Source organism: Tamandua tetradactyla, chromosome 1 (genome assembly GCF_023851605.1).
Source record: "Tamandua tetradactyla isolate mTamTet1 chromosome 1, mTamTet1.pri, whole genome shotgun sequence".
Lineage (NCBI taxonomy): Eukaryota > Metazoa > Chordata > Mammalia > Pilosa > Myrmecophagidae > Tamandua > Tamandua tetradactyla.
Genome location: NC_135327.1, coordinates 228,909,608 through 229,393,175, shown reverse-complemented (window position 1 = coordinate 229,393,175; position 483,568 = coordinate 228,909,608). Strand labels below are relative to the sequence as shown.

The window sequence follows — 483,568 nt, the reverse complement described above, 5'->3', positions numbered from 1 at the left end:
AGAAAGATGGAGTTGATTTCAGAATAACCATTTGAAAGGAAAGGGAAAGGTTTAAAAGGTAAGAAAGATGTCCTGGGATTATTGACCCATCGGGTCAATAAAAATGCTTTAGCAGTCGGCACTGGGCTAATTCACACGGGCGACTGACCAGGAGAAGGAGGGCGGAAGAGTTAAATTTAGATTTTAAAAAATAGACTATTCCTCAGAGAAAATTTGAGCACAAAAAGACCGCACCACACATTTGTGGGTGTGGAAACAGCAAAGCTGTGTCTCACGTCTTGAGGAGCAGCCCAAGTACAATGTGCACAGTGGCGTTTCTGGAGTGACCCGGAAAACAAGTGGTAAGTGTCACGGTCGCAGAGAAGATCCAGTGCCCCTGGGTCAAAGCCACACCCCAGACAAGGGGCTGTACTACTGTAAATTTGGCAACAATGTCAAGATTTAACCGAGTGAGATGGTTTTAGGGTGGGGTACATATTGCCAGAAGGTAGTTTGCTAATTGAGTAAATTCCTAAAAGTGTCCTAATCGTTCAAAATATGCTTTTGGAAATGTCTAAAATCATCTTACATGAAAATTAACAGACCAGCTGAGAAATTCAAAGTAGGGCAATTAGCAGTATAAACAGTATGTTTTAATGTGACTGATACATAACTGTGTGTGCCTTTCAGATGACTAACCTGACGACTGAGTATATATAAAGAAGTACAGTGCTACGCTAAAGCAATTGGATGCGATGCATTTTTCAAAAAGTCGCAATCCAAGACAAGTGGGTTTGTTCCTTTGACAGTAACAACTTTGTCCGCGCAGAATTCCTTCCTTGAGGTCAAACGGTCAATCAGGGGTGTCTGACAGATTCTCCCTCCATCGCTCCCAGTCTCTCTCTCTCTCCCTCCCTCTCCTCTCGCCGGTCTCTCCCCACACCTCTCCCTCCTCTCCCTCTCCCCCGTCTCTCTCCACTCTTCTTCCCCTACAGCTTCCACTGGCAGCTTGTCCTGAGTTCTGGAGAGCATGTGCCTCAGTTCCCACTGGACCACCTTTTCTTCTAACTACTCTACTCCCCTTCATGTCTCCATCCTATCACCCACCCGGGACCCCACTCTCAGCTCCTGATGCCCCCAAGCCCTCCTGGCTCCGCTAGCCAGGTGCCTCCACCCCCAACGCTCTCTTACCCACCAGCTGGCAAAGTGCACAAGGCGCCACTGTTTTCAACAGAACCATCAGACTTTTCTGAACTTAGTTTCTCTTCACTTCCTAAGAAAGGGATTTTTCGCCATAAGCAATCAGCCTTTAGATTGCCCATTCTGTCCAAGTTAAGGCCAAAGGACACAATAGATGGAAAAGGTTTATTAAGTCGTGAAGTTGTCTTTTTGGTTCCGCTGACCTAGAGGCCACCGTGGCAGCTGACCTGGACCTGCGCCCTTGGAGGGTCCTGGCCTGGGTTGCAGGGGCTGGCCCCTCGGGTGCAGGCTGGCCAGAGGGAATCCAGGACCCCCACCCCTCGCTGCCAATGCTGGGGCAGTCGGGTCTGTGTAAGGCCATCAGCTCCCGGCACATCTAAAGCCCTTCCGTTTTCCTGCATGCGCCTTCCAGCAGGAGCGTCTCTTAGAAAAATCTGAGCATCCATAGAACAAAGACGCGATGGGGCTGGAGAATAGGACCCAGAGGAGCAGGGAAAAGAAGCTATGTTTCTTAGTCCCAAGAAGAGAGAAGACTGCCCATTTTAAAGCAATATTCTCCCGGGGAGGGAACAGCTGTTCCCACCTCCCGCGAGGACACAAGGGGAAGTGGGCATCAGCTTCCACAGACAGTCACGCTAGAAATATTCCGAGAGGGGAGGACCATCAGACCTGGGGCTGAGGTATCAGGGAGACAGGGGGACCCTCCCTAGAGTTCTTCTTAAGACAACTCAGGACACCTCGCAGCACCTCGGGGCACCCCAGGACTCCTGAGGACACCCCAGGAAACTTCAGGGCACCTCAGGACACTTCAGGACACATGCCCCAGGCATCTGCAGGGGAAGGCACTGGATGCAAACCCACCAGCACAGCCTACAGGCTGCAGGCCAGGGACAGCTTCGCTCATGGCATATCCAGAGTGACCACAGTACGTGGCACGAGGGAGGAGAGCGAGAAACATCCACCCGAGGAAGGCCTCTGACCACCCAGCCACCTCCACTCAGCCAGGTCCCGGGAGCACGCTGCCCCCTTACTGCCGTCCTGACTGTGAAGACCACATCCACGTCTGCACCCGCCCAGTCCTCACCACAGGAAGCACATGCCCCGGCCGAGCAATGAGTCCATGCGCCACCCTGGTGGGCACCAAGGGGTCGGTGTACCCCCTCGTTCCTCCCCCTCCCCCCTCTGTCTCTCTCCCTCCCCCTCCCACCTGTGTCTCTCTCCCTCCCCCTCCCGCCTGTGTCTCTCTCCCTCCCCCTCCCCCCTCTGTCTCTCTCCCTCCCCCTCCCCCCTCTGTCTCTCTCCCTCCCCCTCCCCCCTCTGTCTCTCTCTTCTTTCACCATCTTCACCCTCTCTGTTCCCCCCCACCAGACACCTGACCACCCCCCCCCACACGCCTTTTGCTGGGTAGGGGGCATCTGTTCCCAGAGGCAGAGAAGAAAGGTGCCCCCTCCAAAGCCCACCCGAATTCCTGAGTGGCTGCCAAGAGGCAGCGCTGGGCAGAGGCCATGACTTTAGCCTCACCCCTCAGTCAAGGACCGTGTGCTGCTGCCCCAGCCAGGCCGGGCCCTTCCAGGGAGATGCAAGACCTGGGAGCCGGGCTGCGCTCCTGGGGGACCGGGTGCACCCCTCCGTCCCTGGGCCCGGCCCAGTCTCCCCCAGCTGTCCCAGGACCCCGGCTCGGCCCCAGGCACCGGTGCGTTCCCGAGGCCCAGGGGCTCCCCGGCGCAGTGCACTTTAGAAACGGCCGCACCTCGGCTTTCCCACGGCTCAGCCCCGCGGAGGGGACTTGGCCCCTGGCCCTCCGGCACGAAGCGTTTCCTTCGGCCCCCAGGGTGGACTGGGTCGGCGCTGCCTGAAGCCGGGGCCCTGCTGAGCAAGCGCCGCGCGAGCCCAGGGAAGGAAGCGCCGCTGCGGGAGCGAAGGCCTTAGGTTGGGCGGCCCTCTGCGAGCGGGCAGCCTCCCTGCTCAGCCTCGCAGCCCAGCGTCTGCGCAGGAAAGCAAGGCCACTGGTCAGCAGCCCCAGGCCTGGCAACCCAGCGGGTGGGCTCCCGGCGAGGGCGCGGCCAAGGAGTCCAGGGTTTAGCTTGCTAGGTTTCCGAGCTTGGGGGGCTCCGCCCTTTCCAGGGCTCCCCACGCACTGCGTGGCCAAGCCCGGGGGCTAAACTCCAGTCCGGGTGTCTGGGTCCCGGCCGCTCTTTCTATGGCCAAGACATAGTGTGGACACCACCCCTCACCCCAACCCCTTTGATTAGGGCTTTTCTTGCCGGCCTGCAGCCCCCCAACACTTGTCCCTGGGCCTCGGGGCTTCCGTGGCCTGCTGCCGCCACCCCTGCAACCTCACAAGTGGCCCTTGCTGGCTGCCCTTGGCCGCCCCGGGTTCCCTTCATCTGTCCTGCACCCCACCCCCACCTCGCAGCCCATTCCAAATGTCAGCGTTCCATACTATGAACCCCAAGTCAGAAGGACACACGTAGAGAACTTTTCCTGTAAATGATGCAGTGTTTCCTTCCTTTGCCCCCACTGCCTTGCAACCCGCGACCTTTCACACCGGCTTCTCCTGAAACAAGGCCCCGCTGTGTTTCCGCCTCCGCGGGGGTCTGTAATGGTGCAGGTGATGCTTTTAAGGAGCTGGAGAGCCCGAGGATGTTCCCACATCAGGGCTCCCTCCCTCTGATTACAGCCCCCCCCCCTCCACCCCCGGCTGCTTTAAGAAACACCTGTGCCTGCAACCGGCCTCCAGATACTTAACCTCAACTGGTCTGAAGCCAGTATTCGTACCCCAAAAATACTTCCCAGGTGTCATGTGTCCCCCCAAGACATAGGGGGGGATCCTGTGGGTGTGACCTCATATGGAAATAGGGGCTTTGGAGCTGGGATTAGTAAATGGGGCCAGCCTGTAGTAGGGGGGCCTCATCTGTCGGCCGGTGCCCTTATAAGAGGAGATTGGAACACAGATTGAGGGACCCGGGAGGCGAGGCCATGAGAGGATGGAGGGGGCAGCGATGGGAGAGCCCCACAGCCCCCAGGCAGCTGGTGGCCCCAGAAGCCACAGGAGGCAAGGGAGGGCTCTCCCTCCAGGAATTCAGGGGAGCCTGGTCCCGTGGACACCTTGATTTCGGGCTTCCAGTCTCCAGAATTTGAGACAATAAAGTTCCCCTGTTCTGAGTGATCCAGTGGTCTTTTGTTCGAGGCCAGCAATCTCTCATGTGCAGCCAGGCTTGAGAGTCATGGATTGATTAGAAAATCATGCACGATAAATATATATTCAAACACTCCGTTTCTGAGATTCTTGCTTCAGCCTTGGAAATATGAGCGCATTACATTCCAACTCTGTCACATCCACATGTGGAGCAAAGCCTAGTTACTGCGAAATAATAGGGCGAAAAATACTGTTTATGAATAATATGCGCCATGTTTCTATCACTATCACCAAACATCGCTCAAACAGGACACGTACGACTTAAAAGCACGCTAGCAGCCATTTGAACTCACAGCCAAACCCAGGCGCGGGGTGTGAGCCGCCTGTCCCCCATCTGCAGGCACTCTTTGTGCTCCTTTTCTCCGCGTTGCTTAGTATCATCAATAAGTGAAGGTGATGAAATAGATTCAGTTGATTAATCATAAACGTATTACCCTTTTACACACGTGGCAGGAAGTGGGAAACAGCTCCAGAAGTTGAACATAAAAATGAAGAGTTAAGAAATTTTGCCTCCTTTTCCCAAAAGAATCCCCCCAAAAAACACACATATTTTTTAATCTATCAGGAGAATACTCCTGGTCAAGGACTAGAAATTCCTGTAGTGTTTTACTTGTTTTGGGTTGGTTTTTTTTTTTTTGAGACAGGAAAAAACATTTTGTTATTCTTTTTAAAATGTGCATTCTACTGCAAAGCTGACTTGCCAGTTGCAAATACCTCAGGAAGAAACATTTTTTATTCTAATGAATGTATTTTTTCACATGGTTGTGTCTTTGATAACTGAGAAGGTGTAATACCTAACTGAGCAAAATGAAATCAACTTTGAATAAGACATTTTCCAAAGGCTGAATCACTTCATCTTGAGGAAATAAATTTTCCCCCAAACTGGCAATTTTTGCAAATTGAGATATAAGAAAAAAATCAACTTGAGACATAGAATCAGTAAAAACCCAAAATCCAGATCAAACAGGACCCGTAGAATCTGAATATAAGAAAATTCAGAAAACCTTAGAAAACCCAGTCTTTGAGCCCCTATTCAAAGATACTAGAAGTTTGAGAGGTAACTGAAATAGAAAAATAAAAGCTCAATTTTTGTTCATTCCCATTCTCTGAATTTCCAAAACAAAATAGCTGCTGGTTCCTGGAATTTAGAAGTTTGCAACTTGTACAAAATTCCTTTATTAAGTATAAAGTGTATCCTATAAATATAACGTAATAGGAGACTTTTTAATTCTATAAGCTTAAAGCTAAGATTAGAATGCCTGCAGTAAGTTCATTCCGCTTTTATCTCAAGACCCTCCAATACCGAGCATAATACTTTTCATATGCTAGATACAACTCCAAAATATTTTGCTTCAGCTGAGTGATGTTTCTTAGTGCTTGTAAGCCCCCCCGAGGGACATATTTTAGAAGTCCTGCTAAGCACCACAGCTTTGAAAAGACCTGGGTACCTTCTGCTCATTAAGGGACCATTGAGTCAATTATAAGGTCCTGCACTTAGTTTGAAAGCTGCTGGAGTGTGATATGTCAAAGACAGAATGGCTTTTAAGAAGGGGAATTTAATAAGTTGCAAATTTACAGTTCTAAGGCCATGAAAATGTCCAAGTTAAAGCAAGGCTATAGAAATATCCAGTCTAAGACATCCAGGAAAAGATACCTTGGTTCAAAAAGGCCGCTGGTGTTCAGGGTTTCTCTCTCACGTGGAAAGGCACATGACAAACGTGGCGCTGTCTGCTAGCTTTCTCTCCAGGCTTCTTGTTTCATGAAGTGCTCCTGGGGGCATCTTCCTTCTTCATTTCCAAAGGCCTCTGGCTGTGTGGGCTCTCCTGGCTTTAAAGCTTTTTCCAAAATGGTTCCCTCTTAAAGGGCTCCAGTAAGCAACCCCACCTGGAATGGGTGAGTCACATCTCCGTGGAAACCATCTAATCAAAAGTTACCACCCACAATTGGGTGAGTCGCATCTCCATGGAAACAATAAAAAAATTCCCACCCAGCAATACTGAATGAGGATTAAAGGACCTGGCTTTCCTGGGGTCCACGACAGATTCAAACCAGCACAGCATCCCTCTGCCTCGGAACTCACTAGAACAAGCAGTCCCTCGGGTTTTGGGGCACATCCTAACTGCCGCTTTCCTGCGGGAATGCTGAGGGGCAGCCCCAGCACGCGCACTTGAGGACCGAGGCCCCTCATCCTTCCTGGGATGTTGCTCCTTTTGTGAAATCATCAAGCCTGCACTCTCGCCACCTCACCGGCATTTCCCAAACTCGCCTGACACTAAGAATCACCTAACAGGTGTTCAAAACAAAGCACACCGGATACCCGGCACAAGCCCAGGGCGTTCTGAATTTAGACGGTGGGGCCCGCAGCAATCAGGCCAGGGTGGGACACACCACCCAGCCCCCAGGTGTCTAAAATCTGATTTTCTTTTTTTATTAGAGCAGTTGTAGGTTTACAGAAACATCTTGCAGAAAGTATAGCGTTCCCTTATACCACCCCCCTCACAAACACAATTCTTCCTATTATTAACATTTTGTATCCGTGCTACAATTGATGAAGCAATGTTATTATAATTATGGGATTCACTATAGCCCATAGTTTATATCATAGTTTATATACTCTGTATTATACATTTCTATGGGGTTCCCCCCCATAACGTATACATAACCTCAAAATTCCCATTTTATTCACTTTCAAATATACAATTCAATGGTGCTAATTGCATTCACAGTGCTACCACCCATTGCTAAAACTTTTCCATCCCCCAAACAGAAACTCCATAACAATGACACATCAACACCCCTTTCGCCACCCCCGCCAGGCCCCTGGGAACCTGTATTCTAGTTTCTGACTCCATGAGTTTACTTGTTCTGATTATTACATATATGTGAAATCATAAAATCCTTTTGTGTGTAGCTTGTTTCACTCAACATGACGTCTTCAAGGCTCATCCAGACTGCAACATAAGTGAGAACTTCACTCCTTTCCATGGTGGAATCATATTCCATTTGTGTGGACAGACCACATTTTGTTTATCCTTTCATCTGTTGATGGACAGGTGGGTGGCTGTCACCTTCTGGCTATTGTGAATAATGCTGCTATGGACATCAGTGTGCAAATATCCGTTCAAGTCCCTGTTTCCAGTTCTTTGGGGTACGTGCCTGAAACCATGGGCAGGCTAAAACCAGTTTCTCATGACTTCCTTTTTCTGGGACCTTTTCTTCCAATGCCATAGCCTTGTCCTTTGTGCACATTGACAGAGAGCCTTTGCTCAGTGACATACCTAAAAGTAGGATTGCCAGGTCAAAAGATAATTCTTTACTTAACTTTCTTAATAATCGCCAAACCATTTTCCACAGCAGCTGCACCATTTTGCATTCCTACCAACAATGAAAAAGCGTTTCTATTTCTCCACATCATCCCCAACATTCATTTTCCTGGTTTTTTATTGGTAGCTATTCTAGTGGGTATAAAAGGAATTGCATTGTGGTCTGGGTTTGTATTTTCCTGATGGCTAATGATACTGAGCATCTTCTTATGTGCTTCTTGGCCATTTGTATATCTTCTTTTGAGAAATGTTTGTTCAAGTCTTTTGCTCATTTTAAATTTGGTTATTTGGGGTTTTTGTTTATTTGTTTTTGCTGTCTAATTGTGTGTGTTCTTTATATATTTTGGATATTAAGCTCTTACATTTGGTTTCCAAATATTTTCTCCCCTTCTGTAGGTTGTTTTTTCCTTTCTTGAAATCTTTTGATGCTCAAATGCTTTAATTTTGCTGAAGTCCGATTTATTTTTTTCTTTTGTTGCTTGGGCCTTTGGTGTAAAGGCTGAGAAAACATTATATGGCCATTGATTTTTGACAAGGATGCCACATCTACTCATGGAAAAGAATAGTCTCTTCAACAAATGGTGCTGGAAAAGCTGGATATCCAAATGCAAAAATAGAAAGAAAGCAGATACCTACTTCACCCCATATACAAAAATTTACTCAAAATGGATCAATAATGAAAACATAAGATCTAAAACTATTAAACTTTTAGAGGAAAAGGTAGGGGAGTAACTTTGAGACCTTTTATTAAGCAACACTTTTACACCAAAAGAACAAGCAGTGAAAGAAAAAATAGACAAATTGGATTTCATCAAAGTTAAAACTTTTGTGCAGCAAATGGCGTTATCAAAAAAGTGAAAAAATTATGGGAAAAAATATTTGGAAACCATATGTCAGATAAAGGCTCGATATAAAGAACTACTGCAACTCAACAGCAAAAAACTATTGTTAAATGGCAAAAGACTTGACTAGACATTTTTTCAAATTAAAAAAAAAAAAAGATGAGCAAATGGCCAGTGAACCTAATGAAAAGATGCTCAACCATCAGATAACTGCAAATCAAAACCACCATGAGGGGCAGTGCAACAGTGGCTCAGTGGTAGAATTCTCACCTGCCATGCCGGAGACCTGCGTTCAATTCCCAGTGCCTGCCCATGCAAATAAATAAATAAACTACCATGAAATACCATCTCACACTCACCAGAAAGGTTACAATTTTTAAAACAGAAAGTAAAAGCATTAGCAAATGTGCAAAGAAATAGGAACATTTATACATTGTTGGTAGGAATGGAAAATGGTGTAGCCAACATGAAAATAGTTTGGCCGTTCTTCAGAATGTTATATACAGAATTACCATATGTTCCAGTTTGCTAGCTGCCGGAATGTGATATACCAGAAACGGAATGGCTTTTAAAAGGGGAAATTTAAATGAGTTGCTAGTTTACAGTTCTAAGGCTGAGAAATTGTCCCAATCAAAACAAGTCTATAGAAATGTCCAATTTAAGGCATCCAGGGAAGATACCTTGGTTCAAGAAGGCCGATGAAGTTCAGGGTTTCTCTCTCATCTGGAAAGGTATATGGCAAACACAGTCACAGTTTCTCTCTCGGCTGGAAGGGCACATAGCAAGCAAGGTATGATCTGCTACTTTCTCTCCTGGCTTCCTGTTTCATGAAGCTCCGCGAGAGGCATTTTCCTTCTTCTTCTCCGAAGGTCACTGGTTTGTGGACTCTGCTCCGTGGTGCTGCAGCATTCTCTGCTCTCTCTGAATCTCTCATTCTCCAAAATATTTCCTCTTTTATAGGACTCCAATAAACCAATCAAGACCCACCCAAGTGGGTGGAGACATGTCGTCCCCTAATCCAGTTTAACAACCACTCTTGACTAAATCCCATCATCCAGGGAGATGATCTGATTACACTTTCAAACATACAGTATTGAATAGGGATTATTCTACCTTTACAAAATGATATTTTGATTAAAACATGGCTTTTTAGGGGGTTTACTTCCTTTCAGACCAGCACCCCATATGATCCAGCAATACCCCTAAGAAATGACTCAAACAGATATTTGCACACCAATGTTTGTAACAGCATTATTCACAGCAGCCATCAACAAATGGGTAGATAAACAAAATGTGGTATATACATGAATGGAACATTATTCAGCCATAAAAAAGGAATGGAGCTCTGATATATGTGGATAAACCTCAAGGACGTCATGTTGAATAAAACACGAAAGGACAGATAGTGCATGATTTCATTTATTTGAAATAATAAAATATGCAAATTCAGAGAGAAAAAATAGAATGTAGGTTGCTTGGACAGTAGGGTGAAGATGAGGAGTTAATGTACATTGGCAGAGGCACCATCTCTGATTGCAGTAAGAGAATGTTTTCATGCTGGATGAGGAGATGGTAGCACAATGCTGAGAATATAGTTAATATCACTGAATGGTGACTTGAAAATGGCTGAAATAAGAAATTTTATATACGTTACCATGACAAAAATTTGTTTTGAGAAGTCAATGAGAAGAGGGCGCAGGGGCAGTTCAGTGGTGGACTAGTTTGCCTTGCATGCGGGGGAGCCGGGTTTGATTCCCAGACCATATACCCCCCAAAAAAGTCAATGAGTCATAGAAGCAAGGGTTATCATTGTTCTTTGGTGAAAGAAGTACATCAACTCCTGCAATTTTGTTAATTGAACAATTTGGAAATTACGGTGGGTTAATAGGCTGGATGAATTTTACATAAATATCTGTCAAATGGATTATTTTTTGAATTTATATTTGTGGAGTAGAAGCTGGACAGCAGCATATGATTACCCATTGATTCAATTCAATTAACATTTATTGAATATCTCTATATACTATGCTTGTAGGGAAAGAAAATAAACAGGGTCTCTACCCTATCTAGAGACTACTCTAGAAAGTCCTGCCCTAGTGATGGTTTTAAATTTCAACATTTTTATTTCAGAGACACTTGAATGACCAAAGGTAAGTTTATTTCTTGCCAATAAATGTATTCTTAAAGAATATGTGTACAAAATACACGTAATTTTGTGTAATTTGTAAATATAACGAAGCATAAGGAAGCAAACAGAAATACTTCATAATCTTGCCGCCAAAAGAGAAACACTATTTTTCCATTATTTTTTCATTCCAGAATTATATACAGGTGTAGAGAGAGAATAACTCACATACAGATAGAGCAGCTTTCTTAAAACTATGGGACATACACTGTAACTGCTTTGTAAGCTCCTGGGTTAGCCGGCTATGGCTACAATGATGCTGCATAATCAACAATCCCAAAACAGCAGCTGCAAAATAAAGGCGATGGAAGAAAGTGAGCTCAGGTGTTAGAGAGAAGACGCATAAGACAAAAACCGGCATCATGGGATGGGCCAGGCAGGTACGTGAAGTTCACCCCACCCATAGCTTTGTGACACTTTCGGTAAAATGATAATATAACAAAGCGTTTTCTCGGCTCCCACGTTCCTTTTTCTCTTTCTCCTTGTAGGTGCAAAATCATTAAACCCCTCACCAACACAGGACCTTTGAACTGGGACTCGGCCAGGAGCACTGGGCCCTCACTGCCTCCTCTGTCTTGAAGAGACTCCTCCCTCCTTGGGTTCTGAGATCCCGTCCTCCTGGGCTTTTCCCTCCTCCATCTCCTTCCCCTCCCCTCTCTCCCACAGGTAGCTTTTCCCTCTCCTCCTCACCGCCAGCGTTCCTTGAGGCTTACTGCTGAGTCGGCCGCTGCTCCTGGAACAATTCTGCTGGACTGATTTAATTTCCTCCTTCAGTTATAATTTTTTGACTGCTATTTCCTAGAAACGTCGCTCTGATGGTGGTTCAATACATCATTCCCGGGAAAGACCTGGCAGCGGTGTGTGCCCCACATGCAGAATCACAGGCACCCAGTGCTCCACAAACCTCATCCATTATGCCCCCGTTCTCTTTTGCTATTATTCTTTTCGAGTCGCTCTCGGCAGCGTCGTGCTTCCAAGTCTCAGGGACCACGGGCAGGGAATAATAACGACTGATTCGACTGCAGCCACAAATCCAGCCGTACAGCCAGTTCTCCTGCCAGCCAGATGGAAATTACGGAGGGTCTCGCCTGTTCAAGGTCACCCCCGAGAGCGTGCTGGAACCACCCACTGCAACCAGGACCAACAACGCAAGTGCATTCTTAACCCTCTTCTGTCTGTAAGAAACATTTCTGCAATCTCAATTTTATTTCATCCCTTCTAAGACTTACACATTTTTCACAGGATAACTTCTCAGAAATTGAGCTGCAGCTTGCAATCAATTGCATCTTACAATTATAGTTAGCAGCACTTTTTGTCGTTATTGGGATATAAAACAATGAAGTGTCTTACAATCCATGGTGTCATATATCTGATGAGATTTGGGTATGAGAAGAATAAGATGCAAAAGCAAATTATTCTAGTACTAGGAGACAAGAAGCACCTTGATTTAAAAATGGGCTTGGAGGTCTGACAGACCCAAGCTCTGGCACCTACCAGCAACAAGATCATGGAAAAGTTGCTTTGGTTCTCTGAATCTGCATTTTCTAAACTGAAAAATGGGACTCAGAGACTAGCAATATCTAACCCCCAGGGTACATTGTGAAGTTTAAGTACATTGCATTACAGCCTCGTACAGGGTCAGTGCTCAGTCGTCAGCAGAGCCCCAGTTCTCCGCCTTCTCAAATGGAAGACCTGGAAGAAGTATTAAGCAAAATATCGAACTCTTATTTTGACTGAACTAGGTGAGCAACTCTCTGATCATTCAATATAACCAAAGGCAGAGAAGAAAAAAAACAGGAACCGGCAATTCAGAGTCTCAGAGAGCTTAAAATAGGCTGGGCAAATTCTCATGCTGGTAAAACACTCACAAAAGTCCTAAAGTGACCCCTCCGGGCTGCCCCTTCTTCCTACCTCACACCACCCAGGGATGCTCAGGGTGGGCGCTGCAGACCCCTGACGTCACCCAGGAAAGCTGCACTGTCCGTGTCTGAGCCAGGCCAACTTCTGCATCTGCCGAGGTAAATGGAGTCAGTCCAAATCAGGACACCTACTGCAAGAGTCCGTGTTTCTTTCAAGGCAGAGGCCATAAACCATGTGCAGTGTTGCCTGACTTTGCCAAATATACATATATTCACAGAAAAGGAACTGAAAAGATCTGAACCATGTATCTAACCGGATAGCAAGATCATGAAACTTTTCCGTTGTCTTCTTTTCACTGTTTTTCAGTTTGTCAACAATTGAGATAAATTGTTTTTGTAACAAGTAAAACACAAAATCATTTTCATTTTATAAAAGAAAAAGAAGCCACATGTTTCCAAAGAATTTAGGAAGCAGCTGCTGCCCCAGAGGTTATTTTTAGGACATTAAACACACTTGGAACCACGATTTTGGTTCTTCTCCTGCAGGCTGCAGCTGCGTGCGCGCGTCATGGTGACTTGCTTATCCTCACTAATAAAAATTTACTCCAGCAACCCCCTGAAACAGACCTCTACACTGGCTTGAGTGGGCTATTGGTCTAGGATAGACGAGACCAAAGGATCGACTGACATAGACACAGCTTGGGATATGTACTTTCCTTTGGAGTGTGCAGGTGAAGCATTGTTGTTTTAAGAAGTCATCTAGTGATGCAAAACAATATTAATCCCTGTCATCCAACAAGCCTTACCAACGTAGACAACCAGCTATAGTTGAGACCAAGAAGTCAGCTTCTTCCCTAGTCTTGTCTGGTATTAGTGGACGTGTAAACTCAGCTGCTGCACCAAAGCACCCCCAAAACGATGAGGCAAGCAGAAGGTGCTCCTCTCCTGGGTGGTTGCGGAGGTGAGGGGGTGGGGCAGGATGGTCCGCTGCTGAGCCCCAGAAGGCCACCCAAGGAAGCAGGTCCCCTCCACCGCAGCCCTGGCCAGTAGGGGCATCCTTATCTCAAGGCCACACGGCCCCCTTCCCATCTGCATCCCAGCCCCAGGAAGAGGAAGCGGAGGAGGGGAAGGCAGGCAGCTTCCCTTGAAAGCAGGTGCATGGATCTTGCACGTGTCCAGTCCTCTTTCCCTGCTGCAAAGATCCTGGAGCCAAAGTCTCTACTTGGGCCCGGGGTCCCACCAGCCGAACTGCAGACCCAAGGGTGCATGCAACCAAAAGAAAGAAGGGAGGATGGACACAGAGAGCAATTTGTTAATAGTAGGTATCTATCTGAAAAATGTACAGCCGCTTTTAAGATGGATTATATGTAAGCACTTCAGGTGCAGCTGCCAAGGAATAGTAACATGACAGCCTGACTTCTTACACGACTTCAGGTTTGGCATTTTACTCTTTTTTCATGGAAATTACATCCAAACCCTCTGGAAGTGGCTACACTAGATTGGATAACAGCCCCAAAGGTATGGGATCTGAAACCCAAGAACCTGCAAAATGCTCTTACTTGGAAAAAAGTTCTCTACAGATGTGATTAGGTTAAGAGTCTTATCCTGGATTGTCTGAGTGGGCTATAAATGTCATCACAGGTGTCATACCAGGGACTGTGACACACAGGGGAGAAAGTGGTGGAAGACTGTGTTAGTTAGATTCAGTTGTCAACTTGGCCAGGTGAGCATATCTAATCTTGTTGCTGTGGACACAAGCCAATGGTACGTGAATCTCATCTGTTGCTAATTACATCTGCAGTCAGCTAGGAGGGGTGTCTGCTGGAATGAGTGTCGTTTGACTTAATTGGCTGGTGCTTAAATGAGAGAACGCAATGTAGCCCAGCCTAAGCAGGTCAGCATTCCTCATCTCAGCACTTGCAGCTCAGCCCAGGCCTTTGGAGATGCAGAAAGAAGTCACCCCCGGGAAAGCTGTTGGAACCCAGGGGCCTGGAGAGAAGACCAGCAGAGACCATCTTGTGCCTTCCACATAAGAAAGAACCTCAGTGGAAAGTTAGCTGCCTTTCCTCTGAAGAACCAACAAAATAAATCCCCTTTTATTAAAAGCCAATCCGTCTCTGGTGTGATGCATTCTGGCAGCTAGCAAACTAGAACAGAGACGAAGGCGGAGATGCAGTGATGTGCCCACAAGCCAAAGACAGTCAGTAGCCCCCAGAGAGAGCACAGTCCTGCCCACACCTCGATGTCAGACATTGGGCCTCCAGACCTGGGGGAGAATTAATCTCTGTGGCTTTAACCCACCAGCAGTTATGGGCAACTGATGTACTAGCACTGTCTCACTTTGGCATTGGAAGTTTTTCATAGTTACACTCTTGGCCAAAACATTCCAAACTGATTCTAATATTACATATAAATTGGAGTTAGTGATGTGAATCTGCATAAACATTTATCTAAGAAAAATATGTTTCCTTCTGAATTTGTCTGGGCAAAAGGAATAGGCTGTAAATCAATATTAATAAAAATGAGTATAAAGGAGGATAGACTATTTGGGAAATCTGGGATTGGAAAGAGGGAAGAAAATTCCCAACCTTCATTTTCACTTGTTAACTCATTCAGTAAACATCCACTGGACCCCTGCCCTGGGTTTATTTTTGCACTTTGAGACACAATTGGTGGAAATTTTTTCATTGGGAAGTGGCAAAGTGACAAGCACTTTTTTCCTTAAGAAATTTAATATTACACATCCTGACAAATCTCTGTGGACTTTCCTCACTTCATTCAAAGATTCGGATGCATCTCACTGACCAGAAGAGAGGCCAGCAGGGACTTTAAGTTGCCTGAGGGCCTGAACAGCTTCCTGGGAAACTCTGCCACCCAAGGGAAGCTCAAAGGTGACTCATAAGGTTGGCCCAGGAACTCTGCCTCCAGGGTCCCGGAGGAAGGGTGACTCTGAGGGCAGCCTGCCTGCAAACTAGATTTTCCACCAGCCCCCATGACTCATATCAGAATCCTAGAGAGGGGCAGTAAAAATTATAAAGCCAGCAAATTCACCAAAATTTGCTGATGAGAACAATCCAAAAAGGAAATGAAGAAAACAATTCCATTTACAATAGCATTAGAATCAAATATTTAGGAAAAAATTTAACCCAGGATGTAAAGGACTTATACATGGAAAACTATAAAACATTGCTGAAAGAAATTAAAGAAGACCTAAATAAATGGAAGGACATTCTGTGTTCATGGATTGTAAGATTGTAAGACTAAATATTGTTAAGATGTCATTTCTTCACAAAGCAATTCACAGATTCAATGCATTCCCAACCCCAGAATTCCAACTGGCTTCTTTACAGAGATGGAAAAGCCAATCATGAAATTCACATAAAGGGTAAGTGGTCCTGAATAGCCAAAACCATCCTGTAAAAGCTGAACAAAGTTGGAGGACTCACATCCCAATTTTAAAACTGATTACAAAGCTGCAGTAATCAAAGCAATGTGGTACTAGCCAAGGACAGACATACAGACCTTTGGAACAGAGTTGAAATATCAGAAATAAACCCTCACAGCTATCGCCAGTTGATTTTTGACAAGGGTGCCATATTCACTTGATGGGGAAAGAACAGTCTTCAACAAATGGTTCTGGAAAAACTGGATATCCACATGCAAAAGAATGAAGTGGACCCCAACTTCACATTATATTCAAAAAATTAATTCAAAATGGGTCAAAGACCTAAATATAAAATCAGAGCACAAGCAACAAAAGAAAAGACAGATGAATTGAGACTTCATCAAAATTAAAAGCTTTTGGCATCCTAGACATTATCAAAAAAGTGAAAAGACAAGCTATAGAATGGGAGAAAATGTTTGGAAACCAAATCTTTGATATGGGTTTGGTAACTAGGATGTATACAAAAAGGTCTACAACTCAACAACAGAGAGGCAAACAACTCAAATGAAAAATAGGCCAAGGAATTGAATAGACATTTCTCCAAAAAAGATATTCAAATGGCCATCAAACACATAGATGCCCAAATCATTAGCCATTAAGAAATGCAAATCAAAACTACAATGAGGACTTCCGGAGAAGATGGCGGCTTATTAAGACGCGCGGGTCTTAGTTCCTCCTCCAGAAAAGCAACTAAACAAACAGAAACAATACGAAACAGCTCCCGGAGTCACGACAGATACAAAAAAGACAGCGTACCCCATTCTGGAACAGCTGAACGGGCAGGGAGAATCTGCTGCGGTGAGCTACCCAAGGGGCGCGCGTTTTCCCGGCCGGGGCGGCTGGCAACTGGGGTCCCCTCCACGCACGTGGCTCCCCGGTCTGACTGGGAACGTTGGATAGCGGGGCCCTCCCGTCACGCTTTGCGTTTCGGGCCAGCTGGGCAATTGGGACCGGCACTCTCCCAAGCCGCGGCGGCCAGCGACCCCCACCTCCATGCGCGGTTTCCCGAGCCGACTGCCATGCAGACAGACGAGCACCACGAGCGCCACCTACTGGGCAGGAAAAGAAAAACAGAGCCCAGAGATTTCACAGAAAAAGCTTTCAACCAGCTGGGTCCCACACCCAGGGAAATCTGATCAAATGCCCAGACACCAGCAGAAAATAATGGATGACGCTCAGAAAATTGAAGATATAGCCCAGTCAAAGGAACAAACCAATAGTTCGAATGAGATACAGGAGCTGAGACAACTAATGCTGAATATACGAACAGAAATGGAAAAATTCTTCAAAAACCAAATCAATAAATTGAGGGAGGACATGAAGAAGACATGGGCTGAACAAAAAGAAGAAATAGAAAATCTGAAAAAACAAATCACAGAACTTATGGGAGTGAAGGACAAAGAAGAAAAAATGGAAAAAACAATGGATACCTACAATGGTAGATCTAAAGAGACAGAAGCTACAATTAGTGAACTGGAGGATGGAACATCTGAATCCCAAAAAGAAACAGAAACTACAGGGAAAATAATGGAAAAACTTGAGCAGGGGATCAGGGAACTGAATGACAATATGAAGCGCACAAATATACGTGTTGTGGGTGTCCCAGAAGGAGAAGAGAAGGGAAAAGGAGGAGAAAAACTAATGGAAGAAATTATCACTGAAAATTTCCCAACTCTTATGAAAGACCTAAATTTGCAGATCCAAGAAGTGCAGCGCACCCCAAAGAGAATAGACCCAAATAGGCGTTCTCCAAGACACTTACTAGTTAGAATGTCAGAGGTCAAAGAGAAAGAGAGGATCTTGAAAGCAGCAAGAGAAAAACAATCTGTCACATACAAGGGAAACCCAATAAGACTATGTGTAGATTTCTCAGCAGAAACCATGGAAGCTAGAAGACAGTGGGATGAGATATTTAAATTACTAAAAGAGAAAAACTGCCAACCAAGACTCCTATATCCAGCAAAATTGTCCTTCAAAAATGAAGGAGAAATTAAAACATTTATAGACAAAAAGTCACTGAGAGAATTCGTGACCAAGAGACCAGCTCTGCAAGAAATACTAAAGGGAGCACTAGAGTCAGATACAAAAAGACAGAAGAGAGAGGTATGGAGTAAAGTGTAGAAAGAAGGAAAATCAGATATGATATATATAATACAAAAGCCAAAATGGTAGAGGAAAATATTATCCAAACAGTAATAAGACTAAAAGTTAATGGACTGAATTTCCCAATCAAAAGACATAGAATGGCAGAATGGATTACCACCCAGCAATACCACTGCTAGGTAGCTACTCAAGGGACTTAAGGGCAAAGACACAGACGGACATTTGCACACCAGTGTTTATAGCAGCATTATCTACAATTGCAAAGAGATGGAAACAGCCAAAATGTTCATCAACAGACGAGTGGCTAAACAAACTGTGGCGTATACCTACGATGGAATATTATGCAGCTTTAAGACAGACTAAACTTATGAAGCATGTAATAACATGGATGGACCTAGAGAACATTATGCTGAGTGAGTCTAGCCCAAAACTAAAGGACAAATACTGTAAGGTCCCACTGATGTGAACCGACATTCGAGAATCAGCTTGGAATATATCATTGGTAACAGAGACCAGCAGGAGTTAGAAACAGGGTAAGATAATGGGTAATTGGAGCTGAAGGGATACAGACTGTGCAACAGGACTAGATACAAAAACTCAAAAATGGACAGCACAATAATACCTAAGTGTAATGTAACTAGGTTGGAACACTGAATGAAGCTGCACCTGAAATATGGTTTTTTTGTTTGTTTGTGTGTTTGTATCTTTTGTTTTTGTTTTTTTCTTTTTCCTTTATATATATATATATATATATATATATATATATATTATCAGTATTATTATTTTAATTCTCTTCTCTATATTAACATTCTATATCTTTTTCTGCTGTTTTGCTAGTGCTTTTCCTAAATCGATGCAAATGTACTAAGAAATGATGATCATACATCTATGTGATGATACTAAGAATTACTGAGTGCAATTGTAGAATGGAATGATTTCTAAATGTTGTGTTAATTTCTTTTCTTTTTTTTGATTAATAAAAAAATTAAAAAAAAAACTACAATGAGGTACCATTTCACATCCACTAGAAAAGCTACCATGGGAAAAAAAAAAAACGAGTGTTGGCAGGGATGCAAAGAAACAGCAATGCTTATACATTGTTGGTGAGAATGTAAAATGGCACTATTATTTTGGAAAACTGTTTGGTAGTTCCTCAAAAAGTTAAATACAGAGTTATCACATAACCCCATGTACTGGTTTGAATCTGTGGACCCCAGAAAAGCCATGTCTCTTAATCCTCATTCAACATTGCTAGCTGGGAGCTTTTTGAATGTTCCCATGGAGATGTGACTCACCCAATTGCAGGTGTTAACTTTTGATTAGATGGTTTCCAAGAAGATGTGCCTCCACCCATTCAAGGTGTGGTTACTTACTGGAGCCCTTGAAGAGGGAACCATTTTAGAAAGAGTCACAGAGCCCACGCACCTTTGGAGATGAAGATGGAAAATGCCCCTGAGGGATATTCATGAAACAGGAAGCCTGAAGAGAAAGCTAGCAGACATCGCCATGTTCACCATGTGTCTTTCTAGTTGAGAGAGAAACCATGAACATCATCGGCCTTCTTGAACCAAGGTATCTGTCCCTGGATGCCTTAGATTCAACATTTCTATATCCTTGCTTTAATTGGGACATTTTTGTGGCTTTAGAACTGTAAACTTGCAATTTATTAAATTCCCCTTTATAGAAGCCATTCCATTTCTGGTATAGTGCATTCCAGCAGATAGCAAACTAGACCACCCCATAATCCCACTTGTAGATATTATATACCCTAAATAATTGAAAGCAAGCACTTGCACTGATATCTGTATGCCAGTGTTCAGAGTGGCATCTTTCACAATAGCCAAAAGGTGGCAGCAACCCAAGAGTCCATCAACAGATGAATGGATAAACAAAATGTGATTATATCTAAGCCAAACTCTGCAAGTGAAATCATTGCTCTCCCCCCTATGTGGGACATGGCATCAAAGGATGAAAGTTCCCCTGGCAGCGTGGGAGATGACCCCCCAGGGATGAGTCTGGCCCTGGCACAGTGGGATAAACAATGCCATTCTGACCAATAAAGGGAAAAGAAGTGAAACAAATAAGGTATCAGTGGCTGAGAGAGTTCAAATAGAGTTGAGAGGCTACTCTGAAGGTCACTCTTATGCGAGCTTCAGTTAGATATTGCTACTATCATAACTCGCCAAACCCCAGCCAAAACCATTCCAGCCAATCCTAAAGGATACCTAGGGCATTATATAAGATTCTGCAACGATTCCATGCACTAGAGTAACCTTCCAGAAACTACAATCTCCAGATGGGTCCCTAGACCACATAAGTCCTGAAACCTACAGGGCCCAGCCTCTCCAGAACATCAACTGGTTCTATCCCCCTATCCCATATTATCAAAGCCTCTTCCAACATGAAAAAGTTAGAATGGCCATAGTCCAAACACCCCTAAAGAGTGAGAGAAAGATCAAAGGTGATGGTAAAATTAAAGAAGGTCAGGTTTAACAAATAATTATGATTGCTGAATCAGTATGTTGATATTTTTTTCAGTGTCCAGTCCCTTAGAGCAGCTAGAAGGTACTGTAAAATTGTAATCCATACCTAACTCTGAAATCTGTTCTGCAACTAATTGTTGCAATGTACTTTTGTGTATATGTGTTATTTTTTCCACAAAAAAAGAAAGAAGGAAGAGTATAATGGAGAAGAAAGGATTTAACAAATGAATATGACTGCTGAATCAATATATTATCATTTCTTTTGGCCTAATGTCTTGAAGTTAGAAGAAAAAATGAAAAATCATGGAACTGTACCCCATACCAAACTTTAAAATCGGTTGTATAACTACATGTTAAAATGTACCTGGAAATTTATTGCTTTTTTATATATATAGTATTTTTCACAACAGAAAAAGTTAAAAAAAAAAAAAAAAGTGGCATATCCATAATAGACTATAAAATCATAAAAAGGAATGAAGTTTTGATACATGCTACAAACATGGATGAATCTTGAGGACATTATACTGAGTGAAATAAGCCACACACAAAAGGCGAAAGATTGTATGCTCTCGCTTACATAAAAAAGTTAGAACATGGAACTTTATAGAGTCAGAAACTAGAATACAGGTTATCTTAGGTGGGCAGGGGTAAAGGATGTTAATGTTTAATTGGGGCAGAGTTTCTCTTTGGGGTGATGGAAAAGTTTTGCTGGTGGATGGTGCTGATGGTGGCACAACATTGTGACTGTAATTAACCCCCCTGGATTGTACATTTGAAAGTGGTTGAAATAGGAATTGTATGTTTTATATATGCTACCACAATATAAAATGAAAAATAAAAATAAGAACAGTAGCAAGAAGGTAGTAATGGAGACATGGCTTCCACCAGTTCACGCAGAAAACAAGAAAAAAAAAAAAAGAATGATATGGGGAAATTTTCACAAAGTTAAATGCACTTAATATTTTGTTCTGAGAATATGCCCTCTCAACAATGTCTGTTTTAGCACGTCTTTCCTTTGGTAAACTGGTGGCAATGAAATAAAGGGCTGGCAAGTTGAACATGAATCCACTGACCAGCCAAACTGTCAGTAAAAGTGGACAGTCCGCATCTGCCTTAGGAAGGACCCCGAGCCACCAACAAAGGATTCTCACCCCAAAAGTAACAACAGTAACAACAGAACCCAAATCTCCTCAAGCCACCAGACTTCATTCTTACCAATTTACAGGAAACACAGGGAGCAGGGGAAACCACGATGACCGAATCAGCCAAATCCAGAACGTGGAAAATTCCACAGGACAAATGACAGGTCCTTGAACAAACACGTCGTTTGGAAAAGTAGTAGGAATCACGATAGATAACAAGAGATGTAGGAAACACAACCCAGTACATGCATACCTTGTTTAGACCCTGACTCAAACAAATGATCTATGCAAAGACACTTTTTTGGGGGGGTATAAATATGTGTATTTTTAAAAATTTATTTATTAATTAAAAAAATTAACAAGCCAAATAAAACATCAACATACATAATCAGTAATTCACAATATCATCGCTTAGTTGCATATTCATCATTTCTTAGAACATTTGCATTAATTCAGAAAAAGAAATAAAAAGGCAATAGAAAAAGAAATAAAACAAACACAGAAAAGAGAAAAAAGATTATGCCTACCATACCCCTTACCCCTCACTTTCACTGATCACTAGCATTTCAAGCTAAATTTATTTTAGCATTTGTTCCCCCTATTATTTATTTTTATTCCATATGTTCTACTATGCAAAGACACTTTGAAGGCATTTAGAGAAAATTGAACATGGACTTGGAAATAGATGATATTATTCTGTTTTTAGGTACGACAGTGCCATTGTGCACAAGTTGGGGAAAGAAGCTCTTACCTTGTAAAGACACAGGCTGAGATATTTAAGAGGGAAATGATACGGCTGAGATTTGTTTTAAAGTATTCCAGTGGAAGAGGGGAAATGGAGAAGATGAAGAAGGGGATGTAAAATAAAACAAGAATGATAAAATATTGATCATTGTTTCCACTGGCTAATATCTGCAGGAGAGTCATTACACTATTTGCACAGTTTATGTTTGAAATTTCCATAATAGAATTTTCAAAAGGTATGTCATGGTTAGGGACAGGTGTCAACTTGGCCATGTTGTGGTACCTGTTCGTCTGATTGGGTAAGCACTGGCCTGTCTGTTGCAATGAGGACATTTCATAGGATTAGGTTATGATCACGTTAGCTACATCCACAGCTGATTCCATTTGTGATCAGCCAAAGGGGAGTGTCTTCTGCAATTAGTGATGCTAAATGCAATCATGGGAAGCCTTTTAAGGAGGACTCAGAGGAGATAAGTTGCATTCCTGCTTTGGCTGGCGAGCCTCTCCTGTGGAGTTCATCCAGGCCATCCATTGGAGTCATCAGCTTCGCAGCCTGCCCTGTGGATTTTGGACTCTGCGTTCCTACGGTCACGTGAGACACTTTTATAAATTTTATATTTGCAAGTGTTCCCTGTTGATTCTGTTTCTCTAGAGAACCCTAACTAATACATCTTGGTACCAGGAGTGGTTCTTAAGGAACAGAATCTTAAAAATGGGTTTTTATGAATGGTTTTCTACTCTGACTGGGCTCAGAGACACTAAGGACTCTGATTCCCATAATCAGAATGACACTCCCAATCCATGGACTGAGTTGGCAAAGGAGATAGTCAAAATATCATCATTCGATTCTCCTAATGCTTCGCTTGTACGAAGCCAGACTCTGGGGGATAATGTTCTTGACACCTTTACAGAGTTTTGTAGAAATAAGAGTTATAGAGATGTTGGTTGGTTGTTGTTAGATACACTGTCTGCATTAAAGGGTGAAAGGGATGGGCTTAAGGCTTCAAACAAGAAGCTTAAGTGCCGTCTGAAAGATGTAGAGGTTTCTATGAGTATCCTCAAGGAAAATTTTATTTCCTGTAGCCGTAGACTTGAGATCTCTGAAAATCAGACTCAGAATCTTATTGTTAGAGTAGCAACTTTACAACGTAAACTGAAATCTCAGTCTTGCATGGTGTCTGCCGTTAAAGTGAGGGCATTGATTGGAAAGGAGTGGGACCCTGAAAAATGGGATGGTGACATATGGATTGATAATGATGTTGGGGGTGAGGTTGAAACCCTAGACCATGCTGAGCCTTCTTTAGATAACCCTGTAATAGTCTGCCCTGAGGACATAGCCGCCCCACCTTCAGCCTGCCTTGAGGAATTGGCCACCCAACCTCCTCCTGAAGGGATTAGCCCTAGAGTTATTAATCCTGTTTCACCAGATGAAACTGCAAATGAAAGCCCTGAAGCAAATGGCTTGGAAGATATTTCTAATTCTTTTCATGACCCACCCCCACCACCCCTCATTTCTTCTAGACCTATAACTAGACTAAAGTCCCAACAGGCCCCTAAAGGTGAGGTACAAAGTATCACACATGAGGAGGTACGTTATACTCCAAAAGAACTGTGTGAGTTTTCCAATTTATATAGACAGAAATCAGGGGAATATGTGTGGCAATGGATTTTAAGAGTGTGGGATAATGGTGGGAGGAATATAAGGCTGGATCAGGCTGAATTTATTGATATGGGCCCACTAAGCAGAGATTCTGCATTCAATGTTATAGCTAGAGCAGTTAGAAAAGGTGTTAACAGCTTGTTTGGGTGGTTGGTTGAAACATGGATCAAAAGGTGGCCAACATTACCTGAGGTTGAAATGCCAGAACTGCCCTGGTATAATGTAGATGAGGGGATCCAGAGGCTTAGAGAGATTGGGATGTTAGAGTGGATTTATCATGCAAAGCCTGCTCTTACACCCCAGGAATGTCCAGAAGATGCACCTTTTACCAGAACAGTGAGAAATAAGTTTGTGAGACTAGCACCATCATCCCTCAAGAGCTCTGTGGTTGCAATTCTCTGTAGGTCAGATCTTACTGTAGGAACTGCTGTCACTGAGCTGGAATCCTTAAACACAATGGGGATGACAGGATCCCGAGTTGGCAGAAGCCAGGTGGCAGCACTTAATCACCAAAGACAGGGTAGACGTGGGTATTATAATAGACAACAAACTCAAAGGAGGCATCAAAATTATATGACACGCAGAGATTTGTGGCATTGGCTAGTAAATCATGGGGTGCCTAGAAATACAATAGAAGGGCAGTCTACTAAATTCTTGTTGGAGCTGTATAAACAAAAGAGTTCTAGGTCAAGGGAACAGAAGTCTAACCTGAATTACAAAAACACAGAATCACGGCCCCTTAATCAATTTCCAGACTTGAAACAGTTTACAGACCCTGAGCCCCTTGAATGAAGGGGAGGCCAGGTCCCTATGGGGAAGAAACCTGTTACACTGCCACAAATTTATACTGTTGACCTTCCTCTAAGTCTTCCTCAAGGAGACCGACGGCCTTTTACCAGGGTAACTGTGCATTGGGGAAAAGGAAATGATCAGATATTTCGGGGATTATTAGACACTGGTTCAGAAGTGACATTAATTCCAGGGGACCCAAAACGTCACTCTGGACCACCAGTCAGAGTGGGGGCTTATGGAGGCCAGGTGATCAATGGAGTTTTAGCTCAGGTCCGTCTCACAGTGGGTCCAGTGGGCCCCCGGACCCATCCTGTAGTTATTTCCCCAGTTCCGGAATGTATAATTGGCATAGACATACTGAGCAACTGGCAGAATCCCCACGTTGGTTCTCTAACTCGTGCAGTGAGGGCTATTATGGTGGGAAAGGCCAAGTGGAAGCCACTAGAACTGCCCCTACCAAGCAAAATAGTAAATCAAAAGCAATACCGTATTCCTGGAGGGATTGCAGAGATTACTGCCACTCTTAAGGACTTGAAAGATGCAGGGGTGGTGATTCCCACCACATCCCCATTCAACTCTCCTATTTGGCCTGTGCAGAAAACAGATGGGTCTTGGAGAATGACAGTGGATTATCGTAAACTCAACCAGGTGGTAACTCCAATTGCAGCTGCTGTTCCAGATGTAGTATCATTGCTTGAGCAAATCAATACATCCCCTGGTACCTGGTATGCAGCTATTGATCTGGCAAATGCTTTTTTCTCAATAGCTATTAGTAAGGACCACCAGAAACAGTTTGCTTTCAGCTGGCAAGGTCAGCAATATACTTTCACTGTCCTACCTCAGGGGTATATCAACTCTCCAGCCCTATGTCATAATCTTGTTCGCAGAGACCTTGATCGTTTCTGCCTCCCACAAGACATCACACTGGTCCATTATATTGATGATATCATGTTGATTGGACCTAGTGAACAAGAAGTAGCAACTACTCTAGATTTACTGGTAAGGCATTTGCGTGTCAGAGGATGGGAGATAAATCCAACAAAAATACAGGGGCCTTCCACCTCAGTAAAATTTCTAGGTGTCCAGTGGTGTGGGGCTTGTCGAGATATCCCTTCTAAGGTGAAGGATAAATTGCTGCATCTGGCCCCTCCCACAACCAAAAAAGAGGCACAACGCCTAGTTGGTCTTTTTGGATTTTGGCGACAACATATTCCTCATTTGGGTGTGCTACTCCGGCCCATTTATCGAGTGACCAGAAAAGCTGCCAATTTTGAGTGGGGACCTAAACAAGAGGAGGCTCTGCGACAGGTCCAGGCTGCTGTGCAAGCTGCTCTGCCACTTGGGCCATATGATCCAGCAGATCCAATGGTGCTGGAAGTGTCAGTGGCAAATAGAGATGCTGTCTGGAGCCTTTGGCAGGCCCCAGTAGGAGAATCACAACGCAGACCCTTAGGATTTTGGAGCAAAGCCTTACTATCTGCTGCAGATAACTACTCTCCTTTTGAGAAACAGCTTTTGGCCTGCTACTGGGCCTTAGTAGAGACTGAACGCTTAACCATGGGCCACCAAGTTACCATGAGACCTGAGTTGCCTATCATGAGTTGGGTGTTGTCTGACCCACCAAGCCATAAAGTTGGGCGTGCACAGCAGCACTCTATTGTAAAGTGGAAATGGTATATACGAGATAGAGCCAGAGCAGGTCCTGAAGGCACAAGTAAGTTACATGAAGAAGTGGCACAGATGCCCATGGTTTCCACTCCTGCTGCCACATTACCTTCTCTTTCCCAGACCAGAGCTATGGCCTCTTGGGGAGTTCCTTACAGTGAATTGACTGAGGAAGAGAAAACTCGGGCCTGGTTTACAGATGGTTCAGCACGATATGCAGGTACCACCCGAAAGTGGACAGCTGCAGCATTACAACCCCTTTCTGGGGTGTCTTTAAAGGACAGTGGTGAGGGGAAATCCTCCCAGTGGGCAGAACTTCGAGCAGTGCACCTGGTTGTTCATTTTGCTTGGAAGGAAAACTGGCCAGAGGTGCGTTTGTATACTGACTCATGGGCTGTTGCTAATGGTTTGGCTGGATGGTCAGGGACTTGGAAAGACCATAATTGGAAAATTGGTGACAAAGAGGTCTGGGGAAGAAGTATGTGGATAGACCTTTCTGAGTGTGCTAAAAACATGAAGATATTTGTGTCCCATGTGAATGCACACCAGAGGGTGACTTCAGCAGAGGAAGATTTTAATAATCAAGTGGATAAGATGACCCGTTCTATGGATACCAGTCAGCCTGTTTCCCCAGCAACTCCTGTTATTGCCCAATGGGCTCATGAACAAAGTGGTCATGGTGGTAGGGATGGAGGTTATGCATGGGCTCAGCAGCATGGACTTCCACTCACCAAGGCTGACCTGGCTACAGCCACTGCTGAGTGCCCAATCTGCCAGCAGCAGAAACCCACACTCAGCCCCCGATATGGCACCATTCCCCGAGGTGACCAGCCAGCTACATGGTGGCAGGTTGATTACATTGGACCACTCCCTTCATGGAAGGGGCAGCGATTTGTTCTAACTGGAATAGACACATACTCTGGATATGGGTTTGCTTTCCCTGCACGCAATGCTTCTGCCAAAACTACTATCCGTGGGCTTACAGAATGCCTTATCCATCGCCATGGTATTCCACATAGCATTGCTTCGGATCAAGGAACACACTTCACAGCAAATGAAGTGCGGGAATGGGCACATGCTCATGGAATTCTCTGGTCTTACCATGTTCCCCATCATCCAGAAGCAGCTGGATTGATAGAACGGTGGAATGGCCTTTTGAAAACTCAATTACGGTGCCAACTAGGTGGCAAAAACTTGAAAGGCTGGGGTAATGTTCTCCAGGAAGCTGTGTATGCTCTGAATCAGCGTCCACTGTATGGTGCTGTTTCTCCCATAGCCAGGATCCATGGGTCCAGGAACCAAGGGGTGGAAATGGGTGTGGTGCCACTCACTATTACTCCTAGTGATCCACTGGGAAAATTTTTGCTTCCTGTCCCTGCTACCCTGAGTTCTGCTGGTCTACAGGTTTTAGTTCCAAAACGGGGTGTGCTTTCTCCAGGAGAAACAACAGTGATACCACTGAACTGGAAGTTAAGATTGCCACCTGGCCACTTTGGGCTACTTATGCCTCTGGATCAACACACCAAGAAGGGAATTACATTATTATCTGGGGTAATTGACCCTGACTATCAGAAGGAAGTAGGACTGCAACTACATAATGGAGGTAAAGAAGAGTTTTCTTGGAATATAGGAGATCCCCTGGGGCGTCTATTAGTACTACCATGCCCTGTGATTAAAATCAATGGAAAACTGCAACAACACAATCCAGGCAGGACCACTAATGGCTCTGAGACTTCAGGAATGAAGGTTTGGGTCACCCCACCAGGCAAAGAACCACGGCCAGCTGAAGTGCTTGCTGAGGGGAAAGGGAACATGGAATGGGTAGTGGAAGAAGGTAGTGATAAATATGAACTTCGACCACGTGATCAGTTACAGAAACGAGGACTGTAATGCTGTTTTGTTTGTGTTATACTATTTAAGTTGTAAGATATCAAGTTTAAGAATGAATGTTGTCCAAGGATTTGCACCCTATTCTGGAGAGATTTAATGTGTTTCCAGTTATATGCAGGACAGTTGAGTATTGTCAGGTAAAAGAAAAAATGTGTGCTTATTTTTGTTTTCATTTGGAAATCTAAGGTATAGGTGCCAAGTTGACAAGGGGTGGACTGTCATGGTTAGGGACAGGTGTCAACTTGGCCATGTTGTGGTACCTGTTCGTCTGATTGGGTAAGCACTGGCCTGTCTGTTGCAATGAGGACATTTCATAGGATTAGGTTATGATCACGTTAGCTACATCCACAGCTGATTCCATTTGTGATCAGCCAAAGGGGAGTGTCTTCTGCAATTAGTGATGCTAAATGCAATCATGGGAAGCCTTTTAAGGAGGACTCAGAGGAGATAAGTTGCATTCCTGCTTTGGCTGGCGAGCCTCTCCTGTGGAGTTCATCCAGGCCATCCATTGGAGTCATCAGCTTCGCAGCCTGCCCTGTGGATTTTGGACTCTGCGTTCCTACGGTCACGTGAGACACTTTTATAAATTTTATATTTGCAAGTGTTCCCTGTTGATTCTGTTTCTCTAGAGAACCCTAACTAATACAAGGTACTTAAAGCCCCATTTTGCCTTCCACCGCCATTGCCCTGAAACACGGATTCTCAGCCAAGACGCCTCTGCCTCTCTGCAGCTCTGCCCGCCGTGTCCCTGCCTTCACATCCCCCCAAAGCACCTTTCTGAACTGTCCTTCAATGCCTCCTACTCAAAGCTTCTGTCACAGTTTGCTGAGACTGCTTGTAACAACCCACAAACCAGAGGACTTAAAACAACAGAAATGGACTTATCTGGTCCAGGGATCCATCTGGAGGTTGAAGGTTTCTGCAAAGTCCTGAAACCTAGAGGGCCCAGCCCCTCCAGGTCATCAACTAGTTCCATCTCCCTACCCCATATTAGTGACAGCCCTTTCCAACATGAAAAAGTAAGAATGGCCATAGCCCAAATACCCCTAAAGAGTGGGAGAAAAATCAAAGGTGATAGTGGAGTTATTCAGGGAAGGTAGGGTTGAACTAACAAATAGGATTGCTGATTCATTAAATTGCTATTTTTTTTGGTCTCCAGTATCAGAGCAGCTAGAAGTAAAAACCTAAAACTGTAGAATTGTAACCCATACCGAACTCTGAAATCTGTTCTACTACTAATTGCACTGTGCTTTGAAATTTATTGCTTTTTTGGTATATATGTTATTTTTCACAAAAAAAGAAGAAAAAAGTCAATCATGATAAAAAAATATGTATATGTATATGTCTACTAGCCTCCTATATTTTGGAGCAAGGATAACGCTGAGATGATGGAATGTAGCTCATGACAAACTCTGGGATCTGTCCTGTAACTACTTGTTGAAGAGTGCTTTGAAAACTATTGCTTTTTTCTTTCTTTGCTTTGTATATATGTTATGTTATGTTATATAACAAAAAAAGTTAAAAAAACAAAAACAAAACAATGAAACAGCAGAACTGTTCTGTCTCACAGTTCTAGCAGTTAGAAGTCCGACTCAGGGTGTGAGAGTACCTGCTCCCTCTGAGCTGTGAGGGCTGGCAGTGGCTTTCTGCAGTCCGTGCTGCTGACTCGTGCATCGCCCCTCACGTGGCTGGCTCTCTCTGCTCCCCCTCACTACCTGTGTCCAAATAACCCTTCATAAAAGGTCACCTGTCATAGCAGGTGATGGCCAGGTGATGGCCACCCTTACCCAGCGTGGCCTCCTCTTAACTGATCACACCTTCAAAGGCACTACTTCAGTCAGGTCGCATTCTCAGTTGAATAGGTTAGGACTGAGCATATCTTTTGGGGCAATGCAGTTCAATCCAAAACAGCTTCCTGATTGCTCCCTGTGCTGGTTTGAAAGGATGTATGCCCCCTAGAAAAGCCATATTTTAATCAAAATCCCATTTCATAAAGGTAGAATAATCCCTATTCAATACTGTATGTTTGAAAGTGTAATCAGATCATCTCCCTGGATGATGTGATTTAGTCAATAGTGTTTGTTAAACTGGATTAGGTGATGACAGGTCTCCACCCATATAGGTGGGTCTTGATTTGTTTATTGGAGTCCTATAAAAGAGGAAAAATTTTGGAGAATGGGAGATTCAGAGAGAGCAGCACCACAAAGCAGAGAATCCACAAGCCAGCAGCCTTTGGAGATGAAGAAGGAAAACACCTCCTAAGGAGCTTCATGAAACCAGAAGCCAGGGGAGAAAGCTAGCAGATGACGCCGTGATTGCCATGTGCCCTTCCACTTGAGAGAGAAACCCTGAACTTTATCGGCCTTCTTGAGCCAAGGTATCTTTCCCCAGATGCCTTAAATTGGACATTTCTATAGCTTTGTTTTAATTGGGACATTTTCTTGGCCTTAGAACTGTAAACTAGCAACTTTTTAAATTCCCCTTTTTAAAAGCCATTCTGTTTCTGGTATATTGCATTCTAGCAGCTAGCAAACTAGAACATTCCCCAATCGGGGCCTTCACAGCACTTCAACTCAGGTGGCAGGTGTCCTAGTTGGCTTTACTTTCTGGGTTAACCTTTTAGTGGGTGATCCCCTAATACTCTCATAGCACAGACATGTTTGTTATTCTCTCAGCACCGCAACTGCACCCCAGAATCCGGCCTAGACAATCTTGGCGGATTGGGATATGAAGTGCATTGAGTTATGTGCCCCAGTTGGGACATGGCCTTGGCTCTGATCCCCCTCATGGTGGGTGAGGCCCATTGTAAAGAGGACGTCTTCAGGATGTGGCTTCAGGCCGGTGCAGGGTGGGCTCTAGTCCAGACTCCTGGAGCCCTTCATAAGCAGAGTGAAGGTCAGACAGCGAGAGAAGCCACAGGGAGCATCCAGGAGCTGGAAGCCAAAGGAACCCAGAAGAGAAAGAAGACACCACCCTATGCATTGCCATGTGATGGGATAGTCAAGGATCCTCGAAGATTTCCAGCAGCCAGAAGATACTGACCCCAGGAGGAAGCAAGCGCTCTGGCCTCTGACACCATGAGCCAATAAATTTCTGTTGTTAAGCCAACCCGTAACAGCCAAGAAACCAAAACAGTAAATCACTGGATGCTCTTGAGAAACCCTGACGGAAAGGATAAAACACTGAGCCAAGAATCTGGAAATCTGAGTGACTCCTTACATTAGGGTTGTGAGTGCCAGAGCCAGCAAAATATGGGGCTTTATTGGCTCAAAAGACTGGGGGGTGGAGGTGTAATCCAGAGAGCTGACAGCTTGGTTGAGTCTCCCTTCCATCCCTGCTGCCCAGGCTCTGCTGCTTGTGTACAGTCCCAGCTCTTAACAGCCCAGGTTAGCAAATCTGAAGAGAAAGTTATTTTCCCTCAAGGAGCATGTGAAAAATCTCAGAGAATCCCATTAGTCCAGGCGGCACCACTCTCACCCCCGGGGACCTCTCTGTGCCAGGGCTGGGGGACCGCGGCTGGCCAACGGGATCACTTTTTATCCCCACCCGCACCCACAGACTACAGGTGACTGAGTGTTGGGGATAAAATCACGTCCCCCACAAAAGGCAAGTTCAAGTCCCATATCCTGGTCCCATGGATGTGAACCCATTGGTAAATAAGAGCTTCGAAGACGTTCTTAGTCAAGGGGTGCCCAAACTGAATGGGGGGGGGTGCTTAATCCAATATGGCAAAGTCCTTATGAGCAAAGGAAATTGGACACGGAGAGAAGCTAGAAGCTGCAAGACAATGGAGACGGAAGAGAAAGAAGACGCAGCCGTGTACATTGTCATGTGTGGAAAAGCCAAGAAACCCCAAATTTTGCCAGCCAGCCCGAAGATAATGACCCCAGGAGGCAGCACACCTTCCAGCCTCTGACACCCAGAAACCCTGAGCCCATGGGTTGCTAATGCTAAGCCCACCACTGCACAGCATTTGTTTGAGCAACTAGGAAACCAAAACCCTGGGAAAGGGACCATTTCTAATCCAATCTCATAGATGCCATGCATTCAGCCCAATCAAGGTGGGTTTTAAATAAGCAAGTGTTTAATTATTTATTATATTGTTTAATTAGGTGTCAGGGATTCAACCACCAACCAGCCCATAAGTCATTTACATGGTATAAATAATATTAGATTATTCAGAATCCAAATACAATGAAAGTTAGTAGTTTGAGTTGCAGTAGAAAGTGATTTTCCTGTTCTGAGAAGTTGTAATCTTGGTAGCAGTGGAAATACAGCTTTTGGGGACTGGATCCTGTCTCCCGCAGAAGACACGTTCTCCATCTCAACCTGTGTTCCTGTGGATGGGACCTGTTTTTGAATAGGACCTGTTTACAGTAGGAGCAGTCAGAGAAGCCAGAGGCCATAATACCACCAGAAGAGACCAAGGACATCGCCACGTGACAGGAGGCAGAGGCGGGAGCCAAAGAGCCCCAAGGATGCAGCAAGCACACACCAGAAGGCAGCAGACTTTGGGGAGAAAACGTGCTTGTGCTGACACCTCGACTTGGGCTTGCAACCTCTGAAAATGTGAGACAAGAGATTCCTGCTAGTAAGCCAATCCATGTGGCCTTTGTCATAGCAGGTCTGGCAAACTAAGACAACAGCTAAGAATTATTGAGCACTCTGCTGTTTGAAGCTGTTATACACCCCAGAAAAGCCATGTTTTTTTAATCCATTCTTGTGGGTGCAGACCAATTGTGGGTAGGACCTTATGGTTAGGGGTTTCCAAGGAGATGTGACTCATCCAATTCAAAGTGGGTCTTAATTCTTTACTGGAGTCCTTTAAGAGAGCCCTCGGAGAGAGAAACCTCGGAAATACAAAGCCCCAGAGAAGCCAGAGGGACCCACAGGCACTCAGAGAGCCACTTAGAAAGCAGAAGCCAGGAGAGAATGAGCAGACGCCACCATGTGCGTTCCCATTTGACCAGAGAAACCCTAGATGTCAGCTGCCTTTCCTGTGAGAAAGTATCTTCCTCTTGATGAGTTACTTTGGACATTTTTATGGGCTTAGAACTGTAAATTTGTAACCTAATAAATCCCCTTTGAAAACGCCAACCTACCTCTGGTATATTGCATTCCGGCATCTTTAGCAAACTGAAACAATCACCTATTATGTGATAGGCATTGGGTTAATTGTTTTTATATATAGTATCTCATTTATTCATCAAAAAGCTCTATGATAGGTGATCTTATTATTACCATTTTACAGATGAGAAAAATGAGGTGGAGATAAGAAAACTATGGGGAGGTTAAGAAATTTGTCCAAAATACATGGCCAAAAGGAGTTTGAACCAGAATTAGAAGCCTGATGGTGTGAAGCTGAGCCTGCATTCTTTACCACTGTGGCATGAGAAGGATGACGTGAAGGGGCTAAATCAACAAAAAATGGTGAAGTATGCTGATTCTCCAAATATGGGTTTTATATTTTTGCATCTCAAATTCAACTATTTATTCAAAACCATAAAGCAGCATAGCATTCTTTCAGTATTTTTAAATTAATAAAATTAAAATCTCCCTTTTACTCTAATGAAGCCAAACTAGAAAAACAAAATCACTCTTCTGATACCTCAGTGAATTTTAAATACATATATTAATTAATTCCAGAAAATGACATCTTTATAACTGTAAAAAAAAAAGCTGTAGATGAAAACAAAATGGTTTAAATAGTCAAAATGGAAGAGTCATATGTTAAAAATTGAATGCAATGTAAGAAACGTTATTTGTTCTTCACAAAAAAAGGATATTTTCAGGTGGTTCAGTGGTAGAATGCTCACCTTCCATGCAGGAGACCCGGGTTCTATTTCTGGACCACACACCCAAAAAATATATATTTTTTTCTTTTTTAAGCCCTAACTGAAAAAAATACATATAGTAGCAATGAATGTATTCAGATGATGTGTAAAATATAGGGGAAGTACCTCTGCGTGGGTCATAACTCCCAGGGGTATAAATCTCCCTGGCAATACGGGACAGAAATCCCAGGATGAGAGGGGACCTGGCATCAAGGGATTGAAAAAGCCTTCTTGACCAAAAGAGGAAAGAGAGAAATTAGACAAAACTTCAGTGGCTGAGAGATTTCAAACAGAGTCAAGAGGTTATCCTTGAGGTTATTCTTATGCATTATATAGATATCCCTTTTTAGTTTATGGTATACTGGAGTGGCTGGAGAGAAGTACCTGAAACTGCAAAGCTGTGTTCCAGTAGCCTTGTTTCTTGAAGATGATTATATAATAATACAGCTTTTACAATGTAACTGTGTGATTGTGAAAACCTTGTGTCTGATGCACCTAGGATATGGACAAATGAGTAAAAAATATGGATAAAAAATAAATAATAGGGGAAACAAAGTTAAAATAAATTGGATAGATGGAAATATTAGTGGTCAATGAGAGGGAGGGGTGAGGGTGTGGTATGTATGAGATTTTTCTTTTTTATTTCTTTTTCTGGAGTGATGCAAATGTTCAAAAAAATTATCATGGTGTTGAATACACAACCATGTGATGATACTGTGAGCCATTGATTGTACACCATGTATGGAATGTTTGTATGTTAAGAATTTTTGTATGTTTTAAATTAATAAAAGTATTTTTAAAATATATAGGGGAAGTAAAAATTGGATGATATTTAAATCAATCAGATCAAACATCACAGATAATAACTGATTTTATCACAATGAGAGTAAATTTTAAATGTAGAGATCATTGCTTTCACAAATCACATACGAAATCATTTTTAATTTTGAATGAAGTGGGAATTTCAATACATTTTTACAAGGTAGAGAGCAAATTTGTTCATATGTTTACAATAATATTTTAATTAAAATAGTAACACTCTATTGATAGACTTGTGATATAACTCTAACACCAAAATTAAGCAGGTATCAGAAATTATCCCGCCTGAGCTGGTTTAATAAAGAAGGATTTCTCAGGTTCTGCAGTAGATTAAATCATAGGCTCCAATTCCTCACCCCTCTATGCATCCACAAACTGCCACTCACCCACAGCCTTGCCCTGGTGTCCTCCAGTCCTGCAGTGGGCTCGGCTATCTGACTTCATTTGGCTAATGGCATGAGGGTGAAAGTGACAAGATGCCAGTTGCACACCTGCTCCTTGAGAGTCCTTGTATATCTGTGCCTTCATCCCTGCTATGAGAAGAACATATTATAGCATTAATCCAAGGAAGGTAGGAGAAGCACGGAACAAAACACTTGGTCAATCTGTAGACTTTCAATTTGAAGCCACCCATACAAGTCCGCTCTAGATCAGCTGGCATTCACCATCCCTCAGACAGGTAACTGTGCCCCACCTGACCTTCAGATACATGCATATAAGACCTTATAGTTATATGCAACTGAGATCTTGAGGTTGTTTCTTACATAGCATTACCGGGACAATAGTAAACAAGTCATGGTGGCATTAAAATGTGTTCACACATCCTTTGATGCTCCTCCTTTCAGAGATGCAACCTAATTTCACCCACCCCCACCCCCAGCCCTTGGGCTTAGTGATTTGTTTCTAGTGAATAGAATACACTAAAAGTGACATTGTATAGTTTGAAGGGAAGATCAAACTGCTTTCTCTTTGACAACTCCCTCTGGAGGAAGTTAGCTGCCATATTGTGGGGATGCTCAAGCAGCCTTTAGTAAGGCTTCTGCCAACAGCTGTTTGAGGGCACACCATCTTGGAAGCAAACCTCCAGTCCCAGCCACACATTCAGATAATGCAACCCCCACCAACACACTGACCATGACCACATGAGAGAACCTTGGCCAGAAACACCCAGTTAAGTCTCTCCTGAATTCTTGATCCATAGTTACTGTGAACAAATCAACTCAAATGTCAAGCCCAAAACAAGGAGAGGAGGGACCATGTCAAGAACCGTAAAGCTATGAGTAAGTTGTGGATGCAAGTGGGGTGTTTTTGTAAGCCACTAAATTTTGGAGTGATTTGTCATGTAGTGTAGATAGATAATGCATCCACAATGTCAGGAAACATTACCCAGAAGTTGTAACTACTATGAAAAAAAAATAACTTGTCTACTTCCACTTCCAGCTGCAATGGCACAACTCATATTGGACTGGTCCTCCTGCAATCAACAGCTATTAAACTAGACAAAATGTATGAAATAACTGTTTTCAGATGTTAAATAATGGGCAACATAAAACTGTGATCCTGGAGAGAAGAGAAATGATCGAGTTGAGTCCCACAATGGCCTGAGCTTTTGCCTAGAGGAACTTCCCAGACGGTGGTGCAGAAAAGGAAGATGGAAGAGCATGGAGGTCTCACTGGCTTGAAGAACAGAGGTCAGCTATTAAGGCTATTAAATGACTGAAATTTGTGAGGCAGGATACCAGAGAGAAGGGGTTGGAGAAAACTACAAATGGGTTCACTTTAGTGTTAGACAATACTAAGTGTACATCCAATGGGTGAGACTCTATAAACCTAAATATAGGATAATGAAAATGATTTCAACTGAAGTATAGATGGGAAAAGTGCTGAAAAATGCACAGAGCCCTAATGACCCATGGGTCAAGACCAAGCAGACAACTAAAATTCCAGAGGGAGAAGAGAGATTATGACAAAGAAACGTTTTGAAAAAATAGTGATCAAACACTTAACAAATTTGATGAAAAGTACAAATCCACAAATCCAAGAAGCTCACAAAACCACAAACAGGGGAAATCACAAAGGAAATTGCATCAGGGCTTCTTCTCCCTGTAGAATCTCCACATGCCTCTGAAGACACAAAAACAAAAGCTCCAGACCTTCTTTGGGCTTAAGCCCCGAACTGGCAGTTGATAAGCCTTTAGGGAAGGTAAAATAGAATACTAAAAAAATACTCAATTAAGCGTGTAAAGCAAGAAAGAAGGGAAAAAATAATAAAGAATAGATGGAACAAGTAGAAAGATGGTAGAATTAAGCCATCTATATTTGTTATAGAGAGTAAATAGCAAGATGGTAGACTTAAACCTAAAATATCAATAACTACATTAAATATAAATGGACTAAGCATGTCAATTACAAAACAGAGATTGTCAACCTGGATAAAAAAGCAAGGCCCAACTACATGCAGTCTACAAGAACCCCTCTTTAAAATTAAGCCATAAATTAGTTTTAAAATGTGATGTTGGGCGGGCCACGGTGGCTCAGCAGGCAAGAATGCTCGCCTGCCATGCCAGAGGACCCAGGTTCGATTCCCGGTGCCTGCCCATGTTAAAAAGGAAAATGTGATGTAGCATGCTAGTACTAGTCAAAGGAAAGCTGGAAGGGCTATATTAATATCAGTCAAAGCAGACTTCAGGTCAAAACATATAATCAGAGATAAACGGGGACATTTTCATAACAACAAAAGGTCAATTCTTCCAGGAAACATAGTGATCTTAAATGTGTATGCACCTAAAAATAGATCTTTAAAATACATGAAGCAAAAACTGACAGAAACGATGTGATAGACAAATCCACTATCTATAAGAGAGTTCAACACTCCTTATTCAGTAATTGATAGAACAAGTGATGCTAATCAGTAATAATATGTAAAACCTTACAGCATCAACCAACTTGAACCAATTGACATTTATAGAAACTATACCCAATAATTGCACAGCACACATTTATTTCAAGTGTAATGGAACATTCTTCAGGAGAGATCATGTGTTAAGATATAAACTAAGTTTGAATAGATTTAAAATAATTGAAATTATACAGCATATATTTTCTAACTATAACAGAATTATGTTAGAAATCAATAACAAAAATAAATCCAGAAAATGCTTAATTATTTTAAAATAGGCAACATACTATAAAATAACCTATGGTGCAATGGAGAAATTAGAAAATATTTTGAACTAAATGATAATGAAAACAAAATATATCAAAATTTGTGGGATGTAACTTAAGAAATGCTTAGGAAATTTATAGCTTGAAATATCTATATTTGAAAAAAAGAAAAGTTTAAAACCAGTAATCCATGTTTCCATCTCAAGAAGCTAGGAAAAGAAAAGCACAGAAAAGTCAAGAGAAGGAAAGAAACAAAGATAAGAGCAGAAATCAATGGAATAGAAAATGGGTAAGCAATAGAGCAAAACCAAAACTTTTTCTTTGAAAAAATAAATAAAATTGATAAAGTCCTAGCTAGACTGAACTCATTAAAGAAGGAGATAAACACAAACTATCAATTCAGGCATGAAAGAAGGGACATTACTATTATTAAAATAAGAGGAAAGGAACATTATGTAAACATTTATGCCAATAAATGAGATAACAGATATAATGGAAAGCCTCGTTGAAGACACGAATTACTAAAACTAACACAATACAAATTGAAAACCTGAATAGCCCTATATCTATTAAAGAATTTGAATTTGTATTTTAAAATTTTCCCAAAAAGGAAATTCCAGGACTATATGATTTCACTGATAAATTCTATTAAACATTTAAGAAAGATACACTTCCACTTTCACACAAACTCTTTCAGAAAATAGAGAAGGGAACATTTTCCAGGTTATTTTATGAGGCCAGTATACCAAAACTAAAAAAGATACTGCAAGGAAAAGAAACAACAGATAAAAGTCTTTCATGATCATAGATACAGAGTACAAGGAACTGGGGTGTAGTGTGCTGAGGTGTAGAGTGTGAGGTACTAACATACAGAGTAGAGAGTCCTGTGGTAAAGTATACAGATAGCTCAGGTACAGAGTACCAAGTACTGAAGTACAGAGGTCAGAGTACTGAGGTAACAGAACAGAGAACAGAAGTCCATGTACAGAGCCCTGACGTACAGGGCACAGGGTTCTGAGGTCAGATTTAGAGTACAGAGTAAGAGGTACCTATTACTGAGTCCTGATGTACAGAGTTCAAATAAATGGGATACAGAGCACAGAATACAAAGTATAGAGTGCAGAGTACTGAGGTACAGAGTACAGGGTCCTGAGGTCAGATGTAGAGTGTAGAATAAGAAGTACTAATTACAGAGTCCTAATGTGCACAGTGTGAGTAACTGAGTACAGAGCACGGAATACTGAAGTAAGAAGTACAGAGTTCAAAGGTACAGGGCACAAAGAAACAAGGTACAGAGCATAGAGAACTGTGGCGCACAGAGAACCGAGGTACAGAGTAGAGTACTGAGATACAGAGTACAGAGTCATGAGATACAGAGCACAGAGAACCGAGGTACAGAGTAGAGTACTGAGAAACAGAGTACAGAGTCATGAGATACAGAGCACAGAGAACCGAGGTACAGAGTAGAGTACTGAGAAACAGAGTACAGAGTCGTGAGATACAGAGCACAGAGAACCAAGGTACAGAGTACTGAGATACAGAGTACAGAGTCGTGAGATACAGAGCACAGAGAACTGAGGTACAGAGTAGAGATACAGAGTACAGAGTACAGAGTCGTGAGATACGGAGCACAGAGAACCGAGGTACAGAGTACTGAGATACAGAGTACAGAGTCATGAGATACAGAGCACAGAGAACTGAGGTACTGAGATACAGAGTACAGAGTCGTGAGATACAGAGCACAGAGAACCGAGGTACAGAGTACTGAGATACAGGGTACAGAGTCATGAGATACAGAGCACAGAGAACTGAGGTACAGAGTAGAGTACTGAGATACAGAGTACAGAGTCGTGAGATACAGAGCACAGAGAACCGAGGTACAGAGTACTGAGATACAGAGTACAGAGTCGTGAGATACAGAGCACAGAGAACTGAGGTACAGAGTACAGCATTCTGCGGTAGATGAGCATCAACTATTACCCAGCAGCTTGTATGAAATCAGAATAGCACCAAAAAACACATTTCAAAAGTAAACAGCAGTAAGTAAAAATTTATTTTTAATCATGTTAATGATGATTAGAGGGCACAGAACTAAAAATTGTAGAAAGTGTTTTATCTCTTGTTAAATACTCTTATTTTAGTTTTTGTATGTAGGGCTTCCACTAAAGAACATGTATGGGAGAATGGTTCTGCTGATGAAAAAGTATGAAAACCATTGAACTCATTGTATCCTTTTATTTTTAAAAACACTGAACCACGGGAATGCAAAATGTCTCCCATAAAAACATTCAACTAAGGATGGAGGGCTGGGTCAACACTCAGGTACCTTGGCACTCTGCTTAGTGAGTCTTAGCTTTGAGTAACTGTGCTTGAAGTGTTGGGAAAGTCTCAGTATGAATAAAGTTAACAAACTTGTTAGTTCTTATCATCTGGAATTCCTATTCTGAAGTGCAGGCCAATCGACTGTATTGAAAATTTTTATCACAGATACAATGTCTGTACCCAAATAACTATATAGATTTACCTAACATGCAATGAATAAACAGATATATAATAAGAAATCAATGCTGAGAAATGCAATTCACAATGTGGAGATCTGTCTAACAAATCTGAGTTTGGGAACCCAAATTCAGAGATTCTAGAGCCTTCCTTAGCAGTATGCCTGGAGCAAAATCCATAGTCTCGAATAAGTCTCGAGCTAAGCAGACCCTGCAGCATTTCTTCAGTTTCTGACTCTACATGAGAAAGAAAACAAATTTGGTGGATAGAGTTGATTCCACGGTTGGAGAGCTATTTAAAGCCTTTCTTCAAACATCAAGTTAAATGTTTAAGGAATATATGTGATAAATTAATAATGCTTTTGTTAAATGTTTAAAGAATATACGTGATGAATTAATAATGCTTCATAGGCTTCATTATCACAATTAAATAAACAAAAGCTTCAATGGCAGAAAAAATGTATTTTGCAATATGGCATATACATACAGAATTAAGAACTTGTCCTTTGACATAATAATTCTATTCCTGGGTTTCTAACAAAAGAAACAATAAAAAATTCTTAAATTATTGTATGCACAGAAATGTTCATTGTTGCATTTTTTTTATAATAGTAAGAAAATAGTATTTTCTGCCTAGATGTCCAACAAAAGGGGAATAGTTGACGAAAGGATAGTTCCACCATGGGGCAGATTATTTAGATACACAGTATATAGAAAGATGTTATAATATGGAATATAATCATCACTAACATTTACGGGGTACTTTCTGAAAGCCAGCCATAAGCTCCACACAGATTAGCTCATTCTGTCTTCAGCAAGAATCCTATTAGAAAAGTCCTCTGATGGTCCCCTTTTTAGAGTTATTAGCTTGTTCAAAGTCACACAGTTAGGGGAAGCTGATATTTGAATGCAGATGGTATGGCTGCTATCCTGGTCTGAACCTATTATATACCAAAAAAGGCCATGTCCTTTAATCCCCATTCAGTATTTCTGGGTGGGATCTTTTTTATTGTTTCCATGGAGATATGACCCCCCCAATTGTGGGTGGTAACTTTTGATAAGGTGGTTTCCATGGAGATGTGTCTCCACCCATTCAAGGTGGGGTTGCTTACTGGAGCCCTTTAAAAAGGGAACCATTTGGAGAAAGCTCTAGAGCCACCAGAACCGACAGAGTCAACAGAATGGACAGAGCCCAGGGGAAGCCATTGAAGAGGCCTGGAGAGAAAGCTAGCAGGCGTCACCATGCGCCTTTCCAGCTGAGAGAGAAACCTGAATATCATTGACCATCGTGAACCAAGGTTTCTTTCCTTGAATGCCTTAATTTGGAAATTTTTATAGCCTTGCCTTAATTAGGACATTTTCATGGCCTTGGAACTGTAAACTCGCAATTTAATAAATTCCCCTTTTTAAAAGCCATTCGGTTTCAGCTATATCACATTCTGGCAGCTTGCAAACGAGAACAGCTGCAGAGCCTGCACTCTACCACTGTGTTAAATGAGGAACATAGGACACAGAATTACCGCAGGCTTTCTGTGGGAGTTCTTTACGATTTTCTGCATATAAAACCATTGTGATCTGAGAATAGAGCTAGTCATACTTCTTATTTCCCAATTTGGATGTCTTTTATGTCTTCTTCTGGCCTAACTGCTCTGGCTAGAATTTCCAGGAGAGTGCTGAATAGCAGTTTTTGTGGACTGAATCATATCCCCCAGAAAAGATATGTTCTTAATGTTAATTCCTGTGGGTGTGACTCTTTGAAAACAGTATCTTTTAATACATTAGCTGAGTCAGGTGTGGACGCGTGGGTGAGCAGGTCTCTGAAGGTCCTGTCAGCTGTGGCGGAACCAAATCAGGGCAGGCCTTCAGCCCCACGCCTGGAGGCATTATAAAGAGGAGCCAGAGAAAACCTCACAGGAGACAGATGCCTATGTGCAGAGATGCAAGCCAAGGGACCCCAGGAACTAAGGCAAGCCAGCACCAGAACACCAGAGGCTCCCAGGAGAAAGCAGAGCCTTTCCAAGATCTCGACTTTAGAATTCTTCTAGGCTCAAAGACGTGAGCCCATAAATTCCTCTTGTTGAGCCAAAATCAGTTTATTTGTGGTATTTGTGATAGCAGCCCTGGCAAACCAAGAAAGCAGTAACAAAGTGGGAGTCCTTGTCTTGGGGAGAAAGTTTAAAGCTTTTTGAAATTAAATCTGATGGGTTTATGTATTTCTCATATATGTCTTTGATCATTTTAAAGTTCTTTTCTATGCCTAGTTTCCTGACTGTTTTTATCATGAAAATGTGTTGGATTTTGACAAATGCTTTTTCTGCATCTGTTAGATGATCATGTGATTTTTTTTCCTTCATTCTGTTACTTTGATGTATTCCATTGATTCTCTTTTTTTAATTAAAAAAAATTTTTTAAACACCAAACAAACGCAAACATTCTTAACTTTTGGTCATTCCGTTCTACATATATGATCAGTCATTCCCAATATCATCATATAGTTGCATATTCATCATCATGATCATTTCTTGGAACATTTGCATCTATTCAGAAAAAGAAATAAAAAGACAACAGAAAAAAAATCATACATACCATACCACCCACTCCTCCCTTTCATTGATCACTAGCATTTCAATCTAAATTTATTTTAACATTTGTTCCCCCTATTATTTATTTTTCTTCCATATGTTTTACTCGTCTGTTGATAAGGTAGATAAAAGGAGCATCAGACACAAGGTTTTCAAAGCTATATCATTATACAATCACCTTCAAGAGACATGGCAACTGGAACACAGCTCCACATTTTCTGGCACTTCCCTCCAGCCTCTCCATTACATCTTGACTAACAAGGTGACATCTATTTAATGCATAAGAATAACCTCCAGGATAACCTTTCGACTCTGTTTGGAATCTCTCAGTCATTGACACTTTATTTTGTCTCATTTCACTCTTCCCCCTTTTGGTGGAGAAGGTTTTCTCAATCCCTTGATGCTGAGTCTCAGCTCATTCTAGGGATTTTCTCAATCAATTGATGCTGAGTCTCAGCTCACTCTAGGATTTCTGTCCCACGTTACCAGGAAGGTCCACACCTTTGGGAGTCATGTCACATGTAGACAGGGGGAGGGTAGTGAGTTTGCTTGTTGTGTTGGCTGGAGAGGGAGGCCACATCTGAGCAACAAAAGAGGTTCTCTTGGGGGTGACTCTTAGGCCTAATTTTAAGTAGGCTTGATCTATCCTTTGTGGGGTTAAGTTTCATATGAACAAGCCCCAAGATAGGGGGCTCTGCCTATAGCTTTAGTTGTCCGCACTGCTTGTGAAAATATCAAGAATTCAACTTCGGGAAGTTGAATTTTCCCCCTTTCTCACCATTTCCTGAAGGGGACTTTGCAAATACTTTTTATTCACTGTTCAAATAACTCTGGGATTTATCAGGGCATCACTCTGGAAAAACCAACAAAATCTCATGCCCTACTAGAGGTTCCATGTACTTATAGTGTTCAATTAACCTGTCTGCATAAGTTATATTAGGAAATGCACTAGTCAAAACATAAATTTTGTACCAAATAAAAACATTTTTTGCTTTAGTCTCACACATAAGTTAAAATTTTTAAGTATTAGTTACCATCTATTTTCAGCACCCTGCAGTAATGACATTCCTTTGTTCTTCCTCATGCAAAAACACTTTTTAAATTTGTACATTTAGTCATTATCATTATACACTCTAGGCATTCCTAGATTATACCATCTCAGTCTTTGTCTATCTTTCTTTCTGATTTCATTTGTGCCCTCAGCCCTCCTCCTATCATTCTCACATTCAGCTTCATTCAGTGATTTAACATAATTGTATTACAGTTAGGTAGTATTGTGCCATCCATTTCTGAGTTTTTACATCTAATCCTGTTGCACAATCTGTATCCCTTTAGCTCCAATTGCCCAATATCTTACCCTATTTCTATCTCCTGATGGTCTCTGTTACCAATGAAATTCTCCAAGTTTATTCACTAGTGTCAGTTCATATCAGTGAAACCATACAGTATTTGTCCTTTTGTTTCTGGCTAATCTCACTCAGCATAATGTCCTTAAGGTCCATCCATGTTGTTACATACTTCATAACTTTATTCTGTCTTACAGCTGCATAATATTCCATTGTATGTATATACTACAGTTTGTTTAGCCACTTGTCTGTTGATGGACATTTTGGCTGTTTCCATCTCTTGGCAATTGTAAATAATGCTGCTATAAATATTGGTGTGCAAATGTTCATTTGTATCTTTGCCCTCATGTCCTCTGAATAGATACCTAGAAATGGTATTGCTAGATCATATAGCAATTCTATATTTAGCTTCCTGAGGAACCGCCAAACTGCCTTCCACAGCGGTTGTCCCATTTGACATTCCCACCAACAGTGGATAAGTGTGCCTCTTTCTCCGCATCCTCTCCAGCACTTGTCATTTTCTGTTTTATTGATAATGGCCATTCTGATGGGTGCAAGATGATATCTCATTGTGGTTTTGATTTGCCATTTGTGTTTCCTCTTCTGAGAAGTGTCTGTTCAAGTCTTTTGCCCATTTTGTAATTGGGTTGTCTGTCTTTTTGTTGTTGAGTTGAACAATCTCTTTATAAATTATGGATACTAGACCTTTATCTGATATGTCGCTTACAAATATTGTCTCCTATTGTGTAGACTGTCTTTTTACCTTCTTGATAAATTTCTTTAATGCGCAAAAGCATTTAATTTTCAGGAGTTACCATTTATTTATTTCTTTCTTTAATGTTCTTGCTTTGGATCTAAGGTCTAGAAAACTGCCTCCAAGTATGAGATTTATAAGATATTCCCTAAATTTTCCTCTGTTTTATGGTCTTAGACCTAATGTTTAGATCTTTGATCCATTTTGAGTTAATTTTTGTATAAGATGTGAGATATGGGTCCTCTTTCATTCTTTTGCATGTGGATATCCAGTTCTCTAGGCACCATTTATTGAAGAGACTGTTCTGTCCCAGGTGAGTTGGCTTGACTGGCCTATCAGAGATCAATTGTGCATAAATGAGAGGATCTATATCTAAATACTCGATTCAATTCCATTGGTCAGTATATCTATCTTTATACTAGTACCATGCTGTTTTGGCCACTGTAGCTTCATAATATGCCTTAAAGTCAGGTAGCACGGAGAGGATGCGGAGAAAGAGGCACACTTATTCACTGTTGGTGGGAATGTCAAATGGTGCAACCACTGTGGAAGGCAGTTTGGCGGTTCCTCAAAAAGCTGAATATAGAATTGCCATATGACCCAGCAATACCACTGCTAGGTATCTACTCAGAGGACTTAAGGGCAAAGACACAAACGGACACTTGCACACCAATGTTTATAGCAGCATTATTTACAATTGCAAGGAGATGGAAACAGCCAAAATGTCCATCAACAGACGAGTGGCTAAACAAACTGTAGTATATACATACAATGGAATATTATGCAGCTCTAAGACAGAATAAACTTATGAAGTATGTAACAACATGGATAGACCTTGAGAACATTATGCTGAGTGAGACTAGCCAAAAACTAAAGGACTAATACTGTATGGTCTCACTGATAGGAACTGACATTAGTGAATAAACTTGGAATATTTCATTGGTAACAGAGACCATCAGGAGATAGAAATAGGGTAAGACATTGGGTAATTGGAGCTGGAGGGATATGGACTGTGCAAAAGGACTCAATACAAAAACTAGAAATGGCCAGCACAATACTACCTACTATAATGCAATTATGTTAAAACACTGAATGAAGCTGCATGTGAGAATGATAGAGGGAGGAGGGCTGGGGACATAAATGAAATCAGAAAGAAAGATAGATGTTAAAGATTGAGATGGTATAATCTAGGAATGCCTAGAGTGTATAATAATAGTGAAATGTACAAGGTACAATTTTTAAAATGTTTTTGCATGAGGAAGAACAAAGGAATGTCATTGTTGCAGGGTACTGAAAATAGAAGGTAATTAATATTTTAAAATGTCACCTTCTGTGTGAGACTAAAGCAAAAAATGTTTATTTGTTACAAAATTTATATTTTGATTAGTGCGCTTCCTAATATAACTTATGTAGATAGTTTGATTGAATGCCATAAGTACTTGGAATCTCAGGTAGGACATGAGATTTTGCTGGTTTGTCCAGAGTGATGCCCCAATGAATCCCAGAGTGATTCGATCAGTGAGTGGAAAAGAATCTGCAAAGCCCCCTTCAGGGAGTGGTGAGAATGGGGAGAAATTCATCTTCCCCAAGTTGAATTATTGATATTCTCACAAGCAGTGTGGACAACCAAAGCTATAAGCTGAGCCCCCAGTCTTGGGGTTTGTTCATATGAAACTTAACTTAAAGTTTAGGTCTAAGAGTCACTCCCAAGAGAGCCTCTTTTGTTGCTCAGATGTGGCCTCTCTCTCCAGCCAACACAAAGAGCAGTCCCACCACCCTACCCCTCTCTACATGGGACGTGATTCCCAGGGGTGTGGACCTTCCTGGCAATGTGGGACAGAGATCTTGGAATGAATGGACACTCAGCATCAAGGGATTGAGAAAAACCCTAGAATGAGCTGAGACTCAGCATCAAGGGATTGAGAAAACCTCCTCAACCGAAAGGGGGAAAAGGGAAATGAGACAAAGTGTCAATGGCTGAGAGATTACAAACAGATTCGAGAGGTTATCCTGGAGGTTATTCTTATGCATCAAGTAGATATCATCTTGTTATTCAAGCTGTAATGGAGAGGCTGGAGAGAACTGCCTGAAAATGTGGAGCTGTGTTCCAGTAGCCATGTTTCTTGAGGATGATTGAATAATGATACAGCTGTCACAATGTGACTGTGTCATTGTGAAAACCTTGTGTCTGATGCTTTTATCTACCTTGTCAACAAAGGAGTAGAACATATGGAATAAAAATAAATAATAGGGGGAACAAATGCTAAAATAAATTTAGATTGAAATGCTAGTGATCAATGAAAACGAGGGGTAAGGGGTATGGTAGGTACAATCTTTTTTTTTCTGTTTTTGTTTTATTTCTATTTCTATTGTCTTTTTATTTCTTTTTCTGAATGGATGCAAATGTTCTAAGAAATGATAAATATGCAACTAAGTGATGATATTGTGAATTACTGATTATCTAAGTTAATGTTATATTTCATTTGTTAATTTTTTTAATTAATAAATTTTTTTAAAAAAATAAACAAAAAAAATTCCCTCTTAGCACTGCCTTTGCTGAATCCTATAAGTTTTGTTATGCTGTGTTCTCATTTTCATTTGCCTCAAGATACTTACTGATTTCTCTTGTAATTTCTTCCTTGACCCACTGTTGTTTAAGAGGGTGTTGTTGAGCCTCCACATATTTGTGAATTTTCTGGCAGCTTCATTCTTTTATGATCTGAGAAAGTGCTTTGTATGATTTCAATCTTTTTATAATTATTGAGACTTGATTTGTGACCCAGCATATGGTCTATCCTTGAGAATGATCCATGAGCACTTGAGGAAAAGGTGTATCCTGCTATTGTGGGGTGTAATGTTCTATAAATATCTGTTAAGTCTAGCTCATTTATTGTAATATTCAAATTCTCTGTTCCTTTATTGATCCTCTGTCTAGATGTTCTGTCCATTGATCAGAGTGTGGAATTAAAGTCTCCAACTATTATGGTATATGTGTCTATTTCTCTTTTCAGTGTTTTCAGTATTTGCCTCATGTATTTTGGAGCATTCTGGCTTGGTGCAAAAATGTTTATGATTGTGATGTCTTCTTGTTGAATTGTTCCTTTTATTAATACATAGTGTCCTTCTTTGTCTCTTTTAACTGTCTTACATTTGAAGTTTAATTTGTTGGATATTAGTATAGCTACTCCTGCTCTTTTCTGATTGTTATTTGCATGAAATATCTTTTCCCAAACTTTCACTTTCAATCCATGTTTATGCTTGAGATATGTTTCCTGTAGACAGCATATAGATGGGTCCTGTTTTTAAATTCATTCTGCCAGTCTATGTCTTTTGATTGAGGAGTTTAATCCATTAACATTTAGTGTTATTACTGTATGGGTAGTACTTTTTTCTACCATTTTGCCTTTTGGATTTTACATGTCATATCTAATTTTTTTTCTTTTTACCTTTACTGATAGTCTTCCTTTCCACGCTCTTCTCCACACCTCTCTCTCCTGTCTTCATATCTGCCTCTAGTGCTCCCTTTTGTATTTCTTGGTCACAAATTCTCTCAGTGATTTTTTTGTCTGAAAATATTTTAATTTCTCCCTCATTTTTGAAGGACAATTTTGCTGGATATAGAATTCTTGGTTGGAAGTTTTTCTCTTTTAGTAAGTTAAATATATCATCCCACTGTCTTCTCGACTCCATCATTTCAGCTGAGAAATCTATGCATAGTCTTATTTGGCTTCCCTTGTATGTGACGGATTGCTTTTCTCTTGCTGCTTTCAAGATTCTCTCTTTCTCTTTGACCTCTGACATTCTGATTAGTAAATGTCTTGGAGTAAGTCTGTTTGGATCTATTCTCTTTGGGCTATGCTGCACTTCTTGGATCTGTAATTTTAAGTCTTTCATAAGAGTTGGGAAATTTTCAGTAATAATTTCTTCCATTAGTTTTTCTCCTCCTTTTCTCTTCTCTCCTTCTGGGACACCCACAACACGTATATTCATGCGCTTCATATTGTCATTCAATTCCCTGAGTCCTTGCTCATATTTTTCCATTTTTTTCCCTATATTTTCTTTTGCTTGTTGGATTTCAGATGTTCCGTCCTCCAGTTCACTAATCCTATCGTCTGCCTCTTGATATCTAACATTGTAGGTTTCCATTGTTTTTTCATCTCTTCTACTGTGCCTTTCATTCCCACAAGTTACATAATTTGTTTTTTCAGACTCTCAATTTCTTCTTTTTGTTCATTCCTTGCCTTCTTCATATCCTCCCTCAATTCATTGATTTGGTTTTTGATGAGGTTTTCCATGTCTGTTCGTACATTCTGAATTAATTGTTTCAACTCCTGTATCTCATTTGAATTGTCGGTTTGTTCCTTTGACTGGGGCCATATCTTCAATTTTCCTAGTGTGATTTCTTTTTTGCTGGCATCTAGGCATTTAATTACTTTAATTAGTTTATTCTTGGGATTGTTTTCTCTCCTTTTACCTAGGATTTTCTTGCTGGATGAATTTGTTGTCTGTCTGTTCTTTGACATTCAGTTCAGCTTTTTCTGGACCTGTAGCTTACATTTTGTTTAACAGAGGAGAATTTTTCTGTTCTTGTTTCTTGCCCTGCCTGTATGGTACCTTCACCCCCCCACCCTGAGGAGGGTCTACATAGGTATTATAGACCCCAGCTGGATTTTCCCAGACCAAACCGGCCTCCTGTCAGGGGGAAAGAGTCACCTGCATCATTTTTCCCTGAGGGTGAGACCCAGCAGGTTGCAAGACTTTCCTGTGAAGTCTCTGGGCTGTGTTTTTCTTATCCTGCCCAGTATGTGGTGCTTGTCTGCCTGCAGGTCCCACCAGCATAAGATGATGCAGTACCTTTAACTTAGGCTGGGGGCGTGGTGGAGACAGAGGAGAGGTTGTAGGCTGGTTTTAATGGCTTCAAATTACCAAGCCCTGGTGTCTGAATTCCTTGATGGAGGGATTCCACCAGAGTTAGGCCTCACCCCTCCCCTGGGGAAGGCACAGGCTCCAGACAAGCTCTCAAACAAGCTTGTTTCTGCCTATGCCTGGGGCAGTTGCAGCCTAAGAAACCCTGCTGCTGTATCCAAAGGCAGTCAAGCCTTTGTAGAAACACAGCCACAAAAACCTCTGTTTATATATTTTTTTCTGTCAGCCCTTCCCCCTTGGTGCCTGGAGAAAAATCAGTGACCTCCACTTTGACCAGGTTTGCCTGAGCTGAGGGCCTATTTTTAGTAGTCAGAATTTGTGAATTAATTCCACACTTGAAGCTTAGTTGTGCTTAGCCCCTGCTGCTGGTAACATCTCTTTGCTTTCCCCTCTGGGACACAGCCTGTGGAGGAGGGGCACCAGCCACCATATCTTGGGGAACTCACTGTTCGGGGCGGGCTCACAGCCGGTCCAGCTGGTCCAGACTGGGGTACGCTGTGTGTCTGGTCACTGACGTGGCCCCAGGAGCTGTTCTGTACTGTTCCTGATTATTTACTAGCTGTTCTGGAGGATGAACTAAATTCCACACCTTGCTAAGCCGCCATCTTAGCCCTAATCTCCATTGATTTTCATACGTTGAACCACCCTTGCACTGCAGGGATAAATCCCACTTGGTTGTGGTGTATAACCCTTTTTATACAGTATTGGATCTTGTTTGCTAGTATATTGTTGATGATCTTTGCATCACTCATAAGGGATATTGGTCTGTAATTTTCTTTTCTTGCGTCTTTGACTTTGGTATCAGGGTAATGCTGGCCTGATGGAATGAGTTTGGATGTGGGACTACAAAATTATAGGCAGATATCATCTCTCCCACATTTTTTAAAAGGAAGAGGAGTACAGAGGAAATCAAATGCATGATGAGATTAACAATGTGTCTAGTTTGCCCTGGCTGCTATGACAAATAGCACAAACTGGTTGGCTTAAACAACAGGAATTTATAGTCTCACAGTTTTGGGGGCTAGAAGTTGAAACCAAGGTCTCCACAGGCCATGCTCTCTCTTGGAGCCTGTGGCATTATGGTGTGGACTTGCCATAACCCTTGGGCTGCTGGGCTCACATCTCTGCCTCGGTCACACAGGCATCCGAGTCACGCGTACCTCTCCTGACTTCTGGCTTCTACTTCCGTCCCCAACTTCCTTTGCTTTAAAGACTCCAGCATATTGCATTGTGGCCCTGATTCAGTTTGGCCACAACTTAACTAATAATAGCCTCTTTTAAGTGCTATTTACAAATGGGATCATATTCACAGGGGCACAGCTAGGACCCAAGCATGTCTTTTGTGGGAACATGGTTCAGTTCCCAAAAATGGTGTTCTTTGACTAGGGAGCTCCTGGTATTTTCCTTTCTACTTCCTGTGTGATACAGGTTTTATAAAATATTGGCTTCAATGTACGTGCACAGAAATGCATTTTAATCCATCCTTTAGTCCTGGCTTATGCACATTTTGAATGGAGCTCACACTCCCCCAAGTCTGTCCTCCAAACCCACACCTGGGAGGATTTGGTGCATCAACTCAGGGTGCAGGGTAAAATTTATAATGAGACAGTGTTGCAGTCTAGCCCTTCATGCCAAAGACTCACTCACTTTGCCTGTACCCAGCACGTTCCTCTTTTCTCATTTTTCTATTTTCTACCAACTCTCCACCCATCCACCCCACATCCTTTCCCCAGCTGTGAACTCCTTTGAGGAAAACCACCTAATTCAATTCATCTTTCTATCCCTCACCAGGCCTGAGCCCAGTAGTTCACATATAGTACCAATCCTTTAAAAGTTTATTACATAAATATGTAGAAAGTGAAGATGCAGTAATGAGAAGAGAGAACTTCTCAGAACAAAAGCTATCGCTGCACACTTCAAAGGGGTGGAGGGTTTCTCTGACTAGTTGAATCAACTCTAGCTCCAAGAAGGCAGGAAGATGACGGTCAGCCCCTCGTGCCTTATGGTCCACTGTCCAGACTCCCAGAGGAGGGGGTGGGGGTGAGGGGCTGCTGGGTGTGTTGGCTGCTGAAGGTCACATCAGGGCCCCTCTGCCAAAGGGAGCTGCCTCGCCCAGGTCATGCCCCCACCCAGGGGCAGCCACGATGCGATGACTCTTAGATGTCGGAGTACAGCCCCAGCTCCCAGGCTCCCCGTGGGATTGGCTGAGGCCTCTGTTAAGGCTGCATTGCAGCTCTTCTCCTTCGTGTCAATCCTGCTTACTCTTCCTACAAAGTGGTCAAAATCAAGAGTGCTGCTCTCACAAATCTCCATCCAGGAGCTTCCCAGGGCTGTCCCAAGGGAGTCTCTGGAAAAGAAGCACCGAGACTTGGGTGCTGCTGGACAGAGATATTTAGAACAAGTAGAGGCCAGGTGTTGAGCCAAGGGAGAGGCTTTCCAACAGATTCCCTAGTCCTAGGAGGGCAAGGGGTGAGTCCAGGAAGGCGGGGTAACGGGGTTCGAATGCAGGGAGGAGTGAGCAAGTATAATTCCTCGTGAGTCCAGTGGGCAAGATGGCAGGAGAATGAGGAAGCCAGTGGAGAACCACCCTAGGAAGCTCGGTTGGTAACCTGTGATCCCACAATAAAGCCTGACTTGCATACCACCTATACTGGCCCTGTGGGTGTAGATGGCAGCCACAGGTTCAGAGGCGCCAAGATGACTTTTACCCCAATTGAGGCAAATAGAGAAATGTCAGAATTACTTCTCGGAATACCTCATACAGTCTCTAGTTGCATTTGAGCATTCACCAGGAGGCAACGTCTTTCTCCCATGGAACCCAGGTGACTGCCAGAACCAATAATAGTCCCAGAGACTGCCACAGATACCCACAGACTGTACATTGCAATCCCACACACCACCCTTACCACAGGCGCTCGGGCACCACCGCCCTCACCCCTGAGTCTGCTTCTCAGGAAACCGTGACCTGGCAGCTCATCACACCTTTAGTTTTCCCGCAGCAGTGTCCCGGGAATATCCACAGCTCCCGTTTCCCTCTCGGGCTCTCAGATGACATCGCTAACATCTGTTTATCCCGATGGGACCCGTGACCTCCTCCAGGCACCAAGAAGTCACCGGAAGCTTCATGGCAGCCAGAGAGCAGATGAGTGGAAGTGGGAAACGCACAAGGGGTGCAGGCAAGAGGTCAAGCCTACCCAGTGACTTAAAAAACAATCAGCCAGACAGCAATCAGAGCATCAAAACAAAGACCTTTGACCCGGGGGGGTTGCACTCTCTGAACTCTACCACAGAGTTATTTCTGTTAATTTAATTGTTTTTCATAGAGAAGTTGTAGGTCTACAGAAAAAGTATGCAGAACACGCAGAGTTCCCATATACCCACCCTATTCTTAGCATCTCACATTAGTGTGGCCACTTTGTAACAATTGATGAAAGAGCATTATTCTAATTGTCCTATTAACTATAGTCCATGGTTCACATTAGGATTCACTGTGTAGTACAGTCCTATGGTTTTGTTCTTTGTATTTTATTCTAGTAACATCTAGATAGCCTAAGATTTCCCCTTTCACCCGCATTCAAATCTATAACTCAACGCTGATAATTACGTTCACAGGGCTGTACCACAGTTACCATCAGCGACTACCAAAACTTCCCATCATCCCAAATAGAAACTCTGTACTAATAAAGCATTTAACCTCCCCCTTCCCACCCCTCGCTCTGCTCCTGGTAACCTGTATTCTAGTTTCCAACGCTAAAAATGTGCTTATTCTGATTATTTCACATCACTGAGATCATACAATAGTTGTCCTTTTGCATCTATGTTTTTTCACTCAACATGACGTCTTCAAGTTTCATCCATGTTGTTGCATGTGTCACATTTCACTGCTTCTCACTGTAGAATGAAATTCCTTTTCATGTAGGTAGCATTTTGTTTATCCATCTGTCGCCTGATGGACACGCGGGTTGCTTCTATCTATTGGCAATTGTGGATAATGCCGCTACGGATATTGGTGTGCACAGAGTTATTTTTCCAACTGTGCCCAAAATTATTAAACAAAGGCAGTCACTCTCCGTGTCCCTAAGACGTCAGCCAGGGTCTCCCAGTCTTCTGAGATTCACACAAGATCAGGGCAAAACCCCATTGAGGACCAAAGCACCCCAGCTCCACCCTCGAGGTTTTTTCAGATTCCCAGCAGGCCTTGTGGTAGGCTGAATGACGAACCCCAATGTGAACATATTCTTACTCTTAGCCTCACTCCTGTGGGAAGAAACCATTGTCACAGCTGTGCTGGCCGACAGTAATGCCAGAGACGGCCAACTGGAAGATGGTTTAGTCCCTGGTCTCAGAGATGTTAAAATGAAGGCAGGTGGGGAGTGGTAAGCCTCAGAATCAATGAAACATGGGACTTAGCCCAGCATCCAGGACCAGGGACTAAGCCTCATATCTCACTGGATTCATCCGTCATAACATCTTGTAACATCCACGTCGTGGAGGGGCGGGAGGAAGGCAGACAGGGTGTAGACAGCAGATTATAGAGTGCCTTACACCAGGCAAACACCCTCACCAGTTTCAATTTCATCTTTAACAAGTCAGATTATAAATTGCTTTTTTTAAAAGCCACTCACTTAAAAATATGGATAAAAACTAAATATTGGGGGGATAAGGAGCAAAATAAACTGGGTAGATTGAAACGCTAGTGGTCAATAAGAGGGAGTGTAAGGGGTATGAGATATGAGTTTTTTCTTGTTATTTCTTTTTGCTGGAGTGATGCAAATGTTCTAAAAATGGTCATGGTGATGAATACACAACTATGTGATGATATTGTGAGCCATTGATTGTACACCAGTATGGACTGTGTGTGAAGATTTGTTAGTCAAAATATTTTTTTAAAAAAACACTAATATTGCATGTTAACTATCTGTTGGTTAGTGAGTGTTTGAGGTGGGGTGCAGAACTGGAGAACGACCCACCAAATTAGTCACTGGAGCAGCTAATTTGGATCACAGGAAATGTTTTGTGCTCAGTTGCAATGTGAGGTGTTTCCCAAAATTAATCCTCAGAAAAGATGGAAGAATCTTGTGTTTGAGTGCTTATGAAGTCTTTCATAATATAAAGTTCCCTCTCCATTACTTTATTTTGAACCACAAAGTACAGTATGCAGAAGACTTGTTAGCCTAACCTCAGTTACTTCTAGTTTTGTATGCTTATAGATGTAACCTAATGAGGCTGATATTTAAAGAGTGTTTGTTAGACCTTAATTGTGCCTATGTGCAGGACAATTACAAGTGTCAGATGCTGTTGTAATCAAGCCTTTCACACATCACTTAAAGAAATACAAGACACACTCAGGCCGTGCACAGTGGCGCTTTACATCCCAGGAGAAATGAGGAACCAAGGGCTGGAATGTTATGTGAATGAGTATTTGCGACTTAAAGTAGAATTTCCAACAGCTACATCATTCATGGATTCAAAAAGTGCTGTTTGTACTCAGACAATGTAGACAGAAATACCGATGAAGTGCTCTGAGAACTGTGACCCCAGTCACAGTAATGATGAGAAAAACAGATGCCAAAGATGTATGCACTAGTACAACTTAGAAATTTTCCATCCAGAACTTGAAATGAATGTGTTTTACATGTGACTTACATTTTAAATACACAGATTAGTAATTAAATATTATGAGTAGCCATTTGACTATTTCCTCTATATCCTTAGAACAGCAAAGCTTCTAGCTGGGAAAAATGGATTAAACACTATCTACAGGGAAGGTCACAGTGGCTCAGCAGGCAGAGTTCTCGCCTGCCATGCCGGAGACCTGGGTTCGATTCCCGGTGCCTGCCCATGCAAAAACAAACAAACAATATTTACGATCCTACCTCATTTGAACACATGGTTTTTGTCCTGAAGTAGTTTCCAGGGATAAATCCCCAACTCTTTATTTCACTGGACCTTGTTAAATGCCCCTTCTCCATCAAAACCCCTTCAACAAGATGATAAAGGCAATGAGCATGAAATGCTGAAACAGAAAGACTCTTAAGTGATTACAGTTAGAGCTTTCGAGTTACAGCAATTGACCACAGCAGCCGGGAATCTGCTGGATGGGAGATTTTTTTCAACTCTGACTCAGCCTGAAAGACTCTTTCTACCAAAATAAGCAAGAAGGCAGCCGTCTCTCCCAGGCCACACTGTGGAAAGGACACTAGTTCAGCCTCCATAGATCAAGCAGGAAGGACTGGCCCTGCCCTCCAGGTGCTTACACTTGACCTGGGAGACAGGTGAGCAACCGACCACACGATTCACTCCATAGTGAGCGTATGCCTGACGTCAGGGTGGGTCAGAGCCCCCGAGCACAGGAGCCACCGGGGAACAGGACAAGGGGCCGAGACTCAAGCGTGGGGGAGGGAGAAGGACTGCAGTCACCTAGAACTCGGAGCGCTCCTCGCCCCTGAAAGAGAAAAGACAAGGGAAGCCTTTCCCAGCATCCTACAGAGGACAGGCCCTTTGCCGTGCCTGAGGGAGCACGGCCCTTTGCCGTGCCTGAGGGAGCACGCCCCACTGCCTGGGGCAGCACCCAGTTGCTTGAGCTCCAGACCTGGCGCGCTTGCAGTGGGATCTGTTCCGTTAGTGGTAGGGAAAGAAAAGGCCCCCCTTAGGGTGAAGCAACCATTCAAGGTACAAAACGATGCAGGAGAAGCGTGGCCTGGAACCTTCTGGAAAGGTCAGCAGACAAAACACAGGCGCAGCTGTCAGACGCAGAAAGGCCCACGCAGCTGAAGTTTCCGCCAGCTCCCAGCAGTGAGGGACTGAGCCCTGGAAGGCACTGGGGCCGTTTCATGGCGTGGGGCTTATGTCGGCGCAGGGTGACGCACCTCCTTCCACCAGGTGGGTTTCGGCATTTGAAATTAGGGCCTTTTTTATCTCTCTCAGGTTCCACACTAATGAACCCGGGCAGGTACCAGCACAGTCGTCTTCCGAGAGAAACCCTAACTGACAGAACCGTCCAGAATCTGGTGTGCCCAGTGGTGGCCAGGGACTCAGGGCCCCTTCCCCTATAGCCCGCCCCCCGGTGCGCTTAGAAACACTTGTCAACTCCTACTCCGCCAAAGAGAGACGACGGAGTGAAGCAAGGTGTGTAGGGCTGCCAACTGGTAGGAAGTAATCCTTCATTTTCGAGGTCAGAAAATACAAAAAACATAGCACATTTATAATTGTTTTGGTCTTGGCGTTGTACATATGCCTCACATAAGCTTCTCCCGCACCCCAGAGGCCCTTAGAGCACAAATTTCCCCGGCAGCAATCAGCCCTCGGCTCTCCGGGTCTCGCGCAGGCCCATCTGGACGGCCTCTTCTCTCTTTGCACTCCTGTTTGGAAACGCAAAGGGTAGGAGACCCCGAGCCCTGGGTGCGCGGGAGGGTGGGGTCGGATAACCTTGCAGCTAATTCCCAGCCTCCTCCCGCCCCCGCCCCTCCTCCCACCCCCGCTCCCGCCCCCGCCGAAGCCGCCTCCCGTGGGCCTTTCGCACCGTCCGGTCCTGGGCTCTCAGCGGTTCACTTCCGTGCAAGGTCAGGGCTAATGTCTGTGCTGCCGGCCTGGACTTTTGAGCCCGCCGTCCAGCTCTGCTGATGATTTCTTTCCGAGGGCACGTCCCGGCCTCCATAAGGACAGCGCCGTCCCCTGGCCCTCAGGGACAGTCGGGTCCGGACACGCCAAAATGCAAAGCAAATTAGCCAGTGAGTTCAGCCACTCCAGGGTGGAAGACGGCAAGAGAAGGCACTCATTCATTCGTGAAGCAAAACTGTATCAATGACCTACTTTATAGGTAGGTCCTCCAGAGTCTCAGGATGCAGTGGCTGAGATAAAATAAACATTTTTAAAAGCATGAGTTCCTAAAGGGCTCAGGAGTGCAGGGAGGGAAAGAATGAAAACTCTCTTGTAGCTGCTTCTCTAATCCTCTTTGATCAGCTGCGTATAGGCCCAAACTCACCCTGTTCAACCCAAACGAACTTAATAAATCCTCTTTAGGTTGTAAAATATGATAATGGTTGCTGAGAAGGCCACAAACGTCGTGGTGAGCATTTGTCACCCGCTGGTCGGGTTCTGGTGCCAATTTGGCCAAGAGCTGGTGCCCAGTTGTCTGGTCAGGCAAGCACTGGCCTGACCGTTGCTGCAAGGACTTTTGTGGCTGGTTGATAAACCAGAAGGCTGGTGTATCATCAGTCAGTTGATTACATCTGTGGCCGATTACATCTGCAATCAACTAAGGCGTGTCTCCCACAAGGAGATAATCCAACCAGTTGAGGGCTTTTAACAAAGAGAGAATCTCACTGCTTCTTCATTCCGTGAGCATTTTCTGTAGAGTTCGTCTAGACCTGTTCTGATTTCTAGCTGCTGGAATGTGATATACCAGAAACGGAATGGCTTTTAAAAAGGGGAATTCAATAATTTGCAAGTTTACAGTTCTAAAGCTGTAAAAATATACAAATTAAAGCAAGTCTATAAAAATGTCCAAATTAAAGCAGCAAAGAGATTACTTTCACTCAAAAGCTGAGGAAGGAAGTTCAGGGTTTCTCTCTCAACTGGAAGGGCCTATGGCGAACGGTGACATCTGCTAGCTTTCTCCCCAGGCTTCTTGTTTCATGATGCTCCCCTAGGGACATTTTCTTTCTTCATCTTCAAAGGTCTCTGGCTGGTGGACTCTGGTGGTTCTCACGGCTCTGCCGCGCCTCTCTTGCTCTCTCAAGAATGCTTCCTTTTTTAAAAGGATTTCAGTATACGTAGAACCACCTGGAATGGGTGGAGTCACATCTCCCTTTAATTAAAGTTAATACCCACAATTGGGCAAATCACATGACTGAAAGATAATCTAATCAAGTCTCCAACTACAGTGCTGAATAGGGATTAAAAGAATTGGCTGCTCCCACAAGATTGGATCAAGATTAAGACATGGCTTTTCTAGGAACATAATCCTTTCAGACCAGCACCTTTCATCAGAGCCTTCATCGGAGCCATCAGCCTCACAGCCTGCCCTCTGGATTTTGGACTCTTCCATTCCCACGGTTGCATGAGGCACCTTTACAAATCTCATTTTTACAGATCTCTCCTGTTGGTTCTGCTGCACTAGAGCCCCCTGGCTACCATACTCTCTGAGACCCCCACCCAAGTAGGTGAGCATCTAACCCTAAGGGGGGTTACAGGGGAAGTGAAGTCCAGGAGGCTAGGAGTGACTTGCCCAAGACAAGTGGCCTCACCAGGATTTTCAGAACTGCAAACTCTCCCCACGGCCTCTGCTTTTCCCAGCAAGGAAAGCATACTCTACCCAAACACAAACACACCCCAGAACCGGGATACAAAAGAGGGCACACTGAGCACCAGAAAAGAAATATTAGAAGGTGAGGAGGATTCAGAAGCAAGCGTGCATGGTGAGCTCAGGACAGCTGCACAGAGGGTGGGGTGCCAGCCGGGGCCAGGCACCCCAGAGACGGGAGCACCTCCTCACCCAAGGGCACTGGGGTGGGAGGTGCAGCTTCCCTCCAGAGCACGTTGTCTGATCCCGTCTCGCTGAGAAATATGGAGCATGACCCTCCTGTCATCCTCTCACAGCCTCAGCTCCCCTCTTTGAAACTGTGCTTTAGGTTAAGGCCAAGACACCTTATTATTAAACCAAGGTCTTGTCTTTGCTGAAACTAGAAGCTCCTGGGATCTTTTGAAACAATGGGCAGGCCCCCTCATGGATGGCATATAATTCCCTGTAAAATGGGAACATTTCCGTTTCCCAATAATCCATTGATCCAATGGCATCAGTCGAGTCTGGAGCGCAACCCTGGCAGCTGGGCTGTGGGCAAAGGTGGAGAGGGACCTCACCAGGAATGCCTTTCTAGTACTTTTTTGAAAATATTTTCTGTTTTTAAATAAACGGGAGGCATATCAGCATTAGCCCCCTAACTTCCCTCTCAACTCACGTATTTGCCCCACCCCCATCCCCACCCCCAAGCTTTCTTTGGTGCAGGGAGTCACTGCTACCCTGGGGAACTGGGGGTTCCTAGAAGGCGCCCCTCCTTTTCCCTGGTGTCACTGCTGTAGGAAGCTTGAACCTGTCACCCTCTTCTCATTCCCGAGCATGCGGGAGGTACAGAGTAGACCCCTGGGAGCTCCTGGGAGCAAAGGGCAGAGCTGACTTGGGAGTACAAGCCTGGGCAGGCCTCCCCTCGTCCTTCAGACATATTGTGGGGTCCTCAGGGGTGGGAGATGGGGTGGGAGGTGCATTTCTGCTCCCGTGTGTGTCTAATTTCCCCTTTGTGTGAATTCACACAGCCCGGGACGCCACGTGGAAAGGCCTAGAATGTTCTAGAAGCCAGCCCCTGCAGCGTGACGTTGAGCCTTACAGCCCCACAGGTGGGGATAATTCACGTCGGCAGCCGGGCGGCCCCACCCCTGCTTCCCAGTGGAGCCTTGTGTTTTCAGGCTTGGCCTGGAAGGAGCAGAAAGGAAGTTTCCTCCCCCAGGTTCCCACCACCCTCTCCGGTCAGGAGGGCCCCTCCTCGGCCAGCAGTGCAGTTATTAATTAGGCACGCAGATGAGAGCACCGTGGCTGAAAATGTGCCCTTTTGTTCTGTTCTGTTTTTATTGCAGGAGCATTGTCCCCCTAAACAAAAGCGGGCCGCCCTGGCGGGGAAGCAATGGAGACCAGCCCAGCCAGCGCCTTGCCTTGAAGACAGGAAATGGGAAAAGCTGACGGCAAGCACTTAAAAAATGCAAGTCCAGCTAATGTTTGCATTCCACTCCCCTAGAGTTGCCTAGAAGGAAACTCGGTTTCTTTCCAAGAAGTAGCACAGCTGACCTGAATCACAGTCTCCTCAACACGTCTCAGGGTTTTAAAATCGCCTCCAGGAACCCTAAATTTTTAGTCTGTGCTGCAATCCAGGGCCCTTTGCTGAAACTAGGGTGGGGTATCCATTTGTTGTCCTCGATTCTTAATCAGTTAGAAACATATCATAAAAGCACACTCTTCATCAGAGGAGAAATGCGGCCATTAATCTCGCTGCTGTGCTCACGGCACAATTTTTCTAGAATGAGAGAGAACTCCACCTGTGCACTGGGCGGAGGCGACGTGCCTGCATCCTGGGCTCCCTGTATGAAATATTATCACATTATCAGAATCTGATGGAAGGCGGCGGGAAGGAGGCAATAACTTCCCCATGCAAGCCTCAGCTCTGAACGGGGCCGGGCGGGTTACGAGCCTGGGCGAAAAAATAAAAATAAAAACGGAATATTGCCTAGGTAAAAGGGATTTCAGAACTGGAATGACTACAGAGGCGCTGGCGGAGATGGCTTATTCCTAAGTCACCTCTCCTTGAAAAAAAAATCTTATTTTAAAGAGCAAAGCCTGGGTGCAAGCCCCTCAGCAACTTTCCGTTGTTCCTGGCACGTGACTACTGGGGATGCAGCCAGCGGCCGAGATGTAGGATGTCAGTGTGGGTTGCACATCACACACACACACACACACGCACACACCATAACTCGTGGAAGCATCTTTTCAAATTGTGTACTTGAGCAAGTTTTTGAAAGATTATGGAAAATCAACATGACATTTTGGGTGACTGTTCTGAGCCTCTGCTGGGGAGAAGGGCTACAGCCCAGGGCAGTTTGTCCCACTGAGGCAGTCTGGACTCTAGTCTGGAAGCAGAAGGCATGTGTGATTGAGGTAGCAGACTGCACCAATGAGGCACCATCAAGTGTCAAACTGGGTGACCCACTGGGGTGTATGGAGGGCTGGCTTCCTCCAGAAGCAGACTCAGAGGAGGTGAGGGTGCGGGAAGCATTAGGGGTGCTCTCAGTTCAGAGGCAGGGGGGAGAGGAAGGGGCTGGGCTGGGTGTTGCCTCTCCAGGGTGCCCCGCGTTTGGCCTGTTCTGCCCCTGAAAAGCCCCAGGCAGATGGGGGGCCCAGGCAGGGTAGCTCCCTACGAGGCAATTCCATGTGAGCCCACAGCCCCCTGCCCTCCTCGCAGCTGGGGAGCCTCCCACTCCCCCCCACCCCCGTCCTGGGGAGGCATCTGGGCCACATGGCTCAGCATCCGCCGGAGCAGGGACGAGCTCTGGGAAAGCGGCCCACTCACCAGGGAAGGCCCCCAGGGGCCCCAGCCCCCCCAGCCCCCAGCCCCAGGGGTCAATCTCCAGACTCAAGCTTAAAAATTCCAGTCTCCCCCTGGGAATCGCATCAGCATCGACCAGAACCAGCAGTAATGCATGCAGCAGCCACGCCCAAAGAGAAGTCTGGAATGTCTGTCACTGTGGGCCCTGGACCTTCCAGTCCTTGCAACCTGGAAGTGGGGTTTCCACTCTCCCTGCCACTCTGTGTGGTACCTCAGGATTCCCCAGGAAATCCACGTTTGGGCCTGTATTCCAGGACTGGGTTTTATTGCTTGCAAAAAAAGAGAAAAGGTGCCCTAAATAATAAATAAAGACAAAAAGGAGAACTGAAGAAATCAGTTAAGATGTGTGTGTATCTACATCTCCTAGAATCTCAGCAGGGAGAGTCAGGGAACAGGTCAGTCTAATTTTCTGTGGGACCCCACTAAGTGCAAGGATTGGCAAAGCAAGGGATTCTGGTAAAAGTTTGTCCCGTGACTGGATGGAGGGATGGATGGATGTATGGATGGATGGATGGATGGACAGATGGATGGATGGGCGAATAGATGGATGGATGGATGGATGAATGGATGATGGATGGATGAATGGGTGGATGGGTGATGGATGGATGATGGATGGATGGATGGATAATGGTGGATGAATGGGTGGATGGATGATGGATGGATAAATGGATGGATAGGTGGATGGATGGATGATAATGGTGGATGAATGGGTGGATGGATGATGGATGGATGGATGGATGGATGATGGATGGATAGATGATAATGGTGGATGAATGGGTAGATGGGTGATGGATGGATGGATGGATGGATGATGGATGGATAGATGATAATGGTGGATGAATGGGTAGATGGGTGATGGATGGATGGATGGATGGTGGAGGGATGGATGGATAGATGGATGGATGAATGGATGGATAATTGTTTAGGATGAATGGGTGGGTAGATGATGGATGGATGATGGATGGATAGATGAATGGATAGTGGATGGATAGGTGGATGGATGGATGATGAGTGGGTGGATGGGTGGGTGGATGGAAGCAGAGGACTTCAGGTAGGCTGAGATGATCAAAGGGCTTCACGGAGGAAGTAGAACTTAATCTCAGCATCACCTGGAAGGATCTAGCTGTGCAGAGAAAGGGAAACCTGCCAGAAAAGAGCAGTGAGAATACATGATGGGAGGAGAAGGTGTGGACTGGGAGAGTGGGGAGCAGGGTAGACATGAGGGGGTGGGCAACAAGGAGACATTGCAAAACCCCAGGCAAAGAATAAAGGGGCTGCTCTCCTTCCCCTCAAGCGAAGACTCATGCAAGAGACCTTCTAAGGCCAAAGCCTGTTAGGAATGTCCACCCACCATTATTGCTGCTGAAAAAAGTCAGAAGACGTTTTACACCTCCTCCTGGGTCTACCGCCCTTCTCAGAGAAGGATGGGCTGTGGCTACAAAATGCTGACTGATGAGCTGTGAGCCACCTGAGTAAGATCCCCAAACACACTGGCCCTCCATCCAAAAACCCAAAAACTCAGGACAAGGAAGAAGGGTGACAACAGCATTGCCCCTCAATCTGGGACGTGTGACCTCACAAGTAAAATTTTGTGGGTGAGTCAGAGAGGAGAAGAAGCCTGGGATTTCTGTGCGCCCTGGGACTGCTGTCACCCCGGGATTGCCATGCGCCCTGGGATTGCAGTCACCCTGGGATTGCAATGCACCCCAGGACTGCAGTCACCCCAGGATTGCCATATGCCTGGAATTGCCGTCACTCCAGGATTGCCATGTGCCCTGGGATTGCCATGCAACCCAGAATTGCCATGCACCCCCGGGACTGCAGTCACCCCAAGATTGCCATGCAGCCTGGGATTGCCGTGCACCCTGGAATTGCAGTCACCCCAGGATTGCCATGCAGCCTGGGATTGCAGTCACCCTGGGATTGCAATGCACTCCAGGACTGCAGTCACCCCAGGATTGCCATATGCCTGGAATTGCAGTCACTCCAGGATTGCCATGCAGCCTGGGATTGCCATGCACCCTGGAATTGCAGTCACCCCAGGATTGCCATGCACCGTGGGATTGCAGTCATTCCGAGATTGCCATGCACCCCAGGATTGCCATGCACCCTGGGATTGCTGTGAACCCTGGGACTGCAGTCATCATGGGATTGCCATACACCCCAGGATTACAGTCACCCCAGGATTTCAGTCACCCTGGGACTGTAGTCACCCCGGGATTGCCATGCACCCTGAGATTGCCATACATCCTGGGATTGCAGTCATCCCAGGATTGCTGTGTACCCCGGGATTACAGTCACCCCAGGATTGCAGTCACCCCGGGATTACAGTCACCCCAGGATTGCCATGCACCCCAGAATTGCCATGCACCCCGGGACTGCAGTCACCCCAGGATTGCCATGCACCCCAAGATTGTGGTCAACCTGGGACTGCAGTTACTCCAGGATTGCGGTCACCCCAGGACTGCCGTGCACCCTGTCATGGCAGTCACACAGGGTTGCAGCTTTTCCTGGGCCCTGTTAGTTCCAGGAATCGGTGACCAGGTGCCAGGGGTTAGAGAGGTGCATTGCTGAGCCCCAGAAATGAGCCTCTTTGGGGAAGTGGGAAGAGAGACGCGCAGTCCCCGTCGATCTGTCCCCCAGCTGCAGCTCTAAGAAGGGCAAGTGCAGAGGGAGAGAGCCAAAGGCAGTGGCTGCCGTGGCCTGAGCACAGGCATCGAGTGCGAACAGATCTCACTCTTGTTTGAAACCTAGAAAGGGGTGAGGAAAAAAATCTGGAGGTCTGTTGAAGTCCCCCTAAGTAGAAAAAGGAAACGATCCCCAGAAGATTCTCAGTACAAGCCTGCAACTAGACATGATAGAATGAATGCAGAAGAAATTTTCCCAGAAGAAATTTTTTACAAGAAAATGCTTCCAGGAGATAAATTAGGAAACAGTTGTTATCCTTAATACAAGGAAGGCAGGAAGGTGTGTGGGTTCAATTTATAAAATAAACAGACACCACAAAGAGGAAACTGGTGTGAAAGAAAGCAAGTGTCGGTTATATTAGGTAACAATCCTCACTTGCAGAAGGAGGAGAAGAAAGCAGGGACTTCTTGTAAGAACCCGGGATTTAGAGCCCCCAGGGCCCGGGACAGGGCAGCCTGGGAACAGGCAGTGGGGAGGGGGCTGTGCTCTCGCTCTCCCCACCCTCCCCCTCCTGCACCGACAACGGCTATTATTAATAGCTTTCATTTCTGACACAATGATGGGGGAAAGACACTATCTCATTTTAATATGCATTTTTTTTATTATTAGGGAAGTTGAACATGTTTTCATGTGTCTTGCCACGCAGCCGGAACAGGGTGCTATGAGGAATGAGATGAGAGAATAGAAAATTTTTTGAAAACAAATGGAGGCTGCCGGGTTACTCTACCTTTGTAAAAATGAACAGTGGCTCATATTGAACACATATTTCAAATAAATTCTCAAGTTCATCAGGTTTCTATTAAAGAAGAGCCGCGTGAAAGTATAGAGAGGCCAATCTGAGTGATGAAATTGCAACAAAGAAAATAAGCACTTGATGGCCACATGTGAGGCAGCTCTGTCATTTAGCCCTAAAACAAACAAAACAAAATGAAACAAAACCAAAAGGGGGGAGGGGGCAGTGGGAAGCGTGAAGAAAAGGAAAAAATGCTAAACCAAAAGGAAGTTTCAGACCCCTGGTTGTCTTTTCTAGACTGCTGTTCCCTGATTTTTTGTGGGACTCTGGTTTCTGCAGGGAAAGAATGCCCCATGCCCACCTGCTCTCATTGAGAGGTATTTTCTTCCAATTTTCAAGACAACAGCATAAAAATAATAAGAATTACTTGAGCCCATTTTCAGGGTAATTTTTCTCAATTGAGAGGGTTGGTCGATACAGAAAGGGACAAATGTCCTTGCAGGGTGATCTCTCCATGCTGCGGTGAAGGCACAGGCTGAGTCCTGCCAGCGCTTTCGGGTCTGCAGCCGAGGGTATCTCCACAGAGACCTTCTTCCCCAGGGACACTGTTTTGAGGGCATTCTCTTACGTGCCAGGTGAGGTGATTTCGTCCTGTAGAAACAATACTGTATGTCATAGACCCTGAGCATAACAGAGAGAGAGAGAGAGGGAGAGAGGCCCTCCTGAAACACGCACCCCAGCCTCCCCGTGGGAAGAGCTGTCCGCCAGGCCGGCCCCCCAGCCCCACACCTGGTCCTCTCCTGGGGGGCAAAAGGAGAATTCTGACTGCGCAGAAGTATCTATCTGGGAGAAGTAAGCCAGAGCCCGTTAGCATTTCCAAACACTCGCCAAATGGGTCATTATAATCAGAAAGACGTGTTTTTGATTTGGGATTGATGGCCCTGCCCCCCTGGAGTCATCTGAACATATGCAAATATCCAGCCAACTACCCAAAAAGCGAAACTTGCCTTTATTTTTTAATTCCTGCTTCATCTTTCTAATGCCCCAGCTCAGAAGTGCAAAAAATATCATTTTCCTTGACCCCAGAGACTTTCCACCTAGTTCCTCACCAGATACTCCCAACAAGCAATTCACATCGAATCTACGTGGGACAAATCAAGAAAAGATGAAGCATATTATGCAGCTTTAAGACAGAATAAACTTATGAAGTATGTAACAACATGGATGGACCCTGAGAACATTATGCTGAGTGAGACTAGCCAAAAACTAAAGGACAAATACTGTGTGGTCTCACTGATATGAACTGACATTAGTGAACAATCTTGGGATATGTCATTGGTAACAGAGACCATCAGGAGATAGAAATAGGGTAAGATATTGGGTAATTGGAGCTGAGCAATACAGACTGTGCATCAGGACTGGATACAAAAACTCAGAAATGGACAGCACAATACTACCTAACTGTAATACAATTATGTTAAAACACTTAATGAAGCTGCATGTGAGAATGATAGAGGGAGGAGGGCTGGGGACATAAATGAAATCAGAAAGAAAGATAGATGTTAAAGATTGAGATGGTATAATCTAGGAATGCCTAGAGTGTATAATAATAGTGAAATGTACAAGGTACAATTTAAAAAATGTTTTTGCATGAGGAAGAACAAAGGAATGTCATTATTGCAGGGTGCTGAAAATAGATGTTAATTAGTATTTTAAAATGTCACCTTATGTGTGAGACTAAAACAAAAAATGTTTATTTGTTACAAAATTTATATTTTGACTAGTGCATTTCCTAATATAACTTATGTAGATAGTTTGACTAAATGCCATAAGTACTAGGAATCTCAGGTAGGACATGAGATTGTGTTGGTTTGTCCAGAGTGATGCCCCGATGAATCCCAGAGTGATTCGATCAGTGACTGGAAAGTATTTGCAAGCCCCCTTCAGGGAATGGTGAGAGTAGGGAGAATTTCAACTTCCCCAAGTTGAATTCTTGATATTCTCACAAGCAGTGTGGACAACCAAAGCCATAGACTGAGCCCCCAGTCTTGGGGTTTGTTCATATGAAACTTAACCCCACAAGGGATAGGTCAAGCCTACGTAAAACTTAGGCCTAAGAGTCACCCCCAAGAGAGCCTCTTTTGTTGCTCAGATGTGGCCTTTCTCTCCAGCCAACACAACGAGCAGTCTCACCACCCTCCCCATCTCTGCATGGGACATGACTCCCAGGGGTGTGGACCTTCCTGGCAACGTGGGACAGAGATCCTGGAATGAGCTGAGACTCAGCATCAAGGGATTGAGAAAAACCCTAGAATGAGCTGAGAATTAACATCAAGGGATTGAGAGAACTTTCTTGACCAAAAGGGGGAAGAGAGAAATGAGACTAAGTGTCAATGGCTGAGAGATTCCAAACAGAGTCGACAGGTTATCCTGGAGGTTATTCTTATGCATTAAGTAGATATCACTTTGTTGTTCAAAATGTAGTGGAGAGGCTGGAGGGAACTGCCTGAAAATGTGGAGCTGTGTTCCAGTAGCCATGTTTCTTGATGATGATTGAACAATGATAAAGCTTTCACAATGAGACTCTGTGATTGTGAAAACTTTGTGTCTGATGCTCCTTTTATCTACCATATCAACAGATGAGTAGAACATATGGAATAAAAATAAATAATAGGGGGAACAAATGTTAAAATAAATTTAGTTTGAAATGCTAGTGATAAAGGAAAGTGAGGGGTAAAGGGTATGGTATGTATAATCTTTTTTTTCTGTTATTGTTTTATTTATTTTTCTGTTGTCTTTTTATTTCTTTTTCTAAATCAATGCAAATGTTCTAAGAGGTGATGACTATGCAACTATGTGATGATATTAAGGATTACTGATTATATATGTAGAATGGAATGATATGTTAAAGTTTTTGTTCGTTGTTAATTTTTTTAATTAATAAAAAAAATCATTAAAAAAAAAAAAAGAAAAGATGAAGCTTTCTCCCTGATCAGAGGCAACAGAAACAGGACCTATTAACCTAGTTCTGGATTTCCTTCCTACAGAAAATCTTTCCCTGCTCCCCAAAGAGCAAGAAAGGAAGCAAAATGCAACCCTGGGCTGCCCCCTGCCCAAGCTTCACAGTGCTTCCACACGAAGAAGCTTTCTCATTTAGAAGGTGCTAGAAATGTCAGCTCATGAGACCAGGCGTCCAAACATGAAACTGGGTGTCAAACTCACCTAGCTCTGCAGCATGCACTTGCCAGGCCACTCTCAGAGTGGGGTACCACAGTCACCTGCATAGCATGTAAAGGAAAATTGTCCATCAGAGGGTAGAAGAGGAGAAGGAACCAACTGTGTTTTCACATCTGAAAGTCTTTCTGTTATAAAAACATAAAACAGTCAGAATTCAGCTAGCCAGAGAGATCTGGATTTGACTCACCTCAAAGTGACTGGATTAGCAAGGGCTCCACGCCCCTTCTAGAGGGCCCAGGGACCATCTCCACACTGCTCCTGAAAGAAGGGGAAAATGGGTGTTTTCTCCCTATGTGAGGCTACTGCCTCCTCCTCTTTGTGCCCCTTGCCCTCGCAGTAACTGCATCTTAGGATAGGATGATCCATTTCTATCCACTTTCTCCTCAAGAGGAGGGACAGTGCCCTGGACATCCCTCTCCTCACCCATTCCCAGCACCTAGCATAGCAACTGACTCATGGTCCTTAGAAAATGTGTGGATTGAATCATGGATAAGATGAATAAGCAGATGGTTGGATGGGTGGATGAGTGGGTGGATGGATGGATGGATGGATAGGTGGATGGAAGAATGAATGGATGGATGGATTGGTTGGGTGGGCGGGTGGATGAGTGGATAGATGGATTGGGGGTGGGGTGAATGAATGGATAAATGGATGGATGGATGGATGAGTGGATGGGTAGATGGGTGGAGATATGGATAGGTAGATGGAAGAATGAGTGAATGGATGGATTGGTTGGGTGGATGGATGGATGGATGGGTGGGTAGATGAGTGGATGGATGGATGGGTGGATTGGTGGGTGGGTGGGTGGGTGGATGGATGGATGGATGGATGGATGGATGGATGGACGGGTAGATGAGTGGATGGATGGATTGGTGGGTGGGTGATTGGGTGGATGGATGAATGGATGGATGGATGGATGGATGGATGGATGGATGGATGGATGGATGGATGGATGGATGAATACATGGGTGGATGGGTGGAGGTATGGATAGGTGGATGGAAGGATGAGTGGATGGATGGACATATGGACAAAAGGGTACTTGAAAGCCTGTGTGAACTTTCAGCCTGCCCCTCTGTCAGAGGGCAGAGGTAAGGAGCACAGGTGAAATGATAGCATTCAGGACCCCATCCTGCTGTGCACTGATACAGAATCATTATCTCCTTCTGCCTCAACCCCCAACAACAAGAAGATGGGAGCCAGAGTATGAGCTAAGAGCCTTGCACAGCAAGGAAGAGAAGAATGGAGAAGGGGGAAAGTGCAACAGAGTAGACCCCTCCTGGAGGCCAGTAAAAACCACCAACAGGAGCCGAGGCCCAGAACCTGGGGAAGGGTTGGGAGGGGGGCTCAGTCATGTGCAGTCATGGATACCAAGCAGGGTTTGAAGACCAAGTCTGCACCGTGGGCACTAACAAAGAGAGAGAGAGAGGGAGCAGGTGCTGATTGTGAAATCGTAGTATCATTATTATGTCATTTGTTGCTTTATTTATCTGGGAAGTCATCCTCCTGGCAGGCCTAGGGCCTCTGAACACCACAGTCCGGTCCACTGTTAATGCAGCCGCAGAAACAGGCTCCACCCTCTGGGAATCTACATAAAGGGGTACAGGGGAGCGCATGAGATGGACTACATCAAAAGGAAGCAGATCTCTGCTAGCCCCTCAGGAACACTGTCCACTCCTTCCAGCGGCTCTTTGGACACCTGGGAGTGCACGACTGATTAAAGGCTGGAACCAGAGCTCATTCATTTGCTCTGTGCGGGCAAGTCTCTAGGAGCCTGGGTAAGTAAGGAAAGGCTCTCAAATGGGATCCTCATCTCAAGGGTTAGCTCAAAAATTATACAGATTGAAATAATCTACAAGAAGAATAAGAAACAGAAAGCAAATTTAGTCAAAAGAGGAAAAGATACAACACGTTATTGAGGAGGCACAAATGCTATAAATTGGAAATCAATGTGTACCTCCAGTTATAGCCTGCTGCTTTGGCATATTAAAACACTGCCAACTTTATAACAGGCCAGCAATGTTAGAATGCCATCCAGACAACAGCTACCAACGCAGGGCTTAGCCACTCCCCATTCACATGTGAAATGTTTAAGTCAAGCTCAAGAATATACTGATCCAAGAACATGAAGCTATTTTGATTAACCCACACTACTATGAAATAATGCATTACAGTAGAGAAGGAAGCAAAATCTCAGCGAAATAATGATCCATTCATCATTTCTTGTTATTAGGAAGAAGTCAGTTCTACATTCTGAAGACAAGACAGAAAGCTTTTCATTTTGATTGACTTTGCAAATGTGTACATGAAGAAATAATGTGATATTTTAAACCTTATACACAGGCTTAGTAGAAAACATTAAAGCCAACAGGGCATGCAGATCTTAGCTGATTTCCTTGGAACCTGTTTCCTGGAAGGTCTGGGCACGTTGCAGACCTCCTGCATTTGTATAATGGTTGACCCTTTTCAGAGGACTTTGACCTTTCTGAGCCTCATTGAGCCCCCAAACAACAAAGTATTCAGTGGAAGGAGAGCGTGCTACAGTGGGGCTGAGTCGGTGTATGCCCCATCCTCCTTCCACTAGTCATTAAAGGCACGCATACCCCGAAAATAGCATGGAGTGCCCCCATGTTCATCTCTCTGCATGATGGCGAGACCACGGCCGGACAGCTCCCTGCGCAAGGCTCTGCACGGCGGTCCTGGTGGGTTGCCTTCATTCCCAGCCCTTGGTGCCAACCATGAGCAGCTTAGGATGTCATCCGCGATTGCATACGTAAAGGAAAGAGCCCGGCATGGGGGCCAGGAAAGTTGCCTTCTAATTCTCATTTTTATTTTTATTCAGAGTAATGCTAACACTTGCGAGGGCTTGCTGGGAGGGAATAAGGCATCTTGCAAGTGAGCACATGGAGAAGCTCAATTAGCCTCACAGCCCATCTTAGGCAAAAGAGACCCTTGGCTTCTACTTCACCAATAGGAACTGCTAAACCCAGAGAAATGAACTAAGTTGCCCAAGGATATGCAGCTAATAGGATGAGAAGCCACAACTTGAACTTGGGAGCCAAACTTCTGAACTTGTGCTCCCAACCACTGTGTTACAATGTGAATCACTGGTTGAGTGATTTAGCCAATTTCTTAATTTCTCTGGTTTCAGTTTCCTAGATTATATAGTAAGTAGGGTTTAACTAAGCCCCTTCCAATTCCTTTTATTTTTTAGAGTAGTTGTAGATTTACAGAAAAATCACGCAGAATATACTTACCATATACCTGCCCCTAATTATTAATACTTCACATTAGTGTGGTATGTTTGTTATAATTAAAGAAAATGTTCATATAATTGCAGTATTAAATATAGTCCATGGTTAACTTAGAGTTTCTTGTTCTTATCAGTGAGATCATATAATATTTATCCTTTTGTGTCTGGCTTATTTCACTCAACATGATGTCTTCATTTATGTTGCCACATGTATCAGAACTTCATTATTGTTTATGGCCAAATATTCCATCATATGTTTAGACCACATTTTATTTATCCATTCATCAGTTGATGGACACTTGAGTTGCTTCCATCTTTTGGCAATTATGAATAATGCCACTGTGAATATCGGTGTGCAAATATCTTCTTGAGATATTTCAATTCCCTCTTTTTAAATAAGAATTAGAGTAGAAATAGAGCTATAACCCAATCTCTTTTGCTTACCAGCATGTGAAAGGTGCTTTGAATCCAACAAGGGAAACTGGGAGACTTTGGACTCCCCCAATCTCATTCTTTTCCTCCATTTTAAACTTTTGTGCATCATATTGGTTTATTTCACTTTACACTTTAGAGATGTTTCAGTATGTGACAGACAGGTGGAATTTTAAAATCTAAAATGTTATGTTAAATTCACTGAATGACTATTCTTTTAAAAAATTCTGTTATGACTCATTCATAAAATGAAGAATGGACCCTTTAAAATTGCTTTTGTAAGACCAGATTTTCATTTCAAAGGGCATCTAATTAAAAGGTCTCCTGTGACTCACTGGGTCCTTTATATGATTTTATGCTTTTGTCCCTTGATCCTAAAACTTGGGCCAAAGAGGTAGTTGGTTCCATCTGATACTACGATCCCTTTTTTCTTCTCAAATAAATAAACGAAATCATTTGCCTAATTCTTCAGAGGGGAGGCTTCTGGGCTAACTGATGTTTTTCATTAGAGCACTGACAATCATTTTATTTCAGTGACATATTTCGTGGTGCTAGTTTACCAAAATATTAAGGAAACATTGCGATCTAACACATTACAGTAAATAATCAGGAGAAGATTAATGCCTAAGTTCAATGAAAACCATCTGTCTGTGAAAGCAGCTCGTTTGCTGGCTTCATTTCATTTTAGGTGCCAATCAATGGTGAATGCCTTGCGGCAGACTCAAGCCAGGCCGAGTCAAAGTAACTCTTTGGGAGTAATATTCACCTCTGTGAGAGACTAACCGACGTCCACCCAGTCAGTAGTGGAAAGAGAGAAAATGCAGACAACAGGCAGGCTGCTCTGTCCACTTAGGGGACTACTAACAGGGCTCTCTTCTTCCGCCCCCGCTGGCAGGGATGAATTGACTGGTACGCTCCGAGTGTGCCGATGCCAACAGAGCAAGGCAGCCCGGACATTCACCGGTCTCATGGATCCTATTTTATCCTCTTCCCCAAAGCATGACAGGATGACTGCCATAAATACTATCTTATTGTCTAAGATGAAATGGACCCAAGTCCGGCCTTGGTGAGCTTCTAACCTAACAATCGGAGTAAAATACAAGTTGGAGGGGGAAAAGCATGCATTCCGTCTTTTGAGGATACTCCTCATAAGAAGTGTGTGTCCTTAAAAAGTCTAGGACACATTAACACTGGCAAGAGCTATTTCTGGGACGCGAGGTTGAGTGATTATGTTATCTCCCTTCTTAAATATTTTACTTATATTTTCAAAGTGTTCCCCATAATTCTTATTAACATCTCAAGAATAAAAGAAAAGTCCTTTTTGTTTAATTATTGGCTATAAATACTTCTGACGGGGAATTGGATTGGGTTGGGGCAGTGCCATGATATGGGGGCATCCAGTTCTCCAACCTGAGGAGAACAGCCAGAGCTGGAGAAAGCAGCATAGATGGAAGAATAAGTCAAACTAAAGCCACATTGCTAATTCTGTACGGTGGCTCCAACCAGCCTCGGCATGTGACACAGGGAGGCTGCTATGGATGGAATTGTGTCCTAATCCCCAGTACTTCAGAATGCAACCTAACTTGAAAATCAGGTTGTTAGATGGAATTGGGCAAGTTAAAATGTAGACTGAAATAGGGTGGGCCAATATGTCTAGTGTCCTTATAAGAACAGGAAATCTGAACTCACAAACACAGAGGAGCATGCCACATGACAACGAAGTCAGAGAACACCATGGAAGGATGGCAGACCACCAAAAGCAAGGAGAGAGGCATGGAACAGATTTTCCCTGCAGACTTCGAAGTAACCTGGACTTCTGGCTTCCAGAACTGTGAGAAAATAAATTTGTGGTGTTTGAAGCCCCCCAGTTGGTAGTACATTGTCATAGCAGCAGTAGGAAACTAAGACAGAGGCTAAGGGAAAGTGTTTTCCTATCATCCTCTTGATTATCCTTTGCTCCATAATATATCATCCCAAAACTTGGTGACTTCGAACAACAAGTTGTGTACTGGTTGACAGTTCTGCCACTTGGGCTGGGACCAGCTGGGCAGTTATTTTCCTTTCCTATCTGGAGAGCACCAGGCACCTGCATTCAGATGATGGGTTGTCAGGTGCCAGCTGGGGCTGGAGGTCCAGCTGGATGCTGGAACACCTGGGACAGCTGTGCCTCCCTCTCTCTGGACTCTCACCCTCAAAGGGACCAGCATGAGCTGGCCACCAAGGCAGCTGTACTCCAAAGGAACAAAGGCAGAGACTTCAAGACTCTATAAGGCTTAACCTCACAAGTCACAAAATGTCACTGTCACCATCTTCCGCTTTCAAAGAAATCACAAAGCAGTGTAGATAGAGGACTTAGAATCATGAATGCACGCACGATGGAATCAGGAACCAAACTCACAAGGCAGGCGTCGGCTTCCAGGGAAGTTGGCGGAGAAGGGCACTCCAGGGCTCGGTCCTTCCACAAAACAACTACACAAGCAGGAACTGTTGGAAACACCTGTTTTGAAACTCCGGAAGCCAGAATGACACTGTACATCCAGGAAGGAATGGGAGGAAGAGGATGATAAATTGCAGTAAAGAATTATTAACTGCTACCAGCGCCCATCCCCCACTCTCACAGCAGGCTGCAATGTTCCCTGGCTAGCTGTTTAGCAACAACAATGGGACTTAAAAATCGTCTTCTCCAAGAACAGAGGAAGGCAGGGCAGTCATTGATCACAGCTTTTGATTAGTGAATTCCGATCGCTGCATCCCAGCTCTGAGGCAGCCACTGTTTCAGCCAGCTTTGGGCAAAGATGGCATCAGCCATTGTTTCACACCTCCCTAGATTTAAAGCACTGTATGTTTGAATCAGTGGAGATTCAAACATACAGTACTTCCTCAGGGCCGCAGAGGGAAGTTAGCTGAAGGGCTTCATTTGCTGGGCAAGCCAAGAAAGCTCAGTATGGAGGGGCCCAGCAGGGAATTTTTGACACCCTTCCTGACCCCTTCCCCAGGGCACTCAGGAGCTGGTCTGTGCCCCATTCCTGGGGCTCTGGCCCTATTTTAGCTGAAAATATTGAATTGGGAGCAAGTCCTCCCCAGGGTGACTGTCCTCCCAGAATTTGACCTCCAGGCAAAAGCAGACATAAAAGAAATAAAAAGGCATACAGTTTAGGACAAAGACCTGCCAGCTTCAGATACCAGGGAGAGAAAGGGAAACAGAGAGGACAACCTCACTGCTGTGCACGGGGGAACTCAACCAACAAGACAAGACAGAGGCCCAGAAAGGCAGGGAAACCACATACACTGCCCTCATCTTGGGCACAGCTTCCTGGTAGGAGGGCTGAAGCTCAAGAAAACTCCTGTCTTATCCCAGCTGGTCACCAAATCAGGAAACGGACATCTCAGGGAGTAAATCTCAGGGTTAACATTTTAAAATATTAAAATGTACAGTGTGCAACAAAAGAGTACAAGGAAAAGAAACAGAAAATATGGCCCATCCGAAGGAAGAGGATAGAAATACAGAAAACACCAATGAAGAACAGGAATGTGGATATACCAAACAAAACTTTTTAAGAAATGATCTTAAAAGTGCTAAAGAACATGAGGTACAGAGAAAGAACACCAGGATATCAGGAACACAATGAATGAACAATATGAGTCTAAATAAAGAGATAGAAATTTTAAAAAGGAACCAAACAGAACTACGGAGTTGAAGACCACAATAACTAAAATGAAATATCCCCAGGAGGGTTTCAGGAGAAGAATGGAGCTGGCAGAAGAAAGAATCAGTGAACCCAAAGACAAAACACTTGAAATGAGTCAGGCTGAGAAGTAGAAAGAAAAAAGACATGTTAAAGGTGAAAATAACCTAAGACACGTCAGGGATCCTGTCAAGCACACGGATATGCACATTATGGAAGTCCCAGAAGGAAAAGAGAGAAAGAAAAAAGAAAGAAAGGGGCAGAAAGAATAGTAGAAGAAAGAATGACAGAGAACTTCCCAAACTTAGCGAAAGCCATGAATATGCATATACAAGAAGCTCACAGAACACCAAATAAGATGGACATGAAGAAAAATACACCCCTTCATTCATTGATTACACTGTCAAAAGAAAAAGACAAGGAGAGAGTTCTGAAAGCTGCTAGAGAAAAGCAACATGTTACATACAAGGGAATCCCAATAAGATTGAATTTTGATTTCTCATCAGAAACCATGGAGGCAAGAAGACAGTGATTGAAACACTTTAAGTGCTGAAGGAAAACAACTGCCAGCCAAGAATATTATATCTAGTAAGACTATCAAAAATGAGGGAGAAATTGATCATGGTGATGTATGCACAACTATGATGATGCTGTGAGCCATTGATTGTATACTTTGGATGGTCTGTATGTTGTGTGAATAGATCTCAAAAAAACTGGACAAAAGAAAAAAATTGAGGAAGAGATTAAGACATTTTCAGATAAACAAAAACTGGGGAAGTTCATCACCACTAGATCTGCCATACAAACAGTGCTAAAAGGGAGTTGTGTGGACTGAAAGAAAGGACACTAGACAATGGTTCAAAGCAATACAAAGAAGTAAAGATCTGTGGTAAAGGTAACCATCTGAGCAGTTATAAATTCCAGCATTATTGCATTGCATAGTATAGTATATAACTCTACATCTTATTCCTTCAGGTGCTAAAATGCAAATATGTAAAAAGTAACGATAAATCTAGGTTTTTGGACCTACAACTGTACAAAGATATAAATGGTAACAAATTTTTTAAATGGTGGGGGGAAGTATATGTGCATGCTATTGAAGTTCGTATAATTGCTACAAATTAGGGATGTTAAATTTTAACCCTATAGCAACCAAAAGGAAAACAGATGAAAAATAAATACAGATAAAAATGAGAAGACAATCAATATGGTACAACAAAGCAAATATATATAAAAGTAGGCTCTAACAGAAGTGAAGGACAAAAAAGGTAGAAGACTTACAAAAAAAGGTATGACTTATGAAAAAGGTACAAGACTTCCAAAATGGCAGAGAAAGACCCATATAATCAGCAGTGACTTTAAATGTAACTGAATTAAACTCTATAGTTAAAAGCAGAGATTGCCAAAAAGCATGATACAACTACATGCAGTCTGCAAGAGATTCACCTTAAAGTCAGAGGTGCAGATAAGTTGACAATGAAAGGATGGAAAAAATATATAGCACTGTGCTGGTTTGAAGCTGTTATATACCCCAGAAAAGTCATGTTCTTTTTTTTTTTTTTTTTTTTTTTTGACATAGGGAGGCTCCAGGAATCAAACTGGGGCTCTGGCATGGCAGGCAGGACATCTGCCACTGAGCCACCGTTTCACTGCCCAGACATGCTCTTTTAATCCAATCGAGCGGAGGCAGACCTATTGTTGGGTGAGATCTATTGATTAGGTTGTTTCCATGGAAATGTGACCCTGCCCATTCAAGGTGGATCTTAATCCACTTATTGGAGTCCTTTAACACTGTAGTAGTTCAGTCACTAGGCCAGGTGATGGTGTCCAGTTGTTCTGTTGCTGTGGACTTAAATCATGAGCACATGAAATTCATCTATGGCTGATTACATCTGCAGTCAGCTAAGGGGAGTGCCTTCCACAATGAATGCTTTAATTTAATTAGCTGGAAGCTTAAAAAAAGAGAGGTCAGAAGAGAGCTCAGCAGCTCAATAACCCAGCACAACTCAGCTCAGAGCTTCATGGCTGACACAGACCCAGATGTCTGGAGATGCAGAGAGGAATTACCCCAGGAAAAGAAATTTGAACCCAGAAGCTGAGAAGGAAAGTCAGCACACATTGCTGTGTGCCTTCCTATGTGACAGAGAAAGCCAGAGGCAAACCAGCTGTCTTTCTTCCAGATAACTGTAAATTCGTAACTAAATAAATTCCTTTATAAAAGCCAGCCCATTTCTGGTGTGCTGCATTCTGGCAGCACTGACAAACTGAAACAGAGACATTTTGGGGAAAGGACAGACATATGGAAACAGAAACACCCCAGATGCTAAGCTAAAAGACAACCCACACTAGATGCTTAGAGAAAGAAAACATCTCAACAGAAGCTGGAAGGACCCACAGGAGCTGAGAGAGACATTTTGAAACCAACCCAGGAAAGAAGGGCCAACAGGAACGAAGAACAATTGGCATTTCTTCAGTGAAGAATCTTTTTGTTGATACCTTAATTTGGATATTTCCATGGCCTTAAATTGTAACTTGTAACTGAATAAATCCCCTTTGTAAAAACCCAATTCATTTCTGGTATCTTGCATTCTGGCAGCTTCAGCAAACTGAAACAACCATGCAAGTGGTAACAAAAGAGAGCTGGAGTGTCTATATTAATATCAGATAAAATAGACTTTAAGTAAAAAACAGCTACGAAGGACAAAGAATGTTATTATATACTGATAAAGGGGACAATTCAACAGGAAGATGTAACAGCTATTAATATACATATGCACCTAACAGCAGAGCCCCAAAATTTATGAAGCAAATAGTGACAGATTTGAAGGGAGAAACTGATGGTTCTACATTAATAATGGAGATTTTAACACCCCACTCTCAATAATGAATAGAACATCTAGAATTTGAATGATACACTAAACCAGCTAGACCTCACAGACAAATACAGAACACTGGACCCAACAGAAACAGAATACACCCTCTTCTCGAGTTACATGGATCATTTTCATTATAGACCATATGTTGGGTCACAAAAGAAGTCTCAATAAATCAAAAAATATTGAAATCATACCATGTATATTCTCTAACCACAACAAAGTGAAGCTAGAAATCAATAATAGAGGAAGAAAAGTATGGAAATTAAACAACATACTCTTCAACAACCAATAGGTTAAAAAGGAAATCAGAAGCAAAATTAGGAAATAACTTGAGGCAAATGAAAATGAAAAAACGACATACCGAAACATATGGGATGCAATGCAGGCAGTGCTGAGAGGAAAATTTATAGCGCTAAGCATTTACATTAAAAAAGAAGAAAGACATCAAATCAGAGATCTAACCTCAAAACTGGAAGAACTAGAAAAAGAAGAGCAAACTAAACCTAAAGCAAGAAGAAGGAAAGAAGTAACAAGATTACAGCAGATGAATGAAATAAAAGAAAAAAAAAACAATAGAGAGAATTGACAAAACCAAAACTTGTTTCTTTTAAAAGATCAACAAGTCTTTAGCTGGACTGAAAAAGAAAAAAAGAGAGAGAAGACAAAAAACAAAAATCAGAAATGGAAAAGGACACAGTTCTATGGACCCTGCTGAAACAAAAAGGAGTATAAGTGGATACAATAAATAACTCTATGCCAGTAAGTCAGATAATATAGATGAAATGGACACATTCTTAGAAACACACAAACTGCCTACAATGACTCAAGAAGAAATAGAAGATCTCAACAAACCAATACTAGTAAAGAATTTGAGTTAGTAATCAAAATCCTACCAAACAGTGCCTAGAGGAAAGTACTGGAAACTGTGGAACTGTGTTCCAGTAGCCTTGATTCTTGACGATGACTAATATAACTGTATAGCTCTTACAATGTGACCTTGTGATTGTAAGAGCTTTGTTGCTGACACTCCTTTATCCAAGGTATGAACAGATGAGTGAAAACATAATAATAATAAGGACAAAAATAAATAAATAATGGGGGTAAAGAGTAAAAAAAAATTGAGTAGATTGCAATACTGGTGGTCAATGAGAGGGAGGGGTAAGGGATATGGAAAGTATGGTTTCCTGTCTTTTGTCTTCTTATTTCTTTTTCTAGAGTGATGCAAATATTCTAAAAATAATCATGATGAATACACAACTATGTGATGATACTGTGAGTCATTGATTATATACCTTGGATGGGCTATATTGTGTGTGAAGATATCTCAATAAAAATATTTCTTTAAAAAAAGAACATGATTTTCTGGGATACATACAGTTCCAAACCATAGAAAACAGGAACATTCAAGGTTGGAAAGGAAGTTACTGCTGGAGATGCAATAAGACCTCTCCAACTTTCTCAGAGAGAACTGAATCCAAATCTACTTCTTTTGTCCACATTAACTTTTTTCCTCACTCCAGCAACATGCTCTCTGAGAAGTCAAAAAGAGTTCTTGCACATTAAACCTAAACTATTTGCATCAAGAAAAAAAAGTCCTACCAACAAAGAAAAATGCAATACCAGTTGGCTTCACAGGAGAATTCTTCCAAATATTCCAAGAAGTTTAGCCCCAATTCTGTGCAGATTCTCTTAAATATTTGAAGAGGAGGCAGGCCACAGTGGCTCAGCAGGCAAGAATGCCAGAGGACCCGGGTTCGATTCCCAGTGCCTGCCCATGTTAAAAAAAAAAAAAAAAAGATCTACCAATATACTATTTACAAAAAATTCATTAAAAAAATATTTGAAGAGGAGGGAACACTCGCTAACTTATTCTTTGAGGTCAATATCACCTTCATATTAAAGCTGGGTAAAGATACCACAAGAAAAGAAAATTACAGACTGAGATATCTTATGAATATAGATGCAAAAGTCTTCAACAAAATACTAGCAAACTGGGCTGCACAGGTGGTTCAGTGGTAGAATGCTCACTTTCTATGTGGGAGACCCGGGTTTGATTCCAGGACAATGTACTCAAAAAAAAAAAAAAGAAAAAAAAAACCTAGGAAACTGAATCTAACAGTATATTAAAAAAAATAATATGCCATAATCAAGTGAGATTTATACCTGTATGCAAGATTGGTTCAACATAAGAAAATCAATTAATGTAATACACCACATTAAAAGAATGAATGGGGAAAAACACATGATCTCAATCAATGCAGAAAGGGCATTTGACAAAATAGGGCCCACTTTCTCGATAAAAACACAACACTAGGAATAGAAGGAAACTTCTTCAACATGATAAAAGACGTGAAAATCTCATAGCTAACATCCTACTTAATGGTGAAAAACCAAAAAGTTTCCCTTTAAGATCAGGAACAAGACAAGGATGCCCACTGTCACCATTGTTATTCAACATTATACTGGTAGTTCTATCCAGAGCAATTAGACAAAAAAAAAGAAAGAAAAACTATCCAAATTGGAATGGAAGAAGCAAAACTTACTATGTTTATAGATGTTATGATTGTGTATACAGAATATCTTGAAAAATCCACAGCAAAGCTCCTAGAGCTAATGTATGAATTCAAAGATGCAGGGTAGAAGATCAGAACCCAAAAATTAACAGAGTTTCTATACACAAACAATGTACCACCCAAACTAGAAATCAAGGAAAAAATCCATTCAATATAGCAACTAAAAGAATCCAATATCTAGGAATAAATCTAACCAATGCTGTAAAGGACTTGTACATAGGAAACTACAAAACGTTGCTAAAAGAAAACAAAGAAGACCTAAGGAAATGGAAGGATATTCCATGTTCATGGATTGGAAAACTAAATATCACTAAGATGCAATACATCCAAAGCAATTGTAGATTAATGCAATCTCAATCAAAATTCCATCAATCTTCTTTGCAGAATGGAAAATACAATTACCCAATTTACAAGGAAGGGTAAGGTGCCATTTTGAAAAAGAAGAATGAAGTTGGAGGACTCATACTTTCCAATATTAAAACATATCATAAAGTTACAAAAATCAAAACAGCATGGTACTAGCCTAAGGACAGATATGCAAATCAGTGTACTCAAATTGAGGGCCAGAAATCAACCCTTATAATTGTGGCCAATTAATTTTTTTTTTATTTTTAATTTTTTAAATTTATTTTATTTATGAAATGTACCAACATGCAAACACAAACATTCCTACCATACGATCATTCCATTCTACATATGTAATCAGAAATTCGCAATATCCTCACATAATTGTATATTCATCATCATAATCATCTCTTAGAACATTTGCATCAATTCAGAAAAAGAAATAAAAAGAAAACAGAAAAAAATTCATACACACCATACCCCTTACCCCTCCCTTTCATTGATCACTAGTATTCAATCTATTAAATTTATTTTAACATTTGTTCCCCCATTATTTATTTCTTTTAAATTCATATGTTTTACTCATCTATCCATAAGGTAGATAAAAGAAGCATCAGACACAAGGTTTTCACAATTACACAGTCACATTGTGAAAGCTATATCATTATACAATTATCTTCAAAAGACATGGCTACTGGAACACAGCTCGACATTTTCAGCGTTCCCACCAGCCTCTCTGTTACACCTTAACTAAAAAAGGTGATATCTATTTAATGCATGAGAATACCCTCCAGGATAACCTCTCAACTCTGTTTGGAGTCTCTCAGTCATTGACACTTTATTTTGTCTCATTTCTCACTTCCCCATTTCAGTCGAGAAGTTTTTCTCAATTCCTTGATGCTGAATCCCAGCTCATTCTAGGATTTCTGTCCCATGTTGCCAGGAAGGTCCACACCCCTGGGAGTCCTGTCCCCCATAGAGAGGGGACGGGCAATGAGTTTGCTTGTCATATTGACTGAGAGAGAGAGGCCAATCTGAGCAACAAAAGAGGTTCTCTTGGGGGTGAGTCTTAGGCCTAATTTTAAGTAGGCTTAGCCTATCCTTTGTGGGGTTAAGTTTCATATGAACAAACCCCAAGATTGGAGGTTCAGCCTATTGCCTTGGTTGTCCCCACTGCTTGTGAGAATATCAAGAATTCTCCACTTGGGGAAGTTGAATTTTCCTCCTTTCTCACCATTCCCCCAAGGGAACTTTGCAAATAAAATTTTTATTCACTGTTCAAATCCCTCTGGGATTTAAACCTACAAAATCTCATGCCCTACTCAAGATTCCATGTACTTATGGTGTTCAATTGAGCTGCCCACATAAGGTATATTAGGAAATATACATTATATTATATTTTGGTACAAAATATAAATTCTGTACCAAATAAACATTTTTTGCTTTAGTCTCACACATAAGTTAAAGTTTTAAAATATTAATTATCATTTTCAACACTCTGCATTATTGATATTCCTTTGTTCTTCTCCATGCAAAAACATTTTTAAATTTGCACATTTAGTCACTATCATTATACACTTTAGATTATACCATCTCAGTCTTTATCATATATCTTTCCTTCTGATTTCATTTGTGCCCCCAGGCTTCCTCCCTCTATCATTCTCACATTCAGCTTCATTCAGTGTTCTAACATTATTGTATTACAGTTAGGTAGTATTGTGCTATCCATTTCTGAATTTTTACAATCAGTCCCATTGTACAATCTGTATCCCTTCAGTTCCAGTTACCCAATATCTACCCTATTTCTGTCTCCTGATGGTCTCTGTTCTTAACTGAAATTTGCCAAGTTCATTTATTAATGCTAGTTCATATCAGTGAGACCATACAGTATTTTTCCTTTTGTTTCTGGCTAATCTTACTCAGAATCAATGCTGTTACATACTTCATAACTTTATTCTGTCTTAAAGCTGCATAATATTCCATCATATGCATATACCAAAGCTTGTTTACCCACTCATCTGTTGATGGACATTTGAGCTGTTTCCATCTCTTGGCAATTGTAATAATGCTGCTATAAACATTGGTGTGCAAATGTCCATTTGTGTCTTTGCCCTCATGTCCTCTGAGTAGATACCTAGCAATGGTATTGCCGGATCATGTGGCAATTCTATATTTAGCTTTCTGAGGAACCACCAAACTGCCTTCCACAGTGGCTGTACCATTTGACAATCCCACCAACAGTGGATAAGTGTGCCTCTTTCTCTACATCTCTCTCCAGCACTTGTCATTTTCTGTTTTATTGATACTGGTGGGTGTGAAGTGGTATCTCCTTGTGGTTTTGATTTGCATTTCCCTAATGGCTAGGGAAGTTGAGCATCTTTTCATGTGCATTTTGGCCATTTGTATTTCCTCTTCTGAGAAGTGTCTATTCAAGTCTTTTGCCCATTCTGTAATTGGGTTGTCTGTCTTTTTTGTTGTTGAGTTGAACAATCTCATTATAAATTATGGATACTAGACCTTTATCTGAAATATCATTTCCAAATATTGTCTCCCATTGTGTAGGCAGTCTTTTTACTTTCTTGATGAAGTTCTCTGATGCACAAAATTCTCTGATGCTTAATTTTGAGGAGTTCCCATTTCTTTATTTCTTTCTTCAATGCTCATGCTTTGGATGTTAGGTCTAGGAAGCCACCTCCCATTATAAGATTTGTAAGTTATTTTCCTACATTTTCTTCTAACAGTTTTATGGTCTTAGATCTAATGTTTAGTTCTTTGATCTATTTTGAGTTAATTTTTGTATAGGATGTGAGATATGGATCCTCTTTCATTCTTTTGCACGTGGATAACCAGTTCTCTAAGCACCATTTATTGAAGAGACTGTTATGTCCCAGGTGACTTGGCTTGACTGGCTTACCAGAGATCAATTGTCCATAGATGAGAGGGTCTATATCTGAACACTCTATTCAATTCCATTGGTCAGTATATCTATCTTTATGTCAGTACCATGCTGTTTTGACCACAGTAGTTTCATAATATGCCTTAAAATCAGGTAGCATGAGACCTCCGACTTCATTTTTCTTTCTCAGGATACTTTTAGCGATTTGGGGCACCCTACCCTTCCAGATAAATTTGGTTACTGGTTTTTCTATTTCTGAAAAGTAAGTTTTTTGGATTTTAATTGGTATTACATTGAATCTGTAAATCAATTTAGATAGAATTGACATCTTAACTATATTTAGTCTTCCGATCCATGAACACAGTATGCCTTTCCATGTAATGAGGTCTTCTGTGATTTCTTTTAACAATTTCTTGTAGTTTTCTCTGTATAGGTCTTTCGTCTCTGTTCTAGTTTGGTAGCTGCCAGAATGCAATATACCAGAAATGGAATGGCTTTTAAAAAGGGGGATTTAATAGGTTACTAGTTTACAGTTCCAAGGCTGAGAAAATGTCCCAATTAGAACAAGTCTACAGAAATGTCCAATCTAAGGCATCCACGGAAAGATATCTTGATTCAAGAAGGCCAATGAATTTCAGGGTTTCTCTCTCAAGTGAGAGTTTCTCTCTCATCTGCAAAGGCACATGGTGAATACTGTCAGGGTTCCTCTCTCATCTGGAAGGGTACATGCCGAACAGAGCTTCATCAGCTAGCTTCTCCTCCTGGCTTCCTGTTTCATTAAGCTCCCTGGGAGGCATTTTCCTTCTTCATCTCCAAAGGTCACTGGCTGGTGGACTCTGCTTCTTGAGGCTATGTCATTCCGCTCTGCTCTCTCTGAATCTCTTTCATTCTCCAAAATGTTTCCTCTTTTAAAAGGAATCTAGTAAGCAACTCCACCTTCAATGGGTGGAGACCTACCTCCATGGAAATCATCTAATTAAAAGTTACCACCCACAATTGGGTGGGTCACATCTCCATGGGAACAGTCAAAATGCTCCCACCCAGCAATACTGAATGAGGATTAAAGGACATGGCTTTTCTGGGGTCCACCATAGATTCAAACCAGCACAGTCTTTTTAGTTAAATTTATTCCTAAATATTTTATTCTTTTGGTTGCAATTGTAAATGGAATTTTTTTCTTAATTTCTCCCTCAGACTGTTCATTACTAGTGTATAGAAACACTACAGATTTCTGAGTGTTGATCTTGTAACCTGCCACTTTGCTGTACTCATTAATTAGCTCTAGTAGTTTTGCTGTGGATTTTTCGAGGTTTTCGATATATGGTATCATATATCATCTGTAAACAGTGAGAGTTTAACTTCTTCCTTTCTAATTTTGATGCCTTGCACATCTTTTTCTTCTCTAATTGCTGTAGCTAGAACTTCCAACATAATGTTGAATAACAATGGTGATAGTGGACATCCTTGCCTTGTTCTTGATCTTAGGGGGAAAGTTTTCCATTTTTCCCCATTGAAGATGATGTTAGCTGTGGGTTTTCATATATTCCCTTTATCATGTTGAGGATGTTCCCTTCGATTCCCATCCTTTGAAGTGTTTTCAACAGGAAAGGATGTTGAATTTTTTCAAATGCCTTTTCTGCATCAATTGAGATAATCATGTGGTTTTTCTGCTCTGATTTATTAATATGGTGTATTACATTAATTGATTTTCTTACGATGAACTATCCTTGCATACCTAGGATGACTCCTATTTGGTCATGATGTATAATTCTTTTAATATGCTACTAGATTCTATTTGCAAGAATTTTGTTGAGGATTTTTGCATCTATATTCATAAGACACTTCCGGGCCAAGATGATGGCTTAACATTGTGCGCATTTTAGTTCGTCCTCCAGAACAACTACTAAATAACCAGACACAGTACAGAATAGCTCCTGGGGCCACATCAGTGACTGGATACACAGCATACCCCAATCTGGACCAGCTGGACCAGCTGCGAACCCCCCCGGAACCGTGAGTTCCCCAAGCCGTGGTGGCCGGCGCCCCTCCCCCACAGGCTGCTTCCCAGAGGGGAAAAGAAAGAGACTTTACCAGCAGCAGGGGCTGAACCCAACCAAACACCAATTGTGGCATTAATTAACAAATTCTGACTACTAAAAATAGGCCCCCAGCTCAGGTGAACCTGGTCAAAGCAGAGGTCACTCATTTTTGCCCCAGTGCCAAGGGGGCAGGGCTGATGGAAAAGGGGGAAAAAAAAGTAGGAAACAGAGGTTTTTGTGGCTGTGTTTCTACAAAGGCTTGACTGCCTTTGGATACAGCAGCAGGGCTCCTCGGGCTGCAACTGCCCCAGGAATAGGCAGAAACAAACTCATTTGAAGGCTTGTCTGGAGCCTGTGCCTTCCCCAGGGGAGGGGTGAAGCCCAACTCAGGTGGAATCCCTCTCTCAAGGAATTCAGACACCAGGGCTTGGTAATTTGAAGCCATTAAAACCAGCCTACAACCTCTCCTCTATCTCCACCATGCCCCCAGCCAAAGTTAAATCATCTTATGCTGGTGGGACCTACAGGCAGACAAGCACCACATATTTGGCAGGATAAGAAAAACAGAGTCCAGAGACTTCACAGCAAAGTCTTTCAACCTGCTGGGTCTCACCCTCAGGGAAAACCGACACAGATGACTCTTTCCTCCTCATAGGAGGCCAGTTTGGTCTGGGAAAATCTGGCTGGGGTCTATAATAGCTACATAGACCCTCCTAAGTGTTGGGGGGAAAAGGCACCATACAAGCAGGGCAAGAAACAAGAAAACAAGAACTGGAAAATTCTCCTCTGTTAAACAAAACCTAAGCTAGAGAGGTCCAGATAAAGCTGAACTGAATGTCAAAGAACAGATAGACAACAAATTCATCCAGCAAGAAAACCCCAGGTAAACGAACCGCAAGCAATCTCCAGAATAAACTAATTAAGGTAATTAAATGCCTAGACTCCAGCAAAAAATAACAAATCACACTAGGAAAATTGAAGATTTGGCCCAGTCAAAGGAACAAACCAACAATTCAAATGAGATACAAGAGCTGAAACATTTAATTCAGAATATATGAACAGACATGGAAAACCTCATCAAAAACCAAATCAATGAATTGAGGGAGGATACAAAGAAGGCAAGGAATGAACAAAAAGAAGAAATCAAAAGTCTGAGAAAACAAATCACAGAACTTACAGAAATGAAAGGCACTGTAGAAGAGATGAAAAAACAATGGAAACCTACAATGGTAGATTTCGAGAGACAGAACATAGGATTTCTGAACTGGAGGGTGGAACATCTGAAATATGGCAAGAAAAAGAAAATATAGGGGAAAAATGGAAAAATATGAGGAGGGACTCAGGGAATTGAAGGACAGTATGAGCACACGGCTATACATGTTGTGGGTGTCCCAGAAGGAGAAGAGAATGGAAAAGGAGGAGAAAAACTAATGGAGGAAATTATCACTGAAAATTTCCCAACTCTTATGAAAGACTTAAAATTACAGATCCAAGAAGTGCAGTGTACCCCAAAGAGAATAGACCCAAATAGACGTACTCCAAGGCATTTACTAATCAGAATGTCAGAGGTCAAAGAGAGAGAGAGAGAGAGAGAATCTTGAAAGCAGCAAGAGAAAAGCAATCCATCACATACAAGGGAAGCCCAGTAAGACTATGCACAGATCTCTCAGCAGAAACCATGGAGGCGAGAAGACAGTGGGATGATATATTTAAATTATTAAAAGAGAAAAACTGCCAACCAAGAATTCTATATCCAGCAAAACTGTCCTTCAAAAATGAGGGAGAAATTAAAACGTTTTCAGACAAAAAATCACTGAGAGAATTTGTGACCAAGAGACCAGCTCTGCAAGAAATACTAAAGGGAGCACTAGAGACAGATACGAAAAGACAGAAGAGAGAGGTGTGGAGAAGAGTGTAGAAAGGAAGACTATGAGTAAAGGTAAAAAGAAGGAAAATTACATATGACATATATTCATAAGAGAGATTGGTCTGTAGTTTCCTGTATTTGTAGTATCTTTGTCTGGCTTTGGTATGAGGGTAGCCAATTGATTTTTGACAAAATAGCAAAGACTACTCAATTGGGAAAGAATAGTCTCATCAACAAATGTCACTGAGAAAACTGGATGTCCATTTGCAAAAAAAAAAAAGAAGAAGAAAAAGGTAGAGGGCTCCTATCTCACACTATATTTTAAAAAATCAACTTAAAATGGTTCAAAGGCCTAAATATAGGGACTGGAACTATCAAACTCCTGGAAGAAAACATAGGGAAGCATCTTCATGAATTCATTTAGGTAATGGTTTCTTAGATTTTATACCCAAAGCACAAGCAACAAAAGAAAAAATATGTAAATGGGGCCCCCAAAAATAAAAAAACTTCTGTTCCTCAAATGACTTTATCACAAAGGTAAAACAGCAGCCTACACAATGGGAGAAAAATATTTAAATCATTGTGCCAGTTTGAAAGGACATATGTACCCTAGAAAAGCCATGTTTTAATCCTAATCCCATTTTGTAAAGGCAGTGGTTTCTTCTAATCCCAACTTCTAATTCAGTACTTGTATGTTGGAAACTGTAATTAGATCATCTTTCTGGAGATCTGATTCAATCAAGAGTGGTTGTTAATCTGGATTAGGTGGAGCTGTGGCTCCACCCATTTGGGTGAGTCTTGATTAGTTTACTGCAATCCTATAAAAGAGAGATTCAGAGATAGCAAAGAAACACAACAGAGAATGCTACAGAATCATGAAGCAGAATGTCCACTGACCAGTGACTTTTGGAGATGAAGAAGGAAAACACCTCCCAGGGAGCTGGAGGGGAAGCTAGCAGATGACACTGTGTTTGCCATGTGCCCTTCCAGCCGAGAGAGAAACCCTGACTGTTAGTCATGTATCTTTCCACTTAAGAAAGAAACCCTGAACTTCATCGGTCTTCTTCAACCAAGGTATCTTTCCCCAAATGCCTTAGACTGGAAATTTCGCATAGACTTCCTTTAATTGGGACATTTTCTCGGCCTTAGAATTGTAAACTAGCAACTTATTAAATTCCTCTTTTTAAAAGCCATTCTGTGATGGTGGTCCAAGATGGCGGCTTAGTAATCTGCGCAATTTAGTTCGTCCTCCAGAACAGCAACTAAATAACCAGAAACAGTACAGAACAGCTCCTGGGCCACGTCAGTGACCGGACACACAGTGTACCCCAGTCTGGACCAGCTGGACCAGCTGCAAGCCCCCCCAGAACCACAAGTAGAACATATGGAGTAAAAATAAATAATAGGGGGAACAAATGTTAAAATAAATTAGTTTGAAATGCCAGTGATCAATGAAAGGGAGGAGTAAGGGGTATGGTATGTATAATCTCTTTTTTTTTTCTGTTTTCATTTTGTTTCTTTTTCTGTTGTCTTTTTATTTCTTTTTCTGAATTAATGCAAATGTTCTAAGAAATGATCATGATGATGAATATGCAGCTATATGATGATATTGTGAATTACTGATTATATATGTCAAACGGAATGATCATATTTAAAGAGTGTTTTTGTTCATTTTTTGTTAATTTTTTTCTTTAAATTAATAAATAAATAAAATCTTTTTAAAAAGCCATTCTATTTCTGCTATATTGCATCCAGCAGCTAGCAAACTAGAACAGGTATCAGGTAAAGGATTAATATCCAGTGTATATAGAAAGAAATCTATCAACTTATAAACAAAAAAGGCAAACAACCCAGTTGAAAAATGGGCAAAAGACTTGGACATCTCTCCAAAAAACAATATGGAAATGGCCAGAAAGCACTGAAAAGCTGCCTAAGATCATTAGTCATCAGAGAAATGCAAATCAAAACCACAATAAATGCCATTCTACACCCATTAGAATGGCTAGCAATTTTTTTAAAAGAATAATGTCAAGTGTTGGAGAGGACGTGAAGAAATAGGAACATGCACTCACTGCCAGTGGAAGACAGTCAGCAGTTCCTCAGAAAACTAAGTGTAGAACTACCATATGACCAGCAATACTCAAAAGAATTAAAAGCAGACAATTGAACGGATATTTGCATACTGATGTTCATAGCAGCATTCAATTGACAAAAGATGGAAGTAACCCCATTGTCCATCAGCTGATGAGTGGATAAATAAAATGTGGTATATACATACAATGGACTATTATTCAGCTATAAGAAAGAATTAAGTCCTGATACATGCAACAACGTGAATGAACCTTGGAGACATGTTCAGTGAAATAGCCAGATACAAAAGGACAAATATTGTATGATCTTGCTGATTTGAAACAATTAGAATAAGCAAACTCATAGAATCAGAATCTAGAATTGCAGATTACCAGGGGATGGGGTGGGGGCTGGATGGGAAGTTAATGCTTAAAATGTACAGGATTCCTATTGGAATGATACAAATGTTTTTGGTAATGGATGATGGTGATGGCAGCACAATATTGTGAACACAATTAGCAGCACTGAAAAATATATCTGAATATGATTAAAAGGGAAATTGTTAGATTGTATATATGGTAACAGAAAAAACTTTTTCTTTAAATCTCTGGAACTACACGCCACAAATAGTGAACTCTAAGTTAAACCATGGGCTTTAATTAATAGTGTAATTATAAAAATGTGCTGTCATAAATTGTAACAAATGTTCCACACCAATGTAAGGTGGTGGCGGGGTGGTGTATATGAGAATCCTGTACTTTATGCACGATTCTTCCATAAACCCTCAACTTCTCTCATTTAGGTGAGGGTGGGGAGTCACATTGCAAGGAAACATGGACTCAAGGGGCTTGGTTCATCAACCATCTACCACAAAGCCTTGGAATCCACTCCTCAGGATAGGGTCAGAGTGATGGGTACAATGAGACATGGATTCCAGGAGTAGCAACAGCCTGAGGCACCAAGTCAGTGAGGCTTAACTTCAGCTGCACACCAGGCAAGAGTCCACAAGGCCTGAGATTAGAAGGAAGTCTAGATGGCAATTGAAAATTCCACATTTTTTTAGTTCACGTGGAGGGGTTTGAATGAAATTGGAGTTCCCACAATTATGCCAGTAGGAATTGAGACATCAAAATACTATGTTGTTATTAGGTTGTTTCTATTCTTGTTTTGTTCCATAATAATAATCCTGGGGCATATGGTCTGGGAAGCACCTAAATTTCAGGTAACCTTGGTTTACTAATTTCCAAAATGAGCAAATAGAAGGGAAGCAAAGGAACTACTGGCTCTGAGTTCTCAGGTAAAACATATGGAATGGAGGAATAAGGAAAGTTATTATAAAAAAAAAATCCAAAATATGATCAAAGAGCTAAAGGAAAACATGGACAAATAAATAAAGGAAATCAGGAAAACAAAGATGTTAACAATAAAGAGATAGGAATCATGAAAAGGAATCAAACAGAAAAAAGTGGACAGAATAAGAGATGTGTGGGGTAGCATTAGTGTACCAATATACATATTACAGGAGTCCAAAGAGGAGAAGACAGAATTGGATAGAAGAAATAATCAAAGAAATAATGGTAGAAAACTTATCAAATGTAATGACGACATGAATATGCACACATTTAAGAATCACAACAAACCAAAACCAGGAAAACAAATAGGGCTCCAAGAGAAGCCCAGACACAATACAGTCAAAATGATGAATGCCAAGGACAAGGAGAGAAAAGTGTGTGTCATGTACAAAACAGCCTCAATAAGATTAAAGACAATTTCTCATCAGAAATCACAGAAGCAAGAATGCAGAGGGGTAACACACTTAAAGAGTTAAGAGGGGAAAACTGCCAACCAAGAATTCTAAATCTGCAAAACTGTCTTTTTAAATATGAGAGAGAGATTAAGAAATTTCCAGGTAAACAAAAGCAGAAGAAGTTTGTCACCACTAGACCAACCCTACAATATCCTAAGGGATATTTTTGGATTGAAAGAAAGGACACTAGACAAAACTGAAATAAAGATATCTGATAAAGGTAACAATATGTTAAATAAAAATGCCAGTACTGTTGTATTTTTGTTTTGTAACTCTACTTTTTACTTCCCACATGATCTAAAATGCAAAAACACAAGAAGTAATGAAAAATAAAGGGTTTTGAATCAATGTATAAATAGGCAATTTTTGACAAGGACTACATAAAAGTGGGGTACAGAGAGATATAAGAACATAGTTTGTGTATTGTTACTGAAGTTCAGTTAGCATCAATTTAGGATGTTAAATTTAAGCCCCAAGGTAACTAACTACAAAGAAAATATCAGAAAAATTAACATAGAAAGAAATGAGAAAGGATTCTAAAGGGTTCATACAAAAGATCAACTAAATACAAAAATAGGAAACGGTAGAAGAATTGTGGGCAAAAAAAGGTATAAGACTTACAAAAAAACCAAATAAAATGGAAGAAGGAAGTCCTGCATTATCAGTAGTTACTTTAAATGTAAAGGGATTAAACTCTCCAGTCAAAAGGCAAAGATTGGGACTCAGAGGAAACTAGACTGTGATAGTGGTGGTGAGAAGCATTGGGCAAGGATGAGGAGCAGGAGCAAACTATCACTGAGGACCTTCTCATGGCCAAGGATAAGATGGGGCAGTGACATTGTCAACCAGGTATTACGGTGTTTGATGGAAGCATCCAGCTCAGGTGTTGATACTGAGCCTATGTGAGAAATGTGATGCCATGATCATGGAAGAAACCAGAAAAATCTTCAAGAAAGAAAAGAAAATCAAGGAAGATATAATGATTATAAACATACATGTACCTGACAAAAGGGCTCCAAATTTAGGAAGCAAACATGACAATTTAAAGGAGAAATAATCATGCATTAATAGTAGAAGATTTCAATATACCACTTTCAATAATGTATTGAACATTTAGATAGAAGATTAGTAAGGAAATAGAAGACTTAAACAATACTACAAACCAACTAGACCTGGTAGACATACGTTTTAGTTTGCTAAGCTGCTGTACATAGATAACATGAAATGTACTGGCTTTAATTACAAGAATTTATTAGCTTACAAACTTACAGTTTTGAAGCCTTGAAAATGTCCGGATCTAGGCATCATCTAGGGATGCTTTCTTCCCTGCCCAGAGTGGTGTCTGTGCACCCAGCCAACTCCACTTTTCACCCCCAGACTAGAGTTTAGCATTCAGTTCAATATACTTCTGAGTTTCCAACCTCAAACTACTCCTGGGCCAGACCTCACCATTCCCAGTCTCAGTAAGGGCAACTTATAGAAATCTTAGCCTGAGATAAGGCATTTGTATTACTGTATACACACCCATGGTTTGTTAGAAGCATTTTTATTACTACTTCTTAAATGGACCAAGTGAGATAAAGATCACTTACACTGGTTTTCTCAAGTTGATGGGAGCCCCACTAAGAACAGAATCTGAGCCTCCCGACCTATGTTTCTTCCACCTCCTTAAACTGCAAAAGAGAAAGTCAGCTATCCAAGATACACATTCATTTTTCAAACACATATCAAACCCCTATCACCAGGCATAACCCCACTTGCAGTTGTATATGGCATGCTACCTGGCCTCAAGATGCTTACAGCTGAATTACACCCAAGGGAACATAAATGAGTTTTGTCATAGGTACCACAAAGAGAAAGAATAAAATTCTACAGACATCAAGGATATGGTCAGATGAGTAAAAAAACAAAAATAATAAGGATAAATAAATAAATAAATAATAGGGGGAGATCAAGGGTAAAAATTGGGTAGATTGAAATACTGTGGGTCAATGAGAGGGAGGGGTGAGGGGTATGAGATGTATGAGTTCTTTTTTTCTCTTTTTATTTCTTTTTTGTGGAATGATGCAAATGTTCTAAAAATGGTCATGGTAATGAATACACAACTATGTGATGTTATTATGAGCCATTGATGGTACACCATGTATGAACTGTAGTGTATGAAGATTTCTCAATAAAAAAAAAGAAGTCCAGCCTGGGATGAGAGGGGACCTGATGGACAGGCCACACACAGGGCTGGGAGCCCAGGAGCAGGCACCGTCACAGGCCCAGAGGACAGAGGTCATGCGTCGGGTGGCACGGGTCCCTGGCCTGTCCACAGTTCAGGACTCCGTGTGCAACTTGCAGCTCTAGTAAGAGCTGATGAGAGCAAGAGCGTGTCCCAGACTAGGATCTAAGCAAGTGACAGGGAAGGTCCTTGGGCACAAAAAGCAGAATCTCCCATGTACCAGAACTAGAAGAGAAACTAGACCAGTCACAAAGCTCAACCTGACTCCAGCTATCAGAGCAGGCCCAGGAGCCAAGTGACTGCCACTGAGTCACGGTTGGTTGGACCAGGACCCCTTAAATTCACCAGAAGTCTTCTGCCCACAATTGTAGGAGGAAGGGTCAGTGACCTCCCCCCAGGGAAGAGAACTGATTCCAAACCTGGGGACCAGGAACACCTGATAGGAGCAGTGTTGGACAAAGCTTCAGGGTGTCTTCTTTTATGTTTGTACCTGAATGTATTAAAATGATGATCTCCTACACAACTGTGTTCAAAGGGCACCATTCCCAGAAATGGTCCTCATGGATGTGTTGGCTCATAGGCCATCAAACATGAGGTGTCAAGAGCCTGGGCCTGCCAGTCAGACCAGCACCTCCATCCCCAGCTGTGTGACCCTGGGCAAGTCACTTAAGCCCTCTGAGCCTCAGTTTCTTTTTCTATTACATGGGAATGACAACATTAGAGTAGACATCTGTCATTTTAGTCTGGGATTCACACCTTCCCCAAATCATGTGTAAGTACGTAGTGATCACCCAGGAAATGATAATGTTATTGATTATTGCACCAGCAGCTGCACAGGTAGTACTTATGTCTTGGCCAAAGTAAGAAATCTACAACATCATGATAAATATAGTCACATACACCTGTTCTTACAAAACGCTCTTTTAATTATTAATCACGTCAAGCCAACCTGGAAAGTGAAACACTCCCGGCAGTATTCAGGAAATGCCCCTTTGCATGGCTGCCTGGTGCTTTGGCCAGAGGCCCTTCAGCAAACCAATTTGCAATGTTCTTTTCAGCTCACCGAAGTCATCTTTCTGTCCTTTGTTTCCATCAGGCATGGCCATCTTGGTACTAACTCCTACCGGCAGGTTCGTCTGTCTGGGAGAGAAAGGGGTTGGTCACAGTTGAGCCAAAGTCAATATAAATTTCAATTTCTCACTGTGGGATCGGCAATGCCATCCTGACCAAAAGGGGAAAAAGAAGTGTAACAAATAATATTTCAGTGGCTGAGAGAGTTCAAATAGAGTCGAGAGGCTACTCTGGAGGTCACTCTTACGCATGCTTCAGTTAGACATGCTATCTAACATAACTTGCCAAACCCCAAACAAAACCATTCTTGCCAATCCTAAAGAACACCTAAGTTGATATATAAGATTCTACAAAGGTTCCCTTTACTACAATAACTTTCCAGAAACCTACAACCTCCAGATGGGTCCCTGGACCAGATAAATCCTGAAACCCAGACGGCCCAGCCTCTCCAAAGCATCAGCTAGTTCCATCCCCCTTTCCCACATTATCGACAGCCCTTTCCAACAAGAAAAAGTTAGAATAGCCATAACCTAAATACCCCTAAAGAGAGGGATAGAAAGATCAAAGGAGAAGGTAGAGTTATACAGAGAAGGTACTAAATCATTACATTGGTATTTCTTTTAGTCTCCAGTGCTTTAGAGCAGCTAGAAGTAAAAAATAAAATTGTGGGATTGTAACCCATACCAAACTCTGAAATCTGCTCTATAACTAATTGTTGCAGCATGCTTTGAAATGTATTGCTTTTTGTATATGAGTTTTATTTTTCAGAATAAGAACAGAAAATTCAGTTCCTGTCTGCAACGAGACCCACTGCGTCCCTCTGCCATAATGTATAGAGAATCCCCCGTGCCGCATCCCTTGCTTTCACCTTTTTCTCTTTTTCCAGCCACAAGATTCGCAATTCAAATGCTGTCCAACAAGCCTGTGACACTGGCCCTCTGCGCTGACGTCCTCCATCTTCTCTCAGCAGGACCGGTTCTCCCTCTGCGCTCACTCCAAGGCTCGGGCGTTGAAAACGCAGGCGTGGGGTGCATGCCCAAGGCACTACTTTTAAACTATCTGCACCTATGGGTGCGGTGTATTTTACAAAACCACTATGAGTTCTCCTTTTTTTTCAAATAAGCACATGCTGCTTTTCTGTGTGAGAAAAGCTTTGTTAACGAGGGGACACCCAAAGGCAGGAGGACAGCAACTTCAAACGCAGAGCGGCTCACCGACAAGTGGCTTCTGCTTTCCCAAGTAGATTTACCTTTTCAACAGTCGCACTCGCTGCTGTCTGGCTTGGTGGCAGGTCTTCTGCTCTGATCTGTCGCCGGGGCAGAGAAGCCAAGGGTGCCTGTAGCAGAAGCCCTGGGTTCGGAGAGCTGCCGGTTTGAGCCTGGAGGACCTGGGATGCCCCAGGCCAGTTGCCACCCCTGCTTTCCCCCCTCACCACTGTGTCAAATAGGAGACTCCCCCCACCCACCTAGGAAGATAAAAACACAACTGCCAGCGATGAATTGCAACACTGCTATTCTACAGATTTCCAGAAAGTCTATGCAAAGGAGTTGGGCTACTGGTTCGCTTTTACTTTTTAAAGGTAACATAATTGTCAAGAAATTTTTTAAAATCTCCTTGGTCAAAATAGCCACACCTAAAGAAAAAATAATTTATTTTCCTATTGGTCGGATGTTTAAAGGTAAAAAGTGTAGCCAGGACAAGAATCTCGACTTGCCATTTCCTAGGCATGGGACCTTGGGCAAGAGTTCTGTGCCTCAGTTTCCTCCGGGGTAAATGGTTATGGTAGCACTATCTAGCTCAAAAGATTGTGTGGGTAATACAAATGAGATGAGCACAGTTCTTGGAATTCTTTGGAAGTCTTCTCCAGAAGCAACCAGGTCTTCACTTCCCATCCCAACTCCATGCAGACAAGTAGCTGCATACTTTGCCTGCTGCACCCTTATCCTAAGCCTAATTTATTGTTAGCTATTATTATGATCGTTTTATTTCTGCAAAATACCAACATGTTCAACAGCGCTCCCTTCCCAAGTGAAGTAAACATCTGAGTTCATTTGCTGTTTGGTCTTAAAAAGTTCACATTCCCTCTTTTTTACGCTTATGACTTTTCCTTTATTGTAAACACAGTCAAATCTATAGCAGCTGTAGTTATTTTGCAGAGGTCTAAATATCATCCAACTTTTTATTATGGAAATTTGCAAACAGAATAATGCAGCATGCACCCATGTGCTCTTCTCTGGGGCCAAGCATGGCCCTTTTGTCCTGTTTGCTTCATCTATCCTTTTCCCGTTCTTCTTTATTTTTGCTGCAGTGGAATTTTTATAGTGTCCATCAAGTCCTATACATCATGGCACTATGTGTGCACCTGTAAGAAAATGAGGAATTTCTCTATATAACCGCTCTATTAGTTCTACTAACAAAGTTAACATTGTCTAGTACCCAGTTCAAATTCAGACTTCCCTATTTGGCTCAAAAATGACTATTTATAGTTGGCTCTCTCAGACCAGGATGCAAACAAGGCCTGCACTTTCCATGTGATGATTCCATATCTTAAGACTGTGTAAATAACCGTGTAAATTGTCTTCTATTTTTAGTATTTTTTATTGCGAAATATAACATATATAACATAATAAATTTTCAAAGTATGTTTTAACAAATGGTTTTAGAATAAATGTCAAAGTATGGTATGGATTACAATTCCACCGTTTCGGGTGTCTCCTTCTAGCTGCTCCAAGACACTGGAGACTAAAAAGAAATATCAATATAATGATTCAGCGATCGTGTTCATTTGTTAAAGCCTATCTTCTCTGATACAACTCCTCTTTCTCCTTTGATCCTTCTCCCACTCTTTAGGGATATTTGGGCAATGGCCATTATAACTTCTTCATGTGGAAAAGGGGTGTCCACATTATGGGGTAGGCGGATGCAACTCGATGATCTTGGAGAGACTGGTAACTCTGAGTTTCAGGGCTTATCTGGCCTAAGAACCATCTAGAGGTGAAAAATAAACTCAGTGAGTGAAACTTTGAGCTTCAAATAGAGCCCTGGGTATTTTCAGGGTTTACAGGAATACTGCTACTTACTTGTAGCCCCAGCGTTGCCAGATACCCCCTGCCCCTGGCCAACTGCATGACATTAGGCTGGCCATTCTCTCTTTTGGGGCCTCCAACTACCCTTCCAATTTGAGGGCATCTGATTCTGGTGCCAGTGCTAAAAATCTTTGGCAAAATCAAGTGAAATCCTTTCAGCCTTTGCTGAAACCGATAGAAGTTACCCAATCCACCCAAAGGGTATATATTAACAAACCCATAAGGACTGGGGGGCTGAGGAAGAAACAAAACCCCCAAATTCTGCAAGCTGAAGAGTAGATAGTCAAGTGATAAATGATTTAGCACTCTAAGAAAACCTTAAACTGATGGTGAGACAAGCCAGGAGCCTCTGGGCTTACACCAGAGAACCCCCAAAAGGCTTGAGAAAAACTGGCCAGGTGACCATAATGAAAAGAGAGGGTTAATTAGCTAAGTAAGCTGGGTGCTGTCCTTTCCCCATCCCCCACCCCCACCCCCAGCTTGCAAAATGCTGACAACCAGGCTTAGAGCAGGATATGTCCTTTCTGAAGAACAGGACCTGCCCGAGAGCAAAGAACTTCTTGGACATCCCTGTGAACAGTGAGTCTACTGTTGAATGCACAGTCAACAGGCACCAGACACAGCTCTCAGTTACCCATGCTCACCTGGGAGCTGACACCCAAAGGCCATAGGCATTCCAAGGGCAGAGTCCTAAATGACAAGCAGCGAAGTAACAGACAGAGGAAAGCAACTTGGAGGACGCAGAATAAGTTGGGAGAACAGAGCTGTAAAATAAAAAAAGTGGAGTGCCAAGATGGCAGCTTAGAGAGGTGCGTAATTTAGTTCGTCCTCCAGAACAACTACTAAATAAGCAAGAACAGTACAGAACAGCTCCTGGGGCCATGTCAGTGACTGGACTCACAGCATACCCCAGTCTGGACCAGCTGGACAGGCCGCAAACCCCCCCAGAACCGTGAGTTCCCCAAGCCGCGGCAGTCGGCGCCCCTCCCCTACAGGCTGCTTCCCAGAGGGGAAAGAAAAGGGACTTTACCAGCAGCAGGGGCTGAGCGCAACTAAGCTTCAAACATTAATTAATTAATTTGTGGAATTAATTCACAAATTCTGACTACTAAAAATAGGCCCCCAGCTCAGCTGAACCTGGTCAAAGCAGAGGTTGCTGGAAACGGAACGGAGAAAGTAAAAAAGAAGCAGGTTTTTTTGATCTGATAGGACATGATACTGCCAAGGGCCTGGACCCTGAAGGAAAGGAGGAGACGAGAACAATCCTCAAGAACAGTGGCTTGGTCTCTCGATTTGGGAGGCCCTAATGTCTGAGACAGTATCAGGGGTTTCCCCAGTGGCAAAGTTTAATAGTTCCATATTTTTTATCATTCCTCATGAGACATTGCCAGTGCTTTTAAATTATCTGCTCAACATACTCAGGGATGTATTTATAAGCCCTCATTCCCATTCTGGGCTGTATGTGTTTGGGTTGTTTAAATGATCTGTCCAAACAGGTTGAGTTAGAAAGTCCCCCAAAATTACAACATAAGCTAATTAGAGCTAATAAATGAATTCAGCAAAGTGGTGGGATACAAGATCAACATGGAAATCTCAGGAGAAGGAAATTAAGTAAACAATATCATTTACAATACAACTAAAATAATCAAATGCCTAGAAACAAATTTAACCATGGATGAAAAGGTCTTGTACACAGAAAACTACAAAACACTGCTAAAAGAAATCAAAGAAACCCTAAATAAATGGAAGGATAGTCTGTGTTCATAGAGTTAGGGAAGACTAAATATCATTAAGATGTCAATTCTACCCAAATTGATTTATAGATTCAACAATCCCAATAAAAATTCCAATGGCCTACTTTGCAGAAATAGAAAAGTCAATGATCAAATTTATTTAGAAGGGTAAGGGGCCTTGAATAGCCAAAAATATATTAGAAAAGAATATGAAATTTGAAGAATAACACTTTAAAGCATATTGCAAAGCTACAGTAGTCAAAATAGCATGACACTGGCATAAGGATAGATATATTGACCAATGGAATCAAATTGAGAGTTCAGAAATAGATGCATCTATGGCTAATTAATTTTTTAATTAAGATTTTATTGAATTTAATTTTAAAGTAAAAAAATTTAAGTAAAAAGTATTTTATTTAATTTAGCTCTTATTTGACAATCATTGAACCATTTGGTTTGATTTTTGTACATATTGGCAAAAAGAGTTCTAATTGAATTTTCGACAGATTTTACATTAAATCTAGAAAGCACATGGGTAGTACTGACACCTTAGCAATATTTACATCTTCCAAGCCAAGAACACAGGATATCTCTGACTTTATAGAGGTTTTATTTAATATCTTTCACAAATGTCTTGCAGTTTTCATTGTGTAAGTCATTTACATCCTTGATTATATTTATTTTCAGATTTTCATAATACTATTATAAATTGAAACGTTTTTATGATTTAATTTTTGGAAGTTTCTTGATGATGTATAGAAACACAAATGATTTTTGAATATAGATATTGTACCCTGCAACTGTGTTAAATTAGTTCATGAGACCTAGTAGGTTTCTTGTGGATTCACGAGGATTTCTACACAGAGGATCATATAATTTACAAATAGAGGTAAATTTACTCCTCCCTTACAATTTTGTTGGTCTGTTTTATTTTATTTTTATTTTTATTGCTATATATTATATATTCACATATCATGTAATCATCAAAAATGTATAATCAATGGTTCACATTATCATCATATAGCTGTGCATTCATCACCACAACGGACTTTTCTTCTTTTTTGTTAAAAATAACATATATACAAAAAAAGGAATAAATTTCAAAGCACATTGCAATGATGAGTTGTAGAACAGATTTCAGAGTTTGGTATGGGTTACAATTCCACAATTTTAGGTTTTTATTTCTAGCTGCTCTAAGGTACTGGAGACTAAAAGAAATATCGATGTAATGATTCAGCAATCATACTCATTTGTTAAACCCTACTTTCTCTGTATAACTCCACCATCACCTTTGCTCTTTCTCCTACTCTTTAGGGGTATTTGGCTGTGGCCTGTCTGACTTTTTCATGTTGGAAGGGGCTGTCGATAATATGGACTGGGGGTTGGAACTAGCTGATGTTCTGAGAGGCTGGGCCCTCTAGGTTTCAGAACTTATCTGGTCCAGGGACCTATCTGGTGGCTGTAGGTTTCTGAAAATTACCCTAGTGCATGGAAACTTCATGGAATCTTATATAACACTCTTGGTGTTTTAGGATTGGCAGGAGTGCTTTTGGTTGGGGTTTGGCAAGCTGTGATAGGTAGCAATGTCTAACCGAAGCTTGCATAAGAGTGACCTCCAGAGTAGCCTCACAATTCTATTTGAACTCTCTCAGCCACTGATACCTTATTTGTTACATTTCTTTTCCTCGTTTTGGCCAGGATGGCATTGCTGATCCCATGGTGCCAGGTCCAGACTCATCCCTGGAAGTCATCTCCCATGCTGCAAAGGAAACTTTCACCCCTGGATGTCATGTCCCATGTAGGGGGGAGGACCATGATTTCACTTGCAGAGTTGGGTTTAGAGAGAGAGAGAGAGGCCACATCTGAGCAACAAGAGAGGTCCTCCAGAAGTAACACTTAGGCATACCTATAGGTAGGTTAAGCTTCTCTGCTGCATACATAAGCTTCACAAGAGCTAGCCTCAAGGTCATTATGTGTCCTTAATGTTTGACACAGTATCAGGAGTTTCCCTGGTGGTAAAGTTTAATAGCTCCATATTTTTTCTCCTATTCCTCAAGTGACTTTGCCAATACTTTTTGATTATGTGCTTAATAAACTCTGGGATTTATCCAGGCATTAAATTAAGCTGTGCAGAATTAAAGGTTCTCATTCTTATTCTGGGACCCCTATGTTTGTATTGTTTAAATGATCCATCCAGACAGGTTGAGTTAGGTTATGTGCTACAGAAAATATAGGTTCTGGAAAAAATAAATCTTTCTTCCTTTGGTCTCAAAGAGGAGATGAGGGTTCTAAAATACAGACAAGTCTTCCTTACCCTTGTGTTCTGAATTACCTTAATCCCAACCTGATAGGCTTCATTCTTATTCTGAAATACCAGGTTATACATTTATAAAACAGCCTCTCAATTCCAAAAATAACAATTACCACTCCAGATTAAATGTGACTGCTATAAGAACATACAATCTGGATCCTGTTTCCTCAGGGGGCCTTGATTAAATTTCTTATTATTTAGAATAAGTATTTTCTGAATGAGACCATACAATATTTACCCTTTTTTTTCTGCCTTATTTTGCCTCACTAAATGTCCTACAGGTTCATTCACAACTTTGCATGCCTCACAACTTTGTTCCTTTTTGTAGCAGCACAATATTTGATCATATGTATACACCATCATCTACTTCTCAGTCAGTGCATCCTTCAGCCACCTCCATTCACTGAGCATCATGTATAATGACCAAAGTCAACAGTTCATCAACACTCTCAATTTTAGATAATTTCATTATTCCCAAGACAAAGAAAACCAATAAACACACCCTCACCAAATAGGAAATCCAAACCTCCCCTTAACTCTTGTCCCTTCCCCCGTTATTTATCCCTAGTGTTGATATTTTCCTGTTAAACATAGGAAAATATATTTTGAAACCACGTATCTGAGTATTTAATATCCAGAATTTATAAATACATCCTACAATTCAAGAATATCAAGATGAACAACTTAGTTTAAAAAATGGGAAAGAGACTTGAACAGATATTCCTCCAAAGAGGAAATTCAAGTAGAAAAGAAGCACATGGAAAGATGCTTAATATCAGTAGTTATTAGGGAAATCCAAATTAAAATCACAATATAAATCACACCCACCAGAATGATGGAGAAATAGGAGCACTCATTTGTTGCTGGTGGGAATGTAAAAGGTACATAGCAAACCACTGCAGAAGATAGTTTGGCAGTTCCTCAGGAAGCTAAGTGTAGAATTGTCTTATGATTTGGTGATCATATGCCCAAAAGAATTGAAAGCAAGGACTCAAACAGATATTTGCACACCAATGTTCATAGCGGCAATGTTCTTTAATTGCCCCAAAAAGGACACGGCACAAATGTTCATCAACCAATGACGGGATAAATGAAATGTGGTATATACATATGATGGAATATTATTCAGCCATAAAGAAGAATGAAGTCCTAATGTATGCAGCAAGATGGATCTTGAGGACATTATGTTGAATGAAATAAGCCAGACACAAAAGGGCAAATATTGTAATATCTCACTGTCATGAATTAACTATATTAAGCAAACTCGAAGAATTAGAATCTAGCATATGAGTTACCAGGAGATAGACTGGGTTTAGAGAATGGGGAGTGAATGCTTAACTTGTACAGGATTTCTGTTTAAGTTGATGGTAAATGGTGGGAATGGAGGGTGGTGGTAGCACATTACTGTGTCACCAAGAAGCACTGAACTGAATGTGGTTGAAAGAGGAAACTTTAGAATGTGTATATTACTAGAATAAAATCAAGAGATAAAACATAGGACTATACAACACAGTGTACTCTACTGTAGTTGATGGACCATGGCTAATAGTACAAATATAAGAATGCTCTTTCATGAATTATAGCAAATGTCCTATACTAATATAAGGCGTTAATATTAATTGGGTGGTATATGGGAAAAATACACTTAAAGTAACTTATGGATAATGGATAATGGTACAATTTTAATAATCTCTCATTGATTGTAACAAAGGCAAGTAATGTTAAAAAATAATACAAATATTTAAACAATTCTATTATCAATTGTAACAAATGTTCTACATCAATGCAAGCTATTGGGGGGTAGTGTGGTGCATGGGAATTCTATATTTTATGCATGATTATCCTATAAACCCACAATTTCTCTAAAAAAACAAACAAGACCCAGGGTCTTAAGATATTTGGGGGCAGAAATGAGGAACATTTGATAAATTCCTGGGAACAAAAGGTACTCACTTCCTCAATGCCTTGGTAGTGTGAAAGTTCCCTGGTATCTTGACCTACCAGAGAAGGGATGGGGAAATCCTGAAAAAAGCCAAAGTTAACATTGCCTGTCAGATTAATGAAAGAGGGTTCCAAATGACAATTCAATTATAAAATTATAGGAAATAAATAAAGTTCTATTTCTTAGTTATCTGAACAGTAGATCAAGCTTTGTGCCTACTCTACAGAACATCCAAGAATGTTTGTGCTAGAAGAGGAGACCTCAAAGGTCAAGGAGACCCACTCCATCATTTTCTATGATTCCCATTAGACTGTAGGCTATAGAAAGGCAGTCGTTTTGCTCACAATGCATCCCAAGTGCTTAGAACAAAGTAGGGTGGGCACATACTGGGTGTTCAGTAAATATTGATGAATCATTTTGAACCTTTTTTTGTCTAACATTTTTGATTCCTTACACTATTTCTTCAAACATTTTAAACATACTTGTTCTCAAATCTCTTTTAGACTGTTTTACTAAAGCCAGTTTTGGGTATAAATGTTCACCGTTATCTGCTGACTTTCCCTCATGGTGGTTTGTTTTCTTATATGTTTTCTAATTTTTTACTGTAAACTCACTGCCAACAGAGGTTGTTTTCTATGTAAGTCTCTTATGTTCTAGTTTGTCAGAGTGACCCTACAGAGTTGTTTTGATTTTCCCTCTGCCTGAGGAGTCGTGGATTTTACAAAGTGTCAGAGTAATTTTTACATTAATTTTCAACATGGAGGTCCCTGAATCATTAAAACAGTATGAGCCCAAACCTCATTTCTGCACATGGCAGAGGCCTGGGATTCCAATTTCTCTCCAGTGACTATTTTTCCATTTATGGCTGCAGGTTTCTTTGAGCCATGTTTTTCTAGGCTCCATTTCACTAGAGCAAGCCCTTCACGATCCTTTGTTTGACATGGAGTCTTAGACTCCTTTCCCTGCATGGGTGTGGATGCCTCTAACCTCAACCGTATAGGACTATATTCCATCCTGATTCCCCTGTGAGGCCTTTGCCTCTGCTCTGAATTCTGCTACATTCTTGAGAATTCCACTTCTTGATTTCAAACTCATCTGTGTCTTATCATTTAAAATATATCATATTTTTCAAAGCATTCCCAGAAGGTTGAAATGAAGGGTTGTTTTTTTTCTTACATCAGCCTAATCTGCCAAATTGACTGGAAAAAGCAATTTATGACTGAGGAGAATAAGGCCCATAAAGATAAGGCTGTCTGGGTGGTAAGGGCTGTGGGGAAGTGAAGCTGAGACATACATCACGAACTATCAGATTCTATTTTCTTCAAAAATTGGAAAATCCAGATTTTTGCCTTGTGGCCTTGGAAAGAAAAAAATATACAACTTCCTTTTCATTTGCTGCACTTTCAAAACGTCATATGTCATACTGCATTTGATTTGAATTCTTGGGAAAGGTGGTGGCATCACTGTGATTCCTTGGGAGACTACTTTCTGACACTGTTTCATTGGGATAGTGGATGAGCTAGAGAATAATTTGGAATGGGGTCATGATGGAGAACGTTAGAGGTCATAAATCCACGGTGATTGTAATGCAGAAGGACAAATGGGTGCGGCAGCAGGAAACTGACCTGGAGTCATGAGAGAAAAAAGCCTCAAATATCAAACCAGAGTTCTATGAGGTAATCACACAACTGGTTAGATGATACAGACAACAAAATTTAAGTTTTGTTCACCTTGGGATGTGAAGCTGCAGCTGACCAGTGGGGGCCTAAAATCATCAATATGGCAGGCAAGCACTGGCAATATGAAGGCACCTAGCCTGACAAACCTGACTGGTGTTAGAACCATATTGGAAAGTACCATTAGGTCCCAAGACCTAGCCAAAATCCTGGGCTCCAGCTGCAGTGCTGTCTGGTCTCAGATGGTGTCCCTGCCCGGCTCTGTGGGTGGCTGGAGGTATAATCTGAGAAGGAAATCAGTCACATTGTAAAAGGAATCAAGGGCGTCCTCCTGCAAAGTATTCTTGGCCATGTGTTAGAGAGAGCAACGAAGAACCAGCTATTCGCATGGGGACTTGGACTTACTTTAAAGTGTTCTTTTTATCTGGAATGAACATATAATTTGGAATCAAGCAGAGCTTGGTTCTGAGCCCAGGTTCTCTACTTCTGGTTCTGTATATTTGGGCTAATTCCTTGACTTTCTTGAACCTCATGTGTTTCATTTCAGGGATTTGATCAGTAAAATGAGGATTATGAAGAGTTGGTTCCATGAGCATTGAATAAGACAATAAATGCAAAGTACCTGGCACTAATAGACTCTCAATAAATGGTCATTATGATTTTTTTGTGCATGGGCAGGCACAGGGAATCGATTCCAGGTCTCCAGCATGGCAGGCGAGAGCTCCACCACTGAGCCACCATTGCCTGCCCCATTATGATTTTTTTAAACAAACACTTCATACAAGGCGAATGGCAATATTGAGCAAAGCTACAGATATCACCTCTCAAAGAGATCTTCCTCAACCCTCAATCTAGTCTGGGCTCCTCTCTTACATTCTCTAACAAAGCTGGGCGCTTTTCCTTCAGACCATTCATTACTATGGTAACCATGTATGACTTGTTGAACTTCACAGTTGCCAACTCAGTGCTGAGGGAGAAATGACATCTCTAAACAAGAAAATCCCCACTCACATCCACCAGGTGTCCTTCTGAGGGGGTGAGGGGCTCGGTGCAACTGGATTTTCCAAATTCTCAAGATAACCTAGAAAATCTGATTTTTAAATGTGAAGTGTGCTAGTTTTAAGTGGTTGGGAAATACTTTAATTAAAAAAGAGATGTGTGGGTCCCCCAAAGTCATTTGTGGCCCACAACAGACCGGAGAGCTGCTGGCGTCCAATCTCTGGTTTGTGTCTGACTCTGTGGGTAGGCGGACTTAGGTCCCCCACTGCGTGTGCAGGAGACGCACAGTCTGGGCTAAATATCGAGGAGGGGGGGAGGGAGGGAGGGAGGAAGAGAGAGAGGAGGAGGAGGAGGAGGAGGAGGAGGAGAGGAGAAGAGAAGAGAGAGTTGTAAAGAAAAAAAAAGGAAGAAAAGGAGAGACAGAGACATAATAAAGAAGGGGGAGAAAGAAGTAAAAAAAGACTTCCTTTTTCTTCCTAAAAAGTATTGGAAAAATTGCCCATATTGAGAATATATAGGCAGTCTGGGTAAGTTTACAGATTTCCAATTTAGGAGTTCTAAGTTAATTAATAGAAACTATGAAAGAAAAACCATTTATTGCTTCTCTGTCATTTTCAGGGAAAAATAGAATAATTATTTTTGTTGCTTTTATAATCGAATGATAAAATGAAAATGTTTTGACTACTGCAGAAGCAAAACTTGCCATGTGTAAGTATTGCATTGAACAGACTGTGAGCTGCATATTGTCAAACCAATTTTTGTTTGCTGGGAAATAGAATTTAATCTCTGACCTCAAGTTTCATCATGCAATGAGCTTGCTAAATACACCGAACTGAAGATTTCCATGGTAGTATGATTTGTGGACTGACTTGAACTCTGAAAGTCATTGCAGCTGCCATTTGGTGAAAAATAGGAAAACAGGGCTGTGGGGAGCTTAGGCTTCTAGATCCAAAGGAAGGAGAGAAATATCAATGGTAGATTATTTAGGGGCTGTCTAAATTGGAATGGCTGTGTTTGATATACTTGTAAGTTTAAGGATTCCTAGAGATTTGTCTTTGGGGATGCTAACATGCCTCAGTAACTGTGGTAATAGAGTGGCCTGCTGCTCAGATTGCCTGCCTACAAAACTGCAAATTAATACATGTTTCGCAGAGATTTTTACTCTGGATTCTGCACTCAGTTTAGTTAGTATGGCTCAAGTCAAGACCTGCCACTGTGGCTGCCCAGTTTCTCATTTTTTGATGATGATTACATGTTATTTTTGTAATTAACAAATAATATGTGAACATCTTCTTATTCAGCAATGAGCAAGGGCTTCTTATGGCTTACCCAAGTAATGAGAATGATTAAAAATCCTGGTTGCACATTATAATTGCCTAGGTGATTAAAAAAAGACATACCTGTGCTCAGGTTCTACTTCAGACCAATCAGAATCTCTGGGGGGTGGATCAGGCTTTGGCTTTTTGGAAAAGATATTTAGGTGGCTTAACATGCACCCAGCGTGCTCTGGGAAACTTACCAGAACAGCATATTATCAGGTCCCACTCCAGACCTACTGAATCAGAACTCCTGGACTGAGGCCCACCAAGCTTGATTTAATAAGTACTCTGCCAAAGTCCAAGAAGCACTGCCTCAGAGTATAGACTTAGCTTGATAGTCACACTTCTTAATCCAGCCTTAACTTCTCCAGACCAACTCATTACTAGTTTCCCTCTGTCCCCTTGCACTCTGACCAGGCTAGCTTATTGCATGTCCCCTGAGTCTCTTTGGCTAGGTGCCCCCTTCTCCTATGCTCTGGCCTCTTCCCACCATGCCTCGCAGCCTCCCTCTGTGCACCCACATTTTGTTCATCCATCAGGGTTCAGCTCATGCTTCACCACTATAACCCCATTACTCCATCTCCCTCCTCTTTAGCATTCGTTTATTTCTTCAACAAATATTTATTTCATGCCTATTATTTGTGAAGCATTGAGTGAAAGACAAAAAATATATATATGCCAGCATCTCTTTTCAGGATGCTTTTAATATCATTGGGAACAAAAGTGAAATTCCTATCTCATGTTGCTTATACATAGTTTATGTCAAATGAAAAGACCCTAGGTCTTTTTGACAGGATCTTTTGCCTTATCAGGTGTTCTACATTTTATTCTTGCACCAATGATTTTTTAAAAAGTATAGTAGGATTTTACTTTTATTCTGATTAAGTTCACATTTTGCATTTTATCCTGTCCATGGCAAAGTTTCAATTTTATCATTGTATTTATCTATCCCTTATAATTTTTTGTTTTCTAAAGTTTGATAAGTCTTCCTTCCCCCATGTATTTATATATATTACAAGTTTATTCATAACTTGGAAGATGAGAGGCTTTCTTGGGAACAGTTATACAGAATTATATTAAAAGAAGGAAAATATTTTGGTAGAGAGCATTGACTGATTTGAAATCTTAAAGAGGTTGACCAGATGTCTTCTTTACAAGATGGCTTTCAAAGTAAGTACATTTTTAAGTGAAGGGTAAATATAAGCTTGATACAGTCATTTTAAAGGTTTAACATTTATCCTTCCCTTGTAATACATTTACTGTCTGTGGGAGAGTTATTTGGGAAAGTTTTATAAATAAGCATTAGCTCCTTAGACTCTGGAAAAGAGAAAAGCCATCATAATCTGATGACACATTATTCAGACCAGACATTGTTTTCATGTATTGGGTTTCTTTTTCTTGTGCTTTTTTTCTTTTTTTTTCTTTTTTTTTTGCTGGAGGTGGGGGTGGGGCATCAGAAAATCTAAAAAGGCTTTTCTAAAACTCTCTGGTTTTTTTGGGAAGGCCACAGGGATTTAAAATTTATTTTTATTATGGTTAACATAAATATCACATAAAGTGTCCAATTTTAACCACTTTCTAGTATACATTCAGTACAATTGTATAGTCTACCATTGTCTAGTACACAATTCTAGTACACAATTCACAACAGTGTCACAACATTGTGCTACTATCAACAACATCCACTACCGAAACCCTTCCATCTCCCCAAACAGAAACTCTGCATCAGTCAAGCATTTACTCCCCATTCCCCACCCCGCCCCCTGCCCCTGGTAACCTGTCTTCTAATCTCTGACATTATGAACTTGAATATTCTAAGTGTTCCATATAAATGAGATCGTGTAATGAGTGTCTTCTTGTGTCTGGCTTATTTATTTGTTTAGATATGGGATGAAAGGAGGAAAAGTGGATGTTGAAGACGATGAGCTGGGGACTGAGGATATGAAGTTTGGAGGTGTGAGAAGGTGGTCGGGAGAGTGTGGGGCTGCAGTGGGGCTGAAAACCAGAATATCGATAATTTGTTCCAAGAAGAGAGGAAAGGAACCAGATTTCTTTGTAACATCTTTTAAAAATGAAAACTTTTTCCTCCTATTTACAAAAGTAAACTGTTCGCTGTAGAAATTTTGGAAAATGCAGAAATGTAAAGACTCTACTATTGTTAGTTCTTTGTTTTGTTTGTAGCCTTTCAGCTTTCAAAAGAACTAAATGTTTACAGTCATGGATCAAACATAGTTTACAATAATAGGATTATATTAAACCTGTGATTTTATAACCCAAATTCATTTTTTTAACATTTTTTATTGTAAGATATAACACATACAAAGCAAAGAGAGAAAAATCAATAATTTTCAAAGCACACTTCAACAAGTAGTTACAGAACAGATCACCAGTGTTTCTCATGGGCTACCATTCCACTATCTCAGAGTTTTCCTTCTAGCTGCTCCAAAACACTGGAGGTATAATCTAAATTTTTAAGTAAATAAAATTTCGTATATTTTTATGTCATTCAATATGTATCTATATTATCATTTTTAATGGTCAGAATGTTTCACAATTTAACTATTCGTATATTATTGGCATTCCCCCGACATTAGTTTGTTTTTTTACCTATGGATTCTATTCGTTCTCTTAAAATTCTCCTCTCTCTTTTCCACTTTAAAATGTTCATACAAGTGTTTTTCATAAACTCTTTTCTTTAGCAAGCTTTGCAGGACTTGTATAGTTGTTTGGAAATTGACACTTTCTCTTTTATTGCACCTCTCTGTCTTTTACTTTTTTTTTAGAAATTTCCTCAATGTTATTTTTCAACTCTTTTGTTTAGTTTCTAGCTTCTGATAACATATTTATAATTTCTAAAAATTCTTTTTGTTCCTGAAAATATCTTTTCAGGTTATTCTGTTCTTTTATGGAGTACAATATCTTATCTCTCTGAGTACTTTTTTTCTTTTTCTTTCTTTTTTTTATTAATTAAAAAAAATTTTTTTGGCTTTACAATAGGATTTTATTAGCTTGCAAGCTTACAGTTTTTTTTAACTTTTTATTAATTAAAAAAATTAAACAAAACATTAAGATATCATTCCATTCTACATATACAATCAGTAATTCTTAATATCATCACATGGTTGCATATTCATCATTTCCTAGAACATTTGCATCAATTTAGAAAAAGAAATAAAAAGACAACAGAAAAAGAAATAAAATAACAGAGAAAAAAAAGATTATACATACCATACCCCTTACCCCTCACTTTCATTTACCACTAGCATTTCAAACTAAACTTATTTTAACATTTGTTCCCCCTATTATTTATTTTTATTCCATATATTCTACTCTTCTGTTGATATAGTAGCTAAAAGGAGCATCAGACACAAGGTTTTCACATTCACAGAGTCTCATTGTGAAAGCTATATCATTGTTCAATCATCATCAAGAAACATGGCTACTGGAACACAGCTCCACATTTTCAGGCAGTTCCCTCCAGCCTCTCCACTACATCTTGAACAACAAGGTGATATCTACTTAATGCATAAGAATAACCTCCAGGATAACCTGTCGACTCTGTTTGGAATCTCTCAGCCATTGACACTTAGTCTCATTTCTCTCTTCCCCCTTTTGGTCGAGAAGGTTCTCTCAATCCCTTGATGTTAATTCTCAGCTCATTCTAGGATTTTTCTCAGTCCTTTGATGCTGAGTCTCAGCTCATTCCAGGATCTCTGTCCCACATTGCCAGGAAGGTCCACACTCCTGGGAGTCATGTCCCACGTAGAGACAGGGTGGGTGGTGAGTTTGCATGTTATGTTGGCTGGAGAGAAAGGCCACATCTGAGCAACAAAAGAGGCTCTCTTGGGGGTGACTCTTAGGCCTAATTTTAAATAGGCTTGACCTATCCTTTGTAGGGTCAAGTTTCATATGAACAAACCCCAAGACTGAGGGCTCAGCCTATAGCTTTGGTTCTCTAGACAGCTTATGAGAATATTAAGAATTCAACTTGGGGAAGTTGAATTTTCCCCTTTTCTCACCATTCCCCCAAGGGGACTTTGCAAATACATTTTTATTCACTGCTCAAATCACTCTGGGATTGATCGGGGCATCACTGTGGACAAACCAACACAATCTCATGTCCTACCTGAGATTCCTAGTACTTATGGCATTCAGTCAAACTATCTACATAAGTTATATTAGGAAATGCACTAGTCAAAATATAAATTTTGTAACAAATAAACATTTTTTGCTTTAGTCTCACACAGAAGGTGACGTTTTAAAATATTGATTACCATCTATTTTCAGCACCCTGCAATAATGACATTCCTTTGTTCTTCCTCATGCAAAAACATTTTTAAAATTTGTACATTGTAAATTTCACTATTATTATACACTCTAGGCATTCCTAGATTATACCATCTCGATCTTTACCATCTATCTTTCTTTCTGATTTCATTTATGTCCCCAGCCCTCCTCCCTCTATCATTCTCACATGCAGCTTCATTCAGTGTTTTAACATAATTATATTACAGTTAGGTAGTATTGTGCTGTCCATTTCTGAGTTTTTGTATCCAGTCCTGTTGCACAGTCTGTATCCCTTCAGCTCCAATTACCCAATATCTTACCCTATTTCTATCTCCTGATGGTCTCTGTTGCCAAGGAAATTTTCCAAGTTTATTCACTAATGTCAGTTCATGTCAGTGAGACCATACAGTATTTGTCCTTTAGTTTTTGGCTAGTCTCACTCAGCATAATGTTCTCTAGGTCCATCCATGTTGTTACATACTTCATAAGTTTATTCTGTCTTAGAGCTGTATAATATTCCATCGTATGTATATACCACAGTTTGTTTGGCCACTCATCTGTTGATGGACATTTTGGCTATTTCCATCTCTTTGCAATTGTAAATAATGCTGCTATAAACATTGGTGTGCAAGTGTCCATTTGTGTCTTTGCCCTTAAGTCCTTTGAGTAGATACCTAGCAGTGGTATTGCTGGGTCATATGGCAATTCTATATTCAGCTTTTTGAGGAACCGCCAAACTAGCTTCCAGAGCAGTTGCACCATTTGATATTCCCACCAACAGTGAATAAGTGTGCCTCTTTCTCCACATCCTCTCCAGCACTTGTCATTTTCTGTGTTATTGATAATGGCCATTCTGGTGGGTGTGAGATGATATCGCATTGTGGTTTTGACTTGCATTTCTCTAATGGCCAGGGACATTGAGCATCTCTTCATGTGCCTTTTGGCCATTCGTATATCCTCTTCTGATAAGTGTCTGTTCGAGTCTTTTGCCCATTTTGTAATTGGGCTGTCTGTCTTTTTGTTGTTGAGTTGAACAATCTCATTATAAATTATGGATACTAGACCTTTATCTGATATGTCGTTTCCAAATATTGTCTCCCATTGTGTAGGCTATCCTTTTACTTACTTGACGAAGTTCTTTGATGCACAAAAGTGTTTAATTGTGAGGAGTTTCCATTTCTTTCTTTTTTTTCTTCAATGCTAGTGCTGTGGGTGTAAGGTCTAGAAAACCACCTCCTATTATAATATTTATAAGCTATCTCCCTACATTTTCTTCTAACAGTTTTATGGTCTTAGATCTTATGTCTAGGTCTTTGATCCATTTTGAGTTAATTTTTGTATAGGGTGTGAGATATGAATCCTCTTTCATTCTTTTGCATATGGATATTCAGTTCTCTAGGCACCATTTATTGAAGAGACTGTTCTGTCCCAGGTGAGTTGGCTTGACTGGCTTATCAGAGATCAATTGTCCATAGATGAGAGGGTCTATATCTGAACACTCTATTCTATTCCATTAGTCAGTATATCTTTCTTTATGCCAGTACCATATTGTTTTGACCGCCGTAATTTCATAATATGCCTTAAATTCAGATGACATGAGACCTCTGACTTCATTTTTTTTCCTCAGGATACTTTTAGCTATTCGGGACACCCTGCCCTTCCAAATAAATTTGGTTATTGGTTTTTCTATTTCTGAAAAGTGAGTTTTGGGGATTTTAATTGGTATTGCATTGAATCTGTAAATCAATTTAGATAGAATTGACATCTTCACTATATTTAGTCTTCCAATCCATGAACACAGTATGCCCTTCCATCTATTTATGTCTTCTGTGATTTCTTTTAATAATTTCTTGTAGCTTTCTTTGTACAGGTCTTTTGTGTCATTAGTTAAATTTATTCCCAAATATTTTATTCTTTTGGTTGCAATTGTAAATGGAATTTTTTTTATTTCCCCTCATATTGTTCATTATTAGTGTATACAAACACTACAGATTTCTGAGTGTTGATCTTGTAACCTGCTACTGCTGTACTCATTTATTAACTCTAGTAGTTTTGCTGTGGATTTTTTTGGATTTTCAACATATAGAACATATCATCTGCAAACAGTGAGAGTTTTACTTCTTCCTTTCTAATTTTGATGCCTTGCACATCTTTTTCTTCTCTAATTACTCTGGCTAGAACTTTCAACATAATGTTGAATAACAGTGGTGATAGTGGACTTCCTTGTCTGTTCCTGATCTTAGGGGGAAACTTTTCAGTTTTCCTCATTGAGGATGATGTTAGCTGTAGGTTTTTCGTATATTCCCTTTATCATCTTGAGGAAGTTCCCTTCTATTCCTATCGTTTGAAGTGTTTTCAACAGGAAAGGATGTTGAATTTTGTCAAATGCCTTTTCCGCATCAATTGAAATGATCATGTGGTTTTTCTGCTTTGATTTGTTGATATGGTGTATTACATTAATTGATTTTCTTATGTTGAACCATCCTTGCATACCTGGGATGAATCCTACTTGGTCATGGTGTATAATTCTTTTAATGTACTGCTAGATTCAATTTCCCAGAATTTTGTTGGGGATTTTTGCATCTATATTCACTAGAGAGATTGGTTGGTAGTTTTCTTTTTTTTGTAATATCTTTGTCTGGCTTTGGTATGAGTGTGATGTTGGCTTCTTACAATGAGTTAGGTAGCTTTGCCTCCTCTTCAATTTTTTTGAAGACTTTGATCAGGATTGGTACTAATTCTTTCTGGAACATTTGGTAGAATTCACATGTGAAGCCATCTGGTCCTGGACTTTTCTTTTTGGGGATTTTCTTAATGACCAATTAAATTTCTTTTCTTGTGATTTGTTTGTTCAGGTTGTCTATTTCTTATCGAGTCAAAGTCGGTTGTTCATGCCTTTCTAGAAAGTTGTCCATTTTATCTACATTGTTGTATTTATTAGCATAAAGTTGTTCATAGTATCCTGTTATTACCTCCTTTATTTCTGTGGGGTCAGTGGTTATGTCTCCTCTTCTATTTCTGATTTTATTTATTTTCATCCTCTCTCTTCTTTTTGTCAACCTCACTAAGCGTCCATCAATCTTATTGATTTCCTCAATTATTATCATGTCCTCAATTTCATTTTTTTCTGCTCTAATCTTCATTATTTCTTTCCTTTTGCTTGCTTTGGGGTTAGTGCGCTGTTCTTTCTCCAGTTCTTCCAAGTGGACAGTTAATTCCTCAATTTTTGCCCTTTCTTCTTTTTTCATATAGGCATTTTGGGCAATAAATTTCCCTCTTAGCACTGCTTTTGCTGCATCCCATAAGTTTTGCTATGTTGTGTTTTCATTTTCATTTGCCTCAAGATATTTACTGATTTCTCTTGTAATTTCTTCCTTTACCCACTGGTTGTTTAGGAGTGTGTTGTTGAGCCTCCACATATTTGTGAATTTTCTGGCACTCTGCCTATTTTTTATTTCCAGCTTCATTCCTGTGTGATCTGAGAAAGTGTTTTCTATGATTTCAAACTTTTTATATTTATTGTGACTTGCTTTGTGACCCAGCATATGTCTATCCTTGAGAATGATCCATGAGCCCTTGAGAAAAAGGTGTATCCTGCTGTTGTGGGGTGTAAAATTCTATAAATATCTGTTAAGTCTAGCTCATTTATTGTGTTATTCAAATTCTCTGTTTCTTTATTGATCCTCTGTCTAGATGTTCTGTCCATTGATGAGAGTGGGGAATTGAAGTCTCCAACTATTTTGGTAAATGTGTCTATTTCTCTTTTCAGTGTTTGCCTTATGTATTTTGGAGCATTTGGGCTCAGTGTATAAATACTTATGATTGTTATGCCTTCTTGTTGAATTGTTCCTTTTATTAATACATAGTGTCCTTCTTTGTCTCTTTTAACTGTTTTACATTTGAAGTCTAATTTGTTGGATATTAGTATAGCTACTCCTGCTCTTTTCTGATTGTTATTTGCATGAAATATCTTTTCCCAACCTTTCACTTTCAACCTATGTTTATCTTTGGGTCGAAGATGTGTTTCCTGTAGACAGCGTATAGACAGGTAGATGGGTCCTGTTTTTTAATCCATTCTGCCAGCCTATATCTTTTGATTGGGGAGTTTAACCCATTAACATTTAGTGTTATAACTGTACGAATAGTACTTTCTTCTACCATTTTGCTTTTGGATTTTACATGCTATATCTAATTTTCCTTTTTACCTTTACTGATTGTCTTCATTTCTACACTCTTCTCCACATCTCTCTTTCCTGTCTTTTTGTATCTGCCTCTAGTGCTCCCTTCAGTATTTCTTGCAGAGCTGGTCTCTTGGTCACAAATTCTCTCAGTGATTTTTTTTTCCTATGAAAATTTCTTTAATTTTTATCTTTTGGAAATACATTTTTCATTTTGTTTTCACAATACAAAAATGTTACATATCTAAGAATGATCTATCTGAAGCAGATCTATTGAAGTAGATCCACGAAATTGTGTTGCTGTTATTTGTTTCAACAGAGGAAGGGCTGGTACATGTTGCAGATCTGTCATTTCTCATGATTTCATAGACTCACACACATGCACCCATACACGACCCTTTACCTGCAGACTGCCACCCAAACACACACACACAAAAGAAAAAAAGAAGAAAAGACAACCAGGTGATGACACCGCAGAGAGAACACAGCACAACATGTAAGAACAGAAGTTAATTTTGTTACTCCAACACCCCCTGTGAGAAACTCACATCTTAGGAAAAATAACTCTAAATAAATATGTCCAAAGGCCAAGGCATAGGTAAGTTCCTTGATGGGTTGACATCAGCAGGCATTTTCCTGCTGGAAAAACAAGCTTGAGAAAGCTGAATATTTTCAGGCAGCTATGGTGGGAAGCAGGGAGACACAACCGATTTCTCCATGGGGAGACTGCAATCATGCGCTGTAACTGCCCAGCAATCTGTGCATGAAAAGATGGATGAGAACCTCTCCAGGCAGGACAGAGCTCAGCCCCAGATTCATGATCACAGCACATGAGAATATCAGCTCTTTTTACATATTTCACAGCCAACATTCCACATCAGGTGGGTTCTTAAAAGCACTAATTCATGACAGCAAAGATTTCACATGAGTAACAAATAACTGGTTAATAGTACACATATTCATGACAGCCTACAACTGTGATGAGTGTTCCACAGACAGTTTAAATTAAAAAGGAAAAAAAGAAACAACCACAAAAATAAAAATTTGGTTTCTAAGAGACATACTTAGTTTCAAATCCCTCCCATACCACATCTTATTCAATTAAATACAGTATGGCTTCCAAATGGCTTTGGGGTGTTGGCTGGTTCTCTCTCAGTGACAGCACCCACAATTTCACTCAGTTCTTGGTTACCATGTATCAGGAACTTCAAAGAGCTTGGCAGAGCTGCTGGAGATGCCTCCTGCTGAAGAAAACTCCTTCTTCATTCTTTTTAATTTCTTAGACTTTTTCCTCCCTTCTGAGAGGGATTCTGTACAGAAATCTGTCTGCTCAAGTTCAGCATCAGACATCTCCCCTGACCCTCTGTCCTCCGATCCAGTTTCTGCGTGACTGGGACTCAGATTTCTCTTTCCTAGTGCGCTGGTGCCTGTAAAACTATTGGAGCGGTAACAGTGATTCTGCACTGCATAGGACATGCACTGAGTACTTAACCGCTTTCGCTCAACCTCCTTCCAACTATCTTCTGTCCATTTTCTCTTGATTTGCTTCTCCTCAAGTTTTTTTCCCACATATTCAGCATAGGTCTGGATCCGATAGCTTTCTGCATACCTGCTGGTATTGACAGCAACCTGTACTTGCTCAGGCTGGCTCAGAGAAACAAATGCTGATGTGTCATCAATCCAGGATATCTGAATGTTACCAAAGTCACTGAAAAGCTGGTAAAGGTCGCTCATTTTCCATTCTTTGGGGAATGTCACATGGAGAACATGATCTTGTTTAGGTTCCAAGTCTGGTCCTTCCAAGTTAAGATATGGAATATCCATGACCCTCATAAGAAATAACCCTTTTCAAATAAACTTACTTCTCACTTTTCCCCTATGCCTCCAACTTCATGTCTGGCCTCTAGAGAGAAATGAACAGCCCCCAAACCAACTTCAGGAGGACTGAAAGGAGTTTCCTTTAACCGTTTTTCCAATTCCGCAAGAGATGTATTATTAATGATATCCTTAAAAGGTTGTGTAGTCCGGAGAAGATGGCGGCTTAGTAAGACGCGGGTCTTAGTTCCTCCTCCAGAAAAGCAAATAAAGAAACAGAAACAATACGAAACAGCTCCCGGAGCCACGACAGAGACCAAAAACACAGCGTACCCATTCTGGAACGGCTGAACGGGCAGGGAGAATCCGCTGCGGTGAGATACCCGAGGGGCACACGTTTTCCCGGCCGGGGCAGCTGGCGACTGGGGTCCCCTCCACGCACGTGGCTCCCCGGTCCGACTGGGAACGTTGGATAGTGGGGCCCTCCCACCATGCTTGGCATCTCGGCCCAGCTGGGCAATTTGGACCGGCACTCCCCCAAGCCGCGGCGGCCGGCGAACACCCTCCATGCACGGTTTCCCGGGCCGACTGCGAGATTCGGATTGGCAAGTTAAAGGAGCCACAGCATCTTTTACTGGTGGGCCCCGCAGACAGACGAGCACCACGAGCGCCACCTACTGGGCAGGAAAAGAAAAACAGAGCCCAGAGATTTCACAGAAAAACCTTTCAACCAGCCAGGTCCCACACCCAGGGAAATCTGATCAAATGCCCAGACACCACCAGAAAATAATGGATGACGCTCGGAAAATTGAAGATATGGCCCAGTCAAAGGAACAAACCAATAGTTCAAATGAGATACAGGAGCTGAAACAACTAATGCTGAATATACGAACAGAAATGGAAAAACTCTTCAAAAACCAAATCAATAAATTGAGGGAGGACATGAAGAAGACATGGGCTGAACAAAAAGAAGAAATAGAAAATCTGAAAAAACAAATCACAGAACTTATGGGAGTGAAGGACAAAGAAGAAAAAATGGAAAAAACAATGGATACCTACAATGATAGATCTAAAGAGACAGAAGCTACAATTAGTGAACTGGAGGATGGAACATCTGAATTCCAAAAAGAAACAGAAACTATAGGGAAAAGAATGGAAAAACTTGAGCAGGGGATCAGGGAACTGAATGACAATATGAAGCGCACAAATATACGTGTTGTGGGTGTCCCAGAAGGAGAAGAGAAAGGAAAAGGAGGAGAAAAACTAATGGAAGAAATTTTCACTGAAAATTTCCCAACTCTTATGAAAGACCTAAAATTACAGATCCAAGAAGTGCAGCGCACCCCAAAGAGAATAGACCCAAATAGGCGTTCTCCAAGACACTTACTAGTTAGAATGTCAGAGGTCAAAGAGAAAGAGAGGATCTTGAAAGCAGCAAGAGAAAAACAATCTGTCACATACAAGGGAAACTCAATAAGACTATGTGTAGATTTCTCAGCAGAAACCATGGAAGCTAGAAGACAGTGGGATGATATATTTAAATTACTAAAAGAGAAAAACTGCCAACCAAGACTTCTATATCCAGCAAAATTGTCCTTCAAAAATGAAGGAGAAATTAAAACATTTATAGACAAAAAGTCACTGAGAGAATTTGTGACCAAGAGACCAGCTCTGCAAGAAATACTAAAGGGAGCACTAGACTCAAATATGAAAAGACAGAAGAGAGAGGTATGGAGTAAAGTGTAGAAAGAAGGAAAATCAGATATGATATATATATATAATACAAAAGGCAAAATGGTAGAGGAAAATATTATCCAAACAGTAATAACACTAAAAGTTAATGGACTGAATTTCCCAATCAAAAGACATAGAATGGCTGAATGGATTACGACCCAGCAATACCACTGCTAGGTATCTACTCAAAGGACTTAAGGGCAAAGACACAGACAGACATTTGCACACCAGTGTTTATAGCAGCATTATCTACAATTGCAAAGAGATGGAAACAGCCAAAATGTCCATCAACAGACGAGTGGCTAAACAAACTGTGGTATATACATACGATGGAATACTATGCAGCTTTAAGACAGACTAAACTTATGAAGCATGTAATAACATGGATGGACCTAGAGAACATTATGCTGAGTGAGTCTAGCCAAAAACTAAAGGACAAATACTGTATGGTCCCACTGATGTGAACCGACATTTGAGAATCAGCTTGGAATATATCATTGGTAACAGAGACCAGCAGGAGTTAGAAACAGGGTAAGATAATGGGTAATTGGAGCTGAAGGGATACAGACTGTGCAACAGGACTAGATACAAAAACTCAAAAATGGACAGCACAATAATACCTAAGTGTAATGTAACTATGTTGAAACACTGAATGAAGCTGCACCTGAAATATAGTTTTTTGTTTGTTTGTTTGTTTGTATCTTTTGTTTTTTTTCTTTTTCCTTTTTTTATATATATATATTTTTTATTAGTATTATTATCTTAATTCTCTTCTCTATATTAACATTCTATATCTTTTTCTGCTGTTTTGCTAGTTCTTTTCCTAAATCGATGCAAATGTACTAAGAAATGATGATCATACATCTATGTGATGATACTAAGAATTACTGAGTGCATGTGTAGAATGGAATGATTTCTAAATGTTGTGTTAATTTCTTTTCTTTTTTTTGATTAATAAAAAAAATTTAAAAAAAAAAAAAGGTTGTGTACTGGCCATCAATTTAGTATCCAAGAGTCTGGGAAATACGCATGTTGTCATCTCCTTAAACTCATTTAAGTCCGCAGGCAGCGGGCAGTAGAACTGGCGAACTGTGTGCATAACATCCAAGAGCATATTGTGTCCAATAGCAAGTTTTCCCGAATTAGCAATGGCATGAATGACTAGAAAATCCCACGGCATCGTTCAGTTCCTCCTGTTCTTTAGCATGTTTTTGCTGCTCTCTTCTTCTGCGCTCTTCTTCATCTGCTTTACTTATAACTATATACCGCTCTTTCTTTTCAGTTTCTAAAGTCTCAACATGAAAACCTTTGGGATACTTCCAGCTCAAAGTCTGATAAATTAGCTTTCTTTGGAACCCAGTACACAGTTCTAAATCCAAGTTCTTGTCTTCTTCATTTTGTAATAAATCTTCTATTTTCTCTACCACTTGGTCAATAAACTTCTTCTGATCCTCAGGAATCATCACAGGACATTTTGAAGTGTTAGGAGATACATATGATAGAGAGCCTGCACCATTGGATTGCAAACGTTTTTCATCATACTGCTCTCTTAACTGCCTTTCTTCTTCCTGATTTAAATAGGGAATTCCATTGTGAAAAACTTTATTAAAATCAAATCCTTGGCTTGCTAGAAAGTCAATGCTTGAGCTCTGACAAACAAATTTGACATCTGGTGAGGATCTGTTGAAGGGTTTCAGGAAAACGTAAAAGTTAAATGACTTCGTTATGTATTTTGAATCTGCATAGTCATACTTAAATGTGCAAAGGCCAAACTGAAACAGCAAAAAGTCCATGGAATGCTTTTTAAGTTTCTGATACCTTTCTTCTGGGGTGTCAAAACCATTTGTTAATGCAGTGACTGAAGGTCCATCACTGATTCCTGAAAATTCCCCATCGATGGCGAAGAAGTCCGCCTCTTCTATGGCCTGGTACGCTTTGTGAAGATTACTCTTAAAATCGGGGCAATGCACCAAGAAGCTGCATCAACCCACGTCCCGCCAAGCAGGCCGGTCTGAGGCTGGGGCCTAGCAGACCCGTGAGGGGTAACGTGGGAACGCCGGGAGGGGCACGGGCAGACATGCACTGCTCCGGATTATCTCCATTCGGCAGAGCGGCCGGAACTCCGGCCCTGCCCCGCCTCAGCCGTTCTAATCGCAGAACTTGGCTGCCGCAGCAGCGGCAGAGCGGTGGCTACAAAGGTGGAGACAGCAGCGGAGACCACGGTGCTGGCGGTGGCGACTTCCGGAAACAGCGCCTCTCAGTGATTTTTTGTCTGAAAATGTTTTAATTTCTCCCTCATTTTTGAAGGACAATTTTGCTGGGTATAGAATTCTTGGTTGACATCTTTTCTCTTTTAGTCAATTAAATATATCATCCCACTGTCTTCTTGCCTCCATGGTTTCTGCTGAGAAATCTGTGCATAGTATTATTTGGCTTCCCTTGTATGTGATGGATTGCTTTTCTCTTGCTGCTTTCAAGATTCTCTCTTTGTCTTTGACCTCTGACATTCTGATTAGTAAGTGTCTTGGAGTACATCTATTTGGGTCTATTCTCTTTGGGGTATGCTGCACTTCTTGGATTTGTAATTTTAAGTCTTTCATAAGAGTTGGGAAATTTTTAGTGATAATTTCCTCCATTAGTTTTTCTCCTCCTTTTCCCTCCTCTTCTCCTTTTAGGACACCCACAACATGTATATTCCAGCTCTTCATGTTGTCATTCAATTCCCTGAGTCCCTGCTCATGTTTTTCCATTCTTTCCCCTTTATTTTCTTTTGCTTGTTGGATTTCAGATGTTCTCCAGTTCAGTAATCCTGTCTTCTACATTGAAATTTGACATTGTAGGTTTCCTTTGTTTTTTTTTTCATCTCTTCTACTGTGCCTTTCATTCCCATAAGTTCTATGATTTGTTTTTTCAGACTTTCAATTTCTTCTTTTTGTTCATTCCTTGCCTTCTCTATATCCTCCCTCAATTCATTGCTTTGATTTTTGATGAGGTTTTCCATGTCTGTTTGAACATTCTGAATTAATTGTTTCAGCTCCTGTATTTCATTTGAATTGTTGGTTTGTTCCTTTGACTGGGCCATATCTTCAATTTTCGTAGTGTGATTCATTATTTTTTTTTTTGCTGTTGTATAGGCATTTAATTACCTTAATTAGTTTATTCTGGAGATTGTTTTCACTTCTTTTACCTAGAATTTTCTTGCTGGATGACTTTGTTGTCTATCTGTTCTTTGACATTCAGTTCAGCTTATTCTGGACCTCTAGCTTAGTTTCGTTTAACAGCGCAGAATTTTTCAGTTCTTCTTTTCTTGTTTCTTGCCCTGCCTGTATGGTGCCTTTTCCCCCCATCTTAGGATTTCCTTAGGTATTATAGACCCCACCCAGATTTTCCCAGACCAAAATGGCCTCCCTAACAGGGAGGAAAGAGCCATCTGCGCCAATTTTCCCTGAGGGTGAGACCCAGCAGGTTCCAAGACTATCCTGTGAAGTCTCAGGACTCTGTTTTTCTTTTCCTGCCCAGTGTGTGCCACTTGTCTGCCTGTGAATCCCACCAGCATAAGGTTATGCAGTACCTTTAGCTTCAGCAGACTCTCCCTGCTGGGGTCGTGGTGGAGACAGAGGCAAGGTTGTAGGCTGGCTTTAATGGCTTCAAATTTCCAAACCTTGGGGTCTGAATTTCTTGAGGGAGGGATTCCACCTGAGTTGGGCCTCACTCCTATCCCAGGGAAGGCACAGGCTCCAGACAAGCTCTCCAACAGACTTGTTTCTGCCTATGGCTGGGGTAATTGCAGCCTCAGAAGCCCAGCCACTGTATCCAAAAGCAGTCAAGCCTTTGTGGAAACACAAACTCAAAAAAAAAAAAAAAACAAAAGAAAGAGAAAAATCCTTCTCAGAGCAGGAACCCCGTTCCTCAGGTTTGCCAATCAAGAACATAAGTTGGTATGTTGCGTTGTGTACCTTCAGATCCTGTATGTCCCCTCCTTTCCTTCAGGGCCCAGACCCTTTCAAGTATCATGTGCTGTCAGATCAAAAAAACCTGTTTCTTTTTTACTTTTTCCATTCCGTTTTCAGCAACCTCTGCTTTGACCAGGTTCAGCTAAGCTGGGGGCCTATTTTTAGTAATCAGAATTTGTGAATTAATTCCACAAATTAATTAATTAATTTTTGAAGCTTAGTTGCGCTCAGCCCCTGCTGCTGGTAAAGTCCCTTTCCTTTCCCCTCTGGGAAGCAGCCTTAGGGGAGGGGTGCTGGCTGCCGCAGCTTGGGGAACTCACGGTTCTGGGGGGCTCACAGCCTGTCCAGCTGGTCCAGACTGGGGTACGCTGTGTGTCCAGTCACTGACGTGGCCCCAGGAGCTGTTCCGTGTTGTTCCTGCTTATTTAGTAGTTGTTCTGGAGGACGAACTAAATTACGCACCTCTCTAAGCTGCCATCTTGGCACTCCACTTTTTTTATTTTAAAGCTCTGTTCTCCTAACCTATTCTGTGTCCACCAAGTTGCTTTCCTCTGTCTGTCACTTTGCTGCTTGTCATTTAGACTCTGTCCTTGAAATGCCTACGACCTTTTTGTTTCAGCTCCCAGGTGAGCATGGGTGACTGAGAGCTGTGTCTGGTGCCTGTTGACGGTGCATTCAACAGTAGACTTGCTGTTGTGAAGCTTATTTATATGGTGGAGAAGATAAGCCTACCTATAAATATGCCTAAGACTTACTTCTGGAAGACCTCTTTTGTGGCTCAGATTTGGCCTCTCTCTAGCCCAACTCTGCAAGTAAAATCCTTACCCTCCCCCTTACATGGGACATGATATCCAGGGGTGAAAGCTTCCCTAGCAACATAGGATATGACTCCCAGGGATGAGCCTGGCCCTGGCACCATGGGCTCATTATGCCTTCCTGACCAAAAGGGAAAACAGAATTGTGACAAAATAAGACATCAGTGGCTGAGAGAGTTCAAATAGAGTCAAGAGGTCACTCTTACACAAACTTCACAATCAATATCAAAATATTGATATTTTTCATGGTTTGCCAACCCTGAATCAAATCCATTCCTGCCAACCCTAAAGAACACTTAGGGCTTTGTCTGAGATTCTACAAAGTTTCCACGCACCGATGCACTATGATTACTTTCCAGAAACCCACAACCTCCAGATGGGTTCTTAGGCCAGATAAGTCCTGAAACCCAAAGGGACCAGCCTTTCCAGAACATCAACTAGTTCCATCCTCCTACCTCGAATTGCTGACAGCCCTTTCCAACATGAAAAGTTAGAATAAGCATAGCCTAAATACCCGTAACGAGTGGGAGAAAGAACGAAGGAGAAGTTATAACAGAAAAGATAGGATTTAACAAATGGGTATGATTGCTGAATCAGTATATTGATATTTCTTTTAGTCTCCAGTATCCTGAAGTGGCTAGAAGGAAAAACATAAAATTATGTAACTGTAATCCACACCAAATCTGTTCTAGAACAAATTATTGCATTACACTTTGAAATTTATTGCCTTTTTGTGTATATATTATTTTTTAGAATAAATTTTTTTAAAAAAAAAGAAAGAATGCTGGATTTTGTCAAATGCCTTCTTTTCATCTATCAATATGATCATGCGGTTTTTCCTGTTTGTTTTGTTAATGTGATATAATTCATTAATTGATTTTCATTGTTGAACCACCCTTGCATATCTAGGATAAAACTCACTTGATCATGGTACATAATTCTTTTAATGTACTGTCAGATTCAATCTGCAAGTATTTTGTTAAGGATTTTTGCATCTGTAGTCATAAGAAAATTGGTCTGTACTTTTTTATTCTTGTAGTAGTTTTATCTGGCTTTGGTATTAGGGTGATATCGGGTTCATAGAATGTATTAGTTATGTTCCCTTCTCTTTAATGTTTTGGAAGAGTTTTTAACGGAATTGGTATCAATTCTTCTGGAATGATTGGCTGAATTCACCAATGAGAGCCATGTGGTCCTAGACCTTTCTTTTTGGGAGGGTTTTGATGAGTGATTTAATCTCTGTATTTGTAATTTGTCTATTGAGATCTTCAATTTCTTCTCGAATCAATATATGTTCTTTGTGTGCTTCTAGGAATTTGTCCATTTCATCTAGGTTGTCTAATTTGTTGGCATACAGTTTTTCATAGCATTCTCTTATGATCCTTTATATTTCTGTATTGTCAGAAATATTGTCCCCCCTCTCATTTCTTATTTGATTTATTTGCATCATCTCTCTCTTTTTTTTTTTAATCCAGCTAAGAGTTTGTCAATTTTATTGATCTTCTCAAGGAACCAACTTTTGATTTTGTTGATTCTTTCAAATTTTTTATGCTCAATTTCATTTATTTCTGTTCCAGTCTTTATCTCTTTCTTTCTGCTTGCTTTGGGATAAGCATGCTGTTCTTTTTCCAGTTCCTTCAGGTGTGCAGTTAGGTCTTTTGTTTTAGCTCCACCTTCCTTCTTTTGTGTAGGCATTCAGGGCTATCTTTCCCTGGATGCCTTAATTTGAGCACTCTTATAGCCTTGCCTTAATTTGGACATTTTCATGGCCTTAGAACTTTAAGCTTGTAACTTAATAAATTCCCCTTTTAAAAAGCCATTCAATTTCAGGTATATCGCATTCTGGCAGCTTACAAACTAGAACATTGCATTCTCCTTTTCATTCACCTCAAGACACTTACTGATTTTCCCTTGCAATTTCTTCTTTGACCTACTGATTAAGTTTTGTGTATGTGAATTTTCTAGTTTCCACCTGTTGGTTTTCCAGCTTCATTCCATTATGGTCAGAGAATTGCTTTGTATAATTTCAATCTTTTTAAATTTATTGAGACCTGTTTTGTGACCCAACATGTGGTCTATCCTGGAGAATGACTCATGCCTACCTGAGAAGAATATATATCCTGCTGTTTGGGGGTGCAATGTTCTGCATATATCTCTGCAGTCTAGTTCACTTGTACTATTCAAGATCTCTGTTTCTGTATTGATCCTCTGTCTAGATGGTCTATCTACTGATGAGAGTGGTATGTTCAAGTTGACAACTATTATTGTAAAGATGTCTATTTCTTCCTTCAGTTTTGCCAGTGTTTACCTCCATATATTTTGGGGCCCTTTAATTAGGTGCATAAATATTTATAATTGTTATTTCTTCTTGGTGAATTGCTCTTTTATTACTATAGAGTGTCCTTCTTTATCTCTTGTAACAGTTTTGCACTTCAAGTCTATTTTGTCTGCTATTGATATAGCTACTGCAATTCTTTTTTGGGTACTATTTGCACGGAATATCTTTGTCCAGCTTTTCACTTCCAACCTATTTGGGTCTTTGTGTCTAAAGTGAGTTTCTTGTAACCAGCATATACTTTGATCATGTTTCTTATCTATCCTGCCAATCTCTGTCTTTTGACTGGAGGGGGTTAATCTATTAATATTCAATGTTATTACTGTAAAGGCAATGCTGACTTCAGCCATTCTATCCTTTCGTTTTTATATTTCATATCCTTTTTCTCTTTTTTTACCCCTTTAGTTACCCTTACTGATAATCTTCATTTCTTTACAGTACTCCAAGCCACTTTCTCCTGTCTTTTCCTGTCAGCCTGCAGGATTCCCTTTGGTATTTCTTACAGGGCAAAACTTTTATTGACAAACTCTCTCAATTTCTGTTTCTCTGTGAATATTTTTAACTCTCCCTCATTTTTGAAAGACAGTTTGCCAGATAAATAATTTTTGGTTGACAGTTTTTCTCTTCGAGTACTTTAAATATATTATACCACTGCCTTCTCACCTCCATGGTTTTTTATGAGACATCCATACTTAGTTTTATCAGGTATCCCTTTTATATGACTAATTAGTTTTCCCTTGCTGCTTTCAGAATTGTTGGCATTTGATATTCTGATTAGCATGTGTTCAGAGTTGGTTTGTTAGGATTTATTCTATTTGGAGAATGTCATGTTTCTTTGTGTGTGTGTGTGTGTGTGTGTGTGTGTGTATACATGTCTTTCATAAGAGCTGGGAATTTTTCAGCCATTTTTTCCTCAGATATACTTCCTGCCCCTTTTCCCTTCTCTTCTCCTTCTGGGACACACATGATATATCTGCTCACTTAGTGCTGTCCTTCAAATCCCTGAGAAACATGCTCAGTTTTTTCCATTTTTTTCTCTGTCTATCCTTCTATATGTACATTTGAACTTTCTATGTTTTGGTTTACTTATTCTTTCTTCTGCCTGCTCAAATCTGCTGATGTATGCCTTTAATATATTTTTATTCTATTCTATTGTGACTTCCTCCCCCTTAATTTGTTTGTCTTTATACTTTCAAATTGTTTTTATGCTCACCCAGTGTCTTAATACCCTTTATCTCTTTAGCTATATTTTCCTTCATCTCCTAGAATTGATTTAGGAGATTTGTTTGAATTTCTTTGATTAGTTGTTCCAAATTCAGTGCTCCCTCTAAAGTTTTAATTTGCTCCCTTGACCAGACCATATCTTCCCATTTCTTAGTATGGCTTGTAATTTTTTGCTAATGTTTAAGCCTCTGATTATCTTGTTGAGTTTAATCTGAAGGTCGGTTTCTTTCTCTTATCCAGGGCTTTATTGCTGATTGACTTTGTGTTAAGACTTTTCTTTGATGCTTAGTTTAACTTATTCCATAACTTTATGTTTAATGGATCAGAGTTTTTCAGGTCTTCTTCATTTGATTCTTGCCCTGGATATGTGGTACAATTTTTAAGATTGTGCTTTTTGTGTAGCTGTTTCAGCTTCCAGGAATCTTGATCTTCTCTGTTTTGGTTTTGACACTATCATCTTTTATACCCCTTTCATTGTCTGAAGCTGCTTTTGCCTGGAGTGCAAATTCTGGGAGGAGGGTCACCCTGGAGAGGACTTTCCCAAGTCAATATTTCTCAGCCAAGACAGAGTCAGGGACCCATGAAAGGGTGCAGCCCAGCTGCAAAGTGCCCTGGGGAGAACATCAGGACAGGTACTAAAAGCCTTTTGGATGGCTCCCCAAATCATTGTTTTCCTGACCTTCCCAACAATGCAGTCTTCAGCTAACCACCCTCCAGGGCCTTGAGGAAGCACTGAAACTTTAAATCTCCCTTGCCTCCACACCTGCCCACAGTGGGATTGAAACAATGGCTGCTACCTCCTTTGTCCAGGGAAGGTTGAAATGATGTCTCAGAGCTATTGATCAGTGATATGCCATGCACACACCTGCTCTTGGGAAAGAGGATTTTTATGTCTCTTTCTGTCCCGTGAGCCAGCCAGGAACTAGACCCCAAGGTCAACTGTTGTGAGAGTGAGGGATGGATGCTGGCAGCTGCTGCATGGAGAGAGCAACTCACTGTTCTTTACTGCAGTTTATCAGCCTCTTCCACCACTCTTCCCTGATGCTATGCAGTGTTCTGGCCTCCTGAACACCAGAACAGTTGTATCAGACAGTTCCTGCCTATTTAATAGCTGTCTTGGTGGAGCACTGAGCCCTTGAGCTTCCTACCCTGCCATCTTCCTCTGAAATCTCTCTTGCTTTGTGTCTTGTACACTCAAACATGAAGTGCATGACACTTTGAAGCTGATGCTGCCTGGAATCATGGGCCCTGTAAGAAAGATGTTGTGATGGTTAAGTTCTGGTGTCAACTTGGCCAAGTGATTATGCCCACTTGTCTAGTTAGGCAAGCCCTGGCCTAACTGCTACTGCAAGGATATTTTGTGGTTGGTTGATAAACTGAGAGGCTGGTGTATTAAATCATCAGTCTGTTGATTGCATCTGTGGCTGATTACACCTGTGATCAATTAAGGTGTGTCTCCCACAATGAGATTATCCAATCCATTGAAGGCTTAAGGGAGAAGAGAGATTCTTTCACTGCTTCTTCAGCCAGTGAGCCTCTCCTGAAGAGTTTGTCCAGACCCTTCATTGGAGCTGCCAGCTTCACAGACTGCCCTATGGATTTTGGACTCTTCCATTCCCACAGTTGAGTGAGACACCTTTATAAACCTCATACTTACAGATCTCTCCTGTTGGTTCTGTTTCACTAAAGAACCCTGACTAACACAGCTTGGTACTGAGAGCGGTTCTTGAGAAACAGAATCTCAAAAATAGTTTTTTTACAATTGGCTTTCTAGTCTGACTAGACTCAGAGGCATTAATGACTCTATTTCCAATAATCAAGATGGCACTGACATGGGATGAGTTGGCAAAAGAGATACTCAAAATATCACCATTAGATTCTGCTAATTGTATGCTTATATGGGTGAGAGTGTTTTTGACACCTTTATGGAGTTTTGTGGAATTAAGGCATAATGATGTTGACTGGTCTTTTTTAGATATGCTGGAAATAATGATGAGGGAAAGGGATCAGCTGAAGGCTTCAAATTTGCAATTTAAGTGCTGTATGAATGATGTAAAGGTTTCCATGTGTGTCCTAAAAGGAAATTTTATTTCCTGTGGTTGCAGACTTGAGATCTCTGAAAACCAGAAACAAAACCTCAGTGTGTGAGTAGCAGATTTACAATGTAAACTAAAATCTCAACCTTGCAGTGTGTCTGCTGTTAAAGTAGGTTTGATGGGAAAAGAATGAGATCCTGAAATGTGGGATGGTGATATATGGCTTGATAATGATGGTAATAGGGAGATGGGATCCCTGGAATCTGCTGAGCCTTTGCTAGATAGTCCTGTAATGGACTGCCCTAGGAAAGAGCTTCCCAACCTCCAAGCAAACAGCTTCCTGGCCCCCAGTCTCCCCAGAGGAGCCTGCAATCCAAACTCCACATAAAGAGATTAACCCTTTAGTGCCTGCTAAACTTATAACCACCTCCCTTGGGGAAATAGCCCTCACTCCTCCATCTGGAACGACTAATCCTGTTTCACCTGCTGAAGTTGCAATGGAATGCCCTGAGGTAATTGGATTTAAAGACACTTCTAATTCTTTTCATGACCCATCCCCACCACCCATCTTTTCTTCAACACCTGTAACTAGACTAAAGTCCTTATAGGCCCTGAAAGGTGAGGTATACTCCAAAAGAACTACATGAGTTTTCCAATTTGTATAGACTGAAATCAGGGGAATATGTGTGGCAATGGATAGCAAGGGTGTGGGATAATGGTGGGAAGAGTATAAAGCTGGGTCAGGCTGAATTTATTGATATGGGCCCACTAAGCAGAGATTCTGTATTCAATGTTGTAGCTTGAGGTTAGAAAGGACTTTAACTGTTTGGATGAATGGTTGGCTGAAGCATGGATCAAAAGGTGGCCAACATTACCTGAGGTTTGAATGCCAATTACCTTAAGTGTAATGTATAGGAGATAATCCAGAGGCTTAGAGGGATTGGAATGTTAGAGTGGATTTATCATGGAGACTTGCTCACACATCCCAGGAATGTCCAGAAGACACGTCTTTCACCAGAACCTTGAGAAATAAAGGCATGAGATTAGCTCCATCATCTCTGAAGAGCTCTGTAGTCGTCCTTCTCTGTAGGTGAGATATTACTACGGGAACTGCTGTCAATGAGCTGAAATCCTTAAACAGAATGAGGATGACTGGATTCTGAGTTGGCAGAAGCCAGGTGGCGAGAGTTAATCACCATAGACATGGCTATCATAGTGGGCAGCAGATTCAAAGCAGCAGTCAGAATAATTTGAATCACAGACACTTGTGGCATGGGCTAGTAGATCATGGGGTACCTAGAAGTAAAATAGATGGGGGGGGGGAGTGCATGGGTGATTCAGTGGTAGAATGCTCACCTTACATGCAGGAGATCTGGGTCAATTCCTGGACCATGCACACCTCCCCAAAGAAGAAAAATAGATGGGCAGTCTATTAAATTCTTGCTTGAGCTATATAAGCAGAAGAATTCTAGGTCAATAACAGAAGTCTAATTTGAATTACAAAAAGAGAGAGTCGACTTCCGGAGAAGATGGCGGCTTAGTAAGACGTGCGGATCTTAGTTTCTTCTCCAGGACAGCTACTAGGGGAGCAGAAATGATACAGAACAGCCCCCAAGCCACAACAGAGATAAAAAAGACAGCGTACCCCATCCTGGAATGGCTGGCTGGCTGAGAGAAGCCGCTCGGGTGAGATCGCCGAGGCGCGCGGGCCTTACCGGGCGGGGTGGCAAGCGGACGGAGTCACTCCCTTCCCCCTTCCCGGGCCGGCTAGGAGAATTGGAGAGGCGGTCCCCTGAAACTGCCGCGGCTGGCGCCCACACCACGCACATCCCCCCGGACCAACTGAGAGAATTTGATCGGAAATCCCCAGGCCGCAGAGAATGGTGACGGGTGGGGGAGGCCCCTTCCAAACCCGTGACTCCCTGGGAACGTGCACTCTCCCGGGCGGGCCGCTGCCGCTGGCGCCCTCCCGCCACGCTTGTCGCCCTGGGCCGACTAGGAAATTCGGACAGGCACTTTCCTGGGCTGCGGCAGCCAGCAACCCTCCCCGCGTTCGGACCCCAGGCCGGCTCGCACTCTTCCAAGCTGCTTCGGCTAGCGAACCTCCCAGATGGCGAGAGTTTTCCAAAGTTAAAGGTCCCACAGCACCTTTTACTGGTGGGACCCGCAGACAAACGTGTGCCACGAGCGCCACCTACTGGGCAGGATAAGAAAAACAGAACCCAGAGATTTCACAGAAAAATCTTCCAAACTTTTGGATCCAATACCCAGGGAAATCTGTCTAAATGCGCAGACGCCAACAGAAGATAACGGATCACGCTCAAATAATTGAAAATATTGCCCAGTCAAAGGAACAAACCAATAGTTCAAATGAGATACAGGAGCTGAGACAACTAATGCTGAATATACGAACAGAAATGGAAAACCTCTTCAAAAACGAAATCGATAAACTGAGGGAGGACATGAAGAAGACATGGGCTGAACAAAAAGAAGAAATAGAAAAACTGAAAAAAAAATCACAGAACTTATGGAAGTGAAGGACAAAGTAGAAAAGATAGAAAAAACAATGGATACCTACAATGACAGACTCAAAGAGACAGAAGATAGAATTAGTGATTTGGAGGATGGAACATCTGAATTCCAAAAACAAACAGAAACTATCGGGAAAAGAATGGAAAAATTTGAACAGGGTATCAGGGAACTCAAGGACAATATGAAGCGCACAAATATACGTGTTGTGGGTGTCCCAGAAGGAGAAGAGAAGGGAAAAGGAGGAGAAAAATAATGGAAGAAATTTTCACTGAAAATTTCCCAACTCTTATGAAAGACCTAAAATTACAGATCCAAGAACTGCAGCGCACCCCAAAAAGATTAGACCCAAATAGGCGTTCTCCAAGACACTTAGTAGTTAGAATGTCAGAGGTCAAAGAGAAAGAGAGGATCTTGAAAGCAGCAAGAGAAAAACAATCCATCACATACAAGGGAAACCCAATAAGACTATGTGTAGATTTCTCAGCAGAAACCATGGAAGCTAGAAGACAGTGGGATGATATATTTAAATTACTAAAAGAGAAAAACTGCCAACCAAGACTCCTATATCCAGCAAAATTGTCCTTCAAAAATGAGGGAGAAATTAAAACATTTATAGACAAAAAGTCACTGAGAGAATTTGTGACCAAGAGACCAGCTCTGCAAGAAATACTAAAGGGAGCACTAGAGTCAGATACGAAAAGACAGAAGAGAGAGGTATGGAGAAGAGTGTAGAAAGAAGGAAAATCAGATATGATATATATAATACAAAAGGCAAAATGGTAGAGGAAAATATTATCCAAACAGTAATAACACTAAATGTTAATGGACTGAATTTCCCAATCAAAAGACATAGAATGGCAGAATGGATTAAAAAACAGGATCCTTCTATATGCTGTCTACAGGAAACACATCTTAGACCCAAAGATAAACATAGATTGAAAGTGAAAGGTTGGGAAAAGATATATCATGCAAATAACAACCAGAAAATAGCAGGAGTGGCTATACTAATATCCAACAAGTTAGACTTCAAATGTAAAACAGTTAAAAGAGACAAAGAAGGACACTATCTACTAATAAAAGGAACAATTAAGCAAGAAGACATAACAATCATAAATATTTACGCACCGAACCAGAATACGTGAGGAATACACTGCAAACACTGAAAAGGGAAATAGACACATCTACCATAATAGTTGGAGACTTCAATTCCCCACTCTCATCAATGGACAGAACATCTAGACAGAGGATCAATAAAGAAATAGAGAATCTGAATATTACTATAAATGAGCTAGACTTAACAGACATTTATAGGACATTACATCCCACAACAGCAGGATACACCTTTTTCTCAAGTGCTCATGGATCATTCTCAAAGATAGACCATATGCTGGGTCACAAAGCAAGTCTTAACAAATTTAAAAAGATTGAAATCATACACAACACTTTCTCGGATCATAAAGGAATGAAGTTGGAAATCAATAATAGGCAGAATGCCAGAAAATTCACAAATACGTGGAGGCTCAACAACACACTCTTAAACAACGAGTGGGTCAAAGAATAAATTGCAAGAGAAATTAGTAAATACCTCGAGGCAAATGAAAATGAAAACACAACATATCAAAACTTATGGGACGCAGCAAAGGCAGTGCTAAGAGGGAAATTTATTGCCCTAAATGCCTATATCAGAAAAGAAGAAAAGGCAAAAATGCAGGAATTAAATGTTCACTTGGAAGAACTGGAGAAAGAACAGCAAACTAACCCCAAAGCAAGCAAAAGGAAAGAAATAACAAAGATCAGAGCAGAAATAAATGAAATTGAAAACATGAAAACAATAGAGAAAATCAATAAGACCAGAAGTTGGTTCTATGAGAAAATCAATAAGATTGATGGGCCCTTAGCAAGATTGACAAAAAGAAGAAGAGAGAGGATGCAAATAAATAAGATCAGAAATGGAAGAGGAGACATAACTACTGACCTCACAGAAATAAAGGAGGTAATAACAGGATACTATGAACAACTTTACGCTAATAAATACAACAATTTAGATGAAATGGACGGGTTCCTGGAAAGACATGAACAACCAACTTTGACTCAAGAAGAAATTGATGACCTCAACAAACCAATCACAAGTAAAGAGATTGAATTAGTCATTCAAAAGCTCCCTAAAAAGAAAAGTCCAGGACCAGACGGCTTCACATGTGAATTCTATCAAACATTCCAGAAAGAATTAGTACCAACTCTCCTCAAACTCTTCAAAATAATCGAAGTGGAGGGAAAACTACCTAATTCATTCTATGAAGCCAACATCACCCTCATACCCAAACCAGGCAAAGATATTACAAAAAAAGAAAACTATAGACCAATCTCTCTAATGAATATAGATGCAAAAATCCTCAATAAAATGCTAGCAAATCGTATCCAACAGCACATTAAAAGAATTATACATCATGACCAAGTAGGATTCATCCCAGGTATGCAAGGATGGTTCAACATAAGAAAATCAATTAATGTAATACACCACATCAACAAATCAAAGCAGAAAAATCACATGATCATCTCAATTGATACAGAGAAGGCATTTGACAAGATTCAACATCCTTTCCTGTTGAAAACACTTCAAAAGATAGGAATACAAGGGAACTTCCTTAAAATGATAGAGGGAATATATGAAAAACCCACAGCTAATATCATCCTCAATGGGGAAAAATTGAAAACTTTCCCCCTAAGATCAGGAGCAAGACAAGGATGTCCACTATCACCACTATTATTCAACATTGTGTTGGAGGTTCTAGCCAGAGCAATTAGACAAGAAAAAGAAATACAAGGCATCAAAATTGGAAAGGAAGAAGTAAAACTATCATTGTTTGCAGACAATATGATACTATGCGTCAAAAACCCGGAAAAATCCACAACAAAACTACTAGAGCTAATAAATGAGTACAGAAAAGTAGCAGGCTACAAGATCAACATTCAAAAATCTGTAGCATTTCTATACACTAGTAATGAACAAGCTGAGGGGGAAATCAAGAAACGAATCCCATTTACAATTGCAACTAAAAGAATAAAATACCTAGGAATAAATTTAACTAAAGAGACAAAAAAACCTATATAAAGAAAACTACAAAAAACTGTTAAAAGAAATCACAGAAGACCTAAATAGATGGAAGGGCATACCGTGTTCATGGATTGGAAGACTAAATATAGTTAAGATGTCAATCCTACCTAAATTGATTTACAGATTCAATGCAATACCAATCAAAATCCCAACAACTTATTTTTCAGAAATAGAAAAACCAATAAGCAAATTTATCTGGAAGGGCAGGGTGCCCCGAATTGCTAAAAACATCTTGAGGAAAAAAAACGAATCTGGAGGTCTCGCGCTGCCTGACTTTAAGGCATATTATGATGCCACAGTGGTCAAAACAGCATGGTATTGGCATAAAGATAGATATATCGACCAATGGAATCGAATAGAGTGCTCAGATATAGACCCTCTCATCTATGGACATTTGATCTTTGATAAGGCAGTCAAGCCAATTCACCTGGGACAGAACAGTCTCTTCAATAAATGGTGCCTAGAGAACTGGATATCCATATGCAAAAGAATGAAAGAAGACCCATCTCTCACATCCTATACAAAAGTTAACTCAAAATGGATCAGAGATCTAAACATTAGGTCTAAGACCATAAAACAGTTAGAGGAAAATGTTGGGAGATATCTTATGGATCTTACAACTGGAGGCGGTTTTATGGACCTTATACCTAAAGCAAGAACACTGAAGAAGGAAATAAATAAATGGGAGCTCCTCAAAATTAAGCACTTTTGTGCATCAAAGAACTTCATCAAGAAAGTAGAAAGACAGCCTACACAATGGGAGACAATATTTGGAAATGATATATCAGATAAAGGTCTAGTATCCAGAATTTATAAAGAGATTGTTCATCTCAACAACAAAAAGACAGCCAACCCAATTACAAAATGGGGAAAAGACTTGAACAGACACCTATCAGAAGAGGAAATACAAATGGCCAAAAGGCACATGAAGAGATGCTCAATGTCCCTGGCCATTAGAGAAATGCAAATCAAAACCACAATGAGATATCATCTCACACCCACCAGAATGGCCATTACCAACAAAACAGAAAATGACAAGTGCTGGAGAGGATGCGGTGAAAGAGGCACACTTATCCACTGTTGGTGGGAATGTCAAATGGTACAACCACTGTGGAAGGCAGTTTGGCGGTTCCTCAAAAAGCTGAATATAGAATTCCCATACGACCCTGCAATACCATTGCTGGGAATCTACTCAAAGGACTTAAGGGCAAAGACACAAACGGACATTTGCACACCAATGTTTATAGCAGCGTTATTTACAATTGCAAAGAGATGGAAACAGCTGAAGTCGCCATCAACAGAAGAGTGGCTAAACAAACTGTGGTATATACATACGATGGAATACTATGCAGCTTTAAGACAGGATAAACTTATGAAGCATGTAATAACATGGATGGACCTAGAGAACATTATGCTGAGTGAGTCTAGCCAAAAACTAAAGGACAAATACTGTATGGTCCCACTGATGTGAACAGACATTCGAGAATCAGCTTGGAATATATCATTGGTAACAGAGTCCAGCAGGAGGTAGAAACAGGGTAAGATAATGGGCAATTGGAGTTGAAGGGATACAGACGGTGTAACAGGACTAGATACAAAAACTCAAAAATGGACAGCACAATAATACCTAATTGTAAAGTAATCATGTTAAAACACTGAATGAAGCTGCATCTGAGCTATAGGTTTTTGTTTTGTTTTGTTTTGTTTTGTTTTGATTTTACTATTGTTACTTTTATTTTTTTCTCTATATTAACATTCTTTATCTTTTTCGGTTATGTTGCTAGTTCTTCTAAACCGATGCAAATGTACTAAGTAATGATGATCATGCAGCTATGTGATGATGTTAAGAATTACTGATTGCATATGTAGAATGGTATGATTTCTAAATGTTGGGTTAATTTCTTTTTTTCTGTTAATTAAAAAAAAAAAGAGAAGGGATAATTGGAGCTGAAGGGATACAGACTGTACAACGGGACTGGATATAAAAACTCAGAAATGCACAGCACAATACTACCCAATTGTATTGCAATTATGTTAAAACACTGAATGAAGCTGCATGTGAGGTATAGGTTTTTTGTTTTTTTGTTTGTTTGTTTGTTTTTTCTCTTTCTATTATTGTTTTAATTCTTATTCTGTTGTCTTTTTATTTCTTTTTCTAAATCGATGCAAATGTACTAAGAAATGATGAATATGCAACTATGTGATGTTATTAAGAATTACTGATTGTACATGTAGAATGGAATGATTTCTAATTGTTTTGTTAATTCTTCTTTTAATTAATAAAAAAAAAAAGAGAGAGTCATGGCCCCTTAATCAATTCCCAGATTTGAGAGAGGTTACAGATTCAGAGGCCCTCAAATGAGGGGAGAGCCAGGTATCCTTGTTGGAGGACCCTTTTCCACTGCCCAAAATTACAATGTCAACCTTCCTCCCAGCCTTCCCCAAGGAGACCTATGGCCTTTTACCAGGGTGAATGTGCACTGGGGAAAAGGAAATAATCAAATATTGGGGGAATTATTGGACATTGGCTCAGAAGTGACACTAATTCCAGGAGACCCAAAACATTACCCTGGTCCACCAGTCAGAGCAAGGGTTATGGAGGTAAGGTGATCCACAGAGTGTTAGCTCAGATCTGTCTTATAGTGGGTCCAGTGGATCCCTGGACCCATTCTGTGGTCATTTCCCCATTCCAGAATGCATAATTGGAATTGATATACTCAGCAACTGGCAGAATCCCCACATTGGTTCTCTGACTCAAGGAGCGAAGGCTATTATGGTAGGAAAGGCCAAGTGGAAATAACTAGAACTGCCCCTACATAGTAAAATAGTGAATCAGAAGCAATACTGTATTCCTGGAGGGACTGTAGAGATTAGTGCCACTTTTAAGGACTTGAAGGATGCAGGGCTGGTAATTTCCACCACGTTCCCATTCAACTCTCCTTCTTGGCCTGTGCAGAAAACAGATGGGTCTTGGAGGATGGCAGTGGATTATCAAAAACTTAACCAGTTGATGACTCCAATTGCAGCTGTTATTCAGGATGTGGTATCATTGCTTGAGCAAATCAATACATCCCCTGGTACCTGGTATGCAGCCAGTGATCTGGCAAATGCTTTTCTCTCAATAGCTGTTAGTAAGGACCACCAGAAACAGTTTGCATTCAGCTGGCAAGACCAATAGTATACTTTCACTGTCCTGCCTCAGGTATATATATATATCCACTCTCCAGCCCTATATCACAATCTTGTCCACAGGGAACTTGATCATTTCTCCCTCCCGTGAGACATCATGTTGGTCTATTATATTGATGATATCATGTTGATTTAACCTAGTGAGCAAGAAGTAGCAACTACTCTATTATTAGTAAGGCATTTGTGAGTCAAGGGATGAGAGATAAATCCAACAAAAATACAGGGGCCTTACACCTCAGTGAAATTTCTGAGTGTCCAGTGGTGTGGGGAATGTTAAGATATTCCTTCTGAGGTAAAGGATAAGCTATTGCATCCGGCCCCTTCTACAACCAAAAAGGTGTCACAATGCCTAGTTGGCCTCTTTGGATTTTAGAGACAACATATTCCTTTTTTGAGTGTGCTACTCTGGCCCATTTACCAAGTGACCAGAAAACTTCTAGTTTTTGACTGGGGACCTGAACAAGAGGAGGCTCTGCAACAGGTCCAGGCTGCTGTGCAAGCTGCTCTGCCACTTGGACTATGTGATCCAGCAGATCCAATGGTGTTGGACGTGTCAGTGGTAAATAGGGATGCTGTCTGGAGACTTTGGCAGACCACTATAAGAGAATCACAATGCAGACCCTTATGATTTTGGAGCAAAGCCTTACCATCCACTGCAGATAACTACTCCTGTTGAGAAACAGCTTTTAGCCTGTTATTGGGCCTTAGTCAAGACTGAATGCTCAACCATGGGCCACCAAGTTACCATGAGACCTGAGTTGCCTATCATGAGCTGGGTATTGTCTGACCCACCGAGCCATAAGGTTTGGCATGCACAGCAGCACTCTATCATAAAATGGAAATGGTATAATTAGATATAGGGTTTCAGCAGGAAATCCTGAAGGCACAAGTTACATGAGGAAGTGGCTCAAATGCCCATGGCTCTCACTTCTGCCACATTATCTTCTCTTTCCCAGATCACAGCTATGGCCTCTTGGGGATTTCCTTACAGTCAGTTGACTGAGGAAAAGAAAACTCAGACCTGGCTTACAGATGGTTCTGTATGATAGGCAGGGACCACCCGGAAGTGGACAGCTGCAGCGCTGCAACCCCACTCTAGGATGTCCTTAAAAGACAGTAGTAGGGAAAATCCTCCCAGTGGATGGGACTTCGAGTAGTGCATTTGGTTGTTCATTTTTCTTGGAAGGAGAACTGGCCAGAGATGCATTTTTATATTGACTCATGGGCTGTTGCTAATGATTTGGCTGTATGGTCAGGGACTTGGAAGGAGCATGATTGGGAAATTGGTGACAAAGAGGTCTGGAGAAGAGGTATGTGGATAGGCCTTTTTGAGTGGGCAAAGAACATGAAGATATTTGTGTCCCATGTGAATGTTCCCCAGAGGATAACTTAAGCAGAGGAAGGCTTCAGCAATCAAGTGGATAAGATGATCTGTCCTGTGGATACAAGTCATCCTTTTCTTCAGCCACTCCTGTCATTGCCCAATGGGCTCATGAAAAAGTGGGCATGGTGGTAGGGATGGAGGTTATGCATGGGCTCGGCAACACACCAAGGCTGACCTGGCTATGGTCACTCTGCTGCCTGCCAGCAGCAGAGATCCACACTCAGTCCCCGATATGGCAGCATTCTCCAAGGTGATCAGCCTTCTACCTGGTGGTAGAGTGATTACATTGGACCACTTCCATCAAGGGACAGCGGTTTACTCTAACTGGAATAGACACATACTCTGGATATGGGTTTGCCTTATCCACCATCATGGTATTCCACACAGCATTGCTTCTGATCAAGGAACTCACTTCACAGAAAATGAAGTGCAGGAATGGGCCCATGCTCATGGAATTCTCTGGTCTTACCATGTTCCACATCATTCAGAGGCATCTGGGTTGATAGAATGGTGAAGGGCCATTTGAAGACCCAATTATGGTGCCAACTAGGTTGACAATATCTCCAGGAGGCTGTGTATGCTCTGAATCAGCATTCATTCTATGATGCTGTTTCTCCCATAGCCAGGTATGCCAGTTGGTAGCTATTGTGTACCCCAGTAAAGCCATGTCCTTTAATTCTCATTCAAAATTGCTGGGTGGAATCTTTTTTATTGTTTCCATGGAAATATGATCCACCCAATTGTGAGTGATAACTTTTGATCAGATGGCTTTCATGGAGCTGTGTCTCCACCCATTCATGGTGGGGCTGCTTACTGGAGCCCTTTAAGAGGGAACCATTTTGGAAAAAGCTTTAGAGAACCAGAGCCACCAGAGCCCACACAGCCAGAGATCTTTGGAGATTGAAGAAGGAAAAATGCCCCCAGGGAAGCCTTATCAAATGAGGAGAGTAAGCTAGCAGATGTCACCAGTGTGCCCTCCCAGCTGAGAGAGAAACTCTGAACTTCATTGGACCTTTCTTGGAGTTAAGGTATCTTTCTATGGCTGCCTTAATTTGGACATTTTCATGACCTTAGACTAAACTTGCAACTTAAAAAATTCCCTTTTTAGAAGCCTTTCTGTTTCTGGTATATCATATTCTGACAGCTTTTACAAACTGAAAAACCAGGATTCACAGGTCCAGGAAACAAGGGGTGGAAATGGGAGTGGAACCACTCACTATCACCCCTAGTGATCCACTAGGAAAATTTTTGCTTCTTGTCCCTGAAACCTTTAGCTGTGCTGGTCTACAGGTCTTATTTCCAAAAGGAGTAGTGCTTCTACCAGGAGACACAACAATGATTCCACTGAATTGGAAATTAAAACTGCCACCTGGCCACTTTGGGCTTCTCATGCAACTGAACCAACATGCAAAAAAGGGGATTATTGTATTGGCTGGAGTGCTTGATCCTGACTCTGGGAAATAGGACTGCAACTATACAATGGAGGTAAAGAGAAGTTTTCCTGGAATACAAGAGATTCCCTAGGGTATCTCTTAGTACTACCATGCCCAATGATTAAAGTCAATGGAAAATTGCAACAACCCAATCCAGGTGGGACTACCAATGGCACAGAAACTTCAGAAATGAAGGTCTGGGTTACCCCACCTGGCAAAGAACCATGGCCAGCGGAAGTGCTTACTGAGGGTAAAAGAACATGAAATGGGTCGTAGAAGAAGGTAGTGATAAATATGAACTGAGATCACATGACCAATTACAGGAATGACTGTGATTGTATGAATATTTTCTCCCTGTTTTGTTATGAGTATGTTTGCATTTATTCGTAACCAAATATCTTGTTTTCCTCTTATATGACATAAGTTGTATGGTTCATGTTATAGTATTTAAGTCTTGGGTATGAAGTTTAAGAGCGCATGTTACCTAAGGGCTTGGACCTTATTTTGGAGAGAGGTAGTGCATTTCTAGTTGTATGCCGGACAGCTGAGTATTGTTAGGCAAAATATATGTCTGTTATTGTGTTGTACTTAGAAATTAAGCATATTTCAAGGTGATGTGATAGCTGCCAAGTTGACAAGGGGTGGCCTGTGCTGGTTAGGTTCTGGTGTCAACTTGACCACATGATTATGCCCAGTTGTCTGGTCAGAGAAGCACTGGACTGACTGTTGGTGCAAGGATATTTCATGGCTGGTTGATAAATCAAAGACTGGTGTATTAAATCATCAGTCAGTTGATTGCATCTGTGGCTGATTACATCCGCCACCAACTAAGGCATACCTCCACCATGAGATAATCCAATCAGTTGAAGGCTTTTAAGGAAGAATAGAGACTCTTTCATTGCTTCGTCAGCCGGTGAGACTGTAATGTGAAGTTCATCCAGACCCTTCATCAGAGCCGCCAGCTTCACAGCCTGCCGTGCGGATTTTGGACTCTTTCCACTATTGCATGAGACACCTTTATAAATCTTAAATTTACAGATCTCTCCTGTTGATTTGCTTTCTCTAGAGAACCCTGACTAAACACAGGTGCACTCCTTTCCAAGTGCAAATATATCAAGTTACTCTTCAGATTCCCACAAATTAGCATCTCCCTCCTAAGATCCTGTTTTCTTCTGCTTCCTCGCCATGCTTAAAGCACAGGAATCCTTGTGACACCAAATTTAACCTCATTCTCTTGGGAATACCATATGGCCCTCCCCTCTCTTCAGCTACTTCCCTGAAAACTTTTCCCAGGATCTTCTTTTTCTTTCCTTATATTTTTATTTTTCCCTTCTTAGCCTGGAAAACTATTTTTCTAGTCGGAGCGTTTAGCTCACTCTCTCCTCCACTCCATCTCCCTAACACCCTTCTATACTCTCGGCCCTCTCAGTTCCATTAAAGGTATCTTTGAATGCAGAAACCTGAAATTTAGGAGAAATTTCTGCTTTCTGCCCTATTTCCTCCATTCACTGAGGCAATGAGCATGAGTTCAAGGCATAAGTGCTTGAACTGGGTAAAGGAAAGGTGGATTCCCGCAGGATCTTGGATCCCAGCTTCTATCTGGTGTTAAGAAGCCAGATCTTTCCTGGCAACGTGGGACAGAAATCCCAGAATGAGCTGAGATCCAGCATCAAGGGATTGAGAAAACCTTCTCGATCAAAAGGGGGGAGAGGGAAATGAGACAAAGTGTCAATGGCTGAGAGATTCCAAACAGAGTCGAGACGTTATCCTCGAGGTTATTCTCACACATTAAGTAGATATCACCTTTTTAACCAAGATGTAATGGAGAGGCTGGAGGGAACTGCCTGAAAATGTAGAGCTGTGTTCCAGTAGCCATGTTTCTTGATGATGATTGAACAATGATATAGCTTTCACAGTGAAGACTGTGTGATTGTGAAAACCTTGTTTCTGATGTTCCTTTTATCTACCTTATCAACAGATGAGTAGAACATATGGAATAAAAATAAATAAAAGGGGAAACAAATGTTAAAATAAATTTAGTTTGAAATGCTAGTGATAAATGAAAGCGAGGGGTAAGGGGTATGGTATGTATAATCTTTTTTTTTCTCTGTTATCGTTTTATTTCTTTTTCTGTTGTCTTTTCATTTCTTTTTCTGAACTGATGCAAATGTTCTAAGAAATGATGAATATGCAACTATGTGATGATATTGAGAATTACTGATTATATATGTAGAACGGAATGATATGTTAATGTTTTGTTTGTTTGTTCTTATTTTTTTAATTAATAAATAAATAAGTTAAAAAAAAGAAGCCAGATCTTAACTAGGTGAATGAACCTTAAGGACATGTGTTGAATGAAATGGCAGAAACAAAAAGATAAATATTATCATGCCTCACTCATATGGACATAATGTACAAACTCAGTGAGTTAAAGTTATGCATGGGTTATCAGGTTGGGACCCAAGGTAAAGGGTTCTAGATTGTAAGCTCTTAACAGCAGTTAAGACATATATTCAGGAGTTTTAACTGCAATGTCAAAATTCTGTGATGCAGAACTGTTTTTATATAACCTGGGCATTCCTAGAAACTTTGGGTATTTATATGACACTTGAGACTGAGACTTAGAGCTCTGAAGCTATGAAGGTCAGCATTACCTCGTACAGAGACTGTTTAAAAAATTGAAAAAGGGATCTGACTTCAAATAGAGCTATGAATGAAGCTGATTAGGATAGGACTAAGGTAAATCAGAATGCAGGGTAAAAGATGTTATGGTCCATATTTTAAAACCTCAACTCCTGTGTGAGACCAAAGGGAGAGATGTTTATTTGGTGCAAAACAATATTTTGTGTAGTGCATTACATAATTTAACTTGTATGCTGAGTGTATTTGAACACTCTAAGTGTATGGAATCTTGAATAGGACATGAGATCTTGTTGGTTTGTACAAGTTAGTGCGATGCCCCAATACATCCCAGAGTAATTTGGGCAGTGAATAAAAAAGTATTTGCAAAATCCCCTTGGGGGACTAGGGAGAAAGGAGGAAATATTTAATTTCCTCTCCTGGGGAATTCCTCATATTATCACAAGCAGTGGGAACAACCAATTCAATAGGCTGAACCCTCGATCTTGGGGTTTGCCCCTATGAAATTTATTCCTGCAAAGGAAAAGCTAAGCCTACTTATAATTATGCTTAAGAGTCACCCCCAGAGAATCTCTTTTGTTTCTCAGGTGTGGCCTCTCTCTCTAACCCAGCTCAACAGGTGACCTCACTGCCCTCCCCACTATGCGGGACATGACTCCCAGGGGTATAAATCTCCCTGGCAATGTGAGACAGAAATTCCAGGGTGAGCTGGGACCCAGTATGAGGGGACTGAGAAAGACTTCTTGACCAAAAGGGGGAAGAAAGAAATGAGACAAAAATAAAGTCTCAATGGCTGAGAGATTTCAAACAGAGTGTAGACTTTATCCTGGAGGTTATTCTTATGCGTTATATAGGTATCTCTTTGTAGTTTATGATGTATTGGAGAGGCTGGAGGGAAGACATGAAACTGTTGAGCTATGTTCCAATAGCCTTGATTCTTGAAGATGATTGTACAACAGGGCTGCTATCAGGAGAGGTTACCGGCAGCTGTCTAGCCTTGCTGGCTGCTGAGGGGTCTGACCCCAGTCTGAGTCCATGCCTATCTTTCTCGCGCGGGAAGCTCTTAGGAGACCTTTGTCCTCATTGCTCTGAAATGTCACAAGGGCATGCCTGGAAGAGGCCCTTTCAGTTCACTCTGCAGGACACTCTGTGGCCCTTCCTCCCGCCCACCACTCCTCCTACTAATTCTCTGGTTACTTTCTCACCAATGTTTTCTCTCCTCTCTTTCTGGAATCCTCATTAGTCGAATGTTGGATCTCTTGGGTTAATCCTCACATCTCTCATCTTTATTTTCAGGTGTTCAAGAGAGGTGGGCTGGGGGAGGTGTTGCCTTTTTGATTTACATTAATTATCAGGAGAATCTAAATATTTCATTGTTTCACTGAGTTTCCAGAAAGTAGTGTGAGCTACAGAACACACCAGTCCATATCCCATTCTCTTAAGGAAAATATGTTGTAAGGAAAGACAGTGAAGAAGTCTACACCTATTTTGTCTGACTAACTCAGGGTTGATGTAGATTTATCCTGTCTCTCCAGATGGAGTGGGTGCTCTTTGAGAACAGGAATTTTGTTTCCACTTCGATTTTGCTTAAGATAGTTTTTACAACATAGTATAAAATACCTGCTGATTTATTGATTTAGGAAAAACACACAACTATTTATACATGAGCTTTTTATCTCATTCTTAAATCATTTGAATACTAAAGGCTTTGAAAATAGAGTTTAAAATATCAGAGAAGAAAGGAAATCAAGACCAAGGGACAAGAAAGAAAATATGTGCCTAAGTCTTGAAAATAGCACTTTATTCTAAGCACCCCAGGAGCCTATGCAAAGGGGGGAAATTAGGAGATTATAGTTCACATTACCAGGAAAGGAAAAATACTCTATTCCTTTGTGGAAAGAGTGTTTTATCTTTATTTATCAATTAAATTGAGTCTCTTGGGGACAACGATATTTAAATGATGAGAGAAAGGCTGCTTAATGGTGAACTAAATGAGATAAAAGAGATGCTGTGAAGAAAGAACAGTGTGATAAGTTTTCATGAAAGTTAAAAATATGTATGTATTGTTTTATTTTTAAAGCAATTTTGAGACAGTAGGAAGGATTTTTATATAGTAGTTTAGTCATTTTATTCCCACTTAAGCTTATTATAGAAATTGGAGATTTCAAGACCAGATACATATTTAATGATGAATAACACAGCCATTTAGTAAATTATTACTGCTATTAATCCAAGTCAATTGAATGTGTTCCTTAAAAGTCTGAGCTAACCCAAGTCAAATCTGAGACATTAACAAAATTAAAAGGCAAATTTTGTCACTAGGTAAAATAAAATAAGCAATTTTCAAGGTTCAGAAATGAGTCACTCTCCAGGGATGAACCAGGACCCGCCATCATGGGGCTGAGAAAGCCTCTGGACCAAAAGCGGGGAGAGAGAAATGAGACAAAGCTGCGGTGGCTGAGAGATTTCAGAGTAAGAGGTTATTGTGGAGGTTATTCTCATGCATTGTATACTTATCCCTTTTTTAGTTTATGGTGCATTGGAGTGGCTGAGGGAAGTACCTGACTGTTGAACAGTATTCCAGTATACTTGATTCTTAAAGATGATTGTATAACTATACGGATTTTACAAAGTGACTGTGTGATTGTGAAAACCTTCCGTTGATGCTCCTTTTATTCAAGGCATGGACAGATGAGTAAAAAAAAAAAATAAGGAAAAATAAATAATGGGGGGAAGAGAGGGGGTAAAAAAAATAGGGTAGATTAAAATACTAGTGATCAGTGAGAGAGAGGGATGTATGAGTTTTTCCTTTTTATTTCTTTTTCTGGAGTGATGCGAATGTTCTAAAAGTGATCATGGTGATGACTGCATAACTATGTGATGATATTGGGAGCCATCGATTGCATACTTTGGATGGACTGTATGTGTGAAAATATCTTAATAAAAATATTTAAAAAAAAAAAAAAAAAAGGAAGAAAGAAAGAAAGGAATGAGTTACTGACCTAGCATAAACCTAGTTCAAGAAGCAAATGACTTAAAGAATTAATGGTTGGACCAAAACTAGCCCATCAAGCCCTGACCTGCTGACTCCTAAGGATGATATAGGCTCCTCTGAAAATAAAAGGAAAGTCAATAATTGTGTTAAAAACTGATCTCCTCTGATCACCTGGTAAGAAAAAGACAACACCTGTTCAGTAAAGGAAATGCATCCAGGGATACCTTTCACTTCAATGACAAGAAAATGATAACAAATAATTAGATTGCATGCATGTGCATTTCAGAGAAAGCCCTTTTGAAAAGTAACGCAGTTAATCAGCCTTAATTGTGTTCATAAGTGTTATCCCCACGCAGGTTTGGACACTCACTGTTCCTAAGTCCTCCCATCTGCTCAGGGCCTCAGGACCGGTGGAATGCATTATTACTGCAAGGAATAAATGGCACCCTATGACCCAAAAGAGTTAACATAACTCTCCTCCCCCCAAATTTATTACCAGGAACCCCTCTGAGATATTACGTGAACTTGGAAAGAAAAGAGCATGGTTTGCTCCCAAGGTTTTTACTTATGAAGCCCAGCAGAAACCCCCACCCCCACCCCCTTCTTTCTAGGTCTAACCCCTCAGTCCCATCTACCCTAAAAGCCATATTTTGTAAACCAAATTTTCAAAATGATAAGGCTGGTTTTTCTCATGAGGCAAAGAAAAAACCTCCATGATTAATGCTTTAGCTAAAAGCCTAGGATGTAGAATGCGAAGATTATTTATGGTTCTTCTTTTTAGGAGCTAATTGAACCAGACGTTAGCCTAAAAGGTTGGAAATCCTACAGTGGGGTTGTTGTTTTTTTTCAACAGACAAAAGTGGCTTCTGGAAAGCAGCATAAATAGTGTCTGAAGTAAGCCATAAGAGTAATAATTTTGCTGTAAGTGCTCAGTCAAGGGAGATGGACATGTTAAATGTTATTTAAAAATAGACAGCATGTTTTCTTGACACCCAGAGTGAAATGCTGACCTAACTGACAAATCTTGCTTCCAGGTCCATGTTTTAAGATGCACGATGGTTGGAAGGACTCACCAGGCCACACTCCCATGCAGTCAGACCTTGTTCAGTCGCTCAAAACGTAATATGGATTGAATCGTCCATTTCTAGTTACGTTTTCCCCAAGCTATTAAATTTCTTTTCTCCTAAACTGTTCATTCTTCTTAGGGTAGTTCTGTTTGAAGATCTGCTTTGCTAATTATCCAAGAGAGACAACTGAGCAGAAAACATGATTCCACTCCTTCTAATATTTTAAAAATTTAATTGGAGAAGGGATTTTAAAAAAACAGAGCATTTCCAACAAAACAAAAACTTTTTGCACATTTGTTCCCTGTTTAAAAAACAAGAACACCAAAAGTTTCCTCTTCTTTAGTAATTTTTTTTAAGAAAGATTAAACTTAATGAATTGTTGGGGGGTGGGAATAAAGAAATAGTCATTCAGAAATACCAGGCCAGAGGTCAGATGCTAAGACAAGCATATCACCCCTGTCTAATAGGAGGGGTGCCCATGCGTCTGTCGCGAGGAGGCGGACGGTCGGTCACTGGTCACTTTGGGGGGACGGCAGTGACTGAAACATTCCCACGCCCGGCGGGCGGGACCGACAGCTCCGTGCGGGTCCTGCTCCACGTGGGGAACCAGCGCCCGGTGGGCCGGCGTTGGGGTGTCCGGAGCAGACGTCCTAAGCGTGACCCAGGGCTGTGCGCGCGTGTGCACCCACCCGAAAGAGGGTCCCGGGCGGCGGTGTTGGATTCTTCACCGCGGACTGTCTGGACCTGGCGCAGACACAGGACGGCCCAGCTGCAGGGGCAGCGCTGACGCGCGCACACTGAGCGATCCGGGGTTGCGCAGTGAAGCCCACGGAGCGCGGTGTGGACAGCGCGGGGGGGCCGGCGAGGGGGAGCCGGACGCGGGTCACCCGGCAGCGAGCAGTTTCCTCTCCGACCCGGGGGCGACAGCTGCCAGCGGGCGCTCTCGGTACAACGCGCAGCCTGGGCCCGCCTTCGCTCTCCTCCAGCGGGTCCCTCCCAAGGCCCAAACCAACTGGGGCCGGAGGGCAAGGTGGTAAACAGAGGCAGCGCACACCACGCAGGACCCGGAAGGGGGTGGGTGAATCTGCGGGGAAAAGCAGAAGGCATTGCACACTGAAGTGGGTAAAGCCAACTGGTGGGCACGCAAGATTTCATTACAATTTACTCTGGTTTCATCTAAAGATCTGAAATAATTCACAGCGAAATTGTTCACAAGAAAGGCTTAGAGGATAATGTTATGTTAAAAAAAAAAAGAAAAGAAAAGAAAAGGAAAAGCATATGTTGTCATCGCTGCCCGCGTTCTGAAAGATGTCCTCCAATGTCCAGCCACCTGGCTGAGCTGTGACCCCGCACTGGTACACTTCAGATGGTGTGCAATTATATCTCAAAAAAAAAAAAATTGCTTGGGCCAGCCACGGTGGCTCAGCGGCAAGAACGCTTGCCTGCCATGCCAGAGGACCCGGGTTCGATTCCCGGTGCCTGCCCATGTGAAAAAAAAAAAATTGCTTGACTAAAAAGAAGTCATTCAGTGAAAACATTGCCATTAGGTCAATCACTGTGGTTCATTAGCTTAAGTTAAAAACTAACCAACTTTCCCACACCCTGTCAGTATCATCTTGGTTGAAGAAACAGAAGCTTAAGTTAACAAGAATAAACAAGAGGAAAACAAGTATCAGTTCAGTCACAGTTATCTCCTGGTTGTGGATGTGGGGGCATTTTTATTTTTATTTTTATTTTTATCTCATTACTTTGATGATAGACGTTTCTTACAGGGCTGGAGACGACCAGGAACACAACAGTGCCGGCCAGCCACTGGGAGCCCAGCCAGGTAAGCAGACCCTCTGGGGAGAGGAGGAAGACTTGGGGAAGAGATTTGCAGTGTAGACGCCTTTGCCTCTGATGGAAATGCTTCCAGGGATCAGAGGCTGTGCTGGTTTGAAGCTGTTATGTTCCCCAGGAAAGGGCATGTTCTTTTAATCTATTTCTGTGGGTGCAGACCTGTTGTAGGTGGGACCTTTTGGTTAGGTTGTTTTCAAGGAGATGTGACCCACCCAATTCAAAGTGGATCTTAATCCTTTTATTGGAGTCCTTTGTGAGGTTAAAAGACAGGAAAAGCCCAAAGAACTCACAGAGATGCACCCGGAGAAGTTTGGAGAAAGCTTAGAGAAAAGGTCCCTGAAGGAGTTGAGAGAGAAAAGCCCCAAAGATGCTAAGAGGGGACCTACAGATGCTCAGAGAGGAGGCCACTGAGGCCAGAAGCTGAAAGCAATGAAACCAGGAGCAAAGGATCAGGAGATGCCAGGCACGTGTCTTGCTATCTGACAGAGGAACCCGGATGCCAGCAGCCTTCTTCAGAGAAGGTATCGCCCTACTGATGCCTCAACTGGGACATTTTCATGGCCTTAGAACTGTATATTTGTAAACTAATAAATCGCCATCATAAAAGCCAACCCATTTCCGGTAGATTGCATTGCGGCACTATAGCAAACTGAAGCAGAGGGCAACGTTGGAAGATGAATGGGGAAAGGGGAATGCAGCACAAAATGGAATTTCAGCAATAGGAGAAGATGGGAAGGGCTGCCCTTCTCGGGGGACAACCAGCACTCAGGGCTGGAAAGCTCTGAGGCATGGGCACTTTCTGCCTTCTCAGTGGTACTCCAGTCAAATGATTCTTCAACCCTGAGTGTCAGAAGCCTGACCATGTGAGCCATCAACAGTCATTGCTTGGGGCTCTTTCCAGAATCTGGCTGAAAATCTTTTATGGAGCCTGCAAAAAATTTCTTTCCCAGGGAATGCCAGGACACTCGGCTTCCTTTGATAGGAACACCACAAAGCTGAGATCAGTTCTGCCATGCCACATCCTAAGATTTTCTATATGACTTCTGCTATATTATACTTGGATCTTTGTTTTTATATTGCTCAGCAGATGTAAAATTTTAACTTCAATATAAAGGTTCCAGCATAAATTCCAAATGCCTTTGTAAGTTCTATGGCATGGTAAATAAAGTAAAAAACCAGCATCTACACACATGCTGTAAAAGTCTCGTATCGATTTTCATCAACTAAGAATTATGTACCTAGCATGTGCAAAAGTGTAATATTAGAGCTTTCCAACCCAGAAAATACTAAGCTTTTGCTCAAACTAACAATGATTGTATTCCTCTGAGGACAATGAATATGTAAAGTTTGAAGTTTTTATGTCCAACTATTCTTAAAGTTATTTGGGGGTAAAGAACGGTCACCAGGATTTTTTTTTAATCATTTTATACAAAAACAGCTGAACTGATTTACTCTAATATCCTCCAGCCATGAAATGAGAAGAAACCTGCCTCGCTTAAACCCGAACCTCATGGCAGAGTTTCAGAGAGACAGTGAGAACACTTTGGCGTAGGAATACTTTCTCGGATTTGATCAACTGCAATTTATTAAGGCTGCTGTCACTGGTAAGAACGTGAGTTCTCATGTACCCACAACTGATTCAGGAAATATTTTTTTTCTGAAATTTGGATTATACCAGGTAAGAGAGGAAATGAAACTCAAATCTTATCATGATTGGATTTATGACATTTCCTTTTCCTACCAATCTATCTGTATATGCGTAAATGAGTAAATTTGGAGAATGAATCTGAAAGACTTATTTCTAAAACTCAATGAAAATTCCAACTATTCTCTACATTTTATAATTCAACTTTCATTCCTCACCAGAATCTTTATCTTGGCTTTAAGTACTGTTCTCCTCCCAAAATGCTCAAGCCTTTGTAAAGGTTTTGTCGTGAGTGGTTCTGAAATCCAAAATTCTTCTTCATTCTAATCCACCAGCCTCTGGGACAATTGGCAGACTGCTCCTGGCTGTGGGGGAAAGCTATGTGCTGATATAGATCAATAGTCAATATATCATTGAATCCTTTATGGGTTTTGGGAAAAAGAGCAAATGACATCGCTGAATTATTTGCCAGTAAAATTGAAGGGGGGAAATCCAAGGAAAACATTCACACATATTGAAGGAGTTTCGGTTCCGCTGTGAATAAATGATGTAACTGCATTAAGTTCTTTGATTACGGTAAGCAGACCTATAACAGAGCTCTAACACTCAGTGGTAAGGAAAACCTGAAAAGGCCAGCCAGGATAAGAAATGAAATCTGGGACCACGAGATTTCATATTAGTATAGTGTGGTTAGAGTCATGTCAAGAGTCCCCTAAAAGTCACACCTCTTAATATTTCATTTCAAGCATCAAGACACATCTACCATCCTCGAATGATGAAATGTTAAGGCAAGAAGGGCCCAGTTTAAATTTTTTTACAATAAAGCCTAGTGAGCAAGGTGAGAAGAAGAGATTTGCCCCAAGTTTCACTGCTACTCAAACTCTCCGTCCTTCATGTGACAATTCAAGCCTTGCACTCCGCCCTGGCAGAACAGAGAGCAGTTATCTCCATCTCCAGGTCCTTTATGACAGAGAGCAGCAAACACCTCATAAGGAGGTGCCTTTACCCTGACATCATTCAGTGGGTGCAGAAGGAAGGAAGAAACAGGCAGCAGCAAACAGTAAGGAGCTGCGTCCAGCTGTAGCATGCAGGGATGGAGGGAGGCCCAGTGGGTGAGGGGAGGATGGGAAAAACATACAGCTGGCAGGGAAGGCAGGATTTGGGATGTCTAACAACCTTGTGCTAAATCACTTCTATTTTATTCCGGAGGCCAAGCTGCGGCTAGGGCTGCATTTTCCAGTGATAACTCCACCTATGGTGAGCTGGAGGATGGGTGAGGAAGGAGGGAATTAAAACCCCGGAGTCCATTCCAAAGCTGTGCAATGGTCCAGTCACTGCTTTTACTCTCTTTTTCCGGCTAAGGGCATTTGGGATTTTGATTTTTCACCTCCAGTACAAAGCAAAGATATCAAATGGTGACTACTGTGGCCAGTTCATCTTGACCAGTCATTGGCTTCTGTTGAAGCTTACACCACCACCTCATCCTCTTACAGATGGAACATTCCTTTCACTTTCCCTGAATGTATCAAATTTAATTTCTTTTCTCCGTCCTGGACCTTCTTAGACTGCAAAAGTAGACTTGTCTTTCTATCCAATAATATACAAATGTGAACAAAGAGGATATGGGTTTGAGACTGAAGGTATAGGTCTAGAAGGAGGAAAGAGGCTTAAAGTGTGAACAAAGGAAATGGGAAATGGAACCAGTAAAAGAAACTAATAAAGAACACTTCAAAGCTAGAGGATAAAGACTGGGATTGTATAACTTAGTGAAACTTAGAGTGGATAATGATGATTTATTATACAAATATTAAAAAGTTCTTACATGAGCTAAAACAAATGAACATCACTATTAGAAGGTGTTAATAATAGGGTGGTGTGCTTGTTTTAAAGTGTTGTTTACCCCAAAAAAGTCATGTCCTTTAATCCTGATTCAATATTGTAAAGTGGAAGCCCTTTGGATTAGATTATCTCCATGAAGCTGTGGCACTCCCAGTTGTGGGTGCGACCTTCTGATTTGATTATCTCCACGAAGACATGTCGTGCCCAATTGTGGGTTGGCCTTTTGGTTAAATGGAGATGTGACTCCGCCTATTAAAGGCAGGTCTTGATTGGTTTACTGGAGTCCTTTAACAGGGGAAACATTTTGAAGAAACCTTAGCTGTAGACACGTGGAGAACAGTTGCTTCAAATCTGACAGAGGCAATACGAGACCCAGACATTTGGAGGGGCAGAACCCAGCAGACATCGCCATGTGCCTTTCCATGAGATGCTAAGCAAACTAGAACCTAGAATTGTGTCCCAGAGGACCTAACTGAAGGCCCACAGATGCCAAGTGAAGAACTCCGTAGGAAACAAAGGCTGAAAGCAGTAGATCCAGGGGGAATAGATGAGCAGATGTCAGCCACGTGCCTTCCCAGCTGATTGAAGTGTTCTGAATGGCATCAGCCTTTCTTGAGTGAAGCTAGCCTGTTGTTGGTGCCTTAGTTTGGATACTTTCTCAGCACTCGAACTGTAAATTTGTAACTTATTAAATTCCCTTTTTAAACCTGTTCCATTTCTAGTATGTTGCATTCCAACAGCTTAACAAACTAAAACAGGTGGCATATGGGAAAAAAGTACAATTAATGCAAACTAAAGTCTACAGTTACCTGTAACATTGTAATATTCATTCAATAACTGCAACAAAGGCACTATACCAAAGCTAAATGTCAATATTAGTGGGATCTTAGGGGTATGGGAATTTGGGGGAGGGGATAAAATGGGGACGTTCTCATATTGATTGTGGTGATGAATGCTTAAGTATGTGATTATACCAAGAGCCATTGATTGTACACTTAGGATGGATTGGATGGTGTGTGAATAAAACTGTTTAAGAAAAAAAAGACCTGGGTGTTTCATGTAGATATATAAGCTTTCTTTATAATTATCTTAAATATTGAAGTAGCTCATAATAGTTCGGGAAGAAAAAAAATGACAAGCTTAAAATTGAGAAATTGTTATTATAGTCCACCTCTAAGATAAACGTACCTTTAGAAAGGTATGTTCTAAAGACATACCTTTTTCTCTAACTCCTCCTTAGTTTTCTAACACATCAGTTCACACTGTGACTTCTCTTTTACAGAAATGTTAAGTCTTTGCTTTAGTGAATCAATTGGTATCTTCTTGTTGGAATACTCCAGTTAATGTCTTTACCTATAGTAAAAACATAAAAGTAATAATTACTGGCAAATGCATTCTACTAGTATACTTTGTTTTAACAGAAAATCGAATGAATAAATGAATGAGTTTAATTCCACTTATTTTCTCATAAATGTTATGAGATTCAAGTGATATAAGATTTGCAGAACTCATAGAATGAATGAGACTAAGAATCGTTCAATCATTGGCAAAACAGAAATTACACAAAACTATATGAATACAAGTATTTACAGTCTTCTACCTAATAATTTAATTACCAATCTAAACTTCCTGGCAAATGACTCTTTTTTGATCCTTAAAGAAGCCAGGTTATGGGTAACTTTTAGTTGTATTCTTCAATGTTTATATTGTATGAATACACAATGTATATAGCACACACTTTTTTTATTCTTCACCATAAATTTTTTTATTAATTTTTAAAAAAAAATATAACAAACAACCAAAAACATTCTTAATATATGATCATTCCATTCTACATATATAATCAGTAATTCACAATATCATCATATAGTTGCATATTCATCATCATGATCATTTCTTAGAACATTTGCATCAATTCAGAAAAAGAAATAAAAAGACAACAGAAAAAAATTCAAAATACCATACCTCTTACCCCTCCCTTTCATTGATCACCAGCATTTCAATCTACTAAATTTATTTTAACCTTTGTTCTCCCTATTATTTATTTTTATTCCATATGTTTTACTCATCTGTTGATAAGGTAGATAAAAGGACCATCAGACACAAGCATTTTACAATCACACAGACACATTGTGAAAGTTATATCATTATACAATCATCTTTAAGAGACATGGCTACTGGAACACAGCTCTACATTTTCAGGCAGTTCCCTCCAGCCTCTCCATTACATTTTAACTAACAAGGTGATATCTATTTAATGCGCAAGAATACCCTCCAGGATAACCTCTCAACTCTGTTTGGAATCTCTCAGCCATTGACACTTTATTTTGTCTCATTTCACTCTTCCCCTTTTTGGTCGAGAAGGTTTTCTCAATCCCTTGATGCTGAGTCCCAGCTCATTCTAGGATTTCTGTCCCATGTTGCCAGGAAGGTCCACGCCCCCTGGGAGTTATATCCCACGTAGACAGGGGGAGGGCAGTGAGTTTGCTTGTTATGTTGGCTGGAGAGAGAGGCCACATCAGAGCAACAAAAGAGGTTCTCTTGGGGTGACTCTTAGGCCTAATTTTAAGTAGGCTTGACATATCCTTTGTGGAGTTAAGTTACATATGAACAAACCCCAACATTGGGGGCTCAGACTATAGCTTTGGTTGTCCCCACTACTTGTGAGAATATCAAGAATTCTCCACTTGGGGAAGTTGAATTTTCCCCGTTTCTCACCATTCCCCCAAGGGGACTTTAGCACACACTTTTTTAAGATAAAATTAGATAAGTCACGGAGCATACTTATTATATGTTCAAAGAGTAAGAGAAGAAAATTTTCTTTTTCAGCTTAATGCCATTAAAGATATATGATTGTCTATGCAAAGATTGTAAGACTATATCTGAAATTATTGAAGTTTTTTAAAAATGGGCAAAATCTGAAACTTCCAGCAAGATGGCAGAATAGGAAAGACTGAGTTCACCCCAGCTCCATGCAGAAATGAGAGATGCGATAGAAAAATGACCCAGGCAGTGGTTTCAAGGTCTAGTTGATTATAGAGGGTCTCCTACCCTGCATAGGGAGACCCTGGGAGAAAACCCAGATAAATTGGGCCAGAGAGAACAGGGTGAACGTGTTCAGTTATGACTCTGCCTACTCCCGCAGCCAGCTTGGGAAGATTCTGCCTTTGGCTCCACAGCCGGGAGTTCCCGTGGTGAATTTGGAGGATAATAGGTGTGCTTTTCCCATGCAGACTCTACTTAGTCAACTTATAGTGCCAACTCCCCACCCGTGGCATGCTGCTGGGGGTGCCTGGTTTTTGTTTTGGTTTGGTTTGGTTTTTGGCAAAGACTATAGGGCCCTTCTCTGGGGAGGAGGGAAAGACATTAAATGGTGCCAGTCTGACAACCAACCAGCAGAAAAGACTTGTTTGGATTGTGATACCTCCCCTTCTTCCACAGAGGCCCAGAGATCGCAGGTGTGTGGACAGGGAGGTGAGGCCAAGGAAGCTGGCTGAGCTGAGAACCATGACTGGCCATTAGACAGTGCACCTGTGGTCAGGGATAGGTGGGGCCTACAGAAACAAGAAGGCTCAAGAGCGCCATTTGCTGGGGAGAAGCAGAAGTGCAGTCTGACAAATTGTCTATCTGCCTAGCTCTTAAATAAAGCCCTAAGTAGAGTTGAAATCCCTCCTTAACATTAGGGACTAAAAAGCCAAATCCAAATGGGGATCTTCAAAGCTAATAAAAGTAGATTCAAAGTCTTAGATGAGGGAAGGAAATAAATCTGCAAAATAACCTTAATAAGATATTAAAATGCCCATCTACAACAGAAGATCAGAAAGCTTGTGAAGATCTAGGCAAATATGGCTCAGCTAAATGACTAAATTAAATTACCTGAGAGGGACACTGAATTTGGAATAACTAATTAAGGTTGTTCATAATGACATAAAGAATATAAACAAGATACCAGAGGAGCATGAAGAATAATTTGGAAGAACAAATTTAAAAAATCAGATATCACAGAGATGAAAGATACTGTAGACCAAATTAAAAGTATTTTAGATACATTCAATTCCCAGTGCCAGCCCATGAAAAAAAAAAAGAGTAAAGAAAAAACATATGTTAGATACAAACAGATTTTATGATTACTTAGATTTTTTTAAAATATGCCTATGGATTAGCTAACTAAGATATCTATATTGGGGGGTTAAGATTTTCATGTTAACTATAAAAATCTTTGTATCTTCATATTTTCCTGAAATTAGGAAAATATTTAGTAACATAGGTCTTTATGATAGCAATGCAGATATTTGTAAGAACTTTCTACTTGATATTTTGAGAACATTCACAGTTTTGACAGCTGATCAAATGGAATCTAGGTTAGTTTTTAATACTTGGAATTTAAGAACTTTGCTATCTGAATTTATAGATTTTTTCCTTGTTGCCTTATTTTAAATTGGTTTATGAAAATTACTGCACAAATACAGTAATATGGATATTTTATTTAAATATGCCCATGGTTAAGCTAACTAAGATATCCATTTTTGGTGGTTTTATGTGTATTATTTGTTTTCTTAAATAGCATAATAAAAAAAAGTATATTAGAGACTCATAACCATAGACTTCAAGAGGCAGAAGAAAGAATGTGTGAATTAGAAAACAGGATAATTGAATGCTCAAAACAATAAATGGCAAGAAAAATGGAAAACAAGGCAGCTCGATCTCAGAAAAATGAAAGGCACCCTGAAATATACCAAATATCAAAATTATTGGTGTCCCAGAAGGAGAAGAGAAGAGTAAAGGGATAGAAAAGCTAGTTGAAAATATAATAAGGAAAATTTTCCCAACTCTTATAAAAGACCTAAACATCCAAACCAAACAAGCCCAACAAACCCCAAATAGAATAAATACAAATAGGCTTATTCCAAGATATATACTTATCAGATGTGATATATATTTATCAGAATGTCATATCTTGAAGAGAAGCAAAAAGTCATGAAAGCAGCAAGAAAAAAAGATTCATTACATGCAAGGGAAAATATTTAAGACTGGGTTCAGACTACTCAAAAGGTACCCAGAGGCAAGAAGGAGTGGTATTGATATATTTAAGATTTTGAATGAGAAAGACTTCCAGCCAAGAAATCTTTATCCTGCAAAATTGTCCTGCAAAACTGAGGGAGAGAGTAAAGTCTTCACAGATAAACAATGGCTGCAAGAATTTGTCAACAAGAGCCCTGCCCTACAAGAACTATTAAAGGGAGTGCTGGCCACTGGAAAAAAGAAAGGAAGGTCTAGATGAGGGTACAGAATTGAAGAGTATTAGCAAGGGTAACTTAAAGGATAAAAAGGGAGGGAGGGAAAAGAATATATAGATCTGATGAATAAACACGATAGGCAGCTATAGTAATATTAGATAAAATAGATTCCTGAAATAAAGGACTTGAAAATATTTAACAAGATCATTACTACAGCAAAGTTGATATTTGTAATAACTTCCTACTTGATATTCTGCAAGCATACAGTTTTGATAACTAATCAAATGGTTTTTAAGATAGTATCTAATATTTAGAATTTAAGAAACTCCGGTTTCTATATCTGTACATTTTATCCTTGTTTACTTTAGTCTTAAATTGGTTTAGGAAACACATGGTACGAACATAGGCTTTACAATGATTATTTGGATACTTCATTTAAATATGCCTATGGATAAGCTAACTAAGATATCCATTGCTGATGGTTCAGAGTCTCATATGTTAATTGTAAAAACATTTGTATCTTTTTATTTTCATAAAATCAGAAACTTGAAACTATTCAATCACATAGGTCATTACTAGAGCAAGGCTGATTTTGTAAAAACTTTCTACTTGATATTTTGAGAACATTCAGTTTTGACAGCTAATCAAATGGTATTTAAGATAGTGTTTAATATTTAGAATTTAAGAAACTCCGATATCTTTATTTGTAGATTTGTTTGCCTTAATTTTAAATTGGTTTATGAAACTTACTATACAAACAGCCTTTACAATGATTATTTGGATACTTTAGTTAAATATGCCTATGGATAAGCCAAATAAGATATCCAGTTTTGGTGATTCTAGGTGTATTGTTTGTTTGTTTTAAATAAAAATATCATTGCAGCAATGGTCAGACCAGGACTTGGTCAGACAACTGAGATCATTGCCTGGCCAAGTTAATACCTGAACCTAACCATCACAACACCTCTCTGTCTAGCTATCTACCCACCTATCTATCAATCTATCTATCTATCTATCTACCAGCCCACCTACCTGTCAATCTCCTTAATTATCTTTCTATTATATCTATCTTCTATCTATTTATTGACCTATCAATCAATCATCTATCTATAATCTAGTGTTTCGAAACCCTTGAGGGTAGGCTGCATACATCATGCTCCTCCAACACCTAATACTTCCAGGTGCATTTCCTGAAAACAAAGGCACTTATTTATATAACTACCTTAAATATAGCTATCAAGTTCAAGAAATTTAGCATTGCTATAGCGCATACAGTCAACATTCCATTTTTTTCCATTGTCCTTATAATGTCTTTTTGTGCTTTTTCCTCCATTATTAATTGTAGTTTAGGATCATGTATTGCATGTAACTCTTATTGTCTCTTTAATATTTTTCTTTTTCTAAATTGTGACAATAAATATACAACACAATTTCCCATCTCAGCCTCTACCAAGCAAGGATGCTTATTTTTACTCCATACTCTTTTGTACCTTTTGAATTTTGTACCACACATATGTAATGCTTGTTAGAAAAATAGTTAGAACACTAATTAAAATTAGTTTTAAAAAAATAGACAACCACATAAAATATAAAGTAAAAGCAGAAAAGCATTTATAAAGGAGATGAGGGAAAGTATTTTTTTAAACTTTTTTATTAATTAAAAAAATTAACAAAACATTAAGATATCATTCCATTCTACATATACAATCAGTAATTCTTAATATCATCACATAGTTGCATATTCATCATTTCTTAGAACATTTGCATCGATTTAGAAAAAGAAATAAAAAGACAACAGAAAAAGAAATAAAACAATAACAGAGAAAAAAAAAAGATTATACATACCATACCCCTTACCCCTCGCTTTCATTTACCACTAGCACTTCAAACTAAATTTATTTTAACATTTATTCCCCCTATTATTTGTTTTTATTCCATATGTTCTACTCTTCTGTTGATATAGTAGCTAAAAGGAGCATCAGACACAAGGTTTTCACATTCACAGAGTCTAGATGAGGGAAAGTATTTTTATTAAAATGGTTCACCTTCCCATCTTATATATAAGTGGAAACCCAGTGTCCCTTCCATCTCTCCAAGGAACTTGCAGAAAGAGAGGACTAACACTTCTCCTGGTCACTTACTTTTCTGATGCCTTCATTTCACTGAATTATTCAATGCGATACTGTGTTCTGCCTCCTACATCTGCCACACCTCACTGGGAACAGTTGGCTTATTTTTTCCTCAAAGCTCTCCCATCCTGGTCTTAAAGCTCTTTGTAAAACTATCTTAATATTAATGCAAATACAAAGGTCTTTTCTCCTTCAGTTAGTCTGTAATAAAAAATTTGATGTGTGAGTCTATGCTTCACCCACATCTGATATAGGTTGACTTATGTCCCCAAAACATATGCTGAAACCCTAAACCCTAGTAACTTAGAATGTGACTTATTTGAAAATAGGGTCTGTTCTAGTTTGCTAGCTGCCAGAATATAATATACCAGAAACAGAACAGCCTCTTTAAAAAGGGAATTAATAAGTTGCAAGTTTACAGTTCTAAGGCCAAGAAAATGAACCAATTAAAGCGAGTCTATAAAAATGTCCAAATTAAGGCACCAAAAAGAGGTAATCTTCACTCAAGAAAAGCTGATGAAGTTCAGGGTTTCTCTCTCAACTGGAAAGGCACATGGGGAACATGGCGATGTCTGCTAGCTTTCTCTCCAGGCTTCTTGTTTCATGAAACTCTCCCAGAGACATTTCCTTCTTCATCTCCAAGGGTCTCTGGCTTCTTGGGCTCTCATGGTTGTCATGGCTCTGCCATGGTTCTCTTGCTTTTCCTCTTTTGAAGGATTCCAATAAATTAATCAAGACCCACCTGAAACGGGTGGAGTCACACTCTATCTAATCAAAAAGTTAATATTCACAGTTGAGTGTATCACATCTCCATGGAGACAATCTAATCAAAAGATTCCAACCTACATTATTGACTAGGGAGTAAAAGAAATGGTTGCTCCCACAAGATTGGATCAGGATTAGAATATGGCTGTAGGGTATATGATCCTTTCAAACCAGCACAGGGCCTTAGAGGTAGTGATTGGAGTAGTGTGTCCACAAGCCAAGGAACACCCAGGATTGCTGGCAAACACTAGAAGCTCAAAGCGTAACTGGTGCCCTGCTGACAATAGCACCAGCTGAGCCTGTTCCAGGTTCGGCAGTCCCACCACTAAGAGAATTTAGAGATGAGAGGGCCAATAGGAATAAGTTGTAAAGTTTATTAAAAAGAGAGAGAGAGTACACAATTAAGAAGTTAATGCAGACATATTGAAGGGAGAAACTCACACTGCGTGGGAGTGGGTTAGCTTGCTATTTTATAGAAAGGTTTTTCCTAGTGGCAGGTTCCCATAGTGACCTTTGAACTTTAGGGGCTTACATGGTTTGTATTAACCAGATGCTTACAGGGCTAGCATTGTTTCAGGAAGAGACAACTATTGATGATTGTGGCCAGCTCATCATGTATCCAAAATTTGCCTTTGGGCAGATGTTTAACAATCTTTACAATGCTAGGCTTTCTGTTATTTAACTAAGAGTTTGCTTCAGGCCCATGATTTTATAAATTTTTATGGTTTAGGAAGGTTTTTGATGGTTTGGGGAGGTTTGAGGGCTTCAGGGGAAATGCAGCTGAAGCTTGCAGCTTTGCGTTAATTCCTTTGGAGCTAGATAAGAAACTAGGGACTTGCAGTTGTTTATTAACTCTTTTAAGAGCGGGAAAGGAAACAAGGGACCTGCAATTACCCATTAACTTTTTCAGAGCTGGATAGGGAACTAGAGATGTGCATTTTTCCTGTTGTTTCCTGCTTCAGAAGAGGCAAGGAAAGATTCTTCATTTCAATTTCCTAGGCTGCTTAAAGCAAATACTATGAAATGGTTCCATTTAAACAATGGGAATTTATTAGCTTACAGTTTGAGACCAGGAAAATGTCCAAATCGAGGCAGCATCAGGGCGATACTTTCTCCAGAAAACCATCTGCCAGAGATCCTTGGCTCCTCTTCCACATGGCAAGGCACATGGTGGCATCTGCTGGTCCCTCCCTTCTCTTTTGGGCTTCGCAGCTTTCAGCTTCTTGCTTCTGTAGCTTCCTCTCTTTTGGTGTTCATTCCATTTATAAAGGACTCCAGTTTTAACATCAAGACCCACCCTGAATGACGTGGGTCACACCTTAACTAAAGTAGCCTCTTAAAACTCCTGCTTACAGTGGGTTCACACCCACAGGAATGGATTAACCTTAAGAACATGTTTTTCTGGGTAAATAGCACACTTGCCAAGCCCTTCCTTCCCCTTTCAGGACTCAGAGGCCAGAGATTCACACACTAATTTCCAAGATCCTCTTACTTGCTGATTTTGCAGTGAATTGCTTGGTCTTTGATCACTCCAGGAAGCTCATACGATATTCCCTCCTGCTTAAAACCTCCCTCCCAACTATACTTGTCCTCCCCCCAAAAAACAGTCAAGGACCATCTCAAGTCATTTCATAAGCTCTCTGGATTTGAAATCTCAGTCCAAGAACCCAAATATTCCACACAGGTTGATTTATTAACAACATTTGGTCAACACTGTGGTAGTCCTAGTGAGGATATCCCCCAGCTGCATGCTGTCAAGGATGTACCCTGACTCTGTCCTAGAGAAGATGTTTCCAAGATCTGTCTTGCAAGGATATACCCCAGCTCCATCCTGGTGAGGATGTACCTGGAGCCATCCTGGAGAAGATGTACCCTGTTCCACTCCAGGTTGATGACTGAGCCCAATCTGCAGCTGGTCCCACACCAGAGTCAAAGCTGCTCCATACAGAACTCAAAAATGTAACCCAGAGGTCATCACCTGGATGTGGCCCAAGCCTCCAGCCTGCGGGGTTGATTCTATACTATATAGCTAATCCAAATGGCTCAAATACCATCTAAAGTGTGGTAGGACACCCAGGACCCTCCTGCAATATCTCTAGAGAAAAACTTGTATTTCTCCTCATCTCTTGCTCCAATGTCTTGCTTCTGCTGAATTCTCAGTCTTTCTCATATGGCATCCTGATTAGCTTTTCTACCTGCAGCATCTTGTTCTCAGGGTGTCCAGTCCTCTGGCCATTGCCTTTTATTCTTATCCTTCAAGCTTATTAACTCTAGTTCTTCTATGTACTTTGACCTGGAGGGAGGGTGGTGCTGATCTTTGATCCTCTGGCCCAACCCTTTCTTTCCTCTCCATCATTCCTTTTGTGTTCTTGCCTCCCCTCTGAGAGTCCATGACCCAGCACTACTTCTCTGCAAATCCCCTTTGCTTCCTTGCCCCTCTCTTTCTGGTTTGTGTTTGCCTGGAAAACCTGATCCTTGGTTAGTTCATATTTTCAAATCCCATAACTAACTGCATATGAACACCTACTACAAGTGCAGGAAATCACACAGCCATGCTGATCATTGTCACCTCAAAAGCAGGGCCACAAATCCCAACAGCAACTTAACCGCACCAGAGAATCCTACCACACATCCTAGCAAATTCACTTTCCCATTCTTTGAAAAAACTATTTTGCACCTTCTCCTCTCGCTCACACCTCCAACCCACCTGAGCTCCTCCCTCTCAGCTGATTACTTTAATACAGACGTCAGTGAGAATATGCATGCAACCAGAAAAGAACATTTACAGGCTATTTTATGTATATTGTAGGATAAAGAAATCATATACTGTAATTCAGTACCAAGATTTTAAGCATAAAATAAAATAAGTAAATAAATATCCTGGGCTTGTTAAATTTGAATTAGAAATATTAATATGAGCTCAAGTTTTTAAATACACCTATTCCCCAGTTCTAACTACTGAAATTATTTAGAAGAAATCTTAAATCAGGGTCAATTGAGCATGGCCAGTACCAGATTTTGTGATCTAAATGGTTTTCCATAGTAAATAGAATCAGGGCTCCTTAGAGAAATAGTCTTCCAAGCTGGAGACAGGGATTGCGTGGTAAGTCTGGGATCAGTGCTACCGTGTATTGTGGGCCTGATAAGGAAGGCAGAACTTAAGTATTTTTCTTAGCTAAAGAAGCTAACAGTATGTGTGCAGTTTATTATATGTCAATTATACTTCATTAAAGTTGCTGGGGTTTTTTATTATTAAAAAAGAAGCAGGAGGAGGAGGAGAGAAAGAAAACGAAGAAGAGAAGGAGGAAGATGAGTACAACAGTAATGAGGAGGAAGAGGAGAAGAAGCAGGAGGAAGGAGAAGAATGCGTGCCTAAATCAGCAATTCTTAAATTGTGGTCTGCAAACCTCTGGGAAACCCCATCACCCATTCACGGGGATCTGTGGAGTCAAAACAATTTTCAGAATACGCTGAAGTGTCATTTGTCCTTTTCACAACTTATACCTGCTTTGACGGTACAAAAGCAGCGGCCAGTCAAACTCTGGCACCTTAGAACAAATCAAGGCAGCAGCACCAGTTTGTCCTAGGAGCCATTCTACTCCTTGTCATCATGAAATCACAGTAAAAAACTTAACCAAACTAAAATAAAGCCAACTTTACTTAAAATCATTAATTGTATTAGATCTCAACACTTGAGCACACGTGTTTTTTACTATTCTGTGTGGCAAAATGGGAATTCAGATAAAGCAGACCTGCTGTACATCCTGCATGTTGGTGCATTCCTGAAAAAGACCATGCACAATTGTTTGAGTTCTCAGCTGCACTGGCCACATTTTCATGGGAAATCATTTTTTCTGGAAAGTAAACTACCTGATAAACTATGATCATTTAAACCTGGGTATTTGGCATATTTTCTCAAGCATAAATGAAATAAGCCTGTCACTTCAGGATAGACCATTGATAGTATTGGTTGCCAATGATAGAATCCAAGCTTTCAAGTAAAAATTAAAATTTTGGAAAACTCTTTTCAGCCACTGTGTGCTTAACAACTTCTCAATATGTAAAGATTTTTTATGAGATCGGCATTGATAATAACAAATGTGATTCTCTTAATATTTCATAATGAAATGTGTTGATATTTGGAAGATCTGCTTAATTAGGTGAACCCAATATTTCTCAAATGACCAGTGCATGATGTTACAAAGTCATGTAAGTAAAAGGTCCATTCAAAGAGCAATCCATGGATTTTATTACAACAGTGTACGAGGAATTCATTGATATAATTTTAGATTCTATACTGCAACTAAATTTTTTTGAACTACCTCTTGTAGAGTCATAATGTGGCATAAACGATAACATCCAGATTATCTAAAAAGGCCACTGAAAGACTCCTTCAGTTTCCAACTTCCTGCCTATGTGAGGCTCAATCTTTTTCAACTGCTTCAACCAAAGCAGCATATCACAACAGACTGATGCAGAAGCAGACATGGGAATGCAAAGTCACCTACTGGGCCAGATATTAAAGGGATTTGTGAAAAATGTAAAACACCACCACTCTTCTCACCAAATACTTTCTGTTTTTGGAAGGTATTGCTGTTTTCCTAAAATGTGTATTATCTATGTTAACATGCATAAAAGCATTGCCATTTTTTAATGAATTAATAAATTTTTTTTAGCATTTCTCAGTTTTAATTTCTAATCCAGGAAATATATCTATAGATAGAACCCACCAAAGAGAAATTCAATCATTTTTAACAGTAAAAAGGGGCCCTGAAACCAAAAAGTTTGAGAACTGCTGGTCTAAGTGAACAGAGGAAATCACCTTGGAATGCATTGCCTTTTCATTCAGGAAGAGTCATTGAATGATCTCTTCTGGTTGCATAACTCTGCGGTGAGCAGGTACCTGCAACCCAGGGAGGAAGGGCTGGAGGGACTTTGAGCCCAAGGAAGGCTGTGCCTCAGAGTCAGCAGGATGGCCACTGTGATACACTGCATGGGAGGAGAGAGACCAACCCCTGATGCCTTCCTTCGAGAGCCAATGTTCCTGCATCTTCCCTGAGGGCCTGAGAACTGGAGGGAACAAGAAACCTCCAGAGCATCAAAGGGGGGCTCAAGGAAGGCAGAAATGACCCACAGGGCATGAAGCTGAGTGTGGCAAGCTGCCTTGTTCTGTGCTCAGGCCTTGGGGAAATGACCGCAGATGAACACCTGGAAGAGCAGGTCCTGGGGATCCCAAGTGTGGGCTCCTGCTGGGGTCTGGGCTAGCAAGGGTGTCACCCATCCATGGGGCCAGGGCTGAGCTGAAGGCTCAGTGAGACCACCACAAAGCCGTTATCCAGCAGACTCCATTCTCTCGTGCTCTCTCTGCCTGATGTTCAAGGGCAGAACTCATCCCTTTGGATTGAAGACCCTTTTACTCTTGGAGAATTGAGGCACGATAATAGTTTCCAGAGAGATTCTGGACTTTCTGGAAATGTGAGGCCTCAGTTGGTCAATAGAAAGGATAAGCGAGCAAGTTGGAGTCCCCAACGTCAAAGAGCTTACGGCTGCTAGAAAGCATTAGAAAACATCAAGACAAAGACTTTTTTTTTTAATGGTCCTAAATATGGTCAAAGAGAACCTGGGCAAATACTAAAATAAATCAGGAAAATGATCCTGCTCAATAGAAGATGGAAATTGGAGAATATCAATAGAGATGGAAATGATGAGAAATAACCAAACAGAGCTGAAGACCACAGTAACAGAAATGTAAAATTCCCTAGAGAGGTTCAACAGCAGATTGGAGCTGTCAGAAGAAGGGATCATGAAGATTAGACCATTGAGATCCTTCAGTATGAGGAGCAGAAAAAGGAAAGAATGAAGAAAAGTGAACAGAGCCTGAAGAACCTGTGGGAAACTTTTAACCATACCAATTTATGCATTGTAGGTGTCCCAGAAGAAGAAGGAAGAGGAAGGGGCCAAGAGACTGTTCAAATAAATAATAGCAAACAAGAGCGGGGTCGGGATCAGGCGGCGGTTGATCCCGGAGCAGCGAGAGGTGGCGGTCGAGGCGGCGACCCGGGCCGGGCTTCCACCCGGAGCGCGGCCCGACCCGCCCTCCCACGCGTGAGCCCTCCGTCCGGGCCGACCCAACCGCCACGCGGCCCAGCCATGAACCTGGCCGGTCAGAGCGGCGAGGCCGGCTCCGGCCAGCTGCTCTTCGCCAACTTCAACCAGGACTACACGTCCCTAGCTGTTGGTAGTAAGTCCGGTTATAAATTTTTCTCCCTTTCTTCTGTGGATAAGCTGGAACAGATCTATGAATGCACTGATACGGAAGATGTGTGCATTGTAGAGAGACTGTTCTCGAGCAGCCTCGTTGCCATCGTGAGCCTCAAAGCGCCTCGGAAGCTAAAGGTGTGCCACTTTAAGAAGGGGACCGAGATCTGCAACTACAGCTACTCCAATACTATACTGGCCATGAAGTTGAACAAGCAGAGATTGATTGTGTGCCTGGAAGAATCTCTGTATATCCACAACATCCGGGACATGAAGGTTCTGCACACAATCAGGGAGACACCCCCAAACCCTGCAGGCCTCCTCATCCTCAGCCTGAACGGCCCCGTGTGCCTTCATGTGTTCACAGGTCTGTGCGCACTTTCCATCAGCAATGACAACTGTTACCTGGCTTACCCCGGGAGCGCCACCATTGGGGAGATGCAGGTCTTCGACACTGTGAACCTGAGAGCTGCGAACATGATCCCAGCTCACGACAGCCCTTTAGCAGCCTTGGCTTTTGATGCAAGTGGTACCAAACTTGCCACTGCTTCAGAGAAGGGGACCGTGATTAGGGTATTTTCCATTCCAGAGGGACAAAAGATCTTTGAATTCCGGAGAGGAGTTAAGAGGTGTGTAAGCATCTGCTCCTTGGCCTTCAGCATGGATGGCATGTTCCTCTCTGCCTCCAGCAACACCGAGACTGTGCACATCTTCAAACTTGAGACTGTGAAAGAAAAACCTCAGGAGGAGCCCACCACTTGGACTGGCTACTTTGGGAAAGTGCTCATGGCTTCTACCAGCTACCTGCCCTCTCAAGTAGCAGAAATGTTCAACCAGGGGAGAGCCTTTGCCACCGTCCGCCTGCCATTCTGCGGTCACAAGAACATCTGTTCACTCGCTACAATTCAGAAGATTCCCCGATTACTGGTGGGTGCGTCTGACGGGTACCTGTATATGTACAACCTGGACCCCCAGGAAGGAGGCGAGTGTACCCTGATGAAGCAGCACAAGTTGGATGGCAGTATGGAGACAGCCAGCGAAACCCTAGACTCTGCATCCCACGACTGCCCCTTAGTAACTCAGACCTATAGCCCACCTATCGCAAAAGCCTACCCCGGTGAGCTGGAGGCCGCGGGCGGGGCCTGCCTGGAGGAGGAAGCCAGCGCCCTGCAGGTGTATGAAGACAGCGAGCACCCACCCATGGTCCTTCGGACAGACTGAGCCTGACCTGTGAACTCTAACCCCTGAGGCAGAGAGCGCAGCTTGCCAGAGGACACGGTGCTATGCTGCTATGAACTTTGACCTGAACTGGGGGAGAAGATAGCAGAGACTTTAAAAAAAAAAAAAAAGATTGTAGCCGTAGTCAAATTCTATACTGTTGAGAAGTACATTGTTTTCACTTCAGTGGCTTTTAATTCTGCCTTTGAATTTTAGCTTTTTGTTTCTTTTCTCTTTTTGCCAAAATTAACTGTTTGGGGAAGCCCTCCTTGCTTTGCATGCATCATGTGCCAAGCCAGCCCAGAAGAGCTAGAAGCCGCTTCATAGCAGACTGAAGCCGTCTGGTTTTCCATGTCTGTCCTAGCGATGTGCACTGCGGGCAACGCGTGCCGGCTGGAAGGGCTCTGGCTGTCGCAGGAGGCCGCGCTCTTCAAGCCCGGGCGCCTGGTGCAGGCCTGGTCGCGTGCTGGGGCCTCTCCCCATAGCCCCTGCCAGACCCCTTCTCCCCATTTTGTTTTGTTAATTAAATTTCTTCCAAATTGGATTCTTCTGGAGTTTTTTCCAGAGTGGACTTTTATTTTGTTTCTGATCTTGTTTTCCATGTGGGTACTTGAAGAGAGAGGTTACTTCTGACATTTAAAAGCTCTTCTGTGAGAGCAAGTGAACCTGACAGAATGCCCGGAGATACCTAAAAGGAAAGGGAAGTGTTAATTTGCATAATTAAATCATCTGTCTTTTTACTTTCAAAATAAATAAATAAATAAATAATAGCCAGAAACTCCCCAAATTTAATGAAAAACACGAATAGACACATCCAAAACACTCAACGAACACTAATACAATAGAATAAACCTAAGTAGACCCACACTGCAGCATATGATAATCAAATAATGTCAAGGCTAAAGAAAGAATTCTGTAAGCTGCAAGAGAGAAGCAACATAATACATATGAGGGAGCCTCAATAAGATTAAATGCCAATTTCTCATCAGAAACCCAGAAGCAAGAAGGCAATTAGATGACATATTTAAAATGCTGAATGCAAAAACTGCCAGCTAAGAATTCTACTACTGGCAAAGCTATCTTTCAAAAATGAGGGAGAGATTAAAACATTCCCAGATAAACAAAAGCTGATGGAGTTCCTCACCATGGGACTAAACCTATAGGAGATGCAAAAAAAAGTTCTGCAATACAGATCTGTAAATATGAGATTTATAAAGGTATCCCATTCAACCATGGGAATGGAAGAGTTCAAAATCTGTAGGGCAGGCTATGAAACCGACAGCTCCAATGAAAGGTCTGGACGAACTTCTCCAGAGAGGCTCAGTGGCTGAAGAAGCAGTGAAAGAATTTCTTCTTCCTTAAAAGTCTTCATCTGATTGGATTATCTCACATGGGAGGCATGCCTTAGTTGATAGTAGATGCAAACAGGCACATATGCAATCAATGACTGATGATTTAATACACCAGCCATAAAATATCCCTACAGCAGCAGTCAGGCCAGTGCTTGACTAACCAGACAACTGGGCATCATCATGTGGCCAAATTGACACCAACCAGAGCCTGACCACCACAGTCCAGTGGTGACAGCTACACACATCACCTTGAAATATGCTTAATTTCCAAACAGAACACAATAACAGACGTATGTTTCACCTACCAATACTCAATTGTCCTTGCATACACCAGAAACACACTACATCTCTCCAGAATAGGGTGCAAGTCCTTAGGTAACATTCATTCTTAAACTTCATATCCTATGACTTAAATACTATAACATGAACAATACAATTTATGTCATATGATAAGAGGAAAACAAGACATTTGCTGATGTACAAATGCAAACATATCATAACAAAACAGGGAGGAAATATTCATGCAATCACAGTCCTCTTTCTCTAACCGGTCACGTGGTCATAGTTCCTATTTATGGCTACCTACTTCTGCTGCCCTGTGCTGGTTTGAAAGGATGTGTGCACCCTAGAAAAACCATGTTTTAATCCTAATCCCATTTTGCAAAGGCAGCCGTTTCTTCTAATCCCTATTCAGCATTGTATGCTTGAAACTGTAATTAGATCATCTCCCTGGAGATGTGATTTAATCAAGAATGGTTGTTAAGCTGGATTAGGTGGAGGTGTGTCTCCACACATTTGGGTGGGTCTTGATTAGTTTCTCAAGTCCTATAAAAGAGGAAACATTTTGGAGAATGGAAGAGATTTGGAGAGAGCAGAGAATGCTGTAGCACCATGAAGCAGAGTCCACCAGCCAGCAACCTTTGGAGATGAGAAGGAAAATGCCTCCCAGGGAACTTCATGAAACAGGAACCCAGGAGAGAAAGCGAGCAGATGATGGCATGTTCGCCATGTGCCCTTCCAGCTGAGAGAGAAACCCTGACTGTGTTTGCCATGTGCCCTTCCAGCCAAGATAGAAACCCTGACCCGTGTTCACCATGTGCCTTTTCACTTGAGAGAGAAACCCAGAACTTCATTGGCCTTCTTGAACCAAGGTATCTTTCCCTGGATGGATGCCTTTGATTGGACATTACTATAACTTGTGTTAATTGGGACATTTTCTTGGCCTTAGAACTGTAAACTAGCACTTATTAAATTCCCCTTTTTAAAAGCCATTTTGTTTCTGGTATATTGCATTCCTGCAGCTAGCAAACTAGAACATACCCATTCCACATCCCTTTACCCTCAGCAAGCAGTTCAGCTGGCCATGGTACCTGGCCAGGTGGGGTGAGCCAAACCTTCATTCTTGAAGTTTCTAGGCCATTCATAGGCCTGCCTGAATTGGGTTGTTGCAATTTTCTATTGACTTTGATCAGAGGGCATGGTAGTGCTAAGAGACAACCCAGGGAATTGCCTGTATTCCAGGAAAACTCTTCTTTACTTCCATTGTGTGGTTACAGTCCTATTTCCCCCTGGATAGTCAGGTTCTGTCACCCCAAATTGAACAGTAATCCCCCTTCATGCCTGCTGATTCAGTGGCATGAGAAGGCCAGGAAGCAGTATTCATTTCCAGCTCAATGGAATCATTGTTGTGTCTCCTGGAAGGAGTACTTCTCCTTTTCAAATGAAGACCTATAGGCCAGCAGAGCTTAAGGTTTCAGGAACAGGAAGCAAAAATTTTCCTAGTGGATCACCAGGGGTGACAGTGAGTGGTGCCCCTCCCATTTTCACCCCTTGACTCCTGGACCTGTGAATTCTGGCTATGAGTGAAACAGCACCATACAGTGGATACTGATTCAGAGCATACACAGCCTCCTGGAGAACACTATCCTAGTCCTTCAAGTTCCCTCTGGATGATGGGGAGCATGATAAGAACAGAGAATCCCATGAGCATGTGCCCATTCCCACACTTCGTTTGTTGTGAAATGCATTCCTTGATCAGAAACAATGCTGTGTGGAATACCATGACAGTGGATAAGGCATTCTGTAAATTCACATGTGGTAGTTTTTGTGGAAGCATTGTATGCAGGGAATGCAAACCCATATCCATAGTATGTGTATATTCTAGTTAGAACAAATCATTGCCCATTCCATGGTGGAAGTGGTCCAATATAATCAACCCGCTATCATGTAGCAGGCTGATCATCTCAGAGAATGGTGCCATATTGGGGACTGAGTGTGGGTCTCTGCTGCTAGCAGATGGGGCACTCAGCAGTGGGCATAGCTGGGTCAGCCTTGGTAAGTGGAAGTCCATGTTGCTGAGCCCATGCCTAACCTCCATCCCTACCACCATGACCACATTGTTCATGAGCCCATTAGGCAATGGCAGGAGTGGCTGAGGAAGAGGATGACTTGTATCCACAGAACAGGTCATTTTATATATTTGATTATTAAAACCTTCCTCTGCTGAAGTCACCCTCTGGTGAACATTCACATAGGACACAAATATCTTCAAGTTCTTTGCCCACTCAGAAAGTTCTATCCACATACCTCTTCCCCAGACCTTTTTGTCACCAATTGTCCAATCATGCTCCTTCCAAGTCCCTGATCATCCAGCCAAACCATTAGTAACAGCCCATGAGTCAATATATAAACTCACCTCTGGCCAGTTCTCCTTCCAAGCAAAATCAACAACCAGGTGCACCACTCAAAGTTCCACCCTGTGCTGGTTTGGAAAGATTTAAGTACCTGAGAAAAGCCATATTTTAATCCTGATTCCATCTCATGGAGGCAGCCATTTCTTTTAATCCCTATTCAGCACCATAGGTTGGAAACTTGATTAGATTATCTCCATGGAGATGTGACTCACCCAATTGTGGGTATTAACCTTGGATTAGAGGGAGATGTGACTCCACATACCAGGTGGGTCTTGATTAGCTTGCTGGAATCCTTTTTTTAAAAAAAAGGAAGCATTTTGGAGAGAGTAAGACAAGAGAGCCACAAGAACCATGAGAGCCCACGCAGCCAGAGACCTTTGGAGATGAAGAAGGAAAACGCCCCTGGGCATTTTCATGTTCATGAAAACAAAAAGCCAGGAGAGAAAGTTAGCAGATGTTGCATGTTTGCCACATGCCTTTCCAGTTGAGAGAGAAACCCTGAACTTCATCAGCCTTTCTTGAGTGAAGGTAACCTCTTGTTGGTGCCTTAATTGGGACATTTTATAGACATGCTTAAATTGGGATATTTTCATGGCCTTAGAACTGTAAGCCTCAAATTTAATAAATTCCCTCTTTTTAAAAGCTATTACATTTCTGGTATATCACATTCTGGCAAATTAGAACATGCCCATTGGGAAGATTTCCCCTTACCACTAACCTTTAAGGACATCCCAGAATGGGGTTGCAGCGCTGCAGCTGTCCACTTCTGGGTGGTCCCTGCATATCGTGCAGAACCTTCTGTAAGCCAGGTTCAAGTTTTCTCTTCCTCCGTCAACTAATTAAAAGGAACTCCCCAAGAGGCCATAGCTCTGGTCTGGGGAAGAGAAGGTAATGTGGCAGGAGTAGGGGCCATGAGCATTTGAGCCACTTCCTTGTGTAATTTACTTGTGCCGTCAGGATTTCCTGCTGAAACGCTATCTCTAATTATACCATTTCCATTTTGTGATAGAGTGTTGCTGCGCATAGCAAACTTTATGACTTGGTGAATCAGATAACACCCAGCTCATGATAAGCAACTCAGGTCTCATGGTAACTTGGTGGCCCATGATTGAGCATTCAGTCTCGACTAAGGCCCAGTAGCAGGCTAAAAGCTGTTTCTCAACAGAGTAGTTACCTGCAGTGTATGGTAAGGCTTTGCTCCAAAATTGTAAGGGTCTGCATTGTGAACCTCCTATAGTAGTCTGCCAAAGTCTCCAGACAGCATCCCTATTTGCCACTGACACTTCCAGCACCATAGGATCTGCTGGATCATACGGCCCAAGTGGCAGAACAGCTTGCACAGTAGCCTGGACTTGTTGCAGAGCCTCCTCTTGTTCTAGTCCCCACTCAAAATTAGCACCTTTTCTGGTCACTTGGTAAATGGGCTGGAGTAGCACACCCAAATGAGGAATACGTTGTCTCCAAAATCCAAAGAGGCCATCTAGGCATTGTGACACTTTTTTGGCCTTAGGAAGGACCAGATGCAACAGCTTATTCTTCACCTTAGAGGGAATATCTTGACATGCCCCCACTACTGGACATGTGAAAATTTCACTGGGGTAGAAGGCCCCTGTATTTTTGTTGGATTTATCTCCCATCCCCTGACACAGAAATGCCTTACCAATAAGCCTAGAGTATTTGCTACTTCTTGCTCACTAGGTCCAATCAACATGATATCATCAATATAATGGATGAGTGTGATGTCTTGTGGGAGGGAGAAACAATCACGGTCCCTGTGGACAAGACTGTGACATAAGGCTGGAGAGTTGATATATCCCTGAAGCAGGACAATGAAAGCATACTGCTGGCCTTGCCAGCTGAAAAGAAAACTGTTTCTGGTAGTCCTTAATGACAGCTGAGAAAAAAGCATTTGCCAGGTCACTAGTTGTATACCAGGTATGAGGTGATGTGTTGATTTGCTCAAACAATGATACCACATCTGGAATGGCAGTTGCAATTGGAGTTACCATCTGGTTCAATTTACAATAATCCACTGTCATCCTCAAGTCCCATCTGTTTTCCACACGGGCAAAATAGAAGAGTTGAATGGGGATGTGGTAGGAATCACCACCCCTGCATCCTTCAGGTCCTTAAGAGTGGCACTGATCTCTGCAATCCCTCCAGGAATACGGTATTTCTTTGAGTCACTATTTTGCTTCATAGGTGGTAGTTCTAGTGGCTTCCACTTGGCTTTTCCTATCATAATAGCCCTCACTCCATGAGTCAGAGAACCGATGTGGGGATTCTGCCATTTGCTGTGTATGTTGATTCCAATTATGCATTCTAGAACTGGAGATATAACCACAGGGACCCATTGGACCCACTATGAGATAGACTTGAACTAAAACTCCATCCATCACCTGACCTCCATAAATCCTACACTGACTGGTGGACCAGAGTGACATTTTGGGTCTCCTGGTATTAGTGTCACTTATGAGCCAGTGTCTAATAATTACCGAAATATCTGATCCTTTCCTTTTCCCAAGTGCACAATCATCCTGGTCTCCTTGGGTAAGGCTGGGAGGAAGGTTGACAGTGTAAATTTTGGTCAATATAAAAGGGTCCTTCCCCAAGGATACCCAGCCCTCCCCTCCTTCAGAGGGGCCTGGCTCTGTAAACTGTCTCAAGTCTGGGAATTGATTAAGGGGCTGTGATTCTCTGTTTTTGTAATTCAAGTTAGACTTCTGTTCCCTTGACCTAGAATTCTTCTGCTGAGACAGCTCAAACAAGAATTTAGTAGATTGCCCATCTATCGTAACTTTAGGTACCCCATGATCAACTAACCAATGCCACAGGTCTCTGCGAGTCAGATTATTTTGACCGCTGCTTTGAATCTGTTGTCCATTATGGTGGCCAAGCCCACCTTGTCTGTGGTGATTAACTGTCACCACATAGCCCACTCAGGATCCGATCATCCCCATTCCGTTTATGGATTCCTGCTCAGTGATAGCAGTTACCACAGTAACATCACCTACAAAGATAGGTGATTACAGAGCTCTTCAGGGATCATGGAGTGGGTCTTACAAATTTATTTCTCATGGTCTGGTGAAAGATGTGTTCTCTGGACATTCCTCTGGGGTCTGTGAGTAGGTCTTTCATGATAAATCCACTCTAACATTCCCATCTCTCTAAGCCTCTGGATGCCCTCATCTACATTACACCAGGGCAGTTCTGACATTTCGACCTCACGTGATATCAGCCACCTTGTGATCCATGTTTCAGCCAAACTTCTGTCTATATAAATTTGAAAATTCATGCAGTTCTTTTGGAGTATAGCATACCTCCTCACGGGTCAAACTTTATATCTCACCTTTTGGGGCCTGTTGCAATTTTAGTCTAGTTATAGGTCTTGAAGAAAAGAGAGGTGGTAGGGATGGGTCATGAAAAGAAATAGAAGTGCCTTTCAAGCTGATTACCTCAGGGCATTCTGTTGTAGTTTCATCTGGTGTAACAGGATTAGTTGCTCCAGAGAGAGGAGTGAGGGCTGTTTCCCTGGGGAGGGTGGTTACAGGGTTAGCAGGTAGTGAAGGCTAATCTCATTAGGTGGGGTTTGGATGGCAGACTCCATTCTCAAGGCAGTCCATTACAGGTCTATCTAGCAAAGACTCAGCAGATTCCAGAGATTCCATCGCCCCATCGTCATCATTATCCAGCCATGTATCACAATCCCACGTTTCAGGAATCCATTGTTTTCCAATCAAAGCCCTTACTCTAACAGCAGGCCCCTGCAAGGTTGAGATTTTAGTTTATTTTGTAAATCTGCTACTTGCACAATGAGGATTTGTGTCTGGTTTTCAGAGCTCTGAAGTCTGCAACCACAGGAAATAAGATTTTCTTTCAGGGCACACATGGAAACCTTTACACCATTCATACAGCATTGAAGTTTCAAATCTGAAGCCTTCAACTCATCCCTTTCCCTCATCACTGTTTCCAGAATATCTAACAACAACTAGCTAACATCATTATACCTCTTAATTTCACAAAACTCTGTAAAGGTGTCAAAAAAATATTATCACCCAGAACCTTGCCTCATATAAGCGTACAATTAGCAGAATCTAGTTGTATCTCTCTTGCCAGCTCACCCCCATGAACTGTCAGTGCCATCCTGATTATTGGAAACAGAGTTATTAGTACCTCTGAGTCTAGTCAGAGTAGAAAGCCAGTTGTAAAAACCCATTTTTAAGATTCTATTTCTATAGAACCACTCTCGGTACCAAGCTGTGTTAATCAGTGTTCTCTAGAGAAACAGAAACAACAGGAGAGATCTGTCAATATGAGATTTATAAAGTTGTCTCATGCAACCATGGGAATGGAAGACTCCAAAATCCGTAGGACAGGCTGTGAAGCTGACAGCTCCGATAAAGGGTCTGGACCAACTCCACATGAGAGGCTCGCTGACTGAAGAAGCAGTGAGTCCCTCTTCTTCCTTAAAACTTCCAACTGATTGGATTATCATCTTATGGGAGGCATGCCTTAGTTGATCATAGATGCAACCAGCCACAGATGCAATCAACTGACTGATGAGTTAATCAGCCAGCCAGAAAATATCCTTGCAACATGGTCAAGCCAATGCTTTCCTGACCAGACAACTGGGCATAATCATTTGGCCAAGTTGACACCAGAACCTAACTACCACAGAGACCTTACTGGGACATATGAAAAAGTTGGTATACTGACTATAAGCTATAAATTCCTTGAACTTGATAATTGTACTTAACAAGGTTACGAAAGTGAATATTCTTTTTCTTAGGAAATGTACATGGAGGGCAGGCCACGGTGGCTCAGCAGGTAAGAATGCTTGCCTGCCAAGCCTGAGGACCTGGGTTCAATTCCCGGTGCCTGCCCAGGTAAAAAAAAAAAAAAGAGGAAATGTACATGGAAATAATTAATCTTCAAGAAGAATGATCTATACAACCCATGTTCAAATGTTCAGAAAATGGATAAATAGGTAGGTAGGTAGGTAGATAGATAAATAGATAGATAGATAGATAGATAGATAGATAGATAGATAGATAGACAGACAGACAGACAGAATAATACAAATGTGAGAAAATGTTAAAATTGGTGGATCTGGGTATCTGGAGGGTAAGGTTATATTGGAGTTCTCTGTATAGGATTTGTATTACCTTTGTAACTGTCTTGCAAGTTTGAAACTATTTCAAAATGAAAAGTTAAACATAGAATTACTATGTAATCTGGCAATGCCACTGCTAGGTATAAATCCAAAGGAATTGAAAGCAGAAACTTGAACAAGTACTCATATACTAATGTTCATACCAGCATTTCACAATAACCAAAAGGTAGATGCAACACAAATGCCCCTCAATAGATGAATGGATAAACAAAACGTGGTGTATACATACAATGGAATGTTATTCAGCCATAGAAAGAAATGAAGTTCTAATACATGTGACAAGAAGGATGAACCTTGAAGACATCATGTTGAGTGAAAGAAGTTAGACTTATTGTTAAAATCCACTTAGAAGAATTAACTAGAATATGCAAATTCATAGAGACAGAAAGTAGAGACAGGTTACCAGGATCCAGGAGTGGACAAGGGGAAAAGGAGATCATGTGTAATGGGTGCAGAGTTTCCATTTGGGGTGATGGAAAAGTTTCAGTAATGGAAGGTGGTGAGGGTAGCACAATATTGTGAATTTGATTAATCCCATTGAATTGGATGCTTTAGAGTGATTGAGATGGGAAAGTTTATGTTGTATTTATGCCTCCACTATTTAAAAAAGAGAGACTAGGGTGCACAGGTGGTTCAGTGGTAAAATGTTCACCTTCCATGTGGGAGACTTGGGTTCAATTCCCAGACCAAACACATAAAAAAAAAAAAAACTGAAAGAGAGAGTGAGAGAGATTGAATTATCCAGATGATTGAAAATATTGGAATATAGACTATATACCTTTTATCAATGTTAAAGTTATTCAATTTGATAATTGTGCTTAACATGGTTACATAAATGAATATTCTTGTTCTTAGGAAGTCTACATGGAAATATTAAATGAAAAAGGAGCATAATTTACACAACCTACTCTAAAAGGCTTAGAAAATAGAGATAGATAGCTGGATGATAAAAGGAAGGAAGGGAGGGAGGGGTGGGGGAGAAAAGACAAATGTGGCAAAATGTTAAAGATGGGTAAATCTAGGTATCTGGGTGGGGATGTTGTGCTGGTTGGAAAGGATTTATGTACCCTAGAAGAGCCACGTTTTAATCCTAATCAATCTCCTGGGAGCAACGGTTTCTTCTAATCCCTAGTCAGTACTATAGGTTGGAAATTTGATTAGATTATCTCCACAGAGACGTGACTCAATCAATCGTGGATATTAAACTTGATTAGATGGAGATGTGTCTCCTCCCATTCTAAGTAAATCTTGATTAGTTTACTGGAATCCTATAAAAGAAGAAATATTTTGGAGAAAGCTTCAAAATGCCCCAGAACCATAAAACAGAGAGTCCACCAGCCAGCAACCTTTGGAGACGAAGAAGGAAAACACTTTCTGGGGAGCATCATGAAACAAGAGGCCTGGAGAGAAAGCCAGTAGATGCTGCCATGTTCACCATGTGCCCTTCCAGCTATAGATTTGTTTTAATGGGAACATTTTCTCAGCCTTAGAACTTTAACCTAGGAACTTATTAATTCCCCTTTTTAAAAGTCATTCCATTTCTTGTATATTGCATTCTGACAGCTAGAAACTAGAACAGAGGTTATATTGGAGTTCTCTGTATTGGTTTTGTATTATTTTTGCAACTGTCCTGCAAGTTTCAAATTATTTCAAAATAAAAAATTTTCTAAAGTAAAACATTAAAAGAGAAATAAATAGTTTGAGCTTCCTCAGAAAGCTAAACATAGAATTGCCATATGATGTGGCAATCCCACATCTAAATACATACCCAAAGGAATTGATAACACAGACTCAAATAAATACTTGTACACCAATGTTCATATCAGCATTATTCACAATAGCTGAAAGGTGGAGATGACCCAATGTCTAACAGAATAGTGGATAATCAAATTGTGGTGTATATAAGCAATGGAATATTATGCAGTCATTAAAAACAATGGTACATACTACTACATGCAAGAGACTTGAAGATATCATGTTGAGTAAAAAAGCCAGACATCAAAGGACAAATATTGTATGATTTCACTTATACGGAATATCTATAATAAGCAAATACATAGAGACAGAAGGTAAATCAGAGGTTACCAGGGCCTGGGACAAGGAAGGAGAATAGGGAGTTATGGCTTAATGCATGCAGTTTCTGTTTGGGGTGATGAAAAAGTTTTGGTAATAGATGGTGGCTATGGTAGCACAATATTATGAATGCAATTGTTTTAGTTTGCTAAGGTGCCAAAAGCAATACACCAGAAGTGGGTTGGCTCTTAACAATGGGAATTTATTAGCTGACAAGCTTACAGTTTTGAGGCTGTGAAAATGCCCAAATCAAGGCATCATCAAGGCAATGCTTTCTTTCTGAAGACTTGCTGCCAGCAATCCTGGACTCCTCTGTCACAAGGGTCTGGTTTGCTAAAGCTTCAAGAATGCAGCATAACAGAAATGGGTTGGCTTTTACAATGGGGATTTGTAAGAGTACAAGTTACAGTTCTAAGGCCATGAAAATGTCGCAATTAAGGCATCAACAGGAGATACCGTCTCTGAAGAAAGTCTGATGGCATCCAGGGTTTCTCTGTCACATGGGAAGGCACATAGCCAGTGTCAACTGATCCTTCTCTCCCAGATTTCATTGCCTTTAGGTTCCTACTCTTTCAGCTTCTGTGGGTCCTTGCTTGCTTCTCTGGGTATTTTTACTTTTTCCTTGTTTCTGCGTTTTATCCTTTCATAAAGAATTCCAGTAAGGGATTAAGATCCAGTTTGAATAGGCTAGGTCACATCTCAATTGAAACAACCTGATCAAAAGGTCCCACCCACAATAGGTCTGTACCCACAAGAATGGATTAAAAGAAAATGGCCTTTCTCTCTCTAAGCCAACTCAGCAAATGAACTCAGTGCCTTCCCCCCACATGGGTCATGACTCCCAGGTGTATAAATATCCCTGGCAACATGGGACAGAACTCCCAGAATGAGCCAGAACCCAACATCATGGGATTGAGGATGCCTTCTTGACCAAAAGGTGAAGAGAGAAATGAGATAAAATAAAGTTTCAGTGACTGAGAGATTTCAAACAGAATTGAGAAGTTATCTTGGAGGTTATACTTATGAGTTCTATAAATATCCCTTTTTAGTTTGTGGTGTATGGAGTGGCTAGAGGGAAGTACCTGAACCTGTTTAGCTATGTTCCAGTAGCCTTGATTCTTTTCTTAAAAAATATTTTTATTGATAAATCTTAATCTACAAACAATCCATACATGGTGTACAATCAATGGCTCACAATATCATCACGTAGTTGTGTATTCATCACCATTATAATTTTTTAGAACATTTGTATTACTCCGGAAAAAGGAAAAAAACTCATGCATCCCATACCCCTTACCCTTCCCTCTCATTGACTACTAGTATTTTCATCTACCCAGTTTAACATTTGTCCCTCCTATTATTTGTTTATTTTTTAACCATATTTTTACTCCTTTGTCCATACCCTCGATAAAAGGAGCATGAAACTCAAAATTTTCACAATCACACAGTCACATTGTAAAAGGTATACCATTATACAATCATCTTCAAGAATCAAGGCTACTGGAACACAGCTCAACAGTTTCAGGTACTTTCCCTACTCCAATACATCATAAACTAAAAAGGAATATCTATACAATGTGTAGAATAACCTCCAAGATAACCTCTCGACTCTGTTTGAAATCTCTCAGCCACTGAAACTTTATTTTGTCTCATTTCTCTCTTACCCTTTTGATCAAGAAGGTTTTCTCAATCCCTTGAGGACAGGTCCCAGCTCATCCCGGGATTTCTGTCCCACATTGCCAGGAAGATTTACACCCCTGGGAGTCATGTTCCACGTTGCAGGGGAGGGCAGTGATTTCCCTTGCCACATCAGCTTAGAGAGAGAGGCCACATACGAGCAACAAAAGAGGTCTCTGGGAGTGACTATTAGGCATAATCTTAAGTAGGCTTAGTCTATACTTTGCAGGATTAAGTTTCATAGGGGTGAACCCCAAGATAGAGGGTTCAGCCTATTGATTTGGTTGTCTCTACTGCCTGAACGACCCTGAGAAATTCTTCAAATGGGGAAGTTGAATATTTCCTCCTTTTCCCAGTACCCCATGGGGACCTTGCAAATACTTTTTTTATTCACTACCCAAATTACTCTGGGATATATCAGGGCATCATACTAACTTTGACAAACCAAAAAAGTCTCATATCCTATTCAAGATTCCAAGTACTTATGGTGTTCAAGTAAACTGACCATACATATTAAATTAGGAAATGGACAACCCAAAACATAAATTTTGCACCCAATAAACATCTCTCCCTTTGGTCTCACATGAAAGTTGAAGTTTTAAAATAAGGACGATATCATCCTTTACTCTGTATTCTGATTTACCTTAGTCCTATCCAGATTAGCTTTGTTCATATCTGTACTCAAAGTCAACTTTTTAATCAGTTCCTGTATGGGGTACGGCAGGCTTTCATAACTTCAGAGCTCTAATTCTGAGTCTCAGGTGTTACGTAAAAACCCAAAGTTTCTGGGAACGACCATGTAGTCTTGTTTAACTAAATAGCTTTTACAATGTGACCATGTGATTGTGAAAATCTTGGGTCTGATGCTCCTTTTATCCAGAGTATGGACAGATAAGTAAAAAAATAAGGACAAAAATAAATACTAGTGTTCAATGAGAGGTAAGAATAAGGCGTATGAGATGTTTTTTCTTTTTTATTTGTACTTGTTTTTCTGGAGTGATGCAAATGTTTTAAAAATGATCATGGTGATGAATACACAACAATGTGATGATATTATGAGCCACTGATTATATACTTTGGACGGACTGTATGTGTGTGAAGATATCTCAATAAAAATATTTTTTAAAATTTCAAAGTTGCCCGGTCCTCAAAAGATTAGGGTTATATCAGATTAAGGACAATTAAATACTCTAGGACACACTGTCAAGACCAGACTTCTCTTTAAATTTATAAGCTAGAATCATGATTCTGAATTCCATCATGAAACAGAATGGGGGTGGGGGGAGCAGTTCATACAAGAAAAAATGAAAGAAAGGAGACACCACATGGAGAAAAGGGAAGTAAAGAAATAGTAAAGACAGCAACAGAGTAACAGCAAGAGAGAGAGAGCAAGAGAGAGAGAGAGCAAGAGAGAGATAAAGGAGAAAGAATTGCATTTAGGAAGCGCCTTAGAAGATCCTTATTACTTACCAATCAAGGGTTCAAGGGAAGGGGGGAAGGAATGAGTAAGTGGAGCATAAGGACTTTGCACATCCTTTGGAGGGCATTCTGCAATGGTGGATGCCTAACGTTATGCTATATGTCAAAGCCCATAAAACTGTGCAGTATAAAGAGTGAACCTACTGTAAATTATGGACCTTTGTTAATAATAATGTATCAATATAACTGGTTCATGAATTGTAACAAATGTACCACACTATGCAACATGTTAATGACAGAGGAAACTGTGGAGGGTAGGGGTATATGGGAACTTTGTACTTTATGTGTAACTTTTCTATAAACCTAAAACTGCTGTAAAAGCAGTCTAAAATAAATAGATAAATAAATGAAAAGAACATGGCATTATCAATTAGTAGAAAAAATGTCTTAAGGAAAGATTAAGAAATCATAATGTGAGAAAGAAATTCTTTATTGTACTATTTATTGCCTGTTACCAAAAAGCCTCTATTAAAATGGACTCTTTATTATAATTTTAAATGTAATAGTTGACACATACATCCCTTTGCTTTCCGACTGCTACTCCCCAGAGGCACTCACTACCTTGAATTCTGTTTTTTCAATTTCCAGTTTGTGGCTTATTTTTCCACATTCTCTATAGTTTTTCTGCTTTTAGTTTTTAATGAACAGAAGTTCTTAAATTTAATGTAGACACATGTATTCAGTAACGTCTTTTACAGTGAACTTTTTCTGTATTGTATGTTTATGAAATGCTTACAACCTTGAAGTCAGAAAGATATTAGTCTATATTTTCATCTAAAAGTTTTAAAAATTTCCCTTTTCCCATTTAAGTCCTTAAACCAAGTGGAATCAATTTTTTGTGACTGAGTTGGGGTTGGATCCAATTTCAATTTTTTTCCCTTTATGCATTAACTAATTATCCCTGGACAATTTTCTGAATAGTCCCTCTCTCCCCAGTGCTCTGAAATGTAGCCTTTGTCGTATATCACAGTTCTGCAAATGCATGGTTCTTTTGATTCTTTTCTATTGGTTAATTTGCCTATTCTTACTTCACCACTTCGAAATGTTAATTACCGCAGCTTTAAAGTAAATCACAGATCTAGTGGAATAAGCCCATAATATCTTCTATGGGAGTATCGTGGTTTTTCTTGGCCTTTATTTCTCCATACAAATCCTAGAACCAGCTCGTGACGTCCCCCTCAAAAAATAAGGTTGGAGTTTTTATTGGAATTGTAGCGAATTTGCAGATCATCCTGGGAGAACTGGAATCTTTGTTATTTTGAAGCTTTCTATCCATGAACATAGGAATATCTATTAATTTAGTGCTTTACTAATTTTTATAATTTATAATATTTTATTATAAATTTTAAAATAAATTTTATTATAATTATAAATATAATTTATAAAAATTATAAACATAATTTTCTGTAAAAAAAAAAAGGAACATTGCCTTTTCTGGGGTACATAACAGCTTCAAACCAGCACACATGGTAAAGCCTGTGGTGGCATCTGCTGGCCTCTCCTTCTCTTCTGGGTTTCATTGCATTCAGCTTCCTGCTTCCAGGGCTCTCTCTCTGAGTATTCATCCCATTTATAAAGGACTCCAGTAAAAGGCTTAAGACCCACTCTGGGCCACACCTCAGCTGGATTAAGCGCCTCAAGAGGCCCCATTTACAATAGGTCTACACCCACAGGAATGGATTCGCTTTACGAACATGCTTTTCTGGGGTCCATTCAGCTTCAAACCACCACAGCAACTGATATCACTGAATTGTACATATATGTGTGGCTAAAACGGGATGTTTCGTGCTGGATATATATTATCGTAATCGATGAGATTTTTTTAGAAAATTATTATTTTGCATGATTCTTTGGGTTCTGTAGTTCTCCTCCTGATTGTGCCAGGGCTCATTCTTGGGGCTGCATGCAGCTGGGCTAGCTGGGATGCTGCACGTTCCTCTCCTGGTCGTCTTCATTTCAGGCTTCCGTGGGGCATGGCTGTCCCAAGAGGAAAAGAGTGGGAGCTGCAAAGGTTCTTGAGGCCGAAGGTCCAGAACTTGGGCAACATCACTTCCAACTCATCGGATCAGGCAAGCAAGGCACAGGCCAGCCCACCTCCAAGGGGTGGGGCATGGTCTCCTCTTCTGGACGGACGGAGCAGCAAAGGAGCGCATTCCCAGAGGGAAGGAATTTGTGGACATTTTTATAACACAATTATTGTCCATTATATTATTTTTACAGATCAAAGATTAAGTATTATTAACAACTTAATTAAGATTTCTAAAGCATGAAGAAAACAATATTTAAATAAACAAAGCCATTTTCAAATTATTGTTATAAAAATGTGCAAATGTGCAGATGTTTATTCTTTCCCCTGCACATACCTACCCAATAAGCGGTTTTCCCTCAGCACTGGCCAGGAAATTTCTAGTTCTTTTTTTTTTTTTGCATGGGCAGGCTCCGGGAATCGAACTTTAGTTCTTTTAAATATGAAACTTTCTGCTTTCCTGCGACATCAGTATTTTCACAAGTAGTGTACAGCTTGGCACTTTTTCTTCCTGCTTATTCTGGCCAACTGCCACCTAGAATATTAACCCCCCTGGGACATGCTGTCCAATGTAACAATCCTGGGACTGCCTATTGCACTTTTTTTCATGCTTGTTGGGAAAAGCAAGACTCCCATGGGGCAAAGCAATCTCCTTTACATCTGGGAGGGAACAAAAAAACTGGGAAGAGCTGGAAATGAATATACAGCTTCAGTCAAAATCTACAGGGCTCCTTTTTTTAAATGCAATTATATTGAGATATATTCACACAACATAGAAACCATCCAAAGTATACACAACTATGTGATGACACTGTGAACCAGTGGTTGAATACTTCAGAGCTACTTTTAAACGCTTTGGTAGACATGAACTTTTAACGGTGTCTTTTGTGTTGCTCAATTATTTTTGAAGATGACAGTTATTTTAAAAGATTAAAAAAAACTACATTTATTCTTGGGAATATTCTTAGAATTTTTTAATCAGCGAAAGAAATGCAAACTACTTCCTTTACCTACTTTTAATCTTTTTTAAAGAAAGCTGCATACTAGACAGTCTCAGTTCAATTCCCAAATTACAAAAAATGTTGAAAATGGCCCTATTCGCGTCCCAGCTGCTAAAACAAATACTATACATTGGGTTGACTTGTGGTTTCAGAGGGAGGAAAGCTTATTTCCTCCTGGGGGCTGGTACCTTTTGGCTCTCTGGCAGTCTTTGGCTTTCTCATCACCTGCATTGTACACGGTGGCATCTCCTCCTTGCTCTTCCAGTTTCCACTGACTTTGGACTTCAGGCTGCTCTGGTGGCTTCTCCCACCGTCTGCTTCTGAAGGACTCCAGGAACCCAGATTAGAGCCCAACCTGATCCCGTTGGCCCTATCTTTACTGAAGGATCAGCTTGAAGAGAGCCTATTGACAATGGTCCAATGTTTGGGACATGGCCATGACTGTTGTTGAGGACGTGACTCCACCCACAACACAAGCATTCATTCTTAGGCCTTGAAAATGCTGGTGTCTACCATTGCAGGAAAAAAAAAGTTTAAAATCTGGTGAAACAAGGTGAGTCCAGATTCAGAAATAATTAACTGAATTAAGTAAGCTTTCTGAGTTAACCATAAATACTCCTGACTTTGAAATACTATCCATGCCAAAACATTACCTGTGAGACATTATGATTACTATATTCCATACTTTTCACTTAGCTAATAACATTTGTTCACAAGGAAATAAAACATATACAAGGAGAGGGCGGGCCACAGGGGCTCAGCAGGCAGAGTTCTTGCCTGCCATGACAGAGACCAGGGTTCATTTCCCAGTGCCTGCCCATGCAAAAAAAAAAATATATATATATATATATATATACAAGGAGAAACTGATGCCAAAATCATAAGTTGATAAATGTTCTGCCCAAAAGGAAAAGTAACAGAAAACAATTTCTATGATAAATTAGGGAGAATTTAAATTTATTTTAATTTTTTTATTGTCTCATGTTCGATTTTTCATTAGCAATTTGTTAAATCTTATAATACCCAATTAGCTATTAAATGAAAGCAATCAAATATTTTCATATAAGGAACATGCCAGTATTTCCAATCAATTTTTTAATTTAACTTATGAAAGATTATTATCTTTCTGTACATAAATCCATGTCTATTATGAATCATTTATTTGAAATCCTTCTATATTTAATAAATTATGAATTTCGGGATGACATGCCTATTTTTCCCCCTTCCCCTTAATATATTGGACATAATTGTTAATCTAAGGTAAAGTTGATTTTGTTTTCATTGCTGTTGTTTGGATTTTTATTTATGTAGTCAGACACTAACTTTTAAGCTTTGGATAGTATATCTGTCTCATATATCACCATGTCCCCCACAGCATTATAAATCTGCAGTGAGAAGGAAGTATAGGCTAGTTAGTAAAAAAATGTTCATGAAACAATCCTTGCTAAAGATTGCATAGAATTGAATATTTCCCATTTTAATTAACTCTTATTATGTTATCTCCAAAGGAGCATGCATTAGGCTTTCATTCGCCCCAATGACCTTAATTAGACTTGTTCCAGATTTATGAGGACTGTAGAATTAGTAAACTTTCATAAAAAAAAAAATTAAACCCCCCTGGCTGGTTTTCCAAAACCCATCCAGCATTACTTAAGATTTTATTATTTCAGCTAGTTGGACATATCATCTCTCCAGCTCTAGCCAGGTCCAAAGGGTTGTGTGACTGATGCCTAATGGAACCAATTTTCACTCTGGCAGAACAAATTCAAGTTCTAATGCTAACTTGAATTCCCGTTTCCTTTGGATGCCAGGAATCAGATACTTTAAGAGGAAATTGAATCAGAGCATCTGCCTATTAAGCTGTATACTCCACTTATTTCATCCAAATAGCTAGCAGGAACAATTCTTGACTAAAGTCAAATCTAAAAGAGAAAACAAATGATTTTTAAATTACTGATTTGCTTTATTCTTTCATTATTATTGTTATTGTTATTTTTACATTTTTTTCCCTCTTCTCCTTCAGGACCTCAATTTTCTACAAACTTCACCTATTTCTACTGCAGTCCTGCTTTAAATAGCAACAAATGCTTCAGCGCCGTCACCTACCTACACCAACAAACACACCAGTCACAGGCCATTGACTATCACTCACATTTTATTACCCTGCATCTGATGAACATTGATGCATTCGGGTGTCTTTCTCTGCACAAGAAAGAAAAATAATAATTCAGATAGAATTCTAAGAGTTGCATGTTTTGTCAATAGCTTCATTGTTCCTTCTGTCCATTCATCACATCTTGCCTCCTATTGAAATCTGTCCTTTACATGCTAACATTATTAAAGTCAGTCGTTATTAAAGACATCTCAAAAAGAGATACCTCTGCAACTTCTATGATATTGTCAACTAGGAATCATATTTTCAATACTTCAAATTCCATTGTGCTTTCCAGCCTCTGAAACAAATATAATATTTTTGCATATTTCCTACAATGGAATTTCATGTAGACAATGATGTGATAGGAAAGATAATGCTTATGCAATGACTCAGCCTGCCCCTTGAGAACGCAATACTCCAGGAAGCATAACACTGTTTCCCTATTATCAGAACAAATTAAAGTGCATGTTCTATAGTCCTGTATGTCTTACATTTGAGAGAAAAAAAATCATTGGAAAAAACCCCACTGAACAAGAGTTATATTTGTACCATCTAGTTTCACTAAAATATTTTTTCGGTAACATTTCTTTTTTTTTTAAATAACAACTGAATATTTACAAGACCACTTAACAGTGGGGATTTTTTGTATTGTTTTGGTTTAGCGTTCCACAAAAAAATCAAATTAACTAAAGCTTCATGAAAAGACCAAACTCACACAGATTATTCCAACCCCTTCTGAAGTAGGCATTACTTAAGTAATATGAACCAGTTACTTTAAGTTGTTGGTGGTAAAGCTTAGTGAATAAGCCTCTCTATGTGAACCGCATGTACTGTCCCTAGTTGTTTCCAATTAACATGGAATCATAAGTGGAAAGTCATCAGTCTGAACATTTGGAAAAGCGATGGTTCATTTTCATTGTTCGTTGATATTCCGATATAAAAATACTATTTAAACAATTCATTCACATTATTTTCCATTTGACCATGAAGAAATAAATTCAGAGCAAAGATGATCATTTTATTGGGTTACAGTGATGAAGTGTGCCCACAGTGAAGATCACAGGTAGGTCCTCCAAAGAGTTCCCAACTCCAGTGGAGACTTAAAACATGGGTTGGAATCACAGACCACACATTACACAGGCTGATTGGGAAAAAGTCTGTGCATGACCTGTATGCAGTGAGTGTTCATGCGTGGGAAAGAGAAAGAGGGGGAGAGAGAGAGAGAGGGAGAGGGAGAGGGAGAAGGCCATAATTGCATAATGGGCGCCATCTTCCTAAGAGATTTATTAAGGGGAGAATGGAGAGACAGGTAACTCAGGAGACTTTTCTCTGATGACAGTACTAGGAAAACATCAGCCATCACATGTAATTTGCTATTGAATCACTTGTCTTGGAAATAGACTAAAGGGGATACAGACCCTGTTGTGTGCACAAATGTGTACAGGTGAATACACTCATTTTCTCTTCTGAAATGCTTTATCTCAGCTCTGTTTTAAATCAACAGTGGAACTTCAAATAGGGGCTAGGTGAGAAAAAAAGCTTCTAATACGTTCGTTCAGCCCAGCAAATACTTGAAAAGGGAAGCTATGAGCAGTAGCTCTCAATTGCATAAACATGCTTCAAGTCTGACAGCTTTGGGTTTTTCAGAAAGTGCTTGGGCTTTTTCTTTCTAAGAGCAAAGAAGGAAAACCTACTCCATCCTTCCTCCCCTCCGTCACCACGATTTGATCTCGCATTTTTTTCTAGTTTTTCTTTTTTAAGTAATGGTCTCTTTCTCCCAGTTTTTCTTCTGCTTTCCTACTCCCTTCTTATCTGCACAACCACAAGTTTAGCTGAAAATGATGCTTCTACGTAGGACCTTCAAGAGATCAACGCGGGAAGGTAACTCCGTCCACCTGACCACAGCGGTCCCCCGCCCGCTCCTCTCTGGGCTTCTTTGGGGTTCCGGGAGGGCTAAGCAGCCACTGCAGGGGCGCTTGGTATGTCAAGAGCTTGCTCCCGCGCCGCGCGGTGCCTCTAACAACTTCGGCTTTTCTCCAAGGATAGCTGTGAGTCTAGAAACGCGTCTGCAAGCTTCTTCTGGTGGTCCGGGAGGTGCCCGAGTCCCTGGGCTGGCGACACAAACACGGGACCCGGGCTGATGCGAACGCAGCGCGCCCGGAGCCCCGAACCCAGGGGCCACACCTGCTCTGGAGCCCAGCGCGAAGCATGGGACGGGCTGGCCCGGAGCGGCGACCTCAGAGTGACCCGGGAGGGCCGGGCGCCCGGGGAGCATGGCGAGGGGGAGCGCGAGGCTGCCAACGCCGCGGACGGATGCGCGGGGGCGTCTCTCTGGTCACCCGACAGCTGGCGTTTTGCAGAGGAGTTCTACGTGCGCAGAGGCTTTCGTTTTTCGTCTGTCTGCCTCCCAATTAAAAAGTGGCCGCCCAGGCGACAGCCCTGCGGTTTTCACGGTGTAGAATGAATTAGAGGGAAAGCTCCGGCCGCTCTCAACTTTCGCTTGTGGTTTACAGTCCCTGGGGCGGGTGTGACCCGGCGGCACCTGCCCAGGCGCGCTTCCCTCCCCAGGCCCTGGGGCGGAGCGAGGCGGGGCTCCAGGCCGGGTATCCACCCGGCAGGTGAGCCGCGCCCGGGGCGGGATAGAGAGATCCCACCAGGCAGGCGAGCTACGCCCGGGGCGAGAGGACTGTCCTATGGGGCAGGTGAGCCACACAGGGGTCACAGAAGTGCGGGACCCTTGGCACAGCCCCGACGGCCCCCTCTTCGAGGAAGGAAAGGACTGCGGCTGGTCCCGGACCCCGGGCTGGCTCTTTCATTTCCAGCTGCTCAGTGCTCGGAGGTTTTGCCCAACCCTCTGGACTTCGCTGCGGAGGACACTTAACTTTCAAAGGAACACATCGTTTAAAGGAAAAAGTAAAGACAGCCGAACTGCCTGTCGACCCTGTCCATGTTCCGGGCCCCAGCATGAGCCAGGTGGGGTTACAGGCCAAGGCCCCGCCCACCGTACCGCCGTGGGTTCCTGCCCGCGCGGCCCACGGGCTAGGCGTGAGCGCCGCACGCCCTCCCGGGACTCCACAGTCTCATCCTGAACCCCTGCATCCAAAACACCCGCAGCAAGATCGACCCTCGGCGACCCTTTTCTGCTGGCCTTCCGCTCTTTCTAAACTAAAATAAAAGTTTGCTTTCGGGTTAAGGAAAAGCCTCCTAGGTCATTCTGTCCCGACGCGGGAATGACCAGTGGCGCGGGACTCGCAGGACCGAGGGACGCAGGCCCTAGCGGAGGTGGGCAGCAGCCTGCGGGCGCGGGACGCCGGGAGGCCGAGCGAGGGGACCTGCGGCTCTGGGACGAGGGCTGCGGGGACCCGCGCGCGCGGACACCGGCCGGGTCCACCTCCAGGGGCGGGGGCGCGCGGCGCCTGCAGGGGGCGCTGCTGGCCCGCGGTTCCGCCGCCTGCTCGGCCCGGGCCCGGGAGGGGGCGGGGAAGTGGGGGGAAGGGCGGTGACGCCGGGGGGCACCCGCGCCCGGGGTCCGGAGGCGGCCTGGGCCAGCGCGCGCCCCCGCCTCTTCCGCCCGCGCGCCGCCCTGGGCCGCGCCGCCCGCACCCTTTGTTCTCGCACTTGGGAGCGGGCGGCCCCGGCGCCCGGGGCCAGCGGACCCCAGCCGCCCGAAGGGCTCGGGGAGACCCCCCAACCGGGCTCTCGGCGCCTGCGGCCCCTTTCTGCGCCCCTTCACCCGTTCTTCCGGCTCCGACCCAGATCCCAGCGCCCGCTCCTCCGGCCTTCCCGCCGCCGCGTCCCTCCGCGTCCCCGGGCAGGAGTCAGGAGAGGGGGACCCGGGGGCGAGGGGAAGGGAGCAGTCACCTTCCCCGTGCGGAGAGCCCGCAGGGGCCGAGTGAGGCCGGGATCCTTGGGCGTCGCGGCCGAGGAAGGGTGTCCCCGCGCCGCCGAGGTTCAGGAGCCGCCCAGCCCCGCGAGGCGCCGCTGGGACCCCGCGCCCGGCTGGCCAGAAGGGCCCCGGGAAAGCGCGCCGCGCCGAGCGCCCCCTCGCTCAGCCCGCGGACCCCAAGGCCTCCTGCCGTGGGGCCTTCTGAGCACAGTTTCCATCGGGTTCAGTCCATTTCTTACACCGGTGAAGGAGTCGCGGAGTGGCGGGTGGGTGCGGGGGAGGGCGGGAGAGCGAGCGGAGTGGGGGGGGGGGCTCTGTCTGTGGCCGAGGCTGCGCGGTGTCCCGGTCCGGAGTCCCTGCGGCCTGGCTGCTGGGTCAGGCCCCCAGCTCTCAGGCCTGCGCGGGGTCCCGGGGGCGCCACCCAGCACCCTGGCCCGCTTGCGCCGCGGCTGGGGCTCCGCAGCGCCACTCCACCTCCACCCCAGGAAAGGCGGCCGCGACCGGGGGCTGTCGGCTCCAGGCTGCTCAGAGCCGCTCCGGCCTCCCGGCGTGGCCCTGGTCGGCGCTGGCTCCTCGCGAGCCGCGCCCACGTTCTCTCGGCGGCGGGTTCCCCGAGACACACCCTGTCCCCACCCCTGAGAGCTGGCGGCCAGCTCGGGATGCCAGGCGGCCAGGCGGGCGCCCTGCCAAATTCCGCCTTCCTCTCCAGGAGACGGGGACGAGTCCCAGGCTCGGGAAAGCCCGCGGTTCCGGCTTGGGAGTCGCTTGCAAAACCCCCCAAGGCGCCAGGGACGCCTTTGCAGGTTGAATTCCTGCTCGGTATCACTTCAATTTTAATTAATCTTTTAAAACACCGCTGTCATGTCGCTTGCAGAAAATTAATCAAACCTGAATCCTTGTTGCATAGCAAGAATTTCGATCCGAGTCTTTTAAAAAGGACTTGACTTTGCAAAGTCACGTCTTTTACGGTTTCTTCATTCTCCCCTTAGTAAGGGAAATACTGCAAAAGTCAAGACATGTTTGTTTGGGTCTTTCTATCTTCGAGATGAAACTTTGCTTATTTCTGATTCATCCTGACTTTGAACAAAAAATAACGAGACAGATTGCCTACCTTTGTTAATTCAAAAAATATAATTACTTTGAGTGATCTTTGTTTAAGAGCCCAGATAAACTAAGATAATCTTAATTTTAATGTGACACGACCCCTATTTTTCCTTGTGAATAATGAGAATAAAGCAGTCATTAATTAATACCAAGATATCTCCATAGAAGATGGTATCTGCTGGCGCTGAGACGCTGAAGCATCAGTTGTATTAGCAATTGATACTGTATAATTGAACATGAAGATAGTCGTCTATTTTTAACCTCAAAGCTCAGAGTTTATTTGGTGATTACTGAGCTCCTAATAATTAATTTTTGTTCCTTCTTGCTGCATAAATAATTCCTGTGGTTCCCAGTTCCCGTGCTACAGTCTTCTCATTAAAACTTACCCCTCTGAATATAAGGTTGTGAAGCTCTATTGTGCAGAAACTTTTTGTTCCATTATTTATAGGATATTTGCTTATTTTCTTATCTTCCTGTTACATTCCCCTCTGCTGAAATTTACCTATTAAAAAAAATCTGAATATAACTATAAGATCTTTTGCTGAAGCTTCGTCTCTCTGTGATCTGTTGGTTGAGTTTAATCTATAACATCTAAGACTTGCAGTTTTTTCATCTTCTTTAGATTTGAGGACAAAGTTCCATTGAAGAATCAAATTTTTCTGTTAAAAGACGTTGCCATAGATTATACTACCACCTAACACCAGGCCACGTTATCTCACACTTTTGTTTTGTAGAAAAACAAAAAAAGTAGACTTTGCTCAATCACATTCCGTTTTTCCCGCATGAGCTGAAGATCAACTCTCACAATTTCCTGTGTTAAATTTACATATTAACACAACTTTTGACATTTAAAACAATCCCCCTCCCAAGAAGTAGAGAAGTCTTCTGAATAATAATGGAAATTTGGACCCTAGGTTTAAGGTATCTAATTATTTCTCAGCATCAATTTGCTGATGATCCTTGCAACAAATTTTATCCAGGGGGGGGAGGGAGATGATATTTTTCTCATACATGAAAAAAAGAAAAGACTCCCTACATATTTCTCCAGTTAAGATGCCTCCCCAAATAAGCAGAAAATGATTTCTGCCACACAAATATCCTTTGTATCTACCCTTCCAAATCCGTACATTTTACTTGTCAGTGCCATTCCTAAAGCGATTTAAAAAAAAAAAAAAGTATATCGGCTTTCCACTTTTAAGTTTTCCCTTACCACAATTAAAAGTTGAGGTCAATATATGGAATAATTCTCTGCTCTTAGATTTTATATTTTCCCACTATAATTTAGACTGAAATGGGATTAGCACAGGATCTAGAGTTCTAATCTCGGTTGATGTTTTGGTGTGTACACCGTAATGAGTCCTGTTCCCTGGGGTCAGGAAGCTCCCAAATGTCAATCAAGCAAACCGATTCAGAAATGCCTTTGTTAGTCTCCCACGCCACTCGCCTTCCTCTCGTTTTATTTAACAATACCGGGGTTCTCTGACCAGTCATTCGGAATATGAGGCATTATCTGGGGGAAATTCACAAAGTGTCTTGATCTGTCTTTGGGAGATACTGTTAAGGGGTTTCCGCAAAGCAGAAAGTACTTGTGTATATTTCTGTCTTTGGACCGTACTAGCATGGAAAGAACCAATGAATACCGCGTGAAAGAAAATCATATCGTAAATCTGTCAAAAATTAATTCGTCCAGTTGAATGTTACATTTCTATTTTCGTGTTGGAGACACCCTGATTTGTCATCGGAGGAGAAGTATGGCCAGGTCTGGGTCCAATTGACAAGTCCCCACTTTTCAACCCGTCTTTTTTTTTTTTTTTCCACCCATGTAATATTGATGTGTTTAGTCTACGCCAGTTAACCAAGAATTTATTTGAGGACGAGCAAAAGCCACCCTCTGCCCAGGGAGCTCTCCCCAGCCCACTCGCCCACTGAGACCCGTCCAGGAGCCAGTCGCAGCCCTGAGTGGGTCATCTACGCCCCCGCCCCAGCTCGGAGACGATTCCTAAAGCCGAAGGCGTCGAGCATGTGACTCGCTCCGAACAGCCCAAATGAAAATCAACTTCGCTCGGGGGGCGCTGAGCCTCCATCCCGAGGGCCAGCGGCTCGCTTGCAGAACCGGCTCCTGCCGGGTGCAGGGCCCGAGTCCTGGGAAGAGCTGCCGGTTGCATCTTTCACCCAGAGGCTGCGGGGAGGGAGGCACGAACCGGTACCACGGTGGAGGGGCCTCGCATCCGGATTCTCCGCAACTCCAAATGCACTCGCGCGACCCAAGAGCCGGGGCGACCCGGTAGGCGACGGGGGTGGGGGCAGGGGCGGAGCTGCTCTCGGGTTAGGACACGATCAATCACTTGAAAGGCCAGGGTTCAAAAGTTCCAAACGTCGCTTGGCCAGGGAGAGGAGAAGCCTCCCCCGCGGCCTGCTTGGCTCCGCAGCCCCCGGGTTCCCGCCGCCGCGCCGATCCCGGGATGCGCCGCCGCCGCTGGAGCCCCTTCCCGGGACGCAGCTGGCGGGAGGAAGCGGCGCCGCGGTCGGCGCTCGCCCCTCCGCTCAGCCTGCACGCCGGCGGGCCGCTTTTCCCTTTCGCAGCAAGCGGGGAAGGCCTGTGCGCGCAACCGGCCAAGCGCCCGCTGCCGCCGAGCAGCCTGCGGCCTGCAGTGCAAGCCCCTGGGTGCACAGAGCGCCGGGACGCGATCCCGGAGGCGGCGCTGCGAGGTCCTGAGAAAAGCCCCTCTCCAGACACCCCAGGCTTTCCAAAAATCCGGCTCTCGGGAGTCCACCGAGAACCCACTCCCATCCTCCGGCCTCTTCGCCAGCACCGAGGGCTCCTCGGCGCCAGCCCAGCCCAGTCCTTGCCGGCCACCTTGCCGAGGGCCTAGACACCTTCCCCGTTTCCCGGCCAGGCTTCTCCAGCTCTATCTCCTCCCTGACCTTTCTGAGGCCTGGGCTGGGATAGCCAGGGGTACTGCAGAGGAAATGAAATTGTTCTGGAGATAACAGTAGGGCTTTGGGCCAGGAGAGGCCTCTTTTATTATTATTATTATTTTTTAACCTCTATCTCTCTCCCTCTTTTTCTCATGCTTCCAATTTAAGTGCAAACTTGTATTTCCCTTCACAAGAAGAGACATATTTCCTCACTTATTTGCAGTTTTGCAAAGTCCTGTACACAGATCAGTGAACCTTGAAGGCCTTTTATCAGACCCATATTGTGGAGGTGTGTCAGGGGCCCTGGGCAGTGAGCGGAAGGACAGGTGAATCCAGGGCCCAGGGGAAAGTAGACCTAAACCCCAAGACTCCAATAGGGCAGGGCCCAAAGGCTCCCCAGAGAGCTTCAAGCAACAGGTACTCTAGCCAGGGCAGCCTCTCGGGAGGCCGGGCCCAGGCACTGGGTGAGGAACCTTCCTCACTACCTGCACAGGGAGGTCCCAGCACCACATGGGGGACATTCTCGTCCCTAAATTACCCCTTGGATACCCAAGAACGGGAATCCCTACCTGCTGTACCACCTGCCCAGACAGTGAGGCTTCCACCAGCCTCAGAGCCTAAGTCCACGGGCCATTTAAACTGCTTGTTCTTCCTGACATGATTGAGAATAACAAAAATCAGAGCGATAATGGAATAAGAAAGACCAAGGAGATTGGAGCAAAGCAGCCATTCCTTTCTCATCCCAGTTGCCCCATAACTCCACCTTTTCCACACTCAGAGAGAGAGAGAGAGAGAGCTGGTTTCAATAACTCTAGCTTCTCCAAGAAACGTTTTCATTTTTGAGTGTTATTTTTCCTCTGGGTTCGGGTGGATCCAGCCTACTTCTCCTCACCTTGAAGGAAGAAAGAGCCATCTATCTTAAGGAGATAACTGCATGAACTTATCACTCCCTCATAGTCAGTCCTCATTCCCTGAGAAGCCTGGGGGTCTCTGGTCACATGAAATGTTCTCCCTAGTGCACAATCCCACCCAGCCAGGATCAGCCCAAATTAGAGACAAGAGAAATGGTGAGGTCTGGGTGCCTTCTCCTGCCATGGCCCTCCCGTCATAAGGAAATCCTCCCACAGGGATGTGGCTAGTCTCTAGGACCAAACTGCAGGTGGGAGCCAGATGATGAAGGGAAGCTAAGGATGGAAGAAGGTTGACGTGGGAAGGGAAGATGGAGTGCAGCCAGCCGCCTGCTATATATGTGTGTGTGTGTGTATACACACATAGAGAGAGGGAGAGGAGGAGGAGGAGGAAGAAGAGGGAGCTGAGGCAGAACAAAATATATATGTGTATGTATGAATATGTGGAAGAGAAGGGAGCCAAAGCCAACCATCATATGCACACACACACACACACACACACACACACACACACACACACACACACACACAGGAGGCGGGAGCCAAGGCCAGCCACATACACATGGAGGAGTGCACTGGCCTGACTCTAGCACTCCGGCCTAACTCAGACTCTCTGATTCCGTCCTCACCCAGCACCAGGGTAAAATCAGAATCAGCCTATGAGTTTTCCGAAGGAGCCTTGGGGGTTGCGCTTCATACCCCAGGCCAGTGCATAAGGATGATTATGACGGGTGGGAAAGGGTCTGGCCTAGGGAAAGGGAGGCCCGAGCAGCAGTGCCACCCTCTGTCACAGAGGGACTCGTCCCGGTTAAAGAAGCCCTTTGTATGATGCTGCATGTCTTTCCCAGACTTTCAGAGAAAGGGTGGGGGCAGCTGCTGCGGCTGCACAGGCATCCAGCAGTGAGTCCCCGCAGTGGGCCTGGCGTCCCCAGTGTGTGCAGGACTCCGGGTTGACGCCAGGCTGGGCCAGAAAATGGCCTCCCCACTCCCAGCAGCCCCAACGGTGACTGCCCCAAATCCCCGAGCAGATCCCTGCACTGAGAGAAACAGTCCAGACCATGGAGGCCCAGTGGTGGATTTGGTAGAGAAAAGAACAGACAGCCCCAGCCAATTGTAAGATCACCAAGGAAATCGCATGTGCTAGTGGCTAGCAATACCTGTGTATCTGACAGTTTCATATTTTTTGGCCCCAGAATGACATTTCAAAAAATTTTTTACCGCAACCTAGCACCCAAGGCAAGGCTGCATTTATGTCCGGCCATGGTGAATCGACCTTCTGTAAACCATGTCATGCATTTCCCCCTGGATTTTAATGAAAGAATTGTGCAAAAGTAACTGCCCTTTTCCAGAGCTGAAATGCATGAAGGGGGCAGCCACTCCAAAATGTACTCTTCTTTGATCTGGGGGGAGAACTCCTAGAGTGACCAGCCCATAACCGTGGTTGATATTTAATCCTCTTTGGTACAAAGGCCCATCTTTTCACGACACAGAAGCGCCGGCGAGAGATGAATCTTCAGGGTTATTTCCCAAACTGGGAGTCAGGGCTTAGATGCGGATTCTCTAGGCTTCTTCTAACCTGAATAAGAAGGATCTGAAGAAAATCACGGTTTTTTCTCCTCGCAGCAAAGCATTCCTAATCACTTCAGCCTGTTGGTGAATTTTTATTCCCGTGTCCACTTGGGGTATTGAAATCGATCGCCACAATATTTAATATATTACACTCTCAGGGTCATCACTTTCCTAAGACCAAATTCTCTCTCCCTCCTGCCCTCAACTCGGCCTGGCTTCTACTGCTCCACTGCCATCTGTCCTGGCCTTCTGTGTATCTGTCCATATAACGCCTGTAATTTTCAGCCTTTCCAGCTTCACGTTTATTCTGATTTCTTCTGGTGTGGAAAATGCCAGAAGCTTCAGGCAGCACTGCACTTAAAAGGGAAAAGGAGGAGCTGGTAGATTGGAGAAAATTAACCTGCCACAAACAACCTCATTAAGGAACTGCCTACCCAGAGTTAAGAATTAATCACAAAATGGATGGGAAACAAACCCTCCAGTGAAGAGACCTTAAACCTCTTTCCCTGGAAGGTGCATAATTTATAAGCTCACCCTAACACTCAGTTTTATTTCCCTCTCCTAGTGACCTGTCCCATAACCTTGTAATCCACTGTAGAGGCATTTTCTCTTTGGTCCATTTCTTCCTCTTACATGCCCGTAGGCTTGCAAGTCCAGACACCTCCTGATTTTTTGGTTAAAAAATGCACTTAAATTGTTTGGGACCTTTTAATTTAGAAAGACACTTTAAGAGACTCCTGGAAAACCCTTCGGGAATTGTTAGATAATGTGAAGAGTGCCCTTAAAAGAGTTGTGTTTGGATAGGAGGGGGGCGGGGACTGGGGTCCTGTAGAAACAGGCATGGAGAATCGCAGCGAGGATATTTTGTAGATGTAGTGTTATGATGGTGCCGCCGTTTATTTGGCAGGTGAAGTTCAAATTTAAGTAGAGCCCATGGATGTGGGCTTTAAGTCGCTTCTCTTGTGTTTTATTGGGCTTTGTATTCTATATTGGCATTTTATATGCATAATCTCATTTCAATGCAGAGCCGCATACTAAATCCTGGAGCAAGCCCACGAGAATGCAGTATGGATAGTTCACTCAATTTCCTCGGCTTCAATGAGACTTTGCACATGGCGATTTCCATTGTGATGGCTTATCTCTGGCTGGAATTTTACACACTGACATGCTATTCCTTTGGCCAGGATCCTGAATGAGGAAGCCCTGTCAATGGAACAAGCAGCCCTAATGGTTCCATTCATATTGCAGCAGGTAACTAGGACCAATGGTCCTAACAGTATTTGTAAGAGATTTCCTGCTTTTCTTTTCCTTAATAGACATTTCTGCATTTCTTTTCCTTGAAGGAGGAAAAAAAGTGATTTCACATTTAAAAATCAACCCTGGAATAGCCACTAAAGCATAAGTGCAAAATAAGAAGAGATGGGGAATTCACAACTAGGATGCTTCCAGTTCATCTAGAAATCGTTCCATTGTGTGGCGCATGCTATATGGAGCCCACATGTTAGGTAGCATTGCCCCCTATTCAGATACATCAACTGGAGATAGGTACAAAGGACAAGATTTGCAAAGTCTATAAAACAAGCTTTATTTCTCTTCCATTTAATTTCTACAAAAGAAGTTATATTTTCCTCTTGCTGAACAGCAATCTTTAATCACAAATCATAGACTGAGATGTATAAGATGATATTTTAGAGAAAGTAGATATTTTGGAGGTCAGTTTTGTAAAGAAGATGGCACGGGTGTTTAACTGATTTCCTAGTTTATTTTAAAATTTACTTTCCATAAAGATGTAAACAGATACAACACAAGGATTAGATTTTTTTTTATCATTTTCTTAAAATTATATGGAAAAAAGAAGCAACCAAGCAAGTCAAATGTTAATGTAGATCTTCTATTCAAAAATTTTCCTTATTTAGGAAATAAAATGTATCCCCCTCTCTTTTTAAATTCAGAGAAACCATACTGTGGTAGTAGTGATGTAAACCCTTTTAATTCTCAATTATATGTGTTTGAGGTTGTTTTTAAAATATCTTTATTATTAACAGAAAAAAAAAATAAAAATTGGCTTTCTGAAGACCAATTTGCCACATGATGTATAACACTTGGAACAAAATTAAAAGCATCTCTTGGCATTTGTGTCTGGCAATGTACTCCATGTTAGAGCCATAGCTGTGTGTTTATGGGGTTGAGCTCTCCCGGTCTTGAGATACACTGATTTTTATAGCCTAACCAGAATAACACAGCACGTTCACAGCACATTCGGGAGGAGAGGCTGGGAAGCCCTGGCCCCTCACCCCAGCGAGGAGGCCCAGGGACACCTCAGGCTCCCAGGCTGCCCCATCAGCCTCTCTCCACCTCTGGAGAAACTATTACTGAATATTGGTATTTCCCCAGGAAGCCTCACATGGGAGCCAGGGCGAGGTAGAAGGCGGGGAAGAAGGCGGGAAGGCTGAGAGACTGGGAGAAGAGTAAAAGAATATAAAGGGAAGGGGGAAGAGAGGTGCATAAACCTGTTCATGGCCATTCCTGCGGTGGCATGCAGGTTTTACTCTGAATGGGTATAATGGCTAGGCCTCTGAAAGCTTAGCCCATATTTGGATCCGATATAGAGAAAGAAAACTAATCTCTGACATTTGCAGCGCTGACAATCAGGGTATTCATTTGAAAGGGAGGGGAAAGGAGAAAGAGGGAAATGAAGGAGAATGAATGTAAAATGTGCCTTTATTCCTGGGAGATCCAAGAATTCTGGACCCTCTCCAGTCATTTTAGAACCTGAGGTCCTGTCTTCCAACCAGGCTGCTGCCTTACCAGGCCTTCCATGTGGGTGTCAATCGAACTTTCAGCTTAGCGCCGGCTCTCTCCCACACTATTTTTCCTCTCTACTGCTCATCGCCTATCACCAGAACTGTTTTTCCTGGAGCTAACTTAGAGTGATCTTTTAGAGGCCAGACACTAACAATGGAAATTATGTTTCTGCCTTCCGTTGCCCTGCATGGGCTTCTCCATAGCTGGGTCTCCAGGAGCATTCTGAGTTTGTTTGTTTGTTGTTCTTGGTGGCTTGGGGAAGGGGGCGGGCAGCTACTGGGCCGGCTTCCCTTCTGCTCCCCACCCCATCCCCCTTCCTTCCCTGCATCCGGGCTGGGGAGGGCCTTTGCACGTCTGTGGACTGTTGCTCTCCCCTAGACTAGCCATAATATTTTAGAGTCTTTAAGATCTTGGAGTCTATTCACTGCTAAGCGTTTTCTACCCAAAAAGAGTCGGGACAAAATATTGATGGCAGCGATTAGATGAGTAACTGGGTCTTACTTAGAGCCTTTGAGCAGCCTGTCACTGTCTCCCTCCACCTCTCTTTCCCTCCACCTCTCTTTGCCATGGTCCACCATCTACCCTGAAGTGAGAGGAAAGCAGCAGGAGCTAAGGATTGGGGGACACACAAGGGCCCTAATGCTGGAAATGGTCTTTTCAGATTCTCTCTCTCCCTCTTACACGCGCGCGCGCACGCGCACACACACACACACACACACACACACACACCTGCAAGCAGGAGGACATTCAAATTCTATTTCAGGATTCCTACCTCCAGGGCCTTAAGCATCCCTGGCAGGGGATGACCATTGCCCTCCCCCCAGGAAGTCACCCGTCCGGCCCGCCCGAAGCCCCGGCCTCGGCTGCAGAAGAATAGAGAGCTCCCCGGGCTACCACCCAAGCCGCTCAGCTCTGGGGAAAGAAAATCCTGGAGCCAGGCAATGGCCCAGGAGAGGGCTGCTCCCCGGCCAGTAGGGCATCCACTCAATTCTGCAGTTTTTCCCAGCACCCACCATGGCACTTCCCGGTGCTGCTATTGGGTCCTGGGAAAATAAAGCAGGAGGAATGGCAGCCAGAAATGCAAGTGTGAGAGCAGAGCTGAGTGGAAGCCATCCACAGGGGTTTAACTACACATATTTGGGGGTCGTGTTTTTCCAAGCAAACCCGAGTGGCCTTTAGGGAAAACCAAAATACCCGTGATGAAAACATCCTGTTTTGAGAGGCAGGAACGGTGCAAGCGTTATCGCCTGCCAGTGCTTCCCAGGTCAGGAAAGGGGCTTGGGAGCCACGGTTTGAATTTGGTGAATTCGTGCAATTTGGAGCATTTTGACTTAGTATTGATCCCGAAACTCAATTTTGAAAACAGCCTCCATCGCAGAAGTGTGGGTTGCGTTATCCCAGTATTTGCACGCATCGATTGGGCTAAAATAAAATGCATCACACTCTCCGCAAAGAAGGAAGAGGCAGGGCTAGTCGCAGGAGGAATAGCAGAAAGTGCATGGTTAATATGGGTTGTACGCGAATCCGCGAAACAAGTGCTTTAACCCCAGAGGGATTTCAAGTAATAGCTAATTTGGTGAGAGAGCGAGAGTGTGCACGCAGAGGGCCTTCTTCGAAGGGAAGCATGATAGCTGAATATAGGTTTTTCTGACTGGAATGAACATTTCCTTCTGATTTGCATTGGCTGGGTGTCCAGCCCCACCCCACCCCCCTACACACACACATACACAGTCCACCTAACGCGGTACTTCTTCCCCCACTGGAGATGCTCTTCTCCCTAGCTGCTTCCAGGGCTCCGCGGCTGCTGCTTTTCCCCCCGACCCCGCGCGGCCTAAGTCCCCGGTGAAGCTGCCAGGCCCGGCCCAGGGAGGCGCTTCCCGCCCGGCCTCTGGGGCCTCAAAGCCCACCAGCAGGACCCAGGCCCACCTGGCTTCACCCACCCCCTCCTTGCCCTGGCTGGAAAGAAGAATGGAGGAGATGGGAAAAGGAGATAGGAATATTGTCCCTTTCACTGAAGGAGAAATTATTTGTTAAAAAACAAAAACAAGAACAAGACCCTTTCATCTAATGTCTCCTAGTTTCCGAGCCCATTTCAGGTTTCTAATGGAGTGAGTGAGTGAGTGAGTGAGTGAGTGTGTGTGTGTGTGTGTGTGTGTGTGTGTATGTGCGTGCGCGCGCGTGAGAGAGGGCTAGAAGGAGAAAGGGATGAAAAGCTTTAAACAAAAGACCAGGAGGCGCAGGCAAGGGTCTGGGCCTTTCCCTCGGAATCCGCTCTGCCGGTCGACCCCTCCGGTCCCCGGCCCGGCGTTTTCGGGGCCCGCAGGCCCGATGAGCCGGCGCCCCACGCGGCCGCGAGCCGGAGACAAAGCCCCGAAACCGAGCCGGCGGCGGCGCGGCCGGGGGCCGAGAGAGGAGCCGCCGCCTGGTGCCGCGGCCCTCGGGGCCCGCGGGTGGAACGCAGCCTTCCGCTCCACGCCGTGCGGGAAGCCCTCAACGCCTCCCTGGCCCCGCGACGCCGGCCGAGGTCCCCGGGGCCTGTGGGCCAGCGCCGCTCCGGCCTGGGCCTGGCGGGCCGGGCGGCCATTCCCCGCCCTCCGAGTGCGCCGAGGCCCAGGTCAGCTCATAAAGCCTTTCACACTCAACAATGGGGATTTTCTCAACAATTAACAAGAAACAACATAATAAAGCCATTTACAAAGACCTCGCTATTTACTATAAATTAGGCACTCTTTAAGAGGCCAGTGCGTAATTTCACACACTTTAGCACTGGGGCTGCGTTTGAAGCGCCCGGGAAAACCAGCCGCTTGCACTTCCCTGCGACCCATCTCCGGCGCACCTCGCTCCCCCGGGCTGCAGGGCCGGCTCGGCGGGCCTCTCCACGTCCGGCCGCCTCTCCGGGCCACCAGGCCACGTCCAGAGGCCCCAGAGGCCCCGAGGGGAGCGCCGCCCCGACCTGGACGAGCTCGGGGAGACGCCCGGACGCCAGCTCCCGCGTCCTCGCCGCCTCCGGTTTCGAGCACTCCGCAGGGTGCTCGGGACCACGCGTGTTCACGCGCAGCGTGGAGGCCGTAAAGGCCGCAGCCGGCCCTGCGGAAGGCTGGACCCGTGGCCTGGGGCAGAGAGCGACTGAGGCCCGGGCGGGAGGGCGAGAAAGGGGCCGAGACGCCCTGGGCGAGCGCGGGGCTGAGCCCGGACCTGGGGGCGCACGGGGGCGCCGGGCGAGGGCGACCGGCAGGCGAGGGAGGCCGCCGAGGGGTCGTCCGGCACCCACAGGGGAGTGCGACTGGCGGGAAAAGAGGCACAAAGGAGTGCACTTGGCACCGGGCAAAATGGCGGCCCCTAACCATCTTTGTGGTGGAGGGCCCTGGCCGGAGGTCAGCGCGGTCCGGGCTCGGCGGCCGAGGGGGGCGCGAGGGGAGGCTGACCTGCAGCCCCCCGGTCCCGGGCCGGCCCTTGGCCCGCCGCCCCGGCCTGCTCGGCGGTGCCCGGCCTGCCCCAGGTCGCAGCCCGGGCCGTTGACCCTGTTTACAAACACGGCCCGGGGGCGGGGTGGGGCGGCCGGAGCGGGAGGCTGCGCCCCCGGGAACGCCACCAGCAGAGAGGACCCGGGCCCGGCGGAGAGAGCCGGCCCGGCAGCTGGAAAGGACTGAACGCCTTGTTTTTGAAACTGTCAATTCCCTCAACCCCTATTGTGAGGGCTTCATGCAAAACATCTCAGGCCTTTTAAAGTAGGAGCTTGTGAGGCCGCCGCAGTTTGAAAAGGAGAGAGAGGGGAGTAGGGGCCTAGGGCAGGGCAAAGAATGATAGCTGCCCCCCACCCCCACCCCACCCCACCCCCACCCGCACCTCTCTGGCTTTTCTTTTTTTTAAGCACAAGAGGGCCTGCCAAACAGGTAAAATGCAGCCCTCCCCCACTCCTGGATCAGCCCTGAGTCCCCATTCCCACCTCCTAGGAGAGTTTGCAAAATGCCCTTTGGCCTAGGGAGCAAACCAAAACCAAAGCTAGCATTAAAAATAGTTCTTCCTTACTGGGAAGTGGGAAATCCTGGGCGGCTGGGGCTAGCCCGCGGACCCTAAGGTGGAGGCCCTGTTCCTTCTTGCCAATTTCCTGAGCTTGGTTGATGGGGAACTTTTACTTTTTTTTCCCCCTAGTTTGGTGGTAATGCCTTCTTGGCTCTGGGAACTTTTTTCACCTCCTTTTCAGCAGGAAATTATATTCAAGGTGAAGCAAAACTCACCACATTTTCTGTCTTTTGTAGATGCTAATGCTTTATTAAATATATAAATATATATTTTACCATGGAGGGTTTTGTTTTCTTTGAAAGAAAATAAATGCTTTTGAGGAATTAGTTTCTGCATCTCTTCCTGCTTGCAAACAAAACTATCATTCTCATAGCTGCAGAAACTTCCAATTCTTGTGGATGAAAACTTTGAGGGATTTCTAGGCCACTGAAAGTCACCCAGACAAGGATAAGATAAAAATCCACACACCAGCCCATCTACTTTGTGTTATTGCTGTTTAGTGGAGGCTCCTTGTTGATTTTAAAATAAACAACCATTACTGAGATTACTCCACTGTAATCAAGTAAGCCAGTAGAAAAGAACACCCACTTTTAAAAGCAAATAATTGAAAAAGAGCAAGCTGCATTTTCTGTAAAGGCAGACAACCCAAATGGGGAAGACAGGGTACACACATCTCCTTTTAAAAAAATTAAATATTCATCTCACAGCCTTATCAGGAAATCACTTTTATAGGAGACCAAAAATATGTTTGTTTTCCCCAAAATTCAGAGAAGGAGCCCCTTCCTGCATTTCCCTCATTTGTGAATGTTGGGCTGTAGATGAAGGAGTCAGTGAACCTGAAGCCCAATGGCACGGGCTTTTTCCCCTTTAAAGTCTGTCCCCTGAAAAATATAAGCGTAAAATGCAATCTAGCAATGGAGGTAACCTTTGTCTTTCCCTCAGTAAGGCTTAGCTTTTTGAACAAATGGGACATTTATAGCAGCTTAGAAAATGTAGATATTGTCATTAATCATAAAGCAACCCAAATAAACTGTACTGAGAATAATTCCCACAGCAGAAAGGGAAAGCAGCTAAGGGGCTACCAAGAATTGAAAGAATACCTTGTATTTGCCAGTTCCTGCATACTACGTGGTACATTTTCCCAACAGAAGCCCCAACTCAGGTTTTGCTGTGGTTGGCTGGCTTGTCCTAGCACTGTGGGGCTGAAATTTGGGTTGACTTTTTAATTTCTTTCTTTTTTGATGGTATCACCCTGGAATGCCTAGGTCCCCATGCTGCTCATTCTCCAGCACCTATAAACTGGAAACTATTGATTCTCTGAGGGCTGGAGACCAAGTGTCAAAGCTGAAGGTCCATATTTGATGTCAGAAATTCCATAGGGTTAATTTGTTTTAAATTGTGTTTATTCCATCTCGTGGTCCTCCCACATCCAAGATCTGTAGATTTCAATAATATTCTCAATTTATAATTTAGGAACGATGATTCCATAACCAAAAAGGAAAAGCCTTTGTCTAAATGCAGTAGCCACCATACTTTGACCTTTCTTGATTTAGCAGTAATTAAAGATTAGGAATTTTACAGACTTCCAGTATGTGGATGTCACACTTTTTACAGACACGCTTTTTGCAGGACAACTCACTGCATCCTAATTCTGTAGTGCCTCCCAAAGAGGAAAGAATTGAGAAGCCAACTGTTCAGCTTTCTTGGGTCTTAACTGCATCATGGGTCTTTGGAAGTATGTACAAACATGAATTCAGTGACAACATCCCCCAAGTTTTGCTTGGACCATAATTACCATTCCCATGAGAAAGGATCCAAGGAACCTACATTTGGCAACTTTCAAGGAGGAAAGGAAGGCAGGCAGTTCAAGGCATCCATTTACTCCATCCCATGTTTTTGGATGCAGGTATTTTCAGCCTCTGTCCTTTACAATGAAAGGAAAACCACAGAGCGTATATTGCAATTAGCCTGAGAACATCCAGCTCTATCTGAAACATTTATAGACAAAAGGAAAGTTCCAAAGGGAGTAGGAATTAAAAGGTTAAGGGGGAAAAAAAAACACACTGAATTTCCATGAGAAATAGTGACTTAAATTCACACAGTAAACATTTCATTGGTGTTTTGTTTTGTTTTGTGATTTATGATCTAGAAATGCAACTTCTCAGATTTGAAATGGCCAGAATCTGAGATACATAATTTGTCAGACTAAGGGAGTGTACCAACAATTATTCGATTCAAATTTCATTAAATAACAACAGATCTCTGCTTCATATTCTTACACCTGAAACATTTTTGCACTTGATTTGTAACAAGTTTGAAAAGTTTTGTTGTTGATGTTTAGGAAGAAATCCACCAGTGTTTTGCACAGAACCTGACTGGCCTCATCACACAGTATTACAACAAAACACTAACTCCATAAATGCATTTCTTTCAGGCAAAAACATTGCAAGTGAAAATGTCAACAAAACCATTCATTCCTGTTAACCGTTTTTCAATCTGGAAGAAGTAGGAATGTGTGGAACCAGGAATTTTAAACAGTGTTTTTAATTGAAAATAAAGCTAAAGCATGCTTTTCAACAGTGCAAATTTCCATAATTTTGATTTACTGCTTCCATCATCACAACATAGTACACCAGCATGGGCCCTACCTCGGGCTAGACCTAGCCATCTGCATGTTGAACTACTTCGACTTTAAGTGCAAATATAGATAGTCACCTCTGATTGTCACTTGCAGTAGAAACTTTCCTGCTGTATGCACAGGATGGTCTGAAAACAGAAGTTTAGAGATGCAGAAAAAGTAAAAGGTAATAAAATCCAAATGCCTGAGTTCTGATACCAAAAAGCCCTGAAATAACCGCTCTTTTTCTTCGGTTAGGGTAGTCTTAACCAGTCTGACCTCTCCTCTTATTTTCCTTGGTTGTATTTGCTGCTTTGCTACTACGAAGAGTTAGACCATAAAGCATCTTGCTATGAGGAGAAACATTCAATTATTTTGCAAGTTTGAGGAGTCAGGTTCAGACCTCAAGTTAAGCAGGACAATAGTAAGAGTCATCTTATTAAGAACCTCTGGGTGTGAACCCAAAAAGGACTTGTCCAATTGCAAGGAGTGGCTGAAAAAGCAAAATCACACCCGTTACCAAAAAAAAAAAAAAGAATCCATACTTATTTAACTCAAAATATATGAGGCAGCTTTTACCAGCATTCAAGCAGGATTCACACCCCAATCTTTCCGCTCAGAAAAAGAGAAAAAAAAAAGTTTAAGTGCAACTACTCTTGGAAAGGGGATGAGGGGAGTAAAAGAAAAAGATACCCCATAAGTAAGAGCTCAAGAAAAGAAGATTTGGGGCTCATGGAAACTTCTTGCCACCTCACCGTGTAACCATGTAACTTAACAAACTTTCACTGATTTAACAGTTACACTTTCAGGTCTTCAATCTAGTGCATAAACTTAATGGCTCATTGTAATATTTATTATTCAACCTTTTAACATTTATTTGTAGCAGTTGAATTGAGGTACCCGGTGCATTATTAGCATCAAAACAGTAAAGTGTTCCAGCTCTACCGTCGTAACTGAGTTTTACTTGAGTCTTTAGCCTGAAGTAGTCTGTGGAATGTAAACCAAGCCGTCTCCCACCCCGCCCCCACCCTACTCCACCAAAAAAAAAAAAAACAAAAAAAAACGTAATGGGGAAGAAAAAAAAAGTAATCCGATTTCTGTCTTCAAAATGTGACAAACCAGGACTCCAAAATGGGTGTAACACATTAATGGACTTGTACAAACCATCCTGTGCTGTGTACAACAAAAGGAACGTATTGTAGTTCCAGAAAATATCTTCTAAAACATTTTTATGAATTGAATTTCCTGAATTTGTGACTAGGTGGAAGAGGTATTGCAGAACCGCCCAGCTGCCATTTCCAGATAGGGTGGGCCTTGTGAGGAGGCTGGGACCCCTTGGTGGTGTTTAAGGAATACGCTGGCCACAAATCCCCATTCTTCCCAATAATGAGTGATGGTGGACAGGGAAAATTTGCCATGAAATTAAACGGCCTTTTCACCGCTGATGCTACACTGCTGGCTACCTTTTTGCGTCTGTTTATAACTGTAAAATCATCCAGTGTTCCTTCATGTGACTCTGTTTTACCTGTGGGACGAGGGCTTCTAGCTGATTTCAGATTTGGTTTGACTGGAGGTGTCTGCAGGACAGCCCGCTTTCCCAGGACCAGCGTCCGGTAGTTTTTCCTTACCCTGGCACCGAATTTATACTCCCCGTCCTCAGGTTTTGGAGGACCTAAAGTGCACGGAAGGCCCTGACAGCGCGCCAGGGGGCTTAAGGAAGGAGTTTCTTTCTCAGCGCACGCGAACCCTTCCTTGGCGGTGGCCAGCAAGGCGTCCTCCTCCTTACTCTCCGGCATGCCGTACAGGTTTCCCTTCGCATCATTGCACTCGCACTTCAGCTCATTCGCGATAAGGTCAGGTTCATAGTCTTCATTAGCGCTGCTGTCTTCCACTTTGATTTTAATATTGTGCAGAAACGGCAGTGTCTCATGGCCTGGGTCCAGGCCCGTATTCTCGGCTTTGGGGGCCGCTGCAGCCGCCCCAGGACTCGTGTGCGAGGAAGGCAGATCCGCGGCAAATTCAGACCCACGAGGGATTTTGGAATCTTTCTCTGAATTTGTTGCTACTCCAGAAGAGTCACTCTTCAGGCACCTGGCAGTCAGGCTGGAGTGATCGGCACGAAGAGAGAGGGGACTTGCTGGCAGGCATTTCCTAGCCTCTCGGAGCACTCTTTGTTGTGGAAATGCATTGTTTGTCTTTGGGCTAGGTGGAGAGGGCCCCTCGGCCGGGCAGCTCCGGGCCAGGGCAGTCCTCTTCGCAGTGCTGGGAATTTCCGAGTGTGGGAAGGCGAGCTCCGCTCCCCGATCGCTCCTTAGCTCGGCGAAACACCCGCCCAGGCCGGCCGGGCAGTACCCGGGAGCCGCTCGAGGGGCCCAGCTCTGCAGACTCCACTCCCCGGGCGACTCGGCTTTGACGCCGCCACCCTTGAGGTCCGGCAGGCGGCTGGCGTCGTCGCAGGCGGCGGGCCTGGTGGCCGCAGCGGCCGAGGCCAGGTGGTACAAGAAGCTGGCCTGCGCCTGCACGCTGGGCGGCTGGCAGAAGCCGGTGCGCCTGAAGCGGATGCTCTCCAGAGATGCTTGGCTGGAGCCCGAGCTGGACACGGACTCCGAGGACGAGTCCTCCTCCTCCGAGCTGACTTCGCTGGAGTCCGAGGCCCCGCTGCCCCCCTCCTCCTCCTCCTCCTCTTCCTCCTCCTCCTCGCCCTCCTCCTCCTCTTCCTCTTCCTCCGAGGACGCAGAGTTGCTGGAGCTGGACACGCTGGAACCACAGTCCGAGTCGTTGGCGGCATGGTCCGAGTAGGAACTGGACTCGGAGTCGCTGCTGCAGCTCTCGGGGCAGCCGCCGGGCGGGGGTTGCGGCCGGCGGGCGGGCGGTGGCGGCGGCCGGGCCCGGTGGTGGTGGTGGTGGTGGTGGTGATGGTGGTGGTGGTGGTGGTGGTGCTGGTGCTGGGGGGGCGTGCAGAAGCCGCCCACCAAGTGGAACCGCTCCAGGCACGTGGCCCCGGCCGCCGCAGCCGCAGCCGCCGCCGCCGCCGCCGCCGCCTTGGCGCGGTAGGCCCGGGGCAGCAGCAGCAGGCGGCGCGCGGCGTGGGGCGCGAGCGGACCGTCCTTGGCGGGCCCGCGCCGGCGCCGGCCCCGGGGGCCCAGGCCGCCCGCGCCCCCCGCCGCCGCCTTGGGAGGGGGCCCGGCCGCCGAAGCCTGGTAGTAGGCGGCGGCGGCGGCGGCGGCGGCGGCAGCGGCGGCGGCGGCGGCGGCAGCGGCGGCGGCGGCGGCGGCAGAAGCCGGGTGCTTGCCGCCCAGCAGGCTGCGCCAGTACGCGGGGTCCGAGTGGAAGGCGACGTAGCTGGCCTGCAGCGGGGTGGCGTCGTAGCGGAGCGGGGCCTTGCCCGGAGAGCGCGCCGGGCCGGGGGCGGGTGCGCCCGGGAGCTTGCAGAACGGCGGCGCGAGGCGCGCGGCGGCGGCGGGGCGCGGGGACTGCGCGCTGATTGGCAGCGCCCGCGCCGCCCCGCTCAGGCCGCGCCAAAGTTGTCGCGGGTCCCGGCCCGGGCCCGGGCGGGCGGCGGCGGCGGGGGGCGCGGGGGGCGCGGGCGGCGGTGGCGGGGCTGCGGAGCTGGCCGGGGCCCGGGCGGCCCGGCGGCGCTTGCTGCGCAGCACGCGCTCGGTCTTGCAGGAGGTGTAGAGCGCCTCCACGTCTTCCCGGGAGATGAGCGTGCATTTGGCGGCGTGAAAGGCGATGCTGTTGATCGCCTTGAGTTTCCGCAACTCCTCCAGGTCGCAGTGATGCTTCTGCACTTTGAGATGATCCATGCGCTTGTGCACGGTCGTCCTCGGGATGTTTTTCAGCAGATCCGTGAAGACTTGGGAGAGGGCAAACATTTGCTTCCCCTTAATGATGAGGTAGCCGAGCCTCACGCCATCCACCTCTTCAAAACCTGACTTCAGGTCTCCCATCTCGGGCACTAAATGATCCCCACCATTTGCAGCAAATATATACGTGACGCAGACATACACATGTATGTATGTTAATCCTCCGCCAGATGCTGCGTGTGTCTCAAGGCATCCTGCTAATAAAATAACAAAGACTGTTATTCCCGGAGAAGGGAGTGCCGAACTCTAGGCGAAATTTGTGGGGGTAGGGAGAAAAAAACCATGAAATTACACTGACTCGAGCCTTGCTTTTTTTTGGTGTTCGTTTTTTTGAAAAAGAGGGGAAAAAAACCATCCGGTGTCTGATCTGCCAGTGTGTTGCCCTCAGTCCACGATGCGGATCAGTACCTGGGCCCCTCTCTCCCCTCCTTCTCCACTGGAGCACTATGATAATGGAATGTGAAGGGAGAAAGAGAAAAGAAATGCAGCTGCTATTCCCGCCGCTGCTTTAGCTACAAATAAAATGACAGAGTGAAGTGAGCTCGTCCGGAGACACCTTCATCAATTAATTCCCCTAAAGCCAGCGCTGATTGGACACTCCTGACAGGTGATGCAATAAAAATTGATATTCCACCCCTTCCCCCCAAAATCTCCCACTAATTAGCATACCCTTATACTGCCACCTCCCCTCCCAAAGTAAATAATACAGTCGGTATATAAATCTTTCCATTAAACTATGGGAGCTCAGACACAGCCCGACTCACAGACTTCATCAGAAGCAGCGTGCGGACGCTTAAAATTATATATATACACCACCGTACATTCGCCTTTAAAGGAAGAGTGCCTATTTTTTTTTTTTGCTTTATTTGCATTTTACCGATACAGCCATTACCATTTCAAAGGAAAGGGATTTTAAAAACATTATCAAGCCTAAATAGATATACCCCGCCCCCCTTTTCCTTTGGAAAATGGAGCTCAAGCGAAAATGTGCAGAATAGCCTGGTATTTCCCTTCTGGGAGTGGGAAAGGAGACCGGCTGGGAGCTCCAAAGTTAAACCCGCGCCGTGAACCTCCCCGGCACAGACTTACGTTTCGAATTTCTCTCGATTTCCTTTTTTTCTGTAATGCCTTTTTACAATCAGAAACAAAGTTATTTGGCCAAGGAAGCAGTTCAGGGCTTCAGCTCCGAAACACTGTAACAATTCAACTGGATTTCGGTTCTCTGCTGTGGGGGGAGGAGGTGGTTTCACGTCAGAACCACAACAAGGCATAGATAAGGCAGAAATGTGTGCACTTTTCACTGTTAACCGGGCCGGGTGGCAGGCGTGATGGCCCCCGCGTCCCCAGCACAGCCGCTGGCAGGCTACTGGACTCGACAGGTCAGAATTCCAGGGAGCAAGTCGCTTCTGCAGCAAAGAAAAGAAAACGTGAACACCCGAGGTGCTTCCAGCGGTTTTACGTAATAACGACGAAAAAAAAGTGCTGATGTCCGAGGCAGCCCGTTTCAGTGCTCCACGAGGCTTTAGGCTGGGACTTTCAGTGAATCCTCCGCAACTCCCATTTTTTTTCCACGAAAGCCAAGTATGTGCTTGAAGAAAAAAAATCATTCTGGATGGATATCAATATGATTTAACCTCTTCGTAGTCAAACCAGGGCACATTTTGGTGTCATTTTCAAGGATCTCCAAAATAGTGCCAAATGAGAGCAAGGGTTTTCCCAGCCGCATGACCACGATCCCAAAGCGGTTCGCTGGCTGCTTTGCAAATTTCGGCAAAATCTTCTTCCCTGTCCGCTGTTTGCAGCTACAGCATAAATGCAACCCAGGCATTTATATATTTCCGTGTTCCTCCCAAAATAGACACATCCGTGTGTTTAAAAGAATAAACGGATATTTCTGAGGCTGCAAGGGCGGGGGGAGTACAATAATTTCTTCCTTCTAATTCAAAAGTTCCAGCTTTTCCTGCTCTGGATTAACTACCAGAGCAGGTATTGTAGAGAGAGACAGAGAGACAGAGAGAGAGAGAGAGACAGAGAGAGAGAGAGAGACAGAGAGAGAGAGAGAGAGAGAGAGAGAGAGAGAGAGAGAGAGAGAGAGAGAGAGAGAGAGAGAGAGAGAGAGAGAGAAAGAGAATGAGAGACGGGGGGAGGGAGAGAGAGAGAGGAGAAAGGAAAGAAAGAGGACTCAGAGATACAAAAAGGTAGTTTGCTTGACAAGATGAAATCTCGGCCACGGTTCCCCACCCCACCCCCACTCTTATCCCCCTTGCAATTTCCCAGGAATTCTGAAGAGAATTGGGAATTTCAAGAAGTGCATCCGGAAATTAAGGAAGTCTATTTAAGAGAGCCTGTAACTCAGGAGGCTGGGATTTGAAGTCAGCCCTGGACTACTGTTGCACTCAGCACAGATGTAATCGTCCCTCTTCAACTTCATCAATGTGTGTACAGACCGCGATGTCTAGTTCTTGCCTTTGAAATCTAAAGCTAGCATTTCCATCCAAGAAGTCAGAGCTACAGCAAATTACATTTTTGTCCCTTGAATGAGAGCAGGATCATTGAATGGATCTCGTGATATTTCAGGCTTTAAACGTAACGGAGAGGCAGCAGTGAACAATGCCTCGTCACAGCTAATACCATCCACCCAGTTGGCTTTCTTTTGCATCTGGATCTATCACACCGCGTTTTTTCTTTCACTTTCGCAGGAGGCAAAATGCAAAAGCTTTAAGCAGAAGGCAAAGTTTCGAGGAAAAGCAGATGCTGATGTTTGTTTTTTAAAGTAGAACGACTGGAGTCTGCCTACCGCTTGCGACAATAATGTTTAAAAATTCCTTCTGATGTACTTATATACTGCCAGCCTTCCTCCCTCCCGCCCCCCACCTCCCCCATCCCCTCCCCCAGCTTTAAGATTTAGACCAAAGAGTCAAATGGCCAAGAAATAGCAAACCCAGGAAAAGCTTTTGTGAAGATATTATAAAAGGTTGGCTAGAGTGGCCTTTTTTTTTTTTTTTGCCAGGTGGTTTGTTATTCTGGATTCCTATTTAGATTTACACACACACACACACACCCTTTTGCATATGGCAACATGATTTAGTAACCATTTCAAAATCACCTTCTCTCTCTCCTTTTCCACCTTTAAAATACTGGCAATATGGTTGGTTTTGAAAAACAAGTAGAATATTTTGTATATATCGTCTTAACTAACGGAACAATCCATTGGGTCAAATAGAGAAAAAGAAAGGTCAGGAGACCTGGGAAATGTCTTTCTCTATTATACATGCAAGCGCCTTCTGTACCTGCACTTAGGCACCTTACACTTACACATTTTTAATACTCCTGCTATGCATCTTTCTTCCCGTCCAATACATTCTTTTGTTCCTTTAACTTCCCCATCATGTGTGTGTGTATGTGTGAGTGTCAGTGTGTGGACGTGGGCGTGCATGCGTGCGCACACACACACACGCACGCACACACAGAATGTGACAGACAGCTTTCTTGTGGCCATCAGTACACGTTGCATAGCCGAGGTCTTCTCCAGGCACATTGGGGGTCGAGCCCGATAAAAAGAGCTAGCAGAGGCCCCTGAGCGCTCACACATGAAAGGCAGGGGACTTTAAGATGGATTTGCATGCACACAGGGGATTTCGATCAATAGCTACCAACATTTATGGCTTAGATTATTAATGCGAAGACTGGCCAAAAGAATGGGGATGAAAAATTAAAGGTGTCTGTTATCAATTATGCTTAAAGTTATGCAATAATTTACTTACTTTGCCTGGATGTGCAGATCCAGATGTATGAAGTACTATTCCTCAAAAGCCAGGGGGTTTCTTTGCTAAATTTGTTAACCATGTCAGCCGCCTCTACAATCAAAGACGAACCCAATTCAACTGATAGACTATATTCAATTTTTTAAAAAAAATTAACTTCCATGTTCTCAGATGCATGTGCATATGTGGGTGGGTACGCCCAAATTGACATTTATGTGTACAGTCATCTCTGTGGGTTCAGGGAGTCCTGTATTGTGATTTTAGGCATATATGTGATATGCACGGAGTTCATTAATTAAATGTGACTATTTACCCAGGGAGGGACACATAATCTACATTTTACAGTAAAGAGGGTTTTGGCTTTGGAGACAAAGCTGCTTGCTAAAGGAAGATCCTCTCTAGAAAAATGTGCAGATAGAAATATATTCTTAATATCCACTTCCACATTTATTGTAAAAAAAAAAACAAAAACCAACACTTTTGGTTTTTAAAGGGATGGGTTGTGAAGATAAGAACATATTTCTCTTTCCATATGGGTGTGCTACATTCACCTGATGCTCTATTTTGATTTATTTTCCCTGTATTCTATGTTTAAATACCATTGCAATTCAGTCTGACCTCTTTCCTCTGCAGCGAAGTAAAGCACACGGCATTTACAGTCTTTTAAATGGTTAGCTGGGAAATGCAGCAGCAATTTGCTGGGGTAGTTTACTAATGGGGAAAGTTCTTTTGAAAACCTGAAGGAAAACCAAAGAGTACTTTTGCATTTCTACGCTGCAACTGTTATATAATTAAAACATGCAGGAGCATTAAAATAATCCTTTTCCTTCAAGCTTTCACCCATACATACATAATTTAAATGAGGACATCTCCCACCCATCCCTTCCCCACCACCACCTAACCCTTCACCATATACATTTGTTTTAGTGCTGGATGGGCAGATTTTGTCCAAAGTGAATTCAGACAGAAAAGAGTATGAGGGATGTTAGGAAGCCCTCGAAAATGCAAGTGTACTGGTTAGAAGAATAAAAGCAGCCCCTACGACTGGGAACCCTAAGCAACCTTAATACTTAGGACATAACTGAGGATAAAATGATTTCTAAAATCTTGCATGGCTGAATTAGTTGAGGCTCTGGGACAATAAAATCTTGTGTGGCAGTCAAAAGTTCTTTAGCTAAATTTATCTAATATTACACTTCTGCTTTTGGAGAGGGGGAAATGGGAATGAGGAGGAAGAAAGAGCTAAAGGAAGGAACAACAAATTATAAGTCAGTATATTTTCCTCAATTTTTTTCTTTTTGTCTCTTCCAAACAAATCAGGGTAAGTCTCCAAAAGGGCCTTCCTTCTGTTCTGAGGCATTTTAAAATCCTGTTTTCAACAGAAGTTTGGGACACAGAATATATGCCATGTTGTCTACTGACCCATAATCAAAACGCAGTGACCTCCTACCCTTTTTTTGCTCCCCTGACCCATCTTGAATTCAATGCAGCCTTTATAAATTTGCAAATCCTTGGAGGTAAAGGGGTTTTTGTGAGGCTTTGTTCTGAAAAAGCCTTAAGAGTGTGCTTTCTAAATTAGACAAAGGTAAAGCAACAAACCCTCTTGGACAAGATTTTATACAGGTGTGCTAATAAGCAACTCTTCGGATAACACATATTGAAGCTAAAAAGCAGTTCTAAACAGAGGAGACAAGAGGGCTATGTGTTGTTTCAAAGGAGGGTGTGGTACAATCACTTTCCTGATGTAAGAAATGGTTAGGCCACAGTCTTCCTGCTCTCCTCATCTCCAAGGACTGGGGGACCCTAGTGAGCAAGGAAGGAATGGGGGCGGGGGGAAGGGGAGGGCAGAAAAGAGAATGGGAAGGGAGGTAGGAAGGGAAAGAGAAAGAAAGGAGCAAGACCTGATCTAAATCTACAGACACATTCCCTTATCTTTCCTGCTATCAGCCAGTTTAAAGGACACCATAATTATGATGGTGATAAGACAATGCCTGCTTATGTGTACTGAATAAATAAAGAATGTTTACAGCTCAAGAATCTTTTAATTCCAATTAAATGCTATCACAGAAAAGCCACTTTTCCTACTGCAAACGCCTTTCCCCCCAATTGTCTTGTTTTGTTGCAGTATTTTTCCTATGAGACACAAGGGCCTTCACAATTGATCCTGGATATAGGAAAAAAAAAATCCGAGATAGTAAGGTTCAAAGTTGATATATTAAATAATATACAAATACCCAAACCACAATTTATTTGGGTTGCCCAAGTTTTTGTTTATTTGACACAAGGACTAAATGTGTAGACACTAAAATGATGACGCTAAGTGTTGAGGCCTATTGCTGAAGCCATTCTGAAATTCCCAGCGCCCACGAGGGGAGAGAGGAAGACAAGACACGGGGCCCCTGCGGTCTCAGGGAAGGGAATCCTCTGGTTGTGTTGCTCTGGCCCCAGCCCAAATCCTTCTCCGAGCTCTGGAGCCAATCGCTGGCTTCCACCGCTGCAGCCCCCCTCCCGGGAGCACACACAAAAAACGGGAGGTCAAAAAATCGCAAGTTCACATTTATGGATACACAAGTATCATTTCATATTCATGACTTCAGCAAATCACATTATCATCAGATTTAAACAGGGTTTGGGGCAGGGATGCCCATCAGGCTGGGCACACACTCACCGGAAAATTCGCTTTTTAATTTTGGAACCTTAGAGTGAAAATTAAGTCTTTTAAGTTTGAAAACTTACTTTTCACTCCCGAGGCCAAATTTTACACTAATAAATTTCAAATGAACGCTTCTCTTTAAGTCGTTCCACAACATTATAATTCAAACTTCTATTTCCTGCCTTTTTCAGTTCTAGTATTTCTTTTTTTAAAACACATGGCACAACAAACGTTATGTGAAGCGCACTGGTTGGGTTAAATGCCGACACAGACCTGCCTTTCACTCCATCTGTCTAAATAGCGCATTGCAACGTCTAACTTAAAAAAAAAAAAATACTTTCGCCGAAGAACTATTCAGTATTTCTTGGCAAATTCCATTTGGTGATATAGCGCAAAAATACCGTGGTGAAAAACGTCAGGCTATTCGTAAGTTTCCGGGGTAGTTGCAGGCCCTTTTCCTTTTGAAAATTTAGAGCTCCAATACCCTCAATTCTACTGGCAGAATTAGGGTGGACTTAGAGGGTCCTAAACGTGACCAATTCGCTAGGGCGGGGGGCTACAGCTAGCAGCAACGTGCTCGGCAACTTAATCCTACGCTGAAAGAGGGCAGAGAGCGAAAGAGAATGGAATACAAACTCTACCGACAGTCCTAGCCACTCTCCAGGTGGACTGTGTATTTTGAGGCTGATGGGAACGTCTGGTGTTTGGAGCAAAAAGAAGAGAAGGTAAGTGTTTGTCCTTGCACCCGCCAGCCCGCGCAGAAACAATGAAAGAACAAAGGGAACCACTTCCCCATCGCTACATTTTCTGAATCTCCTTCGTTTCCAGCCAGAAAGCCGGCGAGGGGCTTCGCTTTACCCTGCTTTAAGTAGTTGTGCATCGGTTGTTGAAGTAAGAATGAGGAAAAAGTTGAGCGGCAGCGTAAATATGGACTAAATGATAATCCTAAGGGCTTGCTCGAGCGAGCCTCCGCCGCGCCAACCTCGCAATTCACAGCAGAAGTTGCTGAACGCGTAGAGGCAAAGCCACGAAACAACCTTCCGGCAGCAGATCTCCAACTCAGTCATTTAAACGGCCTTCCTCGCTGTTTGGAGGGGTTTATGCCCACAAAACCAGAGGGTTCTGCCGAGGGGAAGAGAGGGCTACTGTTCAGGGCGTAAAACGATCTCTGCAGCATCAGGAGGAGTTTTAGGAAGGAAAGGGGACTCCAGCACCGGCGGCCGGGGGAGCGGGTCGGGCTTGAGCGCGCCGCTTTGGGGCCTGGGCAGAGCCTGCCCGCGTGGGTCTGAGCGTGAGGGAGCCGCTGGGCTCCTACCGCGGTGGGTGTGGGAGCTCAGGGCTGTGGGACCCCATGAACGTGGGTGTGTGGGGGCAGCGCCGTGGGACCCTATGAACGTGGATGGGGGGGCGCAGCGCCGTAGGACCCCATGAATGTGGATGCGGGGGGGCGCAGGACCGTACGACCCTATGAACGCGAATGTGTGGGGGCCGCGGGTACCCTACGGGCGTTGGGTGTGGGGCTCAGCGCCGTGGGATCCTATGAACGTGGATGTTGGGGGGCGCAGGACCGTAGAGTCCTATGAACGCGGATGTGGGGGGGCGCAGGGCCGTGAGACCCAATGAACGTGGATGTGTGGGGCGCAGGGCCGCGGGTACCCTACGGGCGGTGGGTGTGGGGCGCAGCGCCGCGGTCACCCTATGGACGTGGGTGTGGGGGCGCAGCGCCGCGGGCACGGGAAGCCGGTTTTACAGCGCCCCCCTTCCGTATATTACCTGCCCCGTTACAGTGACACATGTTTATGTTTATAGTCCCGGTTGGGAGCAGCGTCAAGAGCCGCCGCCGGGGGAAGGGAGGAGGGAAGAGAGCGAGGAGTGAGCGCAACCACCCCCACTTGTTGTTAAAGCAAATTTACTGCGTGATCGCCGGCCGGGTGGGGGCGGGGCGGGAGCCGGCGGAGGGGGCGGGGCGGGGGCCGGGAAGGGGGGGTGACCGGCCTGATGGGGGTGGGGGGAAACCCGGCCGGGTCGGGGTGGGGGTGGAGAGGGGGGAAAGCCCGGGCGGTGGGGGCGGGGCGGGAGAGACGTTCGGGTGGGGGATGGGGGGAAGCGGGACCAGGGGGCGGGGTGGAGGAGCAGCCCGCGGGGAGCCCCGGTCCCGAGGCGGCGGTGGCCGAGAAGCCGCTGCCGGGACGTCCACGGGGCTCAGCTCGCCAGCCCGGCCTGACCTCTGACCCCGCCGCTCTCCCCCGGCGCCGCGGCCGCCTTTACCCAGGATCCCTCGCGCGGGCTGCGCTCGTGCCGAGCTCGAGTCGGTCGGATCTTCCATTCCGCGCTCCCCCGCCCCTGCTGCCGACCCCGGAGGGCTTTCCGACGGGGAACCCCCGCCCCGCCCCCACCGCACCCCACCCCCAGAGCCCAGCCCGGCGGGAGGGGCGGGAGCGCGGAGCCGGGCCGCCCCTGCCGGGCCTGTGGGGGAGGGGAGGGGACACCGGCCGTCCCCCTGCCGCCCCGGGCCCTGCTGCCCGCCATTGGCCGCCGCACCCCGCGCCCTCTCCCTGCCCCCGCGGCCCAACCTCCGAGCTGTGAGGGGAGGGGGAAGGATGCCCGTCCTCTTCCAGCCTCCCTCCAACTTAATTATTTTCCCGGGATGAAAAAGCAAACTGTGCCCGCTGCCCCATCCGTTTCCCGAGGTCGGCTGACCCCCCCGGAGGTCCCCGTGCACCCCTCTTTCCCCGGCCGGAGAGGCGTGGGAGAAAATCCTCGGGCTCGCCGCGTGCCCTGGACACAGCCCCGGGCCTGGGCCGCGCGAACGGGCAGTTCAAAATGACGGTGTGCAGGGGAGGCGATAGAACTAGGGCTCAGAGCCCTCGGGCCGCTTTCGGACGCCGTCAGTGCGTTTTAAAAAAGTGTTTTAGGAACGAGAGGTATTTGGGGGTAAAGGTTTTACTGGATGTGCGGTATTTCCTTCTAGACTTGGGGCTTCCTGAGGGAAATAGAAGTCAGCACTAACAAGCGAGACGTCCCAACCAGTTCTTGAAAATTTGGAAAAGATGTTAAGAGTTGGGAGGTGCCGCGGCAAGAGCAAGTCCCAGAGGCCGGGCCGGGGCTGAGGGCGGCGGGGAGGCCGGGTCGGGCCTCGGGTAGGCTGTCGGCGGAGAGGCCGGGTCTGGGGAGGCGGGGAGGTTGGGGAGGCCAGAGAGGCCGAGGCGGGCCTGGGGGAAGCAGGCGGCGGGGAAGCGTGGAGGCCGGGGCTGGGGGAGGCGGGCGGCGGGGAAGCGTGGAGGCCGGGGCTGGGGGCGGCGGGCGGCGGGGAGGCCGTGGAGGCCGGGGCTGGGGGAGGCGGGCGGCGGGGAGGCCGTGGAGGCCGGGGCTGGGGGAGGCGGGCGGCGGGGAGGCCGTGGAGGCCGGGGCTGGGGGAGGCGGGCGGCGGGGAGGCCGTGGAGGCCGGGGTTGGGGGAAGCGGGCGGCGGGGAGGGGTCCCCGGCCTGGCGCGGCTCCCGCAGACCGGCAGCCGCGGCGAGCTGCCAGGAAGAGGGGCGAGCCTGGCCCGCGCTGTGGGAGACAAGGGGAAGCGGCGTGGGCGGCTTATACAGCGGTGAAGACCCGGGGACCCGTGGGGACCCCGCAAAGCTGGAGCGGTGCACACAGCGTTTTCAATAGCTTTAACCGTGTGGGATGCCGGAGCTCGGAGGAGTGCGGAAAAGCACGTTTCGTGTCTCCGTTTGGTCGTACTCGGATCTTTGTTGTATACCAGAAGTCTAAAAGGAAGGGCTGAGCCAGCCCCAACAAAAACAGCCTTGATTTCTTAACGTGAAATGCGTTTTCGAAATGACGGTTATGTTCAAAAGGGAAAAACTTGTAATTTGCCTTTAAGCCACATTTTGTAAGCAAATAATTGCAACCCACCTACGAAACTGTGCTTGTTCTCCGTTGCGAGGCAGAAAGAAAAAAATAATTCTGGCAAACGTCACAGTTAAGAAAAAAAAAATCAAGATTTCCAACAAGTGCTCGTGAGTCTTGTCGACAAGACCAAAGTCATTGTGCGACAAAGCTCATGAAATCATTTCGATCCTGTGGCCCAAACCTTTCTGGGGCAAGATAGTAATTTCAGCTTAGATTTAAAATTGACTTTGAGGAAATTCCTTCTAAAATACCCATTACTAGTCTGTGTCTTTTGCAGCACGTTTCTCAAGGTGGATTTTTAAAAACCAATTAGAATTGATCTCTGAAGGAATATTAAATTTCCACGTCATCATGAAAACATTTGACAAGAGTTTTGAATTACAAGAAAGAAGTTCGCAGATGATGTTCATAAATAGCATCTGTTTGAAAAAGACGCCTTAAGAGTCATTTAAAGGTTGTGATGGTTGAGATTTTGCATTTGAAATGCTGGAGAAGTTGTTTGCGTTTATAACAACTCTATCGTTTTGCGGGAATTCTTTCTAAATTTGCATTTTCTCACGGAAATCATTATTTTTTTTCCATACGGGAGAAATTCTGATATAATAAATCATTTGAAGCTTAACTGCGGAAAGGTTTGAACAGAAAAAAGGTTGTTGAAAATTAGATATTCTCTGTTCATTCCATTCCATCCTCCCTTAGTTCCCCTCCCCCCCCAGCTACTTGGGCTCAATTTACATTTTTTATTTAAAAGTCTTCGAATATTTCCAATATTTTACAAGTTTATCCCCGCTCTGTATTTGATAGTAGAAGGTGAATCTGTTTACATCTTCTTTTACTACTTCAGGCATTTTTTTGTTGCTTTCATTTAAAAAAAGAGAAGCCATGATATACTTCTGAGAAAAACAACAACAGGGCAGAAAAAAGGGTCTGAATGGAGGTGGGGACGGAAAGGGACATGCAGCATTCCTGGGCAGTCTTTGTGATACCTTTCTTTATGTCATATTTTCCACTCCTACTTGCACCAAGGATCATTGCTGTTTTAATTGGGGTAAAGTGCCACGATGTAAAAATCGCCTCCATTCTAGCCCTTAAGCGGCACAGTAAAATAAGGCTGATGAAAAGTGATTGGAGGCTAGTGTGTTTAATTCACCAGGAATGTTAAGCTTCATAAGATTCACCCTATGGGGTCATGTTGGTCCTTGGCACTGTTACTGTACAGATTCAAGGAGTAAATATACACATTATAGGTTTTAAAAATCTAAGATGTACTAGCAAACAGTTCATTAGTGGAAGGAATAAAAAAAATTGAATTTGTCATCCTAATTCATTCTGGAACACAATGCAATTAATTAACATATTCTTGGTGTGGTTTCTGAATATGGTGAGCAGTGCCCCCTTTTTGGAGAGGTAAATATTTAAATTTCAAAAAGTGGCCTTCTTTGGTCCAAATAGTATTTAGCAAATCAGTTTAATTCCATTTTTTTCTCAATCAAGATATATTTCATTTCTTTCAAGGTTCTCTTCCATTTCAAAAATCGATTTTCCTCTTTTCCATGTCTAGAATCTTTTCACTGAGATAACCTTGTTGTATCCGTAAACAGACAAGTATGTCACTTTAATCACAACAAATGCAAATCTTAAAGGTCAGCCAAAAATAGGAATATGGACCTTACAATCCTATCCTTGCATTATATTGATGATACCCTGAAAAGTCAAAGTGTAACACCTTTAAGTATTGTTCCTTCATAGAAAAAAAAAACCCCAGCCCAACTGTGAAGGGTTACCAGGGTGTCTGTAACACCCAGAATTTCTGGAGGCAGCTTTTAGATATTTCTCTATTGGTAAATTACGTGGTGTTTTACGCCCCCCCACCTCAAATGTAAGTGCAGCCAGTATTATCAGTTTAAAAGCAAAAGGAGTAGCTCTAAAGCCAAACACAAGATTAACCAAACCAAACCCTTTAAAGTAAATATTAGTCCTTGATTCTTAAAAAAGATTTTAAATTTAGATTACACAAATCTATATTTCAGAATTTCCTAACCAAACTTGCCAAAAATTAACTGTATTCAACAATATCAATTATGTTTGATTGTAAATTAGAGTCTATTTTGTAAAAAAAGGGATAACTTTTCCATAAAAAGGTGTGGTTAACATTTGAAACTATCTAAAATATGGTCAGTTCTAAACTATCTGGAAAGTAAAATTTCTTCACCTATATTAACTTCAACTATTGAACAATTTTAAGGAAACCAACTTCTTATCTGAAATTTTCTGTTAATCTTTATGTTACTTAGAAGTTCTAATTCCATTTTACATCCAAAATAGTCTTTACTCTGAGGAATTAAACTCAGACTGCAATTAGCTTTGTTTTAAATACCAAAATTATATACTAAACAAGCATTTATTGAGGGTCTACTAAGTGCAAGACGTTTGCTAGGTGTGAATGGTGAGTAAAAAAAACATCACCCATTAAGATTAACCTGTCTCATTAAAAGGAATTTTCCAAAAGCCATGAACAGAATCTCAATTCAAAACATAATTGAAACTAATACCTTATAATGAATTTACGAACAATATTCCGTATTAAAGGTATCATGCAGATTTGTATGTATAGAAAAACAATATTTATGGTGAGATAATTAACAAAACTGGTTTCAAAGATACTTCAGCATTTTAATCATAGTAGCTAGCATACTTATATGACTCATAATAAACTTTCTAGGTAAAAGGTAAGAAGCGGGGGCACCAAAGAAACAAAACAAATTTTATTCAGAGATTCCTTTATGTAAAAGAGGATTGATCAGAAAGTTTGTACAGCTTATAAAAAATTACCTTTTTGTGTTTCCCAACTAATTCATTTAGAAACAACATTATAGTTTCCAGTAAGGTTTAGTAGATAAATTACTTTTAATAATTGCTTTTTGTTAAAAAAAAAACAAACCCCAACAACTCAAGATCACGGCCAGTATAGATTTTTAAACACTTTCTGGGAGTCAAGAACCTGCCTTAAGGAGTGTCTATTCTTAGCATCATACAAATATATTTCAACAATGGGTATAATAGACTATAATATGCATAAACAGAAGGCAAAGAAAACTTTAACTTTAAAAAGGAGGTAAATATAAGCAGTATTAAGCTATGAACCAAATGTGGCTTTAAATATTTCACAGTATCTATTTATGTAAATGATTATGGAAAAGCAAATATGGAAGTTTGGTGCCTAGGTTTAGGAATAAAGAAAATTATAAGACATGTTACCCACAGGAAAAAAAAAACAGTTTCCCATTATAGTAGGGTTAGAGGTTACATCATAAAATACTTCACTTGAGTTTTTCTGGTTCGCCTCAGATGATTAGTTCAGAGAAATAGATGAGCCAATCCTCAGTTGACTGCTGTTATGTGAAGAAAATGAGAGAGATTTTGTTTTATTCTTTAGGTATCAGGTGCGTTTTTACAAAGGATATTTTGAGAATCTGGAATCAGATTTTAAGGTTAATATTATTTTAGGAGATTAAGTTGTCCTAAATTATTCTATAAATTCCATAATCTTTTTTTTTTAACATTACCTTGTATTTTATAAAAATTTATCTATTCAAATGAGTGTATTACAAAAAATTGGCTAATATATAAATCTGCACCCACGTATATTTATGTAATTGATCACTCAGAGGACAAGTTTAATTTACTTGCTGCTATATTTCCTGCATCCAGTCTCTGACACACAGTAAATGCTTAATAAATATTTACTGAATGAATAATTAACGTATATCTGAACTATTTTATATCTGCTATTTTCTTTTTCACTTAATTTTTATAGGACTATATACATATTGCACTTCTGATATATACCTTATCAGAAAAAAATTCTATGTCTGGTACAAGAGTTAAAATCAAAGTCACTCACACCGATTATGTGTTTTTATTCTAATTTTCATATGTAAAATATAGCATGTTAAACATCAGTTGACAATTACTAACCCAAAATTGGCTTATATTTTTCAACATGTATATGTACATCTTTAATGATAGTTCTGCTTCAGATACTATTGTTTATATACTGGCCTGTTGTTATGAAAGTGTATTTTCTCTCTCATTTTTATTTAAAAAATCTCTATACAATGATTTTTTAAAAAACAGTAAGTGTTTATCTACTTTTCCTTTATTAAGAATCACAAAATAGGGTGAGGTACTCATTCTTTATAAATTATTTTCAACAGAAGAACTAAATTCCAATGCACTAAAAATAACACAAATATATTTAAAAATAATTTGGGGCATTAAGACTTGGTTGTGATTTTTGAGAAGGGACGTTTCAAATAGATTTTAACTCAAAATTACTGTATGTTAGGAATCTGAGCAGGAATTGGTTATTGAACTGCTTTTCTTTATATAAGGGCAAAGGTAAAATACAAAACAACACAGTGTTGCTTAAATGCAGTTTTTAGTTTTCTAAATATCAAAAGCATTTTAAGTACATTGTTATATCTTCAGAAATTTACTAATTGTTGCCATCATTCCCTAAAAAGAATTTGCCTTTTATAAGTATACAATCTTGTACTAATCTTTTCTAAATGCAGTAATACAACTAATAGAGAATTGCCATTTTTGTGTCTCTCATGTACATTTTCTCCCTACTTGTTAGCAGGTTTTCAATACTGTAGATATGTCACTTAGATTTTAATACATTGTATTTCCAAAAAGGTGCTTGATTATATTGTGTTATAATTGTTAAAACCGATTTTCAGCAAATGATTTAAGAGGGAAAACAGCTATGCCACCGCTTTTTTTTCTTTATGAGAATATTTGGAATGCTTGTAAAGCTTAAACCATTATCTTTTGGTGACCGACTAGATCTTGGGACCCTTCACCCTTTAGCATTGTATGACTGCATTTCCAGATCATCCCATTCTATTGCTAATTCCTGATCAAGGACCATTTTCTACCTGTAAGTTATTAACCCAAACCATGAGTTCGCTTTGTAACTGTGCCTGTCATTGAGACAATCTATCCATACATAGCAATTTCATGCTAAACTTTCATAATTAGACACTGCTTTTGCTTAACATCAATAATGGGCTTAATTGGCTGCATAGAGGGTGCGGGGGACAGTGGACGACGTCACAGCTCAAGTGTTCGGCATCCAGGTACGTTCCTTCATCTACTCAGATAGGCCCAATCCACTTTCTATGGGCCTGGGAGCGGGGGCGGGCGCGCCCATCTTCGGCCACCCAAGTGCCCTCCGGTTTTCAGCGTCACTTTGGAGAAGAGAGCCAGGGCTGAAGGATCCTCCACGCCAAGTGACCCACTCTTTGGTTCAGAGCTGATCCTCTTTTGGGGGACCGACTAGCGGAACTCGGGTTCCTCCACCCTTCTGCACTGGAGGACCGCGTGTCTAGGTCATCCCATTCTCGGCCAACTCCTCATCAACGACCCTGAGCATTGCCGGTATTACCCCCGCGCCGGGTTGAGGGTGCGGCAGGGGTTCCACTCCCACTCGCGGCGCACTGCGCGTGAATCCGCGCGGCCGGCGCCCTCGGGTCCTGACTAGACGCGCGGAGACCGGCAAGCGTGCCCGGCGCTGCTCCGCAGGCCCGCGTCGGCAGGTAGGCTGCGGTGGCGCACGTCAGACCCTCGCGCCGCGCCTCGGCCACGCCGCTCGCGCCGCAGGAGGCGGCCCAACGTCCCCGCCCACGCGCGCGCTCGCATCAGTCGTCTCCGCGTTGGCTCGTCCGGCCTCCGCGCGCCGCCGGCCCCGCCCCTCCGCTCCCTCCTCCCTCGCGGCGGGCGGCTGCAAGCCGGCGGGGGAGGGACGCGCCGGAGGTGGGCGGGGCTCCGGCGGCTTCGGTGGCGCGCACGCACGCGGCCGCGCCTCCGCCGGGTCTCCGTTGGCCCGCCGCGGGCGGCGCGCACGCCGAGGGACGCCCGCCGGGGAAGCGCGGCCCCGCAGCCTTCGCCCTGCGCGGCTGCCGGCCCGCGGCCCAGTGCGCCTGTGCGGAGGCCTACTCGGCGATGTGCGCCCTCGCCGGGCTCCGGCGCTAGCGGCCGGGCTGAAGGGGGCGGAGGGCGGGGAGGCGGGGGCGTCGGCAAGGACATGGCTCCTGACTCCTACGCGGAACGTGAGTGACCGAGCGGCTGAGCCCGAGTGAGCGAGCGGCGGCGGCGGGGGGCCGGGCGCGGGCGGCGGGCGGCGGGCGGGCGCGCTCCGGGCCTGCATGTGATTTTAATGGTGCCCCAACTCCCTCTTAGATGGTCTCTAGCGACCGGCCCGTGTCACTGGAGGACGAGGTGTCCCATAGTATGAAGGAGATGATTGGAGGCTGTTGCGTTTGCTCAGACGAGAGAGGCTGGGCCGAGAACCCGCTGGTGTACTGCGACGGGCACGGCTGCAGCGTCGCGGTGCATCAAGGTAAACACCCAACGCCCGCCGCCAACCGCCGCCGCGGGCGCAACCGCCGCCCCTCCCCCGCCCGCCCGCCCGGGCTCAAGGCCGGGGCCGAAGCCCGGGAGGCCGCGGGCGCGCCGGTCCGTGCCGGCGGCGGCGCTCACGGGGCGCTCCGGGCGCACGCCCTCCGGTGTCACCGCGCCCTGGGCGGGCGGCGGCGAGCGGGTGCCCCTCCCCCTGTCACCGCGGCTGCCTCGGGGCAGGACCGGCAGATCCCTCCCCTGCCCCGGTCGGCTGTGTCCGGCGTGCGGCTGCGGACCTGGGACTTCCTGGGCTGTGCGGTCGCGCCTGGGGGTCCCCGCGGACTGGGGTCCCCGTGGAGAGGCTCGCCGCGGTGTAGCGGCGGCGGGGGTGTCCCGGCCGAGCACCCCTCCTCAGGGCTGGTGGATGAGGCAATTGGGGGTGGGGGCTGCCCCAGGACCCTTTCTCAAGGGAAGAGGAGGGGGTCTTGTCAGTGACTTGGGGGAGCGCCTTCATTTATTTCTGAGTGTTTCCAAAATTCGGGGAGTTTTCTGGCCATTGAATTTTGTGGCGTTTTCCAGTGCACGTGGTAAGGAATGAGGGTCGAAACAGCCTGGATGGTGCATGGTGGCTCCCACCCTCTTGGGTGCACTCACTATCCTGCCCCATTCCCATCTCTCACTCTGGCCCTGAGCGAGGGGTGGCACCGGAGAGAACACTACCACCTGGGAGGGGTGGAGAATCTGAACAGAGGGTGAGAGTGCATTCCTCCTGGAATGAAATTTCAGACCTGGGAGGGGATAGCTCGGAAGTACTGGTTAGGATTCTGAGATAGAATTTATCTGAGAATATAGTTATTCTCGTTTTCTTTTAAAGAAGAGTTATATAGTACATCTTCCTTTTTTAAGGAGTAGAAATAATGTGTCAAAACTAGGTATTGGTTATAAAGTTTCCATTGCAGTTCTCATTGGCTTATGAAAATATTATAAAAATGTTCATTTAATCTTTTATTTTCCTTTCTAGAAGTAATTCCAAATTAAAAGTCACATTTTCTTTATAGGGAAGAAGAGAGGAACTTAAATTAGGTTTTTAAGAGCAAAATTTTTTGTCACTGATGCTGTGTTTCCTGGTTGATGGAAAAGTTTTACTCTGACATTTACAACTAAAAGGGTTAGTTTAGGTGTTTTAAAAACTATCTGCTAATTCTATATTTTTGTAAGTGCTTTCCAGTATTTAAAGTATTTTCAAGTTCCCTCTGAGAAAGTTAGTGGGAGAATGTCAATAGTTTTAGATTTTTGAAAGTTTGCCATTTTAAACTGAATATTCACCAATTTTAAGAAAATACCCATGCTATTAATAGATCTATTGTTGGAGCATTCACATTGCATATTTAGAAATAAACATACATGCCACTTTTTAGTCATAGTTTTATTGAGATATAACTGACATACAATTCACCCACTTAAAGTGTACTACTGAATGAATTTTAGTATGTCCATATATTCATAGAGTTGTGCAAGTATTTTCACAATCGATTTTAGAGTATTTTCATCACTCTCATAAGAAATCTAGTACCCTTTAACAGTCACTTCTCATTTTCCCCCTGGTTCCTGCAGTCCTAGGCTACCATAAATGTACTTACTATATCTGTGGATTTGCCTATTTTGGACATTTCCTTTTTTTTGGTGCATGGACTGGGAATCAAACCTGGTCTCATGGCAGGTGAGCCTTCTGCTGCTGAACCACCTATGTAACCCCCCTTTTTTTCTCTTTCATTTCACTTTTAACATTGCATTTTGTTTCTTTTTTACGGTATCATGCTTGTTTTGAAAGGTGATTTAAAAAACATTTTCATTAGAGATCTGAAATGCTGTTTAAACTGTAGAATATAGGAATGGATGAATTTCTGTGTTCTTCCATGTAAAATTTCTCTGTTAAATTTTATGTAATGTTTCTTATAAACAAAGAAATAACTACAATGTGTAGCATGTTGTGATAGTTATTTAAATTAAATGACACAAAGATTTACATCTTAACATTTTTGTTAAAATACATTTTAATTTTTCTTAGTATGCTATCTATGTGATAAACGGAATATAAAGTGTTTTAATTTTCTATAAATAGGGAGTTTACTTGAATAGAGAGGTAGGGAGTTTGATAGGACTTTGAAAGAATATTTGATTTTCCATAATCCTTTAACTCTTCACATTTTAAAACACTTTATTTCCCAACAGCTTGCTATGGCATTGTTCAAGTACCCACTGGACCGTGGTTTTGCAGAAAATGTGAATCTCAGGAGAGAGCAGCCAGAGTGGTAAGGACTGTTTTGTCAGATTCATTGAAATACTTCAGTGAGGAGCTGAAGATACTGCTACACTCAGGGCGCAGCTTGCAGTGTGAAGGATTGTCAGTCTTCTCTTGAAATGTAATTGAAGAGAGAATTTGGGCCGTATAGTGACTTGCAGTTTTGAACAGACTTTGTAAAATATGAAAAACAAATTGAACCAAGTAAATATATGTTGATGGAACTTTGAAAACAAAAAATAGGAAGTCAGATTGTGACCTTATTAACTGTTGCTATGGAATGACGAAAGCTTAAAATGAGTTTGAAAATTAAAGTGGGTAATCATGGTTAGGTTATATTGGCAGTAGAGCACAAGGAAGCTAGGTATACGATAATTCTGCTAATTTCTGTTTTGTTAAAAAATCGCAAGAATTTTAATGCCTGTCATATTTTTTTCCTCCATCTGTACGTGCGTAATTTGCAGTGGCTCTCAGTATAATCACAGAGCTGTGCTGACATCACTACAGCCACTTTTAGAACATTTCAAAGCTCCATACCCCTTTTACCTACCTTATAGATGACAGTTAGCTTTGGTGTAGTACCTTTGTTGGAATGGATGGAAGAAAATTAAGATATTACTGTTAATTATAGTCTGAAGTTTGCATGGGTGCATTTTCCCCCCATATACCACCTTTTCACCAACACCTTGTAGTTGTGACATACATTTGTTCTAATTCATGGAAAAACATTCCTGTATTTGTGTTATTAACCACCTTCATCATCCACATCAGGGTTCACTATGTTAGACAGTCTCTTTTTTCATCCTCTAGCTTTCCTTCTAGTGATGTACATGACCCTAAACTTCCCCTTTCAACCACTGTCACACACATGATTCAACGCTGTTCTCTTTACACACCTGATAATGTGCTACCATTACCTCTATCTATTGCCAAACATTTACAGTCATGCTTGGGCAGTTTTTGATTGGCAGAAATAATGGTTGAGTAACCAATTCAGGATTCTGAGTCTCAGAGAAGTACTTTTAGTTATGTTGATATCTTTCATTTGGGTCTATGAATGCTCTGAGGCAGAATTACAGCTATTGTTCTAACATCAGAATAATAGAAATTAGAAAAGGAGGAGAAAATCAATCATAAGAATTTTAGGACTTGATTATATAATTGTCTACTCCTTGAAAATTTTTTTCCCTTTGTAGCATGTTATGGTTTGGGGTGGATGGTCCACCAAGCAAAGGAAGTTGTGCTTTGGTTTATTATTAAGCGCCAACAATGAGGTGAAACTTCCCCAGAGGTTGTCACCAGTAGATTCAAGGCCAGAGAAAAAGAAGAAAATAGAAAGTTGGGTATCAAGAGAGGAAGGATAAAGAGATCATGAATTGGGACTGGTAGAATGCTGGAATTATTTGCCTATTATCAAAGGATATTTGTTGCATATTCTCCATTGTCCCCTCTAAGGGCCTATGGTTAAGATGTCAGGGTGAATGAAGTAATTTATCTTAAAAGGTGTATTGGGGGGCACATTTTATCTCAGCTTTATTATGTGGCATGTGGAGGCCATTAGAGGTTATGAATAAGAGGCACTGCCTCCTGTACTGTATAAAAGATAGGGCACTTTGTAAGACACAAAAACTCAATCCCAGCTTATATAAACAAATATAAAAAGAAAGAAACAAACAAAAAATTAAAAATAAAACAAAGATGCAGGATCTCAAAATTAGAAATGTATTTGTGACTCAGGAATTGACTTAGTCTTAATCTTATTTCTTTTCTGTGTGTGCAATCTTCATTCTTTTTCTCCCTGCGTATTCTCTTTATTTGTGCCAATAAGCAATATCTGTTTCTAGTGCTTACTGTATGCCAGATAGCTATATTATACCACTTATGTCCTGTAATCCTCCTATCGAACCTGTGAGGTAGATGCTCTGTTATTCTCATTTTATGGATAAGGACAGCGTAGTTAAGAAAAGAAATATGTATCTAGTTGGAGTCTGGGCTGGGATTAGAACTGAGGTTTACCTTGAATGAAGAGCCCAGGTTCTCAACCACTATGGTATATAATACTACCTGCTGTGGTGAAAGATGGTAGTACAGTACCTCAGCTTCTGATATCTTCTGTCTCAAGAGACCAGCCCAGGTGAAGAGCTGAAATGACAGTCCGAATCTCATGGTCCCTCCAAAAAATGCTGGCTTGGCTTGGATAAATTACCTACCTGTGGATTAATTAGCCGTGGCCAGGCAGTAGGGTTAAGTTGTTTAGATGCAGTGAGGGAGAACTCTGTGGCTTCGGGATAACTCACTTCTTAGGGAAGGAGAAATTGTTGGTTGAAGTACCTTAAAAGATATTGAGCAATAAAGATCCAGAACAATAAAGCAGTGTTTTCAGAAAATTAGGTTGATAGTATACAGAATTGATTTTAGAAAATTAGGTTAATAGTATACAGAATTGATTTGAAAGTGGATGTTAGAAACTGGAAAATGTCAAATATTATTCCTGTAAAATGTGAAAGTAGAATGAAAGCAAGCATTGTGAAGGATGACATGACAGAAATGGGTGTTGGGTAAAGGAAAGGAAGTAATCAAAGATGATTCTGAGATAACAAGTTGGATCGCCCTGGGATGGTGACGCACCATTAATATAGTAATGTATGCTAACACCATTAATATATAACAATAACAGTAATAGAGGAAGACAGCAAATTTGAAAAGCAGGGGATCCTCTGTTTTGAATCAGTGCTTTTTGTTGGAAATTTAGGATTAAAGTTATGGAGTCGGATTAGGGTAGGAGCTGCATTGAGGAAAGACTTGAAACCAGCTGACATTTCTGTTGGACAGAAAGAAAATGGAAGCCAGAACTCTAGTAACTATCCACACTTGGAAGAGTAAAAGTATAAGTTGCTAAGGATGGGTAATGAACTGTAGGGAAAGGTGAACCTGCAGTGTACGGAAGCAACCCAGACATTTGGGTGTTCATGAAAGAATGGTTGGTAGTGACAAGTTGTCAAGAAAAGCTCTTGAAGGCAGTAGTTTTAGTTCATTGGTTTGCACAGAACTCTGGTTGTTGGGGACAGTGAAGGATGTAGGATTAGACTGTATGTTGAAAAAGTATAAGGAAAGAAGAAAATAAAAGTAGCTAGATGGGGGTCAAGGGAAAATGTGGATGGTTTTTAATAAAGGGAAACCCTTTGCAGATGGGCATAATCATTCAGAAAAAACCCTGGAAGTGCTTTATTCAACTAACGTAAATTTAGCACAGTTTTTAGTTAGAATTATTATATTGGTTAAGGGTTAAAACCCTGATAAATGTTTCTGTATTTAATGTGTATTCTGAGTTTAATGTGTATTTGAAATTTTATCAGCTTGCAAAATTTTAATGAGCTGCAGAGAGAGGATTTCAAATAATCTACTTTGAAAATATGTTGAGAATGAATGGGGCAAAAAATAAAATGGCCACAACCCCATTAAGAATTTGCATTATTAAGATGTTACTATATTAGCTCTGAATGAAAGATTTATTTCTTTATAGGTGATGAGCTGTATGTAACTTCCCTGCCACTCTGCCTCTTTTTATTGCGGTTCTTCCTGGCTTCTTCTGTTACAAAGGAACTGCTGGATGGAGTCAGAATCAGGGTCTTAGGGAATGATTTAAGATTGCATTGTTCATTTTGAAAATTTTTGCTTAAGGTATATACATTTTTAATTATTACAAAAAGTTTAATTACTACACATACAGGACATACTATGAATATATATGTATTCTTTACCCAGAATGGACAAATGTCAATTCATATTTACTTCAGAATTTCTCTTCTGCTTAAAAGGAATATTTTGAATTTAAAAATTTAAAATTTAAGAATTCAATTGAAGTTCTTTTTGTATCCTCCCCAGTCTGGTTGAAACATTATACTTTAAGTGTCTTTTGTGTCTGTGTGCTCATCTGGGTTTTTTGTTTGTTTGTTTGTTTCTTTGTTTTTGGCATGGGCAGTGTCTGGGAATCGAACCTAGGTCTCCAGCTTGGCAGGCCAGAATTCTTGCTACTGAACCACCGTTGCACCGCCACATATAGTTCTGTGTTGTTTTACAGGAGCAGTATCATACTGTACATGTGCTGTTCTGCATACAGATCTGTTTTATACTTTTTGTTTGTTTGTTCGTTTTGACATAGGCAGGCTCTGGGACTCTAACCCGGGTCTCTTGCATGGCAGGTGAGAACTCTGCCACTGAGCCACTGTTGCCCACCCAATTTCATGTGTTTTATCTGTTTTTTAGTATTCTGTGACATGACATTACCATCAATTTATTTATTCTGTTTTGCCATTTAAATTTCCAATTTTTTGCAATCGCACAGTGCTGCAGTGAACATCCTTGTAAGTATGAGGCTTATTCTTTCAGCACAGTCTAAGACTGTATCTCCTAGCTGAGTTTAACTTGTTTAAATTTATATTAATGGTGGACGCATTAGGACTTGTAAAAACTTGTTTCGTGTTAACTATTTACCATGCCTTTCTTCCTTTTTTCCTTCTGTTGGAGTGATTGCAATTTTTTTATTTCTGTTTGTAATCCTCTGCTGATTTGGAGGTTATTTGCTCTATTTCCTTTTTTTTTTGTGATTGCCCTAAAATTTTTTTTTAATAATTTTTTATTACTTAAAAAAAATTACAAGAAAGAAACGCAAACATCCTTAATATATATGCTCATTCTGTTCTACATATATAATCAATAATTCACAATATCACATAGTTGCATATTCATAATCATGATCATTTCTTAGAACAGTTGCATCAATTCAGAAAAAGAAATAAGAAGAAAACAGAAAAATAAAACAAGAACAGAAAAAGAAAAAAAAGAATTTTATATACCATACCCATTACCCCTCCCTTTCATTGATCACTAGCATTTCAAACTGAATTTATTTTAACATTTGTTCCCCCTATTATTTATTTTTATTCCATATGTTCTACTCGTCTCTTGACAAGGTAGATAAAAGGAGCATCAGACACAAGGTTTTTGAAATCACACCATCACATTGTGAAAGCTATATCATTATACAATCATCATCAAGAAACATGGCTACTGGAACACAGCTCTACATTTTCAGGCAGTTCCCTCCAGCCTCTCCATTACATCTTGGATAACAAGGTGATATCTACTTAATGCATAAGAATAACCTCCAGGATAACCTCTTTACTCTGTTTGGAATCTCACAGCCATTGAGACTTTGTCTCATTTCACTCTTCCCCCTTTTGGTCCAGAGGGTTTTCTCAATCCCTTGATGATGGGTCTCAGCTCATTCTAGAGTGTTTCTCCATCCCTTGATGCTGAGTCTCAGCTCATTCTGGGATTTCTGTCCTACGTTGCCAGGAAGATCCACACCCCTGGGAGTCATGTCACACTTGGGGGAGAGTGGTGAGTTTGCTTGTTGTATTGGCTGTAGACAGGGGCCACATCTGAGCAACAAAAGAGGTGTTCTTGGGGGTGACTCTTATGCCTAATTTTAAGTAGACTTGACCTATCCTTTGTTGGGTAAAGTTTCATGTGAACAAACCCCAAGACTGGGGGCTCAACCTATAGCTTTGGTTGTCCGCACTGCTTGTGAGAATATCAATAATTCAACTTAGGGAGTTTGAATTTTCCCCTGTTCTCATCATTCCCCAAAGGGGACTTTGCAAATACAAATACTTTTCCACTCACTGATCAAATTACTCTGGGGTTCATTGGGGCATCACTCTGGACAAACCAGTAAAATCTAATGTGCTACCCAAGGTTCCATGTACTTATGTTATTCAGCCAACTATCTACATAAGTTATATTAGGAGATGCACTAGTCAGAATATAAATTTTGTACCAAAAAAACATTTTTTGATCTAGTCTCACAGAGAAGTTGAAATTTTAAAATATTAATTACCATCTGTTTTCAGCACTCTGCAGTAATGACATTCCTTTGTTCTTCCTCACGCAAAAACATTTTTAAATTTGTACATTTAGTCATTATCATTATATAGTCTAGGCATTCCTAGATTATACCATCTCAATCTTTATCATCTATCTTTCTTTATGATTTCATTTGTGCCCCCAGCTCTCCTTCCTCTATCATTCTCACATTCAGCTTCATTCAGTGTTTTAACATAATTGTATTACAGTTAGGTAGTGTTGTGCTGCCCATTTCTGAGTTTTTTTTTTTTTAACTTTTTTTATTAATTAAAAAAATTAATAAACAAAACATTAAGATATCATTCCACTCTACATATACAATCAGTAATTCTTAATATCATCACATAGTTGCATATTCATCATTTCTTAGAACATTTGCATCGATTTAGAAAAAGAAATGAAAAGACAACAAAAACAGAAAACGATAACAGAGAAAGAAAAAGATTATACACACCATACCCCTCACCCCTCGCTTTCATTTACTACTAGCATTTCAAACTAAATTTATTTTAACATTTGTTCCCCCTATTACTTATTTTTATTCCATATGTTCTATTCTTCTGTTGATATAGTAGCTAAGAGGAGCATCAGACACAAAGTTTTCACATTCACAGAGTCTCATTGTGAAAGCTATACCATTGTTCAGTCATCATCAAGAAACATGGCTACTGGAATACAGCTCTACATTTTCAGGCAGTTCCCTCCAGCCTCTCCGCTACATCTTGAACAACAAGGTGATATCTACTTAATGCATAAGAATAACCTCCAGGATAACCTCTCAACTCTGTTTGGAATCTCTCAGCCATTGACACTTAGTCTCATTTCACTCTTCTCCCTTTGGTTGAAAAGGTTCTCTCAATCCCTTGATGTTAATTCTCAGCTCATTCTAGGGTTTTTCTCAGTCCCTTGATGCTGAGTCTCAGCTCATTCCAGGGTCTCTGTCCCCCATTGCCAGGAAGGTCCACACCCCTGGGAGTCATGTCCCACGCAGAGAGGGGGAGGGTGGTGAGACTGCTCATCATATTGGCTGGAGAGAGAGGCCACATCTGAGCAACAAAAGAGGCTCTCTTGGGGGTGACTCTTAGGCCTAAATTTTAAGTAGACTTGACCTATCCTTTGTGGGGTTAAGTTTCATATGAACAAACCCCAAGACTGGGGGCTCAGCCTATAGCTTTGATTGTCCACACTGCTTGTGAGAATACCAAGAATTCAACTTGGGGAAGTTGAATTTCTCCCCACTCTCACCATTCCCTGAAGGGGGCTTGCAAATACTTTTCCAGTCACTGATCAAATCACTCTGGGATTCATTGGGGCATCACTCTGGACAAACCAACAAAATCTCATGTCCTACCTGAGATTCAAAGTACTTATGACATTCAATCAAACTATCTACATGAGTTATATTAGGAAATGCTCTAGTCAAAATATAAATTTTGTAACAAATAAACATTTTTTGCTTTAGTCTCACACAGAAGGTGACATTTTAAAATATTGATTACCATCTATTTTCAGCACCCTGCAATAATGACATTCCTTTGTTCTTCCTCATGCAAAAACATTTTTAAAATTTGTACATTGTACATTTCACTATTATTATACATTCTAGGCATTCCTAGATTATACCATCTCGATCTTTAACATCTGTCTTTCTTTCTGATTTCATTTATGTCCCCAGCCCTCCTCCCTCTATCATTCTCACATGCAGCTTCATTCAGTGTTTTAACATAATTACATTACAATTAGGTAGTATTGTGCTGTCCATTTCTGAGTTTTTGTATCCAGTCCTGATGCACAGTCTGTACCCCTTCAGCTCCAGTTACCCAATATCTCACCCTATTTCTATCTCCTGATGGTCTCTGTTACCAAGGAAATATTCCAAGTTTATTCACTACTGTCAGTTCATATCAGTGAGACCATACAGTATTTGTCCTTTTGTTTCTGGCTAATTACACTCAGCATAATGTCCTTAGGGTCCATTCATGTTGTTACATACTTCATAACTTTATTCTGTCTTACAGCTGCATAATAGCCCAGCTTATGTAAATGTCACAGTTTGTTTAGTTAACTGTCTGTTGATGGACATTTTGGTTGTTTCCATCTCTTTGTAATTGTTAATAATGCTGCTATAAACATTTGTGTGTAAATGTCCATTTGTGTCCTTGGCCTCGTGCCCTTTGAGTAGAGACAGCATATAGATGGGTCCTGTTTATTAATCCATTTTCCCAGACTATGTCTTTTGATTCGAGAGTTTAATCCATTAACATTCAGTGTTATTACTGCATGGGTAGTACTTTCTTCTACTATTTTGCCTTCTGGATTTTATGTCAATATCTAATTTTCCTTCTTTTTACCTTTACTCATAGTCCCCCTTTCTACACTCTTCTCCACACCTGTCTCTTCTGTCTTCGTATCTGTCTCTAGTGTTCCCTTTAGTATTTCTTGCAGAGCTGGTCTCTTGGTCACAAAGTCTCTCAGTGATTTTTTGTCTGACAATGTTTTAATTTCTCCCTCATTTTTGAAGGACATTTTTGCTAGATGTAGAATTCTTGGTTGGCAGTTTTTCTCTTGTAGTAATTTAAATATATTATCCTGCTGTCTTCTCGCCTTCTTGGTTTCTGCTGAGAGATCTGTGCATAGTCTTATTGGGCTTCCCTTGTATGTGATGGATTGCTTTTCTCTTGCTGCTTTCAAGATTCTCTCTTTCTCTTTGACCTCTGACATTCCGATTATTAAATGTCTTGGAGTATGTCTGTTTGGATCTATTCTCTTTGGGGTACGCTGCACTTCTTGGATCTGTAATTTTAAGTCTTTCATAAGAGTTGGGAAATTTTCAGTGATAATTTCCTCCATTAGTTTTTCTCCTCCTTTTCCCTTCTCTTCTTCTGGGAAACCCACAACACGTATATTCGTGTGCTTCATATTGTCTTTCAATTCCCTGAGTCCCTGCTCATATTTTTCCATTTTTTCCCTGTAGTTTCTGTTTCTTTTCAGATTTCAGATGTTCCGTCCTCCAGTTTTGAAATCCTATGTTCTGTCTCTCGAAATCTACCATTGTAGGTTTCCATTGTTTTTTTCATCTCTTCTACTGTGTCTTTCATTCCCATAAGTTCTGTGATTTGTTTTTTCAGACTTTCAGTTTCTTCTTTTTGTTCTTTCCTTGCCTTCTTTATGTCCTCCCTCAATTCATTGATTTGGTTTTTGATGAGATTTTCCATGTCTGTTTGTACATTCTGAACTGTTTCAGCTCCTGTATGTCATTTGAATTGTTGGTTTGTTCCTTTGACTGGGCCATATCTTCAATTTTCCTGGTGTGATTTGTTATTTTTTGCTGGCGTCTAGGCATTTAATTACCTTAATTAGTTTATTCTGGAGATTGCTTTCAATTCTTTTATCTAGGGTTTTCTTGCTGGATGAATTTGTTGTCTATCTGTTCTTTGACATTCCGTTCAGCTTTATCTGGACCTTTAGCTTAAGTTTTATTTAACAGAGGAGAATTTTTCAGTTCTTGTTTTCTTGTTTCTTGCCCTGCTTGTGTGGTGCCTTCCCTCCCCACACACACACTTAGGAGGGTATGCTTAGATATTATAGACCCCAGCCAGATTTTCCCAGACCAGACTGGCCTATCAGGAGGAAAGAGTCACCTGCATCGGTTTTCCCTGAGGGTGAGACCCAGCAGGTTGAAAGACTTTCCTGTGAAGTCTCTGGACTCTGTTTTTCTTATCCTGCCCTGTGGGTGGCACTTGTCTGACTGCAGGTCCCACCAGCATAAGATGATGTGGTATCTTTAACTTTGGCAGACTCTCTCAGCTGGGCGTGTGGTGGAGACAGAGGAGAGGTTCTAGGCTGGTTTTAATGGCTTCAAATTACCAAGCCCTGGTGTCTGAATTCCTTGATGGAGGGATTCCACCTGAGTTGGGCTTCACCCTTCCCCTGGGGAAGGCACAGGCTCCAGACAAGCCCCCAAAAGAGCTCACTTCTGCCTATGCCTGAGGCAGTTGCAGCCTGAAAAGTCCTGCCACTGTATCCAGAGGCAGTCAAGCCTTTGTAGATACACAGTCACAAAAACTTGTTTCCTTCCTTTTTTTTTTTCCCCCTTTTTCTGTCAGTCCTGCTCCCTTGGCACTGGTGCAAAAATGAGCAACCTCCGCTTCATCAGGTTCACCTAAGCTGGGGGCCTATTTTTAGTAGTCAGAATTTGTTAATTAGTTCCACAATTGGCATTTGATTTTGCCCAGTCCCTGTTGCTGGTAAAGTCCTTTCCTTTCCCTTTTGGGAAGCGGCCTGTGGGGGAGTAGTGCTGGCCTCCGCAGCTTTGGAAACTCATGGTTCGCGGGGGGTGCTCACAGCTGGTCCAGACTGGGGTACGCGGTGTCTGGTCACTGACGTGGCCCCAGAAGCTGTTCTGTACTGTTTCTGGTTATTTAGTAGTTGTTCTGGAGGACGAACTAAAATGCGCATGTTGTTAAGCCGCCATCTTGACACGGAAGTCTCACATCTCTTGGGCAGCTTCTTAATGACTGATTAAATTTGTTTACTTATGATTGGGTTGTTGAAGTCATCTATTTCTTCTTGAGTCAATGTTGGCTGTTCATGCCTTTCTAGGAGGTTGTCCATTTCATCTACGTTGTTGTATTTATTAGCATAAAGTTGTTCATAGTATCCTCTCATTACTTCCTTTATTTCTGTGGGGTCAGTGGTTATGTCTCCTGTTCCATTTCTGATATTTTTTGTTTGCATCCTCTCTTCCTTTTGTAAACCTTGCTAGGAGTCTATCAATCTTATTGATTTTCTCGTAGAACCAGCTCCTGGTTTTGTTGATTTTCTTGATTGTTTTTATGTTCTCAGTTCCATTTTTTTCGGCTTTAATCTTCATTTTTTTCTTTCTTTTTGCTTGCTTTGGGGTTAGTTTGCTGTTCTTTCTCTAGGTCTTCCATGTGCACAGTTAATTCCTCAATTTTTGCTCTTTCTTCTTTTCTTATATAGGCATTTAGGGTAATACATTTCCCCCTTAGCCTTTGCTGCATCCCACAAATTGTAATATGTCATTGTACTAGTTTCCTGGCTGCTGGAATGCAATGTACAAGAAACAGAATGGTTTTTGAAAAGGGGAATTTTATAAGTTGCTAGCTTGCAGTTTTTAGGCTGAGAAAATGTCCCAATTAAAACAAGTCTATAGAAATATCCAATCCAAGGCACCCACCCAGGAAAAGATACCTTGGTTCAAGAAGGCCGATGAAGTTCAGGGTTTCTCTCTCATCTGGAAAGGCACATGGTGAACACCGTCAGGGTTCCTTTCTCTTCTGAAAGGGCATGTGGGTAACATGGTGTCATTTGCTAGCTTCTTCTCCTGGCTTCCTGTTTCGCGAAGCTCCTGAGGAGGCAATTTCCTTCTTCATCTCTGAAGGTCGCTGACTTGTGGAGTCTCTCCTTCTTATGGCTACATCATTCTGTGCTCTCTCAGAATCTCTCTCATTCTCCAAATGTTTCCTCTTTTATAGGACTCCAGAAATTATCAAAATCCACTCAAATGTGTGGAGACACACGTCCAGGTAATCCAGTTTAACAACCACTCTTGATTAATCTCATCTCCAGGGAGATCATCTAATTACAGTTTCAAACATACAGTCCTGACCAAGGATTAGAAGAAGTGGGTGCCATTACAGAATGGGGTTAGGATGAAAACATGGCTTTTGTAGAGTCCATGCATCATTTCAAACCAGTACAGTCATGTTTTCATTTTCATTTCCCTTGAGATATTTATTGATTTCTCTTGTAATTTCTTCCTTGACCCACTGGTTGTTTAAGAGTGTGTTGTTGAGCCCCCATATATTTGAGTTTTCTGGCACTCTGCCTGTTTCTGATTTCCAACTTCATTCCTTTATGATCTGAGAAAGTGTTTTGTATGATTTCAATCTTTTTGTAATTACTGAGACTTGCTTTGTGATCCAGCATATGGTCTATCTTTGAGAATGATCCATGAGCACTTGAGAAAAGGTATATCCTGCTGTTGTGGGGTGTAGTGTTGTATAAATGTCTGTTAAGTCTAGCTCATTTATTGTATTGTGCAAATTCTCTGTTTCTTGATTCATCCTCTGTCCAAATGTTCTGTCCATTGATGAGAGTGGGAAATTGAAGTCTCCAGCTGTTATGCTAGATTGTCTATTTCTCTTTTCAGTGTTTGTCTTATGTATTTTGGAGTATTGTGGCTTAGTGCGTAAATATTTATGATTGTTATGTCTTCTTGTTGAATTGTTCCTTTTATTAATACCTAGTGTCCTTCTTTGTCTCTTTTAACTGTTTTACATTTGAAGTCTAATTTGTTGGATATTAGTATAGCTACTCCTGCTCTTTTCTAATTGTTATTTGCATGAAATATTGTTCTAGTTTGCTAGCTGCCGGAATGCAATATACCAGAAATGGAATGGCTTTTAAAAGGGGAATTTAATGAGTTGCTAGATTACAGTTCCAAGTCTGAGAAAATGTCCCAGTTGAAACAAGTCTACAGAAATGTCCAATCAAAGGCATCCAAGGAAAGATACCTTGGTTCAAGAAGGCCGATGGAGTTCAGGGTTTCTCTCTCAAGTGAGACGGCACATGGCGAACACAGTCAGGCTTCTCTCTCGGCTGGAAGGGCACATGGTGAATATGGCATCATCTGCTAGCTTTGTCTCCTGGCTTCCTGTTTCATGACACTCCCCGGGAGGCATTTTCCTTCTTCATCTCCAAAGGTTGCTGGCTGGTGGACTCTCTGCTTCATGGTGCAGGCAGCATTCTCTGCTCTCTCTGAGTCTTTTTCTCCAAAATGTTTCCTCTTTTATAGGACTCCAGTAAACCAATCAAGACCCACTCAAATGGGTGGACACATGTCATCCCCCAATCCAGTTTAACAACCGTTCTTGACTAAATCACATCAATCAGGGAGATGATCTCATTACAGTTTCAAATATATAGTATTGAATAAGGATTATTCTACCTTTTAGAAATGGAATTTATATCAAAACATGGCTTTTCTTAGGGGGCATACTTCCTTTCAAACCAGCACAAATATCTTTTCCCAAACTTTCACTTTCAACCTATGTTTATCCTTGGGGTTAAGATGTGTTTCCTGTAGATAGCATATGGATGGGTCCTGTTTTTTTAATCCATTCTTCCAGTCTGTGTCTTTTGATTGGGGAGTTAAATCAATTAACATGTAGTGTTATTAGTGTATGAGTAGTACTTTCTTCTACCATTTTGCCTTTTGGATTTTATATGTCATATCTAATTTTCTTTCTTTTTACCTTTACTGATAATCTTCATTTGTACACTCTTGTCCACACCTCTCTCTCCTGTCTGTTCATTTCTGTCTCTAGTGCTCCCTTTAGTATTTCTTGCAGAGCTGGTCTCTTGGTCACAAATTCTCTCAGTGATTTTTTGTTTGAAATGTTTTAATTTCCCCTCATTTTCGAAGGACAGATTTGCTGTATATAGAATTGTTGGTTGGCATTTTTTCTCTTTTAGTAATTTAAATATATCATCCCACTGTCTTCTTGCCTCCATGGTTTCTGCTGAGGAATCTATGCATAGTCTTATTGGGCTTCCCTTGTATGTGATGGATTGCTTTTCTCTTGCTGCTTTCAAAATTCTCTCTTTCTCTGTGACATGTGACATTTTTATTAATAAGTGTCTTGGAATATATCTGTTTGGATCAGTTCTGTTTGGGGTATGCTGCAGTTCTTGGGTCTGTAATTTTAAGTCTTTTATAGGAGTTGTGAAATTTTCAGTGATGATTTCCTCCAATAGTTTTTCTCCTCCTTTTCTGTATTCTTCTCCTTCTGAGATACCCATAATATGTATATTCATGTGCTTCCTGTTGTCATTCAGTTCCCTGAGTTCCTGTTCATAGTTTTCCATTCTTTTCTCCATATTTTCTTTTGCTTGTTGTATTTCAGATGTCCTATCCTCCAGTTCACTAATCCTGTCTTGTGCCTCTTGAAATCTAACATTGTAGGTTTCCATTGTTTTTTTTCATCTCTTCTCCTGTGGCTTTCATTTCCATAAGTTCTGTGATTTTTTCAGACTTTCGATATCTTTTTTTTGTTCATTCCTTGCCTTCTTTATACTTTCCCTCAATTCACTGATTTGATTTTTTAAATTAATTATTATTTTTTTTAAATACCAAAAAGCACCAAACTCAAACATTCTTAACATTTGATCGTTCCATTCTATATATATATATATATATATAAATTGATTTGATTTTTGTTGAGGTTTTCCATGTCTGAGCTTTGTGAAATAATTGTTTCAACTCCTGTATCTCATTTGAATTGTTGGTTTCTTCCTTTTACTGAGCCATGCCTTCAGTTTTCCTAGTATTCGTTGTTATTTTTTTGATGGTGGCTAGGCATTTAATTAGCTTAATTAGCTCATTCTGGAGATTATTTTCACTCTGTTTATCTAGGACTTTCTGCTGAATGACTTTGTTTTGTATCTGTTCTTTGAAATGAAGTTCAGCTTATTCTGGACCTCTAGCTTAGGTTTTACATATCAGAATTCTTAAAATATCAGAATTCTTAAAATATCAGAATGTTTAACAGCTAAGAATTTTTCAGTTCTTGTTTTCTTGTTTCTTGCCCTGCCTGTATGGTGTCCCCCCCCACCACCTTAGGAGGGTCTACTTCGGTATTATAGACCCAAGCCAGATTTTCCCAGACCAGATTGGCCTCCTCGCAGAAGGAAAGAGTCACCTGCGTCAGTTTTCCCTGAGGGTGAGACCCGGCAGGTTGAATGAATTTCCTGTCAAGCCTGTAGACTCTGCCTGGTGTGTGACACTTTCTTGCCTGTGGGCCCCACCACTATAAGATGATGTTGTACCTTTGACTCCAGCAGGCTCTCCCTGCTGGCGGATGGTGGAGACAGAAGAGAGGTTGTAGTCTGGTTTTAATTGCTCCACTTTTCCAGACCCTGGGGGCTGAACTTCTTGAGGGAGGGATTCTACCGGAGCTAGGCCCACCCCTCTCCTGGGGCAGGCACAGGTTCCAAACACTCAAACAATCTTTATTCTTCCTATGCCTGGGGCAGTGGCACCCAAGAAGCCTTGCAGCTATATCCAAAGAGCAGTCAAGCTGTAGAAATACAGCCTCAGAAAAGAGAAGGAGAAAAGATCCTTTTGAGTGCAGGACCCGTATTCCTCAGGATTGCCAATCAAGAGCTTAAGTTGGTACTTTGCTTATCTCCAGGTCCTGTGCACCTCCTCCTTTCCTTCAGGGCCCAGACCTTTTCAAATCCAAAAAAACCTCCTTTCGTTTTTTCTTTTTCTGTCAGCCCTGCTCCCTCTGTACCTAGGCAAAAACTGGTGACCTCTACTTTCACTTGAGGTTCAGCTGAGCTGGGGCCCTATTTTTAGTAGTCAGAGTTCATTAATTAATTCCACAATTGGAGTTAGGTTGTGCTTAGCCACTGTTGCTGGTGAAGTCTCTTTCCTTTTCCCTCTGGAAGCAATTTGTGGGGGAGTGGCGCTGGCTCCCGCATGTTGGGGAACTCACGGTTCTGGGTGGGCTCACAGCTGGTCCAGACTGGGGTATGGTGTGTGTCCAGTCACTGACGTGGGCCCAGTAGTACTATTTATTAGCTGCTCTGGAAGACGATCTAAATCCCACACCTCCCTAAGCTGCCTTCTTGTTCTGAGTACAGTTTCTTTCTTTCTTTTTTTTTTTTTTAACATGAGCAGACACCGGGAATCGAACCCGGGTCCTCTGGCATGGCAGGTGAGCATTCTTGCCTTCTGAGCCACCATGGCCCACCCTCTGAGTACATTTTAATGAGTGATTATAGATACCGTGTCCCATGTAGTGGGGAGGGTAATGGTTTTACTTACAGAGTTGGGCTTAGAGAAATAGGCCACTTCTGAGCAACAAAAGAGGTTCTCTGGAAGTAACTGTTAGGCATAACTGTGGGTAGGCCTAGCTCCTCTGCTACACGAAAAGCTTCATGAGAGTAAGCCTCAAGATTAAGGACTTAGCCTATTGACTTGTGAGTCCCTAATATTTGAGATGTATAAGGGGTTTCCCTGGTGGTAAAGTTTAATAGTTCCATATTTTTTCTCCCATCCCTCAAGAAACTTTGCCAATACTTTTAAATTATCTACTCAGCATACTCTGGGATGTACCTGGGCATTACAGTAAGCTATATAGAATTACAAGCCCTCATTCATATTCTGGGCTCCCTATGTTTGGGCTCTTTAAATGAACTATCCAGACTGGTTAAGATTATGTGCTGCAAAAATACAAGTTTTGGACAACATAAACCTCCCTCCCTTTCGTCCCGTAGACTAGATAAAGTTCTAAAATATGGACAATGTCTTCCTTACCTGTATTCTGATTTACCTTGGGCCTGAGCCAGTTAGCTTTGTTCTTATCTCTAATTGAAGCTTGATCTCTTTTTCAGTTTCTTTAACTGTTATTGTAGTGAAAATGCTGACCTTCAGAACTGCAGAACTCCTACTCTGAGCCATAGGTGACACACAGGTACCCAAAGTTCCAGGGAAATAGTAGGTCAGTTCCAGGGAAATTCCAGGTTGTAAATATGTAGCATAGCCTCTGAAAAAAATCTAGAAAGAAGAATTACAGCTTTGGACTAAGTATAACTGCTTTAAGAGCTTACAGTCTAGGCCCCAATTTTCTTGTAAGTATTTTCTAAATAAGACCATATGATATTTGCACTTCTATTTCTGGTTTATTTTGCATCCCACAGGTTCATTCACAATGTTGCATGCCTTATAACTTATTTCCTTTGTGTAGCAGCACAATATTTGATAATATGTGTATCCCACAGTTTACCATTCTACTCAGTGTATACTTCAGCTACCTCTGTCCGTTGGGCATCACGTATAGTTGTCCACAGTCAACAGTCCGTGTCTTACATTATCCTCACTTAGTGGTGTAATCATCAACACTCTCAATTTTAGACAATTTTCATTGCTTTCAAGAGAAAATTAACAGATAAACACACCCTCACCAAATGGGAAATCCAAACATCCCCTTAACTCTTGTCCTTTCCCCACAATTATTTACTTCTGATATTGTTGTGGTACTGTTGATGTCTTCCTGTTAAACATCCCATAGCATGCAATAGTAGTTTCCCCCTATATCCTGATATTATAAACTCTTTGTATAAGATTCATACCTTTGAAGTGGTTCATGGAAGAACTTATTTAATTCGTAGTGTTAATTGGTGGGCTACATGGCTCTATACAACCCCTTTCAGTCATGTTCACCTTGAAAATGGGAATATTATGTCCAGACCCACTAATGAATTGCCTTCATTACTATCCATTCCCTTGCATTTAAGTTCAACCTTATTAACTAACTGTTCACCCATCTCTACCTTCTGGGTATCTGTATGTCTCCTATATTCTTCATTATAAGCCTCTGAGTTTACCTTTACCAAGGTCATAAAAGTGAAATCATACAGTTATCTTTCCCTTTGTGTCTGGTTTATTTCACTCAGCATTATGTCCTCAAGATTCATCCATGTTGTCATGTTCTTCAAGACGTTATTTCATCTTAACTGCTGCATAATAGTCCATCATGTGTATATACCACATTTTGTTTTTCCCCTCATCTGTTGATGGGCACATTGATTGTTTCCGTCTTTTGGCAATTGTGAATAATGCTTCTGTGAACATTGGTGTGCAAATGTCTGTATTATTGCTTTCAGCTCTTCTGGATATATACCAAGGAGTGGTATTCCTGGCTCATAGGGCAAGTCAATATTTAGTTTTCTCAGAAACTGCCAAATTGTCTTCCATAGTGGATGAACTATTATACATTTTGACCAGCAGTACCTAAGTTTCCTAATTTTCTCCACATCCTCTTCAACATTTGTAGTTTCCGTTTATTTAATAGCAGCCATTCTTGTAGGTATTAGGTGATATCTCTTTGTAGCCTTTTTTTCTTTATTATTATTATTATCTTTTATATTTTTATTGTGATATAGCTATACACATACAGTCCAACCATATTATATAATCACTGGCTCACAATATCATCACATAGTTGTGTATTCTTCACTATTATCATGTTTAGAACAGTTACATCACTCCAGGAAAAGAAATAAAAAGGAAAAAAAAGTACTCATCATCCCATACCCCATACCCCTTCCTCTCATTGACCCATTGTATTCAATCTACCCGATTTTTATCCTTTATCTCCCCCTATTGTTTTTTATCCTTATTATTTTTTGTTTTGTTTAACTTGTCTGTCCATAAAAGGAGCATCAAACACAAGGTTTTCACAATTACATGGTCACATTGTAAAAACTAGGGCGGGCCGCGGTGGCTCAGCGGGCAAAGTGCTTGCCTGCTATGCCGGAGGACCTCGGTTCGATTCCCGGCCCCAGCCCATGTAAAAAACAAACAAACAAACAAAATACAATAAAACAAGAAAATGTTTAAAGATGTTTCCCTTTCTTCCTCCCTTCCTTCCTTCCATCCTTCTCTCTGTCTTTCCTTCCCTTCCTCCCTCTTTAAAAAAAAAAAAAAAAAAAAACTATAGTTTTACAGTCTTTAAGAAGCAAGGTTACTAGAACACAGTTCAACAGTTTTAGGTACTTTGCTCTTGTATGCTCATTTTTGCAGAATTGGAAAAGTAAAAAAGTATAAAGGAAAAAATTCTGTAATCTCACTCATTCATATCTTGGTAGTATATCCAAGATTTGGAGTCAGATGAACTGGATATTTGACAGTGCAAGTTACCTTCTGTGCCTCCATTTTCTTCTCTGCAAAATTGCATGGAGGTTTATCATATGCCAGCTCATGCATTTCACATGTAGTATTATATTATTTTACCCTCTTGACAGGGAGATAGAGGTACTCTTATCCCTGTTTTAGTAGTTAGGAAACTTGTAGCATATAGAGTTAGTAATTTTTCCAGGTCACATGATTAGAAAGTGGGCAACCCAGGTTATGAACACTGGGCTCAGAGACTTGGTACTTGGCAGTGCTGAGCTACTGCTGTCCTTCAGTTATAGTGTAGACAGGTAGCCAGGAGACTCTTTTTTTTTTTTTTTTTTTATTAATTAAAGAAAAAAGAAATTAACACAACATTTAGAAATCATTCCATTCTACATATGCAATCAGTAATTCTTAACATCATCACATCGATGCATGATCATCATTTCTTAGTACTTTTGCATCGATTTAGGAAAAGAACTAGCAAAACAACAGAAAAAGATATGGTATGTTAATAGAGAGAAAAAAAATAATAGTAAAAAAAAAAAGAAAAGGAAAAAGAAAAAAAAGACTAACAAACAGACAAAAAAAAAAAACCTATAGCTCAGATGCAGCTTCATTCAGTGTTTTAACATGATTACTTTACAATTAGGTATTATTGTGCTGTCCATTTTTGAGTTTTTGTATCTAGTTCTGTTGCACAGTCTGTATCCCTTCAGCTCCAATTACCCATTATCTTACCCTGTTTCTAACTCCGGCTGGACTCTGTTACCAATGACATATTCCAAGTTTATTCTCGAATGTCCGTTCACATCAGTGGGACCATACGGTATTTGTCCTTTAGTTTTTGGGTGGACTCACTCAGCATAATGTTCTCTAGGTCCATCCATGTTATTACATGCTTCATGAGTTTATCCTGTCTTAAAGCTGCATAATATTCCATCATATGTATATACCACAGTTTGTTTAGCCACTCGTCTGTTGATGGACATTTTGGCTATTTCCATCTCTTTGCAATCGTAAATAACGCTGCTATAAACATTGGTGTGCAAATGTCCGTTTGAGTTTTTGCCTTTAATTCCTTTGAGTAGATTCCGAGCAATGGTATTGCTGGGTCGTATGGCACTTCTATATTCAGCTTTTTGAGGAACCGCCAAACTGCCTCCCACAGTGGTTGCACCATTTGACATTCCCACAACAGTGGATAAGTGTGCCTCTTTCACCGCATCCTCTCCAGCACTTGTCATTTTCTGTTTTGTTGATAATGGCCATGCTGGTGGGTGTGTGATGATATCTCATTGTGGTTTTGATTTGCATTTTTCTAATGGTCAGGGATATTGAGGATCTCTTCATGTGCCTTTTGGCCATTTGTATTTCCTCTTCTGGGAGGTGTCTGTTCAAGTCTTTTTCCCATTTTGTAATTGGGTTGGCTGTCTTTTTGTTGTTGAGTTGAACAATCTCTTTATAAATTCTGGATACTAGACCTTTATCTGATATGTGATTTCCAAATATTGTCTCCCATTGTGTAGGCTGTCTTTCTACTTTCTTGATGAAGTTCTTTATTTATTTATTTATTTATTTCCTTCTTCAGTGCTCTTGCTTTAGGTTTAAGGTCCATAAAACCGCCTCCAATTGTAAGATTCATAAGATATCTCCCTACATTTTCCTCTAACTGTTTTATGGTCTTAGACCTAATGTTTAGATCTTTGATCCATTTTGAGTTAACTTTTGTATAGGGTGTGAGATACGGGTCTTCTTTCATTCTTTTACATATGGATATCCAGTTCTCTAGGCACCATTTATTGAAGAGACTGTTCTGTCCCAGGTGAGTTGGTTTGACTGCCTTATCAAAGATCAAATGTCCATAGATGAGAGGGTCTATATCTGAGCACTCTATTCTATTCCAGTGGTCGATATATCTATCTTTATGCCAATACCATGCTGTTTTGACCACTGTGGCTTCATAATATGCCTTAAAGTCAGGCAGCGCAAGACCTCCAGCTTCGTTTTTTTCCCTCAAGATGTTTTTAACAATTTGCGGCACCCTGCCCTTCCAGATAAATTTGCTTATTGGTTTTTCTATTTCTGAAAAATAAGTTGTTGGGATTTTGATTGGTATTGCATTGAATCTGTAAATCAATTTAGGTAGGATTGACATCTTAACTATATTTAGTCTTCCAATCCATGAACACGGTATGCCCTTCCATCTATTTAGGTCTTCTGTGATTTCTTTTAGCAGTTTTTTGTAGTTTTCTTTATATAGGTTTTTTGTCTCTTTAGTTAAATTTATTCCTAGGTATTTTATTCTTTTAGATGCAATTGTAAATGGGACTCGTTTCTTGATTTCCCCCTCAGCTTGTTCATTACTAGTGTATAGAAATGCTACAGATTTTTGAATGTTGATCTTGTAACCTGCTACTTTGCTGTACTCATTTATAAGCTCTAGTAGTTTTGTTGTGGATTTTTCCGGGTTTTCGATGTATAGTATCATATCGTCTGCAAACAGTGATAGTTTTACTTCTTCCTTTCCAAATTTGATGCCTTGTATTTCTTTTTCTTATCTAATTGCTCTGGCTAGAACCTCCAACACAATGTTGAATAATAGTGGTGATAGTGGACATCCTTGTCTTGTTCCTGATCTTAGGGGGAAAGTTTTCAGTTTTTCCCTATTGAGGATGATATTAGCTGTGGGTTTTTCATATATTCCCTCTATCATTTTAAGGAAGTTCCCTTGTATTCCTATCTTTTGAAGTGTTTTCAACAGGAAGGGATGTTGAATCTTGTCAAATGCCTTCTCTCCATCAATTGAGATGATCATGTGATTTTTCTGCTTTGATTTGTTGATATGGTGTATTACATTAATTGATTTTCTTATGTTGAACCATCCTTGCATACCTGGGATGAATCCTACTTGGTCATGATGTATAATTCTTTTAATGTGTTGTTGGATACGATTTGCTAGAATTTTATTGAGGATTTTTGAATCTGTATTCATGAGAGAGATTGGTCTGTAGTTTTCTTTTTTTGTAATATCTTTGCCTGGTTTTGGTACGATGGTGATGTTGGCTTCATAGAATGAATTAGGTAGTTTCCCTCCACTTCGGTTTTTTTGAATAGTTTGAGCAGGGTTGGTACTAATTCTTTCTGGAATGTTTGTTAAAATTCCCATGTGAAGCCATCTGGTCCTGGACTTTTCTTTTTAGGAAGCTTTTGAATGACTAATTCAATTTCTTTACTTGTGATTGGTTTGTTGAGGTCATCTATTTCTTCTTGAGTCGAAGTTGGTTGTTCATGTCTTTCCAGGAACCCGTCCATTTCATCTAAATTGTATTTATTAGCATAAAGTTGTTCATAGTATCCTGTTATTACCTCCTTTATTTCTGTGAGGTCAGTAGTTATGTCTCCTCTTCCATTTCTGATCTTATTTACTTGCATCCTCTCTCTTCTTCTTTTTGTCAATTTTGCTAAGGGCCCATCAATCTTATTGATTTTCTCATAGAACCAACTTCTGGTCTTATTGATTTTCTCTATTGTTTTCATGTTTTCAATTTCATTTATTTCTGCTTTAATCTTTGTTATTTCTTTCCTTTTGCTTGCTTTGGGGTTAGTTTGCTCTTCTTTCTCCCGTTCTTCCAAGTGGACAGTTAATTCCTGCATTTTTGCCTTTTCTTCTTTTCTGATATAGGCATTTAGGGCAATAAATTTCCCTCTTAGCACTGCCTTTGCTGCATCCCATAAGTTTTGATATGTTGTGTTTTCATTTTCATTTGCCTCAAGGTATTTACTAATTTCTCTTGCAATTTCTTCTTTGACCCACTCGTTGTTTAAGAGTGTGTTATTGAGCCTCCAGGTATTTGTGGATTTTCTGGCATTCCGCCTATTATTGATTTCCAACTTCATTCCTTTATGATCCGAGAAAGTGTTGTGTATGATTTCAATCTTTTTAAATTTGTTAAGACTTGCTTTGTGACCCAGCATATGGTCTATCTTTGAGAATGATCCATGAGCACTTGAGAAAAAGGTGTATTCTGCTGTTGTGGGATGTAATGTCCTATAAATGTCTGTTAAGTCTAGCTCCTTTATAGTAATATTCAGATTCTCTATTTCTTTATTGATCCTCTGTCTAGATGTTCTGTCCATTGATGAGAGTGGGGAATTGAAGTCTCCAACTATTATGGTATTTGTGTCTATTTCGCTTTTCAGTGTTTGCAGTGTATTCCTCACGTATTTTGGGGCATTCTGGTTCGGTGCATAAATATTTATGATTGTTTATGTCTTCTTGTTTAATTGTTCCTTTTATTAGTATATACTGTCCTTCTTTGTCTCTTTTAACTGTTTTACATTTGAAATCTAACTTGTTGGATATTAGTATAGCCACTCCTGCTCTTTTCTGGTTGTTATTTGCATGAAATATCTCTTCCCAACCTTTCACTTTCAACCTACGTTTATCTTTGGGTCTAAGATGTGTTTCCTGTAGACAGCATATCGAAGGATCCTGTTTTTTAATCCATTCTGCCAATCTATGTCTTTTGATTGGGGAATTCAGTCCATTGACATTTAGTGTTATTACTGTTTGGATAATATTTTCCTCCAACATTTTGCCTTTTGTATTATATATATCATATCTGATTTTCCTTCTTTCTACACTCTTTTCCATATCTCTCTCTTCTGTCTTTTTGTATCTGACTCTAGTGCTCCCTTTAGTATTTCTTGCAGAGCTGTTCTCTTGGTCACAAATTCTTTCAGTGACTTTTTGTCTGAGAATGTTTTAATTTCTCCCTCATTTTTGAAGGATAATTTTGCTGGATATAGGAGTCTTGGTTGGCAGTTTTTCTCTTTTAGTATTTTAAATATATCATCCCACTGTCTTCTAGCTTCCATGGTTTCTGCTGAGAAATCTACACAAAGTCTTATTGGGTTTCCCTTGTATGTAATGGATTGTTTTTCTCTTGCTGCTTTCAAGATCTTCTCTTTCTCTTTGACCTCTGACATTCTAACTAGTAAGTGTCTTGGAGAACGCCTATTTGGGTCTAATCTCTTTGGGGTGCGCTGCACTTCTTGGATCTGTAATTTTAGTTCTTTCATAAGAGTTGGGAAATTTTCAGTGATAATTTCTTCCATTAGTTTTTCTCCTCCTTTTCCCTTCTCTTCTCCTTCTGGGACACCCACAACACGTATATTTGTGCGGTTCATATTGTCCTTGAGTTCCCTGATACCCTGTTCAAATTTTTCCATTCTTTTCCCTATAGTTTCTGTTTCTTTTTGGAATTCAGATGTTCCATCCTCCAAATCACTAATTCTATCTTCTGTCTCTTTAAATCTATCATTGTAGCTATCCATTATTTTTTCTATGTTTGCTACTTTATCCTTCATTTCCATAAGTTCTGCGATTTGTTTTTTCAGTTTTTCTATTTCTTCTTTATGTTCAGCCCATGTCCTCTTCATGTCCTCCCTCAATTTATCGATTTCATTTTTGAAGAGGTTTTCCATTTCTGTTCGTATATTCAGCATTAGTTGTCTCAGCTCTTGTGTCTCATTTGAGCTATTGGTTTGTTCCTTTGACTGAGCCATATTCTCAATCTTTTGAGCGTGGACAGTTATCTTCTGCTGCTGGCGTCTGGGCGTTTATTCAGATTTCTCTTGGTGTTGGACCCAGCAAGGTTGTAATATTTTTCTGTGAAATCTCTGGGTTCTGTTTTTCTTATCCTGCCCAGTAGGTGGCGCTCGTGGCACACGTTTGTCTGCGGGTCCCACCAGTAAAAGGTGCTGTGGGACCTTTAACTTTGGAAAACTCTCGCCGTCCTGGGGGTTCGCTAGCCGAAGCGGCTTGAGCCGGCCCGGGGTCCGAACGCAGGGAGGGTTGCTGGTCGCCGCAGCCCGGGAAAGAGCCCGTCCGAATTTCCTAGTCGGCCCTAGGCAACAAGCGTGGCGGGAGGGCGCCAGCGGCAGCGGCCCGCCCGAGAGAGTGCACGTTCCCCGGAAGTCACGGGTTTGGAAGGGGCCTCCCCCACCCGTCCCCGTCTCCGCGGCCTGGGGATTTCCGATCCAATTCTCTCAGTTGGTCCGGGGGGCTGCGCGTGGTGTGGGCGCCAGCCGCCTTGGTTTCAGGGGACCGCCTCTCCAATTCTCCCAGCCGGCCCGGGAAGGGGGAAGGGAGTAACTCCGGCCGCTTCCCGCCCCGCCCGGTGAGGCCTGCGCGCCTCGGCGATCTCACCCGAGGTGCTTCTCTCAGCCAGCCAGCCGTTCCAGGATGGGGTACGCTGTCTTTTTTATCTCTGTTGTGGCTTTGGGCGCTCTCTGTATCGTTTCTACTCCCCTAGTAGCTGTCCTGGAGAAGAAACTAAGATCCGCGCGTCTTACTAAGCCGCCATCTTCCAGGTAGTCTCACTGTGCCATCTTGATGATATCTTTCTCTTTTTGTTGTATTGAGAGTATCTATTTGCCTAAATTTTTAGTGGTTTCTGTAGGTGGGTTACATTGTCCTAGCCATGAGCTTACACAATCTACTGGAGTTTTATGATTACTTCTATTCTTGGCTTGTTGAAGGTTATTATCAAGAATAGATTTCTATTTCTTTTTTTCTGTTTTTTAACTGTTGATGTGGTTCATATAACATTGATTGTGATTTGAGTGTTAAACCTACCTTATATTTTTGTATTTGTGGCATAAATCCCATTTGTTCCTAATATATTGATCTTTTTGTTATTTAATTAGTTTTGTTTGGAAATTTTGCATCCATACTAATTTGGATAATTGATTTTTAGTTTTATTTTTCTTGTAATGTCTTTAGTTGGCTTTTGGTATGCATGTATTCTGGTCTCATATAATAAGTTTTCCCATCTCAAATTTCTGTAGTAGTCTGTGCAAAGTTGGAATTGCTGCTGGTTTGGGACAGTTTACCAGTGGAAACAGTGGGCCAGGAATTACTTTGTGAACAGATTTTTAACTACAAATTCAATTTATTTATTAGTTATAATGCTATTAAGATTACATTTTTTTTGGAACCAGTTTTGGTAATTTGTAGGCTTCAAGGAATTTGCCTTTTCTATCTTTTTTTATTGAGTTTATTGGCATAAATTGCCATAATGTTTCCTGATTATTATTTTAATATCTTTAGAACCTCTTGTGAAGCCATCTTTTTTATTCCTAATTTTGCTGGTTTGAAATGATGTATGGACCCTAGAAAAGCCATGTTTTAGGGTTAGGATTAATCCCATTTTGTAAAGGCAGCCGCTTCTTCTAATCCCTGTTCATTTTTGTGTGTTTGAAAGTATAATCAGATCATGTCCCTGGGGGTGTGATTTAATCAAGAGTGGTTGTAAAGCTGGATTAGGTGATGACATGTCTCCACCCATTTGAGTGGATCTTGAGAAGTTTGTGGAGTCCTATAAAAGAAGAAACATTTTGGAGAATGAGAGATTCGGAGAGAACAGAGAATGCTGCAGCACCATGAAGAAGAGAGTCCACGAGCGAGCAACCTTTGGAGATGAAGAAGGAAAACGCCTCCCGGGGAGCTTCATGAAACAGAAAGCCAGGAGAAAAAGCTAGCAGATGATGCCGTGTTCGCCATGTGCCATTCCAGCTGAGAGAAAAGCCCTGACTGTGTTTGCTATGTCTTCTCACTAGAGAGAAGCCCTGAACTTCATTGGCCTTGAACCAAGGTATCTTTCCATGGATGGATGCCTTTGATTGGACATTTCTATAGACTTGTTTTGATTGGGACATTTTCTCGGCGCTAGAACTGTAAACTAGTAACTCATTAAATTCCCCTTTCTAAAAGCCATCCCATTTTTGATATATTGCATTAAGGCAGCTTGCCAACTAGAACACTGACTATGATCATTTGTATCTTCTCCCTTTTCCTTATCAGTATGGCTAGATATTTATCAATTTTATTGATTCTCAGAGGTTTTGGTGTCATAGTTTTTTTTTTTATTAATTAACAGAAAAAAAGAAATTAACCCAACATTTAGAAATCATACCATTCTACATATGCAATCAGTAATTAACTTTTTTATTGTATAGTATTACCTATATACAAAGCAAATAAGTAAAAAAGTAATCATTTTCAAATACTCTTCAACAAGTAGTTACAGGCTACATCCTAGAGTTTTTCCTGGGCTACCATACACAATCCTCTCAGATTTTTCCTTATAGCTGCTTCAGAATATAGGAGGCTAGAAGGCTTAAATATTTTTTTTATCACCACGATCACCTTTTTTTTTTCTTTTTGATAAAAATAATAGATATTAAAAAAAAGCAATGAATTCCAAAGCATGGCACCACAGTTAGTTGTAGAACATATTTCAGAGTTCAACGTGGATTACAATTACACAAGTTTGGGTTTTACTTCTAGCTTTTCTAAGATACTGGAGACTAAAAAAGATATCAATTTAATGATTTAGCATTCATATTCATTTGTTAAATCCTGTCTTTTCTGTGTAACTCCACCATCACCTTTGATCTCACTATCCTTCTCTTTAAGGGTGTTTGGGCTATGGCCATTCTAACCTTTTCATGTTGGAAGGTCTGTCACTAATATTGGGTAGGGACATGGAATAAGCTGATGTTCTGGAGAGGCTGGTCCCTTTAGGTTTTAGCACTTATCTGGTTCAGGAAACCATCTAGAGGTTGTAGGTTTCTGGAAGGTTACACTAGTGCATCGAACCTTTGTGGAATCTTATATATTGCCCTAGGTGTTTTTTAGGATTGGCTGGAATGGTCCTCGTTGGAATTTGGCAGGTTATGATAGGTAGCAAAGTCTTACTGAAGCTTGGATAAGAGCAACCACCAGAGTAGCCTCTCAACTTTATTTGACTCCCTCTGCCACTGACACTTTATTAAACTTCTTCTTCCCCTTTTGGTCAGGATGGAATTGTAGATCCCACAGTGCCAGGGCTGTATTCATCCCTGGGAATCATCTCCCGTGCCACCAGGGAGATTTTTGCCCTGGATATTATGTCCCACATGGGGGGAGGGCAATGATTTCACTTGCAGAGTTGGGCTTAGAGAGAGTTAGGCAGCACACCTGAGCAACAAAACAGGTCCTCGAGAAGTAACTCTTAGGCATACCTATAAGCAGGCTAAGTTTCTCTGCTGCCTACATAGATTTCACAAGAGTAAGCCTCAAGATCAAAGGCTGGGTCTGTTGATTTGGGTGTCCCTAAAGTTTGACACAGTATCAGGGGATTTCCTGATGGTAAAATTTAATAGTTCTGTATTTTTTCTCCCATCCCTCAAGGAATTTTGATGATAATACTTTTTGATTATCTGTTTCATATGCTCTAGGACGTATCCAGGTATTACATTAGGATATACAGGATTAAAGAACCTCACTCTTATTCTGGGCTCCCTGTGTTTCAGTTGTCCAAATGAACTATACAGATGGGTTGTGATTTCAATAGATTTGCTCTATTGTTTTTTTCTTTTCCATTTCATTGATATCCTCTCTGCTCTTTATTATTTGCTTCTTTGATGTTCTAGTTTCTTTATTTTATTTTCAAAATTTATTTATTAATTAAAGAAAAATTTTAACTAACGAACTAAAACAATATGTGACCATTCCATTCTACATATATAATCAGTAATTCACAATAGCATCACTTAGTTGCATGTTCATCATTTCTTAGAACATTTGCATCAATTCAGAAAAAGAAATAAAAAGACAACAGAAAAAGAAATAAAAGGAAAACAGAAAAAAAAAAGATTATACATACCATACCCCTTACCCCTTGCTCTCATTGATCACTAGTGTTTCAAACTAAATTTCTTTTAACATTTGTTCCACCTATTATTTTTATTCCATATGTTTTACTCGTCTGTTGATAAGGTAGATAAAAGGAGTGGAGTATCAGACACAAGGTTTTCACAATCACACAGTCACATTGTGAAAGCTATATCATTATTCAATCATCCTCAAGAAACATGGCTACTGAAACACCGCTCTACATTTTCAGGCAGTTCCCTCCAACCTCTCCGTTACATCTTGACTAATAAGGTTATATCTACTTAATGCATAAGAATAACCTCCAGGATAACTTCTCGACTCTACTTGCAATCTCTCAGCCGTTGACACTTTGTCTCATTTCACTCTTCCCCCTTTTGGTTGAGAGGGTTTTCTCACTCCCTTAATGCTGAGTCTCAGCTCATTCTAGGGTTTTTCTCAATCCATTGATGCTGAGTCTCAGCTCATTCTTGGATTTCTGTCCCACGTTGCCAGGAAGGTCCACACCCCTGCGAGTCATCTCCCACGTAGACAGGGGGAGGGTGCTGAGGTTGCTTGTAGTTTTGGCTGGAGAGAGAGGCCACATCTGAGCAACAAAAGAGGCTTTCTTGGGGGTGACTCTTAGGCCTAATTTTAAGTAGGCTTGACCTATCCTTTGTGGGGTTAAGTTTCATATGTACAAACCCCAAGACTGGGGGCTCGGCCTGTAGCTTTGGTTGTCCACACTGCTTGTGAGGATATCAAGAATTCAACTTGGGGAAGTTGAATTTCTCCCTGTTCTCACCATTACCCAAGGGGACTTTGCGAATACTTTTCCACTCACTGATTGAATCACTCTGGGATTCATCGGGGCATCGCTCTGGACAAACCAACAAATTCTCATGTCCTACCTGAGATTCCAAGTACTTATGGTGTTCAATCAAGCTATCTACGTAAGTTATATTAGGAAATGCACTAGTCAAAATATGTATTTTGTACCAAATAAACATTTTTTGCTGTACTTTCACACATAAGTTGATATTTTAAAATATTAATTACTAGGTTTTTTCAGCACCCTGCAATAATGACATTCCTTTGTTCTTCCTCATGCACAAACACTTAAAATTTGTACATTTAGTCAGTATTATTATACATTCCAGGCATTCCTAGATTATACCATCTCAATCTTTAATGTCTATCTTTCTTTCTGATTTCATTTATTCCCTAGCCCTCCTCCCTCTATCTATCACATGTAGCTACATTCACTGTTTTAACATAATTTTATTACAGCTATGTAGTATTGTGCTGTCCATTTCTGTGTTTTTATATTCAGTCCTGTTGCACAATCTGTATCCCTTCAGCTCCAATTACTCAATATCTTACCCTATTTCTATCTGTTGCTAGTCTCTATTACCAACGAAATATTCCAATTTATTCACTGATGTCAGTTCATATCAGTGAGACCATACAGTATTTGTCCTTTTGTTTCTGGCTAATCTCACTCAGCATAATGTCCTTAAGGTCAATCCATGTTGTTATGTACTTCATAATTTTATTCTGTCTTAAAGCTGTATAATATTCCATCGTGTGTATATACCACGGTTTGTTTAACCACTCGTCTGTTGATGGACATTTTGGCTGTTTCCATCTCTTTGCAATTGTAAATAATGCTGCTATAAACATTGGTGTGCATATGTCCGTGTCTGTCTTTGTCTTTATGGCCTTTGAATAGATACCTAGCAATGGTATTGCCAGCTCATATGGCAATTCTGTATTCAGCTTTCTGAGGAACCACCAAACTGCCTTCCAAAGTGGTTGCACCATTTGACATTCCCACCAACAGTGAGTAACTGTGCCTCTTTCTCCATATCCTCTTCAGCACTTGTCATTTTCTGTTTTGTTGATGATGACCATTCTGGTGGGTTTGAGATGATATCTCATTGTGGTTTTGATTTGGATTTCTCTAATGACCAGGGAAATTGAGCATCTCTTCATGTGCCTTTTGGCCATTTGTATTTCCTCTTCTGAGAAGGGTCTATTCAAGTCTTTTTCCCATTTTGTAATTGGATTGGCTGTCTTTTTGTTGTTGAGTTGAACAGTCTCTTTATAAATTGTGGATACTAGACCTTTAACTGATACATCGTTTCCGAATATTGTCTCCCATTGTGTAGGCTGTCTTTTTACTTTCTTGATGAAGTTCTTTGATGCACAAAAGTGTTTAATTTTGAGGAGTTCCCATTTCTTTCTTTCTTCAGTGTTTTTGCTTTGGGTGTAAGGTCTGTAAAATCGCCCCCAAGTATAAGATTTATAAGATATTTCCCTACATTTTCTTCTAACTGTTTTATGGTCTTAGACCTAATGTTAAGGTCTTTGATCCATTTTGAGAGAACTTTTGTATAGGGTGTGAGATATGGGTACTCTTTCATTGTTTTGAATATGGATAGCCAGTTCTCTAGGCATCATTTATTGAAGAGACTGTTCTGTCCCAGGAGAGTTGGCTTCACTGCCTTATCAAAGATCAATTGTCCATAGGTTAGAGTGTCTATATCTGAACACTCTATTTGATTCCATTGGTCAATATATTTATGTTTATGCCAGTACCATGCTGTTGTGACCACTGTAGCTTCCTAATATGCCTTAAAGTCAGGCAGCGTGAGATCTCCGACTTCATTTCTTCAGGATACTTTTGGCTATTCGGGGCACCCTGCCCTTCCAGATAAATTTGCTTATTGGTTTTTCTGTTTCTGAAAAGTAAGTTGTTGGGATTTTGATTGGTATTGCGTTGAATCTGTAAATCATTTTAGGTAGAATTGACATCTTAACTATATTTAGTCTTCCAATCCATGAACACGGTATGCCCTTCTATCCATTTAGGTCTTCTGTGATTTCTTTTCACATTTTCTTGTAGTTTTCTCTGTGTAGGTCTTTTGTCTCTTTAGTTACATGTATACCTAAACATTTTATTCTTTTGGTTGCGATTGTACATGGAATTCGTTTCTTGATTTCCCCATCAGATTGTTCATTACTAGTGTAGAGAAACACTACAGATTTTTGAGTGTTGATCTTGTAACCTGCCACTTTGGTGTACTAGTTTATTAGCTCTAGTAGTTTTCCTGTGGATTTTTCAGGGTTTTCGATATATAGTATCATACCATCTGCAAACAGTGAGAGTTTTACTTCTTCCTTTCCAATTTTGATGCCTTGTATTTCTTTTTCTTGTCTAATTGCTCTGGCTTAAACTTCCAACACAATGTTGAATAACAGTGGTGATAGTGGACTTCCTTGTCTTGTTCCTGAACTTAGGGGGAAAGATTTCCGTTTTTCCCCATTGAGGATGATGGTAGCTGTGGGTTTTTCATATATTCCCTCTATTATTTTAAGGAAGTTTCCTTCTTTTCCTATCCTTTGAAATGTTTTCATCAGGAAAGGATGTTGAATTTTGTCAAATGCCTTTTCTGCATAAATCGAGATGATCATGTGGTTTTCTGCTTTGATTTGTTGATATGGTGTATTACATTAATTGATTTTCTTATGCTGAACCATGCTTCTATACCTGGATCAATCCTACTTGGTCATCATGTATAATTCCTTTCATGTGTTGCTGGATTCCATTTGCTCGAATTTTGTTGAGGATTTTTGTGTCTCTATTCATTAGAGAGATTGGTCTGTAGTTTTCTTTTTTTGTAATACCTTTGTCTGTCCTTGGGATGAGGGTGATGTTGGCTTTGCAGAATGAATTAGGTAGCTTTTCCTCCTCTTCCATTTTTTGGAAGAGTTTGAGCAGAATTCGTAGTAATACTTTCTGGGATGTTTGGTAGAATTCACGTTTGAAGGCATCTGGTCCTGGACTTTTCTTTTTGGGGCGCTTCTTAATGACTGATTCATTTTCTTTACTGGTGAATTGGTTTATTGAGGTCGTCTGTTTCTTCCCAAGTCAAAGTTGGTTGTTCATGCTTTTCTAGGAAGTTGTCCATTTCATCTACAGTGTTGTATTTATTAACATAAAGTTGTTCATAGCATCCTCTCATTACTTCCTTTATTTCTGTGGGGTCAGTGTTTCTGTCTCCTCTTCCATTTCTGATCTTAATTATTTTCATCCTTTCTCTTCTTTTTGTCCATTTTGCTAAAGGTCCATCAATCTTACTGATTTTTCTCATAGAACCAGCTTCTGTTTTAGTTGATTTTCTCAACTGATTTCATGTTCTCAATTTCATTTATTTCTTTTCTAATCTTCATTATTTCTTTCCTTTTGCTTGCTTTGGGGTTAGTTTGCTGTTCTTTCTCTAGTTCTTCCAAGTGGACAGATAATTCCTTGATTTTTGCCCTTTCCTCTTTTTTGATATAGGCATTTAGGGCAACAAATTTCCCTCTTAGCACTGCCTTTGTTGCATCCCATAAGATTTGATATGTAGTGTTTTCATTTTCATTTGCCTCGAGATATGTACTGATTTCTCTTGTAATTTCTTCCTTGACCCACTGGTTGTTTAAGAGTGTGCTGTTGAGCCTCCACATATTTGTGAATTTCTGGCACTCTGCCTGTTATTGATTTCCAACTTCAGTCCTTTATGATCTGAGAAAGTGTTTTGTATGATTTCAATCTTTTTAAATTTATTGAGACTTACTTTGTGACCCAGCATACGGTCTGTCTTTGAGAATGATCCATGAGCCCTTGAGAAAAAGGTGTATCCTACTGTTGTGGGGTGTAATGTTCTATAAATGTCTGTTAAGTCTAGCTCATTTATTGTATTATTCAAGATCTCTTTTTCTTTATTGATCCTCTGTCTAGATGTTCTGTTCATTGATGAGAGTGGGGAATTGAGGTCTCCAACTATTATGGTAGATGTGTCTATTTCTCTTTTCAGTGTTTGCCTCATGTATTTTGGAGCATTCTGGTTTGGTGCATACCTATTTATGATTGTTATGTCTTTGTCCTGAATTGTACCTTTTATTAGTATATGGTGTCCTTCTTTGTCTCTTTTCACTGTTTTACATTTGAAGTTTAATTTGTTGGATTATTAGTATAGCTACTCCTGCTCTTTTCTGATTGTTATTTGCATGAAATATGTTTTCCCAACCTTTTGCTTTCAACCTGTGTTTATCTTTCGGTCAAAGATGTGTTTCCTGTAGACAGCATGTAGACGGGTCCTGTTTTTTAATTCATTCTGCCAGTCTATGTTTTTTGATTTGGGAGTTTAATCCATTAACATTTAATGTTATTACTGTACGGGTAGTACTTTCTTCTACCATTTTGCCTTTTGGATTTTATATGTCATATCTAATTTTCCTATTTTTTTCCTTTACTCATAGTCTTCCTTTTTACACTCTTCTGCACACCTCTCTCTCCTGTCTTTTATTATCTGTCTCTAGTGCTCTGTTTAGTATTTTTTCAGAGCTGGTCTCTTGGTCACAAATTCTCTCAGTGATTTTTTTGTCTAAAAAAATTTTAATTTTTCCCTCATTTTTGAAGGACAGTTTGCTGGATATAGAATCCTTGGTTCGCAGTTTTTCTCTTTTAGTAATTTAAATATATCATCCCACTGTCTTCTCACCTCCATCTTTTCTATTGAGAACTCTATGCATAGCCTTATTGGGTTTCCCTTGTATGTGATGGATTAGTTTTCTCTTGTGCTTTCAAGATTCTCTCTTTCTGTTTGACCTTTGACATTCTGATTAGTAAATGCCTTGGAGTACGTCTATTTGGATCTATTCTCTTTGTGGTACACTGTACTTCTTGGATCTGTAATTTCAAGTCTGTCATAAGTGTGGGAAATTTCAGTGATAATTTCCTCCATTGGTTTTTCTCCTCCTTTTCCTTTCTCTTCTCCTTCGGGGACACCCACAGCATGTATATTCGTGTGCTTCATATTGTCATTCAGTTCCCTGAGTCCCTGCTCATATGTTTCTATTTTTTTCCCTTTAGTTTCTGTTTCTTGTCGGATTTCAGATGTTCCGTCCTCCAGTTCACTAGTCCTATCTTCTGCCTCTTGAAATCTACCATTGTAGGTTTCCATTGTTTTTTCCATCTCTTCTACTGTGCCTTACATTCCCATAGGTCTGTGATTGGTATTTTCATACTTTCCATTTCTTCCTTTTGTTCTTTCCTTGCCGTCTTTATATCCTCCCTCAATTCATTGATTTGGTTTTTGATGAGGTTTTCCATGTGTGGTGGTATATTCTGAATTAGTTGTTTCAGCTCCTGTATCTTATTTGAATTCTTGGTTTGTTTGTTTGACTGGGCCATATCTTCAATTTTCCTGGTGTGGTTTGTTATTTTTTGTTGGTGTCTAAACATTTAACTAACTAGTTTATTCTGGAAATGCTTTCATTCCTTTTACCTAGGGTTTTCTTGCTGGATGAATTTGTTGTCTGTCTGTTCTTTGACATTCAGTTCAGCTTTTTCTGGACCTCTAGCTTAGGTTTTGTTTAACAGAGGAGAATTTTTCAGTTCTTGTTTTCTTGTTTCTTGCCCTGCTTGTATGCTGCCTTTTTCCCCCGACCCTTAGGAGAGTTTACATAAGTATTATAGATCCCAGCTGGATTTTCCCAGACCAAACTGGCGTCTTATCAGGGGGAAAGAGTCACCTGCATCGGTTTTCCCTGAGGGTGAGAACCAGCAGGTTGAAGGACTTTTCTTCAAGTTTCTGGGCTCTGTTTTTCTTATCCTGCCCAGTATGTGGTGCTTGTCTGCGTGCAGGTCCAACCAGCATAAGATGGTGTGGTATGTGTAACTTTGGCTGGGGGCGTGGTGGAGACAGAGAAGAGGTTGTAGGCTGGTTTTAATGGCTTCAAATTACCAAGTTCCTTGGTGTCTGAATTCCTTGAGGGAGGGATTCCACCTGAGTTGGGCTTCACTCTTCCCCTGGGCAAGGCACAGGCTCCAGACAAACCCTCAGATTAGTTTGTTTCTGCCTATGCCTGGGCCAGTTGCAGCCTGACGACCCATGTGGCTGTATCCAAAGGCAGTCAAGAAACACAGCCCCAAAAACCTCTGTTTCCTTTTTTTTTCCTTTTTCTTTCAGCCCTGCCCCCTTGTTACCCGGGCAAAAATGAGCTACCTCCACTTTGACCAGGTTCACCTGAACTGGGGGCCTATTTTTAGTAGTCAGAATTTGTTAATTAATTCCACAATAGGCATTTGGTTGGGCCCTGCCCCTGCTGCTGGTAAAGTCCCTTTCCTTTCCCCTCTGGGATGCAGCCTGTGGGGAGGGGTGCTGTTCACCACGGCTTGGGGAACTCATGGTTCTGGGGGGGTTTGCAGCTGTTCCAGCTGATCCATATTGGGGTATGCTGTGTGTCTAGTCACTGATGTGGCCCCAGGAGCTGTTCTGTACTGTGTCTGATTATTTAGTAGTTGTTCTGGAGGATGAACTAAAACGTGCGCCTTGTTAAGCTGCCATCTTGTCCCCGAGCTGAGTGTCTATTTTTAGTAGTCAGAATTTATTAATTAATTCCATAATTGGAGCTTGATTGTGCTCAGCTCCTGCTGCAGGTAAATTCTCTTTTCTTTTCCCTCTGTGAAGCATCCTCTGGGGTTCCTTGGCTTGGATACTCACAGTTCTGGGGGTATTTCGCTCAGGTCCAGCTTGTCCAGACTGTGGTACATTGTGTGTCCAATTACTGATGTGTGCCCAGATGTCGTTCTGTACTATTCCTCGCTATTTACTAGCTGCTCTGGAGGATGAACTAAATTCCTTGCCTCACTTAGCTACCATCTTGGATTGTTGTCCCTGATTTATTTTTGTTTTTAGACGTGATACTAAATTTCGTTTCCTTTTTTCTTAAACAGGTTTAAAGAAAACTATTTCAGAGTGATAAGGGGTCTATTAATTAAAATGACATTTTCAAGCATTATAAAATTATGTGCATGAAATAACAGCTATAAAATACACAAAGAAGAACTGTCAGGAAAAATAGACATATGAACACTTTAATTGGGTATATTATCACCCCATACTCTTGATTCTTGAGATAAAAGGTAATGTTTTGTATTTCTGTTTTCTGATCTTTGTAAATATTTTTCTTATGGTCAGTATATTGTCTATGTAGCAAATGTCCAATGTGTATTTGCAAAGAATGTATAATATTCAGTTTTGGAATACAGTGTTTCTGTAAGATATAGTTTACTTTGGGTCAACTGTTTCGCCCCATGTCACAAAGTGTCCTGCAACTAACAGTGTTCCTCCTGAGGAGGGGTCTGCCATGTAGCTTAGAAGCACCTTGTTCATTGCCTTTGTTTTCAGCCTTCTGTCCATCCTGCTCCCCATCTGTTGATTTGTTTTTGAGTGACCGTGTTGTGGACTGTGCTGATGCTGGGGCAATAGCTGTAGAATGGAGTTTATAGTCTGTGTGCTGACCAGTGCCCATGGGATCCTGCTTATAGTTTACACATTGATCACTGGTCATGGAGTGTAGATTATAGTCTAGATGCTGACCTGCGGCCATGGGATAGGGCTTGTAGTCTAGCTATTGCCCAGTGGCTGTGGAATGGAGTTTATAGTCTAGATGACCAGTAGCCATGGGATGGAGCTTACAGTCTAGATTTTGACTAGCAGCCATAGGTTAGGTGTAGATGCTGACCAGTGGCCATGGGATGGTGTTTATAATCAAGATTTTGAGACAGTGGACATTAAATAGAGCTGATAGTCTAATGGAGATGAACAAAAATGTATAAATTGTTAATTGTGGTAGTAATAAATGCCAAGAAAGAAATTCAAGATATTCATAATTTGGCACCTAACTTGATCTTGGAATTCAGAAAACTCTTTGCTGAGAAAGTGACTTAAGCAAAGACCCCAGGGATACATAGAAGTTAGCCAGCTGAGGGAAGTTCGGGGTAAAGGACAGTAAACCCAGCTAGGGTAAAATCAGCACATTTATAGACTCTGGCGCAGGATTGGGCTTTTGGGGTATTTATAGAACCAAGTGGAAAAAAAGTCAGTATGGCCCAGAGAAGAGATGGAGAGTGGAGAGAGAATGTTGTAGGGATAAGTAGAAGGTAGACCATTTTGGAAAACTGAGAGATTTTAAGTGAGACCTTTTGAACTTCACTCTGTTATGAAAAATTGATTGGTGATGGTCAGTTAAGAGAGAAACTGGATAGACTATTTAGGAGGTCACTTAAAGAAGGGGCCCACTTGAAAGATGATTGTCTTTTTTGGTTAGGAAGTTGTCTATCAGCCTGAAATGCAGAGAACAGATCTGAACAGGAGTTAACCTTTGAGAGTAAGTAGATCATTGTAATTTAATTGTAATGGAAGATCTGGAAATGAACAAGATTGCTTGAAGTTTTATATGAAATAAGACTTCTTAGGCCAGAGCCCTGGGGTACTACAACATTTAAAGGATGAGTAAGGTGTTTAGTGAGGCACTGCTGAAGGAGGTAAGAGGAAAACCAGGAGCGTGAAATCCTGGAAAATAAGAAAGGATTGCATGGCTTCTGTTCTGTGTACTACTCATGTTTTCATCTTATTTTCCAACTCTTGCTTTTACTTTGTAATATATTTAAATTACTACATTGTATGGTGCAAAATCCTCTTGAGAACAAGGTAGGGTATAAATAAGTATTAAGATTTGACCTCCTGGTACGTATTCTTCATGGTAAGATAATGTCATTGAAACTTACTATTATTTATATATCGTTATCTGCTTTGTTGCCCAATAGTGAAATAAAATGATAGTATTGGCTCTGTGTTTATTTGGTTTTAAATTGTGGAGATAGTAAGGAGAAGGTCTACTGTAACTTTTTTTGGGGGAGGGGTGTTTGCATGGTCCGGGGATCGAACCTGGGTCTCCCACATGGAATACTGTAACTTTTGAGTACTCTTGTGTGTGAATGGAAGGGAGGTCAGCACAACCGAGATCACATCTTCTCCTTCAATCAAAATTCTAAATTTTTGAGTTTAAATCTTTAGTTTTTTTAGGAGAAAGCAGACCTAGCCAACTACAGTATTCCTGGTTGATCTTAGATTACTCTCAAGAGATAACAGACAAATGTTGAAAACCTTGTCTCAGGTCTGTGTGAGAGAATCTTTTCGTTTTTATTAAAGAAAAAACAAAATTTTAAAAAGGTTTGTGGCTGGAATTAAAAAGTTCACATATCAGGGAGAATTATTATTTTGGGACAAATGGTTTGAAATATTTTTTTGCCAACTGGTACAAATGGTGCTCCCATATTTTTAATAGTTTTGAGGTTGCAAGGGAAGATTTTATATTCTGTAATCTGAAAAGTCTCTCTAATTTTGTTTTGTTTTCTTTCTTTTTTTTTTTTTTTTAATAGAGATGTGAGCTGTGTCCCCATAAAGATGGAGCTTTAAAAAGAACTGATAATGGGGGTAAGTGCAGTGATGTTTGAAAAAACATTTTTATTGAAAACTGGGGTTGGGGAAAGAGTATTTAAAAATATCTGGTAATTCATCTTATTTTACAAGATAGAGTTAACTATTCAAATATGTTTAAACAGTAGTGACCATGATTTATGAATCTTTTGTGTTTTGAAACAGGTAATTTTGTACTTTGTGAACAAACTGAAGCATTGGTCGTTTTACGCAGAATGATTTATATACTTCTAATTAAATAATCTTGATTTTGTTACTGGATACAGTTTGTTGCTTATACTGGAAATTTGGACAAGTAACCAGTTTTCTTTGTTAGATCTAAATCTATTTTTGCAGGTTCTTTTTTTTGTCTACGTGTATCTCTAGACAGCTATTTCCAATGAGTATAAATTTCAGTACCCTGAGAATCTTTGTTATTTGGATACAAAGAAATACTGACTCCTGTTTTAAATTTTTGGGTTTTTTGGCATTGGCAGACTCCGGGAATTGAGCCCCTGTCTCTGGCATGGCAGGTGAGAACTCTGCCACTTGAGCCACCATTGCCCACCCCTTGTTTCTAAATTTTGATATGCTTTTCTGAGGACCTTGTGCATTTCTTATTTTCATCTCCACTTTAACATCCCTTCCTCAGAGAAATCCATATTTTTCTACAATGCAGTGCTGTTCTTAAATATGTAGAGGTGGAGTTATTAAACTGTGGCATGCCATCAATATTAAGAAATTCTGAGGAAACTCAAAAAAGTAGAAGTAAAACTATTATTAGCATCCTCTTCCATTTTAGGCAGCCAGTTATAAAGTATTCTTGGCACAGAATAGAGTAATGGTATGTGTACATAAATAAATAAAATGTCTCCCTACATATTTTTATATACATATACACACACACAGAGGCAGATATGTGACATGTATATTATAAGGAATTTTGTTCATAATTTTTTTGGGTTCCTGGGCTGGGAATTGAACCCTGGTCTCCTGCATGGCAGGCAAGAATTCTACTACCCATGCACTAATATATATATATATATTTAATTGAATATTTAGGCAGATTCTTTGGAGACACATTGTCCACCCCCCCCCCCCAAAGAAAGCAAAAAAAATAAAAAAGAGGCCTTCCTTCTCCTGTTTCCCATGTACCCACTTTGTCAACAGCCTTCCTGCCACCAGGGTAATTGTTGTGACTTGTTTCTTATGTATTTATCTAGGTTTCTCTTGCACACACAAGCAAATATAAGTAGACCAATGTACATTTTTCTCATTCCATATTTAAACAAATGGGTGGTTACTGTACATCTTCTTTGGGTATCTTAATTATTTTCACTGACTTGCTTGTCTTTGCATGATCAGTAGAGAGCTATTCTTTTTAATCGTGAAATATTTAGTCACCTGTTGATAAACCTCAGTGTTGCTTCTAATCCTTTGCTTTTATGATGACTGCATCAGTGAACAACCTTGTATAACCTTGGACATTTGTCTATATGCAGGTGAATCTGTAGGATTATTAATTTCCAGAAGTAGGAATTATTGGGTGAATGGGATTTTGGAACTGTAATTTTGATAGATATTCCAAAATTATTCTCCCTAGTGGTTGTGCTAATTTATGTTGCCTACAGCGTTGAATGAGAAAGCTATTTCTCTGTCATCTTGGTAGTCTGCTAGGTAAAAACTGGCATTTCAGAGTAGTTATTTTGCATTTCTCTTATGAGTGGATCGAGCATACTTTCATATTTTAAGTGCTATTTATGTTTTCTGTGAACTATCTCTTCGTAAGTTTTTCTTACTCTTGGCCTTTTTCTTTTTGATTTACTGAAGCTTTCATAGGATCCCCTGACATATTAGGCTTTTATGGTATTTTGAACTATCATAATTAAAAAGGCCTTGCCTGCTCAACAGTTAAAGCAATTTTCTCATGTTTCCTCTAGTGTTTACTTTAAAAGTGTTTTAGGTTCAATGGTAGAATGCTCGCCATCCATGTGGGAGATCCAGTGCTTCTTGGATCAGGCACTGTGCTGCACCACCTCACCACCACCACCACCAAAAAAAGATTAAAAAAGTGTTTTAACAAAACTTAGTGTATACATTGTTTAGGAAAAGGGAGAAGCAAAAGATAGAGAATCAAACTGGGAAAGTGAAATTGATTTAGAATCAGGCTGTAAGATTTAAGGGGTAGGAGATGATAACGGACAAATTTTCTCTCTCTTCCAATTTCTTTCCTATCTCCATCCTTCTCCTTCCTTCCTTCCCCCTTCCTCCTTCTCGACTTTGTTTCCTTTCCTCTCTCTTACCCTCCCATATGAATCTGATGATTTTTTTTTCCATTTCTACAAAGATATTTTTTGGCATTTTAATTGGGATTATGTTGAATCTGTATATGGCTTTGGGTAGAATTGACATCTTAACAATATTTAGAATTCTAATCCATGGGCACAGAATATCCTTCCATTTATTTAGGCCTCGTTTGATTTCGTTCAGCAATGTTTTCTATTTTTTTGTGTAAAAGTACTTTTCATCCTTTCTTAACTTTATTCCCTGGTGTTTGAGTCTTCTAGTTGCTGTTATAAATGGAATTTTTCCCTTGATTTCTTCTTCTGATTGTTCAATACTAGTGTATAGAAACACTACTAATTTTTGGGTATATATCTTCTGTGCTGTGACTTCGCTGAATTCTTTTATTAACTCTAGGTACATTGTTACAGATTTTTAAATATATAGGGTTATATCATCTATAGATAGGGAAAACTACTTCTTCCTTTCCAATTTGGATGCCTTTAATTTCTTTTTCTTGCCTAATTGCTCTGGCTAGAATGTCAAGTACACTATTGAGTAACAGTAGTTACAAGGGCACATGCTTCATTCTTTTAAAAAAATTTTTTTTAAGATGCCAAAAAACACCAAACAAACGCAAACATTCTTAACTTTTGATCATTCCATTTTACATATATAATCAGTAATTCACAATATCATCACATAGTTGCATATTCATCATCATGATCATTTCTTGAAACATTTGCATCTATTCAGAAAAAGAAATGAAAAGAAAACAGAAAAAAATTCATACATGTCATACCCCTTACCCCTTTCATTGATCACTAGCATTTTAATCTAAATTTATTTTAACATTTGTTCCCTGTTATTCATCTTTATTCTATATGTTTTACTCGTCTGTTGATAAGGTAGATAAAAGGAGCATCAGACGCAAGGTTTTCACAATCACACTGTCACGTTGTGAAAGCTTTACCATTATACAAGATTTTCAAGAAACATGGCTACTGGAACACAGCTCTGCATTTTCAGGCAGTTCCCTCCAGCCTCTCCAATAAATCTTGACTAACAAGGTAATATCTTTTTTTTTCTTAATTAAAAAAAAATTTTTTTTAATTACCAAAAAACACCTAACAAACACAGACATTCGTAATTTTTGATCGTTCTGTTTTGTATATATAATCAGTAATTCACAATTTCATCACATAGTTGCATATTCACCATCATCATCATTTCTTGGAACTTTTGCGTCTATTCAGAAAAAGAAATAAAAAGAAAACAGAAAAAAATACACATATACCATACCCCCACCCCTCCCCCTCACTGATCACCAGCATTTCACTCTAAATTTATCTTAACATTTGTTCCCCCAATTATTCATCTTTATTCCGTATGTTTTACTTGTCTGTTGATAAGGCAGATAAAAGGAGCATCAGGCACAAGGTTTTCACAATCACACAGTCAGTTGTGAAAGCTATATGATTATACAGTCGTTTTCAAGAAACATGGCTACTGGAACACAGCTCCACATTTTCAGGCAGTTCCCTCCAGCCTCTCTACTACATTTTGACTAACAAAGTGATATCTATTTAATGCATAAGAATAACCTCCAGGATAACCTCTTGATTGTGTTTGGAATCTCTCACCCATTGACACTTTAGTCTCATTTCACTCTACCCCATTTTTGTCAAGAAGGTTTTCTCAATCCCCTGATGCTGAGTCTCAGCTCATTCTAAGGGTTTTCTCAATCCCTTGATGCTGAGTCCCAGCTCATTCCAGGATTTCTGTCCCATTTTGCCAGGAAGGTCCACACCCCTGGGAGTCATGTCCCACGCAGACAAGGGGAGAATGGTGAGTTTTCTTGTTTGTTGGCTGGAGAGAGAGGCCACATCTGAGCAACAAAAGAGGCTCTCTTGGGGGTGACTCTTAGGCCTAATTTTAAGTAGGCTTGACTTATCCTTTGTGGGGTTAAGTTTCATATGAGCAAGCCCCAAGATTGGAGTTTCAGCCTATAGTTTTGGTTGTCCACAGTGCTTGTGAGAATATCAAGAATTCAACTTGGGGAAGTTGAATTTTCCCCCTTTCTCACCATTCCCAAAAGGGGACTTTGCAAATACTTTTTTATTCACTGTTCAAATCACTCTGGGATTTAATGGGGCATCACTCTGGACAAACCAACAAAATCTCATGTCCTATTCAAGGTTCCACGTGCTTATGGTGTTCAATTAAGCTGTCTACAGAGGTTATATTATATATAAAGTTTTCAGTTTTTCCCCATGGAGGATGATATCAGCTGTGGGTTTTTCATATATTCCCTTTATCATTTTGAGGATGTTCCCTTCTATTCCTGTCCTTTGAAGTGTTTTCAACAGGAAAGGATGTTGAATTTTGTCAAATGCCTTTTCTGCATCAATCGAGATGATCATGCGTTTTTTTGTTTTGATTTGTTGATATGGTGTATTACATTAATTGATTTTCTTATGCTGAACCATCCTTACATACCTGGGGTGAATCCTACTTGGTCATCATGTATGATTCTTTTTATGTGTTGCTGAATTTGATTTGCTAGAATTTTGTTGAAGATTTTTGCATCTGTGTTCATTAAAGAGATTGGTCTGTGGTTTTCTTGTTTTGTAATATCTTTGTCTGGCTTTGGTATGAGGGTGATGTTGGCTTTGTAGAATGAATTAGGTGGCTTTCCCTCCTCTTCAATTTTTTGGAAGAGTTTGAGCAGGATTGGAAGTAACTCTTTCTGGAATGTTTGGTAGAATTCACGTGTGAAGCCATCTGGTCCTGGACTTTTCTTTTGGGGGAGCTTCTTAATGACTGATTCAATTTCTTTACTTGTGATTGTTCTGTTGAGGTCATCTATTTCTTCTCGAGTCAAAGTTGGTTGTTCATGCCTTTGTAGGAAGTTGTCCATTTCATCTACATTGTTGTATCCATTAGCATAAAGTTGTTCATAGTATCCTCTCATTACTTCCTTTATTTGTGTGGGGTCAGTGGTTATGTCTCCTATTCCATTTTTTATCTTATTTATTTGCATCCTTTTTCTTCTTTTTTTTGTCTGTCTTGCTAAAGGTCCATCATTCGTACTGATTTTTCTCATAGAACCAGATTCTTGTTTTATTGATATTCTCAATTGTTTTCCTGTCTTCAATTTCATTTATTTCTTCTCTAATCTTCATTATTTCTCTCCTTTTGCTTGCTTTGGGGTTAGTTTGCTTTTCTTTCTCTAGTTCTTCCAAGTGGACTGGTAATTCCTAGATTTTTGTCCTTTTTTTCTTTTTTTGATATAGGCATTTAGCGCAATAAATTTCCCTCTTATCCCTGCATTTGCTGTATCCCATAAATTTTGCTGTATTGTGTCTTCATTTTCATTTGCCTTGGGATATGTACTGATTTCTCTTGTAATTTGCACCTTGACCCACTGTTTGTTTAAGGGTGTGTTCTTTAGCCTCCATGTTATTTGTGAGTTTTCTGGTGCTCTTCCTGTTATTAATTTGCCACTTCATTCCTTTATGATCTGTGAAGGTGTTTTGTATGATATCAGTCTTGTAAATGTTATTGAGACTTGCCTTGTGTCCCAGCATATGGTTTATCCTTAAGAATGATCCATCAGCACTTGAGAAAAAGGTATATCCTGCTGACGTCTTATAAATGTCTGTTAAGTCTATCTCTTTCATTGTATTATTCAAATTTTCTGTTTCTTTCTTGATCCTCTGTCTTGATGTTCTGTCCATCGATGAGAGTGGGGAATTGACATCTCCAGCTATTATGGTAGATGTGTTTATTTATCATTTAAGTGTTTCCTTCACGTATCTTGGAGCATTCTGGTTCAGTGCATAAATATTTATGATTGTTATGTCTTATTGCTGAGTTGTTCCTTTTATTAATACATAGTGTCCTTCTTTGTTTCCTTTAACTGTTTTACGTTTGAAGTCTAATTTGTTGGATCTTTGCATAGCTACTCCTGCTCTTTTCTGATTTTTATTTGCATGAAATTTCTTCCCCAACCTTTCAGTTTCAACCTATGTTTATCCTTGGGTCTAAGATCTATTTTCTGTAGATAACATATAGATGGGTCCTGTTTTGTAATCCATTCTGCCAGTCTGTGTCTTTTGATTGGGGAGTTTAACCCATTAACATTTAGTGTTACTACTGTACGAGTAGTACTTTCTTCTGTCATTTTGCCTTTTGTATTTTACATGCCATATCTGATTTTCCTTCTTTTTACCATTACTGATAGTCTTCATTTCTCCACTCTTCTCCACACCTCTCTCTCCTGTCTTTCCGTTTCTGTCTGTGGTGCCTCCTTTAGTATTTGTTGCAAAGCTGGTATCCTGGTCACAAATTCTCCCAGTGATTTTTTTTGCCTGAAAATGTTTTAATTTCTTGCTCATTTTTGAAAGACAATTTTGCTGGATATAGAATTCTTGGTTGGCAGTTTTTCTCTTTTAGTAATTTTAATGTATCATCCCACTGTCTTCTCGCATCTATGGTTTCTGCCAAGAAATCTATGTGTAGTCTTATTGGGCTTCTGTTTTATGTAATTAATTGCTTTTCTTTTGCTGCTTTCAAGATTCTCTCTTTTTCTTTGACATTTGACAGTCTGATTAGTGTCATGGAGTATGTCAATTTGGATCAGTTTTGTTTGGGGTACTCTGCACTTCTTCGATCTGTAATTTTAAGTCTAACATAAGCGTTGGGAAATTTTCAGTGATCATTTCCTCCATTAGTTTTTCTCCTCCTTTTCCCTTCTCTTCTCCTTTTGGGACACCCACAGTGTGTATATTAATGCGCTTCATATTGTCATTCAATTCCCGGAGTCCCTGCTCATATTTTTTCTTTTTTTTCCGGATAGTTTATGTTTCTTGTCAGATTTCAGATGTTCCATCCTCCAGTTCACTAAGCCTATCTTCTGCCTCTCGAAATCTAGCATTATAGGTTTCCATTGGTTTTTTCATCTAGTCTAGTGTGCCTTTCATTCCCATGAGTTCTGTGATTTGTTTTTTCAGAGTTTCTATTTCTTTTTTTTTTGTTCATTCCTTGCCTTCTTTATATTCTCCCTCAGTTCATTGTTTGGTTTTTGTTGAGGTTTTCCATGTGTGTTCAGACATTCTGGATTAATAGTTTCAACTCCCGCATCTTATTTGAATTATTGGTTTGTTCCTTTGAGAGGGCCATTTATTCAATTTTTCTAGTGTGAGTCATTATTTTTTGCTGGTGTCTAGGCATTTAATCTCCTGAATTAGTTTATTCTGAAGATTGTTTTCACTTTTTTTACGTAGGATTTTCTTGTTGGATGACTTTGTTGTCTGTTTTTCTTTGACATTCAGTTCAGCTTATTCTGGACCTCTAGCTTAGGTTTTATTTAACAGATCAGAATTTTCCAGTTCTTGTTTCCTGTTTCTTGCCCTGCCTTTATGGTACTATTTTTTTTTTTTTTTTAACACCCATAGGAGGGACTCCTTAGGTATTATAGATCCCAGTCAGTTTTCCCTGAAGGTGAGAACCAGCTGATTGAAAGGCTTTCCTTTGAAGCCTCTGGCGTCTCCATGTTTCCTATCCTGCCCACTATATGGCGCTTGTCTGCCTGCAGGTCCCACCAAACATAAGGTGATGTGGTGCCTTAAACTTCAGCTGACTCTCCCTGCTGGGGACATTTTGGAGACAGAGGAGAGGTTGTAGGCTGGTATTAGTTGCTTGATTTTTCTAAATCCTGGGGTCTGAAGTCCTTGAGGGAGGGATTCCACCTGGGCCGGGCCCCACCCTTCTCCTGGGGAAGGCACAGGCTCCAGAGTAACACTTTGAATTAAGATTTCAAAGAAACTTCATGTGAGTTCCGGAGAAGATGGCGGCTTAGTAAGACGCGCGGGTCTTAGCTCCTCCTCCAGAAAAGCAACTAAAGAAACAGAAACAATACGAAACAGCTCCCGGAGCCACGACAGAGACCAAAAAGACAGCGTACCCCATTCTGGAACGGCTGAACGGGCAGGGAGAATCCGCTGCGGTGAGATATCCAAGGGGCGCGCGTTTTCCTGGCCGGGGCGGCTGGCGACTGGGGTCCCCTCCACGCACGTGGCTCCCCGGTCTGAGTGGGAACGTTGGATAGTGGGGCCCTCCCGCCACGCTTGGCGTCTCGGGCCAGCTGGGCAATTTGGACCGGCAGTCCCCCAAGCCACGGCGGCCGGCGACCCACCCCCTCCACACGCGGTTTCCCGGGCTGACTGCAAGATTCGGACTGGCCAGTTAAAGGAGCCACAGCATCTTTTACTGGTGAGCCCCGCAGACAGACGAGCGCCACGAGTGCCACCTACTGGGCAGGAAAAGAAAAACAACCCAGAGATTTCACAGAAAAACCTTTCAACCAGCCGGGTCCCACACCCAGGGAAATCTGATCAAATGCCCAGACACCAGCAGAAAATAATGGATGACGCTCGGAAAATTAAAGATATGGCCCAGTCAAAGGAACAAACCAATAGTTCAAATGACATACAGGAGCTGAGACAACTAATGCTGAATATACGAACAGAAATGGAAAACTTCTTCAAAAACCAAATCAATAAATTGAGGGAGGACATGAAGAAGACATGGGCTGAACAAAAAGAAGAAATAGAAAATCTGAAAAGTCAAATCACAGAACTTATGGGAGTGAAGGACAAAGAAGAAAAAATGGAAAAAACAATGGATACCTACAATGGTAGATCTAAAGAGACAGAAGCTACAATTAGTGAACTGGAGGATGGAACATCTGACTTCCAAAAAGAAACAGAAACTATAGGGAAAAGAATGGAAAACCTTGAGCAGGGGATCAGGGAACTGAATGACAATATGAAGCGCACAAATATACGTGTTGTGGGTGTCCCAGAAGGAGAAGAGAAGGGAAAAGGAGGAGAAAAACTAATGGAAGAAATTATCACTGAAAATTTCCCAACTCTTATGAAAGACCTAAAATTACAGATCCAAGAAGTACAGCGCACCCAAAAGAGCATAGACCCAAATAGGCGTTCTCCAAGACACTTACTAGTTAGAATGTCAGAGGTCAAAGAGAAAGAGAGGATTTGAAAGCAGCAAGAGAAAAACAATCTGTCACATACAAGGGAAACCCAATAAGACTATGTGTAGATTTCTCAGCAGAAACCATGGAAGCTAGAAGACAGTGGGATGATATATTTAAATTACTAAAAGAGGAAAACTGCCAACCAAGACTTCTATATCCAGCAAAATTGTCCTTCAAAAATGAAGGAGAAATTAAAACATTTATAGACAAAAAGTCACTGAGAGAATTTGTGACCAAGAGACCAGCTCTGCAAGAAATACTAAAGGGAGCACTAGAGTCAGATACGAAAAGACAGAAGAGAGAGGTATGGAGTAAAGTGTAGAAAGAAGGAAAATCAGATATGATATATATAATACAAAAGCCAAAATGGTAGAGGAAAATATTATCCAAACAGTAATAACACTAAAAGTTAATGGACTGAATTTCCCAATCAAAAGACATAGAATGGCAGAATGGATTACGACCCAGCAATACCACTGCTAGGTATCTACTCAAAGGACTTAAGGGCAAAGACACAGATGGACATTTGCACACCAGTGTTTATAGCAGCATTATCTACAATTGCAAAGAGATGGAAACAGCCAAAATGTCCATCAACAGACGAGTGGCTAAACAAACTGTGGCGTATACCTACGATGGAATATTATGCAGCTTTAAGACAGACTAAACTTATGAAGCATGTAATAACATGGATGGACCTAGAGAACATTATGCTGAGTGAGTCTAGCCAAAAACTAAAGGACAAATACTGTATGGTCCCACTGATGTGAACCGACATTCGAGAATCAGCTTGGAATATATCATTGGTAACAGAGACCAGCAGGAGTTAGAAACAGGGTAAGATAATGGGTAATTGGAGCTGAAGGGATACAGACTGTGCAACAGGACTAGATACAAAAACTCAAAAATGGACAGCACAATAATACCTAAGTGTAATGTAACTATGTTGGAACACTGAATGAAGCTGCACCTGAAATATGGTTTTTTGTTTGTTTGTTTGTTTGTTTGTATCTTCTGTTTTTGTTTTTTCTTTTTCCTTTTTATATATATATGTATTTTATTAGTATTATTATTTTAATTCTCTTCTCTATATTAACATTCTATATCTTTTTCTGCTGTTTTGCTAGTTCTTTTCCTAAATCGATGCAAATGTACTAAGAAATGATGATCGTACATCTATGTGATGATACTAAGAATTACTGAGTGCATGTGTAGAATGGAATGATTTCTAAATGTTGTGTTAATTTCTTTTCTTTTTTTGATTAATTAAAAAAAATTTTAAAAACTGGATAAAAAAATAAAAGCACATAGTAGATTCAGGAAAAAAAATAAATAAATAATAGAGGAAAAAATGTTAAAATAAATTCAGTTTGAAATACTGTGATCAATGAAAGGGAGGGATAAGGAATATGGTATGTAAAAATTTTTTTTCTTTTTATGTTTTTGTTTTATTTTTCTGTTGCCTTTTTATTTCTTTTTCTGAATTGATGCAAATGTTCTCAGAAATTATCATGATGATGAATATGCAACTATGTGATGATATTGTGAATTACTGATTATATATGTAGAATGGAATGAGCATATATTACGGATGTTTGTGTTTCTTTCTTGTAATTTCTTTTTAATTAATAAAAGATTATTAAAAACAAACAAACAAACAAACAAACAAACAAAAAAGAAACTTAATGTGCCTATTCCTGGGGCAGTGGAGCCTGAGAAGCCTTGCAGCTGTGTCCAAAGAGCAGTCATGCAGTAGAAACACAAGAACCAAAACTAAAGTGAAAAATCCTTTTCAGAGCCGGAACCCCATTCTTGGGTTTGCCAATCAAGAGCTTAAATTGGTACATTGTTATATGTATCTCCATATCCTCTGTGCCCCCTCCTTTCCTTCAGGACCCAGACCTTTTCAAATCCAAAAAAAGCCTCTGTTTTTTTTTTGAGTGTGTTTTCCTTTTTCTATCAACCCTGACCCCTCTGTGCCTGGGCAAAAACCAGCGACCTCCGCTTTTCCTCAGTGTTCAGCTGAGCTCGGGGCCTATTTTTAGTGGTCAGAATTTGTTAATTAATTCCACAATTGGAGTTTGGTTGTGCTTAGCCCCTGTGTGGTTAAGTCCCTTTCCTTTCCCCTCTGTGAAGCACCCTGAGGGGGAGTGGTGCCAGCTGCTGCTGCTTGGGGAACTCACGGTTCTGAGTGGGCTCACAGCTGGTCTGTCTGGTCCAGACTGGTGTATGGTGTATGTCTGATCACTGACCTGGCCCCAGCAGTTGTTCCATAACTGTTTCTGGCTATTTATTAGCTGCTCTGGAGAACAAATTAAATCCCACACTTTGCTAAGCCACCATATTTGCCAAGACCATCCCATTTTAACCGCTTCAAAGTAAGTTTCTTGTTTTTAATAAAATCTTGTTTTTAAAAAATATTTTATTAAAAATCTTTACATAATACATTCACTCCATACATAGTATGCACTCCGTGGTTCACAATATTCATCACCATGATCATTTTTAGAACATTTGTATCACTCCAGAACAAGAAAAAAAGAAAAATCTCATACCCTTCTCATTGACCATCCATATTTCAGTTTACCCCAATTATTTTTATCCCTTATCCCCTCCTATCATTTATTTATTTATTTATTCCCCCCCTTTTTTAAAATTGAGAAATCTTCACACATATACATGCTGTACATGGTGTACAATCAATGGCTCACAGTATCACCACATACTTATGTATTCAACGCCAAGAATACATGGTTTTAGAACATTTGCATCAGTCCAGAAAAAGAAATAACAAGAATAAAAAAGAAAACTCATACATACTATACACCTTACCCTTCCCTCTCATTGACCTGTGGTATTTTCATCTGCCAATTTATATTACCGTTTGTCCCCTTACTATTTTTTTTTATTTCATCCATATTTTTTACTCATGTGTCCATACCTTGGATATAAGGAGCATGAGACACAAGGTTTTTAGAATCACACAGTCACATTATAAAAGCTATATAGTTATACATTCGTCTTCAAGATTCAAGGCTACTGGAGTGGTGTTTGACAGTTTCATGTACTTGCCTCCAGATACTCCAGTATACCACCACCTAAAAAGTGATATATATATATATATAATGCATAACAGTAACTTCCAGGATAACCTCTCAACTGCTTGAAATCTCTCAGCCCGTGAAATGTTATTTTTCCTCATTTCTGTCTTCTCCCTTTTGATGAAGAAGACTCTCTATCTCATGATGGTGAGCCCTAACTCATCCTGGGAGTTCTGTCATACTTTGCCAAGGAAATTTACAGAATTACGTCTCTGAGAGTTATGTCCCATTTAGGCGGTATGGTCCAGTGAGTTCACCTGCTGAGTTGGTCAAGCCCTTTTAACTGAGGTGTATAAATCCAGTTAAAGTTTAATATAATTAAAGGCATGGTAGGATTGAGGTATGTTATTTTAGAATGTGTTCTCTTATAAATTAAAGCAGCTTTGTTGAGGTCTATAATGATCGATATACAATGAACAGCACATATTTTAAGTTTACAATTTGATAACTTTTAACAAGTGGATATAGCCAGGAAATCATATCCACAATCAAGATAGTGAACATATCCCCCAGTCTTGGGGTTTGTTCATATGAAACTTAACCCCGCAAAGGATAGGTCAAGTCTACTTAAAATTTAGGCCTAAGAGTCACCCCTAAGAGAGCCTCTTTTGTTGCTCAGATGTGGCCCCTCTCTCCAGCCTACTCGACAAGCAGTCTCACCACCCTACCCCTCTCTATGTGGGACATGACTCCCAGGGGTGTAAACCTTCCTGGCAATGTGAGACAGAAATCCTATAATGAGCTGGGACTCAGCATCAAGGCATTGAGAAAACGTTCTTGACTTAAAGGGGGAAGAGAGAAATGAGACAAAATAAAGTGTCAGTGTCTGAGAAATTTCATACAGAGTCGAGAGGTTATCCTGGAGGTTATTCTTTTATTTATTTATTTATTTTTATTAATTAACGGAAAAAAAGAAATTAACCCAACATTTAGAAATCATACCATTCTACATATGCAATCAGTAATTCTTAACATCATCACATAGATGCATGAGCATCGTTTCTTAGTACATTTTCATCTGTTTAGAAGAACTAGCAACACAACAGAAAAAGATATAGAATGTTAATATAGAGAAAAGAAATAAAAGTAATAGTAAAAAACAAACAAACAGAAAAAACCTATAGCTCAGATGCAGGTTCATTCAGTGTTTTAACATGATTACTTTCCAATTAGGTATTATTGTGCTGTCCATTTTTGAGTTTTTGTATCTAGTCCTGTTGCACAGTCTGTATCCCTTCACCTCCAATTTTGCATTATCTTACCCTGTTTCTAACTCCTGCTGGACTCTGTTACCAATGACATATTCCAAGTTTATTCTCGAATGTCCGTTCACATCAGTGGGACCATACAGTATTTGTCCTTTAGTTTTTGGCTGGACTCACTCAGCATAATGTTCTCTAGGTCCATCCATGTTATTACATGCTTCATAAGTTTATCCTGTCTTAAAGCTGCATAATATTCCATCATATGTATATACCACAGTTTGTTTAGCCATTCCTCTGTTGATGGACATTTTGGCTGTCTCCATCTCTTTGCAATTGTAAACAACGCTGCTATAAACATTGGTGTGCAAATGTCCGTTTGTGTCTTTGCCCTTAAGTCCTTTGAGTAGATTCCCAGCAATGGTATTGCTGGGTCGTATGGCAATTCTATATTCAGCTTTTTGAGAAACCGCCAAACTGCCTTCCACAGTGGTTGCACCATTTGACATTCCCACCAACAGTAGATAAGTGTGCCTCTTTCTCCGCATCCTCTCCAGCACTTGTCATTTTCTGTATTGTTGATAATGGCCATTCTGGTGGGTGTGAGATGATATCTCATTGTGGTTTTGATTTGCATTTTTCTAATGGCCAGGGACATTGAGGATCTCTTCATGTGCCTTTTGGGTATTTGCATTTCCTCTTCTGAGAGGTGTCTGTTCAAGTCTTTTTCCCATTTTGTAATTGGGTTGGCTGTCTTTTTGTTGTTGAGTTGAACAATCTCTTTATAAATTCTGGATACTAGACCTTTATCTGATATGTCATTTCCAACTATTATCTCCCATTGTGTAGGCTGTCTTTTTACTTTCTTGATGAAGTTCTTTGATGCACAAAAGTGTTTAATTTTGAGGAGCTCCCATTTATTTATTTCCTTCTTCAGTGTTCTTGCTTTAGGTTTAAGATCCATAAAACCGCCTCCAATTGTAAGTTTCATAAGATATCTCCCTACATTTTCCTCTAACTGTTTTATGGTCTTAGACCTAATGTTTAGATCTTTGATCCATTTTGAGTTAACTTTTGTATAAGGTGTGAGATATGGGTCTTCTTTCATACTTTTGCGTGTGGATATCCAGTTCTCTAGGCTCCATTAATTAAGAGACAGTTCTGTCCCAGGTGAGTTGGCTTGACTGCTTTATCAAAGATCAAATGTCCATAGATGAGAGGGTCTATATCTGAGCACTCTATTCTATTCCAGTGGTCGATATATCTATCTTTATGCCAATACCATGCTGTTTTGACGACTGTGGCTTCATAGTATGCCTTAATGTCCGGCAGCGCGAGACCTCCAGCTTCGTTTTTTTTCCTCAAGATGTTTTTAGCATTCGGGGCACCCTGCCCTTCGTGATAAATTTGTTTATTGGTTTTTCTATTTCTGAAAAATAAGTTGTTGGGATTTTGATTGGTATTGCATTGAATCTGTAGATCAATTTAGGTAGGATTGACATCTTAACTATATTTAGTCTTCCAATCCATGAACACGGTATGCCCTTCCATCTATTTAGGTCTTCTGTGATTTCTTTTAGCAGTTTTTTGTAGTTTTCTTTATATAGGTTTTTTGTCTCTTTAGTTAAATTTATTCCTAGGTATTTTATTCTTTTAGATGCAATTGTAAATGGGACTCGTTTCTTGATTTCCCCCTCAGCTTGTTCATTACTAGTGTATAGAAATGCTACAGATTTTTGAATGTTGATCTTGTAACCTGCTACTTTGCTGTACTCATTTATTAGCTCTAGTAGTTTTCTTGTGGATATTTCCGGGTTTTCGACGTATAGTATCATATCGTCTGCAAACAGTGATAGTTTTACTTCTTCCTTTCCAAATTTGATGCCTTGTATTTCTTTTTCTTGTTTAATTACTCTGGCTAGAACCTCCAACACAATGTTGAATAATAGTGGTAATAGTGGACATCCTTGTCTTGTTCCTGATCTTAGGGGGAAAGTTTTCAATTTTTCCCCATTGAGGATGATATTAGCTCTGGGTTTTTCATATATTCCCTCTATCATTTTAAGGAAGTTCCCTTGTATTCCTATCTTTTGAAGTGTTTTCAACAGGTAAGGATGTTGAATCTTGTCAAATGCCTTCTCTGCATCAATTGAGATGATCATGTGATTTTTCTCCTTTGAATTGTTGATGTGGTGTATTACATTAATTGATTTTCTTATGTTGAACCATCCTTGCATACCTGGGATGAATCCTACTTGGTCATGATGTATAATTCTTTTAATGTGTTGTTGAATATGATTTCCTAGAATTTTATTGAGGATTTTTGCATCTATATTCATTAGAGAGATTGGTCTGTAGTTTTCTTTTTTTGTAATATCTTTGCCTGGTTTTGGTATGATGGTGATGTTGGCTTAGTAGAATCAATTAGGTAGTTTTACCTCCGCTTCTATTTTTTTGAAAAGTTTGAGGAGAGGTGGTACTAATTCTTTCTGGAAGGTTTGATAGAATTCACATGTGAAGCCATCTGGTACTGGACTTTTCTTTTTAGGAAGCTTTTGAATGAGTAATTCAATTTCTTTACTTGTGATTGGTTTGTTGAGGTCATCTATTTCTTCTTGAGTCAAAGTTGGTTGTTCATGTCTTTCCAGGAACCCGTCCATTTCATCTAAATTGTTGTATTTATTAGCGTAAAGTTGTTCATAGTATCCTGTTATTACCTCCTTTATTTCTGTGAGGTCAGTAGTTATGTCTCCTCTTCCATTTCTGATCTTATTTATTTGCATCCTCTCTCTTCTTCTTTTTGTCAATCTTGCTTAGGGCCCATCAATCTTATTGATTTTCGCATAGAACCAACTTCTGGTCTTATTGGTTTTCTCTATTGTTTTCATGTTTTCAATTTCATTTATTTCTGCTCTAATCTTTGTTATTTCTTTCCTTTTGCTTGCTTTGGGATTAGTTTGCTGTTCTTTCTCCAGTTCTTCCAGGTGGACAGTTAATTCCTGCATTTTTGCCTTTTCTTCTTTTCTGATATAGGCATTTAGGGCAATAAATTTCCCTCTTAGCACTGCCTTTGCTGCGTCCCATAAGTTTTGATATGTTGTGTTTTCATTTTCATTTGCCTCGAGGTTTTTACTAATTTCTCTTGCAATTTCTGCTTTGACCCACTTGTTGTTTAAGAGTGTGTTGTTGAGCCTCCACGTATTTGTGAATTTTCTGGCATTCTGCCTATTATTGATTTCCAACTTCATTCCTTTGTGATCCGAGAAAGTGTTGTGTATGATTTCAATCTTTTTAAATTTGTTAAGACTTGCTTTGTGACCCAGCATATGGTCTATCTTTGAGAATGATCCATGAGCACTTGAGAAAAAGGTGTATCCTCTGTTGTGGGATGTAATGTCCTATAAATGTCTGTTAAGTCTAGCTCATTTATAGTAATATTCAGATTCTCTATTTCTTTATTGATCCTCTGTCTAGATGTTCTGTCTATTGATGAGAGTGGTGAATTGAAGTCTCCAACTATTATGGTAGATGTGTTTATTTCCATTTTCAGTGTTTGCAGTGTATTCCTCACGTATTTTGGGGCATTCTGGTTCGGTGCGTAAATATTTAGGATTGTTATGTCTTCTTGTTTAATTATTCCTTTTATTAGTAGATAGTGTCCTTCTTTGTCTCTTTTAACTGTTTTACATTTGAAGTCTAATTTGTTGGATATTAGTATAGCCACTCCTGTTCTTTTCTGGTTGTTATTTGCATGAAATATCTTTTCCCAACCTTTCACTTTCAGCCTATGTTTAGCTTTGGGTCTAAGATGTGTTTCCTGTAGATAGCATATAGAAGGATTCTGTTTTTTAATCCATTCTGCCAGTCTATGTCTTTTGATTTGGGTATTCAGTCCATTAACATTTAGTGTTATTACTTTTTGGATAATATTTTCCTCTAACATTTTGCCTTTTGTATTATATATATCATATCTGACTTTCCTCCTTTCTGCACTCTTCTCCATACCTCTCTCTTCTGTCTTTTTGTATCTGACTCTAGTGCTCCCTTTAGTATTTCTTGCAGAGCTGGTCTCTTGGTCACAAATTCTCTCAGTGACTTTTTGTCTGAGAATGTTTTAATTTTCCCTCATTTTTGAAGGACAATTTTGCTGGATATAGCAGTGTTGGTGGGCAGTTTTTCTCTTTTAGTAATTTAAATATATCATCCCACTGTCTTCTAGCTTCCATGGTTTCTGCTGAGAAATCTACACATAGTCTTATTGGGTTTCCCTTGTATTTGATGGATTGTTTTTCTCTTGCTGCTTTCAAGATCCTCTCTTTCTCTTTGACCTCTGACATTCTAACTTGTAAGTGTGTTGGGGAACACCTATTTGGGTCTAATCTCTGTGGGGTGCGCTCCACTTCTTGGGTCTGTAATTTTAGGTCTTTCACAAGAGTTGGAAAATTTTCAGTGATAATTTCTTCTATTAGGTTTTCTCCCCCTTTTCCCTTCTCTTCTCCTTCTGGGACACCCACAACACGTATATTTGTGCGCTTCATATTGTCCTTGAGTTCCCTGATACCCTGTTCAAATTTTTCCATTCTTTTCCCGATAGTTTCTGTTTCTTTTTGGAATTCAGATGTTCCATCCTCCAAATCACTAATTCTATCTTCTGTCTCTTTAAATCTATCATTGTAGGTATCCATTGTTTTTTACATCTTTTCTACTTTATCCTTCACTTCCATAAGCTGTGTGATTTGTTTTTTCAGTTTTTCTATTTCTTCTTTTTGTTCAGCCCATGTCTTCTTCATGTACTCCCTCAATTTATCGATTTAGTTTTTGAAGAGGTTTTCCATTTCTGTTCGTATATTCAGCATTAGTTGTTTCAGCTCCTGTATCTCATTTGAACTATTGGTTTGTTCCTTTGACTGGGCCATATTTTCAATTTTCTGAGCGTGATCCGTTATCTTCTGCTGGCGTCTGGGCATTTAGTCAGATTTCCCTGGGTGTTGGACCCTACAGGTTGAAAGATTTTTCTGTGAAATCTCTGGGTTCTGTTTTTCTTATTCTGCCCAGTAGGTGGCGCCCGTGGCACACTTCTGTCTGCGGGTTCCACCAGTAAAAGGTGCTGGTGGTCCTTTAACTCTGGAAAACTCTCGCCGTGGGGGAGGTTCGCTAGCCGAAGCGACTTGGAAGATTGTCAGCCGGCCCGTGGATCCGAACGCGGGGAGGGTCGTCGGCCGCCGCAGCCCGGTAGAACGTCCGACCGACTTTCCTAGTCGGCCCGGGGCGCCGAGTGTGGCGGGAGGGCGCCAGCCACCGCAGCCCGGGAGAGTTCACCGTTCCCAGCCGGACCGGGGAGTCATGTGTTTGGAAGGGACAGCCCCGGTCACCGTTCTCCACGGTCTGGGGATTTCCGACCCAACTCTCTTCGTTGGTCCGGGGGGCCTCGCATGGTTGTGGCACCGACCGCCGCGGCCCGAATGAACCACCTTTCCAATTCTGCCAGCTGGCCTGGGAAAGAGGAGGGGAGGGACTCCGGCCGCTTACGTCCCGCCTGGGAAAGCCCGCGCCCCTCAGTGATCTCACCGTAGCTGGTTCTCCCGGACAGTCTACCCTTCCAGGATGGTGTACGCCGTCCCTTTGATCTCCGTCGTGGCTCTGGGAACTGCTCTGTATCGTCTCCACTCCCCCCGTATCTGTTCTGGAGGAGGAAAGGTGAGAGTTGTAAGGCTGTCGAGACCAGTGGCGGAGGAGCCGGTGAAGGCGGAAGAGGGCACTGTGGTTGTTGGAGAGCCGCCGGAGCAGGAGGAGAAAGGGGAGGATAAGATGGCCGATGGAGCACCACCTGAGCAGAAGGGGAAAGAGGAGGGCAGGATGGCGGCGGAAGCGCCACCGGCGGAGATGGGGGAAGAGGAGGGCTGGATGGCGGTGGGAGCGCCGCCGGTGGAGAAAGAGGGAGAGGAGGGCTGGATGACGGTGGGAGTGCCGCCGGCGGAGGAAGAGGGAGAGGAGGGCTGCCTGGCGGCGGGAGCGCCGCCGGCGGAGAAAGAGGGAGAGGAGGGCTCTGGAGGTTATTCTTATGCGTTACATACTGTATTACCTTTTTAGTTAAGGTATATTGGAGAGGCTGCAGGGAAGTGCCTGAAAATGTAGAGCTTTGTTCCAGTAGCCGTGTTTCTTAAAGATGAGTGTATGATGTTATAGCTTACGCAGTGTGACTGGGTGATTGAGAAAACCTTATGTCTGGTGCTCCTTTTGTCTATGGTAACGACAGATGAGTAAAACTTATGAATTAAAAATAAATAATGGGGGAACAAATATTAAAATAAATTTAGTATATTGAAATGCTAGTGATCAATGAAAGGGAGTGGTAAGGGATATAGATTAAAAATAAGGGAAAGAAAGGCTAGAACATACTGGGTAACTGGAAATACTAGCAGTCAGTGAGAGGAAGGGGCTAGGGTATAGTATATATGAGTTTTTTCTTTTTATTTCTTTTTCTGAATTGATGCATATGTTCTAAGAAATGATCATGGTGATGAATGTACAATTATGTGATGATATTGTGAGCTATTGATTATGTAAAAAGTGGAATGATCATATGGGAAGAATGTTCAGGTTTGTATGTTATGTTTTAAAAAAATTAAAAAAAATAAAAAGGGGTTTAAAAGTAATAATAATGGTTAACATTTAAATTTTAGGTGAAAAATGAAAGTAGTAAAATAAAAACACTAATGATAATCAAAACACTAGTGATAAAATAGAAATCAAAATTTTTAATGACATTTGAAATATTAAAATAGTTATGTTAAGTATTAAGCTGTTTACTAATTGTATAGTGATTTTCAGAAGTACTGTTGGGCCACATTGTTTAGTCTACTGCTGCACATGTTGTGAGTCCCAGCATTCAGACTTAAAAATGTTTCCCTTTATTTATGCTACTGTACACAAAAATGGAGAAGTGACTGGAGAGTGCTTTCTCAGTATTGCTTTGACTCTTCTGAAGCAGTAGACGTCAACCAGAGATGAGCATTTGTTGATTTCTTTGTTGTTTAAGGAATTGCCACCCTCTCTACTTTTTTCCTTTGAAAAAACCTTATTGAAAATCAAATGACATTATATTTATGTATTTATTTTTAGGTTGGGCTCATGTGGTTTGTGCCCTATATATTCCAGAGGTACAGTTTGCCAATGTTTCTACAATGGAACCAATTGTTTTACAGTCTGTTCCACATGATCGTTACAATAAGGTACAGTGGATATTATTTTATTGCTAGTTGAATATATATTTTTTAGTTTAAAAACTGGGAAGTTTAAAGGACTTTTTCCTTGTATGCCTTTTTATTATATTCCTTCATTAAAATGAATTTAGAAATATAAAAACAATATAATTACTAAATCAAACTACATTTATTACATATTATGTTACCGAGCTCACAGATAAATACAAGCCTCAATTACCTTTTATATTCATCTAAGCATTTAGTATTCTGACATTTTAATCCTTATAGATTTGTCCGTTAAGAACTGCTGACCTTTGTTTCTCTTTCATGTTACAAGGTTTTCTTAAATTTGAGTTAATGAGTATTTTGTATAATATTTATGAAGGTATATAAAAATTTTCTTAAAGTTTAGTACTATTTTCTGTCACAAGATATGATTTTTGTTTTTGGCTTTAAATTTTTTTTAGTTAATATGTATATTTTTTCACTCTATCTTTGTTGTTATTTAGCAAATAGATATTATAGTTTCATACTTTTTGGCATGTGGAAATTTTTCCATTATCCAATGTGTCTTTGAAACATAGTTTGACCATTTAACTTAATAGTTACTGTTGATTTATTCCATCTGGCAAAATTATCACTGCCACCAATTTTAAGGTTTCAAATAGTTTTGCATTTAAAAACTTTTTAATTATGTATATTAATAAATTGAAAATACAGAAAAGGAAATAGGAAAACATAAGAAAAAAATAATTTTAAACTTTACCATTGTAATCCTTCTGATTTTTTTCCTATACAGTTTCATTATAAATATATACATTAAATATTTTTTAGATCATATTGCTTGTTCTGTTTTATTTGTATTTAAAACTTATTTACCTGGAATTTGTTTCTGCGTCAGTAAATTATGTTGTTGCCATAATTTCTAGTGGATAAGTAGTTTTATTGGTGTCAGTAAATTGTAGTTTAATTACGTAACCCGTTATTACTGAAGGGCCTAGGTTGGTGTCTGGTATGTAGCACATACATTATTATAGACTTGTCTATTTCCATAGGCCCAACTGACAGTAGAATTTCTGTGTAAAGGATAGGAATATTTTGAAAGCTTCAACAAATATGTAGTGTGAAGTTATCCTCTAGAATGCAGTTTCCAAATTATATTAATAACTATCTTTTTTTTTTTACTCTTAGCCACACTGTGTATTTCTGTTAAAAGAATCCTTGTTCTTCTTTTTAGTGATAAATTTTATAGTGTCTAAATTATTTTTTTGGAAAGTTGTTAAGGTGAAAGTAAGTTTTTTTGAAGGTTGTTTAGGTTTGTTACTTAACTTTGTGTTTCCCTCTGTTCGTTTACATATTATAACCTTATTTTTTCATAAGTGTTTTTTATAGTAGGAGTACTACTCTATTGTTTTGTATACTTCTGTATACATTTTTGGCCTACAGTTTAAAATGTGCTTTTTAAAAATTAAAAAAAAATTTTATTTATGTATTTATTTGACATGGGCAGGTTCCGGGAAACAAACCTGGGTCTTCCTCATAGCAAGTCAAAATTCTGCCACTGAGCCACCAGTGCACTGCCCTAAAATGTGCTTTTAAACTTTCATCATATCTCCTTGATTTTTTTTTAATTAATTAATTAATTTATTTATTTTTACATGGGCAGGCACCGGGAATTGAACCTGGGTCCTCTCGTAAGACAGGCAAGTGTTCTTGCCACTGAGCCACCATGGCCTGCCCTCCTTGATTTTTCTTGTTGGTATTCTGGCAGGTTAATGTTCTCTAGTATATAAGTTTGAATTATTATGTAATTTATGCTACTGCTCTTTATCTTTACTGTTTCTGCCTTTGATGCGGTGCATAGAAAATCTCTATCCTAGTACATAAACTTTGTTTAGTACTTTCAGAGTTCATTTTTTGAAAATACTTGTTTTTCCTTCTTATTTTGAAATAATTTCTAACTTCGAAAAGTTACGGAAACAGTACAAAGAACTCTTCCTGCTTTAAACTGTTTCAGAGTAATTTGCTAATATAATGCTTGTCACCCCATGAATACTTCAGTGTGCATTTCCTGTGAAGAAGGACATTCTTCTACATAACTGGAATACATACAGCGAGCAGAATCAAGAATAAACTTTGACACATTATTGCCATCTCCGCAGAACTCATTCCTGTTTCCAATTTTCCCAGTAATGGCCTTCATAGCAAAAGGACGAGAACTTTGTATTGTATGTCTTTAGTCTCCTTTAATCCTAAATAGTTGCTTTACTCAGTCTTCTTTGACTTTCAAAAATTTGATACTTGTGCAACTGCAGGCCAATTATTTCATAGAATATTTCTCAATTTGGACTTATCTGATGCTTCCTCATGATTAAATTTCAAATTATGTGTTTTGGGCAGGATTATCACAGAAGTAATGCTGTATCCTGAGCACTAGACCCTAATGTCGTGCCTGAGTTCTCCTCACTGTATGCTAACAGGGTGCCTGAGTTCTCCTCACTGGATCCTAGCGGGGTGTCTTGAGTTATCCTCCCTGGATCCTAGGGGGTGCCTGAGGTCTTCTCACTGGACCCTAACGGGGGGCCTGAGTTCTGCTTGCTGGACTGTAATGGGGTGCCTGAGCTCTTCTCACTGGATCCAAACAGGAGTGCTTGAGTTCTTTCTGTTTTTCTCTCTTTTGGTGATGCTGCCTTTATCACTTGGTTAAGGTGGTGTCTATCAAGTTTCTCTGTTATGAGGTTAATCATTTTTCTCTTGAAAATTATAAAAACATTTGTAGGAAAGTATTTCCTATCTATGCATTGGTTATAACATTCATTGATGTTTCTTGGCTGAATTATTTACTATGGTTAATGGCAAACGGTGTTTTTTAAATTCCTTCATTTCTTTTAATTAAGCAACTGGCATTCTACTTGAAGGGAAAACTGTCTCCACTCCCCAGTTATTATATTGGCATAATTTTATGGATTACTCTTTCATTTTTTTTAAACTTTTTTTATTAATTAAAAAAATTAACAAACAAAACGTTAAGATATCATTCCATTCTACATATACAATCAGCAATTCTTAATATCATCACATAGTTGCATATTCATAATTTCTTAGAACATTTGCATCGATTTAGAAAGAGAAATAAAAAGACAACAGAAAAAGAAATAAAATGATAACATTGAAAAGAAAAGATTATACATACGATACCCCTTACCCCTCGCTTTCATTTACCACTAGCATTTGAAACTAAATTTATTTTAACATTTGTTCCCCTATTATTTATTTTTATTCCATATGTTCTACTCTTCTGTTGATATAGTAGCTAAAAGGAGCATGAGACACAAGGTTTTCACATTCACAGAGTCTCATCGTGAAAGCTATATTTAAAGGTTCAATCATCATCAAGAAACATGGCTACTGGAACACAGCTCTACATTTTCAGGCAGTTCCCTCCAGCCTCTCCGCTACATCTTGAACAACAAGGTGATATCTACTTAATGCATAAGAATAACCTCCAGGATAACCTCTCGACTCTGTTTGGAATCTCTCAGCCATTGACACTTAGTCTCATTTCACTCTTCTCCCTTTGGTTGAGAAGGTTTTCTCAATCCCTTGATGTTAATTCTCAGCTCATTCCAGGATCTCTGTCCCCCGTTGCCAGGAAGGTCCACACCCCTGGGAGTCATGTCCCATGCAGACGGGGAGTGTGGTGAGACTGCTCTTCATGTTGGCTGGAGAGAGGGGCCACATCTGAGCAACAAAAGAGTCTCTCTTGGGGGTGCCTCTTAGGCCTAAATTTTAAGTAGACTTGACCTATCCTTTGTGGGGTTAAGTTTCATATGAACAAACCCCAAGACTGGGGGCTCAGCCTATAGCTTTGGTTATCCGCACTGCTTGTGAGAGTATCAAGAATTCAACTTGGGGAAGTTGAATTTCTCCCCACTCTCACCATTCCCTGAAGGGGGCTTGCAAATACTTTTCCAGTCACTGATCAAATCACTCTGGGATTCATCGGGGCATCACTCTGGACAAACCAACAAAATCTCATATCCTACCTGAGATTCCAAGTACTTATGGACATTCAATCAAACTATCTACATGAGTTATATTAGGAAATGCTCTAGTCAAAATATAAATTTTGTAACAAATAAACATTTTTTGCTTTAGTCTCACACAGAAGGAGACATTTTCAAGTATTAATTATCATCTGTTTTCAGCACCCTGCAATAATGACATTCCTTAGTTCTTCCTCATGCAAAAACATTTTTAAAATTTGTACATTGTACATTTCACTATTATTATACACTCTAGGCATTCGTAGATTATACCATCTCGATCTTTAACATCTGTCTATCTTTCTGATTTCATTTATGTCCCCAGCCCTCCTCCCCCTATCATTCTCACATGCAGCTTCATTCAGTGTTTTAACATAATTACATTACAGTTAGGTAGTATTGTGTTGTCCATTTTTGAGTTTTTATATTCAGTCCTGTTGTACAATCTGTATCCCTTCAGCTCCAATTACCCAATATCTCACCCTATTTCTATCCCCTGATGGTCTCTGTTACCAAGGAAATATTCCAAGTTTATTCACTAATGTCAGTTCATATCAGTGAAACCATACAGTATTTGTCCTTTTGTTTCTGGCTAATCACACTCAACATAATGTCCTTAGCGTCCATTCATGTTGTTACATACCTCATAACTTTATTCTGTCTTACAGCTGCATAATATTCCATCTTATGTAAATGCTTCAGTTTGTTTAGTTAACTGTCTGTTAATGAACATTTTGGCTTTTTCCAGGTCTTTGTAATTGTTAATAATGCTGCTATAAACATTGGTGTGTAAATGTCCATTTGTGTCCTTGGCCTCGTGTCCTTTGAGTAGAGACAGGATATAGATGGGACCTGTTTTTTAATCCATTTTCCCAGACTATGTCTTTTGATTGGAGAGTTTAATCCATTAACATTCAGTGTTATTACTGCATGGGTAGTACTTTTTCTACTATTTTGCCTTCTGGATTTTATGTCATATCTAATTTTCCTTCTTTTTACCTTTACTCATAGTCTTCCTTTCTACACTCTTCTCCATACCTGTCTCTTCTGTCTTCGTATCTGTCTCTAGTGTTCCCTTTAGTATTTCTTGCAGAGCTGGTCTCTTGGTCACAAAGTCTCTCAGTGATTTTTTGTCTGACAATGTTTTAATTTCTCCCTCATTTTTGAAGGACAGTTTTGCTGGATATAGAATTCTTGGTTGGCAGTTTTTCTCTTGTAATAATTTAAATATATTATCCCACTGTCTTCTCGCCTCCATGGTTTCTGCTGAGAGATCTGTGCATAGTCTTATTGGGCTTCCCTTGTATGTGATGGATTGCTTTTCTCTTGCTGCTTTCAAGATCCTCTCTTTCTTTTCGACCTCTGACATTCTGATTAGTAAATGTCTTGGAGTATGTCTATTTGGATCTATTCTCTTTGGGGTACGCTGCACTTCTTGGATCTGTAATTTTAAGTCTTTCATAAGAGTTGGGAAATTTTCAGTGATAATTTCCTCCATTAGTTTTTCTCCTCCTTTTCCCTTCTCTTCTCCTTCTGGGACACCCATAGCACGTATATTCATGCGCCTCATATTGCCATTCAATTCCCTGAGTCCCTGCTCATATTTTTCCATTTTTTTCCCTGTAGTTTCTGTTTCTTTTTGGATTTCAGATGTTCCGTCCTCCAGTTTTGAAATCCTATGTTCTGTCTCTTGAAATCTACTCTTGTAGGTTTCCATTGTTTTTTTCATCTCTTCTACTGTGTCTTTCATTCCCATAAGTTCTGTGATTTGTTTTTTCAGACTTTCAGTTTCTTCTTTTTGTTCTTTACTTGCATTCTTTATAGCCTCCCTCAATTCACTGATTTGGTTTTTGATGAGATTTTCCATGTCTGTTCGTACATTCTGAATTAATTGTTTCAGCTCCTGTATGTCATTTGAATTGTTGGTTTGTTCCTTTGACTGGGCCATATCTTTAGCTAGTGTGATTTGTTATTTTTTGCTGGCGTCTAGGCATTTAATTACCTTAATTAGTTTATTCTGGAGATTGCTTTCACTTCTTTTATGTAGGGTTTTCTTGCTGGATGAATTTGTTGTCTATCTGTTCTTTGACATTCCGTTCAGCTTTATCTGGACCTTTAGCTTAAGTTTTGTTTAACGGAGGAGAATTTTTCAGTTCTTGTTTTCTTGTTTCTTCCCCTGCTTGTGTGGTGCCTTTCCCCCCACACACACTTAGGAGGGTCTACTTAGATATTATAGACCCCAGCCAGATTTTCCCTGACCAAACTGGCCTCCTATCAGGAGGAAAGAGTCACTTACATTAGTTTTTCCTGAGGGTGAGACCCAGCAGGTTGAAAGACTTTCCTGTGAAGTCTCTGAACTCTGTTTTTCTTATCCTGCCCTGTGTGTCGCACTTGTTTGTCTGCAGGTCCCACCAGCATAAGATGATGCGATATCTTTAACTTTGGCAGACTCTCCCTGCTGGGGACATGGTAGAGATAGAGGAGAGTTTGTAGGCTGGTTTTAGTGGCTTCAAATTACCAAGCCCTGGGGTCTGAATTCCTTGATGGAGGTATTACACCTACGTTGGGCTTCACCCCTCCCCTGGGGAAGGCACAGGCTCTAGACAAGCCCCCAAAAGAGCTCACTTCTGCCTATGCCTGGGGCAGTTGCTGCCTGAAAAGTCATGCTGCTATATCCAGAGGCAGTCAAGCCTTTGTAGATACACAGCCACCAAAACCTCTGTTTCCTTCTTTTTTTTCCCCCCTTTTTCTGTCAGTCCTGCCCCCTTGGCACTGGGGCAAAAATGAGCAACCTCTGCTTTGATCAGGTTCACCTAAGCGGGGGGCCTATTTTTAGTAGTCAGAATTTGTTAATTAGTTCTACAATTGGCGTTTGATTTTGCCCAGTCCCTGTTGCTGGTAAAGTCCTTCCCTTTCCCTTCTGGGAAGCGGCCTGGGGGGAGGGGCGCTGGCTGCTGCAGCTTTGGGAGCTCACAATTCTGGGGGTACTCACAGCCAGTCCAGCTGGTCCAGACTGGGGTACACTGTGTGTCTGGTCACTGATGTGGCCCCAGGAGCTGTTCTGTACTGTTTCTGGTTATTTAGTAGTTGTTCTGGAGAACGAACTGAAACGCGCACGTTGTTAAGCCACCATCTTGATCCGGAAACCCCTACTGTTTCATTTTGATGGGCCACATTCCATTGCTGTCCTTTGTATTGATGCTCAGATTATCTCAGGTTTGGTTGGTGAGACCCTTTTAAGCTTGTTTTCTGACATGTGGACATCATTCTGGGAGCAGTTGTTTCCTTTGGGCACAACAGTATGTTCTAGGCTCATCCTTACCTTTCCCACCTGTACCCTGGAGCCACCATTTTTTCCAAGAAGCCTTGTTTCCTTTTATTGGAGAATGATATTTAGAAAGTAAGCTGGGTGCTAGGCATGCTCATTTATATATGTGTGTATGTAGATTCAGACAGAGGCATACATTTACTTCCTATTTTCTATATCTATATTTCATGCATGTGTGCACACACACACACAGCCTTGTATCTATCTGTACATCCACGTTGAATACCATAAGCACATAGTGATTGCTCTCAATCTAATCTAACAACCCAGGGTTCATTTTAATTTTACCCTGTCCTTATACTCTCATGTCAGACAGTAAGAAATCCTGACTCCCAGTATCTTCAGTTTGATTACTCATTTTATCTGTTCCTCCCTTATGTAACGGAGCTCCTGTTGTAGCCACTCTCCAGTGCAGATGGCATTCCTGCCTCCGTTAAGCTCCACACCCCATTCAAGGTTGCTGCTACTTTCTATCTAGACGTTTGTTTCACCCTTCTTGGAATTTGACCCTCAGTTCGAGGATATCAGGGATATCCTTGTTCTTCGTAAATCTACATGGCAGTATAATGTGTTCAAGGAACATGATGTATACAGCCTTCTCTCACAGGATTAGAAAATAAATTGATAGATGGAGTAACAGACAGTTATATGACAACAGAATGACATTGCAAATGGGCCTCTGGTGGATCTGTGTATCTGGGGTGTGGACTATGTTTCCTGTAGGGGGTTTATATTAATTTTCCAATTGTCTCATGAGCTTGAAATTATTTAAAAAAAAAAAATCAGCAGACAAAAACCAAGGTAAGTCAAATTTGACAAATGTAGTTTTTCTATAGAAACAGTAGTATAACATGGATTTAAGCTCAAAGACTGTTCTAGTTAGAAATTAAATTTAGTAAAACTAGCCAGAATATAGATGGAGATGGCTAAAAGATTGAGATGGGCTTCTTACAACTGTCTGGGAGTGGACTTAGAACCAGAGAGAGACTTTCTATCTTTGATGAAGTTTCTCTAGTCTCTTTTCTCTTCACTCTGTAGTCTGTTTCTGCTTATTCATTTACTTGCCTGTAAATTCTTGTTTTGCTCATCATTATAGCCAAATTCCCTACAAGTAAACTGACTCCATGTCTCAGTTCTAAATTTCCAACAGAGCCACCCTGGTCTGGTCTTCTGGGTTCAGGATTTGTGCTCAATTAGAAAACATAGGTGCCCAGGCACCTTTCTTTCTAGCTTTAGAATTGAGCCTAGAGGGCAGATTCTCAGGAGGTTGGGTTGTCCAGCTTCTCTAAAGTGTGTTTTCTTTAGCTTTGGGTCTCATAACTGTCATATTTGAACAACTGTTAAAAGGCCTGCTTTCTGATATGCATATGTGCAGTAACATACACTGATTCTTTAATGATAGAATCATTGTGTTCTTTATAAACTTCTCAGTAATTTCTGCCTTAGTTATTTGCAATAAGTTAAAACTGTATTTAGTAATTCACAAGACGTTTTGTCAACTTCTTTTCAGAGAAGACCTAAGATTACTTGATTTTGTGAGAAACAGATCTAGGGATAAATATGTTAGGACTTTTTTTTCTCATTATACAACCCTTGCAAGTTTAAATAAGAGCATAGATTGATTATTCATCTACTCTTTCAGCTTGAAATAAATATGTGCAAAATTATATAAACTGTACTTTGTGTAAGTTGCTTCATTTTAAAGAATAAGTAGCAAAATGTATCACATTCCCAATGTGATGTACTTTGAGGGTATGTCTGATTTTTCTTATCTAGTGATTTAAACTTTCTGGATTCAAGAGTTTGCTTAAACACAATGATTGTCCCCCAGAATAATATAATATTAGTATCATATAGCGTACAACATTTTGTATGAACTTTCTGGAAATATCCTCCTTATATACCTTCAAACCGGGTTTCACAGCTGTGGCAAGGATTTTCAAAGTTTGGTTTGCATCATGTAATTAATCGATTTAATTATACATGTTATCAAAATATAATGTAAAACATTTAAAATATTTTGACATATTTTCTTTAAACTTCTTTAGAGTTTTAAATGAGAAAAGAGTTATAGTTATGCTGAATCCTAGCAGCTTAGGTTTTATCCCTGGCTGTTTGTTTAATTTTGAAGGACTAAAATTCACTGAATATTGTATTATAATTTCCTTCGCCATTCCGTGTTACTGGAAGTTGAGGTTTCATCTGGGTATCTTACTATTATAAATAAAAGCATGACACGTCTTGCTTTAAGTTGTTTTTCTGTGTTTCAGATATTTCCTTTGGATAGAAACCTAGAATTTAGATAGCTGCCTAATGAAATCCCATTTTTTTAAAACTTTTTTTATTGTACAGTACAATGGATATACAAATCAAAGAAATAAAAACCATAGTTTACAAAGTACTCTTCAACAAGTGGTTCCAGGACAGATCCAAGTTTCTGATGGGCTACCGTATGGTCCGCTCATGTTTTTCCTTCTAACTGCTCCAGAATATAGGAGGCTAGAGGGCTTAAATATTTTTTATAACCACAATCGACCTTTCTTCCTTTTATTTTTGTGAAAAGATAACGTATATACAAAAAAAGCTATAAATTTCAAAGCACAACACCACAATTAGTTGTAGAATATATTTCAGAGTTTGGAATGGGTAAAAATTTCACAATTTTAGGTGTTTTACCTCTAGCTGCTCTAAAATACTGCACCTAAAAAAGATATTCATGTAATGATTCAGCGTTCATATTCGTTTGTTAAATCATATCTTTTGTGTATAACTCCTACATCAACGTTGATCTTTTCATACCTCTCTTTAAAGGTGTTTGGGCTATGGCACTTCTAAATTTTTCATATTGGAAGGGTCTGTCATTAACATTGGGTTGGAAGATGGAACTAGCTGATGTTCTGGAGAGGCTGGGCGGAGTATCAGGACTTATCTGGACCAGGACCCATCTGAAGATTGTAGGTTTCTAGAAAGTTACTTTAGTGCATGAAACCCTTGTGGAATCTTATATATTGCCCTAGGTATTCTTTAGGATTGTCTGGAATGGTCCTGGTTGGGGGTTGGCAGGTTATGATAGGTAGCAAGATCTAACTGAGCTTGCATAAGACCAAACCCCCAGAGTAGCCTCTCAACTCTATTTGAACTCTCTCTATCACTGATACGTTATTAATTCTACTTCTTTTCCCCCTTTTGGTCAGGAGGGAATTGTTGATCCTATGGTGCCAGATCTAGATTCATCCCTGGGAGTTTTCTCCCACCTCATCAGGGAGCCTTCTTCCCTGGATGTCTTGTCCCATGTAGGAGGGAGGGCAATGATTTCACTTGCAGAGTTGGGCTTAGAGAGAGGGATGCCACATCTGAGCAACAAAAGAGGTCCTCCATAACTAACTGTCAGGCATGCCTATAGGTAGTCTAAGCTTCTCTGCTACTACATAAGCTTCACAAGAGTAAATCTCCTGATCGAAGGCATGGCCTATTGATTTGGGTGTCCCTAAAGTTTGATGCAGTATCAGGAGATTCCCTGATGGTAAGGTTTAATGGTTCCATATTCTTTCTCCCCTCTCTCAGGGGACTTTGCCAACACTTTCTGATTATCTGCTTAATATACTCTAGGATGTATCCAGGTATTACTATAATCTATACAGGATTAAAGGACCTCTTTCTTAGTTTGTGCTCCCTGTGTTTCAGTCGTTCAAATGAGTATACAGATAGGTTGAATTAGATTATGCACTACAGAAAATTTCAGTTCTAGACCAAATAAACCTTTCTTCCATTGGTCTCAAAGAGTATGTGTGGTTCTACAATATAGGCACTGTCTTCCTTACCCATGTGTCTGAATTACTTTAACCCTAACCTGCTCAGCTTCATTTTTATCTCTCAAAATCAGGTTATATATGTAAAACAGCCTCTCAAAATCCAGAAATAATAATCAGCACTCCAGACATGTGTCTGTTCTAAAAGCTTACATTCTAGGCACCTGTTTCCTTATAAAACATTTTCTAAAGGTGACCATAACATTGTTGTTCTTTTGTATCTGGCTTATTTTGTCTCACCAAATGCCCACATGTTCATTCACATCGTTGCATGCCTCACAACTTTGTTCCTTTTCGTAGCAACACAACCTTCGTTCCTAAGTATACACCATTGTTGGCCAATTTACTTCTCTGTCAGTGAAGTAAATCTCTTCAGCCACCTGCATTCATCCGGCATCATGTAGAGGGCCCAAAGTCCATAGTCCATCAACATTCTCAATTTTAGAATCTCATTGTCCCCAAGAGAAAGAAAACTAGTAAACACCCCCTCACCAAATAGGAAATCTAAACCTCCTCTTAACTCTTGTCCTTCCCCGCATAATTACCTCTGCTGTTGCTGTGGTAGTGCTGATGGTTTCCTTTTGAACATAGCTCATAGCATGCGATAGCAGTTTTCCCCCTCTCCCCTGAACTTATACATTCTTTATATACTATCACATCTTTGAAGTAATTCTTGAGAAAATTAATTTGTATTTCTGCTGTGAATCAGTGGGAAACATAGGTCTATACAACCCCTTTCAATCTTGTTCATCTTCAATATGTGGTAATATTACTTATTTACCCAGTAGAGAATTACCTTCGCTCTTATCTATTCCCTTACATTGGAGCTCAACCTCATAACTGACGGTTCACCCATTTCTCCTTCTTTGTATCTCTAAGTCCCCTATATTCTGAATTGTATGCCTCTGATTATACCTTTATACTGGTCATAAAAGTGGAATGATACAGTATCTAACCTTTTGTGTCTGGCTAATTTTGCTCAGCATTATGTCCTCAAGTCTTATCCACCTCGTCATGTACTTCAGGACATCATTTTGTCTTACTGCTGCATAATAATTTCATCATATGTATGTACCACATTTTCGTGATCCACTTGTCTGTTAATGGGCATTTGGTTTGTTTCCGTCTTTTGGCAATTGTGCGTAATGCTGCTATGAACATCGGTGTGCAAATGTCTGTCTGTGTTGTTGCTTTCAGCTCTTTTAAATATGTACCAAGTAGTGCTGTTGCTTGGTCATAGGGCAACTTGATATTTAGTTTCCTAAGGAACCACCAAGCAGTCTTTCATACTGGCTGCACTATTATACATTCCCAGCAGCAGTGCATAAGTGTCCCAGTTTTTCCACATCCTCTCCAACATTTATAGTTTCCTGTTTGTTTAATAGCAGCCATTCTTATGGGTGTGAGATGGTATCTCGTTGTAGTCTTGGTCTCCATTTCCTTTAGAACCAGTGAAAATGATCATCTCTTCACGTGCTTTTCAGTCATCTATTTGCTCTTCAGTAAAATGCTTATTCATATCTTTAGCCCATTTTATAATTGGGTTGTTTGTTGTTTTGTTGTTGAGTTGTATGATTTCTATGTATATACAGGAAACCAAACCTTGTCTGATATGTGATTTCCAAATGTTGTCTCCCATTAAGTTGACTGCTTCACCTTTTTTTTTTGGCATGGGGGGGCACCGAGAATCGAGCCTGAGTCTCCGGCATGGCAGGCAAGAACTCTGCCTGCTGATCCACCATTGCCTGCCTCCCTTCAGAAGCGTTTGATTTTGAGGAATTTCCATTTATCTATTCTTTCTTTTGTTGCTTGTGCTTTGGGTGTAAAGTTTAGGAAGCTACCCCCTATTACTAGGTCTTGATGTTTTCCTTTTCTTCTAGAAGGTTTATGGCTCTAGTTTTTATATTTAGGTGTTTGACCCACTTTGAGTTAATTTTTGTTTAGGGTGTAAGATGGAGGTCTACTTTCATTCTCTTGGCTATTGATATCCAGTTCTTCCATGCCCAGTTATTGAAAAGACTATTTTGTCTCAGATCAGATATTTGAGGGCCTTGTCAAAAATCAGTTGACCATAGATTTGGTTGTCTATTTGTGCACTCTTTATTCAGTGCCATTGGTCAGTGCTTCTATCTTTGTGCCAGTACCATGCTGTTTTGACCAATGGGGCTTTAATAATAGGTTTAAAGTCAGGGAGGGTTAATCCTCCCACTTTGTTCATCTTTTTTAGGATGTTTTTAACTATGTAGGGTCTCTTTCCCTTCCAGATGATTTTGTTGATTAGCTTTTCCAAATCTTCAAAGTAGGTTATTGGAATTTTGATTTTTACTGTGTTGAATCTGTTTGGGGAGAATTGACATCTTAACTATATTTAGCCTTCCTATCCATGAGCAGGGAATGTCTTTCCACTTACTTATTCTCCTTTGATTACTTTTAGCAATGTTATGTAGTTTTCTGTGTACCAGTCCTTTACATCCCTCATTAAGTTCATTCCTACGTATTTGATTCTTTTAATTGCTATTTTGAATGGATTTTTTCCCTTAACTGTCTCATTAGCTAAGTCATTGCTTATGTATGCAAATGTTACTGATTTTTACACATTAATTTTATATCCTGCCACTTAGCTGCATTTGTTTATTAGCTCAGGTAACTTTGCTGTAGATTTCTCAGAATCTTCCAAAGGTAGTATCATAACATCTGCAAATAAATGAGAGTTTTACTTCTTCCTTTCCAATTTCGATGCCTTTTATTTCTTTGTCCTGCCTAATTGCTCTAGCTAGAACTTCTAGCACAATGTTGAATAATAGTGGTGGCAATAGGCATGCTTGTCTTGTACCTGATGTCAGGGTGAAAGCTTTCAGTATCTCAATTGAGTACAATGCTGGCTATTGATTTTTCATATATTCCCTTCATCATATTGAGGTAGTTACCTTTGATTCCTATGTTTTGGATTGTTTTTATCAGAGAAGGATGTTTACTTTTGTCGAATGTTTTTTTTAGCATCAATCGAGATGATCGTGTGATTTTTCCCTTTTGATTTGTTAATGTGCTGTATTACATTAATTGATTTTCTTGTATTGAACCGTCCTTGCATTCCTGGTATAAACCCCACTTGGTCATTGTGTATAATTCTTTTAATGTACTGTTGGATTTGATTTGCTCATGTTTTATTGAGAATGTTTGCATCTGTGTTTGTTAGGGAGATTGGCCTGTAGTTTTCCTTTTTTATAGCATCTTTCCCTGGTTTTGTTATTAAAATAATATTAGCTTCATAAAATGAATTAGATAGAGTTCCTTTTTCCTCAGTTGTTTAGGAAAAGTTTGAACAGGATTGGTGTTAGTTCTTAATGGAATGTTTGATAAAATTCCCCTGTGAAGGCATCAGACCCTGGCCTTTTCTTTGTAGAAAGATATTTGATGACTGATTGAATGTCTTGTTATTGGTTTGTTGAGATCTTCTATTTCTTTGTAAGTCAGTGTAGCTTGTTTGTATATCTCTAGGAATTTGTCCATTTTATTTAAGTTGTCTAGGTTTTTGGCATACAGTTGTTCATAGAAATTGTGATTTCTCTTATTTATTCAGGGTCTATGGTGACGCACCCCTTCTCATTTCTGATTTTGTTTATTTGCATCCTCTTTTTTTCTTTGTCAGTCTTGCTAGTGGCCTATCAATTTTTAGAACCAACTTTTGGTTTATTGATTGTTTCTACTGTTTTTTTTTTCTCCCATTCATTTTGTCTGCTTTCATCTTTGTTATTTCTCTTTCCTATTTGCTTTGGGGTTAGTTTCCTGTTCTTTCTCAAGTTCCTCTGGATGTGTTGTTAAGTCCTCGATTTTTGTTCTTTCTTGTTTTTTAATATAGGCATTTAGGGCAACAAATTTCCTTCTCATCAGAGCCTTTGCTGCATCCCATAAGTTCTGATAAGTTGCATTCTCATTTTCATTCATATCCAGATAGCTATTGATTTCTCTAGCAATTTCTTCTTTGACCCACTGGTTGTTTCAGAGTGTGTTATTTAGTCTCCATATATTCGTGAATGTTCTTGTTCTTCGGTAGTTATTTGATCTAGCTTCATCCCATTGTGATCAGAGAAAGTGCTTTGAGTAATTTCAGTGTTTTTAAATTTATAAACACTGCCCTAGCACATGATCTATCCTGGAGAATGTTCCATGAGCACCAGAGAAGAAAGTATAACCTTGTGCTTTGGGGTGCAATGACCTATATATGTTTGTTAGGTCTAATTCATTTATCAAGTTATTTAACTTCTCTGTTTCCTTGTTGATCTTCTGTCTTCTTGTTCTATCTATAGAGGAGAGTGGTGTATTGAAGTCTCCTACTATTATTGTTGAAACATCCATCGCTCCCTTCAGTTTTTCCAGTGTCTGTCTCATGTACTTTGGAGCTCCTTGATCGGGAGCATAAACATTTTTAATTAGTATATAGTGTCCTTCTTTGCCTCTTATGATGTTTTTACATTTAAAGTCTATTTTTTCCGATATTAGTATAGCTATTCCTGCTTTCTTTTGGTTACAGTTTGTGTGGAAAATCTTTTTCCATCCGTTCACTTTCAGTCTGTTTGTGTCCTTGTGTCAAAGATGAGTCTCTTGTAAGCAGCATAGAGCTGGATTATGTTTCTTATTCCATTCTGCCAATCTGTTTTTTTTTAAAAACTTTCTTCACTATAGCATAATGTATACCCATTTGTATCTTTTAATTGGTAAGTTTAGTCTGTTAACATTCAAAGTTATTACTGAAAATGCGTTTCTTGATTCCACCATCTTATGTTTTTATTTTATTTGTCAGATCTCTATATTCTTTTACCTGTTTCTCTTTGTATTTTTTAAATTACCCTAAGTAGTAATCTTCAATTCTGTGCTCTCCTACAAACCACCGTCTCCTGTCTTTTTTTTTTTCCCCAACTAGTAGTACTCCCTTTAGTATTGTAGAGCTGGTCTCTTGTTGACAAATTCTTTCAGGATTTGTTTGTCTATGAAAATTTTAATTTCTCACTCAGTTTTGAAGGACAGTTTGGCTTGATACAGAATTCTTTGCTGGAAGTCTTTCTCTTTCAGGATCTTGAATATATCATAGCTGCCTTCTTGCCTCCAGGGTGCTAGTTGAGCAGTTGGAGCTCAGTCTTACTTGGTTTCCTTTGTTTGTAGCAGATTGTTTTTCTCTTGCCACTTTCAGGATTTTCTGCTTCTCTTCAGCATTTGACAGAGTGGTTAGTATTTGCCTTGGGGAAGGCCTATTTGGATTTATTCTGTTTGGAGTTCTTTGGGTTTCTTTGACTTGTATATTTATGTCCTTTATGAGGGTTGGGAAATTTCCCTCCATTATATCCTCAACTACTCTTCCTCGCCCTTTACTCCTCTCTTCTCCTTCTGGGACACCAGTGATTCTTACATTTGTACACTTGGTTTTGTCTATCACTTCCCTGACTTCCCATTCAGTTTTTTCCGTCTTTTTCTGCCATTTGGTGTTTTGAGTCTTTGAAGTCAATTATCCCATCCATCCTCTATATCACTTATTCTTTCTTCCGTCTCTTCAAATCTGGTGTTGTGTGTCTCTATTATGTTTTTTATTTGGTCAACAGAGTCTTTAATCTCTGTGATTTCTGCTATTTTTCTAATGATTCTTTCAAATTCTTCTTGGTGCTTTTCTACTGTCTTCTTGATCTCCTTTATGTCTTTTGCTGTCCCACTTACTTTATTAAGTAGAAAAATACGAATATCTTTGATTAGTTTTTCCTATGTCTGTGTCTCCTCTGGTGTTTTAATTTGGTCCTTAGGCAGGGGTATATCTGTCTTCATCATGATATGCTAGGGTGGGGCATTCAGTGCCGTGGTTTGTTTTGGGGGCAGGTATAGGTGCAGTTTGGGGATGTTACACTGATGGTTGTGAACGTGTGTGCCCAGTGGCCAGGGAGGATGAAGCTGTGTGGGTTCACAGGTCGGGGGGCATAACCCTGGTGTATACTGGTCTAAGGCAGGGGGCCCTGCACATACATAGACCTGTGACAGTAGGTTGGTGTCATACCTTTGTGGATTAGGGGCAGCTGTGACCTGGCTGCGCAGGTCGGCATTTTCTCAGAGCTGGGAAGTGAGGCTGAGGGCTGTGCACATGCATGGTTTCAGAACTGTTGTAAAGGGCAGTTCCCAGAGCGGAATGATGTGATTGGGAGCCCATGTGCATGCATTGGCCTGGGATGTAAAGGAATGCGCAGAGCTCAGGCCGGGCAGAGTGAGACTGTTGGACAATGTGGGCGGGGTGGGTGCACGGGTAGCCTGGGTATGAAGGTAAGTCCCGGCAGCCTTTTTGCGCTGGCAACAGGCTGCAGGGAATAGGAAGGTGGAGGTCTGCTCAGGAGGGCTACAGAAGTGGTGGGTTGGGGCTGCACTTGGGGTGGGGGTGTGGGGCGAGTACGTGTGCACCCGGGGCTGGTGCGGTGCGGGCACCTGGAGCACGGGGAATGGGAGCGGGTGACAGTGTTTGGGTGCATGGGGAGTGGGGTGAGTTGCTGGTCACGGGTTTGTGCTGGTGAGGGTAGCATGCCGAAGGAACATGGCCTGGTTTCCTGGTCCTGAGCTCCCAATCGTGCACTCCTCTGGGCTCCGTGCCTTGGCACCAGGCTCCAGCTTTCTGCTTCTCAGTTCCTCGGCCTCTGCAATCAGGGCTGCCCCATGTGGTGCAGAAGGCTCTCCCAGATCAGCTGCACTCACGAATCCCCACTGTCCGTTCTCTAACTTTTCCGTGGAGCAGGGTTAATCTCAATGCAGCCATCTTCCCAGAAGTGAAATGACATTTTTATCACTCATCTACATTGAGTTTAAAAATCATTTGGTAATCAAAATGAGATACCCACTTGTTTTGCTTTTTATTTGATTACTTGTATGTCAGTAGAGTAGTATTTCTGTGTATTTTGCTCATTTGTTTCTTAAATTTGAGTGTGTGCGTTTGCATATGCTTGTGTGAGTGTGTGTTTGCATGGGTTTGTAAACTCTTGATTGATCTCTCGTACTTTATATAAAGAATATCTCAGAGCTTATTTCTAATTTTATTATTCAAATATTTTTTAACTTGTTTACTTCTGTTTTTATGAAGTTAAAAATTTTATCCTATTTATTGTAGCATTATTGCTTTTCTCTTGGTAAATTCAAGTGTATATATTAAAAAAACAGTAATATAGTGAACTTAATATATGCATCACTCAGCTCTAAAATATTTTAAACTCATAGCTAGCCTTCTTCCCCACCTCTTCTTTCTTCTCCTTTGCATTATTTTGAAACAAATCCCAGACATCATATAATTTAATTTGTACATATTTTAATATGTATGTCTAAAAGAGGAGGATATTTTTCTTTAACATAAACCAATACTATTATCCCACATGAAGCCACACACGCGTGCACACTCAGTCTCACATACATGTATGCACAAACTTTCATGCATTTTAATTCTTTGATTAACATCTAATCACTGTTCAAAATTGGTTCATAGATGCTTTTTTGCTTGTTGTGTGGGTCCAATTAGGTCCTCACATTATTTTTTTTATCTTGCAACTCTCTTTTAGCTGATAAGTTCTTGTCTTCCTGTCTCTCTCACAATTGCTCTTTCTTTTTGTCTTGCAGTTTTGTTTTCTTGAAATAAACAAAATTTTGTTCATGGGGGTCCTGTAAATGATCTTGCACTCATGATTTTGCTGCATGCATTTCTCTGTTGTAGTTTAATATGTTTTTCTATCCTTTGTAATTTTTATTGGTAATGAAATTTAAGGCAGTGGTTGGCTAACTTTTTCATAAAGGGCCAGGTTGTAAATATTTTAGGCTTTTGGGCCAGGTGGTCTCTATCCATACTATCCAGCCCTGCTGTTATAATGTGAAAGCAGTCTAGACAATAAATAGATCAGTGGATGTGGCTGTGTTCAAGAACTCTTTATATACAGAAACAAATATTGGGCCTGTTTGTTGATCTCTGGTCTATAGGATCTCACATTTAGCTTTTTTGTTTGTTTGTTTGTTTGTTTTTAAGAAAAAGAGTATTTTGTAGATGGGGGTGTATTTGTCCTTAAGTAGGCATATAATGCCTGCTCCGTGGCTGATCCATTACTTCATTAGGGATTGCAAAATGCTCCTCTTCTATCATTCGTTTTTCATTGATTAATCAGATACTTTTATACAGAGTAATTTTTTTCTTTTGTTCTATTAATTTACTGTGTGGTGCTGTTGTTCTTAGAGGAAAGGCAGTATAAAACACTTTACTCTTTCCCCTTATTATTAAATTTTCAAATGAATTAGTTCACTAGGATCCTCCTGTGCAGACTGATTAGTTTTTTTTAATGCAATTGTATTGATGTATTCACATACTGTACAGTCCAGCCAAAGAATATAATCCATCCAAAACACCTGATACCCCTTATCTCCACTCCCTTCACCCCCAGTTATTGACCCCTGGCTTTGGTGTAGTACATTTCTTGCTGTTGATGAAAGAATACTGATGCAGTCCCTTTACTTGTGATTGGTTTATTGAGCTCTTCTGTTTCTTCTGGAATCAGGGTAGGTTGAGTGTTTCTAGAAAATTGTCCATTTCATCTAAGTTGTCTAGTTTGTTGGCATAGTATATCCTCTTATGATCTTTTTTTATTTTCCTATGAGGTCAGTAGTAATATTCCCTCTCTCATGTCTGATTTTATTTGTATCTTTTCTCTTTTTGTCTTTGTCAGTCGAGCTATGGGTCTGTCAATTTTATTGATCTTCAAAAGAACCACTTTTTAGTTTTTTTTTTTTTTTTTAAAGGAAAGACAGAGAGAAGGAAGGAAGGATAGAAGGAAGGAAGGAAGGAAGAAAGGGAAACATCTTTAAACATTTTCTTGTTTTATTGTATTCTGTTTCTCCGTATTTGTTACATGGGCTGGGGCCGGGAATCGAACCGAGGTCCTCCGGCATAGCAGGCAAGCACTTTGCCCGCTGAGCCACCGCGGCCCGCCCCCCACTTTTTAGTTTTATTGGTTTCATTTTTTTTTTTTTGTTCTTAATTTCATTACATCCACTCTAATCTTTGTTATTTCTTTTCTCCTGTTTGCTTTGGCATTAGTTTCCTGCTCATTCTTTAGTTTTTCCAGTTGTTCAGTTAGGTCTTTGATTTTAACTCCTTCCATTTTAGGCTTTTAGGACTGTAAAATTCTTTTCTCAATACTGCCTTTGTTGCATAACAAAAGTTTTGATATGTTGTATATTTGTTTTCATATATCTGTATATTTTTACTGATTTCTCTTGAAATTTTTTCTTTGACCCATTGATTGTTTAAGAGTGCCTATCCCCTCCTTCACCTCTGTACCACTAAGGGAGGTTCTTTCTAGTTTGTCTCACTGTAGTCAGTCTTTCCATGAGCTCCTTGTGAAAGTCTGTGGCAAGAAGCCTGCAAGCAGGTGTGACTCTTCTATTGTAGTTCTTAGTAATTTTATGCTGTCACACTAGCCCACAGTTAGCATTTATAGACTTGTTAAAAATTTTGACTTTCTTCTTAGCTGCTCACATGAGGGCTTTGTTTTTCTTTCCTCCTTTGTTGTGCCATTGTGGATATATCTGTATGTCTTGCTGCTCCTTGTGGGGGTATAGAGGTGAGTGTGTCTCTTTCAGGATTTCAGGTTACTTGGTTGCTCTGCAATGCCAGATCTTTGATAGTTTGAAGAAAGAACTGTGATTTTGTACTTGAAATAGCTTTTTCTTGTTAATTTTGGAGCAGTGCTCTTTCTGGCTTTCTATTATTTAGACCAGAGTGATGTTCAAGCCCAACAAGCCTTTTGTTTTTTTTAAAGATGCCATTATTGTTCATTTTTTATTGATGTGACAGGTGAGGCACGGAGAGGCTAAGTAATTTGTTCAAGCTCATATAACAAGTGTGCCCAGATTCAAACTCAGCCTGATCCTTGAATTCTTGCTTTTAACCTTTAGAATTTTTAATTCTTTTTAAAGTCCTCAGTTACACCTCCTCCCTCTTATTTGATCTTTCTCTCAATCTTCAGGGATAGCTGGATAATGACCTTTTTTTAAAGCATGCTTTTATTGAGAAATCGTTACATGCATACAGTCCATACATGGTGTACAATCAGTGACTCACAAGATCATCACATAGTTATGTAGTCACCACCATGATCATTTTTAGAACATTTGCATCATTCCAGAAAAAGAAATAAAAGAAAAAAGACAAAACTCATACGTCCCATGCCCCCTACCTTTCATTGACCACTAGTATTTCAGTCTACCCAATTTCTTTTACCCCTTATTCCACCTATTTTTATTTATTTTTTGTCCATGTTTTTTTTTTTTAACTCATCTATCCATACCTTGGGTAAAAGGAGCATTAGACACAGGTTTTCACAATCACACAGTCACATTGCAAAAGTTATATTGTTATTCTATTGGCAGTGACCATTTTTAACTTCTTCATGCTGGAAAGGAATGTTGACCTTCTGGGCTAGAGGAATGAAACTGGTTGATGTTCTTGGAGACACTGGTACTTCTGGAGCAGTCTGTTGTCGGCCTTTGGATTCTGAAAAAATAAACTTACTAAGAAAAGCTTTTACAGAGACTTAGATACTCTGCAGGGTTTTCAGGAAAATTGTTGGTTGGGGCTTGGCATACTGTGGTAGTTTGCATTATCTGGCTAAAGCTCGCATCAGAGTAACCTCCAACATGATCTCTCAATTCTATTTGAAATCTCTTAGCCACTGAAACTTGATTTTGTCCCATTTCTTTCCCCCTTTTTTGGTCAAGAAGAGATTCTTAATCTCACGATGCCAGGCTCATCTCTTGAGTCATGTCCCATGTTGCCAAGGATACTAATATCCCTAGGAGTCGTGACCCTATAGGGGTAGCCAGAGTTGGTTTAGAGGCTCTCTGGGAGTGACTCTTGGGCATAATTACAAGCAGGCTTAGCTTCACCATAAGAATGCCATTTATTTTGATCCAGAATTACTTGATATATTTTGGATAAAAGTTACTGCACACAGGAACATTTTGATGTTTATTATGCCATCAAATCCCCTTACTTTAGAAACATCTCCATATAAATGGTGTGCTGGGCAAAGTATTTTATTCTGTATTCACTCTCTGAACTAGTCATTCATAGTTCATATGATGACTCTAGGGTTCAAGTTCTCATATCATTTCAGGAACCAGAAGTCCAAGCTAGGTGCTGGCTATGTTGGTCCTCCTGCCCCTGCCCGAGGTTGATAGCATTCTGGTTGGCTGGCAAGCCTTGGGATTCCTATGCTGATATCCCTGCTTCTCTAGAAGTTACTGATTTAGAAGTTGAACACATTTATCCTGGACTTAGGGTAGTGGCTTTGTGGACATTGACAGAATTATTTTATAAGCCAAGATAAAAGGTGCTTTAAGAAATGCTATTACTAGTATCTAGAAAATTTTTCCATAGGTCTTTCAAGGTCACCAGAAAAACCAGAGAGATGTTGTGGAATAATTTGGTTTGAGGTTTGATTTTTTTTCCTTTTAACAGTTTTTATTCATACACCATGCAGTCCATCCTGAGTGTACTTCAGTGGCTCCTGGTATAATCACTTAGTTATGAATTCACCACCACAATCAATATGAGAATATTCCCGTTTCTCCCAGAATGTTTTTTTTTTTATTAATTAAATAAAAAAAAAAAGAAATTGACACAACATTTAGAAATCATTCCATTCTACATATGCAATCAGTAATTCTTAATATCATCACATAGATGTATGATCATCATTTCTTAGTACATTTGCATCAATTTAGGAAAAGAACTAGCAAAACAACAGAAAAAGATATAGAATGTTAATATAGAGAAAAAAATAAAAAGATAATAATAATATCCCAGAATGTTTTTGATACGACTAATTCATCTTTTTTCTTTTTTCTTTGTTCAAAGTATTAGTCTTTTTTCCCCTTCATTAAAAAGCAAAAACTTTTCAGGATTACAATTTGCCTCTGAGTATAGATTTATTCATACACTTGACATATTACATAGATGTTTTCGTTGTTTTTGGCATTTTCTCAATAGTCCTCACTTAGTTTATACTTTCTCTTCTTGATCCATTCTCTATTTAGTGAGAGTTTAAAAATTACCCAGTCACTTTTTATTTCCTTCTTTTTGGCTTCATGTATTTCTTTTTTTTGTCTCTCTTGTTAGGTACATATATGTTTATAATTGTAACATGTTCTTGATGGATTGATCATTTTATCGTTATAAAATGCCCTTTATTTCTAGTAACATTTATTTATTTAATTTTATTGTGAAAAGGGCATATATACAAAACAAGAAATTTCAAAGTACATTGAAACAAGAAATTACAGAACAAATTTCATTTGGTAGGTGTTAAAGTTCCTCAGTTTTAGCTTTTTACTTCTAACTGCTCCAATACACTGGAGACTAAAAGAAATATCCATATAATGATTCAACAATCATGCTGATTTGTTAAACCTATCTTCTCTGTTACATCTCCTCCTTCTCCCCTGCTCATTCTCCAGTCTTTAGGAGTATTTGGGCTATGCCTAGTCTACCCTTTTCATGTTGGAAAACACTATTAATAATATGAGATAGAGGGATGGAACCAGTTGATGTTCTGAAGAGGTTGGCATCTATGGGTTTTAGGACTTATCTGGCCTAGGAACCCATCTGGAGGTTGAAGGTTTCTGGAAAGTAATCCTTTCCAGAACCTTTGTAGAATCTCAGATAAAGCCCTGGGTGTTCTTTAGGGTTGTCAGGAATGGTTTGGCAAGCCATGAACCAGTACAATGGCTTACTGAAGCTTGCCTAAGAGTAACTTCCCACAGTAGCCTCTCAACTTTATTTGAGCTCTCTCAGCCACTGATAACTTGTTTATTATACTTCTTTTCCCCTTTTGGTCAGGAAGACATTGTCAGTCCCCCTGTGTCAGGGCCAGACTCAGCCCTTGGAGCCATGCCCTACACTGCCAGGGAGACATCCACCCTTCTATGTCATGTCCCATGTAGGGGGTGGGGGATGTAATGGTTTCATTTGCAGCATTGGGCTTAGAGAGGCAGAGAGGCCACATGTGAGCAACAGGTAGGTCCTCTGGAAGTAACTCTTAGGCATAACTGTAGGCAGGTTAAGCTTCTCTGCTATATAAATAAGCTTCACAAGAGCAAGCCTCAAGATCAAGGGCTTGGCCTATTGACTTGGGGATGCTTAATTTTGAGACAGTATCAAGGGTTTCCTTAGTGGCAAAGTTTAATAATTCCACATTTTTTCTCCCATCCCTCATGGGACATTGCCAGTACTTTAAAATTATCTGTTCAACATGCTGTGGGATGTATCTGGGTATTGCATTAAACTATACAGAATCATAAACCCTCAGTCCCATTCTGGGCTCCCTGTATTTGGATTGTTTAAGTGATCTATCTGAACAGGTTGAGTTAGATTACGTGCTACAGAAAATTTAGGTTTGGACAAAATGAACATCTGTTTCTTTGGTCTCACAGAGTAGGTGAAGTTCTAAAATACAGTGTCTTCCTTTACCTCTGTATTCTTATTTACCTTAGTCCCTACCTGGTTGGGTTTTTTTGTTTGTGTGGGCAGGCACTGGGTCTCTGGCATGGCAGGAGAAAACTCTACCATGGAGCCACTGTAGCCAACCCTTCCTGATGGCTTTTGATGTTTTGTTTTTTTTTGTCTTGAAAGTATTTTACTTCAGATTGAAAAATGAACAGCTTCCACACTGTTCATTGTAAGATACATATTTGTTTTAAAATCTGTTTTTTTTTTTTTTTTGGATATAATGATATATGTTCCAACTCTCTTATTCTTGCTGTTTGTGTGATATATCTCTTTTTATCCATTTCCTTTCAGCCTATTTCTATGTTTATAATCCTAAGTGTCCCTCCTGTAGACAGCAGAAACTTGGACCTTTTCTTTTAGTCCAATTTGACAACATCTGCCCTTTGACTGGATTACTTAATCCATTCACATTTAATGTTATCATTGATATGGTTGCATTTTATGCCTGCCATTTTGCTTTTTGTTTTCCTTAAATCTCATTACTACTTTGTTCCTCTGTTCCCCTTTTATACTACCTCTTTTATGTTAAGTGAATATTTTCTAGTATACTATTTTTATTCCTGTAATGAATCTTAAACTATATTTTCTTGGATTATTCTTTTTGGCTCCTCTAGTCCTTACAACATGCATCTCAGCTTTTCAGAATCAACTTAATTCCAATAAAATATAGACAATTTGCTAATATATACATCCGTGCTGTGCCCCCTGCTTGTGTTATGGTTATAAATATCTATATATGTTATAATCCCAATAATACATTGTTAAAATGATTGCTTTATACAATCATGTCTTTTAAAGAAGCTAAGAGGAGATCACAGATAAATTTATAGAGTTTGTATTTGTGCATGTGGATGCATTCATATTTACTATTTTCATTCCTCTTCATTTCTTTCTGTGGATTTGTGTTACTTCCTTTCTCCAAGGTAGTTTTAGTTCCACCCCTTTCTATTGTATTGTTATTATAAAATACATTGCACATTATAGTCCCGACTATATAATTTTTTTTCATTTTTAAAGCTTTTTTATGGTATAATATAATATATATACAAAGCAAAGAAAGAAAAAGCAATTGTTTCCAAAGCACTCTTCAACAAGTAGTTATAGGACAGATCCCAGAGTTTGTCATGGACTAGCATACCATCCTCTCAGATTTTTCCTTCTAGCTTCTTCAGAACCTAGTACATGAGAAGGAATAAATATGTTTTTAATCATTACTATCGATTTTTTCTCTTTTGTGAAAAACAACATATACAAAAAGACAATAAATTTTAAAGCACAATACAACAATTAGTTGTAGAACAGATTTCAAAGTTTGACATGGATTACAGTTCCACAATTTTAGGTTTTTCCTTCTAGTTGTTCTAAGATACTGGAGACTAAAAGAAATATCAGTTTAATGACTCAGCAATCGTATTTGTTTGTTGAATCCTACCTTTTCCATATAACCCCACCATCGCCTTTGATCTTTCTGTTCCACTCTTTATGGGTATTTGGGCTTGGCCATTCTAGCCTTTTCATGTTGGATGGGGCTGTCAGTAATATGGAGTAGGGAGATGGAACTAGCTGATGTTCTGGAGAGGTTGGGCCTCTAGGTTTCAGGACTTATCTGGTCCATGGACCCATCTAGAGGTTGTAGGTTTCTAGAATGTTACTCTAGTACATGGAACCTTTGTAGAATCCTATATATTGCCCTAGGTTTTCTTTAGGATTGGATTGAATGGTTTTGGTTGGGGTTTGGCAGGTTATGATAGCAGCAGTGTCTAAGTGAAGCTTGTGTACGAATGACCTCCAGAGTAGCCTCTCAACTCGATTAGAACTCTCCTAGCCACTGATGCTTTATTAGTTAATTTATTTTCCCCCTGTTGGTCAGGGTGGCATTGTTGATCCACAGTGCCAGGGCCAGACTCATCCCTGGGAATCATCTCCATGCCTCCAGGAAGGGTTTCACCCCTGGATGTCAAGTCCCATGTAGCAGGGGAGGGCAATGACTTCACTTACAGAGTTGGGTTTAGAGAGAGTGAGGCCACATAACAAAAGAGGTCCTCCAGAAGTAAGGACCTCTATGAGTAGGCTAAGCTTCTCCACTACCTTCATAAGCTTCACAAACCCTCAAAATCAAGGGCTTGGAATACTGATTTGGGTGTTCCTAATGTTTGACACAGTATCAAGGGTTTACCCAGTGGTAAAGTTTAATGGTGCCATATTTTTTCTCCCATCCCTTAAGGGACTTTGCCAGTACTTTTTGATTATCTGCTTAATATGTTCTAGCATGTATCCAGGCATTATATTAGGGTATACAGGATTAAAGGCCCTCATTCCTATTCTGGACTCTCTGTATTTCGATTGTTCAAATGAGCTATCCAGACAGGTTGAGTTAGATTGTGTGCTACAGAAAATTTAGATTCCGGACCAAATAAACCTTTCTTTGGTCTCAAACAGTAAGTGTGGTTCTAAAATATAGACAATGTCTTCCTCACCCATGTGTTCTGAATTTCCTTAATCTGGATCTGATCAACTTCGTTCTTATCTCTAAATACCAGTTTCAGATACATAAGACAGCCTCTCAAAATCCGGAGATAGTAATTACCACTCTGCACTAAATGTGTCTTCTGTAAGCATTTACAACCCTAGCCGCTGTTTTCTTATAAACATTTTCTAAAGGGAATCATGCAATAAAGTTGTTTCATTTCTAGCTTATTTTGCCTCACCACATGTCCCACAGGTTCATTCACATCTTTGCATTCCTCATGACTTTGTTCCTTTTTGTAGCCACACAATATTTGATCATACCAAATATATAATTCCCCCCCCGCCCTATAATTTTTAAATGCTGTTTTATACAACTACTTTTACAACTAGTCTGAGGTACTCTTGGCCTTACCTGCCTGGAATGGTGTTTTTGCAGCACAGGGCTGAGGATAATGAGAGACACTGATAGGGATAGAACTGTGGTTCTAGACTAAGATCCAGGCCATGGATGGTGGGACTGGGAGGAAGGGAAAGAGTGCCCCCATCCTCTTGGCCACACCCACCCAGAATTTAAGTGCCATCGCTGAGGGGGAGGAGAGATGGGAGCAAGTCGTGGCTCATATGCCACATGCTATGAGATTAAGTTGATTTTCTTGTAAATTTATCTCCATTTGCTGTATGATTTTGGGATGGTTTTTTAACCTGTTAAATGGCTTAATATCCTATAGACTTTGTGTACTTTCCTGAGTTTTGCCTTATACAGAAAGGGTTGTTTATCAGTTTATACTTCCTGGGTGTTTCTGACCTACTTGCTCCCATTCCCGGCATACCGGGGTGGTGGAGCCTAATGGCAGCCCCGAGCAGTTTCCTGTCACTCTTGATGTGCTCTCACAGGGCTGTGCTGGGTGTGTTGACTGCTGTACTTAGCCCCTTGTTAGAGGAGAGAGGTATGTTAGGGGATACCACGGCCCTGGCCCGTACCTAGGAAGATTCTAACTTACAGGGTTTTTGAGTCTGAGGACAGTGCTTTCAGGAATTGATACTTAGGACTAAAACCTGTGTGTTTCTTGTTTGTGTTTTCATGTTTGTATTGTTTTCAAAAATAAGATTACTGTCAGAAAAAGAATAATTCATTTTTTGAACCAAAGTAGATTTGATCATAAGCCTAATCAGCTTCTAAAGGTGATTTTAAATTGAGATTGATGTTAAGCCCTTGTATGGCTTTTGTTTTATTTATCTACCCTAAGACTTGCTACATTTGTGATGAACAAGGAAGAGAAAGCAAAGCAGCCACCGGTGCATGTATGACATGTAACAAACATGGATGTCGACAGGCTTTCCATGTGACATGGTAAGTGCGTGTCCATCAGTGTTCAGAAGTGCTACTGGCAGATACCTGAGTAACAGTATAAGTTGAAGACTTAGGTACTCAAATATTATTTACGGTAAATTTTACTGGGGTAATGTTGATGTTCAGATTTACTTTTTTTGGTAATAAAAATGACTGCATTAGATCACCAAAGTGAATTTGCAATCTGTGGTCCATGGTTCTAATCTCTTTTCTCTGTAAGCTTTAGTCTCATCTGTGTGAACTATTGATCTTGATCTCCTATCTTTTGATGTGTTTTGACCATTCAGCCAGCAGAGGCAGGTGAATATAGAATGTAGTGCAACCTCAGGCCTCATATTCAGTGCAGTATCAGCCTGAGACTGGTGATAGTAGTTCTTTACCTTCTCTGCCCACAGGGGAAGGCACTCACCCTCACTCCCCGCGTCAGAGTGGTTACTTCTCAAACACTTAGATACTTTATCAGCATATACTTTTAAGGGCAAAAAAATATTAAACACCAAATTGTTTGTGTAACAGACAACAATTGAAAAATAAAAATGTGGGCACAATCTGTGTGTATACTAACTTTAAGAATCAGGCCATCCCTCACACAGCCAAGGCAGGCAAGTGCTCATTGCCTGAGCTTTTACCGTTTGGCTTTATGAAGTACATTTAGACTGTTTTGAGGAAAGAAAAAATTTTTTATTTTTATAAGGAATTTCTCTTTAAGGAATGTAATGTCTGTTTGGTGACATAAAATATGCATAATTACTCCGCATTGAGAGAGATGGAGAGAGTTCATTTTAAACCGTAAATATAAGGTAACATTAAGGTATCTGTTGCAGGTTGGGGTGAAATGCTCTTAGTCACAACTAGAATAAAACTTTAAATTTCCTTTTTGACTTAGGAATAGATTTCCTACAAATCTTATGTTGGAATTGAATTTTACTTGTTGATGTAGAGTTTATGGTTTGGGTTTTTATTGGTGCTCTTGGCTTTCATTTTCAGCGCTCAGTTTGCTGGACTCCTTTGTGAAGAGGAAGGGAATGGTGCGGATAACGTCCAATACTGTGGCTACTGTAAATACCATTTTAGTAAGCTGGTAAGGCCTTGTCTTGAATTTAATATGAAAATGATAATAATTAGTTTTGATAGTTCGGTGACCCGAATTTGTAAAAAAGGGAAAATAGCAGTTACTTTCCTGTAGATTTTTCCTTGAAATTGTTTACTTAGTGTGGTCTCTATTAGACATTATTAGAATCTATAATTTGAAGAGGTATTACTTTGCTTGAATTCATTTATGAAGGTGACTATTCTAAAATACTTTAATTTATAATACATATTATTAGTAGTAAATAGTGTGTGCTGGTATACTTTAGTGAAAATAAAATGGATTTGAAAGAACTCTTTATACTTTAACATTTATTAACTTGACTTTTGACATGTGATTATACATTTTGTGATTCTCCTGTCACTTGTTTCTCATCTTAACTTTCTACTTCATTGCCAGTATCTATTTTGTTTTTTGATTCTTTATTTGCTAGGAAAGAGCAAAATTGAATAGGGTTGTTTAGTAACTTCTTGCTTAAAGAACTCAAGAAAAATAATTTAAGAAATCAACTTTGAGAATTTTTTTCAGTTTGGTCAATCTTTTCTATTGTACACTAGCATGGATGATTGAGGTGGTAGCATTTGATTGACTGTCATACATCTGTCTCCATGTTCCTTGGAACAGTCAATACTTTATTATCTTAGTTGTAAATGATATGGATTTCTTTAAAAAGGTTTAAGGCTTTTACTTCTTTGTTTTTCTTGAGAGTTCAGTGTTTTAATTGTTACCTATGTCTTGTGTATGTGATTCTTTCTTTCATTTTTTATCTTCTTACGTAAAGATTATCTTTAGGGGCTTCTGACACTGGTTTCATGCATATGAAATACTTCATAGTGGTATATAATATTTGAACCTTGATGCTGAAAGCTTTGATATATTTTAATGACTGTAATGAAGTACTTTAAGAGAAGTTTTGAGATTTTAAAATTGAGATTTTCCTTTCTGGATGTTAAGCATACTGGAATCTTCATTTTCCTAATGAGAGGTGAGAGATAAAATATAGAAACAATGAAATGGAGTTTGTGCAGAATGCTAGATATTGACATGCTGTTTTCCAATTTGGTGAATCGGGGGACAAAGGTTTGTTTTAATAACTTAATATGATTGTATAAGTAATATATTTGCATGGTAATTTGAACACCTTTTATAGCCATTTTTGTCTAGTTTAAACCAGTTAGTTATAGTGCCACCAACTTTTACCCACTCCAAATAACTCTCATCTTCATACTTTGTCATGCAACAATGTAATGGTTTAAATACAAATATGTAATGCTTTTATTAATGCTTTGTGAGTGCACGGATCTAATACTGACATTTCCTATAACTTTTTTCTTAAAGAAGTACAGGGAAGACCAGTTTTCGAAAATTGTATCGCTTAACATGAAATGTTTGAGATTAAAAGGCTTCTTGCAGGCCAGCCATGGTGGCTCAGCAGGTGGAGTTCTTGCCTGCCATGCTGGAGACCTGGGTTCAATTCCCAGTGCCTGCCCATGCAAAAAAAAAAGACTTCCTACTTTTCCTAATGGCATGAAGTTAAATTCAAATATTTACTTTTCAATACTTCTAGTCTTAGCATCCTTCTTTAAGATGGTATTCTCTCTTTTGGTTGAAACTTGTTTTTAAAGCAGACATTGAAACTATGCTGTATTTTATTTAAAAATAGAAAACCCATTTTCACACATTTTAATAAACTACAAAAATATGGCATTAATGTTAATTGCAGGGTTAGATTTTCCTTTAAAATGCATTAGATAATATATAAATGGTGTTTGAATTAGATGATATGGATTGAAATAGAGACTTTTTTCCTCAGTAGACATTCAAAATACCTCACATTTAATTGGTTTAAACCTAACAAAGATTCTTTTAAAAAAATTTATATACATATACATATATGTATATATTTTCTTTTTTAGAAAAAGAGCAAACGGGGATCTAATAGGTCATATGATCAAAGTTTAAGTGATTCTTCCTCTCACTCTCAGGATAAACATCATGAGAAAGAGAAAAAAGTAAGTGGATTTGTTGTTGCTAAATATGTAGCACATCTACTTAATAGATTTTTCTTTTTCATTTTTAGTTAAAATTTGGTTCTTGATAGCTGAATGGAGACATTGAAATATAGAAAAGTTTTTATTATAAACGGTATTAAGATAAGGAGTAGCTTAAAAATAATGCCATATTTGTGAATATGGTTCTCCTCATTTCATCTGGAAATCTGATATGCAGCTGGATTGAAAGCATGGGAGAGGCCTCTTGCATGTTATTACTGTGCTCTTCTTGGGAGATATTTAGCAAGAAGTTTATTGATATATGTTGCTAAGTGATTAACACTTCACGTGTAAGTAAATATCTCATCAGATTTTCTCTTTTATAGGACACTTTTTGAAGTTCTGTCTATTCTAGGCTTTTTTCCCCCAGGGGTGCTAATAGTTTATTACTTTTTCTCATGGCCAAATGTTACACCCTTTGTTTGAGAATGTTGTGTTTTTTAATTAAAATACTAAAAGCTTGCCTCAATATTAATCTGTCTTCTTCTGACTAACCTGTTTTCTGCTTACATTTTTATTTACTTTCAGGGATATCATTAATTTTTAATAAACTAAAAATAAGTACTGTAGAATCTCTCATAAGTAGTATATAATTCTTTCAGAATATATTGTCTGTATCGGAAAAGGATGCTGCTAGGAGTTGCTTTTAAAGAAGTGAGGTTACAAAGGATATCTTTGAATAGAAAAGAATGTTGTAAAACAGTTGGTATAAACTAGTTTCAAAAATATTTCTGTAGATTGTATTTGAAAACTAGATCTTGTTAATATTTTCGATTCTGTGAATACTCGGGATTTGGGGAGGTGATTGAAATGCTATTCTATAGTTATTTAACATTTTCAGTTTGAATTCATGTTTGTGCCTTTTTTCAGGTAACCATTTTAAAAACTTAAAAATTTAGTTTTGAGGTTAAATATTCTGATTTTTGGTGAAATGATTATAACTTTATATTCAACTTTAGAGCATCATTTTAGGTGTATGTAGTTTTATTTTAGATCTTAGCATGTATGCATACTCATTTTGATTTCTTTACAAGGTGACTTTGTGATTAAGTGATAATGGCAGGATTCTGTCTTGCAGTCTGTTGCTGTTTGTTTTGCTAATGGAAAAATGACAAAGGTTTTTCTCCCCACCCCAGCTCTTAACTTCTGAAATAATTTCAAACTTAGAGGACAGTTGCAAAATCCCTACCTGGAATTCCAGTATACTCTCCCATCCCCCAGATCCACCAGTTTTAACATTTTGCCACCTTTACCATATCATTCTAAGTATCTTTCTATCTTCTGAACATTTGAGAACAGGTTTCACACATCGTACTCATTGAACACAATAGTACTTCCATGAACATTTCCTATGAACAAGGATATTCACTTGTGTAATGATCTTAAATGCAGTTATCAAATTCAAGGAATTTAATATGTATCTAAAGCTCATTTATTTTTATTAACATTTTTAACAAGAAGTATGATATTTTATTGTAGCTTTTTAAACCAAGAACTTGGGAAGTTTAGGTAGAGATCACTGTAGATTGTGAAGAGAGACAGTCTCACCATTGATAGTCTTGTTTTCTTTTCTGCCATTTCTTGAAATTTATCTTGTTTAAAGAGGTGTTTACTAGATGATCATATTTTTAATATATTTCCTGTAATATTTGAAGAGCAGTTATTAAATGTAGTACAATGTTGGCCAGTTATAGTGCTGATGGCTACATTTAGGTGTTAATAATGTGTGTTTTTTGCTTTAGGAATGAATTAGATTTTGCATTTTATGATTTTTTATGGTGATTGTTGGATTCTAGATTTAAAAACATAGGATTTAGTCAAAATTATAGCTGTAAATTTTAGTGTTTGGTATTTTCAATAGTATGTAATTGCTATTTGGATTTTCCTTTAGCATATATTGATAAGTAAAATTTACTGATAATCTATAAAAGATATGAGGTAAAGATAGCAAATTTATCATATTTTTGTTGGACTTGTTTACTTGCCTTGGGAATATTTAGGAAAGCACTTTAATTATGGTATAATATTAAGTGATTTGACAGAGATGTTAAGGTAGGGTGTTACAGACCCTCCTTCCCCCACCTCAAGATTTTCACATTCAATAGGATTGTCTTGAAGTAAATATGTTTAGTGTGTTTATAAAATGTTTCTTTGAAGACTCACAGTTATCTATTCAGGCTTCAGTATTTTAAAATGCTTTATATATTGTGAACTAAATATTGGTGATTTTGTTCATAAGAGAGAGTTTGACACTTTTCTTCCAAATTCTTTTATTTACCTTCATTCTGGCACACATTTGTTCTTTATATATTTTAAAATATTTTTTGAATTATAAATAATGATCAATAAAGAATATGTAGTACTATATACTGTGCTGTCCAAACTATTTTAAAAATAAGTAAACAATTTATATTTTTAATGTAATTTTTAAAAATAAAAAATACAAAATCTTCACTTATCAGAATTTCTGCATGGCTCAATATATATTTCATACTGCTTAGGTAGTGAAATGTAAGCAGGAGAAAAGAAAAGTTAATGCTGTGATATGACTTTGAATCTGGAAATATTTCGCAGAAATTGAAGATTTGGGGCATATTTTAAAAGGAACCAAGTACATAGTTGAAATGAATCAAAGCTGTGTATGTGTTGCAACCCAGCTTAGCCCCAAGACCAAAGAACACACCTGGTATGGAGTTACTTATGAGTTTAATTAGGGACTTATGAACAGGAGAAGATTCTTCCCATGATGACCAGTTAGGAAATGAAAGTCAGTGTTCCCCGCAAAAGAGAGAGAGGAGTGCCATGGTAGTGACTTATAAAGGTTCAGGTCCACGGGGCGGGATGGGAGTTTCAGCAGGGTCTCCTGAGATTTGATTAGGGGAGGGGAGTTTTAATAACATTCTCCCCACCCCCCCAGGGGGTCTGTTTACAGTTAATGTCCCTGTTATGTAGTCAGGCAACTGCCTGCTGTTGAGTTGTTCTCATAATGGAGGAGGGGCTGGGGCCTGGGCCCTGGATCCTCACAGTAGGTGAGCGATCAACTTATTATTAAGGGCTTAATTCAGTCACTGAACAGTTTAGATTTGTGAGTTCTTGTGTAAGAAGGATATCTTTTAAGAGTATTAATGTTAATCTTCATTCTAAAATAGAATTGTATTTTCCTTAAATAACATACTGATATAAAGAATTAACAGTTGATTTGATTGTAGTTGAAACCACTGGGAATGTGTTTTAGTGTGATCTCTAATTAGAAAGTCATCTCTGTTTTCAAAGGTCCCTGTTCATTTTTTGTCTAATTCTTTTCATAAATATTAGAAAGTTTAGAGAGGACCAACCTCCTTTTCTACCTTATTCCAATTAGAAGATTTTGGGAAAATCCTCTTAAGAATTGTGAAGTTGTTATTTCATAGCAAGCTGAAGTAACTTATCCAAGGTCCGTAGCTCTCTGTAACTGTTAGTGGTCAGGTGGAAAGGCAATTATATAGACTTTTTAGTCTAGTGTCAGTTTGTGGACAGAAATACTGTCCCACAGTAAGATGAGAAAGGAAGGTAAGGCTTTACAGGGTAACGTGCGGTTGTGTTGAGAGGCTTCCATCTTCCTTCAGGAAGGCTACAATTTTGTAGGTCATTATTTGGAAATCAATGGGTAATTATTCCTTTGAGATAATCTTATACCAGTTCATTTACTCCTCTGACCCATCTATTTCCCACTTGTACATACTAATTAATTCATAATGTACCACACAAAAAAATAGCTACTGTACTTGCAAATAGCTTCCATCCAAGTCATCATTATATATACTGTATGGGCTTATCATCATATCATGTGTTGTATGAAAATGAACTCAGTTCTACTTTTGAATGCCAGCAACCCATCTGTCCTATTACAGTGAGTGGGGTTTCCTCTCTCCTTACCTGCCCCTTAATTCCAGACTGTAATTAATAACTGGCAGCAGATGCAGGAACTATTGCCAGTATATCAGCATTGTTAGGGTGGGCTGGGAACTGTGGAAGGCAGGCTTTTCAGTTATTGTTTTATGAGCCCCAGGTTGCCTGGACTTCCTTTTCTACCCATTTCTTTGAACAGAATTGTGCCCATTCTTCAGTACCTCAAAAAGAAGTAAACTCTTAAACTGTCATTATTTCTCCATATCTTTTAAAAAGTTTTAGTTTACTTTCCTCTTGGAAATCTTGCACTCAGGTTGAAGCGTAAAAACAAAGATTTTAAGAGGACAGTTTTTCAGGAATAGCAGCTTAGAACAGCAGGGTGTGTGCTGTGGCTGAAGAGTGGCATGCATTGCAGCTGTGCAGGCAAGGCCAGTTTGGGAGCTGTTTTCATAAGAAATATTGTCTTTTTTTTTTTTTTTTAATTTTTTCTTAATTAGAAAAAAAATTACAAGAAGTACAAACATTCCCAACACATATACTCAGCAATTCACAATATCATCACATAGTTGCATATTCATCATCATGATCATTTCCCACACATTTGCATCAATTCAGAAAAAGACATAAAAAGACAACAGAAAAATAAAACAAAAACAGGAAAAAAAAATTTTACATACCATATCCCTTACCCCTTGCTTTCATTGATCACTAGCATTTCAAACTAAATTTATTTTAATATTTGTTCCCCCTATTATTTATTTTTATTCCATATGTTTTACTCATCGGTTGACAAGGTAGATAAAAGGAGCATCAGGCACAAAGTTTTCACAATCACACAGTCACATTGTGAAAACTGTATCATTATATAATCATCATCAAGAAACATAGCTACTGGAATACAGCTCTACATTTTCAGGCAGTTCCCTCCAGCCTCTCCATTACATCTTGAATAACAAGATGATATCTACTTGATGCATAAGAATAACCTCCAGGATAACCTCTCGACTCTGTTTGGAATTTCTCAGTCATCGACACTTTGTCTTATTTCCCTCTTCCCCCTTTTGGTCGAGAAGGTTTTCTCAATCCGTTGATGCTAAGTCTCAGCTCATTCTAGGGTTTTTCTGAATCCCTTGATGCTGAGTCTCCGCTCATTCCAAGATCTCTGTCCCACATGGCCAGGAGGTTCACAACCCTGGGAATCATGTCCCACATAGAGAGGGGTAGGGTGGTGAGACTGCTCGTTGTGTTGGCTGGAGAGAGAGGCCACATCTGAGCAACAAAAGAGGCTCTCTTGGGGGTGACTCTTAGGCCTAAATTTTAAGTAGACTTCACCTATCTTTTGCAGGGTTAAGTTGCATATGAACAAACCCCAAGACTGGGGGCTCAGCCTATAGCTTTGGTTGTCCACACTGCTTGTGAGACTATCAAGAGTTCAACTTGGGGAGGTTGAATTTCTCCCTGTTCTCACCACTCCCGGAAGGGGGCTTTGCAGATACTTTTCCACTCACTGATCGAATCACTCTGGGATTCATCGGGGCATCACTCTGGACAAACCAGCAAAATCTCACGTCCTACCTGAGATTCCAAGTACTTATGGCATTCAATCAAGCTATCTACATAAGTTATATTAGGAAATGCGCTAGTCAAAATATAAATTTTGTAACAGATAAACATTTTTTACTTTAGTCTCACACAGAAGGTGACGTTTTAAAATATTAATTACCATCTATTTTCAGCACCCTGCAATAATGACATTCCTTTGTTCTTCTTCATGCAAAAACATTTTTAAAATTGTACCTTGTACATTTCACTGTTATTATACACTCGAGGCATTCCTAGATTATACCATCTCAATCTTTAACATCTATCATTCTGATTTCAATATGTCCCCAGCCCTCCTTCCTCTGTCATTCTCACATGCAGCTTCATTCAGTGTTTTAACATAATTATATTACAGTTAGGTAGTATTGTGCTGTCCATTTCTGAGTTTTTTTATCCAGTCCTGTTGCACAGTCTGTATCTTTTCACCTCCAATTACCCAATATCTTACCCTCTTTCTATCTCCTGATGGTCTCTGTTATGAACGAAATATTCCAAGTTTATTCACTAATGTCAGTTCATATCAATGAGACCATACAGTATTGGTCCTTTAGTTTTTGGCTAGTCTCACTTAGCATAATGTTCTCAAAGTCCATCCATGTTGTTGCATACTTCATAAGTTTATTCTGTCTTAAAGCTGCATAATATTCCATAGTGTGTATATACCACAGTTTGTTTAGCCACTCGTCTGTTGATGGACATTTTGGCTGTTTCCATCTCTTTGCAATTGTAAATAGTGCTGCTATAAACATTACTGTGCAAATGTCTGTTTGTGTCTTTGCCCTTATGTCCTCAGAGTAGATACCTAGCAATGGTATTGCTGGGTCATATGGCAATTCTATATTAAGCTTCTTGAGGAACTGCCAAACTGCCTTCCACAGTTGTTGCACCATTTGACATTTCTACCAACAGTGAATAAGTGTGCCTCTTTCTCCACATCCTCTCCAGCACTTGTCATTTTCTGTTTTGTTGATAATGGCCATTCTGGTGGGTGTGAGATGATATCTCATTGTGGTTTTGACTTGCATTTCTCTAATGGCCAGGGACGTTGAGCATCTCTTCATGTGCCTTTTGGCCATTTGTATTTCCTCTTCTGAGAAGTGTCTGTTCAAGTGTTTTTCCCATTTTGTAATTGGATTGGCTGTCTTTTTGTTGTCGAGTTGAACAATCTCTTTATAAATTATGGATACTAGACCTTTATCTGATATGTCGTTTCTAAATACTGTCTCCCATTGTGTAGGCTGTCTTTCTACTTTCTTGATGAAGTTCTTTGATGCACAAAAGTGTTTAATTTTGATGAGTTCCCGTCTCTTTCTTTCTTCAGTGTTCTTGCTTTAGGTGTAAGGTCTATAAAACCGCCTCCAATTATAAGATTTATAAGATATTTCCCTACATTTTCCTCTAACTGTTTTATGGTCATAGACCTGATGTTTAGATCTTTGTTCCATTTTGAGTTAACTTTTGTATAGGGTGTGAGATACGGGTCCTCTTTCATTCTTTTGCATATGGATATCCAGTTCTCTAGGCACCATTTATTGAAGAGACTGTTCTGTCCCAGGTGAGTTGGGTTGACTGCCTTATCAAAGATCAAATGTCCATAGATGAGAGGGTCTATATCTAAACACTCTATTTGATTCCCTTGGTCATTATATCTATCTTTATGCCAGTACCATGCTGTTTTGACCACTGTGGCTTCATAATATGCCTTAGGTCAGGCAGCGTGAGACCTCCAGCTTCGTTTTTTTCCCTCAAGATACTTTTAGCAATTCAGGGCACTCTGCCCTTCCAGATAAATTTGCTTATTGGTTTTTCTATTTCTGAAAAGTAAGTTGTTGGGTTTTTGACTGGTATTGCGTTGAATCTGTAAATCAATTTAGGTAGAATTGACATCTTAACTATATTTAGTCTTCCAATCCATGAACACGGTATGCCCTTCTATCTATTTAGGTCTTCTGTAATTTCTTTTTTTTTTTTTTTTTTTTTTATTAATTAAAAAAAGAATTAACAAAACAATTAGAAATCATTCCAATCTACATGTACAATCAGTAATTCTTAATAACATCACATAGTTGCATATTCATCAGTTCTTAGTACATTTGCATCGATTTAGAAAAAGAAATAAAAAGACAACAGAATAAGAATTAAAACAATAATAGAAAGAAAAAAAAACAAAAAAAACAAAAGCAAAAAACCTATACCTCACATGCAGCTTCATTCAGTGTTTTAACATAATTGCATTACAATTGGGTAGTATTGTGCTGTCCATTTCTGAGTTTTTATATCCAGTCCCATTGTACAGTCTGTATCCCTTCATCTCCAATTATCCCTTCTCTTTTTTTTTTTTTTTTTTAATTGACGGAAAAAAAGAAATTAACCCAACATTTAGAGATCATACCATTCTACACATGCAATCATTAATTCTTAACATCATCACATAGATGCATGATCATCATTTCTTAGTACATTTGCATTGGTTTAGAAGAACTAGCAACATAACCGAAAAAAGATATAGAATGTTAATATAGAGAAAAAAATAAAAGTAATAATAGTAAAATCAAAACAAAACAAAACAAAACAAAACAAAAACCTATAGCTCAGATGCAGCTTCATTCAGTGTTTTAACATGATTACTTTACAATTAGGTATTATTGTGCTGTCCATTTTTGAGTTTTTGTATCTAGTCCTGTTGCACAGTCTGTATCCCTTCAGCTTCAATTACCCATTGTCTTACCCTGTTTCTAACTCCTGCTGAACTCTGTTACCAATGACATATTTCAAGTTTATTCTCGAATGTCCGTTCACATCAGTGGGACCATACAGTATTTGTCCTTTAGTTTTTGGCTGGATTCACTCAGCATAATATTCTCTAGGTCCATCCATGTTATTACATGGTTCATAAGTTTATCTTGTCTTAAAGCTGAATCCATTCTGCCATTCTATGTCTTTTGATTGGGAAATTCAGTCCATTAACTTTTAGTGTTATTACTGTTTGGATAATATTTTCCTCTACCCTTTTGGCTTTTGTATTATATATATCATATCTGATTTTCCTTCTTTCTACACTTTACTCCATACCTCTCTCTTCTGTCTTTTCGTATCTGACTCTAGTGCTCCCTTTAGTATTTCTTGCAGAGCTGGTCTCTTGGTCACAAATTCTCTCAGTGACTTTTTGTCTATAAATGTTTTAATTTCTCCTTCATTTTTGAAGGACAATTTTGCTGGATATAGGAGTCTTGGTTGGCAGTTTTTCTCTTTTAGTGATTTAAATATATCATCCCACTGTCTTCTAGCTTCCATGGTTTCTGCTGAGAAATCTACACATAGTCTTATTGGGTTTCCCTTGTATGTGACAGATTGTTTTTCTCTTGCTGCTTTCAAGATCCTCTCTTTCTCTTTGACCTCTGACATTCTAACTAGTAAATGTCTTGGAGAACGCCTATTTGGGTCTATTCTCTTTGGGGTGTGCTGCACTTCTTGGATCTGTATATTTAGGTCTTTCATAAGAGTTGGGAAATTTTCAGTGAAAATTTCTTCCATTAGTTTTTCTCCTCCTTTTCCCTTCTCTTCTCCTTCTGGGACACCCACAACACGTATATTTGTGCGCTTCATATTGTCATTCAGTTCCCTGATTCCCTGCTCAAGTTTTTCCATTCTTTTCCCTATAGTTTCTGTTTCTTTTTGGAATTCAGTTGTTCCATCCTCCAGTTCACTAATTGTAGCTTCTGTCTCTTTAGATCTACCATTGTAGGTATCCATTGTTTTTTCCATTTTTTCTTCTTTGTCCTTCACTCCCACAAGTTCTGTGATTTGTGTTTTCAGATTTTCTATTTCTTCTTTTTGTTCAGCCCATAGCTTCTTCATGTCCTCCCTCAATTTATTGATTTGGTTTTTGAAGAGTTTTTCCATTTCTGTTCGTATATTCAGCATTAGTTGTCTCAACTCCTGTATCTCATTTGAACTATTGGTTTGTTCCTTTGATTGGGCCATATCTTCAATTTTCCGAGCGTCATCCATTATTTTCTGCTGGTGTCTGGGCATTTGATCAGATCTCCCTGGGTGTGGGACCCAGCTGGTTGAAAGGTTTTTCTGTGGAATCTCTGGGCTCTGTTTTTCTTTTCCTGCCCAGTAGGTGGCGCTCGTGGCGGTCGTTTGTCTGCGGGGCAGTCGGCCCGGGAAACCGCGCGTGGAGGCGGGGGTCGCTGGCCGTGGCTTGGGGGAGTGCCGGTCCAAATTGCCCAGCTGGCCCGAGACGCCAAGCGTGACGGGAGGGCCCCGCTATCCAATGTTCCCAGTCAGACCGGGGATCCACGTGCGTGGAGGGGACCCCAGACGCCAGCCACCCCAGCCGGGAAAACGTGCACCCCTCGGGTATCTCACAGCAGTGGATTCTCCCTACCCGTTCAGCCGTTCCAGAATGGGGTACGCTGTCTTTTTTGGTCTCTGTCGTGACTCCGGGAGCTGTTTTGTATTGTTTCTGTTTCTTTAGTTGCCTTTCTGGAGGAGGAACTAAGACCCGCGCGCCTTACTAAGCCGCCATCTTCTCGAGTGTCTGTAATTTCTTTTAACAGTTTCTTGTAGTTTTCTTTGTATAGGTCTTTCGTCTCTTTAGTTAAATTTATTCCTAAGTATTTTATTCTTTCAGTTGCAATTATAAATGGCATTTCTTTCTTGATTTCCCCCTCAGCTTGTTCATTACTAGTGTATAGAAACACTACAGAGTTTTGAATGTTGATCTTGTACCCTGCCACTTTACTGTACTCGTTTATTAGCTCTAGTAGTTTTGCTGTGGATTTTTCAGGGTTTTCAACATATAGTATCATATCATCTGCAAACAGTGAGAGTTTTACTTCTTCCTTTCCAATTTTGATGCCTTCTATTTCTTTTTCTTGTCTAATTGCTCTGGCTAGAACTTCCAGCACAATGTTGAATAACAGTGGTGACAGTGGACATCGTTGTCTTGTTCCTGATGTTAGGGGGAAAGTTTTCAATTTTTCCCCATTGAGGTCGATATTAGCTGTGGGCTTTTCATATATTCCCTTTATCATTTTGAGGAAATTCCCTTGTATTCCTATCCTTTGAAGTGTTTTCAAAAGGAAAGGATGTTGAATCTTGTCAGATGCCTTCTCTGCATCAATTGAGATGATCATGTGATTTTATTGCTTTGATTTGTTGATATGGTGTATTGCATTAATTGATTTTCTTATGTTGAACCATCTTTGCATACCTGGGATGAATCCTACTTGGTCATGATGTATAATTCTTTTAATGTGTTGCTGGATTCGATTTGCGAGAATTTTGTTGAGGATTTTTACATCTATATTCATTAGAGAGATTGGTCTGTAGTTTTCTTTTTTAGTAATACCTTTGCCTGGTTTTGGTATGAGGATGATGTTGGCTTCATAGAATGAATTAGGTAGCTTTCCCTCCACTTCAGTTTTTTTGAAGAGTTTGTGCAGGGTTGGTACTAATTCTTTCTGAAATGTTTGGTAGATTCACATGTGAAGCCGTCTGGTCCTGGACTTTTCTTTTTGGGAAGCTTTTAAATGAATGATTCAATTTCTTTACTTGTGATTGGTTTGTTGAGGTCATCTGTTTCTTCTTGAGTCAAAGTTGGTTGTTCATGCCTTTCTAGGACGTTGTCCATTTCATCTACATTGTTGTATTTATTTGCATAAAGTTGTTCATAGTATCCTGTTATTACCTCCTTTATTTCTGTGGGGTCAGTGGTTATGTCTCCTCTTCCATTTCTGACCTTATTTATTTTCATGCTCTCTCTTCTCCTTTTTGGCAGTCTTGCTAAGGGCCCATCAATCTTATTGATTTTCTCATAGAACCAACTTCTCGTTTTATTGATTTTCACAATTGTTTTCATGTTCTCAGTTTCATTTATTTCTACTCTAATCTTTGTTATTTCTTTCCTTTTGCTTGCTTTGGGGTTGGTTTGCTGTTCTTTCTCCAGTTCTTCCAAGTGGACAGTTAATTCCTGTATTTTTGCCCTTTCTTCTTTTTTCATATAGGCATTTAGGGCAGTAAATTTCCCTCTTAGCACTGCCTTTGCTGCATCCCATAAGTTTTAGTATGTTGTGTTTTCATTTTCAGTTGCTTCGAGATATTTACTGATTTCTCTTGTAATATCTTCCTTGACCCACTGATTGTTTAAGAGTGTGTTGTTGAGCCTCCACATATTTGTGAATTTTCTGGCACTTTGCCTATTATTGATTTCCAACTTTATTCACTTATGATCTGAGAAAGTGTTCTGTATGATTTCAGTCTTTTTAAATTTGTTGAGACTTGCTTTGTGACTCAGCATATGGTCTATCTTTGAGAATGATCCATGAGCCCTTGAGAAAAAGGTGTATCCTGCTGTTGTGGGGTGTAATGTTTTATAAATGTCTGTTAAGTCTAGCTCATTTATTGTAATATTCAGATTCTCTGTTTCTTTATTGATCCTCTGTCTAGATGTTCTGTCCGTTGAGGAGAGTGGGAAGTTGAAGTCTCCAACTATTTTGGTAGATCGTCTGTTTCTCTTTTCAGTGTTTACCTTATGTATTTTGGAGCATTCTGGCTCAGTGCATAAATACTTATGTTTTTTATGCCTTCTTATTGAATTGTTCCTTTTGTTAATACATAGTGTCCTTCTTTGACTCTTTTAACTGTTTTACATTTGAAGTCTAATTTGTTGCATATTAGTACAGTCACTCCTACTCTTTTCTGGTTATTATTTGCATGAAATATCTTTTCCCAACCTTTCACTTTCAACCTATGTTTATCTTTGGGTCTAAGATGTGTTTCCTGTAGACAGCATATGGAAGGATCCTGTTTTCTAATCCATTCTGCAAGTCCATGTCTTTTGGTTGGGGAGTTCAATCCATTAACATTTAATGTTATTACTCTATGGGTAGTACTTTCCTCTACCATTTTAGCTTTTGTATTTTGTATGTCATATCTAATTTTCCTTCTTCTGCACACCTCTCTCTTCTGTCTTTTCGTATCTGTCTCTAGTGCTCCCTTTAGTATTTCTTGTAGAGCTGGTCTCTTGGTCACAAATTCTCTCAGTGATTTTTTTGTCTGAAAATGTTTTAATTTCCCCTTCATTTTTGAAGGACAATTTTGCTGGATATATGATTCTTGGTTGGCAGATTTTCTCTTTTAGTAATTTAAATATATCATCCCACTGTCTTCTAGCTTCCATGGTTTCTCCTGAGAAATCTACACATAGTCTTATTGGGTTTCCCTTGTATGTGATGGATTGCTTTTCTCTTGCTGCTTTCAAGATCCTCTCTTTCTCTTTGACCTCTGACATTCTGACTAGTAAGTGTCTTGGAGAACGCCTATTTGAGTCTATTCTCTTTGGGGTGTGCTGCACTTCTTGGATCTGTAATTTTAGGTCTTTCATAAGAGTTGGGAAATTTTCAGTGATAATTTCTTCCATTAGTTTTTCTCCTCCTTTTCCCTTCTCTTCTCGTTCTGGGACCCCCACAACACATATATTTGTGCACTTCATATTATCATTCAGTTCCCTGAGTCCCTGCTCATGATTTTCCATTTTTTCCCGTCGTCTGTATCTTGTCGGATTTCAAATGTTCCGTCCTCCAGTTCACTAATCCTAACCTCTGTCTCTTGAAATCTACCACTGTTTTTTTTTCATCTCTTCTACTGTATCTTGCATCCCCCTAAGTTCCATGATTTGTTTTTTCAGACTTTCCATTTCTTCTTTTTGTTCGTTCCTTGCCCTCTTCATATCCTCCCTCAGTTCATTGATTTGGTTTTTGATGAGGTTTTCCATGTCTATTCCTATATTCTGAATTAGTTGTGTCAGCTGTTCTATCTCGTTTGAACTATTGGTTTGTTCCTTTGACTGGGCCATATCTTCAATTTTCCTGGTGTGATTTGTTATTATTTTCTGGTGTCTTGACATTTAATTACCTTAATTAGTTTATTCTGGTGATTGCTTTCACTTCTGTTACCTAGGGTTTTCTTGGTAGATGAATTTGTTGTCTATTTGTTCTTTGACCTTCAATTCAGCTTTTTCTGGACCTCTAGCTTAGGTTTTGTTTAACAGAGGATAATTTTTCAGTTCTTGTTTTCTTGTTTCTTGCCCTGCTTGTATGGTGCCTTTTCCCTCCCCACCCTTAGCAGGGTCTACGTAAGTATTATAGACTGGAGCTGGGTTTTCCCGGACTAAAGTGGCCTCCTATCAGGGAGAAGGAGTCACGTGAGTCAGTTTTCTCTGAGGGTGAGAACCAGCAGGTTAAAAGACTCTCCTGTGAAGTCTCTGGGCTCTGTTTTTCTCATCCTGCCCAGCATGTGACCCGTCTGCCTGTGGGTCGCACCAACAAAAGATGTTGCGGCACTTTTTACTTTGGCAGACTCTCCCTGCTTGGGGCGTGGTGGAGACAGAGGAGAGGTTGTAGGCTGGTTTTAATGGCTTCAATTTACCAAGCCCTGGGGTCTGAGTTCCTTGCTGGAGGGATTCCACCTGAGTTGGGCTTCACCCCTCTCTTGGGGAAGGCACAGGTGGGAGACAGCCCAGAAAGCAGCCCATTTCTACCTATGCATCGGGCATTTGCAGCCTGAGAAATCCCGCCACTGAATCCAGAAGCTACCAAGTCTCCGTAGAGACACAGCCGCTAAAGCCTCCATTTCCTCCCCTTTCTACTTTTTCCATGAGACCAGTGATCAACCTCTGCCTTGACCAGGTTTAGAGTCTCCTTCCTTTCCCTCTGGGAAGCTGCCTGTGGGGGAGGGGTGCCGGGTGCCGGCTACTGCGGCTTGGGGAACTCCCGGTTTTGCGGAGGCTTACAGCCGGTCCAGCCAGTCCCAACTTGGGTATGCTGTGTGTCCGGTCACTGACGTGGCTCCGGAAGCTGTTTGGTACTGTTTCTAGTTATTTAGTAGTTGTTCTGGAGGACAAACTAAAAAGTGCACATTGTTAAGCCGCCATCTTGGCCCCTCCTCCAGCAATATTGTCTTAGACCTCATTGGGGTCAGAGGGCAGACAGAACGACTAACATTTTTTTAAACTTCTGATTTTGTAATAATTGCTGACTTTGAAAGAAGTTGCAAAAGTACTGCAAATAATTTCTTTATACCATTCACCCAGGTTCCCCACATGGTAACATTTCACCGCATTTGCTTTATCATGTCACCTCTTTCCCCTCCTTCTCTTTTTCTGAACCATAGAGTCAATTACAAACATAATGCCCTTTAGTCTAAATACTTTTAGTATTTAGTTTTAATGAAGAGTTCAGTTTTTTACATGTTTGAGGTATAGTCATCAAAATCAGTTGATTAACATTGTTAAAGAGCTATTATCTAATGTAAAGATCCTTGTAAACTTTGTCCATGAATGTCCTCCATACCAAAAGAGAGATTTTTTTTGTGTGTGTGTGTGTGTGTGTGTGTGGTTTCAGGATGAAATCCAGACTCGCACCTTGCATTTAGCTGTCTCCTCTCTTCAGTCTTGATCTTTATGGATCATCCCTTATTCTAATTTGTTTCTCTTGATATGTCTGAAACCTGTTGCTTGGCAGGTTCTCCAAGACACTGCTTTAGATCTTTCTGTGGTCTTAACAATAAGTTTTACAGGTGCACCCTTGTTTTAATCTTCATACAGTGTTTTCCTGACCATGGCCTGTATTTCATCTTTGTCTGAGCACCAATTCTTAACTTCTGCATCATTTGCTGTCTGCAGAGACTGGGAATTTTCAAAACCAGTAACTCTTGGTTCCTTTTTATTAATAGTCCTTTCTTTAACTTTTCTCTATCAGAAACGGCAAGAAGAAATCTGACTGCAACTTCAGCATGCTCTCTGGAAATCTCTTTAGTTAAATTAACATACAGTTTCGTTAGATACATTTTCTCCTTTTCATATTATAAGAGACAATAGTATTGCTATATTTCCAGTCACCATATAACAAGGACCGCATTTCCTTTGATTTCCAATTATATTCCATTTCTAATTACATTTTCTTCATTTTCCTTTAACAGCCTCCTCAAAGGCCCTAAGGGTTCTAGTCACAGTCTCTTGAGTGCTGTTTAGGCTGTCAGTAATAATCTGAAAGTCCAGGTTCTACCTACTGTCTTTCCAGTTTTCGGATGCCAAACCACTTCTACAGTTCTAGGCTTTTTGTTACAGTTACCTCCCACCCACCCTGTTAATGAAATCTGTGTTAGTTACTTATTACAGTGTAACAAATTACTCGAAAACATTAGGCTTAAGATTGCAGTAAACGTTGATTGTTCTTTATAGTTTATGGGGTCAGGAGTTTGGGTGTAGCTTGATATTTCTGGCTCAGCATCTCCATCACATTACAGTCAAGATGTTGGCTGGGGCTGCCATGCATTTGAAAGATGCCATGCGTTTAAAGGCCCAAAGATCTGCTTCCAAGATGGCCCACTTGGATGGCTGGTAAGTTGATTTCTTGCTACATGGACCTTTCCATAAGCCTGCATGAGGGCTCTTATAACCTTAGATTGTTTAGAGTCAGTGGTCTAAGTATACTCTGTGACTTAGCCACAGAAGTATTACATTGTTGCTTTAGCAGTGTTGTGTTGTCTTATTGGTCAGCCCTCTTCATTGTAGGTGGGCCTACATAGGGGTATCTTAGTGCTTGGCCACTGTACCCTAAGAATTGGGCAAATATCCTGTTTCTTATCACATTTTCCCCACTAGTCCATTGATGGTCCTAGCCTGAAATAAATAGTGGTTGACAAATGGCGATTTCTTATTTTTGTCATTTCTTCTGTATCCATTAGTTGGCATTCTATTGCAAATAAGAGCTTTGTTCCAACCCAGCACTCCCCCAAGACCAAAGAACACACTAGGCAGAGATTTACCCAAAAGTTTTAATTATGGACTTAATGATAGGGGAAGATCCTTCCCAATGGTGGCCAGTCAGGAAATGGAATTCAGTGATCCATGCAAGCAAGAAGAACGGAGTGGCTTATAAACTTCAGCAGAAACTCGTTGAGAGTTGGTTACCAACAGTGATTAGGGGAGGGGAGTTTTAATGCTTTTAACAATACATTCTTTCCCTTGGGGTGGGGTGGGGTGTTGGTCTGTTGACCTTTAATATCTGTGCTCTGGTCGTGAAGGCTGCTTAAGGCTTCATACATTTTTTTTTTCTTTCCTAAGGGAGAGGCTGCCATACTACAGTCCATCCCCACACACCAATGTGTGTGACCATAGAACAGACATACGTTCATGTTCCAGAATAACAGTATAAGAAACAGCAGAACACTAGAAGTCTTCCACACAGTGATAGCGACACCCCAAAGTGATGCTGGCCAAGAAAGATAATTAACTCATTCTACTGATAATTATATATCTGTGATTTCAGTTTTAAATGAGAAAATTCTTTTCCAGATTTTCTGAGGTGCTGAATTTTGCCAGGTCAGCAGGGTATTTCGCATAGTCCAGTTTGCAGGCGTCACAGTTCAAAGCAGGCCAGTGACACCTGACAGTGACAGTTCCCTGCACACTCACAGTGAGTTTTGTTGTGCATGTAGATTACCACAGAAACCTATTACAGAAAGTTGTTGGATATGATGCTAAGGGTGAAAAGAACGGTGTTTATAGGGAACTATAAGAAGCTAACCTTGTTGATCTAATAGAACACAAGCTAAATTTCCAGTAGTAGACAGAAATGCTCCTGGAGAAGGGGTGCTATGAAGGGGTTTTATTATTATTGTTCTGGTTTGCTAGCTGCCGGAATGCAACACACCAGAGATGGATTGGCTTTTAATAAAAAGGGATTTATTTTGTTGGTTCTTAAGAGGAAAGGCAGCTAACTTTCCACTGAGGCTCTTTTCTTACATGGAAGGCACAGGATGGTCCCTGCTGGTCTTCTCTCTAGGCCCCTGGGTTCCAACAACTTTCCCCGGGGTGACTTCTCCAAAGGCCTGGGCTGAGCTGCAAGTGCTGAGATGAGGAATGCCGAGCTGCTAGGCTGTGCTACGTTGCAATCTCTCATTTAAGCACCAGCCAATTAAGTCAAAGGTCACTCATTGCAGCAGACACGCCTCCTAGCCGACTGCAGATGTAATTGGCAACAGATGAGGTTCACGTACCGTTGGCTTATGTCCGCAGCAACAAGATTAGGTATACTCACCTGGCCAAGTTGACAACTGAATCTAACTAACACAATTATTATTTTTAATTTTCCCCCTATTATTTATTTTTAATCCATATGTTTTACTCACTTGTCCATAGGGTAGATAAAGGAAGCATCAGACACAAGGTTTTCACAATCACACAGTCACATTGTCAAAGTTATATCATTATACAGTCATCTTCAAGAAACGTGGCCGTGGGAACACGGCTCTACATTTTCAGGCAGTTCCCTCCAGCCTCTCTGTTATACCTTAACTAAAAAGGGTGCTATCTGTTAAATGTGTAAGAATAACCTCCAGGATAACCTCTCAACTCTGTTTGGAATCTCTCAGCCGCTGACACTTTATTTTGTCTCACTTCTCTCTTCCCCTCCAATTACAGGGAGCCTTCTGGAGTCAAATCTGTGGTTAGCCTGGACATAGTAAGTGTCCACAAAGTCATACATACTGTGCCTTGATGTGTTGGAGAGGGGGGCATATTGGTTACATATACAACTTTTGGCAATTTGGGTAATAAACTGTGATGTAATAATTAAGTTTTTGGCAACTATAATACCCCATGGGTTTAGGATTCCCAGCCAGTTTGACTGCATTGGCCAGGACCATGTTGACCTTGTTTTCCCGTTTTTAATGATTCTGGTGCAAGCAAGAGCAAGTTATTTTTATTACTTTGTTGTGGCTGTAGGGTTGTTGGTACTTTCACCTGAGTTCACAAAGCCTTTATGGGCCCTGCTGTTACCAGTTCAACAAGAGTAGGAACAGCTGCTTGGGGCTGTGAATTGAGGCTGGTGAGGGCCAGCTATAACTGGTATGTCTAAAACTGCAGAGATTGCTTGTCACCTTTTAACTGCTCCTTTAAAAGCCGATTCATCCTTTCAGGTAACCCTGCTGTTGTGGGGTTGTAAGGCATATGGAATGTCCATAAGAAGTCATAGTTGGTAGCTCAGACCTGGGTTAGTTGTCCAGTAAAGTGGGTTCCCCTCACATCATCCACGTGTGGGACACTAAAGAATGCACTTAGCTTTTTTAAACTACATGTCGTAGCTCTTTGATTAGCTCCCCCTACTGGGAAGGCCAGTTTTCTAGTTCATAAGCTGCTAGAATGTGATATACCAGAGACGGAATAGCTTTTAAAAAGGGTAATTTATTAAGTCACAAGTTTACAGATTCTACAGCTGTGACAATGTCTAAATTAAAGCAAGGCTATAGAAATGTCCAGTCTAAGGCATGCAGGGAAAGATACCTTGGTTCAGGAAGGCTGATGACTTTCAGTGTTTCTCTCTCAACTGAAAAGGCACGTGGCGAACGTGGCCACATCCGCTAGCTTTCTCTCCAGGCTTGTTTCATGAAGTGTCCCTGGAAGTGATCTCCTTCTTCATCTCTAAGGGTCTCTGGCTGTGTGGGTTCTAAAGCTTTTTCCAAAATGTTTAAAGGACTCCAGTAAGCAAACCTACCTTGAATGGGTAGAGATACATCTCCGTTAAAACCATCTAATCAGAAGTTACCACCCATAGTTGGATGGGCCACTTCTCCATGGATAATCAAAAAGCTCCCATCAAGTAATATTGAATGAGGATTGAAGGACATAGCTTTTCTGGGGTACATAACAGATTCAAACTGGCACAGCCAGCAGGAATCCAGTGGCCATACCTAGGGCTTTAAAGGCATATTGTGTACCTTTGGGTAGGGGAAGGGCCCAGTATAATCTGCCTGCCCACCTGGTGACCGGAACTTGTTCGCAATCTGCAGTCATATTGGTGGGAATGTTCTCAGTTGGTGTAGTGAGCAGGAGGGGCATGCACAACTTCCTTTAACTTCTGCCTCATGATGGGCAGCTGAAATTGCTGTGCCAGCATCCACAAAGTCTGGAACCTTGGTGTCCTGTTTTCTTGTGTAACCATTTGACAGCCTCATGTGACACTGACTCTAGGCTACGAGATTTTGCCAGAGATCTGCTTCAGTGTTGGCTGGTGAAGAGTTAGTGCTATGGACAGAAACATGGAAAATAGTTACCTTCTGCTTGTGGCAAGCAGTTCAGGTGTCTTCCCACATCTACTTCCCCCAAAGGGGTTACCAGCCAACAGTCCGTTGTTGTTCTTTCTGTGTTACTACCCATGTCATAAAACCCAATTATCAGTACAAATGGTTAGTGCATCTCCTAGCTTGTGGACAGTGACTACCCATATGGCCTTCAGTTCAGCCCACTGACTATTGTACATAGTTCCCTACCAGATGATGTCTGCTAGGTTGGATGGCCACAGCTTTCCAAGTAGCTGGTTACCCATGTGCTGATATATCAGTGTACCATGCCTAGTTGGGTGTACTTAAATATCTGTCAATGGTGGGCATAGAGAAGCTACCTCTGAAAGGATCAGTAGGGAAAGATGAACATTGCTCTTCTGCATAAGAAACTGGACCTAAAATGTCATGCATTTATGCACTTAAAGAACTGTTTTTAAAGATGTTGCATTGCAGGAGGTAAGCATGTCAGTGTGCTCAGCTGAACATTTTCAGGTGTCTTCCCACCTGGAAAAATGGGGCTTGTTAGCAGTGTCACATACACACCCCTCTATGGGGTTGGCTGTAAATTCACAGGATACTTCTGAATCAGCCCTTTGATTTGTAATAGAGCATTATAGTTGCACATAACTGCTTTTCCAGGAAACTGTATCTTAGTTCTACCCCTTTCTGTAGCTGAGACCAGAAGTCAGTAGATACATGTTTTGCCTGGCCTTTGCCACAAACTCCACCCAAAGCCAGTATTGGTATTGACCACATCTAGTTCACAAGGCATGACTGGATCCATACCCCTTAAATCTTGTGCTTGTGTTATAGCTCATTTGGACTTTTCAAAACCAATTTACTTTGGGGTAGCCCAGTCCCAAGTCTTCTCATTGCAAACCATAGAATACAAAGGTTTTAAAATTTGTGGCAAATGAAGTGCAAATGGTTTCCAGTAGTTCAATAAACCAAGAAAAGTCATTAATTGCCTAGGAGTATATGGAGTGGGCAAGTTCTGTGCTTTGTTGACAACAGCAGAAGAAATAGTTTTAGTCTTACCTGAGTAGACTACACCCAAAAAGTTGACAGAGCATCTAGGCCCCTATAGTTTGTCTCGATTTACCACCCATCCCTGGCTTTCAATGTAGGGCACCACTGTTTTGTACTGGTTTCTAGTTCTGAAAGATATTACTGGTTATCATAATGTCATTGATGTAATGGAAAAGAAGTAAGTTTTCAGGGAGTTTCCACGTTTTCAGGTCTTGAGCAATTAAGCCATGGCTAATAGTGGACTATGAAGCTACCCTTGGGACAACACAGAAATGTCCATTGTTGCCATAAAGATGAATGCAGGTTGGTTGGAGGGATCTAAAGAGATATTGAAGAAGTCATTAGCAAGGTCTAATATCTTGTATATCTTGTAACAAAATAGCAGTGTTTGGCACATCTACAAAAAAGGGAGTTGTTCCTTTATTTAGTTCTCTATAATCAGTCGTCATTCACCAAGTTCCATCAGGTTTCTTTATTGGCCAGACAGGGCTGTTAAAAGGACTGTGAATGGGAATGATAAAACCCACTCTTTGTAATTCCTTAGTAGTGGTTATGATTTCTTGATGACTTTCCGGCAGTTTATACTGATGTACTGCCATAGTGTGTCTGGGTAAAGGTACTTTGACTGGTGACCACTTAGCATGTCCTCTCAGGATGGCTTTGATCACTTGGCACCGGAGGTGGAATTCACCTGTGGTAATTTAAAAGGAAATATTTTCCGGTATACCAATTCCTAATATATACTCCAGGATAGAATATCTATACATATATATGCACACACCATATATGTTTGAGTTGACAGTCAGCCAGTTCACATTAGTAATTTTTGCTGTATTGCTTTAATGTCTTGGCCACCATATCTAGCAGTGGTTAGCGTAGGGGCCCCAGTTCATAGCTGTTTCTGATATATTAAACTGTGTTCTCCTCCAGTGTCTACTGAGGCCAAAACCTATTTTCATTAGTGGGGAATCCAAAGATAGTTATTTCTATATGTGGCCTCTGATCCCCAATGTCCCCATATTTGGGTGTCTTGACCTCTATGCTAGGGGAAAAAGGGCCTCTTAGACCTCTTCAGCTAAGGGGATGGAAGATTCTTTATGTGGTTGGTGTCAGTCATGTCTTCAGGCCAGAATCTGCATTCTCCTCTAGTGACCTGGTTTCAGGCTTAGTAAACCTCTGCTCCTTGGGCAACTTGCTCCACAGTCTAACTAATACTGCATTTGGTATTTGGTATTTGGTATTAGAATATTGGCTGGCCACTGATATTCTCAGTTTTAGTTCCAGCAGCTATTAGGTCTATCCACATTGGTTTGTGCTACACCCGGTTTTGACCATCATGTCCCTTTGGAACGTGGTCTAGAGCTCTGACTCTAGATTTCCTTTGCCCCAGGTGATCTGTGTCTCCCAGATGTACAATCATTTGGGCAGCCTGTGAGATGGGATGTCCTGTAAGTGGGCTGAGAATAGGCACCAGAGTCCCATATCACACTGATGGGGACCAACATGTAGATTTGGGAACAGTATGTAGAATTGTCTCATTAAGTCCTTTGGTGAAAGTTACACTGTCTGGTCCAGTGGCGTTTGATGTTTAAATCACTTGCTTTATCTCTAGCTCCCTTAATACATCTTGTAGTTAAACATTGGTGGTGTTCCAGTGGAGGTGTTGATAGGGCATATCCTGCTTGTTGGGCCACACTTCCTTGCACTGGAATATGAGCCATTTAATTAGGAAATTTTGGGGTTAATGAATATATGTGTTGATGTAGAGAAGGATGGGTGTGAGAAAGGACAGTTTACTTATCTCATGCCCTGAGAGCGGTATACCATCTGCATCAGTTTCCCACAATAGCAGTAGTCAATTTGATGAAATTTCTTTAGGTTTTGTCTTTACTGAATCCCAATCTCTCGAAATTCAGAATCAGTAAAATCTTGCATTGTAATATGCATTTTTTTTTGCTTGGTGGGTGTGACTGGGGCATGCTGTGCATTAACTTTACATTGAACCAGAGGGTGAACAAATTTACACCCTGCATTCTCCTTTTTCTGTTCATACTCGGAATCCTTACCATATGAAGAAAAATCTGCTCGGTCCCAGACTTTGGGATTACAGTCAGGGAAACTAGACTGTGTCTTACATGAGCCTCAGGTAACTTCCACCCCCTTACCCCAACATAACAACATGCTCATATTTCAAAATTTTCATCTACTCGGCATAGCCTCTTATTTAAATCATCTTTCAACTCCGCTGGGATTCCTGCATGTCCCTCTCTAATTTATCTTCCTCCAAGCAGTGAACTGCTGCTTTAGCCTTCATCGTCTTTTCCGTAGCTGATCACACAGCCTCCAAGAGTGGTCAGGCTACAGTTACAGTGGCCCAGCTGCTTTCCTTTTTATATGAAATCTCAACTGTCCTGTGGCCTGTTTCAAGAGGGTTGTTAATTGAACCAGGGAGTTATAAGCATCTCCATACTCCCTTGGTGGTTCCCATTCATCTAGGTGGGAGCCACCCCTTCCCCCATAGACATTGTAGGCTATCCTGAGATTCCCCACAGAAAGTCTCCTTTCCCTTTTTTGGCCAGAGGCTCTTCGGTATCCTGGCTAGCTCGCAGAATGTTCCAACCTAGCACAGCCCAAGGACCAAAGAATACACTAGGCAGAGAGTTATCAATGAGTTTTAATTAGGGACTTACTAACAGGAGAAGATCCTCCCCCACTGGCAGCCAGTCGGGAACTGAAAATCAGTGATCCGCGCAAAAGAGGAAGGGAGCAGCTTATAAAATTCAGCAGAGTCTTGCGAGATTTGGTTACAGTGGAACTTCAGCAGAACCTTGCAAGAGTTGGTTATCAAAAATGATTAGGAGAGGGGAGTTTTAATGCTTTTGACATTCTTATTCCCTTGATGGGGGTGGATCTGTTATCATTTAATATGTTTGTTTTTCCCTAAGGGAAAACTTCTGGATTGTCACAGGCTTCTCCCCTCCCTTCCCTCTCTCCAGCCTCCCTCCCCAACACTTCCTCAGCAGTGGGTAAGAGAGGAGTCTGTAGAAGAAATTAGGAAATAGCCATCCCTATAGGAGGAAACTAGGAGAGGTTGGTGTTTGGAAGCCAGGAGAGATGCATATATCAAGAAGGAGGGGCAATGCTCACCATTGTTGGGTGCATATGAAAGGTCAAGTAATATAAGAATAAGTATATGTGCTTTTGATTTAGTCCTAAGGAAGTAATTGATGACCACTGGGGCAAGAAGTTTCCATGTTGTGATGGGGGCAGAAGGTAACTGAATTTGGTAGAATAAATGGGTAGATAGTATAAATGGAAGTGGATATTGAGAGTCCTTCACTCTTTAAGAATCACTGTAGTGAAAAGGAGGAGAAAAGTAGGGCAATAGCTGAAGAAAGGGTGAGAGGAAGGTCCAGTAGTAGACCAGAGGAAGAATATTGTCCTCCTTTGTTTTGGTGTGGGAGGAAGAAAAGAATGTAGGTGAGTAAGTGGGTTACTTGGATAATGAAGCAGAGAAAGTCGTTTTGGACAGAATGCAAAAAAGGAAGATATTGACTGGCAGGTTGGAATAAGGATGAGGAGGCAAGTAAGTTATTTTCTTAAGCGCTTAAGTAATGGATTTTGGGATATAGATTGGGTAAAAAAGATGTGGTGAAATTAGGTAGGGGGCATGCATCTAGATTGGGAAAGAATATAGGAACAAGGGTCTGTATTAACGCCCATGCCCATAGCAGAAGGAAGAATCCAAATGACTTGCCACATCTTGAAGAAAGAGTACATCTCAGTGGTTTAATATCTCATTGGTGTGGTCTGGGATGACGGCATCCAGGTGTTGGGAAACAGTTCTCCGTGGTACTCCCATGTGCACACGTGCACATCTTGTGGGAGGAGGGCCTGGCTGCTGCCTTTGTTCACACTTTTTTCTATGTTGTTTGTATAGCAGACAGCCTTGGAAAATGGATAGGTCGCCATTCGGAGCAAAGGGCAGGTTTGCTTAGAGCTATGGGAGAGAAATAATACCTCCTTCTGGAGTAATGGGCTGGTATGCTTACTATCCAGAATTGGGTTCCCTAAGCCCAAGATTGCTCCCTGTAATACAAACCACTGTGTATACAAATGCCATCTGACCATCTTCAGACCATCCTGTCAGAATTGAGGCACCAGGAACTGGCACAAATTCTGACACTCTAGCTACTATTATTGTAGGGAGTAATAAATTGTACCTGTGTCCAACCTAGGAGTCTCAGATCTACTTCCAGCATCCATGAGACAGTGGTGAGCCACTTGTTAGCTTCCAAATAGGGTAAAATCCCAGCTACTCCATTGTTTTTGACACCAAGCTGTGGTCATAGGATCCTTAAAGGAAGTTGATATGTGAAAGCTTGGGAGGTAAAGATGTTCAGCCACCGCGAGGGTGTGTCTGCCTAGGACTGGCCTGGTCTAGGTCATATAGCCACCCTCATGGCCTCGGGTGCTGGGATATTGCGGTTGAAGGTCTTTGTCAAGTTCACATGGAGATAGCAGCTCACACCTGTAAGAATGGCTGCCATGAAACAAACAGAAAACTACAAATGTTGGCGAGGATGTAAAGAAAATAAAATGCCTTCAGGTTTCATGTGAGAATATAAATGGTACAGCCACTGTGGAAGACAGTTTGACAGTCCATTAGAAAACTAAATATCAAGTTGCCTTATTACCCAGCAATACCAATATTAGGTATATACCAAAAAGAGCTGAAATCAGTGACATGAACAGATGGGTACCAGCTGATGTTCATAGCAGCATTATTCATAATTGTTAAAGGATGGAAACAGTCCAAGTGCCCATCAAATGACTAGTGGATAACAGAATGTGGTATGTGTACACAATGGAAAATTAGGCAACAGGAAGACAAAATGATGTCCTGAAGCATATGACAAAATGGATAAAACTAAAGGACATAATGCTGAGTGAAATAAGCGAGACACAAAAGAATAGGTATGGTATGATTTTACTATTATGACTCTGGTAAAGAGAGAAAAATACAAATCATATGGCCCAGGAAGAAAATCTATATTCAAATATACCAATGAACTAAATGTTGTGTTTCTGCAGCTGTAGTACACAAATGACTTTGCACGCAACAACTTCTATATGTTTCACATTTTTAACATTGACCATTCATAATAAAGATTTTTTTTTTTTAAAGCCTAGTGGCTTAAAAGAATCCCAAACGTTTATTATTGGATAATTCTGGAGATCAAAAGTCATAAACCCACATGTGGGCAGGGCCATGTTCCTTCTGAAGGCTCTAGGGGAGAATTTGTTTCCTTACCTTTTCCAGCCTCTGGAGGCTGCCACATTCCTTGGGTCCTCTTCATCTATCTTCAAAGCCACTAGCATGCAGCATGGCATCTTCCAATCTTTCTCTGTCTTCTGCTTCCACTGGCATACCTTTTTCAAAAAAAAAAAAAAAAAAAATCACCGAAGTGTAGGGAAGAGTTGCCTAAAGAATAACAGGAAGGCAAAAACAAAAGAAAAAGAGATGCCTATTATAGTGCGATTAGCAGAACCGGGCTTTAAAACCAAGGATGCCTGGTTCCCCAGTTCATGGGTTTTTTTAATGCTCCACTCTGCTTTTTACTTGGAGGTGATAATTGCATTTATTTAGAAAGAGGAATCGGATGTATTATAAATTCACCTTTTATTTTTTGTATTAGTCTAAATGAGGATGTTTTCACATAATCTTAAAAGAATGCATGTATAAACGATTTCACATTAATCCTCTACTTTATTCCATGGGTTCTTTAGACAGATTAGTATTGGTCAGAAGAAATGTGTAAAGAGCTTGGAGCTTAGAAGAGATAGAGGTCTTTTCAAAAGAGGATAAACATTCATTGTGCCACCAGTTAAATGGCATGTCTATAAAATGGAATTTTACGGGTAACTGAATTAATTGAAGGTTAACATCCTTATTCAGTTGTGTTATCTTTTGTAAGGTTGAGATTGCACTGTGTAAAGGCTCAACTGCCTAAATTCACTTTGGTGTTTAGAGTTGTATTCCAGCTATGTGGAGCCATAGAATCATGGAATTTAAGTAATCAAAACTATTGTTTGCTAGTAGTAGTAAAAATAATAAAGTGTTTATTATCTTTGACAAACTATCTAGTTTAATTTCCTTTTTCATAGATAAAAGGATCTAAAATTTTAACTGAATTTGGTAAATGTTTATGAAATACTTACAGAATTTAAGAAACTGCACACTTCCTGGGAAAACAAATTACAACTCTGTAGAGTAACACTCAAGGTAATTTGTCCAAAGTTACATTTTGGGAGCATAACAGTGATAGAATCCAGTTAATTTTTAAAAAAACATTTGTGCTCTTTCCGTACAGCTTCATTTTTTTGTTTTAGAAATGTAGCTATAAGCAAAGCCAGTGTAAACAGTAAACAGGTATAACTTTTCTGAAAAGAAGCCTGTTTCAAAACTACTTTTTTCTAGTCTAATTTGCCACTGACTATAAGATAGAATTTTCTGTACCACCAAGACAGAATAAAAAAGGATGCCCGGTAAATCCTGACACAGCTTCATTGTAATAGACACCAGTATTTCAGAGATTTAAAGAAGTGTTTAGAAACTATTAAATATGGCATGCCAAGTTCGAATATCCTTTTACCTAATAAATAAGTATTGGATATAAACTGAAAGACTTGAGTGTATATATATATGCGTATTTTTTTAAATCACTGTTCAGCTATTTATAATTGCTAAACTAGAAATGACCTAAAATAGATGAGAAGTTTTGGCACATCTGTAGAATGGGTACTGTGCTGTACTTCAGTTTCCTCATCTGTGTCCAGGTGACAACTTTAGTACTTAATCTCAGGGTTGATGTGAAGACTGCATTAATACATGTACAGTGTTCTTGCACGTGCTGCCTGTATGTCCTCGTCTGGAAATTCTTCACTTCATCATACTTGCATAATCCTTTTTGCCACATAAAGTAACACACTCACTGGTTCTGGGAATCTGTGGACATCTTAGGGGACCACTGTTTTGCCTACTGTGGAAGCATTGTCTGATGTTGCGAGCGCTCCCTACACTCTAGGGATGACATGTTTTTGAGTCCACATAGCAGGCCCTGAGACTCAGTTAACTGCAGCGGCCTAGTGGATGGCTTCGGTGTTGCTCTGTGAATTGCCGGTCACTTAGTGCCAGCAGTTGCCACTTAACAAGCCGCTTGTGTTCTTGAATATAGTGTGTTCATTTGACTAGTAAGCCTTTGGGGGCCCTTCACACATTGTTAGCCATTAAGTTAGACTTAACATTAGGTGTCTTAGGTCAGAGAGTCACAGGACTCCCGTGGGTCTGTTGTACAGTTTTGTGGGTTTTTTTTTTTTTTTTTTTTTTTTACACTTTCACGTGTTTTTATTCAAATTAAATTATTTCTGAGTCACCCACTCCCAAATCATGAGTAAACACAGTGGAGAGGTTTTTAAATTCTAAATTTTTGATGTTGGAAGGGTCTGTCATTAATATGGGGTAGGGAGATGGAACTGGCTGATTTTTCTGCAGAGGCTGGGCTAGGCTTCAGGGCTTAGCTGGACCAGGGATCCATCTGGGGGTTGTAGGTTTCCGGAAAGTTACTCTAGTGCCTGGAACCCTTGTGAAATCTTATATATTGCCCTAGGTGTTCTTTAGGATTGGTTGGAATTGTTCTGGTTGGGGGTTGGCAGGTTATGAGAGGTAGCGAGGTCTACCTGAAGCTTATATAAGAGCAACCTCCAGAGTAGCCTCTGGACTCTATTTGAACTCTCTCTGCCACTGGTACTTTATTAGTTATACTTCTTTTTCCCCTTCTGGTTAGGATAGAATTGTTGATCCCACAGTGTGAGGTTTGAATTCATCCCTGGGAATCATCTCCCATGTCACCAGGAAGTTTTTCACCCCTAGATTCATGTCCCATGTAGGAGGTATTGTTCAGTTTTGACAACAGGCCAGAAGCATATTCATGGCTGCTTTTCAGATGGGGTGCATCTAGTATCAATGTCAGGGGGCTGATGAGTCCAAAACCCCAGTGGATGCTTCTGGGTGGAGGCTGCCTCTCCTTGCCATACCCTCCAATTGATCGAGTCACCAGCCACAGGAACTTGTACTTTGGAAGAGTTGTGAGGCTGGTAGGGCCTCAAGTGTAGAAGGCCTGCTGTAGTTTGCTGCACAGCTTCCAGCACAGCCTGTTGGTTTGAACCCTCCTTAGAGGATGACTTACTACAGGATGGTACATATAAATAAAGAACACAGTGGAATGTGAAAATGAGGCACATAGAGCTTCCAGTGTCTTACACATTCATTAAGTTGCTGCACCTCCTTTTTGGTGGTGGTGGTGGTGGGGACTCTGCAGAGAAAGCCATTTTTCCTTGACTTCCAGGGGGATTGGGTGTTGCGCATCCACCCACATACTTCCAAGAAGCTTTACTTATGAAAGTAGCCCCTGAATTTTATTGGGGTTTTTCAGTTAACACTGCTGGCAAAGTTGTGATAACATCACAGAGCTGTTGCCAGAGATTTCTGATTTACCAACCAGTAGTGAAAGCTTTGGAAATCAAAGGACAGAGGCACTTGCACTAAATCCTGACATAAATACCAGTGGCAAATGGCGGGGGAGTTTAGGCTCTTCTGGAAAGCACTACAGGTTTATGTTGGAGGCCTTGCCACATACATGGGAGCTGGTCTTGATCCTGTGGTGTGAGTGGTACGGTAAAGAAGACATCACTAGTGTCAAGGACACCCTGCCTAGGACCAGCAGTCTGTTCAAAGGATTTGGTCTAAACCACAGGGGACAGAAGCACAACGTCCAACTCAGTTACCTATAAGCTTCCAGTTCTTTCTGGCCTTTTCTCACTGACCTTACAGGATCATATGTTCAGAGTGCATCTCCTTCTTCCCCTATTACTTTTCAAGGCCTTTTGTCTTTCTGGGATTCTGTCTGTTTCTGTCAGACCACTTGGGACAGAGAGTCTTTGGGGAGTGGTTTATTTGTCCCACCAGCACTTTTCCACATATAGTACAGAGGTCTGCAAACTTTCTTTGTAAAGAACCAGATAGATAATATTTTAGCTATTGGAGACCACATGCTTTTTTTGGTCATGTATTCTTTTTTTTTTTTAAACAAATTTATTTAAACAACAAGATGCTTAACTTGAAGGGAAAACTTATCTAGGGCTCATTTCTTTTTGAGTAATTTATCATTGCTTAAATACAGATTGCCCTAAATGTAACATCTATGTACAAAAAAGTTATAAAAGTCTTCTTTTTTTACAATGATAAATGTAAATTCTCCAGTTCAACAAGGTATCAAGGATTTTTTTGTGTGTGTTGTTGGTTTTTGTTAAACAGTGAGAGCAGAATAACTTAGTGGAATATAAAGGTAAGAATTGAATGAGCATGCCATGCCAGTAATGGAGGAAGGGAGTATTTTCACAGAACCCGTATTTTTCCCCATCCCATCTCCATTTGATATTGATCAAAATATTGTATTGGCCATTTAATTAAAAAATAAATAAAAAGCAGTATGCCTGTGCACATACACCGGCTGCTTTTCAGATGGGGTGCATCTGGTATCAGTGTCAGGGGGCTGATGAGTCCAAAGCCCCAGTGGATGCTTCTGGGTGGAGGCTGCCTCTCTTTGCCATACACTCCAATTGATCGAGTCACCAGCCACAGGAACTTATACTTTGGAAGAGTTGTGAGGATGGTAGGGCCTCAAGTGTAGAAGGCCTGCTGTAGCTTGCTGCACAGCTTCCAGCATAACCTGTTGGTTTGAACCCTCCTTAGAGGATGGGAAAAGGTAAAATGAAAGAATGGAGAAAACTGTACTGTAGTAGTCAGGATGTGGTGGAACCAAATAGTGGTTTTTCTAATTGAGAATGTATTCTAGTCTGTTGGAACAGAATTCTGGAGCAAAATTGCAGGCTCCCTTTTTAATAGACACCTCTTGCCTGCTGCTGGAACATATCAGTTGTGTCTTCATCCTCTAGTTCTGTTCTGGGCAGGTGTGCCTGTTTCATTGATTGGCTGCTCATCAAATCATAATCTGATTTGCCTCATTGGGAAAGCCTGTTGTTCACAATAGGCTTTCATTAGTTTACTAAGTTGTGTATGCCTCTTCGCCTTAGACTGCACCACAGAACCATCCTGCCCTGCTGTTTCAAGTTAACATGATCGTTATTCTGAGTCTAGACTCCTTCCTTGAGTTTTTTGTTGGCCATGGTACGAGCTGGAGTCTCCTCAGCTACTACTTCACAAGAGATACCAGGTCCACACCATACGTGCACACAAGCAGTACTGGGAGTGGCAGAAGATAGAGGTGGCATTGGTAGAGGAGGGAGAGGGTGTGCCAAGTGTATTTTTTTTTAATGTTTTTATTTTTATTATAAACAACAAACAGATATTATTGACATAACACAGATTCTTGACATGGTTACAGTCAGTGGCTCATAGTTGTGTATTTGTCACCATGATCATTTTTTTGAACATATGCAGCTCTCTGTAAAAGAAATAGAAAAAAAAAAATTCATACATGCTATACCCCTTACCCCTCCCTCTCATTGACCACTAGTATTTCAATCTACTCAATTTATTTTAACCTTTGTTCCCTCTACAATTTATTTCTTATCTATAGTTTTTATTCACCTCTCCATATTGTAGATAAAAGGAGCATCAGACACAAGGTTTTCATAGTCACACAGTCACTTTGCAAAAGCTATATCATCATACAGTCATCTTCAAGAAACATGACTGCTGGAACACAGCTCTACAGTTTCATGTACTTCCCTCTAGCCACTCTAATACACCTAAACTAAAAAGGGGATATCTATATAATGTGTAGGAATACCTCCAGGATAACCTCTCAACTTTGTTTGAAATCTCTTAGTGCCCCCCCCCCCCCCCGACACTTTATTTTGTCTCATTTCTGTCTTCCCCCTTTTGGTCAAGAAGGTTTTCTCAATCCCTGGATGCCAAATCCTAGCTCATCCTAGGGTTTCTGTCCCATGTTGCCAGGGAGGCTTATACCCCTGGGAGTCATGTCCCACATAGACACAGGGAGGGCAGTGATTGCACTTGCTGTGTTGGCTGAGAGAGAAAGGCCACATCTGAGCAACAAAAGAGATTCTCTGGGGATGACTGTTAGGCCTAATTTTAAGTAGGCTTAGCCTATCCTTTGCGGAGATATGTTTCATAGGGGCAAACCCCAAGATTGAGGTCTTGGCCTATTGATTTGGTTGTCCCCACTGCTTGTGAGAATGTCAGGTATTGACATGTATCCTTTTTAAAAAACTGTTTTCCAACCCTTTAAAAATGAAAAAAACATTCCTAGCTTGTGTGCCATAGTTTGCTAATACCGTATGTGTACACCTTCAGATATACCAGCAGTACAGTTAATTGCCCAAAGGTCTCACCCGCAATGTCATGCTAGCTTCTTTTCCCCTCTGTGAGTCATACCCACTGAATCAGGGCACCGTTTTCTGCCCCATTTCTGAGTTAATCTCTCAAATACTCAACTAGTTTCAATATAAGGACTCAGAGAATTTTCCAGGGTGGTAGCACTTGATTGCAAGAATTCACCTTATATCCCCTTGGGCTAGTTTCTTATTCCATAGTGAGTCACTTCATCACCATTGTAAAGAAATCCAGCCCAGCACAGGATGAGGATCGAGGACCATTGCTGCACAGGTGGCCAGGCAGTTGACTCAGTGTTCATGCCCACCCCTGTAGACTTCCTTCGTATCCCACGCAATTGGCCTGTCAGGCCCATTCCTTCTTCCAGTAAGCCATCTGTTGGACAGCAAGCAGCATATTCTTGTCATCAAACTGTTTGGAACTTTGAAAGGGGCATGTGAGTTTATCCCACTTTCAGAGTAACGAGTTAGGATATAGAAGACTTCTGGGTCAGAGAGGAAGGACCGTTTATTACTTAGAACGATATCAGTTGACAGAGTAGGAGCATTTTTGCACTGTTTCTTGAGACCCAGTGTCCATAAGGTTGATGCGTAGAAGACCAGATCATATCTGCCCACGCTGTCATCTGCATTTTGGGAGAAGAACCCTGAGCCCAGGGCACCCCAGTCTCCCAGTATGCACTATCAACCTGCTTGCCCTCGGCTCTGAAGGGTGACATTCTCTGTCTTCCAGGGCTCTTCAGTATACAAACAACCTTGGAAGGACAGTCCAGGGCAGTGCACAGTATTTGTCTTACTGACAAGACATCAGAAGTATAGGAGAACTGTGAAGGATCGTCTCCCAACGTAAAACAATTCTCAAATTATCACTGGCTTTATACAGTATTTAATTTTCGTTCACAACAAAGTCCAAAACAGGTATTCTTCCAAGTTGTGACTCAGTGCCTTGCCTTGGATTCCTTTGGTTGTGTGACTCTTCTCACTAAAAGTGATGCCTCCTTGACTCATCTATATTGATCTCTGGAAGGGAAAGGAGCATGTAGATGAAATAGTTGGGACTTTTCAGGCCAGGCCTAGAGATGGCACCCATCATTTTCATTCAAATAGCATTGACTAGAACTCACTGAAATGGCCACATCCAACTACAGAGGATGTTGGGAAGTGTCCCAGTCTGTTCCTGGGCTGAAGAAGAAATGGGTTGGGTGAGGAGTTGGATGGACAGTTCAGTCCCTTCTTTATGTTAAGCCTTATGTAATTACTGAGAATTAGAGCAAGAGAAGTTAAGCCATAAATGCCCCACATCTTACTGTCAGAAACAGCTATCATTACTATAACATAAATATTGCAGATGTTTTTGCTATGTATGTATGTAGATAAAAAGTCTGGTTAGAGAGAGAGAAAAGTTATGTTAAAACCCCCTAATACTATATTTTTAAAAAATACAGTATCAGGTTTACTTAAATATACAGGAGAAAAAGAAATGGAAGTAAAATAGATAATATTGAACTACAGGTAAAATTTCCTCACTTCAAGAGTTATGATTTTCTTAAAAATCCCTTTAAGTTTAATAATAGAGATTAAAAAAGCAAATAGGCACAGTGAGGGGCAGGAGGGTACCTTTGCAGTTTGGATGATTTTAGCTGCAAGTAACAAAATATTTAAACTAAAATGACTTAGAGCCATAGGAAGCTTATTATTTCATGTAAGAAGTTCTGAGGCTGGGTTTTTCAAAGTGTGAATTTAGCAGTTCCATATGGCAGGGCATTGTGTCCTCTGCACTTTGCTTGGCTTTCCAGTCACAGTTGCCTTAGTAGTTCCTAGGGTTGTGGCCACACCTGTAAACATCTAAAGGCAGGAAGGAAGTCTCTCTTAAAAGCATGGGAAACATTCCTGGCAGTCTCCCAGAAAATTTCCACTTCCCACATATTATGCTGGTCCCATACCTAAAGACATCAGTTGCCTTATGTGGCTTAGACTCACTTTTACTCACCTTTCGGTTTGGGAAATGGGGAATGTCACTTTTCTCAGGACATGAGAGTGATTATCCAAAAAAAATTGGTCAGGTTCTGTTCACCAGGAAGGAATATATGTGCAGTTACAGTTCATTTGCAAACAGATATATCTTGTATTATGTGCCAGTTTGAAAGAGTGGTTGTTAAGCAGGGGAATGTCTCCACCCATTTGGGTAGGTCTTGATTAGTTTCCTGGAATCCTCTAGAAGAGGATTTTGGAGAAAAAGAGATTCAGAGAAAGCAGAGAATGCTGCAGCACCATGAAGCAGAGTCGTTTAGCCAGCGGCCTTTGGAGATGAAGAAGGAAGACGCCTCCTAGGGAGCTTCATGAAACAGGAAGCCAGGAGAGAAAGCTAGTAGATGATGCCATGTTCACCATGTGCCCTTCCAGCTGAGAGAGGAGCCCTGACTGTGTTCTGTGTTCACCTTGTGCCTTCTCACTTGAGAGAGAAACCCTGAACTTTATCGGCCTTCTTGAACTGAGGTATCTTTTCCTGGATGCCTTAGATTCGACATTTCTGTAGACTTGTTTTAATTGGGACTTTTCTCGGCCTTAGAACTGTAAACCAGCAACTTATTAAATTCCCCTTTTATAAAGCCACTCCATTTCTGGTATATTGCATTCCGGCAGCTAGCAAACTAGAACATATTAATATGCTTCAAATTCTGTTTTGAATCCCTGCTATGAAAGATTAGTAGTCTCCCCATGTTCCACCCTCCCCTCCCTTGCTGCTGTTTGGTTTGTTTGTTTCTAAAGATATATGTACTACAGTCTGTGTTACAATTTTCAGGTCTGTGCGTGATGGTCCCTTCTGTAAACATGATCCTCAGACTATTAAAAAAGTTGTTTACCCTCCCACTCCCATCCCCCCATACCCAGATGTATCAATTCTGACATTTTGCCACCTTTACCCATTTTCTTTCTTTATTCTTTCTAGGATTTCACCCATTTACACAGAGCTGAATGTCCCCTCTTCCCTAGGAAAGTGTCCTCATGGTCCTGGGAACATGTCCCTCAGCCAGCAGTCCCTTGCCCCAGGCAGCATGCCTTGCCTGTTACCCCCAGCCTTCTGTAGAGAGCTCTGGGAGCTGCCTCTGCCTGCAGGGCACCTCCACCCAGTCTGGGCCAGACAGACATGCTCCCTGTCTATGCACGAGGCTTCCTCTGCTCACTCTGGAACCCAGATGGGAGATCCGCACTGGAACCACGGCGCTCCTCGCAGAGCTGTGAGTGGTGGGGAGGGGCCAGCCAGGGCACCAGAAGGTCCTGCTGCTTTGTCAGTGGTTTGGGGCATGTCCTGTTACTGCAGTCCTTTAACTGTTTTTTGGATCTGTGAGAAAGGTGTTCAGAGCTTCTGTTGGGGGAAGCGTCTCATCCCGCCATCGCAATCAGGTGGGCCCTTAGGGCTCAGAGCAGTTTTGGCCCTTTCTCTATGTTAAATTGATTAAACACCTGCTACCAGCCCTTTTTTTAAATAATATTTTTGTTGAGAAATATCCACAAACACGTATAGTCCAACCATATTTTACAATCATTGTATGCTTTCAATCTTTTTAAATTTATTGAGACTTGGTTTGTGACCCAGCACATGGTCTGTCCTTGAGAATGATCCATGAGCACTTGACAAAAAGTTTTATCTTCTATAAATGTCTATTAAGTCTAGCTTGTTTATTGTATTATTCAAATTCCTTGTTTGTTTATTGATCCTCTGTCTAGATGTTCTGTCCATTAATGAGAGTGGGGGATTGAAGTCTACAACTATCATGGTAGATGTGTCTCTCTTTTCAGTGTTTGCTTCATGTATTTTGGAGCACTCTGGCTTGGTGCATAAATATTTGTGATTGCTATGTCTTGTTGAATTGTTCCTTTTATTAATACATAGTGTCCTTTGTCTCTTTTAATTGTTTTATATTTGAAGTCTAATTTGTTCGATGTTAGTGTAGCTGCTCCTGCTCTTTTCTGATTGTTTGCATGAAATATCTTTTCCCAACCTTTCACTTTCAACCTGTCTTTAACCTTGGGTCTAAAATGTGTCTCCTGTAGACAGGATATAGATGGGTCCGGTTTTTTAATCTATTCTACCTGTCTACATCTTTTGATTGGGGAGTTTAATCCATTAGCATTTAGTGTTATTACTGTAAGGGCAGTACTTTCTTCTACCATTTTGCCTTTTAGGTTTTATATGTCATATCTAATTCTTTTTTTACCTTTACTGATAGTCTTTATTTCTACACTCTTCTCCACACCTGTCTCTCCTGTCTTTTCCTGTCTGTCTCAGATAGTGCTCCTTTAGTATTTCTTGCAGAGCTGGTCTCTTGGTCACAAATTTTCTCAGTGATTTTTTGTCTGAAAATGTTTTAATTTCCCCCTCATTTTTGAAGGACACTTTTGCTGAATATGGAATTCTTGGTTGGCAGTTTTTCTTTTTTAGTAATTTAAATATATTATCTCACTGTCTTCTCACCTCCATGGTTTCGGCTGAGAAATCTACGCATAGTCTTATAGGGCTTCCCTTGTATGTCATGGATTGCTCTTCTCTTGCTGTTTTCAAAATTCTCTGTCTTTGACATCTGACATTCTGATTAGTAAGCATCTTGGAGTGCATCTATTTGGATCTATTCTGTTTGGGGTAATGCTGCTCTTCTTCAACCTGTAATTTTAGGTCTTTCATAAGAGTTGGGAAATTTTCAGTGATAATTTCCTCCATTAGTTTTTCTCCTCCTTTTCCTTTCTCTTCTCCTTCTGGGACACCCGCAGCATGTATATTCATGCACTTCATGTTGTCATTCATTCCCCTGAGTCCTTGCTTATATTTTTCCATTCTTTTCTCCATATTTTCCTTTGCTTGTCCGATTTCAGATGTCCCATCTTCCAGTTCACTAATCCTATCTTGTGCCTCTTGAAATCTAACATTATAGGTTTCCATTGTTTTTTTTCATCTCTTCTACTGTCTTTCATTCCCATAAGTTCTATGATTTGTTTTTCAGACTTTCGATTTCTTCTTTTTGTTTGTCCTTTGCCTTCTTTATATCTTCCCTGAAGTCATTGATTTGATTTTTAATGAGGTTTTCCATGTCTGTTTGAACATTCTGAATTAATTGTTTCAACTCCTGTATCTCATTTGAATTGTTGTTTTGTTCTTTTGACTGGTCTATAGTTTCAGTTTACCTAGTATGATTCGTTATTTTTTGCTGGCATCTAGGCATTTAATTACCTTAATTCGTTTATTCTGGGGATTATTTTCGCTTCTTTTAGCTAGGATTTTCTTGCTGGTGACTTTGTTGTCTATCTGTTCTTTGACATTCAGTTCAGCTTATTCTGGACCTGTAGCTTAGGTTTTGTTTAACAGATCAGAATTTTTCAGTTCTTGTTTTCTTGTTTCTTGCCCTGCCTGTATGGTGCATTTTTTTTTTCATCTTAGGTGGGTCTACTTAGGTATTATAGGCCCCAGCCAGATTTTCCCATTCCAGACTGGCCTTCTTTTCGGAATAGTCACCTGGTCAGTTTCCCTGAGGGTGAGAACCAGCAGTTTGAAAGAGTTTCCTATGAAGCCTCTAGACTCTATTTTTCTTGCCTGCCCAGTATGTGGCATTTGTCAGCCTGCGGGCCCCACCAGCATAAGGTGATGAGGTACCTTTAACTTCAGAATCTCCCTGCTGGGTGGTGATGGAGACAGAGGAGATGTTGTAGTCTGGCTTTAATTGCTTTAATTTTCCAGACCCTGGGGTCTGAACTCCTTGAGGGAGGGATTCCACCTGAACTGGGCCCACCCCTCTCCTGGGGAAGGCACAGCCTCCAGACAAACTCTCAGAGAAGCTTAGTTCTGCCCTTGCCTGGGGCAGTTGGAGCCTGAGAAGCCTTGCAGCTGTATCCAAAGAGAAGTCAAGCTGTAGAAACACAGCCACGAAAAGAAAAAAATAAAAATCCTTTTCAGAGCAGGACCCCTGTTCCTCGGGTTTGCCAATGAAGAGCTAAAGTTGGTACGTTTCTCTCTCTGTCTCCAGGTCCTATGTGCTCCCTCCTTTCCTTCAGGGCCCAGACCTTTTTAAATATTTTGTGCTGTCTGATCCAGAAAAACTGTTTTTTTTCTTCTTCCTTTTTCTTTTTCCCTGTCAGCCCTGCCCTCTGCACTGGGGCAAATCCAGCAACCTCAGGTTTTACTTGAAATTCAGCTCAGGTGGGGGGCTATCTTTTTTTTATTTTTTTATTTTTAAATTTTTAAAAAAATTTTTTTATTAATCAAAAAAAAGAAAAGAAATTAACACAACATTTAGAAATCATTCCATTCTACACATGCACTCAGTTATTCTTAGTATCATCACATAGATGTATGATCATCATTTCTTAGTACATTTGCATCGATTTAGGAAAAGAACTAGCAAAACAGCAGAAAAAGATATAGAATGTTAATATAGAGAAGAGAATTAAAATACCAATAAAAAAATATATATATATAAAGGAAAAAGAAAAAAACAAAAACAAAAGATACAAACAAACAAACAAACAAAAACTATATTTCAGGTGCAGCTTCATTCAGTGTTCCAACATAGTTACATTACACTTAGGTATTACTGTGCTGTCCATTTTTGAGTTTTTGTATCTAGTCCTGTTGCACAGTCTGTATCCCTTCAGCTCCAATTACCCATTATCTTACCCTGTTTCTAACTCCTGCTGGTCTCTGTTACTAATGATATATTCCAAGCTGATTCTCGAATGTCGGTTCACATCAGTGGGACCATACAGTATTTGTCCTTTAGTTTTTGACTAGACTCACTCAGCATAATGTTCTCTAGGTCCATCCATGTTATTACATGCTTCATAAGTTTAGTCTGTCTTAAAGCTGCATAATATTCCATCGTAGGTATACGCCACAGTTTGTTTAGCCACTCGTCTGTTGATGGACATTTTGGTTGTTTCCATCTCTTTGCAATTGTAGATAATGCTGCTATAAACACTGGTGTGCAAATGTCCGTCTGTGTCTTTGCCCTTAAGTCCTTTGAGTAGATACCTAGCAGTGGTATTGCTGGGTCGTAATCCATTCTGCAGTCTATGTCTTTTGATTGGGAAATTCAGTCCATTAACTTTTAGTGTTATTACTGTTTGAATAATATTTTCTTCTAACATTTTGGCTTTTGTATTATATATATCATATCTGATTTTCCTTCTTTCTACACTTTACTCCATATCTCTCTCTTCTGTCTTTTCATATCTGACTCTAGTGCTCCCTTTAGTATTTCTTGCAGAGCTGGTCTCTTGGTCACAAATTCTCTCAGTGACTTTTTGTCTATAAATGTTTTAATTTCTCCTTCATTTTTGAAGGACAATTTTGCTGGATGTAGAAGTCTTGGTTGGCAGTTTTTCTCTTTTAGTAATTTAAATATATCATCCCACTGTCTTGTAGCTTCCATGGTTTCTGCTGAGAAATCTACACATAGTCTTATTGGGTTTCCCTTGTATGTGACAGATTGTTTTTCTCTTGCTGCTTTCAAGATCCTCTCTTTCTTTGACCTCTGACATTCTAACTAGTAAGTGTCTTGGAGAACACCTATTTGGGTCTATGCTCTTTGGGATGCACTTGCCTTCTTGGATCTGTAAATTTAGGTCTTTCATAAGAGTTGGGAAATTTTCAGTGAAAATTTCTTCCATTAGTTTTTCTCCTCCTTTTCCCTTCTCTTCTCCTTCTGGGACACCCACAACACGTATATTTGTGCGCTTCATATTGTCATTCAGTTCCCTGATCCCCTGCTCAAGTTTTTCCATTCTTTTCCCAATAGTTTATGTTTCTTTTTGGAATTCAGATGTTCCATCCTCCAGTTCACTAATTGTAGCTTCTGTCTCTTTAGATCTACCATTGTAGGTATCCATTGTTTTTTCCATTTTTTCTTCTTTGTCCTTCACTCCCATAAGTTCTGTGATTTGTTTTTTCAGATTTTCTATTTCTTCTTTTTGTTCAGCCCATGTCTTCTTCATGTCCTCCCTCAATTTATTGATTTGGTTTTTGAAGAGTTTTTCCATTTCTGTTCGTATATTCAGCATTAGTTGTTTCAGCTCCTGTATCTCATTTGAACTATTGGTTTGTTCCTTTGACTGGGCCATATCTTCAATTTTCCGAGCGTCATCCATTATTTTCTGCTGGTGTCTGGGCATTTGATCAGATTTCCCTGGGTGTGGGACCCGGCTGGTTGAAAGGTTTTTCTGTGAAATCTCTGGGCTCTGTTTTTCTTTCCCTGCCCAGTAGGTGGCGCTCGTGGTGCTCATCTGTCTGCGGGTCCTACCAGTAAAAGATGCTGTGGCTCCTTTAACTTGCCAATCCTAATCTCACAGTCGGCCCGGGAAACTACGCGTGGAGGGGGGGGGTCGCCGGCCGCCGCGGCTTGGGGGAGTGCCGGTCCAAATTGCTCAGCTGGCCTGAGACGCCAAGCGTGGCGGGAGGGCCCCGCTATCCAACGTTCCCAGTCGGACCGGGGAGCCACGTGCGTGGAGGGGTCCCCAGTCGCCAGCCGCCCCGGCCGGGAAAACACGCGCCCCTCGGGTATCTCACCGCAGCGGATTCTCCCTGCCCGTTCAGCTGTTCCAGAATGGGGTACGCTGTCTTTTTGGTCTCTGTCGTGGCTCCGGAAGCTGTTTCATATTGTTTCTGTTTCTTTAGTTGCTGTTCTGGAGGCGGAAGTAAGACCCGCGCGTCTTACTAAGCCGCCATCTTCTCTGGAAGTTGGGGGGCTATCTTTAGTAGTCAGAATTTGTTAATTCCACAATTGGTGTTTTCTTGCGCTCAGCCCCTGCTGCTGGTAAAGTCCCTTTCCTTTCCCTTCTGGGAAGCAGCCTGGTGGGGAGGGGCACTGGTCTCAGAGATTTGATGGACTCACAGTTCTGCGCGGGCTCGCAGCTGGTCCAAACTGGGGTACCCTGTGTGTCTGGTCACTGATGTGGCCCCAGCTGTCATTCTGTACTGGTCCTGGCTATTTCCTAGCTGCTCTGAAGGACGAGTTAAATCCCACACCTCGCTAAGCCGCCATCTTGGCTCCCTGCACAATCATTGTAGGTTCTCCAGCTTAAGTTCTTCAGAGCAACTCTAAATATAGCCAAATTTTATTGCTAAGTAAGTTTGTTTAAAGATAACTTCGTAGTACCTTTGTTGTCTGAGTTCCTTCATGATCGAGACTGTTTATCTTCAATTTTAAATTTTATCTTGGCTGTGAGTAATGTTATTGGATTACCTGTTCTTTCCCCTGTAATTTAGTGGGCTTGTAGTATTGCTGTGGAGATGACTAAAGAGAGCTTTTTCCCTTATGTTAATTACTCTCACCCCACACACACCCTTTATATTTACTAAGTTTAACTGTCTTGAATCTTGGGGTTAAACATTTTGTTACAAAATTTTTCAGAATTGTCTTTCAGTTTTCATTTTGTGGACTTTTTTTTTTGCATGTGTGTATTTCATTTTTGCGTATCTCTCCTGTTTCCCATTGTTTGGATTGTCTACTTCAGGAACATAAGTTTTCTTATATTTGATTATCTTTGTTTTCTATAGCTGTTAATTTCTTCATGGTTGCATTAATATCTGATTTCTTTATATTACTGTGATTGTTTCAAGCCTTTCTTTAGCAATATTTTCATTTACAACAGCATGAATTGTTTTCTTTGCTGTTTCTGTGGTGACATGGAGCTATATACCCCAGAAAAAAAACATGTTCTTAATCACCATCCATTCCTGTGGGTATGAACCCATTATAAATAGGACTTTTTGATGAAGTGGCTTCTGTTATGATGTGACCCAACTGAAGGAGGATGGATTTTAATTCTTTTACTGGAGACTTCTCTAATCACAACCAACTTCAGACAGAGAAAAAGCCAAAGGGAAGGAACCGGAAGTCATCAGAACCAAGAGAAAAGGCCTCCATGTGCATTGCCATGTGACAGAAAGCTAAGGATCAAGGATCGCTGGCAGGCAGCCCCAGCGTGCCTCAGTCTGCTGAGAGAAGAAGCATCACCTTGATGATGCCTTGATTTTGGACGTCCCTTAGCCTCAAAACTGTGAGCTAATAAATGCCTGTTGTTTAAGCCAACCTATTGTATAGTGTTTGTTTTAGAAGCCAGGAAACTAAAACAGTTTGTTTTATTTAATGATAAAGTCTTAGTCCTCCATTTGTCATTGTGGTTCTACAATCCCCTTTTACCTTTATCCGTTTTATCATCTTGTTCTGTTCTTGAACTCTGTTCAAATGTACATTATAGTTTTTATGTAGGTAGGGGTTGCCTATCTTATACTTGTATGCTTTATATGTTATTTTTTGATTATAGAATAGATTCTTTGCCATGGAGCGCATTTTAGACATTTGAACCCTTATAGTTTAGGTAATGTCTTGACTCTTTACCTACTGCTTTTGGGACCATAATTCTTGGGAGGAGAACATTTTGCCTTACTCTGAAGTCAGAGGGAATGGTACAGGTGCAAGATAAAAGCTCAGCTAGGGCAGTTTTACAAATCGAATCTTATTCCCCACAAAGACATGTTCAAGCCTGTGTACCACCAGCCCCAACCCTCAGCTCCCACTCCCACCCCTCCCACCGCAGCCTGATCTTGTGGGTACGAGTCCATTTGTGATGAGGTTCTTTAGAAATGTTGTTAAGGTGAGGCCAAACTGAATGAGGGTGGCCCTTTATCCAGCATGACAAGAGTCCTTAAAAGCAGAGGAAATTTGGACAGCCGAGGGAGACAGCTGTGTGACGGAGACAGAGTTGGCTTAGGGACTGTGAGCAGGCCACCAGTAGAATGCTACAAACTTGAGAGAAAGCATGAGCCTGCCAAAATCTTCATTTTGGAATTTTAGCGTCCAAAACTGTGAGCTGATAAATTCTTATTGCTTGAGCTGACCAATTTTTGGCATTTGTAACAGCAGTCCTGGAAAATTTGAGATAAGCAGTAAACAATTTTTTGTTTGTTTGTTTGTTAAAACCCCGGGCTCACTTCTTTCTAATACTTGATTGAATGTTTTGTGCCAGATTTTACTCTCTCTACTCTTTTGGTATTTTCCCCATGGTGGAAAACCCCTAGGGTTTTATTAAATTCATCTTTACTGAGTCCCTTTACTTGCAGAGACTTGGCAACATCTTTTTACTCTACCCCATTTTCCCTATTTTTTGCCTCAAGCTAGTACTAGTCTTTTGGCAGGAAAAGAAAATATTTAGTAGACAGGAAAACAGAAAGATTGCTTCTCTAGATTTGGGGGTTTTGGTAATATTCTCAGAATTCAGGGAGTTGGACGTAGGATTAAAAGCTGACTCTTATAACTCAGGCTAGAGCAGTTTCCATCTATTTCTAGAATCTTCTTTTTCACTCCCTGGCTGCCAGTTTTTGTTTAATACATTGTTATCTTTCCATCCCCGCATCTACTTCCACTTTCCCCATTTGGTTGCTGTAGAGTTTTTTGCTTGATTGGTTGATTTTACTGACTTTAGTTTGTTTTTTACTTGTTAATAATGGGAAATTTTGTGATGATTTCACATCACCTTTTAAAAGCACTGGATGTTCATTATTTTACTTGAAATTAGTTTGTTTTATATTTGTAATATTTCATGTTATTTGAGTATAGGCACTCATTCCTTGCTAGAAATTCACTTAATTTTAACATGAAAAATTAAGTTCTCTTTAAATAATTCATATGTTGTTTCTCTCATTATGTCTAAACATTAATTTCTAATGTTGCCCTTCCTGATTAATTCTTCTTGACACATTAGCTGCAATAAAATTCTTTTCTAGGTGCTAGCAAAACTTTGTTTAACAATTGACTAGAATATTTCTGGGAAGTAACCTCAAGCTCAATATTGTATTCTTTCTAGACTTCACCTTCTGGTTTGCTCCAAACATTTCTGCCCGTGGTTCACTGTGTGCTCTTTTCAAAACTCGGAGGTATCTTAATCCTGGGGCTGAAGACATGAACATATGTTAAGTATTATCTTTACTGTCTTTTACTCTATTCTCCTCTATCAATTTCTTTACTCATTCTGGTTTGAAGACAGGAAACATTGGACCTGACCTTTGGTTGTTCATCCTGATCTAAAACTCTCTAAAATTGTTCCAAAAGCTAGATGAAAAAGTCTTGTATAATTATCCTTAGCTGTTGCTGCTCTTTGTTGTTGTTTGTCTTTAGTTGTGTTACTTTATTTGGAACAGTTCTTCAGAGTATGAAGGTTCTTGCATTAAGTGAGTTAGTATGCAAATGTGAGAGGTCAAAAAAGGTGCTTGTGGGTTTGACAGTCATGGACAGTTTATCTTTCTTTGGTTGGGATAGTAGGAAGAATCCAGAGTCTTGTTGGGTCTATCATCTAATTAGATAGCTGCACAGTCACCATACACTTCCATTGCTTTTCTCTGATAGAGCAGAGTAGAAATACTTGGGGACCTTGTGTATCTAAACCTGGCTACCCTTTAGGTCCCATAGACACTTGTAGGGCTGCTGCCGCCATAAGTGGTTGGCTGTGCCCCAGGGAAGACTGGTGTTGGACTCTCCCCGCAAATCTTCACCTTATTCTTTTGCCCAAGAAGGTACTGTCATATCTTCTCAGCCAGTCTCTTTTCTAAGGTTCCTCTTCTGGTTGACAGTGTCCTGCTCAGTACAGCTTTTGTTGCCACAACTGAGATATGATGGCTGGTTTTGCCAAGGAACCTGGTGGTGAGACAAGTGGCCAATTTGTGGTATCAGGACGATATGTTCTGTACTTACAGGATAGATAAGGAAACCTTTGGGCCCTGATCTAAAGGTTTCTTTCATAAGGGCATTGCGATTTTTTCGGTCTAAGGAACTGATATAAGTTTCTCCTATGTTGGAAATGAAGGTGCTGAATCCAAGTGCTTGGCAGAGACCCCCTTCTTTAACTGGAAAATGGTGGATTCATTCTGGAATTAAACCTACTTTAACATTTAGGGGAATTACAGACATGCAAATGCTGTTTCCTTGGTTTCTTTAATGAAGCTATTTGGTAATCTTATTAGCTTAAACTGTTTCCTTCTTTTCTTTTTCCCATCTCTTCCTTCCTTCTCCAACTCTTGAATTTCTGTTTTAGAATTTCTTTTCATGGGTTGTAAGGTTTTAGATTAGTGTTTTTTTTTTTTAATGAAGACAGGCAGGTAACAGAACCTATACTGTGTATGTTTAAGCCATACATTTCTGATCTATAAAAATAAAAATTTCCTCACAGGACTGTTTAAGGATTTTATGAGGTAATTTATGTCAGTCTGCTTTATAGATTGCAGATTGCTAAAATTCAAATATTTTTAATGTTCATTATAAACACTGATGCATTTGTAAATGACATTGGTTGTCCTAACCTCAGTCTTTACAAAATAATAAATATTAATTTATTTCCATTTGATTATATAAATTTTTGAAACAGTATTCTGACCATATCCACCATTTTTCTATATCTGTTCTTTATGAACATGCTTATCTTAGTATTCTGTTATGTGACTATATTATAATTTTTCAACCACATCTCTGTTGGATATTTGTGTTATTTTCAGTTTTATCATATTGCAGAGAGTAGCATGATAAATTGTATTTAAACCTTTATTTACCTGCTAGGAGAGAAATTACTAGGCCAGAGGATTTGAACATACATTTTTATGGTTTCTAAGTCTGATTTTTGAAATTGTCCTTCATAATAGATAAGCAAAATGTGGTATATATGTACCATGGGATACCATTTAGCCCTAAAAAGAAATCAAGTTCTGATATATGCTATACCACAACCTGGATGAGTCTTGAAGGCATCATGTTGATTGGAATAAGTTAGACACTAATGGATATATATTGCATGATTGCATTTGCATGAAATAGTTGGAACATACAAGTTCGTAAGAGACAGAATGTACAGAGGTGCTGTGAGAATGCTGAATGGAGAGTGAATGCGTAGTGGGTGCAGGGTTTTGGTTTGGGGTACGGGGTCGTTCTGGTAATGGATGGTGGTAACGGTAGCACGACATTGTGGATGTGATTAAGGTTACTGAATTTTATGCTTGGGAATAGTTGATGGAAAATTTTATGTCATATATATTTCACCATTTAAAAAAAGAGAGAACCACTGAAGAGACAATGACAATTAAATGCGGTATTTTCCTTAACTGGGTATAATAACGGGGGTGGGGGGGAGATGCTCAGTAATGGTTGGGGCATAAGAAAGAATTGAAATGTAGACTGTAAGGTCTGTATCAGTGTTAAATTTCTTGACCTTGATAACTGTATTTACCATAATTAAGTAAGTAAATATTCTTGTTCTTAGGAAATGTACATCAAAATATTAAGTGCTCAGAGAGAATGATGTATAAAGTATATACATCTCTCTCAAATATTTAGATGATGGATGGATGGTCAGACAAACAGATTGAAGGAATGATATGACAAATGGGGCAAAATGTTAAAATTGTTGGAACTGGATATCTGTGTGGGAGGGCTATGCTAGATTTCTCTGTGTAGGTTTTTCAGCTATCCTGCAAATTTGAAATTGTCTCAAAATTAAAAGTTAAAAAATTATCTTTCATATGTTTACTTTCTCCCTCACAGTCTTTTTTTGTGAATGCCCAATTGTGCCTTTTGTACATTGTTCTATGGAAATATATAGGTGTTTTTCTTACTGATTTATAAAAAATTTAATGATATAAATATATCGATCATATTAATCTTCTTCATTTCCCAGTGTAGTTTTTTATTTACAGTTTTTTTTTTTTAACTGACATGGGGGTGTTTTAAATCCTTGTAGGTAAATAAATCTGCCTTTTTTATTTCAGATATTTTACTTTGTTTTTGTGCTTTCAAAACTCTTTTGTGCCTTAAGATCAGATAAAGATTTTTTAATGTTTTGCTCCAGGCTTTTAGATTAATTTTAACTCCTTAAGACAATATATTGGATTTTATTTTATTTTTTTATTTTTTACTTTTTGGAGTGTGGTGCATGGTCTGGGAATCGAACCCAGTTTTCCCACATGGAAGGTGAGCATTCCACCATGAAAGGCAAGCAGTCTACTGGATTTTATTTTACCTTGACTAATATCATTTCCCCAAACTATCAGTTCCTTGTTACAGCATCAGTATTAAATATTTCAGTCATTCCCTGCCAATGTAGAATCCCTTCCTTATCAAATGCTAGATATTCATAAATAGTTGCCTTTTCTTGAACATTCTTTTTGTTTTCTTGATGTATAAAATTTTAGCAGTCATTGAACTGCTTTGATTCACATTTTACGGGCTCTTAATAAAAATATAATGGACACGGTGTTCGTGGGGTGAACACAGTCCTCATTTCTGGATACATTTCTTAATGAATAACATGGGAACGGAATTCCTATTCCAGATTTGCTGACTGGTTTTCATGCCTCTTTGTATACACCTTTTCCACACATGTATATGTGTACAGCTTTGCCTTGTACTTTCATATGCTTTCCAGTTATGTAAGGGTTTGTTTGTGTACCTGTTTGCTCTTCTGGCTCACTCAGTATTGTCATCTCAATGACAATATAAGTATCTATCCTTAATTTTTCTGCTCTTTGTCCTGCTGGTATATAATCTGTTAGGGAAGGGGCAGTGATACTAATCTTTGTTTCTTCAATCTCTTCTCTCATGCTTTGAGCAGATTAACTCCTCTGAATGGCTAACTTAGTACTATGAGAAATAAATAAGCTGAATTAATACTTTAAGTAGTAGTAAACTTCACACCCACTACCGATTCTTTACCTGCCAATTCAAATAATTGACAATATTTTAGTTAAAATTATGCAGAAAGTAAAATTGGGCTCCCAATATGTAAATGATTTCTTATTTAATTGAATATCTAATTTAATCAATTTTAGCACTTTAAAGCACAGTAGCACACCTTGACTTTGTCTAAAATTTTTTTGTAGAGATAATCAGTTCTTCCATTTTGTGAGTAAACCTAACAAAGAATTTGTTGCTTGAGTTTCCATGCCCTAGTCTCTGATTTCTGGGCCGTAGAAGTAAGTACATGGGACTGTTCAGATATGATGTTATGTGTGACAGTGCTATATAAACCTTAAATTGCTATCTGTAAGATGCACATGAAAGTACTGGTGTTTTTAACAAGAAAAAGTATGTATTTTGCTAAAGATAAATGTAGCAAATAACCCATACACTCCAGTTGTTAATTAGTGTTACTGTATTTTTGATGAAGGATAAGGGAGCTGTTGTCATGTTAAAATAACTATACTACAATTACGTCTTTATGTATAAAATACACTGTGATCAGAGGAAGTGTTTTTTTAATTATATTTCAACAGAGATATTCGTAACATTTTAAATAACTATACACAATTATAAAAGAATCTTATCTATATTGCATACATATGGGATATGATTCAAATTTAAATTGAATTTTCTTCTATCCACTTTTAGAAATATAAAGAAAAAGACAAACACAAACAAAAACACAAGAAGCAATCAGAACCATCGCCTGCATTGGTTCCATCCTTGACTGTTACTACAGAAAAAGTAAGTATGAAGCATCATATTTATTTTCAATAGTAACCAGTTATATGTTGATTGCCCTACTTTACCTCTAAGATGCATTTTCATTCAGTTTTCTGGTTCCCTCTCAGTTTTCCTACATCTCCAGCCCTATGTGAATCATTTCAGATTCCCACATCCCAATCCTTTACTCTTTATTTTGCTTATTCTGTGTTCACCTCTAGAGAAGTGTAAATAAGGTGTAACGTGGGGGTGGGGGGGTGGAGGGGGTAGGGGTACTTGAAACTCAGAGCCTGGGCTGTGGAGTGGACTTTGTCCATCTGTGATTTTGAATTCTGTCTTTTCCATTGATTGACTTGGCCTCCAGGTTAATTAACCTCTCTGTAACTCCAGTTTCATCATCTATAAAGGAGGGAAAATAAATGTTGGAATTGTGAATGACAACTAGAATAGTATCTGCTTCATAATATTGTTTAGTAAATGTTAAATATTATTAAGATTATTTTCATGTGAATATTAGGAAAATAAATGGAAGTATGGGTAGTTTAGAAATAAGGATCTCATAGATAGCAGTAATTGAATTTAAGTTTGAAAGTAGTGACTTATGATATTAAATAGTGTCATATGGAAAAACAAATTTTAAAGTAGAGATACACTTTTTTAAGTTTTCAAATTTCTTTTTTTATTAACTTTTTAAACATTTTTATTCATATATATTGTGTATTCACATACCATGTAATCATCAAAATTGTACAAAGTTCACAATATCATCATATGTCTGTGCATTATCATCACAACCAACCCTTTTCCCCCCTCTTTTGTGAAAAATTAACATATACACATAAAAGCAGAAAATTTCAAAGCACCTCACAACATTTAGTTGTAGAACACGTTTCAGAGTTTGGTATGAGTTACGGTTCCACATTTTTAGGTTTTTAGTACTAGCCTCCTCGAGACACTGGAGATTAAAAAGAATATCAATATAATGATTCAGCAGTCATCCTCATTTGTTAAACCCTACTTCTCTGTATAGTTCCACCATCACCTTTGATCTTTCTTCCACTCTGTGGGTATTTGGGCTATGCTGATTCTAAATTCTTCATGTTGGAAGGGGCTGTCAATAATATGGGATAGGAGGATACAGCTATTTGATGTTCTGGAGAGGCTGGCCCGTCTTCATTTCAGGGCTTGTCTGATCCAGGGACCCATCTGGAGGTTGTAGGTTTCTGGGAAATTACCATAGTGCTTGGAACCTTCGTAGAATCTTATATAATGCCCTGAGTGTTCTTTAGCATTGGCAGGAATGGTTTTGGATGCGGTTTGTCAAGCTGTGATAGGTAGCAACGTCTAACTGAAGCATGTGTAAGAGTGACCTCAAGAGGAGTCTCTTGACTCTATTTGAACTTTAAGCTGCTGATGCCTTATTTGTTATACTTCTTTTCCCCTTTTTGTCAGAATAGCATTATTGATCCCATGTTGCCAGGGCCAGGCTTATCCCTTGGAGTCATCTCCCATGCCGCCAGGGAGACTTTCATCCCTGGATGTCTTGTCCCACGTAGGGAGCAGGGCATGGATTACACTTGCAGAGTTGGGCTGAGGGAGAGAGAGAGAGAGAGTGGCCAAACCCGAGCAACAAAAGAGGCGCTCCAGAAGTAATTCTTAGGCGTATTAATAGGTATGTTAAGCTTTTCAGCTATATATGTAAGCTTCACAAGAGCAAGCCTCAAGATCAAGGGCTTGGCCTATTGATTTGGTGTCCCTTATGTTTGATACAGTATCCAAGATTTCCCCAGTATCCCCAGTGGCAAAGTTTAATACTTCCATAATTTTTCTCCCTTCCTCAGGGGATGTTGCGAATACTTTTTGATTATCTGCTTAGTATACTCTGGAATGTATCCAGGCATTGCATTAAGTTATACAGGATTAAAGGCCTTCGTTCTTATTCTGGGTTCCCTGTGTTAGGATTATTTAAATGATCTATCCAGACAGGTTGAATTAGATTATGTGCTATAGAAAATTCAGGTTCTGGACAAAATTAACCTTTCTTCCCTTGGTTGCAAAGAGTAGGTGAAGTTCTGAAATATAGACAATGTCTTCCTTACCCACCCCCTGCTCCGTATTGTGAATGACCTTAATCCGGACCTGATCAGCTTCATTCTTATCTCTAAATACCAGGTTATATACATATGTAACACAGTCTCTAACTGCTCCAGACTCAGTGTGACTGATATAAGAACTTACAGTCTAGGCCCCGGTTTTCTTATAAGGATTTTCTAAATGAGACCATATCATATTCATACAATATTTTCTCTTCTATTGCTGGCTTATTTTGCCTCACCAAATGTCCCACAGGTTCATTCACATCGTTGCATACCTCACAACTTCTCCTTTTTGTAGTAGCACCATATTCGGTCATATGTTTTTATCATCATTAGCCAGTGTACTTCTCCGTCAGTGCATCCTTCGGTCATCTCCGTCCATTGGGCCTCATGTATAACGTCTAAAGTCAGCAGCCCATCAGTTTTGCATAATTTCATTGTTCGCAAAAGAAAAATAACCAATAAATGCACCTTCATCAAATAGAAAATCCAAGCCTTCTCTTAGCTCTTGTCCCTCCCCCCGTTATAATACCCCTGGTATTACTGTGGTACTGTTAATGTTTTCCTGTTAAACATAGCCTTAAGCATACAATAGCAGTTTTCATCTTATACCCCAAACTTACAGTTTGCACAAGATTCGTATCTTTGCAGTAGTTCATGGAAGAACTTATTTATATTTCTAGAGTTAATCAGTGGGATACATAGGTCTATACAACCCCTTTCAATCATGTTCACCTTCAATATATGGTAGTACTACTTATAGACCCACTAGGAATGCCTTCACTTCTATCTATCCTCCTACAGTTAAGTTCAACCTCATTAGCTAACAGTTCACCCATCTCTAGCTTCTGTGTATCTCTAGGTCTCATATATTCTGTATAATAAGCCTCTGATTTTACCTTTGCCATGGTCATATAAGTTGCTCATATGGTGTTTATCCCTTTGTCTCTGGCTTATTTCACTCAGTATTATGTCCTCTAGGCTAATCTGTCTTATCATGTGCTCCAGGGCCTTACTGATGCGTAATATTCCATCGTGTGTATATACCACATTTTGTTAATCCACTTATCTGTTGATGGGAACTTGGATTGTTTCCATCTTTTGGCAATTGTAAATAATGCTGCTATGAATATTGGTGTGCAAATGTTTGTTTGTGTCACTGCTTTCAGCTCTTCTGGATATATACTGAGTAGTGATATTATCTAGTCATAGGGCAATTCAACATTTAGTTTCCCAAGGAACCGCCAGACTGTTTTCCATAGCAGCTGAACCATTATACATTCCCAACAGTGGTGCCTAAGTGTCCCAATTTCTCCATATTCTCTCCAACATTTGTAATTTCCTGTTTGTTTAATAGCAGCTGTTCTTACAGGTGTGAGATGGTATCTCTTTGTAGTCTTGATCTGCATTTCTCTTATAGGTAATGAAGATGAGCATCTCTTCATGTGCTTTTTAGCCATCTGTATTTGCTCTTCAGAAAAATGCCTATTCAGATCTTTAGCCCATTTTATAATTGGATTGTTTGTTCTTTTGTTGTTGAGTTGTATGATTTCTTTGTATATACAGAAAATCAAACCTTTGTCCAATATGTGATTTCCAAATACTTTCTCCCATTGAGTTGGCTGCCTCTTCACCTTTTTGACAGTCTTTTGAAGTGCAGAAGCATTTGATTTTGAGGAGTTCCCAATTATCTGTTTTTTCTTTTGTTGCTTGTGCTTTGGGTGTAAAGTTTACGAAGCTACCTCCTCTTACTAGGTCTTGAAGATGTTTCTCTGCATTTTCTTCTAGAAGCTTTATGGTGCTAGTTCTTTATATTTAGGTGTTTGATCCACTTTGAGTTAATTTTTATGTAGGGTGTAAGATAGGGGTCTTCTTTCATTCTTTTGGCTATTGATATCCAGTTGTCCCATGCCCATTTATTGAAAAGAGTATTTTGTCTCAGTTCAGTGCATTTGGGGGCCTTTTTGGAGATTGACCATTGATTTGGAGGTCTCTTTCTGTGCTCTTGATTCAGTTCCATTGGTCAGTATTTCTGTCTTTTTGCCAGTATGAGGCTGTTTGAGCACTGTGGGTTTATAATAGGTTTTAAGATCAGGAAATGTTAACTTGCCCACTTCATTCTTCTTTTTTACCCTGCTTTTAGCTATTCAGGGTCTCTTTCTCTTGCAAATGAATTGGTAACTAGCTTTTCCATGTCTTCAAAGTAGGTTGTTGGGATTTTGATTTGTACTACCTTGAATCTGTAGTTGAATTTGGGTAGAATTGACATCTTAACTACATTTAACCTTCCTATTCATAAGCAGGGAGTGTCTTTCCGCCTTTTTAGATCTTTGATTTCTTTAGCAGCTATGTAATTTTCTGTGTACAAGTCATGTACATCCCTAATTAAGTTCATTCCTGGATATTTCATTCTTTCTTTGTTTTTTTTTTCTTCCCGTGGGCAGGTGAATTGAACCCAGGTCTCTGGCATGGCAGGCAAGAATTCTGCCATTGAGCCACCGTTGCACTACTTCTGGATACTTGCTTCTTTTAGTTGCTATTTTGAATGGATTTTTTTCCTTAATTGACTCTTCAGGTCATTGCTTGTATATAGAAATATTGCTGATTTTTTTTGCACATTAATTTTAAGGTGTGGGTTTTTTTGCACCTTAATTTTATATCCTGCCACCTTGCTGAATTTATTTAGTAGTTCAAGTAATTCTGTTGTAGATTTCTCAGGATTTTCCAAGTATAGTATCCTGTCAACTGCAAATAATGAGTTTTACATCTTCTTTTCCAGTCTGGGTGCCTTTTATTTCTTTTTCTCACCTGATAGCCCTAGCTAAAACTTCTAGTATAATGTTGAATATTAGTAGTAACAGAGGGCATCTTTGTCTCATTCCTGATCTTTGGGGGAAAGTTTTCAGTCTCTCAGCATTGAGTACGATGCTGGCTATGGGTTTTTTATATATGCCCTTTATTATATTGAGAAAATTGATTTTGATTCCTATCTTTTGTAGTGCTTTTATCAGAAAAAAGATGCTGAATTTTGTTAAATGCTTTTTTCCGCATCAGTCGACATGATCACGTGATATCCCCCCTTTGATTTGTTAATGTGCTATATTATGTTAATTGGTTTTCTTTTGTTGAACAATCCTTGCATTCCTGGTATAAAACATATAAACCCCACTTGGTAGTGGTGTATAATTCTTTTAATGTGTTGTTCTATTTGATTTACTAGTATTTTGTTGAGAATTTTTGCATCTATATTCATTAGGGAGATTGGGCTGTAGTTCTCCTTTCTTGTAGCATCTTTACCTTGTTTTAGTATTAAAGTGATATTGGCTTCATAAAATGAGTTAGATCATTGTGCTGGTTTGAAAGGAAGTATGTCCCCTAGAAAAGCCATGTTTTAATCTAAATCCCATTTCACAAAAGCAGAATAATCCCTGTTCAATACTGTATGCTTGAAACTGTAATCAGATCATCTCCCTGGAGATGTGATTTAATCATGAGTGGTTGTTAAACTGGATTATGTGACGACATGTCTCCACCCATTTGGGTGTGTCTTGATAAGTTTCTGGAGCCCTATAAAAGAGGAAACATTTTGGAGAATGAAGGATATTCAGAGAGAGCAAAGCAGAACAATATAGCCACGAGAAACAGATTCCACTAGCCAGCAACTTTTGGAGATGAAGAAGGAAAATGCCTCCCAGGGAGCTTCATGAAACAGGAAGCCAAGAGAAGAAGCTAGCAGATAACGCCGTGTTCGTGATGTGCTCTTCCAGATGAGAGAGGAACCCTGACTGTGTTCACCATGTGCCTTTCCAGATGAGAGAGAAACTCTGACTCTTGAGAGAGAAACCCTGAACTTTGTCAGCCTTCTTGAATCAAGGTCCCTTTCACTGGATGTCTTAGATTGGACATTTCTGTAGACTTGCTTTAACTGGGACATTTTCTCAGCCTTAGAACTGTAAAGTAGCAACCTATTAAATTCCCCTTTTTAAAAAGCCATTCTGTTTCTGGTATATTGCATTCTGGCAGCTAGCAAACTGTAACAGTCATGCTCTTTTTTCCCATTGTCTTGGAAAAGTTTGAGCAGGATTGGTGTTAGTTCTTTTTGGAATGTTAGGTGAAATTCCCCTGTGAAGCCACCTGGCCCAGGGCTTTTCTCTGTAAGAAAAGTTTTGAGGACTGATTAAATCTCATTATTTGTGATTGGTTTGTTGAGATCTTCAGTTTCTTCTTGAGTCAGTGTAGCATGTCTGTGTGTGTCCAGCATTTTGTCCGTTTCATCTGAGTTGTCTAGTTTGTTGGCATATAGTTGTTCATAGTATCCTCTTATGATTTTTTAAAAATTTCTTCAGGGTCTGTTGGTAATGACCCTGCCCCCCCCACCCCCCCCGCCCACGTCATTTCTGGTCTTGTTTATTTGTATCCTTTCTCTGGTTTTCTTGTCAGACTTGCTATTTGCCCACCAATTTTAATGATTTTTCTCAAAAGACCAACATTTTGTTTTATTGACTATTTCTCTTGTTTCGTTCTCCCATTCACTTAACTCTGCTTTAATTTTTTTTTTTTCTATCTGTATGGCGGGGGTCATATTTCATTCTTTTTTCCATGTGAGTATCCTATTATTGCATCACCATTAGTTGAATTTTTTAATTGTTGTTTGTTTTGGGAAGTGCACGGGCAGGGAGTCGAACCCGAGTCTCCCAAATGGCAGGAGAGAATTCTACCACTGAACTACACTTGACCCCCTTGTTTAGTCTTTATTATTTGTCTTCTATTTGCTTTGGATTTAGTTTATTGTTCTTTCTCTAGTTCCTCCAGGTGAGCAGTTATGTCTTTGATTTTTGTTCTTTCTTCTTTTTTAATATATGCATTTAGAGCAATAAGTTTCCCTCTCATCACAGTCTTTGCTGCATCTCATAAGTTCTGGTATGTTTTATTCTCATTTTTATTTGTCTCCAGAAAGCTACCGATTTCTCTAGCAGTTTCTTCTTTGATCCACTGGTTGTTTAACAGTGTGTTATTTAATCTCCATATATTTGTAAAGTTCTCATTCTTCATTGGTTATTGATTTCCAACCTCATCCCATTGTGATCAGAGAAACTGCTTTGAATAATTTCAGTGTTTTTAAATTTATAAAGACCTGTGTTGTGCCCTGGCATATGATCTATCCTGGAGAATGTTCCATCGGTGCTAGAGAAGAATGTATATCCTAGTGTTTTGGAATTTGACAACCTATATATGTCTGTTCGATCTAATTCATTTATCAGATTAAGTCCTCTATTTCCTTGTCGATCCTGTGTCTGGTTATACTATGTATAGAGGAGAGTGATGTATTAAAGTCTTCTACTATTAATGTTGAAACGTCTATTGCTCCCTTCAGTTTTGCCAATATTTGTCTCATGTACTTTGGGGCTCCTTGATTGGGAGCATAAACATTTATGATTGTGATTTTTTTTTGGTGAATTGTCCCTTTTATTAATATGTAGTGTCCTTTTTTGATTCTTATGATGCCTTTATGTTTAAAGTCTATTTTGTCTGATACTAATATATAGCTACTCCTGCTTTCTTTTGGTTACAGCTTGCATGGAACATCTTTTTCCATCCTTTCACTTTCAATCTGTTTGTATCCTTGTGCATAAGATACATCTCTTTTAAGGAGCATATAACTGGGTTATATTTCTTAATCCATTCTCTAATGTCTTATCTTTTGATAAGCTTAGTCCGTTAAAATGTAGAATTATTACTGTAAAGGCATTTCTTGAATCTACCATCTTGTCGTTTGGATTTTGTTTCTCAGGTCTGTATATTCTATTCCCTCTTTCTCTTTTTGTCCTTACTGTTACTCTTCAACTCTGTGCTCTCCTCCAGACCTCCCTCGCCTGTCTGTTTTTTTTTATCAGCTGGTAGAACTCCCTTTAGAGTTTCTGGTAGGGCTGGTCTCTTTTTGAGACATTCTCTCAGCATTTGTTTGTCTGTGAAAATTTTAATCTCTCCTCAGTTTTTTTTTTTTTTTTTTTTTTTAAAGAGAGAGGGAGGAAGGGAAGGAAAGACAGAGAGAAGGAAGGAAGGATGGAAGGAAGAAAGGGAAACATCTTTTAAACATTTTCTTGTTTTATTATATTTTGTTTGTTTGTTTGTTTCTTACATGGGCTGGGGCCGGGAATCGAACCGGGGTCCTCCGGCATAGCAGGCAAGCACTCTTGCCCGCTGAGCCACCGCGGCCCGCCCTCTCCTCAGTTTTAATGGATAGTTTGGCTGGGTACAGAATTCTTGGCTCTTGGTCTTTTTCTTTTAGGATCATTATGACACCACTCCCTTCTTGCCTCCATAGTGCCAGTTGAGTAGTCTGAACTCATTCTTATATGGTTTCCCTTGTATGTTGTAGATTGTTTTTCTCTTTCAGGATTTTCTGCTTCTCTTCGACATTTGACAGACTCATTATTATGTGTCTTGGATTAGGCTTATTTGGATTTATGCTATTTGGAGTTCTTTGATTTGCACGTTTATGTTTTTTGTAAGGGTTGGGAAGTTTTCTCCCTTTATATCCTCAACTAATCTTCCTAGCCCTTTACTCTTCTCCTTTTGGGTCACTGATAATTCTTATATTTGTGTGCTTTATTTTGTCCATCATTTCTCTGAGATCTGACTGAAATTTTTCTTTCTTTTTTGCCATTTTCCCTTTCTGTGTTGGTAATCAGTTGTCCTGTCCTCTACTTTGTTTATTCTTTTTCTGTCTCTTCAGATTTGCTGTTGCGTGTCTCTAGTATTGTTTTTTTATATTTTGTCTATAGCATCTTTAATCACTGTTATAGCTGCTATTTTTTATTTATTCTTTCGAATTTGTCTTTCTGCTCTTCCAGTGTCTTCTTGATCTCCTTCATGTCATTAGCCATCTCATTGATTTTCTTTAGTAGAGTTTTGTGAACATATAACTAACAACTAACTAATTGATTAATTGTTCCAGAGTCTGTTTCTCTTTCTAGTGTTTTAACTTGGTCATTAGGATGGGCCGTATCTGTTCATATGCTTAGTGATTTTCTCTTGCCTTTGAGACATGTAAACATCTTGATAAGGTTACTTTGGAAGTGGATTTCGTTTAGTAGTCTAAAGTTTTATATTTGCTGGACGGATGTGGAGCAGAATGCGTGGTGTGGGGAATGGCAAAACAATGTGGTGATGGGTTGCGGCACAGGTATAGGCACAGGTTGAGGACACTTATGCTGTTGCCTGTGGTGGGGAGGGTTGTGGGGATGCGATGTGGTGGTCGTGGGGGTGGGGTGCAGCTCAGGCAGACCTTGGAGCACAGGAGTAGGGTGCAACAAGGGGGACACAGAGGTAGGGCATGGCTGATGGTGGGGGCTGTGCAGATGCCTGTGGGCTGGTGCTCGGTCAGGATGTGGGTGGCCACGTGGAGCATGGTAGGCATGGTTCTCTGGATGTGGTACAGGGAAGGTAGTACACAGATGTGTCCTTGCACAGCAGGCAGGGTCCATTGGGGCTGCGATGCATATGTGTGAGTGTTCAGGAGTGGGGCACAGGTCTCAGGCGTTGGAGGATGCGGATCATGGGCGGGTGTTGTTGGGTGGACGGTGCCGTTAGGCAGGGGTACATGCATGTGCATAATGGGGGCTATATGGCACAGATGTCCATGTAAGCACCAGCCTGGTATGGGAACAGTGCACTTGTACCTTGGGGTGGGTAAGGTTGTGCTTGTGTGCAGGGCAGGAGCATGTGTGATACAGTGGTCAAGTGGTCGGTGCAGGGATCCATGGGTGCCCAGCAGGGATGATGTGACCATGTACGTGCATAGGTCTGGCGTTGGGGTGCTGGTGTGGGTAGGTCTGGGTTGTGATCCCCCGGTGTGTGCAAAGCTCAGGGCGGGTTGGGGCAGGTTTGTGTGACTGTATAGGCAGTGGGTGGGTGTGACCTGAGTATGAAGGGAAGCATCTGCAGCTGGGATAGTGGGGGAATACCTGCAGGGTGTGGAAGTGGGAGTCAGGGGGCTGGGTGGTCATTAGCAGGTCTTGGGATGGGTGGGACAAGACTGTGCGCATTGTGGGAGAGGTGGGTCGGGCTGGGGCAGGTGTGTGCTTTTGCGGGGTGCAGGTGTGTGGGGTGGGGATGATTAGAGCGCTGTGGGTGGGTGCGTGCAGGGTTCAGGTGCATGGGTTGTGGGGGGAGTGGGTGGCATGGGTTCTTGTTACACTTTCAAGGAATGCAGCTTGGCTTATATCCTAGGCACTATCTCCCTGTCCATGCTCTCCTGAGGTTCTAGGCCTCTGTTTGGAAAGCAGCGCTTTAAGCTGTTTGGACCAGCTGGGTGATCTTTGGTTCTCTGCATTTCAGTTCTTCTGCTTTTGCCACCAGGGCCTCCTTACTTGGTGTAGAAGATCCTCTCATGTCACTTCAGCCTTGGAATCACTGTCCAGTCATTTTTTCTGTCATTTCTCTAGCTGTTGTTTTGAGCAGGGGTGAACTCGATCTATCCTGTTCCACTCTATGGAGGAGACAGAGGAAGAGCCTGTAGATACACCTTTGACAAGTTGGCCATATACTCAAACGTACTCAAAAAAAAGTTCTAGTTAAGAGCAAATACCTTTGAAATTTAGACAAGTCTCATATTACAGAGGTATTACGTTTGAAAATTCATATTAAAATCACATTCAGTCTTTCATTTATTATGACCTGGGCTCTGACTGGGAAGAATGATGTCTGAACACATTCAGGTTGCTGGTATAATTTGGTTTCTTATAGAAGTTCTGGTCCAAGGTTGTAGGGGCAATAGTCAGCATTTCTTTGCTGGCTGTCAGCTGTGGGACCACCATTAGTTCCTAGACATCAGTCCTATCACATGGCCTGTTCCATCTCAGAACCAGCAACAGCACGTTGAGTCCTTCTCATACTTGGAATCTCTTTGATGTACCCTCTGTGGCATCTTTTCTCCTTTTGACTTGCTGAAGTTTCCCTTTTTAAAGGTCTTAAGCAGTTAGTTTGGGCCTACTGTGTAATCTGGGACAATCTTGTTATTTTAAGGTTTGTAACCTTAATGGCATCCACAAAGACCTTTTACCATGTAACATAACTCATTCACAGGTACCAGGGATTAGGATGTGGATGTCTTTGGTGGTAGTGGTGGTAGTGGGGTGCTGTTCTGCCTATCACAGGTATATTGAGGTTAAGATACCATGAGACACCCAAGTGGACATGTGAAATAGCCATTTGGGTACTTAGTCTGGCATTCAGGAAAGAGGTCCAGACTTTGGATATAAATTTGTAGTTGTATACAGTCAAGGGCCTCCAGTGTTGAAAGATCTGAGAGAAAAGGAGTAGCTGGTAAAGGAAACTGATAAGAAATGGCCAGAGTTAGGAAAAAACCAAGGGAATGGGTTGTCCTGGGAGCCAGGTTAAAGAAAGGAAGTGAGAAGTTGTCCTGTCCTATGTTGCTGATCACATGTGGCCTGACCATTAAGTCATTATTGACCTTGATTAGTTTTCATGGACAGATTAGCCCTGGTATTGGTTTAAGAAAAGCAGTCTTGGGGAGACCTTGAGTATTTAATGGAGTAGGGTGGTATGGTAGGTAGTAAGGACTTAAATTCTGACCCCATGATAGAGGTGGAGGACTTGAGTCATAGAGATGGTGAAACACCTTGGTTTTGGTTCCTTTTAGGGAGATGGTATCATTTTACCATTGGTTCACCTGGCTCTTTTTTACCATCTATTGAAAATGACCCAAAAGATTTTTTTTCACCCATTGGAATCTTCTCCCTGTCTCACCACTCTTACCCCTGCCCAAGTAACTACTGTTTTTTTCTGTTGCTCTAAATGAGTTTGACTTTTCTAGAATGTTAAAATAAAAAGGGGGCGGGTATAGTGTACACACTTTTTTTTTTATTTTAATATTTGTTCCCCCTATTATTTATTTATTTTTAATCCATATGTTTTGCTCATTTGTCTATAAGGTAGTTAAAAGAAGCATCAGACACAAGGTTTTCACAACCACACAGTCACATTGTGAAAGCTATATCATTATACAGTCATGTTCAAGAAACATGGCTACTGGAACACGGCTCTACAGTTTCAAGCAGTTCCCTCCAGCCTCACTGTTCCACCTTAACAAAAAGGTGATATCTATTTAATGTGTAAGAATAACCTCCAGGATAATGTCTCGACTCTGTTTGGAATCTCTTAGCCATTGACACTTTATTTTGTCTCATTCCTCTCTTCCCCCTTTTGGTGAAGAAGGTTTTCTCAATTCCTTGGTGCTGAATCCCAGCTCATTCTAGGATTTCTGTCCCACATTGTCAGGAAAGTCCACACCCCTGGGAGTCATGTCCCACACAGAGAGGAGGTGGGCAGTGTGTTTGCATGTCGTGTTGGCTGATCTACAAAAGAGGTTCTCTTGGGGGGTGACTTTTAGGCCTAATTTTAAGTAGGCTTAGCCTATCCTTTGCGGGTTAAGTTTCCTATGAACAAACCCCAAGACTGGGGACTCAGCCTATTGCTTTGGTTGTCCCTACACTTTTTTAAAGAAACTGCCAAATTGTTTTCCAAAGTGTTTGTACTATTTAACATTCCTTACCAAAAGTGCTCAGGAATTTCTGTGCCTTCAGTTTCTCTGTAGCACATGATGTGATCATTCTTTTTAATTTTAGCCATTCTAGTGGCTGGGTAGTGGTAGCTTATTGTGCTATAGTTTTACATTTCTCTGAGGACTAATTATGTTGAAAATATTTCTATATGTGCTTATTTGCCATTTGAATATATTATTTGGTGAAATGGTCGTTCAGATGCCCTCCAACCCCACCCTTTGTTTATTAAATTGCTTATTTTCTGATTACTGAGATTTGTGAGACTTTACATGTTCTGAATACAAGTAGTTTATCAGTATGTTATTTGCAGATATTTCCCCCCCATGTGTCTTGTCATTTCATTTTTGTAATCTATTAATGAACAGAAGTTATTAATTTTGGTTGAATTTTGTGTATCGATTTTTTTCCTTTGTAATCCCTAGAAGGTTTATATTTTTAGGCTTTACATTTTAGGTCTATGATCCATGTTGACTGATTTTTGTGTATGTTCTGAATTATAGATCAAAGTCCACTGATTTGAATAGACGTTTCTAATGTTTACAGAGCCATTTGTGGAACAGACTTTGTGTGTGGAACAGACCTTTCCCCATTGAGTTGACTATCTGTATACGGGTCTGTTTCTGGACTCTTACGTTCCATTGATCTATTTGTCTTTTTTTCACTAGTACCACAATGTCTTGATCTTTTGGCTAATTCCAGTAGGTCCTCAGTTGTAGATTAGATTGTCAATTTTTAGACCTGTACACTCCTTTCTGAGATAAAGACCTAAATAAATAGAGAAATATACTGTAGTCCAAATCATCTATAGACTCAACACACATCTAGTTTAAGGTTTGTTCATAAGTATCTGATGTTTTTTGATGCTCTTAGAAGTAGTATTTCTTGAGCATTCAGTGTCTTAGAATTGAAATTCTTTGCTAGAATGTAGAAATGCAATTGATTTTTATATGTTATTCTTATATCCTACAACTTGGATACAAATCTTTTAATAGTTTTAGTAGCTTATTAATTATGTAGGATTTTCTTCATAGATGATCATGTTACTTGCAAATAAGACAAATAAGACTGTTTTCCCTTTTCCAGTCTGGATGCCTTTCATTATTTTTTTTTCTTGCCTTAGTACACTGGCTCAAAGCACTAGTTGAGTAGAAGTTGTAAGAGTGAACATCTTTTCTTTGTTCTTGGTCTTAGGAGGAAAATATTCAGTCTTTTACCATAAAGTGTGGCATTGGCATTGAGGAAGTTCCCTTCTATTCTCAGTTTACTTATGTTTTCTATCAGTTTTGGATGTTGGATTTTGTTAAACCATCTTTCTGTGTATTTTTAGTAGACATAAGATTATGTGTTTATTTATTTTTACTTTTTAGTTTACTAATATAATAAATTATGTTGATAAATGTATTGGAGGAATATTGACCTATAGTTTTATTTTCTTATAATGTGTTTGACTAGTTTTGGTGTCACAGTAATGCTGGCCTCATTGAATGAACTGGAGTTATTCGTGCACATTTGTTTTCTGGAAAAGTTTGTGTACATTTGGTATTATTTTTTAACATTTGGTAGAATTCACTTGTAAAGCCATCTGAACAAGGAGTTTGTAAAACGGTTATAAACTACAGTTCCGTTTTTAAAATTGATATATGGGCATTTAGGATCTCTGTTTCTCAAGAAACAGAGATCTTAAGGAATCTGTTCAGTCTGCATTCATGAATTTATTGGCATAAAGTTGTGCATAATACTCCTTTATGATGTATCTAATATCTATAGAATCTGTATTGATACTCCCTCTTTTATTTCTCAGATTGATAATTGGTATCTTCTCTTGGTTTTTTTTTCTGATCAGTTTGGCTAGAGGTTTATGGATTTTGTTGCTCTTAAGTGTTTTCATCAGCTTTTGGCATCATCCATTTTTCTCTTTTTTATATTTTATGTGTTCCCACTATTATCTTTGTTTTTTTCTTTCTGCTGCTTTGCTGATGGAATTTATTTCAGCCTTTTTTTTCTTCCCATAATATAGGCATTTAATGTTATAAATTCCTTTTGAAATACTGCTTTACAAATTTTACCTTGTGTCTTAACCTTATTTAGCTCGAAAAAGGTCCTTTTAATCTCCTCTTTGACCATAGGTGACTTAGAAGTGTGTTAGTTTTGAAATACTTGGAAATTTTCCACTTATCTTTTTGTTCTTGATTTCTAATTTAATATCTTTGTATTATATGAATCATTTGAAATTTATTGATATTCATTTTATGTCTGAGAATATGGACTACCTTGCTTAATGTTCTGTGTGTGCCTAATGTTCATTCTCCTGTTGTTGTGTGGACTGTTTCTTTAAATGTCAGGTCAGATTCGTTTATATGGTTATTTAAGTCTTATGTATCCTTTCTGATATTCTGTCCACTTAGTCAATTAATTATTGGGCGGTGTGTATAAACATCTCTTTCTTATTGGAGAATTCATATTTCTCCTTTTAGTATGTTTAGGTCTTCATCTTTGGTAATATTTATCTCTGGTTTTCTGAAATATACGTTATCTCTGGTAATATTCTGTTTTCTGAAATATACTTTGTCGAATATTAATACAGTCACTTCAGCTTTCTTTTTATTAGTGTTAGCATGGTATTTCTTTTCTCATTATTTCAATTTTAATCTCTTTGAGTCTTTACGTATAAAGTGGGTATCTTAAAGACAGCGGCTTTAGGTCTTTTTAAAATTCAACTTGGCAATCTGTGCCTTTTAACTGGGCTACTAGGATAATTTACATTTAATATGATTATTGATTTGGTTGTGTTTTTTATTTGTCCGTCATTTCTCTCCCCACTTTCCCTTTTTATTGCCCTTTTTGAGTTTTTTATGGTTTGATTTTTTCTGAATGATTATAGTAATAACTAATTCTTTATTATTTCACTCATTGCTCTGAGGTTTATAGTATACATCTTTAGTTTATCAGAGTTTATCTTCAAGTGATTATATCACTTCACATATTGTATAGGAACCTTACATCAGTGTAGTTCTATTTTTTCCCTTTTGGATTTTGTGCTTTTTTTTTTTCTTTAAACATATATTATAAAACTCACCATTGGTTATTATTTTTGTTCTGAATCATCAATTATCTCTTGAAGATATGTAATATTATAAAAGTGGTGTAGTTACTTTGTGTAGCTCCACATTTCATTTGTTAAATTTCCTTCTTCCTAAAATACATCCTCTATCATTTATTGTAGTGGCAGTCAGCTTATAATCAATTCTGTCACCTTTTATATTAGGAAAAAGTCTTCCTTTTGCTTTTGTTTTGGAAGCTGTATTAGCTGGGTATAGAATTCTATGATGGTGGTTTCTTTTAGTACTTCAAAGATATTGTACTTCTGTTTTCCAGCTTGCATTATTTCCAGGGAGAGATCTGATGTCATACTTATCTTTGTTTCTTTGCACATGAGACATCTTTTTTTTTTTTCTGGCTCCTTTTAAGATTTTCTCTTTATCATCAGTTTTTAGTGATAAGCATTTTGATTATGATCTGCATTCATGTAGATTTTTTTCTTGTTTCTTGGGCTTTGGGGTTACTTGAGCTTCTTAGTTAGGTTGATTTAAGCAGACATACCTTGTCATTATTGTACTTCACTTCAGTGCATATCACAAATATTGTAGTGTTTTGTTTTTTTTTAAACAGGTGGTAGGTTTTTGGCAACTCTGCATCAAGCAAATCTTAGCAGCACCATTTTTCAAATAGTATGTGCACAGTTTTTGTGTCTGTGCTACATTTTAATTAAAGTAATGCACATTGTCTTTTTGGTTTTTTTTTTTTTTTAAGACATAATGCTATTGTACACTTAATAGACCACAGTATAATGTAAACATAACTTTTAAATGCACTGAAAAACTAGAAAATTTGTGTGATTTGCCTTATTGTGGTGGTCTGAAACCAAACTGCAGTATCTCCAAAGTTTGCCTTTATTTATCATCAAATTAGTCATTTATCCTGTTTTTATTTATTTGGGAATTATTTGTTTTGCTGGCCCCCAACTTGTGCCCTGCCCCCTGCATGTAAATTAGAATACTTGAAGTTTTTCATTCTCTCTGTTTCCTGTTGGATATTTTCTGTGCCAAGATCTCAGGGTTGGGTAAGTGAAAAATCTGACTTCAATGAGACACTTGAAGAGAACATAATTTTACATTTCATCATGGTTGTCAAAGGATGGCTGTTCACTATTTTGTCTCCTTATGCGTCCTTCTCTCCAATGTGGATGTTTGAACCTTGTAGAATAATCTAAATCAATAATATCTTTTTCTTAAAGGTATTATCTTATAGAGTCATTATTTAATTTTGAATCAGATTTAAATTTTTTATTTGAAATAGGGAGTATTTTTGCTCCCAGTTAATGCTATAAGAAGGTGTACTGGAGGGTGTAGTTAGCCACTAAACCAGAATCACACCTACTGAAAATTACCCTTAAAACAGTTTTTTAAGTCATCTGCGAATCCATGTATAGACAAAATTACTTTTTTTTTCAACTTTTTGAATTGTATAATATAACATATATACAAAGCAAAGAAAGAAAAAACCAGTAGTTTTCAAAGCACTCTTTGAGAAGTAATTACAGGACAGATCCTAGAGTTTAACATGGACTACCATACCATCCTCTCAGATTTTTCCTTCTAGCTGCTCCAAAATATAGGCTAGAAGGAATAAATATTTTTTTTATCACAATTGACTTTTTTTCTTTTTTGTAAAAAAATAACACATATTAAAAGGCAATATATTTCAAAGCACAGCACAACAATTATAGAACAGATTGCAGTTTGGTATGGGTTCCAGTTCCACAATTTTAGGTTTTTACATCTAGCTGTTCTGAGGTATTGGAGACTAAAAGAAATATCAGTTTAATGACTCAGGAATCTTATTTGTTTGTTAAACCCTACCTTCTCTGTATAGCTCCATCATCACCTTTGATTTTTGTATCCCACTCTTCAGGGGTATTTGGATATGGCTATTCTAACTTTTTATGTTGGAAGGGGCTGTCAGTAATATGTGATAGGGAGATGGAACTAGCTGATGTTCTGGAGAGGCAGAGACCTCTAGGTTTCAGAACTTATTTGGACCAGAGACCCATCTGTAGGTTGTAGGTTTCTGGAAAGTTACAATAGTGCTTGGAACCTTTGTGGAATCCTATATATTGCCCTAGGTGTTTTAGGATTGGCTGGAATGGTTTTGATTAGTGAAGCTAGTGTAAGAGTGACCTCCAGAGTAGCTCTCTATTTAAAATCCCTCAGCCACTGATACTTGATTAGTTACCCTTCTTTTCCCCCTTTTGGTCAGGATGGAATTATTGATCCCATGGTGCTAGGGCCAGACTTACCCCTGGGAGTCATCTCCCATGTCGCCAGGGAGACTTTCACCCCTGGATGTCATATCCAATATAGGGGGGAAGGCAGTGATTTCACTTACAGGGTTGGGCTTAGAGAGAGTGAGGCCACATTAGACCTAATTATTTATATACCACTTTAGAGACTCTCAATATATGAAAATGTCCAATCTGTAGTGGAAAAGAAAAGTAAAGGACACTTTTTTTTTTCACTTGAAGACCAAATGAAGTAAGTGGTTTACATTTTACGGGCCAAGTTGCTTGGAAAATAAGTATTTCCCATCTCCTTCTCCTCACCTTTCACTTCTTTCTTCCCACTTTATTTTTGAGTTGAATTATGTTTATATAATAGTATTCCACAGTATCCTTAGGCATGTATTGTTTCAATGGCACATAATAGAATACGTACTATTAAACTAACTTCCAAACATGGAGTTATGGAAAAGTTATCTCTGTAGAGAAATTGATATAGCCCTTTTTTTGGTAACTAAGGATCTTCAGCTGAAATGCATTTTTTTCCTTTCTTAACAAGCCTCTGGTATCCCTTGAAACTTAGAAGATGTAGAATTTTTTTGTAATAAAATGCTCAGTGATGGTTTTATTTAATGTGATTTTTGTCGTTAAAATTTTCCTTATTTTCATTCATAGTTTTCCTTGTGATACCTTTTCTCTAACATGTCACATTTTCATTGAATTTATGGATTTAGTAATACTTCAAGATGTAAACAAGAACTTTGGTTAAATGCATGGGAAATTGACCAACCCCCAAATGAACTGGAATGTGGAAACTCTACAGTCTGTTTCCCCTTTAGTAACTCTGTCTGCTTTCCTCATTTGATACTTAACCCAGTGAATGAAGGATACTGCTGTGTTTTCTTTATATAATTTTTAACCTTCATTAGGTCATACAAGGTCAGATATAAGTGAGATAATCGACTGAAGCTATTGGAAAAAAATAATTTGGAAAGTGAGGTGGGGTGGCTTCCAATTTGACCTATCCAACAAGAAAAAGGTCAGTGTTTCCCAAGTCAGCCATAAAGTTGAATCTGTTTAAATCTGATTACTTCTTAAATTTTTTTTTTATAAACTCTCTGAAACCTTTTGCACTTGTTTGTATATTATAGTTTAACAGATTAGTGAGTTGTTTGTTTTTATAAGAGGTAGTGTTTCTTGTATTTGATGAGGAAAATCTAGTAGGATGTCAAGTGCTGGGGCATGGGGGCAGCACCAGGGGTCAAGAAGCCTGAAATATTTCCTGTGGAGAATATTTGGGTTTCAAAACATTTGCCATCCTCTCTTTATTCTTCCTTTTGAACATTACTTTTGATAAAAACTGATTTTATTGTCACTTCATTTTCAGATTTATCCAACAAGATGTATTTGTTTGGTGGGTATATGTGAGAAATTTCAAATTTGTGTATTATCAGATTTTTTATTTGTATAACATCAGAGATTTTAAATATGTGTATTAGGAAAATATTCATTAATTCTCTTATTCAACCAAAATACCAACCTGTTACGTTCCCAGGCACTGTCATAAGTGCTCCAGATATTTTTGTGAACCAGAAACAAAGTCCCCGACACTGAAGACCTTATAGATCTTGAATTTGAATCACATTGATTAATGATCACGTGGTCTGCCACATCTCCATACTCATTTAATACAAATCTTGTATTAAAGATGCTTATTAAAAACTGTAAATAATTGCTTAAGCAACATTTATCTTTGGTTTTCTTCCTAACATACCTAAATCAAGGGAATAATTGAGAATCAGTTTTAGGGTATAGTAATACTGTTAATTTTTAAAAGTCTTGAGTGCAAAATAAGAGAACAAAACTTTTCCCCTGACTTAATACTTGAAAGAAATGGTTTCTGTCTCGGAGGCTTTATAGTCCTTCTGTTTCTAATATACAGTCCTCACCATTACATTAAAAATTCTTCCTCTTTGTCCAATACTAGATCCTTATAATCTCATTGATACAGTTCTTCAGTGGATTTGTAGCACTCTAGTTCTCTTCATTTGTCCCTGTGTTGCGCTGAACCCAAAAATTGATTTTAGTTTCCTTCCTAGGAAGTAGTAGTACAGTCTTGATTAAAAAATATGACTATAAAACAATATGACTAATATGTGCTTTTAATGATTGCTGTAATTTGATAATGAAAGAGCCATATTATAAGCTGTTAAGTACATTAAGAAAAACAAAAACAAAGAAACAGTAATAGCCCAGGTAAAATTATGGTACGACACATAAAAATGAAATTAAAAAAAAGTAGAAATTAATGGAAGAATTGACGGACAAAAAAATGTCTGAGTTACAGAGACCAAATAGCAAAATGGCAGCAGAATGTCTTCTATTATCAATAGTGACTTTAAGTGGTTTAAACTCTGTAGTCAGAAAGCAGAGAGTGGAAGAATCTATAACACAGCATGACCCAGATGTATGCTGCTGCAAGTGTCTTACCTTAAAGGCAAAATGCAAGTAGGTTAACAATGAAAAGGTGGAAAAAATATATACCATTCAAGTAGTAACAAAATACAGAGCTGGGGTAGCTGTACTAATATCAGATGAAAAAGACTAAGTAAGCAGCATGTATGAGGAATAAATATGGTCATTACATACTAATAAAGGGGTCAATTCAGTACAATGGCATAAAAATTATAAATATGTATGCTATTAACAGCAGAGCCTCAAAATATATGAAGCAGATATTGACAGATTTGAAGAGAGAAATAGCTCCACATTAATAATAGGAGACTTTCATACACCTCTTTCAATAATGGGTAAACCATCTAGACAGAAGATCAATAAAGAAATAGAAGACCTGAACATTTCTCTAAGGCAAATAGACCTAACACATAAATAGAACACTTTACCTAAGAACAGTAGAGTACAGATTCTTCTCAAGTGCACATGGATCATTCCCCCAGATAGAACTTATATTGGATCACAGAACAAGTCTCTATACATTAAAAAGTATTGAAATCATAGAATGTGTATTTTCTGACCACAACAGAATGAAGCTTGAAATCAATAACAGAGGAAGAAATGGAAAGTTCACAGATATATGGAGATTAAACAATGCGCTATTAAACAACCAGTGGTTAAAGACGAAATGACAATGGAATTTAGGAAATATCTTCAGGTGGATGAAAATGAGAACACAACATAACAAAACTAGTGGGATAGAGCAAAGACAGTGCTGAGCGGGAAATTTAACTTTCTTAATTAAAAAAGAAGAAATTTCAAATCAGAGACCTCACCTTAAAACTGGAAGTACTGGAAAAAGAAATTCAAAGCAAAGCAAGCAGAAGGAAGGAAATAACAAAGATTAGCATGAACATAACTGAAACAGAGAATAAAACCTAAGTGAGAGAATCAGCAAAACTGAAAGTTGGTTCTTTGAAAAGATCAATAAAATTGACAAGCCTTTAGCTAGAGTGAGTAAGAAAAAAACGGAGGACACAAACAACTGAAACCAGAAATGAAAATGGGAACATTAGTATTTACCCCACAAAAATAAAAAGTATACTATGAACAACTGTATACTAACAAATCACATTACCTAGGTGAATTGGACAAATTCTTAGAAAGACAAACTATTTACACTGACCCACGAAGAAATATAGAAGATCTCCACAAACCACTAACTAGTAAAGAGTTTGAATCGGTAATCAAAACCTCCCAACAAAGAAAAGCCCAGGACAAGGTGGCTTCATAGGGGAATTTTACCAACCATTCCAAGAAGTTTTAACTCCGTTTCTGCTCAAATTCTTCGAGAAATTGAAGAGAAAGAAACACTTCATAATTCATTCTATGAGATCATCATCACCCTCATACCAAAGCCAATAAGAAAACTACACTTGGATTTCTTTTAAGAATATGGATGCAGAAATGCTCAATAAAATACTAGCAAACCAAGTGCAATATAGCACATTAAAAGAAGTATTCACCATGAACACATGGAATTTGTCCCAGCTCATCCTAAGATAATTAGTGTAATACACTGCATTAATGAAATGAAGGGAAAACAAAACAGAAAAAAACACATGATCATCTCAGTTCATGCAGAAAAGGTGTTTGAGAAACTCCAGCACCTGTTCTTCATAAAAACACTTAAAAAACTAGGAATAGAAGAGAACTTCCTCAGTGGGATAAAGGGCATGTGTAAAAAGCCTACAGCTAACATTCTACTTCATGGTGAAAGATTGAAAGCTTTCTCTCTAAAATTAGGAAGAAGACAAGGAGGCCCACCATCACCTCTGTTGCTCAACATTGGACTGGAAGTTCTACCCAGAGCATTTAGGCAAGAAAATGAGATAAAAAGCATCCATATTGAAATGGAAGAAATTAACACTTGCCTTACTTACAGATGATGTAGTCTTATATATAGAAAAATCTGAAAAATCCGCAAAAACACTCCTAGAAGTAATAAATGAATTCAACAAAGTGGCGAGGTACTAGATCGACACCCATAAAACCAATAGTGTTTTTATACACAAGCGATGAAAAATCAGAAAAGCAAGTGTGAAATTGTAAAAAATGGAAACTAGTAATTTGGCCGCTTCTGGTATGGGGGGGATGGGGCATAAATATGAATAAAAGTCCCCCAGATTCTAGTTCTGACAGTAATTGCTAAAACAGTAAAAAGAGAGAAAATATCATTAAGTGAAAATGGCAGTTCACACATCAAAATGTTTGCATTTTGCTAACTCATGTATGTTTTTTGAAAAATATGAATTTGTTTCTGTGAAACAGCCTGGAGAATACATATAAAAACGATGTGGGTCAGCTCTGGAGCAGAGGGACATCATGGTGCTCCCGTTTCCTGTAGTCAGTTATTACAGATGCATATATCTATAGGAATTAAACAATATTTCTAATTGATGGGTGTGGTAGAATAAAATAGACTTTTCATATACTTTGTAGTATAGACCAGTTGCATCAAAATATCTTTGCTCACCCGCAAAAATTTTTTTGTCGTGAGCACATTGAGAAAAAATTGTTCAGTACCCTTTCTCTATAACTTGTATAAATAATTGCATATGTACTCCTGTGCTTTTTAAAAGAACAAAGTTTTGAAATTTTAAAAAGGTGATGGAAATGAGAAAACATCTTCCACAATAATAGCTAGTATCTCAAAAAACAACATATACTCAGGGTGAGTTGCACTGGGGAGTACAAATTTAAATTTACAGTTCAAATCATCATTCTGTTATTTAGCCATAAAGGGTAATGTAGTACTGATACGCGCCACAACACAGATGAAATTTGGAAACAAAATGCTAAGTGAAAAAGCCAATCACAGAAGGCCAAGTATTTGACTCCATTTGTATGAAATATCCAGCATAGACAAATTCATAGAAACAGAAAGCAGATTTGGTAATTCCTTGGGGCAATTGTGTGGGGATTTGAGGGCTAAGTGCTTTTTGGGGGTAATGAGAATTTGTCGTTGTGTAACTTTTTGAGTATCCTGTAAACCACTGAATCGTACACTTTAAAAGGGTGAATTCTATGGTGTATGAAATATATCACAATTTTTTTTTTAAAGGCACTAAATTTAGAAGCTGGGTTTGGGCTGTGGTGGAGTTGGAACAATCACATCTGCTTACACTGTCATGGGTTTTTCTCAGATGTGTCGTATTCTTGGTCTTGTATTAATAATCTGGAGTTTTTCTGCAGGAATCTTTTAAAGCTACCTATCCACTTGATGAGATAGTCTAGGCAAATGATTGCCTTACAATCAGTCACCTACCTGGACATTCATAAACTACAATATGCATGTAAACATTCTGGAATAAACACTGGTAGAATTCCAGCACTGCCCACAGGGAATCTCAAGGACCACCTTTCTTTCCCTCCCTCCCTCCCTCCCTCCCTCTCCCCCCAACTCTCCCTCCCCACCCCCACTACCCCCCCCCCATCTCTGTCTACCCTAGTTGGTCATCTAGAAAACTCTCTCATTCGGAGCCTACAGATTTAAACACTGATGTTCTTAAAAATATCAGCAAATCGGGTAGTGCGACAGTGGCTCAGCGGCAGAGTTCTTGCCTGCCATACCGGAGACCCAGGTTCGATTCCCGATGCCTGCCCATGCAAACAAACAAGAATATCAGCAAATCAGAGATTTATAGCAGCTGTTCTTAAACTCTGTTGTCTTTTGGAATCATCCAGTTCATGTGTTGAATTCTAGAACTGGGCACTGTACTTAGAGATTAGAGAGTCTGCCTCTGCGCCCTGTGATCTGACACAGAGGTTTCAAATCAGACTTTAAAAAATTCTTGTAAAATTCCATTATTCATCAGCATCTGCCCCAGTAATTCCACTAGTTACGAGGGTTGAAAACAGGGTCTCAAATGGACACTGTCACATCCGTGTTTGTAGCAGTATTTTTCACAGTAGCTAAAAGGTAGAAACTGCTTATATCCATCAACTGATGAACAGATAAACAAAATGTGGCCCATACCTACAGTGGAATAGTATTCATCCGTAAAAAAGAATAAAATTCTGGTACATGCTACAGTATGGGTGAAACTTGAAAACATTAGGCAAGCCATATAACGGCAACTGTGGCATGATTTCAGTTTTGTGAAATATCTAGAATAAGCGTAGGGGCAGAAAGTGGATTGCAGGTTACCAGGGCCTGGCGGGGGTGCTGGTGGTAAGAAATGGGGAGTCATTGCTGAATGGGTATAGGTCCTGCTAATGGGCGGTGATGATGGTAGCACAATATTATGAATTATGCACATAATGATTGAAATGATAAATTGTATATTCCCACAAATGTTTAAAAATGCTATTAGGAAACCCTAAATATCTTTTTGGAGTTGTAAGAATTACACAACTCTGTAAATTTACTAAGAAACGTTGAATTGTACATTTAACATGGGTGAATTTTATGTTATGTAAAATATACCTCAATAAAGCTGTTAGGAAAAAAAAGTAATAATAGACTTTGAAATAATTGTTTTTACACTATTTCTTTGCATGGAGTAGCTTATTTTGGAACTAAATTTCATATGTTTATCTTTCAGAGTTCAGTAATTATTTATTATTATCAATGTGCCATTTATTTTTTTGTTAGCCAAAATGTAATGAGTTATTTCTCCTTTTACTTCCTTTTCCGAATTTAAATGTTAGACTTACACAAGCACTAGCAGCAACTCTATGTCAGGATCCTTGAAGCGCTTGGAAGATACTGCAGCACGATTTACAAATGCAAATTTCCAGGAAGTCTCTGCACACACCTCTAGTGGAAAAGATGTTTCAGAGGCTAGAGGGTCCGAGGGCAAAGGGAAGAGACCGTCAGCTCACAGCTCAGGTCAAAGGGGAAGAAAACCCGGTGGTGGAAGGAATCCAGGAACGACTGTGTCAGCAGCTAGTCCTTTCCAGCAAGGTATTCATTATGCTGTTACAGCTTCTCGTAGGATGGGCAGCCTATTAAGCTTTGTAGTTTATCTTTTACTTATAACTAGTGGATCCTTTGAGATTATTATGTAAAGATGTCATGGTAGGATTTCTTCAGAGAATAGTATTTTTTGTTGAGATGTTTCTGGCAACCTTTGCTTTCTTTTAATGTTCTTATATATGCTTCCAAAGTTGAACTGTAATTTTAATGTTTAAATAGATGTGGAATAAAGCTTAAGATTGGGGAGAAAAACAATAAAAGCTGGAGTTTTCTTTCTGCTCTGTAGCACAGTCTTCTTTTCTGTAAAATGTTTTTATTTACCTTCCCTAATTAAATATTAAAACAGTTAAGGTTTGAATTTTAAATTGTTAACCAATACTGACTGGGTAATTCCTAGGGGATCCCAATAGGTTTCAGTAAGTAACAGTTGTTAATTAATAATGCTCTTAGCATAAAACTCAAAGCTTAAAGTAGAATTTTGCTAAGCTTATGTATCTTTTATGGTAAGCGTGCTAGATTTAGTAGATAAAATATAGAATGCCCTATTAAAATGTGAATTTCAAATAAACAGCACATACTATTTTTTTATATAATTTGGAACATACTTAAACTGAAAAATATTTTTTTTCCTTTTTAGCTGCAATCTGAAATGATTGGGCATGTCATATTTTATATGGCAACCCTGTTTTATGAAGAGCAGAATAACTCAGATAATCCTTAGAATACATTAGTCCTATGTTCTAGCTTTTTACTTTGTATACTATTTTAATGTGGACATAAATATTTTGAGAAATATGAAAGCAAAAACTGTTGGAAGAAAATATGTCAGTGGTATATACTAAATACCTGTTTTGTTTTTCCTTTATTTACCCCTATTAAATGGAGGAAAAATTGTCCTTTTTTTTTTTTTAACTGTGTTCAAACTTCTATTATAATAAAAATTGTACTCAAAATCTAGCAGGTTGTAAGTTAACTATGTAGAGAGATTGTTTAGTCTGCTGGCTTTCCATTAAAAAGAACATGCATATTTTATACAAGTAGTTAGTTTTGGCTTGAAGCTTTTCAAGTTCTAAATTTTTTTTTTTACCTTCTATTACCAAAAAAATTAGACAAGTAGAAAATAAATAAAATGCCAAATTTGCTGTTTTATTTTAATGAAATTTACGTTTTTATTTTATACCACTTTGGAAAATAAAAATAATTAATAAAACCTCAATTATTTTGAGTTTTAATCAGCAAATGCTAAACCATTTAGAAAATGAATTTCTCATTTTTTGAACTTAACAACATTAAAGAATCTATTTCAGCCTCTATTAAAATATGGTAGAGAGGATGTTAAGTTTTCATACTGCGGGTTATATTCTATATTTTAAATGTTGAAACTTAATGGTAGGGAATTTTAGATTTTTGTTTTTTTTTTCACCATAGGCAGTATGTCATTTACAGGTAGTATATATTTAAAGTATTATATACATTAAAATATTTTAAAGTATTTGCTACACTGTGATGAGCTTTTAACAGCAGCTGTAAAAATAAACAAGTGTAGAAGACAGTTGGTGACAGATGAGAATGGATGATAAAGAACTTCCTTTTAGCTGCTAATTAAGTGACAAATTGGAGTCATCATTAAATGATTGATGTAATGTAAATTATAGAATATAAATGGCTTATAAATATGTATATTTTATATAGACATAGCCTAAATTGCCCATATTTATTTTATTAATTTACATTAACATATTTATTATTTTATTTGTAAATTAATTAAATAAATGTACTTTTGAATGGGTTAAGTTTTAGAACTACTAATGTTCTATAATAAGCCTTTTCAGAGGAGATTAAAATTTAAAGGTCAAAACCCTAAGACTAGATTAAAAGAAATGCTTGCATGTGAAGGAAAAAATAACTTTGTAATTATTTAGGTGGCTTTATGTATGAGATTACTTGTGAACGTGCTCTGCAGTAAAATTTAACACTTAGTTTGAAATTTCCCTTCCACTCCAGTAAAACACATTATTCTGAGCTTCTGTTTTTAAACATATTAGTTAAACTATGATATAGTTTAATTTCATGAGACAGTAGATGTGTGGTCACGACTGATATAAGCACTTGTTAATGCCATTTGGAAAGCACGAAGAGGATAAAGTGAAATGCAATGGTGGGCCAAACTATTGTTTCATCTGACCATAATAATTTTCTACCAGATAACTAAGAACTTTGAGGTCCTTGGCTCTTGTAGTGCCACAGTGGGCTGTTCCTTCTCTACTAAACCGTGGTGAGAGAGGATCCTGAGGCTTCCTCTTCCATGATTTTACGTTTGTAAAAGCAGTAGCAGAATGTTGGTTGCTGGTTTCTTTTGTTTATGGAGCTTCAGGAGAAGTGGACTAGGAGAACTGAAGGTATAAGCTAGGTTCCCTCTGGCAGTTTTTCTTTTACCAAATCCATGTTTTGGTGGGGCAGATTCAGCCGACCAGTTAACATTCACGAGTGTCTTGAAGTTAAAACTTAAAACTCATACCCTAAGCAACATCTTTTGGTTCTTACTATATGTTTGAAACATTTATACAATCCTATGCTCAATATTTGAAAAGAAGTTCCCTAGCCACTCTGACTCAAATCATAGTCTTGTCACATCTCCTCGCAAGACTGTCCAAAGGAGAGTGCTGTGGTTCAGCCCTTCCTCAAGCACACACAGAGAACTGAGGAATGGTACTGTGGGAGAAGGTAGGTTAAACAAAGCACAACTTACACCATAGTAATTATACAAGTAATAACTTGCAATTTAAGATCAATCGTGTGTTTAACACTAACTATAAAATAACAAGTGTTTCTTAAGATAATTTTATAGATAAACTTGCCTTTAGTAGTAACCTTTTTCAAATATAGCCTGTGACTTAGTCATGTCCTGTGTTTCATGTTGTATTTATTTTCACGCTTTCTTCTTATTGATTTCTATATTCATGTCTGCTGCTCATGGGAATGTTCGCATCCAATGTTTTCTTTTCCTACCCCATTTTTCCGCTACAGGCAGTTTTTCAGGAACTCCAGGCAGTGTAAAATCATCTTCTGGAAGTTCAGTCCAGTCTCCCCAGGATTTCTTGAGCTTTACAGACTCAGATCTGCGCAGTGACAGTTACACTCACCCCCAGCAGTCATCGTCAACCAAAGATGTGCATAAAGGAGAGCCTGGGAGCCAGGAGGGGGGGGGTAAATAGTTTTAGTTCCTTAATTGGGCTCTCTTCAACCTCAGCTGTGGTCTCACAGCCTAAAAGCTTTGAAAATTCACCTGGAGATTTGGGTAATTCCAGCCTTCCTACAGCAGGATATAAGCGGGCTCAAACTTCCAGCATAGAAGAAGAGACTGTAAAGGAAAAGAAAAGAAAAGGAAATAAACAAAGTAAGCATGGGCCTGGTAGACCCAAAGGAAACAAAAATCAAGAGAATATTTCTCACCTCTCAGTTTCTTCTGCTTCTCCAACATCATCTGTAGCATCAGCTGCAGGAAGCGTTACGAGCTGTAGTCTGCAGAAGTCACCGACGTTGCTCAGGAATGGAAGTTTGCAAAGTCTTAGTGTTGGCTCGTCTCCAGTTGGTTCAGGTACGAACTTGTCTGCTGTTTTCCTCCCCCACGCCCACCGCCTGCCTTCTACTCCTAAATATAATGGATTATACATTTTAACCTATTATAGTAATACTTGAATTATCTTAGTTAATGAAAACCATGAACGTGTCTTCTAATCTTGGAAAGGAAACGTATTTGGAAAAGATGTTTTGCACTAACCTGATGCCTTTGAACTAATACAAGCTGAATACTTTACTGGTCACCCATTTCTCGGAAACACCAGGAATTCAGTTTCCACTTTTGTTGTTGCTTTATCTACCCAGTATTTTAAAAACAAACCCAAAATTCACATTAAAAGTGTGGAAATATCTCACTGTGCTTTTGCTTGGTATTTATTTTTTTAGTTCACTTTCTCTAAGCTTTATTTATCTTTATTTTCTAAGCAATTCATCACACAAATACTGTTTTAGTTACTCTATCTGGAATACTTTTCAGTCACTCAATGATAAATGAGTTCAGTTTGTAGCATTTTGCAGTCACATTTTGTTTCAGTTGGTACAGTAATTTTTGTTTTCAAATATAACAGGTTTCTTGTGTTTTTGTTTTTGCCATTTTCTTTTTTTATAGTATCGATAAACTTATGTAAGTAGTTGTCACACCATTGGGATGCTTCTGCAGACTGCAATTTGTATTATGGGTTTTGGTTTGAAATTTTTTTTAATTCTTGAAAAATGCATGTTTTAGACAGAAGCCTAACAATGTTGACATTCACTGAATGTCAGTATTTTGTCTAAATTGCATCTTGAATTTGAGATAAATGGTTTTAAATAAGTGCTGATTGTAAACTTACCTGTGTCATGATTTTGGATTTCTGATTGTACAGGACATGAAATTTAATTTACATAAATAATTTTGGATTTTATCAGCTCTGTTAGTTGGTTAGGGCGATTAGGTAGGAAACAGTATGGAGAAATAGTAAGTAGAATTAAAATGATGACTGTTCATATATGTTCCTAAATCTAGGATTTTAGGTTACCTTTATAGATGTACAGATACTGAATGTGGTAAGCAGGTCACTTTTTAATACCGTTTACCTCGTCTTTCCTAATTGAGAAGTAGAATGAAGACCACAGCCTGAGTGTGAGGAGTGTCTCGTGGACCTGCATTGCCTCTGTGCCAGTGCCGCCCACGGCCTGGCTGAGGAAACCCGAGTGGTGCAGGGTACGGCACAGCCAGTGCTTCTGGGGAATCTACTTGCAAAGCCTAGTTCAGACTAGACTAGAAACTGAGGAAGGAGTGTTTCATTAGCAGCATTAAGAATGGTTCTAGAAGGGGGTTTCTCTGTCTCAACACCACCAACTTTTTAGATGGGGTGACATATATTCTTTATGAGAGCAGTTGTGGGTTTGTGGGATAGTGGATAATAGTATTTTGTGGGGGAGTCTTGTACGTTGTAGGCTGTTTATCAGAACCACCAGCCCTGACCCATTAGATGCCAGTATCACTTCCTCCCTCTATCATGACAATCAAAACTGTCTCCATACATTGTCAAGTGTCCCGTTGTTGGGCAGGGGACAAAAACTCCTCAGGTTGTGAACCACTGCTTTAGAGGAAAAAATATATAAATTGCAGTAAGAAATAAGTTCATTGAAAAGATTTACATACATTGCATGTTTGAGTATGCAGTTTTATTTATATAATGTTTCTTTTGAGGCCAGAGGGCTTAGTAGTTAGTCCTTGCCCCATCACAAAAAGTTAAATTAGACAAATTTACTCAGAAAAATTGAGTTGATCTTTATTTTTAGCAAGAACCTCATTAATCAGGTGAATACCTTGCTGAGGAAATTAACCCTCAGTTTGCCTCTGTGGAGAGAGTCCTCACTGATTTCATGTGCCCATAGGGGTTCCAGATTGCCGAGAGCACACTTGAGTGCTGTTGGAAACACACATCTTCCTGTTAATGGAATTAATATGGACTTAAGATTCCAGAATACAGATTTAGGAAATTTTAGCTATGGGAATTAGTGTTCTTTACACAATCATTACTTTCAGACAGCAGTGTTTGTGGCAGAAAATTATGGTTTTGTATCCTTTTTACTGCGCTATTAGGTCAACATAGGAATTTTTTATTTGACAAAAATAAACAACTTAGCAAATTTAGGACTTGCCAGAATATTTTGTTTTAAACATTTGCTTAAAAATCACTTTGAAGATTGTATATGCCTTGTTAAAGCTATAATTATGGAGTGTGGTTACTCATTTAAAAATATTTGAGATAGGTGTGATGGTGGCTCAGGGGCAGATTTCTTGCTTGCCATGCCTGAGACCTGGGTTCAATTCCCAGTGTCTGTGTGCAAAAAAAAGTATTTAAGATAATATATCTTTTACAGTTTATGTATTTTAATAAGAGCTGTATGTCTAGATTAGAGCATTTTCTTACTGATAAACGTAGTAGTAAAGTCCAGTGTTATTAGAAGAAACTGGCTAAATGCTATGAATATTTCACAGTTCTCCCTTCCTACGCATAATAAGAATCATTGCTAACTGCACTTAGCATGTGTCACACACTGTGTGGCACGCTACGCGGACACAAATTGTTACTACTCATTTTACAGAGAGGAAACCCAGGCAGGGAGTTCTCACAGCTCTTACCGGTGGAGCTGTTCATTTCCCACTATTCCAGAGCTATCCAGTGTAAAAGCCAAGGGCTATGTGTTGGGATGGTCTGAAATCACGTAGCGTAATGTAAGTCATAAGCAAGGGGGCCTGTAAGAGACCACTGAACTGATGTTATCTAACTTTCAACAATCATTTCTCCTTTGTGCTAACTTCAAATTAGTAATAGTAAAAGCAAGGACCCTCTCCCCACTCTCCCACGCAAGATATAAGTAGTGAGGAAAAAAATGTAGACTGTGTACTGCATTATCAAGACAGGTTGATAATCTAATAGTGGTGAAGGTGGCCTTTGTAAGCGCCTGCAGTGTCAGGCAGTGACCTGCAGAACAGTGTCAGCTCTGCAAAGGGGAGGGGTGATGCTTGTCCCATGCACACTGCAGCACACGTGGGAAAAACTCACCAGCTTTTTAGAACCACTGCAGACATAGTGATGTTCTCTTCACCTTCCAGGTGCTTCCAGCCAGGATGGTCATAAAACGATCTCCATGTAAAGTTTTCCACGTAGTATTGCAGGGTGGTTGAGGATGATTAGTGCTAATAAGTTGGAAAAGACTATGGAGAAAATGGGATTTGAGTTGTACTTTGGAGTAGGCAGAAAAAGAAGGCTGACAATATTACCAGGACAGAAAATAAAGGTATACTTGGTGGATAAGCAGGACAGAAACAAGTAGTTAAAGTTGTTTGAATAGTTCAGGGTGGGTTTACAGAGAGTTGAATGCCAGGCTGAAAAAATCAGACTAATAGGCCTAGTAGTCTTTCTTCTAGAATAAGCACTGTAGGCTAAATTCTGGCAATTTACCACTATTAAAGAATTTCATTACTAGAAAAGAAAAAAAAAGTTGCCTCAGTCAACTTATAGTAATATTTTATATTCAGAGCACTTAACAGATTTTAAAGAACTCTTTACTCTCTTATTTGGTTCTTGGAACAACATGAAATAGTTATTATTATCACTATTGTTATCGTTATCATTATTATTATTATTTTCCTATTTTACCATAGCTGGGCATAAAGAAGTAGTAGAATCTGGTCCTAATGATAAGATTCTCTCTTGAAATTATAACTATCTCTTTGTTTAGAGCATCAGTTAACAGTAACTAAAATTTCTCATGACATGTTCACATCATAGAGTGCAGTATAGCAAGGTATTTATTTTAGGAGCCCTAGATGAAATCAGAATAGAAATACAGAATAGACCTGCAAGTTCCTTATGTGATCTGGGACTTGAATTGTAAGATTTTCGTATAAATTGAAATAAATCCTGATAAATGGCCTACTGTTTTACAGTGCCTTATACAGAATGGAAAATTCATGTATTTTAAGTGAGTACTAGGAATTGTGAGTTTTTAAAAGGCTTGTAGATTCTGTTAAGCTGTTGATTCAGTGCGTTACTACATATGTGTATTCTTTTGGGAGTTTGTTCATTTGAACAACCGGGTACCTAGTCTTTTGAAACAAGGAGAATTTGTGCAGCTTTTGGAAGAGTTGATGTGCTGTAGTTGTCTTCTTCCTCTTCCCCATTTATCGCAACCATGTTATAAGAATTACTGATTTCTCAAAGTAAAAGTGGACTTTTTTTTATTCATAAAAATCAACATCTTGGTTTTTTTTCTGAGGAAAATCTGGTATTTCTTAAGTGACAGGGATTTGATGGTTTAGTGTTGATTCTTTTAATCACATTATTTCAGGCTATGCCCTTTCAAAACCTATAGATGCCTGTATCTTAAAATCCCATTCTCCAGCTCTTCAATATGATGGTGCTGTACCTTTCTAAGACAAGTGGCTTGAAATCTCCTTCAGTGATGACATTTTTTAGTGGTCATAAGTACTACAAAAGAAGAGTCTAGAAGGTACTTCTTTTTTTGTGATCTTCAGTCACAGTTCAGTTCACAGAGGCAAGTTGTTAATCTGAAAAGATCACTTCAAGAGAAGTTTGACTTCTACTGAAATGTGAAAGTTATGAAATTTGAACTTGAGCCCTTATGGAGCTCTGTTACTAAATATATCCCTACTTGCATCATATTTACTGGTGGGTAAAATAAAACTGAGATGTCTATGCTTGGTAAAATATTTTAATTAGGAATAAATACTGATTTTGTAAACACAGTATTAGTTCAGTAACCTCACAACAGTGGAGTTACTAAAGGCATTTGAGACAGTAGTAGTAGGTGTGATTGTTCGGCATACATGATTCAGCCCTATCTCACAGGTTCTTGACTTTATATGCATTTGATTATTGGGTTTAAAATTATGTACATTTGAATTTATTTGGTCATAAATGAAAATACTATAGGAATTGGATACTGCTGAGACCAAGATATACCTTGAAATTTACTTTCTTGGAAAATACCCTGATTTATTTTGGCTTTTGATTAGAAGATTTGTTGGCCTTTATCTTGGCTGCCTTTCTGTAAAAGTACTAGATCAAAGCCCAGAATAGCTACATTCCTTTATTTTTCATTGAGAAAATCCTTCTGCTTTCATGTATGTCTTCTGATTTTTTTTGAACCACATTCTCTGTTATGTGCCCAGTCAGTCTGATTTGTACTGTGTGGCACCCCCCCCCCCCCCCTTTTGGTCGCACTTGTGTTAGGTTTGTTGATGAGGCATTAGGTGGAGAACTCCCTACGATGTCTAATTTGTTGTCCTCTGGAGAGGACTTAAACCAAAACCTACGTTGTTAGTAGATGATGGTCTAAACGTTTGATGTTAAACACCATCTAATGTTGTTTTTTTCCCCCCAATTATACTTTTTTTAATTGATTTTTAAATTTCTTTTGAAAATATAACAACAAACACAAACATTCTTAACGTATGATCATTCCATTCTACATATATAATCAGTAATTCACAGTATCATCACATAGTTGCATAATCATCAGCATGATCATTTCCTAGAACATTTGCATCAATTCAGAAAAAGAAATAAAAAGACAACAGAAAAAAATTCATACATACCATACCTTTCATTGATCACCAGCATTTCAGTCTACTAAATTTATTTTAATATTTGTTCCCCCTATTATTTATTTTTATTCCATATGTTTTACTCATCTTTCCATAAGGTAAATAAAAGGAGCATCAGACACAAGGTTTTCACAATCACACAGTCACATTGTGAAAGCTCTATCATTATACAGTCCTCTTCAAGAAACATGGCTACTGGAACACAGGTCTATATTTCCAGGCAGTTCCCTCCAGCCTCTCCATTACATCTTGACTAACAAGGTGATATTTATTTAATGAGTAAGAATATCCTCCAGGATAACCTCTCAACTCTGGAATCTCTGAGCCATTGACACTTTATTTTGTCTCATTTCACTCTTCCCCCTTTTGGTTGAGAAGGTTTTCTCAATCCCTTGATGCTGAGTCTCAGCTCATTCTAGGATTTCTGTCCCACGTTGCCAGGAAGTTTCACACCCCTGGGAGTCATGTCCCATGTAGACAGGAGGAGAGTGGTGAGTTTGCTTGTTGTGTTGGCTAGAGAGAGAGGCCACATCTGAGCAACAGAAGAGGTTCTCTTGGGGGTAACTCTTAGGCCTAATTTTAAGTAGGCTTGACTTATCCTTTGTGCGGTTAAGTTTCATATGAACAAACCCCAAGACTGGGGGCTCAGTCTATCACTTTGGATGTCCCCACTGCTTGTGAGAATATCATGAATTCTCCACTTGGGGAAGTTGAATTTTCCCCCTTTCTCACCATTTCCCCAAGGGGACTTTGCAAATACTTTTTAAATCACTGTTCAAATCACTCTGGAATTTATTGTTGCATCACTCTGGACAAACCTGCAAAATATTATGCCCTACTCAAGGTTCCATGTACTACTTATGGTATTCAGTTAAGCTGTCCACATAAGTAATATTAGAAACTGCACTAGCCAGAATATAAATTTTGTACCAAATAAACATTTTTTTGCTTTAGTCTCATACATAAGTTAAAATTTTAAAATGTTAATTATCATCCATTTTCAACACCCTGCAGTGATGTCATTCCTTTGTTCTTCCTCATGCAAAAACAAGTTTTTATTTTTAATTACAGTGATAGCATTTGAGTACTGACTGGTCTGCCTTGCCTTGTCTCTCTTCTTAACTCACTGTTTACCCAGGGTGGGCCCATGTTGGAACTGGACATTTCAGTATAAATGGGATGGGATGGGGGAGGAGGGCAGTTGTGTGAGTAGTGGCGTCCTGGGAAGCTTTGTGGCACATGGTTCTCCTTTTGTTGAAGTAATGTCCAGGGCAGTTTCAGGTTTTTACAGCTGTCATGCCTCTTTTTTTTTTTTTAATGTGTTAACCACAGTGTTTTAAAATGTTAGCCATGTTAGGTCAGGGGAATAAGGGAGGGCTCTATGGCTGGAATCATGAAGTCACTCTGGAACGGGAGGTGAATCGTTACAACCAAGGTCTTTACGCAGCAAACATCGGTTCACTCATTGCTCAGCGGACATCTGACCACCTGCTGCTCAACCGACTAGCATAATAATCCTTTGTTTAATGTGCTGCCCCTTTCATGCCATCACTGAACCCCTGCCCTTAAAAACCACACTCACCAAAGCCCGTGCGCAGACTCACCTCATTCCATCTTGGGTTCTGTTAGCTCTGCCCGGGAGTGCACCCAATAAAGCACACTCACTTAAAATCATTTCCTCTACTTTCCTTTCTCTCAAATACCTCATATCTTAAAACCTTTCAGGCCACATCCTGTTAGCCAGGATAAGCAGACCTGGTTCTTTGAGTCACATCCTTGGTCCTGATTTTATCAATTATTTCTTCCCTTGAAAGGCTGAAAAATATATCTCCCATCTTTTGAGCAGCTTTTGTGGTTAGCAGTGTTTTATTGCCTCACGTCTGCCTCTGCTTTTCCTCATTTGGGTGGAATAAGAGAGTAATGAGAGTAGGTATCTTATTATTTTCCTCAAAAATGAAACGTACAAAAAAGTGAGCCACTTATAGTTTAATGAATTTTATACTGTATATATAAGCCAAAATGGATTTCTGCTCACAGGTATAAACTAAATGGTTGTGTTATTTAGATTGTAATTTCTAATTAACCACACAACATTAAAATGTTTTTGCCAAGCCATGTGCATGTAGGTGTTCTCTGAAGCACTTTAGCTTGTCACATTGCCTTGCTAGACCCCTTCTTACTAGGGACGCCCTTTCCTTAGAGACCATAGTTCTGCAGTCATTTGTAAAACCTTGTCTTTTCCTCACCCTTTGCACATGCATATGCATGTGCACACCCACACATCCCCACACTATCCCGTTAAGATTTGAAGAATTCCATTACCTTTGGTCACCCACTCGTCATGTCCCAGTTACTGGTTTATGATTTCTGTTCCCCCTTTTTGGTTTGGCCTCCTCAACCAGCCCTTTAAGTGAATGTTTCCCTGTTTTTTTCTAGTCTGTTTCTTTTTCTACCATTGAGTCACTGGCAACTTCTTTGCTGATTTCCTTTCTCCTCCCTCCCAACAGAAATTTCCATGCAGTATCGGCATGATGGAGCTTGTCCAACAACTAGTAAGTTGTCCAGCTGGGTTGGTAGCCCAGGCTTTTGAAATCTACACTAGTGCTTTTTCCTAGTATATTATGTCGTCTCTGAACCTCTATGTTTTAATTTTTCAAAATGCAATTTGTTCTTAATTGAACAGATTTTTTTTCCTACAAAGCTATCTTAACATATATGTTTGTCTTATATTCAGTATTTATATTACTATTATCTAATTGTAGGCAAAATTTAATCATTGTTGGTCTTTCAATGGGGTGCTTTCATGAGTCGACTTGTGGCTTCTATTCCATAATGAAATAATATTTTACGTATTTTGTTTTCCACTAGTTTTAATGTTCATGTAAATTTTCACGGTTTATATATTGGCATTAGGTAGCTTTTTGCTCAGGCTTCTATGTATTGAGACCTTGTTTGTTAATATTGCAGTCTAGGGAATGAGAATGTTTGATAGGGTTAGCTGACAACCCTATGATAAATATTGACACGTGTGACTTAATTTGGATTTACCAATACAGAATTGCATCCTATTAGGACTCTTATAGTAAGACTACATAATTAGATTACTGAAAGTCTTTTTACAAGTGATTTAAAATATATATTTTATTATTTAATACATTATTGCCATCAGTTTTTCCTCTAAATATAGTAGGTGATGTACTGGCAAATGAAATACAGTGTTAAGAAATTTGTATCATGTAAAAACTGAATCAACCTTCTTGTTTTAATGATTTGAGCAATGATATATGATAGACTTAATGAGATTTTATTATACTGATTTTCAGTCTATGCCTATGTATTTCTCTTGTGTGTTTGAGAATGATCTTAACCTGAAGTCCTTTTTTCCTTACTTAAAAGCTTTCTCAGAGTTGCTGAATGCAATACACAATGGTAAGTTATATTAGACTCTTCTCTGGTGGTTCATTTATTGCAATAGTTGCCTTTCCTAGGGAACCCTGATTAAAAGCCTGCATGTTCTGTTGTTTGGATGAAATCTAGTTCCCCAGGGAGTCATTTGTTTAGCATGTTAGTGAAAACTTCGTGGCTTGCCTAGAGTAGGAGGATAGATCAGTAGTTTCTCAGTTTGGCTTTTATTATCTCTTTGTAAGACAAAATGATAATAATGTTGTTCTAACTTTCTGAAAGTTGTTTTCTTTATTTTTGTGAGTAGATTTTGTAGTTGTTTTTGTTTGTTTGTTTGTTTGTTTGTTTAGCTCTTTATTGCCAGTGCATTTAGTAATTGATACCTACACAGGAATTTGCTGTGAATTTTATTTTTGGCTTTTAGTTTGTTAGTGCATGGAATAGTATTACTAGTTTACGTCTTTAGTGAATAAGTGAAAGACGGCCTTCAAATGATGTCTAGTTGGGCACCAATTTTTTACAGTGGAGGTACATTTTCTGCAGGGTTGGTTCTGATATCAGCTTGTAAGGCATATGCCATCATTTTTTACTTTTGCACCCTAATCACAGGGTAGGTCATGTTTTGCAAAGGTGTTGAAGGATTTCTACAGCATCCTCAAGGACCGTCTTTAATCTTGATATTCAGTAACTCTCTTGATTCTGGTGTCATCTTTGTTGATTTTTTTTTTCACTTATTAACTGATCTAACCCTTATTTGTTTAAGATTGTATGTGATTCTGAGCAATTTTCCAACACTTTTTCATTAACTTTGTGAAGTCTTGTATATTTTGCCAATGCAGTTTGATTTGCAGTAGACTGTCATTGGGTTTGGATTATATTGCCAGATGTTTCCATTCTCCATACCCACAGCCAGCACAAGACCAATGGCATAGATATTAGTGTTGATCAGAGGGTCTGGGTGATCCGAGTGGGAAACTAGTATTTTTAAGTGATTGTTTCATTAATGAATATATTTATTTACAGTTCTTGCTTCCCCTTGCAACCTGTAACTGCATTGGTTTATATAATACCTGTAAGCGCATTGGTTTATATAATACTTGAGATTTACAAAGGAACCCTTGAATAATAGGTATCTAAAGGAAAAAGGGATTGAGGGTGTTCTTGAGAGTAGTGTAAATATGTTACCATTCTTCAATAAGTAAGAATCAAAGCTGATGGGATAATCAGCCTTTTCAGTTTGCATAGGTAAATTTAGACTAGTTCTTTAATTCTTGGAATATTAGTGTTTGGAGGCATGCTGAAAGCTTAAAAAAGTACACTTGGGATAACAAGAAGATAGACATTATAGAAAGCAATTGTCAATGAACTTTCGCATAAATCCTTTGATGTTATTAATTTATAAAGTACTGGATTGTGTTAATCTGATGGGGCAATTGTTATATTTTTCTGTAGGTGAGTGAAATTAATGTTATGGGATTTTCTTTAAAATATTGGGCTTTACAGTGTTGAATTTGAGAAAGAGTTCTATATCAGAGTAGTCAAATGCTTATGTTTTGGGAGAATTTTAATTTTAATAGCAATGACAAGTGGTAACTTTTAGTCTGTAGAATAGGGACAGGCTGGGGAGTTTCTCTTGAACATGGAAATTCTGTATGTGTTTTGTTTCTTAATTGTCAGCTTTAAAATTTGTTCTTCTTCATTATATTGAGCATTAAGTAATAAAGAAGGTGTTGAGACTTGCCAGTGGGGGAGGAAGGGAAAAGAAGAATTTAGAATTTGGATAATTCTCTTGTATTAGTTTTCTGTGGTAACTGTAACAAATTACCACAGATTTAATGGCTTAAAACAATGTGAATTTATCATCTTATAGTCCAGTGGTTCAGAAGTCTGACGTTCCTCGGGTGGTCCACATTCCTTGGCTAGTGTGGTACTCTGTTAGTTTTCTAGGCTGCTTAAAGCCTGACCCAGGAAATGGGTCAGGCTAAAAACAATGAGAATTTATTCTTTCATGGATGAGGCTGAAATATGTCCAATTCAAGGCATCAAGGAGGTGCTTTCTTCCTGGAGACCACCTTCTCGCAATCCTTGGCTTCTGTGCCATGTGGCAAGGGCACCTGGCAGAGCCTGCTGGACTCGTCCTTCTCTTTCAGGATTTAAGGGTTTCATTGCTGTCAGTTTCTTGTTTCCATGGCTTTCACTCTTCATTCCGATTATAAACGACTCTAGGCATAGGATTAAGTCCCATCTTGGATGAGGTGGGTCACGGTTTAACTGAAGTAGCCTCATCAAAAGATTCTACTTACAATGGATTTACACCACAGGAATAGATTAGATTTATGAACATGTTTTTCTGGGGAATTTGTAGCTTCAAACAACCGCAGAAACGACCAAACTGTTTTTGAACCCTGTAGCGTTTTACATTGCCACCAGCAAAGTATGAGGGCTCCTGTTTCTTCCCACTCTCACCAACACTGGTTATTTTCTGTTTTTTTTTTTTGTTTTGTTTTGTTTGTTTGTATTAGAGTCATCTCTGTGGGTATAAAATGTTATTTCATTATGATTTCGATTCTAATGACTAATATTGTTGAGCATCTGTATACTTATTGGTCATTTGCATATTTTCTCTAGAGAAATGTCTACTCAAGTACTTCGCTCATTTTAAAATTATTTTAAAATATTTGTTTTTATATTAAATTGTTTAAATAGACTGTTATCATATATGCCATTTACAAATAATTTGCCCCATTCTGTAGATTGTTTTTTTACTTTCTTGGTATTATCCTTGGGAGTACAATTTTTTTTTTTTAATTAAGTCATACTTATCCAATTTTCTTTGTTGGTCACGCTTTTGGTATCATATTTGAGAAACTATTGCTTAATCTGAGACCTTGAAATTTAACATGTTTTTCCCTAAGACTTTCCGGGATTTAGAAGTGGTTTGTCCCAGCACCGTTTATTGTTAAGATAATTCTTTACCCATGGAATGATCTTGACCCCTTGTTAAAAACCTACCAGGAACAGGCAACAATGGCTCAGTGGCAGAGTTCTTACCTGCCATACTGGAGACCCGGGTTCATTTCCCGGTGTCTGCCCATGTTAAAAAAAAAATCTATTGACCTATTGGTCATTCCTGGTCTATGCATCTCCCCCCCCCCAAAGCAAACAAACAAAAATTCAACAAATGGTGCTGCAATAATGGAATACTCAATGGAAACATACTAAAATGTGACCCTGCCATATAGCATACCAAAAATAATAATAATAAATAAAAGATGCATGAATATCTATTGATCATACATGTATGGTTTTATTTCCAGTCTCTCAATTTTATGTCATTGATCTATAGGTCATCCTTATGCCAGTGCCATCATGTAATTATGGTAGCCTTCTTGCAAATTTTGAAATCAGTACTTGTGTGTCCTCCACCTTTGTTCTTTTCTTCAAGATTGCTGTGGCTATTTGGTATTTGGATTCCTTTGTATTTCTGTACGAATTTTAGCATTGATTGCTAAATAAAAAGGTAGTTAAATTTTGATGGGGTGGCATTGCATCTATAGATCAATTTGGGTAGTTTTGGCATGTTGTCTATAAGTCTTCCAACCCTTGAACACGGGATTTCTCTCCATCTATTTAGGCCTTTGTCTTAGTTTGCCAGGACGAGTATTCACACAGTTGTTGGCTTAAGTAATGAGAATTTATTATCTTACAGTTTTGGAAGCTAGAAGTCCAAATTTAAGGTCTCAAACAGGCCATGCTTTCTCCTAGAGTCTGTAGTATCCTAGTGCTGGCTTGCTCCGATGCTTGCTGTTCGTAGGCTCGCATCTCTGCCTTTTTCATGTGGCTTTCTCCCTCTGGTTTCTTCTTCACCTGCTCAGTCGTCTGAGTATCTGTCTAGATTTCCTCGCTTTATTAGGACTCCGCTATAGAGATACCTGATTCAATTTGGTGTCTTCTGAGTAGGATCTTTGAAGATCCTATTAACAAATGAGTCCATATCTTCCTAAATATTTTATTCTTTCTTATCCTATTATAAATAGAATTTTTTCTTAATTTTATTTATTCTTTCATTCATTTTTTGGGTGCATGGTCTGGGATTGAACCTGGGTCTTCTGCATGGAAGGCGAGCATTCCACCACTGAACCACCCATATACCCTTTAATTTTCTCTCTATAGGTTGATGTCATTTGTAAAGAGATATGGTTTTATTTCTTCTTCTCCATTCTGGACGCCTATCATGTCTTCCTCCTCTTCTCCCCCCACCCCCTCCTCTACTCCGCCTTTCCTTTCTTTCTTTTCTTTTTTTTGTTATTGCTTAAATTTCCCTGCTAGAAAGTCTAGTACAATGTTGAATAGAAGTGGTGAGAGTAAACATCCTTGTTTTGTTTCTGATTTTAAGGGGAAAGGTTTCAGTCTTTCACCATTAAATAGGATGGTTTTGCATGAATGCCCTTTATTAGAATGAGAAAATTCCTTTCTGTTCCTAGTTTATTGAGTGTTTTTAATCATGAGAGTGTTAGATTTTCTGTACATTAATACAAGCCTGTAGTATTTTTCATTTATTGGATGTTACATTGATTAAATTTTCTGTGATGAAACAATGTTGCTTTCTTGAGATAAAAATACATTTGCTCATGGTAAATAATCGTTTTAATGTGCTGTTGAATTAGGTTTGCTAGTATTTTGTTGAGGATTTTTACATATATATATATATATTTTTTATTTTTTATTTTTATTTTTTTGCATAGGCAGGCACTGGGAATCGAGCCTAGGTCTCTGGCCTGGCAGGTGAGAACTCTGCCTACTGAGCCACTGTAACCTGCCCTACATTTATATTTAAAAGGGTTATTAATCTGTACTTTTTCTCTTCCTGTGTTGTCTTTGCCTGGCTTTGGTAACAGGATAATACTGACCTCATAGAATGAGTTAGAAAGTATTCCCCCTCCTCTTCTAATTTTTGGAAGAGTTTGAGAACAGTTAGTGTTAATTCTTCTGTAAATGTTTGGTAGAATTCCCCAGTGATACCATCTGGTCCTGAGTTTTTTTTTGACTTAATGTGTTTACTTGTTACAAATCTATTCATATTTTTTATTTCTTCTTTTGTCAGTTTTAGTAATGTGTGTGTTTCTAAGAATTTGTGCATTTTATTTCTGTTGTCTAACTGTTGACATACAATTGTTTGTCATATTCTTCTATAACCTTTTTATTTTTATAAGGTCAGTGGGAATGTCCCTATTCTAATTCCTGATTTTAGTAACTCAAGACTTCTCTCCTTGTTTTCGTAGTAATATTACCTAAAGATTTGTCACTTTAGTTGGCCTTTTCAATGTTTTATCTTGTTTTCCTAGTCCTTGCTTTATCTCTGCTCTAATTTTTATTATTTCCTTCTTCGTGCTTGCTTTGGGTTTAGCTTGCTTTTCTTTTTTCTAGTTTCTTAAGTTGGAAGGTTAAGTTATTGATTAGAAAGCTTTTTTCTTTTTGAATGTAGGCATTTACAGCTATAAATTTCCCTCATAATGTTCGGTATCTTTTATGAGTTCTTTGTCTATTTAATTATTTCCCCCACCAATATTCTCTTTATTTTTTTATTTCTTATCTTACATAAACTCTGTGGGCAAATATTTTATGTATGCATGCCTGTAGCTGCAGTTCTTACTTATACTCATTAGATTCCCAAATGCATGCCTCTAATTTGTACTTTCCCAGCAACCTACCGAATCTTACCTCTTACATTACTCTTCTGAGTCTGCTTTTCTTCTTGTCTCCCTTCTGCCTGTGCCGCTCCCATCCGCTTGCACGAGAGTTGTGTCAAGGAGTTATCGCCCAAACCAGGATTTCACTGAAACTTTCCCCTCTCCTTTTTTTCAGTCTCATGTTTTTAGAAAATGTTTTCCTATCATTTGTCACTTTAACCATCCTTTACATTTCTCTTGGCCCTGCTTGGTTAAGGTGTTTGTTTGTTTAACGTCTTTTATTATAAAATATAACATATATACGAAAAAGAAAAGAAAAGTGAAAGCAATAATTTTCAAAGTACACTCCAGCAAGCAGCTATGGAACAGATTTCATAGTTTGGTATGGGTTACCATTCCACAGCTTCAGGTTTTTCCTTCTCACTGTTCCAAAACACTGGAGGCTAAAAGAAATATCAATATAGTGTTTTATCAGTCATACTTATTTGTTAAATCCAGTCTTCTTTGTATAACTCTGCCCTCTCCTTTGATCCTTCTCCCACTCTATAAAGATCTTTGGGCTATGCCCTTTCTCGCTTTTTCGAGTTGAAAAAGGGTATCGAATAATATAGGCTAAGGGGATGGGATTAGTTAATGTTCTTGGAGAGGTTTGCCTGGGAACCCTCTGGAGATAATGGGTTTCAGGAAAATAAACTTAGTGCAGGAAACTTTTGTAGAATCTGAGCCCTAGGTGTCCTTTAGGGTTAATAGGTATGGTGGTGGTTGGGGTTTGGCAATCCATGGCAATTAGCAGTATCTAGCTGAAGCTTGCATAAGTGTTGCCTCCAGAATAGCCTCTTGACTCTATCTGATCTTACTTAGCCACTAATATCCTTTGTTACCTTTCTTTTCCCCCTTTTGGTCAGGAAGGCATTATTGATCCCACTGTGCCAGGGCCAGGCAGGCTCATCCCTGAGAATCATGTCCCAGCTTATCAGGGAGACTTTCACCCCTGAATATCATTACCCCAAAAGGAAGAGAGTAATGATTTTCCTTGCACAGTTGGGCTTAGAGAGAAAGAGGCCACATCTGAGCAACCAAAGAGGCTTCCTTGGAAGCAATTTTTAGAGGCAAAATTATAGGCAGTCTTAGCTTCTCCACTACAGAAATAAGTTTCATAAGAACAAGCCTCAAAATCAAGGGCTTGGCCTATTTTCTTGTTAGTCTCCAGTGTTTGTGAGAGAGTTTCCCAGATGGGGAAGTTTAACAGTTCCATATTTTTTCTCCAGTCCTCCAAGGGAATTAAGTTTTACTTAATTTACATTTACATGAATTACAGAAATTTTACGTAAATTTCTCATCTGAACTCTTTCAACAGATTTCTAGCCTCATTCTATTATCCAGTCTAATTTCTACATGCTTACCAGAATGGATAGTTGATGTAAAATGAAAATCAGACCGTGTCACTTTCTTACGTAAAACCTTTCAGGAGTTTCTGCTGTTTATGGGATAACATTGCTACTCCTTAGTGTGGCAGATGGAGTATTTTGTAATATGGCATTTATCTGACTCCTCAGCTCACCTCCTTCTCTCTCTATCCTAATATTCTGTCATTATAAATTATGTCTTGTTTCCTGACATGCTCTGCAAAATCTGTGGTTTATATAAACTGGGTTTGCACTGATAGTGTGGCTTTCCTCATTTCTTTAGCTACTGAATGTCTCTCAGAGAGAACTTAATTGTGATCGGTCTTTTGGAGAGTGTAAAATAGTCACTGAACTTTTGATTCGTGGTGTTTTCAGGAAAGGAAATAAGAATGTTATCAATGTAAAGAAAAATGTGTTTTAGCAAAACATCTCCCCAATCTCAAAAAACAAATTATGTCCAATCAGATAAATTTTTGGATGAATTTTACAGGATTTGAGGAATTTGTAAAACTTTTAAAAATTAAAGAAATGATGTTGAAATGTTTGTCCCCACAAAGGTAAAAGGAAATAGAAAAGATAGGACAGAGAGAAAGAGAATGAGAGAGATAATATTATAAAAATCTTTTAGGAAATTATGGACACTTTTAAGACAAATTGAAAAGGCAAAGTAGTCATTTAAGTATTTTAAAGAACATTATATGGAGGGTAAAGTTAAATAGATGCCTGTGATGTAAAAACACTTTCCATTTTATAATACTTGGTTTTGCAGTGATTCCTTGGAATCAGCCAGCTTGAGTAAGAGAATTTAGAGTTCATGATCTACTAAAATGTAAGCTTACCTTCTCTGTTTCTCTTGGTCTGTGTATTCAGAAGGCAGTAATGACTGAATGAGGTACACACATACACACACACACGCACACACATTCACACATTTGCAGATTACAGCGCACTTTTGTAGTCCTCCTGGTTTCCAGTTCCACACTTCAGAGATGATTTTGCTCTAGTGCTTACCAGGATGTTTAGTAATTTGTTTGTTTACAAGTTTGTCTCTTTCACTAGACTATAAAGTCATTTTAGGTAGTGATTGGTTTTTTTTTAATTAATTTTTAAATTAAAAAAATATATAACAACAAACACATTCTTAACTTTTTTTTTTTTTTTTTTTTTTTTTTTTTTTTTAAAGGAAAGACAGAGAGAAGGAAGGAAGGATAGAAGGAAGGAAGGAAGGAAGAAAGGGAAACATTTTTAAACATTTTCTTGTTTCATTGTATTCTGTTTCTCCGTCTTTGTTACATGGGCTGGGGCCGGGAATCGAACCGAGGTCCTCCGGCATAGCAGGCAAGCACTTTGCCCGCTGAGCCACCGCGGCCCGCCCACATTCTTAACTTTTGATCATTCTGTTCTACATATATAATCAGTAATTCCCAGTATCATCACATAGTTGCATATTCATCATCATGATCATTTCTTAGAACATTTGCATCTATTCAGAAGAAGAAATAAAAAGAAAACAAAAAAATTCATAATACCATACCTCTTACCCCTCCCTTTCATTGATCACTAGCGTTTCAGTCTAAATTTATTTTAATTTAGATAAGGGGAGCATCAGACACAAGGCTTTCACAATCACACAGTCTCATTGTGAAAGCTATATCATTATATAATCATCTTCAGGAACCATGGCTACTGGAACACAGCTCTACATTTTCAGGCAGTTCCCTCCAGCCTCTCCATTACATCTTGAACAACAAGGTGATATCTGCTTAATGCATAAGAATAACCCCCAGGATAACTTCTTGACTCTGGAATCTCTCAGCCATTGACACTTTATTTTGTCTCATTTCTCTCTTCCCTCTTTTGGTTGAGAAGGTTTTCTCAATCCCTTGATACTGAGTCTCAGCTCATTCTAGGATTTCTGTCCCACGTTGCCAGGAAGGTCCATACCCCTGAGAGTCATGACCCACATAGACAAGGGGAGGGTGGTGAGTTTTCTTGTTGTGTTGGCTGAAGAGAGAGGCCACATCTGAGCAACAAAAGAGGTTCTCTTGGGGGTGACTCTTAGTAGGTTACTCTTAAGTAGGCTTGATCTATCCTCTGTGGGGTTAAGTTTCATATGAACAAGCCCCAAGATTGGGGGCTCAGCCTATAGCTTTGGTTGTCCACACTGCTTGTGAGAATAAGTGATTGGGTTTTTACCCATCTTTATCAGCATTTAGCTCATCATCCAATTGGTTCTCAGTAAATGTTGAGTGAACAAATTGTTGTCAATTGCTAAACAATCCTTGAATAGGTTTAGTTTATTCTTGCTAATATGCACAATTTATTTGAGAATTGAACTTTGCATTAGGTAGTCTTTTTTCTTTGAGTAGTAAGTTTTTATTTTTTTATTTGCTGTAGTAGTTGAGTTGCTTAATTTGTTTGTCTGTTGGCAGTTCTCACTTTTAATATGATTTTGAAATAGTGCACTTAAGTAGCTAAAGAGCTTGGATCTATTTTCACAGCAGTATATTACTAATTGATTTTTGTGTCCTGTTTATTGTGCTTTTAAATTCCATTATAATTATTATGTTTGTGGTTTGTCACAACCATGCTCATTAAACAAATCTCATTTGATGGAGGAGGGAAGGTAACATTAACTGATTATTCATAGCGATCTGCTGTAGTATGAATGCTAATTGACTTAGAGGTGAGTCTTGTCCCTCAAGACTAGAATCCTACTCAGGTCTGTCCAACTAGTTGTAGGAAACTGGATCTCTGTTTTTCACGTGTCCCCTTTTCATTTCGTGGGAACATTTAATGGTATGTGTATCAGGTTGTTAAGCTCCCAGAATGGAATATACCAGAAAAGGAGCAGCTTTTAAAAAGGAAATTTAGTCAGTTACAAGTTTATAGCTCTAAGGAAGTTGAAAGTGTTCAAACTAAGACACCAACAAGAGGTTACCTTCACTCAGGAAAGGCTGATGGTTTTATTGAACACCTCTGTCAGCTGGGAAGACTGACTGGCGTCTGCTGGCCCCTTACTCCTGGATTCCGTTGCTTTCAGCCTCTGTTCCTGTAGGGGTTCCTTACTTTGCTTCTCTGGGGCTGGCTTTCAACTCTTGGCTTCCCTTGACTCTCTCCAGGTTCTGGCTTGCTTAACATCTCATATGGAGCCACATGGCAACTGCAGTTGGGCTCCAAACTTCCCCAAACATCTGTCTGTTTGTTCTCCAAGTATTAGCATCTGTTCTGAGCTCTATCCAAAATGTTTTGCCTTTTAAAGGACTCCAACAAACTAATCAAGACCCACCTTGAATGGGCAGAGTCACATCTGGATCTATTCAAAAGGCCACACCCACAATTGGCCTGCCACACCTCAGCGGAAGTCAAAAATTTCCACCTTACAATATTAAATTGCAAGTAATAGAAATGGCTGTTCCCACAAGATTGGATCAGGATTAAAAACATGGCTTTTCTGGGCACATTATATTTTCAGATCAGCACAGGGTGGTGGGAATCCAAGAAGAGAGATGAGTGATCCCCAGGTCTGTACCAGTGCTGCAGTGTGTGTCAGTTGAGAATCCTGCAGGTAATGAGATAGTGCTGATGGAAGGTGTCACTGTCAGCAGTGAAGAGTTGGTCTAGATCATCCCAGATCTAATCTTTTTTAATCAGAAAAGACTTATTTTTCCTTATTAATTCCTTAGTTGGAGTATTACTTACATATTAAATTGTCACATCCCAGGAAATAGCAAATGGTACTCTTAACTTCCTGTGTGCACACCGTTTATTTCCTCAGTATTTTCTGCCCTCTTTACAAGTATGAGAAGTTTGTTCCAATATAATGCTATTGTGGATCACTTTGGTTAAGACAATTAGAAAAAAATGTAGGTGAACAGGTCTTGGGAGGAGCAAAAACTGCACAGTGCAGTGGTAGAGGGTGAGAAAGGTAGCTGAAGGAAAGTAAACCCAGACCTTGGAATTGCTCTCCAGTGAAATGGGAAGCTGAGATGGATTTGAGGCAGACAGAAGATGTGCATGGAAAGGCATGAAGTTCTGGGTGGGGTAGGAGAGTATTTGGCCAGCATTGCACAGCCATGCTAAGTAACATAAGACAAAGACTACGGATGAGGCAAAAAGCTGCTTTCCACCTCACACCATCCAGGCTGCTTGGTCTCTTGCAAGTCAGTCTCGGTTCTAAGAGGGTAGGCTTCAATGACTCTTATGTGACAAAAACAGCAAGTTGTTAACATTTGGATGGTGACTCAGTCACTGTGGATAAAAAGTAATTTCCAGTGTACATATTAACTGCTACAGGCAAAGGAATTTGTAAATGCCTCATTGAAGCAGGAAGAAAAGCAGAACCTGAAAAATTCTTGTCAGTGAGGCAAGAGGTAGTGTAAATGGAAATGAATTGTTTAAGAACTACTTTTTAATTGATTTAAGGTGGTAATGCCATTAAATATCTCTCAATTTAGAGTACTGCTTTTTTAATTTTAGTAAAAATAAAATAAATTGATGAGGTTTTAAAATTTCCATACTTTTTCTTTTAGACGCTAATCCTCCTGCTTCTCTCCCCACCCCCATCCCAAAATTTAAAAAATTTCCTCAGCTTGTCTGTCATGATAGTTTTAAGGAACTGGTGATGAAATAAAATCAGAAATTAAAATATGACGTTTCTTTAGACAGAGATGACAGTTCCACTTTAAGCAGGTGCTTAAATTCATAGGTATGTACCAAACTCGTGTGATTTTAAATGCAGTAGTGTTCAATTAGTCCAAATGTAGCTTAGACAACTTATCATATAAAGCAGTAATGGGACTCTGTAGTGACAAAAAGTGATGACTGAAAAGAATTATATATAATCTTGGATCGTAAGAGGGATGAACTGTGTTATCATGTTCTTATTGTTGTACTTGTTTGGATTTTGTCATACTGGTTAAAAGCTGGTAGATGTGTTTAGGATTTCTGTATCTGCTTACCTGCCAAGGTGCCTAGATTTTTTAAGTTCCCTCTCTGCATCTGTAACCCTTCCTTCATTGATGTAATTTCAGAAGACTCTGATTTGAAATAAGTCTGCAATTCTTTAATGTATCTGTCAAATACTTCTGGACCAGTTGACAGTGATCCTGTGAATTAGAGAATGGGCTTTCCTGCTGTTGCCTAACAAATGTGTGCTTTCACTTGATCACTTGATCCCATTTCCTCCCCTGAAAGTCCCGGATTCGCACTCTAATCACCTAACCTGGCAGCTGTGAGTTCCTGCATTGTGGAGCTTTTCTTCTGAAGATTTTCTTAGCTGTTTTTTGCATTTGACAAGCATATGTTAAGTTCTTTCTATATATATATATAAGTAAAATATATATATGGTTAGTTGCTTTGGGGAGCTAAGTATCTTCCTTCAAGGACTATAAAACCTAAAAGGAAGATAAATAATATATGTAAATAGCAGTCTCAAGTTATTTAGTTATAAATTCCTTAATGACCAGCAGTATAGTAGCTCAGGGAAAATTATTTGCAGTTGAGGGAATGAGAGATGTTCAGAGAATGTACCCTTTGAGCTGATGCTGAAAGAATATGTAACATTTAGATTTGTGAAAATAGGGATGAGAGAGATCCCCAGTCTGTCACACACATATAGCACAAGCAGTGGCACAGAAATGTGATATTTTATACTGGCCGTGTAAAGTGATAGTGACATTGATATTTTATATGAAATATATGAAAAATAACAGCTGTACATGTTAGACCAAGGAGCTGGGGGAAAAGATGATAAAGCATGTTCTTTAGGAGAATAGATCTGGCAAGTAGTATGTAAGAGAATTGAAAAGAGCTAGTGCTGGATCAGGGAGATCAATTAGATTCATGTTATAATCTAGCAAATCTGCATGTAGGGCAACCTTTCATTTTATTTTCATACCCAACTGTCATGCATATAGGAGGGCGTGATAAAAAGACGCTTAGGTATACAAAACTAAAGAATGTCCTGTGACACATTGAAAAAAATTTTGGGTAAAGGATTAAATCAGCAGAGAATCAAAATCAGGAGGTGCTTCAAGAACTATATGAAATAGAGGTGGTTAAATAACTACAGTGAAGTGTGTTGTTACCTTTAAAAAGTTCAAAGAGAAAATGTATCTGTAATAACCCAGAATGGAAAGCCTAGATAATTAGATTTAACATGGGGTGCCTTTGGGGTCAGCAGGAGTGGGGAGGGGAGAAGGGCAGGCACAGGCTGAGGGATGAGAGGAGAACAAGGGATGTGAAGGCATACCCAAAGAAAAATTTAAAAGATGGAAGAAGTGGGACAAATTTAAATAATACATTGGCATACCTGAAGTAGGTCCACATTATTCAGTAATTTTAATTAATGTAAATGAACTAAAACTCATTTGTTAAAAGACAAAGATTGACAGATGGGAATAAAAAATCCAGATATATCCTGTTTATCTATAATGTTTATGAGAGAAAAAAGTAAATAAATTAGGAAATTACATGCTATAAATATGAAGTAATTTCTATCAAGTTACATAAAGAGCTCAAATTCGTAAAGAAATGAGAAAATCTTCAGGCTCACTGTTAGTTTAAAGATACATATTAAAAGAATATGTTATCAATTTTGCTTACTAAGTTGAAAATTACTTCTGAAATTATAATACCCAGTGCTTAATAAAATTTGATGATACTTTATACATTATGGCATCATAAATTAATAAGCTTCTTTGAGAATAGCTATTTCTCAGTGTTCATATCCTTTATCACAACTTATTCAATAGTCACTTTTATTTATTGAGTGATGCCATCAGAGAAGTGTATGATCCTGCCTTAAAGGTTAAATGTTGAAGAGAAAAATAAGTGAATTAAGTAATTATAATGAAGATAACTGCATGGTGAAATACAAATAAACCTGATGGTAAATGTGAAATGCCTCTTGAGGAGGGTCAAAAAGAACTTAATTGGAAGGAGATGGCTTCTGCCCTAAGGAAATGATACAAATGTGTAAAGGCTAGACTTTACAGGGAAATTTATGATAGCAAAAAACTGGAAGTACCCTGAATGTAAAAACTGCACACATTTCTTGCTGCAGCTCCTGGATTTGATTATCAGTTAAGATTTAGGAAGTTTATTTAGCAACTTGCTGGTATTTCTATAATGTATTTCCCAGACACCAAACCCAGAACACCAAACTGTACATACATTATGCCGAAAATCATATATACATGGCAAAAAGACTGTCAGTTTCTTATCACAGGGCTCTTGTTTTCATAATTAGCCCCGGATCTATTTAGAAGAGTAAGAAATAAATGAATGCAGAATAAAGTATTATAATAGCCAAAATAATCATCACTGTTATGTTAAAATTATAGGTTTGAGAGTCTTTTTTTCCTTGTCTCCATTTTTTAAAACTGAATCTGGTCATTGCCACTACGTTTTTACTTAAAACGTAGAAAAGCATTCACGAAGAATGGCATATTGTGTTTGTTTGTTTTCTTAACTTTTTTTATTGTGTAATATGTATACAAAGCAAAGAAAGAAAAAAAGCAATAGTTTTCAAAGCACTCCTCAAGGAGTAGTTACAGGACAGATCCCAGAGTTTGTCGTGGGCTACTATACCATCCTCTCAGATTTTGCCTTCTAGCTACTCCAGAATATAGGAGGCTAGAAGGAATAAATATTTTTTTATCATCACAATTGACTTTTTTTTCTTTTTTGTGAAAAATAACGTATGTACAAAAAAGCAGTAAATTTCAAAGCACAGCACAGTTAGTTGTAGAACAAACATATTTCAGAGTTTGTTTTGGGTTACAATTCCACAATTTTAGATTTTTACTTCTAGCTGCTCTAAGGTACTGGAGACTAAAAGAAATATCAATTTAATGATTCAGCAATCATATTCATCTGTTAAACCCTACCTGCTATGTATAACTCCACCATCACCTTTGATCTTTCTCCCACTCTTTAGGGATATTTGGGGTATGGCCATTCTAACTTTTTCATATTGGAAGGGGCTGTCATTAATATAATAAGCAAGGGAGACGGAACTAGCTGATGTTCTGGAGAGGCTGGGCCCTCTAGGTTTCAGGACTTCTGTGGTCCAGGGACCTGTCTGGAGGTTGTAGGTTTCTGGAAAGTTACCCTAGTGCATGGAACCTTTGTAGAATCCTATGTATTGCACTAGGTGTTCTTTAGGATTGGTTGGGATGGTTTTGGTTGGGGATTGGCAAGTTATGATAAGCAGCAATGTCTAACTGAAGCTTGTGTAAGAGTGACCTCCGAGTAGCCTCTTGACTCTATTTGAGCTCTCTCAGCTACTGATAACTTATTTGTTAGACTTCTTTTCCCCGTTTTGGTCAGGATGGTATTGTTGATCCATTCCTAGGAGTCATCTCTCGTTGCCAGGGAGACTTTCACCCCTGGATGTCATGTCTCTTATAGGGGGCAGGGCAATGATTTCACTTGCAGAGTTGGGCTTAGAGAGAGACCACATCTGAACAACAAAAGGGGTACTCCAGAAGTAACTCTTAGGCATAGGTATAGGTAGGCTAAGCTTCTCCATTACATACAAAAGCTTTGTAAGAGCAGGATCAAGGGCCTGGCCTATTGATTTGCGTGTCCCTAATGTTCAACACAGTATCAGGGTTTTCCCCAGTGGTAAAGTTGAATAGTTCCATATTTTTTCTCCCTTCCCTCAAGGGACTTTGCCAGTACTTTTTGATTATCAGCTTAGTATATTCTGAGATGTGTCCGGGCATTGTATTAAGCTATACAAGATTAAAGGCCCTCATTCTTATTCCGGACTCCTTGTGTTTGGATTGTTTAAATGATCCATCCAGACAGGTTGAGTTAGATTATGTGCTGCAGAATGTTTAGATTTTGGACAAAATATAACTTTCTTGCTTTGGTTTCAAAGAGTAGAAGAGGTTCTAAAATATAGACAAGGGGTGTTCCTTACCCCTTGCATGATCTTATTCCCAACATGATCGGCTTCAATCTTAACTCTAAATACCAGGTTATACATATATATAACACCCTCTCAAAATCCACTAACAATAATTATCACTCCAGGCTAAATGTGACTACTATAAGAACTTACAGTCTAGTCCCCTGTTATTATAAGTATTTTCTAAATGAGACCATACAATAACTGCTCGTTTTTTTCTGGCTTACTTTGCCTCGCCAAATGTCCTAGAGGTTCATTCACAATGTTGCATGCCACACAATGTCGTCCCTTTGGTAGCAGCCCAGTATTCGATCAGGTGTATACACCATCGTTAACAATCTACTTCTCAGTTAGTGCATCCTTCAGCCACCTCCATTCATTAGGCATCATGTATAATGTCCAAAGTCAGCAATCCATCAACGCTCTTAAATTGGCATAATTTCATTGTTGCCAAGAGAAAGATAACTAGTAAACATACCCTCAACAAATAGAAAATTTAAACCTCCCCTTAACTCTTGTCCCCCGTTATTTACTCCTGGTGTTGCTGTGGTATTGTTGATGTTTTCCTATTAAACATATCCCATAGCATGCAATAGCAGTTTTCCCCTATACCCCAATACCCCAAGCTTATATACTCTTTGTACAAGATGCATACCTTTGATGTAGTTCATGCAAGAACTTATTTATATTTCTAGTGTTAATCAATCAGGGACACATAGGTCTATACAACCCCTTTCAATCATGTTTACTTTCAATATGGTAATATTACTTATAGACCCACTAGTGAACGACCTTCATTTCTATCTGTTCTCTTACATTTGAGTTCAACCTCATTAGCTAACTGTTAGCTAACCTCATATAGCTTCTGTGTATCTCTAGGAACATGAACCCCCACCCCCCAGCATGTTCTATATTATAAGGCTCTGATTTTACCTTTACCATGGTCATAAAAGTGGAATCATTCAGTATATATCATTCTGTGTCTGGCTTGTTTCACTCAGCATTATGTCCTCAAGGCTCATCCATCTTGTCATGTGCCTCAGGACGTCATTTCGTCTTACTGCTGCATAGTATTCCATTATATATATATATATACACATACATACGTACATACATACACACACACGCACATACTGCATTTTGTTAGTCCACTTGTTTGTTGATGGGGACTTGGATTGTTTCCATCTTTTGGCAGTTGTGAATGATGCTACTGTGAACATTGGTATGCAAATGTCTGTGTCATTGCTTTCAGGTCTTTAGGGTATGTGTATATGTATATATACATATACCCATACCCCGTAGTAAATTGCCGGGTCATAAGGCAACTCTATATTTAGTTTCTTAAGGAACCACTAAACTGTCTTCCATAGTGTCTATACCATTATACATTCCCACCAGAAGTGCATAAATGTCCCAATTTCTCCACATCCTCTACAACATCTGTAGTTTCCTGTTTAATAGCAGTCCTTCTTCTAGGTGTGAGGTGGTATCTCATGTAGTCTTGATCTGCAAAAATGAGCACATTTTTTAGCCCTCTGTATTTGCTCGTCAGAAAAATGTGTATTCATATCTTTAGCCCATTTTATAATTCAGTTGCTTGTTCTTTTGTTGTTGGGTTGTATGATTACTTTATGTACAAGGATATCAAACCCTTATCTGTTGTGTGGCTTCTTCTGCTTTTAAGGGTTTATGTGATTGTATTGGGGCCACTGGATAATCCAGGATAATCTACCTGTTTCTAGGAGAGTTCAGTACCTTAATTCAGTCTGTAACGTCCCTTCACAGCAAGATGGAGATTAATGATTGATTGAATAACTGGGTAGGGGTATGCAAGCAACATCTGGGAGGCAGCTTATCTTTAGAGTCTGCCTATCAGAATTCCAGGCTCATCTTTATAATCTATTAACATATTATATATATTGTGTTTTTCATTTCTCATTTTTTTTATTCTTAGGTATTTAATCATTTAATGTATTTACCTGATAATTTTTACCTGCCATTTCTATTTTACTAGGTTCTTGAAGGACGGTGTAATTTTAAAGTTTGTGTTTGCTGAATTTTAATCGTAGAGATTGCTTTTTTCCATGTTTTCTCATTTTGGGTTGTGAACGCATTTTACAACCTGGGTTGAGTATGTGTCCCTTCAGAGAGGTTTCAAGTTTGCTTCTGCCCGATCACTCCCAGCCATGACACTTCCCCAGCTGAAAATAGGGTGCTCTTTCAAAAAGAAATGAGGAAGAATTCTGAGCAGGTAAATACAACAGAAATAGTCTGGTATTTCCTCTAAGAGGCCCTCCCTCAACTGCTCATCTCAGTTAGGTTAGACTTCAGTCTGTTTCAGTATGACCCTGATGGCTGTGTAATTGCTTACTTTATATTTGCTCCAGGATTGCAAGGATGGTCTCTGTTTCTTTGTGGTAGTGTGCTCAGCATGTAGCGTTGTGTCTGGGCAAAAGAGGCAAGTGAATATTTGTAAAATGGAGCCAGTTGTTCAGTATTCAGTTGATTGAGCTGATCATATAGTGTTACACATTTAAAAAGATTTATAATAAAAAAAGAAAGTATAATGATTTAGGGAACCATGTATGTTGAATGAGAAAAGGATTAATAATTCTATATGGAGTGTAAGTAGAGTCAGCTGTGGAAATCCAAACAAAACCATAAACTATGTACCCTTATGTTTGAAAGTACAGCAAAGTATCAGCCTATCATTGTATTTGTGGATGATTTTCTCCTACTTTTCCATATATTTTGAATTTTTAATAAATGGTTGTGTGTTCGTTTTATAACTTCAAAGGGAGTATTTCGTAATAAGTACAATTGTCCATCTCTGTATAAAAATAGAGCAACTTGCAAAAAGGCTAAGGCTTGCTCAGAGAGATTTAGCTATACCTGTGGCCCATCTAGATGGCCAAGAGAATAGTCTCAGCAAAGAGTGCTCTCGTGTAAATCTTACTTTGCCCTGAGTGAAAAATGTGTGACCATGTGGAGACACATTCCACAATTTAGAAAGGGAGTGACAAAGATAAAGAATGTTCTAAGTGTTTATTTATTAGTCTACAAAGGTAGGGGCCATTAAAGGAGCATTAGGAGTGGAAGCTCTCTGTTACAGTATGTATTATCCTACTTAATTCTTTTGACGTTAATAGATATTATGCTTCCTTTATAATTAATATGGCTACTATTTATCAAACGTTTGCGCTGTGATAGTGTGTCAGCAATATTAGAATATGCTTTGCATATATTGGCTAACCCTTGTACTAGCCCCATGAAATCATTGGTATCACCCTCAAATAAATTGAGGGATGCCTAGATGGTTCGGATAGCTTAAGTTATTTGCGTGAGGTAAGGAACAGGATTTGGGTTTTTAAACTGCTTTCACACCCTGTTAACCTATAGAAAGGAATATTTAGTCTCTTGCAATGTGGAATAGGATAGTTTATTTGGCTTCAACCACTTTGTTGGTTAAATATTTCTCATGACTCTCATTTACTCTCATCCATTGCTGAACAAGCAGTTCTGCAAGGAAGTACTCATTTGGCCTCCTAGGCAGACTGAAACTGGGGAGCAAGAACTCTGCTTGGGGAGCACCAGCATTTCTGTCTTGCATGTTCCTTTTGTATAATTGCATTCGGCACACTAATTAGAATTACACTGTTATTTTTTTTTTCTCAAGATAATATTATTTTTATTGTAGTCAAAGCAAAATGTACTTGATATTTTCTGGTTTTTTAAAAATGTTTTTATTGACAGATCTTTATACGCATCCAGTCCATACAGTGTACAATCAGTGGCTCACAGTATTATCACATAGTTCTGTATTCATCACCGTGATCCTTTTTAGAACATTTGCATCACTCAAGAAAAAGAAATAAAAAGAAAAAACTCATACATCCCATACATACCCCTTATGCTCCCTCTCATTGACCACTAGTATTTCAGTCTGCACAATTTATTTTATCCCTTATCCCCTCTATTATTTATTTATTTTATATCCACATTTATTTACACATCTGTCCATACTCTGGATAATAGGAACATCAGACACAAGGTTTTCACAATCACACAGTCACGTTGTAAAAGTTATATCATTATGCAGTCACCTTTGAGAATCAGGACTATTGGAACGTAGCTCAGTAGTTTCCGGTACTTTCCTCTAACCCCATAAACTAAAAAGAGATATCTGTATAATGCATAAGAAAAACCTACAGGATAGCCTCTTGACTCTATTTGAAATCTCTCAGCTACTGAAACTTAATTTTGTCTCATTTCACTTGGTCAGGAAAGGTTTCTCAATCCCATTATCCCATTATGCCAGGTGCCAGCTCATCCTGGGAGTTCTATCCCATGTTGCCAGAGAGATTTACACCCCTGGGAGTCATGTCCCACGTAGGTGGGGGGAGGGCAGTGAGTTCACCTGCCAAAGAAAGAGAGATTGCATCTGAGTACCAAAAGAGGTTCTCTGGGGGTGCCACCCTTAGGCCTAATTTTAAGTACGCTTAGCCTACCCTTTGCAGGAGCAAGTTTCATAGGGGCAGACCCCAAGTTGAGGTCTTAGCCTTTTGATTTGGTCATCTCCACTGCTTGTAAGAATATCCGAAATTCACTAAAGGCGGAAATTGAATATTTCTTTCTTTTTCCTCAGTCCCCCGAGGACACTTTGCAAATACTTCTTTATTCACTGCCCAAATTACTCTGGGATATAGCGGGGCATCGCACTCAGTTGGATAAACTGACAAGATCTCACACCCTATTCAAGATTCCATGTACTTATGGTGTTCAACTAAACTGACCATACAAGTTAAATTAGGTAATGCGCTACCCAGAATGTGAATTTTGCACCAACTAAACATCTCTCCCTTTGGTCTCATACAAAAGTTGAAGTTTCAAAATACCGGCAATATCATTCTTTACCCTGTATTCAGACCTACCCCAGTCCTATTCTGATCAGCTTCATTCATATCTCTGGTTGAAATCTGATCCCTTCAACTTTTTAAACAGTTCCTGTATGGTGTACTACTGATGTTCTTTAACTCTGAGTCTCAAGTATCGCATATGTACCTGAGGTTTCTGGGAACAAGCAGGTTATATATCAACAGCTCAATATCTCAGAATTTCAAAATAACAATTATAACTCCTGAGTATGTTGCTACTTTAGTGACTTACAGTCTAGGCCCCAACCTGATAACCTATGCTTTTAACTTCAGTTTACTGAGTTTTTATATTATACTTAGTCCATATGAGTGATGCATAGTAATATTTGTCTTTTTGTTGTGACATTTCATTCAACATGCAGTCCTTAGGGTTCATTCACTTGGTTGCATGCCTCAACTTCATTCCTTCTTGCAGCTGCGCAGTAGTCCATTGTATGCATACACCATGGTTATCCCTTCCTTCCATTGTGAAGCATAAACACTGCCCCCATTAACAACAGTGTGCAAATGTCCGTTCCTGTCTGGACACTTAGGTCCTCCTAGTATAGACTGAACAACGAGTTTACAGATCCTGTGGCAACCCCATCACTAGCCTCCTGTGGAACCAAGGGAATGCACCTCTCAGTTTCTCTACTGATAGGGAATAGATACATCTCTTTCTCTGCATTTTCTCTAGCACTTGTTTCTCTCTGTTCATTTTTAAACAGTTTTATTCACACCTCATACAGTACAACCTAAGTGAATAGTCTTGCCTTTGCCACCATAATCTATCTGAAGACATTGCCGTTTTCTTCCACAAATATCCTTACCCCTCCCCCATGCTCCCTACCTGTTGACATTTAGTTTTGGCTTAATGCCTTTCTTACATTCAGTGAAAGCATATTACAATGCTCTTGACTATAGATCCTAGTTTGCATTGATTGTAGTTTTTCCTGTATACCATCCGTTTTCAATACCTTGCAATGTTGACCTTCATTTTTTATCCCACAAGCAAAAAAATTTTTTTATTTGTACATTTAATCACCATCATTGTCTACTCTAGGCATTCCTAAGTTATATCTTCTTAGTCTTTATCGTTTTTCTTTCTTTTTGGTTTCATACATGCCCCTATCCCTTCTCCCTCCATCATACTCACAATCAGCTTCATTCTATGAACTTACAATCAGGTAGTATTATGCTATCCATTTCTGAATTTTTATAATCAGTACTGTTGCTCAATCTGCATTCTTTCAGCACCAGATGCCCAGTCTCTGTGCTCTTTCTATCTCCTGATAACCTGTATTTTTAGCTTCAACTCTCAACATTCACTCAATGTTAGTTCATATTAGTGAAACCATACAGTATGTGTCCTTTTGTTTCTCGGTAATTACAGTCTGCATAATGTCCTCAGGTTTCATCCACGTTGTTACATGTGTCATGACTTTATTCTGTCTTACAGTTGCGTAATATTCCATCATGTGTGTATACCACGGCTTGTTTAGTTACTGGTCCATCAGTCGTTTGGGCTGTTTTCATCTCTTGACGATCATAAATAATGCTGCTGTAAACATAGGTGTGCAAATATCCGTTTGCGTTCTTGCCTTAAGGTCCTCTGAATATATACCTCATAAAAGGATTGCTAGATCAGATGGCAAGTCTGTATTTAGTTTTCTGAGGAATTGCCAAGCTGCCTTCCAGAGCAAAAGTGCCATTTTACATTCCCAGCAACAGTGGATAAGTGAGCCTCTTTCTCCACATCTTTTCCAGCACTTGTCATTTTCTGTTTGTTTGATAATGGCCACTCTAGTGGGTGTCAGATGACATCTCATTGTAGTTTTGATTTGCATTTCCCTAGTCAGTGAGGTTGAGCATCTTTTCATGTGCCTTTTAGCCATTTTTATTTCCTCTTCTGAGAAGTGTCTATTCATGTGTTTTGCCCATTTTTCAAATGAGTTGCTTGTCTTTATGTTGTTGAGTTGAAGAATCTCTTTATATATTCTGGATACTAAATTCTTATCTGATATGTGGTTTCCAAATATTGTCTTCCATTGTGTAGGCTGCCTTTTTATTTACAAAGTCCTTTGATGCATAAAAGTTTAATTTTGAGGAGGTCTCAGTTATCTATTTCTTTTATCAATTCGTGTGCTCTAGGTGTAAGGTCTAGGAAACTGACTCCTATTATAAGATTTATAAGATATTTCCCTACATTTTCTTCTAAAAATGTTATGTTCTTAGCTTTAGTATCTAGGTGTTTGATGCATTTTGAGTTCATTTTTGTGAATCCTCTTTGATTCTTTTGCAAATGGTTATGCAATTCTGCAAACACCATTTATTGAAGAGGCTGTTCTGTCCCAGGTGGGTTGGCTTGACCACCTTACCAAAGATCATTTATCCATAGATGAGAGGATCTATTTCTGAGCACTCAGTTCAATTCCATTGGTCAGTATATCTATCTTTATGCCAGTACCATGCTGTTTTCACCATTGTAGCTTCGTAATATGGTTTGAAGCCAGGTAGTAGTAAAGGCCTCCCACTTCATTTTTCTTTCTCAAGGTATTTTTAGTTATTTGGAGCACCTGCCGTTCCAAATAAATTTGGTTATTGAATTTTTTATCTCTGCAACATAAGTTGTTGATATTTTAATTGGTATTGCATTGAATTTATAAATCCATATGGGTAGAATTGACATCTTAACTATAGTTAGTCTTCCAATCCATGCACATGGTATATTCTTCCATTTATTTATGTCTTCCTGATTCATTTTGCAACTTCTTTTAGTTTTCTGTGTATAGATCTTTTATATCCTTAGTTAAATTTTTTCCTAAGTATTTGATTCTTTTTGTTTCTAATATAAATGAATTTTTTCACTTTATTTCCTCCTCAGATTGCTCATCCCTAGTGTATAGAAGTTTTAGGGGTGTTGATCTTGTACCCTGCCTCTTTGCTGTACTCATTTGTTAACTTTCGTTGCTTTGCTGTAGACCTTTAGGGATTTTCAGCACATAGTATATCAGCTGCAGACAGTGAGAGTTTTGCTTCTTCTTTTCCAATTTGGATGCCTTTTATTTCATTTTCTTGTCTAATTACTCTGGCTAGAACTTCCAGCACAATGTTGAATTACAATGGTGATAGTGGGCATCCTTGTCTTGTTCCTGAAAGCTTTCGGTCTTTCCCCTTTGAGGATGATGTTAACTTTGGGTTTTTCATATATTCCCTTTATCATGTGAGGACGTTTGCTTGTTTTCCTATCCTTTGATGTGTTTTAATCAAGAATGGATGTTGAATTTTCTCAAATGCCGTTTCTGCATCCATTGAGGTGATATGGTTTTTCTTTCTTGATTTTTTGATATAGTGTATTACATTAATTGATTTTCTCAGGTTGAACTGTCCTTCATACCTGGAATAAATCCCACTTGGTCCTGGTGTATAATTCTTTTAATGTGCTGTTGCATTTAATTTGCTAGTATTTTGTTGAGGATTTTTGCATCTATATTCATTTAAAGAGATTGGTCTGTAATTTTCTTTTATAGTGTCTTGGTCTGGCTTTGTTATTAGAGTGATGTTGGCTTCATGGAATAAGTTATAGGTAGCTTTTCCCTCTTCAATTTTTTCAAGAGTTTGGGCAGGATTGGTAGCTACTCCTTTCTTGAATGCTTGGTAGAATTCACATGTGAAGCCTTCTAGTCCTGGACTTTTCTTTTCAGGGGTCTTTTTCATAGCTGATTCAGTCTCTTTACTTATGATTGGTTTGTTGTGGTCATCTGTTTCTTCTTTAGTCAGTGTGGTTGTTCATGCCTTTCTAGGTAGTTGTCCATTTCATCTATATTGTCTAGGTTATATTAGCATATAATTGCTCATAGTATCCTCTCATTACCTCCTTTATTTCTGTTGGGTCATTGGTTATGTCTCCTCTTCTACTTCTGATTCTATTTATTTGCAACCACTATTTTTTCTTGACAACCTAGCTAAGGGTCCTTTGATTTTATTGATGTTCTCAAAGAAACAGCTTCTGGTTTTGTTGATTTTCTTTATTGTTTTTATTTTATGTTCTCAATTTCATTTATTTCTGCTGTGAGCTTCATTCTTTCTTTCCTTTTGTTTGTTTTGGGGTTAATTTGCTGTTCTTTCTCTAGTTTTCAAAGTGAACAGTTAATTCCTTGATTTTAGCTCTTTCTTTCTTTCTCTTTTTTTGATGTAGGCATTTAAGGCAATAAATTTCCCTTTCAGCAGTGCCTATGCTGCATCCCATGTATTTTGCTATGTTGTGTTTTCATTTTCACTTGCCTCGAAATATTTACTATTTCTCTTGTAATTTCTTCCTTGACCCACTGGTTGTTAAGCATGTGTCATTTAGCCTTCATAAAGTTGTTAATTTTCTGGCCCTCTGCCTCTTACTGATTTCCAACTTTATTCCATTATGATCCAAGTAAGTGTTTTATATGATTTCAATCTTTTTTAATTTATTGAGACTTGCTTTGTGACCAGCATATGGTGTCCTTGAGGATGATCCATGAGCACTGGAGAAAAATATGTTCTGCTGTTGTGGGATATGACATTCTGTAAATTTCGGTTAAGTTTAGTTCATTTATTGTATTATGAAAAATCTGTTTCCTTATTGATCCTCTGTCTAGATGTTGTATCCATTGGTGAGAGTGGGAAATTCAAGTCTCTGCTATAGGATCAAGGTCTCTCTCTCCCTTCAGTTTTGTCAGTGTTTGCCTCATGTATTTTGGCTCGGTACATAAATATTTATGTTTGTAATGTCTTGTTGAATTGTTCCTTTTATTAACATATAGTGTCCTTCTTTGTCTCTTTTAATTGTTTTACATTTGAAGTCTAATTTGTTCAATATTAGTATAGCTACTCCTGCTCTTTTCTGATTGTTGTTTGCGTGAAATATCTTTCCCAGTCTTTCACTTTCAACCTATTTTTGTCCTTAGGTCTAAAATGAGTCTCCCATGGACTGCATATAGATGGATCCTGTTTTTTTAATTTCTTCTGCCAATCTTTGTCTTTTCATTGGGAAGTTTCATCCATTAACATTTAATATGATTGCTGTAAAGGCAGTACTTTGTTCCACCTTTTTCTCTTTTGTATTTTATATGGCATTTCTAATTACTTTTTTTTCTCTGTTTACCTTTACTTGATAGTCTTCATTTCTATACCATTCTCCAGACTTCTCTATCCTGCCTTTTCCTGTGTGCCTGTAGTTATCCCTTTATTATTTCTTACAGAGCCTGTCTCTTAGTCACAAATTCTCTCAATGATTGTTTGTCTGAAAATATTTTAATCTCCCTCTCAATTTTGTAGGCATTTTGCTGGTTATAGAATTCTCTGTTGGCAGTTTTTTACAGTCTTTAATAAATCATACTGTTGCTGTCTCGCCTCCATGCTTTCTGCTGAGAAGTCTATATATAGTCTTACTGAGCCTCCCCTGTATGTAATAGATTGCTTTTCTCTTAGTGTTTTCAAATTCTCTCTATCTTTGACATTTGACAGTCTGATTAGTAAGTGTCTTTTAGTGTATTTATTTGAATCTGTTCTGTTTGGGGTACACTACAGTACTTGGATGTGTAATTTTATATCTTTTATAAGAGATGGGAAATTTTCAGCGATTTTTTTTTTTTCCTTCATTAGCCTTTCTCCTCCTTTTCCCTTCTCTTCTCCTTCAGGGACACCCAGAACATGTATATTCATGAGCTTCATGTTGTCATTCAGTTCCCTGAGACCTTGCTCATATTTTTCCATTCTTTTCACTTTATTTATTCTTTTGGTTTTGAATTTCAAATGACTGGTCCACTAGTTCACTGATCCTTTCTTCTACTTCTTCAAATCTATTGTTGTAGGTTTCTGTTGTTTTTTTTCTTATCTCTTCTATTATGCCTTTCATTCCTGTAAGTTGTTTTTTCAAACTTTCAAGTTCTTCTTTTTGTTTGCCCAATCTTCTTTATATCCTCCTTCAATTCGCTGATTTGATTTTTGATGAGATTTTGCATGTTTGTTCACACATCCTGAATAGTTGTTTCAACTCCTGTATCTCATTTGAAGTGTTGGTTTGTTCTTTTGACTAAGCCATACCTTCGATTTTCCTAGTATGATTCATTTTTTGCTTACATCTAGGCTTTTGATTTCCTTAATTAGTTTATTCTGGAGATTGTTTCCATTGTTTTACCTAGGTTTTTCTTGCCGGATGGCTTTGTTCTCTACCTGTCCTTTAACATTCAGTTCAACTTACTCTAGACCTCTAGCGTAGGTTCTGTTTAACTGATCAGAATTATTCAGCAGTTGATTTTCTCTTCTTGCCCTGCCTATGTAGAACCTTTTCTTATTTTTTTGAGCAGGGTCCCCTCAAATATTATAGGTTCCAGTCATATTTCCCTTGACAGTCAGGCCCATATCTGAGGGGAAAGAGTAGCCAGTATCAGTTTCCTCTGAGGGTGAGACCCAGCAGGTTGTCACTCTTTCATATGAAGCCTCTAGATTCTGTGCTTTTCCTATTCTGCCCAGCATGGCACTTGTCTGCTGGTGTCTTCCCACAGCGTGAAGTGATGTGGTCCCTTTAATTTCAACACACTCACCCTGCCAGGGGTATGGTTGAGACAGATGTTGTAAGAGGATGGCTTTAATTGCTTCAGGTTTCTAGTCCCTGGGGCCTGAATTCCTTGAAGGAGGGATTCCACTTGAGCTCGGCCCTGTCCCCTTTTTCTTGGGGGAAATACATGTTTAGGGAATTAACTCCTTTCACCTGGCTCGTTACTTTGTCTCTCAGACAACCTTAATTTCTCCTAGTTCCTTTAGTGCTTATTCCCGGTTTGTCTGTGCTAGGGGCCTGTGTTCAGTCGTCAGAATTTGTTAATTGATTTTGCAATTGAATCTTGCTTGAGCTAAGCTCTTGCTGCTAGTAAAGTCTGTTTTCTTTCCCCTAGGGAACCAGCCTGCTGTGCCTGTGGGGTAGGGGCACTCACCTCTATGGCTTGGGGGGGCATACAGTTGTTTGTGGGGGTCTCAGCCTTTCCACCTGGTCCAAATTGGCATACCCTGTGTGCCTGGTTCCAGTGTTTCCCCAGCAGTTTTTCCGTACCGTTCCTGACTATTTACTAGCTACTTTGGAGGGCAAACTGAATTAACCACCTCACTATGCTGCCATCTTGCCCCTTCCCCACCCACATACACTGTGTTCTTTTTTTTTTTTTTTAAATTTTTTAAAGGAAAGACAGAGAGAAGGAAGGAAGGATAGAAGGAAGGAAGGAAGGAAGAAAGGGAAACATTTTTAAACATTTTCTTGTTTTATTGTATTCTGTTTCTCCGTTTTTGTTACATGGGCTGGGGCCGGGAATCAAACCGAGGTCCTCCGGCATAGCAGGCAAGCACTTTGCCCGCTGAGCCACCGCGGCCCGCCCCTACACTGTGTTCTTGATTCCAATTTAGTCTGGCTTTTCCCCTCGTTATCCTCTTCTTCTTCTTCTCTACCCTACCTACCAAACCTAATTTGTCATCAAGTCTGACTGGTTCTAAGTTTGAGTGAGGTACACTCCAGGTGTGTGTCCAAGCTGATACCACTATCACCTTTCCCTTCAGAGTAGTCTTTCTCTTTTCACTCTGCCTCCTTTCAGTTCATTTGCATTGGAGCAGTCAGAGGGATCATCTTTTTAAATAGTCATGCACTTTAGCTTTGGTATCTTCCTACTGATCTCCATGCAAATTCTAAACACCTGTGCATGCTTATGAGGGCCTGTGGGTCTGTTCCTGCCTCTCTCCAGCCTTGTGTTCCCCCATTCTGTCTACTGTACTTTTAGCCATATTTAACTGTTTTCTCTTCTTTGGCTAGGTCAAATTTTGAACAAATTTTTCTCCCTCACCCTTTGCCCAGTTGATACCTACTTAACCTTTATACCTTGGCTTAAATGTCATTTCTTCAGGAAGCTCTTTATTGCTTCTGGCTTTTCATTTTACTGTCATGGTACTTTTTTCTCTCCTATCATAGCACTTCATACAGTTTATATTCATGTGTTTGTTTTCATGTTTGCTGCCATCATCAGACGCCAGTTCCCTGGAGAGCCAGAATCTTGTCTGTTTTCTTCTCTACTTTAGCCCTGTCTCCTCAGAGGCACTCAATAAATATTTGTTTGATAGATGAACAACCAAACGAATGAATGACTAAATATGTCATTGCCACCTTCTGTATCATTCTGTTTCCACTTTCCATCCTGAACAGATGGGTTTCAGGGTATTTTCTTAGAGCTTTGTGCCTTGCAGGATTCAGTTCTGTTTAATTAAATGAATGTCACCTTAATTTGGTTTAAAATAGCATGTGACTTATAAAAGGTGAAAGTAGAATGACGTTAAATAGGAAGCAAGTACAAACGATCTGAGGAGGACTGTTTGCCTTGTGAAGAAAGATCTAGAGGTCTTAGTAAACTGTTAATGCTGTACTGACCTTACCTAAGGCGTGAAGGGGAATCAGTGATCCTCATTTTCAGGAAGGGTTTAGAACTTTAAACTTGATTTGTCTTAGAGCAGTAGCCTGAGCAGAAACTAGATAGTTCCAAAGTGTTAGTTCCAAAGTGTGATCACTGTTTTGCACATTTAGCTGTGCCATTTCACATTTATACAGATGCTAATGCAGTGTTAAAACAGAGTTTAAGTTAAGAGATTGAAGGTCCTTGGTCACCCAGCTTTGCTTCCAAGCATTGTGCTTTCATGCTGTGTCTGTGCACTGGTGACGGAGTTGCAGCTCTCAGTGTCATGGGCATAGCGGAGGGCCTGATGGGTAGCACTGCTTTTTCCTGACTTGAAGATGAGTTTCGTTTGGATCATTAATGTGGAGCTAGCACTAGTCTGGTATATGAATTTACAGAAAAATATTGAAGAAAATACAGAGTGCTTACACTTCCCCACCCCCATCCCCTTTTCTCTGTTATTAATGCTTTGGATCAGTGTAATACCTTTGTTACAAGTGATGTAATAGTACTGTTGTAGTTACACTATTAACTATAGTCCTTAGTTTACATTAGGGCTCACTGGGTTGTACAGTTTTGTGGCTTTTAAAAATTTTTATTCTGGTAGCATTTACATACAAAAATTTCCCATTATTGTCCATTTCCAAATATACTTACTATTCAGCAGTGTTCATTACGTTCACAAAGTCATGCTTACATCATCATCATTCATTACCAATCGTTTTCTGTCATCAGAAACTCCTCACCAATTAAGCATTAGCTTTTCTTTCCCTATCCCAACCCCTGCCCCTGATGTAACCTGCCTTGTGGTTTCTGATATACTGAATTTGCATATTCTGATTCCCTTAATTATCCTACTTTTCTTAGTGTAAGTGAGTTCATACAATATCTGTCCTTTTGTTTCTGGTTATTTCCCTCAGCATGATGTTTTCAGGGCTCATCCACATTATAGCCAATAAGTCCAAAGCTTGTTTTGTTCCCATTGCCTGTGCTGCCTGCAGCTAACTTTTGTCTTTTAGTTTTGGAAGTTGGAGATTCCATGTATTGTATTCTAGGTGTAGTTTTTTCCCTATTGAAATAGCTGGGAAATCAGCATTTTTACCTTTGTTATTTTGAAAAAGCTGGTTCACGGTCCTTTCTCTGGGCTCTTCCTGCCTGTCTCTCTTTCTTCCGCTGAACTGAACAGCCCTCTATTCCTAGCTAGCTCTTAGAGTACCTGACATTTCTCCGAGCTCATACCATCAGTTTCTGATACTTCCTGATTCTGCTGAAACACAGAGAAGGTCGGGTTTAGCAAATGAGTATGAGTGCTGAATCATTATACTGATATTTCTTTGAGTCTCCAGTACCTTAGAGCAGTAGAAATAAAAACCTTAAATTGTGGAATTGTAACCCATGATGTACTTTGAAATTTATTGCTTTTATGTATATGTGTTATTTAAAAAGAAGGAGTACAAGATAGGATTTAACAAATGAGTATGACTGCCGAATCATTTTATTGATATTTCTGTTCGTCTCCAGTGTCTTGGAGCAGGTAGAAGAAAAAAAAAATCATGAAAGTGTAACCCATACCAAACTTTAAAATCTGTTCTCTAATTACTTGTTAAAATGTATTTGGAAATTTATTGCTTTTTTGTATATGTTATGTTTCACAATAAAAAAAAAGAATTTCTTTACCGTTCTTTGCTGTCTTCAGTGAATATATTTATTGAATGAGTATGGGAAAAAGAATTTTTTTTTTTTCTCAACCATTTTCCTGTCCTTTGGAATGGAAGGCTTATAAATATTTACTTGATTAACAAGTTTTTTCATTTCTGTCCTTCACAGCCAAACTTTTAAAAAGAGAGATCCTGCCAAGATTTATTGCCACGTTTTGTGACTCTATTTTCTGGTCTTATCAATAAGTAAATGACCTATTAGAATCATTTGACCTTTTCTTTTGAAATTTTCTCTCTTGGTTTTCTTATTTTGTCCCTTACGGTCCAAATTTTCTGGCCTCCCCTTAAATGGCAGTGTTCCATAGGTTCTGTCTGTGGTTCTCTTCTCTTGATAATGCTGAGAATTTCCCTTGAGTGCTCTCATTTTCCTTCCTTAGTTGGGACCAGCTTCCATATCATAACTTGTCCATCAGGACTCGCAGGGACCAGGCAGGGAATCCAGGTTGCTGGCTGATGATGTGGCATGATGGGAGACTTGTGTGGATCAAAGAATTGTGTCTTGTGCACAGTGCCAGCAGATTGCTGCTGTTTCAAAATACAGAACCCAGTGTCGACATCTTTGTTTTTCAAGAGAAATTAGACATATCTAGACTTTATTTTATTTATTTATTTTTTTGCATGGGTAGGCACCGGGAACAGAACCCGGGTCTCTGGCATGGCAAGCAAGAACTCTGCCTGTTGAGCCACTGTGGCCCACCCTAGACATCTAGATTTTTTAATGTAAAATTTCCAAATACCTAAATATGAGCATCTAGTTAAATTTTCAAACATAGTGCAGGCTAACAGAAAAGGCTTTAAGAGTTTGCAAGTTTGATACCTCTATTTTATATGCTTCTGACTGCTAGGCTTGTATCTTCTGACCTGACTTTTCTGCTGAACTTCAGGTTCATCCCATTATGTTCTAGACTGTAGAGCAGTTCTCTTTCCCACAGGGCAGCCTCAAGTCCATGGTGATGAACCTGAACTTCCAGTTCATTTAGGAAGCGGTTTTAGTTAAGGAATCAGCTATGAATTTGAGTCCTGGGCCCACCACCTAGTAGGTCACCAAGGAAGTTACTTCATTTTTTTAAACTTTTGTTTGCTACATCCTTGGGCTGTTATATCAGCACGGTGACCTGTACATTATAATCAAATACTGGCTGTGCTCAGCTGCTGTTCTTTGGTCAGCGAATGGCACCCCTGCCCCTAATCCCACGTGTTGAAGAGTCATTCTTGACTCTTCCTTTTATTGCTTTTAGTCTTCAGATTTAATTAGTCACTACTTCCTATCAAATGTGTCATTGTAATGTCTCTTTACTACTTTTACCTTAGTTTAATCCCTTGTTTTTTGCTCATCACTTTTTTTTTCTTTTTTCTTTCTTTCTTTCTTTCTTTATTTATTTTTTTCTTTTTTTTTTATTTTTATTTTTATTAACGGAAAAAAAAAAAAGAAATTAACACAACATTTAGAAATCATACCATTCTACATATGCACTCAGTAATTCTTAACATCATCACATAGATGCATGATCATTGTTTCTTAGTACATTTGCATCGGTTTAGAGGAACTAGCAACACAACAGAAAAAGATATAAAATGTTAATATAAAGAAAAGAAATAAAAGTAGTAGTAATAGTAAAAAACAACAACAACAAACAAACCAACAAGCAAACAAAAACAAAAAAAACCCTATAGCTCAGATGCAGCTTCATTCAGTATTTTAACATGATTACTTTACAATTAGGTATTATTGTGCTGTCCATTTTTGAGTTTTTGTATCTAGTCCTGTTGCACAGTCTGTATCCCTTCAGCTTCAATTACCCATTGTCTTACCCTGTTTCTAACTCCTGCTGAACTCTGTTACCAATGACATATTTCAAGTTTATTCTCGAATGTCCGTTCACATCAGTGGGACCATACAGTATTTGTCCTTTAGTTTTTGGCTGGATTCACTCAGCATAATATTCTCTAGGTCCATCCATGTTATTACATGCTTCATAAGTTTATCTTGTCTTAAAGCTGCATAATATTCCATCGTATGTATATACCACAGTTTGTTTAGCCACTCTTCTGTTGATGGAGATTTTGGCTGCTTCCATCTCTTTGCAATTGTAAATAACGCTGCTATAAACATTGGTGTGCAAATGTCCGTTTGTGTCTTTGCCCTTAAGTCCTTTGAGTAGATACCTAGCAATGGTATTGCTGGGTCGTATGGCAATTCTATATTCAGCTTTTTGAGGAACCGCCAAACTGCCTTCCACAGTGGTTGCACCCTTTGACATTCCCACCAACAGTGGATAAGTGTGCCTCTTTCTCCGCATCCTCTCCAGCACTTGTCATTTTCTGTTTTGTTGATAATGGCCATTCTGGTGGGTGTGAGATGATATCTCATTGTGGTTTTGATTTGCATTTCTCTAATGGCCAGGGACATTGAGCATCTCTTCATGTGCCTCTTGGCCATCCGTATTTCTTCTTCTGGTAGGTGTCTGTTTAAGTCTTTTTCCCATTTTGTAATTGGGTTGGCTGTCTTTTTGTTGTTGAGTTGAATAATCTCTTTATAAATTCTGGATACTAGACCTTTATCTGATATGTCGTTTCCAAATATTGTCTCCCATTGTGTAGGCTGTCTTTCTACTTTCTTGATGAAGTTCTCTGATGCACAAAAGTGTTTAATTTTGAGGAGCTCCCATTTATTTATTTCCTTCTTCAGTGTTCTTGCTTTAGGTTTAAGGTCCATAAAACCACCTCCAGTTGTAAGATCCATAAGATATCTCCCAACATTTTCCTCTATCTGTTTTATGGTCTTAGACCTAATGTTTAGATCTTTGATCCATTTTGAGTTAACTTTTGTATAGGGTGTGAGAGATGGGTCTTTTTTCATTCTTTTGCATATGGATATCCAGTTCTCTAGGCACCATTTATTGAAGAGACTGCTCTGTCCCAGGTGAGTTGGCTTGACTGCCTTATCAAAGATCAAATGTCCATAGATGAGAGGGTCTATATCTGAGCACTCTATTCGATTCCATTGGTCGATATATCTATCTTTATGCCAATACCATGCTGTTTTGACCACTGTGGCTTCATAATATGCCTTAAAGTCAGGTAGCGCGAGACCTCCAGCTTCGTTTTTTTTTCCTCAAGATGTTTTTAGCAATTCGGGGCACCCTGCCCTTCCAGATAAATTTGCTTATTGGTTTTTCTATTTCTGAAAAATAAGTTGTTGGGATTTTGATTGGTATTGCATTGAATCTGTAAATCAATTTAGGTAGGATTGACATCTTAACTATATTTAGTCTTCCAATCCATGAACACGGTATGCCCTTCCATCTATTTAGGTCTTCTGTGATTTCTTTTAACAGTTTTTTGTATGCTCATCACTTTTAATGCAGTTGCCGCTTAACAGCTTTCCCAACCTCTCTTTAAATCCTGGCTCCAGTCTAGTCTCAGCTGGCTGCCAGTGCTTTGTTTTGCTTAAATACCAATCTCATTACACTAAGCTTCTGCCTAAAATCCTTCAGCAGCTCCTCATTGTCTTTAAACTTTTATTGTGTAGTGTTCTTCTTGATATGGTCCCTGCTTATTTTGTAGCCTAATTTTTCACTCCATTCTTACTTATACCCTAAGTATATGCTATACTGAAGTATATGCTGTACTGGAGAATTTATATATTCTTTCCCTCTCCATCTGGGTTAGGTAGCCTTTTTTCTGCACTCAAATGCAACCTGAGAACGTCTCTATAGTAGCATTTCTCATGGCCATTTGTAATTGTCTCTTTTTCCCACTAAGCTTCTTGAAGATTAAGACCATGTATCTTGAATGTGTTTATATCTCCAGAGCTTAGAATACTGTCCTGGCAAACAGTGAAAGCTCTTAGATGTTTGTGTAACGAACACATTTGTTGAACGAGTAAATTAATATCTTTTCTATGAAATTATAGATAGAAAAAGAATATGGTATCTTTAATTATAGTTTAAGGCCTTTGAAAATGTCACCATTCTTTTATCCCCCTCTTATATAAGTTGAAACAGCAATATTTATATTCTTTAGAACAAAGGAAATTGTATATTAGTATAAGTTAAAATTATTGTTGTCTTCTACAGATCTAGTTTCTCAACAATTTTTTTGTTGTTGGCTTTCAGCCACTTAGGTTCTTTCTTTCTGCTCCTGTGCCAGGTTCTCAGATCTTACTCCTCCCACCCTCTCAAGCGCTGTGGCGTAGAAGCTGATAGGCAGATCGTTCAGGGGTGGGGTGTTCTGTGCGCTGTAGGTTGCTCAGATTCAGGAGCAGCCCTGGGCTCTCCCGACTGAAGGCAGGAGCAGTAGTGCCTGCAGATATTAGCAGATGGCCCCTAGGGCCTCTGTTTATAATAACTCTGTCCTCCTTTTCAGCACATGAGCATAAACTCTTGTCTTTAAAGAACAAGCAAAACACCTTTTTTTTTTTTCAGTAACTCCTTGTTGCCTGTTTTCATCTCTTTCCTCTTTCCATCTGCATTTCAGTGCATTGCTTCTGCTTCCACATTTCTTTTGGCTTCTTCCCCATGGTGCTACTGAACATGCTTCCATCCAGCTCCCATCCTTATGTGTGTGCCTCCTGTGTTCCTGACGTGGACCACTTGGTGGCCCAGGTTGTCAGCACTCTCCCTCCTCACTCACTCCCGTTCCTGCATCCTATCTGCAAACTCTAGAACCCACCTTCCACAGCTTGTCCACTCTGAGTCCTCAGCCCCCTGTTGGTCTTTGCATCTCAGGTCTGGTCATGTCCTACTTCATATTTTATGTTGGGGGTGGCCTTTCTAAAGCTAGGTCACTTCCCCTCTCAGACCTTGTGAATCATGACTTTTGGGGCCCAGAATCAGCGTCTTGAAAGGCTTACCAGATGAGTTTTTATGCAGCTAAAATTGTTCCATTCTCCTATTTAAGAAACCTTTCATGAACTCCTTTGACCCTTGATACTGTTTTTTTAGAAAGCTGTTGCTGATGTGGTCCCTGTCTGTTGACAACCCTCCCTTTTAAAAACATTTTTTATTGTGAAATATAACATAAACACAGAAGAGCAATAAATTTCAAAGTACATTGTAGCAAATAGTTATAGAACAGATTTCAGAGTTTGCTGTGGGTTACAGTTCCACAAATTCAGATTTTTCCCTCTAGCTGTTCAAGATATATAAACTAAAAGAAATATCAGTATAATGATTAAGCAGTCATATCATTTATTAAATTCTATCTTCTCTAATTCCTCCTCCTCCTCTTTTCCCAGTCTTTAGGGGTATTTGGGCTATACCCGTTCTAACTTTTCCACGTTGGGTGTGACAATATGGAATGGGGGATGGAACTAGTTAATGTTCTGGGAGGCAGGCCCTTCTAGGTTTTAGTACTTATCTGGCCCAGGAATTCATCTGGAGGTTATGGGTTTCTGGAAAGTAATCTTAGTGCATAGGACTTTTGTAGAATCTCAGATAGGGCCTTAAGTGTTCTTTAGGGTTGGCAGGAATGATTTTGGTATGGTTTAGCAAACTGTGGTAATTAGCAATATCTAGCTGAAGCTTGTGTAAGAGTAGCCTCCGGAATAGCCTCTTGACTCTACTTGAGTCCTCTTAGCCATTAATACCTTATATTGTTACATTTCTTTTACCCCTTTTGGTTAGGAAGGTGGTATTCCACATTGTCAGTGCCAGGGCCAGGCTCATCCCTAGTAGTCTTTTCCCACATTGCCAGGGAGGATTTCACCCCTGGATGTCATGTCCCACATAGTGGGTATGGTAATGATTTTACTTGCAGAGGTGGGACAGAAATAAGATTCCCAGGCCCTTCAAAATCAAGGGCTTGGGTTATTGACTTGGGAGTTCCTAATGCTTGAGACAGTATCAGAAGTTTCCCACTGGTAAAGCTTAATAATTCCAGATTTCTTCTTTTGTCCCTCAAGGGATGTTGCAAAGGCACTTTTGTTTGTATCAAAAATGCCATGGATCCTTTTAGAACTTTATGAAAAGTCAGTTTTTCATTTAATTACTGATGGATTTTTTTTTTTTCTTTTAACATCACCAACAAAATTCATATCTGAGGAGGGGAAGGATCCAGGAATAAATATGGGTATTTTAACTCATTGATTAATATCCTGTGTCTCTGACAGATTTGACTATTAAATTATAAAATATTGAAATAAACTTTCTTTTCTTGCAGGTATTTATAACAGCAATGATGTAGCAGTGTCATTTCCAAATGTAATATCTGGCTCAGGATCTAGTACTCCTGTCTCCAGTTCTCATTTACCTCAGCAGCCTCCTAGCCATTTGCAACAAGTAGGAGCTCTTTCTCCTTCAGCCACGTCATCTGCAGCCACTCCTGTTGCTACAAGTCAGGTAAATCATCATAATGATGTGAAGGAGCATGAGTAGATGGGTTCCCTCATCTTTATGTTTTAAAGTAAGTTTCACTGGAGGAGAACATAGGACTTCCTGTAGGAATTTATGAAATAATTCAATGTGCATCGTCATCTTAGTATAAATAATAGTCGTTTTTTTACAGGGTACTCATAAGATAGGGCAAATGAACATGTTCCTTTTCAGTGTGGATATCTAATTTTGTTCTAATGATGTAAAATGTTAACGTGGGAAAGTTTTTATTACAATCTTTCTTGAAAAAGGACTCTCCCAAGTATGAGATAATTTTGAACTTAGGAGTTTAAAAATTTTTTTATAATTTAAAAAATTATACAATGATATACAGATATGTTATTTAAATTTTTAAAAAAATCACTACAGAGAATATCAGATAAAATGTAACCGACCCTATCTTAGTTTGCCATGGCTGCCCTAACGAAGTACCACAGACTAGTTGCCTTAAACAACAGGAATTTATTGGCTCAAAGTTTTGGACTTCAAGTCTAAAACAGAGATGTCAGCAGGGCTGTACTGTCTCTGAAGTCTGTAGCATCCGGGGGGTGGCATGCCGGCCATCTACAGGTCCGTCTCAGCCCTGGTTGCTAGGCCGGCTCTGTCCCTGTCTGTCTCCAATTCACTCCTGCTTCTCTGCTTATAAGGAATTCAGTCATATGGATTAAGGCCCATCCGGGTTCAATTTGGCCTTGTCTTAATAGAGTCTTTGAAGATCCTTTTTACAGATGAGTTCACACCACAGGCCTGGGCTTAGGATTTAGACATCTTCATGGGGTATGAGTCTCAATCTGTAAACACCCCCTTTATGCACTACATTGGGCGGAATTTTATAGATATTTTAAATATTGGTGAATATGTAGATTTTTCCGTTGCTTACCCATTTCTCACACTTCAGATATGTAACTTGATTGGTGAGCTAGCCTATAAGAATGCTTTAAAGAAAGCGAAAGTCAAATCAGAAAAATCGTATCTTGAGTGTTATCAACCGGACAGTCATTGGGCAAAACTGTATGTTCTCCTCCTTCCCCAAAACTGATAATTTAAGATTTCAGAAGTATTTATTTTTATTTATTTGGATTTCTTTATAATTTATTTATTTCCTCCAAAGCTTTAGTAGTAAGGCTCTAGGAGTTTCGAGAAAATGCTTATAAAAGTGACAAAATGTCTAATTACATGGTTATTTGTAGATTGCTGTAAACTCAGGTTTTAAAGAAGCATTCATCTTTTCCATATTTTCTGTAAGCTGTCCATCAGCAGACAGCATCAGGTGATTTTTAAAGTATGTGAATGTGTGTCATGAACTCTCCCCATTATGACTGTCAGGGATTAAAACAACCAGCAGACAGGTGAGCAAGGAAAGCCAGGGGCGGGTCATCTTTGAAAATGAAAGTTGGCTATTTGTTGAACCTCTCAAGCTGACTGAGGAGAGTTTTTCTTTAGCCCATTGCTTTGGAAAAGTGAGGAAGCCATACAATAGGGGGTTGGGAGTAGAGAGGGTGAAAAGATAAATGGGAGAATGGCTCTTAAAATAGTTTTACTTCTTAATAAAGTATAACCATATGCTGCTGATAGCTTTATTTCCTTGGACAAAGTCTCACAGTAACATTTCAGTTCTCATTTTTCTTTTCTTTCTTTATAAAGTCTATTTTAATTACTTGTTAATTCCATACTGAATTAAGCAAAAGTGTCATTTCTTCTCATTCATCTTGTTTGTGGATTTGGGGGTTGGCAATTTGGGGGGAATTGATAGTGAAGATAAGTTTATAGCCAAAGGGAACTTTCCACTGAACATGTGATTTAGCTGAAGAATAAAGAAATCGTAGTTGCACATAACCCAGTGTTGAGTCTAGTTACAATTTTTTATCCCCTTTCCATGTCTCAGTAAGAGTGTCCTTCATAAGCTCAGGCCTCTGGCAAGACCCCAGTGCTGCAACCGGGACACCTGCACCCTTGTCTGCCTTCCTGCTGCACGCCCTCAGCCCGGCGTAGCTGGTGCTGCTGGAGCAGCCAGCAATCTCCAGGCGGCAGGCAGGCTGACCTCTGGGCTGAGCTGAGGCTGGACAGCTTCAGTTTAGTTGCCTGAAACAATAGTAATGGCATTGAATGTGAGAAAAGGGGGCTTTTTTAGGCAGTGTATTAGGGAGAGGGTACAAAATATTGGGACAAAATTGAATGTTTAGACAGTACTCTTAGACCTGGGATATCTAAGTCTTGCCATAGTTATTAAAATCATCACATCGGTAAACATTTTAAAAAATATTAATCAGAGAAAAAGGGCTAAAATTGAATAATGCTTTGTTCCCCTTGTGCCCCCCAACTGCCTTTCCCTCAAAAAGCGTAATGGAAGTAGTAATTTTGGGTGACTTGCTTGGTGCCAGCTGGATAAAAACCCAGAGGTCATGCTTGATCTTTCTGGCCTTGGTTGTTAGTAAGACAGGCTCTTGTTTGGTTTATTTGCTCTCTCCAGAATCGTTCCCCGGACAGGGGTCAAAGAGGTGAGCTAGGAAAGGGCTAAGAGACATTAACAACTGAAAGCAGCTTGATTTGTACTTTTTTTTTTATTAATTAAAAAAAAAATGAACTAACACAACATTTAGAAATCATTCCATTCTACATATGCAATCAGTAATTCTTAATATCATCACATAGATGTATGATCATCATTTCTTTTTCTGTTGTCTTGCTATTTCTTTTTGATTTGTACTTTTAATGGGGAAGAAAAGGATACTCGTGTAAAACTGCGAGGGGAGAGTCTAAGGCCCAAATTGGAAAAATCAAAAGGAATATCAAACCTCTTGAAGACCTGTTGATCACACAAGTTTATATTCTTTGGTGTTAAATCCTTTTGTTATATTTGGTATACTTTACTACATATTAGCCATAGAGTCTACAGTGCACAGTAACGGAGTTGAGTGATAGTTCCTTGACCTTGTTGGGATGTAGAGCATGTCCCTAGAAGGTCAGCTGTGGGCCCGGCCTTGTCATGCCCCAGGGAGAGAGATAAGCTAGTGTGGGCAGGTGTGCCATTCAGTTTTCATTTTGCCTTTCAAATCTTACTGTGTCCCCCAGTTCTACGTTCATTCCATTCAGTGTTAAGAGAGGATGCAAATGCAGACACTTTGGTTTGAAGGTGATTTCTTTAATTGAAGAATTTGAGATTGAATGTATTCTGTTATATCTGTATTCTTGATTTTGCTGTTAGATACAGCCTTCATGTAGATAACTGATTACTTGTCTAACCAGTGTTAACTATTATAAGAAAGGATATAGGTTTAAAAATCAATCAAATGGGGCTGGCCATGGTGGCTCAGCAGGCAGAGTTCTTGCCTGCCATGCTGGAGACCAGGGTTTATTTCCCAGTGCCTGCCCATGTAAAAAAAAAAAAAAAAAAAACAATCAAGTGAAGGAACTTCCAGGGTTTATTTAGGTGCTATTTAGTGAACACAGATTTAAAAAAAAAAAAAAAAAATATTAGTATTTTTAAGGTAAAAATTTAGTGGCTAGATTTTTGCAGATTTCTGTGAGTTTTCCTTCGTCGTCCTGGAATGTTTTGTTTCCCAGTAGGGTAGCTTTGGTGTGTGTGTGTGTTTCTTGATTTCTTTTCATATGATGTTTGATGATGATGCTTTTGATCTATTTGGGAAAATGACTCAGTTTCCCAGGCAGATTTATTTTTCAGGGGATATCGGTGGTTATACTTAATTGGTTAGAATGAAAGTTCGATCTGTTTTCAGTTGATTCGTAATGTGTTAACGAGGCTCATGGTCTGAGCATACAACATCTCTTGGAATCTCTGCCATGGCTGGTGCTCTGAGCTGGCTGGTGACCAGAACAAGCCACCATGTGAGGTCACACACATTCCACATGGTCAGACTCCTGAGCCTGCTCTCTGGTTTACTGATCTTTATTATAAAAATGCGTTTCCTGGTTATGTACCTCTTATGTTAGCAGGTGTCTCTTTAAAAAGCTTTGTTAGGCATTTTACTGTGTCCGTTTGTGTGATGCAACGTGAAGTAACAGAAATTTGAGCCAGAAGTCTTGTGTTCCAGGACAGGAGCTTTGCTACTCATCAGTGAGACCTTGGGGAGGTCTTGTAATTTTTGTAAGCCTCAGTTTTTTCATATTTAAATGGCGATACTTTGAACGCCTGTCCTACCTGCTTTACAGGTCAAATCAGATGGTGGACTCTGCAGACCCTGAAGTCCTTTGTAATGAATGGTTATTGTACTGGCAGTACTGGAGGGCATCATTAATTTCACCTGTTAAAGAAGCAGCTTGGTTACTTGCAAGGAAAGAAATTGTATAGAAGCACCTCCTTTACTATAAATATCATTAAAATTTTTGGTTAAAGTTCATGATTCCATGCTTATGTAGATATGACTTCTGGCCATTTTAGGTTGAGCTATAGAGTAAGGTCCTTTCCAGTTTTCAAATCCTTTGCATTTTTATATTGATTAGTTTTAAAATTTTTTAATTTTTTTGTTGGCTATATATTAACTGATTAAGAAACCCACTCAGAATTGGTTGGTTGTTCTGTCCAAGGTCTGTTGTTCAATCATGAGTGCCCAGTGGTGGTTCAGCTAAGATCTAATCCTTCCCGCTTCTTTAAGGCAGCTCTGCTGCAGCACATTTCAGCATCTGCCTGTGTAGTGGTCTTTTTTTTTTTTTTTTTTTTTTTTTAAATTTTTTTATTAATCAAATAAAAGAAAAGAAATTAACACAACGTTTAGAAATCATTCCATTCTACACATGCACTCAGTAATTCTTAGTATCATCACATAGATGTATGATCATCATTTCTTAGTACATTTGCATCGATTTAGGAAAAGAACTAGCAAAACAGCAGAAAAAGATATAGAATGTTAATATAGAGAAGAGAATTAAAATAATAATACTAATAATATATATATATAAAAAGGAAAAAGAAAAAAACAAAAACAAAAGATACAAACACACAAACAAACAAACAAAAAACCATATTTCAGGTGCAGCTTCATTCAGTGTTCCAACCTAGTTACATTACACTTAGGTATTATTGTGCTGTCCATTTTTGAGTTTTTGTATCTAGTCCTGTTGCACAGTCTGTATCCCTTCAGCTCCAATTACCCATTATCTTACCCTGTTTCTAACTCCTGCTGGTCTCTGTTACCAATGATATAGTCCAAGCTGATTCTCGAATGTCGGTTCACATCAGTGGGACCATACAGTATTTGTCCTTTAGTTTTTGGCTAGACTCACTCAGCATAATGTTCTCTAGGTCCATCTATGTTATTACATGCTTCATAAGTTTAGTCTGTCTTAAAGCTGCATAATATTCCATCGTAGGTATACGCCACAGTTTGTTTAGCCACTCGTCTGTTGATGGGCATTTTGGCTGTTTCCATCTCTTTGAAGTTGTAGATAATGCTGCTATAAACACTGGTGTGCAAATGTCCGTCTGTGTCTTTGCCCTTAAGTCCTTTGAGTAGATACCTAGCAGTGGTATTGCTGGGTCGTAATCCATTCTGCCATTCTATGTCTTTTGATTGGGAAATTCAGTCCATTAACTTTTAGTGTTATTACTGTTTGGATAATATTTTCCTCTACCATTTTGGCTTTTGTATTATATATATCATATCTGATTTTCCTTCTTTCTACACTTTACTCCATACCTCTCTCTTCTGTCTTTTCGTATCTGACTCTAGTGCTCCCTTTAGTATTTCTTGCAGAGCTGGTCTCTTGGTCACAAATTCTCTCAGTGACTTTTTGTCTATAAATGTTTTAATTTCTCCTTCATTTTTGAAGGACAATTTTGCTGGATATAGGAGTCTTGGTTGGCAGTTTTTCTCTTTTAGTGATTTAAATATATCATCCCACTGTCTTCTAGCTTCCATGGTTTCTGCTGAGAAATCTACACATAGTCTTATTGGGTTTCCCTTGTATGTGACAGATTGTTTTTCTCTTGCTGCTTTCAAGATCCTCTCTTTCTCTTTGACCTCTGACATTCTAACTAGTAAATGTCTTGGAGAACGCCTATTTGGGTCTATTCTCTTTGGGGTGCGCTGCACTTCTTGGATCTGTATATTTAGGTCTTTCATAAGAGTTGGGAAATTTTCAGTGATAATTTCTTCCATTAGTTTTTCTCCTCCTTTTCCCTTCTCTTCTCCTTCTGGGACACCCACAACACGTATATTTGTGCGCTTCATATTGTCATTCAGTTCCCTGATTCCCTGCTCAAGTTTTTCCATTCTTTTCCCTATAGTTTCTGTTTCTTTTTGGAATTCAGTTGTTCCATCCTCCAGTTCACTAATTGTAGCTTCTGTCTCTTTAGATCTACCATTGTAGGTATCCATTGTTTTTTCCATTTTTTCTTCTTTGTCCTTCACTCCCACAAGTTCTGTGATTTGTTTTTTCAGATTTTCTATTTCTTCTTTTTGTTCAGCCCATATCTTCTTCATGTCCTCCCTCAATTTATTGATTTGGTTTTTGAAGAGTTTTTCCATTTCTGTTCGTATATTCAGCATTAGTTGTCTCAGCTCCTGTATCTCATTTGAACTATTGGTTTGTTCCTTTGATTGGGCCATATCTTCAATTTTCCGAGCGTCATCCATTATTTTCTGCTGGTGTCTGGGCATTTGATCAGATCTCCCTGGGTGTGGGACCCAGCTGGTTGAAAGGTTTTTCTGTGAAATCTCTGGGCTCTGTTTTTCTTTTCCTGCCCAGTAGGTGGCGCTCGTGGCGGTCGTTTGTCTGCGGGGCAGTCGGCCCGGGAAACCGCGCGTGGAGGCGGGGGTCGCTGGCCGTGGCTTGGGGGAGTGCTGGTCCAAATTGCCCAGCTGGCCCGAGACGCCAAGCGTGACGGGAGGGCCCCGCTATCCAATGTTCCCAGTCAGACCGGGGAGCCACGTGCGTGGAGGGGACCCCAGACGCCAGCCACCCCAGCCGGGAAAACGTGCACCCCTCGGGTATCTCACAGCAGTGGATTCTCCCTACCCGTTCAGCCGTTCCAGAATGGGGTACGCTGTCTTTTTTGGTCTCTGTCGTGACTCCGGGAGCTGTTTTGTATTGTTTCTGTTTCTTTAGTTGCTTTTCTGGAGGAGGAACTAAGACCCGCGCGTCTTACTAAGCCGCCATCTTCTCCGGAAGTCTCCTGTGTAGTGGTCTTGACTGAGTTATGCTCCTGACAGGGACAGTTTGGGGCATTGCGCCCTGTGGAGTGGTGCCATTGAGCCTGACAGCTACACAGTCGGCCGGCTCAGTGGACCTAAGCCTGCTCACACCAAATGCTAAAGCCGGCACAAATGGAGCCTCTCTTCAGAATCGCCTTCCCAGTATGAAATGCGAATTGTCCTAGAGAATATGAGAAATGGTCCATGGCACTCTGGTTCCTGCTTAATACGCATTCATGTTTTTCCTGAGACCTTTTCTGGTTATACAAATTGTGTTTGCAAATTCAAAAGTAGAGATTGTCATTAAACATTAGAATACTTACATTACTTTTCAGTACTAATATTATTATAGAATATATAGATGAAAATATTTATTCCGAATGAGGCATTTATACCATCAGATTTTTCTTAGGCAAAGAGGTTTCAGTTCTTGAAGTAAAGCCACAGTTAATTACCAGTTCTCTAATGAAATGCATGGAAAAGATGGAAACCATAATAACTTATGAAAATAATTTTGAAAATAGCTGAAGTGGAGTGCTTATCCTGCCCTTTGTCTATCTCACCTCATTTAATTCTCAAAACAGTGGCTCTGAGTTAGTGCTTTCAGTATCCCCATTTTACAGATGGAGATTGAGGACAGAGAGGTCTACTAAGTTACTCATAAGGTTGGTTGTGGTAGATGTGATAATAAAAAGCTTTTTCTTCTAAAAGTATGCGTGAATTAGAATTTTTAAAAATTATATTCAACTTAGTGAATCTAACAAGATTTGGAAGAATGCATTTTTAAATCATATGTCAGGATTGGAAAGCTTGAAGAAGTTCTACTACTTTTTGGAGCTTGTCCAAACCATTTGACTTTAATTTTTATTGACAGGTAATTGTGCATTTTAAAAAATGCTTGCTCTAACCTGCCTCTGTATGATGGAAGTGTGAAGTTGTAGAGTCATCTCTCAATGATGTATTGCCACCATACTTTCAAGAGGCGGAATTTTCATAGGCACTGTTCTTTCAAACATGGTTTTTTCTTATTTACTCTTTAACTGCCTTTGTCAGTATTAGGGAGAAAAAAAATCTACCAAAACAATACCCACTTCTAAGACTATACATATAGATAGATAGATAGATAGTTGAGTAGTTAGACTTAAACTTCGCTTCCCCACAGTCCTCCACTGTGAGCTCAGGGCCTGGGGCTTTAGCGGGGGGGGGGGGGGGGGGGAGAGATCCACTTTACAGCACGATCTCTGCTCAGAAATCCGTATGGGCTTATGCAAACATTGAAATATATGAGCTGAGCTACAAACAGGGCCATTTTGAGCTGAAATGCAATTTTAGTTTTGTTAATGTTTTGATATGGTATGTCATTCTTCTTTAGGAAATACTACATTTCTTTGATTTGTTTTGGAGTTTGAATACCACTTTGGTACAGAGACTTGCATATCTTTCTCGATGTTTAACATAATGAAGTTTGCTCAGTTTGTTAAAGATATTCTTTGGTTCAGATACCTAAACATATTTTGTTTAAATGGATATTTAACGTGGGGCATTTAAGAAACTGCCTCCTTTTACCCAGTACATACCAAAGCCACTTTTGAAAGAAGTGTCACAATCAGTTCTAAACTGATGAAACTTAAAGCCTGCCAAATATGTTTACAGATTACTGGAGATAAATCTAGATATTTTTGTTAAAAATATACTGTTTCACTCTACCTAAGGTTTGATATAGTACTTGTTAGCCACAGAGGATGCCATCATGTAGACATAAATGCATATGTTTTAAGCGACTTAGATTTACCTCAGTAATTATTCAATTTATTTTTACTCTACTGGTCCCTGGGTTCAACCTCACTGAATAATTATACTTCTTTAATGAGGCTTTTACTAGAGTGTTAGAATTGGTGTAATATAACAACTAGCCTGAGTAAAAGTGGCTTCTTTTAATTGTTAATCTTGGGGGCAAACAAACCTGTCTTAAGAGATGAGATATTGGAAATTAAAGCAGGAGTTTATTATGGCAAATATTTTATCTTGATATAATGCCTATTTTCACATTTTGAGTAAATGGCTTGGTTTCTGCAGGACACTGTTAAGCCCAGCAACCTTTACTTCTTACCGAGGAATGATTTTAGATGTACAGAAAAGTTGTAGGAATATTACAGAGAGTTGGCGTGTGCTGTGGATAGCCCTCATTCAGCTGTCTCGGCAGTCGCAACAGGGGGTCCATGATCACCTGTTCTGCCCACCCTGACTACACCTGCATGGGGCCAGGGACAGCAGCTGCCTACAATGCCGTCGTCCTCACAGGGCAAGACACAGGAGGGCCTCGCCTGCACAGGGGTTGCTGCTTGTCTCCCTCTCAGATCTTCTGAAGTAGGTGTCAGAGTATGCTGTAGAAGTGTGTGTCTGTTAGTGCTTTTTATTCCTTGTTCCAAATGTCATTTATATAAAAGCTATCAGGGCTCTTTTTGCTTCATAACTACTGGTTCTTTAGGTTAACATGGACTTCTTTCTCTCCCCCCGAATCTTAGAGCTTTTGGTCATGAAGGACAACGAAAGGTGTTGAGGCTACAAAGAAAGCATCTTGTGTGTACTCTCTGCAGCTATGCACAGCCTTTCTTTCATAGCATTCTCACCTACCGTCTCCTCTGCTACCACATGTTAAGATCCTTTTCATTAAAAAGGGGTAGGAGCGAGGGGTTCCCAGCCCTCATGGGCCAACTGTCAGGGTCATCAAGGTTCCCAGCATTGACTATTACAAATGTTATTTTAGAAATACTAGCTAAGTAGTGACATGGATTTTGAGGGTCTTTGGTAACTCGCATCACCCACTTAAGTGGCACAAAACTACTCTAGCAGGAATTAATATAGAGAGGTTTAGATGCTTTAATATGCCAACACCGTCTACCTGTTAAGGTTAATAACTTGTATGCATTTCTTTTTCAATAGTTTTTCGTTTAGATAACTATAATTTTACAAACAAAGCCCAAAAACTACCAGACACTTTTAAATGAAATTGTAGCCTTCCAGAAAATTTGGCAAATTGGTCATTCAGCATAATGAAGTAGATATTTCCAGTTGTTTTTTAGTATAATGGTGGTGGTGGTGATAATAATGAGGAATTTTTAACTTTTGCCAGCTATCTTTGTAAAATATGTACTTTCCTGCTTTGGAATACACAAAGACAATTTATCCTCTTCCTGATAGTCATTATGGAAATAAGTTATTATGCTGTTAGTGCTTTCCATTCTGACATTTAGTATAGTTGGTGGTAGGAAACTATGATAATTTGGATTAAGAAAATGGCACTCATTGAAATCTGAAGCTAATGAGAATAAATATAAAGCCCTGGTAGAAGGAGCCCCCCCCCCCCCCAAAAAAAAGACCATTTCTTATGAGTCGGCTCTTCTGATTCTCATCAAGAGACTAAGGCAGTTCATAAAACTGATAATCGGAACTGAAATAGTAGATCCACTGATACTGCCTGAGTTGTGATTCATCCAGTACACAACCTAGGGGCTCCGTGGGAAGGGGCAGGGCGGGGCCACCACGGTGCCCCGACTCTTCGAGGGCTGCCTGCCCTCTGCCTCCATGAACGCCCTGACTCCCTCCCCCTGCCACTGGCTGCTGCTGCCCGGCCCCAGAATGTCTCAGGATACTACATTCTCTTCCTCTTTCTAATTAATTTTCTGCTTCTAATCTGTTCTGTGCCTAAAATTCTTTTTTAGAATTGTAACCAGAGTAAGAGTAGATGGCTGAGAGAAGGGCATTTCTTAGATAGAGGGTCTGAATCATTAAATGGCATCTTGTTTTTTTGTTGGCTTGAATTTTCCTTGTTGTAAGCTATTTATGAGTAACAAAGATTCCCAGTTAAGTGACTTCTGGAGAGGTGAAAAACCTTAGGATGTTTTGGTTTGTGGCTTGTGTGTTTTTATGTATCATTTTAGGTATCCAGCACGATCTTACATGGACATTATGACATCCCTTTTCCTGAGAGTTAACTGATTGTGAGGCAGAACTTAATTGTGTAAGCTCACTGGCTGTGTGTAGTCTTTAAAAAGATGATGGATGAAACCAGAAACTGACAGGCTGAACCTAGACATTCAAGTGTGAACTAGAAAATGTATCCTTTGAAGCAGTGGGAAACAAGGGCGCGATTCCATCTCCCTGGGAGTATTTCTGTGGGCTGTAGAAGTCCATTTTCCATGCTTAGTAAGTTGGCTAGGGGCCAGAATACTACATCAGGGTGTGAGTCTTTCCAGAAACCCCGTTTACTCTCTATTATCTGTGCTTGTGGTACCTGCTCTGCCACCTTAGTCTCTAGTGCATCGTATCCTGTGTCCAAGTACCCCACCTATTCTTCTCTTCTCATCTTCAGTTTCTTTAGTTTAGAAGTACTTCACTTCAAAGAAGTGAAGATTATTCTCAGTAATCTTGTCCTGAAAAAACTGTGCGGTGAGTTCATTTTATAAAAGCTTAAATTTGGTTTCATTCATGAAAAAGAAAAATAGGACTACCTTAAAAATTTTGGCTCTGTTAAATCTAAAAAGTATTTTAGGCCAGTACTAGTGTTCTTTGAGTAACAGTATTTTGTGCACAAGAGATGTGCTTCCAAAATGCCACTTTTTAAAGTTGCAGTATTCTTGGAAAGTAGAAGAAAGTAGGCACCTTAGAGAAGGCAATTTTATTACATTGGATTATGCAAGACTTTGGCCAGACTCCTTAGCTTCATCTGTTTGAGGATTCATTTTCACTTGTTTGGCACAAATCCCGGTAGAGGCCTTCAGAATTGTGGTTAGCAACATGAATGAATTACAAACTCTGGAGGAGCTCTTCAGTTAGTGGAGCTGGCTTCCTGCCAAAAAGACAGTGCCTTATATGAGGTCAGGGCAGAGCTGGGGTTCACTGAGCCCTGCATTGTGTAAAACATACTTGGGATGCCTGTTTGCTTTCTTTTAAAGTAAAAACTAAACAAAACAGAAAAAGCAGCAGGCTTCCAAGTCTATCAAAATAGGAAGTAACAAAAATACTGTGCAGGTTTTACTAATGATAGGGGTAGGTAATGGAAATAGGGCTCTGTGCAGTTAACATACTGAAAGTAAACCTGGACCTTTTGACTCCCTGCGCCAGCCTGGGATACCAGAAACTGAAGTGTTTGTTGTCTTCCAGCCTGTATTTTATAAGTGGTTTAATAATATTAAATGTCACATATTTGCTTGGCTACTGTGCTGGGCTCTTGGAAGTCTAGATATTTTGAGTTTTTTTTTTTTCCCCATGGGTTGGCACCAGGAATCATACCCGGGTCTCCGGCATGGCAGGTGAGAACTCTGCCTGGTGAGCCACTGTGGCTCTTTGTGGATACTTTGAGATTTAAAAGCAGGAATAGTTCACTTTGAATGTACTTGTCATTTACTTCTTTTTCTTCTTCTTTTTAAGTTTGGAGTTGGGTAACTTTTCTAACATTGACATCCTGGAATGGTGAAACAAGAATGAAATTTGCCCTTTGGACAGTCATTAATTCTTGTTTACATTCTTATTTGGGGAAGAACAGCTAGTTATTTACTCTGTTTGGAGGGAAAAATGTAAGATGTTGTCAGCTGGAATTCACTTGTGTCTGTGACTCTTCCCATGTAGGCAAACACCCTGTCTGGCTCTTCCCTTTGCCAAGCACCACCTCCAATGTACAGCAGCAGATTAAACCCCGGTTCATCAATGGCAGCTCTTATAGCACAATCGGAAAACAATCAGGCAGGTAAGTTCTCAACAGCTATTAAAATCTAAATATCTGTTCCTTTCCCTCATAAGGTTTCCTTCAGGTTGGTTCATTTTAGGGGTGTGGTTAATATCTGATTGAACCAATTTTTTTCTTTTAACCAAAAGAATCCCACTTGGAAGTAAATAGTGTACATGCTTTGAAATGGTGCTGTGTGAGGTGTGGTGGCCATGCAGGGCCAGTGCAGGCAGGCAGGACTGCCCCGTGTCTCCTGGGACTTCCGTGACTGTCGCGTTCAGTCCTTAGTCCTGTATGGGAAAAATAACAGCACTGGGTTGCCTGCAAGAGCCTAAACCCTGATTTGCGTAATCCAAATTGCATTACCCAAATTTGGTTAACAGAAAATCCTGTTAGAGAATTTCTACAGTGTTTAGTAATCCTGTGAATTTTTACCAGTTGACATTTTATAGCATTTGCCACTGGTGCTCTGTTATCAAGCCACTGGATTTGCCTGGTTTCCTCCCCTCCATAAAGATTTGTTGACATGTTCAAGTAGTCATGCCTGTTAGAGGGGAAGGGAAGGATTGTAGCCGTTTACCAAGAATGGTCCAGTTCTGTCTTTACTCTGTAAAGGTAAGAGGTTACCTGGCTCAGAATAAAGGAGGACAACGTTGGAAGATGCCAGCCAAGGTTGATTTCTCTAAGGAACTAAGTGTAAGGAAAATACAAGTTACTTTTTAAGCAGAGATGTTTGATACTAAGGAATATTTTGAAAAAAATTTTTTTAATATTTTCTTTTTAAATACAAAATTTCTGTATTCCTACTTGTCAATTTGGAAATTAAGTATACTTATGTAATTTTACTTTGGGTGTGAGGATCTGTGAAATATATATAAATTTAGTCAGTGCAAAATATGTAATTTTAGACATGGTATATGACTGTATGTAATGCGTTATATATTTTTAGGACTTGTCTTGGGATACAAAGTGTTAAAATACAGAGGGTACGGATTTGCTGTGATAAGCATACAGATGAGCTGTCCACAGCTGTGATTCATTACTTTAACCGTAGAAATTAAAAGTGGCTGATGGGAGGGTACTGCAAATGCAAACCACGCTTCTGTGCTGTAAAATTGAAAGGAATGAAAGAGGGAACATAATCCATGGCCTTCTACAACCACAAGAACGTGTCAGGACAACGCCTTACATGCCACAGTTCAGCAGTTCTAAACCAGCAGCCTCCTAAATCCTCTTTTCGTAGTAACTGCAAGATAGTGGTGGTTTAATGTATATTTTAGGGAAAATCAGGGCACAAGCTTACAATCTCTTATCTAGTGAGAGTCACTTTATCAGCCATGCAATATTTACACTGCAGATCAAGATCTTGGAGACAGTAGCCGCAGCCTGGCTGGCCGGGGAAGCTCACCCAGAGGAAGTCTGTCCCCACGGTAAGCATCACTGCACTGCATTGGAGAGGCCAAGGGAGTGTCTTGAGGTCCAAAATCTTCTGTTTCTCCTATCAGGAGAGTATAAATTTGTGAGGCTATAACAGCTTTTGATAGAGGAGAACCTTGTCTAGGAAAGGGATTCTGAATTCATTTGAATATTAGGTTTAGTTTCTAAGCTAAAAGATACTTTCTTTTCTTTGGTTTCCAATCAATGTGAACTCTTGTTTTTATCACTTGTCTATTTAGCTGCTGGTACTGGTAATGCATTGCCTTTGGGAATTAGTTTTGCTCCCAAAGAATCTTAAAATCTCTTAAAACTAAGGACTCAAGACTTTCAATTCTGGGCTCTAGTTTTCTCTCTATTGTGGGAAACTCACTTAACCCTTGATAAAATAGCATTTCATTCCTGATTGAGTCAACACAGTGCTCAGAATCTCTAAAATTCCTCTAATTCTTAAATTGCTTGAAATAGCATATAGCTGATATATGACATCATTTTGTGAAGTTATCGTAAATTTACAGCAGAGAATTCCAGCACCACATGTTCATTCTCTTCACTGTGACGTCGTCAAGCTGGGCCCCTGCTAGCAGCCCGCTCCCAGCCAGAGTTAAACTGAGCACGTCTGGGGGCTGCCTCTTCTCTCTTCACTGGAGAGCATGGTGATTCGCGACTGGGAGGCCCTGTATCCGCTGTGGAGGAGAGCTCAGCTCCAGGATATGGCTCTCTCTTTATTAATTGTATTCCACTTTTCAACTTCTGCAGCATTTCCTGGTTTGCCTTCTCTCTGCCCACTGGTTCTGTAGGCTCTACCTAAACATGGTATTAGACTGAGTGAGATGGTGAGCAGAGAGATGGCCCATTATAGTGCCTTTTTTCTAGGATGGGATAAGTTGCACAAAGAGTTAAAACATGCATGCGATGACAAAGCATGAATATGAGTCTTGCTAAGTTACTTAAACGTCTGGGGGAGTGTTGGTTAGGGAACATCCTATGCATTCACAGTCTAACAGTGCATCTTGTAGGGCCTTTTTCATATGGAATCCCTGGTGAACTAGAAGTAAGTAGTCTTGATTTTGCTAAGTGAACTCTGTAAAAATTAAATATTCCTTCTTTAGAAATCAGGAATCCTGCAGTTATCTGCCTGTGATTTTGTGATCTTTTCAAAGGAGAAGGGTAATGGCTGTTCTCATACAGCTAGCGGAGGAAGGCTTTCTGGGCCCCTTTAAACTTAAAGCACACACACAAGCTACCTAGAAGTTAGTCAGGATCCCTACTGTCTGCTGAGTGTAGGCTCTTTTGTTTGTTTGTTTGTTTGTTTTTAAATTAGCTAAATGCATGTAATACAATAAATGACACTAAATGATTTTTGACATATATTTCCAATCTTGTTATTACCCTTTACAATCAGCCTGAAATGTAATAGCCTAAATTATCCTGGCATAAGGTACTATTTGGAGAAGGATGTATGTAGCACATTTGAAATCGAAAGCCCTAATTTGCTTGATTTGTGATTCAAAGAGAGTTTTGTGGAGAAGCATGCCTACGCAGTGGCAGAAACACCAATGGGTGGTCGGAGGACCTGGGGTGTGGCCAGCTGTCATCCACTCCTGTTGTCCTGGGGCAAGTCCACCCTGTCTCTGTTCACCTGGAGATGGAACCCAGGAACCAGGTGTCAACTGCTCAGTGGGTTGTTGTGAAGATCATAAGAGAGAACTCTCTGGAAGCAATTTTGAAACTATAAAACTGTTTGCTAATGTATTACGTTATTATGGGGGTTGGGGACCAAAAAATGCCAAACTTTACCAATTTAAAAGAAAAATGAATGGCAGAACATTACATGGTCATTGTAATATAAGTGTTTGTGAAGGGCAGGTTAAGTGACCATCATTTGAAAATAGATCTAAGACATTTTAGAAATATTTGTATAAATAAGGGCTCAAATAAAAATAACTTTGATCTTAATGTTCCTTAATATTGAAAACAAGTACTTTTGAATTTATAACAAAAATCTGCTTCAAAAATTAAAAAAAATTTCTCTTTACTAATATTTGAGATTTTGTCATTTGTAAATTAAAATGCCTTGCACATTGTTATCATTGAACTGTGTTATGATATTTTATATTTTAAGGCAGAGTGATGGAACTCTTTTCTCTTCTGGCTAAATATTTTAGGCTTTTTTAACCCTGTGGTTCTAGTTTGCTAGCTGCTGGAATGCAACACACCAGAGATGGATTGGCTTTTAATAAAAGGGGATTTATTCCATTAGTTCTTCAGAGGAAAGGCAGCTAACTTTCAACTGAGTTTCTTTCTTATGTGGGAAGGCACAGGGCGATCTCTGCTGGCCTTCTCTCCAGGCCTCTGGGTTACAGCAACTTTCCCGGGGTGATTCCTTTCTCCATCTGCAAAGGCCTGGGCTGATCTGTGAGTGCTGAGATGAGGAATGCTGAGCTGCTTGGGCTGTGCTACGTTGTGATCTCTAATTTAAGCACCAGCCAATTAAATCAAACATCGTTCATTACAGCAGACACGCCTCCTAGCCCATTGCAGATGTAAATCAGCAACAGATGAGGTTCATGTACCATGGGCTCATGGCCACAGCAACAGAACTGAGTGCCTTCACCTGACCAAGTTGACAACTGAATTTAACTACCACACCTGTCTTGCCCCGTTTCTTATAAAGCTTCTAGCAGGTTCTTTTACAGCCTAGTTCGGAGATTATTGGTGGTTTGTTTCTATTTTTTAGTGGTTTCTAATTGTTTTGTATGGCCTGCTACCCCATTGATTTTACTGTTTGGGGAGGAAGAATAGTAATTACTCAGGTTGAGGGTAGATTGTAGGTTTATAAATTGAGGAACCTGCTACTTGTAGGATAGGCATCTAGAGTTGGAAAACTTACATGGGGAAAAGGGGTCACCTTAAGGTAAGGAACTCACGTGCACCCTCCTCTCCCGCTTTTTAACTTGAGAATTACTGTTTTTCACAGATCCCCTGTAAGCAGCTTACAGATTCGCTACGATCATCCAGGCAACAGCAGTTTGGAAAATCTGCCTCCAGTAGCAGCCAGCATAGAACAGCTTTTGGAGAGGCAGTGGAGTGAAGGACAGCAGTTTTTACTAGAACAGGGTACCCCTAGTGACAGTAAGTATTCTTTTTTTATCTTAAAGATAGGTGGTTGGATGGACAGATGGTCAGACAGATGACAGGGAAACAGGCAAACAGGTGGACAGATGCAGAAGACACTCTTCACCCAGAATAGCAATGAAATTATGATATGCATTTTCTGTACTATGGTGAGAAAGTGTAACGAATGGTTTAGTATAGCAGAGTCTACACTTCTACTATCTGGGTTTGAATCCTGATTTTACCTTTTATTAATAGTATGAATATGGGCAAGTTCTTTAATCTTTATATACTCTAGATTTCTCATTTATAGAGTAGAAATAATCCTGTACCTGTATTTTAGGGTTATTTTGAGGATTAAATAATATTAAAAAAATATGCAAAGAACTCTGCCTGGCACCCACACGTTGGCTGGTTATTGTTCATTGTCTGTCCTTATTTATACTCTTGGTCTTTCCATTTCTCCATTCTACTGTATTCTTATCAATTTTAAAGTTTTACTAAAATGAATGGGGTTCTCTTGCTTAATTGTGTGAAGAAAAGTTGTTCACCTCTGGAGAATTTATGAATATGGATGGATAGTCTAGTATGGCCAGCTGTCCTTGAATTTACATTTTGGAGGAGGAAATAATAATTACAGCTTTATGTATATATATGTGTGTGTGTGTGTGTGTTCTATTTACCATACTATATATAATATATATTATATATACGTATTTAGTATCCTTACCATTTTTAGTGTTGGAGCCATGGTGGAAAATGCCAAAAAAGCAGTTACTGCAGGTGGTGGTTAGTGTTAAGGACATATGTTTTCAGGGGAAAAATAGGTGGTTTTCATTTTGGGATGTAAACTTTTGCTGCTTTATTTTATTTAAAAGAAAAACAAAACCATTTTGCTGGCGCCAGAAGTTGCTATTTTTATGAATGATGCCCTGACCAAAAAAAAAGGGAGGTGCGGGTGAGGATTAAGAGCTGGAGAACAGGTTTGGTGAGGCCTCTCCGTGGGGTCAGCAGCAGGTCTTTGGGGACTAGTTGGGAGACCCTGAGGTTGGGTTAAACAGATGCAGCTTTCCAATTCCTTTTTAAGTGCCCGTCCATGGCATAACAGCCTTAGTCTGTGTTGTCAGGCGGGTTAGGTGGGGAAGGAGCAGCAGGGTTTGGGGGGGGCGAGGTGGGGGCCTTGGGCTGGGGCGGGGTGGGGAGGGGGAGGGACGGGGCCTGCGGCGGGGGCGGAGAGGCGAGGGGGAGGGGCGGGGCCTGCGGCGGGGGCGGAGAGGAGAGGCGTGCGGGGCGGGGCCTGCGGCGGGGGCGGAGAGGCGAGGGGAGGGGCGGGGCCTGCGGCGGGGGCGGAGAGGAGAGGCATGCGGGGCGGGGGCGGAGAGGAGGGGGCGGGACGGGGCCTTTCGCGGGCGGCGCGGGCCCAGCGCTCCCTGCTGACTGTTCATGGGTTTACGCAGTGGCTGCTGCGTTTGGGAGATTTTTCTCAGTATTTCTGGTGCTAAGTGGTTTAAAACTAGCAGGAGACAAAAACCTGTGCTCTCAATTGGGGTAAAGGATTTTCGTTATTGAGATTGTGTCCCACTTTAAATGTGATTTTAATGGAAAGTAGTGGCAGCCATTTTGAAATAATAGGACATTTATTTTGATGAAAAGAAAAGGTTGCCTTCTTTCCTTTTTGAGAATGGAAATTACTTGAGGCAGGTCCAAAAGGAACAAGGAACGACCTCACTTGATGCTTATATGCATATAAATATAAATATATTGTGATAGGTTTATATATAAATTTAAGAACAAAACCTGATCATTTAGAAGTGTTTCATGGAATTTCTACTTTTCTGCTTTGGCTTAGTTTTAAATTTTTATTGACACCTTTCTCCTTAAAATGCTTAAAACTACATGTGATTTGTCTTTAATTAAAAACCATCCAAATGTTTGCTAGTTTTAGGAATGCTGAAGTCATTACATCAACTTCAAGTTGAAAATCGAAGATTAGAGGAACAGATTAAAAACTTAACTGCCAAAAAGGAACGCCTTCAGTTATTGAATGCTCAGCTCTCAGTGCCTTTTCCAACAATAACAACAAATGCTAGTCCATCTCATCAGATACATGTATTCCCAGCACAGCCTGGTAAGTATGAAACATCTATTGTGTTTGAAGGAAATATGATAGACTTCCAGTGTTTTTTCCGTAATATGTGAGAAACAGTCTCACATATTATGGAATGGTCACCAGTTAGATGAAGTTGTGGAAAAGGAATGATAGGTTATTTTTGGAGGACATAAAGAATACTGTTAAGTGATCAGTTTGAATTGGCTCTAGCTTCCTTAGTGTATAATTTAGTGGTAAAGATTATTTAAATTTTTAATGACCTCTTTTGACTTTAAGGGCACAGTATTCAATAAGGAGAGGAATTTTTACCTTTAAGTAGGTTTTAGGAATAACAAGACTTCTTACTTTAGTATTTTTAATGTGGGCTTCAACTTACATTAAGTAAGTAATCTCTTAAGTAAACTTTTAGTCTTACGAATAATATAATTTAACGAGGTGAACAGATTTCTTTTTGTCTTTTATTATTCTAGCTCCTCCTGATTCCTTAAACAGCAGTAAGAGCCCTCATCTAGGAAACAGCTTTTTACCTGATAACTCTCTTCCTGTATTGAATCAGGTAATCCTGGTATGCTTATTTGCATGTATGTTTTACCTGTGAACAGAGTTTACTACATTAAAAGGTGTAAAATTGTTAAGCATTGTTGCCCTGTTCTTTAGAGCTTAAGTCTCTCACTTCTCTCTCACCAGGACTTGACCTCCAGTGGACAGAGCACCAGCAGCTCTTCGGCCCTGTCCACTCCACCCCCTGCGGGCCAGAGCCCGGCTCAGCCAGGTTCAGGGGTGAGCGGAGTCCAGCAGGTGAACGGTGTGGCCGTGGGGGCACTGGCCAGCGGGGTGCAGACAGTGCCTCCCACCCTGCCCACTGTGCCCGGTGTGGGCGGCATCATTGGGGCTTTGCCAGGGAACCAGCTGGCACTCAATGGCATTGTAGGAGCTTTAAATGGAGTTATTCAGACCCCGGTTTCAATGTCACAGAACCCTGCCCCCCTCACCCACACCACTGTGCCACCTAATGCCACACACCCAGTGCCAGCTACACTGACGAGCAGGTGAGGACCTTCCTTGAAGAGGTTTTGGGTTTTGTAAGTTAAGCATAGCACCTGCGTGGTCCACACTTGAGTAAACGTTTCCTCTTCTTTTCCTGTTGGGATTTTTAATATGTTTCCTGCGATATACTCTAAGGAAAAACAACCCACCCCAAACTTTCAAACTAAGTATGTTATACCCAGAGTCATTTATTTTTTAAACATAATTCAGATTTAAAGAAATTAAATCAGTTTTAGTAAAAATGTATATTCTGTGCTGAAAATTTCAGTCCTTGTCTGGGGTGTGCATTAATTTTTCTTATTCTCTTACACACTGCATTCATATCATAAATTTTGAAGAAAGGTAGTATTGTAATGGAGATCACATCTGAATATTGGTTTCTGAAAAAATCAGCTGTGTAAATTTGTTAACTTCATAATAATCAGAGATTTTGATACAGGATGAAGGCCAAATATTTATCTTGAGTTTTCAGGTAGTGAGTCTTCGTATTTCATTGTACTAGATTTGCATTTGAATGTTTATTCAAAACTAAGGGACTAAAGCCTTGTTGTTACTAAACATACCTTTTGAAAGTAAATAAGTGTAAATGGATTGGACAACTGCAAGCTGTTACCTCTGTCTTTCTTTTTATCAGTGCTTGATTTTACTATCATTGGGACCATTAAAAGTTAGGTCAAAGCAGTTAGTAGTATATTTGGTTTCTTTCTCTGTTTTAAATGTGTTACTTAGTATGATTCAAGTTATCCTTGAACAATTAAAAATAAATTATAACATGGTTGTTAATACATTTTTTAATAACAAAAACATTTCTTTAGAATGTGAATTCTTGTTTAGATGACTATAATACATATATAGAGGGAAATACTTTGTATATCGTTGGTTTCAAAGTGTTATGATTAAAAACTTGACTTGTTAATTTATTAAACATCAAATTGAAAAGTTGTCTATCATTTTGCATTGAAAAAATCTTCAAAGATATATAGTAGAAAGTAAGAATTTTCAATCATTTTGCAGTGCCTCAGGACTAGGATTACTTTCTGACCAGCAAAGACAAATACTTCTTCATCAACAGCAGTTTCAGCAGTTGTTAAATTCTCAACAGCTCACACCAGTAAGTTCTTCTTTTTGATAAAACATGATTTTTATTAGGAGGCAGTATGTAAGCTATAAAAGATGCTCAATGTGAGTATAGAAATATATGAAATGACAATAATGAATGCATATCCAAAAATAGTTTTTCTTGCCATTTGGCACAGTTTCTGATACCTGTTTATGGCATTTCATTTGTTTGTTCATTCATTGGTTCATTCATTCATTTGCAGCTATTACTACCTGTACTGTGGCCCTGTTGTAGGCTCTGGGGATGGATGCAGCACTGAAAAAAACATAAGTATTTCCAGGGAGCTTAGTTCTGGCTGGGAAGACAGATAGTAAATACACTATAGAGGGAAGGGAGGAGTAGAACATTTTAGATAGGGCTTAAGTGTGTTTTAAATGTGACAGAAAGCCCTATCACTGACTTTTTTAAACTTTTAATTGTATAATATAACAATAATATATATACAAAGAAAAGAAAGAAAAAAAGCAATAGTTTTCAAAGTACTTTTCAGCAAACAGTTACAGGACAGATCCCAGAGTTTGCCATGGGCTACCATACCATCCTCTCAGATTTTTCCTTCTAGCTACTCCAGATTATAGGAGGCTAGAAGGAATATTTTATTATCGTCACAATTGACTTTTTTCTTTTCTGTGAAAAGTACATACAAAAAGGCAATACATTTCAAAGCACCATATCACCATTAGTTGTAGAACAGATTTCAGAGTTAGGCTTGGGGATTTAGGTTTTTACTTCTAGCTGCTCTAAGATATTGGAGACTAAAAGAGGTTATCAAGTTAATATTAGATTCAGCAGTCATACTCATTTGTTAAATCCTATCTTCTCTGTATAGCTCCACCATCACCTTTGATCTTTTATCCCTCTCTTTAGGGATATTTGGGCTATGGCCATTCTAACTTTTTCATGTTGGAAGGGGCTGTCAATAATAGGGTGTGTGTGTATACACCCACATACATATATGCAGCCTCTCAGATTTAGTGATCCTCTCAAAATCCAGAAATAATAATTAGCACTCTGGACTAAATGTTTCTGCTATAAGAGCTTACAATCTAGGCCCCTTTTTCTTATAAGCATTTTCTAGAGGAATCATTGGTGATTTTTAAAAACCTTTTTATTATGGAAAATTTCAAGCATACCACAGGTAGAGAGCTTGGAGCCCTGAAACACCATGACGCGTCCTCCTTCCACCAAGCTTCAGTGTCAGTCCTCTTCTGTTCATCTCGTCTCCTCTGTCCTCACTTCTGTTCTTCAGGCTTATTTTAAAGAATCAGTTGCAGGTGTGTGTGAGCAGAATAGTGACATGATGATAATGTACATTTTTGAAAAGTAACCTGGCTGTTGTATGGAGAATTGTCTGTGTGTTTTGCAGGGAAGGTGTGGATAAAGCAGAAATGGAGAGGCTTTTGGAGTCATTGAGGCAGGAAGTGTGGGCGATGAGGACTGTTTGGAATTGAGGTGTATTTTGAAGACAGAACCAAATAATATTTGTTGGACATAAAAGAAAAAAGAATCCTGAGCAATTGGATGCTGCCTTTTATTGAGATTTATAAAAAAGAACAGGGAATAGCATGCTTGGGAGAGAAAACAGGGAGCCTTATGAATATAGTAAGCTTGAGGTGTCTGCTGCTATGTCAGAGGAAACAGTCGAGGTAGTGGTGCTGTGAGTGTGGGTCCCTGACTCACAGGGGAGGCCTCCCTGCAAGGGAGGTGTGTAGTGCCTGCTTTGCGTAGGGGAAGTGTTAGAACTGACCATGGCTGTGGCTGTCTGACGGTCCTTGTAAAAGGCAGCTGTGGAATGATGGAGATGAAAACCTCATTAAATGGCTTTGAGCAGGCGTGGGGTGGGTGACATGTAGGTGGAGCCCAGGCATCTTTTTTCAGGAGCTTGGCTTTGAAAAGTACAGAATTGGGCAGCTGACAGAGGGCATAGATATAAAGGGGTAGTTTTTATTTATTTCTGATATGATTGCACATGTGCATGTTGACGGGAAATTTCTGGGCCCTTAGATGGCAGGGACGAATGGACCCAGCAGCCCCTGTGCTCCAAGGCTGTGGAGATCCTCTTCTCACATCTCGAATTTTCTTCATTAGGATTTGAAGTAGTCAGCAGAGGGAGAGAGAAAGGGAGATCTACAGGTGTTGATGGTTAGAGAGAAAAGCAGAGGAGGGGGAAGAACAGACATCTTGGGGGTTGGGGCATGGGAGGAGGCCCTGGCTTCACTCGCTCCCTGTCCCATTGTCCCAGCCGGTCCTGGCAAGGTGGGGGTGGGGGTGGGTGGTAGTTCTCCAGCTCCTGCTCTGAGCATACTTTATGTAGTTGGAATGCTTGGAAAGTGCAAGGCTTACTCAACCCTGGATTTTCAGCCTTTATTTATACTTTCTCAAACAGATTTACCTGCCTTCTTGCTTTAGTCAAAAGCATGTTTAAAAAATGTGTTTGATTCTGGTTCATTTTCATTCTTACAGTGTTACAATGTTCTTAAAATGATATAAAGATAAGATTATATATAAACTCTTAAATCCTTTCACTAAAATATGATTTTGGTTTATCTCCTGCCTCATCTTTATGTGAGTTATTAAAACCCAGTTTTCTTGTGGATCTTCCTGTTAATCAAAGTTTTACTCTAATAATAGCACATAGGGACATCTCCTTTCTAGAACATAGCTGATTAAAGAATTTTCAGCAGATTGTGGTTCAGAGACCATAAGGGTTGATGAACTTTAAACTACTTTTTTCCTATCAACCAAGGCGTGGGTGAAGTCTGTTCATTTGTAGGCATTGAACTTGGTACATGCAAGAGTTTTACTATAGGCCATACTTCCTTCTCCCACATGAGAAACTCTTGACCCTACTTCCTGCACAAGCAGCTGCCCTAATTTCCTGCCTGCCATCTCCTACTCAGTTCTTGATCTTCATCTTGACCTGATCTGCCACCAGCATTGGACATGCTTGGCCACTCCCTCCTCCTTGAAGCATTTTCTTCCCTTCTCTTCCAAATGGGCACACACTCTTGGTTTTCTTCCTACTTCTATGGTCCTTCCTCCTCAGCTTCCTCTCTTGGTGCCTTCTCTTCTCATCAACCTCCGAACCTCAGAGTGCCCTAGAACTCAGCCATCCCCTCGGCTTCACAGCTGGAGACACCGTCTCTGCATTGAGATTTTCGACTTCCAGCCCAATGCTCTCTTCTGTCGCCTTGGATGTCTTGGCTCTGCCACCAGCCTGCCCTTCACTCTTCCCCTCAGCAGAGCGCCGCTCCTCCTCACTGCTCCTTCTTCTCTGACACCCACCTTGAGTCCATCAAGAAATGCTGGCGTTGGGGTGCGTCACCGTTCTGTGCACATCCTTCTACTGGCTCTTGTCTTCCATTTCTTCCCTAACTTTTTATTTTGAAATAAGTAATACAAAACCCAAAACCAGAGAACCTCCATCATACCATACCTACCACCAACTTTTGCAATTTTGCCACATCATTCTGTCTCCCCCTTCTGCCAGCTCTATCTACCTATCAGTTTTCTAAACATGTTAGAGTAGGCTGTGTACATCATGCTCCTTGAACACATATATTTCCATGTACATTTCTTAGGAAAAAGGATGTTCACTTATGAAATCGCCTTAAGTGCGGTTATCAAGTTGAAGAAATTTAGTTTTGATGTAAAGTTTATAGTCTATATTTGTGTTTTCATATGACCCAATAATGTCCTATGGGACCTTTTCTCCTCCCTTATTTTATCCAGTGCAAGATATGTATTGCATTCAATTACCATTAGTGCTTTAGTTGTTCTTCTTTTAATTGTGGAAACGTGGAAACATATATACAGCATAGCCTTTGCCATCTCATCCATTCCCAAGAATACCATTCAGTGGGATTATTTGCATTTGCATTTGTATTGCTGTGTCATCCATTACCAGAACTTTCCCATCAATCCAAATAGAAACCCTGTTACCACACAAAGGCGGTAGATTCTTCCCACTAATGTGGGCTCAGTAACCAATTCCCAAGACGCTGAGGCTTCAAGGAGAGAAAGAGTTTATTACTATATGCATAGTAGGAGAGCAGAGCAGATGGTCTGTGGGTCCAAAATCTGTCTCCCCAAGTTTAAGAGATTCAAGTTTTTTTTAAAATTTTTTTTAGGATTTTAGCAAGGGGAGATGAGGTCATTTCAAATACCAATATCAAAGCAGAAAGGAGACAATTGTTATTGTCATCATTTCAAAGCAGAGCATAAGTTGAAAGGAGGGAAGGCAGAGCTATCATTTCTGTACTAAAAGTGTAGACCAAAAGAAAGGAACACAAGTTATCTTTTAATAGCAGAATCTAGCTGATATGATTGACAAATGTCCAGGGCTGAAGCTAGTTAGTTAATGGCTGACTTCATTAGCGTTAGGGCCTTTGCCCTGCAAGAAAATGACCAAAGGGTGTAAGAGCTTTTACAGTTACAAAGGCATAAGATAAGGGCTTTTCCAGTCATTTCAGATATGGAGGCAGCTTAATTTTGGTTTAAGGCTTTCAGGTATTGCCCTGTCTACTCCAGTATCCCTGAAAGCAAAAAGGAATATCTGTAAATGATTCAGTAATCAAAATCATCCCTTAAGTCCTGATTTCTGAGTTATAATTCTACACACATTATGCCGTTACTCTCCACCCCCCTGCTCCTCCCTAGCCCCATCCCCCGTAACCTGTATTCTGTTTTCTGCCCACACATTTGTATTTACGAGCTGTTTTGTATAAGTGGGCTCGTACAATATCTGTCCCTTAGTGTCTGGCTTACTTAACTCAGCATGATGCCTTCAGTGTTCCTCCATATTACGGAACACGTATCGTCAGAACCTCATTCTTTTTATAGCAGAATACTATTCCACTGTATGGACAAATCACATTTTGTTTGTCCAGTTTTCCGCTGGTGGACATTTGGGTTGCTTCCAATTTTTTGGCTATTGTGAATAATGCTACAGTGAACATTGGTGTACAAACATCTGTCCAAGACCATGTTTTAATTCTTTGGTATATATACCTAGAAGTGGGATTGCTGGCATATGGTAATGTTAACTTTTTTATTGTATAGTACAGTATATATGCAAAGCAGAGAAATAAAAAAAGCAGTAGTTTTCAGAGCACTCTTCAAAAAGTGGTTACAGGACAGATCCCAGAGGTTGTCATGGGCTATACCATACGATCCTCTCAGATTTTTCTTTCTAGCTGCTCCAGAATATAGGAGGAGGTTAGAAGGCATAAATATTTGTTTTTCTCACCACAATCGACTTTTTTTCTGAAAAATAACATATATACAAAAAAGCAATAAATCTCAAAGGACAGCCCAACAATTAGTTGTAGAACATATTTCAGAGTTTGATATGGGTTACAATTCCATGATTTTAGATTTTTACTTCTAGCTGCTCTAAGATACTGGAGACTAAAAGATATCATTTTATTGATTCAGCAGTCATATTCATTTGTTAAATCCTATCCTCTCTGTATAACTCCACCATCACCTTTGATCTTTCTATCCCTCTCTTTAGGGGTATTTGGGCTATGGCCATTCTAACTTTTTCATGTTGGAAGGGGCTGTCACTAATATGGGGTAGGGAGATGGAACTAGCTGATGTTCTAGAGAAGCTGGGCCCTCTAGGGTTCAGGACTTATCTGGTCCAGGAACCCATCTCGAGGTTGTAGGTTTCTGGAAAGTTACTCTAGTACATGAAACTCTTGTGGAATCTTATATATTGCCCTAGGTGTGTTGTGTTAACTTTTTGAGGGACTGCTAAACAATTTTCCACAGCAGTTTATACCATTTGCATTCACACAAATATTATATGCGTTTCTCTGCAGCCTGGCCAACATTTTTTTTTTTTTTTTTTTAATGATTGTCATTCCAGTGGATGTGAAGTGGTATTTCATTGTGGTTTTGATTTGTATTGCCCTAATGGCCAATGATATTGAGCATCTTTTCATGTGCTTATTGACCATTTGTATGTCTCCTTTGGTAAAAGGTTTATTCAGGTCCTTTGCCCATTTTTTTAATTGGCTTGTTTGTCTTTTTGTTGTATTGTAGGAAATCTTTATATATTCTGGATATTAGACTCTTGTCAGATACGTGGTTTCCACATAGTTCCTTCCATTCTTTAGGTTGGCTTTTCACTTTCTTAACGATGTCCTTTGATAACGTGCAAGCTAATGTTGATGAAATCCATTGTAGAGTCTACGAAACCATTGCTTACCACAGGTTGTGAAGTCATTTCCTTGTGTTTTCTTCTAGGGGTTTTGTAGTTGTAGCTCTGATATTTAGGATATTGAAGCCTTTTCATTTAATTTCCTGTTTTCTTTTAAGTAAAAGCCAAGTGTACTTGTCCACCGTCCCGAGTCCCACCTTTTTTTCCCTGCTCCCCTATTCCTCAAGCCTCTGTCCACGTGACTGTCCTCCAAGCTGCCCTCTGGGCCCTGCCCTGCTCTGACCAGAGCCCCCTCACACCTTCTAGCTCCCGGCGCCCTCTCTTGTTTCCTTTTTTGCCTTCCCCCGTGGCACGTGTCCCCAGGACGGGCAGATGTTTTTCCCACTGCCGTGTCCCAAGGCCCTGAGACCGTGTCTGGCTCAGGAAGCAGAATGGAGCTGTGTGCAGAGGGGTGGGGGCAGGGGAGTCTTGTGACCTTCTCTGGAAAGACCCCCACTGTGGGGCGTGAATGAAGACTTGAAAGATGTTTTACATTGGAGGTTTGGGCCTCAGGGCACATTCTCCTTGCTCTCTGGACATAACCAAATTTGAATATTGGACTTCTGTCTTGGTTTGCCCCGTGAGGTTGACCTACTATGGTAGGTGGTAATTGCCTGGCACAGGCTGTTATTCCAGGCCAGATACCTGTTCTCCTTCCTAGTAGCCCCGGGGTGGCCCACAGGTAGGTGTCTCCTGTGGTGCAGAGGGGTCCTCCTGCCTCCTGCAGCGCCTGCAGCTCATCTCGTGCCCTCTCTCCTAGGAGCAGCACCAGGCCCTCCTGTACCAGCTCATGCAGCACCACCAGCACCACCAGCCTGAGCTGCAGCAGCTGCAGCTCCCCGGGCCCGCACAGATCCCCATCGGCACCCTCCTGGCGGCCGGCGCCCCGGCACCGCCCCTGCACACCGCCGCCGCCAACCCCTTCCTCAGCATCCACGGGGACGGCGCTGGCCAGAAAGTACCGGTACGTGCACGCTCCCAGGGAGGCCTCCTTCCTGTCCTTTTTTTCATTGCTTTTTGTTAAATACATTATTCCCTGATAACTTCTTCTTAAAAGCAGTTGTTTCAGCAGCTGGGTATTCTAACACCAAGGGGCCTAAGCCAGTTTTTATCTCCTCTTAAGTTGATCAGTTTTGAATTTGCACATAAGGTTTGAAGGCTGTTTCATAATTCTACAAATTTCAAAGTGAAAATACATTTTAGTTAGCAAGTTGTATCAGACAGGCCAATCAACGAATACTTGCTGCTTTCTACAAGTTTTGTTTCATTATCCTGTTCAATTTACAGACCCAGGCTATATAATTTGGGAATATTTTTAGTATTTTACTCCAGAGTACTTCTTAAAACAGAATTATATTTAGAATAATATATAAATTTCAGGGCAGTCCAGTCATTCTGCCAGATTATAGTTGTGGAATTTAAACTTTAAATTCTCTGTTTTATTCATTTCATGTGAGTAACGGCATCTTAGCATTGGTGTAAAAGCTCAGACAAGTGAAACCTGGTCCCAGCGCCACCCAGGCAGGTCCAGTCTGAGGCCACTGCCTCTTGTCTGCCTTACTGGAATGACCGTGTCCCCCTAGAGTCCTAGGGGAGGAAGGGCCTTGGGGTGGGGGGAGACTGGACATCAGCAGAAGGGAGGGAAAGGTGAGGTGGGGGGAGTGAAGCATCCGGAGTTCTGACACTGGCTGCTTTCACTTTGAAACTTCTGGGTACTCTGCTTTTAGTCTCATTTGGAATATTAGTATGTGTTATGTAACAAGAATTGATTCAAAATGTGGATTGTTGGTTTTCATTAGGTTTTGTTTGTCCTGTTGTTTCTTTTCCTTCCTGGTTGTAGAACTCTGTCTTTGCTGACTCTAGAATTAATGTCAGTGATTCTGGGTTAACGTAAGAATTTTTTGCACTGTTTTCACCAGTTTACTATGTTTTTCTTGTGTTAAAAAGTAAATTAATTACAGGCTAGCTTTTCCAGAGTTATACAAGATAAAATGTAATTTTTAATTTAAAAACCACAGCAATATGTAATGGAGCACAGGCAGACTACGACCCCTTAGCTCATGGGACAAACCAGCTGCCACCCTCAGCAGACACAGGGGCAGCCGTGATTGCAGTTGGTAGAAGACTCCCGACCCCCACCCCCCATAGATTAGTAAATGGAGAGTCAGAGACATTAAAGGTCAAAGGACTACTAGCCAGTAAATGGCAGAGGTAGGATCAGAACCAATGACTTTCTAAGTCTGTAGGGAGTTCATTTTCCATGATGCCATGTACAACGTCCCTGGAAAACTTGGTTTTGGGGAATGCTTCCTGATTCCCTCCTGGAGATGGGCATGCTACCCCTTGTCTTTGTATGCTGCTGAATTTAATGATTTTAAAGCAATTGGGTCTTTATGCTGAAAAGCAGCCTTGCAGGCTTGTTGGAAACAAATGAATAACCATATACACTTCATTTTTTTCTCGTTACAATTTCAGTTAAAAGGTTATTGCCTTGAGTGTTGGCCAAAAATTGATTTAACTAATGCAGCTGACTTTTTTTGTCTTTAACTGCAGAGACTTAGTGATAAAACTGGGCCTGTAGCTCAAGAGAAAAGTTGACACTTGAGAAACATCTAGAAATTACTTATCCTGCTGTTGTAGCACTTCATCTGGCTGCCGATGCAGTCTTCTCTCTACAGCTATGAAGAAATGCAACAAGAAACTCACTGCACAACAAAGGGTTAATTGCCACCAGGACATTCTTGTAAGGCATTAATTTTCTTGTTGCTTTGTTGCACTGAAATGGAACTCCCATGCCCCTCACCCCTCTCTCAGATTTTTTGAACTTTGAAAGTTCAGTAACTAATTTTTGTCAGTGGAACAGTATACATACAGTGAGCTTACCAAACTGACAGGCTCACTACATAGTCAGTGCACAGCTGATTTTGTTATAAATTGAAGATATGAATTGCAAAACTGAAGACTTGTTTAATTTACAAACGACTTGATTTTACTGTACAAATTGGAAAATGAAATATGAACTTTTGTTTGGGTTACAGTATGCTTGCCATGTGAGTCAGATCTTAAAACTAATTTCAACGAACTGTCCAACTTCTTTTCTTCTACTGGAGTTTTATGATTAAATATTGCATATAAATCAGCCACCACCTGGGACTTGGTGATCTTTGTGATAGAAATATCCTTACTAATGGGATTTGGCCAATTTTGGTAATCAGGTTAGGATGGTAATGTCTGCTTCTGCTAAAGGTAATTTGCTTTTGCTAAATGCTTTTTTCTTTAGTGTTACGACCTACTCATATTTTAAAGAAACCTTGAGTTAAGTGAGTTCTAAGGCTGCTGGTGGAACTGATCAACTCAAAAGTGAAAGACTTCTTTCAGAAAGAGGGGCCGCTCTGGAAACTGCTGGTGGGGTTTGGCCTTGATCAAGTGCCTGTTGTAGCTGCACTGGGTTGACACGGCCCTAGACAGCTGAGCTGTCCTGGGGTCCCCCCGAGACGGGTTGGGCGCGCAGTGTCGCCCCAGCAGCCTTCCCAGTGTTCTGCCTTCATGCAAACCTTTCTATGCCACTGTAGGTAGCTCAGGCGAACCATTACCTGGGTGTTCATCCACTAATGAGTCACAAGGAAAGGGAAGGGACTTAGTCAGAATACACGTGTTTTCATCTAAACACCCCCCTTTCTATTGGTGGTGGAAGTCCCTGCACACACCGCAGCCATGAGAGCGGGCTCCTTGCCCGGGGGGCAGCTGGGGACCGGGCCATTGGACTGCCTGACACACGTGAATTATTAGTGGAAAAGACCCAGCCGTAATTAGACCTCCACTGTGTACTTAGCTGGAAGAACATGTTAATTCTGCAATATGTCTCTTGGTTAAACATTGCACAGTTCTTACCTCATTTCTGTAAATAAGGTTTTGTGAATCTGTTTTGTATTGTGAAAAATTCATAAGATAACATTGATATTTTGATTTGTAATATTTCTAATTGGTAGATTTAATTGAAAAGTAAAATTAATTTATTTTTCTATGTTCAGGGGAGTTTTAAAGAAAGTCAAATCTTTTGTAGATAATTTAAAAAATCGGTGTGGTTTATTTTACTTATTTAACCCACTGGTTGTTATTCTGTAACAATTTGTATAAATGGTAAATTTTGAATGTGTTATTTTACCTAGATGTAAAATTCCACATGTATTAAAATGTACAAAGTTTTTTGTTAATAAAATTTAATAATGTTTATACTTCTGTGCCATGTCTGTGTGGAGGGGTGAGGGTCCGAGGGCTGGTGGGGGCTGGGGGGAGGAAGGTGCCCCCTGGAAATGGCTGTGGTGCAAAGGGGGATGCAGCTCTGCAGGGAGGTGGGGAGGGGTCTTCTCAGCTGCAGACTCCCCCCTGCCATGCTCGGCCTCGCAGGACCAGAGGTGGGGTTGGCTCCGAGGAATGAAATGTCGCGAGGGCAGGGAAAGCTACTTCTAGGCTTTCCGCTTCATTGAGGAGTGAAGTTTAGCTTCCTGGGAAGACTGTTTTTTGACACCGGTGAAGAACTGTCCCATACGGCCCCTCCCAGCTGCCAGGTGGGTGTCCCCACGCACGTCCCGCGGGGTCTTGTCTAGACTGGGGTTCAGGGGGAGCCGTGGGGGCCGGGCCTGCGGGTTGTGAGGGGTGTTGCAACCCAAGAGCGAAGATTGGGGGTGCCCTTGGCCAGGTAGAGGAAGGGGCTGGTCCTGGACTCCGAGTCGGCCCCCTCCCCCCCAGACAGACGGCGGGGTCCTAGGGATGGCAGGACTGGCACCTCACAGGGACGATGTGCTTCCTGTGGGGGCCCGGCACCCCGGATCTGTCTCCTCCTCCCCACCCCCCCCCGCCCCAGACGCCACTTTTATATCCACACGCTGAAGCCTTTCGAGGTGAAAGGGCAGCGCACTTTGGTAAACATTTGTTAGTTTTTAAAATAATGTTTCCTTTATCGAAGATTCGTGCCAGCTCTGGCCTGCTCGCGACCTCCAACGGCCTACAGCGTTCCCGGGACGCCCCCCCGGGCACGTGGTCCCCCCCTGGCCTGTCGGTCCTGCCTGTCCTGCAGTGGCGCGTCCCTAGCAGTCTAGTCCGGTAAGTCGCCTCCCAGGACTGCCTCGCATGTCCTCTCCACGGTGGCGCCCTGACACCCACCGACTGCATACCCGGCCCTTGTTGCCCCTAGAATGGCCGGTGGTGGCGGGGCCCCTGTCCTAGCCAGAGTGCCCTTTTCTTTTGGGGGTGAGGGTCCCAGGGGACCCTCTTAGGGGAGGAGGGCAGACGAGGTCAGCTCGCACTTGGCCAGGGTGAGGGCCCGGGCGGGGTTAGGGTTAGGGGCGTGGATCTGGTGTGGAAGGAGCCGCCGGAGAGCGCCCGCTTTGTTCCAGAGGAACCAGAGGTGCAGGGCCGGCGCCCGCGAGCCAGCGGGCCGCGGGGGAGGGGGAGGGCGCTGGCGGGCACTTGGGGTGCCCTTGGGGACGCGCCCGGTTCGGAGGGCAGAGGCCAGGGAGCGAGGCGCCTCAGACACAGCAGCGAACGTGCTGACTTCACTTTGCATCTGAGTTTACCTGGTTCCCCCCAATTTTGGGTGATGCTCGGGGTCTCCTGCCTTTCCCAACTGCCCCCTTCACAGGCTGGGCTGCACCGCGTGGTAGCTCCTTGCATGGAGCCCTGCCCGGCCCGGCCACCCCAACGGGGCTCCCTGACCTTCGGCCCGCAGGCCTGTCCCCAGGCAGGGGCTGCGCCCCCAAAGGCTGGCCCTGCGCCTCCCACTTTGCACCCTTCAGGCTCTTGAAATTGTCTCCATTGTTTTCTGGCTCGTGACTTACACTTACTTACCTCCTCACTCAAACAGCGTCTGGGGTCTTGTTGGGTTTGACTCTGGCTTGGGGGTGCATGCGCTGGGAGGGGGTTGCCTGCCACCCGGGTCAGCAGAGGCTGGGCGGGCACCTGCTCTGGACAAAGGGCCTCGGGCGGCCCTTGCGGAGACACCCGGCGGCGGACTGGGGCCCCCTTCTGCGCCCCGTCTCAGGGCGACCTGGGCTGCTGCCCAGCGCTGCCCAAGTCTGCGGCCAGAGGCAGACGCGGGCGGAGAAGACGACAGGAGGCCAGGCTGTCACCCCTGCTGTGCCCAGCCCAGGCCCAGGTGTTGCCCCAGGGGACGGTGGCTCTGGCCCAGACGAGCAGCCCTGCGGGGACAGCACCCGTGGCTGGGGCCTGCAGTGCCCGGAGGTTAGGGCTTGGGGGTCCCCGCAGAGGGCTCAGAGCCCAGTGTCCCTACAGGGTCAGCGAACTGTGTAGACACCGCTCCTCCTCCGCGGGCTGTCCTCTCCCCACCTGGGATCAGGTTGCCACCAAAAACTTGGTGAGAACGGTTGGTATTTCAAACCCTTTGCGTAAAGACAAAATAAAGGCCAGAGGGCTCCTTTCCTTTATTAGGGTATGCAAGATGGGAACTTCCTTCATGGACGCTGTGAATTTCACTGCGAAAGGGGCTCCTCTTTATCCCACACGACCCAGAGCCGGTGCTGAGTTGAAACCCGGGCCCTGCCCGGAGCTGTCCCCCCAAGAGAAAGCCGTGAGCGCCTGCTGGGCCTCCAGGACGGGCTGCAGCAGCGCCTGGGGCAGGGAGGGGCCTGAGGGGCGAGCCCCGGCCACGGGGAGCACACCCCAGGGACGCCCTCAGCGAGAGCTGGTTTTAAAAGCATTCCGAAGGCCGACATGGGGCTGCGGGTCACGCGACCTTATTCCTGAGCCGGGAAGAGCGTCTGAGGGGTCGGGGTGCGCCGGGCGCCCAGGCCTAACTAACTGCGTGGGGGACCCGATGGCCGGACACCGAACAAGGATGAAAAAGGT

At 40.4% G+C, this 483,568-nt stretch overlaps 3 protein-coding genes, 2 long non-coding RNA genes and 1 pseudogene across 6 annotated transcripts; 3 read left to right on the top strand and 3 right to left on the bottom strand.

Moving 5' to 3' along the window:
* Positions 1-66,443: 66,443 nt before the first annotated feature.
* Positions 66,444-70,649, bottom strand: LOC143688333 (uncharacterized). Its single transcript, XR_013177950.1, has 5 exons — positions 70,564-70,649; positions 69,430-69,500; positions 69,228-69,283; positions 67,013-67,146; positions 66,444-66,656 (listed from the first exon to the last, which is right to left on the bottom strand). It is a non-coding gene; the product is annotated as an uncharacterized LOC143688333 (long non-coding RNA).
* Positions 70,650-73,697: 3,048 nt separating this feature from the next.
* Positions 73,698-111,490, top strand: LOC143688327 (uncharacterized). The gene is made up of 3 exons (XR_013177949.1): positions 73,698-73,991; positions 97,151-97,212; positions 111,332-111,490. It is a non-coding gene; the product is annotated as an uncharacterized LOC143688327 (long non-coding RNA).
* A 7,559-nt stretch (positions 111,491-119,049) lies between these two features.
* Positions 119,050-123,413, bottom strand: LOC143688319 (poly(A)-specific ribonuclease PARN-like). Its single transcript, XM_077166144.1, is given in 4 exon segments — positions 119,050-119,796; positions 119,799-119,927; positions 122,444-122,625; positions 122,627-123,413. Coding segments are annotated over 4 exon segments (1,635 nt in total). The 5' UTR covers positions 123,256-123,413; the 3' UTR covers positions 119,050-119,101.
* A 46,341-nt stretch (positions 123,414-169,754) lies between these two features.
* Positions 169,755-171,296, top strand: LOC143688313 (WD repeat domain phosphoinositide-interacting protein 2 pseudogene; annotated as a pseudogene).
* A 40,344-nt stretch (positions 171,297-211,640) lies between these two features.
* Positions 211,641-215,799, bottom strand: SKIDA1 (SKI/DACH domain containing 1). 2 transcript variants are annotated; one of them, XM_077166119.1, is made up of 2 exons: positions 215,526-215,799; positions 211,641-214,633 (listed from the first exon to the last, which is right to left on the bottom strand). In XM_077166119.1, the coding sequence occupies exon 2, from the start codon at positions 214,518-214,520 to the stop codon at positions 211,800-211,802; it is 2,721 nt and encodes a 906-aa protein (XP_077022234.1). In that variant the 5' UTR covers positions 214,521-214,633; positions 215,526-215,799; the 3' UTR covers positions 211,641-211,799. The 2 variants fall into 2 exon arrangements, with proteins under 2 accessions (XP_077022234.1, XP_077022226.1); XM_077166111.1 differs by having other exon boundaries at positions 211,641-214,948; positions 215,526-215,538.
* Positions 215,800-230,735: 14,936 nt separating this feature from the next.
* Positions 230,736-480,937, top strand: MLLT10 (MLLT10 histone lysine methyltransferase DOT1L cofactor). The gene is given in 24 exon segments (XM_077154301.1): positions 230,736-230,872; positions 231,003-231,162; positions 233,394-233,473; positions 272,080-272,134; positions 292,885-292,994; positions 321,431-321,534; positions 322,522-322,615; positions 324,541-324,636; positions 373,182-373,277; positions 398,441-398,696; positions 401,736-401,908; positions 401,910-402,306; positions 410,421-410,465; positions 411,310-411,342; positions 448,584-448,762; positions 461,575-461,692; positions 463,029-463,101; positions 466,086-466,240; positions 468,162-468,350; positions 468,803-468,888; positions 469,020-469,381; positions 470,394-470,490; positions 477,465-477,668; positions 479,258-480,937. Coding segments are annotated over 23 exon segments (3,207 nt in total). The 5' UTR covers positions 230,736-230,872; the 3' UTR covers positions 479,303-480,937.
* Positions 480,938-483,568: the final 2,631 nt, after the last annotated feature.

Excerpts from the sequence above, each read along its gene's own strand:
- SKIDA1 (XM_077166119.1), bottom strand. The coding sequence starts at position 214,520 with ATGGGAGACCTGAAGTCAGGTTTTGAAGAGGTGGATGGCGTGAGGCTC.